Source organism: Diorhabda carinulata, chromosome 5 (genome assembly GCF_026250575.1).
Source record: "Diorhabda carinulata isolate Delta chromosome 5, icDioCari1.1, whole genome shotgun sequence".
Taxonomy (NCBI): domain Eukaryota; kingdom Metazoa; phylum Arthropoda; class Insecta; order Coleoptera; family Chrysomelidae; genus Diorhabda; species Diorhabda carinulata.
Genome location: NC_079464.1, coordinates 14923165 through 15357296, shown reverse-complemented (window position 1 = coordinate 15357296; position 434132 = coordinate 14923165). Strand labels below are relative to the sequence as shown.

Here is a 434132-nt window from a genome sequence, read left to right as displayed (position 1 = left end):
TAACTTACGGAAAAAGCATTTGTTTACTACGGCGGGTATTTTCAAATGGGCATCAGCTGACTTATGACAATTTGTTAGATTGTTCAATTGATTTCGGTTGTACCTTTCAAAATAGACATTGATAGAAGGTATGGAGGGTAAAGAGAGGCAGAACAATCTGCGTATATGAAAAATGTCCGTCGAAATGCGTTGAATCAGGGTAGCGCCACATTAGAATCAGGGCTAGGTTATATTTACGACATTATTTTGTGGAGATATTTAATAATTAATTTCTTTAGTTGAATAGTATATCAAATGTTTTAACTCGGTATACTTCAAATCATTCACAATTGTGTTACATTGATACAATACCCTATGTCTATACCAGCACCATTCGTGAAGGTTTTGTGAATTGTTAATTATCGTGTACAGCTGGAGATTTTTCTCCCAAAAGAATATTCCTCCTTTTCTTTATCATTTATACTACAAGAATAGCGAATCTCTAGACTGATAATGACAAAATGTCTAACCTAAAAAATAATAGTTTCACATCTCGTCAAGAGATGGCGCTAGATACCTCAATCGCACGTATAACTCGTAACAATGCGGTTGTTTAGAACTATCTTTCTAAACAAGGATGAATAATAGAAATCGTCGTTATTCACTGGGCTATTAGGTTTGTTAACGAAATTTTATATTTATCTCTCTGAAGTAGTCAAGAAAGGGTCACAATTTCAGAACGTTTTCCATCTGCTTTTTATTCAGTTTGAATATTGACTTAAACGTTCAAATCGAATCTTTACTGCTGCTGGTCGCCGATAAGAGAGACCGAATCGTCGGTATTCGCTCAGAAGAACTAATCGATTACTCTCATGAATACGAATCTTTTCTATCGCCTCATAATAATATACATACTGTATACTTAGCATCCTTTTAGTGTGGTAGCTTGTGCTTCGAAAAAATAGTAGCCAGGGAAGTTATCGCAATTTGTTACATTATTAGAGTTATAGCTTTTCATAGTTTTTTTTTAATCAAAATATCGTAGATTGTATTTAAAACGTTTACAAGAGAACACAGGAGCTTTTAGTTGAGTTAAACTATTCATCAAAGTATTTAATTCAATTGACGAGGAATTACAAACTATGATAATCGTTATATTATAAAAATACTAATAATTATTTGAAAAACTGATATTTTCATTATTATTTTTACATTTTGTATTCAAAAACAATAAAATCGGCAATTTATCTCTGAAAATGTACTTAAAATATTATTTAGGAGAATGTCGGGATTTTTTCGAAGAAAATGAATATCATAATTAAAGCAAATTTTTTTAAAATTAAAGGTTAGGTTAAGTTGTATTATGTTAGGTTATGTTAAGCCGGTTAAGCTCCCAAATTGATAACTGACGAGGAATGAGTAGGCATATGGAAACCCTCACAATCCAATGCAATGTGAGAAAAAGAAAAACATCCTAAATCCGGATTTCTAAAACGCGGAATATCTAAAATCCAGACTGATTCGTTCGTATCCTAATTTTTAGCTCTGTATTTTACACTAAATGGCGACAACATAAATAACGTAGCATGAAGAATATGTTTATAAAGTATTTATTATTATTATTATTGTTTTTTAATGTGTTTTTGTGCAGTATTAAACGCGATTTGATTATATTTTATGCATACCTCTCTCACTGTTTACATTATTATGTAATGCGATATAATTTCTTTATAGCGCGATAGATGGCGCCAATATATATGCATTTAAATATTCGTATTATCTAAAATAGGGAAAAATCTAGAATTCGGAACCAAAATATGCGTTTAAGTTTGCGATAACGTCCACGTCTGATAAGAATCTTCCACGTAACTTCGATAAACCTCATACATCTTCATCATATGTACCTGGACATTGATTTCGAAATACATTGATTATTCATAATTCTATTACACACACAAGACTTTCCACTGGAATCGCCCTTACTCCCCGATGGTTTCTGGTAATTGTCCTTAGTCTAATCACTGATTTTCTAAGTTCAACTTCAACGTTAGGAAACAATAAATGGTCGTTGGGGGCGAGATCTGATAAATATGGCGGGTAATCCCCGTAAATTAGTAAAATTCTTTACTTTTGTCGTGTTATTGTGAATGCGAACCCTTTGATACCTTTTTTAGTCCTTGAAGTAAGTATAAAAATAGTTTACACGAAATCAATTTTGTCGGATTGGGGTAATACCGAGAAAAGTGGTTTTGTTTTTGAAAAGTGGAATGTTATCTAAGACTTCATAAATTTATCTAAAACTATTTTAGTGTGGTTTAATCAAGATGCCAAAATGTGGAAAAAAAATTTGAGTATAATCGCTTATACTATTTTACTTTTTCCTTTTTCGTTTGTATAAGGGATTTGCTAAATTATCTTAAAATACAATAGGGATCATACGTGCGGCGCACCCCTTTGAAAATATTATAGTTTTTCTTTATAATATTGATAGTTAAATGTATATGTATGAATATACAGAGGGTGCCTCAAAATCTCAAAAATAATGTCGTTTTTCAATATTATTTATTAAATAATTACACAAAAATGGAAACCTTAATATTAGAAGTATAGCCGGTGAATTTAGACATAAAAATAATGGGGTTTACCGAGTTCACTATTACAAATAAAGTTTTAAAAATTTCTATTCATCCTATGTGTACTTCAAAAGTTATTCGGGGTCAAAGGTCAACATTTGAAGTTTTTTTTGATTTTTCTCAAAAACGGTGAGTTTTATCAAAAAAAACCTCCAATCAAAGCTGTAGATCTTAAAATCTTCTACAAAAATGGTTTTTATGATTTTTTTTAAGAGTAACCATTCCTGAGATATCGCAGTTCTAAGAGTCACATTATACATATTAGGAGTCCGCTTTGTTCTTGCGCTGTATGGAGCTCCAAAAACATTACTCGCAAAGATGGGTTCTGGGCCCATCGGTGAGTTCGTCGATCCTAATCTGGCCAGTGAGTCCGCCTCATCGTTGTCCGAGTGACCGGGCACCCAAACGAGCTGAAACTTAAAGGATTTTGTAGGACTTCCTTGCACTCCAGCAATAGTCTAGTGCACACATTTTCATCCGTTATGGCTTGTATAGCAGATCAGTGTCTGTGTACCAGGTAGCTCCATTATTCAACCTCCTTTTATCCGAGTCCAAATCAGTTCAATCGGGTTTAATTCGCAAATACTTTGCTTTAAGCCTGTCCAAACTATTATTATGTACAGTTTATGGTTATTAACGACCTACGGGAAACTTAAGTTTGTGAATTATGGAACCAAAATATTATAATCAATCAATCTACGAATTGAGAACCATCCGACCGCGTATCTCTCGTATAAAACGATGACAAATATAATTGAATATTTTCATCAGTTTTCTAAGTGAAACGGAATGACTGCATAAATAACCGAGACATCTTCCAGCTAGAAGTTATGCGTTATCAGAACGAGACACGCAACAGACGCTGACAGAAGCGGGGTGTGTAAAAGAGAATATATCTCACGATCGGAATGATTAATGGCCCTGCACGGATGTGTATTAGTTCAAAGATCGTGTATTTCTCTCCTCTATTTTACACTTTGTATTCCGGAATCGTTTCCATCTGATTATATTCACATTTTACCTCATCGTCAATGTTCGTAGTCCCCCTGTACTATACGAGGACTGCGTTCAAAGATTTATCAGACTAACTATTGCTAGTCAAACAAATATATTTCTAGGATACAAAAAACTCTTTATTGGAGTATCAACGGAAGTTCTTGTGGTACAAAACAGTGTGATTAAAATGATTAATGGTAGATTAATTAGTATCCCGTATAGGTTTTTAAGATGGGCCCAGTATAGGCCCAAACTTGGACCAAGTATGTACAACTCTGGCCCTAGCTTGGAAGCCGTTATTAGCCCAGACTTGATGGGACTCTGGGATGATGTCCCTCGCTTAGTTTGCAAGCTTGGACCAGGCCTAGATGCCTAGATAAACCCAAGACTGGTCTGCATCCCTGGGCCAGGCTGGTTGCTTGTAAAAATAGATTTTTAATACCTATATTGTTCAAATCATTCAATTTCTCTAATCACAAATGACGAGCCGTCATTTGTGATTAGAAATTGTATTTTACAAAAACAAACTGCCATTGTTTTGGGAACAATTTTTGAAAAAAACGAATTTCCATTGTTTTGAGAACTATTTTTCTAAAAAACCAACCGTCATTTGTGATTAGAGACTGTATTTTACAAAAACAAACTTTCATTGCTTTTAAAAACTATTAGTTCCAATAAGCAAACCGTCATATGTAAAGTATCTTCTTCAAAAATCAAAAAGACATTTATCTTTGAAAATTGTCTTTCTCCAACCCTCCATTTGTCGTTAGAGACTGCCTTTCATAAAAGCAAACTGCAATTGTTTTTGAGCACTGTCATTTTCAAGAAGGAAACCGTCATAAAATCTTGGAAACTACCTTTTTTTTTTAAAAAAAGCAAATCGTTATTGGTATTTTAGAAAATACAAAACTATCTACGAGCCCCGTCCCATTTCAGTTGGTCCACTCCAAAATTCGAAATTATTAAACTAAAAAAGTCGTTTATAGTAAAATGTTTTAAACTTTTAGTTTTACGTCTAAAATAGGTTTTGGATGAGTATTGTCAAATATTTTGAATGATATTTAAAATGATGGAAATAGATAGGTCTTGTTGATAATAATTTTTTATGCATATACGAGGGTTCATTGTTTCCAAAATTGTGTTCAAAGTTTCATTAGGTCTAAAATACGCAAATAATAAAGTAGGCTGTGTAAGTCATATTTACACAAAATGTTTTTTTAAGTGACAGATAGATTTTTTAAGCTGATTATAATTTTTAAAATGGGTAGAGGAAAAGTTATTGATGAAAAAATTTTGATTAATCATAATAAACTTATTCAAAAATTGGAAAAAGAACTCAGAAATTGATAAACGAGCGTTAAAAAGAATAATTCAACAAAACAGACGTATGATCAACTAAGAGTACTTTGGAGTAATGCAGTGGGTGGGTGGGTTTCAATATCCACATATCACAAAGAGGCTCAAAAATTGGGATTTCGGACATACGAGGTGAATTTTGTTAAAACCTTAGTTTAACGCATATTTTTCTAAATTTAAATTTTCTTTATATAGGCCAAGGAAAAGCCACTATTGACTCAAATCTAAAAGAAAATTAGACTTAAATTGGCCAAAGAGCATAAAAATTGGAATTTTGAACAGTGGAGCTGTATACAATGGAGTGATGAGTCTCGTTTTGAAGTTTGCGTGGGTGACGATCGAAGTAGAGTTTTTCGACGAAAAATGAAGCTTTTCAACCAGATTGTTTGAAGCGGAAAGTAAAATTTCCGGCATCTGTGATGGTGTGGGGCTCGATATCTGCAAGAGGAGTGGGAAAACTGCATTTCATAAACGGATATGTCAATACTGAAAAGTACTTGGATATTTTAAAAGAATCATTGTTGGCAACAAGCCTTTATTTTTCAGCAAGATGGAGCAGCATGCCATAAGTCAAAAAAGGCCTTATAACGGTTCTCATACAACAATATTCCACTTTTAGAGTGGGTTTCAAGTATTCCAGATTTATCACCAATAGAAACAATTTGGCATAAAATGAAAAAGCAGTTGTGTGCAAATCCAGCTAAAACTGTCATAGAATTAAAAGAAAGAAATTTGGGATGATTCTTCTCCCGAATACTGCCAGAAGTTAATAAACACCATCCTCAAAGAATTACGGCTGTTATTAAAAATAAAGGGGATGTTACGCAATGGTAACTTTTAAAATTATGTTTGATATTTAAGCTTTTCTGATTACATTTGATTTTTGTTTTTTTTTTGATTTGTAATTATAACATATGTTAAGACTTGTAACACCTGTAAAAGTAGCTAAAATGTTTATAGAAAATATAAATTGCTCAAAACGAAACAATTTGCCGGTTTTTAATAGCTGAAAAAACAAATGACAAATGAGACGGGGCTCATATTGTCGTCAAAGACTGTCCTTTTACTAATAAAAGCATCGCCGAGGTCAGGTTACCCAGAGTTTAGCCAGGCTTGGGTGAATATGGGATGGCCGGGGCTAAGTTACCCAGACTTCAACCAGGCTTGGGTAATTATTGGTTTGCCAAGGCCGGATTTCATAGCATTGGCATAAGTTGGCATTTGCCTAAAGAGGTTGAACATAATCAAAATCCTCAGCTACCTTCAAGGAAACTCCCACTGCTTTACATAGCTCTCATATGCTCAAACTTTGACAGATGGTAGTTTTATCTATATTTCTAAGACTGACTTATTGAACTCTGTACGAAGCATTGCTCTTCACCTCTGCTTTGGCGGCTTTAGCTCAAGCCCCGCTGTTAGAGTCAATGTTGAAGCTAACGAGCTACCACTATCGTTAACACGACAATTTCTTTTCCTGTCATATGCTGCTAAAGTATCTTCCAAACTTCCTAACGAAGTCTTATAAAAGTCTTTTGAAACATAACAATTTCATTTTTTCTGAATTTCTTTGCACCAATCGGTACGAGCTTGTTTTTGAGCGATTGTCAAATTTTGAGCTATCCAATGCGAACAAATCTTTTTGGCAACCAAATGTTTATGTGGTATTGAATATATTCGAGTGGAATAAATGCCCAAATATGCCTCAATCTCATGGTATGTCGCTTGACATTGGACGACCTTCACGAAATACATCCTGTAGATAACGATTACATTTGGAATACCAGCGAAACACTGAATCTCGGATTGCTACTTCATCAGTAAAAGTCGAATCGAGTTGATCGGAACATTGTTGTTGTTTTAAACCACGTCGAAAGTCATAGAAAATTTCATATTTTGACCAAGTATCTGGAAACAATTCAAATAGCACTCGTATGAGTGCGTTCACCGTTGAAAACGTCAAATTTGACATATTCACACCAGTGTTGCCATATCTAAAAAGTTAAGTATCAACTCCAGTAATTTTATTTAGTTAAATCGCTCTAAAGAGCGAGTAAGTAGCAAAAAACAATTGTTCACTCGGCATCTAACCTCTATATTACGCGTTGTGCCGGACTGAATCATCGAAGATTATAGAAATAGCGTGCATAACACGTTTGCGAATCCCAGATGAATAATAATACCATTGTATAAGCATTCTTCAATGATAATACTGAAACAATACAAGTAGGTAGATTACTCAATTGGTTGACTTGAGTTGAGTTATTTATCAAGTCATTACAAGTATTATTGTATTTATTGTATTGGTTGTTTTTATTTCTTTTTCAAAAAGTACACGAATGGACTCCATCGATTGATATGGTTTCCATAGATTTGAAAAATAATTCAAATAGATAATTTTACTCCATTTTTCAAAGTAACTGTGTGATTTTCGATCAATCGAAATATTATGTAAATAATATTGTACTTAGTCGGCGAACCCAGCAAATGTTTATAATAAAATATTAGAATTTTATGCAAACTCCTTGGTAGCCGATGAAAGAGCTCTGGTGTATGAAAGTAGATTTATCACAGTTAGAATGCGTAAATACACATTGCAGGCACTTATTGCCTATTTTCCACATCGCAAAACCGATTTTAGTACGTAATATGTCATATAAAATTGTATCATGACCGTGTAGGTTATGTGATAAAAATATGCTTTTTATGTGTCGTATATATATCACGTATTTCACTTCTACTCATGGGTATAACACCATAGAAATATATGCTTTTCAAACTCAAGCCGATATGGAAAGAATTATCAATTTTAGTAAGCGGGTTTATTTTTTATGACGACATTTTACGACTTTTAAAAAGGGAGATTTTTTCGAGAATATTTCCATTGAGAAAAGCCAAAGTAGGTTTTTAATTGTATGAAGTTTGGTATTTATTTCGTTTCAAGACGTTTCAAGAATTTTCCGAAAACTCTACAATCTATTTATAGAGAAGAAACAAAATCTAAAGCCCATTTCGCATCAAGCCAGTCCAGTGCATTCGTTCAGTCAAGTCACGTCAACATTTGCTTCGTCGACAGTTAAATTTTCCCAGCAGAATATTTAATTATCGTTGTCCAGAGCAAGGCGAACCATAAAGTGTCCCTTTGGCATACCAACACAAAAACACAAACACAAACTCAATTTAAAGTGCTTGCGTATTACACAATTTTGTCCGACAAATTCAAAAGGAAAAGACTCTGGAAACCGAGTTTTTGGAACAAAATTCAATCGATCTTCAACTTCAATCCTTAAGACCTACAAGTATCCACAGAGCAAATACAAAGGCAGTGCAGATCCGAGAACAATTAACAGACTATTCATGTCACCAGAAGGTTCTGTACCATGGCAAAACGAGAAATGTCTGGATGTTTTGTAGACAAATCTGTACCTTTTTTTTACGAAAATATACTGTAATAAAAACCTAGTTACTTACCAGTTGTGTTCAATTCTACAGCTATGCTTCTCCAAGCAGCAGCAATAAAATCGTGATCTCTTTGCTTTGGGTGTTTATATAGTTTATATCGTATATTGCTTCTTTCGCTTGCACTAATCCAATTAGTGTTTCTATATCCATTTTCTCCGTGCAACAGTCACGACTGATGGATTCTTAAAATTTTCGACCGGCACGCGCTTAGTATGAAACTAGATTTACACATTCTCTTTGTTTTAATGGTAAGTTATTATTTCCAATTCAAAAGCGTCCGACTTGACTGGACGCGAATGGACTAGACTGGCTTGGTGCGAAATGGGCCTAAATATCTATATACACATAAAATTCTTACGGTCCAATTCGGTATGACATTATTTTGGAAAAGTCCTAAATATTTATCTCCATTCTAGTTGTTGACTTACTTTATTTGTCTTAAATGACGTATGTATGTATGTATGGATTTGGGGTCTCGCATACACTGCGACCTAAAGGATCTATTATGTCCCCATTTATTGCTGCCATACTGGAAAACCCAGTGTTTACAGCTGATCCATCAATCCCATTCCTTTTAAAAAGTCTAGGAATTGGAATGGCTTCAATTGCCAGAGATCTTCGTCTTCTATTTAATACGCTTCCTTGTGTAGTGCTCTGGAGTTCCTCGAAAGAATGTGGCTATAGGTTTCACCCTCTGTGCAACAAAATCTGCATTTCGCATTATCTGCTAAGTCTAACATCTTCAGGTAATTGTTGAGGTGACAGTACCACGACTTACATGACAAAGTTCGAGAGGCTGCTTTTCTGTTTTACTAATTTTACCCGGGAACTATAATTTTGTAATTCTAAAGCGTGTCATTAACTCGAAATTGCTCCTAAAAGTACTTTAAATTATTATATTTTAAGTGAGTTGATGTGAATGTTTACAAGAATCAAGTTTGTTCAAAAATGGAAACTACTCGTAAAGGATTCCGTTGGATGATTTTTTATGACATTATGTGGTTTTCAATATACGTGTCATACGAACATGTAGCTTTCGATATCGAAAGCTGTACACATATACCATTCCTTAGCAGGTTTCTGTACAGTTTCTACTCAATAGGTCAAATATCATGTTGGTGTCGATGTTTGGTGTTCGTTCGAGACACTTTATCTATACTGCGCATGCTCGAGAATGCGCAGAACCTAGCTGAAACCTCGGAGGATAGAGAAAGAGTTATCATTCTGTCTTCCTTAGTCGGAACAGCTTCCATTTATAGAAACTTTCCATATAGGAGTATTACATATATGGTTTAGCTTAATCTAATACAATTTTATTCAATTTTCTGTTATTATGGACCTGGATTCAAAAGAAAACAAGCAAACAAAAACAAATTCTTTGATTATTTTAAATTGGAAACGAAACCAAATAAACACGTTAACTTAAGAAATATTCATTGGTCAGTTATGTTGGATTTAATTCTTCTTCTGAGATAATTTCTTTTTTTATGCGTCATATTTTCAGAAACCTCAAATATTCGTGACATTTCCTTTTCTAAATGTTATTGCATTCACAAGGGCTTTATTTTCAGCTTTTTTCACTTTTTCTACCCATAATGAAAATGTTCCAATTATTTTTATGAAGATACTGCTTATAAAAGAAACAATCACAGTCCACAAAAACACGTCCGCTCCTTACAAGTTTGTACTTACTTACGTTCATATATTACTTTGTCAAGATTCAGTTGGCTTTCACGTAGCTCTGACTTGACGCCTCTTGATTTTTTTTGTGGGTACACCTCAAACATAAAGTCTAAATCAACAATCCGAGCTAAAGGAAAATATCCGCCGGGAAATGGCAGCGATCACCCCAAATTTATTGAATTTTCACAAATCTGCGTTCGCGTTTAGAGAAGTGTCGTCTTCGAGAGGGTTAATATTTATTAAAAAATAATTTCACGTTTTTTAAATCGTATACATTGACAATATTTATAGTTTACATCTAATAAAAATGCCTCGCATCTATTTAAAACAAAAACTAAAAAAATCACTTTAAATATCAAATCAAATTTCGGAAAAACGCCGCTTTGTGACTAAATATTTTTTGCATGATGGGGCTCTGTTATTTTTTTAGAGACATTTTGCCTTTTGCCGCCCTCTGTGTTAGTGCCGCCCGGGTGCCACGCACCCCCGACACGGCTCGGCCCTGTCGTCCAGTGTAAAATTTTCTTCCATACGGATTATTATTCGCATATCGAAATAACGATAAAGGAATCACAAACATGTCGGATCAATTGTTTATTCATCTATTATGAATCGAACAGAATCAACCCTTCTATTATCTAACGTACATTACCCGCCACACCATAAACAATAGGAGAATGTCGGATAGACAACACAATTACCTATATTCGTAAAAATACTAATCGCACTCGTGATTGAGCTATGGACAGTGTTACGTTAATGAGAAACCCATGGAACAATGGTTGAGCGTGAAAACACCAATTATAAAATTTGTAAAATGTAGGACATCATTAATTTTCGATTCGAAGCAAAATTGCTGTATGAACGAGAGCTGATGGCTTTTATCACAACGAAACGCCAATATGTCATCCGAATAACAACTCTTTTGATATATGTAGATATATAGTAACTATAAAATTAAAGGGAAATTTGTAATAATCAAAAATTGTGTAATAAATAAAGATGCGAAAAATTTAATGATGATTAAAATGTTGGAAAAATATAAAAGAATGACCACTGAATTATAATTTTCGGTTCAAATAGTTCTCAATTTAGGGTTTTTGGATTTGAAGTTGCCATTTTTTTAGAATATGAATTATTTTTTAAGTTTAATTTACAGAATGTATTCAATCAATTATCAAAAGATCGTTTATAAAAATTAAGTATTCAAAATTAATAAATTATCCTTACTCAAAAGTTCGATAAGGAGATATATATAAAAGGATTAACAATATGGAGACTTGGTACTTATCGTTATCTGAAGTCCTGTCCCTCGTTGAAACTTAGATTTAGTGCTTCCGTATGGAAATGCGTAGTCGAATTTTTTATCGCAGTATGCGTGAAAAATCGCGACCGCACTAATCCGAATGACTGCGCCAATTATAATTTTTTTTAAAGTTTAAAGTTTACGAGAATTATTTTTAAAAATTTTTATTTACTGCATCGTTTTCATTTCACGTAAAGTAAATTTTTTACAATAATTACGAATTTTCATTTTTTTTATTTTAGTCATTAGTACACAGAAACAATCATACGAGGTCTGGCTATTAAATAACGAGACTGCGCGCCTAGAGAGCGCTCTAGACGGGTGGGGTATAAAACGAATAGTGTGTTGGGTATCTAAATAACTTGTCTATGCACGTCCCATAACAAGTTTCCGTCACTATTATAGTATTTGTGCAGCAGCGGTTTGAAACGAACGTGTTTTTTTCTCGTGCCGAAAAACATCAAACGTCAAATTGAAAAAAACTACGACTGAGTGCTATAAACTGTTGCAAGAGGCCTATGGGGACAATTTTCTATCTCGTGTGCATGTTTTTAAGTAGTGTAAGCGCTTTAGTATGCGCCAAGAGAACACTGAAGATCAGCAGCGTCCAGGTTGTCCTATGACTGTTTCAAATCCGCAAACAGTGACCAAAATCAACCAAATTGTGCGTGCAGATAGTCGAATGATCATCCGGATGATTACCGAGGCTGTAAATGCAGATAAAAGCTCTTGCGTCAACGTCAGATTTCTTTGAAAGGTTAGAAAAAGAGCTGCCTTGAAAGGGACCCGAAATAATTGTTATTGTTTTGTTATTCATTAATTTAGACAAAACTTCGGATAAAACAAATGATTTCAGAAAATTAAAGATTTAAGGTTATGTAAAATCATCGAAGTGAAATTGTCAACACTCAACTGTCAACATTGAAGTAGCTAGAGTCACATTTAAAGAAGTTAAAGACTACTCCAGAGCGTCCCGAAAGTTTACAGAACTGTTACTGTAAATGAATACAAAACGAACAACTTTTAGATGACGTCGACTAAAAAATCTATTACAATACGTAAATTATTTATATTTTCTCATACAGCTTGGTGGTTTTAAGAAACTCTATGATTTTCTTCATTTCCATCGGGAGTTAAGTGTCTCTTTGAGGTTGGTTTTCATACCAAACTGCTGGTATGTGGTAGAATAACCTCTGCAGTTGGTAAGAATGTGTTTGACAGGCACAGAAACGTGATGACTTTGGTAGACAGGACGACAAATGTGTGGTTGATGCGGAGTCTTCTTATTGTCACAGCTTTTCCTCTATTCAAAAAGTTTGTGAAGTAGATGTTATGTGATTCTATAGTACTCTTGCTCCATATATCGCGCCAAGATTTTTTAATAAGGTTTTTAAAGTTAGTCTTCAGATCACCGACAAGCTGAACTGGGATTTCAAGAGGATTTCTTGGGGCATGACGATCTGCATATTCGTTTCCAGTAATTCCAGTGTGTGATGGATGCCAGATGAAAGATACTGTTATATCAAGAGCAATGAGAGTTTGATAAAATGATTTGAACTATTGGATGGTCGGTGGAAATGGTTGTAATTGACTGTATGGATGAGAGAGAATCAGTACATATGGCGATATGTTTATGAGGAGGAGAGATAAATTTGAAAGCTTAAAGGATATACCACACATTGAGGGTAACTGGAAAGATCTTATGAGTTTGTGGTTTGTAGTGACTGCTCAACCGACACCGGATTCGGCTTTGGAGGTACTCGTTTAGAAAGTTAGTTCGAAGGAGTTTTTATGCAGAATTTCTAAGAATGCTTTTTCTACAAGGACGCTAGAGGATTCATGTTTATTTCAAATGGTAAGAAAGAGTTTTAGGGTCACATAAACTGAGGTTAATAGCAGAGAAGATAACTGAGGATATATTAAAATGAGTTTTCTGTCTCCAACAAGGATGTATGGCTGGGAAGCTGAAAAATTAGGTCTGTTAACTTTTTTTCATCAAGTTTATTGGGGCACCAAGTAGTGACAGCTACTACTTCGAGGTTTGTTGTTTATGGGAGTTAATGCCGCTGGATACAAATATTGAAGTACCGCCACTGGCTCTTAAGCAGTTGGTACGGATGTAATGATATCCTTTAAAGTTTCTCAAACTGCGATTATGATCAATTTTGAAGTTGGTTTCTTGGAGGATTCTAGTCGAAAATAAAATCCATCGCAGTTTCACTGTATCAAGGATAATGTTCTTGTTTAGAAATAAGGGAAAGAGTAAATACTGAGATAATGTCGAGGACTCAGTTTTTATCAGTAATACTGAAGTATTGGAAGTGGTAGGGTCAGTACAAGACAATTGTTTGATTTGGAAGAAGGATCTTGTGCTGGGGCATGAATCAGCAGTGTGTCCAACCTGTTTGCAGAGAAAGAATTCAAGTTTGTCGGAATAAATGAATATTCTGTGGAAATAAAATATTCTTTTGGTTGGAGATACAACCTGACTTATAGGGATTACATTGGAATTAACTAGGATGCTTTAGTTGGGTTTTAGAAGTTCGTCGACTATGATCTGCGACCGTGTGATGCAAAAATGACATTTTTTGGAGAGACGATGCTACTTATTGCTTTAATGTATTCAAATAGTACAATACTGGCGATAGAAGGCATTTTCACCTGCAGGAAACGCCTTGGAGTCGGTTTTTTGGGATAGGCATAGGATAATTTTCATTGATTATCTTCTATTCTATCAACGGCGAGTTATTGCAAAGTTTGAGCGAAGAAATCAATCAAAAACAGTCGCATTAGGCCAAGAAGAAAGTGTTGTTTTATCAAGACAATGCACCAGCTCACACATCCGTTATTGCAATGGCCAAAATTAATGAATTAAACTTTGAATTGCATTCTATTCACCAGATTTAGCCCCCGCAGATTATTTTCTGTTCCCAAACTTGAAAAAATGACTTGGAGGGCAAAAATTTTCCAACAATGAAGAAGTAATGTCGGCAGTTAATTATTTTGAGAAGCTTGACGATTCTTATTATAAAAATCGGACTTATTGAACATCGTTGGGTAAAGTATATAAAGCTGTAAGGAGATTACGTTGAAAAAGAAATTTTTGTGTTTTCTTTGTTGCTTTACGTACATCTGGGACCGCCTCGTTGATATGATTGACAGTAAGTCATTGATATCCGCTACAATTTTCACGAAGAACTGTCCATACTTAAAAGATGAAATTAATCTTGAAAGAAATTATTTTTGGTTACATTAAAAAATATGTTGTTGAATGAAAAAGGACAAACAAATATAGATTAGAACTATTTAAATCGAATTTTCAATAGAACTAATCTTAAATGAGACTTTAATGATTGCTCGGCATCACCTTAAATGACGCTGCTTCCAAATAAAATATTCATTCGGAACATAAAGCCAATTTGATCCTGGTGATTTTAAACTTAGGCAATTATGCATGATCACACTGTAATTCTACGACACATAACAATCGCGGCCTACTATATAGATTTCAGTAACAATAACAACTGACAGTCTCATGATGGATCGCTAGACAATATGGCGCGAAAGCTCTTCAGAACAATTCCAATAAGAACAGTGGTGTGGTTTAGTAGAAACTAGAATCTAATTATTGTACGAGGTCCGTTTTTTATCAACCTCCGATAGGTTATAAATAAAAGACAAGTTCATATAAAACAATAATTTTATTACCAAAAGATTGGTACAATTTTCGAAATAATCACCGAAGAGATTGAGACATCTGTGGACTAGTTTTTCAATATCCTCTTCAGATTACAGAACAGACCTTGAACCATCTGGAAATTCCGTAGACAAAGCAGTAATGGTGAATCTGCTGTTTCATCTTTACCACATTTAATTGCTCTATTTATACGAGGTGGTACCCAAAAATATCCGGAATTATTTTTTAAATAACAAAACAACCTTATCACCTTCAAGATACTCTCCATTACAAATATTTATTCATTTGTCCCAGCGGTGCTTCCATTATTCGAAACATTGTTTGAACTCATCTTTAGAGATGGCTGCAAGCTCCTGTCTCGTTCTTTTTTGATGTCTTCAATGTTTTCAAATCGCCGTCTCTTCAAACCCCTTTCAATACGTGGAAACAGGAAAAAGTCGCACGGAGCCAGGTTAGGCGAGTAACGTGCGTGGGACAGCGGAACTATGTTATTTTTAATCAAAACTGCTGAACCGAGCTCCAAGATATTCCACGAAGTATTCCAACATTTTCATCGATTCGGGAAGTTGATGGACGTCCAGAGCGAGGTTTGTCGCCATTTTTAAATCGAGTAAACCACTCATACAGTTGATTTTCCCCATAGCATTTCAACAGCGTTTTTACCGAGTAGAAAACAAAATTTCACAGCGCCACGTTGTTCACTTAAATTTTCATAAAAAAACGAAGCAGCAATGAAACAGCAGGTCAACGGCCCGCGCGGCACTGAACTGGCGACGAGTTGCGTTAGGCACGCTCTAACGGTATAAATCAGTACTACAAAAGCTCTATCCATGGCAATGCTATTCCGGTTACTTTTGGGTACCTCCTCGTATTTTTCATCATACTCAATTCGCTGTTAGTATCTTCTCTTGGTGCTCGAATTTCTTCACGCTCATACTTCTCACTTTATCTCTTCTTTCTATTCTCTTTTTGTCACATTTCTTATACTTCGTCTTATCTGTATTAATTTTTTGATCTTTTCTTTCATCAATTCTTCCAATATATATATCTCATTATATTTTTATTATTTGTTATTAAAACGCATTTGTCATTATTTCTGTTCATTTTAAGAAAAAAATTTTTCAATTGAGATTTAAAAAAAATATCCCCGACACTGGTTTATAAGCGCAATTTGACCGCCAAAGATGCCGGACTGGATGTAGCGGGGATATGTGTAGGGTTGAAATTTGTGATGTCAAATAATGATTTATGTTTCGCTTATAATTTCGTTTGGTACGTGGATACTTTTTGTTTGGCAATTTTAATATCTTATGGGATTAATTCACACTTTGATGTTGCACGGGGTATACTTTCCCACGATTAGAATAAGGAATTGAAAAAATTACTCTTATTACTAATTAGAACCAATTTTATGTTTTATTGTTATTGCAAGCATGAAAGTAAGTTGACTATGTGAATGATAAGGTTTGGTACATATGCTTAGGTTTACCTGTAACACACGAAACACAACAAAAGTATAGTCCTTCCAATATCAATTGCAGATTATAAAAACTGGTTCAAAACCCTTACCGACAATTTTATTTGATCTACCATATGCGTATAAAATTATTATTTTCATAAATACTTTGAAATATATTTATATCTTATGCAAAAAAGGCAATCGAATCATTCTAAATTGTGTTAAATGTTAATTTATAAAACGTACACAGACGTTTACTGGAAAACGAAATTTGAAAACAACTCAACAGAAATTTACTACATTGTGATTGCCACACCATGTTTCATCTAAACTTGTCGCCATCGAATTATCCTTGACTATTCGGTTATTGCCATCCGTTTATTTATTCAGTTTTCTGTAATTAAAACCACATGCTGAAAAAACTTGTCGAATTGTTTATAAACTGGTATAATTGTATTCTGAATGATCTGCTACCTTTTTTAGTTCTGTGAATGATCCACAGCAAACCCTTTCGTGGCTACTCGATAAATGGAAAATTTATTTACTCTAGTTGATTCATCAAGTCTTATTATGATTTCATTATCAGATTGCTGAATATTTTCCTTTTTCAAACATTCGAATATACACTGGCGATCAAAAAATTGAAGTCACTTCATAAATTGCGAATAATTTTATCGTCAATATTGATAAGGATTAGTAGACTTGACAGCTGTCATCAGCTGTCATTCGATATATTAGAGTTTGATGGAAAATGTGCCTTTGCGCCAATTGAACATTCACATTTCCCTTGCCTGTTTTTCCGTTTACTGTTGATTCTTTGTGTAAAACCTAACGATTGCAAAGTGTAGTGATTTAACAGGCCCATAATGCCTTTAGATCCGATTGTTGTGGCAAGAACTGTTGCGCTGTTACAAGATTGTGGTGTGCAAAGGGCGTACCAGCGTTTTCTGGAGACTGACCTGATCACTAGAAAACCAGAATCTGGGCGAAAATATGTTACCACTCAACGAGATGGACCGTTAGAAGAAGACGTCATGCTGCTGCATTGTCATGCAGAAGAATGGCTACAGGTCCTCCGTTGCAACGCCAGCATCGGACCAAAAGATTTTCATTTGCCAGAGATCACGTTCGTTAGAATGATGATGATTGGAGCTAGGTATTGTTCTCAGATGAGTCGCATTTTTACCTCACTAGATCAGATTGACATCGACGAGTGTGGAGAAGACCTGAGGAAAGATATGCTGAAGTTTGCATTGACGAGCGTCTTCCATTTGGCGGGGGGTCAATTATGGTTTGGGCGGGTATTACTGCCCAAGCTCGAACAGAGTTGGTCTTCATAGAAAATGGCTTTCTAACCTCTCACAGGTACGTTACGGAGGTGCTAGAAGACCATATTATGCCTTTCATGATGACTATAAAGGAAAGTGGCATTTTTATGCAAGATAATGCGAGACCACATACAGCTGCAATTGTCAGGGAGTATTTGGATGAGGTAGAAATTAAGCGATTTGACTGGCCAGCCCGCAGCCCAGAAATGAATCCCATAGAACATGTCTGGAATGAGTTCAGACGATTGATCCGCAGACACACACCAGCACCAAGAACTGTCCAGGAGCTGAAAAGATGGCTGTTGCAGGAATGGGATAACATCGACCAGAATGTGATCCGCAACTTAATTCAAAGTATGCCGCGCCGACTTCAAGCAGTCATCAATGCAAAAGGAGGGAATACACGTTATTAGTGTCAAGATTTTTTATTTTGTTCGTTCCATATCTTCCTTAACCACAAAATGTTAAATTTTGCCCAAAACGTTAATTTGTTGCTTTTTCAGAATAAATCATTAAATCTAAGAAAAAAATGTAATTTTCTTTAGTATAGAGCATCACATTCAACTTACAAAAGCACATGCAATGATATATAGTTTGCGAATACTATCTGAAAACGTAAAATTTCAAAGAACATGAAAATTTCAAGGTGATTTCAATTTTTTGCTCGCCAGTGTATTTGAACTGACTGAGTTTGTATGTCAAAATCTTCATTTTTAAATTCATACTGTCTTTATTCTCACTACACTACGCAATTCGCCCATGGTCCAAAAAACGCCATATTTCTATTTAATTAAAGAAATTTATGAATTAAATAAATCTCACCCGCCCACGCCACTGCTTATCGCAGACTGTTTGGTAGGAATATTTCGAAGAAATTGCTTACATACGCATTCCGCAGCTTTGGTCGATAGAAATGCATTTATGTTTACGATTCGATGTTTTTATTGGTAAACAGTGAAGATGATGAGTCCACGTGGACTGATGGTTTGTTAGATGATTATTTTTTATTCCTTAATTTGGTATGAGTGCCGTTCGTATTTATGTAATATTGATCGTTCATCGTATTTATTGTCTTCTGCAATTGATATTGCACCATGAGTGGCAAATTTGTGTCGATTTAAGAAAGGGTGAATATTCTTCTCGGTCAACGAAGTGTTTACACCTATTTTATACGTCTTTGGGGTAGTTGAGCCAAACAAAAGCATTAGTTTAAACAAACCTGCCATTGAAAAAAAATGGAGCCTGGAAAGAAAAATATGGTCCAGGATTCATAAGTAGTTCGTTATAAAATGATACTTCCACCCTTAAATGTGGAACTGGGCATTATGAGTTTGTTAAAACACTAGATAAAGACGGAAACTGCTTTTCTTACATTTGCCAAAATTTTTTCTATCTCACTTTACAAAAGATTAGAGCTGGCTCGCAAATTAGAAAAAGAAGAAGTTTCAATTTAGACCTTCTATTACTTAATTAGAGCAATACAAAATCTGAAACTTGTATTGAGTTTGTAGAAGAAGGAGTTAGTTCTTTAAAGGTATGAATATCTTCTTATAGCTTAGGAGAGCTACGTAAGGTAAATATAAATAAGTCTCTTCCGAATCTTATCTCATGTCCTACAAATCTTGGAGGAATTACTTATTAAGGACTCTTCAATACAAATAATCCCGAATCTTATTTCATGTAATGATAATCATGGATATATCTACGGATGGATGCAAGCAGGACATTCCATCACTCCATAGCATTCCGATAGGTTCTAATCGTATTATTATCCCCTAAGTTCTAAAGGGGATTCGGGAGCTCTTCTCTTTTCTAGCACGGTGGTTATATGTTTATATATTTGGTTTGTTCGTCGTAATGTTTATAAGTTTTCGCTGCATCCGGTAAACCCTTTCCAACACCTCCAAGAAAATATTTAAACCGAGTGGTCTTCCATCTTCCTGACGTAAAACTTGATATCTGCTTAGGAAGTGCGAAGTTAACGTGTCGGGGGGCTTTCTCTTTGGGTTGACTCGGAAATCTAGGATCTTTTTTTTGTATTTTTTGTGCTTTTCTATATTTATTTTGGTGTGTTATCTTTTTCCTAAAAATATTAGATTTATGTACTTGAACCCTCTCTGTAAAAACTAAAACAAATCCATTATTAATAAGTTTTTGGTATTAAAAACGTCCGGCTATTGACCTGTCATAAAATACAATTCAATAATCCTGTTTATTATACTTTTAAATTATTTTCTTTTATTATTACAGCGATAATATTAGAAATTTCTTCATATAGTTGTTTAAAAGCTTGATTAGTGGTTATTTCTTCTTTCATATATTCGTAATCTCCAATCATCCAGGCTAATGTCAAATTCTTAATATTAAGATTTTGTAGAAATGTAACCTCCTAGAAAAATATCAAAAATAAGTTTATTAATAAACTGTTTTCGACATATATTAAGATTTGATATTGAGCATAAAATAATAATTATTTTTATGTGACGGATGAAAATTTTGGAAAAAATGTATTTATTTTTTTACGTCAAATTAACTGTCGACATCACATTTTCATAGTTGGAAAATCTTTTATCACCGAGCTATTTTTTTAAGCCTGGAAACAGAAAATAATTCGAGGGGGCCAAATTTGGTGAAAAGGATACATGAGTTAGCAATTTAAACTTTAATTCGTTAATTTTGGCCGTTGCAATAACAGATTTGTGAGTTTGATGAAACAAAATTTTCTTCGTAACTGAATGCGGCCATTTTTGCTTGATTTTTTCGCTCAAACGTTGCAATAAGTTCAGATAATATTCACCGTTGATAGTTTTTCCTTTTTCAAGAGGGTCAATGAAAATTATAACACGCGCATCTCAAAAACCGACGCCATGATCTTGTCTGCAGATGGAACGGTCTTTGTCTTCTTTGAAATTGGTTCTCTCTTTTCAGTCCATTATTTTGAATGTTCTTTTGTTTTGAATGTGAAATGATGGACCTACGCTTCGTCCATGGTTATGAACCGGTGCAAAAATTAAGCTTTAACTTTGTGAAAAATTGATGGAAACATCTTGACGACGCTGGTTTTGTTCTATTTTGATCACCCATTTTGCGCACAGCTTTCTCGTGTCCAAATTTTCAGTTTATATGTAATGTACCACACTTTTTGAAATGCCCACTATTTTCTGCTAGCCCGCGCACTTACAGTCGACGATGTTCCAGTACAGTTTTGTAGATTTTCTTCAACATTTCTGGAGTCGTCACCTCATTTAGTTAACCACCGCGATGCTGGTCTCCGCAGGTCCTACGGCCTCGTTTAAACTCTGGATCAATCTCATCCAGAGTTGAATGAATGAAATGAAACATAATATGTACTGGGTGTTGGTGTTATTTTACCTCAAAACAATCACAAGCTATACCAGACTCCGCATCCGCATTTAGAAATAAATTTAATATGATTTCCAAGATGTTACTGAAAATACAATCTATGCAAGCTTTATAGTAGTTGTACCACATGCAAAATGTTATTTCTAGTAGTTTGAATAACTCAGTCAAAAATGAACTAACTTCTTCGTTTTTCCAAAATCCAGTTATAGATACCTGAAATAGAATTTAAGATACTTTGAATTGCACTGAAATCGATTCATTCCTGTTCAGATTTTGATGTTTTTTTTTATACTATTAACTTACTTTATTGGAATCTCGGAATGCAAATCCAACATCTAAATTGACCAAACTTGCATTGTGTAACGTCAGGTAATCATATAGTATTGTATTAACATTAAAATCGAATTTCTTGAAGCCCAAACTGTAAAAATAAAAAATCTTTACATAAGAATTTAAATAATTTGTTAATTTTTGAAATTTTTCGATTTTAAATATTTTTATAAGGACCGAAATTAGGGAAAAACGTTAAAAAGGTTATCGGTATATACGGGGTGTATTTATGAAGTAACAGGACACGAGACTAGCGCTGCTATAAAAACAGTATGCATGCACCTATTCTTTCGAATGCTATTGAGTTTGTAAATAAATCAGTGTAGCAGTTGCCAAAAAATGTTTGTCGTGTCTACTATTTTTCAGTGATTTAAGCGTTATGGCCGAAAAGATGTATAGTCCTCAGTTATCTATTATTTGTTATAAACCGAAAAATACTCTTTTATTTAGTGCTTCAGCTATAACAGAGAATAAAAAAATATTCTGAATAATATTTTTTAATTCATTCAAATTTTGTATATGAATGAAAGTAACAGGTGTCTGTCTGGGAAGGTATACTACTTTGTTTGTTTATAATTTTTGATTAAATTAATGAAAATGGATCTTATACTGATAAATGTTTTATTTAATGTCGGTAGTTATATATGGAATACTATATCAGATAAATATCCGACTGTGTTAGCCTCACAAATGCGAACCCTTTTGAGTACATTTTTCATTACATTCTCATACATTTCACGCGGTGTTTCATTAATTTCATCACGAATATTTCGTTTGAGCTGCTCCAGCGTTTCTGGTTTGTTTGCATAAACCTTGCTTTTCAGATATCCCCACAAAAATAAATCCGGAATAGGCAAATCAGGCGACCGTGGAGGCCAATCAACATTTCTTGAAATAAGTTGATGTTAAAGTAGTAATTTCATTGGAATCCTGGTTGTATGCGATATTGTACCGTCTTGTTGATACCATATGTTAATCAGGTCCAAAGCATGAAGTCGTGGGGATAAAAAGTTTTCAGTCGTATCAAGATATCGCTCCCCATTGGCAGAAGTTGGATCCAATGATTCATCCTGACCAAATTGCATACCAGGCTGTCACTTTTAATGGATGCAAAGATGACTGATGAATAATTTGAGGGTTTTCCATAGCTCAGAACCGACTATTCTTTTTCTTCACATATCAATTCAATTGAAAATGTGCCTCGACACTCATTAAAATTTTTTCATGTAAATCGGGGTTGTCGTGTAAGGACAAGCTGTAACAACCTATTGGCATGTGTACGGCGACGTAAATGGTCTTCTGAAAGAAGCTCTTGTGTCAACTGAATCTTAAATGCAAATCCTTGTGCAAAATTGTGGTTGTTCTTTGAAAACCTGAGCACGGTATCGAATTGAAGTTGATGGATTTTTTTGAACACTTTCTTGAGCAGCAGTAATGTTTTCAGCGGATCTTGCAGTACGTTCTCAACTGTCAACACTAATTTTTATCAAAATGGCGTCAAAACAAAGTAGTATACCTGTTATAATGTATACCTTAAATACGTCATCGATAGTTTTTGATTCATTTTCTTCAATAGATGATTTCCTTTGAAAACCTGAGCTTTCAAACTTTATCAAGACAAGGTTAGTAGAATTATAACATATTAATAACCTACTTCAGCGTACCAGCTCCGTATAACGGTATTAGATCTAATATTCCCATATCAAGATTATAATCAGTATTGATACCGATATTATCAAATATTCCTATGACTGTTATATTATTTTTATTGAAACCTTCTCTATCAGTCGTTAGTCCATCAACATTCGCTTTAGCGTCTAGAGTATCTAAACCATAGATATGAAGATTCGTTAAATTAATGTATCCAACTCTAGAAGGAAATAAATGAGCAAAAATTTATTTGAGAAAGATTATTTAACTTACATTACATCCTGAAAAGGATCTGGAATCGTGATAAGTACATTTGGAATAGTTATATTCGCTCCTTTTATTTTAGATATGATGTAGTTAAGAGCATAATTCAGTATCGCTGAAAAGAATATTTTTACAACATTTTACATATTTTGGTAAATCTTTCTATGGGATAAAATATTGTAGTGCAATTTTGAAACAGCGAATTAACGTTAACAATTGGAACTTGGAACTGCGACTAAAACGGATGCAGATACACAAATATTATTATATATATATAAAGAATAATTGGAATATATGGATGTGGATAAACATATCATCTGACTGATTTACTCACAGGACATGGGTGTTTCATTCATTTTTACTAATTTTAAATTACAGACTTACCAAATTGATATTACTGTGTTAAAGTAGAAGATACTTGATAGCACAATTTTCCCGTGATACTAATCATATTAGAACTCAGAAGTTTAATACCACCATAAAATAATGTTCATAGAGAGATTGCTAGCGAAAAAGTTTGAGAAACTTTATCTGGTATGGTGACAAAGATAACTCGAAAACAAAAAGATCTAGTAATGGGATAAAGAAGACTCCAAGCAGTATGATGAAATTATACCTTCTGGTGACTTCGTTATAATGTTTGTTGAAGTGAAAGAAGGAGAGTTAGTGGGTAAGAATTCCACATAAGCTGGCAATACCAACAACCAAGATATCTTTTGAAGATTTTTCACTCTACATAGAGAACAATATTATAATAAGTCTTTGTAAACTATTAATTATGTTGGTTCATACAGAAGGAAATAATATAAGAAAAAGTAAAAATAACATAAACGAAAATAATATAAACAAAAAACAATATAAACTAAGGACGTTCCTACAAAGAAATAACATAATAAAATTTATTTTTTACACATTATAATTATCGTATGATATTTGGTATTTTTTTTAGAAACTGCTCAGAATAAAAGGTAATATGTATAGTATTTTTGGAATCAGGAGGAAAAACCTCAAGTTTACCAAAAAAACAAACATACTTTGACCAATCTTGCAGTCACGATCATATTTAAAATACGTTTTTAGATGACACAAAGTTTCTTATTTTTTTATGTTATGTTATGTTGTGTTACGAGGGCTGTTACTTAAGTATTGAGTTATAGTAACACTCATGTGAATAAAAAAAGTTAATATTATCTGGATTAATTTACTTTTAAATGTATAGTAGCTTCACTGAAATAACTTTTCGTTTTCGAAACTATGGAAAACAGAGAATTGAAATTTGATTAGAAAACTGGTATCCAAAAATATTATTAAGTGATATAGAAAAGTTTTGCCACAAAATAATAATATAGATATCAAATAGAAACAAAATTTTTTACTTACTTGGAGATATACTTGAACAGTTTTCTATTAATAAAAAGGCAAAAACTGAAAAAAATATGATTTTAATACCCATATTTTTTATATGATCACGAATTGATTTTTTTTTAATATTTCACTCAGAATATTATCCAAGAATCTGTTATCATGTTATCTCAAGAGTGAAAGGTTGATATGATTTTTATATTATTGTCTAAAAATATTGAATCTTACGAAATTACTAAAATCTACTTTATCATATATTTCAAGTTGGATACAGTTGTTTGGATAAAATACGAGGGTGGTTCAAATATAAACAGGAATTTTTGAATAATTGCGTCCAAGTGGCTGCACTGGATGTTAGACTGATCTGTTACGGATCTTAAAGAACAGCCGGAACCGCGTAATCTCGCTTTTAGTCTATTTATAACTACCAGCGAGTGAGATGTAGCAATATATGAATCGTGTTAAGCTTTCCGAAATGACCGAGATGAAATAGCATACTAGCCACACGCTCAGCGTCCTAGAGCAATTGCTACTGGTACTGGCTGTAGAAAAACTCATATTGGAAAACCGACTATGTACAGTGGCTGAAGAATTGTGCATCAGAGTAGCGAATAATTCATGAACGAGCTAGAAAGTTCGACACGTCTCCTACAGCTGTATGAAGGGAAAGGAGAAAATTTATTACACCAAATATTCACCGCAGATGACTATTGAATACATCACTATATCCTGGAGTGGAGAAAAAAAAAGGTGTTGTATACCGTGTTGTGTGACACTGAACAACGAACCTCATAAAAAACACTGTAAAACCTGTCTACATATCAAAGCGAAGCGGTATTTTAATCCGTACTGGGCTCTAGCTGTAAGAAAATGCCAGATCGCATACAACTTGGATTACGATGAAAATGTTGAATGAATTGGGTTGGAAAACACTGGATCATCCTCCTTATAGTGCAGATTTGTCCCCATGCTACTAGTATTTATTTGGTCTTTTGAATATGGCATCCCAAACCTTCCGAAAAGTGGTAAAAATGTGTAGAGTGTGACGGAGGCTATCTAGAAAAACTGAACTGTCTTCAACACACTAATAACTCAGTTCCTTGTCTTGAACTGAACCAATTTATCTTTTGGATAAATGTTAACGTCTCTTGAACTTCTACTGCACTTTTTCTAGGTTTTATATAAAATTTTATGTTACTGTTTTCATCAAGATCAATAATTTCGATAAATACTACAAACGGTGTTTGAAGTAGCAAATTGACAAGCCGAAAGGTGTCCAAATTTTTAAATGCTTGTCTCAATACATGAACTCTTACTATTATTGAGAATATTTACGAAAAAATACAGTTTTTCTAGGCAATTCCCCTCACTAGTTACACATCTGCGCACAAACACCCCCAACTTGTCGACTGTGTTGAATTTTTGACTTCTTTTGATGGTCTAAACATGTAGAAGTCGCAGGAGGATAAGTCAAAACTGTAAGAGGGATGTTCTACTATTTCTCACCACAGTTCTGATGTTATATCGAAGACGATGACCTTTTTACACTGCCGTGTGATTTGTGGTTATTAATCTTGAGCTTCTGTGTCATGGGCCACGTCTGTCTCTCGAGTAGGTCTTGCAAATACTGCTCGAGGTGGGATTATGTTAGACACCTCTGAAGAGCATTTACCGTAGTGGTGTCGGTAAAACAGAGTCAAGTCAGCGATCTTTGTTCTAAACTCTAAGCTCTCTAAATTTCTGCTTAACTCTGAATCGCCTAAAAGTCGAACTGCTCTCTTTTGTATTGAGTCGAACATCTTCAGGGTATGCAGGGTGCGAGCAATATTCTGAAGATAGACGAATCTGGGTTTTGTAGAGAATAGAAACTCTTGTAGGATATATAACTTTTTAGTCTTGAAGAGTCCTCCAAGTTTTTGCGAAGCTGCTTTGGCTAAATCGTCCATGTGATTATACCATGACGTATTGCTTTTAACGCGCCAACAGGCGAATTTTCGCTGATGGTGATATCTTGTATCCAAATGATGACGACCTGAAGTCACAGTTTTCTTTGTAAGAATAGCATCCTGGGTATTTGGAGCATTAAATTTAATCAAATTGCTCCCATCCCATTCCAGAATGTTTTCAAGATCGGTATTGATAATGGTGATCTCTTGTTACCTACGGATTTGGGTGTTAGCTGAGTTTATTGGGGCGGTTGATTTGAACGACGAAACCTCGGCGAAGCTATAGATCGGGTTTGTAGTTATGTCGAGAAACTTCGCGCTCTTAAGCTCATCGGAAAGTTAACGTCAACACTCCCTGCTCGTCCCAGAATAGAATACACATCATCTTATCCGCGGACCTGGTTGTTTTCGCTTCCACCACTCTTTAGATGACACCATGCTTCCGGAAGTATCCTTCTATACCTCTAACCTTAATCTGGTGGTCGTCCACTACCATTTGGTGCATTGTTTCGATGATATCGCTGGTTCGCAGTTTTTGGCTAACGTGAGAATCCCTTCTACATATTTCCCAACTTATATTTATGTCTGAAGATGATAACTTGTATATTTGTATCTAAATGTCTAACTGCGAGTGATGGTTTTTATTAATCAGACCTCCTATAAAGTCTAGAAACTTTGTTCGAATTCCTACTATAATAGGTGACTCCATTTTTGGAAATCTTCACCACCTGGTACGTTTTCTTCTGTAACTGCGAGTATGTCTGGTAGTATAAAACTATGAACCAAATAAATTAAATTTCTTTCTTACTTTTTAAAACTGTTTAGAACATTTAAATTAATTATTGATTGGAACAAAAATGATATGCTTAAATTAATCTCAATGATTTCATCTATTCATATTTCCAAGATAATTTTATAAGAGTTTTATTAACATTTATTGTATATAAATTGTATAATTTAGGGGTTAGTGAAAAAATGGTTGCCTACACGTAGGCATTACTAACCAATATAATAACTTTGATAGAATATCGTCGGAGTTAGTTAAAAACATACGTATGACTACGTTAGTACTTTATAGAACATGTAGGGTTGCCAACTTTTTTTACAAGAAATAAAGTATATTCAGATATGAGACAATTTTAAATTTTAAATTCTTCCGAAGCGTCTACTAATAAATGGTTCATTTTTGGAAAGTATTTATTTCAAGAAAGTCTTTGTCTTCTGATTTTTTTCACAAATTACTTTGCAGTTTGTTAATTTTGAATATAAATCATTCATACCAATATTGAGTTTATACAAATTTCTTCTTCTTCTTCTTCCTGCTGTGTATAGGCATCATTGCCTGTTTTTCTTCACGTCATTGCCTCTGCTCATTCACCTGGGAGGTTGTCACTCCATCTTTTCCTAGGTCTTCCAAGGCTTCTTTGTCCTGCTGGTGATTTGTCCCTTGATATTTTCACAATTCGTTCTTCCGTCATGCGGTCAATGTGCTCATTCCATTTTATCTTTCTATCCAGTACCCAGTCATTGATATTATCTATCCCGCATGTTCGTCTTATGTTTTCACTCCTTTCTCTGTCCATTAGTGTTCTTCCCGCTATTCTTCGAACTATTTTCATTTCTGTAGTCTCCAATATCCGTTTCGTTTTAGAGGTCTCAGGTCGGGTCTCTGCTGCATAGGATAATATAGGTCTGATTGCGGTCTTGTATATGCGGGCTTTTGCTTCAGTTCGAATGTATTTATTTCGCCAGATTGTGTTATTCCACGTCCCCGTGTCGAGATATTTCGATTCCCAGATATTTAAATTTCATTTCCTGTTGTATTATTTTGTTATCCACTACAAGCTTACATCTGATCGGTGTCTTGGAAGTAACCATTGATTTTGTCTTTGCCGCTGATATTATCATATTGAACTTTTTTGCTGTTTTGTTAAATTGGTACAGTAGCCTTTGCAGATCGTCCTCATTCTCCGCCAACAGTACCGCATCGTCTGCATCTACAAATTTAGATTATGTATAATTTTCGCAATATAATCAAATGTGACCGAAGACTCATTGACAGTTCTATTAAGAACTGTAAATATATTCATTAATTTTTTGGTTTTTTTGAATGAACTCAGTCTTTAATCCAATCATAATGTTATAAATAGTTACATTATTTCCTTCTAATTTTTTATTGTTTTATTCAAAACATTCAATATATGAAGATAAACTAGAAATTACATTATTTTCCACATTATTATACAACATTAATAAATTTTGTATAACCATTGGACTGTCAACATACAAACTAACAAAGTAGGCACAAATTGGTGTCCAATTAAGAAAAATTGTATCCATTGCTGGTACAAAAGAGTTTCTATATGTCATTCTATGTTATACTTTATAACTTCAATTTTATTAATGTTGTATAACAAAAATAAGGTCCACGCGGAAAAAGGTTACGTTTTGAGAACGCATACACTCGCATGTCTGTCTGTCTGTATGTCTGCATTATTGTAAAATAATGGAAATTAACAGAGATTGAAAAGATAAAAGCGATTCAAATTAAAAGAAAGTTGTGAAATTTAATCGTCCGAGTCATAACTTTCAAATTCTTCTTCTTCATATTCATTCTGAGTGCATGTAAATTGCGATGTATCGCAACTCGCTTCAAACAGATCCTCCATTCTTGGTGATTCAATATTAGAGCAAGACCGGCCTTGACAAGCAACATAATAAAACAGTTGCAACCACATTTTTGTTCAGCAGTTTTTCCGGCACAGTTGGGATCAAAATTTGAACGGGTTCTAATGTGTTGTTGACCAACTTCAACCCCAGTCTGTAGGGCCTAGCTGATAACCAAGCTTCACGTGAACTTGTTAATAACTGAGGTTGAAGGAAGACAAACCAATTGAACTTGTTTTTTACTTTTAGTATCTTTAACGAAACATGCATATCGATACGTATCTAAGCAGGTAGTTTTTTTAGGAGCTTCCTACATAAAAAGAAGAAAAAGAATGCGGTTGGTAATAACTTCTTGTCGAGCTGAATTATTGTTTTTAAAAACTTCACCACATTGAACTAAATCTAGTTTTTTCAAACTTTCTGAAAACTGTTATTTTACTCCTCTTGTAAAATGCTGATGTCCTATTTGCGTGTAAAATAGTACATGATTTTGACACTTTGCAAAAGTAAATAAACTTTTTGTTGAATAGATTTCCCATTGATGTTGAGCTTTTCCTGGTTTTAAGAATAATTTTTTTTAGTTAGAGTTCGAGCAGTTACAGTTATACGAGTTAGTCTATATCTTCACCAACAAGAATAGTTGCATTTTTGTCAAATTGAGTTGCTTTATTGTTGTTTCAATATCAGTTTCCCCAATATATTTTCAGCACTAAACTTTTCTTTTAATATTGAAATGAACCGAGACTTGTTCTGAGTATTTGTAGGAAATTTCTGTTGACTGGTTGGAGCTGCCATAAGTTCATCAAATGAAATATTAATTGACGAAGATGTTGCTGAAGTTCAACGACGTTATTCTGCAGCTTTGGTATTGAACAGGAGGACAGATGTTGCAATGACGTAGAAACTAACGGACTGGGTTTCATTATAGTTAGAACTTATGTATATTTTATCTTTTAAGTGTAAGTTATAACAGAAAAATATTATTACTACTCTAGATATACAGGGTTTCCCACAGAGAGTTAAAATTATCTGTATATGGTACAATACTTATAGTAGAATCATAAAAATTTCTACGTTTGAGTTTTCGGATACGATCTTTTTAACTAAAATATTTTTAAAGATAGCCGACTTCCGGTTTTATCGGAAGTCGACTGTAACTTTGTTATTTTGAATAGAAAACACTGTATATTGAAACATTTTTGAAATCTACGTAAAATTTTAGTATACTTTTGACTGAAAACTTTTTTCAAAAAATGCTTTTTGAGTTATTGATTTTTTTGTAAAAAATTTGACCATTGTAGACCCTTATAAATTATGTTTTTACGAAGATACCCTTAAAGATATGAAAATGGTTTCTGTTCGGTTGCTTTTAACAATGTCTGAAGTATCTAAATCTATGTTGAAAAATTTTTCATTTTATGCAGGGTGTGTATAAAAAGAGTTCAAAGTTTAACTTCATAAATATCAAATTTCTTTATTTCTTCAAATACAACCACCCGGTGGTTTTTTCTATTCGTTAATTAGAGGTATTTATACTTTTTCTTGATAGTTAAAAATTGTTCGCAATGTCAAGGTATATTCCACATTGACTCTTATGGACAATTCAAGAGGATTACGAAGAATTTGTTAAATTGAGGAAGTCGTTATATTGAGGTACGTTATATTAAAATTGAACGAGAAATGCAATAGATTGTAAGAAAAAAAAGTAAATACCTTAATAATACACTTATTTTCTAGATGAAATTATCGAGTGTCTACGGAAAAGGAGATCTATTAACTGCTAGTTTCATTATGAATCAAAAGTTGCTTGCTTTGCTTAATTTTTTAATAGTCACACACTAATATTTATCGAACGACCACTCTACAATCTATTTTTATTAAAGAGATAGTATTGTAATAATGAAGCCTTAATAATTCATAGACGCATCACTTTTTTCAGTGAAGAGTTTTCCTAAATCTGGTGTGGATAACTTGTATTATCCATTACGATTACACAGTTTTGAGGAAACTTGTTCGATACATCCTTTAAAACATCAGCATTTACGTCCTCATAGTAGTCATCGGTACAAGTAGATTCAAAAGTCAATAAACTACTTTAAAAAAAAAACCGTTCGAACTACCTTTGTGTACTAGATATTATCAGTGTGCGCCCTTTTCGTATTTCTGGATTAGAATCAGTAGATTAATTATTTGGAAAAGCCTGTCTTCTACTTGTAACAGTTTCATATTACCAAAATTTATTTGGTGAAATTTAAGCGTCATCTAAACGACATATATTTATTCTTTGGTTTCTTATACAACAAACCAAATCACCTCTTCAGATTAGTCTCAGCTAATTTGAAAGAAATCAGCTGATTAACTGATTAACTGCTCACAGGTCTCTGGTATACAGTAAATTACCTCAAGACTATGGAGATCACACAAGATTCTCGATGTCAAATATGTAAAGGTGAAACTTTACTTCACGTATTATTGACTTTCACCATCTCCGGAGCGGTCGAGATGTTATTAGGGGAAGGAAAGCCAAGGAACACATGGAGCACTATGAGTAGATCTCCATATACACCAGCTCATGAATTTTCGTAGGTTTCGTAGAATTTTTGTCTGATTAATATTGTGGTTACTCTTAAATCAGTTTTGATTCCAAATATTGCACTATCACTGAGAATTTCTTTATTGGTTCTTGTCATGTCATTATTTTTGCTGTCAATTGATCCAACGTCAAGTTTATAAGTCATCTCATTTTACTTGGTATCCCAAAGTGATGATCTGTTTACACCATCGAAAATCTGTTTAAAATTTATAAATAACATATTCTGATCCATATTGTATTCCCAGCTTCTCTCAATTATATGGTCTTGATACAGTTCTTCATTTATATAATCAAATCCTGCTGCTTTATTGTCTTCTATATTCTATTTCTATATTTGCCTATAGTAAATATTTCATTTTTGATTCTTGTATCTTGCATCCAGGTGAACTATCTATGCTGAGACTTTTTTTATTAAAGTCAGAAACGTATCTATCATATTATTTTTTCAAGTATCATTATGTTTTCTATGGTTATCATGATAGATAAAAGATGATTAGTTTGTTGTGGTTCGATTTACCTATAACTGCAGATAACCCCAATTTTCTATTAGGTAAAGCACAATACAGAGAATATCAGTATCAAATTTACATAAACCTGTCTACTTACGGAAATACATCGAAGTCCGTTGTCCACAGTGTGAATAATCTCTACCTCTCAATGTAATGCAATAAACAGAAGCCATTCATTATTCAGTTTATCTAAAATGAACATCTCTGGTATTGTTTTGGCATCATCATTGTTACATTACCTGAATGAACGCACTTGCACTAGATATATATATATACACTATATTACCAACCCTATGTCGTTGGTAATCAGTTTAACTTATTCCCCCCGTTTAATCCGTAGATGAATCTGATAGACGAATAACGCAAATAGAACAATGAAGGATAATTTCACAATGATTTTAGTCTAACTTATGTCATTCAACGAAATTTCTTTCAATTCTTAAGGTAAGTGTACACCTGAAACTAGTTTCAGGTTATTGTCCATCTGTCAATCACTTGCCAATTGGAATCAAATCGAAATAATCTTTTCCCGCTTTATGCGATAAATTGAGGGCATAGTTAATGGAAAGTGCCTTCTATTCTGTAAACGACTGTTCTAATAATAATATTTAATTCCGAACCTGCTGCATACTGAACTTATTATATACTAATTATTATCTATTATTATTATATCAACGAATTTCCGTTCAATTCTTGAGGTAAGTGTACACCCTAGACTAAATCTAAGTCTCGAGATTATTCTCAGGTTATTGTCATTTGTCAATCACTTGTTAATTGGAATCAAATCGAAATATTCTTTTCCCGCATTCCGTAATAATTTAACGAAACTTCTTTCAATTCTTAAGGTAAGTTCACGTCTGAGATTAAATCTAGGTCTCGAGACTATTCTCAGGTTATAGTCATCTGTCAATCATTTGCCAATTGGAATCAAATTGAAATAATCTTTTCCCGCATTTCGCAATAATTTGAGGACATAGTTAATGAAAAGAGCCTTCTATTCTGTAAACGACTATTCTAATAATAATATTTGATTCCGGAAATATTGCATACTGGACTTATACACTAATTATTATCTATTACTATTATATTAATCAACGAAATTTCTTTCAATTCTTAAGGTAAGTTTACACCTGAGACTAAATCTAAGTCTCGAGACTAGTTTCAAGTTATTGTCATCTGTCAATCACTTGCACAATTGGAATCAAATCGAAATTGAGTTTTTCTTTATTTGTATCTTTATTTAGATATTTTTGCTTGTTTTTTAGTTTTTACAAGCTTTTGTCTAACAATTTTTTGAAATTAAAGCATTTCTCTCACTATTAGCATTCAACTAATTCATTAGTGATGATTTTATTTGTCTCGATTGCACGACTACAAGCTTAGGAAACAAGAAAATTTCACAATTGATTCATTTTAAATACACGGCCGTATAGAAAGTATATTTTTTTAATAATAATTTTCTCAAAGTATCTTGATTTTATCAACTGTAAAGTAAAACGTTCCTTTTCTCAAACCCCAACGTAATTTTTTCCGTGGAACTATTATTAAAGCAAGCCGCAGATGGTTAAATCAAAATAAATAATTATTATGAAATGGTTCTCGAAGATTACCCACAATAAAAGTTGAAACAAAACACGAGGAAGAACTAAACGGCTTCTATTACAACTGCTATTAATTAATAATTTTCAGTGGTCATTAATTTTTAGACTTATTATAACAGCTTTCAACGTTGATGTGTAATTAAAAAGAATTATACAATCAATTCAATGATTACTAAGATTGTTACTGAAGCAAGAAATCAATTGCAGAATTAATTTTAAAGATAGATAAGAAGTTAGATACAAGTTCATCTGGCGGAAACATATTAAGTCCAGTCATTTTGGGTTTTATATGTTATCTACTATTATTTTATTATCTAAGCGTTCAAATGTTTGTTGATATCTTGTAGAAAGTCTGAACTGCGAGTCAGAGGAACCATCCAAAAAAAATTCAATCCTACCCTCTAAAATTGCTTCTCCAAAAAATTCCCAAATCTTTTTTCGAATAAACCCAGAACCCCCAAATGTTTTTTTGATTAGATCGAATCTAAGCGAATGAAATGTATTCTTGAATTCCTTTCCTATCGAATCTTCTCAGACTCTATCATGGACAATAGAAAGCAACAAATTCATTATCCAGCTCACCTCAATCGACAAACTTCACACCAATCAAACGTTAATTGATCGAAACTTTAATAACATACACAATGAGTACAAAAACTTTGTAAACATTCACACACACGCATCGAAATCTCAAGACGGTATCTGAATCATTATACTAACCTCCAAATATATGCTAAGAGCTCCTCCAACCCCATTCACTTCCACTGCTAAATTATATTAAACGAACCTAAGCACCTCATACTCACAGATCTAAACTCTTCAAAAAATTCATACCACAAATTCCTTGGTAATCAAAATCAACTATAATATATACCAGTCTGGACTCCCTCACAAAATGGAATCAAAGGAAACGAAGAGGCAGACCTGGTCGCTAACGAAGCTGTAAATAGTGATAGTGCAGAGTGCGGGACTTTTCTAGGTAGACCCGATCTCATTTCACCTCATACTCACAGATTCCCTTAGACCAATCCAAATTTTTCAAAAAATTGACACCACAAATTCCTTGGCAATCAAAATCAAGCAGCAACTGAAATATGTACAAGATTGGATCCCCTCGAAAACTGGAATCAAAGGAAACGAAGATGCAGATTTGGTCGCTAAGGAAGCTGTAAATAGTGATAGTGCAGAGTGCGTGAACTTTTAACTACTGCCGATATTGAATCAATCGTAAAGCGTGAAGTGCTCAATGAATGGGAGATCAACTGGTCAACGTCCACACTTAAACTTCGTGAAGCTAAAGACTAAAATCAAACCCAGGTCAATGCTACCGAAAAATTGCGGAGATGAAGTTCTTCTTACGCTACTGACCCATAGCTTCTTTGATGCGAAATCTGAAACAAAATGAAGCAACATGAGTATAAAACACATAATCGAAGAATGACCATCTTTTAACTGAGAAAGATCATCATCAAATTTACCACTTGTAACAATACGTGAAATTTTCGGACTTAAATACAATATTACTTACTTTATACAGATCTCGATCATAAACTTTATTTAACAAATATCTATAAATAAATTTGTACTGTTTATTGTTTATTATTCGTTCACCTCAAAACTTAAGTAGCAACCCTCGTATATAACATAAGAAGGCGAATAAAAATTTATGTTAGATCGATTGACCAGTTCCTTCATACAAACTATATCAAGTACAAAATGCAGTACTTACTCAAGGTACTATTAATTTTCTTTCCCCTGCTAGGGGATACTAGAAAAGGAATTTCTTATATACGACCTGTATAACGATCTGTATAACCGCAAGAAATATTTATAATTATAAATGGAAACTTGTTCTTAAATCATATTATTCGAAACGAAATTTTCATGTTGTTGGTATCAAAATCTATTTCCCATATCTTAATGGTACATAGATATAACATTCAAGACGTTTACTTGAAAAGAAAATTATTATGTACGGTTATAAATTATATCGTTAATTGTTTAAAATAAGTCTGATACCATCGTTAATTCTTTTTAGATCTGACAATCTACAAAACAGTATTTTATACTTTCTCGAATCGGTTAAATGCTAGAAAGTTTTCATTTGAAAACACTTAAATGATTTATTGGGATTGATGGGTTTGAACGTTTCACGAAAACAAACATTTCGAAATATCAAGTCAATCAAAATTAACAATATCTTACGAACAGTTATGCAAAAGGTTAAAAACTGGTGTATTAGAACAATTTTCTGGATTATCTAAATGTTATGAAATTTTATTCATAAATTCATTTGAATTATTTATTCTGATTTTCCTGAACTGTTTTGGGTTTAGTTTGACTATAAATATATTGACTATACAAAGATAGATAGTTTAAATTATATATTTTGCTAAAAAAGTTACATCTAAAAAAATCCGGACGATTTTAACATTGAAACGTAATTAGACTATAAATTGTTAACACTTATTCAGCATTAATTTTAATATACCTAAATAGAAGTTGTTGCGAGGCAATCACTAAGCGTTTATGAAAATTGTAATTTATTTGTAAATATTTGTTAAAAATAGTTTTTCGGAAGTGAAATCTATAATTGGCGCAGTCAGTAGGATTCGTGCGGTCGCGAATTTTTACGCAAACTCGCGATTGATTTGGGAGTGAATAGATGATGTGACATGAAAAATTTTGTTTACTTGTTACTGAGTTATACGCGTTTAAAGTCCCGAAACAGAACTTACCTATATTTAAGTATATTTTCTGAATTATAAAATAAAACATCATGAATTTTTAATGAATGAATTATATTAATAGGTACCAGAATCATCAATATTTCGAAAGATAAAATCAACAGCCAAATTACCTAAACAACAAAAACTCTAATATCAATAATAACATCATTGTAGGAGTCGATTAAATAATAGGAAGTCTCTGCACTACAATACACTTATTTATTGTGGAGCTGTTTCAGTATTCCATCTACATAATCAGCAAATATCCATACTAACAACACCAACAAAAAACCCTCGTGGCAACGCCACCTAGAACGTTGCATGGATACCATTAAGAGCGAGCTAGGACGAAGAATTATGCAGAGCCCCCTAACCCGTTTGAAAAACCATATTCAAGAAAATAGGTACTCACACAAAGCATTCAGAATATCAATAACATTTGTGTGAGTATATTGATCTGCTTCAGCAAAAGTTGAAAGCGAAATCCAAATGTCTATCGAGATACAGTAGGTGCACATAGAAGAAGCTACAGAATAAAACTTTTTATAGCAAATAAAAACCTGTAGCTACGCCCAATAACAACACCAATCAAACTGTGCCATCGAAACAGACGTTTGAAAAGTATTGGTCCTCATTGGGGTCAACTCCCAAACATGCCGATTAGATAGCAACCGAAAAGATGCAATTAAATTTGTATTGTAATTAAATTGATGTAGTTTGTTCATTTCACAATAGAGGCAATCACTGACGTAATCCAAAATACTGGAAAGCACCGGGAGTTGATGATATACAAAACTTCTTGTATAAGAAATTCCCGAGAGTACATAGGGAATTAGCGAAACAATTTTTTCACCTCCTACAGAACCCAGAAGATATCTCAACGTTTTTAGCACTGGACTCCACTTATTTGCTCCCAAAGACCTCCCTGATGGATGATACCACTCAGTACATACCTATCTCGTGAGAAGACACTTTTAATAAGCTTGTATCACTAACTTGGCCATCAACTTTACGAACAATAAGTAGTCGAACGTGGCCAGATCAGGCTGTATATTGGTTACGTTCAATTTCTGAGAAGCTACATTCGTGTACTGTAGCCTTGGAAAGCGAAGCAGTGTAAACTGGACCGTTGTCATGAAACAAACGCATACCTCTGCTGACTTTTTATATAATTTTTCGATTTTCTTTAGTAAATTAGTGTAATATGTCGCATTCACTGTTGTTTTTGTTTTCTTATAATATAGCAAAAGGATAGCCATCATATTTTTGGTATTTTTTTTCTTCGCTTTTTTTTGGCACGAGCTCTCTTTTTCGTTGTCACTCAATAGAACCTCCATTTAATGTCAGATCACAGTGAAACTCCATAGTTTCTTCACACGTTATAATTGGTTGAATTACACTTTCTTGGTCCTAGCGGCAAAGCTTTAAAAATATCTCACATAATTCTATTTGATGCTGCTTTGTTACTGCGCTGAAAATTCTAGACACCCACATGTAGGTCTTTTTGTTTTCAGGCGATTGTCTCGTAGAATAATTTTTTCCACTAATTTAAGGTTTTCTGGAGAAATCACCATCACAAGACCCTCCCGTACATGAGATATCTCCTAATGATTCTCGTTCCCAGTAAACAGTAAACAGCCTCCAATTTGTTTTTGATTTGTGTTGGTGTTAATCCTTCTTTGGTCAGTATAACAACGCGAAACTCAATTTAAGACATTTTTCAAAACAGCTTGATTGAGCGGTGGTTCGAGTTCTACCACAATGGATCGGATCGACTTAGCAAGTTGATAAGCTTGGTGGGACTTGTCACAGACACATGCATTAAGATGTTTTCGAAGGTACTCTATATGAGGCCATGAACTCACTGACCGCACTGCTTAGAGATTTTGAAAATTATTAGACAGAGTCAATAGAAATGACATACGGAAAATTCTAAAAAACAGAAAGATATAGAAGAAAAAATAGTAAAGATTTATATGGAAGAGCAGAAAAATATCAAATATTGAGCAAGGACGTATAATAAGTTTATTATTTTCTAGCGATAGATGAAGGAATAGAAAGGACAAAAAGACAAAATAAGACAGTACAAAGTCGGACACTGGAAAATGCAAGACATTAATTAATTCAGAACAAAATCGAAAAGGAATAATTATTATGGTTTGGTCATGTTATTCAATTAACATTGAAGATATGATGGCAAGAAATAAGATGAAAGACACCAAATAGGAAAGAATGGAAACAGCTGTGGAACATACGTAAAAACTCAACTCCAACAAATCTCACGTTTGAAAAGCTAGAAATTCGTTAGAATAAGGTAATTAAGTAATATATTAAAGTAACTTTACCTACGTAATCACCTTTGTATAATGTACACTGATATACAATTTGAAAGCAATAGTGACCACCCCTATATTCTACAATCACAAATTAGTGATGTCTAATTTCGATCCAACTATTGTGTTGTATCATTTTATTACAGATAATATTGTTTTATTCGAATTTCTGTAATAAAATAGGAAGAGGCGTTATTTTAAACAAGCATTTTATTAAAATGTAAAAGCAATTTAAGAAAATTAAAGAATACATTGAATAGAAATAAAAAAAACGGCCCGCACACCTCGTATTGATTGCGCAACGACAGCCCGGTGACATTCTTTATCAATACGTCATAGCTCATATTTCAAGTTCTCTTGCATCCGCCCTCGAAGTTACAAAGAAACTAACTTCTTTCAGTAGCGGTGGGTGGGCGGACGAAGACGAAATCGAGAGGGGCGCCAATGAACGGCTTCCAGTTACAACGACCTACCAATCGACGGGATTGTGTGCGTGACGAAATTGGCTCCTCCTACAGGCACTTGCAGGAGTTTTTCCAAATGTTTTTATTTATTACATTTGTACCCGCCGAGTGTACCGGTTGTATGTGCACTTCCTCAGGTCGCGCTACAGAGTGTACCTTCGGTGCGCGCTCACTGCCCCGCCCGCGTCAGACAGACAAACAATACTGAAACCCTCACTATTACGACATCTCTTCGACTGTCTGGCCGTTTGCAATTGTTCCAATACATTTGGTGAAGACAAATAAATATATACACTGGGAAAAAAAACAAACAAATGGACTTTGGTGTTTAGTGGTGTTTTAGGTGTTTAGTGTGCGTAGTCGCGATGATGGACAATTCCGGTATGGACTCTCCAAGCGATCACAGTAGTCACGCGTCTTCCGGTTCACCGGCCGTAGCAATCAAACAATCTCCTTCGCCTCCGAATAATCTATCCGGCAATCACATCCATAATCATAATCATCACGTGCACAGTCCGAGACAAGCTAGTCCTCTAGGACCACCGATATCGATGGCACATCCACTTTCACCACCGCCGGTGTCTTCTGCAAATTTGGCCCGCAGCATGGCGCTTGGACACCTGCCGCCACCAGGTCTCGGCCTTCTCAATTCCTTAGGCGTTCTTCATAATCCATTGGATCTAATGGCTCATCACGCACCACCGCGCTCTTACAACAGTCCTCCGCCGATTTCTACTTCCGATCCAACGGCCAACGAGTGTAAGTTAGTTGATTATCGCGGTCAGAAAGTGGCGGCTTTTATAATTGTCGGGGACACTATGTTATGTCTTCCTCAAGCCTTCGAACTTTTCTTGAAGCATTTAGTCGGCGGTTTACACACGGTTTATACGAAATTGAAACGATTGGACATTGTACCGCTTGTCTGTAACGTAGAACAAGTTCGAATCTTAAGAGGACTCGGAGCTATCCAACCAGGAGTCAACAGATGCAAACTACTTTCGTGTAAAGATTTTGATACTCTTTACAGAGACTGCACAACGGCCAGGTATGTGTTTTGTACTTTTTTTTTTCTGTTTATGAAAATTATTCTATTTTCAACTATAATCGTATTATTGATATACTTTATTGGAAACCTTCCCTAGATAACTGGGACAATTCTAACCCTCGCAATATCGTTGATGTAATTATAAAGGCAATGAAAATGAGGGGAAACTCAAGTGGTGCCGTTTCCCTTCTATAAATCTATATGAGAATTCTGTTAGTAATCCAATTTGAAATGTACTAAATTCCTATTACTTCAGTTTGTGCGGTGCTATTTCAAAAATTGCATATTTTATGGATTTTTCAACATATTTAACACAGTTTTAAATGTAGTCGATTTAAAAAAATTTTGAAATCTTAGTTTTTAGAAATTTTTATTGATGAATCGTCTCGATTTTGGGTCTGTTTTAATCAAAAATTGGTTTTTAAACATATAAGTTAATTTGAAACTGATCAATACATCAAGAATATAAATAACAAACTATATTAAATCATATTTTTTCTTTAGTTTTCATATTTTGAAAATAAGTGTTGGTTCCCCTCAATTTCATCATTCTTAATTAGATCAAAAATTATATAAATAGAATTATAAATTTCACTTATATCTTTTGGATAACCAAGTTATCGTCTTCAGAGAGTTTACGAATATTGCTAACAGTTCCAGAAATTCTACCTTAGGTCTTTTCTATCATACTGAGGACTTTTTGATCTATTTTTTTACATCGAGAGAATTAATTTTATTATTTTATTCGAGACAGTTTTCTCTAGATTTATCATTACTAATTGGGCTACAACACTAGATTGTTATGGATTCCCTATGTGATCTATTGATAAATTTAATCGTATTTTTGATAAAAGTCGAAAAGTCAAATTTTTATCTGTTATTTTGAACTGATTTCATATTAAAGGAGACCAAAATCAAGAAAAATCATCACAAAAAACTCATAAAAACGACTAAAAAGTATATAGTTCAAAATAATGATACATATCGTTCATGTCAAACTAGATTTTTAGTTTTCTTTAATTTCTTATTTCTCAGACCTTTTGACATGTTTATGCTTCTAAATGTTCTAGATTTTAGGTCCATTCTGTTTTAAAACTAAACTAAAGTTTGATTAAAATTAGGGTTTTTTATCATTTTGAGGACTTTTTGATCTATTTTTTCACATCTTTTTCACTTTTTTCGTTTCTTTGCGTTTTATATTAGTGAAATATGTAAATAATACATATATTATATTCATCTAATATAATTTGTTAGTTGTTGGGAAAATTCTTGTACATACGATGAGGAAATATGTTTTCATATTGATGCTTAGGTTTCGTCCCTTTGATCCTTGAACATGTATCCTTCATTATTTTCTCTTAAGTTTGCTTTTCAAATAGGTAAGAATCTAAATTAAACATGCAATTAATCAAACTCATAATTACTTATCTTTTTTGTCATTTGGGATGTAGTATAAATAATTAGAGGACAAAGACATCGAGCAAATTAATTTTATTATTTTATTCAAGACAGTTTTCTCCAGATTTATCATTACTAATTAGGCTACAATACTTGATATGGATCCTCTAAGTGATCTATTTATAAATTTAATCGTATTTTTGAAAAAAGTCGCAAAGTAAAATTTTTATCTGTTATTTTGAACTGATTTCATATCAAAGGAGACCTAAAATCAAGAAAAATCATCACTAAAAACTTATAAAAACGACTAAAAAGTATAAAGTTCAAAATAATGATACATATCGTTCATGTCAAACTAGATTTTTAATTTTCTTTAATTTCTTAGATCTTTTGATATTTTAATGTATCTAAATGCTGTTGATTTTAGGTCTCTTCTGTTTTAAAATCATTTTTTTTCAATAATTTTTGAAAGATTGATGAAAGTTTAAATCTTTTTTTATCATTTATAGGTTTTTCGTTCTTATGAATGTAACCCATTTCTAAAAATTCTCTTTTTCGTCTATTAGAATCCGTTCCAAGAATTTTTGAATCTTTATAATTGAATTTGAGTATTTCATGGTTCGTTAACGCAATTTGATATTTTTATCGTATTGATGACTTTTTAGTCTATTTTCTAAATACTGAGATGTCTGCCCTATGTAGACAGCGTCACAATTAGTACAAGGCACTTGATATGAATTACTTTTTCTGGTTTTTGGTGTTTTAGATTTTAATTTAGTGAAATATTTGGATAACGTATTATGTCCTTTTTGAAATAATTTGATCGTTGTTGGGAAAGTCCTTGTACCTACAAATGGTAAGGAAAAATCTTTTATGTTTTGATGTTTCGTTTCTGTTTTGTTTTTTAATTGATTGTAGTATCTATTTATCCTTTTCTTGAATATGTTATTTATCATTTTTATCAAATAATTATCTTCTTTCAATGCAGTTTTTGCTCTTTGAATAGCTAAGCATCTAAATTTAGGATCTGATAATTGGATAGATCTATCAGCCAAACTTATAGTAATTTTCATGATACCCTCGTTTTTTGGTTCTAGAAAATCGAAAAATCATCAGATTTTGATTAATTTTTTTAAAAATCTTCTTTTTTACGGCGGATTTATGAGGAAAAATATGGGAAAATCACCTGGAAATTTCATATAGTTTTATGACTTTAAACCATAAACGTACTTCTTCGCATATAATCGTTCATAATTTTTTACTAAGTATGAAACGCAGTTCATAATTTTTTTGTTAATCTACACAAAATAAAACGAACATTTTAGAAAAAAACATTAAAAAATGTTCGTTTATTCATTTTTTACCTCTAACAGTCAACCTTAGTAGGATATCATTTTTGTTATGGTGAAAATTTTAAATTTTTTCAAAGTTAACTTGTAATATTGTACACTTGATTACAATAAGTGATTTTAAGAATGTTTTTGTTTATATAACTTTAACGATTACTTAATAAAAAAGGCATAAACGATTATATGAGAGAAAAAGTCAATTTTGAGATAAATTATTATTATTTTTAATTGTAAAAACATGAAAAATCAACATATTTGTACAATTTTTTTTTAATTCGTTCGTTTTTTTTGTGTAGATGATAAAAACTTCATTCGATTGTTTGGAAAAAAGTTATCAACAATTATACGTGAATGAGACATTTAAAGCCCTGAAACCAATATAAGTTTTCATTTTTTTATTCCCATAATTTTTCCGTAAATTTGCCATAAAAACGAAGATTTTAGAAGAAAATTCATCGAAATCGGAAGATTTTTCGATTTACTAGAGCCAAAAAAAAACGAGGGGACCGCGAAAGTATAAAATTACCAAACTTTATATCAATTATGTTTTTTGTGACATGAATTGACTTGATTTATTAACAAATATATATGCAGTTCTCTATACACGTCTTCTTCAATTTGCTTCATTATTCTTCTTCTTTGCTACTTCTCTTCACTTTATTATTACTTTCTCCTCTATATCCTACTAGACTTCTTGTACACATTTTTTGGGGATTTTTCTTCTTCTTTTTCCACTTTCTCCTTCTTCCAGAATCTTTCTCATAATTCTCTACAGTTCTATTTTGACATTGTGTCATTATCTCGCTTTTTATGTTAACGATTTGTGTTATTTTCAGCTTCTTGTATATCATTAGTCCTGTGCAATTTTGATAATGTAGTATATTTTTCTACCTCGTATTTCCAGTTTATTGTCATTGTATAAATTTCTGATTCGTATAGAACTTCTGGTTCCGATTTTGACTGCCCTTCGAAACTTTTTAGCTCAGTGTTTTTGGTTGTGAACTATTTTGGTTACTGTTAAATATTTCTTTGGTAAACTTTCCAAAAATGTATAGTAATATTGAACGAATAACAATTTAGTTAATTTACTGAACAAAATAATTCCATTCTGATTTAAAAATTAGTTAGTTATTAGAAAATTTGGTTAGAAATTTCATTATATAATTTTGTATTTTCAATCAAAGATATATCGTGTGGATATTCAGTAAATTTATTTTGCAATGTTGTAACTTGAGCTCAGTTTGAAAAACAAAATAAATTTTTTTCATTCACTATACAACAAACTTTCTGTTTCTGTATCCCCGTCTTGTTCTAAATCAGAAAATCACTGAATTTATTTGAAAATAAGGCTTTAGAACCAAGCAAAATTGTACAATGAAACATAGTAGATACTAAATAAATCTAGCAACTCTTAATAAAAGTAAGGGCTCGGATTTTAGAAATTTTGGGACTTGAAACTGAAAAAAATTTAGAAACGCGAATAACTCGAAAACTATGAAGAATTCCAAAAAAACTGTCATAACAAAAAATGTAGACTACAAAATTCTCTACAAAAAAGTATCTCAAGTATTTGTTCCTAACCTCAAAATTTTCACCTTAAAATGGGCTTATACACTCAAAACTATTTTGAATCGCGAATAACTCGAAAACTACGAGGAACTCAAAAAAGTCTGTCGTAACAACAAATGTAGAGTACAAAATTCTCTATAAAAAAGTATGCTAGGTATTTGTTCCTAACCTCAAATTTTCACCTTAAAATGGGTTTGAATGCACAAAACTATTTTGAATCGCGAGTAACTTGAAAATTACGAGGATTTCGAAAAAAAGTGCTAGAACAAAAAATGTACAGCAGAAAATTCTATACAGATTGGAGTTCAAGCATTTTTTCTTAACTTGAAAATTTTCATCGTAAAATAAGTTTATGTACTCAAAAACATTTTCAATTGCGGATAATTCGAAAACTATGAGGATTTCGACACATATTGCCGGGACAAAAAATGTGGAGCACAAAATTCTCCACAGACTGGTTTTCAAGCATTTTTTCCTAACATCAAATTGTCCATTAGAAATGTGTTTAAACGCTAAAAAATATTTTGAGCCGCGAATAACTCGAAAACTATGAGGAATTCGAAAAAAACATCCGTAACCAATAAAAAACGTAGAGTACAAAATTCTCTACAAAAAAGTATCCTAGGTATTTTTTCCTAACCTCAAAATATTCACCGTAAAATAAGATTATACACTCAAAACTATTTTGAATCGCGAATAACTTGAAAACTAGGAGAAAAAAAGTGGTAGAACAAAAAATGTGCAGCACAAAATTGTCTACAGATTATTCTCCAAGCAATTTTCCTTAACCTCAAAATTTCCATTATAAAATGGGTTTGAACGTTCAAAAATATTTTGGGTATCCAATGAACTGATAATATTCTAACAAGATTCCTGTTGATATTCGTAGATTGTTTTTATTTAGGTTAATATATTCAATACATCTTTTTTGGTTAAAGGTTCCCAGGAATAAATTTGAATGTCTTAACACCTGTAGATTGTTCCAGTAAGTGATTTTTCTTCTAACTTCCCCATTTTATAATATATCTTCAATTGTGATGAGAGTGTAGACCAAATGGCATTGAAGAAAGTTTTTTACATAAAATAACACGCAGTTTCGATTTCGAAGAGTGTTGTTCTTGGTTTGTGTACCATAGTAAATGGTTTCAATGATTCAGTAGCGATCAATCAAACTTATACTAGTTACATCTAGAAACAATTCATTTTTAACAAGTTCGTTTCACATTAAAGAGGCAATTGATGACGTTGTTTATTTTTTAATCACCTTCAGCCATCGAACAAGAACTGGCGCCTTATTATATACATTTATAAATCCATCCCTATCATAGCGAATAATAAACGCTAACAAATGCCATTACGGATGCATGAAGAATACAATAGTGATGATATTTATATTATTAATGGTAGGTAGCGGATAGAGTCTGTATACCGTGGTGAATCTCACCAGGATATCATGTGAGATAACAGAAAGACGTAGTGGTTCACAATAAATATGGTGTTAACGAGAATCCGTCAATTTTATGTCAGATTCAAAAGCTCTACAGGGAATAACATATTTTTTAATTCTTTAGTTCCATATTATCAAAACTGAAAATAAAATAGTTTCACATCTATAGATATGGAATATCTTAAATTATTTTGAAGGAAAATAAGTTTTTTTATCTATATACAGTTGTAACAATAGCACAAACATATATGGATTAGTTTATGTCTAAAATTGTATACAGGGTGCTCCGTTTAAATAATAATTTCGATGCTAACTTACACAGGATGTTTTGGGCTTTCACCCCAAGATTCGGTCACATATTTTCATGGAAAATGTTGAGGTCGATGTTGATGATAATAATCGTTGAATATAGAGGGTTTCAGGAAAAAAATTCGTGAAAACATTCTCATTGGACCCCTCGTTACTGATTCAAATGCCGTTACGAAATCAGAACTCATATTTAAGTATATTCTCTGAATTTTACATTATGAATTTTCAATGGATGATTACGTATGCCGTTGTAGTGTGTTTGACGAAATTATTTAATTTCTACACTATCAGAAGGCAAGGAGCGGTCATGTCTACTGCTTGTTGACAATCCGTAACTTTTACAGGGACAATCTGTACAACCTAAATATAGAAAAATTAATTTTACAATAGATTTTTTTAACAAAAAGGTACAACTCGATCAAATTTAGGATTTAGGAGATATGTTGATTTTTATATCGTTGTATATGCCAACCATTCGCTATAAAGAGACATTCTGAAGAAAATTATCATAAATTGAAATTATTTATATGTATATAAGATCACATCTCTTTTTCTCCAATATTTCCAATTCAGTTTCAACTCGGTGTTTGTAGCATTAAAATGATTTTTTACTTTGATGTTTTTAAATTCCTGATTCCATAACTTTACAAATTTCTTTCGGAAATATTTGCACACAGAGCGCTTCTTGGTGAATGATATAATGTTTAAAAATTGTCTCGTGATTTTTTCTGTCGAAATAGCAACAACCCCTTTTATTAAATCGGTCATATAGTTTTCGCCCCTTCTGTTGAAATCGACCATGACTTCCTTCTCCGGATTATTGAAAGCAGACTACTTGTTAACTAAGATCACATTCTTTTCCAAACAATGAAATGTACGAATTTCACAATAAGTTTGACTATAAGCTGATGATCAGCTCAAAGTTTCTGCGATATTATGAGGGTGTCCAAAAATTAAATGGAAAATACAGTTCTTAGTCTTTTGATTTTAATTTTTTTATTGAATCATAAAGTACAAACAATGTACGCGTGGTTGTGGGCCTGTTGACGTAGGCCTTCGATTTTGAATAACCCCATAAAAATAAATCTAGTGGTGTTAAATCACACAATCTAGATCAAGGCTGCTCAACCTTTTGAAGAGTCGGGCTAAACGGTGGATTCAGAAGTTAACGACGGGCCACTTACACATCCTGTTTCAGTTACTCTTAGGACAAGCACAGTAAAAACTTAATTATTAAGAAAATAAAATTAAATTTTGAAAAATTTAGAAAAGAATTTTAATAATTCACTTATGTTTGGTGACAAATCCGACGCGACGTTGACAGTAACAACAAGTCACAAATATGTTGCTCAGTTAAGGATGTGCGGTATTTATTTTTTATATAATTAAGACCTGAAAAAACCTTTTTGCATACATATGTTGATCCAAAACTACTTAAAAACTGTAACGCCAGGTCAGTTATTGCTGGAAATTCTCCTTTTGGTACCAATTTCCAGAAATCTGCAGAATCTTCTGAAGAATTTTGTGCTTACGAAGACAATTTGTTAGCAAAAAGGTTTTTCAACGTATCATGATTTTGCAATTCAACAAGTTCTAATTGAATATTGGCAGATTAAATAACTATTTCATCTAAACTTATTACGAAAGGATTTATAAAAATTTGTACATTTTGTTTTTTACTTTCGAAATATTGAAATCTTTTCTCAAATAACTGTGATAAGCATTTAATTTTAGATTGGTATTTAGAGTAATTAACAGAAACTCTTTCAAATGTTTAAGTATGGGGAAGAGAGCTAATTGAAAAGAGATTCAATTTTGCTTTGAATCCGCTTATCAAATTAAACATTTACCCTGTAATTTGGGATTCAAAATATTGAGGTAATTCGTAATGTCAACAAGAAATGCAAGATCACTCAACCAGGATGTATTCTTCAGTAAATCAACTTCGAATGGTAAAGCCTGTTCTCGCAAGTTGAAGAAATGTTTCAACATGCTGCCCCTTGAAAGCCATTGCACAGCACAATACAGTTGTAACTCTCCATATTCTCTGATTTCTTCTTCAAATAATAGTCTGAAATTAAGTCTATTTAGAGCTTTTGCACGTATGTAATTTATGCAGCGTACTACTGGATCTATAATGTGCACCGCGGGATTTTTTAATTTGGTGGGTATTTTTAAACCACATTTGCGCAAGCCACTTAAAATTTCTTCGTGGGCCACACTGTGGCCCGCGGGCCTGGAGTTGAGCAGCCTGGATCTAGAGGGTCAATTCTGATTACTGAAACACGATCTGGAAATATCTCGTGCAGTAGTTTTGTACCGTTTTCTTGTCGAGTACCAGTAATAGTCACTTCTTGACCTCATTCTTACAAAAGTATGGTCCAATTATACCAAACAGTCACACGATGTAGATGCATTTGGTTTTCAATAATCACTCGTGACTTTTCAGAACCCCAAAAGCGGAAATTTTGACGATTAACAAAGCAATCTAAGTGCATAGGTGCTTCGTCGCTTAAGATTATTACACTAAAAAAATCAACATTCATTTTTTGATACCCAATAGTCCATTTAACAAACTCGTTATTAATTTAAAAATATCGTGTAACGTTCCATTTTTATTAACCTTAAACTGTCAGCTGCCGATTTGTTTTTTAGAGTTGTCAACACTTTACTGTATAAATGGCGGCAAATTTAAATCTTGACGTTATTTTGAGACACCTTTCAAATACAAATGTTTTTTTTTTTCACTGATCTGTTGAGGACACTTTAAAGTAATTTATTTTGAGAATTCAGGAATGCATAATTCGCATTCTAGGACTAATTTTGTAGAGGAAACTAGGATCTTAATGAAATGAACCGTGATTTCTAGACATTTTTCTATACAATTAAATTATCTCTTCAAACTTTCATAGATCAGTATAATTTCGTTATTTCATTAACCCATAGTAGGTATATAAATAAAGAATAATAAAGAAAAGATCTGTTGATACAGGATGTACTTTTGTACTGTTTTCAAAATTTAACTTATATATCCATATATATTAAGTTATATCCATTTGCATCTATTGTGCTTAGGGTTACTTGACATGATGCAAGACAACGTGCAAGAAATTTACAATTTCTGAAAAGATCAAAATATCACATAGACTTCTATAGCACGTTTCTTGACATTATACAAGTTTGTTGCCACTAATCCAAATTATATAAGCAAAAGTAAACAATTTCCTAACCTCATATTTCATTTAATATTTTGTGATCGGCTTAAAAATGAAAATAACAAAACTAGATGAATTAAACGAGAAAAAAGTGCTAGCAATAATTATATAAGTTGCTGCTTGCTTTTGGAAATGATGGAAAGGAAATAGCACCCAGGGGATGGTAGGCCATGTCCTGGCTAGATAGAAATGAATTTAACTATAAAATTAGATGAGAAAACATACAAAAATTATTTGAAAATGGACGAAAAATTCCCGAGAAAAATAAAACATAAGATAATTAAAAAATTGCATTGCATTATACGTTTTATTGCATCAATGTCAAGCGGCCTTTATTGTTTTCGGAGCAAAACTTAAATCTTCTCGAGTTAGATGTAGTTACGTTATTTAATCAAATATTAATGTTTTTTACACAATTTTTCTTCACCTGTAGCATATTCTTAAAGACATGATGCAAGGCAACGTTATTGCGTTTTATTTAATATTTGTGTGCGGTTTAAAAATGAAAATAACAAAACTAAGTAAAATAAACTAGCCTAGCATGGCTAGCAATAATGTTAACTTGTAACTGATGAGTATTAATCAAAATCCTAACCTCAAATTTTACTTAATATTTTGTGGCCAGCTTAACAACGAAACTGAAACAAAGTTTTAGGAAAGTTAGCTGATCTGTTGAGCAGAAAGTAACTAGATTTCTCCCTAGAATTGCAACTTGCACACAATGAAATGACATTAAACCTATAATATTGCCTTTAGAAATAAGAAAACATGAAACATCATTCTCAACTACACATCTAATCATACAGCATTAGCTACTTTAGATCTTCAAGAAGGTAAATTATTTACCTTTAGTCTCTTTTAGTCTCTGAAGACGATAACTTGGTTATCGAAACGCGCGTTAAACTGTGTAAGCGTGAGTGTTGTTGTAGTGCTAGTGTGTACAGTGTGTTCAGTATGAATATCACCAACGGTTCCAGAAATTCCAGTTTAATAAATAAACCACAGTGAATAATATCCAAATAAGTAATTGGATGAGTTATTCCGAAAAATTTTGAATATTTTCAATTAATATTTTAATCTATACAGTGTTTCTTTTTATTAGTAAAGTTGGTAGTTCGTTGTCGGTGCTTGTCGCTTGTACGCGAATGCCCATGTCAATGGTTTTAATAACTGGATGTTAAGTGTCTACCGTATTTATTTAAAAGTGATTTACATTCCGAAGCTGAACGTATAGTTGCTTTCATGGTCTTCATACCGATCTTAACAACACTTTGTTGTAAAAATATTAGTTGTTACTTGTACCAGACATCGTATCTTTTATAATATATGTTCTCTTGTTATTTAAATGGAATTTTATTTTATTATCTTCTTTAATATGTTTTCAGAATTACCATTTATTCATTATACATGATCTGATCATGCAATCAAATTGAATCGGTAACATTTTTCATGAATTTTTTGTTTGCAATGCGAGTTTGTTTGACGATATTGAATATTGAAAAAGAAAGTTAAGGAACGAGTTTGCTCGAAATTTTATGTTTCAAATATTGAAAAACTTCTTTATCATGAACGCAAGTATTTGACTGACTTAAAACATTCAGTCGCGAATCGTCTATCCATCTTTGTTAAAAATGATAATTGAGGAAATGGTGCTTGAAAATTTTCTGAGTGGTAGCAGAAGCTCTTATGGATCGACTTTTAACATTTTTGTTATAAAGTATGTCAATACTATACTCGTACTAAATGTGAATTTTTTTCAAAAACTACTACGATTATGGGTCGCAAAAGAAAAGACTCTATATTAGTTATCACTAGTGATAACTAATAGTGATAGTAGGAAAATACGCCCCAAAATTGAGCTTAGACCGGAAAAACCACGTTAGTTAGACGAAAAACAAGTTGATGCTTATCGTTTTTTTCAACTAACGTGGTGTGGTTCATCATGAGTTCATTCCAAAGAATCAAAAAGTCAATAAGGTGTACTACTTGATTGTTTTGAGGCATCTTCTTGGAGCAGTTTGTTGTTTTATCCAAATACGAAACTAGAGTCATCGATCTACCAACGTATTTCCCAGATTTGGCTACCTGAGGCTTTTTCTGTTTTTGAAATCCCAAAATCCGCTTCAGATAATGCACAAAGAGTCTATAAAAGTCATAGAAAGAATTCGGTTTAATACCGGAGGCTATCTCAGCCGAGGCTCACATCGAGAATTGTATTGATCATCGACATGACACGAAAATGGCCTATTTCGGAGGCAATAATAAAAATTGTACAAAAATACGTGGAAATGTTGTTTTATTGGTCTGTCCGGATCAAATTTGTTTATGGAACAAATGCAAATATGTCTTTAATAATTGACATTTTACTCAATTCGCTTCCATACTAACCTCGACGACGTATGTATTAAATACCTGCACGTATTTACTCAAAAATTACTGTACACAATAATATTATTGCAAACTATTATGCTGAATTACTAGGGTGAGTCAAAAGTTTATTAAACTTTGTTTGGATGTGCGCAAAAAAGGTTTTTTACATTTTTCAGGGAAACGGTGAGTTTTACAGCAAAAATAGTTAGGACCAAAATTGTAGATCATCTGATTTTCTACAAAAAATGTATTTTCAAGTTTTTTCATAAGTACTGCCATTTCCGTGATATAGCGGTTGAAAGAATTGAAAAAAATATTTTAATCGTAATATGCTTGGCGCTTTTTTTTAACGTGGTTTCCTCGGTAGGCCTATTCCGCGATTTATTATGATCCTATTGAATTCAAATTGAGTATTGAAAATGATGAAAACTGTGGAAATTATGTAATAAATAAATGAAAATATAATTTGGAAAAATTATTCGACGGATTCATAATAATCCAATGGAACTTTTAGTGTACTGTCTTCGTTTTCTTCTTCCTCTTTTTCTTCATCATAAGTCAGTGTCATGTCTGAATCAATATCTTCAAACATACGACCTGGTGGAGGATAATTAGAATCCTCTAACACCGCACGTTGAATATTCTCTCGAATAATTGCTGCTGCAGTTTCCAAGATGCCAAATAGCTCTTCTTTTCTAGCCTAGCTACAATATCAGAAACACGTTAACTTCGCTACTAAATTGTATTGATGCCGTGAATACTGTCAGGTATACCTAGTGATTTGTTGTGCAATAGTCCGTGGCAATCTTTTTTGTTGCCCAATAACAACCAGTAATCCTGAAACCTGTAACTCAGATCTCGCTTCTCTAAACTATCTTTGGACTGATCGAGGAAGCTTTGAGAGGTTGTCATTCACTTCAGAAATTGATACTAGGAATACAGTGGACAAGTTGCAGTGGACAAACAGAAAACCTTCTACCAGGAAAGCTTGTAGCTTACATTACATGATTTTCATTAATGAAATATCAACGTTTTCTGCTTAAATCTCTGCAACATTTAAAAGATATACTTTCAACAATAATTTCGGGAAATACTGGACAACAAGAAGAATACAAATAAAACTTATCTTTTTGGGAATACCCTTAGCACTTAGTATCTTAATATTAACCAAAATCTATAAAAGCAGTTTGTTTTCTCTGGTAAATACTAAAAAGTTTTCTCTATATGTTAGATTTTCTTGGTTTTTCCAGTAGTGAGAGTTGCTTTATATTATTTTTTTGTTTCATGGTGTTCAAAATTCCATAGATACGTTTTAGATATGTTTCAGTGAACTAATACAGCTGAATCTAAGTGTTTTTGCAGTTTTTTTATTTAGTCGATCTACAAGTAAGCTCTTAAGCAATTTCCAGAATTTAGAATACTTGTGTCTGTTTTGTACTCAAATTACGGGACTTTTTTGGGCATAAATTTCAACTGTTGATTTCAAATTTATCGAACATTAGTGAATAGTTTTGAAGATTGTAAAGTGATAACTCAGTCGCAGCTTAAAGGCACATGGAAAGACAAACTTGAAGCTTAAAGTGGAGTTAACTCTTTTTCATTAAATCTAAAGAGCTTTTGTCATAGCTCTGCTCATTTTCCACAAGTTTCTAATATAATTTATCTATCACTTGCGTACACTAAGTAAAATACTGCATAGTGGAGAAAAGACGAGAAAGCCACGTTTCCTGGAGGAAATTTCGCACTTCTTTTAGTAGCAACTCATTGAGAAGCAATTTTGCAATAAGTCTGAAATAATAAGGTCTAAAATCTAACAAACATACCAGGATTTCTGTTATGCCTCAAAATAGGCTTCAGTTTCATTAATGTTTCTTCATTTGAGCTGAATCTTTCACCGGCGAGCATTTTGAGATCAGCGATTAGCCAGTAGTCATTGTGGATCGCTGCTTTGTCTTGTAGTTTTTTCTTCGACATATAAAGCCTGTTTTCCTTCAAACGATCCAACAACTCTATGTAATATTCGCTATTGATTGTCGTTTGTCGATGAACAATATTCCATGCGCATGGCAAAATACTAAAACATAACCATAACCTTCTCAGCTGACTGTTGTGCCCTTGGATGCTTCTGACGTGGTTCACCGGGTGCAGTCCAGTCAGATGATGATCGTTTTTATTCTGGAGTGAACTGATGGATCCATATTTCATCCATTGTCAGATATTGACGCAAAAAATCTGATTTAAACATGACCAAACTGTTTCGAATCATCAACTTGTTGTTGTTTTTGATCGACTGTGAGGAAACGCGGCACCCACTGTGAAAAAAGGTCAAATGTTCAATACATTGCCTTCTAATACATTTACAGCCCCAGTTATATCACGGTATTTCAATTTACGATTAGATATAACCAATTTTTTTACTTTTACGATGATTTCTGGAGTAACCACCTTGCATTTTTTAGGTTTTTCATTTACATATTTGGGATTTCACAATAATCAGTGTCACAATCTCTAAAAAATCACGTTCCCTTTACACCACCCTCGTATTAAACACTTGATGAAAAAAAATCGAATCATTCGAAATGATGATTTGTATATAAATTTCAGTTTTCTTTTGTTCATTATCTTAATGTTAGTTTTCTCTAGTAAGCATTGTGAGAAACAACATGATTTACATGCAAACTCGTTAAAAATAAAAGTTTTAGATGAACTGGGAAAATTATCTTCGTATTTGAAGATGCAAAGTCGCTTAATAATTCTATAGTCGTTCATTCAATCTCCATACATTTGTAACTTTCCACTGTAGTTTAAATCTGCTTAATAACTAACCGTGTTATTACCCATTCCTCTTTCGTGCATTATTCGTTTTGCTTTAGCATTAAATCAAGTTTCGAAATATACCTCCTAGATACGAAGCAATCAATATAACAAACAAAGGTATTTGTAATATATATTGGCAACCGAAATGATGAAAGTGATGCGAGTCCGCATCTAATAAATAAAGAAATTATTCAAGAAGCAAAGAAAATGTATCTCAAGCAGAGGTTTTGTAAGTACGGAAAGTAATTTCATCCAACAAAAACCCATTTAAGGTCTAACAAAAATATAATAAATACCGTAGGAACTCTGATTGCCCTGTTACAAAAAATAAGTGAAATATTAAAATACACTTGTAGTGAATACATAGTAGATGGTTACTGTAGGCCAAACAAACACTCGACAACGACCCCATACGTCTTCGTAAATGAAAAATCGTTTGGTCTAACATCGTGGAATATCCTGGCGCCTTTTTTAATTACCAGACTTTGAATATTTCCCTAGACATGCATTTTTAGCGAACTCATTTCAAATCAGAATTAACGCTATATGCTTTGAATTCTTTATTACACCCTTATATACTATGCTGACGATAAACTGTTATTGTTATAGAAACCGTAAACTTTTAAATTAAGTTTTTAATGCCGCCACATCTGGAAAAAAATTATTTTAATTAGATATACAACGTCCGCATAATTTGATAACGCACCACCCCCTATAGGTGATTCAAAAATATGTAAAACCAAAGAATCAAATATTCCCTGACCAAACACTGCGTCCATATTTGAATAATCATCATTAGGATGAAGAATCACTTTTCTTTTCAACTTTCATTGATTATTTTTGTAAATTCTTGAGTCTCTTTTTTATTTTTTTTAAACATTCTGTTACACACTGCATTTTTGAAGTTATTTTCTGTTGCATTATGCTCCATTCTCATAGTACATAATTGCTTGAAATAAAAATTATATTTAAAAACTACTTGAAAATACGGTTTTACAATAATAATAAATAAATACACTCATTGATTCGATCAAGTTCAAACTCGTAGTAAAAGTCTACCTGTCACAGTTGATTTCCATGAAATAGATTTTCCAGAAATTCAAATTTTCCATAATTGTAATAATAAATATTTTCAAAATGCTATCAAAAACTAATAGGATCGTTATTTTAATTTTTTTATCATAAAGTTATTTCAAGTTGAATCTAAAGTGTATAAATTCTACAAACATCAAATTAGGACACCAAAGAGAACAACTAAAAACAAGCTACTCTATCTCGAATGGCATAAATTCCAAAAGTGAGGTATTTGTCGGCATATAAATGGGAAATCGAGGAAACAGTCATTGTGTAAAGATTTATCTGCGGAATCCACAGGTTGGCAGAGAGAAATACTATTCCCAGTCAGGACGTCTGGCGTTATCCCGAGGGACACCCTCGATTCTCGTTTTGAATGGGACTCCGAGGCAGGCAGTCACACTACAGACAGCATGCGTACAAACTCATTCTAAAATTCATTCCGATTTCCTGATGCCAACTGTTTTCCGACTGTTTGCATTGCATTCAGATTCGTATTCGCATTCGAGCCAGAACTTTCAAACCGAATGGTTGTCTCGCTTCACAGACATTTTTAGACGATACGTAAACCGTTCTTTCGATCATTTACTCGCAATAACTTCTATAAATATCAAAAAATAAACACTTAATTGATAATAGTAATAAATATTAATAGGTATTTTTTGATTCCATGTCGTTAATTTCTCACAAATCATGGTTTAGTCGCACTGGACATTGGAACCAAAGAAATGGAAAGAATAGTTGAAAAAACGTGAAGAATATTCTCATATTGCTGAAGGAAATCTGATTGGTACATGCAGAAGATTTTTAAAATTATTCCAGAATAAAAGAAAGGGCGTTTATAAAATTATTACAAATGATTGAACCATTCTTGACAACGCAGAACACGCCTTCGACGAAATTTATCTTAGAGAGAGATTAGACTCAATTCTAAGTTACAGGTAGAAATTTTGAAGATCTCTGTCTCATGCTTTATGCAACTTTCAGCAAAGCTATAATTGAAATTCAAATTTATCTATATAGATGAAGCAAATAATGTCCAGGTTCTAGATTTGTACACCTGATCAGAGCTATTTTCGACATCTATCGGCTATCTTCTACAACCATTTCCTGAAATTCGTTCGTAGATTGTTAATATTTATCTTCATGTCGTTTTATTTGGCCTCCTACTTTATCCTTTAGCCTACAGTCTTCGTAGTTCCAAAGCTCTGTAGACAATTCAACTGTTTAGTAAATTGCCAAAGACGTTTCCCTGAGCGTTCAATTCATTATTGCCCTCTCCTGAATCAGTTAAGTACCTGAACTTATATGGAAGCCTAGCGCCAACAGAGTATTGACGTTCAATCATACTGATAATTGATTTACAGAGGATCAAAAAGGAGAAATACGTGAAGCAATTCGCCAAATAAAAACCAGTTTTATAGATACATAATATTCGGCAGATTTGGCCCACCAAAATTCATACATTTAATTTGGCAAACGCACCAACAGTCAATTACAACCATAAAAAGTAACTAATCTAAAGTAGTGGAGGCGATTGTTTCAACTAGTTTATTAAAAATTGTATCAGTTCGAGAGGACTCTATTTAGATTAATAATTGATGAAGAAAGAAATACGTAGAAATGTTGCTTTTTTGGATCAGTCCAATCCAAAAATGACTTTAACTAACCGTTATTTTCATGGCTTTAATCTTCGTATGTATTATTAGTAATATTTGGCAACCATTAAATCGGTTTTGGATATTCCCATGTCACATGGTTCAAAATTTTTTTGTCTGCTATCCCAAACTACAAATCTAGTTTTAACACTTTGACCAATGCGGAATTTATCAAAATAATTTCTACAGTCACATATCTATCAAAATATTCCATGGTTTGCTCTCGAACACTCCGGATCTATTGAACAATATGTGGATTGAGATTTCTTAATTTACATCTTAGACATTGAGTTTCTTGTATGATTCTCATCGTATTGAGGTTAGGTGGTTAGTTGTTAATGATTAGATGGTTTCTTTCAAGATGGATAGCCGGGATAGCCCTCTGAAAAGGGTTTTGGTGTGTTGCGTGCTGGTGTTTGTCTACAGACATGATAGACATCGCTTTAAAGCTAACAGTTGTTAACATTTGATACCACACTTCGTGTTATCATTAGATTTTGATGTGGAACAGCTAGAAATATCTTGAGAACAGAAAAAATCTACACAATAAACGTCACTACCATATAATTTCATCAATAAATTATAGGTTTCGATTGAACTGGGGCTACGGCTGTACTGATTTGTTTATAGTATGGAGAGGTTAGGTTAGGTTAATTGACGGTCCGAAATCATCATTTGAAGAAATTTTTACAAAGGAGTGGTTGGAGATTTTATGTAAATTAGATTAATTAAATAAACATATGTATTTGTAGATATAAATAATTCACGATTCAAAATATAATTTTCAAAGGTTGTTCGTTACCACAGACAAATTTATAGTCCTTCGGCTATATCATTGCGTGTTATGATATCTTATTTCAAACCATTAGTAACTTGTTCTCAGATAAATTATTAGATACATTTCGACTAATGAACTAACTTTTGATCGGTACAAAGACGGCGCAAACAAAACACCTTCTCCTTTTATGGCTACACCACAACACCATTATTACAGAAATTATTTCTCGGGTCCTATAAACCAATATGACGTATATCATCTTTCTTTCTTACGTGTCTTTTGTTCTCGTATTCTATCAAAACAAAGAGACAAACGATAATAGATGTTATTAATTTTTATTCTATTGGTTACATGAAATGTCGTGATGTTTTTCCCTTAAATTCTCTTGGATAATTACTAACCTAACCTCCAAAATTTAGAATTTATACCATAAATTCAACTTGAGGTGTCTCTGTTTTGTCTCCAACATATTTTTTACAATTATATTTGTAATTTTATCTATGTTCCAATAGTTTTGCCACAATAACTATTTATGTACCAAGGACAATCCCGTGAATTTAAAAAATGCCTTTACTCACGAGTTGCGTATAATATTCTTTCTACAAGCAAAAATTTTATTGACAGAAGTTCAATGGTAATTTTTCGTTAGAAAAAACTATAATGCTTTTTTTGATTCCTCATAAAAGACATTATGTATTTATTAATATTTTGAACATTTTAATGAAGATTAGAAAAAGTTAACAAAACAACAGATTGAATCAATTATTTATTAACAATATTAAAATAAAGGCGAGCTGTATGTAATTTTTGGCCATCTTCTCTTCGGCATGCATGAATGCGACCAAAAAAATAGAAAAATAAAAAGTGGGATGAGCGCGACTTGAGCCTGGGACCTTCCGCATGTGTGCCTCGTTACATTACAGATAATTACTACTACTAATAATAAATTTTCGGGATAATACATCTTCGTGACTATTACAAAACCAAAATAGGAATACAGGATGTCTCAAACTTGAAGAAAGAATAATTATTGACGTTAATAATAACTTATTCAACTAGTACATTACAAATTCTTCTTTATTGACATCTTCGATTCACGTTCCAACGTTTTTTTCATGTAACTGTTTCACAATGGGAACACTGAACACACTGTTTATACCAACACTCACGATTACACTGTTTGACGCGCGTTTCGATAAGCAAGTTATCGTCTTCAGAGATTGAACGTAAATTCTGTCAGTCGACTGTCACGAAATGTTGCAGAAACTCCGCTTATACCGCGTCAAAAATTGCTCGGAAGTGCTGTCACAATGTAATTAATAGCTGGAGTTTTACGCACTAGAACGTACTTTACGCACGGTGGTAAAAAATATTTAACCTTATAATTTTGTAATAAGTATCTTTAATAATGAAATTTTCCTTATTTACCATAATTCACACCTCAGCAACTACAAAGTTAATATTGTTATTAAAATTTTCTTAATTTTTGGCTTGCTACCCTGCAACAAAGTTTGAGAGATTAAAGTGCCCAAAAATCTTCAGTTGGACGGGTCTGAGGTAAATTAGAGGGTAATCTTGTTTTGATAAGTCTCAAACGTGATATTGACGTACAGAATATAGTAATTTAATGAGGCAATTGTTAATATACCCTATCTGCAACTACCCCCTTAGTTGACGACAGCATCTTGGTATCCATGCTAATTAGTTTTGGGTTATATTTAGGACACTTTCATGTTTTTGGTATGGAAATGACTCTTTCCTTTGATGTTATTACCAGGAGGTTTGGATATGGTATTATTTCTTCACATTCTGCGTGACATATTTCGGTTTTAAAAATAAACTCATGAATCTGTCGAATTAAATTATTAGAAAATGCTTTCTCTAATTTCCATGCGACTGACATAAAAAGGACTTGCCTAACTAATTTAAAAAATAAAAACAATTTTTTGTATACAAAACCATTTTTAAACTCCTAAATTGGGACACACGTTAGTTAAAGGTTGATTAATACATTTTTTTAGGAAACAAATGTGAACATGAAATGATGTATATATACACAAAGTGTTAACCTATGAAGGAGAAACAATAAATATAACAAAAACTGATGAAGAAAAGCTTAACACCTTCGAAAGACAAATGAATACATCGGTCAAAAAAGTTAAGTAACGGACAATACAAGGTCTGGTTAGGTTAAAGTCTGCGCGCCTAGAGTCTAGTACCTAGAATTCTTGTCCCAAAACGTCCCAAAACACGTTTCCGTCACTATTATAGTATTTGTGCATCAGCAGTTTGAAAAGAAGTGTTTTATCCTCGTGGAACAACGTATCAATCTAAAATTTCTCGTTAAATTGAGAAAAACTGAGCGCCATAAAGTGTTTCAAGAGGCTTATGGGGACAGCTCTCTATCTCGTGCGTGTGTTTTTGATTGGTTTAAGAGCTTTGGTGAGGGCCGAGAGAGCACTGAAGATGACCAGCGCCCAGGTCGTCCTGTGATTGTTTCAACTCCGGAAACAGTGACCAAAATCAACCAAATTGTGCGTGCAGATCGTTGAATGAGTATCCGGATGATTGCCGAGGCTGTAAACGCCGATAAAGAAATTTTACACGAAGAATTAAACATGACAAAAGTCTGTGCGAAGTTGGTGCCAAAAAATCTGACTTCATACCAAAAGCTCTTGCGTCAACGGGTCTGCTCAGATTTCCTTGAAAGGTTAGAAAAAGATCTGCTTTGAAAGGGACCCCTAAAGCCACTCACCAAAGTAGACTTCCAGCATTGCTTCGATCAATGGTAAAAACGTATTGAGGTGTGTGGCGAGGGGAAGAAAGTATAGGGGAACATTCGAGTGTATAATAATTTTTATAATAAAACCTTTTTTTCTTAACCAGTCTCGTTATTTTATAGTCAGACCTAGTATAAAAACTGTTAATTCTTTCAAATACAAAGGATTGTTGATTATTGTCTCTTTTTCATTAACGCAATATCCATACAGTAAATATATTCCCGACTCAATTTCATCCACCCTCCGAATACATCCCATTATTTCAATGGTATATACACCATTTATACCGAGACTATCACAATGCATATGACTAATGTAGCGGCCTGTAATTATTATTTCATTCAGTCAGTCGTCAGACATCACATCGACATATTTGAGATAGAGTCTGGATATCCTACAGTCGAAAGGCGTTTCTTCTGCAAATGAATTCTAGTTAGTTATATTTGTTTCATATTTCGATTTAAAACTAAATAGCGTGAACAGATATTAAAGTTAATTATTTCACCTGATGAATCGTATAAAATAAATGTCAAAGTCAAACGTCAATCAACATAACCTAAAACATGAATTGGACTTTTTCGATCTTTGCCAGCTATAAGAAATTTGACATTTGACAGATTTTTTTATAGAATAAGACATTAATTTGTAATTTCGAAGAAAATACCTAATTAGAGTTTGTTCAGAATAAGTTAAGTTTAATATAAAAAAATAAAAATAAGAAGAGTTATATACAATGTTGTCAGGTTTAAAGACACAGACCCGTATTTCCCTAACTTGTTCCGCGTCCCGGAACAAAGTGAAACTTATTTTACTTTCACAAGTGACAGAATTAAAAAATTTTTTATTATAAAAAGAAAAAATATTAAATATTTGGTTAAAATATTGTTTTGATCGAAGTAAAACAAATTATTATTTTAAATAATCAAGTTGATTTAAACCTTTCGTTTATTTATAATTATATTTCAATAATTTGATTAAAATTGGGTTATAACTTAATATTTATTATATTAATAATAAGGTCCAGATTATACATTTTAGAAAAAATACGTTTCAAAGTTTATTTTTTAAACCTTATGTTTCTTTATTTCTATGAGGATTTTTCCACTATTATGAATAATCAATAAATAACAATACGAGGGCTAAATGAAAATTCTTCTCATTCTTCTTCATCGTACGTTACGACTTAGTGTTTGCAAGTATGGTTGCCAAGCTGCAGCTGGAATGATGAAGACCAGCTTTCATACTATCTTGTAAGTGGTCGAGATGTAATCGGTTTTTTTTCTTTGCAATCATTGCCAACCCATCATCTGACATTCTGTCCATGTGGTCTCTCCATTCCCTTTCTCGCCTATCTCACTACATCCTGGATGTCACATATCTTCCTCATTTTATCATTTCTCTTGTGGTCAAATAAAATGTCTCGCTATTGATCTCAGCGTTTGCATTTCAGTAGTTCTTAAAAGCCGCTTAGTTGTGGAGTCTTGTCTGACACAGATCTTGTATATTCAGACTTTGCTCCAGGTAGTCAAATTACATCTCTCAGGTACCCTGATATTAATGACGCCTCTGTTGTTTGAGCTTTCACTTCATTCTTTACATTTCTATTACTTGTTATGTTTTCTCCAGGGATATTTGCATGTTAAAAGCTTTCGCTATTTGTTCAAATCTATACAGTAGCCTTTGTAAGTTATCTTCGTCTTCTCAGATGATCAATGTGTCATCAGCAGTATTTTTATCTCAGTTTACCATCCGGTATCCTCTTCCAGCTTGATTTACCTCGAATAAATCTGATCCATTATGATGCTGAACAAGATCGGGCCGAGTCTATATCTGCAGTCTATTCTACTGCTCAGTTTAATTTCCATTGTGATGTTTATGTCTTCGATTACTTTTATTATGTTGAGGCGAATCTTCCTTCTCTTCAGTAGAGTTGTTACATCCCTCGATCGTACCTTATCGAAGGCTTGGGTGAGATCGATGATATATTCCTATTGAATTCTATAGCCTTTTCCGTAATTTGGGGGATCACATATAGCAGACCTCTTCTTTCTGAATCCCTGCTGTTCTTCAGAGATACCAGATGACATCACTTGCTTCGCTAAAAGTTTGTACTCCACTCATTAAGCTCGATCATTTTGTGGATTGTTCTTTACAATTTTTTTGAAAATTGGAAAATTCTTTCATTAAAATTATAACAATAGAATATATCGAAAAAGAAAGAAGTTTTTTAGTATAACAATAGTTAATTATTATAATACATTCTTGTACTGTAGGATTCTGGGGATATTTCTTCCCTCTGGTTATAGATTTGCATAAATATATTAATGGCGAATTAATAAGGGCAGCTGTGGATTTACAAACAAAAACTTCGAAAAAACCACAGGACACGAACGCGGTAGAATATGGCACTCTCTTAAAAAACTGAAATATATTTTTCGAGTGCAATGAGCCAAATCATATTCTACGGATACGTGAACCTTATGAAAGGCCATTGTGAAGTTTGGGATAATCGGATACTCCCCGACAACAATAGATGCCTACTGTATCTATTTATCTGTCTGTGTGTAGATAGATGCATATTGCGTATACAGTACACCCCATGCAATAAGCCCTCTCTAGCTTTCAAATAATAATAGTAATAATTTCACTCACATTGAGAGTGTATGCGAGATGGAAATATCGATCTTAAAAACGCATTGTGAGATTGAGGTTAGTGAACCAATTAAATTAAAAATACAGATTTAGAAAAAGGGTTGTTATACTTTCTTATTGTTGGATACATGAAATACGATACGTCATTTAGAAAATGTGGAAAGCTTTTTAAAAAGAATGTCTTTTGTTATTGTGACATTGATGGTATCATCGATGATATAGTCTGTCTTCATAACCAATCACGATAGTAGTAAACGAATAAAATGTCAATGACTTCTGTTGATTGTTGTTATTTTCCAGCGAATACATTGACCGCTTTTTGTTGTATTTACATTTCTTTTTAAATACTGTTTCTGATTTGTCACACGTTTTATTTTCCATATTCAGTATACAGTTGATTTACAAACTAAACAACTGAGAATGAAATCTAAAAGGTTATAATCCTGTGGAATCAAGCTACAAAATCTATGAACTAAATTATTACGAAATAAATTACTGTTCGTTAGTCTCGCTGAAACTCGATAACGGCTTGACCGATTTGGATTATTTTGGTCTTGAATTATGTCTAGAGAAAGTTTAAAAGGTAAATAAATATAAAAATGCTCGGAATTGAATAAAAACAAGAACTTTGTTTTGCCTTGATGTTTTGTCACAAATTAAATTTATGAACGTGACCATAATATTTGACATTTGACAAACAACTATATGTAGATTGATATATCTTTAGTTTTGTCATAAATTCAATTTCTGAACGTAACCATAATATTTGACATTCGACAAGCAACTATATGTAGACTATTGAATCTTAAGTTTCGTGACAAATTAAATTTCTGAACGCAGCTATAATAATTGACATTTGACAATCAACTATATGTAGACTATTGAATCTTAAGTTTCGTGACAAATTAAATTTCTGAACGCAGCTATAATAATTGACATTTGACAACCAACTCTATGTAGATTGATAAATCATTAGTTTTGTTACAAATTAAATTTCTGAACGCATCCGTAATATTTGACATTTGACAACCAAATATATGTAAATTGATAAATCGTAAGTTTTGTCACAAATTAAATCTATGAACGTAGCCATAATATTTGACATTTGACAACCAACTATATGTAGACTGTTGAATCTTAAGTTTCGTGACAAATTAAATTACCGTTATGAATCAGGATGACTAAGTCAACTATCCACTATCACCGATGATTCTATAGAGTTTAACATTCGATTTTAAACGTTCACAATTTCTGGTACGTCTGGCCTTTGCAATGACCATAAATAAATCGCAAGGCCAGTCGTTGGATGTATGTGGAATCAACTTGGAGTTTCCCTGATTCGCACATGGACAATTATACGTCTCGTCATTTTTATTTATTTATGCACCACAAAACAAAACAAAAAATATAGTTTATCAGAAAGCTGTAAATTGATTAACAGACTGTATAATAACTGTGGGTGTCTGTGATTATTAAATTGAAACTTTATAAATGGACAGAATTTGAGAAAAATTCTGCTTTTTAAGAAAATAATAATAAAACTTCATTCATACCGAGCATTTTCTTTATTTGTTAGAATATTTGCTAGAACCGCATCTATTTCCGAACATATGTTATAATAACCATAATACACAAAAGCAAAAATTCCAGATGCCACAACAAGAGAGTCCGTAGGTAAACTGTACTGTTTATTTACTATGCCGGTCTCAATCGCATGCAATTAATTGCATAGTTTAACGTGTAGTGCAGAGTAAATATACAAACCGATGTTGACCGTACCTCTGTGCTATCAGCCATTTCGAGAGGTCGGATATGCCAATTTCGGCTAAAGGGCAATACTAATATGCCGAGAGCTGATGACGCTCTCAACGGCTACTGCGATGACCGCAAAACCACTGCCGTAGTTGACAATGGAGAATGGACGCGGCCGTTCTAACCGCAAGCATCATACAGTCACCCGGTATTATTGCTTTATTTCATTTAAATAACCCAAACACATTTTCATTGGTATCATTAAATGCATTCGGTCGTCATTTATGCGCTTAGATATTACATTTCAATACAATTTGTATGAACTTGTTATTTCTTGTTTATAATTCTAAACAAAATTAAGAGGAAGTTCAGTCGAGATTTTTTCTTTGAATCCATCATTGATTATTTCTAAAATAGCGTCCAGGTTTTAGCGAAACAAACTTTTTTTCAAATAATCGATTAATAAGTTAAGTTGGGGGCACTTTGGGAAAAAATACATTTAAAGACAAAATTGAAGAAGAAGAAGAAGAAATTTTTCATAAGTGAGAATTTAAAAAAAAAGATTTTCGTGTTAAAATAACTCTGTATACTTTGAGGCGCCACGAAAATAGAGGTCTATAAGGCATAGGACTTAGTTTTATTATGTCATAAGGTATCAAAGACATTTAAAGACAAAATTGAAATTTTTGATAACTCATGATTATAGAAAGTGATTTTGTTGATAAAACCACTCTGTACACTTTGATGTGTCACGAAACTAGAGGAATATATAGTATAAATGGAGCTCCAGGCCTTTAACGCCTATGATTTAGATTCCTTATGTCATCAGTAATAAATTGCTTTAACACTTCTTCTCTGCAGGTAGCGAATCTCAATTCCTTTTTGCTTCTACCTCTCCAATATCTTTCAACGCTGCACGCAAACAATGTTTCTTTGGCTTTCGACTTCTTCTTTTACCCTTACCTTTCCAGTCATCTCGCTTTCGTAATTGCTTGCTTCTTCTTCTAATTTGTTGATCGTCTTTATTAATTCCCTTCATCCATTTGCTATGATAGTTATTACATCATCTGCGTATTCTACTATCTGTATTTTGTCTATTATAATGTTCTTATTTTGTGATCCTGCGTTTTTCACAATGTTTTTCAATATTATATTGAATAGCTTCGGTGACATTGGGTCTCCCTGTTCGAAACTTTTATTTGTGTGTGTCTTTTCTGATGTGTTGTCTATCGATAACTAATCAGGACAAAAAACCACGTCAAGATATATTGGAAGTATTTATTTTCATTATATTTCAGACGATGTATATTTATGGTCGTACAAAAAATGTTGTTTGTATTTCGTGTAAAAAATTCCCACTTATATCTTATTTTCCTGTTCTAAATATAAAATCAGAAATGTTGAAAGTAATTTTAATTTATTCAACTGACGTTTTTGACGAGAAGAATGTTTATAACTTCATTTTTATACAATACAATTTAATTTTGTTTACAATATTGCGAAAACTGCGTACGCTGTTATTTCTCGACCTTCTAGTGGTCCACTATTGGTTCGTTCAGGCGTGCAATTTTTATGAAGACATGTAATTTTCAGCAGTTTCGCTTCCAGTCCTATGCACGAACCTCGAGATTTGAATATCGATTATTTTGGTTTCTTTTAGCCACGGGTGGTTTTTTTTTATTGTTGCTGCAGGTTTTCAACATCTGCTTCGACAACAGTTCAATTTTTTTAAAAAATTATGAAAAAAAAGGTTTATTCTGTTTTAAGTTATAAATCGGATTTTAATATGAGCATGCCTACGTTTTCTAATGGGAAAGGAAATATAGTTATTACACCAAATCATCTATAATTTTTTTTTAAATTCATGGGAATTCCTATTGGCAGAGAGCAGGGGCGGATCCAGGATTTAGGTTTGGGGGAGGGCACCGCCGGGGGGTCGGTGGTATGGAATACCCCACAGGCTAATGGCGTCCGAGGATTCTCCCCCAGAAATTTTAATGGAAAAACACTCTTTAGCCCCAATTCAGTGATTAACATTTTATTTTTAATAGTTAATGTTATGAAATCTTGTTCTTTAAGTTCAGTCTGAACTGAATACAATTTTTGTATATACATACCGAAAATGTAGTCTGTAGGCCTACTCCAATAACTGTCATGACAATTTTAGAATAATTTAAGGGAATAATACACCATGAAGCTCTAGAAATTGATTATTGATTAATAGGTTAACGATTGTTTCGTTTTCTTTTGATATTTTAATCAGATTTATACTCTTGAAAGTTTACTCCAACAGTCATGTCTTCTTCGATTTCTTCTTCTTCCTCTTGGCTGGATGTTCATAAATTGTTCAAACGTGGCTGAGTCGTTAGTCACTTCATTAAAATCACAGTAATCTTTTTACAGCCACATTTGGAACTAAACTGTAATTGGAAAAAATAGTGTTGAGGAGTTTTTTTGGAACAGCTGGGAGTATAGTTTTAATCGGTTCCGGAGTTTTATCTATCAATTTCCAACTCCAATCTTCTGGGTTCATTTGATTGCCTAGCCATGTTTGAATAGCAGATGCTGGAGTAAAACATGATAGATGTATTTGTCAGTCAGTCAGTCAAATCTTTTTGTTTTTTAAAAATTAAAGTACTGACTTTACATTGCTGACGAAGTGTCGAAGTCATGGATAAACTTGAAGATTATATTTTTGTTCGGTGTTGAACCTTTCCAAGTTTCAGAAAATAAATTATTTTGTCAATTGGAGTCCTTACAGAAAGTAGTACTAGCAAATCAACATCTTCACTAACTTCAATTGTTGTGTTTGTTGCATTAAATTTTTCTATTGCTGTTTCAATTATGAGGATATCTGCGTCATTTTGAGCTTGTTTCACTGCAATAGTCGCAGCTGTTAATTTGTCACTTAACATGGAAATAAAACGAGATTTATTGTTGTTGATTTGATGGAACTGTCGTAAATTCATCAAAGATAATCTCGGAACCCGATGATGTTTTTGTAGTTTGTCAACGTTCTTACTGTAGCCTGAACTCAGGAATGGTAACTTTTTAGAAAAAAATAATAGATACTATTTTTGTAGACAATTTCAAGATCTACAACTTGGTTTGAAGTTTTTTTTTTATAAACTTACCGTTTATGAGAAAAATCTAAAAAAAAACACAAATAATTCCTAAGGAAGAACCTGCTACAAAAAGGGCGGACTCATCGTCCGGAGAAGTGATGATGAGAGTTTTTTTTTTGGATTGAATTCAACGACTATCTTCAAAAAGTATTTGTGGAGAAGTTGCTTGATAAAGAATACTGTTTAAAGTCATGCAGGATTCATACACGTAGGATTTGACTTATTGCGATTGGAATTATTTAAAAAATATCACGTGTGCACTGATCTGAATCTATTTGAGAAAAAGTTTGTACTAGATATCATTTGTACGACATTATCCAGAATTGATATATTAGTTAATAATCATATAAATTGGTGAACCTTACCCGTATTAAATATTCTATCATATCAAAAATTTTTTGGTCAATGTGTGTATAACTTTATGTTCGCAACGAACTAAAATGCATAATATCAAATTATTTCAAATGTCGACGTATTTAACCACTGTCAATCACACCTAATGTTCAGATAAGTTGATACAAATAGCGTGTTGGACGATAATCTTTACGTTAAGTATATACAACGGTCAAAATCGCATACGAAACATAAAACACGCAAACGCACCGCACGCAACTTGTGTAAGTTAACAATCGTGAAGTGATTTCGACCACTCGAAAGACTTTAAACCACTTCAACGGCTCGTTTCATACGATTAATCTTCATATTTCAATGGATATTAAATTTTATTAATCGTGCTAAATTGTCTCGAAAGATTCACCAGATCCAAAATTATTGTTTTTATGCATTAACGGAAGTGTGACATTTCACTTATGTGTTTCCGAAACCATAAACTTTTATAGTATTCTTACCTGAGAAATACTATCGTTAACATTAATAATATGCATTCAATTTCTTACCTGAATCGATTTAGGAGGATCGTTTTTTATTTCAACCTCCGATCGCTCCGTGCAGACACTACGCGGGCTGAAGAAAACGGGCAGGCGCTGTAGGTGACTCGCGCTACATACTCCACCATTGTTGACATTCAGGCGTCAGTCGGCGTTGTGCTACAACTATATAAACATTATTGATGCTCCCGCCAAGTGTGATTCGTTTTCTAAAGGCTGAAGGCCGAAGTGCTGCAGAAATTCACCGCAGAATGATTCGTGTGTATGGAGAAAACTTCATGAGTGATGGTGTTGTGCGTGATTGATGTCGATAGTTTAAAGATGGCTGTGATAATGTGCATGATGAAGGGAGCCAAGGACGCAAATCTGTCGTTTCAGATCACCTGGTTCAACGAGTTTTGACAAAATGGTTAGAGAAAACCGTAAATTCACCATTACTGCTTTTCTTATGGAAGTTACAAATTAAGAGTTGTCAGTGGGCCAAAAAACATGAGAATTGGACGCATGGAGAGTGCGTGTTATAAGAAGAGCGGATGTTTGATCCATGTAAAATCCTGGTGAGGAAAACACGGCGGAGGCTTGGTGTTGATTTGAGGATGTTTTGGAGGAAGGGCGACTGGACACCCGGTAAAAATTGGGAAAGGGACTTTAAAAAAAGAAAGCTATAAAAATATTGAACAAGAATGTAAGACGTTAGCATGATAGCATGTAGCATGATAACGATCCCAAGCATTCAATTGTACAAAAAAAATTGGATACGAAGATAATATTAAAAGTAAAGATTTGGCCTGCAAAATCGCCATATCTCAACCTGATTGAGGTGTTTCGAGACAGTCAGAAAGCAGTGTCTTACTTTCACTTCACATCTTTGGAATATTCTGGAATGGAACCGAATGGACGACGATTAGTTCACCAAATTTTTACAGAGAATGCTAAAATTGTGGACAAAAACTTTTAACCGGCAGTGTATAGTTTATTTAGTGGTAATCATTTCTCATTTCGAAATTTCCAATAAAAAAATTCCAGCGTTCCTTATCCTAAGCGGATCTTTGAAGTAGGCACGTGATACAAAATGGAGGAAAACAAAATGCGAGTAAAGTTGAATATCAAGTAGACGAGGGCGTTATTGACTGATTGCGAGATAAACTACATCAAAGAGTTGAGAAATATCTCTTGCAACGCATGCATCCTTTCCTGTAGGTTTCGGTTTTTGTTATTTTTTGTCACAGAAATGACTTCTGCATATTTGAATGAAATGCGTGATAACTGGACTTATCACAGTTAGATCTCTACTGAGGATACTACAAAAAAAAGTTGTGGATTTTAGAAAAATAATTGCTTTTCGTAATAGTCTCATTATTTTTTTGTTTGTGTTTCACTCGTTAAAGTTTTTATAAAATAATTAGTACAGTCAGGGAAGCTGAAAATGTAACCTCCGAATTTTTTGAAACTGAATGGATTTGCATAAAATTTATTTGGAATAAGTTTCGTCTTGAACTAAGTATCAAAAGTGACATAAGTCCGATTGATGCTTTTTATTTTTTAGAGGTAAAAACTACCCACAAGTGAAAAAAATTAAGCTTTAATCATTTTACTGGTAACAATCTTGTTCAACCACTAAGACTAAATGGTATTTTATGTACTCGAACGTATTTTATTAAATATTTGATGTTTACAACCCCTTATGAAACCTATAAAAACAACCCCTATGCAAAAAATAATGACAAAAAATTACTTTTTGAACATTTGATATAATTTAATCTAATAAAAGAATTTTTTACTTTCAACGCTTAAAAACCACCCCTTTATTGAGAAAAATGAAAAAAATGTTATGGAAAATATTGAAATGCTTCAACGGTGCTTGATATTTGATATTTCTTTATTCTTTACAAAATGACTTCACTTTTAACCCTTGAAAATCACTTATTTAATGATTAAATTGCATGCAAAAATTCAGAATTTCCTCATATTATTTTTGAAAAAATACATTTTACTTTCAGCATCAATATTAATAAAAAAATTTTATTGTATATAAAATTTGATATAATTATTTTAAATTTCAAAAGAGCTATGAGCTCATGTGAATGAAAAATCTTTTAAACCCTTTATTTTTTAAAGGAAAAGGGTTGAAGGGCTCGAGGCATGCCATTTGTCAACTAAACTGGATACTTTAAATAGCAATATTTCCTTTATTTCTCAAATTTTAGGAATAAATGAAAAACCAAAATATTTTTTGGAAAAAACAAACATTTTTCTTCTTCATAATTTTTGACGTATCCTCCATAGTTTCAGAGTTATTAAGTAATTATGGCAATTTTTTTTTGGAAAATGAAAAAGACGTTTTCAACTCTTACCGTACATTTTTCAAAAAATACGTATTATAAACCGATTTAACTTCAGGATAGTATGAATAACACTAAATTAAAACTAATTATAAAAGGTCTACGTTTAATTTTAATTCTGTTGGAAATGGTACAGCTCCAACTACTCATTTTTCATATGAGCGACCTATTTATTTTTGACTACAACTTCTTCAATTTCGATCAAATATACTTCCATAAGTAATCATTTTGAAGGTCTTTTTGAGTACTACAAAAAACTTTAGAAGCATTATGCATGTAAAATTAACCTCCTTTCCGTAATTTGAAGTTGAATCCATCGATTCAAGTATTTTCTCCATAATAAGTTTTCTTTCACTATTCATATATTGCATTGTATTGAACGTAGAACATTTTATAAAAAATTATTTTTTGTGTTTTTTTATAAGCTATAATTTTGTATATTACACGTTTTTAAATAAAATGCGTAGCTTTTGAGTTATTCGCGAAAAATACTTTCAAAACGTGTTTTTTACACTCAAAATTTCAAGTTTTCAATCGTGAATAATTAAAAAACTATTGATTTCTCGATAAAATTCTGCATATATTTTTTATTCAGAATTTGATTCTCTATCGATTTATGGCTTTAGTTTTTGAAAATAATTTTTCCCTTCCGAGAAGGAGTGTCAACCAACAAACGGTCAATCGGCGCTATGTCACTAATGACTATTGACCTTTTTAAATTAGTTAAAATTTATTTTTTGATTAAATTCTAATACTTTTGCTTTTTTTCTGTGTAAAAAAGCATGATTAATAAAATATAATAATGAAAGAAGTTGAAAAAGGTATATATCTACCTATACAAATGACTAACGGTTCGTTAAGTTATTAACTTCAGGTATAATTGCCGTGAAGGGGATAAGTCAAACCTACAAAACATCTAAAACAATATATCACGACTGATACTTTTTCATTCGAAACAATTTCTCACTCTCGAATGGTAATATATCTATTGGCAATTTATAAAAGTCTTTTGTTGTGCTCCGAATTGCGTATCATTTAGTTCATTTCGAATTTCTAGCACTAATTTCTATTTTTAATTATTTTTGTTTCTTTCATCTTCAGTTCTGAAAGTCATTTATATCATTAAGACCAACAGCCAGGTAGGTAATGACCATGTCATTCAAATAGGAAGAAAGGTAAATAGAGTGAACAATAAAACTAGGTAAATAAATTCTTAAGGTCTCAAACTACAAAAAATGCTTGTATCGGATAACTTTTGACAACAATCATTATTTGTTTCAAACTAATTTGGACTGAAAAGTTCGCAGATTGACACGTAGATGATGCTACTAGTATTAAATCCACGTTATTTTCAAATAGCCCTAACTTTCAAAAGACACGTGTTGACTGATGTATTATTAGTTTGTGGACAAAAATGGATAATTTTTGACGAAAAAATATTTCTTTAACGATTTTTTTTTTATAAAAAGATCGTTTTCAAAGGCAATTGACGACTCTGAATAGTTGGTTTTCAAACGAAAATGAGTTTTTATTTTCAGAAAAAGACAGTTTCCTTAGAAAAATGTGTTTTTTCTTTCTTCTCTCCTTTAGAAAAGACAGTTACAAATGATAATTTTTTCAACAAAAACACAGTTTTTAAAGGCAATTTACAGTTAGATAGTTTCTAAATGCAAGTGATGGTTTGCTTTTCAAACAACACAATATTCAAAGGCAAATGTTAATTTTCTTTTTTTTTTCTAAACCAAACCAAAACCCAAAACCTTTTTTTAGAAGTAAACAACAGTTTTTAAAGGCAACTGATGACTTTGTTCCAATAGATAGTTTTCAAAACCAAGTGACAGTTTATTTTTTAAAATAGACAGCTTTCAAAGTGAACTAATAGTTCATCATTTAAGGAAACTGATATTTTTTCTGTTGTGCAGAAAGTGCAGTTTTCAGACGTATTTGACGATCTTATTTTTTGACACGACAATTTCAACTGATAAATTTTATTTGACAAAAAGACAACTCACAGTTTTTTAGATAGATAGTTTCCAAATGGTGGTTTGCTTTATGGTCAAAACATTATTCTAAGATGAATGATAGCTTTCTTTTCAAAAAAGACATTTTCCCCAGTCAAAAGATGTTTTATTCAAAGAAAACGACAGTTTTTAAAGAGAGACAGTTTTCAAAGTCATGTGAATAAGACAGTTTTTGAAAGCCAAAGAGGTTTTTCTATGAAAAAGACAGTTTTCATCGGTAGGTTACGGCTTTTCTCAAATAGATAATTTTGAAAACAAGTCACCGTTTGATTATTGTAAAATTATTAAGAGATAATGTTGACAAAAAAAAGTTTCAGAAACTTTTCCCAAAGAAGCGAACAAATTGGAGAAAAAAATATTGAAAAATGTTGATTTTTCATGCTTATACAATAATAATAATTTCTCTTAAAATTGACCTTTTCTCATATATAATCGTTTGTACCTTTTTTATTAAGTAATCATCAAAGTTATATGAACAAAAACATTCCAAAAACATTCCTAAAATCACTTATTGTAATCAAGTAAGTACAATATTAGAAGTTAACTTTCAAAAATTGAAAATTTTCACCATTAAAAAGATGGTATCTTACTAAGTTTGACTGACTGTTAGAGATAAAAAATGAATAAACAAACATTTTCCATTTTTTTCCAAAATGTTATTTTTGTGTAGATTAACAAAAAAATATATAAACTGCGTTTGATGCTTTGTGAAAAAGTTATGAGCGAAGAAGTGTATTTATGATCACATTTGAAGTCATCAAACTATAAGAAATCTCTAGGTGAGATATTTCCCATATTTTTTCTCATAACTTCGCCGTAAAAACGGAGATTTAAAAAAGATTCATCGAAATTGGATGATTTTTCGAATTTCTAGAGCCAAAAGTATAAAATTACCTAAATTATATAATTTAATCAAGTGATAGTGATAAGTGAATTATTATAAATTAGTGTAGTGTATAGTGTGTAAATGAATTAAGAACGTAAGAAAGAGTGTTTATCAATTCACTTCAGAAGTCATAAAACTATATGAAATCCCCAGGAGAAATATTTCCTATCGGATGATATTTCGATTTGTTAGAGCCAAAAACGAGGGGACCGCGATAGTTGAATAGATATTTATTCTAATTTCAACATTATATCTGACAAAAATAAGCAGAACGTCAATTGATTCAGCTTAAATCAAATTTTTTGTCTTAATAAAAATTTCACACTACATATTTCCCTTTCAACAGAACAGGTCACTATTATATCGTTGTTAATAAATCAAAGTATTTATTTATTTACATCATTATATAAAATAATAAAAGTAGATATAAATTGTCTGTACATACATCTTTTACAATGTGCTACCGGTTGTGTTTACCAGGAAAATACGGGCATATCTTATTTACTTTTGCCACTACCGTATACAGTTATGGAAGTTAATCAAGAATTGTATTAGAATTATTTAGTCATAAGCAGATAAAAGATGCGGACCAAACGTAAGCGTTAAAATTAACAGGGAACGAGAACGAACAATGATTAGTTGGGCGAGATTGCCAGGTGTAAGTTCCCACAGTTTCAAGTAAAATAATAAACTTGAACCATACAGGATACAGGATTAGAGTGATGGAGGGCAATAATTTTGATTGTTTGGGGAGCACTGGCGCTTGAATTAAACTTTGTTCAACAAAATCTCAACGACGATTTTCCTCTATTTACAAGGTGGTCACAAAAAATTTTATATTCTGATTAAATCACGTCTGATAAGAAAGAGAATGTTTATGTTAAATGTAATGTTAAAATCTGGTGGTTACCAGAAATTGAATTAAAAAATGATTAATTACCATCGCATAGGTCTATCAAATGAGGTGACAACTCTAGAAATGTTGAAGAGGTACTGGATGATTCTCGTTAAATTGAAAAAACTTTTTGAGTGGTGTTAGCGCTTTAGTAAGGGATGAGAGAGCACTGAAGATGACCAGATCCCAAGGGACTCTTTGAACTCCGAAAACAATCACCAAAATCAACCAAATTATGCGTGCAGATCGTCGAATGAGCATCCGGATGATTGCCAAGACTGTAAACGCCGATAAAGAAACAGTTAGAAAAATTTTACACAAGACAAAAGTCTGTGCGAAGTTGGTGCCAAAAAATCTTACTCCTGACCAAAAGTTCTTGCGTCAACGGGTCTGCTCAGATTTCCTTGAAAGGTTAGAGAAAGATCTGCTTTGAAAGGGACCCGATTTGAATCGATGGAAGCGGTGAAGCAAAAAACGGCAGAGCTCCTAAAGATCTGCACCAAAGAAGACTTCCAGCACTGCTTCGATCAATGGAAAAAAAGTTTGGAATGGTGTGTTGCGAAGGGAGTGATATATATTGAAGGGAAGCATTCGAATGTAGAATAATATTTATAATAAAACCCTTTTTTGTAACAAGTCTCGTTACTTAATAGCCAGACCTCGTATTAACAGAAAAATTGGACTTGAGAAAACTATGCACAAGATGGGTACCGCGTACATCGTTAGTGTTTGTCAGTGTTTCACAGAAATAAAGCCGAATTTTTGTCTTGTTTCATAACAATGGGTGAAACGTGGCTTCATTACTTCACATCCGAATTGGAAAAAAAATCAAAATAATGGATTGAAAAGAAAGAACCGGCTCCAAAGAAGACCGTTCTATCTGCAGGCAAGATCATGGCGTCGGTTTTTTTGGATGCGCGTGGGGTAATTCTCATTAACTATCTTTAAAAAGGAAAAACTATCAACGTCGAGTATTATGCGAACTAATTGCAACGTTTGAACGAACAAATAAAGTAAAAACGACCGCATTTCGTTAAGAAGAAAGTTTTGTTTCATCAAGCTCACAAATCCGTTATTGTAATGGTAAAAATTGATGATTTAAAGTTTGAATTGCTACCTCATGCCCCCTTTTCTCCAGATTTAGCCCTCTCGGATTATTTACTGTTCCCAGAATTGAAAAAATAGTTCGATGCCAGGAGCTTGACGATTCTTATAATAAAAATGGACTTTTCATTTATTCCAAATAGTAGTGGTCCCCTTATTTCAACTTAGAAAATTGTAGTATATTAGTAAAACATTATCTTGCAACTTGAAATAATTTACTTGCCAAATGGTAACAGCCCAGGGTGGACATTAGCCTCTTCAACAATATCTGTTCGCTCCACTTTGTTGTCGATTTCACCTCTGTGTTCATTCAATACCACACTTTCAAGTCTGTCTCCACATCTTCTATCCATCTAAATATTGGTCCTCTTCAAAGTAAGTGGTATAAATTCTGGAATTTAACATTTTATAAAATGTTACAGTCCTCAATTTTCCACACACGATCAAGTCATCTCAACCCTTGCATTTCACTTTTTCATACAAATCCAAAGGCGTATCAGTCGCTTATGGTGAGATTTTCTAATCCTTTATCCATCTTATTAACATATTCTAACTATCCAATTCGTTTTTTCTTCCCCATCATCTGACAATAATAAATGAAGTAGAATATTCTAAATGAGCGAAATTGAATTATCCACTAATTTGATCAATATTGTTATAATGACACTGCAAAAATCTTGCACTAAAGTTGAAATAAGTCTCAAATTAAAGTGATTCTTTTGATATCACATCTGGTTTTAAACAATCTTTCATCTAACGGACTTATTGAACATCGCTGGGAAAAGTGTATGGAGCTAAAAGGAGATTACGTTGAAAAATAAATTTTGGTACTTCTGGTACCATCCTCGTATTAGAATTTATAGAATAAAATAGCTAAAGTTGTAGAGTGTTTATACTTAAACACAAGGGAATATTCAGATTTGAAAATATGAAATTGAAAAAGCAAAATTTTTTTTTAAATTCATTGAATTAAGTGGCACTCTAAATATGATCATCGAATTCTCCAGCTTCATTTCACAATTTTAAGTCTATTTCTTCAACTAAGAAGTGGGGAGAGTGGAAACATTTATCCTCTGATTTAGAACCATATGGTATGGGTGCAATCTCGCTGTTTACACATTTCTGGAAACAGTTTACTTTAAAAACATTAACTTAACTTTTCATACTCTAAAATTCACGTTGATATTTAAATTGTCTAAATTTACATGTTATCCTAAATGAAAAAAATCATTTCTAATAGCTCATAAGCAATTATAATGTACGAACTAAACTAAAAATTGACGCAATGAACCCTTCTTGCTGGGCGAGCTGCTAAATTATTTATTATTGATTGCTTACATGCATGTTTGGACGCTTTAGTAGTTGCGTATATACTGCCACATCACTTTTAGATTTGTTCATTGAATTTCGTTGTTCTATTTATTCTAGAAATATAACGCTTCACTAACGAAGCCTCACACTCGTATTTACACGATTTTTTATACCTGCTTGATCAAGGTTCATAAATATAAGGACCTGTTAGTTCAAATTAACGGTTTACACTTCATATATCTTTGGAATTAACGACGAAACGCTTCCCCCTATTTGTTTCACTGAATTTATCACTCGGACTTAGTCATCAAAATTTTCTAGAAATTATATGCTAATACAGTTTAATTGAAAAATATTTTGAAAAGATCGTAGGATATAGAAATAGATAAATAATATAGTTCAAAAGGCGAATTGATGATGAGAAAAACATAAAAAACAAAAGAAAATTAATACATCAAAAGTTCTGAACTCGACCCTTGATTTTCTGGATCTGCATTCTTTCGAATTCTAGTTAGTAGTTTTGTCTAGTGATAGCGCTAAACCACACGTGAACGTCAGCGATATCAGGTTTACGTAAAATTACATGAATCTAATTACAATGAAATTTATTATTGCTAAACAAAACAAAAAACCATCAGCAACATCTAAGGTTTTCCAAAACGAGCAAATGTTCAATATTATATAAAATGTTGAGCAAATATTGATAGAAAAAGTTATTTTTTCTAAAAATGGTGGTTCAAAACAATTAAAAAATTGCGTATCTTGAATTTTCCACAAAAAGCCTATAAATTTAAGAATGGTTACGTTAGGTTAGGTTAGGTTAGGTTAGATTAGGTTAGGTTAGATTAGGTTAGGTTAGATTAGGTTAGATTAGGTTAGGAAACTATGACTATAATCGCATTGATGAGAAAGTTTAACTCTTTGTAACTCTGTTGTTAACTAATTCGTGATATTTCTTCTTTTATTTACGTTAACAAACATTAATAAACTAATAATAAATATAGGGATTGAAGATACTTGCAAATGTGCGCTCGATAGACGCATTCGAATTTATGATGAGACTGCTTAGAATAGCTACGATTTCAGTTTCAATTGACTGCTTTGTCTCATTGAGCTTCTCAAGTAGGTCTAAGTCAATTTTAATTTTGATAAGCTTCTCTAATTGGATGCTGTATTGACTGGAACTATGAGCACTATTCTAATTGATACGAATTCTATTATCGTCGTACTTCGCTTCAGGATGATCGTCCGAAATCAAGTGTTTTACCAGGAGGTTTCATACCAAAAGATTGAGGTATATTTGGGCATTAGTTCCACTCCCATACAGTCAAAATTGCATGAAAATTTGACTATTTCATTAAAGCAACGTAGAACGGTCAGTTTTGAATGTTTCACCAGCATTTGTTTGCTAAAAGTGTTTAAAAAAATCAGCGAAACCAATCGCTGAAAACGAATCATTCTACACCACGACAATGCTACCACTACAACCTCACACATCAGTTCAAACAAAAACGTTTATGTTCAGTCAAAACTTGGAATCATTTGCCGTACAGTTCTTGTTTGGCACCCAATGATATCTTCGTACTCTTGTAGATCCGAAGAAGCGGTTGATGCATTTGAATCACATGTTGTCTTGATCTTAATGGAGAATATTTTGAAAAACAATAACCAATTATAAATATTTGGTTTAATTTATTTCAAAACTTAAGTAACAATCCTTGTATGTAACCGTTTCGATCGACTTCTTTAAAATTATTGATGATGATGATGATGATATCGAATGAGTTTCACGTCAATGATAGAGTCTAGTGAATTGTTTTCTAAAAAGTTGAGTTCTTCATACAGATCTAGAGGATGTTTGAAAAAGTTTTCTTTCAACAAAGATTCCATATATTTTGAATCATAAAATAAAAGCGAATTGCTCAAAATATTTATTAAGCGCTTTAAATTGACAATCGGTGTCGACTATGATAGCTTTTATCATTGTTTCAACATAGTTATCACATTTCAAAAGATTGATAATTTTCTTCAATATGTTTATAACTGAATATTCGTTTTTCTTGTCTATTCTTTTTTCTTAAATTAAATGGCCGACGATAGGGAGTAATACAGCTGCAGCTGCACCAGCCCATACCCGCCCACAGCAAATTAAATTTAAAAAAAAGCACAAAATTTCAAAAAAACAACAGAAAACAAAAAATAATATAAAACTCCTCAAAAAAACCGTTTTTACTTTTACTCACACTCCGAATTACATCCCAACGAAACCACCACAACCCGAGCCTTGCAGATGAGCTATTCCTATATCAGGGACTACTCAAATAAACTAAATCTCTTCTTATTCTTCTAAACTTTAACAAACGAATCTCTCTCTCTCTCTTAAATCAAGTCTGAAGTACTTTTCTCCACAAGAAATTGAGACTCAGCAAATTCCGTACTACGGAATTCTTGAATCTAACTAGTTTATTTATATTGTTGTAAAACATCGTACTACACAATTATTGCACAATGATCTCAAAATTTAACGCTTCACAGTCACTTAAACTTAGAAACAACAGTTTTTTTTTCGGGTCATTCACGCATTTGATAATATCATCAAATTATACAAATTTAGTTTCTATTCCACTTTCCACTCATGTTTTGAGAGGTTTAGACAATACCTCAATGCTTACTTTTTATGCAAATATTTAGTGCTGAAGCCAAAAACTGTTTTGACTGTTGTAGAAGAGTTAGATACATCTATCAAAAGCAAATTCCAGCTGTAGCTAACGTCGCCGTCATCAAATACCGCCACTGGTTCTGTCCTGGAGAATAATTTATTTCAAGAGGTTTTTACACAATTCAAAAAAATGATATGATAAAACGTTTATATCAAAACCTTCGCCCCTTCTGTTATTTATATCTGAGAAATTTTAGCAAAATATTTATAATTTTGAAATGAACATTGTCCTACTGTAAAATCCAAACTACCCATAATGTTATTATATTAAGTTCCATGCATCCACTTCAAAGAGAAAAGGGTGTCAAAGCAAAATGCGATTTCCAATCAAGTGTTAATTGCACACAGTCTTTACCAAACCGCCGCTTTTTGTGGATCGACTATGTCAATGCCTTTTTCACGAGTTCAACGAAGCAATAGATTGGAGTTTGAATAAGGGATAACTCAGTTGGTGAATAGGTACAAGGCTTGTAGTTATGTCTTTCGATTTTGATTGTTTTAGTTAGTTAATAGAAAGCAAATCATTTTTTTAGTAGTTCCATTTTAGAGACAAAGTTTTAGAGTGGGAATTTCCTCTCTCCACACAATTTTTTCACTGCTATTTTCTTTGATCTGATAGTGAAACTTGTAGCATATTTTCCACACCTCAAACATATTATTTATTCAAACTCTTAATTTAGAAATCATGAGCCAACTCAAGATGCAAAACATTTAACTATTAAAAACCTTCAATGAAAAAGCTAACTTACTTATAGTAATGACAAATCATCGAACAAGGAATCGGGTTTAAATATCTGGAGGTTATGAGAACGTCGAAGTCGAGTATCAAGGACACAAGAATCCAATCAAGCACGGACGTGAATCTCTTTTGCACATGTATATGAATCAGAGCAATAGCATTCCGGATCGTCTATGATTCGTATATCATCAAGATGGCGTTTTAGATGTCTGTGTCTGTCATTGAACGTTTGAATTGAATAGTTGATTGGTAAGGTAGGTAAAAGGCCTATCTGTGTTTGTCCTACGAGAGGTTTTTCTATTAATCTCTATTGCGAAGACTACACTTTTGGTTATATCAAGTACAGAATTTGGGCCCACAGCTGGTTTTGAAGATTCCAGTACCTAAAACTACTTGGACCTTTCTGAGAGATTTTTTTGTATTTCAGTTCAAGTCTAGAGTACAATAGTCCGGTTATTATGGATTTTATATCATCTCTACTTTCTGAACATATTGAAATTGAAGACTTTTACTTATATGTACATATGTATGTATGTAAGGATTTATTGCTGCAATACTGGAGAACCACGTGTTTACAACTGATCCATTAATCCCACTCCTTTTAAAAAGTCTAAAATGTGGGATGGCTTCAATTGCCAGAGATCTTCGTCTTTTATTTCATACGCTCCCAGGTGCAGTGCTCTGGACTTCTTTAGTGTTTTAGACTTCGAGAGAATGTGGATAGAAGTTTGGTTCTTTCTGCAACAAAATCTGCACGCCGCATTATCTTATAGGCTTATCGTCTTCAGGTGTTGATGCAACAGTTGGTTATTTTGCAGTATCCTGGAGCCGTCCGTGTAGTGTTTTCATTATTTTGTATAGCGCGCTTGAAGTCTTCTATCCATTATTCTCTGTCAGTAATGTGTGCCTTTAAGCCCATCATTTAATATTTGAAAATAAGACATTTTTCTACAATCTATAAACAGATTTTTTCTCTAGTCTCTATATATCGTCCTCATAGCCTCGAATTGTGTGCTGAAGTCCAAGATACAAATCTGTATATGGATTCCAAGGGCTCATATCGTGGCCGTATGCATAGACTCTGTGATATTAACATGATATTGACATCATCTTGTAATGCTTGACTCGAAGAGAAATATTTGTTGATGTAGCTTTGTTTATCATTATTCAGTCGTAAATTTATTTAAAAAGTTAGGTTACACTTCACAAATTTCGTTAAAACTTTAGTATGTTATAGAGAAAATTATGCTGAACAATTTGATATAGTAATAAAATTTGAAGAGAATTTAGTCTAGTTTGTTCACATACGACTATCGTTAGTAAATCTATTAATATTTGTTTTTTTTTTTAATTCTTGTTTGATCATGAAAAAGATAAAATTCTATGAATTTTTGTGTATTGCTGTTTACTGATTGATATTCTATCAATATTTTTAGTAAAAATTAGTGGTTAGGTGAAGTTAGGTTAGGTTAGGTTAGGTTAGATTAAGTTAGGTTGGGTTAGGTTAGACAAGCTAAACTATGATGTATGAATTATCTTCTTTTTCTGAATCTTCAAAGTTGAAAAACTATGTGAAGGGATGATTTCCGCGCCCTACTTATATATATCAAATTTTTCAGCATAATTTTCTCTATAACATACTAAAATTTTAACAGAATCGGAGTGGTGTAACCTAATCTAGATAATTACCAAAAAAAAACTAGAATTAGTATAAAAAAGTTGTCTAGTATTTGCTCCTTATATTCATACCTGTTTTTATGTATACACCTTGTAAATTCGATTGAAAATTGTCAGTTATAAGGATTGAAAATTTATGCTTTCTGAACGAACTGGATTTTGTACTATGACCTCTCTAGACTTAACCAATAATTGTATCGAATTAAAAAAATGTAAATTTAAATGTTTGGTTGTCAAAGATTTTGATGGATGGCGTTTCCCGTTTCTATAATTAAAAATGTATCTATCGACTTAATCTGTTTCTCTCTTTCCAGCTCATTATTAAACTATTAAAAATATATCTAACAAATGAGCGTCCAATGACATTATATAATTAAACGGAAGAAAAATGCTTTTTAAACATAATAAACATCTCATTCTTCGAAAGGTTATATATGCGAACCTAGCAGTGGCGTGGATTTCGTTAAAATAGCACGCTATAAAATTAACTATGAGATAGATAATATCTAATTTAGTTCATCTAAACAATCAAATTCGACATTACAAAATATGTATTATTTACAAATTCATCCAAATATAATAACCTAACCTAACGATTTTTTTGGGTGCGAGGCAATCTTCGTGAAGATATAGTGAATGTGTTCCTAGATCCTACTTATCCATATACATCCTTACAGGACAACATAGTTTGAATTACGTTGCCCTCCTCAATAGTGTATCCAACCAACAGTACACTTAGTCTTGCCCTTTCCTTCTGGAATCTCATAGAGCAGAACACGCTATGCTCTACGTCATCTTTTTAGAACCCACAATACAATCTAACCTAACATAACCTTTTTTTTGATGTGTGAAAATCTTTATGAATATTTAAGGAAGTTGTTCCCAGTTTCGGATTCATCCAGGGTTGTTGTGTCACCTTCTGGAGAAACCTGAAGGGTCACTCCGCCTCCTTGAGAGCCTACCCGCTAAAACCCTTCCATCTCTGACCAATTTCAATTAATGGTTTATAGCTGGCCCAACCTAACATAACCTAATCTGAACTAAAATAACCTAAATTAATAAAACCCACTGAACCTTATATATTTTTATACTGTGGAAGCTGGAACTGTCCCCGCAAACTTCTCCTTCAGCTGCTACCGGTCCTTGTTAATTTTTTTACTTAATTATTTGTCTTATCCATTCCTCAGTTTCTTTGCTCTTCAGTACAGCAGTAGACTCAGGTGCTGCCTTTGTATTCTTTTTCTGTATCTACAGAAAGATTCGGGCCCTGCCAGTGCACGAGTCAAAATATAATCCAGACTACAGTATGAACAGTTGACCTAAATCTAACCTAACCTTAACTAACTCCACTTAACCTATCCTAAGCTAACCTAATCTCAAGTTAATCTAAGCTAACCTAACCTCAAGTTAATCTAAGCTAATCTAAGCTAACCTAAGCTGACCTAAGCTAACCTAAGCTGACCTAAGCTAATCTAAGCTGACCTAAGCTAACCTAAGCTAACTTATGGTAACATTAGCTAACCTAAGTTAACTTAAGGTAACCTAAGCTAACATAAGTTAACCTAACCTAACCTAAACTAACTTAACCTCACCTAATTCGATATATAGAAATCTGATTTAGGAATGCCTTTAAAAATATTTCTGTACTCAGGTATCTGTGAGAGTTTTTGACGGAATTTATCAGTGCAACTGTAGATCAGGTTCCAGTTTACCTCCCCCGATATAATGTCACATATTTTGAGTCAAACTCGTCATCAGCGACCTCCAAAACCATAATATGCTTCCATTTGCGTTAATGAAATAATTTTTGATGCTTTGGTCAGCTCTTTGGGATTTTGGATCACTGTAGAAAGGACTAGAATGGTTTTACTTGTAGTCTCTCTGACTGGTAAAGATCAATTTGTACTGTTGTATGGTGTGTCGAACCTTCTTTTTACGTAAATCGATACTCACGTATTTGTGACACAAAATCTTGGTTGGACATTTTGGTACTTTGAATCTAAACCTAAATGGAAACTGGAAAATAGAATGATAATAGGAAACGAAAAATAGTCTTAAAAAGGCTAATCATTGGAGTTTTTTCCATCACGAGAAATATTGAGTGAAATACATTGAAATAACAAAGATTTTTTGTTAAATTTGACATTTACTACGTCTCTGAATCTCTTCAGCTGCAATTTACTCTCAATCTCCGTTGTTAATTCTCTCGGTTTGGCTAAAAGATACCGTGTTTCATTTTTTTAATTAATTAACTCGGCAAAACAAATGAGTTTTTAGATTTCTTCTTGCCGAATCTCTTGTTTTCCAGTACAAGCGTTTCCGTTGCCATGTAATTAATAATATTTTTATCCAAACAGCATTCGGGAATTTTTAAGTTTATCATTCGCATTATTCAATCCCTCACAGTTAGTTAAGTCAAGTTATTCTTAAATGCGATTAATCAAGTTTATAATGGATTTTATTTATAAATTATGGTTATTATAAAACGATATTCACATTTCTACTCTTTTTCTATTAATACGATGCTCCACGTGATTCTTTTATTGTTTTAAAAACTGTTGGAAGTTCCTTCAGGACTTTCATAGTGTTGTAATAGGAAAAATTATTTATAATTGTCACTCAGAATTATCGTTTATTTGTTGATTGTTTCTCAATACAACAACTTATTCATTTCTTTATTCTTTATTTGTTAATTCATCTTTCGATAAAATTACATTCTACAAATATTTCTTTTACATCTGTTTTTGGGTAATTTTGTACACTGTTGTTCAACACAAAGCCTCCCTAAAAAACAGAATGATTCCCTTTCACAGATCCCTACTCATTAAAATCAGATTTGAGATGTTGCACTAATGGTATTGCTAGAAAAAAATTACGTAAGCGTGAAATGACAAAAGTCCTATAAGTGCCTATCTGTTGTCACCATCGAGGTTTAAAAGGTGATACTACTTGCACCTTTTTAGGAAAAGAACGATTATCCTTACATGCCGAAAACTTGGTAATCTCTGTATGAATAGGTATCGGTTCACTGGATAATGTAGCCTAATGTCGGCTGAATATTCTAAATAGAAGCCGGCTACCTCCTGTGGATAGCTACTGAATACATATTTATATCATTCTGTTTGGATATACAGTGTCAAATGAAATATTTTCTTGTGGGTAGTTGCGTGCAAATAATAACCGGTATTTTGATTTACACGAGTACGAACATAAGAAGGATTCTCAGGCAGGGGCGATATAACTATTTTTATTTTTCAGATGAACTTTTCGTCGCTATACAGGGTATTAACTAAATTTTTCTACATTAAATTTTTTTCTTAATGTCAGTAACACGATGTTCGACAGTATGCCTTTCGGTTATAATTGTTTGATTGTGTTCTAATACCTCCTGTAAATATTTTTTTATACGTCCATGTCTGTAAACGTCAAAAATCGTAACTGTCAATATTCCTTGCAAATGACATTTAACAATAATATGCACGTAATGAGATCTCATAACTCCTTGGTTTTAATTAAATTACAATGAAATTTTTATCGACGTAAGTCGTTATTTGGTCTATTTACACAAATTTAGTCAATTAAAACAAGAAAACTTTTAGCATTAGCGAAATATATTTAGAATTGAAAGAGTGATGTCCCTAAATGTATTACACATTATGCAATTTCTTTAAAAATAGGACGCGTTCTTTTAAGTAGCATGCTATGAATAGGCGTAGAAAAAGTATAGTACGTTACACGAGTTGTAAGCTCATAACGCTCATTACACTATGAAATTTATGCACTCGCCGCTGTGCAGCTTCGTGCATAAAATTTTTCACTTCGTGCGTTATGGGTTACTTACAACTCTTGTTAAAATATATTCATGATAATTTTCTACAGAATGTCTCTTTATGACGAACGTTTTCCTTGATATGTACAGCGATCTAAAAATCTACATATGCCACAAATGTTATCGAGTTAAACAAAGAAAATTAATTTCTGATATCTTTAGTATGTACAGGTTGTCCCTGTGAAAGTTTCAGTTGTGAACCATTGGATCGTCCCTGGAATTTGGGTAGTAATATAGAATTGCTAAACACAATTAGAATTATTTTCACGTATATTCCATTTGCACAATTGAGGTAGTGGTGCCAGATTAGGCGATTTATCGCAAATTTAACTACTTTTTAGAAGATTATGCGACAATACTTATATTATTCAAAAAAAGTTTAATACGAAGAATCTTATTTGACGTCGAGCACCTCAATAATAACTTGGATGCCCTACTTCAATCAATGTCACATCCACACAGCTTTTTAAATAAAATATCTTTATCGGAAGTGCCTAGGTACCTTTATAAAGTTTATATGTCATGTAAACAATCCAGATTTGCTTCCAGTTTGAATTTTATTAGTTTAGTCAAGTTAAACTGCTGTTATTGCAACAAACATTGAATCCTTCGATGCATCGTGCTTTATATTGACACTGTATATTTTTGTTTGTAAGCTAATTTATAAAACGCAGAATGATTTGAGGGACTTTTATTAGTTTTTTTAACAAATCATTGGAGTTGTAGCTGAAGCAGCTCATTCCACTTTTAAACAGTTTCTTTACAAAAATATGGCGTGTGCTCTATTCGTGAAAATGGTTATTTGGAAAAAGTTTTACAAGATGTCACTTTAATAATTTTTGTGAATGTACCATTATCCATAGAGCTCATGTAGAGGCTTTAGATAGTAGTCTTAGAGATATTAGAAGCTGGATGAAATTATAATAATAAGAGTAAATAGAGCAAACATTGTTTATACCTTAAAACTATCTAAGAATATGAGATTAAATTTGGAGGGGGTAGTATCAATGTTTTTTCAAAGTTAGTTTGAATAGAAGTCTAGTAAGTACCTCATTTTGAAAATAAAATTGAAATTGATCGTGATTTATGGAAAATATTGATTTAATATCGAATGATTATTGATAATGTAATGGATCAAGAAGATGCGGTCCATTACCCACAGAAGTACCACATTCCCTTAAGTTGAAAATAGGTGCCTTAATAATTTTACTTACAAACCTTAAACCACCAAATTGCAATACTTTTGACTGGTCCAACAGTTGGTCAAACGGTGATTATACCTCGCGTCCCAATAATTCCAAATGATTTACCTTTTAATTTTGAGACATTTGAGTCATTTTTTTGTTTCTACAATTAATAAAACTGGATCAGTATGTTCCTTAGCCATAAGAAAATGAAAAGAAAATATCATTAACGCAGAAGTACTTTGAAATATATTTTTGTAAAAATTTCTTAATCAAGATTATACTAACAGAAATTGACGAGGACGAAGTCGCACGCAACAACTAGTATAAAATTAAAACCAAATAATTTTTTTTAACAGTAAAGTTAAGTTGGAATTTCTGGAACTTGATGATATTCATGCTGAACACACTGTTTAAACCACCACTATACCAACACTCACAATTAGACTGTCTGGCGCGCGTTTCGATAACCAAGTTGTCGTCTTCAGAAACTGAAGGTAAATTTAGTTTGGTTTAGTGAAGGTAAATTCAGTTTACCTTCAGTCTCTGAAGGCGATAACTTGGTTATCGAAACGCGCGTCAGACAGTGTAATTGTGAGTGTTGGTGTAGGGTGATTTAAAACAAATTGTGGGAGTAAAAACAAACAACTCAATATAGTTGAATACTCCATAATACACCTTAATTTTAGTGATCATATTTTTTTTTAAATCTGCTCGATATCTTTTAAATTTTTTTGATTTGGCGATATTGTGAGATATGTGACAGCCAATTTGGCGACAAACATCCTCAGAAATTTGGCCACACATTACTACTTCGAACTAGTTCTGTCTAAACCACCACTACACCAACACTCAAAATTACACATAGAGACTGAAGGTAAACGGTTTACCTTCAGTCTCTGAAGACGATAACTTGGTTATCGAAACGCGCGTCAGACAGTGTAATTGTAAGTGTTGGTGTGTGGTGGTGGTGTGTTCAGCATGAATATCGGTTCCACAAATTCCAACTTAGTGAATAATTTATTATGATTAATGCGATCTAAATTTGAGCCAAAATATGTAATTGATGGAAAATAAAACTTTCCACACATACAAATTCTTTTTTTTTTGCTTCTTCACAATCATACATTTCATTTCTTCACATAATTTGATGTTTGATGATTTAAACCTTCTGATTGTACAAGTAGCAATGTAAATTATGTTATTACTTTTATTTTTCAATGAACATGTTCTTTTAGCATGGGAAATTGAAATATGTACACTGCAAATGAAACAGTGAAACATAAATATCCAAATGTATATCAATTAGGGGTCAAATTCAATCGTCTAAACACAGCTGGTCTTTTAAAACTAAAATATTACATTAGCGCTGTGACTGGCGGATTTTACCCTAGTTTTTTAGCGTTGTAATTATAGGTTAGACTTTGTGCAGAGTTTGATCCACAGATGTACATGAAGAGGGTGATATTATTTTCTCAATGACGCATGTATGTTGTGAAGATTTTCTCAGAATAAAGACAAACTTTTTAATGAATCATTTTAACGCGAATAAAGAGTTGAAAGTTGCTACTAAATGATTCGTACAACTTTTCGATAAAGAAGATATTCTAAAAATAAAATAATTCTCTGAAATTAGCCAAATCTTCAGATCTATATGAACCCCATACCGTTTCAATTGGAACAACTCTAAAGTCTTTCATTTGTAATTAAACATTTGCCAATAACTTTTAACATGCCATTCGGCTTGCAAGGTTTTTTTTTTTCAAACATTTTGAATATTTGCCAATCGCAATAAAAGAAATACAGTTTCATTGCTAAATCGTTTTCAGTAACACCGTTTAAGTCAAAACAGTCAATACAGGCATAATCCCAAACCGTTCAAATTATCTCTAAGCCCCTATGTGATCGGTACAATCGAATCAAACAACTCCGCGGTCAAAGAAATTCTTCTTATCTTTTGGCTCACCAATATACGTTTCCACGCCTGAACGCTCATGAATAAACTTCCCTACCTTAACTTCTTGGACAATTCATCACACTATCACTATCACTATCACTATCAAACACACTTCTTCCATCGTCGGAGCTGCAGGTTTACTGTAACCTAGTGAACCGGCTCACCAGCTAAATGTTTGACAGTCATAATGTAACATGATTATGACGTGACAGATCGAAAGGTGCGAGTTATTGAACATTACACATAAAACAATGCGTCTTGATTGTCAAAAATTATCATCAAAATGGTTTAATTGTCTGACAGAAACACCAAAGACGTCAATTCACCATTGGAACTAGATTTTGGCATTTCAACAGGCACTTTTCAGAGAATTCTCACTAAAAATTTACAGCTGTATGTCTTCAAAATTCAACTGACTGAAAAATTTGTGCCAATACACCATGAACAGCGAAGATAATTCACCAATTGGCTCCTTGAGCAATTCGTTGATTTGCCATCAAAATAATTTTTAGTAATGAGTCCCCATTTTCATCTGGATGGCTTCGTTATCAGACAAAACTGTCGCCTTTGAGGCCAGGAACATCCACCAATGATTCATGTCAAAAATGCAAAAATTTACGATCTTGTACGAGTTTGTTCCTGGTCGTGTCATTTTCCGATTTGGTGACCAGAATTGGCATCCGCACTTCCGCGATTTAACACCTTTAGACTTCTGGTTGTGGGGAGAAAGTGAGAAATAGAAAGAGAAAGAGAGAGGAGAGAGATCTGCTAGTAAAAAATTAAAAACCAAAGATACAAATAATTAAATAAAGACACAATTAATGTATACACAAGAAAACTACAATGAATAACAAAATTACAAAATCAACTATACCCGAAATTGGTAACAATTTGTACTTAACATCAATAACAACATTAAACCATTGCGCAGCATGCTCCGAATTAAATATTATTATTAGATTAAAGATGTTATATATTTCAATTTCAATATATGATTTCAGTTGGCAAATGATGGTGCATTTTTTTGCATTGATAGATATTGAGCCTTTAACTAATTCTGAACCTGGAGTTGATATGTAAATGTCGTGCTCTACGTTTCTAAGTGGATAATCGTGCAACGATCTTTCTAAAATTGGAGAAGCATGCTTACGAATTAGGAAAACGGATTAAAAGATGAATAAGGAAGAAAGAATTTTTAATTTTTTAAAAAAGTTCCTGCAGCGAGCCCTGCAGTTTAGTCCGAGTGAATATCTAACAGCTCTCTTCTTTAGTTTGAAGATTGGCTAAAATTGAATCGCACTATACGTACCCCAGAAGGAAAGGGGATATCGGATATGCTACTCAATAAGACTGTTAAGGAAGTAGACAAATTCGGTTCATTGGATCTTAGCGCAAAACAGGAAGATTTTAATTTTTTAGATAAAGCGGGGTTATCTCTAGTCACAGGTTCATGCAAATAAGTATTGAAAGCCGAAATCAGAAGTTCTAACAATGGAATATCCCCACATGTATTCAATAACGTTAGGTATTGAAAATTTCGTCAAAAAGGTATGTTTATGTCAGCAACGCCATGGAGGTCATTTGCAAGTTATTTTGTTTCAATTTCCAAATTTACATTAACTAAATCAATATTTCCATACTTTTCAACAGAAAACTATGTATGATTGAAGCGCTTCAATCTTATTCAAACACCACTTATATTGTATCGGTTCATAAGTTCCAAAAACTGAATAGTCAAAAAATTTTATAGAAAAATCTATTTCTAGCTTCATGAGCAAATCAAATTCTGTATTGATTTCATCATCTTTTAATTATTTGTTTTAATAATGCGGAAGTCTCACAAGAAAAAGAGAATTATCATCTTCGTCGTCTATTGTAGCACAGATCATTTCTTATTCATAATTTATTAGCCAGATACAAATTTAAGAATCAAAGGAAATGAATAATCCTATCGGGGAGTGTCGTGGTTTCATATTTGAGATAAGGGTGCCAGTATAAAAGGGTGGGTGGCGACTGGTGACACTGCATTGAAGAGGCCGATTCCACTTACCATTGTTTTAGCATGTTCTTGTCTCATTCCATCTTTTATCGACGGGAAAAATTCGAGCCGATGAAATACGATATAAACAATGGGGGTGAATTTATTTTAAAATGCTTGCTAGGCTGAATTTAAACGAGATTCTTTCTAGAGGAGTCAGAACTTTCGTACTAAAAGATAGAATTCGTATTTCATGGAATATTAGAGATACGTACGTATCTAATATTATGTCAAAAAGGTAACAGCAATATACTTGAGTTTTTTTTTCTTTTTTTGTGATTATTTCTTACTCGCTTTTCTGCCACTAAGAACTACAACTAAGCAATTGCTGTGATTCACACATTGATAAAAAACCTAACCAGAGAAAAATCTTTTTAACTTTTTAAGCAAAATTTTGTTTTTATTTATTCAAATAGTTTCCCTTGAAAATGATACAATCAGTCCAATACTTACTATACATTTTTTATTGAAAGATAGAGGCTTTTATGGAACATTATTTTAATATGAAAACAGTTAATAGTCAGGCAAGTGTAGATCTGAAGAATATGGTGGATTTTTGACTGAAAATGCACGGATTAGCATCTTGCCAGTCCATTTTTATGCTTTTCGCTCAATTAATTCAGTTTTTTTTTGTATATAGAACCACAAACAACACACCGAATCTTCAATTTTATGTAGACATTTGGAAAGAATCTTGTAACTTGATTTAATAACAGCAAATAATATTATAGTTAACAATTCAGTCGGCTAGTTCACTTAGTATTTCACTTAGTACCTGAGTAGCTTAAACAGGTTCTTCATAATTTTATGATAGCTGAAGCTTGAAAAATATAAATTTTTTTAAAGTTTTTTATATAATATAGAATATTGAATAATCTCCTTTTTATTCAAATCTGTTCTACCTACTCGTTCCTTCTTCAGTAATTTCCATCTGTGTTTCCGATTCCTCCCTCATTTTATTTTTTTTATGGTAGCAGCCCTCAACTGAATTCCCAGTTGTTGGAGTTGAATTGATTTATTCGTTTGTAGTGTACCGGTTGAGTCCTTTGGGTGCGATTGAACTCCTGACAGCTGCCGAATGGTGTAAAAAACTTCACCAATGCATTACATCTCATTACATCCTTTTTTGAAAATTTCGTGAATATCTTCGTGAAAGTATATCATGCAACAAGAGAGAGAAGTGGATATTTTTCGTACAAGTTGCATCATGACTCTTTCACTCCAGTATCATTTCAAAAACTTCATATTATAGCAGTGTTTCTCAGTCTATGGGGCACGTTTTTTTCAAAGCTCTCTCAAACTGAGTTTTTAGCGACTTCTATGAGCTTGTATCGTGGCGTAATCTGTCTAATTTTGACCTTTTGCTCCCTTCAAATGGCTCCCATTCAGTTTTTTCTGTTTCCTAAAAATCCATAAATAACATACCGAATTTTTAATATTTTGTGGTAACTGCAGCCATGTAGTGACATACCAATAGATTTAACTGTATGAAGATGATCCAGTAGCTACAATTGGATCAACGACTAGTGAATAATCTTCTTTTTTTGGAAAATATTACAAGTTTCACATTGTCCCAATCGTCTAGTATATTTTCTTTTAATTAGCAGTATGAAAATGTTGTTCAGTGTATGAAACATATATGTAATACTTCTTTATGGACAGTTTCTATAAGTGGAAGCTGTTCCGACTAAGGAAGACAGAATGACAACGATTTCTCTATCCTCCAAGGCTCCAGCTAGGTTTTGCGCATTCTCGAGCATGCGCAGTATAGATAAAGTGTCTCCAACGAGAGAGAAAATAAATAATATCGACGTAGGGACGTGGATACGATGCCCATACCAACTGTCCATATTACCTATATGATACCAAATTAGACAGTGCCGTACTACTACAAGTATTTATATCAACTTTTCATGATATCCCCAATTTTTTGAGTATTTATAAAAAGAAAACATCTTTACATATCTTTTCTATGATGATTGTGAGTTTTTTTTAAATTTTGTGATTCTTCCACTTACATAATCATTATTTTATGACATTTTTACGTAAGTATTTCAATAAATGACATTCTTTAACGACCAATTGGGTATTAAAATGATAATTGTGGAAATTCAACTAATACCTAATTATAAAAAAGTTTGTTGAAATTTAATTGACCTTTCCTTTTAGCGGAGGGTGAAAAATATAGTCACCCTTCACAATAATTGCATTCGGGGTAGTATTTAATAAGCTGAAGAAGAAATCTAAGAAATTCATTGGCGGTATGAAATTTATTTAAAAAATTCTCAAATCAGATCTGTCCCTGGTGACGAATTAATTAAGTCCCTCTCCGAAACATAAAACTTCAAACTTCAAAAAAATGAAGTCGTAACATTCCCCTTTTCCTTTTTAAATTAGTAGAAAAACGTAACATTTCTTCCTTCATTAACTCTCCCTGGGCTAATTTCGAAAGAATTTGCACCCCAAAGAACATTCCGATCCGAAGCATTAAACGAGCGTCAATTTTTTTCTCTAGATTTTTCTTTTCTGCTTTTGAGTATTGGTTTCTTGCTCAGAAAATTCGCTATAATTTATTTTCTGTCGGATTAATTTCGATTTCAACAAGTTTTCCTCGTCAACACATTGATTAAAAATTCTTGAATCTTTCTCTCATCTTCCTAACCATTCACATTTACCAGAAGTTAGTGACTATTATGAAAAAATTTTATCAATATTACATCGCATAAATCAAAAAATAGTATACAATTTGATTTTATATAAATCTTATATAAATTTAGACGCAGAGTCTTATCATAACAGTAAAGCTGTTTACATGGGACAAATGCATCAATATTTAGAAAATAGGTTAAGGAATCATTGATATGATACTATGAACGAAATAAAGGATAATTCACCCCCCAGTTAACAGTTCTGACTACCTGATATGATAAATTATAGGATAGAAAAAAATTTTTAGGTACAGAGTCACGTAAAATGTAAAATTATATAACAAAACACAAGTGAATATTGGATAAGATAACGCGAATCGAATGAGATGAAATTGAAGATGACCGAAATCAAGTTACTAGGACTGGTGTCCTTTGGTATGATGGCGCTTCATACAGAAGAAAAAATGGGTTTTAAATTCCAACATAAATGGATCACTATCAGAGAAACGACTGCGGATGGGGGCAATCCAATCAATTATCTTGTACGTGGAGGTTTAGGCTTTTCAACTTTAAGGAAATCATGGAAAAAATTCGAAATATGAAATTAGGTACCTGGGTATCATATCTTCTTCGTTTTAAAGAAATTTGTTGATTTGGTGGGGTACAAAATTAGTTCGATTTTGAATATGCACCAGTACATCGGTACAGTACAGACTTTAGGAAGCTAGTGGAGTGAATCTTTCACAAATGACAATGACCTTTAATCCTACCTGGTTTAATTTTGTTCTGATAAGAACCAGAAATTCTATAATCGCGGAATTATGAAGCTGGAAAGAAGATGGTAAAAGGTCATTGAGCAAAATGGGAGATACATAATTGATTAAAAAATATTTTTAGTTTCATTTTTTATTACAAAACAAAAGTTATTTTGTCGCCAAACGTTCGGTTTCAAATTTTTCCGTAAACGTTCAATTTGCACACTAGGAACATTCGTAGACATTTTTTAATAAACGAAATAATAAGCTCCGCAAAAGTTACCACAATAATTTTTGTATAATGAGCAGTTTCCATATCAATTTCTTACAGGATGCTTTTACTTCATGAATTGCATTGATATGGTGGATCCATATGCCTTTTTCATATATTTTTTTTTCGGTTACAGAATTTCCAGAAAGATAAATGAATGCTGAGGAAGAACCACGAAAAAATATTATCCATACTTTCGATATGAACTTTTTGTGTCTTTTGGAATACACTCCTAAAGATACTTCCTTACCTATCTGACAATAATCAATCTTATTATTCACCGTTTCATATTTGTCAAATCTAAAATATGACTTGTTGTCACAGAGACAGTTCTAATTTTGTTCCATTTGCTGCTTATTAGAATATTTGGCGCCTTAGATGCATTGAGTATCTAGATATCTTCACTATGCACGTCCCAAAACACGTTTCCGTCACTATTTGTGCGTTTTAAACGAACGTGTTTTTTCCTCGTGCCGAAAACTACGTGTGACGAAAATCAGGAGCAACGTATTAATCTTAAATTTCTCGTAAATTGAAAAAAACTCCGATTGACCGTTATACACTGTTTTAAGAGGCATATGGGGACAATTCTCTATCTCGTGTGGAAACAGTAACCAAAATCAACCAAATTGTGCGTGCAGATCGTCGATTGAGCATGCGGATGATTGCAGAAGCTGTAAACGCCGATAAAGAAACGGTTAAAAAAATTTTACACGAGGAATAACACATTTGACTACTGACCAAAAGCTCTTGCGTCAACGGGTCTGCTCAGATTTCCTTGAAAGGTTAGAAAAAGATCTGCTTTGAAAGGGATCCGATTTGAGTCGATGGAACTGGTAATGTAAAGTAATGGAAAAAACGTACGGAAAATGTGTGGCGAAGGGAGGGAAATATATTGTAGGGGGGCGTTCGAATGTAGAATAATTTTTATAATAAAACTGTTTTTCGTTACCAGTCTCCTTATTTAATAGCCAGACCTCGTAGATTTTGAATTTTCTACCTAATTTTCGCAAACGGACTCACAGTTTTCCGTGAGCTGCTTCAACCAAAACTTGTCTCTGCCTTTTTAGAATTTTTCTACTTTTCTTCCTGATTCTGACTTTCTTTAAATAGTTTCAACACGCCGATAAATATTGTAGTTATTAATCGTTAATGATTTCTTCAGATCTTGATTTTGTTTATACTTATAATTATTTTACGGTATTCGTTCTCTTCCAAATTTTCTATACTTTTAACTAAACTTCTAACAGAGAGTTTACACTTGAAACATTTGACAGCTGTCAAATTACGAGAAACAATTAATTTTCATTCTCAGTCAACGCCTACTTGCTAAGCTGTCTAAAAATGTACGGATTTTGTTTTTCCACACCCTTACTTTTATACAAATCCTGGTGCGAATATATCTAACTGTAGAATTCATGCACTGAAGACTATTTTGGTACTTTTGTGGAAATGAAATAATGGTTTTGATGTTATAATTATGTTGGCTCTAACTGAATACACAATTAATAATACTAAGTGTTAATGAGAATAGTATATAGAATGACAAACATACAAAACGAGCCATAATTTCTTAATTCACGCAAATAAAGTTGTCTTCTTGTAATACCACACCTAATTAGCAAGGAAATCGTAATTGTAACTCTACACACCCCTTCCTAGTATGTGAAAGGGTTTGGATTAAAGCTTAGCGGCCATTAAAATTACCGGGTATTATTTTGCGGTTTTCCTCCGCATACAATTTATGTTTATAAATTCATTAATCCGGGTATTCAAAGAACAGATAGATTTCGCGTTATTAGCAGTCTATTTCTTTTACGTCGTCTCTAGTGAAAAGAGAAGGATTACCATTATTTAGCAGCCTCCATAACTCTTAATTACTTTTCAGTTTGTTAAGGGATAGAGAACAATAAACAACGAATATTATAAAAGAGTATCAGTTAATAAATCTTAGATTATAGTCTAGCCGACTCGCCAATGGAGCGTAAATTTTGATACATGGACCATTGGCGTCGCCAAGGGGCTGGGAAGTGGGGAAATGGTCCTCCTCACAGAGATCAAAGCAACCAAAGTCTTAACGCCGTGCGAGCAATTGACTTTCTTACCTGTTAATAAATTCCGCAACGAATGACAAATTAAGGTTTAAAGTAAATTGTAGAAGATATTGAAATATTCAGAATACATTAAGATTTTGTTTTTAAAATCGCCGTCATTTTCATCACGATTATATCAAATTTCCAGAAACGCAAGGTATAATTTATATGCGGCATACCTAAAGTAGAAGTTATTGTTAGGAACATACAATATTAAAGGTTTTGTGTATAATGCCATCTGTAAATGTTCGTAAGAAACACATACAGACAGTTGAATAAATCGACTACTCGGCTTTCATTGAACCCGTTGTCTACGTACTCCAATGTGTAGCTTTGGACGTGGTCAACACGTTAAAAGGCTTTAACTTTTGATTAATTAGAGACCACAGTGAAAATCCGGAAAAAGTGACTGACGAAATTATAAAGGAAGATGCTGTTGTTGCAGAGAAAATCGGACTCGAGGAGGACATTACATCAATGCCGCGTATTACGGGGAGACAACGTCATAGAAGCAATCATCAAGTAGAAAGCTTTTCAGAATAGTGGAAGAGGTCTTTAGTAATACCATACTTGGATTCAATTAGCACCTCCCTTGAAGGACGTTTTGCTGAAGAAATCATCATTCGTATTATCTAAGTTACACCTGGCGCAGATTCAAAAGATGACAACTGAAAATCTGAAACAAACTTATAAATCTATTGCGCAGTTTTATGATTTACCGAACAAAAAGAAAGAAATCGAACTTTGGCAGCAAATTTAACAGTTGTTGATGTCCTGAAAGAAACGAACTCCTGCTTTCCCGAAACGGAAGAAGAATTAAAAATTTTAATCGTTTTACCATGAACGACCTGTACAATAGAGCGATTCTTCAGCAGCCTCAGAAGACTAAAAACATGGCTAAAAATCACCATGACAGAAGATCGTTTGGCCATGATGAGTGTACACAGAACTATAATAAATAATTTTAATTATAAAGTGGTTGAAAGTTTTCAAAAATATCCCCGCGGGTTATGTTTTAATTAAATATTATTTTTGTTAAAATAAATCATTATTATTGCGTTTGATTTAGTTATTGTGCTGTCGAGGGCTTGTGAAATTTTATAAATTGATATTGCCCCATTGCCCCCCCCTTAGCCATAGCTGGCGACGCTCTTGACATGAACGTAGATAGAAAAATTATAGAGAAATAAAAGATAATAAAAGCATTTTGACGCTTTAGATATCGTCCCACTATAAACTTTTAACTTTTACCATATTTTTTCGTCTTTTTTGGAAACCAAAGTATTTAACATTCGTTTCTTTGGTATTTCGATTAGTTTTTATTATAATTTATTGAAATTTTTTGGTTAATTTTGACAAATACAGAAATTTAAATTGAAATCCGGATTCTTGCACATATTTAAGGCTTATGTGAAGTTGGAGCGAGTTTCCCAAATCTTGCTAAAGCTTTAGATTTTCTTCAGAAATCCATTGACTTTTTGAGTACTCTGAGAATTTTGGATAAATTTCAAATAAAGCTTTGGAACCAGTAAAATGTCAGATTTTTCGCAAAAATTTAGATTCATCACTGATATCTTGTTAATGCAATTTATCTGTGAAATTATGGATTATAATTAGTATTTCAAGCAAATTTTTAGCAAATTCTTAGTGAATAGTCACGTATAATTAGATGTACTATTTTGTACATCCCGAGCTAGTTATCGAGATATTGTTGGAGCTCTAGATCTTCCAGGAATATTTGAATTATCACAAATTTGTAAGAGCTCAATACATTTCTCAAAAATTCTCAATTTTGAGCATATTGTCGAAATTATATTGGAGCTACGAATCTTTCTTGAAACTTTAGTTTTCTTATGTTGAATTTGAGCGTTTGATTTTTTCAATTATTTGGATCGCTTCCTGGAATATTTTCTTAAATCTCGTTCATTTCTTATAATTCTCTAGAAAACTCAAGGTTTTTGTGGAGTTGATGCATAAACTAGAAAAAAAAACATAGTAAAAAGCAATATTATGATTTTTTAATAAAAATCCAACCAAAAAAGGCCATTTTCCACGTGTTACCATGTAAAGCATATTCAAACAGGTTTACGTCGAAACTAACAACCAAGACGCAAAATATCCCTTCCAACAAAACTGTACGTATCCGAAATATATCTCCACATCCATTATGGGTCTTCATTAAAGTTTATAAATTAATTATAATGTCTGACTAAGTCCCCCACAATAACTGTAATACGATGAACCATATTCTATGTCTCTACTTCTCTTTCACTCTCCTTCTCTCAAAGCGGAAACTTTAATATGATTTCTGCACAAAGTAATGGAAACACCAAAAGCTATTAGACATAAGATTCGGCATGTTTAAAATAATTATTTGGTTCGATTTTATAGCCGGAGATTACACAGGACGTAAGTGCATTCAAAATTCAATTATTGATATAATAAACAACTAATTATATAACGTTGAATAAATAATTTCAAGTTTTGATGACAGTTTTAACTTACCACAGGTTTCTGAGGACGATACATTGATTATCGAAACGTGTAATTCAAATGTAGTGTGGATCTAGTGAAAAGGATGTAGATTAACAATTGATGAATAGAAAGCTCATTAAAAGCGCACTATAATAGGATAATTTGTATGGTAGATGATATATAACCATTAACAATAATTGTACTTGAAACGAGATTAATGCTTATAAAAGCTGTAGAGATGCCTACCAAATAAGTCCAATCATTTGCGATGCCCAACCACTCGCATACAATATTGTTATATTTTTCTTCAGATCGCTTACCTTTATCAGTTGAAAGGCGGCTATAAATTGATGTAGAGACGCTATGGAGTACAAGCCCTCTGATTATTTTCCATCATTTGCCATGTCCATCTACTTGCTTCATATTTTTCTTCAGAATGCTTGCCCTTATCAGTTGAAAGTTGACTTCCAACGAAATATCAGTTTCTTCGTTCGAGTCTTATGTCTTGAGAATTTTCACTTTTCACCTGCTGCCTGTTCAACGACGTCTGCTGTTTTGGTTATATCTTAAATGTAATATTTGTCTTTTAGATCATATTTCTCTCTATCGAATTTTATCCAAATTTACCCATTTCCTTTATCTTTTTCTGTTCTGTGCCAGTATCATCATTCGATTTATTGTCTGTTGTGTCTGTTCGATCCAAGTTTTTTTGAACTGCCCCTTCTCCGTCTTCCTATAAATCTTGCTTTCCATATTAGTTTTGAAAATGTATCTTGTTCCATCCTTGTTAAAGTCTAAACCATTTTAAGATTGTTTTATCTATTTTTATTTCACAAACAAGTGTTTTACATAAGTATTTAGTGCATAAGCAGCGAATACTTTTGATTTAAATCAAAGACAATCGTTAACAAGACATATTGCTGTGACTTGAAACAAAAAAATTATAGAAAAAAAAACCGCGGGAAATTGTTTTGCTTTCCAAGGCTACTATACACGAATACAGCTTCACAGAGATTGAATACCCACCATATAGTCCTGATCTGGCCCTGTTCGATAGTTTTTGTTTTCAAGAAAATTGAAAAATGCATCGTATTTTTATAGTGGCAGACGTTGTGAAAATTGTGGAAATGAATGTAGAATATATTGAAAAATATGTTTTTCTTTGTTACATTGAGATAAGCAACGTTGTGAAACATTTTTTGAAAATGAGAATGTATAGAGAATAGTTGCTTTTCCATTGTTTGGAATTTATGGAGAATTTTTTTACTTCATTGTATCATTAATAATTGAATTAATGGTGAGATCTTTTTTAATTGACCTAATTTTTTATTAATAAATATATTGTTTCCATAAAACGAGTTTAATTCTATCTCGAGTCGTAATTGACTCATCTCGTTCCGCTTTTTCTCATTCCCAATGAAATAAAAAAGTTTTCTTGTTCCAGGAAACATAAAATCTGAATTTTTAATTTATCCATTCGGGCAAACAAAAATCCCATTTTTACTTTTAATTAGTCGAACCGAAGAGGGCATAAAACGTAAGCTTCTCCCTCAGAAGAAATTATGAAATTTCTCTAATTACTTCTCTGGTTATACCTGTGGTGGACGCAGGTGGCTCAGTATACATCTTTAATTAATACCATTACATATTCATCAGTCTAAAAAAGGGTGGAAAACGTTTTAAAAATTTATTTGTGTTACTTCTCCACTGACGCTACCAGTTTGCGTCGTAGTTGTCTTTTTCTTCACTTTATTTTGTTTATCAGCTGTTATTCCACTGCTCACACCGAGACTCGTAGTAGGTTCTGAATATTTTAAACCTATTTCTAAGACCTAAAATATTTTTATTTCTCACTTCTTGTTGAGCAAATTTATTTACAAAATTGGCTTGTGCTTTTTTTAAGCAATTATTCTGATTTGCTCCAGAAAATTCGTAAAACAAACCCTCATTTTTATTTGGAAACTGACTTACTCAAAATCAAGTGGTAATTTGCCTTTGGAAACTGTCTTTTATTTCAAAATTGATGTGAAACCTTTTTTGAGGCGAAAATTTTGATTTTTTTTCGAACATTCAAAAAATAAACACTCATTTTTCTCTGGAAATTGACTTACTGAAAATCGAATGGTAATTTCCTTTTGGAAACTGTTTTTGATTTCAAAACTGATGTGATTACTTTTTTGAGGTAAAATCTCTGATTTTTCTTTGAAAATTCGTGAAACAAACCCTCATTTTTTGGGAACTGACTTATTCAGAATCAAGTAGTAATTGGTAATTAAAAATCGTCATTTGCCTTTGAAACTGGTTCTTTGAATTATTATTAATATTTAAAAACTGGCTTTTCTTTTTTTCAATCAATTATTTTGATTTGCTTCTGAAAATGCAAAAAATAAGGCCTCGTTTTTTTGGAAACTAACTTACTCAAAATCGAGTGGTAATTTGCTTTGGAAACTGTCTCTATATAAAAACACCTCATTTGCCTTTAAAAATAATTTTTTAACGATTGTTTGCATTTGGAAATAGTTTTTTTAGACAACTGTCTTTATTTTATTTAAACGGTCACTTGGCTTTAGAAACTGATTTGTGAAACCTTTTTTTAAGGTAAGTACTTTGATTTTCTTGAGAAAATTCATAAAAAAACCTTTATTTGTCTTTACAAACTGACTTATTTAAAATCGAGTGGTAATTTGCTTTTGGAAACTGTTTTTGATTTCAAAACTGATGTGAATCCTTTTTTGAGATAAAAACTTTGAAAATTCATGAAACAAATCATTTTTCTTTGGAAACTGAATTTTATTAGCATTTAACAAATGCCTTATCAGAAAACAAACCTTCATTTGTCTTGAAAAACTGTCTTTTCCAAAATCAAACGGTCACTTGCTATGAAAAATGCCGGAAATAAATTAGAGTTAGTACACTTTGGTGTATCATTGACCATAAGATCTCTGTAATATGTATGTAGAATTTCGATAGACGATATTAGAAACATATGGTCGAATTCTAAGGATTTTTTTTTGGTTTCGATTAATCTTGTCAACATTTTTAGTATAATTCACTTCACTAACCTACGGTGATATGCTGATTTTGTTGATTTTTCATTTTGTTCATACAAATTTTTCCAATTAGTTTTTGTTTTGAACATTTTGTTGTCAATTATTTTTACTTGCCATTTCCTTTCAACAGTTATATCATTTTTCTATCTGGTGACATGTCCAAACAACATCTATTATTGTATCTTCTTTATTATCGCTTCGATTTTCATCTTTTTTTTTACATAAATGTCCTTTTTTTCTTTCATAACTTCTAGTTAACATAGTATCGAGCTTGTTGTTGGTATTGAAAATAAAAATTAGAAATCTAATAATAAATAATGCAAAACGTATCCCGTAGCGAGATGGAATACCGTTAAAGTTGTACGAAGAAGGGAAAAAGTGTCCGTGTAGATTTAATTAAAACAATTAAGTCATCGGAGAGGTTTTTACCCCAGCAGTTGCGGGTTACAAATAATGTCGCAATGACACATTTCGCACCTCATAATGAAATTGCTGTTGGTACACAAAAAACACCCGCGCACAACCTGAAGGTGTATTACTGTTGGTAATCCCCTAGTTGCCGGAGAATGTTTAACAGACACTCGGGCGCTATAAATATAGAAATAAGAAAATTTCATTAACGTCATCTTAAGGTGAATTTATACATCGCAATTTCCGAGTTCCCGGGCTTACCAACGACACTGAAGGTGTAATAATATAGGAGAAACTTCGCATGCCGCTTGCTAGATTATATTATTTAAATGAGTTTTAATTCGACGTGAAATATGCCAACAAAAGCCCAATTACTGTTGTGAGATTTCCATGGGATTAATGCTTATAACATTATTTTGAACAGAGTCGGTCTAAAATTTAAAGTATAAATATAAATTATTGATAATGGAGCAGAAATTTCAATAAATTAGAGAATTTAAATACACGATTTTGTAATTATTTTATAATTAATGAATTTGAGAGGAAATTGCATATATCTTTTGGACAATGTCCAACACAAAACAATAATTTTAAAGCGATAAATATCACATTTGATTAAAAGTTTACTTTTAGAAACCTGCTTGGAACGTTCACCAGTCAAATGGCCGATGATAAGGAAAAATTTTTTAAAAACATCAATAAAGAACCAAAACGAGATGGACCGTTTTTTCTTGCAAGTTCTCTTTTGGATTTCTTCTAGCCAAAAATCCCAAATTTTCACTTTTCCTCTTCTAGACAAGTTAGCGAATACAATCCCACGCAACCACCCCAGCCCCGGCCTTGAAGAGGAGAAAGTCCTATATCAGGACCCGCTCCAATAAAACCTCGTCCTATTACAATTTTTTTTTAACCTTTTTTTCTAACAATTGAGGAATGATAACTTCAGGACAAAAGTATTAAATTGAGGTATTATTATCAGTCCTTGTATAAAAATTTTGAATTTAACTCATTTTCAAAGTAGGATAACGGGCTTATATACAATAGTTGGTTAATTTCTATGAAATATTACTTATTTATTTATATTTCGAAGATTCGCTGAATAATTATTGTATTATCAGAATCATATTAACATTTTGCCCAAGAAAAGCGGTTTATTTGTGTATAAAAGTATAATATATAATAAAACTATTTTTAGTGCTGCTTTCTCTTGGTAAAATTACAGCTTCTAGGCGTCAGAGTTCTGTATGCGGACTCTTGCATGTTAACAACGCTGATCGTTCAATTTTTTAAAGCTTGCAACAAATGGCGAGCGTTCTCCTTTCTATCTAGCATCCCGCAGCTGAATCAGTTATTTTGATCAGATCATGCCTGTTCCAAACAGTCTTCCATGTCTTTTTTGCAATTCATAAAGATTTTTTGGAACAATGTTTGCGATATTCCACTTCCATTCTCCTTTTATCCATTTTTTCCATAATTCCCATCTTTTTCTATGCTATTAGTTGTAGCCAAATTTTCCTGTGTCCACTCTTCTTCTCTTATTATGTCTTTTCTGTCACTTTCTTTCTAGGCTTTGTGGTGCTCTTCTCTTTATGTGTCTGGACCAGTTTAAACATCTTCTAACTTTACTGTTAGTTCCTGTTCTATAATTATCTCATTTGTTTTCGTATTCATTCTCGTTCTCACTGGTATTTTCTTTAGCTGTTTCATTTTTGCTGTTTCTATTGTACTGTGTCTTTTTGTTTATTAGTGAAAGTTTCCAGTGAATTTGTGGAAACAATTGGTTTTCGTTATATCGGGATATGATACTTTTATTTGAAAGTTCTTAGCCCAACCAATATAAAATCTGAAGTGGATTCTTCTCTAAGTGAGACTGCTCCTTCGTTGTCAATAGTTAAATATTGGGTTTGAACCTGCGAGGACTAGCATTGCAGTGGTCGACCAAACGAGGTGACTACTCCAGAAATGTTGAGGAAAATCCATACAGCGGTACTGGATGATTGTTGACTGAAAGTGCGCGAGCTACCAGATATAGGAGGTATGTCAAAAAAGTGCGGTACATTACGTATGAACAGAGAATTTGGATATGAAATGAATAAGATGGGTGCCGTGTTTGCTCATAATGGAACAAAGACAGCGTCGTGAAGGTGTTTCACTGATATAAAGCTGACTTTTTGTATCGTTCCACAACCATGGTTGGAACGTGGGTCCATCACTTTACACCCGAATCAAATGAGCATTCAGAATAATGAACTAAAAAAGGGAGAGTCTACTCCAAAGAGGTCAAATACCATTCCATCTGCAGGAAAGGTCATGGTGTCGGTTTTTTGCGATGTGCGTTCTTGGAAAGGGAAAATTGATGAAGAGGTGATATCGGCAGTTAAAAGCTGTTCTGAGGAGCTTATGTATAGCTGCAAGGAGATATAAATTTTTGTATTTCCTTTGTTGGGCCATGTACTTTCGGGAACATCCTCGTATAGTTTTATTTTTATGTCCTGGCCTATTTATTTTTTATTTTAGTTAGTTTGCGATCATTCCAATCGTTAATAGTAGATCTCGATTGATTAGGAAATATATTACTAGTGCATTTGTGTCAATTCTTATCTACAACGATGAAAAACTAACTAAAATTAACTAAAATGGTTAGGTTAGATTGGGTTAACTAAAATAGTTAGGTTAGGTTAGATATTCCAGTATTCGACAAAGACCTGCTCTGCTAGTTAATATAGTCTGATTCTGCATATAATCAAGCGATTTCGTTTTTATCTCTGCATCATTACAAGGCAATAAACACTGAAACCTATGAAGTTTTCGATAACCGTTTGAAATCTAGTCATATTGATCCCGAAATATTCCCTATCATATCCTGTAACCAATTAATAAAGTTATTACTGCTGCCCTAATTTTTTTGTTCAAATAAATAACAAAGATAACTCTAATAATTTTGATTATTACATTTCCATTATTTGTTGTAAATATTTATTTGATATGTTTTGTGTACCACGTATCGGTATAGTTAATCACCTTGTTTTTTATTAGGTTTTCATCATAGATTGGGAATAAAATATGAAACACCCACTGCATAATTGATTACTGTCACTGAGTTTAGTTTATTTAGCACTAATTTTGATGAAAAACTCATAATTAACCTCTCCGAGGAAATTTATTTTTACATAATTCAAATAAGGAATAGAACTTGAAAAAAGACTTCATTTTCTATACATTTCAGTGATAACTCTGAATTCAAATTAGTATTTTCAATGATATAATGTGATTAAAAAAATTGTGAAAATTCACTTTGCATTCAACGTGTTAAAAAATAAGTTTTTTAATTGTTATTACTAATGTCTTCGTTGCGTATTTGTTAGAGTTTGAGACTCACTTGCGGGAGGTCCCAGGTTCAAGTCGCGCTCATTCCATTTTCATTCCTTCTCCTTTTGCCTGCGTGGTTTCGTCAGCGATAAAGTTTTTGAGTGCTCAAAGCATTGCGCTAATTGAAAGTCAGTATGAGTCAGTAGCTAGTTCTTCACTGGTGTAAGCAGTTTACCGAAAATTTTATGATTAAGAGGGCAGATAGTGATTGTGCCACATCAATGATGATCTTGTTGAGCTTGTGGGAGACTGCATGTTTTCGAAATTAAGCAGTTATTTTTCACAGTTATCGCATCTTTGCTGTATGAGATTTTAATTAGGCACTTGCTATGCAAAAATTTGAGCGGCTGGTGGGTGAGGAAAAATCAAAGCTTGAGACAAACGATGACCTATAGTATCACGATCAAGGTGACAGGATCGCCACTGTCCGAGTCATTTTACCTTAGAAACAAAGCAGCAGTCAATGCATTGACTGTATAGTGGATCTCCAGTTAACAGACGCTGTTGGTACGGCGCTCTGGGACAGGAAGAGGTTTCTTCTTATTGACCTTCCACTACGTGGTGAAACTGTGTTTTATTATTCAAAACCAGAGGCGTGGATGCTTACTGTAGGTGTTTATCTATGATAATGCTTGTCCACATAGATCTAGACACACAGCAGTTGGTGTTAGGGAATTTGTCTAATGTAATCATCCACCCTACATTCCTGATCTTGCTTCCACAAACTTTCACGTTTTCTTTGCACCTCAAGTGTTTTTTTTTCAATTAGCGTCGTTTATTGATACAAGTATCTCGAATAAATCGATGAATTTATTGGAAAATAGATGAAACATTGCTGTAATTTTGCTAATGGATAGTTTGTTACTGAAAGTGTGATATTTATTGGATGTACCTCGTAAGAACAAATGATTTTATAGAATTGCTTTTTATATACCTGCTAAACGTCAACATATCAATTGATCTATCATCTGTAGATATTTTGTGAAGATAAAATTCCAAATTTTAGTGCAGACTTGCTCTGGGTATCTCCTTGTTTCAGTCCTGGTCAAAGTTTTCTAGTTTTATCTTAGCTCTGACATCCTTCCCTTGTAGCTCAATCTTATGTTTATTTTTTTGTATTCCTTTTAATATTACATACATGTCGATTTCACAAAAAATTTCATCTCTAAAAAGGTTTTTGGCTTTTTTTTAACAGGAAGCTTGAGAAATTTTAATTTGCAGATTAAATATGTTATTTTCTCGATTTGGAAAATTATTCCAGGACTATAACACATTTATTTTAGGCAGATGTTGCCAAAATAACGTTCGGAGGGTTGTAAAAAATATTATTTCAGATTGTGGGCGCTATTACCTAAAAACTAAATTAAAACTTGATGCCTCACAACTTTTTTTGAATTATGTAAATTAAAAGTTATGGATGTTGAGCCCCCTTCATCTCTCTCGTTTTCAACCTCAGATATGAAATGAACGAAGTATGCATTCCAAATATTAAATCTCCGTTTTTTTTCCTTTCGAAATATTGCAGATATTAAAAGTCAAATAAGACTACAGCTTAGAGTATTTTAATAAATCCCTTGAGCACAACCGAATTGATTTTAATATACAAGAAAGAAACCGTTACATTCAAAGAACACGATTTGGGGTTGAAATTAGATCAGTTCTGAATTTTTTCTTTATATTACTTTAAAGTGATATATAAATTTGATTGATTGATCTATATATATTTATATATATATATATTTATATATATATATATATATATTATATATATATATATATATATATATATATATATATATATATATATATATGCAATGCACATAAATATGTAAATCTTCGAATTTCCTAGGGTTCGTAGTGATTTAAAATATCGAGAGCTTTATGACGAAGACGTAGTGTCTGAACCAGAGAAAAAAACGCCAATCAATCACTGCTGAAGCTCAATCTAAAGCTGCCGCTTAAATTTAAAAAGATTAGGGGTGGCGAAAGTAACAATTAGAATGTTTAAACAACGTATCTGCATTAGCATTAGAAACCGTGGTATAAAAGTCCCCAGCGAATCCATCATAATTTGTCATTTGCACAAAACATCTCAGTTCACACCTGGAATGCGTTTAATATCTAAAAAAAGGATTTTTAACCGTTAGAATAGTTCATAGCTACCGGAGTATCTGATAGTAAAAATATAATGGATGTTAGTTTCAATACATATGGTATTTATGATTAAGTTTAATCTGCTTTTAAAGATTCAAACAAAAGTCAAAAAAATCGATTTTTTGCACTTTTCTCGCAAATACCTCCTTTACTATGTGTTCTACGCTATATGTGTTTATTATAAATATTGTAGAGCTTCAAATTCTCTACAACTTTTGTTTTAAAAATTTTTTCACATGGTGAATCGTTTCTGAGATAGAGGGCGGTTAGAATTCCGTTTGAAATCAACTGGTAATCTCGATCAAAATAATCTCTTATAAAGTTTATAAATCATTGCTAAATTAATAATTATAAATAATATCCATTTTTACATTATATTATATAAATATTTTTTGCTAAATTATTTATTTCCAATCAAGTATAAATTCAAGACTACCAGTTGATTTCAAACGGAATTCTAACCGCCCTCTATCTCAGAAACGATTCACCGTATGAAAAAATTTTTGAAACAAAAATTGTAGAGAATTTTATGTTTTACAATATTAATAATAAATATAAATAGCGTAAAACCCATAACAAAGGAGTTATTTGCAGGAAATATGCAAAAAATCGATTTTTTTGACATTTGGCTCCCGATTTTTAGAGTTGTTCACATCGAGTTATATGTGAGTTTTGAGAGGAGTTTAAGATGTCAAATAAATAAGTTTATAGCTGGGTATCTCGATTTTCCTAGGTGAACTACCTAGGAATGACTGGACTGGATATAATTATTATCAGTTATTCACTGACCACTTTTTTCTTGTTCCTTTCACTTAATTTTGTTATTTTCATTTTTTAACCGGTCACAAAATATTAAATAAAACTTGACAATAAGAATTTGTTCAATTTATTTATGAAGTTTTTGTTAGGGGCACTCATGATGGCAATCCTACGAATTTGAAAAATTTTTACAAGAATTAATACAATTCAAAACCACCGAATCATTTCCCAGAAGATGATAAGTATTTGAAAGTTCAGAAAATATATTAAAGTTAGTCCACATGGTGTTTTATTGCCACGATTCTTCTAAATGTTATTGATTTTAGGTCTCTTCTGTTTTAAAATAAGTTTTTTTTAATAATTTTTAGAAGATAAAATTTGACGTTTCGACTTTTCTTTATTCTATTTAAAACAGAACATTTAGATGCATTAATACATCAAAAGGTCTAAGAAATGAGAAATTAAAGGATTGTATCATTTTATGTTCATATTTGTTTCTAAAAACATGTATTTGTAACAAAAAGTAAAAGGATTAGGATTAATCGAAATATTCTAAATACAGAGTTCAAGAATTTTGTTTAGCTTCAATTGTGTTTGCATAGTTGATAAAAGAAACAAAATACAAGAAACATGTTTCCTTTTATTTATGTCCATAAAATTAAACTATACAGAATAAAGTCTCTCATTATTAGTAGATATAAATTCTAAAAATATATTTTTATTAGAGTGGTAGAGGCAATAAAAGCAAAAAAAACAGTAGCCTACTAGACGGGTTGCTGGAAATCAATTTTGAATAATCATATCTAACACGTGTAGGGTAGACGCCATATATTACTAAAAATTCAAGTGATGTTTTTAAAAACTTTTATCGTTGCACCGACATTATTGAATATGCCATATGACGAGTACAGTTAACAGACATGAAATGAATTGATGTAGGTAGAATAAATCCTTGACTACCACACTTTTTACAGTATCGACGTTGGTCAGGAATTTGTAAAACTACATACAGATGCCTAAGATCAATTGCATGTTGGTTAAAGAAATTTAGAAGAAGTTCAATGTCTCGATACTTCACTATTTATAAAATGAATTTCTGTTAGCATAGTTTAGAGCTTTAGAGGTTCTAAACCGAGAACAAACTAGTAACTTGACCTCGAATCATTAGCGTAAACCAGGGGTTGGTAACTTTTTAAGTCAGGAGAGCTAAAACTCATGATTTAAAAAATTTCAAAGTCTTTAAACAGCTAGAAAATTTTTGGTAATTTTATACTTTCGCGGTCCCCTAGTTTTTTGGCTCTAGAAAATCGAATAATCATCCGATTCGGTTGAATTTTTTTTTAAATCTTTGTTTTTACAGGAGATATAGAAAAAAATTATGGGAATGAGAAAAAAATGAGAACTTATATTGGTTTTAGGGCTTTAAATATTCATAAAAATCCACTCATTCACGTATGATTGTGTATTTTTTCCGAGTAATCAAATAATTTATAATGTTTATATTTTCTTTCATAATCTACACAAAAATCGAACAAGTTGGAGAAAAATATATTCAAAAATGTTGATTTATCATGTTTTTACATTTAAAAATAATAATAATTTCTCTTAATATTGACCTTTTCTCACCTATAATCGTTTTTTATATGAACAAAAACATTCCTAAAATCACTTATTGTAATCAAGTGCACAATATTACAAGTTAACTTTGAAAAAATTGAAAATTTTCACCATTAAAAAAATGATATCTTATTAAGATTGACTGTTAAAGAAAATTTAAAGTCATAAAACCATAAAAAATCTCCAAGTGAGATTTTTCCTATATTTTTTCACATGAATTTGTCGTGAAAAAAAAAAGATTTTCAAAATAAATTAATCAAAATCTATTGATTTTCTCTGTAGCGTTTATGGTAACATTTAAAGTCCGAAGGCCATAAGAAATCTTTAAGTGAAATAAAAAGTGAATAAACAAACATTTTTCAATTTTTTTTTCCAAACTGTTCGTTTTTTGTGTAGATTAACAAAAAAATATATGAACTGCGTTTGGTGCTTTGTAAAAAAGTTATGAACGATTATATGCGAAGAAATGCGTTTTATGATCACACTTAAAGTCATACAACGATGTGAAATCTCCAGGTAAGATATTTCCCATATTTTTCCGCCGTAAAAACGAAGATTTTAAAAGAAAATTCATCGAAATCTGACGATTTTTCGATTTTATATAGCCAAAATCGAGGGGACCGCGAAAGTATAAAATTATCAAATTTTTTGATGCCTGTAATGAATAGTACTCGCATAAATAAAGATTTTTTTGTAAAAAGAAACTAATATTTTGTTTATAAAAGAAAATCTATTAATTCATATATATTTGTAGTATTTATCATAACAAATTATATAATATCCATACATATTTATATGGAATTATTAGATAATAACATTTTAAGTAAAAAAAAAAAAATAAAGCAATTGAGCATTCAATCACAACCTCAGTTTGTACTTCAATAACAAACAATTGAGCAAACAAATTCCATTACAGCGTTGGCTTTGCATGGTTTTAGAAAGTTTGGATAAATTTGGTTCATAAATTTCAAACATGACTCTAAATTTTCATTTGTTAATTGGCTTATTACTTTACTTACAATTATATTAAGAACGTTTGCTTGTACGAATATGTCGATCCGAAGATAGTCCTGTAAATATTTTTAATATGATAATTTTTTTCGAATGTCTCTTTATAGCGAATGGTTTTCCTGGCATTTATAACGATCTAAAAATCTACATATCTCTTAAATCATAAACTTTATTGAGTTAAACAAAGATTATTTTTTCGTTGAAAAAAAAAGAAATTAATGGATTGTACAGATTGTCCTTGGCCTTCAGATATTACTGTAGAATGAAAAAACTACATGGACATACATAACCATCAAATAAAAACTCATAATGTTCGAAGATATAATTTAAAAACTACTAGTTCTGATTTCGCAACTTTAAATGCCTATGACTCAGAAACAAGGTATCGTATCAGAAATTTTTTTCTTGTCACAGTATTCATATCAAGTCCTGAAATAGCGTATATAGTTTCACAATTCATCCACCAGTTGTCGCCATCATATGACCTCTATAGTTTTATCTTTCATTCTATTGATCGTCATCTCAGTTTAACTTATCAAGTGAATACATTCCGAACGGATTCTCTTTCCTCAATCCTTCGTTCTGTCTTCTTCAAATCACATTTTTATGCTTTTAATTCATCAATTATGTGATTGTTGTACACGCTTCTAGTTGTTGGTTTTTCCGCTTGAATAATAGTTCGTTTTCTTGGTGATGGTTCAGGTTTCTGAGACCCACATGCGCTTTTGAATGAGTGAAAACAAAAAGTTTTTTTTTTTTAATTTCCGGTTTCAAAACTGGATTGTAGAATGATATTTTAATGATAAGAAATTAACCTAGAAACTAATTTCACAATTATAAAACAGGTAATCAAAAGTACGTATTTTATGAACCGAGCATTGAGTTATATCAGATTGTGTAAGATTAGAACACAACAAAACAATGTTAGAACTAATTTATCATAATTTATTCAACATTTTTTTATTGTTCGATCGAGATCTTAATGTGCCGATTAGATGGTGATATTATATCACTGGAATTTATTTAGAGATATATCATTGAAGGAAAATATTACGATCTAAAATGCCAGATAAATCATGATTATAAATTATAATTTCAAATTAGATAATGGGAAACGCAATTAAGAGATATAGCACGATGCTTTATGAAAAAGACAATAGTAGTAAGGAAATAATTAGTTTTATGTTAAATAATATAAATACACATAACTGTAAATATTTAATTTCGAATATTTTACCATAAAATTCATTTAAGTATAATTCTAATCCACCCAAAACATGCCTAGCTTTTTTCAAATGTGTCCCTTTCTTCCGTTTTCAAATCATCAGTTTTTCAAAATGCAATGCAAAATCCATTTTTCTATTTTCACTATGAGGATTTTTTCATTTATGACATTTTCTTTAACTATTTCATTTTCTACTGTATTTTTTCTTAATTTCTTTATACGATTTCTATTTGTGGGGTGAATTAATAGACACTGTACCTCACGAACTTAATTTATTTACACTACACCTAATTTATTTTTATAATTAATAATTAACTTGAATAATTTATTTAAATTCTTCGATTTTGATCTGTTTACTACGACTATTTATTATAAATTGAATTAAACTGCGCTACACAAACTACTGACATAAATCCCAAAAGGAAATCTCAGGAGTTATAGAAAAATAAAGAATCAAAACATATAAATAAATAGACCTTCCTAAACATGATTCAAAAGAAACAATTGAAATAAACCGCATGCTATAATTCAAATTTACATAAAACAAAGATCAAACGGATTTCACGGCTTATAAAACGTATGTCAAGGGCCCCGAGTGCGTATGCCGAATTTTAGAATTCCACGACATCTAGGCAGGACCGGCTCCAAGGCAGAGACGCGTTCTTAAACCTAAAATTAGCGCGTTTTTTTATCACATCGACCATAACATCGAGAATCCTCTGCTTTATTTTATTGATCTTTTTTTTTATTTCTGTTATTTCCAGATACTTTATATTTGATCTCCTTATTTCTTCTATTAGATTCTCTTCTTTACCCACAATAGTTTTTACATTCTATTTATCTTTTCCACTTCTCTAGACCTTTATTTTACCTTCTACTTTAGTCCTTGGTACATCTTTTTGTAACATTTCTTGTTCATTCCTTTCTCAGGTGGAGACTGATACTGCAAAATCGTTATGTGAAATAATTGGATATATCGCCATCGTTCCATTAAAACAATGTAGAACGATCAATTCTGAATGGAAAACAATCATTTGAATACCGCCAGAAATGTTTCAATAAATCAGTAAAATCTAATCGGAGAAGACGAATAATTAGTTCGAACAAAAACAATTTTGAACGGTCAAAACATTGAGTAGTATTTCCTCGAGCTCAATCTTCCATTATTTGGAACTGCAGATCAAATTTTGTGTCAATTTTATTATTTTTAATTGTAAAAGGAAAGTTTCGAATTAATAATATGAAAAGATAGAAATCGAAAGATATTCAAACACAACTCCATTTACCTAATTGATATAAATTAGTGGAAGCACTTTCCTTTGAACTTTAACTCGAAAGATTCATGGAAGTGGGGTTTGTACGAGAGCGCAAAATCAGCTCTTGTTCCGCCACGAAATAGATCCTTAATTTTGGAAAAACTTGTTAACCGCAATTTAAATTTGTGTGAAATTTCATTCGAATCGCTTTGCCTGATGTTCTCTCTACTTTTAGGAGACTTAATGTACCTTTGAAGATTGTATGAAAGAGATAATCGAAAGATAACTTTCTAATTCATATCAATTATGGCTATTCAAAGCTTCGTTAAAAATGAAATAACAGTTTTAAGATGTATCTTCATTTTTATGTAGAAAAATATAATTTATATAGATATTTCCAGCACAAATATCAAAAGTTGACTGTTTAATTCAATAGAATATTTAAATATAAGGATCAGTTTTTAGAATATGAACCAAATGCGAATCCTGTGGTCAGTTCAAGTCTGCCACTAAGTTTAACAATCCGATGCTAGGTCTACTCATTTATTGAGTTTTTAAATACTGGTAAAGAAAAAGTTCACGACGGAATCATCAAAGGAAACCCGTTCCTAACTAATGACGAACAATGGGACAAGCCTCAGGACGTTGTATCGAAAAAGTTTAGCTTCGAGAAAAATTTACCTCAATAATAAACTGTAAAAGCTAATGGGATCAAAACACCATACAAAAAATGAACAGAAATGCCATTAAAGGGTATACTGATGGATTAAAAACAGCAGACGGAATTGGAATAGGAATTTATAGGCTCAAAACATTTTGAAAATCTGAGTAACGCGCCAAGCGATTTTCAAACTATTAAAAAATTTGTTCAGATCAATCTCCGATAATCAAGCAGCCATTGGAGCTCTAAGCTCCAATATCATAGAATCCAAACATCCTAGAAAAATTGAACGAGCTAGGCAAAAAAAATAAAATTACCCTACAATTATTGGGACAACCTACAGCTGCTGATACAAAGACTCTTTAGGAAAACTATAACCAGAGTCGATCAATCTAAATAAAAATAATCTACGAATACTAACACCTGAAGATGTTAGACCTTGCAGTTAATGGGTCGTGCAGATTTTGTTGCATAGAGGATTAAACCTCTGATCACATTCGAGGTGCTCCAGAGCACAACACCTGGAAGTGCATGAAATAGAAGACGAAGATCTCTGGTAATATAAGCCATCTCACATTCTAGACTTTTTAAAAGGAATGGGATTGATGGATCAGCTGTAAAAACTTGGTCCTGCCATAATAGATTCTTTGGGTCGCAGTGTATACGAGACCCCAAATTTATACATATAATCTCAAAGAAAAATTGGTGTAAAAACTGTTTGTTTGCATGTAGCTTTATTAATTATATATGCAAAAATCTCTGTCTATTTCTTGCAATTAAAGTTTGGAATAGTTTTAAACAAATCTCCAGTGGAACGAATCAATCAATCCCACGCTCCCTCTTCCGTATGAATAATGAAATTAATTTGAAATAAGTGTGAAATGAGCAAAGATCATACATTAGACGGTATAATTTGTTTTCCCCGATACGAGTAAAATTTCAATTATACTGTTTAATTACGCAAATGATCGAGAGTAATGAGTTCCCAAGCTATTAATAGGGGTAATAATTAGAACAGTAAAATTTGAATTCATATTATCTCAATAATTATAGTTCATTTATAAAATATAACTTCTTCAAGTATGAATAATTCTGAAATTATATGGAATACTACAAGAAATTGATGTTTAAGTCGACCAAGGAAGAGAAAGAGGTTCTTTTTAGATGAATTTTAAAAATTGTTTCATGTCGATTACTCCTCTACAAGGCTGGAGTTGTGGTGGATGCTAATAGTCCCAGAGCAGGCTACAAAAAACAGCATCGATAAGGTACACGACGTTTGAGCTTGCAAACGGGGGACCGGTAATTAGTACATCACCAAACGACATTTCTCGCACTCTGTACAGGTCGGATATGAAAATGCCAGCCAAATAAGAACGCTGTAATAAAGCCAGAAATTTTGGAGGCCGGAAAAGCGTCACCAAAAATGCACCGAAAGTGCCAGAAAATTCGTCCGAAAACCCCGATATGGTACAAGAGTGAAACCTTGTGGAACGTGAGGCCGAAATCTCAACTAGTAGCGGTGTAATAGTGTCTGTTTTGCAGGTCGGGAAACCTTCGCCAGAAGCGATCAAAATTGCCGGAAAATTCATCAGAAAAACCTTACGTGGTATACGCGTTAAACTTTTTTAGTTGACTTTTGAGGTCTTAACTAAGAGTGGTGTAATAACTCCAGAAGTTTCACAGATCGAAAAACCTCCTAAAAAAATAAGGAAAATCAGCGTTCCTATTTGAGGTTCGGAGCCCACGATCCCAGATTTTTCACTCGTGCACCATATAAGGTTTTCTAGTCAATTTTTTTGCCCGGGAAAACCGGCTGACATTTTCATATCCGACCTGTACAGAGTGCCAGAAATGCCGTTTGGTGATGTACTAATTACGGGTCCCCCGTTTTTAAGCTCAAACGTCGTGTATATTATCGATGCCGTTTTATGTAGCCAACCCCCCGACTATAATATTATTTGTTTTGTACCAAGGAATGATTAATTAAAAGTGAGTGAACAAAAAAAAAAAAAAGAAAGTAACGCCCGATACGAAAAAAACGGTTCTTCTCTGATATTGGGGACGTATATTCTTCTCGTATTTTTTGTATTCTTCTTGTTCTTGTTGGATTTTTTATCGTTTTTGCTTTTTTTAGTATTTTGTTTGTTTATCTAGGTTAGTTTGTTAGGCGGATATTATTGCCTATCTTCAATCACATGGCTGGTGAACCGGTTCACCAAGTTACAGGAAAACCTTAGAAAACCAGCATCAACAACGATCGACGAGTTAGGATTTAGTATGAGGTTTTATCTAATGGCGATGGAGGAGTTATCTAGGTAATTGAAGTATTTCTCTATGAGTTATTGTAATTAGCACCTGAATGAGGAATAAGAGAATTTTCTTTTGGGCTTTGAGGTAAGAGGCTATCTAGTGGTGATCCAGGAGATGATAATAGTTCCCTTTGGCAATGTAATTGTTGATTCAATAGTGCGAATCATTTAGCGGGCTTCGAGGTTAATATTGGCATAAACAGTGTCACTGGGGATGAATCGACACTTGTATATGCAGGTACAGTAGACGTTTGCTCTATTATGACACAAATATTCGTTTAAAGGTAAGATAAGGAGCCGAGAATATCGGATAGATCGGCCGGCTAACTCAGAAATAAACGGCTCCTTCGTGCTGGAATTTGGAACGCTTTAAGACGATATCTTGGTTTTTTTGGGAATTGAGAGTCACTCTCCATTTTCTGTACCAATACGAAAATTTTGGGTTCCAAAGGTGTGACTAAGTACTGGGGTATCGTAAATATAGATGATGTATAGAAGGGGGTCTAGTATGGAATCTTGTGTAACCCTAGGAAGGAAGATAGAACATTAAAGCAAACTCGCATGCAAATTTTTCAGAAACATTTGAAGCTGCAGATGAGACCAAATAAGAGTAGTGTCACGACTTGAAAGCGAGTTAAGATCCAGAAATTGAGCAAGAAGATGTACTTCATTAGTAAAATAATCCACTAGAAATATTAATGTACTATTTTGATTTGGATAGTTTTGAAAATTTGTGAAAAAAGACTTTTAACAAGATGAAGCACACACCTACAATTTCGTATTGTACAACAAGAGTCTCCAGACTTGACTCCTCTTGACATCTAGCTACTCGCACATTTTAAAATATTCAAGTCATACTAACAGAGGAAACGTTTTTGCCATCAAGATTCTTAATTCAGGGAAGGAATTAGTAAATTAGAAGACTCCGATGAGAATATAATGAAAAATAAAATTACGTTATTTCACTGAATGAAGAAATTTATTAAACTACTAGTTAGTAGTAGTTTTTTTAATTTTGTAGATAAAAAATATTTCTATGGGGATATTAGATTTTTTGTATTTTTACTGCTACTGGTTAAGTTCCTATCGTCAACCAGTGGGAATTTCAAATTGGCTTTCTTAAAAACGTGAATGCATTCATTCAAAAATCGATTCCAATGCATGCACCATTTCTATTCTTTTGTATAAAACATTATTTTTTCATAAGTTTCCGTGGTACAAGATCGTTCTGATGTGAATCCTCTTAGATATTTTGCCACAGAAAATATGTATAAGATGTAGAATGAGAAAAAAAATTTATCTTCAATATAAATTAACATTTTCTAGTTTGGTTTCCTCAATATGTCAATACTATTGTACATATAATGAATCACTATATTTTTGTTGTTTTAGTTTCTCTTTTATCAAATGACTTCTTCTTTTTCTTCAATTATAGGAAAAGGAACACGGACTTTCTAATCTTAGCACGATATATCAACAAAAATGTCTCTTTATGTAGAAAAATATTGAAATTTATACGTCAAAGTTAATTTTTACAGCAAAATGTTAATATTTCCTTTTATTTTGTTCATACAGCTTAACGAGAAACGAAAATATTAATCGAATGCTTTTTATTTGCCGTAATTTGTGCATGCTAACAGCGTTTTATGCTAGGGGTTGAAATGTACTTTATTTGGTTAACGTATTAAACGAACGCCTTGTCTAAGCAAAAGGCACGTGTTTATGAGAAAATATTTCTACAAAAAATATTAGTCTTTCATTTTGTTTGAAACATATTTTGTGTAAAACAACACAACTTGTAGCGAAACGTTTATTGCTTGAAATGTTTTCTTTTTTCTTGTAACCAAGGAAATGTTTATATGAAATGCTACAAGATCCAATAGAAAAAACTTCCAGTTAGTGTAGTAAAATCACACTTATTCACTTATATTCTTACAACTTTTGTAATAAACATATATTTGATCTTTAATAAATTTCTGTCCAAATTTACTATTTTGCTTCTCATTTTCTTTATTGTTGAAAACTTGGTCATGAAACGTAATAGAAAATTAATTGCAGAAGCAAAAAATGTGGAAATTAAGACTGGCAACATAGCATTCGATACGGCAAAACCGGAAGCGCGCAGTTCTTTAGTACAAATTTGAACATGATTTAGTAATTAGATTGTTATTTGCTTATCATTGATCGATCTAAGTTTGCTTCATATTTGAGCCCAGAGTAAGAGAAACGTACACAAAACTAAGGCGTGTTCACAATGAGAGTGTTTTGAGACATTATCAGAAGAAAGAGAGCCGATAGAAGGTAAACCACGAACATCAGATTAATTGAATGTGGAAATGGTTCCAAAAAACCTTTCGAAGGAACCGAAAACAAGTAATTAGTGATGAGGAGAGTTGGATGTTAGGATACAATCTGCAAGAGCATGAAATGGGAGAGACCAGACTTGTCAAGTCCCCAAAAAAAATAATAATATTCAAGTTGAATATCAAATTTTTACTGATTTATCTATTTGATAGTCAGGGAATGGTCCATAAAGAGTTAATGTCTTAAAACCAAACAGTAATACTTTGTTTCGCCTCATTCAATTTCCATAATATTATCCCAATGTGATCATGTGATCAAAATGGTTATGAAATCTTTTTTGGTGTTTTTCGAATAAATTTCTTCATTTTTACTCATTTGTACAAGTTCGCGTTGAGAACATCTACAGAAACGGAAAAAAACTTGATTTTGGTAATTCCTTTAGTATAATCCCAGAATTGTAATCTGTATATAAATATTAGCTTATATATCTTCATTGAAAAAGTATTTTCTGATCAATACTATGATTTTTGACTTTTCTAAAAGTACATTTCATAACGGTTAATTACCTACTAGATCCACATGTCATCTTGGGGCCAATTACAGCTTCGCAGTCTTTTGAATGAATGCTTCAAGCTTGGACCACGATCGAGCGCATATTCATTGCATTCTCACAAAGTCAGAATATTGGAATTTTGAGATTCCATTATCCTTTTATCCATTTTTTTTCACTCTTTCCGATCCTTTGCTATTTCACTCTTCTACTGTATTATTTTCTCTAGTCTTCATTCTTCCTGTGCTACTTATTGTTACCAAGTTCTTCCTTCTTTTCTCGTCCATGTTTGCTTCTGTCACTCTTCCTATTAGGTTTTGTGGTGATTTTCTCTCTATCGGTTATTGTTTGAGCTTTTCTATAATTACCTCATCTTTTGTTTTATCCCTATCCTTAGTAGTTTCATTTCTTCTGCTACTATTCTACTGTTTGTTTTATTGTTATATATTGTTTGTTGTTATTTACCCAAATTTTTTTGGATAAATTCATGCATCAAATTGTCTATCTTACCAACCAACAAACAGCAATCCAATTTCCTTGTTTTTTCTTCTTCTCATCATATTTTTTATTGTATAAAACACTTAATGTTCACATGATAAATATATGCGAGTGTGTGGTTTCGGCGGATTAAAATATTTTCTGTTTCTACCAGGCGCCACCCTTATCTTAAGGGTAGATATAGAGATGACGTGCCTGGTTGAGTGTTCAAGTCTTGAAAAACACTTGAACTTATACGTGTTCCAAACATCATAGTTATCCTTTGTTTATTTCCATTTCGAATGAATATTTAACAGATGAAATTAAAACAGTCGTGGAATTCACACGATACGTGATGTAACAGAGAATATAATTTAATATTTTACAATATCTGTGATCTTTCACTCAACACTGGAATCATTCCCGTAGAACAAACAGTTCGGATAACATAGACGTATTGACAATTTTTTCAAAAGGAACTAAATTTTGAATGTTTTCCGAAAATATTTACATAGAAATAACATTATTTTATGACAACTTTTTAAGCTGAAAATTACTTTTTTCAATTATTTTTCTTATATAGATTGAACTATTATATCCAGAGTTTATTCATCCTGTTTTTGTTTGTAGATTTATTAAATTTCATTCAATTCATTCAATGTTTAGTTTTATTCTCATTTAATTCAACTTGAGAATCTGCCAACTCGATTCCTACGAACAAGATTTATACCATAATCTTCTTTTCCATTTCTTTTTGACTCACTTCAAATGGCGATTATTATTTTGCAATCAATAATTACCGATTCTGCGAACTCTGAGTCTCTAGATACATATGCATGAGTTTCATATCTAATCTTTTTCAATTCCTGTTGTTTTCATTTGCATTAAGTTATAAAATATAGTTTCCAGATCCAGTCTAGATTCTTATGAATTAGATAGATTCTCAATCATATCTTCTTGTAACACGTCTGTTCTATTTACGTCAAATGCTAAGTCATTATCTTACAATCACCTTTTCAATCTCACTGTTTCAGGTTTTTATTATAAAGACAAAGCGAGCTTTGAATATATCTTAATCTTCATGATTATGCTTTGTTCTTACTTATATCTTAACTCGATTCGTTGGATTCGGAAGTTTATTTTTAATTTGTATCGTATATTCTAATGCGATTTTGGTGGTTTTCATCAATTTCATGACTTCTCAAGTTAGATATTTGTTTAAAATATGTCCCCGCTGCGAAAAGAATAAGCCAATCGATGGGAATCAATGGATTTGGACCTGAAGAAGTTATAGCTAAATTTGCAGTTTTATTTTAGGGCTCAGAGCTTGTTTCGTGTTGGTATCTGATTTTAAAATATGTATTGATACACGTTCCAGGAGATAATCAAACTGTTCTTCAGACATTCGTAATAGGCTCTTAAAATCTTCATGGTGATTAATCCTTAGCTCATGGTCAACGAAATGTTGAGCTTGCGAATTTCTTTTCAGTATTCATTTCCCCATCCAATAATAATAAAATAGCTCTAAAGGTTGAACACAAAACTGCACAACTTTCAACTACGAGCTCGTTTATCGCGGTCTGCTACCCAAGGAAAAATAAATGTGTCAATAATATTTACACTGAGTTAAATATTATCCTTGAAAAATTTTATTTTGTTTCGCCAATGGTCCCGATTGAATCGGTTGTTTTAATGTCATATGGCCGGTAAAACAAAGTTTATTTTGAAATTTTTCTATAATCACGATATTTTCATACTCACAAACTGAATCGTAAAAACTTCTTAAGAAATATTAACTGTTTTCTTTCAATCAATGTAAATAAACTTGGCGGAAATGTGTTAATAATAAGACATATAAATATGACTCCAAAGAACAACTTAGAGCATATTCTCTGATTATTACATAAACCATATTTCCGATGTTGATATTACTCATAAAATTATTAACTGTTACTTAAATTAAACGGTATATTATTGTCATCTGGTTGGGAAATTTAGGTAATTGAGCGTGAAATAAAATCAACAAATTGTTTTAAATTTATATACACCTTATATATTAAAGACAAACATTTATTTCTTTATTAATCGAACCATTGAATAATTAACTAACAAGTTTTATTATTACCAAAATTAAAAAAATCATCTTTATATGACTAAAACACAATCAATCCTCGAGATTTGTAAAGTAAGATACCTGATTTCAACCCCTACACACTTACCACGTCTCTCTCTACTGCCAAAGAAGTTTTTAATTAACACCACACATTTCGTTTTTCTTGATGTCTAATTACAGCTAGTGCTTAGTACTGTTCAAAAACAAGCCATTAGTCTACATACTTTTTTGTATGAAATATATGATGAAGAGGTCCATCAATTTTTATAAACAATTGGTACTAATGTTGAGTAAAAATCTTGGTTTTATTATTAAATTTATCTTTCACATTTTCTCGTTGATATGCTACAAAGTTGATGGAATTCTAATTAGGACAGATGCTTTCTAGTTGTAAAATCCGGCGTTTAGCATCTCCAAGTAAGATCTCTCCAAGAGATCTTGTGAAGAGTGTTAAGCTTCAGGACTATGCAGGAAAAAAATCAAATTTTATAGTTTTATATAGAAATCCAGCACTGGTAACTTTCTCAAATAAGCAAAATCTCGAAATTAACTGTTTTTCGTTAAGCTCATCCTCCCTCATTGGATTTTCCTCAAACGTTATTTAAATTCATTCTGACTAGTTTTTGTTATCTATAACTTCATAGGTCTTACATAACTAAACGTTTCCTTTTTTTTTCTTCACAAGCCTTGTGAAGATTTTGAGTTTTATCACCTTCTCGTTTTCCAAAAAAGCTTTTTTAGCTGTCGTTAATCTCAAATGAAGCAAATGTAATTGGTAATTTTCTATTTTAATATCGTAAATCTCATTTCGATAGTGTAAAGCTCCACTGAAAGCTCTTTTTGAGAATTCTAGTTAGTTTTGATACTTTTGGGCTACATTTCAGGAAAAAATCTAGTTATTTTAGACCTAAAAAGAAATCCATGCGTTTTTTGTGCTTCCCAGCTCCAATTCTAGTTACTTTTGGAGGTGGCAGATGGCTAATCTACCAAAAATATCTAGATACTTTTAATGTTTAACATTGGACTTACTGTATTTACTTTTAATGTCTTTACGCTGTAACTATAGTGACCTTGGGGTGCAATTCTAGTTACAAATCTAGCTACTTCTGGGTTTTAGGAATTCTAGTTAGCTTTGATGCTTTTGGGTTACATTTCTGGAGAAAATCTAGTTAATTTCTATCCTTGAGACAAATCTATTTACTTCTGGAGCTTGCCTATTGCAATTCTAGTTACTTTTGTTTCTAACAGGTGGCTATTCTACGAAAAAATCTAGATACTTTTGATATTTGAGATTGCACTTACTGAATTTACTTTTAATGTCTTGACACTGTAACTACAGTTACTTTGGGTGCTTGCAAGTTGCAATTATAGTTACAAATCTAGCTACTTTTGGGTTTTCAGTATTCTAGTTTATTTTGATGCTTTTGGGCAACATTTCTGGGAAAAATCTTGTTAATTTCTATCCTTGAGTCAAATCTATTTACTTCTGGAGCTTGTCTATTGCAATTCTAGTTTTGAGAATTCTCGTTAGTTTTGATGCTTTTGGATTATATTTCTGTGTAAAATCTAGTTAATTTCCTTCCTTGAGACAAATCTATTTACTTCTGGTGCACCCTTGTTACAATTCTAGTTAATGTTGGAGCTTTCAAGTTGCATTTCTAGGTACTTCTCGTTTATGATGATTCTAGTTACTTTAGAAGCTTTTGGGTTACATTTCTGGAAAAAATATAGTTATTTTAGACCTAGAAAGAAATTTATGCATTTTTTGTGCATGCAAAATTAAAATTAAAAATGAAGGAAAAAATATTTTTTATAAGATTAGGGGGTTTTTCCATTTTTGATATATTAAAAAAATGATTATGAACAAATGAAAAAACTTTGATGAGCTTTTACGACGGAATCTTGTTCAGTATTTATATAAGAAGAGATTACAAAAGAAAAAAAATTATTAACCCATTTTTTAAATTTTATGAAAACTCAAGTTTACGAAAAATTAATTAATTAACAATTAAATAGCTTAAGCAAAAATAGGTTAATGACACTATAATTTACTCAGATCTTTAAATTAATATTAAATGTTATAAAAAAATTATTTTCTATTGCATGCTTTGACTGGCGGAGACGCGTAAGCACCGAAACGGCCGCGCGGAGTACAATTTTTAACGTTAAATTTAATTTATAAATAATGGAGTTACGACTCCGGGAGTTGGGACTTTTTGTACTAAAATTTCGTCCTCTTTTAGTATCTTTTCTCAAATTGCATCTATCTTTTATATTTTTGAAAATATAGTTAAAAAACGGAGATTCCCTTTTTGTCTCTTCGTTTTTTGTTTATAACAAATGAAAGTGTTAATGGCGGAAAAAGTCCACTCAGAATTAAATTCTGAATCTAATGCACTTATCACCATATTTTTAAGAAACTCGTCTAACTATTTTTGGCAGAAAACTTACTTCTTGACTAGACTATTTATTAGACGTGGAATTAAAACCTTGCAGAACGTAAAAGACTGTGGGCAATCAGTTTAAAGTCATATGCATTTTTCTAAAACCCAACTTTGGACAACTTTGAAGAATATATAGTTTTAACGTTTTAAGAAATTGATGGAAGCTTTGGTAATAGTGAAACCTGTCAATTGCTTTTGTCATAAATCTTGTACGTCACTAGAAGTTATTATATTGAGACTTATTAATCTTGATTAAATTCTCTTTCTTATGTTCTATCTTATGTTGATATATTGGTTTTGTCTCCAATGAAAATGTGTTTTTTTTTATATATACGTACCAGATATATCCAGCCGTTCATCCATAAATATATCATTTTTACGTTTATCTAAAGTGCACTTTCCGAAAAGTACATCTGGTTTAAAGCCATTCGCGTCCTTATCAAATACAAAATCGGGTGACATTCAGAGTTACTCGGTCCTCGCAGAGCTATAAAAAGTGTGTTAAATGGCTTATACAAAAACCGCATAATACGAAATTGATATATCTTAAAAAAGACGGTATTCGATTCCACCCCAAAAACACAAAATTGAAAGGGTCACGTGTTATTCAGTCACTTCATTGTGTTTCATGACTTGGTAGTTTTACCCCTTAATAAAAATAATAGATCGACTGTCGGACAAATAAATATTGTTCGTACATTGTTATACGATACTTTTTATTCATAAAATTTTAACTTGGATACGTTTTTGTCTATAAAATTTTGAGCTTTCAAGAAGTGATACTTAAAAATCCCTAAGCCGTCTCTACATAATGACCAAACCTAGGACGTACCTCAGAATAATGTATCGAAAAAGTTTAGCCTTAAAAAAAATTACCTCAGTTCTAAGCTGTAGAATTTGGTAATGATAAAAACATCATACAAGAAATGAATAGAAATGCTATAAATGGTTTACGAACGGATCGAACCAAACACTCTGAAGTCCTGCCCACACATCAAACATTTTTCAAGTAGAAATTCATGCAATTCAAAAAATATATAATCAAGCATCTATTAAAGCTTTAAGCTTGAATATCAAAACATCCATAATCGTTTGGGATTACCTAGAAAAATTAAAGGAGCTAGGCAAGAAAAATAATTTACTCTACACTGGATTCCGGGACACCTCTTCACGGGATCTGGTATTAGCTAAAGAAAAATATTAGAAAAAGCATTGGAAAAGAAGGTAGATAGGAGCAAAACCAATTATCGGGAGAACCTACAGAGGCTGATACAGGCAAACAATCTTCTGGGAAACTATAACTAGAGTAGATCTGCTGAATGTATCAATCTAGTAATACTAACAGGAGCCCTATCGGGACACTGTCGCTTCAGTAGACACCTAAAGACACCAGACTTAGCAGATAATGCTGCGTTAGATTTTATTGCACATAGAAAAAACCTCTAACCACATTCTATAGAAGTACGGAACAATCCAGAGCACTACACCTGGAAGTGCATGAAATAGAAGACGAAGATCTTTGGAAGCTTCATCCATACATCCATCTGGACTTTTTGAAAGAAGTGGGATTAGCAGATCAGCTGTGAACACCTAAGTAAACATAAATTGTCAAGCAAGTTTAGTAGCCCCAAGTACTTGCGCCAGTAAATTTGCCAAATGTAAATGTAGCTTGTAGATGTAAGTAATAATTTGGTTTTGGGCGACAGTCTATAAGTACTTGATCATGCTCGAAATAAAAATTACGTTTCAATTGTATGAAATTCAAGTAAAGAATAAAAGCTTTAACGTTCAAGTAATAAATTGAGCTTGTTCAGTAGTATTTCGAGACGAAATTGTTTTAATTAATTTTGGAACATATAAATCCATCGATGTCAACATATATAAAAAGAACGTAAAAAGTCGACATGGTACTTAAATTTTGAGATATGACAACATTGATGTTCCTTCACATTTTTTCTAAACTTGTTAATCTCCTACCAATTTTTCTGCGTATATTTTCAATTTTGTTTTCAAAATTGATACGAATATTTTGTATGTGACGTCTAGAAACGCTATTCCTCTATAATCTATAATTATCTAGCTAAAATAGATAGAACTGTTTATTTTTACATAAAATTAACGAAATAATGTTACTAATAATTACATATTTGTCTACTGTTTTATATCAATCGATTTAAATATACCTAAAGCTCGATCTATCATTCCAAAAAGCATATTTTCTTTTATAATTAGATATGTACACTGTAACATCAAAAGTATATATATCTATTATATAAATATTATTAAAATATGTATCTATCCGGATCGAATAAAACAATTTTTAGTTTACATAAAGCAGAAACTTAAAATAAACAATAATAAGTTTTCAGAAACCGGCAGTACAACTGAAATAATCTGTTTACATAAAACCAAGGTAGGTACTAACTGTTCTCACGATATTTGTGACTGTGTTTGTACGAAGAAAAGAAAACTAAAAACTATTAATATTATTATTATTATATTCTTCCGCTGCTTCTCCTGCAGCAATAACGCGAAGTAAATATTTGTATAATTATATTATATCAAGCAAACACCACATAAATGATACTCAAAACGGCTTCTTTGATATTATATTTCTTCTATTACTTAATGGAAATTAATATACTTATATAAATTACTATATTCTTCGTTAAAAAAGAAAATGTTGATGGAAACTCCACATCTATATAGCAAAAATAGGCCTAAAGCTTTTCGGAATAAACCTCTTTCCTCTAAAAAAACCGAGGAGACACAAGGTCTAACAATCAATATAGGAAAGACCAAATTCATGATATTCAGCAGGCAACAACCTCACAATGGAACTACGGCAAATCGAAAAGGTTTTTACGTTCAAATAAATACTCTTGAATGATCTGAATCCGGACCACGAGATAGAAATATCTCGAGCAATTTTCTATCTTTGCAATGAAAACCTGATCAGTTGAGAAGTCAAGACATCGTATGTTTGAATGCTAAGTATGGTTGGTAATGCTATAAAACTTTGAAAGGCGTAGACGATAAACTAACTCTTGACTACTGAAAGACAAATTTTGGTCATATTTGAGAGGTGATATCGTCAGTTACAGCTCCTACTTAAAGGCAAGATCGTGCAGCAATAACGCGAAGTAAATATTTGTATAATTATATTATATCAAGTAAACACCACATAAATGGAACTCAAAACGGCTTCTTTGATATCATATTTCTTCTACTACTAAATGGATATTAATATACTTGTATAAATTGATATATTCTTTGTTAAAAAAAAACTTTGATGAAAACTCCACTTCCGGTGAAGTATTAGAATCACCCAATTCTACAGTACCAACCATTCCCAAATGCATTCTATATAGCAAAAATAGGCCCTGACGAGATTTCCATCGAGGGTCTAAAGCTCACTACATAGGAAAATATTGATTTGGTAATTCAACGGCTTAAGAGCGCATATGAATTATTTGAAATTCAATCCGACTAATTATCATTAAACATCAGCCAAAATAATTTGGTTCTTATCATTTGGTCAGCCTCATATTCTACATGCTTAAAGCATTTCTACTAATCTTATGAGACACGATGTAAGGAAGATCTTTATGATTCTCAATCCGTTGTTGGAACACATGAAACGCATTTCGCAATAAATGTATTTCCTCTAAAAAAGCCGATTCAACGAAAATATGTTTTTTGATATACTACAAAAGATTCTATACCGAAATCAAACGGCAAAGGCAATATTGGAACAGAACAAGCTGGAAATTCTTTAACCTATACTCCAATCAAGAAGTCAATAACAACAATCATAGATACTGATGATACAGTGATTTTAGCGAACAGAATCGCTAATAAGTAAAATCGATAACGTGGAACAGACACAAGGTCTAACAATCAATATATGAGAGACTAAATTCATGATATTCAGCAGGCAGCAACCCCACAATAGAACTACGCTAAATCGATCGAGTCCTACGTTCAAATAAATACTTTTTAATGATCTAAATCCGCACCACGAGATAGAGATATCTCGATTAATTTTCTATCTTTGCAATGAAAACCTGAACAGTTGAGAAGTTAAGACAGCGTATGGTTGAATACTAAGTATTTATGACTACTGAAAAACATGTCTTGGTCATATTGTAAGAGGTGATATCTTCAGCTACAGCTCCTACTCAAGGGCAAGATCGAGGAGTGTCGTGGAGTTCGAAGAAAGAACAATCGTGGCCGACAGGATCGATATAAATCTACGGTAATGTGAACACGTCGCGGCGTTGTAGATTCCTTACAAAACGTTTTTCTACCTCAGATTTGATCAGATAATGTTGGCAATTATTTTCTCGAGGTATTTACGAAAAAGCACCGAGTGAAAAGAGATTATAGTATTCATCTAGTTAACGCAAAGAGGCATGCATGTGGACAGTTTAGCATATTATTTGGTCTTTTTTCATTCCGAAGCGGCGGACGTGTTGGAATTTCATTTATAAATACTTTAATATCAAATATTTACTTCCAACGTCTTTTCGCAAAAGAGCATCGCGTTTAGAACGCTTACATGATTATCGACATAAGAAATTGTGGTGAACGTTCCCCCCAAAGAATGTTTTCCAAAACAGTCGTGACCGCTGGTGGCAAAAAATGGCCACGTATAAAACAGTCAAAGACACCACTACGACCTGGTGGTACCGTTTCTGTAGCCGGGACCAGAACGTCAACATGATCGTGGACTAGCAAGGGCTGGTGAACGTTTTCGCTTGGTAATGGACCGTGCCATGGTGATAGCCAACGTCATGAAGACCGAACAAGGCAAATGAAAGTGGAAGAGATAAAGTTCAATTGCTTATTTTACAAAGTTTCTCTTAAAGAGAAGTTACGAAGAAAAACTGTTTTATCCAGATCATTATTTTGGAAATACATTAAAAATTTCTTTTTGGTGAAAAATGATCAAAAATAATATCTTTCAATATTTTCCCTAATACTTTTTTGACCAAGTTACTAAAAAAATGTCTACCTTTTACAAATAGCTTCCATGTCAGCATTTTACATCGCTACCCATTAGAAACTTGTTGATTAATAATCATTTTCAATTTTGAATGATGAAATTTTGCGTCATTATATTGATAAAAAAAGATATTTGAAAATATTCCCAGTTTCTCTAATCTAATAACAAAAAGCGAAACGTTTTTTAATGATATTACTTGTTCGTGTTCAAAAGAGCATATATGTTTTTATTAGATTGAAATGAATAATTTCGAAGATATTAATATTCTTTTTCGAGCACGAAACATCGCGTAGTATAAGAGTCCCCTTTAGAAACGTAAAGAAGCCATAATTATCCAGGTATTCCTTAGGGAGACCTTAAAAGATTCATAATCCACGATTACGAATGAAAAAACCATTTCTTCTCATCAAATGATCCTTTTGTTTTAGTATTACAATTGTACTATTAAGAAAAGGGAGATTACAAATTTCTCCCGTTGATATTACATTAACAGATTTAGAAAAAAATATATTAAAATGGGTAGTAAATATATATAGGGTATCTAAAATTCCACGTCCATTCTTGTTTAAGTGAAGTTCATGACCCTTAAACAAAACAATAAAATTTGCTTTTCACAGCATCGATATTTTCTGACACAATATCAAATTTTGAACGAGATCTTCAAGAATTCATATCAGTGTTGCCATATCTCAAAAGTTAGATAGCAGCTCTCGTAATTTTAGGCACACGTCATACATTTTTAACTATGTATGGTATTCATATGGTGTTCATCACATCAATGCACTTTTGTAGCCACAGCTTGAGAGCTTGGAGCTGAATGCTCTCAAAAAATTGTTAATTGTTAATTACTTCATCTATTTTATCTTCTGTCGTGATTTTTTTGGGTTAAAGACTAACTAAAACTTAGAAATGGTTAAATTAGATGAGTAAATTGGATGTTCACTAACGATTACATTATTTTTTACTTAAAAATTCAGCTGCCTACTGTGTATAGATCAATTTTAGCCATGGCGATAACGAAATTTAAGAAGATGCGTTATCCTGATCCGTTTCTTCAAATGCGGTTGCTGTTTTGAAATTTCTCTCTATATATTTTCAAGCAATGATACTCTTAGTCCCATGACTATTCCAAAAAACCGTCGCCATCACTTCTCCAGTTGACGGAACTGCCTTTGCGTTTTTTGAAGCGGATTCGTAATTTGAAATCCATTGCCTTCACTATTCCAATTTAGGATTAATCGAGAGTTATGAATAGATGTACAAAATTTTATTCGATTTGATTAAATCCCGTGAACTATACCTAGGAATACATTTGAATACGTTTATGATCTAAAGTGAGCAAATGTAGTGATGTGATTCAAATAGGATGTTTCTGCAGCAGAATTTTTTGGTCTATTTCCATTTTTTAAGCATCTCTATGTTTCCCAATCATGAAGCAATACTCACCATACTTAACATTGAATGTATCGCATCCTTAGTTTCAAGCTGATGTCTTTCTTGGTGAGAATATTCTCTCTCATCTTTCCAATCCTCGCCCAACCAACGCAGCACCATCTACCAAGAGTTGTGCATGAGTATACAGCACATTCCGTCTCCTGATTAACATGACCTTTATCTTGATGCTGTTTATCTTCAATTAGAACCTTTTACCAATATTGTTTACTTTTATTCATCAATTATCATTTTCAAGAAAGTGTGAAAAGAGTGAAAAAAAATTAATCTTCTTTAATCTTCTTAAACATCGCTTTTAGTGTTTTCTAACACATTATAATTGGTTGTCGGTTAACATTGATGTTTCCACCACTGTAAAATATAAATTATTAAACATTTTATCTGATGAATGAGATTTATTTAACAATAAAAAAGTTTTTTAAATATCCCCGGAAAACAATCATCGATGTTAACTCTAAAAAGTTCAATCTAACAAAAGTAATTAATCTAAGAAGAAGCATACAGCGTCTCAAACGAAAACAAATTGTTTAATCTCTTTGAATAATTTTCTGTTCGGATGAAACTTAAAGATTAGTTAAACACCAGTCGAAATACACCAAATTGAAAATATCTAAAAGCCCTTAAAGCCGATGATTGAAATGGGTGCATTTACAAATTATTTAATTTTCCACCCAAAAGAACAGATCCGTTTCCTAAGGCATATCCACTCAACTGTGTCTAATTTCTAAATAACAACTGAGAATAAGAGCTACACAACAAGGAATATCGTTTTGTCTTTTCTTTGTCGATTTTAGAGAAGTTACGTTAGAATGTATCTTCAGATGTAATCGTTAAACATGTTAGAAGCTACCCATTTATTACAAAGACGTACGCAAATTTTCAATAAAAGGAAAGTTATGAAATTTCTGTACCCATCGAGAATCGTAGTAAGTTATAAACATTTAATTGTCTCACAGAAAATAAATCACATAATAAGTATTTGATTTTCTTCTGCAGAAATTACAAGAAACTCAGACATAAACGTGTGAAAATTTAAATCAAATTTGAAGTAAGATGGAATCGACATAGAAACCAAAATGAGCGATAATATTAACGTTATCTAACGTTTCGATAGTCAGATTATCATCATCAGAGTCTAAAAGTGAGTTGTTGCAACGCAAGGATTACCGTGGATAAAACAAACAAAGATTCAGTTTCTAGGCTTCATAAGAAGAATGTATTGTACTCTACTAGACAAGAATAGATCATAGTGGATTGAGCTTAGAGGTGGCAACTATACTCTAAAATAGAGGAGAGTACTATATTCCACGTAGAATGCTAGTCATTTGTGAAATTTTTTATGGCAACTAACCTTTTTATGTACCAAATACCTTATCAATTATTTTGACGTCGAAATATAAAAGTCGGTGGACTTTTTGTTAATTGAAATATGTACTTTTCATTGAATTCTGTCCTTCAATTTTTAAGATGAATTTACCTCTGTAGCATAAGCTTTTTCTTCAAGATACGACCAAACTGTGTAATCCGAGGAGGCGAATGAATCAGAGCTTCTGCAAATTTACCAATCCATCTTTTCGGAAAATGGTTACTCAACCAGTGAAACGTTACAAGCCCTCAGTTCCATTTATAGTCTTATTTATATATAAATAGGCGCCACTCACTGGGATTATGTTCAATATCCAATTCGTTCTTCAATCATCAATATCCGTACACGCACACAACGAATTTTCCATACTGTAGAATGCAGAAAACGTTGTATTTCTTTTTCTAAAGGTCGTAATTTTTTCTCTTTAGCTAACAAGTTCCATTCCTTAAGACGGAAAGCAAGAAATTCAGACTGTTGCTTTGATAACCCCAAATCACGTGCTAAATCATTCAACTCACTTTGAATAATTAAATGTGGATCGCTCGAACTGGTACTTGGAGTAAAAATAGGTTCGGTGCATTGTTCTTCGGAGCTTCCTAATGATACGTTGACTCCAGTATCTTCTAAAACAAAGATTTAAAGGCGCAATAGGTACTGGTGAATCTTCGTTATGGGGAACAGGTCGTATAACAAATTTGGATACTTGATCTCTCTTAAAATAACCTTCAGTCTTTGTTAGATAAAAAAAGCAGTCGCCAAATGGTTAGTAGGTTTTCGCCATATCATTGGAATTGAAAAATTCTTCCCATTCATCATCTGCACCAATGACACGTTACAGTTAATACAACACGCGTGGGAGGCCCATTGCTTGTCTTGGTACCAAAATATTTAAAGTAGGCTTTTTTCACATTTTCGGAAAATGCCTGGCTTGCGATTTCACCATAAATTCTCCACAAATATAGCAAATTTGTCACGAGAAGTTTTGCAACTGCGGGGCGTTCGACTCGACATTTTCGTCTTTATAATCACTTTTTGCACTATGAACAGAGAACCACTTACCATGAAACTCAACAAAATACTAATTTTTAATGTTATTTTTATGTATATTATTCTGAATAATACAGTTCAAGTATTTTTTCGGCCATAAAATTTACCGACAACGACCCTTTATAAAATTATCCACTTGTTAATGTAAACAGGGATAATTAAGCTCTCGAAAAGTGGTACGTGTTAGGGCTCAATAAATATTGTTTCCTATTATTGGAGGGGTATTTCCATTTAAAAATAAAGGTCTCGACCGTGTTACAAAAATCTTGTCGGCCAGTGTATTTTCTAGAAGAATTGTGGATTTCCTCGTATTATATATAGAAATATAATTAAACTCATACGGATATATGCTCGAAAACAATAAAATCGAGCATAAAGTCGTCCAAACTAGTATTTTGGCGGCTGTAAGAACCATTTAGGCGCCACGGTGTTAATGTAATAAATCAAAAAGACATTGTTTACAGAACCAAGTTTCGAAGTAGAATTGTTATACCCTGTTAACAACGTTTCTGTTGGCATACAGATAAACGTATATAAACTGTTTTTAACAGCTATCCTATACTGATATATTGGTCACAAAATATTACACGTCGAAATAATTTTACTGTTGTTTTATTGTTTCTTGTCGGGGTAACGAGACCTATCTGTTCATCGCTGTTTTGCTTTTATTGGTTTTCTCATTCATAAAATTAGTATTACTTAAAAAAAAAAACAGAAATTCTTATGGGTCTAATCGACTTAGTACTATGAAATTAGTTAATTATAATTATTAACGACAGTAATTATGAAGAAAACAAACTTAACAACAAAAACTTAAATTAATCTACTGTTTTTTTCCAAGTATTTCGCATCAACCATGTTGGTTAAAAGGGATGGATTTGGTAATTAAACACTTATTCAACATATATTATCCACGTCCAATCTTTCCTTGTAGAATTTTCATGTCAGTTTGAAAATTACATTGTTGTCTTTGCGACGCGTTTAATATATATTCTAAAAGTATATGTTTTACAGTAAGTTCTGTGTTACAATTTCTGTACATAGGTTTGTTAAGGCAGCGAATGAAGAGGAGGAAGAAGATGAAGAGAGAGATTGTGACGAGGAGAACGACGAAAATGAAGAATCTGACTAATCCATTATTTTCCCACGAACATTTTGTACACAAATATATTTTTTAAGGTTTTTGAGAACATTATCGAATATTTCTCTCTCATAAAAAGAATTTTTATTACCAACCAATACTCCAACATCTTCTTTACCTTTTCATCTTCTTTCGATATGCAATTAGAACATGCTATATCAAAGTGATAATTAATCTAATTCAATAAAAATATTTTCGATAGCCCATTTTACAGTGAAAATTTATAGGTTAGGAAAAAATAGAAACCTCTTTTGTACAGAATTGTGTGCTCTAAATTTTTTGTCAGGGCAGTATTTTCGAAATCCTCATGGATTTTGAGTTATTCGCGATTAAAAATATTTTTGAGTAGGTACTTGAACGCATATTACGGTGAAAATTTTGAGGTTAGGAAAAAACGTCTGCGAACCAATTTATGAAGAATTTTGTGCTCCAAAGTTCTGGTTCCGGTTCTTTTTCGAATTCCACGTATTTTTCGAGTTATTCGTGATTCAAAAACATTTTTGAGCTTTCAAACCCTTTTTATAATAGAAATTTTGAGGTTAGAAAAAAATTTAAACGTTTTTTAGTACTTAGAGAATAAATGTAAAGGTTTTTTTACTGGAATCACTTTTCGCAGAAAAATTTAGTATTAAATAGGTAAGTCAAGTAAATACGTTTCAGATCAACTTCAGTTTCTGAAGACGATAATGGTACTGTATACAATGTGATCAATATGGCCTTCTAAACATCTCCCCAATAAATCATTCCGGGATAACTCGTAGATTGTAGGAACTTATTTTTGAACGTTAGGATGAACGTTCTCAGACTCTGTACGGAAAACCACGTATTTTCCATCTTCAGGCTGTGCTGATCCATGTCGATGAATGATCCGATCGATCCAATCCGTTTTTACCTTGCTGCGGCAACGAGAACATGCAAAAATGGAAAATGAAATGACATAGTATTTTCTTTGGATAATTTTCAGTTTCAGTGCATCATTTTGAATAGATTTAAATATTTATCTGTTGAAGTAATTACATCAAACGAGTTCTATAATTAATTTAATTATCGAGTTCATTGAACACAAACTTGTCTAAAATGTGTATGCAGAATTTTTTTGTAATTTTGTCTGGTCCGCTTATAAAGTCATATCAACGATAATTAAATGCGTATTCTTAATAACATTTTGCAGAAAATTATCCAACACCACGATACCTTAGACAGTAATTATAGGTCTCTCATGATTGACTGCATTCATCCAATAGCAACCATTCAACTTTAACTTACCGGTTTACATTTAGAATAAGGAGTGGTTATTAAATTTTTTTTCTATAAAAAGTTAAAAGCTCCAAATTTCAGGTCGTATTTTAGTGGCGTAGGCATGTGATTCTTATCGAAAAATTTGTTTCAACGAAACGCCAAATAAGCGAAACGATACTTTAATATTTTGATTGGAAGGTAGGATTCCAATTCAAAGTAACAGGGTTCGATTTTAAGTTTATATCCATTATAGATAAAGGGTTAAGATCATTCAACAATACCGGATCTTCCACTACAAATTATTCTCCCCTGGTAATAGGTCTCAAAGTAAAACTTTGTAATTTGTGAATTTGACAACACTGATGTGAATATGTTAAATCTGACATGAGTTTTGAAATTTTTAATGGTAAGGCCCTGTCTTCCTTCTCTATTAGTCATTGAAATTAACTTTCATAGTTTGATTCCTATCCCCTGTTCTTTCAAACCCAAATAAACTTCATTGGGTAGAACAGTAAATTCTACGAGACTTGCAAGGCTTTCAAGGCTTGAAAAAGGGATAATCACCAAAGCCACAACATGAAGTTACGGGGTTTGGAGTCTAGAACTGGTCTGAATACCACGAGGAACAACCTCTCATAGGTACAAAGATTGGCTTGCTTATGTGCAACCGAGGTTATTAAATAAGTTTAGCTTTGGAAAGTGGAACCAAAACACCATACAAGAAATGAACAGAAATTCCATTAAATGGTCTGAAAGTTTTGGCAGCGCACCAAGCATTTTTCAATCAGAAATTTATGCAATTGAGCAATAGTCAAGCAGCCTTTAGAGCTCTAAGCTCCAATATCATAAAATCCAAAGTGATAAGTTCACTGAAGACAAGCCCTTCATGGGACCTGAACCCTTCTGTGGTATCAGCTACAGAGCAATGGAAAAAGCACTGGAAAAGAAGGTAAATTGGACGGGGGTACTGTCGCTTCAACAAACACCTGAAGACGCTAGGCCATGCAGGTTTTGTTGTACACAGGACGAAACCTCTTTCCACATTCTTTCGAAGTATAAAATACTAAGGAACTCCAGAGTACTGCTCTTGGAATCGCATGAAATAGAAGACGAAGATCTCTGGCAATTGAAGCCATTCCACATTCTTTTTAAAAGAATTCCTAGTATTTTTGCACGTACAAATTAATACACATAATTTTTGACATAGAAATAATGTTTTTCATATTATTTGTATTCAGTTAAAAGTTGCTATGTTAATTTTTCGATTGTTAACATATTTGTGGTAATTTAGCAAGCATAAAATTCAATAAACACCAATAAGAATTTAATAAAGCATAGGATAGGGCTCCAAACGGAGAATTGATTCGCCATCTGCACAGTTCATATATTTTTAATCGAATAATGTGTTAATTGTTGAATTTCTCATTTTACGAATCAGCGTACGAGTTAATCACTGGCCGGAGGGAGCCATTCCAACGCAATCGGTATATCAGTTTACCAATAATTTAGTTGATTCAATCAATCATATGACCAATGATGCATTTTGAAGGTCTGTATATATAGACACATATGTGAGCTGGAATTGGACCACTCCCGTGAACAATAATTTCACACTCAGGTTGAAAGTGTCTATCCGATTTTAACGTCAAATAACAAACAAAAATTATAATCGTGTCAGTAAAAGGAGAAACTCATTTTTAAATTGCGTTAATATCTGCCTGCTTTTGGAAAATTAAGGCTATTGGATAATTTAAGTCTTTATTAGAGGTGAATGTCATTTTTCAATAATTTGATATACTTTTGAATCTTTAATTTGTGCAATTTTTCGAAAAATTTGTGACACTTTTTGCAAACTCAAAAAAAAGTGTTCGTAAATTGTGAGTGTTTTTTTTTGTTTTTAATGGAGAGGGCACTGGATAAATTCAAGCACTTTCTTCAAATTCCAGAAAGCTTCTATGACTTTTTGTTCGGAGGTTTCATTGGGAAATAATCGATACATTTCTGGGAAATTTCAACAATACTTTGAGACTTTTCTGACACTTTCTGTATATTTCAAGTACTTTCTTCGGATTCAGGAAGCATGCTATGTCTTTCATTGAAACATTCGATAGCTTCCTGGAAATTTTCATAAATTTTTGTTAAATTTTCCAGTACATTTCTGGAATTTCAAGCTCTTTCTTCAAATTGCAGAAGCCTTTTTGTGCGGAAATTTCATTTGGGAAAGCTATCGACACATTTCTGGGAAATTTCAACAATACTTTGAGACTTTTTTGACACTTTCTGTATATTTCAAGTACTTTCTTCGGATTCAGGAAGCATGCTATGTCTTTCATTGAAACATTCGATAGCTTTCTGGAAATTTTCATAAATTTTTGTTAAATTTTCCAGTACATTTCTGGAATTTCAAGCACTTTCTTCAAATTGCAGAAGCCTTTTTGTGCGGAAATTTCATTTGGGAAAGCTATCGACACATTTCTGGGAAATTTCAACAATTCTTTGAGACTTTTCTGACACTTTCTGTATATTTCAAGTACTTTCTTCGGATTCAGGAAGCATGCTATGTCTTTCATTGAATTTGCATCTTCGGAAAGCAGTCGATAGGTTTCTGGAAAATTTAATAAACTTCTAATAGATTTACTAGTACACTCTTGGAATTTCATGCAGTTTCTTCAAATTCCAGAAAGCTTTTATGACTTTTTGTTCGGAGGTTTCATTTTGGAAAATAATCGACACATTTCTGGGAAATTTCAACAATTCTTTAAGACTTTTCTGATTTCAAGCACGGTATTCGATTTCTGGAACCTTCTGTGATTGTCATTCGGATTTCATACTTGATAAAGCAATCGACAACTGTCTCAGAAGTTTTAACAATTTTTCGAAATATTTCTGGCAGTATCTAGATATATCAAGTACTTTCTTTGGATTCTTTTGAAATATTGAAGGTGTTCTTGAATGATAGACTCTAAATTACCAATATTACTACCAAATTCAGTTGAAATTCTTCGAACATTCATCCCATGGTTTCCAAAATGTTATACACGGCGTGATACTGGTTGGCAGTCAACAATCATGCGGCTTATTTTCGACAATTTTGATACGCTTTAAATACAGCATGCAATCACTACCGAATTGATTTCTCCAACGCCGAAGAGGAATACCTTCCACCAGAAACAGTATGACAATATTTGATCGGTACATGTACGTAGCATGCGTGACTGTTAGTAAGGAACCCAGGAAGCCACGACTTTCAAAACATATGGGCGCACGTTCCACAGCGTTTGTCTCGATCATATTGGTGATATTCATACTGAACACACTGTTTACATTACCACTACACCAACGCTCACAATTACACTGTCTGATGTGCGTTTCGATAACCAAGTTATCGTCTTCAGAGACAGTTTACCGTTAGTCTTTGAAGACGGTAACTTGGTTATCGAAACGCGCGTCAAACAATGTAATCGTGTGTTCAGTATGAATATGTAAGTTATTGTTGTTAATAATAATTAACTTTTTTGCAATAGAATGTTGTATATTTCTATATATGTGTATCGTGTGGACCCACCATAAATTTGCTTATATTGCGTTGAAGTGTTTTTAATTCTATCATTAATTATATAATAATTATGGGTAATAATAATTTTGTATGTGTTTATCTCGATGAGAATAAGATATCTTTCAATCAAAAAAAATCAGCGAGGCTTAAATAGAAATGAATAAATATATGACTGAAATAAAAATCCAACGAAGCGAAAGCTTGTAACTAGTCTGTATAATAATTATCCAGATTTCTATCAGTCTCTAGAAAAACGTTCGTTTTTTTTCTATTTATTTCGTATGAAACCACAAAAATGGTAAATATATCATCGGTGGACGCAGAATGAAATGGTGGCATGATCCCAAAGCTACTTATCATCCAAAACTGACATAGAAAAATTTCTAACAAAACATCAAGTGAGAAATAAAAAACGAACCGTTTGAAATATTGCGTGTAGATATAACATGTTTGCTCGTATTAGAAGAATGAGATGAAGCAAAAAACTCCAAAATAACTGTTTGCTATTAGAGCCTCATCCTACTCAATATCGTTTTTATATTAAATATTTTCTTGTTAATATAAAAATGAAATAAAATTTTTAAACGCCATAATTTTTTATTCTAATTGAACTGTGAAATTGGCAAAAGTATATACAAGGTGTTTTACAATAAACAGATGTTTCAAGTAATATTTTAATTGTATAAAATTGAACTTTTAAATTGGTTATAGCGACATCTCTCGGACAATCGCAAAACCATCTATATCGTTGAATCTCATGAAATTACTCAAAAGCTTCTAAATCTGCATTTTGAATCAAATATTGGGTGGAATACAGAAAAATATTTAAGAAAATGATTGTTTTCTATTAAAACATATGGTAAGAAAACCAAAATTAACTTTTAAATATAGACCAACCGATTTTAAGTTGCTAGATTTGATTCGTTTGTTGGAAAATGACGTTTTGATTCACTAATAGTTTCAATAGATCCGAATTGAAATTTCAGCATTATTGGAAATGAATAAATCAATTACTGATAATGATGCACTAGAAAAAATCAATAGAAATGAAAGAAGTACTTGGTATGGACCTACACAGATGGAATGCGATTGCATGCATTCTAAAATTGAGCGAAAAATTCACAATAGAGAACTTTATTCTCCTGCTGAATATTTCGGCTCTAAAATACCAGACTTCAATTCGTCCTGGATATAAAACAGGAGGTTGATGATTGAGCACAGACCTGATGGAAAACTATACTACAAACTGAATTTTAATGGCGATTGGGCGGCATTGGAAAAAATACTGAGACAAAGAAGTCAAGAGGCTACTGCTATAGTTCTTCTTTATCAAAATACTTTCCCGATTAGAAAAAGTAAATGTGACCCGTTACAAAAACTGAAGGAAGAAATGCCTGCAGACTATCATCATTTTTATGACGCCCTACCTTTTAAAGAATATCAATTTTTCAAAATGTTATTATTTTATAAATTTATTCTTTCAATTATGATTATTTTTATTTCATTCTTCTAATTTTCTTCGTTATTTAATTATGATTAGAATATAGTCATCATTGAGAACAAATAAGAAATATTGGCACAACTCAAATATTGCTGCTTTTGAATGGAAACGTTTAAAATTCTTTAGTACATTAGTTTATATGGTTTATTCTTTTTTCCGATAGAAACTCTAGTTTATATAACCTCTAACCAAATAAAGTTTCAAAGTCTATTTTTTTCACGTAATTTTTATTAACTGACCTCTTATTCTGGTTCTGTTATTCCTTGTCGTTTATTTTTTATTAATAATATAATATTATTAATAATATTCTATCTAATGTTCAATCAACAATCAATGTTATATTTTTCATTTTGTATTAAAACTGATTCTCATAACAATGAATATTATCCTTGATATAGGTGTTATTTCTAGAAATAACTTGCACATCTCTTGTGAAGAATACCTATATATGTTGGCAGTTTAGACTTGGGATATCATGAATCAACCAAGTAACGTTGAATTGCCAGAGGGCCAAGTAATGTTTATCAGCTGTCCGGTAGCCGGTTCTCCCCGAGCTTCGCCGGTTATTGGGCCGTTTGTATCATTCTGACAACATAATAGAAAACCACACTGTGCTTAGATTAAGGCCGCGCACTCTTCTTTTACTCATTTATATCACGACCAGTACTATATTGTCTACAATCGATAAAGTTTCTTTCCCACAAAACTAACAAAATGCTCCATTATATACGTTTCAACAATATACATTAGATGCCATTTTATATGTATTCAAGATAAAGGTCAAATTTCATATTGATATAAGGTCTATACGACTTTTCATAGAATGAAAAGGTTTTCATTATTAGTTTCTGCCATATATTCTTATATCACCTGTCAAAACCTACAAATAACATAAGAAATTGATAATTAGTCAATCAGGAAATCCAAGAAAATGTATCCGTTTTAACCTTTTTTCCGCTAGTTCTGTTGTTTTGTTTTATGGAGGACTTCATAGATACTTTTAAATTTGTTTCAGTGGAATCAATACAGTGGCAACTCAGTATTTTGTCAAATAATTCACAAAATTAAGAATACTTTTTTTGTTAATCAATTTTCACCGCCGTGTTCAATGGCAGTTGAAAGGTTAAGCTTTAGGTAGGGTTTCATTAGACCAAAAGAGCTTTACCCAGAATGTTCCTGATTTTCAACCAGTTTAAAATTATAGTTGCTTTTCAAACTATATATACGGATTACATACACTATGTACAAAATAGAGTCAAGTATCCGCATCTCTTTTAGAAGCTACGGCGGTCATTTTAAAATAGATTCTTACAATTTATTAGATTTATCAATACTGATACTTTTTACTGATTAACTGATGTTTTTATGCAGTTATGTCCAATCATGTGAAAGATATAAAAATTGCATTACGCTATCACGCCGATATTTGACAGATTACACTCAATGTGATCGATTTACGTAACTTAATTACACAGAGTGAACACACTATAGACGTTCATAAATGTCAAAGATGGTTCAACTTCTAAAGAAACTGTGATAACGCACAAAATGATCGAACTTGTACGCATTCTTGACGTCGATGTCAACCAACTTTCTACACTGATTGTTACTGAACGTCAAAACCATAACCTCACTTTTCTAGTGTAGTTTGTAGTTGCAGATACCCCGAAAAATGACTTCTCTAAATGAAAGCCTGATAGAAGTGGTACGAATATAAATTTGAATATATATAAGGAAACATTTCCCAATTTGAAAATTCATGGATATTAACTTAACTCAATAAGTTCAAAAGGTGATCATATAAACCCCGAATCTGGTTCTGCGACGTAGATGATTCACTCATGAGCAGCAAAACGTCAATTGACCTAGAATAAGTTCAAAATGTGATCATATGGATCTCATAGCTCATGATCTTTTAAATGGAAATGGACTTGAAGAAGAAACTGCAGACCACGTCATCGTGGGTGCCCAACAACCAATCTCGGGCAAATCTTCAAATTTGCCTAGTAGCAATAATAAGTTCGAGACAATTTGTCTGTTAACTTTTCGAAGATCATCAACGTTTGGTATCTCTTAGTCTTTTCATCAACTTGTTTTCTTTTTAAAGCTCTCCGGTGCCTTTTAGCGAATTAGAACTCAATCAGATTATTGGAAAGATATTGCTTTCTTCCTTGAGTTATTTACCAAGAGGTTTCTATTTAAATCTCTTCAATTTGGGAATGGTTTGTACGAAAATGGCATTAATGTATAGTAGTCAAGAAATTAGCTGCATTAAGTTGGATTAAAATGAGCAAATTGACTTGATAAAGAAAGAAAATGGGACTAGACGTGAATGAAGTTGAAGGTTATATGGAATAAGTTTCATTCTCTGAACGGAGCTACCGAGTTTTTCGGGTGGACTCGTTTTCTAATGAAAAGAAGATTCTAATAGAAGGCAGGAGTAGTAAAAATAAGGAAAATATTCTGAGACAGCTTTTAGACTTTATTATTAATACCAAGCAATACCAGGAATCGGTGTCTGTCACAAAATATCTCTTCTATATTGTATTTCAGAACGGTATAGAGCAATAAAAGCTCATGCAGGTATGCAAAGAGACCACAAAGTGATCCAACGAATATTTAAGCCACTTTCATTGTTAGGCATTGATTTCACTGTAATTTTTTTCTTTTTATCAAGTGCAGGTAGTACCAACCGGGTTGGGGTCAATATATGGGTTTAGCCTATTGTTATCCATTCACAAACATTGAAAATAGTGTGCCAAAGGCGTACCGGTAGGATACTCGTAAAAAGGAAAGAATTTTATTTTAACAGAATAAAAATTAGACATTATGTACATAGTATTGGGTACACTTAACGTCTTTCATTTTGAACGTCGTGTTGTGTCTTGCTACAAATCCTTTCACTTGCGCCCATAGAAGTTCTACAGGATTCAGTTCGCAATGATGTGGCGGTGTGCGCAGTACGGTTGCCCTCTGTTTTTCTGTTATGTCTTCCACGGCGTATCTCATAAAACGATGTTTGTGTAAATTTGCTATAGCTAATAGTTCTTTTTTTATCGAATTATCTTCAAATTCAATACTTTTGGTGGTTAATCAGTCAATAGTTTCTTGTTTTCTCCAAGATGAAGTTGGAGTCTTCTCTATGGTTCGAGAATGACAACTTGCGGTATCCATAACTACTACTGAATCAACCGGAAGATATTTTATCATTTCACCAAAATAGTTTTCAAAAATATCCATGTCCTCGTGGTAATCTCCCGTATGGCACGACTGAAAGATTAGCAAACCTTCTTTTAAAAATCCCTCTTCGCTTCCAATATAGATGATTATTGGTCTTTTCCTTTTACCTGAAGACACCTTAATACCCGTTGACAGGCCTTCCATGAAAGCTTGGCGAGCACTGGTTATACTTTTATCTTGCCACATTTTTGGTATTGTATAACCTTCATTAATCCACGTCTTATCAAGATAAAAGATTTTCTTCTGCTCTGTTCTGTACTGCTTTATACTTCTTAAGTATTTTCGTCGCCAGCAAACAATTTCATCGTTTTCAAGTAAAAGTGCTTTACGGCTATGCTTTTCCCAGGCAAAATCCATATTTCTCAAAGTTGTCCAGTAAAAGTTTTTTAGTTATCAACGGAATACTGTGATCATGTCCAAGCTCCATTGAAATCTTATCTAGGGTGGGTATTTCTTTTTTAAAATAAAAAAAGAGTGAACTTTTCTTCAAATTACACTTTTAGTGTCTTCGTCAAGGAGTTTTACTGGTCTGTCTGGACTTTTCTTGGGAGGCTCTACTTGGCCTGCTATCTGTCTCTCCCGCAATAATTTAAAAACGGTGAACTTTCCAACTCCAGTCATTCGGGAACATCGGTCGACAGTTTCTTTTACAGTAAATTTCGGGTAATTGTATTTTATGCACATTTAAAATTAGACGTTTTTCATTTACTGATAGTAGAGAATTATTGGAACATCTTTTCGTTGGTGTAAATGTCGCCATTTTATTACTAATCTTATGATATGATGTGAACACTATTTACGGCTTAACAGCAAATACTGATGCGTTAAACTAAACAAATATACTTATGAAGGTCTAAAAATTTTGGGTAAGGCACCATTGCCCTTACGGCGCATGGTTAAGCCGAATGTGAAATAGGTTTGGAATTAGGCAGAGGCACTAATAGAAGGTTAAACGGTACCTGTTAAACGCAAAACGTAAATGTGTAATCTAGTACCTAAGTAATCCCTACACGATATTTCAAGACCTACACCTATGGCCGACACGAAATTGAGCCGAACTGGATGGAATTCCCCATTTTATCGATTCTTATAATTTCAAATTTAACCATATTGAAAACCTGTAAACTGTTTTGCCTCCTAAATCTATTACCACCAAGGAAAACTCTCAAATTTACTGTCCGTTCCGAAAATCAATGAAACATTTTCTGTATTCCAATCACACTTTGAAATTCGATTACCTAACAACGAACTAATAAAAGTAATAGAGCAAGATAGGGAGACAATAACTGTGAAATCAAATAAAATACGAACTTTCCTGGTAATTGAGTTGTATATGGGACATATAAGAAAGTATGACAGGAGATAGAGTCAGGAAATGAAGGTAATAAATCAAAGAGGGTTCGATTTGTCGAATGAACTGACCACAAGATATCTGATAGTCACAGCCGGACGTTATCTAATGGATGGAGCTGTCAACAAACAGACAAACCTCATAGGTATCATCTACCCTCGATATGATTTAAGTAGTAATATCAAATATACTACGTTTTATGTACGAGGTCATGTCACTAATAGGCTAAAACAATATAAAAATTTAGTATTTTCTCTGATAATAACTCGTAGAAATCAATAAGAAGATATAAATAAATGTTATGAGACTTAGAAGGGGTTGTTCATGAATTTCGTCACATGTTTACGGGAGAGAAGATATCACTAGAATATGACATAGTGTGACAAGTTGAGAAAGGATCAAAAACTTTGTGACAACATCACATGTTGAAATTCAAAATCGTCGGTGAGTGCGCGATGTTCCTGATGTTCAAATTTATAACGAAATATTTTTTTTTGAATATGTTCAAGGGTATCTCCTGAATGTGAATCCAAATGGGCGTCATGGGGGGGGCTTCCCTTAAGCCACTATTTTTAAAAACACGTTTTATTAAATATTTCGCGAATCGCGTATCGTACGACAATAAATGTAGAAATTATTATTGTAGATAATAATATTTGCCATCTTTTTTATTTGAAACTTTTTTTTGTATAACGCATAAGCTTTTAATTATAGCGCTCCAAACTTTTTTCAATATGGTTTTTGCTAGATATTTAGTTACTGGTCAATGATAAATTAAAATTACAATATATTATAATATAAAATATAAAATACTACTGTACGATAAAATATTTAATTATTAATTAATAAAAATAATATTAAGAATAACAATAACAATTCTTACGACGTAACTAAATCCATATTGAAAAAAGTTTGGAGTGCTATAATTAAAAATCTATGCGTTATACAAAAAAAATTTTCGAATAAAAAAGATGGAAAATATTATTATCTACAATAATGATCTCAACAATTTTTATCGTGCGACGCGCGGTTCGCCAAATATTTAATAAAACGTGTTTTTCAAAATGGCCCCCCTCCCATGATGCCCACTTGGATTTACATTCGGGTGGACATCCCTGAACATATTAAAAAAAAAGTACCTGTTACCGTACGTTTTTTCAGAACTTACTTTTTTGGTTGGGGCTCTTTAACTAGAAAGTGAAGTGCCTGATTTACCAGTCACAGCTAATATAACGGAGTGGGACCAAAGTCCATGGACACAAGATGATTAATTTTGTATCTATAATTAGTCATTTATAGCTTCCCCATTAGTCGTTTGTTTTTCCCGATATCTAAAATATTTGAATTTATGTTGATTTTATTAAAGATTATAAAATACAAGTAATAAAAAAATAAAAATAAATGTCTTCTTTTCCTTATTTTCAAATATATACATAATCTCGGAAAATGTGTGCGGAGGGGGTTCTAAAAATATGACAATCTGTAACAACGACGGAGAAGGGGTTAAAAAGGCCTAAAATTGGTGTGACGTAATTTATAGAAAGTCCCTGATAACGATTTAATTATACCGTATATTCGTCATTAAATGTACGATGATTGCTAATCACGTTTCGAGATATGGCAACACTGATATGAATATATCAAACCTGACATTGCCATCATAAAGTTTGACATATTTAATGAGGTTCACCATTCAGAACGTGCTGGTTTTTCGAATTCAATCGTGGTCACACTCTACTATAAATGTATGACTCCATTGTTTCATTCTTCAAATTTCGTCATATTTTCAAGATTTCTTTAGAGATAAATGATAAATATGAAGTATTTACTGGACTTTATAAGCCACATACTGAACGCAGTTTTGGAAGTAATTAACCACAGATATTAACCTGAACTAGATACAAAGTTAAAATCAATTTGCTGAGTTTAGAAAAGTGAATTATAATCTCTTCATTTGCGGTGTGTGTAAAATATGAAAATTTGTTAAACTTCAAGTTCAACGTCTGTTATCCACATTTATAATAATCGTATAAGAGGTGTGGGTATTAAGTAACGAGACTAGTTCTGCTACAGGACAAGTACGCATGCGCAAAATGTTAGAAATTGTCAGTTGATTAGTCTATTTGGACGTGATATCTGGAGGGATATGATGGACAAGGCCAAGACTCTTTGAAGGCCGTAGTGTCAGTGGTAGTAGTAGTATTGATCTTGAAATTGTTAATAATAATAATAATAATAATAATAATAATTATGAGTGGTATGAAAATGATCGATAATTCGCTAATAACAAGTGTTATATATTTACCAAGTAATGGAGATTTTGAGTTAACCTTTAAATTTTTATTCAAATGAAAATATGTTCGAATTTATTTAGAACTTACACCGTGTTTTTTACAACAGTAATTCTCTACTATTTTGCAGTTCCAGGCCCGGTCGTCCACCAAAGAGGGCACCAGTGGGACTGAGTTTAGCAGCAACGCATCTCCAACACCAACAGCAACTCAAAAAACCTCGCTTGGATAACGGAGACTATCCATATGAGAATGGACATATGGCTGGTAAGTACTTTTTAACCAATTATTATATTCAACACGTAATTTGTATTGAGTTTCTTTATCCAGCTCTTTATTATTCTATACTGATTGTCTCTTTCCGTTTCTATGATTTGTTTGTTATTCTTTTTGAAAAATGTCGCTGATTTTATCAATTCAAAATCTTTTTTGAGAACGAAAAGGTATATTAACCTAGAAAAAACGGTTATAATTAATAATAAAATTTATTTAAAATTAACTTATTAGTATTAAGTTTTTCATTCCCTAGATTTCTAGTACGAAAAGTTCATCCCATATGCTTGATAGCGGTAATTTCGACATACTGTAAATACTGCCGTACAGAACATGAATTTGTCCTATTTCTTACCCTGAATGCATTGAAATAGTAAAAACCGGGTAGCTATATTTAAAAAAATAAAGAAATTTGATATTTATGAAGTTACATTCTGAACACTTTTAATACACACCCTGTATAAAATGAAAAATTTTTTAGCATAGATTCAAATACGTTTGACCTTGCCAAAAGCAACTGAGCAGAAACTATTTTCTTATCTTTGAGGGTATTCTCGTAAAAAAATAGTTTTTAAGGGTCTGCAACGGTTAAATTTTTTACAAAAAAATTAATAACTCAAAAAGTATGCATTTTTTGGAAAAAGTTTTCAGATAAAACTATACAAAATTTGACGTAGACTTCAAGAATGTATTAATATACAGTGTGCTCTATTTAAAATAATAAAGTTACAGTCATCTTTGAATATATTTTAGTTAAAAGATTGTATTCGAGAACCCATACGTATAAATTTTCATGATTTTACTATTTGTATTTATTGCATTTTGCCATATACAGATAGTTTTAACTCGTCGTGGGATACACCCTGTATAATTACATGGACCTCTACTTCTATTATCGTAAGCAAAAGTTGAATTGTCAAAATTATTAGTTAACTTAAAGCAGTGCAGATTTTCTTATATATCTTGTATATCGCTATAGTTATTAGTTTGTTCATAATCTTCTTCACTGGAAGCTTTCAACAAAGTTTAGACTTCAAAGAGCGAATTCAATATTTTCATCATTTTCTCCAATGGATATTTCATTGTTCTAATACTAAAGATATAATTTTGATATAACAATTTGTTTTAAAAAAATTGCTTTTGTTCATCATTATAATTTTCGTTTTATAACAGACGATACAACGATTTTATATACGTTTAATCCACGCATATATCGATAGAATTTTCGAAGTATTCGCGAAATCCGTTAGTGATTGTGCCCACAAAGACAATAACTGTTGATAATGAAACGCGCACAAAGATCCGCATATCGTCCCCGACGCAAAATTAATATATTCCAAAAATGCTGGTTGACCGACTGAAATTCCACAATATCGCCACCTTAATTACCAATTGTACAACAACAAAAGGCTTTAATAACTCACATACCTGGTTAAAACATTCTCGCTTACTTCGAAAGAATGATTCAGTGCAATTTCAATTGGACGAAAAATTATAATTAAAATACACGCCGTTACATGGTGGAAGTGAATTAAATTTTATATCGTTTTTTTCTGCTTCAGCGAAATTTTATCTACTAATCTTATTTACTAGTTATAATACGAGGGTGGCTCAAATATAAACCATAATTTTTTAATAAACTCACGAAAAAGTTAGTGTCGTGAAAGTGGATGCACTAAATGTTGCATCATTATTCTTTGTTTTGTCAAATATAAAGTAAAATCCGCGTAAATATGTGGGAACTTATTTGTGCAATTTGGGGATGAGTGCGTCTCATATGGGATGTGATAAGTTTGGACACGATGGGACCTGTATATGCCCAGATTTGTGCCAAGTATGTACAACTCTGGCCCTAGCTTGGAGGTCATTATTAGCCCAGACTTGGTGGGACTCTTGGATGATAACAATGTCCCTCGCTCGGTTTGCAAGCCTGGACCAGGCCAGGCTTGCCAAGATTAGTTTTAATGTTGAGATATCTATTATGGATGGAAGATATTTGAACAAAGCTTTATGAAGTTATTCAGAGTTTTGCCAAGCCTCGCTGATTATAGGATGGCCGAGGTCCCGTTACCCAGACTTCAGCCAGGCTTGGTTGAATATGGGATGGTCGAGGTAAGGTTAAATAGAGCTCAGCCAAGCTTAGCTGACTATAGGATGGCCGGGGCTAAGATACATAGACTTCAAACAGGCTTGGGCCATTATTGGTTTACCAAAGCCGGGTTTCTCAGTGTTGGTACAAGCTATGCCCCGTCGTTCAAGTCTGGAGGCTTCTACATGGGATGCGCGGCGTCATTTTGGACGACCAACGCAATAATGAAGAATTTGTATGAGGAGAAAGCAGAAAATTTATCCGTATATCACTACACAGTTATCGTCTTAGAATTTTCCATATAAATGGTTGAATATTCCAAGTTTTTTACTAACTCTATCGGTCGATCCAGTTGTAATGTGTCATTTTAGAAAACTTTCAGTAAAGGCGATTACAGCAGTTGTTCAAAATGTTGTCCATTCTCTCCAATACAACAATCCATGCGCCTTTTAAATCTTTGCAATACATTTTGCAACATCCCTGATTGCTCAATTCTATAATCTCTGTGGTAATTCTATCTTTTAATTCCTGGATGGTTCCGTTTTACAAACGATGTTTTTTTTTAATTGCCTCACAAGAAATAGTCCAAAGGCCATTCGATAAAACCACGCCTTCCAATCCATTTAAAGATTTGTTTCCAGTTTGCGCCTGATTTGGATAAATCTTTAACTGAACCAGTTTCGTTAAACTTTTCTACTAATTAATTGACAGTAGATTTGGTTGTGGGATTTCGGTTAGGATATAAATTATCAATTGTTTGAGACTTTCAATAACTTGTAGCTATAACTCCGAAATTATGTCATTTAGGTATAGGGAACATAAGATGAAAAATAATAAGTATTTCTTAAGAATTTCGAACAGTGAAAAATATACAGGGTGATCCATTTGAAATAACAAACTTCCTTACTTTTCTAAATAAAGGAGAGATCTGATATAGCTTCATATTTAAAAAGGTTAATAATTTCGGATTTGTGCTTCAATAAACACGAAGTTTTAATAACTATTATCGCTTCTCTGAAATTTCCTATTTATTTTATGAAATTTTAATATAAATTTGTATCTTTTTTGCTTGATTTGTAACGTAATTATAAATATCTATTAGACATAGACCAATTGCTTCAGAAGATGCTGAGTAATCTCATTTATTTCTTTAATATGTTTGAATAAATACTCAATTTAAATTTAACTGTTCGCTGATACCTTTATATATATATATATATGCTTTTTTTATACTTTTCTTTCTTTGTACTGACGTACAATAAATATTCGAAAGGCACAGGCTACAATGATGTATATTATTTGGACAGCGAATTTAATTTACTGTAAAGGTGTGGCTAGTTCATTAAAAAAGTAACCAAAGTGTTATTTATGAGAGGTGGCGCATATGAAACCCAATAGGCTATTATTCATTTGTTTATTATCTCGTTTATGAACTGATAAATGAAGAAAAATTCACGTTCCACTTCGCTGGCTGCAAAGTCTAGTGAAATTTTTTTAATTGGCAAAACAAAAAAAATCTATACCCTTAATTATCTAGAGGACTGTTTATCATCAAGTTTTTCAATAGAAATTATGTCATTTTCACGGAAAATTGATATTTTTGTGAAAAGACTCGACATATAGGGTTGGTATATAAAGGCAATTTTGAGAAATTTGCTGTTGTGCAAGAAAACATCGATACTGGGTATGTTGCAAGACGTCATGTGAGACAATCGCTCATAAAAAAGCTGGCGTCGAGCGGTGCAAAAAATGCTGTAAAGATCGGACGTCGCGATTAAGATGCTTTGAAAGACGTCCTTAATATCGTCGTAGACAACGAGTTATGGATCTATGCATATGAACCCGAAAGTCAACAACAATCGACTGTATGGGTCTTTCAAGACGAACTAAATCTAACTAAAGTTGTTCGCGCACGAGGCACTTTGAAGGTCGCCTGTTTTTTCGGAATAACTGGACACATCACCACCTTCCTTCAGAGCAACGTAGAACAGTCAATTCTCTATGGTACACCAGGATTTGTTTGCCAGTAGGATTCGAAAAAATCAAGGAAACTAATCGCAGAAGATGCTAGCTCCTACACATTAGTTCAAACAGAAACGTTTTTTTAACAATCAGAACATGTCATCCGCCTAACAATCTTTGTTAAGTAACCCAATTGTTCGCGCATTTCAAAAATAAATTTCGAAATCAAATTTTTTTGACTAAAGAAGCGGTTTTTCTGTAATCATCCGTTGTCCAACCAGAGCCTTGCGCTGAAAAATTTACGTTGGCTGTACTGAGAGTTCAATTTTAACCAATCACAACCGAGTGATTTGACATCAAATGTCGGAGTATAGTTTCCAGGTGTATTTTCAATATTTTATAAATTCAAAAAAATTAATTACAAAGAAAAAATAGTAATTATTGAAAAAGGATAATTAATTCAATATATTCCGGTTGTTCGCTTTTTAAAATTACTTCTGTGGATTCCGAAGGTTTTCAAGACCACGAAAATCACCTGTATTACTACTATAATATATAGGGTGTCAAATATAAGGTGACCCAAATACTTTTCTCAAAACCTGTAAGAGTTATAAGAAATACTTACTGACAAAAGTTGTTTCTATTTAAAGGAATTATTAGATTATCAACTATTAGATTATACAGGGTGTCCTAATTCTTAAGTAGACATTAACTTTTTAATTTTTAATGGAACACCCTACATTTTGTTGCGTTTTTTGATTTAGAGGTAATATTGATACGACCGAATTATTTCATTTTCGCACGGTTTAGGAAATATTTGAGGTTATTTGACGTCGTCAGAGAGTGTAGTGTAGTGTAGTAGTTGTTGTAGTGGTAGTTTAAACAGTGTGCTCATTATGAATATCACTAAAAGTTCCAGAAATTCCAACTCAATGAAAGGTATTGATTGTTGGAGCAGTTTTAAAAAAGCTGCACATCAAACTACATATTTTCCCCGAATCAGCAACTTGTATTTGATTGATAAATAGTTTAATAATTTTTGGTGTTAACGACCTTACATCTAAATAGATAATTTTCCCTATATCAGGACCGTTCCTGTAACTTCCATGTCCCGATCCCTCACCAAAATCAACCGACGAGTCCTTCATTTTCTAAAAGTAGTGAAGATTTTGTTTCAAATATCCTCAAATCAATGGAATTTGGATTTAATTATCGATTTTTATACACCAAGAATTTACTATTAATCCATTTAACTCCAACATTAATATAAAGTAATATTAGATATAATATATAAATGTCTCATTAAATCCGAGTCCATCTTCAACTATACGAGGCGATAAGAGCATCGGATAAATAAAATAAACACTTCCTGAGCTTATTTTTACGACATTACGGTCTCATTTGAAGAAGTAATTACATTTGATGATTCTTTGATTCGCTGTTTTATTAGAACGTTTTTGTAATTAAGTTACTTTATTAAATTCACTTTCAGTCTCCGTTAGTTGTTTATGTATGTCGTAAATTTAATTAATTCCTCAACTAATGATATTATTGGAAGCGGTACTTCTTGAAAATTTTCTCTGGTACTATTGAGAATATGATAATTAATTGTAGAAAAAGTATCATATTCTCCATTCATTAATTTATTGTTGTTGATTCTTTCTATTTCAATCAATCAATACGCTTTAATGGGTGCGATGGTATGAAATTCTGTAATTGTCGTGCACTCACAAGTCATGACACGTTCATGTATTTTGGCTAGAGGTTGTTATTTCCAATCTTATAATATTTATTTTTTTTTGCAACATTTGGTTTGGGAAAAATTTAACAATAAGAAATATTTTCAAATAAAACAAGTCTTGTTTCACCCCCGTATAATGTAACAGGAATATTGAAAAGATACTCGTAGTTCGTCCTCTGCAAGTGCACGAAAATCAAGCTTATCGCTTAAATGAATTTTTAGAAATTTTAGTTAAAAGGAAGGAAAGGGATGAGTTGAGAAAATTTCGTTATAAAAACCCATCTTTATTTCATTTAAGTAATCACCTCCAAAATTCCCCGACGTTTCCTATTAGTTCTGTCTCCTACATTTCTTCATCTACGTCCTTTCCTCAGCTCCTTCGCGGTCATCTGCTTCTCCTTGTTTTGTTTACTTCAGGAACTGTTTATATATTCATTGTATGTACTCTACCATACCAGATTAGTTGTTTGGTTTTTTATGTCATCTTTATTAACTCCCTTATTCTGTTATTTCTTATCCTGTCCCTACTGAATTCGCCCGCTGCTCTTCTCCAGAAATTAGTTTCGATCGTCATTAGCAATTTTCACGTAGGCCACAATTCGCTGCTATATGTTACAATGTTTTTAAATATCGTCAATCCTGTTCGTTTGGCTCTATTCTTGGATCTTTTTGAGAAGATAAGCTCCAGCAGACGTACCACCTCTTTGGTGGTCTGCCTACAGGTATGCGTGTGTTCGGCTTCTGAGTTTTATCCTACTTTACCCATCTGTCTTCTGGCATTCTTTCTACGTGTGTTATTTCCATTTCTAAATATTTGAATTAGCTGCAGTGTTTTATTTCTGTCTCCATGTTATCTTGTGCTGTTGCTCCAATGCATTAATATTCAGTTTTTTTACTCAGAGACCCTATTTCATGTACTGTTTCAAGTCATGTTTTTCGCATTCATTTACACTTTTTCTATTCGTATATTACACACTATACAATACACTTCACAATAATTTACTTATAAATATCACTTAAATAATATCTACGATTTCTTTTTACTAATTCGTTCTTTTCACTACGACTATTTATTTAGAACAAAAACTAACTGCGCTACATAAACTTATTTATATACCACAAATAGAATTCTACAAAGTTCTAGAACAAACACAAGAAATACATAAATAGACTTCCCTAGAAATTATTTAAAAGAAATACTGTTATAAACCGTCTGTTATAATGAAAAGTTTATCAAAGGGGGGTCCGCCATTTATAAAAAAAAAACAAATCAAAGGCGTTGCGCGAATTCGCCGAATTTTGTAATTTCATTAAAGCTGGACAGGACCGGCCTAAGGATCCAACAATAATTTTCCGAATTTCATGCACAATAAACGTTTTTCCGACATCTAAAGTTCTTTCTTTCTAAAAGTACATACCAAGTTTTCTAATCACAGCTGTTTCTTTCGAATTCTAAATATCATTATCTAATATTCTAGATAACTACAATTCATCATGTATATAGACTAATTTGATCATCAATATTGAATATAATTATTCATATTATATGAAAATGTAAAATATAGTACTTGAAATACTTAGAATGAAATGATTGGCGCAGTTCAAACAGGTATATCGTGAATAAAAGCTATTAAGTCGAATGAAATTGCAGCCAAATTCACCTTCACTTTATTTAGAGTAAGAAGTTGCACTTTTCGATGTGATATCGAATCGACATGTGAGTATGGAGAACGGCTGAAATGAATTTGAATAATAAGGGTCGTAATTAGGAGAGTATTTCATTCTGTTAATGCATTTTATAGAATATAAATAAAGTTTTAATTCCTGTTTTTAAGAAACGAAATAGATCTCCTATTCCTAAGGGAATATATCTTTACTTGCACAAGAAATAATAGATGCAACCAACACGAAACTTTAGTTCACAGAACTGGGCAACGAGGTTACAAGTTTTTATTTAGCTTCCACTTCCCGATATCAGAGTCTTATGATGCGTGAGATGGTCATAGGAACTCCGTAATTAAATAAACAACGCATCGAGTTTGGTCTCAATTGATTCCTCTTGATGAGTACTTTAGTTCCAGATGGTAACCAGGATCTGAAGATGGTCATAGGAACTTGGTAATTAAATAAACAACGCAACCTCATCGAGTTTGGTCTTATTTGATTCCTCTGGACGAGTACTTTGCTGCCAAATGGTAACCAGGATTTGAAGATGGTCATAGAAATTTGATAATTAAATAAACAATGCAGCCCCACCGATTTTGGTCTCAATTGATTCCTCTTGACGAGTACTTTGCTACCAAATGGTAACCAGGACCTGAAGATGGGGAAGATGGTCATAGAAACTTGGTAATTAAATAAACAACGCAACCTCATCGAGTTTGGTCTTATTTGATTCCTCTTGACGAATACTTTGCTACCAGATGGTAACCAGAGTCTGAACATGGTCATGGTTCGTTCCGTTTGTTATGAATGTTGATTATGTCTGATTGATTAGATTGATGACCCAATGGCATGGTGAGCATGTGCTGAGTGCTTAATGGTAGGCGCCTCGAGGTACCAGGGTGAACCTTGTTGTATTGAAGCCGTTATCCGTGCACCTTGGACCTCTAGGTTATGGACTGTGGTAACAAATGTGAACATAGAAGAAACTAATCTACTACACGATGAAAACGACGTTTGGAGAAGGCGAAATTGAAACGACAGAAGAAAATACTAAAAAAGCTTAAAGCTCTTCAATTCTCTTCAACTTATTTATTGAGAACTGTATTTTATTCAACATTCGACGGCAACATGATATCTGTATCTGTTCTTTCAGTAAACAAACAACAGAAATATGTAATAAAGATCATTTACAATGCGCCCAAATACACAAATTTTGGAGAAACCTTTTGAAACTTAAATAAATTTCAGATATTTTACAAGAAACCCACATAAACCGATTTGTTCTTACGAAATATTAAGATATTAATGATTATTTCTCAAGAAATAAGAAGTTTGGATAATACATTAAATATTTCGAGCATATCAAAATATGTTAAGTTGTTAATCAGTCTATTTACTAAAATGACTTATTGTATATGAATGGGGTCAATAAATTATCTTTCTTCTCAATTTCTTATTTCTGATACCTTTTGATACATTTTGATTTTGGGTCTGTTCTCATTGAAAATTAGTTTTCTTGAAGACAGGTAAAAATTTGACGTTTTGACCCACTTCGATTTTGATCAGTTATAAGTTCATGTTAAAACAGATGTCTAGTCTGATTTTATTTTGATATTCATGATGTAGTTGATCTATTGATTAATATAAAGTACAAATTGTTAGTATCAAGTCATATTTTGATAAAGACCTACTTCGGTCGAAACGTCGAAGTTTTACCTGTCTCAAAAAACTAATTTTCAATCGCAAGAGACTTAAAAGCAAGACGATTTAGCAACAGAATCTACGAGGGCCGTTTTTTTTTCAACCTCCGATCGCTCTACTACACACTCAGCCATTGTTGACATTCAGGAGTCAGTCGGCGTTGTGCTACAGTCACGTAAACATTATTGATGCTCCCGTCAAATGTGAATTGCGAAGTGTGATTCGTTTTCTACAGGCTGAAGGCAATGGTACTGTAAATATGCATCGGAGAATGAGTCGTTTGTATGGGATACACTCGAGTGATGGTGTTGTACGTGATGAAGGAGGCCAAGGACGCAAATATGTAGTTTCACATGATCTGCTTCAACAAGTTGACAATATGGTTAAAGATGAAATCGCAGATCCACCATCACTTCTTTGTCAACGTAATTTCCAGAAGTTTCAAGGTCTGTTCATCGGCGATAACTTTCTTTGAGGGGGGTATTGAAAAGCTTGTCCATATATAAGACAAATGTCTTAATCTCTTCGGTGGATAATAAAATTATAGTTATATATGAACTAGTGTTCTATTTACAGCCAATCGGCCCTCGTAGCTATTTACAAATCAAAATGAATATTATTTGAATGTATTGAAAATGTAGAAAATAGCAATCGAATACTGTTTCATTTATATTCAATCGCAAATAAGAATGAGAAACTATTTTCTCACTTGTGAAACAGCCCCAGTCCTTCCCTGATTCAAAGTCGAGTAGAAACGGAAGTACTTACGTGTAATTTTTGATAGCGTTAGCCTCAGGTAATACTGAAATATTGTTTCTCATATATATTTTGTTTTTATTTAAAATATGCATATAAAAAATATTTATCTGCACGAATTGCATGTTCGGTCATAACAAAACGGCGAAAATCATTTTTTTTCAAAGCAATTATATTTATTTATATATATTTTACACCTTTAATGATAATACTAATTTGCATTTTACAACGGTTAACTGCACATGTACAATTTTGTAGAACATCACATTCTCTACATCGTGTGATAATGAAAATATGATTATTGTTTTATAAAAATTATTATTATAAGACTAACAAGTTTATTATTGAAAAGTGAGGTATCTTCGTACAATTTTTGAGGTTATGTTTCGATAACTACTTTAATTATATTTGAAAAAAATGAAAAAAATAATGCAGATGCATGTACTATCAATACTAGATGTGTTTTTTCTTTAATTATACCTCCCTCCAACAGTTTCTTCTTTACGAAATCACCTTTATCTTTGAGTATTAAAAACGCTGCAACTTCGGAATTTAAAAAAGTTCTAATCGCTAAATACATATATTCAGAGATACATAAATGTATTCTTGGCTATGAATAGGTGAAAACAAATCATTTATTATGAGATAAGACTTTTATTTAAGCAAAAAATACCTCACAAATCAAATACAATATGTCGTCGTTGATTCAAACCAATCGCCTCTGATTATGCTATAGTGATTAGCAGGAGGTCCATTCGTCATATCAGAGCTTAGCTTGATAGATTACAAAGGGAGGTAAAAGCTCACCACAAGTAGATTCAGCCATCATCATACTAATGGTTGTTTTTGAGGAATCAATCACTCTATCACTGTGTTTAGATCCACGTTTGCAGTCGACTTTAAGCTTTCTGGGAACGTAACTGAAATTGGTTTCATCGTAATTTAAGATATTTTCAACTACCACATCTGCAACTGATTTCTACGTGTCTGAAAAATAATTAATGATGATCGTGTTATCAGTAAGAATTGGAATGGTTCTGGGCAGATTATTTTTCAATTGTGTTACTTTATAAATTTTTTATCAAGAAAATACATCTTGTCTTCTTAAAATTTAGGCTTTCAATGCCCTGTACATTATTGAACAATATGGTTTATTCAATAATGGTTATAAATTCACCATAAATACTGACTTTGTTCTTAACATGAACTCTACTGTAGATATTTGATAAAACTGTTTTTGTAAGCGATTCGGTGAGTTATCATCAGAGTTTTCCACAATATGGTTAATCAATTCAGTATGAAAACGCCAATAGCTGTCTTTTTTTAGCTTTACATGCATTTCAGACGTCCTATATTATCAACTATATCTACTTCTTGATTCAAGAAGCCTTAATGAAATACTGCAAATAGATTTGACATCTCCATTCTCATAATCAATGCCATTGAGTCGCTTGAAATTGAAAACCCAATCTTTAAGATGAACCCATCCAGCGTTCGTTAGAAGAAACTCATATCTCACCTCAGCTCATCGGCAAACACGCCAGCGTTTTGCACAAAATCATCTGAATTAAACGTTAGAGCAATAGGGATCTGTTCTGTTTTCAGATAAGACCAGAATATACTTAGATATTATTCAACAAGCCGCCCAAGTTATTGCTTTGATCGAAAAAGGACTTGATCAGCGATCTGTTATTAGACAACTGGATATGACCCACACAGCGGTTCGAAGCGTTATATGAATAGACTGAATCCTTTCATAAGCAACATACAGAAGGCGATTTATTGTATTAGCAACTATTAGTCAGTGGACAGTAAGACGAAGACAAGAACAAAAATAACCTGATCCCTAAAACACCTGAAATTGTTCCAAAACTTATTCCAGCACATCGGCAAGCACGCCCGTTTTGCACAGGATCATCTGAACTTGACTTTAAAACAATGGAGATCTGATCTGTTCTCAGATGAGACCAGAATATGCCTCCATGGTAGCTACCGAAGACCAAAAGAGCGATTTACAGATTGCTGTAGAGCGGAGTTTTTATAGAAGTAATTTCTGCTCAATCTGGCACAAACGCTGGGCACAAACGCTGTGCTCATTCGTAGGGGAGATTGTGTTCACGAAAGAAGAGGCTTAACGACGAATGCGTGACAATGCAAGGCCGCATACCTAATACTGATTCCAACGATATGCGTTACCACTGTTACCAGCGTGTTCAGAGGTGTTGAAGGATTAATTGCTTGTCTTATTTCTAAACTTGAATTGATTTCTGACTTTAAACGATGATTTTTGCGAATAATTTCAATATATAAATTTATTTACAATGTTAATTACTTAGACCTCGTATGTCTAAGATATTCAGTATACATCGAATTACTATAGGAGTGATAAATAATATTTTTTGCGTGTCTATTCACCTGTATAGATATTTTAACTTAAGAGCCCACCCGTATAGTGTAACTGTACCACAATCTAAAGCTTGGCATCCCTCCGAAATGAAATACGATATGATATTTCGCCTGCATTTTGCTGTTTACTTTTCATATTCGAATGAACAATGGGAATAGTTGCCCAGACAAACAGTCAAATTTCTTCTCGTTATCATCGTAAAGATTCCCTTATAACGTTTATAGGATTTGAGGCATTGTATTCTATAGTATACTTAGATATTATATATAGATATTATAAATAAGTATTATTAAAAATACGTTTCTGTGAAGATTCCGTAAAATTTAGAAACAGATTTTTGTTTCAAAATAACACATGTTCTTATTCACATTTGGCTTAACTTTTCGTCGTGTCGCAATCAAGCAAAAATCGAAAAATTCGCGATCAAACCTACTTCTGTTATTTTTTTATAATGCAAAAGGGTATAGCTTAGAACCTTAGCTCCAACAATATCGTACTAATTTATATTTCAGCGGTTCAGTTATTCAAACAAGGTTGATGTAAAAACCTCTCCAAAGAACATAATTTATGTTTTATTTAAGCTACGTTAGTATTAATTTGATTTGTGATCTTGAAAGACTTGTAAAGAGACCATAACCACATTGTTGTTCGCTTTCGAAAAATTTTGTGTCACTGAAGCTAAAAATGCTAGTGTATTTTGTTTCTTTTATTCAAATAAAATTGATTCCTGGGCCAATTATTGATTTCTCTTACTGTAAAACAAATTTTTGTTGTTTCCTTTCCATTCAGTTTAATATTGACACAGAAAATGGCTTCACCTTTCAAGATCCATCTTTCTATAACAAAAACCCGCAAACTACCGATGCTATAGCAGTTTATAAATGCAATTTATTTTGTACTAATTTCACTGTATCTTAGGTCACTTGTTCTTTTGCCAAATTTCCTCCAACAATTGAAGACCTTTTGGTGTCTTCCTCCCGCTTTATTGATTAAATGATCGTGTGCTTTTTGAGCATAATCTGTGACTTCTACAAGATTCTTCTGAACATTAAGAAAGCTTTAACTTTAAGCCAAATTGTTATTTGCAGCAGTAGTCAACGAGGCAATTCATTTGACTTTTATAAATTCTAGTTCAAGTAAAATGTCGAATTATAACAGCAACCTACCAAAGATCATCATTAAGTCCAATAACTTCTTCTTTTTTGTTAGCTTTAAGCATCGATTTCAGTAGCACGAACTCATTTCTTTGCCTTTATACTTACAGAAGATGCAGCAATAGTGAACAAAGCGATTAGCTTTGAGCATAGATATTAGTAGTATGAGCTCATTTCTTGGCCTGAAGATGTAGCAAAAATTTATCAAAGCGATTTAAGTGACGTTTATGAATTCTAGTTCAATAAATATGTCAAATGTTAACAGCAATCTATCAAAGATATTCATCAAGTACCAAAATTCTTCTTTTATATCTTTGTGTTAGCTTTAAGCATCGATTTTACTTGCACGAGCTCTTTCTTTATCTTTAAACTAGTAGAAGATGCAGCAGTAGTGAACGAGGCGATTCAATTGACTTTTATAAATTCTAGTTAATAAAAATTGTCAAGAACCGTGTATATAGTTTGAAAATTTTTCAACTAGCAGGATAATACAATTTCAATTGTTAAAAGTTAAGTATTATAATTGGAAAGGTCTGTTTTAAAAAGTCGTTGAGAAAATAAGAATATCGGCAGCTTAAGTTCTTAAACTAAAAATTTAATTAACGTTTAGAATAATCACTTATCAAGCATGAAACAAGACTTTTAATTTACCATATATGAACAAAAGCATCGAGCGTATATAAAAACTACGTGCGCATATTCACTGAACGTACTTGAAACATAATAATTATTATTTCAATTCCGTATTTTATGAAGCGCGTAATAACCAAAAGGTTTTTATAAGCTTTCGGCAACTACATCCGTTCTTTTCACATTAGGACTTGATACCATTTCAAATTATCAATATAACTGCTCCCAAAGAACAAAGTAAGTTCTTTTTTAAGTACAGGGCCGTACTTACAATTAGACTTTCATTTAATCACATTTACTTTAGCGAATAGGGTCGCTTAATCTCCCTGGATTTTTAAAAACCATTAATTTAAAGTAGACATACATAAAATATACGAGGTTTGGCTATTTAGTAACGAAACTAGAGCTGCTACAAAAAAAAATACGCCAAAGGTTAGAGACTCTCAGCTGTTTAACCTGAAGGCTACTCGAATGTGTGTCTATAGACCAATCAGTGTAGCCGTTGCCTTTGTTTATATAGAAGATATTTTTTATGTTTTGCTGTAAAAATTTCTGACAAGGTAAATCAATTCGTGTCGCCCTTTCACGTCAAAAACTGATGAGAATATCAGTAATTTTGATCGATCTGACCGTCAGTTGAGTATTCGTGCGATTGCCGAATCTATACCAATAATGAAAAATAAAACTAGAAAATCCCAGTGTCAGACCACCCACCTTATGCACTGCATCTTGCACCATGCGGTTTTTACCTCTTTCCTAAGATCAAATCTGCATTAAAAGGAACAGGATTTGAGTCTATTGAGGCTGTGAAAGGAAAATAAGCGCGCGCTTCGAAGGAACTTACAGAAAAGGACTTCCTGTGCTGTTTCAAAAAATGGAAGATTCGTGTACATCGAAGTTAGGATATGCTGAAAGTAATAATGAATAAATATTCATAATACCTGAATATTTTACATCACTAGTCTGTTATTCAATAGCCACACCTCGTATTTTAAAAAAAATTCACTAGAAACCGAACTTCTACACTTTGAATTCCAGTATCTTAGATGAAGATTGATTCTTAAAGAAGGTGAACACTCGTTTGGAAAATATATTGAAGCAATTCGATTTCTAAGATATTTAATTTACCTTTCGTCCAGTCAATTGGAAAAGTATCTTTTTGGCGGGGAAGGTAAAAATGATCGTATCGGTAGATCACAGTTTAGATCACGGTTTCGATCTCAACTAATTTTCTTATTGTTTCACATGCTCTGTTGTTAGTAATCAAGTTTCTCTTGGAATATGTTGCACAGCTTTCAATAAAAACACCTTGATATTCATAATTTTGAATACAGTATCAATTCTTGCCAACTCACCTTCAATTTTGATCCAAATTATTTCTGTTGGGCTTAATTTGGGAACGTAATTCTATGTGTAGTGAAAATGAATCCATTTCATTTCTATTGCATTTCTTTAATGTCTTTTTAGATTTCACTGAAACTCGTAGCTTCTCTTCCATTCTTGAAATACATGGGTTGTAATAAACCTGTAAATAACTACAATTATCAATATAACACGTAAAATATATTTACGTAGCTACTCTGAACATTTAATTTCTGTTCGACAATCATGTTAGTAAGAAGATTTTAGCTTTGAGTGAGCTGTCATTAAATATGTTTTTGAACTGCAAATGGAAGAGGAGTTGAACACTATTTATAAAGACTTTGCACCATCGTTCATGACTGAAAAATTTGGAGCAGCTGACTTCGAACGTGTCAACTTGACTGACGAAGAGCGTTCAGAATGGCTGAAAACGGTGAAAAACTTTAATCCAATGGTAATGGACAGATGAATTGCTGCTGTACAATTTTTCAAATCAATCTTCAACAATCTCCAGCCTGTGTTAGTTCGAATTGCAGCAAGCGATGTTGAACAAAACCTCCAACACGCGTACTAATAAAACGTCCATATTTATAAGATGTTTTAGTCCAAAGTAAAGTTTTTATAAGTGGGTTATACTGTAAGTTGTAATGTATATGTTTACTCAAACTCAATCCAGGTCTTACTCTAATATTTAATCATCTGGTTGTCATATCTTTTGTCCCTAATATAACGCAGGTAATTGGAACGTCAAGCTACTTTCTTTCAAGGTTTCTTGTGCTGCCTTCAACTCTTAACAAAGTACCATACAAGCATATAACTGATTTTTAAGGATAATCATAATTTTTTAAGGAACATAATTCAGTTGATAAATGAGTACATAATATTTACCAAATCTCTATCGTTGTTGATGTTTTGGACATTCTGTTCAAGTGTTTAATCCTTTTGTTATTGAAATTTTGCATCAAGAAATCTTCTTCACTGCACTAAGTTGTCCAATATCTCTAATTTCTTTAATATTATCATTTTAAATTTAAAGAAATTTTAATTATTCTGATAGTTCAAAACGAGTCCATAGAGTTTGATATATGTTTTCTTGTTTACTTTATTGATGATAATGATACCAATTTACAAAATTATTGTACAATTATGCAATATTATATCTGTCAAGTATTTATTCATATAAACTATTAACATAAATGAAATATATATAATAATTTTTCCAGTATAATCTCCGATACTCTATAAAATTTTTCATGTTTAAGTACAGTCCTGTTTGGTCCTTACGTGTGGTAACTCTTTATGAACTGCTTTCAAAAACAGGCGGACAATGGGAAGCCATAATAGATTTCGCCCTGCTCATCAATAAAATAATACAAAAAAATTATATATAGCGAATTGATCACATGAGTTCCAAGTGTTTCATGCTTCGATTGTTATTTTATATTAAATTTCAGAAGGGTTACTTGAATTTCGTATCGAACCGATTTCTTTTTTTTGGTAGGAAATTTATTGCAATTATGGATTATGTTCAATGAACCAAAGATTTTTAAACTACAGGATATTTACTTGTATAGACAGGATCATATTATACGATTAGGTGTAGCACGTTTATAAAAAATAGATAATGTTACATTAATATTAAATCATTCTATGCTGCCAGATTCCTAATAGGTTCTTATTAACTTGATATTTATATACACTGAGTGAATGGGACGATTTCAACCTCAATGTGCGAGAAACAGAAAATAAGAGAAAGTCGTTTTTTATATGTGGACTTCTACGAGGGTTGCTACTTATTTTTTGAGATGTGAATATGTCAAATTTGATATTGCAAAGTTTGACATTTTCAATGGTGAACGTATTCAGAACGTGTTTGCATTTTGAGTTATTTCCGGATACTTGAAACATTAATATTGTTGGAAAAATGGTATGAAACATTTTCGTTCGATGTTTTCCTACAACTTTGGACGTGGATTAAACCAACAGCAATGTACTGATAAACTCGTTTCAACTTTTGGTGATGTAACACCATCTCAAGCCACCTGGTTTTTCGGAACAACGCCAGTCCATTGGAGCAACGTAGAACGAACAATTCTGAATGGTATACCAGCATTTGTTTGCAGAAGTTTTCGGAAAACCAGCTCTCACACATCAGCTCAAACATAAACGGTTTTGAACTGTCAAAACATCGAATCGATAGGTGATACCCAGTACAATGATTTCTTCTAATTTCCGGAGATCAAAAATAAATTGCAAGGTCATCGTTTTTCTTCACCTGAAGAAGCGTTCAAATCACATGTCTTACCTCAATCGGTATGGAAAAAATGCTTCGGCAATTGATTCAAAAGTGTATTAATCCTAATGAAGGAAGAAAATCTTAAAATTTAAGTAGCAGCTCGTGGTATATCTCAGAATTTTCTTTGCTTAAGGAACATCTTGTTAAAGTTAGACCTAGCAACGAGGACTCACGAAACTATTGGTAATATGTTGACGCCAACCTTCATACAGATTGACGAAGTCGTGGTAAACGGCGGTGATTACACTGATGACTGTATCTTTCAGATATTGTGTTATCTGATGGAAATGACAGTGTAGATGAAGAAATCACAGATTTTGAATATTAAAATGAAAGAACATTCCAAAGAAACAAGGTGCCAGGCACGCAACTCACTCATTACTTAGATGAGTCTCCCACTAGATTATATATACTGAAGCATTCAGGCATTGTAGGCCCATAACCAAATTTTCCCGATTCATAATATACATATTTCAAAATAAAGTATATTTGTTCACTTTAAGTTCTGTTTTGTTCTTATTTTTCTACTTCTCTTATCTAGTTTTCCGTCTGCCTCTTTTCCTTCTGATTCACTCGCTTTCCTTTTGAGCTCTCTTGGCAATACTGTTTGCTCTAACCACCCAATTCTTTTGAATCTTATTTCTTGTGTAATTAGATTCGTTATATATTTCTTTCAATTCGACATTCGTTCTTCTCTTCCATGTATCACTGACCATTCTCACGTCTCATTTCCATTATTCTCTTTCACGCACTTCTACTTTTGTACTATTGTTCTAAAACCCTTTGCAATCTGACTCTAAAACCGTTTCTAGAAAACTATATTTCTGAAAGATCTGATTCCGCCTAATTCTTTCTTTGCCGTGGCATTTCCATATATTGATTCCGTTCGTCATTTACCTTAAGCTCCATTTTTTTATTGCTTATTCTGCATACTTTTCGTAAATCACGTCTGGACCTGGCTAACAGCTTCTGCATATGCTAAAATTTGATGATTCCGGTCGGTAGTAAATTAAACCATCTGTTTCCTTTTGAATTTTCCTTCCAATGTGAGGTTAAAAAGTGAATTTACTGAAATATCTCCTTGCAACAGTACTCTTTTCCTCAAAAACCTATCGATAATCTTCCTTCGACTCAATGACGATTGGTATGCAGTACAAAATTTAGTAGCATTCATGTTCTCATTTTCTTAGATGTTCATGGCTCTTCATCTGAGAAGCGCGATTGTATATTAATGTCCTCTTCATTGGGATCATCTCCAATGGACCTTTCTTCACTAAATTCTGCGTCCACTGCGATATAACCAAAGTAATATCGTCATATCTACTATTATCACTAATAACTAATAATATTGGACCGCAGGGTCTTAGGAAGATCATTTTCGTGAATTTCTTTTGTCTAAATCTCAAGTTTATTGTTTTGATATACTGTTTTACGTCGTAATGAATTCGTAGTAAAAAAAAATATTTTCAAACACCTTATTTTCATTTGAATTAACGTCATTCATAACAATTATATTGATATCTTAATGTTTGTTGATATATTTAGCTACTACATAGAAAATAGTTTTAATAATTAGTTATTCATCAGTTAATTACTTTTCGAATTCAATTCCAATTGATTGTACAAAATAAAATAATTTTAAAATCACTCTTTTCAATTGCGACATTACGAATCACTTGTAATACAACGTATATATTCAAATCATTCAAAAAACCTTCACAACTAGTGGAAATTGAATGTCTAATGATGGATGTTAATCATTTTCTAAGCGTATAATCTTGTATATTACAAGAAGACCCATAGAGATATGGATATGGAAGTAGGATATCCAGCATACAAAATTGTACATTGAGAAAGACGGATGAATACAAGATAACAAAATTGTGATGAAATACACATACAAGAATAGTGGGAAAACGTGAAGTGATAAATTTAATACTGAAAAGAGAAGACAACAATATTTGTAGACAATAGAAGAAGAGGTGCGTCAAAAAAGAAGTGAATAGAGGAATAGACTAAATAAGGAAGATAGGGGATGAAGAAGGAAAATCTATATGGAATAGCAAAATTAATAAAATTCTTAGAAACATTTAACCGCTACCACTACATGAACACTGACAATTCCACCAAGCGTTTCGGTAACTAAGTTATTGTTTTCAAGGGCTTAAGGTGAACTGAAACTTGATCAATTTATACAGGGTGTTACAAAATTATCTTGACAACTTTACAACATAAACAAGATATTTATATTCTGTCTCTTGCATGTATTACTCCAACTAATAAAGTTTTATTTAGTACACTTCAACATGCGCACCATTGGTAGCCCTTAGTCTATAATCAATTTCAAACCAGTTAAGCTGTAACATGTCGCCTGTGATTCTACTAAAAGCTTGTGTAATGCTGGGTTTAAAGTCATCAATGTCATTAACCGGTGTCCGGTAAACAATGTCCTTCAAATAACCCCACAAAAAGAAGTCGAGGGGTGTTATGTCCGGAGATCTTGTTGGCGATGAAATTGGACCATCCCGTTCAATCCATCGGTTGGGAAAAGTGCACCATCCTGTTGGAAGTAAGCAATCGGCTGTAATTCTTCCAACTGAGGAAGAGCAAAGTTTTGAAGCATATTCAGGTACACGCAGCCAGTAACTGTGGTTTCTATGAAGAAGAAAGAACCAATGATTTGGTTGCGTATAAGCCAACACCACACATTAACCTTTGGGCTATCTCGTTGAAGCTTGACTACTGCATGTTGGCTTTCAGAATCCCAAATTCGTACGTTGTGGCGGTTTATTGTACAAGAGACATGCTGGCCTCATGACTGAAACATACATTTGTCAAGAAATCTTCCTCATGTTCAATACATTGTAACATGTCTACGGCAGATTGACGAATTGAAGTTTTCAGATTGAGCTAGAATATTTGCCGTATTTTTTTTTGGAAGTTCCTTTGAACCTCTCTATCTGATTTCGTCTCTATGAACCATGACACGCATAGACCTTCCTGTTGTGGTGTCCACATCTTCACTTATAACTGTTCAGCCTATTGAAGAAAAAAAATTTATTAGATGCAGGAATACATGCAAAATACAGAATATAAATATTTTGTTTATGATCGAAATTATGAATTTTTGAAGTTGCAAAGATAATTTTGGAACACCCTGTATATTCCAAATTGTTTTACCAAAGATCGGATCAAAACAGCATCATATATACCAAGATTTAAAATTCAATAAATATAATTATCACAAGTGCAGAAGAAACAGTTAAAAATTGTAAGAATCTTGTCGCCGATACAAGTGTAAGTTATCAGTAGGTAAGTCAGCTTTATTGCAATGAATCCATTGTATTTAGTTCAGAGGAATGTAGTGGCCATGCAAATGGACCTCCCCGATCAATCCACCTATTAGAAAAAATTATATTAAGATGATTATTCACATCATTTAGAAAGAGGAGGTCTTGCTAAAGATAAATTTTACCATATTGAAACTTCAAATATGATGTGATATTTACTGATGACAGATTTTGAAAATATTGACAGCTAACTGACATTAAGTCGTTTGAAATTTTTCTATTAGATGAAAAATATTTATCAATCTCTTTCTTTTTCCTTATACCAGTAATATGATCTTCGATAGTGTGTGCTAGAAATAGTTATTATTTATTCATCAGTTTTGTAAGTATTTTCAATTAATAATTACAATTTACGATAATTTTTTTCAGAATGTTTCTTTATGGCGAAAGGTTTTCTTGGCATGTACAACGATCTAAAAATCTATATAACTGCTAAATATTATCGAGTACCTTTTTGTTAAAAAATTGATGGAAAAATTTGTTTTTGCCAACTTCAGTTTGTACAGGTTGTCCCTGTAAAATTTACGGATTGCCCAATGCCCATCAGTCACTTCTGGCCTTAAGATAGTAGTGTAAAATTATTTGATCCACGTGGACTTCCATTGCAAATTAATTTTCGAATTTCTATAACTTAGAAACGAGGGGTCGTATGAGAAGATTTTTTTAAGTTTTTCATTTTAATGTCATCTACTTACTCCCGAATTTTTGCGTTCCGGAACACTGTATAGGTAAATCAAGTAAATGAATTTCAATCTACCTTCAGTTTATAATATCCTGTAGTTAATTGCTCATTTTGAAAATTCACATTTTATATTCACGAGTTTTATTTGGTATGTAAAGTAATATAATTTAAAATTGAAAAATATCTCTGAAGGGGTCTCCGGTCTATAAAATTTAAACATTCGAAACTTTGGAGTTTTTTAAATATCCTCGATAAACTTTCGATTATCTATCATTCGAATTTATGACTTATTTTCAAATTATTTTTAATGAGTCTTTCAAGCAATCATGTATATTATTCCGAAACTGGTAATACAAATCTACGAAACCAAATGCAAAATTTATGTCTTTACCGAGAACCAATCATATTTGTTGGGATTTTTACTACCGTTTACGATATAATAAATTAAAAGAACAACAGCATAACGATGATAAAGAGTACGTGTGCTAATAAAATCCATGAAAATGTTATAAAACTCAGTCCTAAAAAATAATTAAAGTTTTGTCGTTAAAATGAATGTCGTTTATTAATAACTAGGGTACGAACGAAATAAATAGTTTTAACATGAATTAAAAGTATTGAAAAATTCTCTTTTTCGTGTATTAGATTCCGTTCCAAAAATTTTTGAATCCTTATGATTTAAACTAAAATCCAAAATATCAAAAAACACAAGAAATAATATAATATATCAAGTACTTTGTACTAATCGTGGCGCTGTCTTAATAGGGCAGACATCTCAATATTTAGAAAATAGACTAAAAGGTCATCAATACGATAAGTAAAAATAAAAGTATATTAACGAACCACGAAATATTAAAAAAGACATAAATTCAATTATAAAGATTCAAAAATTCTTAGAACAGAATCTAATACACGAAAAACACAATTTTTAGAAATGATAAAAAAATTGTAAATCTTAATAACGAGTGATTTTTTTGCTGGTATCTTTTTGGCAATACTGTTTTTGACAGATCACGCGTTAATCGCGTCTTATGACATGATCAAACTTGTTCATTTACGTTTTACAAACGACCAACGCCTGCAAATAATTTAGTTTTACTATCAAAATTCATGCTCGGTTAAGAAAGTACATTTCGCATTTCTTCTAATTTATGAGCAGTTTGATCGGCCTACTGAAGGAACTGTTCGAAAGCTAAATTTTGACCCCAGTTTTCACTATTGGTGAATGGGCGCTGGAAAATCTGAAGAGAGATCGATTTTTTATCGACAAATTGTGTTCAGCGATGAAGCTCATTTCTGTTTTCTTCTCTTTTTTTGTTTTTCAATTTTAAAATACATAACTTCTAAATGCCAGAGATCCTTTTTTAGCGATTAACGTTTAAACTCACTAGCGTCTGCTTTTTTAATATATTATTTTAAAGTAATGTGTTGTGTTTGCGGTTTTGTGATGAAGAAATTATAATTATTTCAGTTTATTTCATAATTTTAAACGTCAGCGCCCCATCAGTGAGTGGTGGAGTAGTGTCTCGCAAGGGAAGGGGTAAAAAAATTCGATTCAGTTTGATATTTTCACTTTTATCTCTCTTATTTGACTAACTGGCCTTTTTATAAAACACTGTTTAGCTTCTAATGTTAACACAAGGTTATTAAGACTATAGCGTGTCATTTCCAGTCATTATTAGTTCGCCTTACAGTTGAAAAAGTTAGGTTAGGTTAGTTTAGATTATTATCATTATTTTTTTTTCATTTAAAACCTCAACCAACTATGAAGTTAACAATCTATAAGTACTACAGTCGAACTCCAATAATTCGAACTGCAAGGGACCGTAGCAAAAGTTCGAATTATCGAGGTGTTCGAATTATCGGAGTTGTGCACATTTACATACATATATGTATGCATTTCGATGCATCTTTCCATTTTATAAATAAATAAATATGTTATGGGTATATAACATGTTTATTTATTTATTTATTTATTTAAAATAATAATTTGTATACGTTTGAAGAATTTTTGGTCCTAAAAAGGACCGATTATTTATCTTAAAATAAAAAAAAATACATATATTTATTTTTTTGTAAAGAAATCAGCTATGCTAGATTGCTTCATGCTGACGATTTTTTCCTTTGAAGCAAATCGAGTGATTCGACAAAATATCGTCGTCTTACCTAGAATCTGAAGATTCGAATTTTTCAATTTTTTTCAACACTAACAGTTCGAATTTTTCAATTTTTTTCAACACTAACAGTTCGAATTTTTTAATACCTTTGTATATACATAATTTATACAAGAAAAATTCGAATTTTTCAATTATTCGAACATCAAAAATTCGAACTTTTCAATTATTTAAACGCCAAAAATTCGATTTTTTTTTTGTAATTAACACAGAAAATACGAATTTTTTGATAATTCGAACTTCAAAAGTTCGAATTATCGAGGTTTTTTTACATGTGTTAGTAATAGGAATGTCAAGGGACCGACGCAAAAGTTCGAATTAACGAGGAATTCGAATTATCGGTGTTCGAATTATCGGAGTTCGACTGTATTTAGTCAGTACTAATATACAACCAATATAATCTGAGTTTTAAATATTTAAAGAAAGGCTCCCTGCAGGGGTGAGGGTTTTTATTGCAGCTCTTTCCGGGAGGGACCAAGCACCCCTTGCAGCTTCTTCCGGGGGCGCGGACAACTACTTAATACGTTTGCAATTTAAATTAGCTAGTACTGATTAACACTCGACATAACCTCAAAAAAAGCAAATGATGTAAAAATTTTTCTGCTGTCACTTCACTTGCTAGTCGCCAAAAATACTTTCAGATAACCTTATTTTACATATATTTGAGTGGATGTACAAAATTGAAGGTGATTTTAAGGGTTCCCGTGCTCCGAAATCCAGCTGATTTCAATTTGTCACTATTTATGAATCAAGATTCAAAAAACTTGTAAAGCTAAACGAGAGTCTTGGAAAATATCATGAGACCTTATAAAGGCATTCAGTAAAATACAATCTGGTCAACAGTCTAACTCAATCTAATACCTAAAGCTGAAACTTAAAACTAAGTTATACTCATCAAACTTTCTTACGTTCTATAGAATAGATTGTACCAAAGATTACCGTGCACTTACAAGCTCTCTATTTACACTAAAAACACTGAACTGACTCAAAGGGCTTGATCCTCTCAAGTCTTCTTTCCAGCTCACTATTATTTAGAAGCTATTGTCTAATTTCTTGATGGTCAAGGGGGCATCTACTGCTTTGTTTTGGAACCTTTGCATGACTGCTAAGTTGCATCACCATAGTTGGATGTCATAAGTCCATACAGGATTAAATATCTGCTTATATAGCATAAGTTTATTATGTAGATACAGAGTGAAATTTTTTCCAAGTAGCCAGAGCATTTTTCTTATATTTCAGTCCAAGTTCTTCTTTATTTAACGTGAATTTTCCAACTAAATTTGGTACCTGAGGTAATTATTTTATTGTGGTTGTCGGTGGTGTTCATCAACTATATTTCGAAGAGATTATTAGCTATTGATATTTATAAGGCAATGAAATAAATTGCAAAAAAACAATCACGTTTAAAAAAATCTACTATTGGAGAACCCATTGTATTTTGAATTGTTTGACTAATCATAGTATTCTCAAGAATTGGTCTCTTGCGACTGTTATCGCCTAGTTTAAATAGAAAAGCTAGACAATAGGTGTTTAAACTTGAAAAATAAAATTTATGGAGATAAAATGTCTTCTTTGTAAGGTCGATTGCTTTTAAGACAACCCTCGTAGTTATTTAAGTTCGATTGACATAATATAGTCCCGAATGTGAAATTTGTATTTTTTACGCAAATATAATAATTGGGTTGTACGCGTATAAAGGTTGAAAAGATTCGTGTTTGAATTATAAAGGCAGTCAAACATATGGAGATTGACCTTTTGAGAACCGGCAAACCACAACCAACAATTCACAAAACATAAAATGGTTCTGGTTTTCTACCCGCCACTTAAATCAGTCAAACTATTACGAAAACGAAATCATAGCAATTCAACTAATTTCTAATAAATAGTGTCTACAAATCGTCGGAGAATGACATGCACCTTTCGAACCAATTCAGACCAATCCCACCTCGAGGCCATTTTATTATAGGGGCCTTAGTAATTTTCTTACGATCCCATTTACAATTTGTTTTGCGTTTAACGCACTTATCTCGATGACTTTAAACGTTTGATTATAGCAATTTCAAATAATTCGAGCTATTATTATTTGGAATCGGTTAAATTATTGTTTATAAATCTATCGTTTAACGCCGAAGCGGTTTTTGAATGGCCTTTTTTGTTATCCAATCGGTCAAACAAATGGTCAAGCAATTATATCTCGCATTAATCCTAAGCGATTTATGGACATTGGATAATGAAAAGAGAAAATCAAAAATTGCAAAAGAATTTTTAACAAGTACATTGAATCCGCATTAATTCTATATATACAGGGTGTTTTTCATAACGACCGACATAAGCAGAGCTCAAAATATGATGATTGTGGTTAATTTACCTCTATACCAAATTGAATTCCCAAGAATTTAAACGGCCTCAAAGCTGGAACAGAAATTTCGAAAAAAAACTATTTCTTTGCAATCTAAAAACACCAAATTTGGTACACTGTATCAGAATGTTAAGGACATTAAGTAATGGTGAGTAAAACGGGGATTGAACAATTCTGAGCGGTTGATTATTTGTGACCTAACCTCAAATTCTATTTTCATACCATGAAAAATTTAGTTCTAGAACTTAGCGAAGAAACCATTTTTCAATGTTCGAGATCTAACAGGGCAGCATTTTACATTCATTCTCGCAAAGCATCTCTCACCAAACTGTTCATTGAGCCAATGTAGAATGAGCGGGGCAATTACGAAGTTGAAAGAACTGAGCCTTAAGAAGATTTAAAGAAAGTTTGTTAAAAAATATTTGCGGAATTTGGTGTGTTGGCTCCTACCTCAAATGACAGCACACAGAAGGCTCAAGTTTTTGGAATACTGTATTCTTTGATTTAATTTAATGATTGTAATTGCCTTTGCGACAGTTTTGGAAAGACGGAATATAATTTGTGGTAAAAGTACTTTCGTCAGAAATATTTAATTATTAAAAGTAATAATTTATGATTTCTATAATTAGTTTCTTTAAAGACAAACTAGAATGCAATCGCTTTATTAATCCTCTGTAAATTTGATAAAGATGGAACAACAAAAGACCATACAAGAAATAGAGTGCAACAAAGGGAAAATAGCTACAGAAAATCTGAACTCATTGCTATGGTCAGGAAACACAAAAATGATAATATATAATGTCTGGCATCTAACAGTTAGGATAAGAGAAAGATATAGAGGCTGTGGGAATAGATTAATTAAGAACATCGTGCAGGAAATCCAGAGCAGAGCATTTACGGAACAGACGAAGAACAGATGAAGAACAGACTTCAGAGAGAATACACTAAGCAACTGCTCTGGTACATGGTATGAGGCCCCTGCTGTATGTATGTAAATATTAACCTTCAGTTAATATATGAGATGCAATAGGTTAGACCTTACCCTAAAATGTATGGTTCCAACACCTTCGTTTGTGTTAATTCATTTCGAGCCATGAAGCAGTGTGTATTATGAAGTTGTCATTCACAATCACTACCAAACAGCATCGATGTTTGCCCGTTGAGGCAAAAATGATAGTTAAAAGGGTTAACTTGAAGTTATTAAAGTGACGTCACGTTAAAAATCATTTTCTTCGACCATAATATAGTTTAAATTAAAGTCTAATTTACGCGCTCACAATAATCCACCTACTTTAAACAATGAAATCGAATTAATAAAGATGTGAGTCGAAAATGTAATAGAATTAAGTTTCAAATTCAATAGTCCAATTTCCAACCCAACAATGATACAAAATCAAATGAATTTTGTGAAATTCTAATTTCTCTTTAAATTCATAAAATTGAGTTTTTCTACAACAAAGTTTCTAACTTATAGATAGTTATTAATTCAAGTTTTTGATTTTTCTATGTTTAAGAAGGCTTAAAATTTTTTTGATAGATGGCGGTAGCTACGTCGTTTGCATTAATGTTTGAGTCAACACCGCTAAGCCTCTTATTTTCAAACTAACATCAGTAACATAAGAAGAAGATTTTAATTCTTTTTTTTAAGTAATATTAATCATAACACATCTTTCTTATAACCTCAAGCTCGAGTTTGTTAGTGAAGGATGGTAGGATAGGATGAAATGTATATATTAGTGGGCCCTGCACAATAAGTAGCTACAAATTTACGACTTTTGGGTCTTATCGAATTTTATATAGATATCGGTAGCAAAGGCACTAAATTGTAAAACATTCTTAACTGCACATCGATTCCTAAGTGATATTTTGAGTAAGAAATATATTGATGTAACGCCAAGTAGTACTTCAATGTAGTAATTGAATACCTTCCACTGAACAAAGCAATTTATGAATATTTTGCCTGTTTCTGAACATTGAATCACATAAACTTTTTTTTCTTCAAATGATAACATTGTATTTACAAACAGCTTAGGTTTGATAGTTCAATGCATGCAGAAAGTTTCCGATTTTAAAAACATTACATTGTATTTCGATATAATTTTTCAGGTTTTTATCCACATCTTCAATTAATTAAAATATTGTTTAAATGCATCCCTTCTCATTATATATACAGCTACATTTCAAAATCACTCGAATATAACTTATTTTTAGCAGTTTGTGGTAAATTTACACTGTGCTCTAGACTAGCAACCTGTTCTAAAGGTACAAAATATTAAAATACTTATTACATATTATTGATGATGAAATTCAGACTCAAAAGAAGTCTTAAACAAAATTACACATCAATCCCTTACTCCATCCACTCCTACTGCTTTAAAAGATTGTTGTATTAGCTCAACAGTTCACAAGCTAACCAGTTAGAACAGGCGTGAGCCAGCTCGTGATTTTAATACCCGCCAAAAAATTTTAACTTCGGTTACAATATGCATCATGATCGTGGTTGTCATGAAGATTAGACGGCAGATTATATAGCTCGGGATGTTAATTATAGAATGAAAAAAAAATAAAATAAAATATACATACACAGTTTACTTCAAATCTAAATGTAATTATGTTAGTTGTTAAATCATTGTCCAATGAAAAACATTCACCTCCGACAGTATTTGAAAGATCTGTATTATTTATAAATTTGTAGATTTAACCTAACAGTATCTAACTAAACTGAAGGATTTAGGAGTTTTAATTTTAATATTTTCCAATTTTACAAAGTGAATTAAGTACTAAATTCCTGATAATATTCTGACACGATTTGTATTATGTATTTTCTCTACTTTTTCGTTTACCTGAAATATCATCGTCTTGAGTCGGCGCATCTTTACCTCAACATATTAAAAATCATCATCAAGATTTGTGGCGCTCCCTTTAGAGCTATCGTGACGTTTTCATTACTAATAACACAAAATGTTTCGAATCTACAGTTTTGTTAAAAAATAAGAAAGTAACCAAGTAAGACTGGACTCTAAAAATTTAAATTTTAATTTATCTTTTACTAGAGTCGTTTAATCTATCCGGAGACACAATATATATGAAAATAAATTTTTCGTTTTATGAAAATTATAACGAGCAAATAGATTATTTTTCCGTACTAGTACAATGGAATAATTAATAGTATAAAACAAGCAATCACGTAAAGTTATTGGAAATGGCGTAAAAACACGCAACAAAAGAAACACGACGTTACAGAAAATTGAGTTTTTCCGAAAGCTTTTAGCAAACGTTCAAAAGGACCGTCATATGTGAAAATTATTCAATTTAATGCTTTTTGATTCTACCCTTACACAGTCGCATATTAAAACAAAAGGAACGGTCAACACCAGTTCCCATTTATTGATCAATAACAGCAAACTAAGTCCTCCCTTAAAACGACTTCTATTCAAATATACATTTTACTTAATAGCTTCACATTATTGCTGTCAAAGCTTTCACGTCTGCCAAATAAAATTACAAACATCGCTGTGTTTATCATAAAACACAGAGTCGAACTAAGAAGTAAATAATAAAAATTTTTTCTAGGCAATATTAGATGTTCTAAAAAATTATTTTATTTCAACAAAATAGTTGAAGAATCAAATTTCTTTGACGATGGTAACCAAAAGCTAGTGACAAATGTCGAAATTTTCTACTACTTTAATACAAAACGATACCTGAACAAAGACCCTGTTAGTTTATTTCGTATTTGAATTCCGCTAACCACATAACACTTTCCAGAAGGAACGGAATTTGAGTCAGCATTAGGACCCCACTTTTACGTGCCAATTAATGGCCTCCAAGTTTTTTAAATCGGTCGTGTGACCGTCAAATGCTAATGAAACTTCAGAATATTCCCTTTATTTTACTCAACAAAAAGCTTGGTGTTGATGTATCCCTAATCCGATACTTCGAACGAACTTCCAGGTGGAGTACCGTTTGGTAACTGCTGGATGGATTTTCTTTAAAAGTTGGCAAAATGAATTTACCACTGATGCAAGTAATCAGTATTGACTCGTTTTCCATTGAACAGTACGTCTATTTGATATTTCAAGTATTCGAGAAAAGCCTAAATCGTACTGGTGCAATTTGCGCAACTCACAGGTGATGCAATTTAATAAACGCAGCATCTAATCTCTAAGAATCAATTATAAAGTTGTTCTAGTCTTTTGAATCGATAGAAAACAGATTGTGTTTACATCCTAGTTGTGAGTATACTTATTCACTTAAAATTTTGCATACCGTTCGCAGCAACCTAATGACACTTGCTAAAGAGCTTGAAACAAAACAGCCGCTAGATGCCCAATATCCCGAACAGTTTTCTTATTTCTTATTGGCAACCTTGTTGTACCAGTATTTGAAAACATCTTCTTCTTTTCTCAACAGCAATTGTTATAAAACGAACTAAAACAAACAAGATGGTTGTTGTATGGGATCTAATACAATTCCTGGCTTCGAATACAATATGTTTGGGACTACTGGCACTAGGGGATGTTTGCAATAACAAATGGATCAATATTACCAACCGAAAAAAATTACTGGAGTTCTGATAATTATATTGATTAAACAAGATTAATTTATGGGACAAACATAGAACTAATATGCTGTTTGGAGGAGAATAACTAGTTTTAATATTTATAACGATTAAATAAGAATGAAAACTGGTAAACTGATATTCTTTCTCACTCTTCCAATAGTATAATTCTACTTAAATGTCTTTGTATATATCTTTAATAGGAACTCAATGAACATCACTATTATTGACATTTTTAAAAGGAATATAGTATAAATATTGTTGCATAATCACGAGAAACAATTTTATTTTGATGTTTAATAATTTTTTTTTCAAGTAAATAAGTACAGAGCAATTTCTGATCGTAAATCTCTGTCTATTATCGTTTTTCCACTAAAAGCCATCGGCATTTATGTGATTTTAAGCGAAAATTCCAATAAAAAATCGACTCTAAATTAAATGAAACTGAAAGGCAGAAGATACCAAATTTTTATAATGGTGAAGCAGCTTAAGTCGTTTTATCTAAAACGGTCTGACAGATACTACCTCTTAAACTTTATATCTAGAAAGGTTGTAGCCCGCCTGCTCGGAAATAACCAGTCTAGGATATTATATCAGGATTTTAAGAAGCTTTTAATTGTTTAACCTTGAAATTAATATTTCTAAACTTAAGTTTAAATCACGACAAATTAAGAACTAGGTAAAAAAAATGAATGTTATATAAAAAATTAGAAATTTATCAGTGAGGTAATTGGATATAAAATAATCAGTGATAGAAACACCCAGTATATATCATATTATTCCAAATAAATGTTTCGTATTTATCATGAAAGTCTTAAATTAGCTATAAATTGAACAGAATATACAGTGATTTTCAAAATTACGTCAAAAATACAAATTATATTGATAGGTAACCTAAACTCAAAAATTTAAATTTTTCTCTTCTTCTGAAGAATGAAGGCACGGTTTTGAGACAACCAAAAGCGACGACAAGTGACCAGAATGTTTTTTAGCTACAAAGTTAACAGAATTTTCTGGTTTAAAGAATACAAAAAGGTTTTTTAAATGCAAAGTGTTTTTAAAAAGATAAGAAAGTTTGGACTATACACCCAATACTGGCTATTAAAAGCTATTAAAAATTAGAATAAAACCACTCCAAAGCATCTCGCAGATACGTACTGCTCCGAGTTATTCTTCGATGTTAGTAAGTTACAAAATCTAAGAAATTCTTCTCCAAATTATTCTCTATTATTCCCAAATACCTTGAAGTTCGGTATTCTCTGGTTAAGAACGAAAATTAATACATATAATCAACGCAAATGTTCCCCAAGGTAGAGTTACGAGATCCTCAAACTGTATAACATTCCATCAAACAAATCTCGACAGGCTACAACAATGGTTGAAAATATGGGGAGGTGAAGTTGACGAGTCTAAATCCATCTACGTTACCTTCATAAACAGAAATGAAAACTGCTTTCTCCGTTACAATAAACGAGGATGAAATTTGACAAAGGGAGTAAGTCATATATATCGCAATCCATTTGGAAAAGAGACTATCTTGGAGAAGACAACTCTTTACGAAAAGAAAACAGCTTGGGATTGACCTTAGACATTGAATAATTGAAGGAAAATCAATAAATTATTGGTATATAAGATAATACTTAAATCTATTTGGAATCCTGCTGTCGGGACAGTATTAACATCAAATATAAAATTTCAGTCAAAAAATCTGATTCTGGAACCGTTAGCGATATTCATACTGTTAACACCAACAATCAATCAATTAATTTTCGCGGGAGAAGGTTTATTGGTGGTAAATATCAGTATAAAACAGAAGTCAAGTCAATTAGATTTTAGTTTACCTTCAGTCTCTGAAGACGACAACTTGATTATCGAAACGCGTGTCAAACAGTGTAATTGTGAATGTTGTTTTAAACAGTGTATTCAGTAAAAAGATCTGAGGATAATATCATTGAAAGGAACTACGCGTCTTCTAGGTTAGAGAACTAATTGAAGTGACCAATGAATAACACAATGAAAGACTTCAGTTTCACCCCAAAAACCTAGTGTTAGAACCTATTATCCGATGTAGACTGTAAAGATTTAACCCAAACAATATTGCTAGCAGAAGTTTAAATTAAGTATCAAGTTTAATATTTCATTTCAGCATATTTTGATTTACCAATTTTTAATATGTTTATAAACTACAATTACAAAATACAATTAGGAAGGAAATTACAGGGTCTTACCCCATAAGAACAAAATTATTAACAAATTTGGTAAGGAAATAAAAAAAATAATGTGGAAATGAATGATGGTGGATTTTATTTACAATTTTGTGAAGAAGTTGAAGAAAAATCGATCCCGGATGTTCAGTATCCGTCCAGTGTTTTAGTACAAAATATTCAACTATATATTTTTGTAATTTAATAAAATTGTTCATATTTGAAAACCTGAACTAAATGGAGTAGCTCGTTATCCTTAACTAATCAAATCTTTTGAGAAGATCTCTCAATAGGTTTGAGCTAAAAGAATAGTCCCAGTACTTGGCCTAATGAAGAGAACGTAAAAATTTTGGAAAAAAAATTATTTAGTTTTGAACGTAATCTTTTTTTAGCTCCATGGAAATTACCCAGCGTTGTTAAATAAGTTCGCTACCCTTTTTATAATAAGAATCGCCAAGCTCCTTAAAATAGTCTAAAACAGCCGATATCATCTCATCATTGTTAGAAAATCGTTGACCATAGAACCATTTTTTCAAGTCTGGGAATAAAAAATGATTCAAGGGGGTTAAATCTGACGAATAGGGTGCATGAAGTAGCAAACTTTAATTGATTAATTTTGGTAATTTTTAAGCTGGTGCGTTGTCTTGATGAAACAATAGTTTCTTCTCAACCAAATCAGTCGTTGATAATTTTTCCTTATTCAAGAAAACTATTCCCCTCGCATTCCAAAAAACCAACTCCATGACCTTGTCTGCAGATGGAACGATCTTTGTCTTCTTTGTAGCCGTTTCTCCCTTTTCAGTCCATTATTTTGATTGTTTTTGTTTTGTTTTGGGTGTGAAGTGATGGATCCACGTTTCATCCATGGTTATGAAACATCTTCACGACGCTGTTTTTATTCCATTGTGAGCAAACGCAACATACCTCTCGCGCACAGCTTTCCCATGTCCAGTTTTCAGTTAATATGCGATGTACCGCATGAAATACCTCCTACATCTGCTAGTCTCTGTAGTCGTTACCTCATTTGGTCGACCATTGCGATGCTGGTCATCGCAGGTCGTATGGCCGAAGGATCAATCTCACCCACAATTGAATCTAGTTTAACTTTTATATTAGTTCGGCTGAGGCTTTTCAAATAAAAGTACTAAAGTAAAAATTCACTGAAAACGTTTGTTGATGGCTAAACAACGTGACATATTCATGCTTGAAACATATGCTTTTTAATAAAGTGGAATTTTTTAAGCTCTCTCTAGATTAAGCCAGTTACTTCTGGGACCATTAAATGTAAAAAACGCGAGCTCGCTACAACCAAAACAAGCATTTTTTTGTTATAATGCGCTAAATATCTAAAATTCCCTAAATTAGAAATAATGATGATTCGTGATAATAATAATCTAGTAAAATTTAATTAGAAATAAATGCTTTGGTTACTAATGTGTTATATATAAAAACCTCTCGACGTCAGAAGATAATTGTATAGCAACAAGACAGTTCTCATCTGTTACATTCATTGAAAGCAAAATGTTCTTGTTTGTACTTGTAAATATATCTATGACTGTGAGAAGCGATTTGGAGCGCTGCAGGTGGGCGCTACGCCCTCCCGGGGTCTCCCGTGACCTACGTTTGTACCACCCTCATTAAGAGAAAAATCATTACGTCGAACGGATACAAGAAGATGCGGAATTATTGCGGTTCTAAAATAAAATTATCGTCGTTGAAAATTGGTTTACGATTCACACGTATATATTTACGTTAGTCATTAGGTTAAGAACTAGTATTAACAACAACTGGAGGTGGTCTGTTAATAAGCCTCTTTGATTTCTTCCGATTAAACTATGAGATGAGCTTTGAACTATTTAAGTGATTTGATAGATAATTGAGTTTTATTTTTATTTTAGAACTATCAAGATTAGAAAAATCGCCTTTACTAGCCAATGGTTATAATCATCCACCACATTTAAGTCATATGCAGTTCATGCAATTACCGCATCCTGCTGCGGCACATTCAGCGTTGTTGTCGCCGGCTATGCCACACAATTTAGGAAGGCCAGATGGTTCAGTCATTAAAAATCAAGGAATACCTGCAATGGAAGCTATAGCGAGGTGAGTGAACCATATTAATATTTTTTTTCAATTCGTGTTGTTATATCTGATAGGAAATCAACCTTCAATTTATTTCCGGGCTGTTATATTGGGAATTATGAAATAACTAACTCAAATTGACATTTTCAAAAATGTGAGTTTTTTTGATAACTTACGTCTCGGTAATTTCTTCTGTTATCGTATTTATGACTTTTCAATCTATTTTCTAAATATAAAGATGTCTGGCCTATGTAAAATAACTATACACATAACTTCAATATATATACATAACTTAATAAATTACAACAACTATATTTCAAGTGAATGACTCAATGATAGTACAGTTTTTCATTATACAGAGTCACGAGAATAGTATACAAAGTGTTGTATCTTATAACAACGTATGATTTTGTAATTAGTTATAAAGAAATTTCATTATCGAATTCTATAACAAAACAAATAAATAACAAGTTTAATCAACTTTGCTCTAAAATGAGACGCTGTCATTTTCCAACTAGATTTCTCTTTCTTGCATCAAATGAAATAGTAGCAACGGTTTATATTACAGTAAGAGATACAGTTATATCTTTCGTAATCCATTGTAAGTGAAAATTGGATAATTTAAGTGTAAGTTAGAGGCCAAAAGAAGTCAAGTAATCTTCTTAGAGCGGCAAGAAGACGTACGACGTCGGTCTATCACCCTCTTCGTTATTAAACTCGGGCATTTCACCTTTCCTTTTATTTTTCATTGCTATTTACCTTCCGAGACATACGACACTTTTACTTCTTGTTTCGTAGTTATCCTTGCAGAAATAATTGAACCTCCAATGTACAGATATATATGTATATATACACTACACGTCACAAGTTTTTGCCCACCCCATAATCCGTTCATAGAATTTGAAAATAACACACTTGGTTTGGTTGGTGAGTTCATTTTCATATTTTTAGAAAGTTAGTATAAAAATAGTTTTCGTTCTCGCAAATTCAAACTAGCAAATTTTACAATGGGACCAAATCCAGCAGCTATCGGTTGAAGCTCGTGAAAAGAGGCTGGAAAGCTTTACGAAATATTAAAGGATAATGGAGTATGTTATCATCGGCGTCTGATTGTCAGAAAATTTATCTTTCAACATAACAACGATCCCACGCATTCCTCGATGGCGAAAGTTGGCCGTCGCAGTCGCCCGACCTCAACCCGATTAAGTTGTTGTTCGACAAATTGGACAGGGAATATCCTGAAAAACGAATGGAACCAAATCGTATCGTCTAGTCCCGTTTATTCTCGTCTATTCTTGTCTATTCTCGTCTATTCTTGTCTATTCTTTTCTACTCATGTCTATTCTTGTCTATTCTCGTCTATTCTCGTCTATTCTCGTCTATTCTCGTCTATTCTCGTCTATTCTCGTCTATTCTCGTCTATTCTTGTCTATTCTTGTCTATTCTTGTCTATTCTTGTCTATTCTTGTCTATTCTTGTCTATTCTTGTCTATTCTTGTCTATTCTTGTCTATTCTTGTCTATTCTTGTCTATTCTTGTCTATTCTTGTCTATTCTTGTCTATTCTTGTCTATTCTTGTCTATTCTTGTCTATTCTTGTCTATTCTTGTCTATTCTTGTCTATTCTTGTCTATTCTTGTCTATTCTTGTCTATTCTTGTCTATTCTTGTCTATTCTTGTCTATTCTTGTCTATTCTTGTCTATTCTTGTCTATTCTTGTCTATTCTTGTCTATTCTTGTCTATTCTTGTCTATTCTTGTCTATTCTTGTCTATTCTTGTCTATTCTTGTCTATTCTTGTCTATTCTTGTCTATTCTTGTCTATTCTTGTCTATTCTTGTCTATTCTTGTCTATTCTTGTCTATTCTTGTCTATTCTTGTCTATTCTTGTCTATTCTTGTCTATTCTTGTCTATTCTTGTCTATTCTTGTCTATTCTTGTCTATTCTTGTCTATTCTTGTCTATTCTTGTCTATTCTTGTCTATTCTTGTCTATTCTTGTCTATTCTTGTCTATTCTTGTCTATTCTTGTCTATTCTTGTCTATTCTTGTCTATTCTTGTCTATTCTTGTCTATTCTTGTCTATTCTTGTCTATTCTTGTCTATTCTTGTCTATTCTTGTCTATTCTTGTCTATTCTTGTCTATTCTTGTCTATTCTTGTCTATTCTTGTCTATTCTTGTCTATTCTTGTCTATTCTTGTCTATTCTTGTCTATTCTTGTCTGTTCTTGTCTATTCTTGTCTATTCTTGTCTATTCTTGTCTATTCTTGTCTGTTCTTGTCTATTCTTGTCTATTCTTGTTTACTCTTGTCTAGTCTCGTCTCGTCTATTCTGTTTACAAAGGAATATCGTAGTCAAAGTTTCAAAAAGCTTTTTCCTTAACAATTTGTACCCTGAAATTCCAGTTAAACATTGTTTCAATCTTTAATCTTCCAGTTAAACGTCATAATGTTGTATGTTCAGCAAAGCGATAAGATAAATCACGCTATTCCTTCTTCGGACCTAATCCCTTTACCCTTTCGTGTCTTAACACTGGAGTACAAGGATTTGAGTTCAAAGATAGTAGCAACTTGAAAGTAGTTTGTAAATGTAATGCAATATTGAATATTTTATCACACGATGAGATTATATCAGAAATTTTCAGTGAGATTAGTTTCTATGGAGGAGTTTAAAACATAGTTGTTTCCATATTTCACTTTCTTATTGTAAGAAAATGATCTATATGAAGAAAAAATCAACTCAGTCCTATATTTTATCTTCATCAGTACTTCCAGTTCGTCTTTTTCTGTTTATATACCTGGGAAATTAATCATGGCGCTTCTCAGTGACGTGTACATGCATTGAACGACTCAGATTTGCATTTTAATTAGAAGCAACCAGCGCTGAAATGATAATGATGACTCGAACAACCGTGTAAACAACTAGACTTCTTCTTGTAGATTGTATATACAGGAATGTTGCCGACATTCAAACATTTGCAATTATTCAAATGTAATAAGAATGTGTTTAATTTTGAAATATAGTTGAGCTTTGAAACGAAAAAAATTATCTATTAAAAAATATTTGGGAATTATTTGAGTTTATGGTTTTTCTATTATTTGATTAAGGAGATACATACAGGGTGAGTTTTTAGTGACACAACTTGAATATCGAGATTATCCAAAAAATTTATCGATAGTAGGTACGAAAGTTATATTTTTTAAATGTGACATCGTGTATATTTTCTCAAATTTGGAATTATTTTTAGCCTTATTCTTGTAATATGATATTCAATTTCTTATTTCTCAGATCTTTTGACATGTTTATGTTTCTAAATGTTCTTGATTTTAGGTCTCTTCAGTTTTAAAATTTAATTATTTTGATAAAGAGAGAGAGAGGAAAGAGAAAATTCAAAACGTCAATTTTTATCTATCTTTCGATAATTATTAAAAAAACTAATTTTGTAACAGTAGAGACCTAAAATCAAGAACTGAGTTGACTAAAAAATAAGTCATTTTCTAAATTTTTTGAATGGTTCTCTTTATATTTCATTATCATTTTTCTAATTGCATTTAGTATGTATTTTCCTTTACGTGACTCATTTCTCATATAAAAGGAATATAAAAGGAGGTACTGAAATGACATTTATAGAAAAATAAGCCTGACGAAAAGGGCTTTTAAGACACTGTATGGTTTTTAACAAGTATCTCAAGCACAACTAAACCAAGACTGTTTCAGACCATTATATTAAACTATTAGGGCAGAAAGTTTGTTCCATTGGGAGTTATGATAATGTACTTTCATTTATTTTTCATTTCTTATGCCTAAATCGATTATTTACAAACATAATTTTGAGTTGCTTCAAATTTCATAGCAAATATTCACCCCTTATACAATATGTATAATTCTAAAATCGTTATTGTGTAAGGCATTGTACGACTCACTCTATTTATATATCTTCAACTATTTTTCACAGATCTGGAATATGGGAAAACTGTAGGGCTGCTTACGAAGACATCGTGAAACATTTGGAGAGGTATGTATATTATTTTTTCACTATTCAATTTTTCAATTTTTAAAAATATGGAGATATAATTCACATCGCCAATGATGTGTTTAGTGGCAGTTTCACTTGTAAATATAACGATGTTCTACTCAATGAGCTAGCTGGAGAAAGGATAATGAAATTACCGACGATCTGGAATTACTCAACTGTTGATAGAGCATTACAGTCTTATCATACTAGCGAGGTTTACGGGCGGTTGTGGGGCTGAGTGGGCGCGCCACGAATGCGTCGCGAACACGCCACGAATGCGTCCCGAACACGCCACGGCTGCGCCGCGAACCGCTTTGAAGACGCTTGCAATTCGCTAGTATGATAAGGCCCTTATAAAGTTACTTTTGTACCAAGAAGAACTAGACTAATGATTTCAGTTGTTACATATTATATATTTTTTTTCGAAATCGCCCAAATTATGAGCTATAACCTAACCTAAGTGTTTAATTAAATAGCTGAATAATATGATTATTTTTTGAAAATCGATCTGCAAATCTTATTTCTTTTCATTTGTTAAAATTAATGGTAATAAAACAGTTTGAATTATTCGTAATGCTGAAAGATTGTAAACTGGTTGACGAGTGTCGAACATGAAGCGGATGGCAGTTGCATTGTAATATTTAAAAATCCAAAACAACCCGAAAGCTCAATTTTCGGCCCTGCTGGTCATAAGGTCTCGAGGCCGAAAATTCAACGTTCTGCTTCTCACAAGAAGTAAATTTCGTCCCTGTTTTTAGGAACGAAAGTACGTACTTTCGATCGAGGTTTGAAGAAGACATTCAACAAAATAAAACACATCAGAATATATTCTGTATAATACTGTTTTAATATCTTTATACTTCTAAGTATATTGAATTTTCATAATAACGAACCAAAAGGTTTTCTCCTATATGTTTATCCTGATTCCTATTTTGTTATCCATGAATTTATTTTAATTCTCAGCTAGTTCCCAACTGTTTTTCATTCCAGACATGTCATTGCCAGTAATTATGAATTTGATATGTAAGCAGAGAATGTGGAATATAAACTTGATCGTTACCATGAACAAAATATTTTTGAAATAGAATCTACAATTTGAATTAATAGTGTGTTATGAAATTTATGTCTGACTTTTGTTCATAGATCAAGTTTTTAATGTTGATTGGTTATCAATTAACTGCTTGATGTTTCGAGGAAATTTTTTTCTAGTGTTTCTAGAACATTGTAAGTTTATACAGATTAACCGATACTTTGTATATTATTGTTAAAAACTTTCATGATTATTATTTTTTAACAAATTGTTTTCTATTCACGGGGATTACTTGGATGTGCTTTATTTGAGTTGGCATTATTGTCATAAAGAATGATGCTCACGCTCATGCTAAATCGATGTTGAGATATCCTAAAGGCCACTTTTTATTATGCAAGACAACTTGCAACACAATGCGTTCAGCTGATTGTTTCATGCAAGATCTTGCACGGTTTGGTGCGATTTTCATGGTGGGCACGCTGCAATTTAATAAAGAAATCTAGTTATCTTTGGCTTAACAACCAATCTTTCCATCAGGCTCCAAAAACAAGACAGCAGCAGATATAATTGTCAATGATTCACTGTCCACTTTTTCAACTAATGTAGTTTTCTCATTTTTAAACCGGATACAAAATATTGAACAAAAATTGAAAAAGGGGGTTTGTTTATTTTTATTGCATGCAGTTTCTTTCACATTGTCTTGCCCAATGTGAAGCGGCTTTTCCCGGATTAACAATCAATTTTGGACTTCTTGACATTCATCACTGGCGTATGCACTAACGAAATTTTGCAAATAAATTGTGAATAGTCTTCTCTGATGGTGCTTCATTACCAAAAGTTGCACGAAGCGATTCTTATATGCATTATTAATGGCGTTTTTACTCTTTTTAATATCACGGGTGATTTGGATTGTAAAACCTCAAAGCCAACCCTCGTAGCTTCAATTTTTAATACGATAGAAAAATAACTAAAGTTTTTTTGACTCTATAATGGTTTGCTGAGAGCAAAAACACATATTTCTGAGGCTTGATATGAAAACTTTTGTTAGTTTGAAAAAATAAAAGGAATTTCGTGTATGGATGAAGCATTGATTTTTAGTAATAAAAATACTATTGGAGATGAGGATTGGCTTTATAAACATTTTCCGGACTTAGCCTCAGAAAAATCCTCCACTAAGAAGTGGTTTTCTAAGTTTAAATGAGGACGATAATCGCAGAGAACTCCCCACAAAATAATTAGAAAAGTCTATAGAATAGTTTCTTAAGAGAGGTTGTATGAGATACCTGAGACCCTGAAGATCTGAGCTATTAAATCGTGAAAAACCCGAATTTTTGAGTCAATATGTGATAATGGTTCTATCATTTCACCCTGGAGTCTAATCAACAATTATCCGAGTTGATTACACATGATGGAACGACTCCAAAGCGTGGAAAGTCGCAAAAATCGGCTGGCAAGGTTATGGCATCAGTACATAGAGATGCACATGGTATAAGGTATAATATGCAACGGCAATCTTAAGGAGAAAAAAACATGAACTGTTACGTCTGTTACATAGCGATATTGAGCCGTTTCAAATTAGAAACAAAATTAGGAGAGATTTTCACTTACATCCGTATCCACCGTTTTGTCCAGATGCTCGCTGGACAGAATTGAAGAGGATCGAACCGTAATTGAAGCTTATTTTGAGGCAAAATATAAATCTTATTATATATATGGTATCAAAAAATTGTATGACCGCTCAAAGCTAACTAAATTGGATGATACAATCAAAATCTATATAAAAAAATTGTTTACAATACTAACATACTAAATTTTCAGAGTACCTGTTATGTAGACCTCAGACAGTGCCTTAAGAGGCTTGTAATCTGATTAAAATTGAGGAAAAATAATCAAAAATAAACCATTGGCGCGAATCTTGTTGCGATATGTATATAAGAATCATTTAAAGAATAGATACTGATGATGACAAGTTGAAAAAAGAATAATGTGAATATATACCTACAGAAACGAAAAGGACATACCGTAGGGCGGGATCCTGGATGCATATGCAGCCCTAGTAGCAGATTCAAAGTGATTTTCTCTTAAAAAATCAATCCATGAAACATCTGAAGTAGAAATTGAAATTTTCCTTCCTCCAGACCCATACCTAGATGAGCTACTAGACCAGCTTCCAATTTGGCAATAATGGAAGCTTTATGAATCTCAGTTAACTGAGGGGGCATTAGGTACGCCTTTACTTCATTAACGCCAATTACACTATCAGTATCTGAAGACGATAACTTAGTTATTGAAACGCGCGTTAGATATTTTAGTAATTGTGTAGTGAATTAGTATGATTATCACTCCAGAAGAAGAGGAAGAAGAAAAACGATTACCAATTTTTTTATGAACCCTTGTAGATAATATTAAACAGAAATAAATCTCTAGCTCGCATGTTAATAACCGTGCTGAAATATATTTAAAATTTATGGATTAAAGTAATTATAACAATCAATAATTAATCGAGAAATCTGAATATTAATGTCCAACCTACGTACTATTAATATTAATTCATAAAGCGAAGTCAACGTAGCAGATATCTGTTTGCTGACTGAAATAGAAGAAGAGTTCTAATTTCGCAGTCTCTCCGTCAGACTAATTGCTGGTGTTCGTATAGTGACGAGGATTAATTACTTTTCGGAGCCTTGATTCAAATTAAAATCGAACAATGTTTTGCCATATCGCTTTGTTAATTTCTACAATGGTCTTCTATAGAAATTCATTTTTTTGTATAAAAACTATGATTTCGGTGTTGAAAGATAGAACTCCTGTTAGTAGATTGATCTTACTTAGGATGATATATTCAGCAGATTTACTCTTGTTATAGTTTCCCAGAAGAGTTTTGCCTGTATCAGCCCCTGGTTGTCCCAATAATTAGTTTTGCTCATATTAACCTACTTTTCCAGTGATTTTTCCATTGTTGTAGCTGATAGCACAGAAAGGTTCGGGTTTCATGTATTCTCCCACTTCCTTGCCTAGCTCGTTTATTTTTTCCAGGCAATTCCAATCCAGTTTGGATTTTATGATATTGGAGCTTAGTCATCTACTACAATAGCACTATTTTGGCAGGTTTTTGGTTTGTTATTTCTCTTTCGTCTCCCATAAGAGATATTCCTTTTTTTTTAATCATCATCAAAGAATATTTCCGCGGAAGTTGGTCCTAGTAACTCCACTGGAGAGGTAAATGAACTGTGGTGCATACTATGAGACGAGGTGATAGCAGGAAATGGAATGGCAGTCAGGAGTTAATAGAAAATACAACCAAGGAGCTAACTTCATGGTCAGATATCAGGCCAAAATTTAAACGTGATTATGCTGTAGATGTGTATTCCCAGCCTCATCGGAATCAGTTACAAGTATGGTTATACATGGTTATACACATAAGGAAGTCAACTCAGATATGCAACGATTGAGATTTCTTAGCTCCAAAAAATGAAGAATCTTCTGACATACTGGAATTAGTTAGCAGTACGTTTTCTGTTGGAAATTGTACGATTAATTGAACAAAAGAGATGTGACTAGTTACAAACAACCCTTTAAGCTTCAGAAGAACCACCAGTTCAATAGAGAATTATTTGTAAGAAAGACTTTGAAGGAAAGTACTAAGGTTCGAAGTGATAAGGATTTTAATATCCTTTCATTCATGTAAATAGACTTATACCTCCTATTTGTATGTTTCAGTCATTTCTCTCTTCCTAATTTCGATATGCATATTCCAACGAATGAAACGGGTAATCGAAAATCGGTATGAACATAAATATATATCGGTATACGTCAGAACATCAGCATTTGTCAACTGTCAGACGATTAACCGGCTTTGCAGGGTCCCAGTTCAGTAGATCCCGCCGTCGGCTTAACGTTGACGCTTCAGCAATGATTTGTTGGAGTTGCGAAACGATCTGCCACCGCACGCAACACACAACTCCATCTGACGGGAGCTTGAATAATCACGGTGTCGCACCAAATAACGATTCTGCCGGTTCGTGCACATGCATTTTTACCAATGTAAATCTACTTCCCTTCCATTCCTTCAAAGCCTACTGCGGAGTTACAAATAACTCACGTTTTGCATTTAATTCGATGGATTATATGTCTTTCGGAAGGGGTTGTTGAGTTCATGACTTCTTATATACTTTACGTGAAAATGACAGTCCCGATGGAATCGATTGTTCAAGTTTAAATGAAAATAAAATGAGACGAGGGTTGCTATTTTATTCTACTCAAATTTCAAAGCAGAAATTGACAAGTCTATTATTACTTATAAGATAACATATTTCACAAATATACTTTAGAACATGTTTTATTTGTACCTCATTCAATCTGTTTCTTTTCTTTTCCAAAAACTATTCAAGGTCTGACATATGTCGAGGAGCTTCTGCCTGAATTGATGAAAGTGATGGCTGGTTCTATTTACTGCATCTTCAATCAATCGTATCACAAATAGGATCTCACTTTCCTCGAGGATTTTCTCTTTAAAAATTCAAATACCTGGAGCTTGTTAACATAACTTCAAAAAACCTAACAAAAAAAGGTTTTCAACTACAAATTCTATCAGTTACTGTTGTTAAGCAGGGTTTTAGATGATACTCCATGAAAAGTTCACTATGATTGTTTGGAGGCTTGGGTTATTTGTCCTACTACCCTACTACTCCTTCGAGGTATCTAATTATTTCGCTTAACAGATACTCTGCTGTTTCTATGGAATAATCGCGAAATCTTATTGGTCTATCACCTTTTGGTGGTATCGGATCTGCCAGATCAAAGTCCTCAGACTTCTGAACTGATATAGTTAATTAAACATTTCCTGAAGCTACAATATGGCTCTGGTGTGAAATATGGAGTCGTTTCTCCTTTTTTGGCTTCAAGTATTGTACGATAATTCTTAGTACAAATAACCAATTGAGAATCTTTTGCATAGCACGTCATCTGGTAGATAATTCAGAGATCCTCTTTGGCACTTTTAGCTACAATCGCGAATTTACTACCAGAATGGCTACTTAGTGGACGCATAATCTCCACAACATACCTTTTTGTTCCATACTCTTCTAGACCACCAGCTAGACGATCGAGGAAGCTACGTCCTAAATTATTCTACGTTCCTGAAGAGCATAGGGATTTATGTATCACTAGTATTTTGTCCAAGTCATAACATCCACTTTTAGAAAAGTCTAGTCTTCATCTATTTGATTAACAAATCATATGCTGCATTAGAATCTATGGATTTTTCTTATTTATTGGGTGAAATGGCTTTTCACTCACGGTAAATTTGATATATGAATTCCTCGTTTTTGTTGTATAGCTTTACGTTTTATTATACAAGGTGTGTTTAAATATTTGATAATTATTTCAAAAACGTTCAAGTTCATATTTCAAATTACAGAATTCAAAATGTCATCGCACTAGTCATTATAACTGAGGCGAGATAAGCAATGATTTATGTATTGGAGAAAATAATGAATTGCCCCTTTTCGTCTACTATACTCCGGGCTGACAATCAAACTGACTTCCGGTTTGCTTGGTAAAAATCCTTAATTTCCCATGACGTTTGCAGATTTCTATTATAATTAATGATAACGGCATCCAACATAAGACTACATTCGAGGCGTTAACACTAATTTTACTTGAAGTTTCGCCCTTATTTTGCCATTCATAAGAAATGAGGATGGCAAACATCAAAGGTTTATATTCATGAACGTATCCAGAGCAGAGAGATGTTGATTTTTGTCAGCACAATCTTTTCTATTTATATATTACTATCAATTCAATTACTGTAATCATTTGTTGACTATTTATTCAATATTTCAAAGCACCAATCAATGAGGGACTTCCTTTAAGCAGGGTCAGTTTATACAGGATCCAATGGAAACAATCTATTCGTATCATTGATTAAAAAACATAATTATCTTATCAATAAAAGAAGGACGTTTATATTTTCTGACACAACGTTTTTGGATGGAATTTTCATAAATTATTATTTTTTCATAGTTTGGGATCCAATTATAATCGGAATAACATAGCAATGAGTGGAGGATTTGTAGTTTTCTTTCTCGAGTCTTTAGATTGAAAATATCTTCAACACCCTGTTTTTGTTCAATTGTGAGCAAACGTGGTACCGCTTGGTGGATTTTCTTTAACATTTCTAGAGTCTTCGCAGGTCGTATGACCTCGTTTAAACTCTGCTACCCAATATTTTTTAGAATCTAGTTCAGCTCTTATATTGGTTTGTCTAATGCCTATCAAATAAAAGTATCGTGTCACATAACAATGACCAGTTTTTTCCATGTTTACAAATTCACTGAAAACGTTCACTATTGATGGCTACCAAACAAATACTAAACAATATGAAGTCTCCAAACTTTAAACATATGCTGTATATATTGTATACTTCGTACTACAGCGATGTTTTCAAGCAACTACCGCCATCTCTAGGTCAGGCCAGGTATTTCTGAGACTATCCTCGTACTGATAAATTGTATAGGCGATTGTGGCAGAGGTAAGAATGGTTTTTCACCATGGCAATGCATCTGCACCTATAGCTATCTCTGTTAAACAATTTTTGCAAGGTTACTCTGCCCTACATCCCTTATTCACCTGATCTGACCGCCTTGTCATTTTCTCTCATTTTCACGTACACTTAAAGTCATCCAAAGATTCTAGCTGAAGAAAAGAGCTGTCAGCCATTTTTGAAGGTAAATACAAAGATGTACCATTGGGACAAATGTATTAGTTAGAACGAGCATTATTTTGAAAGGTTTGAAATTGAATACATTTTCAAAAGTAATTCCGGTAGTTTTTATATATTTATAATTATATTAGACATCGTTGTAGTTGAGGTTATAATTTCGTCATAATAATGAACAAAATAAAACATATTATAATCAAATTATTCATAAATATTATATCAAAATGATTAGTTTTCGCTTAATCCGATGGTCGAATTTAATAACAACGAACCTACTGGTATAAATTAATAATTTATGTTCTTTCGGTGTACGCCTATGTAGATGATAAGAAGTCTACGAACGAGCAGCAACTTTCAAACCATGACTTGTGATTGTTTGTATAGGTCGGTGGCGAACGTAACATCGCAAGTTGATAAGCTTCCGATAATTAATCTTAATATTATATTCTTCAATTGTTCTCGTTCTTTAATGTGTTTCAGTGTTTGCTTTTTATCTAAACCCTTCCAAAGCACAGCTCCTAATCAACAATTCAACGATCGGTTAATCAAACAAATTTATTTATATTCAGTGCTGGCGTGAATGGAAAATTAAAATAGTTCTGTGATGGAAAGTGTTCAAATATTCTTTTCAATATTGGGCCGTCTTCAAAATATATTGTAGGCCAACAGCACAATCTCCAAGAAAAACTTCTTGTTATGTATGTATTGTCCCTATTATTTTGGTAACAATTTTTTTCTGTAAAACTCAGTGTTTTTAACTAAATAAGAAAATTTAACGATTATATAATAATCGTACGCTTTTAGACAAGTTACGCGATCACAAAAAACAAAAGCTTCCATCATTATGCTACTTATCAAGCAGAGTACTCCACTATAGGGGCTCATTTCGAGGCCTTAGAATGGGTGGAAAATCATGTTCTATGATGAGAGTGCCAGAATGGTTGTTCTGTTGAATGTACTGGGTAGGATTCGATCACTTGATGAATTATAAAGGAAGGTTTTTTTTTACTGGGAAATAGGATTTAGAAGGGAAAAAGGACGAGGCATTAACCCGCAAAAGATCAATTCTGGCGTGATTTAAAGTACCGCCAACGTGCACTCCGATTGCCAACAGTATCATTCCACTAATCTAACCTCACTTAATCTGACCCGAGTTAGGTTTTATGTTTCTATATTTTACTTTGTTATGGCATTATTTCTATATTTTCCTTATAAAAACCATGGTTTTCTTTGATTTCTGAACTGAAAAATGTTAATTATTTTTTATTTTCAATAACAATCTGAGTGGGGGTATATTTAGTCTTTTTCCCATTTTTTTAGAAGGTTAACACATGGTATTACTTTTTCACATTGGGCTGTAGCACATAGTGAACACACTGTCTACACTACCACTACACCAACACTCATAATTACACTGTTTGACTCGCGTTTTGCTGAAAGTAAGCTTCAGTTTCTGAAGACGATACCTTGGTTCGAAATGAGCGTCATACAGTGCAATTGTGAGTATTGATGTAGTGGTAATGTAAACAGTGTGTTCAGTATGAATATCACCAACGATTCCAGAAATTCCAGCTTGGGTATTTTGGTTTTGAAAAGGCGAACGATGTCAGGTTTAAGAATCTGTACAACCAAATTATATTTGCCTTTTTTGTTTCCAACTAATTAGACATTCTAATGTAATTGTCAAATATGACTTTTTTGTTGATTTTATATTGTATTAGTACAACTTATCCTAAAACCTCTAGTTTTTGTGCCAAAACTATTGCGACATACGTTTTTATGATATTTTTTCAACTGTATCAATCTTTTTAAATAATCGCATGGATCATATCAAAGACATTTGGCAAAATCGACGACAGGAAAATGACAAGTCATCGCGAAAAACAAATTCGGGACTAGGGACAAATCAATAGCGAAAATGAACTGTGAGTGATCAGGATTTCTGAAGAGATACTTTTGTAAGTCATAATCTAACCTATAAGAGAAGAAGTAATTGAAAAGACCAAAGCAGATATTTATTATTCCAAGATGTGACTTAGAAATCAAAAAAATTTGACTAATAAATGGAAAGATATTGAAAACAGTTTGTTACTAAGAGTTTTTTCCATGAAATGGACACTGTTTGTTCGATTTGTGGATCAAATTAACTGAAAAATACTAATTTTCTCGTGTCAACTACCCAATTTGTAAGGAAATAAGTAGAAGAAGAGAGGGAGCGCGGCGAAAATATAAAGGAATGCAAATCGCGAAAGCGGACAAATTTTATTTCTGAAAATGTATTCAAAAAGTACTAAAACCCAATTTAAAATCTCCGTTGTCAAAAACTAATCACACACCTTTAAAATAAAAAGCTCGAGCGTGAAATCAGATTTCCTTTCACGTTCCCATTATTAACTTTCGCGAATGTTACTTTTTATTCAAATCAACCCCGAAACCTTCCTCCCCCCAACCCCATCTTCACTCCCATTCAACTAACGGGGGCGACGACGTTCTCGATGTCGAGAAAACTTAGGCAGTCATTTGTCATTCACGCTTATGACTTTTCGATTTTTCTACTACTGACTCCATAAAAGTATGACTCTAAACAAAATCATCCCTCTAATGAGGTACAACTGGAAAATGGAAAATTTTTATAATGGGGATAAGAACTTGGTGAAACTTTGTTAGGACTACTACTATAGTTTATTTGGATATAAATTCTTAATATAAAGAATTCAACCTCTAAATAAAACATAATAAATTCAATTCAATTCGGAAAATAATTTTTTATATGCTCAAATGGAAGGTCATGTTACGAGAAATACAGGGTGTCTCGTATAAGATTGGAATCAAAGCGGAGACGTTTAGGGGAGTCAAAATATAAATTACTTCTACACCCCTTGCATCCCTGAGAGGTTATAAGGCCTTAGAGTATAGCAAAAAATTATGAAAAAAAAATTAATTTTTACCCAAACTAAAAATATCAAAGGTATGGGACTGTCAACAAATTTTTAAAAGAAAAGTTGAATAACCAAAAACATGTTTCTAATAATGTTAATCAAAAAGTTCATACATTAAATTTGATAAGAATCGTTTTAGTTCTTTCAGTAATTCATTTGATATGATATGCTATGAGAGGAAAATTCTGATTTAGTGATTGGAGTTGTTTCTTCATCGCGTGGTTCCTCATAGAAAAACATTTTTTAATGCTGAATAACAGGCTAGAAAATGAGGAGAGTTTTATAGTATTAATCGAGAATTTCCTTTTCAAATAAGTGTGCAAGATGAAGAACTTCATCTACACAAAGACATATCAAGATCATATGTACACCAAAATATCTTGGTTTAGTGAGGAATTCATTTTATGTCCGGATATTCACTTTCGGAAGAAAATTTTGCTTGAAAAAGACAAAAAGTTGTTTGAATAATTACAACAGTAAAAGAAGTTTTAGAATTAAATTAGAAAATTTGTGCATTCGCAAGAAAAGAGAAAATAAGAAAAGAGATAACATTGTATGACTAAGAGAAAATTTTCTCTTCCATTCTATTATTTCTTCAGATTTACTTCGTTACTCATTTGAACAATAATCCACAATATCCCGGTACATTTTTAATTTTCACTTTATACCCCAAATTCTTTCAGAAATCGAAATAAAAATTATTATTCCAATTAATAAGATCAGGCAACATTGCACTAATGTAACCCATACAGAGATACAACTTCTTTTGTTGGGAATCATTAAGATCCGTTAATTATCTAGTTAAGTAATACAAAGTGTCCCTTATTTTACCCCCAATCAACGCATCTTCTCGGATTATTTAATTTTTGTTCCAAGTTATGTTAATGTGACTGTGAAGAATCATAAATTTACCTAACTAACTTCAATTTATTATCGTATTCGTTAGAATCTATTGTGCACTGACCGCTCCTAATGGGACCCAACGTCACAGTTAAGCGATTCCAAGTGCCCCTTAGACACTGTTAGTTCCATTGGCGTATCAAAATAATTTATTGATGTTACTCTAGGGAATGAATTTTTTTTTGTCAAATAATTTTTACCATAGATGTATAAAGAAAGTCATACGATTGGCTAGAATAACCGTACTCGTCTATACAACAAAATTTTTGTGATAAATATATCTAGAAAATAATCGAGACAGTACTAATTTTTTTCTACGTAACTAATTAACTAACCTCAATTTATTAACGTATTCGTTGAGATATATTGTGCACTGACAGCTCCTAATGGGACCCAAAGTCACAGTTAAGTGATTCCAAGTGTTTCTTAGACACTGTTAGTTCCATTGGCGTATCAAAATAATTTATTGATGTGACTCTAGAGAGAGAATCCTTTATTGTCAAATAATTTTTACAATTTGTAGACAAAAGCTTATAAAAACTAAAAAACAAACATAAAAATAACTAAGTGGTATATTTTTTTTAGACTTATTGTAAAAAATATATCTAGAAAAGAGACAGTACTAATTTGTTTTCTATACATTCATAGATAAGTGAACCCTAATTCTGCTCCTGTTTCTCTTTAAAGTATCACGAGATTTTTTTCCAAAAATATACAATACATGCATTCCCTAGCTCTATCGAACCTACCAACTTTCTCACATTTTGTGGGTAAAATATTACTGCAATTTGGTTGGAAATTCTTCCCTTTATTATACCTTAGTTTTCGTCAGACGGGCGCTGATATTTGCATTTAATTAAACCGAAACCTGGCAAATTAATTTTATGCCTGCAGTTCTGTTCAACCTTTACGTTTAAATCATTTTATAGATTCGAACAACAGAGTTTGTCTTTTAACTGCCACCACACCGAGTTGGTTCGTATACATACCAAATTTTATGATTAATCAATACCGTGAATAATAATAATTTAATCCTCAATCGGAATGGAAAAACTGCTTCAACAATTGGTTCAAACGCATGCAAAATTGTCAAAACTTAAGTAGCAACCCTCGTAGATGATGAATATTATCTTTAAATGCTTCTTAGTACTGTTTAATGATACACAGTTGCCATATTTATTAATAATTTATTTATTTTATACCACAATATCGCATCGATTCGATCAAACTTCAGTTATTTGATATGAAAATGGAATTAAAAGAGAAAATATAACATGTATTGTTATTTTAATTAGCTTACAAATAGTTTCCAATAATAGATCCTCCCGAGAAAATTAACGTGCTCGAAACACTAATAATGAGATGGAAAATAGACAGCTCATAATATGTTGACTTAACGTGTGGATACACAAAAAATTGACAGAGACGAGACAGAGAGATTAATTAGAAGACAAATGAGATGAAAGCAGAGAAGAGCAAGCCATGAAATGAGGCTCTTTTATCATTGCGATGTGACAGTTACAAGATAGTGGTCTTGTTAAAACTAATAAGGTTTTTTTTTCGAAACTATGATTATATCTGACTGTCGAAAAATATTTTTGTGATTGAGTCGGTTACACCTAAAGTATCGTTGAATAAAATCTCCAATAATCATTTTGATTAATGAAAAATCGTGCTATCGAGTCCGTTTTTTTAATTAGAATAAAGCAAAAAAACGATTTATAATTTTCAAAAAGTTGAGTTTGATTTATATTCACTAATCACTAGATTGACCAACGACGAGGTGCTAATGAACAGAGAACGAGAACTATTAACCATTGTAAAGAGAAGGAAAAAGCTTCCTATTTTGGCCATACTTTTAAAAATAGAAAATATGCCTTGATAAAGCTGATCATGGAAGGGAAGATAGAAGGTTGAAAAACCCTCGAGATTGGTTCCATGTACGTGATGCCGTAAATCTAATACGCATGACTGAAGATCGTGAGGAATTCCAAAGGATGACTGCCAACCTTCATTAGAATGAAGCAAGCACTGGAAGAAGAAGAATCACTAGATTACTAGAAAATAAATAGCAAATATTCGTTTTTTGACATTGAAAAACGAAATTTGTGTATCACCATGGAACTAACACATATAAGCTCAAATGGTCCAGATCTTTTGAGGTTAATTTCTTAAGCTGATCATCTAGAAGCTAAAAATACCTCAGGCTGATCATTGAGCTTGTTTGGTATGTCATTGGAGCAGTAAAGCATTGTAGAAAGACACTAGCTCTTGAGAGAAAATATGGAGAAGGGAAATATACTGCGTTTTCCTTCCACTTGTTCCTATTTTTTGCTTTCGTTTTCTAGTCCTGAATTTCTCTCTTTCTTACGTCTTTTTCATGGTATCACTTATTTGTTGTTCCATTTTGATATTCTTTGGTTTGCCTTAATCTTCTTATTCTTATGTTTGAGTACTAACTTTTTTTGAATGTTAAAATTGTTTCTAAAGACAGTACCGTAATCTTTTTGAAAATAAATGAGACCTGAGTAAATTGGTAGATCATAGTAACACCTCAAACTTTGCCTTCGCCTCAGAGTGAAAATATGTTCTGTGGCCAATCTTCCAGAACTGAAATCACGTTGGTAGTATCCGAAGAAGTTTTCTTCATATTCTTTCAATTTTGTTTCTATGGTATTAACTGTTATTTTGTGTACCTACTGTATACATTAGCGGGATACCTCTGTAGTTTCTACTTCAACCTTTTTTACCATTCTTGTGTATTTGTACCATTGTTACCATTTTCCACGCTTCTGATATTGTTTTTTGTTCTCATATTTTATTAATTGAATGATAGGTTTCACCATAATTGATTAGTTCTGATTCTATTTCTTCTTCTTCTCCCGAGGATGTACCGTTGCTCCACACCTGTATTTTTTCTAATATTTCTTTATTCGATGTTGGAAATACGAGGATGGTTTCGGTATTTCCATAATAAGTATTTGGTCTAACAAAGAAAGCACAAAAATTTTGGAAAAAATATATTTAGTTCCCAATGTGATCCCCTTTTTAGCTTCCTAAACTTGTCCCAGCGATGTTCAACAAGTTCGAAAATTTCCTTTTTCATTTTTGGGCATCTTTATTTTGATTCTGTTGGGTAAGGTTTCCCTTGTTTCCCATCTTTACAATATTCTTCTATTTATTCATTTTCACCAATCATTTTTCTATCAATTAAACGTTCTGTTGTGTTCTATATCATATTTAATTCTTCATCGTTCATTTTATTGATTTTTCTATTATTTAAATAATAGAAATAGAAATTTTTTGGTTTCAACGAATTAGAAATTTCGGCTCCTTCGGTTTTCAAAAACGATCTGACGCTCGGTTGTTTATTGCTATCAAAATAAGCTTGTGGAATAAACGGATATAGTTGTTTTTCGGATTTCGATGATAAGCTAAAAGAATGTTCCAAAGTTGTTTAATTTTAATATTATTTGTAGCTAAAAACGTGTAAATTTCGTAAAAATCGTCGTTTACGAAAATGTAGTATATCAAATTTCTACCGGATCCGCTTGAAAATCTTTGACCACAGAACCATTTCTTCAAGTTTGGGAACAGAAAGAAATCCGAGGGGATTAAATCTAATAAATGGAGTGTATGCTGTAGCAATTCAATCCATGTAATCCATTAATTTTGACCAATGCAATTATGGATGTAAGCGCTAGTGCATTGACTTGAAGGAACAATATTTTTTTGTTAGCCAATCGCGGCCGTTTTTGCTTGATTTCTTCGCTTAAACGTTGCAACGAGTTCGTGTAATACTCACCGTTGATATTTTTTCCTTTTTAAATATAGACAATGAAAATTATCCCGCGTGCATCCCAAAAAATCGACGACATGATCTTGCCTGCAGATGGAACGATCTTTGTCTCGGTTCTACCTTTCCAATCTATTGTTTTGATGGTTATTTTGTTTCGGATGGACCCATGTTCCATCCAAGATTATAAATAGGGCGAAAATCCGGTATTATATCTTTGAAACATTGTCAAACACTCGATGGAAACATCTTCACGACGCTGTTTTTGTTCCATAGTGAGTAAACGCTGCAATCATTTTGCTCAAAGCTTTTTCACGTCCAAATTTCGATTTAATATGCGTGTAACGCACTTTAGCTCGCGCACTTTCAGTCGACGATCATCCAATACCACTTGGTGAATTTCTAGAGTCTTTGTAGGTCGTATGACCTTTAATGTTGGTAACGAATAAAGAGTCTCACCCAGAGTAGGATCTAGTTCAGCTTTTATATTAGTTGGGAAAATACCTTTCAAATAAAATTATTGTATCACATAAAGATGACTAATTATTTCTATGTTTACAAATTGTTCACAAAATACTTACAAATACAGGTACTTTTAAAACCATCCTCGTATATTACCGTTCCTCCCATTGTCTACCAACATTTCTTTGAAATGCTCTTTCCATTTTCGGATCAAAATACATATTAACCTATTTATTATTATTTACTGTTGAAAAATTTAAAAAAAGTATATTTTTATATAAATTAAATTACAATTTTATTTGAAATAATTACAAGAATGTCATATTTTAAGGGGTTATGGTATCTTCAGGAATCGTGCTTTTGTATATCTACAATTTAACTGTCACTATTGTGTTAATTATAAGTTTTATGTTCTCTCAATTCTTCATGGATTGAGGTGTTTTTAAAGAAACCCATCAGATTGTACACGTTCTATATGCAACTAACAATACATTATTATTGTTATAAACGGAACACGCTGTTATGTTTTCACGATATTTCTGTAGAATAATAGTTTACTTTCTATACAAGAAATATGCAAATAATAGTTATTATTTCGATTAAAGAAATAAGCAATTACTAAAATCGTTGTTGCTGTTTCTTTATTTGATAGGCTTTTTTTGGGATCTCATACATTATTTCTCATTGGTATATCCTCCATACAAAACAGTTCAAAAGGCGGTTTATCTTTTTTATCAAAACCGTAATAAAGTGGTGGGTATTTAAACGCAGATTTTCAACGTGCGTGGCCACTAAATATGGTTTGGTAGGCATGCAACTTTTCTCGGACGCCCTGGTAGTTTTACAAGTTAAATATTCGTGGTATTGAATGGTTCAGGCACGCGATTAGTCAATAACAATAATTAACTAATTGTCAGATTTGCATAACTTTATAAATTACTATCTTAGGCAGTTCTTTTAATTGATACAAATACGGTATCGTCACGAATTAAAAAAATCGTGATAAAGCTTCTGTTCTTAGAGGATCTCAAGCAGAATAATAACAGGAAAATTTGAAAAAAATTACTTGTAATTATGTAGGTACGTGAGAAATTATAATTATTTGAACATGGAAACTAAATTCATAAAGTTTCGGATAAATGCGCGTAATGGAAACATTCAATCAATAGATTCAATAGATCTTCTCCTTTTTTTTGCCTTAACAGGTCCATCGTCTGTTTATATTTTCAATAAATTTCCTCCTCCTGGCTCTAGGTTGTGAATCCACCTTCTTATTCGACCCTTACTCTGTGGTCCAATTGAAGATTTAGCTAAGGATCTCTGAGGAATATAGCTTCTATGAAGACTGTATAATTTACCCCAAAATATGCGAGTTTTAATTGATAAACGTCAATTTAAGGGTGTGATGGCCAGAAATCGGTATAATTACACATTATATATAATTGAATCAGCACCCAGTCCAGCTCCTGACCCACAGTGAAAGTTGACCAAAACTTTAACTGCTAAGCGATATATATATATATATATATATATATATATATATATATATATATATATATATATATATATATATATATATATATATATATATCGCATATACCTCAAAATCTATGCAAAATTTCGGAAAAAGTGAAGAGATCAAAAATATAATTTAAGAAATTTTCTATAAAAAAGATTCCTTGTGATTTTTCTGTAAGAGCTTTCATTTCTTTGTAAGATGAAGAAGAAAATGCTGTAGCTCCTCGAAAACTCAACATTTCGGGACGAAAGAAAGTGCATTTTCTCGATAGAGTCTCTACTTTTTAACTGCAGCTGCAAAAAAATTCAGACTTGCCAAATTTTCTTGGAAAACAACACGAACGGAATTGTTTTTTGCTGGTTGCCTGGGTGAACTTAGAACACATGTGTCTGTCACTCTGCTACACCTAGCAGCGAATGAAACAACCACCAGCACCCTCAGAGATCCTAAAAATGATTTTTTGTAACTGCCAAAAAGGTTGTAGTAAGTTGGGTACTTGCAAGAAGGCTGAACTGCTATGTAGAAACCTGTTTTATTACAAAATTTATGCACGAATCTGATTCCTGCTGACTTGGGGGAAGAAGAATTTTTTGTCGGACAGATCAGTCCTGCAGGAGAATACAGTGAAGACACTCTGACGAGTACGGAATTCCTCTTGGAAGAAATGCTCGATAGTGATGATGAAATCGACTAGATTGCAATTGATTTTTTATATTCGATTTTCAATATTTTCTGTATTTTTGATTAAAGAACTGACAAGAATAGTGTTTTTAAGGATTATCCCTGTCCCACACTTAAGTTTAAGGTATTTACAATAATCAATGTTTTAAAAGAGGATTTCTGGCATTTTAGAGTTTTTTTCATATATTTTGCTGCACGAGAGTTTCCTCAAATCATCACTGCAACCAATGAATAACAGAAGAATGTAAAGAGGCAGTAATAGAAAAAAAATGAACCAGGGAGAAACTCTGAATAGAAAAATTGATCAGGATATCAGCGCAAACCTTTCCGAGTAAACAAAACGTTTCGTATAATTATTAAAGTCGATTATTTGAAATACAATATATTAATCTCAATAGTATTAAACAGAGACTAAATTTGAGGGGTTTTCGTCATCAAAAAATAATTCATTACATACATTCATTTGCCCTATACTAATACTAATTGAAGTATATTTGATAATAAGTATCCACTGATAGATCTACGGTTGTGGAACTAATCAATTTCTCGCATTTTTTTCGTATCGAAACGTATCCCCGATCGACTAATCAGAATAACCGCAACAAAAGTTTTGTGGGAAAGTAAAAAAATATATTCCAACCAGTATTTGATTATATTTGATCGATTCTATAAATTCTTTACAAAGAATACCCAGCAAATACACGGTCTCGTTTCTCGAAAGAAACAAAAAATTATAGAAATTAGGTGGTCTAAGACGCCGCAATATATTTTCCAATACAGCAATCGAGGAATTTTTCATTCATTAAAGGTCAATGTTGACACGAATTGAGTCGAGTAGGGAGCATTTTATATCATTTACAAAAATTTCTGATGATTAATTTGATTGTTGGCTATATATTGAAAGAAAGGTTTCCATATCTTCATCCGTGCGAAGAAAATACCTTCAGAAAGCTATAATTCTAATGTCCGGCTTATCAATTTAGTTTTTCGAGCAAAGCACTCAACCATCGATCAAGTCCATAAAATTACAGATGTAGAAGTAAGAAATAAGTAAGTTACTACCATGGGAATATTCAGAACTACTAGGAGCATAATCTTATCTAACATAACGAAAAGCAGGACTACCTAAGGGTAGTGTACTAGGCCCTATACTCTATTTACTGAATACAAAACAATTGCAACGTTTGCTGATGACACGGCTATTTTGGAAAAGAAGCTACTACGAAATTACAAACATCCATAAACTTGAAATAAACAAATAAACAAATCTGCTCAACAAAATATTCTGGTAAACAATGCTCAGCCTCCTTTTGCTAACAATGTAAAGTATTTGGGAATGAGACTTGACGCTAGACTTCGCTGGAGAGTCCACGTTAAAAAAAACGCGAAGAGCTGGATATGAAGTATAGAAAGATATACTGGCTTCTGGGAGAGAACTCCAAATTGTCCACACACAACTAACTGTTTCTTTACAAATAGATAATGAAATCCATCTGGCATACAACTAAGGGGCTGTGCCAGTAAAAGTACCATTCAACGTTTCCAAAATATAGTATTTGGGAATACCCTGGCACTGCTGTAACAGTCCGTAGATACTGTAGAAACAGTTAACCAGAGTATAGCGAAACTCCAGGTGAGAAGGCTTTATAGGATCAAGGCGTTTGCTAAAATCACTAAACACTAAAATTATATCCGATTGAAGATCTATCAACTCCATTTGCAAATGAGCTGGTGCCTGTGAAGCTTCAAAATTGAATGGATTGTTGAAAATTCCATTTCTTTCATTTTGTGAAAGTCTTCAAAATGATTGTTGAATTCCATAATCAAATTTTGCCTAAGTTGAGAATATTTATCCAGCTTTTTTTTTGGTTCACTGTGCCAAATGATTTTAAATAAAGGCAATAGTCCAAAATTTGATTTTTTACCTGATTTTCCACAGCCTCAACTTTGTTTCAAAGGCTTGAATATATGAATACATTTGAGTGACAATCAGATTTTTACCCTGTAACTTTATATTCAGATCAGCCAAGTATTTATTAATTTCTACCAAAAAGGCACAAGCAATCCACTAGTCATTGTCACAATCAATTGATTTGCCTTTATCTAACATGAAAGCTTGAATAGGGTTCTGTAACTTCGGTGAAATAAGGAACAGCAGAAAACTTTTTATCCAAATCTTGTAAAAATTGCCTGAACTCTCTGTGATTCAGTCTTATGCTGTATATTTTTAAATGTTTGGATACCAATGATTCCTTATGAATTATACAGTGAAATCCCACAAAATTCCCTGATGTTTTCTGTTTTAATTTAGTTACAACGCCGTAGACTTGGGAGTACGAGTATTTAAAACATCCGTAGAGAAATCGAATGAAGTTTAAAGGCTCTAAAAAACATAATTCTTCTTTCTGTGGTACATTGCGATCGCGGGCCTTATTGATACGGCCCAGGGACTGGAAGCGGCCCGTGGGCCGTGTCTTTTACATGACTACATTATGGTATACTAATGAGTAAGACCGTAAGATTTAAGAATTTCTACGTTAGTTGACTTAGAATATGAAAAAACACATAAAAATAAGTTACAATTTTACAAATGTTGAATGAACTCAATTAATTTTAACTATTGAATTATTAAAATTGCTATTTCTATTGAAATAAGTACCGATTAAGAATTTATGAGATATAATCTTTGTCGTTTTAATTTTTAAAGTAGATTTCTCTAGATATAACTTCCTTGGGTTTTCTTGTGCCATAAGTTTTAGGAAAAATTTTTTTTGCCAAATGCTCCGCATGGTCTAGAACTTAAAATATAACCATCAGATATTTTAAAGTGGAAACTATTCATCATATAAAACCGTAAGTGCTTACGACCTAAACGTTGTTATTCATGATAGTTTAGTTTCATTATGATTTCTGTTTAATTAATAAACAAACTTTGCTAATCCACGTGTCGTTCAGTAAACAAGCTGACATGAAAGAGCGCCGCATCTTTCGTAATAAAGGTGGATATTGTAGCTACTGCATTACAGTTGAGTTATTATTAAAATGAAGGCGATTAATCATTGCGTCGGTGACATCTCTGACAGTCCCCTATCGAGTTGGCTATGGCCTGATGTCGCCAAGTCGGTGTCATCACCTTCTCATTTGTAACAACGAAAATATGGAGAATTTTTAAAAAATTACCAATGAAGCGTTTGTTGAGAGAAAGCACTTTCGTAAAATGCTCAGATATTGATAAAATAGCTATAATTCATTTATTTAACAATTTTTTATTGATTTCCATTTCCAAAATTTTCTTGGGATATTTGAAGAAATGTAGACCGTTATTTGCTTACCAAAGAGTATGGAACAAAGTTAACACATCGAACGCTGTGACTGATTCAGTTGTTCCCACTATACATTCCAACCCCTACAAATATCAAAAAATAAATTTGCTCACTTTTGGTGAAAAAAGCAATCGAATGAACAATTCTCAGGCTTTATAGACGCGACTAAAGCAGAAAGAAGCGAATTTTTTGCATTGATGAAACCTGGATCCGCATTTCTGACAGGAAAAATCAAACTAGACAATAGGAACGGTTTAATCGACTCATTTTTTGAAGTCGTTAAGGAATTGTGCTCAACGACTATCTTCAAAAAGCTGGAGTAAAATAATAAGGGAGTAGTACATACAATTTCTTTATGAGGAGAGCAATTGCCATAAAGTGACCGCGTCGAATTCACAAATTGCACTCTGAATTCACCAGATTTGATCTTGTTCACAACATTTTCCAGATAACCATAAAGAAAAGTGTTGATACGATTCCTGTTCTGGATATTGCGAAAAAATTTATAACAACTCTCTGTTTAACAGATATAAAAAATTGACTCCTTGTAATATTTCCCTGTGGATGAAAATCGTATCCAATGATTCAATTACATAGAAAGAAGGATTTCATTGAAAGTTGGGGCTTCCTAGTTCCATAGGAAAAAATAAATCTACTATCGAATCATTAAGGAATCAAAAAAATTTACCTCATCGCTCTATCTTGCTATGTCTAGCTCAAAGAACTAACAAAAAATTCGAATAATATATATTCATTCATAATAAATCTCTTTAACAAAAATAAGACTAACTTAGAGCCATTTAGAATTGACATCGGGTATCTTCAAATGTAATAATTGCTGTATTTGGAAACCAAAACCTTCTAAGGTAGCAAGTTTACAATGAAGGGATGAAACAGTCGAATGCTGCAGTGGAGTGAAGGAATAGTATATTAAATTATGTTCAAATTATTATAAAAAGTAAACGCTGGATTGATCTAAATATGGATATTTTCATTTCCCTTCCAGATGCTCTTTAGAAATTAGTTATTATTGTAAATTATAAATTTTAATCTACCTTTTGAAAAGCTGATATATCCGATGGTTAATATTATGGAAAAAGATATCTTCCAATAAAAAATGTTTTATCAATATTTCTAGCTGAGTAAATCATTACTTATTTTTTTATATATCAAAGCTCCCTTATTAAAAATCCTATGTACACCTTGAAAATGTCTCGTACAGATCGCAACGTCTACGCGAAGTTCGAACCTCATAAAAAGCACCCTAATACTGACAGAGCTTTTTAACGTGTAGCGGAGCTAAACTTAGTTAGTCATTTGTCATAGCTTGGTCCCAGCTGGAAGCTTCAGGAAGAGGCATTTTAATTCAGTTATTGAACATATTTTTTGGGCTACAGAAAGACATTTTAAAAATCATCAGGGTGTCTTCATCCCTCCGAATTGCCACTAAACGATTCGTAGCAGTAATAAAAGAATAAATTGCTGTTTAGGGATGTACCAGAGAAAAGTTTCATCAGGATTGTTTTATTTTCATACAAACAATCGTTTAATATAAACACGAATGTATTTAGGACGTATTTATTTATTTTATGATATTGTTGAATTAATTACAATCCATAACTTTGACAAAATATTTTTTTCATAATTCACATAGTGTAAGAAAACTTACTTTTAAACGATGATTAGAAGCATGTTGTTGAATGACTTACTTATAGAGTTCAAACTAGACCCGGATTGTCAGGTCTGCATGTCCGCGATCGCCCACATAACTAAAAATATTTTTATCTTATTATTTCGTGTAATTTTGATAAGCTACGAATTCATCTCCGACCTGGAACCGTTTCTGCCTAGATATGGTAGAATTCTTAAATATGGCGACAGCGCTACTTTCGATGAAATACCTGGAATTGGTTTCTATATCGGTTTTTACAGTAAGCGGTTTATTTACATTGTTTTTCATGAATAATTTCTACGAAAGTTTATTTATTTATTTGTTTTGTTTCTTTATTTTAATTATTTATTATTTTTAGAATTCTTTTGGGATATATTAAGAATTTGTGTAGCGCACTAGTTCAGTTTATAATAAATAGTCGTAGTGAACATATCGAAATAGAAAGTAATCGAAGAATTTGAATAAATTACTCAAGTTAGTTAAGTGAAAATTTATAAGATAGTGTAGTGTATAGTGTTTAAATAAATTAAGAACGTAAGAGACAGTGTGTATTAATTCACCTTAGGAATAGAAAGAGTGTAAATAAATACGACAAAACATTACAGGAGGAATGTTTCAGACAAGTTATATCTTGAAATAAGAACAACGAGTTGGTGGAGCAAACATAAAGTTCTTCTTCGGTATCTCGGTATACAGCTAGAATCCCCATAAATGGTGGGTCCATATTTGAAAACTTGTGTTTATCTTTCTTTTTCTAGATTTGTTTTTGGTCGCTTCCCTTAGTTGCATTTACTATGCTTCAACTTAAAACCAAGTATAAAAGCTGCTGCAAATAAACTCATTTTGTAAATATTTTACTCAAAAACAAAAATTTTACAAGTGCAGTTAATCATAAGCAAGACAAAAATGACATTGATATCGAGTTAAAGAAAAGGCACGTCAAAGAAAAAATTGATGTCCGTAGAGAAATCAAAAGATGAAACTGACACTTTTTCAACAGTTCAACTTTACGAAATTGCATATTTTGATATCTTAGACTGTGTGAGGATTAGTTTTTGCGCTGGACTGCTCTTGGCTAAACCCTCAAAAGTTTAACTTGAAACATTTTCTACAAAAGCTTTTTGAAACTTTGTAATTCTGAAAGAAGTCGACTGTTAATGAAGCTGCGACAGTTTAACAAGACAGCAGATGATAGGGAACCAATAGATGAAGTATTCAGCGTTGGCGATTTTTTTTCTGTTGTGAATAAAGTAACTCAATCTGGATTACGTACTTTCACCTTAACTTCTACCCAAGTCACAAGCGAACAAGTTTTTTTATAAGTTTTAAATAGTCAGAAATCAATTTTTGTTGTCTTTATGCAAATACCTTAAGTCCAGTCTATTTTTTATTAATTTTGAGAGGAATTTATTTCATGATTTAGACAAAAATCGAATAAATTAGCTTTAAAAATTAGTTGCTTGTAAAGAAACTGTCGAATCTTCTTAGCTAAGTTAAGTTGATAACATTGTATGCTGTTTAAAACACAGAATTTTTTAAAAAATATTAAAAATTCCTTATTTATATAATAATGTCAACAAAAGTCGAAAAATCATATTATGTATTCGTATAAAAACACTTGAATTTTTTCTTATTTATAAACGCCAAAATAGCTTGAAACCGCGTTTCTAATTACTTGAAATTTTGTTTCCGGAAGAGAGACTTTTTCCAATTTTCGCAAAAATACTAAAAAGTTTTCACAAGAAGCGGAAAATGAATTAAGAAAACGGAAATGAAATAAATATCATAGGAGAGGTCTTTTTACAAATGTCGGCAATAAATTTATCTTACCACGTTGAAGGACACTACATGCAACATGTTTCAAAGTAAATACAATTCCATAGTGGATAGCATGCTACAAGAATTATAGCATTTTTTCGCCAAAAAAAAGGAAAAATACGTTTTCTATACTTTTTGTAAAGAACTAGAAAAAAAAATTGATAAAATGTCTTTTCTAGAGTTAACTGCGTTTCTAAAATATATAAGCCCCGCAACTGTGCATTACCAGTCCCCTGGGACCGATGGTTTGACGCGGACATAATTAGCTTTTCAATTTTTATAATTCTATAATATAAATTAAAAAAGGTTCAAGATCAATTACTAAAATTAAAAACATGTAAGAACTTACTGTTATCATCTGTTTTGTGATCAGTTATCGTGTTAAAAGTTCTAATTAAAAACATTTCTGGTTGTCCAAGACATTGCAGTTACTTGTTACTTTCATAAGAAGGTTACTTGCATCCTGACTGGAATGTGTTTCTCTTAATTTATGACAGAATTTTTAGCATTGTCTTCTTATTTTCGTTCTTGGCCCGGACAGTTTAACAAAGGTATGTAGAACTCTTTTGGGAGTAGTGGTTTTTTTATGTACCGTGCGAATCTTCGTTTAAACTCTTTTATAGACAATAGAAGAAGTAACCTTCAAAGCAAAATTTTCGGTACCATTTCAAAGATTTTCTTAATACGGAATGATAAGAACTCATCTGATCGCTAAAATCTACTCCCATCTATATCATTCGACTCAGTTGGACTTGGCGCGCATTTACCACACTTGGCTTAACTTCGTTATATTGTTTATATTCGGCTGTACACGGTTCGTTACAATCTACACTTTTTGTGGTATTTGTTTTGTTTTTTTGAGTTAGAAACATTATTTTTTAACACGAGATAGCATTTTCAGCGTAACAAATCACAAACACGTGCCCAGGACCGATCCCACACCAGATTAACAAATTCTAATGTCCGTGAGTTACCCCCAAATCCCTGCACATTTTCTCCTTTTAAAAATGATCTCAATCCTCTGTTACGTATAATGCTATAAACTTTCTGGTATAAATAAACCTTCAATATTATAAATTAACCAGTAATGACAGTTCTTCATGTCTCGAGTTTTTACAAACTAACTATTATGCCATTTTGGGCTAAGCTTTATATTATGGACGTTCTTATTTTTATTGACAAATAGTTTAGACGCCATTTTGTATTGTGTCATGCATGGCATGTCCAATGTTGCCATTAATTATTAGGGTTCGGATTATATAATAATTAATGAAATTTGCCCTGGAATACTTCAATTCAGATTCATATTTTCATTTCCTTTTTCAAATTTAACTGACTGTTTTTTTTTAACACTGTTTAGCCCGCAATGTTAACACAAAGTTATTAAGACTAAAGCGTGTCATTTTCAGTCATCGTTAGTTCTCCTTACAGTTGAGAAAGCTGGGTTAGGTTGGTAAAGGTTGGGTTATTATTATTATTTTGTATTTTATTCAAAACCTCAACCAATTATCTAGTTAACAATCTATAAATACTATGTAGTACAAATATACACCCAATATAACCTCAGTTTCAATCATTTAAAAGAAGGCTTCCTCTAAGGGTGTAGGTCACCTCTCGCAGCTCCTTCTGGGAGCGCTGAAAACCCGTTTGCAATTTATACTAGTCAATAGGAAAATAGCTCCAAAATACCATGGGATACATAAGAATAAAATTGAGGAGACTTATCGCAATGATTATAAATAAGTCTCAGAAAGTATTGAAACTGAAGAGTTCCCAATTAATAACAACACTCTGTCTGCCGCGCGTTTCGATAACCAATTTTGGTGTATGGTCCTGTTGTGATTAAGCTGTCAACTCTCTCTCCTTTTTGTTCATTTCCTTTTCAAACTTTTCAATATATCCAATCAATTCAACATGTCCATCTCTTTCCGGTCAAAAGTCTGAGAATAAAGTTTTTCAACAGTCTTGATAGGCTTCAAAGAAATAGTCTTCTCTGTGGTTCCAATTTCCTCAATCTCTTTTTGAAATAGAAATTTTCCTCTGAAGTTTTGAGCCAACGAACCTGAACATGTTTCTTTGAAATTTAAACCAGATTTCATATACTAAATTTTTCGTAATGTCTATAAGATACTTCGTTTACTGTACAGACACTTGATTTCTATATCTAATCAATTCTTTATTGCAAACTTACAAACTATATTTGAAAGCATATTTTCGCTCACGTCAACTTTGATCAATCCTGGAAAAACATTTAAGAAACCAAATATCAGCACTTACTAATCCGATTTTAACAGTTTTAGTTTTAGGTAAATGCACTTTTTCGTAGACTGTGGAGTCATCATAACTAGGTTGGAATTTCTGGAACCGTTGGTGAGATTCATACTCAGTGTTTACAGTACCACTACACCAACACTTGCAATTACACTGTATGACGATCATTTCTATAACCAAGTTATCTTCTTTAGACATTGAAGGTAAACAGTTTGGTGTAGTGGTAATATAAACAGTGTGTTCAGTAAGGTATTCTAAAAAAAGTCTATTTTGGAACAAAACAATTGATGTAATAATTGAGGTTTTTCTATATTATTTTTCAAATAATAAATTGTGCATAAATACGACGATCCGATTGATAATAAAACCCAACAATACTTCAAAAGGAAATATAATGAAAATTCATAGAATATTAATATCTGCAAAATGCTACCTGTTAATATCAATCTTAATTCCCCCTTTCGCAGCACCAACGACGTTACATGTCTCAAGCAGAAATGAAAATAATTAAATAATAATGAAACAAGTATAAGAAGGGGCTAATGATTGTATATTAGAAAGGAAAGGGTTTAAACTACTGAAAAGAACGAGGACGCCCAGAAATGTATTGAAGCGATTCAAGTTACCGAATACACAGGACCGAATTTAGAAGAAGGTATAAAAAATATTAAATTCTCGAACTTCCTACATATCATATAATTATTATGAAGTAAAATTATTCTACAATTTTCATCCATCACTACATCTCTCATTTTTTCATTTCTCTTTTTAATTCCGTTCCTTTATTACAAATTCTCTATCATCTCTTATGATTATAATTTTCAATTAATAAATTTCCACTAACTCTGGTTTGCCTTCTGTTTCTATTGTCAAATTCTAACATTTCGATCTTTTATCACTAATTCTCTTTTGTTCTTATATTATAGAATTTCCATCTTTTATCAATAATCTCCTTATTTTTTTGATCCTGTTCTTAAATTCCTCAATTTCGATTTTCTATCACCAATTATCTTTTGTCTTTTATTTGTATCTTCAATTTCTCAAATTTTTTATGATCTCAAATTCTTACATTTCGATCTATTATCACTAATTCTCTTTTGTCTTTTGTTCACGTTTTTATATTATAGAATTTCCATCTTTTATCTATATTTTTCTTATTTCTTTTGGTCCCTTTCTTGAATTCCTCAATTTCGATCTTCTATCACAATTCATTTCTGTATTTTGTTTGTATTTTCAATTTCTCAACTTTTTTGTGATCTCAAATTCTTACATTTTGATCTTATATCACTAATTTTTTTTCTATTTTCTCTTCAATTCTCTTCAATTCTCTTCAATTCTCTTCAATTCTCTTCAATTCTCTTCAATTCTCTTCAATTCTCCTCAATTCTCCTCAATTATCCTCAATTCTCTTCAATTCTCTTCAATTCTCTTTAATTCTCTTCAATTCTCTTCAATTCTCTTCAATTCTCTTCAATTCTCTTCAATTCTCTTCAATTCTCTTCAATTATTTGCAATTCTCTTCAATTCTCTTCAATTCTCTTCAATTCTCTTCAATTCTCTTCAATTCTCTTCAATTCTCTTCAATTCTCTTCAATGCTCTTCAATTCTCTTCAATTCTCTTCAATTCTCTTCAATTCTCTTCAATTCTCTTCAATTCTCTTCAATTCTCTTCAATTCTCTTCAATTCTCTTCAATTTTCCTCAATTATCTTCAATTCTCTTCAATTCTCCTCAATTATCTTCAATTCTCTTCAATTCTCTTCAATTCTCTTCAATTCTCTTCAATTCTCTTCAATTCTCTTCAATTCTCTTCAATTCTCTTCAATTCTCTTCAATTCTCTTCAATTCTCTTCAATTCTCTTCAATTCTCTTCAATTCTCTTCAATTCTCTTCAATTCTCTTCAATTATTTGCAATTCTCTTCAATTCTCTTCAATTCTCTTCAATTCTCTTCAATTCTCTTCAATTCTCTTCAATGCTCTTCAATTATTTGCAATTCTCTTCAATTCTCTTCAATTCTCTTCAATTCTCTTCAATTATTTGCAATTCTCTTCAATTCTCTTCAATTCTCTTCAATTCTCTTCAATTCTCTTCAATTCTCTTCAATTCTCTTCAATTCTCTTCAATTTTCCTCAATTATCTTCAATTCTCTTCAATTCTCCTCAATTATCTTCAATTCTCTTCAATTCTCTTCAATTCTCTTCAATTCTCTTCAATTCTCTTCAATTCTCTTCAATTCTCTTCAATTCTCTTCAATTCTCTTCAATTCTCTTCAATTCTCTTCAATTCTCTTCAATTCTCTTCAATTCTCTTCAATTCTCTTCAATTCTCTTCAATTATTTGCAATTCTCTTCAATTCTCTTCAATTCTCTTCAATTCTCTTCAATTCTCTTCAATGCTCTTCAATTCTCTTCAATTCTCTTCAATTCTCTTCAATTCTCTTCAATTCTCTTCAATTCTCTTCAATTCTCTTCAATTCTCTTCAATTCTCTTCAATTTTCCTCAATTATCTTCAATTCTCTTCAATTCTCCTCAATTATCTTCAATTCTCTTCAATTCTCTTCAATTCTCTTCAATTCTCTTCAATTCTCCTCAATTCTCCTCAATTATCCTCAATTCTCTTCAATTCTCTTCAATTCTCTTTAATTCTCTTCAATTCTCTTCAATTCTCTTCAATTCTCTTCAATTCTCTTCAATTCTCTTCAATTCTCTTCAATTATTTGCAATTCTCTTCAATTCTCTTCAATTCTCTTCAATTCTCTTCAATTCTCTTCAATTCTCTTCAATTCTCTTCAATGCTCTTCAATTCTCTTCAATTCTCTTCAATTCTCTTCAATTCTCTTCAATTCTCTTCAATTCTCTTCAATTCTCTTCAATTCTCTTCAATTCTCTTCAATTCTCTTCAATTTTCCTCAATTATCTTCAATTCTCTTCAATTCTCCTCAATTATCTTCAATTCTCTTCAATTCTCTTCAATTCTCTTCAATTCTCTTCAATTCTCTTCAATTCTCTTCAATTCTCTTCAATTCTCTTCAATTCTCTTCAATTCTCTTCAATTCTCTTCAATTCTCTTCAATTCTCTTCAATTCTCTTCAATTCTCTTCAATTCTCTTCAATTATTTGCAATTCTCTTCAATTCTCTTCAATTCTCTTCAATTCTCTTCAATTCTCTTCAATTCTCTTCAATGCTCTTCAATTATTTGCAATTCTCTTCAATTCTCTTCAATTCTCTTCAATTCTCTTCAATTCTCTTCAATTATTTGCAATTCTCTTCAATTCTCTTCAATTCTCTTCAATTCTCTTCAATTCTCTTCAATTCTCTTCAATTCTCTTCAATTTTCCTCAATTATCTTCAATTCTCTTCAATTCTCCTCAATTATCTTCAATTCTCTTCAATTCTCTTCAATTCTCTTCAATTCTCTTCAATTCTCTTCAATTCTCTTCAATTCTCTTCAATTCTCTTCAATTCTCTTCAATTCTCTTCAATTCTCTTCAATTCTCTTCAATTCTCTTCAATTCTCTTCAATTCTCTTCAATTCTCTTCAATTCTCTTCAATTATTTGCAATTCTCTTCAATTCTCTTCAATTCTCTTCAATTCTCTTCAATTCTCTTCAATTCTCTTCAATGCTCTTCAATTCTCTTCAATTCTCTTCAATTCTCTTCAATTCTCTTCAATTCTCTTCAATTCTCTTCAATTCTCTTCAATTCTCTTCAATTCTCTTCAATTCTCTTCAATTTTCCTCAATTATCTTCAATTCTCTTCAATTCTCCTCAATTATCTTCAATTCTCTTCAATTCTCTTCAATTCTCTTCAATTCTCTTCAATTCTCTTCAATTCTCTTCAATTCTCTTCAATTCTCTTCAATTCTCTTCAATTCTCTTCAATTCTCTTCAATTCTCTTCAATTCTCTTCAATTCTCTTCAATTCTCTTCAATTCTCTTCAGTTCTCTCCAATTTCCTCCAATTCTCTTCATTTCTCAAATGTCGATCTTTATCCACAAATTTTAATTGGTCTTTTGTTCCTATTCATAATTCTCTAATTTTTGAGCTCTTATAACTTATTATCGTATACAGTCTAGAATAGTTAGGAGGAAAAGAAGAAGAACCTAACTAACATAATAATCTTTTTTTTAACAATATATTCAAGAGAATGGAGACTGAATGGAGAAAGATTGTGTACGTATTTCTAATAAATTTAATATGAAAATTTATACTTTCTAAGTTATTCTCAATCCGTCTCTGTTCGATTCCAAATGTTGTTCGGGTCGATTCACGAGGCTTTCAGCGGATTTTGATTAGTCATAGACATAATTTAAATGGAGTAATAGAGATAGAAATCTAAAATATATACGGTAGCGGTCTCCACGATTGAATTTTTGATTGTGTACTAAAAAGAAACAAGTTCGGCATTCATTATGACTGGGCGTTAAATTATATTATCAAGATGATTATTAGAAACTTCTTCTCAATATTCCTTCCATTCTTTCTTTAGAAATAAATAGAAAAGTGTATCAAAATTGCATGTGTTTTTCAACCCTACATTAAACGAAATTTGTAAAAAAATTAATTAAAAGTATTATAGTTTGGAGAATGGTAATACAGGGCTCAACGCACAGATATTATATGTGAGCTATGTCACTGAGACTCCAATTTTTTATTTTTGTTCCATTTTTTGCTTCTCAGAATATTTGGTTGCTGTTTTCTTGATTTTTAAACAACATTCTGACTCTTTACATAGATTTAGATTTTCTCTAAATGATTCTAAGTTTTTCCTGAGTTGCTTTAACCAAAGCTTCTCTTTCCGATCCGAACTTTATTTCAATCGAAATATCTGTTTCAATACGTCGACAAATATCGAGAATTATTTATCTGGCTATACCCATTCTTATAAAGGGATTAACCGTAAACGGTTTATTCAGATCTTGGCAATTATGTTAAGTGATTCATTTTATTTTAGATTTTCCATATTTGAAACTAAACTTCAAATGCTTCAAGATTCCAGGTGTAGGAGCTTAGCGTGAACAATCTTCAAGCATGAAATCTTCACTATTAAACTGATCAAACCAACGCAGTGTTGTTTGATCATTAACTGTGTCTTCTCCTTGAATTTCACATATTGTCTTTACTGCTACGACTGCTTGAACTTTTTGTTTCTAATAATGATTGAACAATACACGATCTTTATATTAATCGTACTATTTATTTATATTTATAAACACTTTTCAGTTTAAACGATTTTATATTACCAAGTTACCATCTTTAAAGACTTGACGTGAACACACAAAGGGGTTTATAATTTTTTGTACTTACCATATAATGATCGTTTACGCTTTATGCAAGGGTTATTCACTTTTCACATATCCACTTGACATTACTTTTGAGACATTGTTTGTAAAATCAATATTAATAAATTTTTCCATCACTTGTAATAAATAGATAACTCTAGCTTGATTTTAGCATAAACACCCTTCAGTTTAATCGATTTTCGATTACCAAGTTATCATATTCACCTTGACGTGAACTTTTCCACCTCGTAGTCAACTTTTCTGCCATGAATTGGTTATAATGATTCCTTTATTTTCATATCAATTGATAAATTGAAGATTCCATACATTAAATTTTCTATTTCAGCTTTGCTTCTATCACAAAGGGGTTTATAATTTTTTGTGCTCCCGATATAATGATCGTTTATGCTTTATACAAGGGATATTCACTTTTCACATATCAAAACCGAAATTAATTGTGAGACATCGTTTTTAAAATCAATGTCCACCAATATTTTCCACTACATATACTAAATAAATAACTCTAGCTTCATTTTAGCATAAACACCGTTCAGTTTAAACGATTTTCGATTACCAGGTTATCATCTTCAACTTGACGTGAACTTTTTTACCTTGTAGTCTACTTTTCTGGAATTAATTGGTTTTTATGATACCTGCATATCCATGTCAATTGATAAATTGAGATTTCATACATTAAATTTGCTATTTCTGCTTTGATTCTACCACAAAGGGGTTTATAATTTTTTTGTGCTTACCATATAATGATCGTTGTTGTTTTATACAAGAAAGATATACTTTTCACATATTAAAACCGAAATTACTTGTGAAGCATCGTTTGTAAAATCAATATTTTCCATCAATTGTAATGAATAGATAACTCAGTTTAAAGAATTTTTGTGGTATTTTCTTCACGTTTTAATTGACACGTCTAAATCGGTTACATAGTAAAAATTTTCTTTCCCTATTACCAAATCTACTTATATACACATAATTTTGAATCTATGGAAGAACGTCTCTATTTCAATCAAAATTGCAATTTGACTTAAATTTATCTAAGATGTAGAATTACAATTTGGCAATTAAATTCCAATTAGCTCTGTAACCAATCAGTAGTCAATCAAGAAGAGCTTAAATGCAAGTTATTAAATAATGATTAGTTCATACTTATTGTAGATATTAATGACCTGGGGTTAAGATCTAAAATTAATTTTCTTGTAATCAAAATTCCTGAAACTCAGACACGAACTTGTTAAATTAACTTCTCGGGAAGCACTTGAGCGATTCTGAGGTATGTTTCAAGGTAAGATTTCGTATAATTCATAATTTACAATTATGTTCAAAGAAGTGTATTTCTATATATAGTATTGGAAAATATTTTGTTCCACACTAAACCGTCATATGTTACCTTTAGTTGTCTGTTTTAGTCCGGGAAATATAAGCAGACTTTAGACGAGTCCCACACAATTGAAGTTAAAAAATAATAAATTCGCGGCAAAATCTGTTGAAAAAAAAAAGTTAAAACAACCCCTCTGTACTATTAAGAGAAGAGTTGATTGATATAAAAAAAGCGAGATAGAAAAAGTTTAAGCGATAGACTTATACTTGGAGCTTCTGATTTGTTGCTGAAACAACCAACATTAGAAGATATTTCTGAGTACAGGAGGGCTATTGCTGAGTTACTTTCACTTATATAGAGCCCCATTCAGCGCCAAGACATTTTGATGAGAGATGCATTACCAGTAAAAAATTATCATTCTTAACAACTGAAATGAGTTATCCCACAAGAATTGACTGTCGTGATTTGTCTACAAGGGTTGGCTTCAGCGCTGTTTTGCCTTGAAAAACTGTTCATTCAAGAAAAATAACAAACGCTGTCTGCATTTCATTTAAACCTTTGCGTTTAGTATTGGTTTTCCAGAAGCTAGAGTACAACAAAAATGAAATGTTTTTGGTGTGGCTTTTTAAATTTCGTTTGAAATATTCTGAACTTGTGTCTCAACAAGATGCTTCTTTATTTGGTTTTGGAGCTTTAGTATAGCCATTTTGTCATTGATTAACACTCATTTTGGATCAGAGCTTTGTTGTATATGGAAAGTTGCGTCTTCCTACTAACTAATCGATAGATGTTCTCAGACTTCAGCTATGATTAATCTGTTCTTTTTGAGACCTTCTTTTCTACTTGTCACATACCTTTTTTATCGCGTTTCTTCTCCAAACTTTCTTTTATTGAAATGAGTACTTTTGAACTTCTACGATAAAAAATATCGTATATAAAAAGATTTAAGATTGACAATAGTATTTTGTTCAGCATATATTCAATTTTTCTCATCAATACCCTATATATTAACTAACTAACTATTATCTATATATATTTTAAAGAAAAAAAAAACCAAATGGTGTACCAAACTTGAATTAATAACTCCATGTAACACCTGCTGATGGCTCAAAAATAATTCAATTTACTTTTCGTACCATTTTTTTTCGATCATCAGACAAAAACAGTTTGTTATATGTCGAATCAAAGTCGAAAAAACATTTATCAAATACATGTTATGTCATCACGTATAAGAAAAACGTTACCTATAATATCTACCGAAAACAGGGGTGATGTGAGTCAAGAAAAGGTTTATATTCAATCAATCACATTTTGTATGAAATTGGAAATTTTATACGTGATAAAGCACTCTTCTTTGAATATTTCTCGTTATTGTGTTTGCCGTTTTACCTCACAGTAGACAAAATATGATTTCTATATAATATTGTATCGAATTTTGAACTACAGATACATTGTTAGCGGATCTATTCATGTCGAAGTATATCTACTGTAATGAAAAAAGTAAATTCTAATCGAAAAACGAAAGAAAATAAATATTTGTATCTTGTTTTCAGTCAATTGATAATAACAAAAATAATGAATTCATTTCTTGATAAACCGTCTTTCAGGTCTCTTTAAATCTAAGAATTAAATAGTTAAAAAATGATTTTATTATACTCTATTTGGAAAAAGTGTAAAGTAAAAAATGCTCATCATAAATGCAAAACCCTAAAATTTTTAGTACGGTACTTTACGTTCAAAATTTGGAATATTTAAATTTGCCAATGAAAAATAAGTAACTGGACAAAGATATATTTTCCCCATAATTGAACGTACTAAAATATAAGCGGTTACCTAGATAATCCGAGTGGCCATCCTTTTCTTTCCAAAATTGAAGGATATATTTATTTCTCTCTCTATTTTAATACTTTTACACCAACCTCTGAATCTCCCCAAAAGCAAGAAGACCCTTACCATCATAGCCGTTGCAATGGGTTTTTTACAAATCGTTGTCAAATTAACCTGTCTGTTACATGTATATCCTATGAAGGGCGTGAAATATTTACATGTCAATATCATTCCTCTCTCAAAATACCGCAAAAGAATTGTTTTGGCCGATAAGTAAACATAGTTGGAAATTTGAACTTGATGCGATAAAAAATAAATGTTGGATTCATTTGCTAAGGTTTAATAAAATAAAATAATAAATTGTTCTTAAATGTGACTAAGTGGCCAGGAGAGGGATTGATTTATTACCCTACACTCTTTCCGAATGGAGTATAACAATATTCAACGGTAGAATTACCCAGTATCTTTATATGAGGTCTGGCTATTAAATAACGAGTCTGTGCGTCTAGAGGGCGCCCTAGACCCGTGGGGTAAAAAGCGAGTATGGAGTTGGGTATCTAGATATCTTGTCTATGCATGTCCCAAAACATGTTTCTGTCACTATTATAGTATTTGTGCAGTAGCGGTTAGAAACGAACGTGTTTTTTCTAGTGCCGAAAAACAAATTTCACGTTAAATTGAAAAAAACTCCGACTGTGCAATCTAAATTGTTACATGATGCCTATGGGGACAATTTTATATGTCGTGCGCGAGTTTTTAAGTGGTGTAAGCGCTTTAGTGAGGGCCGAGAGAGCACTGAAGATGACCAGCGCCCAGGTCGCCCTCTGACTGTTTCAACTCTATAAACATTGAACAAAATCAACCAAATTGTACGTGCAGATCGTCGAATGAGCATACGGATTATTAACGATGCTGAAAACGTCGATAAAGAAACGGCTAGAAAATCTTAACACGAATAATAACACATGACAAAAGTTTGTGCGAAGTTGGTGCCAAAATATCTGACTAATTTTTCCAATAAAACCCTTTTTCGTAACTAGTCTCGTTATTTAATAGCCAGACCTCGTACATGGTAAATCACCTCGATTTATACGTCTCTATAGTAAATTTTAAGAGTTGACAGGTAATGAAAAGCGTATCACTTCTTTTAGTGGAAGTTTGGAACATTTTTCCAAATTATTCGTACGAAATATTATATTATATAAAAGTATAATGAATATATCGAGTGTACAATTATATTTTCACCAAATTCTTCTGCTTTTAACTTCTAAACAGCTGATGATAAAAACTCATCAGTATAAGTAGATTACTTCTTTCAAAACCCAATCCGGATCGTGATTAGAAGATCAGTTGTTGCAACCAATATTCATTATGAGTGGCTCCATCAATTCCCAGCTTTTACATATTCTTTTCATCGTTAATCGTATGATTAACTGTCTTCCAATTTTCAAGGTTAATTATTATTTAGATCCCATAAATAACAACACTCATTCTTTTTCCTTAAAACTTCTCAATTTATTTGTACCCATACCAGTTTAATCCGATTAGTTCGCAATGATATGGTGGAGATCTAACCACAGTCATTTTCTGTAATTTCATCACTTTCACATTTTTAGAAATTTTCTACATGGAGGGAACATGAAGAATACAGTTGTCTTCTTAACGAGATGGAACTTCATATTCTTTGAATTAAGGCAATTTTCCCAAAGTCGCAATATACTTTATGGAATGTTTTTTTCTAAGAAAATCGATTGTTTAAAAGTTCCAATATTGTGTTTAGACTTAGTTCATGGTAATCCTTATCTTCTCGAATCGTGACATTTCTCATTTCTTCTCGAGAGGATTAACCACAATTACGGACGTTCTTATCAAGCTCTTTCCACAAAAGTTCGATGGGATTAAGATCCGGGCTCTGAAGAGTCCTTACCATGTTTATTAACACCCCTTGCGTCTCTTTCTCTTCCATATATCCTCTGCATAATTTGGAACTATGTTTGCGATCATTGTTCCGTTGAGAATGAATTCATCTCCAATTAATCGCTCGATGAAACGGAATTTTGTAGTAATACTTTCTTGTATTGTTCCTTTTCCATAATTCCATCATTTTCGATCGAATCGCCATTTGGATGGCTAAAAAAGCAATCCCAGACCATAATTGCGCCACTACCACGCTTGATTGTTGGACCTACACAGTCTAGTATCATATTTTATAGGGCACTGCGTCGAAAGTAAATTCTTCGATCTGAACCAAACAGCTCAAATTTGGATTCATTGGTCCAAATAATTTTTCGAAAAATCTTCTTGTATGTGGCTTTAGCAATACGACTATACAACTTGACATCTCTCAGTCGCCGTTTCACGGTGGTCAATGATAAAGATTCGACTCGGACTTTGTTTACGCACCTATTTGTCTCGCTGGTAGTAACAATGGAATTATCTTCACTTGATTTTTCGAGCGTGGACGGTATTGAAAACTTCACTGCTAATTTTGCCCACTTTTCCCATTTTAAGACGTCTTTACTGCAGAAACCATAAGTTTAGACTAATTAAGACTGTTTGTGAACAACACCACGTAACCTCGGATGATAATACTATTAGTAACTAGCATATAATAAAAATATTATTAGGACTCTATCATCTGGCTTTAACGCAGTGTCTGTTGATGTTTGATTCTAATAACTTGGAAGTAAATAAAAGAATGACTTCTTCAGATATTAACTATAGGTGTACATTTCACAACAATGCTTTCCATTTTATTTTAACACACAAGCAGAAGAAATAAAATTTAGAGGACGTTACTTCTTTCCAACTTTTCATAATAATATTCCTAAAAAAAAAACAGACGAAAACATTGAAACTAATTAAGAGTTTTATATACTAACAGAGTCAACTTAATGTTTTGTATTTTGATCATACAAATGAACCCTCCTTATTTCAAACAAACCATTCGAGAAGTAGTGTATACGCCATAACAAAACTCGAAGAGCTTCTTTTACTAATTACCTTAGTAACTCTGAGTCTAGGTATCTCCGGAAATGAGATTTCAATGTATCCCTCAGGAGCTTTCCAGTAGATTCATTCTCCTGCACTTGCTTCCCTATACTCGCTCTAATTAAGGGCGAAAATTGCAGATTGTAATGTCAACAGTTAACATGAAATCCGTTAACTGGATGTAGCATTTCACAAAATACAATTATAATATTAGATTAGCGAAGACAGGATAAGATCTGAACTGCTCTTAGTCTGTATCCGAGTAAGATCTCAACTTTAATTCAATAAATTACAATAACTTTTGTGAGAGTATGATATAATATATCGATAATATATTCAAAATGTTTTTTTTTCAATTATCACCTGTTAAAGCAGTAGGATACTTGGTTTGAGAGAAGAATATTTTTGGATAGTTCAAATACAGTTTTAATATAATTTTTTTTTTGATTATTTGATTAATATTTATAGAAAAGAAAATTACTGAAAATCAAAAATTTTGTAGGTAGTTTAAACATTTCAGTAAGACGGCCATATTGCGTGACGTGAAGGATAAAATAAACACTGAACATATGATACATAGTAAACAGCTTTCGACTATTTTTAAATAAGCGTTATTATGTAATAATGCAAAAACTTAAATTACAAAAGGTTTCTTCAGTTTATTTCTCATATATATAAAAAGTTGTTCCAACGACAACCTCGTGATCATCAAGCAGACAACTGCTCAGTGCTTTTATTAAACCTATGATGTCACAACTGAAAATAAATGAGAATGTTTTCTCATGTAGTTGAAAATTTCAATATTTTGCGATTTTCAATTAAATATTCAAATATTTTCACTTTTAATCGAAAATTTTACTTGCTGACATTACCATATCAAGAAATTATAAAATAAACAAACAAATCAATACTTTTCAAAAAATGCAAGTACTCTATGGGTAATTAATATGGACGGCATCTCTCAAATATACAGCGCAGTGCCAATGGCTCATTTTCTGGATCATATCAAAAGGAAATTTGAACAAATTTTGTGAAATGCCACTTCTCCCAAGCAAATACGTTATATTTTTAAGATTTAAAGCGCTTACTTGTTGATTTCACGAGATGGAAAAAAAATTACGAAGCCTCTGGAGGACGTTACAAAAAACGTAAACGTTTTTTTCCAATAGATCAAGAGGATAGCCTCTGACAATCCAAATTGTAGCCTTATTTAGATACCATTGATTATTAACTCGCACGATGTATAATGTGTGATTAAAAAAAGAACGCTTCAGTATCAACGAAGAGCTTCAAGCTCATGTGCAGACTTAGCTGAGCTCATTGGCGATTTTGCAGATACTACATAGTCTTTCGTTATAGCAAATGTTAATTTTTCATAATAAAAGTATGATAATGCAAAAAATATATTCGATAACAACGTAATTAGGATATGTACGAGAGCTGCTACTTAAATTTTATTGATGTGAATATCTCAAATCTGATTTTACCATCATAAAGTTTAACATTTTTGATGGTGAAAGCACTCAGAACGAGTTATCGTACGAGTGCTGTTTGAGTTATTTAGAGATACTTGGAAAATTAAACCGCAAATATTTCGTGCAATGATTGTCTTTACGACGCTAATTAACCCGCTATGACTTTTGGGGACGAAGAACCATCTCGCGCCACCATTTTCTCTGATTTTTTAAATTCAATCTTCGCTACAGGATGAAGTCATATTGCAAGATCGTTATGTGACATACTGTGAGATTAAGGCATTAATTCCACTCGTATACATTCAATATTGCATTATAATTTGGGTGTCAAACAGATTTGTTAGCATAATTTAACAATCGTTCGAAAAAACTCGTGTCGATTGGTGCAAAGAAGTGTTGAAAAAATTCAAAACATGATTACAGGCGACGAATCATGGATCAATGTATAGGAGCCCAAAACTATCATCAATCGACTGTATGAGTCTCTCAAGACGAACCAAATCCAACAAAAGTTGTTGGCGCACGAATTACTGAAATAAAAAAATCAGGGAAACCCATCGCCGAAGACGTATCATTATCCACCACCACAGAGATCGCACAAATAAATTCAAACAAGAATGATTTTCAACAGTCAAAACATCGAATTGATGGGTCATCCACCGTATAATCTTTATTAGGCACCCAATGACTTCTTTTTAGTGCCGCAGATCAAAACAGTTGTAAAACTGTATTGATCGTAATTAGTAATATTTTCAAAAACAATAAGGCCATATCCAATTATGAATATTTGTATTTTTTATATTTACTCAAGTAGCAACGCTCGTATATACTTTCTATAAGAAGGACCTAAATCTTTTAATTTTTTCCATCGGAAACCAAAGTATTAACAAAGACAGCAACCGTTTTATGTTCTCAATTTCTCTCTCTGTCTTTGGCAATTAAAGCTCCGGCTTTTGTTAAGCTTTGCGGTAAACAACGCGTGCTGTTTCTGATAGTCCTTTATGATCCTTCTAGAATGGACACTGTTGAAGTAGTACATTTGATTTATAAGTACCTGGATCTTTCGTTAATTAAAATTTCAGTTTGTTTTTACGCTTTGGAAACCGAGTGTCCGTCCCTTTGATATTCTACACTCAAGAAATTGTGTAATGGAGGCAAATGAAACGACGTCGGATTATTCTCTTTGGTTTTTTTTGACAATATGTTTACCCATGATATGAAATTTTAAGGCCATCAAAAAGATTAAATTTGAAAATATTCAATACATTTATATAATATATGAAAAAAGGAATTAGTACATTATTATTTACCATAGTGTTATATTATATTAATAAAAAGATGAAAAGACAAATTGAACAGTATAAAGTCGGACATCGAAAAAATGAAAACATTAAAATAAATTAGTAATAGCAGAATAAGACAAAACCTCGAACCCAAATCTTGAAATATACAGTGACTGTCTACAGATTTTGAATATGAAAATAGAACTGATAGACTGAAAGTAGAAGATACATGAAATTAGAAGAATCAAATGTAGAGAGAGTCGAAAGCTCCAAATAGAAATAGTTTGGCACGACACTAAAACACAATGGGAATTTGAAACAAGAGATTAAAGAGAGAATTGAAGCAATCGGAAGATTATTCAATATGATCAAGAGACAGATCAAAAATAAAATAAAAAAGTAGTTACACCCATATTAACATTTGGATCTGAGACATGGACACTCACACAGAAACAAAGCACAGCAATGAGATTTCTGAGAAAAATAGAAAACGTTATAAGAGAAAATTTGAATTCAAAACAAAAAAGAAAAAGAAGAATTGAGATGGTCTGGCCATGCTATGAGAATGGGAGAAGAACTAATAATGAGAAAGATATATGAAGCAAGAACTTACCAAAAAAGAAAGGAAGACCGAGGAGGAGCTGGACAGAAGAAATTAAAATACCTGAAAAGTTATAAAAGCGTCAGGATCAGTATTGTAATTGTATGATGTACGTCGTAAAAAAGTATAATGTATAACTCATGTGAATTTTCCACAAACTATTTTTTCGATATTTACAAATGAAAAAAACAGATAAATAATAAAACAATAAAGGAGAATTTAATCAGAAAGCAATCGAAACACGGTCCTGAATTTGATGAGGAATATAAGAAATGCATCATTGCATCACAAGTTGATAATGAATGTCCTAAACATCTGAAATTGTTAATATTTTGTTCACCCCTACACACGTATTGTGTGTGAAGAAATCAATTTCAATTCCAAACTCATCTTCAATAAATTTTATCTAAAATATCACCACCACTACTCTTATTTCTACATCATGTGGATCTAAAGATGAACTGTAATAATTTCTTATTATATTTTTCCCTTGCCTTTATAACTTATATCTTTTCTCTTTCATTTATTGCGAGGCAGTGCCTACCGTGTTTTAAAGAAAATCAAATTTCTAACAACTCACATCTGCGGCCGCTCGTTTCAAGTTTAACACGTGCGTATCTGGAAACGTTTCTACTGGGATACATCAACATTCATAATAATATTTTATTAATTTATTACAATAAATAACAAATAACAGACTTGTCTTTCGAATGATATTCGAATCTGCAGTTTATTATACTTTACCAACACCCATTCTTTCGTAAATTTAATGGTAATACGTTAATTTTAAATATAATTTACAATACTAATCCTCTGAATATTTAGTTGGAAATTACGCCTCTGGTTTTAGTATTTAGCAAGAAAATTATAACCGTACATTGTCTTTATGCGCCACAGGATCTCAATTGCTCGTTCCTAATGCTCTCAAGTCTTCGCATTACTTTTAAATATTCAAGCCAAGTTAGGACGTCTCTAAAAGCATTTGGCCATTAAAAAATTAAGGACCCGGTTCTGTATATTATTATTTTATGCATACTTTATTGCTTCGGGAAATGGAAGGGAAATCAACATTAAGAGCAACCAAAGTTATAATAAGCTCAAAATTGTTTTTCATGTGTTTCTATTTCGTCTATTTTGTGATCAATTATTGCTGCTATTTTCATCGTTAAAGTCGTTAACTGTTAATTTCGTTATTTGTATTTTAAAAAACGTATATAGATTTTGATTCATCGATGTAACTCCCTTGTATTTCAATTGATCGGTGCAAAATTTAGTCATTTTGGAATTTCGACAAATAATCGTCGTCTATTTGGTTCCTTTCGTTTTTTTAGGATATTCCAAATAAGAAAAGTGGACTTAGGATACTGCTTTCTGACCCACAACAATTTATTTGTTAAGTTAAGGTCGAGTGACATCATCTTTCAGTACATTTTTCCTTTCCAAATTTTTCAAAAACTCTTAGCACAACTTCAATGCTTGTTTGGAATCGTTGTCAAGCTGGAATATTATTTTTTTGTCGATCTGGTGCTGGCCAGAACGTAATACGTTTTCTTTTAATATTTTTATAGACTTTATTCTCCAATTTTCAGTAAGTTTCTAATCCATCTTTCTCCAAAACAACCCCAAACTATTACAGAACCTCCGCCTCTTCTCTTAGACTCAAAAACCTCAAATTTTAATTCACCACTCCATAAAACTCTCCCCTGCTCTTCAGACGTCCAATTTTTATGTCCACTGCAATCTCTTAATTTTATTTTGATGTTTAAAAGGCCAGCTTTTTTCAATCAATTGATGGTATATTCTACTTTTAAATCATACATATATTTCGAAAAAGAAATCCAGGTACTCATCGAATAGACCTGGTCACTTTTCAACTAGATTATTGATTGAAGAATCAAATACAGAGCAGTCCAAAAGCTCTAAATACGTTGGCACGAAACTAAGACAAGATTGAAGAATGGAACAAGAGATAAGCGAGATAACTGGAGCAACTTATAGCTAAAAAGAAAATCCCAAAACAAATAGAATCAGTTACACCCATGTTAACACTTGGATCTGACCAGGTACCCATCAATGGACCTGGACACTGTTCCAATGACGGATTAGTGATTTTATGCGTTATAGTGTTGCTTTAAGCTAATGCAAAAAAAGCTTTAAAGTACGATTAGCTTGAGTAGCTTTCCTACTGGAGATTGCTTCTTGAATCTTTTGCTCGGTCGTGATACTCAAAATTTCTACAACTAACTATGAATTTTGATTTCTACGTTATGGTAATGCTTTTTGAAAAACAATAGCAGAAAGCCATATCCAATTAAAATATTTGTTTTTATTTGTCTATCTGAAAACTTGAGTAGCAACCCTGGTATCAAACTACATGTTTCCCTAATCTACTCACCAACTCTTCCTGACTTAACGTTGGTATCAAATCTTTCCAAACGCATATATTTAATAACCACGCATTGCCTTGCAGATTCATTTCGATACTTTCAAGTTCGGACCACTAATATAGGAGAACGTAGAGTTTAAAACTCATATGTATATTCTTTTAACTTTGGTATTAATTACCTATTTAATTAAAAGCTAATGTTCCGGAAATTTAGACATAAACCTTGTCATAATTGATTGGGAATAATAATTTTACTGTCGATTTATTTTGTATTCACGTTGTGGATAAATAATTGTAAACAACGTGATTTTAAGTAGATTTTGAATAATTTATTATTGAAGTTTATACAATTATCAATACGTCAAAGGAGACATGTAGAAGGTAACTCATTAAAACTGTTTATGAACAATTAGTAGTGAATAAAAAAATATTATAGTCGAATAAACATACCGGCGTGAAAAGGTGTAAATGGAAATGGAAATCGGTGTGTTTATATAACATTACGAATGTATGAAAAGTGTTGGGAGGGTCAGCTCGGCAAATAACTGACATATATAACAAGTTCCTCTGTGTAAATAATAATTTCGGTTAACAAACACATTCATACAAACCGCATACGCGTGTTCTATATTTCGCTTTTGATTTGTAAAGTTTGAGTTTGTGGATTTTTCGTAAGAGAAGTTCAGTTTGGGATTTTTCATTTCTATTTCTCAGTTTGTTGTCATTCCATAAATGCATCCAGTTTCATTTCTATTTCATATAAAAATTCATCATTTACGTCATTCTGGAAATGGAAATTTGAGGTTGAGTTTTATCATTTTGAATCGTACTAATCGGGATAAATAATAAAGAATTCACAAACATTAAAAAAGAAATTCATAGATTCAAATATATAAATAACTCTCCCAATATCGATATCGAAATTAGATATAAATAGAAATAATGAGGATACAAAGTAGACTTGGAGATTTCGCAACGACGCTCTTAGTCCAATGAGTACAGTCCAATTAGAGCCAAAATCCACAAAAATTAGTTATGTCGCTAATTTTTTGGATTCAGATAGTTCTGAGGCTTCTCTATTTATAAAGTAAAAAGATTTTGGTCGCTAATCGATATATTTTTATATTTTTGTTTAAATTTTCAGAATTTCGAATTTTGTAAACTCTGAATATATACCGAATCTCGAAAAAAGTGAAAGGATAAAAAATGTAGTTCAAATATTTCCCACAAAAAAGGTCCCTTATGATTATCCAATAATCTCAAAATTAATCTTTCAAAAAGCGAATTTCGTCTTACTGAATTTTGTCGACAGTGCATTTTTTGCGGATAACTCAAAAAATACTTGAGATTTAGGGGTAAATTTCTGAAAAAAATACCTTCGAAGAAATTCAAATATTATTTTTCATAACCTACAAAAACTCTAAAATGCCAAGAATCCTCTTGTTGTAAGTACTCTAAACTTATGTGTGGAACAGGGATAATCCTTAAAAATTGTATTCTTGTGAGAACTTTATTTGAACATTTATCCATAATAGAGAAAATATTAAAAATCGAATATAAGAAATCAATTGTAATCTAGTCGATTTCATCATCACTGTCGAGCAATTCTTCCAAGAGGATTTCCCTGCTTCTTAGGGTGTCTTCACTGTCTTCTCCTGCGGGACTGATCTCTCCGTCAAAAAAGTCAGCAGGAATCGTGCATGAATTTTGTAAGCTCGACCCGCACAGGCTTCTACATTGCAGTCCAGCCTTCTTGCAAGTACACAACTTACTACAACCTTTTTGGCAGTTACAAAAAATCATTTTTAGGATCTCTGAGGGTGCTGGTGGTTGTTTCATCGCTGCTGGGTGTAGCAGAGTCATGTGTTTTTAGTTCACCCAGGTAACCAGCAAAAAACAATCCCGTTCGTGTTGTTTTCGAGAAAATTTTTGTGCAGACGTAGTTGAAAAGTAGAGATTCTAACGAGTAAAATACACTGTCTTTCGTCCCGAAATGTTGAGTTTTCGAGGAGATACAGCAGTTTCTTCTTCAGCCGGGGTTGTAATTTCCCTCAGACGTGGAGTGAAATCTTTAGTAAGATGCGACCCCGAAGTTTAAGCGTATTTTACAAAGAAATTACAGCTCTTAGGAAAAAATCAGAGGGGACCTTTTATCTGGAAAACTTTTTAAACTACATTTTTAATCCCCTCACTTTTTCCGAAATTTGGCATAGATTTCGAGTTGTTGCTACTCAAGTTTTAACAATTAACAACTAACTATAATTGTTTATGGCTTCATTGTTTTTCAAAATATTCTCCATTAGCATCAATACATTGCGTTTAATCCATTCATCGAAGTATTTTTCACATTCCGATTGAAGTACCTCCAAAACAGGTGATCCGATCTAAAAATCTCAAAACTTAAGTAGCAGCTCTCATCAAATACCCACAAAAAATTAATGTAATATTTTTTTAATCATATAGTACATAATTTTCTTTAATTTTCGAATAATAGATTTGGGATTTTCAAGATAAAAAAAGTAATTCACATAAGTGAGAATTGAGTTATCGAATTTCAGAGGTCTGTAGAGATGGCAAAAGGTGAAAGTTTACTAATTAGTAAATTCGCGACTGTGTAGATTAATTAACTAAGAAAGACAATGTAATTTGAGAAAGTGACATTAGTTGAAAGCAGACCTTCTTAACGACAACCGATATTTCTTGGAATTCATGAGTCAAGATTTCATGAATGTCTAAAAGGGACAAGTGCCCAAACGTCGTAGAAATGAATGTAAATCCCAGTCGGGATGAGAATTAGCTTAGAAATGGCGTTTAATTTAGGAACGTTGGCGATTCGTAGAAGATAATTGGATTAGAGAGTACATTAGAACGTTTTAACACGGTAATAAATAGATTCTTATCTGCTCCGTATACCATTTTACCCTTTGTACAGGTCACAACGTATGTTTTACTTTGATTATTTAGAATCATCTGGTAATTAAATAGTGTTATCTCCATAATCAAACATGTGAGGGTCTAAAATACGAGTTGGGGTCACATTCGAATCGTCTGTTATTCGCACTTTACGTTCAAAATGTTATGATACTCTTATTTTGATAGAACTGTTTCATTTACAATGAGGATGGATGTGGATTATTGTATATGAGAATTGGAATATATTCAATATAATAAAACAGTTGGACTGAATTAATCTTGAAGAAGAAATTGAAAAAAAAACAAACAGTGAAGACGAATAACATCAGCTTCGAAGTATTCCACATCAAGTAAGAACACGATAAGCAACGAAAATCACACAAAGAATAGGACAAGACAAAGGATTTATGTAGGATATGGGTTCTCTTGATAGTATAAAGCGATGTATTCATATAAATATTGAAATAACGATGTAATTATAAAAGCATAATAGAAAGCTCTTGATTTGACGAGAATTTCAAAAGCAAATCAAATGTGGAGTACCACTAGGATCTCTCTCGTGTCATGGAACCTCTGTTATGACAAAATACTCTATTATTCTTATTGGTGATGTTAGTGATGCAGTGGTTGGCACAGCAGAATCCGAAGAATTACTTTTAACCTTGATAGATAAAAATTCGCGGAAGAAAAGATTGAAGCTATAGGTATAGACGTAGACCAAGGTACTTCTATGAAAAGACATATTTTGAACTGAATGCAAAAAAGCTGAGTCATCTACAATGGCCTTGAGTCGTTTGATACCAAATCTTGATTACTTCAATGGTATTTCTATAAACTTAATCACCCAACCATATTTTATGCAGCTCTATTTTGGTCGTATCTTCTCAGATTCCAAAAATACACGAACATGCTTAAGAAAATTAAAAGAAAAACTTGACTTACGATGTCAACAATTTAACCAAAGCAAAGATACAGAATTATTCATGAATAGCTGCAAAAGACGATAGATAAGTTTGACAGACGAGGGTAGATAGACAAAAGATAATTCCTGTAATCAAAATTTGTCCCAATATAAAACACGGATGTATGAATTATCTCCTGACGCAACTACTCACACGACATGAATGTATCATGAATTATTTGCATCGTTTTAAAATTACGGACTCACCAAGTTCAATAATTAACTACTTGAGCTACAGCTTCAGAAAAGACAATTTATGACAAAAGTAACCTCGAGAAAAATATGGAAATTAATTAAATACCAAAAATTATAAAATGAATAATCTTTTTGAAGAGAGCTCCGTTCTACCAATGTAAGAGTTATAATTGTCTTTCCTTGTTCTATTAATAATAGGTCCAATTATTATGTCAATATTACTTATGCTGTCACCGGGAAACTGCGTTGTGGAAGTTAAAATGGAAATATAACTTGAGGTACCTCGCTAGTAACGACCTAAATGTTCAAATTGTCGCCCATCATTTTCGATACAAGCGTTTATTCTTTGAAAAGTATATTGAACAGCAGTCTCAATTTCTGCTCTCGAAATACTCTGGTGTTTCGTATTATCTCGATCATGTTATCTCTAGTAGTGGGTCTAATTGCACAAACAAGGGATAGAAATCTAAGACGGCTACGTCTGGTCACCTAGCTGGCCAAAAATCAGGGTAAGCATTATCTAACTTGTCTGGAGAAATGCGCCGGATACCCATCGTGCTGAAACAACATAGACCTACGTGTTGCTAGTGATATATCTTCTAGAAGAAGTGGTAAATCATCTCTTATAAAATTTAGGTAGCGTTCCCCGTTAATTGCGTTGTCAAAAATAAAAGGTCCAATTATCTGACCATTTACAATACCACACCATACATTTACCGACAATCGTCCCTGACACTGAACTTCTTCTATCCAGCGTGGATTATTCTGTGACCAATAGTGCATATTATGCCGGTTAACCGTACCATTACTACTAAATGTAGCTTCGTCTGACCACAAAATACGTGACAGTAATTGAAGGTCGTCATATACCATATGTAGTAACCAGTTGCAATAATCCAACCTTCTGTAGTAATCCCGATCAACCAATTGTTGATGCAGTACCATATGATATGGATGAAATATAATGTCCTATTAAATATCTTTCCGGAATGATAAATAAATTATTATGTTAACATATAACCATGCCCACAAATAATATTATGCGGGTATATTTTGTTTAAGAAACATTTATTGTGTTTTCCTCTGAACGACCTCTGCCGCGTCTTCTAAATACAGGAAGATTTACATTTCCAGTCGAGTATGAGTCGACGAAAAACTGCTACCGGGATGACGTCTTTGGGGATATTGTATAGCATATACCCTAGCCACAACAGTTGCATTTCTCATACATTCAAAGTAAATGCCTACCAATTTAAAGCTTATTGTTGCCAGAAAATTATCCTCATCAAATAATAACTGGAAAGAAATCGAATTTGGTAAGAAAGATAATAAATCAAACATAAAGATCTAGTAGATAGACGAAGAAACCAAGATACCGTTCTACGTGGTTAAAGATTCAAACAAAGATTTATTGTTCCAAGAATACAATTTATTTTGACAATACATTGATTGTGGTTGTAGTTTTTATGACTATTGCATTTACTTCACATTCAATTAGAAACGAATTGGACGCATTGCATTTCAAAATTATCGACCCCATTTGCTTCGAAACCGAATTCGTAATACGAGATCCAGAGATGCTGATTCGCTCTATAGGGAAACTAATTTGAAAAATTGGATAAGGAAATCAGATTTCCGATTGATTAGGTAGACATGTTATCAAATTTATGTTGAACTGATTCCTCGGCTATTTTACTTGTTTGGATCGCTAATTGCGTTTTTGAAAAACAAAAAATTGATGTTATAACAAGTATTACATGATTTGATTCAATACTAGGTGACGATGTGGGAAAAGATGATTGAGTGGAATTGGAATTGCTGGTATTTGACATGTTCATGATGTTATCTGTCAAAACTTTACATAAATCTCTCAGGTATATTAGTTTCCTCACTTAGAACAGAGTAATTCCAATTTTAATTGATGAGTATTCACAAGGAAAGGCATTAAAGAAAGCGAAATTCTCTCTTTTATATAATGGTTTATAAGTCGATTTCTGCTTTTAAAAGTGCCCACATAAACATGGATAGTGTACAATGTTAGAGACTACTATAAATACTATGACAATATTAGAAACTTCCAATAGATTCTTCATTGGGTATATTAAAAATTTTTAACACCCGATGGATTAATTGTATAGAGTTAGAAAGAGATTACAATAATTTCATTTCAGTCATGCTCACGTATGTGCTAAATCTCGTTTTTTGTTGTAATGACCGAAAGGAACAATTTCTAGAAAGCAACCAACATCCTCGAGTTTTAATGAATCACCTCAGAAAAAAGTAATATGGCAGAGACAATGATTTTCATTTTCAGATGTAGTGGTAAATCTTCGTCGGGAAGATAATTTTGTTCATTAGGTCCAAACTTTCTATTCTATATTCTATAGAAATATGATTAAGAGATGTTTTTTTCACATTCACCTATAACGGTTCATTTCACCATATAACAAGGCTTTTGTTTGGTCTTCAAATTAATCCAAGGAGATAAATTGAAGTCAGGAAATCAGGCAGAATTCTGGACTGGATGAAGCAGAAAAGCAGTGGCAAACCAAAGGAAACATACATCCAAGTCATAATCATGGGTTAATAAATATCTTCCGCAAGCTTCAAATAGCCCTTGCTAGTATTCAGGTGACTTGCTAGCAATAAACATGTCATCAGGAGGGTTTGACGCAAAACCTGGCACATTGACAGCTCCACTTGATGACGAAAGCTCTCAGATGTCATATATGTATGTCCTGTATGACATTTTTCAGCGTTCAGGTCATTTGAATTGACAACGTGGATAAGAAAACACATATTGTTTCTCTGGTCAAAACAATCCAAACTCTTACTGTATTAATGTCTCTTTGTTTTAAAGAAACTAAAACATAGAAACCATAGAAGACGTTTTCTTGATATCTTGTTGAACAAGAATTCTTGTTATGGTATTTTAGGTTTTTTACATGTTTTCAAAAGCATTGGAAGCACTTGCGATGTCTTTTTGATCTCTTTCAGTAATTTAAACTTAAACCAACAACTAGCTTGCTTAGTAGATTTTTACTAAGGGTAGAACTTTGTGGAAATTTGTTAGATATAGCAAAATATTCATATTTCTCTGTAATTTTGATAGTAGATTCCAGCAAATTAACAGTTCAAAATGGATAAGAAACACTTGATTAGGTTAATTATTATAATGAGAATACTCAAATAACTGGAAAGAACGAATAAATTTTCACTTTTCTTTACAAAAATCGATTTTATGCGAATAATTACCAGGTTATGAATACAAAATTAGTTAAATCGTATTAATATTGATAATCGATATCCGCGGAGTGCAAAGAAACTATATTTAATCTGAATATAAAATCACTAAACTCATTCGACCCTTCGACCGAAAGTTTTCTTAATGAAAATAACAATATACAGGGAAACAAATATCTCAGTCGTTAAATATGGCGAAAGTTTAAACGAGGAGGCAGAAGGATCTCCCGTAGCGTACACCAATAAGATTGTTAGGGATCATCAACGACGTTGCCATATATCTCATACTTTCTGAAGAATTGCCGTGAATAAGACCGTATAATGGCAGATCATATCAAATTTTATATTAAAATATGATATGATCAATAGAACAATTTTTAAAAAAGCGAGTATCTAGCTCAAAACTTTAAAATCACTAAAAAATCACTAGAACAAAGGTGATTGAAATTTTTGATATTTTTACATGAGAATTTTCAAAATATATTGGGCACGAATACGTACACGATTTGAGAAAGGCATAGGGCAATACCTAAACATGAAAATCTCAGAAAGGTGAAAAATTGGAAATTGAATAAAAAAAATTGGTAGTGAGAATCATGAATCATATTATGCCGGCTTTTAATAACGTTTCTATACGTTTCTAAGTGTCGTTGAAAGTGACATTTTTTTTTCAAGTTTTTCAGGAAAAAAAAACGACGATATTTTGTATTAGAAAGATGCAGTGAAATGTACCTATGAAAATATGAAAAAATACTTTCCAATAGTATTAGAAAAAACAACTAACTTTCGTTTTTAGTTGTATAACCAATTATTTGTTATTTCGATATATTATACTAATAAATTACAGAATTATTCACACCGAGAGTCGTGTGCTATTAATTCGAAATTAGCAATTTTAACTATCAATTATTTAAAATCTTGAACTTTTCTAATTGTTCATCTTTCAGAATTTTTGATATTTTGGAACGAGATCCTCCACTTTTTTTATTCGAATATACCAGTACCATTTATAACATCGATTATTGAAAATTTCTTAGGCATTTCTAACAACAGAAGGAGTAAAAAATTGAGTCAATTACTTTGAGTTCATATTTCTAGATAAAATAACAAATATCTACACAGCCGATTAAAAAAAATGTGCGTTGGATGCAAAAACCTGCAAATAGTGAAAATATCTGAAAGAGCATATGCTGATGACATAGTCCTTATTGCAGAAAACAACCAATATACAGCCCTAACCTAAACAAGACAAAATTTTACATGATAAACCTTAAAACAGTGAGAACATTTAAATTCATGAAAATAGGAATAGAAAATACAGTCAATGAAGACGCAGAAATTTCCAAAGTGACAACTGTCTAATAAATAAAATAGAAGGCCCAAGAAGTATAAAACTAAAAGACTAACATTAACCTATGGTTACGAAACATGTACTCTCACTAGTAGACAAAAACGTGGATTGCAAGCAGAATAAAAGAAATACGAGAAGATCTGGAATTATAACATTCTTTGAAGAAAGATGGTTTAGTTGGTAGGGTCATTTACATGGGACAAAGCAATAATATACTTAAGAAAAAAAGCAAAAATAATTGCTCTTAGGGATTTTTAGGATTTTTTTACGATCAGTGAATAGATAGAGCTCTAAGTTTATTATCATTTATAAACAAAAATAAAAATTTTAAGCTAAAAATAATGTGTAGAACAGCGTTCTGAACACCTCCGTCTCGAAAAAATGAGCTCGCACTTCGTCCACGATTCCGGCTGATTGGCTTATCTGAACCAAAAATAAAAATGGCGTTCTACTCTGTAAGCCTAAATGCACGATATGGACTATTAACAAATGAATATACAAAAAATTGGACATTTGGTAGACATTTGAAATAAAAGTTGCGAATTTTGCGTTTTTTTTTTGCTATAAAAAAATCGAAATTTCTGAAATTTTCGATTAATAATAGTTCATTAAATTCGTTTGCATGTGTTGAATGTGCTCTATAAATTTCAAGTCATTCGGTCAAGCCGTTTTAGAGATACGATGGAGGAAAGTTTAAAAACCACAGTTTTGAGAAAAACGCGTTTAAAGTTTCAAGTCCATTTAAAACAATGAAAATCTCAACTTACTCTCTATCGGCGATGCCTGGTCTATAGAGTATTCATTCCTCTTCCTCTTGAAACTCTTTTAAAGCAGTTTGTTCAGCTCTTGGGTCAATCCTGGCCTTAGCATCTAGGATCCCCCTTGTAAGATACTTTACGCCATATTTTTCCATAGAACATAGCAACCTCCGAAGAATGTGTCATCGACAATCCGCCGAAATTGGCACCACTACTGGCTTGCGATTTCAAAGAGAGCCATTAGTGATGCCAATTTCGGCGCATTTTCCGCCTCGAAGGGAATGTAATTCAATATTCTTCGTGGTATTAGCCAGGAAAGTAGTTGTTTGCTCCTTTATGTAAATGAACTCCATATTTAGTATTTTTCTTTTGAGTATGGTAAAAAACAGATTCACTGAAGTTTCACTTCTGCATTTTCCAATTTACACCAGACAAGGAAATTGGTATAAAGAATATAGAACTGCCGAACTAATTTTTTAGTTTAAAAGTTTTTCTTCTTGTAGACCCTTCAATACAGGGACAACCCAATAATTCCTCTATCGACAAATATATTAGTCGTAAACCAAAGAACAAAATTAGGACAAGAACGCAATTTAAATGACAGTTTTTTCACTTGTGAACAAGCATTTTTTAGTGATAATATCAAAATATAGTATGTTGTAGAGGTGATCTTGCTGATTAATTTCTTTCTATTCTTTCTATGCAATATGTCTCAGAAACGGTTTATCCAATCAAGATCACATCATTATATGAGGAATTTGTGTAAAACTTAGTAGTCTTCGTTCAACATCGTCGAATATATGCTATTTGTATGATATATTTTCATATAGATTTGGACCAATTCATTAGTCACAAAAGTTAAGTCAGAATGATTCCACACTAGAAAATTTTCGAGCTTATTAGCAATCGCGATGCAATTATCGACCTTACCTAACTTAACCTAATCTAACCTAATTCAAGGTCATCGAAGCTGTGAAGGTTGAACGATAAAATTATTAAAATGAATATTACTTTTAATACGTACATCATAAATAACTATTTTTTATATGTAAAATGCATAGAAAGTTAAATTATTCGATATTGAAACTGATTCTTAAAACAATATGGCATCATTGCATCTTACCCTAGCTCTAAATTCGACTTATATTCTGTGCTCTAATTAAAACAGATGTATTTTTTTGATTGGGGGTTTAATACGAGGGCAGCTGCTAATAAAACACTGCTAGAATTTACATTTTTGGTAAATACCGAATCGACAGATTGCATGTTTCATGTTTTAGTTTCCAATGTAATGCATTTATAATGAAATTATAATGAAAATGGATGTGTGTATATATCGGTTCTGTTTAAAAGCTTTATTATATATATAGATACGTAATTAGGGGTGTTGTTGATCTCGTTATATTTGCAAAGTTTATCGTTTTAACATATAAATCGACCCGATACGTTAAAATATAAAAGAATTTGGAATAAACTACTAAATATCCAAATCAAATGTGACGTAAAGACCAATTTTGAACTATGATAACGTTTGAATTAAGTAATGAACATTGATTTATATCCAGAAATTGATATATAATTATATATATTATTTGTTGACTTCATATATCATTTTTATGTTATTCAAAAATAGTATTACTTAAGTAACATGTTATTTTGGTTCTAGGTTACGAGAAGAACGCATAGATCCTGATAAATCTCATCTATTGGACCACAAACCTAGAGATCTGAGTCCTAGAAATTGTAAGTATGATATTAAATGAATCAAAATACGATAATGTATATGAAACGTGTTATCAGAGATTTTGATAAAGTATAACTATAAATTGAGATATACCATTGGAGCTTAATTTACTAAAACAACAACATATCCCCTACATTTATCTAAAATCATGAAGAAATTGAGTGAGTTGTTGGTAGTGAACATTTGAAAGAATAAAAATTCACCGTGAAGGCTCACATTGAATAATTTTAAAAAATATCTTATACAATAAAAATGCATAGAATTGTTTAGTGCGACTTATGGTAACAAAGCACCATCAGGGAAGACTGTACACAATTGGTTTGCATAAGGTCATCCAAAATCCAAGAAACATCGATTTTGACCGGAACATGATCAAAAAAATCGACATGTGACTCACAGACACATAGAAGCATCTCTTATGATGTCGCAGACTGCAATTACAATCGATTTTATATGAACATGAGCATCATTCTTTATAAAGACAATGCCAGTTCCCATAAAGCATGATAAACAACTGCGTCTCTCAGATATACAGATAGTTAGAAGCTGGCCCATGGAGCTGGATTGGGCATTTTTCAACCAAAATGCAAGCTGTACAAGCCTCTACGAGAAGCACTCACTATTTTTCAGACGACCTGCTAGCAATAAACATATATCATGAGGAGTGTTTGAAGTGAATCCTGGCAGGTTCGCCCTTTCTCGGAAAGATCGGATGACGTCTTACTGAAGGTTTAAATCAATGTAAAACATACATATTCATATCAGGGGACAGCTTAGGGGAGCCCCTGAGATGTCCACAAAAGCCATTGAACTGTTGTTAGTCGTTTGGAAAATCACCGCTCTGTCAAATATCATCTTAAGACGTTAAGCATGGTAGAGTACAATAAATGCAGATTTTGCGAACGAAGCATATAGTATAGATAGTAGAGCGAATGTTCTGTCCAGTTCAGTAGAAGACTTGGATATCTCGGAGTAGTGCTATTACTTTTGCTAGAAGGATAAAAATCTCCCGAAAAATAATTTCTACGTATTTGATATGAAGAGTCTCGCAATATGATATTTACTTTAAAAATGAGATTATATTCTCTCTGTACAATTTATCACGGATAAATTCTATCAACCACAAAGATAATAACAAATAAAATAAATGAATGTATCTCACTAGCAGATGAACAACAGGGTTTCAGATCGGGAAGATCCTGCACGGACGCAATATTTGTCATAAGACAAATAACGGAAAAATCGATCGAATATAATCGACCAGCTTTCATGTGTTTCATTGACTTGCAGAAGGCCTTCGATCGAATACAATTAAAAGACATAATACACCTTCTTTATGATAGACAGATACCATATAATGTCATTAAAATAATCGAAAATATATACTCAAAAAATACAATCCAAGCAAAAATAAATGATGACCTAACTGAACAGATACCTGCAAATAGGGGCATTAGGCAAGGGGACTCTCTCAGTCCGCTCCTATTTAACATAGTGATGGATGAAATCATAAAACAAGTACGCAAACTAAGAGGATACAAAATGGGAAATAAAGAAGTCAAAATCCTGTGCTATGCAGACGATGCGGTACTGTTGGCGGAGAACGAGGACGATCTGCAAAGGCTACTGTACCAATTTAACAAAACAGCAAAAAAATTCAATATGATAATATCAGCGGCAAAGACAAAATCAATGGTTACTTCCAAGACACCGATCAGATGTAAGCTTGTGGTGGATAACAAAATAATACACCAGGAAATGAAATTTAAATATCTGGGAATCGAAATATCTGGACACGGAGACGTGGAGACGGAAGTAAGAAACCAAGCTACAAGAGCCTCAAGAGCAGCAGCATACCTAAATGACACGGCGAAATAAATACATTCGAACTGAAGCAAAAGCCCGCATTTACAAGACCGCAATCAGACCTATATTATCCTATGCAGCAGAGACCCGACCTGAGACCTCTAAAACGAAACGGATATTGGAGACTACAGAAATGAAAATAGTTCGAAGAATAGAGGGAAGAACACTACTGGATAGAGAAAGGAGTGAAAACATAAGACGAACATGCGGGATAGATAATATCAATGACTGGGTACTGGATAGAAAGATAAAATGGAATGAGCACATTGACCGCATGACGGAAGAACGAATTGTGAAAATATCAAGGGACAAATCACCAGCAGGACAAAGAAGCATTGGAAGACCTAGGAAAAGATGGAGTGACAACCTCCCAGGTGACTGAGCAGAGGCAATGACGTGAAGAAAAACAGGCAATGATGCCTATACACAGCAGGAAGAAGAAGAAGAAGAAATTCTATCAATGTGTTGCTTCAATTTCATATGATTTCCAAGTATAATCCAAATTCTTTGTATCGACTACACCTTCGTTATTTGTACCATCTTCAAATTGGATTGCAGAAGAAACATCGATTTCGAGCGAAACATATTGAAGAAAATCGGCATGTGACTTACAGACACATAGAAGCATATTTTAAGATGTCGCAGACTGCAATTACAATCAATTTGCATGAAGCAAGTTAAACAACTGAATTTTTTACGACTAACATGCCCGATTTATCGCCTAATGACTTGGCATGTAGCCGCTTTCGTTATCTTAAGAGGCTGTTTTAAAACCATGTTTCAACAATATCATCTTCAGAGTAAAAAAGATATTTCCAGAAATGATTTGAGCATATGCGTATAGGTCATGTAGGCGAATGTTGCGCAAAGTTATAGTTGTTGTTATAGTAGTTGTTTCGAATTGTTTTCTTTTTTGCTTCCCTATTTGTAAAAACTCAAAACTCAACTATTCGTATAAAATGTGAAAAATCGGAGAGAAAATATGTAAATATGTGAAAATAGTATCAATCAATGAATCAAAATTTCCAGTATATATTTCCGGTTCTCCCTTTTTAATTGAACGAATATAAAAACAAACAATGCCCTCCTCTTCTTTATTACCTTTTTATTGAGCCTCTAAAAATGAGTTTATACAACTTTAACCGTGCGCAATTTGCAAGACTGGTGTTATTTTTTGGACCGGATAACAGGCAATAAATCCAAAAGGGTTCATCCGCACCATATCCAGATTGATGTTTTCAAGCGTTGAACTGAAAGTCCGTACATACCGATTCATTTAGAAACTAAGTCTGGGTTATTCGTTTCAATTTCTGCATATGCGTATTTAATTGTGACCCTCTCCGTAATTTATTACCGACTAGATTGGTTCGTGTAGCCGGGTCCGTCGAGTCGAATTCTACTTTTATAACCATTAATTAAATTCACGAATGTGATACTTAACTTTTTATGTCGTTGGCACATGTTACTCGCCACATCTTATGGACTTCGACTGAACTAAACTGTTAATTTTAGCTTCGTAATATCGTTTCTAACAAATTAAATTACTCACTATTAACTAGTCATTTTTATGTACTTATGCACTTATATTTTCATTTCCGGAAATATATTAATATTATTTTCGTTACAAGTTTAAATAGTGACAGTGAAACAGAAATAAAACGTTTTAATGCTAACCGGAATATTCGTCTTAATGTCTATAAGTTTTTGCATTCGCTTTAACCAATTGTGGAAACATTTTTTCCATTGTGATAGCTGATGGATACATGATTTTGAATGTCTTCAACAGCTTCTTTAAGTCAAAAAATCGCTAAAAGTTTTTTCCCCTTCAAATATTCATGAATGGGTTCAGAATTATGATACACTACATCATAGACCTGACTTATACATGTTTTATTTCTGAGCTATAGGCATTTAAAGTTGCGATATCTGATCTTATCTTATCATAATTTTCGATAACTCAAAAACGAGAGGTCATATCAGAAATTTTTTTTTTCGTGTCACATAATTATTATTATTAATTCGTTGTTACAACATCATAAGATTTAGATTTTTTATACGGCAATACGAGAGACGATCAAAAATAAGTCGAATATGTAGGCTCCTGACAATAATGAGGTATTGACTATAAATAAAGGCAATTCATGAGGTATTGAAAATAAAATGAGGTAATTTATAGAGAAGAATATTGATTATAAAATGAGGTAGTTTGTTGGGTATTCGCTGTCAAATGGGGTACTTCAAGAAGTATTGACTATAGAATGAAGTAGCTCATGGGGTTTTGAATATAAAACGAAGTATTTTATGGGGTATTGACTATAAATTAAGACAGTTCATGAGGTTTTGACTCTAAAATGAGGTAATTTATAGAGTATTGATTATGAAGCGAGGTATTTTTGCAGTATTGACTATAAAATGAGGCAATTTATAGAGTATTTATTATAAAGTGAAGTATTATACAGTATTGACTATAGAATGAATTAATTCATGGGGTTTTGAATATAAAATGAAGTATTTTATGGGGTATCGACTATAAGTTGACACAGTTCATGAGGTTTTGACTATAAATGATATTTAAGGATGATGTTTCGTCTAGATCATATATCACTACCATCTTCTCAAGGTTTTTCCAAAGATTAAATATGAAAAAAAATATATTGCCCAAACTTCATTCTTCTGATGACACAAGTCAAATTTCAAATCCATTGAAGCTCTATTCAATAATATTAGCTGATTCATAAAAAAGGGCCACGTATTATATTGAAGACGCCACGAAAAGAGAACTCTTGATAATGAATCTGCAATTTATATGATCATCTTCAGGTAAAAAGCAATTGAGATTGGAGGTCAACTTGAAGTTACGCAAAATAATTGTAGGAAACTATGAATTGTCGTCAAAAAAATCTTTAAGTATCTGTCCTATTCATCCGGTTTGGTAATATGTGATTTAAAGCTATTCTTCAACGTCAAAAAACATTTACATTGTCGTCTTTTGAAGAAGAATTAGGTAAATACTAATTTTTTGAGCATGTCTTTCCATTCCAACTTTAAGCTTCTAGATTATGGAAGCTTCGTTTACAAAAGTACATTGATGTAGTTGGTGTTGATGTATATAAAAGTATATAATGTCGCCCTAATATATAAAGTAGAGAAACATAATACAGTTCAATATTTGTTTCAGTATCACCAACGGAGCACAGTCCAGTTCTGAACTTATCGAAAAGCGGTGGTGGCAGTGCTGGTTCGTTAGGTGACGCTGATCATTCGGGAAGCGAGGCAGATGGACCAGATGTACCACCTTCACCGAGATCACCCAGATCTGCCATCGAAGACGAGGAAGAAGATAACATTTCCGATCCTGATGATGATGATGAGAAAGATCAAGGTATGATAATATATATTTTATTGTTACAATTCTAAATTTGTGGTACAAAATGTTGATGGCATTAATTATTTTAAATTCGCATTTCAAATCACTTATATTAGGTTTTTTGTACAGGTAGCGAATAATTAGTCCCATTTTCGTTAATATTCAGCACCATTTCTATAATTTCTGTTTTTGAAAACCTACAAGTTTAACGTGTGAATAGAGAATGCGATTTTTATACTTCAATTTCAACTGAAAATGTCATATCGTCTTGTGTGGCGTCCATATAAATGGACAAACCTATCTATCAAAGTCGAATGTGAAAGTCATGAATTTTTGAATTTTGAAGACCTAATACGAGTTCGACTTATAATAAACTCCTCAAGTTATTTACTAGGAGTTAGCGAAATAAAACATCTCCAAATTATGAAGCAATGTTTGGAAATATTCAAGACCCGTCATATGTGAATGATTGAGTTTAGCTGCACCTAAATTTAATTCAGTGACTATTGGAAAGAAATATTTTAGTTCTATTCAAGTGAAATCAACGTTTTTGAATTCAATTTCACAGTACCAAATTCATTTTTCATATAATATGCAAAATTAACGTGTCTGTAAATAAAATCATCGAATAAATTAACTTGAAAGAATGCGGGCGATAATAAAACAAGATTTATGCTATGTTAATATGTTTTTATACTAGTAAGTTATGGGAAAAACGAGAAAACGTTGAACTAATGTTAAACAAAGGCCACACAAAAGAGATAGATGGCTAACTGGCATGCTTCAATGATGACTTACTTTGATTTCAAGACTGTTAAGCACAGCTATACATTTATGGATATTAGCACCCCTGGGTAGTACTAATGGTCTTTGCGTTTGGTGAAGATCTTGATTAATTACATATGTTTTTTTTTTAAATGGACAAATACACGTTCTGGTTTGGTTAGTTTATTTAAAACATGTTTTGAAGTCGATGAAATTACCATTGAAATTCTATCACAAGTTTTTGTTCTATTGACTGTATATAGTAATTCCCAAGGAGAACATGATGAGATTACATTTGATTTAATTTTTTTTGGTAAGTATGTTCAAGGATTGTTCTCTTTGGAGTCACTATTTTTAAAAATATTTAAACTTTCTGAATTTCAAATTAAGAACCCCCGTCATAATAAATTCGCGTGAAATATTTCCGATCAAATTTTTGAAAATGAAAATAATTTTTTGTCCAAATCAGAATTGAAAATATCATTTTTTTCGAAAATCGATCAGAAACAACTTTTGTTTTTTGAAATATTTGGAAAAGCGTTTTTATCTTATCTATTCATTTTGAAAAGTGAGTCCATTATCAAATAAAATTGCATGAAACATTTTTTCATAAAATTTGCATATTTAAGAACTCAAAAAATCCCATTTTTTAATTTAAAAAATACAAATTAATTTACATTGAGAACTTATTGTCAAATTTAAATTTAGAAATATATTTAAGTCAGACTGAAAAACAAAAACTTTTTTGTTCAGATTTGAATAGAAAAGATGCAATTTAAAACTGAAAAAGATATTTTTAACAAAATATAAATTTGAAAATCTTTATTTTTCTTGAAATAGAATCTCAAAAAACCATTTGATCTCCTGATTTGCTTTAGAAAAGTAATTTTTTGTCCAAATCAATTGGCATAAAACACTTTTTGATGTAATTAGAATAGAAAATAATATTTTTAACTAAAAAATTGTCAAATTTTGGTGCAAATTTGAAAGAAAAAAACAATTTTTGTCCAAAATATTTGGGAAAGTCGTTTTTGATAAAATTTTTAATTTCCGAACCAATTTTTTTTAAACCGAACTAAAAAAACCTATTTTTGTGTCGAAATTAATTTATATAGAACACTTTTTGGCAAAATTTGAATTGAAGGCAATATATGCTTGTAAAAATTATCACAATTTTGTGGTAATTTCAAATAAAAGAATTTGCATGAAAGATTTTTGGACAAACTTTGGATTTCAACATCCAAATTACAGAATTTTAGTCCAAACTTCTGCCAGAAAACCAATTATTGTCCATATCAGAATTTGAAAACCCATTTTCATTTTTCCTCAAAACTAAACTAGTAAAATCTATTTTTCTTTTTCTTTATAATGGAAATTACTTAGATTCGAAATTAAATTGCATGAGATACATTTTGTCACAATTTGAATTAAAAAAATTCAGTTAATTTTATTGAAAAAGTCAAAATTTCAATTTTCCGTACAATTTTTGTCTAAATTAGAATTTTAAAAAGTCATTTCTTGTGCAAAATTCCTATTTTAAAAACTAACTATTCCTCAAATTGAATTTGAAAAATTTATTTGTTCTCCTATTTTAATTTGGATGAGAGGGGGATCATTTTCATTGAAAAAGGAAAAACTATCAACGGCTAGGATTATGTGAACTTATTGCAACTTTGAGCGAAGAAATCAAGCAAAAACTGCCGCATTTGGCTAAGAAGAAAGTGTTGGTTCATCAAGACAATACACCAGCTCATACATCCGTTATAGAAATTGCAGAAATTCATGAATTGAAGTTTGAAATACTACCTCATGCACCCTATTCGCCAGATCTAGCCTCCTCGGGTCATTTTCTGTACCCAGACTTGAAAAAAATTGCTGGATGGTCAAAGATTTTCCAACCATGAAGACGTGATATCGGCAGTTGATGGCTATTTTGAGAAACTTGACGATTGTTATCATAAAAATGTTATCGAACTTCATAAACATCGTTGGGAAAAGTGTATGGAGCTAAAATTACGTTGAAAAATAAATATATTTCTTTCCAATATTTTTGTGTCTTTTTTATTGAGCTAGGTACTTCTTTATATTAAGTATTAACTTTCCTTTGGATCTTCTCGTTTCATTTGTAAAAGTAATTCTTAATTCAAAAAGTTAGAATGAAACATCACCCCTTTAATTTGATTTTATGAAGTGTATTTTATCCAAATCAGCTATTGAAATCAATTTTTGATCAAATTAAGTTTAGAAAAACCCTTTTTGGTACAAAATCAAAGAAGAGAAGCCTTTTTTGTATAAATCGAAATTTGAGAATACGATTTTTTGCAGAATTTGAATTAGAAGTTGTTATACTTCTATTTCTCCAAATTGTAATAGCGATTTTCATTCGAGTGAATTTAGAAGATTTTTTATTTGATTTTGATTGCTACCAAGAAAAAATTTGAATGAACTAGTTAATTTTCCCCTGTGTTTCTAAACTTATTTTATAACCGAAGTGACCTCAAATTAAGACGATTTGTCAAGAAAAACATATTAAAAAGTATAGGAACTGGAAAATTATAGAAATTTAAACCAAAATTTGTATTGAATAAAATATTTTCTTTCGAGCGAAAGGGAAATAACTTTTTTCTCGAAATTGAATGATGTAAGACATTTTTGATCAAATTAAAACTACATAAGCCATTTTTGGCGGAATTTGGATATAAAAGTTATTTTTTAACCATATTTTGATTGAAAAAGCAATTTTGCTCTCCAAATTAGAATCCAGAGTTTGTTTTTCCTGTTTCATTTCGAAATTTGGATTAACTCTTTTATTTCTCGAAATTTCACTTGAATAAAACATTTTTTAACTAAATTGAAAGCATGTAAAACAATCGAAATCTTCCCTTTTGTTTCATTTTGTATTATTAAAAATAAGTTTTGTATCAAACATCCTAGGTTCATAATAAATAGATAATTATACAACAAAGTGTATTATTTTTATTTTTTATTGCATTTCTAATTATAATTATCTAATTACAGATATGGATGAGGGTGATTTGCCACTTCCAACTGCACCTGGAAGTGACTCTCAACAAACAGCTCTCAACTATTCGACTTTGGCCAATGCTGTAGCTTCTGCAAATGGTTCGACTCCCGATGCTAGTATTTCATCGACAGAAACCCTTCTTAGAAATATTCAAGGTCTTCTTAAAGTAGCAGCAGACAACGCGCGTCAACAAGAACGACAAATCCACTACGAAAAAGGTACAAATAGTAACATGGTGTATCTTTTATCTTTAGCCCAATATTATATGTACTTAGCTGCCACGCACAAATGTTGAAATCTAAGTTTTACGTAAATTTAGTTTGTAAATATTTATTAAAACTTTCGATGATAAGGTAAAAACAAAAAGATACTTGAAAATCAAATTTTTTACCCGTTTTTCATGGTTTACGATGAGGCGGAGGAAAATTTTTGTTTGTTACTGCTCCTCGGTGACAATTATCACTGATATAGGATAAAATAAAAATGTAAATGTCATTAGCAGAAAAAAAATGTACATTCTCGTGCTTATATCAAATACTAGTAGTTAGTAAAAGTGATCATTTTTAATCATAGTGATAATTTTAACACTAAAGTTGTGAAATATGTCCAAGTATAAATGAAAATTTATTACCACGTAAAAAAAAAGAATTATAATTATTTCTTAGCTATATTTATATCGTTAAAGTTGTGTAAAAAATTGACAAAGCATTTGTTTTGGTAGAAATAGTTTAGATTTCTTGATCAAGCTTCTATTAAAAAGAATGAAATCGAAATAAATTGATATTAACGACCGCTTCGAAATTGATGAAAAGAAATCAATATCTTGATTCAAAATATTAAATCGAAAAAACTACAAAATTTTCTTTTATAATATATTGTAGTATAGCTATAGAACTAACTATATGAACAAGAAGATTATGTAAATACATATTGAAGACCATAATCCTGTTTGCTACTTACATATTGTTTAAAATTTTTCTGCAATATCTATGTTTCTCAAAAACAATAATTTATACTACATTTATTGAAAGAAAAAAAGTTTAAAAGCCATTACAACACGTGTATATACTTAGTAGCTAATATATAATGACATATTAAGGACATTTATTTCATTCAATAATTTGAATAACAGTCAAACCAACAATATTCCAATATATAGTGAGGGAGGTGGCGTTTTATAATTTTTCCTGAACAAATATAATTTTTAGCAGTTACTTGATGTATAAATAGACTCATTCATCATGCCAGGTTTGGTTCTAGAAGCAAAAGCATGCTATAAAAATGTTTATATATCTATACTTCGATAAAATTGTGGAAAATTTCCGATTAATTTTTTTTCCACTTTAAAACCGTCAGCTGTACTTATAACAATGTTAATACTATCAGCAGCATAAACTCAGTGCTTCAGAACTACATATTCGTTCATCTATGTCTGTTATATTTTGCTCTTCCATCTATTGGATAAAATCAACAAGTCAAAATTAAATTTTATCAACATATTGCGAATTAAATTCCTCATTAACCATTTTTCAATTATTTATATTTATTATTTCAAGTGTAGGTACAAAAAAATAGCGACTGAGCTATTACACCGTCGAGATAAAAAAATTTCACGTTTTATTACGGCCTCTTTACATGATGCAATACAACGTGCAATGCAATGCAAGACGCAATATTTTTTGACCAAAAATTGCATAGATGAAGTTCAGTTGATTGTTTCTTGCAAGATCTCGCACTTTGCCACTTTTATTGCGTTGCAATTTTAGAGAGAAATAAGTTTATAATCTGCTGATACTACGTTTTATTTTGCTTAGGAATTGTTCATATGTCTCTTCATGCATTCTCTAACTAATTTTTCTCATCCAATTCTCCAGCTAAATTGTCCAACGGGCTCCAAAAATAAAAGTATCAGCAGTTAACATTATTGCAAGTGATGCATTGACCACTTTTTTTCTTGTTTATTTCACCTTGTAATTTTCATTTTCAAACTGCCCACAAAATATTGAATAAAGTTTGGGCTAGGAAATTTTTTACTTCTACTTATGGAATTTTGATTAGTGGCGTGGCTACCATGATACTATGGCAAGCGACATGCAATATTCGTTCATGTAACATTTTGATCTTGCAAGGAATTGCATGCAATTTCTTGCACGTTGCATCAAGCTTGCTCAAGCGGCATTAAAGACCTTAATTTCCACTTATACTGCAATATCATATTTTAATACTTTAGATAGATAATTTAGATAGCTCAATGAGGCTTTCATACTTCGTCAAATAAATTATCACAATTTAAATGAAATCGTATTTTCAATTATTAGAATCAAAGTAATGTCATTGATTCAATTTTCGTAAATATAATATAGACAAATATGTTTTGAGGATTTGAAAAACGAAGTTCAATGTAAATACCAATTATAGGCCATATTCCACATTCAAAGTTCTCCAAAACCCTAACATTCTAGAGATAACTAACAACTTAAAAATAATATCGTCAGCTGCGTTTCTAGGACTTGAAACGTATTGCAGCGGCATATTAGTCCAGAGAAAAAAGGTAAAAATCAGTTCAGAATTCCATCAAGACACATGGATTTGCGTGAAAACTATTTTTGGTTATCAAAATTTAATAAAATAAAAGTAGAAGCTTTTAGAAACTCGTAGAAACATTTGTAGGTTTAGAATAAAGATGTTTTTCAACTCTTAATCAATGTATTTCAGCCTTTAAAAACTAAAATTGTAAAAAACGGTGTTTTTCTATTCTATTCAACTCAAATGTTTCTTTATCACAAATTTTTCACCCGTAAAAATCATCCCCCTAATGCAAGAAAGTTGAAAAAAGCCTTTATGATCTTATTCATATAATTAAACATATAATTATATTGAATCGATAATTTTTGTAGTGCTTGATTTGTTAATGATTATTTTGCATATTCTTATATTTCAAAAACCACCCTCATGTGGAAAAAATTATTTCTTATATAATTTTTTATGTATTCAACGTGATCTACTGTATTTTGTGTTACATGTCAATTTAAAAAAATTCACAAATTTATGTACAGTATCATTAAAAGTTAACAATCATTATCATCATCACTATCTGTATTTTGGTTCTCTTCTTCATCGTTATTGGAACACTGTTTAGAAAATTTTCACCAGAACATCCAGTGCAAGTTGAATTACATAAAAGTCTTTTCCTTCAGCCACATGATATGCTGTTTCCTTTCTTGCAATTGCATATTAAAAAACCCTTCTGCTGGAAAATCTGTCTATTAGGCTGAAAAGATTTGGTATACATTGGAACCTTTTAATTTTAAAGAGCTCCAAAGCGGTACCAATAACACGCTTCTATGAACTTTGAAAGGTTTAATTTCGCTTAATTCTGAGGTTACGAAAAAAAAAACAAAATTTTCAATGGATAAAACCTAACTTCTTTGTTTTTAGCAGTTTTGATAGATTTGATACATTTTTTCGTAAAATTGACTGTTTTCTAGTTACTCAAATTCCAATTTTTCAAAATCTTTGGTTAACTACATAAATTCCACTTTTAATAAATCATAACTCGGTTTGTAATAGGTCTATAACAAAAATTAACTCTTTCTATATTTTTAAAACATATATTTAACGTCCATGAAGTTATTTGTGGAAAATCGATTGAAAATATCGTTTCTTGTGACAAAAATTCAAAATTAAGTCACAAATTATTGAATTTTCAAAAAAACACTACCCCCAGAGTAAAAGCACAAATCCACAAAGTAAATATGGGTACGCAGCGTATCAAAACGAGCTACACATTTGAAAACTTTGAAAATAATAAGAAAAAAATTATCAGCTGTGTTTATTAGAGGCTATAACCAATATTCAGCCTTCAACCTGTCAATTGCGGTCTTCGTTGCCATGAAAACTTTTAGCAAATGAGTATAATATCGTTTTCCTTTTCTTTTCTTCTATATAATCAGTAAAGATTACATGTATAATTCGAAAATAATTTCCGGGATTTCCATAACGTGTATACCAAATTTTCAATCCATCTTTTCTTTGGTCGTTCTTAATAATTTTTTTTTGTTATTTTGAATTGAAACCTTTTTTTTTTCGGTATTATGTTTTCGGTCGTCTTGCATATGCGTCCAAACCATCTTAAATGCGCTTTGAACGATCAAATATTCTTCAATGAACAATTAATTGACAAAGTATGAAATTATAATTTTTTTGGTATGCTTTTGCTTAATAACTTTCAGGTCTCTTGTGTTTTAGTGAAATGACTATTAAGAGATCAAAAACATATGAATTGGACCGAAACAAATAAACATTTTTAATTTAACTATCACTTATTTTAGATACTATGTAGTTTGATCAGTTAAATAACAATATCTGATACTTTTATCAACTAATTATTAGACAAACACATATGAGAGACAATGTGTAGCTGAAATTAATTGGAGTAAATATTTAAATAGGTTCACCACTGTAGGTAATATTATTTTTAGTACCTACTAATGTAATTTGGTTGATACACATGAAAACTGAACGTCTAGAACACTAGACTATAATAGACGCCAGAAGTAAAATATTTATATATATTTAATTCAAGTAAATTTTGGAATTGATGTGCAAAATGCATTGGTCCATTTGATAGCCAATACCAATTTTTGCCATTTCGTATAGTTAGATATACACTTTCGCAAATTACTTTGGCAAAATAATTGATTAAAATAACATCAAAAATTGTTTTTGAATCCCTGATTATTGAGAGATTGGTAAATAAATAAATAAACCCTTGAATTTATAGTCGGACTGGCGATGGCCTCAAAATCTCCACAAACTTTCCAAAAATATTCAATTTAATTTTTTCATGAAGGAATTTCATGTTCTCTTTGGTCTCATATCAAAATCTTGGGCAACCGGTACTGATTTGAAGCTAGTTTTTGAGGAGTCGATGAACAATTGCCATCAACTTGGCGACATATTCAAAATTCAATTAAGTAAGATTTCATTTTGTACCAGGAGAAAGTAAATCCCAGTCGTTTAATCTATACTCCAAACGCTCAGCCTTTAAAAGCAGTTCTTTTAAAGTTGATGATTCATAACGTAGGTCACTTTCTTGAGATACCTTATCGGACTAAAAATAAAACTAGTACCAGAATACTGACTTTCTACTTGACTTGTAGTCTTTACACAATCATTGGTCTCTTGGTCGATGACAAGTTTGTGTATTAGACAGTGTGTTTGGACTTGGTTGTGACGCTTTCTGTTTGAATCAAACAAAAATAACAATCACTTACATGACCTTTTGGTCCTGTCCAAATCATTGGTATACCAAAAGACAAATGTCTAGATTTTTATATACTTCAATCTAATAGGAGTCTCAGACACTTACATAATATGTAAGTATAACCCAGATGTTATTTTGGGAGCCCACAGCAAAACGAAAATAAACCAAAGAGCACTTTTCAATAAATAGCTTAAATTTGCGACGCTTAGATATCAAAGTTAATTCTTCACATACATAACAAAAACTGTCCGGGTTATTATTATAAAAACACGTAAATGAAGTCAGAAAATAATATATAGCTGTCGCAAGAAAACTGGATGTGATGCGCAAATTGTAACGCATCATCTTGATTAATGTTTACCTAAACTAACCAGCACTGTACGCGTAAGACATTCTGATATATTTGGAAAGATAGAACAATCAGAAAAGGTTTTGACAGATCTGAGTCATATCACATCCCTTTCTTCTTACCAATTCCGCTTCTTACAGTCTTCACCTAACAGTTAACGTAGATATTTTGAGATTCACATCAGTTATTAGCTAATTACTCCACTACTAATATCTTGTTTGTATTTGAAGGTGTCATATACAAGATTTATTATGCAGCACTGATGATGCTCAGTGTTTACAGCTGCACTTTCAGAATGTTGAGGATGTGGGATGTCTCTAGCAGCCAAAGATCTTCATTATTTCATATTATCTAACCGTAGTGGTCTAGAATTTCCTGATCTAACACGAAAGTATGTGGGTTTGAGATTAATTTGATTATATTTTTATTTATCTCAATGGTATTTTGTGTATTATGTTTGAGATTTGATCACTCTTTAGCGAAATTTCGGTTTATACTTGGTAACATCTTCTCTAAACATACTGAGTGAGATTTATTCCTCCACGTTTTCCAATAATAAATGGAGAGATTGAAGATTCAAACTCACTTCTATTTTTTATGGAGTGTTCTGGTTTCTATATATTTGTGTCATTGTCATTGTTGAATTATTAACATTCAGTGATTTGATTACATCTCTTTTTATGTAAATTATGGGTTCATTATTGTTTAAATGATATAATAATATAATAATATAAATGAAATAATTCATCTTTTTTGCATCTTATCCGCACTAAGGAATGAAACTAACTTTGAATAATGTAGTTATTACCCTGAAAAAAGATGACGTGATCTCAGTACTTAACTTTTTGGGTTAATTAAATGACATTAGGTTGTAAAAACCGTAAGAAATAACTACTTGATACTCATCACGGAAGATTTTTTACAATAAACATCAGTTCTTATACAGAACAGAAGTATAATTTGCAATTTTTAAGCTGTTTTTTGTGTAAATAGGTTAAGTTACTGAAACTTCACAGTTATTCGGTGAAAAGAAATAAAAATTCGTTGGTTGTATAACAGAAAGACCCTTATTGGTAATAGTGTTGTTTACTACATCATCTTCATCGTCAGAAGAATCACTAGTATCAAAAAACTGTTTCTTAACTTCGAGTACAATTTATCGACATCGTTGTCACCATCGTATTCTGTGTTTTAAGCTTGTTCGTCAGAGATTATTACGAGTCTAGAAGGTCATTAGCTTTCTCTGAAGATATTTGCTCGAAAAGGATAAACTGCAGGTCACTGGGAGTTTACCGAATAAATAAAAAACTGAATGAGAAATTTGAAAAAATGATGAATAAAATAGAAAACAACCATAGTATTAATACTAGGTGCCGATAATGGTATTTGAAATGAATGAACCCCCTACAAGATGAAAAATTATCATGCCAATAGAAATTTTACTAGTTAAAATATTGGTTGTCAATGGCTAACTAGAGACCAATATTCTATAAAGAGTTAAATAATGAAAATAATGCAGAAAATATAATTCAAACAGGAATTTACACATTATTTAGACTAGGCGATTCATCAATTGATTTTCGTCTTTCATTATAATTGATTTAAAAATTTTATCAAGACAATAATCTATTGTAGGTTCTTGCATGTTTTGGCTTTTCCGCTTTTTTCCCCATTCTATCCTCCCATTTTGTTCAGATTATTTGCTACTACTTGACTACTATTATTATATATATATATATATATTTTTCTATCGCTATATTCCTTTTAGCTCCTTTTTGTATACTTTTCTTCATATACTCAGTCTTCTACTCCTTCATTTAGTTCTAGGCTCCTTCCACTAGCTTCCTGTTCGATTTTAAGAATGCTTTTCATTCTTTACACTCATTATTTTTTGTCTCTCGTTATTATAAGTGATTTACACTCATCACCATTCTGGTGAGCTCTAGTCCTGCAATTTTGACATGCCATTCAGTATTATCTCCCTTTTCAGGCTATCGAAAGCTTGTTTGAAGTCTGTGGATAGAATGTGGAGATTCATTTTGACATTCTCCAAGACGAGTTTTCGTATACTTCTTTAAATTTGTCTTATAGTGAATATTCAAATGTCAATTCCAAGCCTATTTTGAAAATGCCATTGGTAGTAACTTATTCTAAATAGTTGTAAAGTATTTTTCTCTATCCGAAAGTTAGTATTTCTTTGGAATAGGGTTTCTTAGGCAATCAACTACTCCATAAGTAATCTTTAATTACATGATTCAGGTTCTTTCTACAAAACAATCATCTATTTCTGTTTTCCTAGTGATCTTCCTCCAATTATCTATTCCTCATTGCTTCTTGGACATCATTTTCTAAGTATTCTATCAATCATCCAGTTTCCAACTTCGTTTATCATTATACTTTGAATCATTTTGATGTAGATTGTGGAAATCTTGTAAACTGTGTTTACTAGTGTGGCAGGTTTGTAGTTAGAGCACATTTTTGAGACCAGCTCTATTAACTAGTGTAGTCTGTTCAGTGGGACGTTTGGCTAGTATTTTACCATCTGATCTTAATGGTGTAAGGTGTAAAAATTTATATTCATATAAAATCAAATGAGTTTCACACATTTTTATTGTAATATATACGAAATAAGTTTTGAGATTATGAAAGTTAAATAGATTTCCATTTTTGTTTTGGTACAATTCGTAAAGATCTGTTGTTGGTGTGAAATTACACGCTACCTCCTGGTTAAATATAATTTATTTTATTTTTCAACTTGAATGATATACAAGAGCTTTTGGAAGCACCCTTTGCCGTTGGGCACATATCTTTTCAGTATAATATCTATAAGTTTAGTTTTCATAGATGTCAATAAAGTTTTCTTAGCTCAATGTAGCTGGAGTGGAAAAGTTAAAGTAATTATTAGTGAAACGACAGCTTAAAGTACTTTTAATATGTGGGCACGTATATAAAAATGTGAAACTAACCCGGTATTTCAGTGATGGAATTTTTAGTATTCTGTCAAATATGTGCCATTCTTACAAGTGTTGTTAGAAGTAGACTTTTATTTGGATAACACTAGTTAATTTAACTTAAAATATTTAAATATTTATAAATACAGCACCAGGTAATCAGAAATATGCGTCATTGAAGATACTTGAGTTGTTATAATTTTATTATATATCGAATCGTTGAATTTACACAAAAAAATTAAAAATATCTGTACAAAAATCTGAGGAACCTTGCACTCTGAAGTTTTTTACGCTTCATCAATCCATCAGATCCAATAACCAGACGAAAAAAAAGTAATTCGATGATATTGACAGCCTAACCTCACATTTTTAGTACATTGTCCTTGGTGAATAAGGAGCAATTAGGAAATAATCGATTAATCAGGTACCTTTCTCTATGAATCTAGGTCCTTCACCAATCTTAACAAGCTTTTCGTGGATAGACTTTGAAAATCTAGTCGAGACTTTAGGAATTTTGAATCTATCTTGGAAACTATACCCAAACTGAACATTCGCTTTTTAGAACGTATCCTAAGTCTCTATATTATATTAGGTTCGTTCCAACCTATCAAAAACTGGTCCATGGTACGATGACGATTCTGCGCAAAAAAGATCACGTGTTCTAACCGAACGTTTACCGTTATGCATGATTCTGTTTTGCATTTCAACCGATTTTGGTATCGTTTGTAAACCGTTTTCGAGATGGTTTGGTTGATAGCAAGTACTATTAGAGCTTATTATAATCCAGTGAATTGAGTTTCCATATTTCTACAAACTTTTTCTTTGTTTTACTTCGAATTTGTCCCATGAGTTTGATTCTATATAGTGTAGAGACCACAGAAACAACACTGTTATCTCATTAAAGTGATATGTCAAAATGACTTGAAGCAAATAGAATGAAGAGGAGGCTACACCATTCCCAAAACTCATGAAGAGCTTCCATCTACCTTTCCCATCTTATCTGATGAATTCATTAGTATTTTTTGCCCTTCTTCCATGGGTTTGATGGAAGTGTCCGGTTATCCTCTTCGTTTCTTCATGGTAATATTGTGCACTTTATTCTTCATTCATTGTTTATGGTATCAACGTTGAGCAAGTGTTTTTCGCACCTTCAGGAAGAAGCAAATTCTGAGATGACTCATTCAAAAACGACGTTAATGAGTGGTTTCATTTGTTAAGGCTACCTCTACTAGAGATCCTTCCGATGCTCAGGTTAACGATCCCTGTTCGTTATTTGTTTTTTTTTCCACTGCTGGTCTTTTTCAGTTGTTTTTTCGGCCGAGGATACACGGTGTAATCTGTAGACTCCCACAGTTGGTTGTTGGAGTAGATCCTCAGATTTCCAAACCTTCTACTGGTGATTTCCTACATGATGTCCTCTATTTGCTTTTAATTCAATTCTCAGTGAATCTGAAGCTAATGTTTTGCTGGACTTGAAGCTTCTTGATAGTTCAGCCCCTTGCTATATATACATAAAGCTTACTAGGAATAAAAGAATGTCTTTGAGATGGTGTAGCTTTGATCTCCTTTCTAATTTACCCTTTTGCCTACCTAATCGTGTCCACTAGATTGTCTATGTGGTCTTTATTTGACTTCTATACCGTTTGGATATTGAATGAGTTTATAGGACATAAAGAATATGAAAGAGTCACTAAAAGAAATTAAAAAAGATGTCAATACGAAATATGGCCCAAAAATTCAAAGTGAACGTTTGAAATTCGCGTATTTTCTTCACATTTAATCAGTTGTAGACTTCTATCAAACTTCTACGTACTGCTTCGATCGAAATTCACCAAGTATGGTTTTTGCTGTTGTGATCCTAATTCTAATATATTAACTGCTTTAAGCACGATTTTTATGCCACAATTATTTTCGACTTCGACTTGAAGAATTCACTCGCCAAAGTGTTCAAATTTGAAATATTCCAATAGTCAGGCAATCAGATCTAGTTAAAATTAGAAATTGGACATTTTAATTGGAAGAACTGGTTAATAACTCACTGATATAAAATCATCTCGAATAATCAGATTTCATATTCATTCCTTCTAAATAAATATACTTCACCAGAAAATTTCTGATAATAAATCTAAATGAAACGTTCTTTATATAACAAGGATTTTATATTGTGTGGTCTATAGGTTCGAAACTGATGGTGTAGTCACGTATTTTCTATAAGTACTGGAATAAAAAAGGCAGATATTTGCCTTTAGTCATATGTTAATCGTTAGTCTCAATATACGTCAATGAATTGATTTTGTTCACAAAAAGTGAGAATCTACCAATAACTTCCATTCCAGAGGCCAATACACATGATCTTTTGGATTCACACTGTTTGAATTGGAAAAGCGTCTTTTTCTTCGTCGTATCTCAAACTAAAAGTAGAAGTTCTACCAAATATATGACTTTTTGCTCTTCTGACAAAATTTTTGATATCTGAACGTTTTTTCTGATATCAGAATCTCAATTAATGCTCAAATTGCCCTATACTTTAGAGCTGTCTCAGATTTTAATGCAAGTGTGAAGAGTTTATAGACTAAAGTATTTTCTCTACTACCTGGTACTGTAAAATATCCTAATGAAAATTTTGATATATGAATATTGTATTATAATAAAAAAGTCTTGAAACCCTTATTATTAAACTGCCTTCAACAAAAATCACGTTTTATATTTTTTGAAGACTGATTCACTAACTTGATGTATACTTGCATCTATTTCACGTGTTAATGTTGGAGATAAACAAAATAAAAGAGGGTTGAAACTGTACAAAAAAACCAATTTAAAATGATATATCAAAATTTTCTACGCACCAAATAAATCATACCAGTGATTCCACTGAAATATGGTTCGATTTTAGCTTTAGGTAAAAATTTGTGTGATGTACATGTTAACAATTCAAAATTGAAATAAACAAAATTATTAAGATACACAACTTGTTTCATTTCAACAAATTTTTAGCCCCTCCTTTCAGTTCATTCACAATTGGCAAGCATTTTACTTTTTCGGAACAAGTAGGTGAGTGGCACGTTTTATTTTTTTCTAAGTTTGATAGTTTTGAGTGAAATTTTGAGCAAGCTAAACAGATACTAAATTCCAGCACTGAATTTATGCCGCAATTTGCTCACTATCACTCAGAAATTTTACTACTTAACATTCGAAATTTAATCAAAAATATAACAGTATTTTATACATAGTGATCAATTAAGTATATTCAATTTTTTAATTGTATGGGGCTACTACAAGAACGAATGATCATTTGAACTACAGGTTACTTCTAAATCGAAGGGTAGCGAATGAAGTTTTTTTACATATTTTTTACAGGTTCCCAATATGCCCCCCTTTAGGGCCATGTTGTACAGTTGGGTGTGGTTGCTAGGTCCCTCACATTCTCACTTTATGGTGGTTAACATCCCCTCTCAAATGTAAAGTTACCGTATCACTTAACACTATACGTGATACAAAATCTCCACACCTTTGGATAAATAGATAATACTAACATGTTCTTTATTCACTTAATGCATTGTTCGTCTCTTTAAAACACACCAGGAAGATGTTGAAAAATATTAACACGGGCGTTTCCATTGATCACATCGGATTTTTATAATTGGATCATTCTATTTCAAACACCCCGTATATTGTACGACTCAAGATTTCATAATTTATTCCAACATTCCAGGGTGTGTAAAGTTTTGATATGAAAATTTTTTAAATTTTTCATTTGAAAATTCTAATTTAGCATAAACCAAAAACAAGTAAATTTTCTGTAGAATTTAACGCACATAAAGTTCACTTTTATTTGTATTTTGTCAGCCATGCTAATGAAAATCAAAATACATATTTTAACTTCAACCTGGTGTATCTGAAAAGAGAAATATTTGTATAGAACGTACTTACTTTCCAACTAATCTTGTTGGAGTAACGTCAACAAGGTTCCTTTTTTCACAGCTGTTTCTGATTTTTCCTATTCTTTGCCTTTTGCTTTTTCACTACGGAATCAAAACGATTATAATCTAAGTGGAATGCACCCAGTCAATCACGTCCGAAGCGTCAAAATGCACAATAGTTAGTTAGGAAGGTTATGGCTTCAATATTTTCGGATTCGCATGGAATATTGTTCATCGACTATCTCCAAAAGGAAGAAATAATCGATAGCGATAGATATATAGAGTTGTTGGATTGTGTGAATGCAAAAATCAAGGAAAAACCGCTTCATATGTCGAAGAAAAAACCACTGATTCTCAAGTCGATGGCAACGATAATTAAATTGATAGAATTAATTCTTCACACGCCATATGGTCCAGATCTGGTTCCCATTGACTACTGGCTATTAAACTCAAAAAAATGTTAGCCGGTAAGAAATTCAATTTAAATGAAGAAGCAATTATTGAAAAAGAAGCCTATTTTGAGGCAAAAGACAAATTTTCCGGCATCAAGAAGCTAGAGAAGCGTTGAAATGATTGTATTGCTCTTGAAGGGACGCACGCGTACCGTGTGGCATGTGGCACCGTCTTCTCGAAACTACATGTCAGGTATGTCCAATTCATCAATTTTGGGCTAAACAAATTGCCAATCATCTCACGGTAGAGCTCGCTATTCACAGTAACGATCCGGCCATCGTCGCTTTTGAAGATGATGCCATCGGCCTATAATCCACACCAAACAATGATTTTTTCGGGATGCATTGGTAGCTCTTGCAACACTTCTGGTTGTTCTTCACTCCAGATGCGGCAATTTTGCTTGTTAACGTATCCATTCAACCAGAAATAAGCTTAGTCGCTGAACACAATTTTTCGATAAAAAAGTCGATCTACCTCCAGCTCTGCTAAAGCCCATTTACCAAATGTTAGACGTTGTGGGAGAACGTGTGGCTTCAATTTTTGCACCAGCCATATCTTATATAGTTTTACACCGAAATCCCCTCGCAAAATTTTCCATGTAGTTGAGTAAAAGAGGCCTAATTGCTGCGAACGGCGGCGAATCCACATTTCACGGTCAGCAGTAATATTTTCTTCAGTCCAATACTCTTCAGTTTGATACTACACTAATGTGAGTTCTATTTCATTACTTACTGGATTCCATTATATTTGTAATTTATTTACGAAAATGAAGTCATTTTGTTGGAAGAATTCCATGCGATTTACAATTGCGATGAGTGTATCGAAGTAAATAACAATAATTTGCGTTAACACAGTCCAACACATCCGATGGTAGCGATAAAGAGATTAAAGTCTACTACTATCTCTTCTATCGGTAACTACTTCGGTCGAGATGGCGATATTAAAATCGAAATGTGGCGAGACCACCGCACAAGATACCACAATTAACCGGCTTTCGAAGACACGATCACGCGGCTAAAATTCAAACCATTTTTCCACGGCTGGTCCCACCACAATGACAATAAACTGCAAGAAACGCCACTTAAAATTATCTCGTATCGAATCTGCACTCTCTGTATCTCGAATAGGGATTTATATATCGTACTTTGAAGATTTTATAACTAAATGGAATACGTTAAATTTCGGTTTTATCAACGTTCGTATATGAAGATCTTTTTGCAAAATTTTCTGTAAAAACTAGTTTTAAAAACAGTTTTTATCAAAATGTGATAACACATGTGTAAAGTAGCCTTTTTATGACAATCACGTGAGTCTAAACAATTCCTTTACACACGTATTGCATACAATATTTTCTGTATTAGCCCAAACTTTATAAAAATAAAAAAGTTTGATGACAATTCTCCTTAATAAAAATATATTATATATTCATTAATATTTTAATAGAACAATTTAACAATACAGACGAATTTTTGCAGTTATTTAACTCTTTTGTTTATCATGGATAATTGCCACTTTAAAATATTTATTACTGCATAAGTAGAAAAATAAAAAATGGCATCAACGCGACTTGAACCTGGGACCTTTCGCATGTGAGTCACGTACTCTAGCCACTACACTACGGAGACCTTAATAATACGTTTTTCTACGCGTCTACTGCTTAAAGTATGTTTCTTTACGCACACTAAAGTGAGTTTAAAGTACGTACTTTACGGTAATAGAAAAATAAATGTTTGTTCCACTGATATTAAAAGTGACTTTTAATGACAACCAACAGTGTTAATAGTATATTATTTACGAGTGGTAGCGGCAAGCCCAAAAAAAATACTCATTAAATGCTAATACTTGTAATTTTCAACTCATATCAGCATAGGTGAGATATTGAAAATAAGGGTAAGTCAAGCTTAATTCCAAATTTTCACTCAAATCGACGCAGGTTCATGAAAATCGAAGGTAGTACCTCATTTTTACTTGGACTATAAGGAGGAATTACGGCTTAAAATTTTTAGAGAAATACGGTTCAAGAAGTCCCAGATCTAATGAGAGATATTCGCAAAAGAATGGGGTTTGTTGAAGAGCACGAACCCCTCCATTTAGTTTAACTTATTGAGACGTTAATTGTGACAAATTTCATTTAAGATAAATATTACAAAAAAATTTGGTTGAATATTTTGTGCCAGATCATTGTATATCGTCTATTGAATGATGTATCAAAAGCTGAATTAATAAAATTAGATGCTAACAAGCCACAAAATTGATTTTAGAATTTACCGCTTGTATACCAATTAACTACTTTTTAAATGTCGGTATCGTAAATTTAAGCACACGATAATAATTTCCTTGTTATCGTATTTTTAATGCATGTTGGGATGACATTAAATAAGAAATGTTTTGAAAACTGCCGCAATTGAATGCCGATATAAAAACGTTTATCTCAAAATCGAGTTATAAACTTTTATTGTTGATTTTAAAGTACAAAAGCAATATCTTCGATTTTAAGCTCACGTCAATACATCGTTTAGAACGAGAATAAGAGCAGCAAATTAATTACTTTGTATTAATAACGGGGTCGCAGGTTAAATTTGATTATACAGTGTGGAACAGCAAAAAACCATTTGTTGATTAATAAATGAGGGCGTGCTAGGTAAAACGATTGGACACCACGATTTGTATCTTTAAATACGCATTTTTAGGAAAAAAATAATTATCAAGGTATGTCATGTAACAGTGCCAGTGGCCGCTACCAGATTTCTCATTTTGAATGCAATCTCCCTGAAATCTCACTTTTTTGGATCCTTTGAATTTTGTTCGCCTGATGTTCGTGCTCTTATATGCACGAGATTTGATTTTTAGACGACTCAAATTGGTCCTTTTAAGTCTTGCTGACATTGCTGAATGTACATATAACCTACAAATAAATCAAGTTAAAATACTTATTTGTGAGAACCAGTGACTCAACATTGTATTCTTTTCCTCATAATTTGGCTTACCTTACACAATAAGGGAACACGTATATTTATTGAACACGTACACGTTTCTGTTTTGATTTAAAACTATTTGCAAAAAATGTTAAGTACAATATGTACAGGTACGATCATTGCCGTTGTTAGCGGGAGCTCACAACACGTGTTTATTCACATGAGAGTGAAAACTGACTTTTCAGTTATTAATAAATAATTATTGCACTGGAGTAAAATTAACATGAGAAAAATCTCAATCAAAAAATCAAAATTATACGTATAACAGTCACTGCTACGATTGATATAAAAAGGAAATTGAAATTATAAATAAAAATTTATCGTACTATAATTATTATATTCGATCACCATCTTGCAATCGTATTGCGGATCTGTGGATAAAATTAAAAAATCACGATAGAAAAATAGAGGTTGATCGTAGAGGGGTGAAAAATTCAGAGTAATATAATATTTTTTATGACAAAAAAATGAAATCTTGCCAAAAAAATTAAAGTTTATAATTAATAAATAAGAAATCGCATAGGGTTTTATTTAAAAAATAAAAATAAATTTTATTGGTGGATTACCCTTGCCATTTAGGGGGATAAAAAATAATTTTTCGATTCTCAGATCTACCCGATATGCACACAAAATTTCATAAGAATCGGTCAAGCCGTTTCGGAGGATTTCAATTACAAACACCGCGACACGATAATTTTATATATGAAATTACAGCTTCATATAAGGAAAATTTGCTCAGAGAAACACGTGGAAATTATTTTGAAAATTTTAAATGAACTACTAGAGAGAGAATTTGAAAATAAAAAATTTAAAAGCAGAATTTTTTTATAATTTACCCAATTGAGTATCACTGTATATACAAGAATCGAATTCTTCAACAAATTATGGGCATTTTCTATCCATATTTTTTTAAACGAATTTTGAGTAACACATCTGACACTGACTTAAACATTGAATCATCATTTTCAAACGGCATTTCTAATATTTCTATTCCATAAATTTATACACCTTTATCATAGATACAAACAGTTATCTCTAAAGTTTCTGTAATCTTTAAACAACACAATATTAAAATAGCCTACAATCGAATCCTTAATATTCAATCTATTTTCACTAAAATAAAAGATTGTGACAAAAAGTACATTGGTCAGTCGAAAAGGTCACTCATAAATCGGATCAAGTTTTAGTCTTTAGTTTATTTAAGTAAGAGGTGGGGTAGAGTGGGAATCTTGTCTGTAAGCCCGGTTCTGCTTAGCCTCTTTTTTATAAACTTGAAACACTTTTCATCCAGCAATTCAAAATATAGAAATTTTAAGTATTCTAATAAGCAATTTAACATTAAAAAAACGAAAACCTCGGATCGATATCTTTTTTCTGTCTAGAGATATTTCAAGAAATGTGTAAACGGCGAGAATTTTTCTTCAAACGTCCATTAAGCTGGTTCGCCCAAATGTAAATCAAAAATTTATTCTAGATGGAAAGTGAATACATTCACCTATCTGCAGTAATTTCAACTGTCTTCCTAATAATCTTATTACAGCCGCCAGGTGGCGATACCTAATGTGAAGTAGATGTTATTAACAATGAGAACGAATTATTGAATAAACCATGTAACGAATTTAACAAATTACAACGTAGATAAGCAGCTATTAGTGGCTGGGTGGGAAAGATTTGGATTTCGGTCATCAATATCATCTCTTATCATGGCTCTATTGGTGTAAACGATATCTGTTATTCGACGAAATATAAGCGAGTTAGGTTTAGCGATTTAGGTGGCCAAATAAATAAACTTCCACGTTCTATTCACTTATCAGGTTATGTTTGCTTGAGAAAATGGCAAAAATATATGGAATAATGTGCCAAACAACGGACAATAACAATGCAGACCAACGACTTTGATGTTGGATCTCCTACATTCAACGGGGATTCGTTTTGGGACCAATAGTGCATTTTATGGCAATTAACCATTACTATGAAACGTCAAGACAATTCGTGGAAATATTTCTAGATCGTTTTGTTTCATGTTTAATAGCCAGTTGCATTAATCCAGCCTGATATCAAATATAGAACGTTCAAACTCTGGTGTAGGACTATATGATGTAGTTGCAATCTAGATAATTACTATAAAAGTAGTAAGCAGTAAGACAGATTGAAATTCTTTGTTTTTACCAACGAATACTGACTTCAAAGTCACTGATGCACTGCTCAGTGAATGAAAAGCACGAGTTAATATTATCAATAAGATTATTTACATCAATGACTATTTTGTTTGTTTTGATGACAATCTGATGTCTTCAACTTGACTTTCAATCACAAAAATCACTGAAGTAAACGGTCTGAGATTTGTGCAGGTGAAAACTCAGTTAGGTCTCACCAGTAAAACTGGAAAGGAATGGGAGGATAGACTGAATTTTACTTAAGCTCCAGGTTAGAAAATGGTTAAACAGAATTATATTTTTAGATAACGATAGTCCTGGAAAGTATGATTAGTTTACAGAATTGATTAGTACCACGTTTCTAGGAATGGGATCCATATACGACCCTTACAATAACCCGGATTCAAATTTGTGATCCAAGGGATGAAAAGAATGTTTTTGGTAAAGAAATTGTTATTGGCATTAACTGAGAATCTTGAATATTATTGAATTTACATATCACTAAAATGTGTTTTAAAAAAGGAAATAAGCAAAAAAAAAACGATGAAATCGTAGACTCGCAAAACCAGCTATAATAACCAAAGGTCATATCTAAAATGTCCATCATTTAAATTTGGCAGTTTAATTCCTTGGCCGTTTTGACAGACATTTTAATGGTCCTTCTCGTGGGTCCGAAGGGTACGAATTAGTGTGAATGGTAACAGACCGTCGATCGGGTTTATAGTCGATCATCTGCTGTATCGATTTAAAATTATGTTGTTCCTGCAGGCAGATTGATATCTATTCATTCTTGATACTTTTATTTCGAACGAATAGTTTCTATTAAATGTGAATAAATTAGAATTTCTTCTAAATCACTATGACTAATTCAGAAGAATTTTTAATTGAATGGATATCTAGCGAGTCGAATATTTAATAATAATGACGTTTAAAAAAATTCTGAAACAAAATAGATAATTTAGAAATGATGATAATCATCTTTCACACTCACATATTGGGAAACAAAATTTCAATTTGGAATGTGGAATATTTTTAAATATTGGATTGAATTCTAATTGAGCCGAGAGCTTAGCAATTCAGTCATTGTTTTCAGGTTCTATGATGAAACTAAGTTGGAGTTTCTGGAGCCGTTGATATTAATAATGTTCACACTACCTCTTCACCAACACTCATAATTCACAAAGACGTCTTAAGAGAGTAGAAGTTAATTGGTTACCTCCAGAAGACGATAACTTGGCTATCGAAACGCTCATATCAGACAGTGTAATTGTTAGTCTCGGTGTGAACAGTATGTTCCTAATGAGTATTGATTTAGAAGACTTACTCAGTGCTTGAATCTAATGATCTCACGGAGATGTGTATATTTCTTCCCAGAAGAAACTCTCGAACACGAACAACCCGGAAACGAGAACTTAATCCTCTCCAGTATACTTGACTTTGGGAAAAACCAAAACCTTCTTCTTCTTCCTCTTTGTTCCTCACTTGGACGAACCCAGGCGAGGCGTTTGGAATCTTAGAGAAATTCATCCTGTCTGGAGACAACGAAGCGATCAGATCTCGAACGTCGAGATCTCAGCGGAGCTGTGCCGTTTCCAGAAATTCGCAGTTTAATCTAATCTAATCTAATTATCGAATTTTATTTATTGTGCTGATTACCTTTTATTAGGCATTTGGTTGATGAACGGGTTGCAACAAGTTACAAGAAAAATACAGTAAACTTGTAACACCGATGACCATCGAGGTAGGGTTTGGGAAACGGTTTCATCTAATAGATACGAGGGAATTATCATGGAAGGCAAGGTCATCTTCTGGGAGGTCTTCGTATGCCATAGATAGTCGAATGGAGGATAGGGAAGTAGGAAGTAGGGAAAAATTGAGAGAATGAGATATATAATCCAAGAAAATCTGGGAAGTAAGCATTGAATCCGCAAAAGTAAATTCAATTTTAAATTTTCTTTTGAATTGAATTGGTATTAGTTGGGTGACACATACGTTTAACGATTTCCAAGAGACAGATCAAGTTAAAGTTACGAGGAAATGTTAAAAATATTATAATATATTCTAATTCGTTGAATGTAGTTGCCGCTGCAAGTAGAGAGAAATAATAAGATGCAAATTCTATTTTTAATATATCTTTTTTCTATTAATTCAAATGTTAAAAGAAGTTAGAGTTTAATACAATATATATATACATACATTAGAGCAGTAAATCGTCTTAAACAAATTGCTACGTAGGTGGACTTCATTAAACAGGCTTTTTCTACTGTTCAAGTCGCTAAAGGCTATTTAAAATTATTGCTGCTACCGATAATGTAAAATTACATCTAAAAATATGACGCGACTGATTTATATATTAAATTTGCTGAATCAAGTCCCTAAGCCTACGGTTGATACATCATCACCGTTCAATGATTAACTTGTTTGTATTTTTGATTTTTTTTCTGATCTCTCATAAAATTGAAACGATATTTCATTCACTTGCAATTAGTTTTCGAAAAGTGTCACTGGTTGTTTAGTAATTGTGAAACAGTTAAATTGATTAATCAGTTCAGTTTAGTTTCTTTTTATAGTAAAGATTTATCGACTTTTTGACCTATTATCGATCTTAAATTGTAATGAAACATTAAGACAAATAGATATAGATATAGGTTTCTCAAAATTCAAGTACTTGGACGTTCTCATTTTTTATTTCTATACATGTAATGATAAAATATTTATTCCTCGCCAAATGCGAGTTGCAACTAATGGATATTGATCCAAAGAACACTAGCCTTACAAACTAGCAACAGAAAACCTTCTTCGAGGTATATAAGCCACCAAACAAATCTGGTTATTCCTGAAAAAGCTTGATTACGATCTAACCACAGGAGGATTATTGAAATAAGTACCAAGAAAAAGCATCGTGGAACTAACAAATTTGATTCATGCAATCACCAGACTGAAGCATTTTTTTAGTAATGCGAAAAATAGGTGAAGCGATCAATCAAATGGAGATATCAAATTTCAACACAGATAAATTGATTCTAGATACCAAGCTGAGATGTAAAGAGAAAAGGATAGAATGAAAAATATATTGGAGTATGGTATGGGGAATAATGAGAGTCTCTCTCTCACAATCAAAAATATCCTTTGGAATGCATCAAATCAAAGTTTGACGGACGCGCCAAATATTTTTTACACCAAGGACACCTTTGTACATCGCAAGTTGATGAAATTCTCAATAATAATCACCGATATTATTTTTTTTTATATCGGCATAGTTCAATTTTTCTCTTTTACATTCATACCACGCTCTTCTTAGGACCAGCGCCATACTGGAAGGTTTCTGCACTTCTTCTATTCTGCATAATTATAGGTAAAGAATCCCATCGGGGACGTACGGTCTACATATTTGAATCTTCACTTATTCAAACATTTTAAAACAAAGTACTTCGCATTATTGTAGATCGTACATACTGTATTTGAACTGTATATTTGTCCAGGGACGTCAATGTAGTAACAATTAACAAATAATTCAAAAGAAACGTTCTAAAGTACAAGATGATCTAGTTACTCAAGCAACACGACCTAAAAAGAAGACGTTGAAGCTGGACTTTCTAGAACCGTTGGTGATAATCATATTGAACACACTGTTCACACCCACGCTACACCAACACTCACAATTACACTATCTGACGCGCGTTTCGATAACCAAGTTACCGTCTTCAGAGATAAATTAAAACTTTACCTTCAGATTCTGAAGACGATAACTTGGTTACCGAAACTTGTTTGTGTAAACAGTGTGTTCAGAATAAAAAATTTGATCATCGATTTCTGAAAAACTTCGTTTTTTTGTTCTTCTATGATATTTGGACATACTCAGATATCAACAATAGTCATATTCGTATCCCAGAAACCCTGGCAAGGTTTTTTGACTGTATCAGAAGGTCTTCTAAGAGTTCAATACAATGAAAGTTGTTAAAGCCTTTAGCTCTAGCTCAATTGGAGAATGTATAAATTGAGAATCTTAAGTTGTCTATTTTGAGGGCCATCAAAAATGGTTCAATCTTTTTCATAGCGACTTGAGTAAATTTTGGGCAAATTTTGAAAAAGCAGTTTCTGTTTTTATCTAGTGCATCAAAAAACTGTTTGTTGATGTCCAGTTTTATATATAATGGTGGTAGGATAATTGTATCATTAGCTACTAATCAATGCTGGACTATATTCCTCTTTACATTGTACAGGTTGTCTTTATAAAAGTCACGGATTGGTTTATGATTTCACGTCTTTAAACACCTATAACTCAGAAACGAGGGGTCATATGAGAAAATTCTTCTTTGTCATAGCATATTCTCACGTTATCTATAGCCAATCTTTTTGTATCAAGTTCTGGAACACCCTATACAAGGTGACCCACGACGAGGTAAAGCTATCTGTATATGGCAAAATACTTATAGTACAATCATGAAAAGATCTACGTTTGGGTTTTCGGATACGATCTTTTTAACTAAAATATTTTCAAAGATGGTCGACTTCCGTTCCTACCGGAAGTCGACTGTAACTTTGTTATTTTAAATAGAACAGTATATATCAACACATTTTTGAAATCTACGTGAAATTTTAGTATACTTTTGTCTAAAAACTATTTTCGAAAATGCATATTTTTTGAGTTATTCATTTTGTTTTAAGAAATTTGACCGTTGCAGACCCTTATAAATTATTTTTTTACAAGATAACCTTAAAGATATGGAAATGATTTCTGCTTGATTTTTAATACATGGTAAATGTGACAAAGCTGCTACAATAATTGACTAATGACAGATAAATAAGTGTCATTTATTACAAAGCCTACCAAACGTATACATAAAAAATTAAAGCTTGTTAAAAAATACAATGATAAATTAAAACCTCAAATATCTCGGAAACGAATAAAAGTTGGTAAAGGATTAGTAAATACAATTTGATTTGATTTTTTTTATCTTTTTTTTTTTACAAGATAAAGAAAAATACTTTTTTATATCTCAGTGCTTGTATCAACGGGTCAAAATAAAATTTAGACCACACCTGCATCTCTAAAAATTTACAGAAAACATTTAATATTTGGATTACGGTAACACTTTGTATACATACCCTGTATAAAATGAAGAATTTTTCATCAAATATTCTGATACATCTGACCTTGCTTAAAGCAACCGAACAGAAACCATTTCCATATCTTTAAGGTTATCCTCATAAAAAAATAATTTATAAGGGTCTGCAAGGGTCAAATTTTTTACAAAAATATCAATAACTCAAAAAGTATGCATTTTTTGGAAAAAGTTTAGAAACAAAAGTATACTAAAATTTTATGTAGATTTCAAAAATGTATTAATGTACAGGGTGTTCCATTTAAAATAACAAGTTATAGTCGATTTCCGGTAGAACCGGCATTAACTCGTCGTGGGACGTATAGTAAAAATTATTTGGATTTCTCAAACATCTCTTTGGACTACTATGACGCAAAAATATTAAACACTAATCTCAAAATAGTGAAATAGGCCTGTTATGGATTGAAATTATACGTTTAAATGACAAAAATTAAAAACAAATTAATACGAGCTGTCAAAAAAAAAATTGAGACTAGATTTAAGATAAACAAGTCAACATTATCAACTACAAAATGAGCGTCAACAGAAAAAAAGTTAACTTTTGTAAGCCAGTGTAATTTGAGTGGCTAACTCTAAATATACAGAGTGGAATTCGCATATTTAATATTAATGCTGCTTGAGGTTATTTCCGTTTCGTATTTATCATTGAATTTTTTTGTTGTCACCTCGTGATACTAAACGATAATAAAATAATAACAATCTAGATTTTAACAAAGGGTTAATTGTATATTCGTGTACTTCATCAAATGAATTCACAATATCGTTGAACCGTTGAAATAAAATAAAAGAATATACAAGTACCTATTAAATACGTTGTTTTTTTTCTTTTCTTCTTCTTATTGTGAAGATAATTCTCTTGAAACAATATATTGTAGACACCCTCGAAAGTTTAGTGTATGGTTTACAGTGTTATTGTTAAAATTAATTCAATGTCCCAAGCAGGTTCTTTTTTATGGTTGTATTAACGATCTCATCGATATAATACTCTATAATAATACGTTACGATTGATTGGTCGGGTCTCAAAAATAATAATCGTTCGAAATTGATCGAGGAATTTTTCTTTTGGCCATTGTATTTGAAATTAGGTTCAAATTAGTAGATTTTTTTGTTCGCTTATGCTACAACACCTGTTCTTTTTGGGTTTTTCGATATGAAACTGTTTCAGAAAAATACGATTATTTAGAATTTTCAACTATATGGAAAACATTGTATTTTTTGGTAATATTTATGTTTAAGGAAACTTTTCTTATTTTGCAAAAGAAAATCAATAACCTAGACTAAATGGAGAGCGGGTGTATTACCACTGGGCGTAATTTTCTGTGAAAACCTGTCATCAGGCCTTGGAACATCTACAGGGTGTTTCAATAAAAGGTGATCCCGTGTTTAGGATACATATATCATACAAAAACCATTATTTTTATAATTGGTTTTTTAAGAGGGGAGTTTGGAATTGTTTCGTATCATAATTGTTATTTACAACTATATAAATAAATATATTTCTTCAATGTATAAGTTGCAAAATGTGTAAAACGAAATATTTCAACTTTAAAATAAATTCTCTAGAATTCTCTAGTACAAAGAAGTGAATATAAGCAAAAATGCCTTTTTCCAGGTATAGCCAAACATACTGCTGTTGAAAAAAAAATCATTCAGTGCCATGTCTTTTGTAAAAATCTTTCTCTGTAACTAGATCAAGGGGCCCATAAACAAAAGCCGATTCTGTGGTAAAAGTCAAAGCCATATAAATACTGAATATGATATAAGGGATGCTACTTAAGTTTTGAGATATGGCAACACTGAAGTCAATATGTCAAATCTGATATTGTCAACGTACTCAGGACTTGTTGTCATACGAGTGTTGAGTTGTTTACAGATACTTGAAACATTCATCTTGCTCAAAAAATGAAGTTAAATCGTTTGTGATGAATTTCTATGACTTTCGATGTGGATGAAGGTCGTACTTGGTTACAATGTGAATTTGATATTGCAAGATCGTCATGTGACGTGAGATTGAGGCATTAATTTCACTCGCGTTCATTCAATATTGCATGAACAATTAGTTGTCAAAAAGATTTATCGCGTTGGATACCGCATAATTTGACAACTTTTCAGAAAAAGATCGTGTCGATTGGTAAAAAATATGTTAAGAGCCCAACAAACTAAACAAAAATCAGTATGGCTTTCACTCATCAGTTGAACAGGGTCATCCACCGTAGAGTCCTTGTTTGGCGTCCAATGATTTCTTCGTAATCCCACAGATCAAAAATAAAATGCGAAATCAACGTGTTTAAACAATTGAATGAGCGTTTTGTTTGGCATCCAAGGATTCCTTAATATTCCCGCAGATCAAGAATAAATCAACGTGTTTAAACAACTTAAGAATCGTTTTGTTTGGCATCCAAGGATTCCTTCGTACTCCCGCAGATCAAGAATAAATTGCGAAATCAACGTGTTTAAACAATTGAAAGAGCGTTTTGTTTGGTATCCAAGGATTCCTTCGTATTCCCGCAGATCAAAAATTAATTACGAAATCGACGTAGATCAAAAATAAATTGCGAAATCAACGTGTCCAAGCAACTGAAGAAGCGTTTTGTTTGGCCTCCAATGATTCCTTCGTAATCCCACAGATCAAAAATAAATTGCGAAATCTACGTTTTTATACATTTGAAGAAGCTCTTGATGCATTCAAATCACATGCTTTGGAGGTACCTCAATCGGAATAGAAAAAATCCTTCGACAATTCATTCACACGCACGCAAAAATGTATTGATCTTAATGAAGAATATTTTGAGCAACAATGAAGCCATATTCAATTTTCGTTTTTATTTGTCTATCCTAAAATTTGAGTAGCAGCCCTCGTATAAGATGTAAGATGATATTCTTCATCACAAAAACACAACTTCTAGTGTTAATATATAAAGATCAGTTAAATCAAATAATGTTCTGAAACTTTCTCTCAAACATGAATTTGATTTTATGGAAGCATCCCAAACATACACAATTTCTTTTGAAGCGAGTTTGTCTGCGGTTATGAAAATGATAAAACAATAATTCTTTGCATAAATTAAAATCTTCAGACCCTCACCAAACGAAACGTTAAAGCTATGAAGCGGTAAGTTTTAAACCGCTTAACATAGAAATACGATAAACTAGAGAAACGTGTTTGGTATGTTTGTGTTAAAAGAGCAAGCGAGCAATATGCAGCTTAGAATTAGAGTTAGAGTATAAGTCTAGGGCCTAAGTAAGCGCCGAGGGGCTTCCGTAGATACCCAACGGCGACTAACTTCACAATTACGGATCCGTGAATTGATTTGTATTTTTGCTAGGATATAGGAGATTTCCTGACTAACTAACCGCTGGCGTTACATTTGAATGACATTAAATAATAATATAGAGCGGTTTCAGATAACTGGTTACGCAAATTTAACTTAAGAATTCAAAATAAAAAGTTTCCATGGAATATGAGCATAAAAGTAGTTTCACAAAATCAACGCACAATTTGAATCAAATATTAAACACAGTTTTTTGATCTTTTGATTGTATTTTTTATTTCATAGGTTATGGCTATTTATGAAATAACACAAGAGACAAGTGGCCTCTACAGCTTTGTGTCTTTGTACATAAATGCGAGCTTGTTGACTTGTTCACGTGGATCTGCGATTTTGAATAACCCTATAAAAAGATATTAAAGAGAGATTACACGACATGGAAATATCTCATGCAGTAATTGAATTGTTTTATGGATTCTATGGCATGTGACACCATCTTGTTGAAACTACATATTGGCTACATCAATATCATACAATATCGGCAAGGAAAACTGTGTTAGCAGGTCGCGATGTCGAGTCCCAGTAAGTTACGTTGTGGATGGATTTGTTTTTCGGCAATCACGTGTCATCTATGCTCTATATCAAAAATCTAGCAAATTCTGTTTTTTCACGGTCATATTCAATCAGTTCATAATCTAAATTAGTTTTTGATTAAATTGTGTAAAAACTATAAAGATAATCCTTAAAAAAATATGTACATCGGGTGAGGTTATTTCGCAACTGAATGAAACGGTATTTCAAAAGAAAATGAATAAGAACTTAAAGCCAATCGAAGAAAAAATAAATGAACACGAGAATACCATTGATAACCAAAGCAAATTAATCAATGCTTTAGAAAAACGTAATTACGTTTCAGTTGTTGGATTTATTGAGTTTTGTAAGCAAGGATACGCGGATTTTTAGTGAGTTTACTCTGTAGAGAGTTTCTTGAAAATTAAAATTCTTGTTCTCGACGCCGAATTGAGGTTCCTGATTCGATATTGACAGTTGGATGACTCGTTTTTTGACCACCAGTCTTCCAGAATATTTTAAATAATCTCTTCACAGTAGATGAAATTAAAACCGTATTCCGATAATATCTTGTACAAAATTTTCTAAATACGGCCGCAAAGTTTGCATTATTTCCGAAATATTGTATATGTATTTAAACTGTCAGCTGTCGGTTGTCAACACTATATAGATGGCGGCAAATTTAAAACTTGCGTTGATTTTGGTACACCAAATATATGCACTAAAATATAATCAAAATAAGTACAAAAATAAAATAATGCAGAAAAGAGTCAGTTACCCCTAATTAGTACTTTTGTACACAAGTATAAAAAGGATCATAACATATTTTTAGACTATGAGAGCCAGAAACATTACAAGATTTCATATCATTTTGAAGCTAATATTACAAGATTCTACTAAGAAAAATATAGTTTTTTTGCCAGTAACTGCGGTTGCTGGATTATTATTTTTGCTCACAATGCATTTGGTCCTTCTTCTTTCGATAACTAATAATTATTAATTATTAATAATTTTCTTAGCAATCCTCAAAAGTAAAAGTTATCCTGCTTTTTATAATCCTAAAAACACGTCGTTGTTTCCAATCGTTCTTCTAAGAAGATTAGTTTTAATTGTCATAAACTTAAGTATTATTATTATTTTTGATTATTGATAATTATATCTTCTCATTTAATCAACTACCTGCCGGTTTGTTTGAGTCGATATGAAATTCTAAGTGAACATACTTTGTACAACCATGACAAATTGGGGACTTAATAATCCCTAGTCGGTAGATATGACCATGAATGGCTTAATATTCTTAATCAAGCCTACACTTCATGTTTTTATTAGTATTTAAATGAAGATATCAATCGGTATAGAGATTGAAATTATAGTACAGTCGCTTACAACGCGCAAATTTAAGCTAAAACTTCTCGATTCGCTGGAACGGTTCAAATCGAGATACGCATTGTCTTCAGAAAATTAGAAACAATTTGAGACGATAGTGATTGATGGCAAAGATGAAAAAAGTAACTGAGATGCATAAAATGAATCATTTTTCCAAAACGATCAAAAATATATAAGGGACGGTGGAGTTGGCAACTCGGGGGGTTTTTTGAGGGCAATCGTTCTGAATTGAACATCAGAAAATTTTGCCAAAGGCGCCTATCTTACCATATCCCACAGTATTCTTCCAAAGATGACGTTATCTCTGAAGGAATCTTCTGAATTCTGAGGGTATACTACTCACTACTCAGATGAAGAAAATCGGGTCGAGAAAAAAGAAATAATTTTTATAAAGTAGAACTCATTCAGCTTCCCCTTCGAAGATAATACCAAACAATTCAGACCTTAAATATACACTACATATACTTTTAAATACATGGTATTTATTCAAATGGAATAATTCATATTCTTCAATAAATAATCCCGATTTCAGATGTGGAAAAAGCATCCTGGAAAACTCCCGAATGCCAATTTTGCTCAATCATTCTGTTAGTTTGTAATTTTGCTCCTTGAAGTAAACTGCATTTCATAAATTGTCAATACTGAAAAGTACCTGGATATTTTAGAAGAATCATTGTTGACAACAACAGAAGTACTTTAACCACTGGGAAAGCCTTTATTTTTCAGCAAGATGGAGCAGCATGCCATAAGTCAAAAAAGGCCTTAAAATGGTTCTCATACAACAATATTCCAATTTTAGAGTGGGTTTCAAGTATTCCAGATTTATCACCAATAAAAACACTTTGGTATGAAATGAAAAAGCAGTTGCGTGCAAATCCAGCTAGAACTGTCATGGAATTAAAAGAAATACTACTCCTGTAAAAATATCTAAAATGTTTATAGAAAATATAAAGTGCTCGAAACGAAACAAATTGTCGGTTTTTAATAGCTGAAAAAGCAATAATTTTTTTCAATTCGGCTAACTGAAATGGGACGAGGCTTGTAGTTTGAGCCAATTTTTAAAATTTTTCTTACGGATTTATTCAAAGCTTTCCCTTGTTGACCTTTTCTTTGTAATTAATTGTGACCTCTCCTGTTTTTTTTGCCCCTAAGTAAAAATTTCTGCTTCTAAACTGTTCTTTCATATTTTGTAGTTTATTACGTATGTACATTCTCTTTCTCTGCCTCATTATCTTTTTAGTTTCTTTCGGATTTCTGAGTACTTTCTCTTGGTTTAACTCGAGTCAGTCTCTAGAGTGCTTGGTGCTACTATATTTTTCTCCTCCAATTCCATTTGATTCATAATCAAAAATATTTTCCTTTTTGTATTCTTCACCAAGCCTAGTATTTTCTATGCCACCTTTGTCATTAACCTTTCTACTTGCAAAAGTGTAAAATTTTGGAGTTAATTTTACAAAATTTTTGAGTAGATCTGATCGTATAAAGTGAGTATAAAGGATCGAGTTGTAAGATTCTGTTTCTTAATATATTTGTAAAATCCTGGAAAGGATAATTTCACGATTTTATTGTATTGTCATCTGTTTTTAATAAACAATTTGATTTCTTCAACTACATTTTGAAAGTACTCACAATCTATGATTCAGTAAAAGACAAAAAACTACATAAATATGTTCCCTTTTTTATTAGAAGTGAAAGAAGGACGTTGAGGGTATAATTCAATTCGGAAGTTAATCTTTTTCCCTTCAGTCGGAATAGGGAAATGTGTCGAATAGAATTCAAACAAGTGTCGTGACATCCCTCAGATTAAAAAGCATTCTTCTTCAACATTCAGACAATAATATTTTTCTTTCATCGACTTTGAGGAGTTGTTTCACGGAAATAGAACTGAAATTCGTAAGAAGACAGAGCTCAATGAAATATTGAATATTATCCTTTAAGAAAATCCATTTTAAGAAAATCGTATATTCAGAACCGTAAGCAGTTGAGCTGCGAAATTTGATTTTTACACACTCCACTCTCAGTTTATTCCCAATTTTCATTTCTACATAAAAATTAGAAATTTTAATATGCTGTAAATAGTTTTTCTAAAATCATTTATGACAAATGGTTTGGTGCAGCAAGAAATATCCAAGAAGAGTAAATTTTTGAAACGACTATTATAAATGGGTTATTTTTGAGATTCATAATCATATATATCGATTAATTTTGAGGTTCATAATCAAATAAATGGATTATTTTTGAGGTTCATGATAATATAAATGGTTTTTTTTCGAGGTTCATAATCATGTTAATGGATTATTTTTGAGGTTCATAATCAAATATATCGATTAATTTTGAGGTTCATAATCAAATAAATGGATTATTTTTGAGGTTCATGATAATATAAATGGTATTTTTTTCGAGGTTCATAATCATGTTAATGGGTTATTTTTGAGGTTCATAATCATATATATCGATTAATTTTGAGGTTCATAATCAAATAAATGGATTATTTTTGAGGTTCATGATAATATAAATGGTTTTTTTTTCGAGGTTCATAATCATGTTAATGGATTATTTTTGAGGTTCATAATCATGTAAATGGATTATTTTTGAGGTTCATAATCATGTAAATGGATTATTTTTGAGGTTCATAATCATATAAATGGATTATTTTTGAGGTTCATAATCATAAAAATGGGTTTTTTTTGAGGTTCATATGATACTTATTTAGACATTTTGATGAATAGAATAGATAAAATTACAGATGGAGGTATTCAACTCATGATTAGTAATAAGCCTCAAGAACAATAATTACAAAAACAATTCTCTTTAATATATTTTTATGAGTTCGTAACTGACATGTTTTCTTCGATCAGATTCAATTTAAAATTTTCACACTTATTAAAAGCTGACGATGATGCAGTAACTTGAACAAATTATCTGATTCTCCTGATTGATACCACAATGAAGCCGTGATTACAAAAATGTTTAACAGCATATATGATTCTCAAATAATACCATCAGAATGATTGAAATCCGAGTTCATTGATAAGAAATGCGAAAACTACCTTACGATAAGTCTCATGAGCTTTCTTCTAAAGTTTTTTCTCAAAGTAATCAACAAGAGACTTAACAAATTATTTGAGAGCCAAATATCTCAGGTTTGCATTAATCTCAGATACAAAGACGATACGTATGCACGTTTAATAGATTTTAAAAAGACATTTGATCGAATGAATCGAGGAAAAATTATCTGATGAACTTAAATAAACAGAAATTGATTGGGAGGATTCGAGAATGATTCGAAACTTCTACTGGAATCAATCAGCAAACCTTAGAATCGAATCGAAGACTTCGTATTATCTATAATCATCTTCAACTAGCGAATTTTCAGAGGAAGCCCTACATGGAACAGAAAAAGTTATACTTCTAAATGAAGCATAAAAATGCTGAGTTTGTTCTGTTTAATAGAGTTGAATCTTGGACCTTGAACAAAGATATAAGCAAAAAATTAGAAGCACTTGAAATGTGGCTTTAAACACCAATACTCAAGGTCCAATGAACAGGCCGGGAAATAAATGAAGTCCTCATAAGAATGCAAAAAGAACGAGAAGTAATAAAAGACCATAAAAACTCGAAAAATATAGTACTTCGGCTATTCTCCAAGCCATGCAACAAGGGAAAATTATTAGAAAAATAAGTTCAAGAAGAAGACGTTCAATCAAAGCTCCCCTTTAAACTTTTGCTGATAGAATAAAGATTAATATAATAATTATCAACAATCTTCGAGAATAGGCACCACAAGAAGAATATCCTGATTAGATTAGACAGGATTCATGAATTTCTTTCTGTATTTTTTGTACGACAGTAATAAAGATCAAACTAGTACGCGCAGTCCCAGACAGACAGTCAAATTTTTTCAGGTTCTAGTCTGGTTGATGAATTTTGACTTATTGTCATTTTGTAACAGTATTTTCAATAATTTCCACTTGTTTTTACAAGTTTAGTAACTTTTTTTTTAATAAATCATTCATATGAGCCCTCAGTGAAATAAAATACGAAATATAAAATACTAGGTAGTCGAATGATTCCTTAACGTAGCTCACACTTATATCAGTATATATTAACTTATATTTTTAGAAATTAAAAGAATAACATAGGGTATTGAAAAAAAAAGGATTTTTTAATCCAGTCTCCAAAGTTTGTGTGTTTCTCCATTATTCCATGCTTTTACTAAGAAAGAACTTGGATCGAAACGCCAATTACATGCCTAAAAAGTCTTCTGTCTTCTCACAAGAAGTTATAATATATATAAGTTATTAACACTCCCGATGAATGTCATTGTAATTTATTTATTAAATTCACCCTTATATTCAATAATTTCAAGCTCTTTCAGCAACTGGAGTAGCCGGTGCTTGTCGTGGTGTTGGACTATGTAACTTGCTGCTTTCTTATGTAATAACAAGAGATGGTATCACTGTTATTGATATTAAAAATGATTGATCCTAAAAACTAAGATGTATTCAACAATAATATTGTTTTGAGGGACATCAATTTCGTTGGCTAAATCATCAGTTGAAATACTACCTTCAATTTCTACTAATTTCTACTTCAACTCTCGTTGTACCTCCTGCTGGTTTTGCAGCTGTGAATAACATTGTTATCAATATGAACAAATTATCAGCTACTACAACTTCACGGTTGCCTATGACATGCTAAGAACATGACTTCTATAACTATTAGTGGAAAAAATATATTATGAACATAATAGATCCAAACATGTGGAGAGAAGTTGTAGATAAATTAACATCACTTTTTTCTTAATAGATGAAATATCCGCTATTGAGTAAAGTTAAAAATTAAATTAAATAGATACTAAAGTACAATGTGAACTTGAAATTATTGAAATATGATTCTAAAGGAAGAAAAAAATAGTCAAATAGTAACCCAACTTAGTAATAACATGAAAAGTTTGGTATATAAAGTCTTTTGAGAGCAGTAGTAGAAAAGTTTAAGCAATGAATTCCACCCTACACAATCAGCTGATTCATTGTTCGCAAAATGGTCTCTGGAGAATAAAACACATGCAGGGTACTGGAGTCTACTGTCGTTGACGTCAAAATAAAATGTGACTAAGATATTTTTTTCTTACCCAATCTTATGTACATCTTATGTATCATTCAATTCGTCTTCATGAACCTTTTAGATGTTTGCGGTTCGCAGAATATAGACGATCGCTTTTAATAAAAAAAAACAAAACATATACTTAAACTAGCAGGACTTTCCTTCAAGTAGTGCGTTACTGTCAGTGCCATTTGGAGAGTATTCGCCTCTTCATAACTTGCCCCTATTACAACCAATCCCGGTGACTTCTAGTGATCGATCTAGTGATATAATCTGGAAATGTTTTGTTATCTCAGTAAACAGAATTCCATAGCTAATTCATGTATATAAAGTTGATTTACGTTATAATCATTTGGTGATTCATTATTGAATGAATGAACAATTAAAAAATGTTTATTTATATAAATTTACTATTGGGGCAAGTGTGGTCCTGGTTAGAGCTAAAGGCCGGTACGTCGTATACCTGGCAAATTTCATTTTAATGGAATAATCATTTGTGCAAATATTTGAATGTTTTTTGATATTGAAATATAAAGCTCATTTCTTATTTCCGGCGTTGTGTGCACAGCATTCATGGAAATTTAATCAAAAAATTATAAAACACCACCGGCGGCGGGTGTTGGCGGCATCGAAACGTCGACGTAGCTTGTCTTATGATCGATGAGGCGAATTCTTCAAAAATAACAAAACTCTTTAAAATTTACGGCACAATTGAATTAGCTTTTCGATGAGAAAGAGTCGGTATTCGAATTTGCTCTGTGACGTCTATCAAACAGAAAATTACGTGAAAAAATTTGAATACATTTTAGTTGATAATAGAAAATTAATTCAATATATTCAAACAATATTTTTGGTAAATACTAAGACATCATTTTTTTCGGATAAATCTTTTCCATTAATTGTTGTTAACACAAAATCTTTTTTGAATTAGTATCAAAGGATATTTCATATTCAATTTATTTTTTTTTATAAGAACAATTTTTTTCCTATATTCAACGTGCCCGTATCAACTGTAGCTAAAGTCAATGATGGCACGTAGTGTGGACCTCAGACGGAATATGTTTAACTGTCAGCTGTCAGTTGGAAATTTTGTTAGGAAATATGTCATTGGACATTTTCTCTCTTGTTCGAGACTATATCTATACGGCGCATGCTCGAGAATGCACAGAACTGAGCTGGAACCTCGGAGGATAGAGAAATCGTTGCCCTTCATTTCTTTCTTAGTCGGAACAGTTAATGCTGTCCACATAGAAGTTTTACATATAAACAGATAAACGTGTGAGTTGAATTTGCCAATAAGTAATCTGCGAATGACAGTCATATTTTGTCTGGATAGACCAAGCTTGGTAAACTTATCAACTAGTGGTTTGAAGTCAAGCATATCCGAAGTAATTTGATTCCAATGATGTTGCCAGTTGATTCGATTCAAGGGACAATTAAGATGTAGAATTTCATGTAAGATATCAGGTCTCCAGATATTTGGAAGTGGATCATGAACAGAAGAGAAAGTATTCATAATTTGGTTGAACCTCTCAAAAAGTGATAAACCAAGAGTTTTTACACGAGGAAGAGCAAAAAGGAATTAACAAGAAGTGGTCAAATTAGCCGATGTAATTTGATTCCAAAGATATGGCATGTGATACTATTAAAGGGACAATTTTATGTAAGATATCACGTCCCCAGATATTTGAAACTTGATTATGAAAAGAAGAGAGAGTATTTATAATTTGGTTGGACAAATTCTTAAGTATAGTGGTCAAAAATTAGCACGCATACCAAGATGTTGTCTGCAGACCCATTTTGCGATTGACAGACATTGTTGAAACTCATATTACGATAAGGAGACGATATAATATTTTTGCCTAATTTCACGTACTTTCATTATGTAGGGGTATTTCAAAGTTTGCTACTCAACATACCTTTTGTACCATAACAAGATAATCCCCCAAATTTACCTCATGTCTGTCAAATTGAAGATTTCTGGGCTTTTCTATGCATGTTTGATAGACTATCAAAAAGTAATTAATCGGACAAATTATGGAAAAGTGATGGATATATTCGAAGAAATAGAAATTACATCTCAGAATCTGGAAATAATGGGAAACTTCTACTAGAACCAAACGTTAGAATAGAAGGATAATCCTCAGAAAAAATGTAAATAAAAAGATGAGTTTCTCTAGGCTGTATATTGTTTCCAATTAACTTCCACTTGTACTCAAAAGACACTGTTCACAGAGGACACTCAAAGAAGACCTATATGAGACAGAAAAATGGATTCAGGCTAAATAAAATTGCCTGCATATCTGCAAATAGAACAATCTTGTTTTGATTGTGTGTTGATGAACCTACGTTTCAACCATGATTCTGAAACGTCGCAAAAACTCGGCTTTATGTCTATGCAACATTGCCAAATACTCCATGGAGTATTTGGTAATGTTTCTGCTCCATTGTGAGCAAACACGGCGCCCATCTTGCGCACAGCTCTCTCTTGTCTAAATTTTAAGTTAATATGCAATCTACCACACTTTTTGCAATGCATATTATGTCTCCTAGCTCGCGCACTCCTAGTCCAGTATCACTTTCTGGATTTTCATTTTTGGAACCATCAACTCATTTGGATGACCACTGCGATGCTGGTTCTTGCAGGTCGTACGGTCTCGTGTAAACTCTACTACCCAATATTTAACTGATTATAACGAAGAAGTAGTCTCACCCAGAGTATAATCTAATTCAAATTCTATATTGGTTGAGCTAACGCCTTCCAACTAAAAGTATTGTATCATATAACAATGTCCAATTTCTTCCATGTTCACTATCGATAGTTGCCTAACAAATACTAAACAACGTGGTCTCTCCAAACTTGAAACATGCTACCTCCATCTCTATGGTGTCCTAAATATATGTTGAATCGGAGACATCCTGAAAGTTTGAAATTAGGCGCATCTAACAGACATAGATATAGTTCCATGAACCTGCATACGAATGCAGTTTCCACTAAAGTGTCATTAAGATACCAATCGTTAACTAAACATAAACATGTATTCATTGCAGTGAACAGATGATAATCAGAATCAAACTCTAGAGAGGAAATTGGAACACAACCGATTTGAATGAGCGCCAAACTGTTGTGAATAACTCTTTTTATTTTTTTACACGCTCGACAGCAATTTTTGGATTCGATTGTGGGTCAAACGGTCATTGCTGCTCAGATATTTGCTTTTTGACAGTTTAGGATAAACGATTAATTTCATCGACCTCATTAAACTGAAGAGCGCTCTGTACAGACGGTCTTCCACTTATTGATTCGATTGTTTTAACGACTTTAAAGAAATCTACCATCTATCACATTTGGTTAGGGTAGATTACACAGTACAGAATTCACGATTTACTACTAAGAAAGTGATTGATTTGAGGTGGAGTGGTTTGTTCACAGTTCACATAAATTCTTATGTTGTAGCATGCGGCAAAATTTTTGACGACGCACATGATTTATATCAAGCTTAGCGACGCTTATTTCAACGCAAAAATTTTTGTCACACACGCTATTTGGTAGTCGTCACTTTTTCAAAGAACGTCGAAGGATTTGCGGTACATTGTGATGTGGAGGTACTGCGTAATCGAGAAGAAAATTCACTATTTCTGTCGGATAAGAATTCTAAGTGTTCTTTTTTGTTCTGTGTTGTACTTCTTTTTGTGTGTGCACTTTTTACCAAAAAGAAGGTTAAACAAAGGAGACGTTGTTGGATGAAGAATTTATATGTAAATAGAATGCCGTATCCCTCGAAAGAATCACAATAATGTGTTCAATTAGAAAAGCGATCTGAACACCTGAGCATAATGCGAAAGTTTTTCCATTAATCGTTTTTCGGTACAATTTCTTTTTATCGTTAATATAACGCAGATTTACAAAGTTGAAGGACATTATGTAGAAGAAACTATGATTCTGTATATTGTAGTTGTAAGTGTTTTGCTTTTTCGGATTAAATTTTTTTAATACTAAGAAAGGAAAGTAATCTTATCGAGAAATTCGTACATAGCGTTTTATCTTAAAACCTAAGTTGCCGACACATAATATGTCAAGACGAGAGAAGTGAGAAAACGAGGAATCTTCGGAATTTCAGACAGACGCTTACAATTTACGTATTAAACAAAATAAGTCAGAGTTTCTGATATCGTCGATATATGTTGAAATACTCGTCTACAAGCAGGTAAAGAGCTTTACGTGGTACTTAATGTTTATGGTTTTCGATAGTGTTCAGTGCGATGCTATGTCTGTGCGAAAATCACAACAACGGCCAATCTAATGGTTTCTTATTTTCAGTATTCGAACAACATTAAATGTATGAAATTACTCACGGTTTTTTTTCTAGTTAATACACTTTCAATATAAAGTTCGAAAATATGACAATAAAGAAATGGACAGTAGTACCTCGCCCAACAAAGAAAACACAAAGATTTTGGAAAAAAATACTTATTTTTCAACGTAATCTCCTTTTAATTCCATACACTTTTCTACACCCTTCTTTTCTTGAACTAAGATGATTCCATTAATTCCAGTCTAACCGAGAACTATTTAGGCATAGTTTATTTCTTGTTATCCTTTTCACATAGATGATGGACTGTATATTAATGTTTCGAAAAAAATTACAGACAAATTATGACATGTTTTCTGTCATTATCTGATCATTTTGAAAACTACCAGCTACAGTTTATTAGAATCACGATTCCAATAAATTAATGCTAATTGTTAAACAAAGATAAAACTATCCAATATTACGATAAAGAGAGATATGATCTGGTAATTTCTCGTCTCACGAATAACAGTTTCCAGTTTCGTAAAAAAAGATTGTTTGAGGACGACAACCCACAAGAACTATCAGAGTGTTTTATACAATGAACAATAATTTGTAAGTAACGTCTCCATGATTCTGATGTTAACATATTGCAGAATTATTTCGAAAAACCACCTCCGCTTTATTTTATGTAATTATCGGGGTGTTTCAACTACATTCTCACAATGTATACCTCATGATTACCTTCCATTTGTGGATTCTCTTCATATTTGATTTTCAATTGTTGTAAAATTAACTTAAAAACTTGATTCCATTGAATTTTATGATCAATAAATGTGTGGGAATTGTTCATATCGAACTAATATATTAACAAGTATGTACAGGGTGTGTTTTATTGTCTATAAAATTATTTAAAATACAACAAAGCAAATATATGTTTTTTATACACGACAACCTGTATTTTTTCATATATTTGGGCTCTTCCAATAATCATTTTTCTCAAAAGATGCATTTTCAATATATTATATATATTTTTAAGACTGAGAGACTACTAAAATCATTCGTAATTCGTCTCCAAAAATAATTATTAATACTCGTTTTGGAAGAAATATTTTTTATTAAAACATATTCTTTTATTTGTACCAATACCAGTTCACTCAGGTTTGCAGATCTAATAACCGTTATTCCATGATTTTCTGCAATTTTAATTATTAGAAAACATGCTGTGACTACGCTTCGGTGGTTCTGCTTTGATATATCGTAACTCTTTGACCGGTTACTATCCTATTGAATCTCCTCAGAACAGGATCACATTATAGTCCTTATTTTAATTAATTTCGTGTGTTTATGAGGGATGATAGTAGTATGAAGAATTATTTGATAGATGAATTTTTGACTTGCATTTAGCATATACCGATTTTGATATTATTCTATTGTTTTAAGGAATATATATTATAGAAACTTTGTTACATGTCCTAAATGTGCTCCTCCTTGATCGAGACAGCTTTTATACCAAATTCATAGTCATGTTATGGAATAAAGGTTGTCTCAAGTTTATGGCTTTAACGGGATTTTTTTATTCATCCATTGTTTGTGGTGCCCGTTTAATAACAGTAGTTTTAGACACGCCCCTAATAAGGGTGTTCCGGGACTTGATGCAAAATATTCGGGACGTTAAAATAATGCTCAATTTGTGAGCGTAATACGTAATTCGTTTCTCAAGTGTGTTCAATGTAAAAAATTTGTTTGGAGCATCAATTATTATTAATATAGTAAAAAATGTCACTGCATCGATGGTTAAATTGAATTAAATATTATACAAAAAAAGAGCAAAATTTTGTTCCTGTATAGTCCATCGTTTTGATGTACCTTGTCTGTTACAATATTTAAACTTTCTTTTATATACTCAAATGTTAAAATATCACAAACCTTCTTCAATGACTTCAACTACTTCCTGTTATTTTTCAAAATAAGTTTTAATTTTGATATTTTGACTGTTATAATACGATGAACTTGATACATTTCCCTAGGTGTTCAATCGCTCTTACTAGTTTTAGTTACAGTCAAAAAACCTGATTTTTGTTTGTCAGTATATTTTGTGTTTACAGCATATGAAGAATGTTCTTGGGACAGATGAGACAGCTTTATACACACATCAGGAAATCGTTTGGGAAATTTAAAATAAATATTATTCATCTGACAATTGACATTGACAGTAATGACATATCTTTATTACACTAGCGCCACGATTGATAAGTGGTAGAACTAAATTCGTGTTACTTATATTTAGATGCAAGTCGACTTTCTTATGGGGTATATTTTGTGCTTGCACCATAACATGGGTTGATTGCGTGTGAACGGAAATAATGCTCTACCAGAAACACTTTATTTTCTGTACTTACGATACTAATCATCACAAATCACATCACTATGAAAAGAACACTCACATCCAAGAATATGAGATCACTCTTGTTTATTACGACGAACTTAACAATTATTCCGTGACGATAAATAAGAATATTAGTTCTAAAATATCTCCAAATCGTGATTTTTTTCTCGTCTTTCTAAAAGAATCAGTGACAGTCTCTACCTCAGACCTGTAGATAGATTTGAGCTAGAGCAGGGTTCAGTTTTGGATCCAGTTCTTGTTTTGATATTCATTACTGATGTCACAGATTTACGAATTAATAGTAAACTCATTTTATTCGCAGATGACACCAGCGTAACCTGGAGGAGTCCAGATATACAAGATTTACATTCTACCATAGGCAAAGATCATTACTATTAAGTTCAGGTCAGATGCGAAAGGTTTTAACATTGGAAAAACTTCAGTTTTATCCTATAAAGGAGCTTTACCAGATCTAAAACTCAACAGTGACTTAATGCCAACCTCAAATTCGATCAAGTTTATTAGACTACATATTGAAGGTGCCCTTCGATGGTCTGCACATGTAGAAAACTTGTCAAGAAATTTTCCTTTGCTTGTTTTGAGATTAAGTCTGTGTCTGAACAAACAGCTCAATTTTTGTACTGCTTCAATAACTTATTTCTCGTTATATGAATCGCAACTTCGCTATGGTTTGCCTACCTGGGGGTCTTGTAGTTTGCACCTCTTCGAATCTATCTTCAAATTACAAAAAGGAACTATTCGTTATATTTTTGGTTTGAGTAGTAGAACGCATTGCGAATTCTATTTCAAAAAACACAAAATTCTAACTCTCACCGCTGTTTTCATTCTAGAATCTGTTTGTTTTGTTCGCAAACACAACTCAACCATTCATACCCACCCTACCAGAAGAAAGAATTTGAAACATTTACTCATCTATACCCACTTCCGAAGCTTATCTCCCAATACTTTAATTTTATTTATTGTTTGTGATTAGCATCCAAGTTACGTGTTTGTCGAAAAATGTTCTAAATTTAATAAAAAAAATCCTACAGCTCGTATAGATAATAAATTAAATATATATTGATAGGTTTGCTGTATGGTGGGAAGCAAAATCATATCAAGTTTACCTATGTAATAATAATGTATATAATAATAAAAAAATTGATAAGATCTCGCACTATATTTTTTTACGGAATAATGGCTTGTCATTTATCTCTGAAATATATCAATCAACTTGTTTTTATTACTAATTGTCTGAATCTACGAAACATACGTTTAATTCTTCTACAAACAATGAATAAACGATAATATTTATTTGTTGATATAGAATCATCTGCCGTTTGGTTAATCTATCAACAAGTTTGAATTGAAATTTCAATTCTCATGACAAAAAAAAAATAGGAAACAATAAGACCAATGGAAAGAAGATTGTTTAAATAATAAATATACAGAAGGAATTGAAAAAGTATGTGGAAATCTGGAACGTATTTATCTTTATTTGGAACCAAACAAAACGTGGTTACTAGAATTAAAAATCACAAAGTTTTGAAGTAAAATAATTTTTAGAAAATCTCCAATATAATCGTTGATGAATCTCAGATAAAACCATAAGGAAATATAAGATAAGTAATAGAAAAATAAGATGAAACAGTACACTATGACTGTGATGTGTTGCAACGATCAGAAAATGAGTGGCAATGGAGATCTGAGCATACCAGATCGCAATAGCCATTGAGTTGGATATCAAATATCTCGGACTGAACTTCGATCAGAAGACAACACCTAAAAAAAGTGAGCAATAAAGAACCAATCGCTACTGAATGATTGAAGAGCAATCATAAACTATGCAGATTTCATATGGTGGCAAAAAATTGGGGAAACAACTTTAGATAATTTGCAAAGGGCTTGCGATAACAGGCGCATCACGTTCATGTTCCACGGCAGCACAAATCATTCTAGACTTGCCTTCTTTGAAGACATTTATACATAGTGGAGCAGTGAAGTGGGAAATAAATGCATACAAGGTACAAACATGAAGCCCGGCGAGCTGAATAGGCATCAAAACATTAAAAAAGAATGTGAGGTGTCCGTACAACATGTCTTTCAAATTATGCTCTATCAGAAACTATAAAGTCAAAAGTTTGCGTTCTTATGAGGCTCATTGTTATTCTACATTGATTGCTAGGAAATTAGTCCAGGAAATAAGGCTCAAAAAAGGTAATTTTTTTGTATTGCACCAAATTGTACAAAAATTTGGAATAAGGCTCATTTTACCCTCTAGTTTATTTTCTATATTGTGCCGTTGTATGATTTTTGATTTTCAAGAGTGAAAACTACCGTTTATTGTGAAAAATAACATTTTAAACCTTGAAATGGGTTAAATTTAGCTCATAATAAACTATAACAGCACGTGTTGGTGAGGAATCAATGAAATATATTCACTCAAACACGTAGTCACATGAGCAGATGTTTCTTCTTCTCTGTTTTACGATTTTAGTAGAAAAAGTGAAACATACAACGTGTTATTGCCAAATATACCGGTTATGTAGATTACTACGCTCCGAAGCGGGCTATTCGAATTTTTCGAAATAAAAAATTGACTGGGTTTTATAAGCATAGTTCCTTCATTTTCAGTGATAGGGAATTTTTTCATACATAATTTTGTAGGGATTTTCAAGAGCTATAAGACTATGTAAATTCCCTGATATCTCTTAACTTTTGGTGAGTTTAAAGTGCTCGGATAAGGTGGTGTTTGCTTGTAAATAGAGGTTATATCTCGCCAAATATTCACTGTGTACAAAATCTTCACACAGAAAAAATTTAGTAATTAAAAAAGCTACGATTTAGTACGATTTTATTTTTTTCGAATCTCCAGTATTTTCGGAGATATTTTGAAGTGAAGGGTGAAAAATCCGAAATTGCCAAAAATCGTTTGCCCTTTAAACTCCAAATTTTGTAAAATTACCCATTTTAAATTGGTCGAACTTCTCGAATGTATTGATAATATATTTATGAAGATCAAAGACGAATGAAGATCTATTCTTATTAGGGGGGTAGGTAAGGGGTTGTTTTTACTGATTTTTTCGTAAAAAAAAGTTGGAATCGACCTTATTTCGATCATAAGTTACTCGATTTTCATGCTAGAAACTTTTTTTTTAATTTAATTATATAGTTTGAACTATATTCTATGATTTTTTCCCTAGAAATGCAAAACTTTACACTCTTTATTTTGCTTTGAATCTTTCATATGACGAAAAAAACTTACCATTAACATGCCATATCTCAGTTCCTATTGGTGGCTATAAAAAAAGGATTTTGTGTATTTTTTCAAAATCCACAAATTTTTTGTTCACAGTTTTTTTGACAAATGCAAATTATTGGTTGAAGTTATTCGCAAAAAACTATTACTTTAAACCGCAAATAACTCGACCGATATAAGTTTTACAAAGAAAACGTAAAGTAAATATTTTTTTTAGAATAACTTCTTCAATCGATTCCTGTAGTGTCCTCTTCCGAGAAGGGGTGGCAACCACCTCCAAGGTTTTAGCGTAGCATGATATAAAAAATGTTCCTGGGGCTATTACCTACCTTATGAGAAACTTTCAAGTGAGTTCAGACAGGACGAAAAAATTGCGAGCCAAAATGCTTCATTACCTGGACTAACTAAAACATTTTTTATAATAGAAATGAACCAAACGACACTACAACTAATCGTATTTGATTCATGTAACTTATATCAGTTCCATATGTTCAGTCCATTTCCACAATCAAATAAAAGAGATACTGAAATTATATTTACACGTCGGTGACTCCCACAATTCTAATTTGAGCGTCAGCAACAAGTGAAAATAGAATCTGTTGGATTCGTGTGGATTTGTAAACAGATATATCTAATTGGCTACCTGTAGCTTGCGGTAGAAACGGTTATATTGGTTAAGTGAATACCTCACTATATAGATCGTTATTTAATTACTATTAACACTAATACTCGAATTATTTTGAATGGAAGTTTATAATTTCAAACACTCATGTCAGCTTGGTGTGTATGTATGTGATGGAGTCGATTCAAAACACAGAATTTACCTGAAACTTCGAAAACTTATCAAGGATCAATAATCTAGCGTTTATGTTGTAACAACTACCAAGGGACTTTCCCAGATATGCACATTGCTTGATTTATTAATTAGTTTCTCGAAAAAAGATTTAAGAATCAATTATCTATGGCCCTAGTCTTCGGGTCGAGGATTGTGAAGAGATAACACAATAAAAAAATTACATCAACTAAATTTACTATATATACTTCGATACCAATAAAACAATATACCTTAAAAATCTATACAAAATGAAAAACCAAACTAAGTTGCGCGTGCCGAATCTCTAGAGATCTAGGCGTTCGATAACGCTCGCTTCGCTATCCCAAGAGAGGTTTTCTTCTATTCCAAACGTCTGGCCAGGGCTCGTATAAGTATATTGGTTACTCCTAAAACGTGTACCAGGTATATCAGAAAAGAAGACTTTGATACCTATTTTCAATAATAGATCCTGATCCGCACAATACAGAATAATAGATCGACCAATTGTAGGTATTTGAAGGATTTTCTATCTATGTTTTCTTGAAATGATGTTTGTCTGAATTCAGTGTGTGCATACGATATTTCCGAAGTAATCTTGAGCTAGGAGTATATCAAACATTCTTTCAAAGAATTTGGAGTTAACAATCAGTTTTTTTATAATGACTATACTAGAGCAGTCGACAACAAAGAAATCTTGTACCGGATATTGTTTTGTTTTTTCAAGAAATACCTGCGAGCATATCATGGATGCTATTATGAAAAGAAGTTGTTGAAGAGTGGAAAACAAGCTTCTCAATTATTCAAATCCGTCAAGGTCAATAAGTGGTCAACAAAGGTCAATAAAGTATAAATTCCACCAATGACTTAAGATGATTGATGTCAACGATGGCAAAAGAAAAAAGGGACTTGTTGGATTATATTGCTTATTTCAATATTGGACAAGTAGCAAAAGCAAATGCGACATGTCTTCAGGACGTGATTTGGCGGAAAACCTGAGACAAAAACCAAAAGCATAAATTAACAAAGCAACAATCAGACCTATAATGATCTATATATGAGAAACATAAAAACGAAGCAACTCTTGGAGACCGCAAAAATAAAAATTTTCTGGCGGATCAGCACGGAAAAAACCACTACTAGACCGAGAAAGAAGAAAAAACATCGTATAACGTAGATAACATTAACGAATGGGTATCACATATTCAATTGGAACACGGAGTAGAAGTTGACCAGAAAATCTAGAGCAAGCGCTAGATCTATTATGGAAGAAAGAAGAAGAAAACATTACAAATTTGGTGTAAGCAGATATGCCTTAAACGACATAAAAGAGTCATAGATCTATAGCACTTGAGTTTGAAAATGAAAATAAAAGCATTGGATATGCGTTATTAGGATCAATCAACATAATGACTTGATTAGATTCTGCTTATAGATTGAACATATAGAGGCATAATGTGTCGAAGAATAAGTATTAACTCGTGGCCATAAATAACGCACCACCCTTTATTCCAATATCAAAACCTAAAATGTTAATCTTTTGGGTTTCTTTTTTTTCCCTATCACAAAAAGTTAGTAAGAATATTTTATTTGTTAGCGTCAAAATGTAAAAAAATTTTTTATCAGTATATAACTGTTTTTGCTGTTTTTTAAAAATTTTATGCATATTTTAATGTTTCTTTCAATCTATTGTTGTACCAACTTGTGGACAGCAGTAATTTGAGTCAATCAAGGTCTGTTAAAGTCGACACTAGTTAAACAAAAAATTATGCAGTTGATTGAACGTGAAGCTGGAAGAATAGCCGAGTTAGTTGGACAGGGACAAAGTTGTCGTGAAATGGCAAATCTGTTTGGCGTACACCACACAACCATTGGCAGATTGATGCAAAGATTTCGAGAGACCTGGACAAGGACGTCAGTTTTAACTCGTAGGGATGATCGTTTTTGCAATTAAATTCATTAAGAAATCAGTCAATGACAAGTGCTCAACAGCCTTTTAAGAGAAGTCCGAAATGTGAATATCTCTAATAGATCAGTAAGACGACACCTTCCGATTGCTGGTCTACACAGCAGAAGAGCTCTCCAGGCACCTTTGCTAACCAGGCAGCAGATTAAGATTTACTGATGAGACAAGAATCAGTCTAAGAGGTCTGGATGAACATAATTAAATTCGAAGACGGAGATTTGCGCAGTCTTGTATCATGTTTGGGGAGAATTTGTTTTGATGCCCGCACAGAATTAGTGTCTTCCTAGCCCGCCCTTAACGCAGCAAGATACATAACTGACATTCTTGGAAATAACATCACAATTTATTGGTGATAATTTTCGTTTAATACATGAAAATGTTAGACCACAAGTTGCGGCAGATGTTCTGAATTACGTAAACGAAGTAGAAATTCATTCCTGGACGGGCCACCAAGAAGTCCAGATATGAATCCTATCGAGCATGTCTGGGATATTTTAAAACGACTTATTCGTCTTCGAAATCCACCTCCTCAAAATTTATATGAGCTTGAGCAATTGGCATTAGAGGAATAGGAGAACATACCTCAAGAAGTGATACAGCATGCCCAGGAAAATGTTAGCAACAATTACTTCCAGAGGTGGAAATACACGCTACTAGCGTTTTAAAAAAAAGAACATTATTGTTTAGAATGAAAATTTTTATTTTTAAGAAAATTTGGTTTTATTGCGATGTTTTTATTTTTTTACTCATTAAAAATCACTCAAAATTATTACATATTTCTTATTATTGCGTCAAAATGATTGAAAAGAAGTTAAACAATAGCAATATTAAAAAAAATATTCTCAGAAATCGAGGTGGTGCGTTATTTATGATCACGAGTGTATATTGTGAGTATTGGTGAAGTGAAAGTGTTAACAGTATGTTCAGTATAAATATCAGAGATTCTAATTTAGGTAAAGACGTAAAGTATTGCTTGATGATTTACATATTTCTTGTATGGCGCCGTTCCAACAATCTATCATTTCTACACTGAAGCCAATAAATGTTTTTTGGAATCAGTACAGATCTTTAGTAACCCCTGAATGGGGGGAAGAATCATTCAGGCAGAGGACAAATCAGAGAGATAACAAGTACGTTAGTTAATCAATGTTTGTGGAAACATCTGTTTCTATTGAGATTCTTTGCGCAAAGAAAAGAGTTTCTATGTTTAAAAAAATGCAGATTTTAGTTAACACGTCTGTTGATGCAGTGACACCAATTTTGTAAATTTCTGTGATAATAATCAGGTTATATAAGAACCTTAAACATTTTCGAACTTATCAGACAAGTGGTCCAAGGAATATACCCTATTCTTGTGGAAATAATCTGTCATGTTAGTTAACGAAGTTCATTGAAGTGAAAAATCACTCACTATTTGTTTTATTCGAATTTAAATTAAATAAGATGAATGAACCATTAGTTTGCATTGATATTGACATTCTTGTAACACAAACTTTATACTTAAAAGGTTGGTTTGTGCGCTATTATATGTAAATGCGACACCCGCTAATGAGGTTAACAAAAGACATATAGACTATCCCAGATATTCACCGCTATGCGGCTGCATCGGCAAAACCGCAAAGGATATGAACCATCTTAACAGTAGCTCTTTTTTTATCTGACTTGCGATCGGGCGCTATATGCTGCTCTTTAACCACCATACACAAATAACATTCGCAAACAACTTCATTAAGAAAAGTATTTTCATTTATTTTGACAATGTACAGATATAAAAAGAAATATAGGCCACTACAGCCGTCTTTTAAGGAGCCAGTGAACATTGGATACCTCGACCAATATGGTTAAACGTTTTTTTGATCTTATCCATTCGAATTAATTAGTTGAGGACATGACAAAGTTTGAAGTACGGTTGACGTGCTTCCTATTGGGTTTTATTCTATATTCACTTTCGAAAACAAAACAAAAAATGCAGAATAAAAGTTAAAAGTGCCAAAAATTGATAGATTATATCACAGATATCGAAACTATACAAAACGGACGGAGTAGGGTACAAGCTTCAGGACTCTTGAGTTTATTCAGGTCTCTTTCAGAGCTCGGTCAAAATCATGATGGATAGAACAGCGGTAAACAATCCTGAGACCCAAGGAAATCGATATTCCAGAAGTCCTTTGGCGATGATTGTCTCTCGAAACCACAGTAGAGCAGGTAGAATGTCCTGGATGGATGAGAAAAAAATGAAGCCGCTCTGAATTTCAACAATCCACTCCTGCTAAATTTTATGCCGAAAGACTCCAAAGATTAAAGCGGGAATCTTGGAAGCTTCACAACGCGTCCGCTCACTGGGCATACCCTAACTCACAACCAGTCTACAACCCCGAACTCACTCCGTCAGAGACAAAAGATCAACATTTTTTTTGGGGTCTGAATCTTAAAAATTTTTGACCCATTTGGTTCTAAATTATCATTAGAAAACAAAATTTACACCGATTTTGTGGATGTATGTGGGGCTTGACAACTCGTAATTTTTTTAGAATCTTTTTCTTGTATATATATCGTACCAAACACTAACTTGTAATGATAATTCATTGGTACCATTCTTCATTGGTATCTTATAGGCTATAAGTACGATAAGCTGCAATTATTTTGTCATCTATTATTGATTATTATAATTATATAGAATTAATATTTTTCCATTTGAAAATTTGTTTCCAGCTTTCTTCTTTAGGTTTTTTACTCTTCATCATTCCGTTCTGAATTCAAATTGTTATTACTTCAGAAACATCCAATTATGTAATTTTCTTTCTTTCATTCCCAGAGCTGCCTCTGCCTTTATTAACATTTTACTGGTAAAATCTTCTTCAGAGTATGACGTATGTTAATCTGCGGGGGCCATTTTGAAGCGCGATTAGCTGGCAACACGAACCAGGCTTCAAATTTTGTTGCTTTGTAAAATGACGAGTGTGAATTTCTAGCAACAACAAAATATGCCGAAGAGCAACTAATTCTGGTCTAGAGATGAAGGTGTCACAGCTTAATATCACGGTAGTGAGGGTACTTTTTATTGGCAGCGAAAGTTTCATATCATTTAAGTTTAATACCGTAGTAGTAAGCATTGGGGCTGGTGATATAGAGAATTTTTTGGAGGTTAATTATATCATCGTAAAGCAACAAAATATGCCGACTGGTTCATGTCGCCAGCTCATCCGAGATGTTGTAATTGGTTACCGTAATTTAAAACTGCAAGAAGTCGCGATGGTGGGTCTGACTTGGCTACCCTTTATGGCAGTTGAAGCATCTGAAGCAACGAAATCAATTTTATGAGCCAGGTCCGAAACTTGCACTCCAAAATTGCCCCTGTAGTTTGATATACATAGTAACATGTGGTTGTTGGTGTTCTTTCAAGATTTTCCTCACTTACTAACTTGATTTTGCTTACATTTTATGTTCAAAATGGCCGTTATCTCTTCATTTATTTTTCAATCTCATACTTTTACGATTAAAGTTAGTTGTAGTTTACAACATTTTGATTCTTGACTTTCCGGAGGCGTCGAATTTTTTATGTAACGTGGTGTATATTTATTTCATTTTAGCTAAAAATGATTTTAAAAAAATCTATATGTATTTTTTTAATGATAAAAAATGGCGTTTCTGTTTTTTACTTCACGGTAACTTGAGCACGTTGATAATTATATTAAGGATAAAGACGTAAAAGAATTGATTCATAGCATTCAACAAGAAAGAAAGAAATCCAGTGACTGCTTTCTTCCGCCTAGTGCTCAGATAAATGCACTCCATTTATCATCTGAAATTTTGCGGTTGATAAAGATTTAGTTACATTTTCTTTCCTTTCATGCTACTAATTCGAACGCGGGGAAATTTTACATTATCATTCTTTCATTATTTATATTCCTTTTATGCGAATTTGCTGTCAGCCAGAGAAAAAACTTTTGGTTTCTTACTATCGCTAAACAGACGGCTGCTATCTCTTTATTCGATCAAACAAAACATGTTATTCAGAAACATATGTTTACAAACAAATTTTCCAGTCATTCAACATATTTTGACGATACATTTTTCAGTTCTCATTCCAGCAAAAAATACCTATTAAGTTCTTTTTTGTTGTTGCTTCTAAGAGAATATTCTAATTTCTGCCCAAAAAATTCTATTAAATTGATTGTTTCAATAAAACTGTTGGTCAGTATCAGTTTTACAATTAATGTCCTAAGGATTTTTACTGAAAAGGAAAGGACACAGCAATAGACTTCGAAATCATGAGGAAGGAAGATGAATATACAGTTAGCGTAAGGCATATGGCAGGACATATATATCTCCAAAAACAACTTTGAGGATACTAAAAGAGTTGAGATATATCGTTATCATTATAGACAAGTTCAAAGGATCTACCGAGAGGATTTTAAACCAACACTGATAGATGAAATACCGAGAGAATGGCTTCATTTGAATCAGAAGGTCTTATTTTATCAAGACAACGTACCACAAATCAATTAAAAAATGACAAAATTGCATTTTGTGGTCCAACATAGGAGGGGGCTTTTTTTCAACCTCCATTAGGCTATAAATAGAAGACATGTTCATAGAAAACAATAATTTTATTACCATAAGATTGGTACACTTTCGAAATAATCACCGAAGAGATTGAGACATATGTCATATCTATCGACAAGCTTTTCAATACCTTCTTCATAGTACAAAACATACCTTGAAACAACCGGATATTCCGTCGACAAAGCAGGTGAATCTGCAGTTTTCTTCAACCATTCTGTTAACTCATGGAAACGACAGATTAAACTTTTGATATCATTCACACATACCATCACTTATGAAGTTTTCCCCATATACACGACTCATTCTCCGAGAGATTTCTGCAGCACTATAGCCTGTAGGAAACGAATCACACTTCGCAATTCTCTTTTGGCGGGACGATCAGTAATGTTTACGTGACTGTAGCATAACGCCGACTGACAGCTGAATGCGTCAGCAACTTTAGCATAATATTTTTCACAAAGTTGTTTACTATTCATACAGTGGACAATGGTCTTCACTTACCTCTATAATTTTCATTATTCTGCCTAATGAGAAAATGACTACTCACTGTACTTAAATTGATTATTTTAGGACAAAGTTTTTTCAATTTAAAATTGTGAGTGTTCAACAAATTTTTTGTGGTTGATATTTAATGTATGGTAATAATATAATTATTATACAATTTATCTAAAAAAGTTTCTGCTGTTTTGCGCTGAGATCAGTTTCCAAAAAAAATTGAGCTTACTATCTCCTTAATAGTCTTTTTTGCTATCAATAGATTCACATCTAGAATACTACTATATCGATAACTTTGAAGTTGTTCATTAGAAAAGCAACTTCTCGTTATGATTTGTGCTTCTTTTCTTATAATTTTTTCTTTTTCTCCTCATTCTTTCGTACTTTTTAGTCTCTTCAATATGTGTGTACTTTCTTGTTGCCACAACCTTGTTTTTCTTGTTCTTATTCTTTTGGTTTCTTGACCAATGCTCTTCTAAATTCTACGGTCTGTTGAAGAATGATCTCTACTGTTTTCAAACATACCCCAAATCCACTTTACTTTTGTCCAACATGGTAACCAATCGTTAGAAGAAAAAAATATACAGAAATATCGCAACTATTTTGAACAATACAATTGTTGATAAATTTCTTAATATCAAAATATAAATTATTATGTTATTTTGTATGTTATTATGACTCATATCCAATTTAGTTATTTTATATTTTTTCATTAAATTTGATCCGTATTTTTTCTAAATGAATATAATCTCGTATATCACTACGCACCAGCCAATTCCAATAATCTAAATTGTAAGCAAACTGCTCACATTTTCTCGTTTTACCTGCCCCATAACCATCCCCATACAACCGTATAAACGAGATGAGGTTATGTCATGAGTTAGTCACGCGTATTCATAAAATTCGGTCTATAATGTTGAAACTTCGTATCCAACAATATGAAACGTACATACTTCGTTACATATGCAAATTGCTTCTATAACTTATTGGTATACATCTCGTAAAGAAAGATACGTAGTTTTATATTCACGCCATACAAGATACCCCCTTATCACGCATGGAAATATTTCGGTGGTTGTTATTCGTGATACTTAAACGGATTTTTATAAATAGAACTAAGATCCCTAGAACTATATAGAAAATAAACACAATCCAGATGTGTTATGAAACTCTAACATACACTGATGCAGATTGTGAATTAACAGTTAATACGTTGACTGCCGGGTTGGTCCCATGGGACCAGTAAAAAATATTTTTAACGGGCCGCGTGGGTTCCATCGGACCCGCAAAAATTTTGTTGTCTGTGGAGCTGCTGGTTGAGTTTATAATGCAATTATTGCGTTTAAGGGACCAGCAAGACTCAACCACAGAGCCCTGCCGTTCAGAAATTTTATTTTATATTTTTTTTGTGCGTGTGGTCCCTTAGTGAAAAACTGCAAAAATGGAATAGAAGAAAGCTTTATTAAAGGTGAAAATAACGTCTACAAATTATCAACCTTATTAAAATAAAGACATTTTTAAGACAAAACGCAAAAAAATCTTAGCAACTGGGCAATAGTATCTGAAGGAACTTACAAAGGTGATGCATAAAACACACAAATTCTGTGGTTTTCATTGTGTCTACTTTTAACGCACGATTTGTAGCGTATTTTTTATCAAGTTCGTTATTTTTTTTGAAGCAACTTTTGCAATACCTTCGTACCTTATGCTTACTTCTTCCCTCTTTTCTCTTTAGAAAATGGAAACTTGGTAATATTTTGTACTTTATTGCAATAGAACCCCATCTCAAAACCCATCTCAGTCAACTCGAAACAGTTACTTCTGTTTGTATAGTTTTGAAAAACTTTATTGTGGTTTGGAGATTCTTGAACATAAGCTATGAAAAGGAAAAACATGGTGAGGTAGTAAACTAGTCTTCATATATTTCGTAAAATGTAGGGTAAAACAATTTAGATCGACGTCAATACTAAGTAGCTTCTGTCTTTTGTTGAGTCGTTTTAATCTGTAGACAGGTTTGATCGTGTTTTTAGGAGTTGATTAGTGAAAAAATCGAATGCAATGAGTTCTCTCATGTTCCAAATTATGGTACACCAAAACTTCATAACCTTCGATTTAACTGGAGCGCCTTCGTCGTTCTTCCTCCAAACGCCTCGTCTGCGCTGAATCTTCCGTTTCGTGAATTTTCTTCTTCCTCTTTATACCGCCACAAAATTCCCAGAGTATGAATTTCTGTAAAAAATTCAGAAGTCTTGGTGTTCATCTGGATGGAATTTTGCGAACCTTTCTTGGATTATTTCTTCAATACTACTTAAGCTAAACTATGGGGAGGTGCGTTAAAATACGAGGTTTGCTACTTAAATTTTTTTGAGATATGGCAACACTGAAGTGAATAGGTCAAATCTTGTAATCATAAAATTTGATGGTGTTTGATTGCTATCTGAGTTGTTTACAGAAACTTGAAACTCTTGGTGACTTTCGAAGTGATTCAACCAACAGCAATGTTCCGATCAATTTTGATGATGATGCTCCATTTGGAGCCATCTTATTTAGCTGGTTTTCTATATTCATTTATGGTCGCACGATGCAGGTTGAATTTCGTGAAGGTCGTCCAAAATTGACTGTTGTGAACTCTCGGATTATCTTGTGTTTCCAGACTTAATAAACTGTCTCGATAGTCAAATATTTTCCAACAATGAAGAGGAAGTTGATGGATATTTTGAGGAACTTGACGATTCTTATTATAAGAAGGGTATCGAAGGAGATTATTTTTTTGTGTTTTTTTTTGTTGGACCAGGTACTTCTGGTACCTGGCTGATACCATCCACGTATTTATTGTCAGTTGTGAAACATGCATTGTTCACTCTAATAACATATTTGACTGGAGAAGTTTTGATAGAACTCTCATTTAAGGACACATATTCTTGGTATAATATGTATAAGTCACTATTCATTATTGCGAGTTCTTAAAATAAAAAAAAAGGTTTTAATTTCAAGCTATGTTCGTTTTCAAAACAATTTTCATACTATTCCAATGGTTTCATCAAATAAATGGAAGTAGAAACATAAAACGGTTATTAGCTTGAGCATTAACTTTTTCATAAACAGTAATTCCTAGTGAACGTAATAAAACCAGCTATCTCTTAAACAGGAACGATGAAATCTATTCCGAACAAGTTTTATTGAAGTATTACCATTTTTTGTAATAAAAAAGGTCCCGCAGTGAGAAATTACAAATTGGTTAGGGTACAATTAGCAATAAAATAAAAAATAATATCATCGTAGATTTTAAAAATCCGCATTCGAGCCATTTACTATAATTGCGGGTTCTGATATTAGCAATAAGCTGATTTTTTATTCACCCTGGTCTCTTATCACCCCAAAACCTGAGAACAATAGCTAATCCGAGGGCTACACTTATAGGATAATCAGTGGCGTGCATTGATAATTTCCCTTCATCACCATATAATCCAGATTCTAATCATCTTCTGCTATGACCACTTGGTCATCCGCAAAGTTTAGAATATAGATTTTTAATTAAAACCCCTATTTCTTCATACCTCTTTCTTAATTACCTTAGAATGTATTCCTTCTTTTCTACGAGCTGTTGAATTGTGTAGATGTGATCTATTCTTCACTTTCTTGCTGTGAATTTTGCCTTTTCCTCCCATTAAAATCATGATACATATCCTACGTTAATTCTTATATAGTTCGCGATCTCTTTTTTCGAAAATCTCATGTATCCTTTTTACCATTCTTTTTTTACTTCTAGAGTTATTTGCATTTAATTTATGTTTTCTATTTCTATAAATTCTTACATATTTTTTTCAACCAGGCTTTGGTAGAATATTTTTTTAATGATTCATCAGTATAAAGTATATAAGTTCGTTTTTCTTATTTGCTTTTAACGTTTTTATTACTTTCCAAGATTTTGTAAACTTTGCTTCTCCTATTTAATGTTAAATATCTTGGCATCTATATCGTCTTCGGTATTTTTCTATTTTGTACTCAATCTGTTCACTTCTTTATTTTTCATTTTATAATCTTCTTGATCTTTCTGTGATTTCGCGTTCAGCCTTTGCTCATAAAACTTCTTTTTCTCTCTTATCGTTACGATAGTTGTATCACTAAATTTATTATTATCTTCATCATTTTTTTTCTCCTACTCCAATTATATATGCAATGTACACTTTTGTTCATTGAAAAAGCAAAAACTCACATTTTCCTGCAAAAATCAAAGTTCCTGTCTAATGTCACTGTCATTGTCAGTGACACCAACTTAATGTCACTGTCATTGTCAGTGACACCAACTCACTTTCCTTATTGTTAGTGACACCAACTTAATGTCACTGTCATTGTCAGTGACACCAACTCACTTTCCTTATTGTTAGTGACACCAACTTAATGTCACTGTCATTGTCAGTGACACCTACCTAATGTCACCGTCATTGTCAGTGACAGATAATTCAATAATTAGTTCGAGTTCAGTTGAAGTAAAAGTATACTTAATGCCTCCTCATTTAACTTAAATTGAAAGAGGGCTAGTCTATTAGAAGACTGGCAATGCAACTAGGTCTAAATGCGAGTGTCGTAACGAGACTGAAGAAGCTCTGAGAACAAGATTGGACCTTGTGCCGAAACGTTGAGTCTGAAGGAAAGAAAATTTTGAATAATGTACAAGCATTGATTAATTTCTAAAGATAACATCCTACGAATCGGCTGCTAGTACTGCATATGCAACAAATCACAATCCCGTCCTCCGGCATCTAGACAAATTGAAGCTTCGAATTTGAAAATATGTGCAAGTGCTAGGAAAGCATTGCTTTCAAATGAGTGCAAGCAATCCAGAGTTGTGTGCACTTGATTATCCTCTCGTGAGATGGACTTTTTTGAACGAATTATTTCCATAGATGAAAAAACATTTAAGACCATCAAATTTAAGATTTGGGGAACATATAAGTCCAGCAAAAATACAGTAAATGTTTGGGCTTGGATGAATACCAATGGGCCTGGCGTTTGCTGGTGAATTGGTGCAAGTTTCAATTCTGAAATTTTATTGCCATCGGTAGATCAAACTTAAGATGAGAACGCTTTGATTTACTAGCATAATAATTGTTCTGTTCACACCGTCCGCATAATTCAACAGAGGTATGGTCAAGAAAAGCCATCGAAACAGCATAATAAGATGATTACTGAAATCAGATCGGAAAGCAAACGAATATGAACCAATACGAAGTACATCAATTAGTTAAAAAAAATGTCTGAGTCCTTCCCTTTTCCTACTTACAAACACACACACACACCTTCTAAAGATTAAATGGGTTTAAATGGTGAGGCTTTATCCGAGTCGACTGTACTAAAAGAGTTGATAAATGTGGTCAATGAAAATATGAAAATAAACATTTTGATGTATTTCCAATCGAATTCTACGGCACTGGAATCTTTACAACTTTTTTGAAGTCGAGCATAAGATGGCATTGGCGATGAGAGCAAGGAGAAAAATACAATATGCCAGCCATAACACTAAAAAGAAATGAGAGCTTCGCCGCAAGAATATCTTGAATATTTTATAATTTGTAACAGAAGTCGCCAGTAACTTTTTGATGAGTGGATCCAATTAAATGTGAATAATTTAGATAATGGTGACATTAGATGTAATTGATATCCTCTACTCGGAATCATAATTAGATTTTTCTTACACCAAAACTGAATTAATATCCCAGCCAACTAAAAGTTTTGATATTTAAATTGAATTTCGTCGGGGAGATATCCTACCAAGAGGATAATTTAAAATTAATTTCAAATAGGTGTTTGCTCACCTTACTATAGGGAATACAAGTTATAGAATTTCATTCTAATTTCTATACTCATACATTAATTAGTAAAAATAATAAAAATTCGGATAAAACCGTGAGTTTGGCCCCCAACTTTATTAATAAAAAATCGTTGATATTTGATGATTGGTATTAATAGAAAACTCGAAATAACAATTCGTATATGTATCTATTCACAGATACATACGGTATATTTGATCGTTGCATCGTAGGGGGATGGATATTTTCTTGTAATAAAAAAATCTTCAACAGGCCAAAGTATAATACTTAAATGCAGGGTGGCGCAATAGAACGTGCATATTGCATCATTTTTTTCGCGAGAAAAACGGTGCGTGGACGGGGGCAGCTTAGCGTTGTTAGATAGTTGCACTCCTGGAGTTTTAGTAGCGTCACTTCGACGGAAAGCCTTGACAAGGCGACTGTATCGTTCAGAATATGGATTGAGACACATTAATGAAGCTCCGAGTGCAAATTTAATTAAGAGACCAATTCCACGTTTAAACCACCAGAAAAAGTCGTCCAAAACAGTGAGAACCATAGATAATATTGATAGGGTGAAGGAATCGGTACAGGAAAATCCGAATGTGTCTACTCGGAATCGATCGGCGGCTTCAAACTTGTCACAACGAAGTTTAAAACGAATTTTGAAGTTGAATCTTAAACTGCATCTTTATAAGCTCTAGTTAACAAAGAAATTAAAAGATACCGACTTTGAAGCAAGGTTGGCATTTGCTGAGGAAATTCTTAGTCGATTTTCCACTTTTGACAAAATCCTTTATTCAGATGAGGCTCATTTTCATTCAAATGGGTTCGTAAATCTACAAAACTGTCATTATTGGATCAAAAATGATACATCAAAAATCATTGGATAGTCCGAAAGTAACGGTAAATTATTTGTCCTTTCTTGTTTGAAGAATCATGAGGACGAAACATTACCGTTAACACTGACCGCTATGTTGTGATGTTAGAGTGATATTTGACTCCAGAACTTGCTAGATCAAGAATAGCGAATACGAGAACATGGTTCCAAAAAGACAAAGCGATCTGTCACACATCAAATGGCGGCTGTGATACAGTTTCCTGCAAGACGAATTTCCATAAGAGGTAATATCCCTTGGCCCCAACGTAGCCCTGACTTGTCGCCTCTTGATTTTTTTGTGGGGATACCTCAAACATAAAATCTATATGATAAATCCGAGAGACGTCAGTCAGCTAAAGAAAAATATTCGACAGGAAATGGCAGCAATTGCCCAGATTTATCGACAAGAGTTTTTACAAATTTGCGAATCGAATTTGCTGCTAGGAAGTAGAAGATTTATCTATATATGTCTTAGATCGTCTCATGTCACTATCTCCGCAGAATCTGTCTAGCGACTGTTGAGAAACTTAATAGTACCACTTTAGGCTAGTCAAAGAAAGGGTTCTGGGCTCATTGTTGGTTTTTCTATTCCAAATCTAGCGAGCGATTCGGTTTCGTTGTTGTCCGAGTGACCGGATGCCCAAACAAAGTCTATCAGGCAGCCATTACTCGCCAATTCTTGTAGAACTTTCTTATATCCCAGTACAAGCCTAAAGCATACCGTTATAGCTGTCTCAGCAGATTGAGTTACAGTGTTTCTATGGTGACTGAGTTTCGCACGTCCATGAGTTTTCTGTAGGATCACTACTTGATAAAGGTACAAGGAGCTTTTAGAGGTTCTTTGGTATCTAAATTTGCGTCATACAAACATTTTCTAATAGTTCAAGCACTCATTCAACTGCTATGAGCCCGCTGGGGATCTAAAACCAACATAAGAGCTGTCAGATTTTATTGCATATGTAATCATTAACAATATGTTTGAGGTTTTAATTGTTGTAAACCGAAATATAGTTTACGTCCACTAAATCAATTGATTTTGGGTACATTGTTAGATCGGAACTATTTTTAAGCAACTGTAAATTGTGAACTTGATAAGATATACTATAGTCATGGTAAGGTAAAGTGCTCCTATGATTACGCAAGTTTTTGTATGCTATAATATTTTTTTGTTTGCCTACATTGGTCTTACTTGCAGGATTTAACACTATACATTCAAATATTTTGGAAAATAAACGTTTCAACACCAGTTTTGATAGTTAAAAGCCACTACAAAACAAATAAAAGGCATTCTGAAAGAAATTATGAATTCTACGTTGAGAAAAGTACATTCACCCTATTATTTGATTACATAGATACTCATTTTTAATAAAGAGTTTGAGGAAATACCTTTCAATACGACAAAGTTATAGAGTTTCATATTTCCTTCTGTTGTTTCAGCCGAGCTCAAAATGGATGTACTCCGAGAGAGAGAAGAGAAAGAAAATTTAGAGAGACAGCTAATTGAAGAACAAAAAATAAGGGGTGAGTCCTTTATTTTCATACATTTATATCGTTTGTGTAATTATCCAGATAATTTTCCATCTATGTAATTGCGTACTTACAACCTGATAATTGTGTTTGGACAGGAGATTGTATCTGTTCTAAGGACTCAATTCATATGGTGTTTTTAGCTAAGTTTCTGAGATACTTTGGTGGTTGAAAACGATCTTTCCAATCCGCGCGATTATGATGTATTCCTCGTTCTTTCGGAAATCATTCTAGTACTAATAAATGTTCTTTAGTCTAATTCTCATTATTTAAATTGAATAATTAGGTTAGAGCTTGCAAGTTAGAGCTTGCTCTATACAATTTAGAAATCATTTGGTTTTATAAAGTTAGAAAACAATAGATGGATTTATGACAAAATAAATTGAGCAAAGCAATCGTTCTTTGTTGTGCAATTTGTCTTGACATTTAGCAAAGGTCATTTGGAGAATACAAAAGCAATAACGAACTAACCCCTGCTTTGCCATATCTTTCTTAAGGGTGACTTCCAACTTCAACTTTTCACATTGAAATTATTACATCTCAATAAGAGTTTCTTTTGAACAATCACCCTAAATAAAATTAAATGTCATCATATAATAGATTCTTCGATTTTTTATTGAATTTATTGAAGTGAACATTTGTTTTTTTTGAATTAATTTTTTTCTCCACTTCAGAATGACTGGAATTATTATTTTATGACGGCTTAATACATAGGGAGATGTTTTTTCAACTGAAAAATTCCCCATGAAACCTTAATTTTCACATACGAAAAAATAATACATTTATTCCATCATTTACGTTCTTTTTCCATTTTCCATATTTAGATTGAGAATGTGATTATCTACGGTCCATTGAGACGGAATTGCTTCTGGCCATTCAATATAAATAATGTACGTTTTTTAATTGTTCTTGCCTGGGTGGAAGAATCGTGAAGGGATGCTTTATTTAATCAACATTTTCGAAATTTTGTCAATACTTTTATCAATTTCCAGTTTCAAAAGATTGTTTATTTTTCTTAAGAACAATTCATGAGTACAGAATGTCTTCTCGACACCCCCAAGGGAAGTGCAGTTGAACAACACGTGGAGTAAAGCTTCTTCTTCATCTTAGAAATTGGACATCTTGCATTATGTACATAATCTTGAAGGGTATTTTCGTTTATCAGTAATCAATCTCTTGTTCAACTGATTTGGATAAAACTATTTCCCACTGCCTTGACCTTCTGAAGAAGGTTTTGGTGTGTCAAATGTCGATGGTTTCCAGTCTCCTGCTAAAAAAGCTACCAACATTAGACTTTAGATAAAATCGTGGGGTACGGGCATTACTTGTTATTGCTAGATCTTGTTTACTTCCATTCCTCTGGTCACTAGAATAATCAGAACTCTACAGAAGTGTCGACAGCTTTTGAAACCGCTCCGTACAACTTTATACAGCTTTGGAGCTTAGAGATTGATTCGGGCGCTTTCCAGGTATCGCAGTAGATATAAACATGTTTCTTACTTTGTATTTGCTAAATTAAGTGTCCAGCAGAGGTCAAAATTTAGGTTTAGAATCTCCTCCATTCACAGTTGCTGCAAAAATCTGGAATGCCTCCAAATTGTGTCTTGAACATATCTGTATACCGAACGAACTTTTGGGAATTAGAAAATTAGTCATATTCCTAGTTATGTGATGAATTTGGAAGTGAATATTTTTTGATGAAATGTGTTCAAAACTGTACGCGTATTTTGCAGACGTTTATTTAGAGCATTTTGGTATTACTAAAAGATTGTTTTCTAATGTTTAAATTGACTTTATATACACTATAATATGATGTCAATGTGATATATGATTCAACCTTCATCCACTTATCAACATGGTATAATTTCGTTCTGTTTTATCCTATTATAATTATCTATTGATGAGATATGTAATTCTAGAAAATGAGAACTGAATTTCATCTTTCCACTATTGATATAAATCTGGCGAATATACAATTTATTTCCATTTTAATTTAACGAATATGGTATTCATTTATTGTACATATATTTCTTAAATACACATATTTAATTTTATGTTGCGTTTCTAAATAAATATCTATCTATATAATGGCAATAAAGGATATGACGTGTCATGTTTAATTTTTGATAATGCATACTCATTTCACAATTTTCCTTTTATAATTTAATTAATAATCGCATAGCTATACAATGTTAGGTAACCTGGAATTTTTTCAAAAATGCGTAATAATTCGAATGGAATATTTCTACATCTAATTTTTCTGTCATATATAAATAGTTCCAGATTTTTACAAAACCTACACCGCACAGAAGCTGTACCAATACCAAATGTCAACAAGTTTAACCACCCGCCTTTGGTGACGCCTTTATTATGAAATGGAACCAAAGGAATTACAGGAATTTATTGTGGTCTTCCTTCTAGGTTGATAGATCAGGTACACGCTGAAAATATGAAAATTTACTTTTAAAATAAATTTGGAAATTTAATTTTTGATTGAAATATACTTATTATTGTATCAAAATAAATTTTATTTAAAGAATACATCGGGAAAAAAAACACGCTATTTAATGGATTTTTTGAGAAAGCTAAAAAATTGAACGGAATTTCAAAAAGGTGTTGTCCTTTGTCCTTTGAGATATCAATTTGAGAATTTGGAAGATTATATCCATCATCAATATTACAGGGTGTTCCAGAATGCTGTATCATATCAAAGAGACACTTTTTTTAACCAAACACTCTATATTTTACTGCATATTTGGAATCAGCTTGATTTTCCAATTGAATTGATATGGAGTTCTATGGGGTATTTAAAAATTTATAACCAATTTTTCATGAAAATCTTAACAAGTTCAATTACCTGTAGAATGTAAAAGAAATTCAATATTGGAGTATTCGAATAGAAATAAAAATTCTGGAGAATTATTTATTTCGTTAATATTCATAGAATCTGATACAGGGTGAATGAAAAAACGTTTTTTATCCTGTATTTCATGTGAGTATCGAAAAGTACTATCAACTATTAATTTTTTAGATAACAAATAACGTAGAATTACTACTAAAAGTAAAGTAACCAATAGAAAGCCTCCAAAGACATGATGTACTTGAAATATATTATGTAGAAGTGTATCGGGTTTTTTTCACATGAAAATAGAGCAAGTATATCAATTTTCTTTGTCTTCCATCTTTATCCAACATTTCTTGTAGACAGATATTCCAAACAAACAAGACAAGACAAAAATTAATGACAATATTATTTTTTAAATAAACAATGAGAAAGATGATGTTTAAAACAATATATCTGAATATATTGGCATTATCTGAAATTCATATCACAACTTCTTCAAAAAAACTTAGTAATGGTAATGGTTTGAGAAAATTATGATAATAGCACAAATAGGATCAATCCTAATGTGAATAATAACGTTTAAAACTCCATTATAAATTTCTTTTCTCCGTTTTGCATGCGTTTGAACCAATTTTTTCTATTCCGATTGAGATACCTCCGAAACATGTGATTTGAATGCATCAGCTGCTTTTTCAGCTGTAGAAAAACGTTTGATTAGCAATTTATTTCTGATATGTGAGAATAATTAATGTTATGACTATTCAAAAATGTTTTTGCTTGAACTGATATATGAGAGCTCGCATTATCGTCGTGGAAAATGATTTTTCTTCTAAGGTGAGTTTCTAACATTTCTGATAAACAAATGCTGGTGTACTATTCAGAATTAAGCATTTATCACAGTCAATTGTTGTTCAGTTTCGGTTACTACACATCTTATGAAGCAACACGATTGAATTTTTTCAGCATTTCTTCGCACCAATTGACAAGAGCTTTATTTGAGAAATTATCCGGTATCAAACGTGAATAAATCTTTTAGGCAGCCAAATATTACACAATATTGAATTTATGCGAGTGGAACTAATTATTTAGTATGCTTCAATCTCACAGTATGTCAGATGAAGGTCTAGCAATATCAGTTTACGCACAGCATCGATGTTTTCTGGCACAACAACGCGGTGCTTCATCACCAAAAGTGATCAAACTAACAACAGTGTGCTGTGGGTTTGATCCACGTCGAAAGTCATAGTTCAGAGCATTAAAAATATCAAATTTCAAGATAGTTATATCATAATGTGACTTATTCTCATTGTTTCCATATCTCAAAACTTATGCAACAGCACTCGTATTTAAAAAGAGCGAATGATTAAAGAAACAACTGCTGATAGTATCGAGACAGTTATACAGATTAAATATTAAATATTAGTTTCTAATAATCGAGGATAAGATAATTTTCCGAATCAAAATTCCTTCTAACTTCAATGTTAGAATTAACTTAATTCTATTACAACAGTTTTTGCTTCATATATTAGGAATAATTATCTGAAGGAAGACAACGCGAAGTTTCTAGCTGTAAGAAGAAATGAGTTGCAGCTTTTTTGTGATCTTCGCGTTTATCTTCACATTTTTTTGTGCTACAAGAAAAAATCAACTTTAAAGATCTAGCTAGATCAACTTCTTTCGTTCAACTCTCAAGGAAGAAGTCTTTAGGTATCTTAACGACTATGATCTGAGGAAAAGAACGGGTAAAACTTATTTCTCCATTACGATGGAATTTGAACTGTTGTTTGATGTCCAAAAGTGAATTCGACTTTAATATACTGAATTAATACATTCAAGTCAATACAAAAGAAAATATCGTGAAATTTCAACGCAATCTTCAGATATAGTCTCTATAATTATTTACAAAATGATCTATTTCAGTTACCTATCGAGGAGTATATATCGGGAATGTTAAACGTTTCATTCTCTTATTAATCGCCGAAATGCAGACAACGGGAGAGAAAATATGTCATCAACACATTCTCGAATAACATATACAAGACATTCCACTGCCAGAAGGGAAGGAAGTTAGTAAGACGTTTACGAATGAAACGAGATGAACAGCATTCTCCAAGTTCCATACATCAAACTCATTCCTCACCCTTTCATGTACTCTCTTAGTTTCAAATGTCTTTATTTATAACAAATACCTGCAAATTGATAATTGTTAGAAGTAAGACAACATTAAATTTAATTTAAAACTGAAATTCATAATTATAATGCTTATTGGTGTGTAGCAGATTCTCTGGAGAAGCGTTTTACACTGTCTACCTCTTAAATCTTCTCAAATTTTTCGCTAAGGCAAGTCCGCATTTCCAAATACGCAATCTCTTTCAACAATACAATTATCTTGAAGATAGTCATAAGATAAAGTCTCATTTCTACAGTATAATTTGAGTGGCATCTCCACATACTCCAGGACTTGATACAAAAAATTCGGGAGTGAGTAGATGTGGTGGAATTAAAGCTGTGATACCACCCCTCGTGTCTTAGTTATAGTTACGAAATCAAAAATTATATTTAAGTTGATATTTAGATCGTTGTACATGCTAAGAAAATCGTTCGCCATAAAGAGACATTCTGATGAAAATTATCATAAATTGTAATTATTATCGGAGTAACGTGTTACTTGAAAAGAAATTTAAATCATATATTGAAAATTCATAATATTTGAATGTATAATTCGGAAAATATACTTAAGTATTCTGTTTTTGCAACTTCAAAGTTCTATAACTCAGAAACGAGAAGTCGTATAAGAAAATTTTTTTTGTCACCCAATATTTTCACTCACCTCCGAATTTTTGCATTAAATTCCAGAATACCCTGTATATAGGATAACCTAGATAAGAATTATGTACGAGGGTTGTCTTAAAAGTCTCCGATTTAACGAAGGAACAAAAAATTATAATTTTTTAACATACAAGATGTCGTTATAAAATAACGAGACTGGCGGTAATATATTTTGATATTAAGTATATTTATTAATTATCATCTTTATTATATACATATCCTCTACCCCTAGATTGCTCCGTGCGAATCTTTCTTAGTTTGAAAAAGTTCAGGAAGTCTTTTAGTGTTATTTCTTTCCCGGACGCACGCCGCTTGTTGTTTCAGACTCAAATTTTGATCTTTCTAATGCAGATTTGACCCCAAGAAAGAAGTAAAAGGTAAAAGGTAAAATTCCTATGAGTCAAAAAACGAGTTTCATACCAATTTTTTATTAATTTGAAGTGAAGAAGAAGTTACATTACTATTGGTACTTGAATTGGCAACATTTAACGAGTTAAAAGAAATAACATCGTCTATAGTTGTATTAGTACTTATAGGATTGTTGGTATGATCGTGAATATTTACAATGTTGCTTGAAATCGTTGTTTCCATTAAAATTTTTACTGCGGAATCCATTTTATTTTTTATTGAGTTGTCTACGAACCCTCCACAACTGTGCTAGATTTCCACCCACTGTGCTTTTTTAGTTGAATTATATCACCATCGGAATTTACTAATAGAGACGCCGAAGATGTATGCCCAGTGTAGTTTTTTGGATTAGGTAAATTCAAATATGTTGCAATAAACGAGGGAATTTTTTTAAAAGGTATTGTACTTACAACTTGGATTTTACATTTTCCATTTCTATACTGCAAAAAGAAATGATCTGATTTGACATTTGTGGGTCGTTGGTTTTTATATTTTTTATAAATGTTTACAAAGTTTAATTCACCAATTACGGTAAATCGACGTTGACTATGAGTTTTTGTATCAGGTACTGTGATAATTAATACATTTCCGGTATTATTGATATCATTATACTTCATTTTATAAATTAAAATTTTTTTGCTATCATAGCTTATGTATTAGATAATGTTGGTCTGAAGCTTCCAACAGAAACTCATTAATTTCTTCACGTGATTTTTTGGATCTATAATCAACTGATATATTTTTCAAATATGCAATGAATTTCAAGTATTTATTGATGTCCACGTCGTTATTTACCATTAGGGTGCCTTTCACTTTTGAATAAGTCGACAAAAGTGTTGAAAATTTCCTCATTTAGGATTTAGTTTCAAAGTAGGTTAGTAACATTCTTTCTGTGAAGGTGTTTATACCTTTTTTGGTGCGCCAATCCATGAAAGAATTATATTCCTTTGAATACTGTTCCCTGGATATCTCAGGATGAAGATTCATAGTCGCTGCATTTGCCGATTCAACAACATCTTCTAGTGTGCAGTTTAAACTTCCTTCACTATTACTCTTCATCACTAATACTAATAAGTTGACATCAGAAAAAGCGTTCACAGCCAACTATTTTGATAAAACATATTTAAAATTGCTTTCTGATCGATTCAGAAATTACATTCTTTATGAATGCGAATGAATGAAGAAAAAACGTGAATATTATAATGGGCGTAGAAAAAAAACTTTTTTACTTCATTTTTCCGTTCTCATTTCGATGGCTGTGCACGGATTTATCATTAATTCGATACAAATGTACATCAATTTCTTCTACACTAGAAACTTTTTCGATTTGGCTTAACTTTTATATCTAATGTAATATTAAAACCGATATGTTGACGATAAAGAATAGCCGTATAGATGGAAATGTCGGCACGTGAGTGAAACTTTCCCTTTCACCACTGATTTTATTTTATAAAACTGTCAACAGATGTTGAAAACAAAACCATATAAGTAACATGAACAGTTGGTATGTGAAAAAACGTCCCTACGCTACGGTGCCGACAATATTCATTTTCTTTCTTGTTCGAGACACTTTATTTATACTGCGCATGCTTGATAATGCGCATAACAGAGCTGGAATCTCGGAGGATAGAGAAATATTGACTCTTCTTTTCTTATTTATATTTGAATCCCTTTACCTAGTCCGTAAATACAATTCTTCTATTTTAGAGGAGTGGAAAGGTCATTGCACAGCCATCTACTTAGGAACGTGGATTACCATCTTTATCCACCTACTTTACGTTCAGAGTTAGTTACAGACTCAATACTGCACAATGGGAAAACAAGTTATCGTCTTCAGTGACCAATGGTAAGCAGTAATATGTTGAAAAATGTATAATTAAAGGCCTCTTCGGAAACTATAATCCGGGTTCGGGTAGATCGTCGGGTTCAATTTTCATTGGAAATTTTGATTTGCAAAAAGCATCAGTAACCTGTTAATTACGCTGCTCATGGGAATTAATAGTAGACATATATTATGTATACAGTCTATTATACCCTTATTGAGTCGCATCTCCGATATGCTTTTATCTTCTGGGGTACGTGTGGTACGACTCAATTTGACGAATCTTCAAACTACAAAAGAAAGCTGCAGCGACTTCTTTAAAAGATTAAAAATTTAGACTCTTCCTTTCTCATTCACATTTGAATCCGTTTGCCTAATTCGTAAGCATGCTTCTTTAATTTTAGATCGTTGCACGGCTATCCACTTAGGAAGTCGACCTTTACCTATCTACTCCACGTTCAGAATTAGCTAAGTGCACAATATTTTACAATGCAAAAAATGCACGATCACTTGCCAATTGAAATCAGCGAGCCATTTTTTCAAGTCTAGCAGCAGAAAATAATCCGAGGGGCCAAATCTGGCGGGTGTATGAGGTAGCAATTCAAACTTCAATTCAATAATTTTGGCCATTGCAATAACTTTTTTTTTAGTCAAATGCAGCCGTGTTTGCTGAATTTCTTCATAATATTTAACTTTTCACACTATATTTGGAATTTATCCACTTGTTTCCATAAATACGATAGTAAATTTCTAAAGATTATATCTGCCTTATCAAAAAGAATCTCTATCTCAATTTGACCTCAATACAATGTTACTAGAGCGATTCCTTTTAACTATAAAACAAATATTCGAGTACACCCTTGGAAATTTGTAAAGCACTGGCAGATATATCTCTTATATATTTTCATTTCCGTAGCGTAGATTTCCCAACTGAATAACTCCACTCATCTTTATTGATTTTTCAGACGTAACTTACTTTTCTAGGTCAGATTACACGTACGAATATAATGGATGCATTTTACATGGCCGTTCACCCTCATCAAGATATTAAAGTTATAGATGAGTTCACAAAACATCAAGTTTTATCGATTACTAAACGTTTATTGCACGTTATGAATTATTAAAAATAACTCAATAGATAGATTTTATGTTAGTGGTATATTGGTATATGGTATATTATAGGGATATTAACCCCACTTCTTTTAAAATATCCAGAATGTGGAATGGATGTAGCTTCCAGAGATCTTCTTCTTCTATTTCATACGCTACTAAGTGTAGTGCTCTGGAGTTACACTCCGAGAGAATGTGGATAGAGGTTTCACCCTCTGTGTAACAAAATTTGCATTTCACATTATCTGATAAGTCTAGCGTCTTCAGGTGTCTTCTGAGTGCGATACTACAAAAGGATTCAGATCCCGAAAAGGGCTTATCTACTCCCGCTTTAGTGAACTTATCAGCTATTAGCTATCCCTTCATTCTGGTGTGTCCACAGTTGGGTAATTATAATTTTCTTGCCTAACTCATTTAATTTTTCTAGCCAATCCCAAACGAGTTTGGATTTTATAGTGTTGTAGCTCAAACCTCTAATGGCTGCTTGGCTATCAGACAGGAAGATGATCTGTTTGCCGCAGTTCCTCTTTAGATTCAACTGAACACATTGCTTTAAAATTATTCTTCTTATTCCAGCTCCGTCTGCTGCTCTAGATCCGTCCGTATACCATTTCTATCATTTCTTTAAGATAAATGGATATGATCTCAGCTTAACTTTTTAGATATATTATCCTGAGGAATGTCCCAAGATTGGTCATTATTTAGGAACGATTTTTCTTTGGTAATTCTGTCTCTGTACGTTCTAAGTGATATTCAGTACTATGCCAGTTTTTCAAGTCTGGGAGCAGAAAATAATCAGAAAGCGCTGAATCTGGCAAATAGGGTGCATCAGGTAGCAATTCAAACTTTTATTCATTAATTTTGCTGGATTTCTTCGTTCAAATGTTGTAATAAGTTTCTATGATATTCGCTAATTCAGCTTTTATATTGGTTGCGCTAATGCCTTTCATATGAAAGGCTGCCAAATAAATAATAAACAACGTGGAGTTTTCAAATTATAAATATATATGGTACAGATTAGGAATATTACTAATATAGTAGTACTTTTCAAGCAATTACCGCCATCTCTAAGTTAAGCGAGGTACTTCTGTGATAATCCTCGTATCTATTATTTGCTGGTTATGTTCCTTATATATAAGAAATATCATTAAAACAGCTGTTAATTTGAAACAATGCATTTCTCAATAAACTATGACAAATATCGTCTATTTTCTAGAGCGAAAAAGCTGCATTTTGAGGCGGATTCCTTTTTAGCGAATTTGGACTGTTAGAGTTGGAATTTTATTAAAAATTTGTTCATTTTTGTTTGTTTGTTTCGTATCACGATGTCTCAAACAAACCAATTAATCTAATATATTCATAAATAATATCATATTAGCATCTTTTCTGAAAAATTTTGGTACTTTTTTCTCATTCAATTTCAACTATCGTATTTTTCAATATCGAATTTTCACGCCATTACATAGTAGTTTCAAAAATGTCGAGAATAATAACGAAAATCAAATGGCAGTGTATTTAAAACTATCACAAGAATGAATCTTAACTGAAAATCACGAACACTATCACAGCTATACGGTTTATAAAGTCTTCACGAGCTTGTTTCACATTAAATTAGCATGGGCATTGTGCACCGAGAAGGGTCATTTCGCGAACTAATAACAAGAGAGAGGAGAAAATGTATAGAAAGAGACAAAAACAAACTAACGAGTTGTCTTAACGTAGAGACAAAAGAGACGATTAGATAGTTTGTATGTACATTAGTGGTTTTCGCTCTTACGTAAAAGGTATTTTCGGACCGTTTTCGAAGTAATAGTCGAACAGCTGTGGAAGGATATATAGAAAGATGGTTTATGCAGATAGGCACCCAAAATGGCTTTCTTTGAAAGAAGTCTTAATGCTGTCATATTACGTGTTCGAAATAGATTATGGCTACTGTTGTAATTACGTAGCTGCCATATGGGCCTCAGCTCTATTTTATTGCTTGAGTACAGAAAACGTGTTTGGAAATGATTATATTCGAGGTTGAATATCGTATTTCATATTAAAAATAGTTTCTACCATATTAATATTCACTTCACAGATATGTGTGCTGAAAGAATATCTTCACCGTTCCATTGGAACAACGTAGACCAGTCAATTGTGAATAGTACAACAGCATTTGTTTGCCAAAAGTGTTTGTGAAAATCACGGAAACCAATCCATGAAGACGAATCATCCTCTACCACAGATAAATTCAAATTAAACCGTTTCTGAATATACGAAACATCGAATTGAGTCATCCGTCGTTGTTTGCCATCAAAATAAATTGCTTTGTCAACGTTTTTCTACAGCTGAAAAACGATTAATTCAAATCACATGTTTTTTTGTTTTATAGCAGTTCTCTGCTTACCATATAACCTTTAATTCAGTGCATTCTTCTCTATTTATCTTGCTCGACTCCTTGAGAAATCTCTAAATCTTAAAAAGATTCTTAGAATTTTAATTGTTTTTTTTTTGCTTCTAGTAATTCTCTATGGAATTATTCTATTTCGTCACCGTTCCTTGTTACTGTCATCCCCAGATATTCAACTCTTGTACTCTATCGAATCGGAATTCTTTGTTTTGCTCAGCATTTTTTGTAGTCTCTGTTTTCTCCTGGTTATCTATATATACCAGGACTTGCTTTTCAATATCGTAAATCACTTCTTGGGATTGTAATCAACTATGTCTGAGAATCATTTCTAGTATAAAATTAAATAAAAATTTTAATAATGTGTGAACCGTTTTACGTTTCGAATTTTTCGGTTTCCTTTTATGGCTACTATATTTTCAATTGTCTCATTTTCACCAATTATATCAATTTCTTCGGTATTCCAATTTTTACTACAGCTTGGTACAAGTATTTTCCTAATATTGAAACATATGCTTGTTTGAAATCGACGAATTATAGCTTCAAATTCAGTCCCTCTTCAAAGCAGCTATTATTCTGTATTGTTTTTAACATAATAATTGGATTACTTAGTTTTAGAATTTCTTTAGTAAATCTCGTGTGTGAAAAATTATTAATCAGCACACGCAGAAATCAAGAAAACGTATTAAATTTCATGTAATTAATTAAGGAAATATACAACAGGATATAACCTTAAACAGAATTTTCGTGCGGTTTTGAATTTCTTTTTAATTGACACACCGCATGTCAACAGATACAATATCATCAATACCTCTAACAACGTTGGTTTATAATTGACAGAAAATTAATTTTATTAAATAGTTCCCGTATATCTAACCCCAGAGATATTCGTAGTCACGATCACGCTCCCATTTCATTTCCTTCGAGGATATACAGGAAATTATAGAAAATTCGAAATCAATATGGAATAGATATTTTTCACAAAATTACTAAATTAATTTACTTTTATTGCGTGCGCGAAATAAGGAAATTATTGAAATACTATAATTTCAAATGAAAATAGCGAATTATTATGGAAGGGATAGAGCAGGAATCTAGCTCAAATTATTATTTTCTTACACAACCTTTGTAATTGATTAGATGATGCTGAATAAATCTATCTACATAAATCAATAAGTCGTGTGACTGACACACAGATGACGCCGCCTTCGTCAAATCCATATAACAGCCATTTAAGTGAAGATACTTGTGTTTTTCAAAACAATTGATTCAAAATAATTTCTATTTGCTTTCGAATGGAAAAAAATATTGTACAACTTAGCAATGGTTTCAAAAGCGTTATCCGGATTTGTGCCAATGAAAAGAACCATTTGTTATTGGTTTGTTGAATTCAAACGTACAGACACCGATGATGGTGACGGTTTGCTCGTCCAATTCAGGTGGTTACCCGGCTTTTTATTTCTGCAGAAAACTTAAGAGAATTGAAATTATCGAGTTGATGAAGAGAGATATTGTTAAACATCAGAGTAACTAACGTACTTGTTGAAGTGTACGTTAATAAGTGTACGAAAAGTATTGAAAATCTGAGGTTACTGTTAAGGAAGACCTTGATTACTTACAGAGTAGTAAATTAAGTTGAATGTAAGCTGCTGATAATGCCGTGCTGTTGCTATTAAAAAATATAACGAAGTTATAGAAAAACTAATTTTCGATTTTTAAAACGTTGGAAATTATTATAATATTGTTACTCGAAAGATGGAGATGTGCAAAAAATGGTTTAGCTTATGGACTAATGCCATGCGAGTTGGATATTCGATTGCATTAGTGAACCGGAAATCACGTGCCGTCTGAAACCCGAAACAAAACCAAACAATACGCCATTAACACTGAAATGTCGGATATGTTTCTCCCATTGTATTATTTTTTGTCACCAGATAATAAACGATTTTCATTTATCCGCATTGACATGTTTTTGTCAAAATGTACACTAATATATTATCAAAAATGTGCTGGAAATTACGATTTCACGCTGGTTAAAAAATTTCGTAATTACATCAACAAATCAACAGTGAATAAAAACATTAAGGATGCGATTCTAATTTTCTTTTCATGAATAAAAAGGTGTGTCCGCGACGTAGGTCATAGAAATTGAGTTTTTTTGATTTTTTTGTTTGTGTCAAACTAATAGTTATTTGTATGGAATATGTATATCTCCACTAGATGTTCATGGAATCTCTATAGATGTCTTCGATAGAATTTGTTGATTGATTCGTATTTGTTTGTTATTGAGTCACCTATATAAGCTTTAGGGTTATGCAAAATCATCGAAGTGAAACTGTCAACTGTCAACATTTAAATGGTTAGAGGAAGTTAAAGTTGTCTACTCCAAACCGCCCCGAAAGTGTTTTGCAGTACGGAACTGTCACTTTCACTATATGGAACACTCAAAACGTACCTTTCGGTATGTAAATTAATACAGAACGAATACATTTTAGATGGCGTAGTCTAATAAGAAATTATTGATTATGATCATCCCGTTAATCCCTCCACGAAATTTCCAGTATTTTCTTAAGAAATACATAAATTAAGAGAATTTGAAGAATATTAGGACGAGATCACAATCGAATGAAAGTGATTTACAGGCCTCTTTGAGGTGATATTTTTTGTGATCACTTGTGAAAGTTATATTATCACCATGGACAGATTTTAACGTTTTGTAAGCTTCATTGGTACATTTATCAGCATAAAAAGCCCGATAAACACAACTATAACGGTTTTAGTAGCAGTCTAACAAACCAGTATGGATTCAAACTCATAGGGGTGTAAAAACAACCACCTTGGCGGAGCTTTAATTGATGTTTGATATGATTCGAGGATTATACACCATTTTTATAAAAGCACTCAAAGAGAAAATACGAGGAATATTCGCCCCGGCTCCCTACGCCACGATTTTGCATTTTATGCAGTTTTTATGGATCCTTTCACTGTGAATATAAACCAAGAAGTAAACGGAAAGGAATAGCGTTCTACTAAAAGTAGAGAAATAGCTTTTTCCACTTAGAGAGAGGCAACTGTCATCGCTAGTCGATCTGTGGTCATCTAAATCGAATTTACGGCTGGATATATTGAAGAGGGGTTTTCCACTTTACCATCCGAACCGACAAAATATGCCATATATTATTTTGGAATTTGTCGGGAACGTATGTTTGAAAAATTCCTTTTCCGGTCGGGATATATCACAAATTTTTCTTTAAAAAAAGATACCAGAGTGAACTAAATAGTTGTAGAGATTAATGACAAAGTAGAGACTTGAAACGTGATGAAAGTATAGTAAGTTGTCAGGGGGTTGAGGATTTTGAATCGTCACTTCACAGGACTATATTTTCTTCATTGTATTGGTTACTCAATGACTTTTTACCATTTTATCGTTGGAAAACGATTTCTCACAACTAATGGGATAAGAAATAGGATTCTTCCGTAAAATGAATGCCAATCTTGTTTCAAATCATAAAATAAGTTATTAATATCCACACCTTTAGGTCTTTTCTTCATTATTTCTTCATTTATCTAATCCTTTAGCTTCTCTGAGGTCTCACCATCAATCTCTTCCACGTAGTTTCCACTCGATGACTCATTGTAGTTGTCTTATCATATGTGATCGTTATCCTAGTGATCCTATTCCCAAAAATCGGTTTTCGACGCTGGCATCATCTTCTCTGTTCTCACTTCTAGTCACCACAACTTTGGGCTATGTAATAAGATATTCTTCACAAAATATTTCCTTTATTGTCCTTATTCATGTCCTTATTACTTGTTCTGTGAAGAACTACTGAAAGACAGAAATAAACGCTGTAAACGAGGAATCTGTCTTACGTAAGCCTCTTTGGATCATCAATGAATATTGTGAATGAATTGTGTCCTCCTTCCTTGCTGCTATACTGGAGAGCTCAGTCTTTACAGCTGATCCATCCATCCCACTTCTTTTAAAAAGTCTAGAATGTCTTCTATTTCATACGCATCTAGGTGTAGTGCTCTGGAGTTCCTTAGTATTTAACACTTCGAGAGAATGTGAATATTTACCATCTTTTCCAGTGCGCTTTTTCCATTATTCAGTAGCTGATATCACAGAAGGGTTTGGGTCCCATAAAGGGCTTGCCTATCCCCGCTTTAACGAGCTTGTGGTGTGTCCGGGAAACTATTAGGGTAATTTTATTTTGGCCTAGTTCCTTTCTTTTTTCTAGGCGCTCTTTAACGAGTTGGGTTTATTTGGGATATTGGAACTAAAAGCTAGAAGATGATGATCTCCTGTTTGCGATAGATTCTCTCTAGATTGATCTGAACACATCAATTGTATAAATTTCTACTTGAAAAATTCTTTTTTAGAGTGTTTGGTTCTCGTCTCCAATAACTGTTTTGTTTTTGAAGTTTCTGGCCTTGATTCTGAACATTTGTCTTGAATCATGGCATCATCGGCATAGCAAATGATTTCTCTGTCACCTATTTTGTACGTTTTTTATGATTTCGTATAGGACTAAGTGAGTCTCCTTGTCTGATATATGTGATTAAATATATTAATATCATAAATATCATATTTATTATAAAGAATAGGTGCATCAGAGCCCACGCGGACCAGAATGTGTATTAATGCTGGCACGTGTAATAATTGTTGAACAACAAATAAGAAATTTTCTTGTAACTATCTTCTATTCCTTAGAAAATGATTACAATAAATGCGTTCATGGTTATTTTAACGTTCAGTAAAGATTTCATTGTATTATAAACTTGGAAAGATCTCGTTTAAATAATCTTTAAACTAAATGTAGGGTTGCTATCTTCGAAATATAACCCCAGATTTCAATATCGTCGATTTTGATTAAAACATATTAATTCTATCCTAACCCTTCTATCGAATTTCTGAACGTATGAGTTGACGAGAGGCAAGAGGTGGGAATATGGGAAACATTCATGAATTTCTCGTGTTGATGGCGGTTGAATGTGTAATGTACCGTATCGAAATCTTAGCAGAACTTCCGCCAAGATCTCTAAACTGCTGCTGTACGCTTTATTATTTCTTCCCCCATGTCAATAGCCAATCATTTATTTAAAATCTGCTAGAGGCATTCAAATAATTTGGGGAACAAAATAGGGATGTAAACAGTACGATGTAAAAGGAAACGTTTATTACTAATGAAAATTGAAGAAAAGTTGAATGTTTTTTTATATTTTAATAATAGGGAAAATATCATCAGAATTTCCCTTTTTTCCAGATTAAACTGGACGGTTTTTTTATATACTCTTCATTATCGAAAATTTTCACCTTAGGTCTCTAAAGATCTTTGATTATGAAAACCCCAGATAGTGTAATTGTGAATGTTAGTGTAGTGGTAGTGTAAATAGTGTGTTCATTACAATCTACTACAACTTATACATGTGTCCAATTGCTTGTTATGATTTAGAAACAAGATACTAGGATATTAGATTCAAATGTCATTCATAAAATGACGCATACAAAAACTTTTATCATTTCTCATATCCACTCTAGGCTCTCGTCAAGCACCCAACCACCTCCTAGAGGCTCTTGACACGAATCTTGTGAATGGATGCGGCAGTGCCGAACTATTCAGTCTTCTATAAAATGGACCTGATTCAAGTGACATTTATACGAATATAAACGAATTCAATGGACTATTTTTCATTTCTTAGATACTTTCTAACTTAACTTCTGTATATTCACGTACATTACGAAACAAACATTATTTATTGCACACCACAAGAAGTAAAAAAATTTGGAAGTGTACCTACTTATATTTCAGTCTACCCCCATCCAATATCAAGCATCACTAACTTCATTTTTATCTTAATGTTATTTGGATCTCGCCTGAAAAACCAACAGCAAGCAAAGCAACAGAGGTAAGATGAGAGGACTTGTTGACACAAGTGTTGCATCCACATCCTCGTGTACGTTCGTGGAAAGTCTGGATCTGGGCTAACAATTCCTCAATTTCCTATTTCTTAGACTTTTTGATATGTTTATGCTTCTACATCTTGGTTTTAGATCTCTTCTGTTTCAAAATTTGACGTATCATATTTTGAGAAAGACTGAAAGAAAAGTCGGAACGTCTATTTTCATCTATCTTTTGAAAATTAATGAATAAAACTAATTTTGAAACAGAAGAGATCTAAAATCAAGAACATATAGAAACAGAAATATAGACGTTTATTTAATCTAAGACAACTACCAGGTAGTTGTCTTAGATTGGCGTAGACTGGCCAGCATCTAACCCAAATTTAAACCCTATGGAGCATGAGTGAGACGATATTTAGATGAGAGCCACTGATTTGGTACCAGCTAACCTTCAACAACTGCCAAAGTTACTTGGAGAGCTTAGTCAGAAGTATATCACGGCGTTGTCGTGATGTGATTAGAGCTGGAGAAGTAACACGGGTTTCCAAATTTAAAAGAATGTCAATTATTTCATCGGTGCTCATTATTGTAGTTTAGTCCCAGTTACGTAAAAACGACCTGTGATTTATACTTTGTGGCCCAAAACATCTTTTTGTGAAGTACGTGTACGAATTGTTTCCTTTCTCCCAAATTAAGACCATCCACCAGGAGCTTAGGGATAGAAAATGTTTAGAACGGCTTTGGAAAACCACAACCGCTGAAGATACACGTTTTCTATTGATGAGTGAATGTAATCGTTGACTAACGGGCCCAAGGATAGCAGCTTAGATTGATGAATCTAGTAATCTAACTTCGAGTACTCCTACAGTAAAAAGGAGATTGAGAGAAGCTGACCTTTCTGGACTCATAAAGAATTTTATGATGTAGTGAGTTGAAGCTTGAGGTTTTTTGGTCTAAGAGAAGAGTTTGTGCGTAGGTCAAAGGAAAATTTTAGATGTGATACTCACTGTAAAGCACAGCGGAAGCTCGGTAATGGTTTGGGGATGTTTTGAAAGAAGACCGCCTGGAGACCTGGTAAAAATTGAAGAAATTTTGGAAAAGCACACCATAAAATGTATTAAAGGAAAATTAAGTACGTTGTGAACAGCGAATAATCGATAGAAATTTATTTTCCAGTATGTCAACGATCCCAAGTATTCCCTGAAGTTGTGCAAAGAAAATTTGAAAGAATTGGTGAAGAAGTTTTTTAAAATATATTAATCAAAATCGCTCGAATTGTTTTTATTTGTAGACAAATTATAGAGTGAGCAGAAACTTTTGGCATAATTTCTGTATCACTTTCTATGTATTATCAATTTAAATACTGAAAAAAGGTTAAACCTATTTGAAATATCATTGCAATGATCAGAAATCACAGTGAAACGTTTTTTGGCGAAATGTATTGAATATTATCTGCCTTCATTTTAGTTTAGCCCTTTTGAACTTTTACTCCTAATTTATTATAAATCTCTCATTTCAATGTAGAAAATTTTTTGTATCATTTTTAAAATTATTTTTTCAATAATTACGGCAACCAAATTAGTGAGAAGAAGATCGTCAAGATTTACAACACACTGAAGCGTAGACTCGTTGTAACATATCGTGGTAATAAGAAAGAATTCAAAACACCTCATTAAAATGTTGCACAAGATCTGACTGGACACAATCTTACAACAAAAATCTGACAGGAACATCTACCAACCATCCCTACTCCAAGTCACATACACACACATACATACAAGATAGGGGTACTTCTAAAATATGTCAATTTAAAGCATCATCCAACGTTGACCTCTTAGTAAACAAATGCTGGTGTACATTCAGAATTGACTGTTCTACGTTGCTCTAATGGAAGGGTAGCGAGATGTCCAGTGTTTCAAATGACGATCTTGTAATATCTATACAACATCGATGTTTCCTAGCACAACAGACAATCTTTCAGTAGCGGGTAGATGCTAACTCATGATCTCGATAATTGACAGATCCACTTCAGGGACGCGCATTTTCCTACGGGACCCTTGATTTATTTCTAAATACCATGTGAGAAAAACTATTGTCCCTTTTGGCCAAACCTTTACGATCCATGTGAAGATAAACAACAGATGAAGCTCTTAGCTGTGGAGAAAGCAATTCATCTAGGAGGATACTACGATAAAAATCCCTTCAGGTTGAGAGCTAACTCCTTTATATTAGAAAACCTAACTACTAAAGCCTTGGAAAAAAAGGATAAAATATTATAAGACTCGATTTATTTCAAGTTCCATTATAAAAAGATATTGTTAAAAAAAAAGACGCCTCGATTTCGAGACATGCCGTATATATATTATCAAACATTACATTGATGTATCTACGTCTTAAAAAAATATTTTCGATATTCACATTTTCTAAATTACATAATTCGATCGAAGGTATTAAAATAGTGTTTCATCAATAATAATTATTTTATATACCTTAATTTGTATGAATAAAAGCTTTCAAACAAATTAAATTGGTATTATCGAACCTGATGGGGTTTGAATTGATAAAGAGCAATTATTTATAACAACTGAGTTTGCTGCAGAAACTAAATCCATTGAATGAAATACAACGAGCAAACAAGAATAGATTGATAATCATAAAGGTTTTAATTAAATATTGCGTTGAATTCGACATTAATATCATTAAATAACTGATTATAGATATAATTTGAATTCAACCGAATTACATACATTTTATGAATGTAACCTTATTGTTTGACTAAACTAGCTCGATAAACAATGAATTTAAACATTCAAAACGTTTGAATTGAAATTAATTCTCTATAATCGGTTAATATTAAAATTAAATAAAATCAGTAAACACACCATGGATCATTTACTAAATCATGATCAGAATGTACCACGGAAAAAAATTATGAATAAAACAAACTAGCTTATTTGTAAAGCTTACCCCAATAATTCTTTTGGTTAATTTCTTAAAAACCATACTCCATTTCGCTTCCATGGTGAATAATTGGCGGAGGGTATGTCTAACATTTAATGTGTGTACAAATAATGGAAAACGTACTTCACTATGACATATAAACTGGAGTTCAGGCTTTTACCAGTAATACTCCATAATTTTCTTCAATAGATGAGTTTGAGTATCATTTTTAAGGGGTTGTTAGATTAGCTAAGACTCTGGTAGGTAACATTAGGTTAGGTTAGGTTAGGCTTTGGTAGGTAACATTAAGTTAGGTTAGGTTAGGCTTTGGTAGGTAACGTTAAGTTAAGTTAGGTTAGGTGTACCGTTTTCACTGCCCACAGCTTGCGTTACTTTTGTTACAAGATATTTTGTCATATTATATTTGAGTACAAATATATACATATTATATTTCATACCTCTTTTGTAGTTTTGTATGTGCTTGTTGGTGACATACTGGGTTCCTGGAATTTAAGTTATTTCGTTTAATTTGTTTTATTTGTATTTTTCTATAAATAAATTAAATGTTTGGTTTATTTTCTTTTGAGGTTAAGTCTTGGTCTAAAGGAGACAAGCATTATTCGAATTTTGCCAGACGTGGTATAACTGGTTGCAGAATTATTTTGCTTGTAAAAGCCAAGTTGCTTCCCCTTAGAAGGTTAGAGCCACATCTAGTTAACTGTTCACGAATTAAGTTATTCGCCTAGTATTTTGTAAATTTTGCGGATATTGATTTTTGATTGTTCAGTCCGTTGAAAGGTGGTTTTGATGAGTGATTTGTTAGATGGTGTTTTTGAAATTGAGCTATTGTTGCAACTGGCTGGATTGTCGTCATAACGTGTGACCCGATTTTGCTCAAGAAGTCTGTTGCTAACTTCATTCATATTTTCTTTTTGACTGTCAACCGATGTGGAATTTTTCATTAGGTATTTGATTATAAATTTTCAAATTTGGCTCCAAATTCTATATTTGTGGAAGTCGTGATATTTCCGACTGAGAATTTGACGATTGGAGAGGTATTTGTTCTTTTGATCAGCGACCGTGGTAGCAGTAAGATCAATTTCTCCAGAGATTTTTGAAAAACGGGATTTAGCCGGCCTAAAGGAGCCTTCCGCCGATTTCAAAAATTCTGAAATATTAAATTGTTAATCGACATCCAAGAAGAAGGGACCTAGTTTTGGATATAGGACCTTTATTGGGGCTTAAAACTTAGACGACCTTTTTTGTTGTAAAATTTACTTTATTATGTTATGTAAACCAAAAACTCATGAGTTTTGCGGGTAGTTTTTTAACCTGGTTTTTTATATAATTTGAATTTCAAATATAAATCATTGTATTTTATTTTCAACAAACAGCTTTATTCCTAAAGATTCCTCAACCTATTTCTATACCTTTCTCAGTTTAGGTTAAAAATGTGACTTTTTAGGTTACATAGACTCTGGTAGGTGACATTAGGTTAGGTTAGGTTAGAGTAGATTATAATTGCTCGTGTAGGATTGAATCAATCTCACAGTCCCAATATGTTAGTGTTGGTACTTCATCCCATTGCTTCGCCTCAGGACAATGTGATTAGTTTTCATCGAGTAGCCGTCGATCAGTAATACCAGTTGAAGCAAGGTCTCTTTCATTATTTGGTCTTTCCAATTCTTCTTATTGGATATGCTCCGAAACATCCATAAGCTGATAGTGCTTTAGTTAAGTAGAAGTTTGTCTTTCTATACTAATATTTGAACTACACTTATTGAAGGCTTGTTCTCTATATATCCATAATTTATCACTTTCTTTCATCCAGTATATCAATAGAAATGAATCCATTTGATAATGTCCATTTCACTGGGCCTTGGCAAACATTTTTCATATCTTTTGAGGCCTCTAATCATATTGAGGCGCTACTATGGATTAAAACCCATTTAGTAGAATTCACTTGCTACTTTCTTGTTCATATGTTTCGAATATAATCTTTTTTAAGGTTTCCAATGATTCTATCTTTCTCAGCAATAATCTTCATATAAAACATAGCTGTTCGTCAATTCATATACCTGAGGTAACCAAAATCATGTTTTCCTTGGATTTAATGTCATCTCTTCTCCTTTTCTCATTTACGATAATGATTACGCCAGCCCGTTTCTTCATTCTCCCACAAATTCCACATTAGTACTCCAGACAAAAATTTCCTTATTACTAGCTTCAGAAATCAGCCTTCTGGCATCGCCAGTGGAAGGAATCTGTCATATATATTCCATAGAATTCCCCTGTGGAGCTTCTTGTAGTTCTGTGTTTGTATGCCAATTTCTACATTAGTTCTCCACATTCTTTATCAGGTACACGCTAAAGACACTGAAGGATGAGACTCTAGGTGAAGCTGAGGTTTTCTAGAAAAGTATTGAAACTAATGATGAGCAAATATATTAGATTATACGTATAATTAGGTTTTCAGCAGACTCTAGTGATTTAAATGTTTAAAATTATAAAAATGCTAATGTTTTAATTTATTTTAATGGAGGCTGGAAAGCAAAAAAATACTTTTTTTAAGAATCACTTATAATAGTAAAGTAAATTATCCAAAGAACCCCACGAATATACTCCAAAGACTTAACTCTTTTATTGGCTGGAAGGGATGGTGACTGTTTTCTGGGATTCACAAGGTTTGGTCTAGATTAACTAACTGTAGAAGGTTAAAAATGTCTTAGGGTTGAATGGATGCCTTATTCATGACCAAATTGTTCATATTGCACCATGAATTGCTGCTTCATCCATCGTTTTTTTCCAGATTTAGCCCTATATTACTTCTTTTTGTTCCGAATCTAGGAAAAGTCACATGCATGGTTGAAATTTGAATTTTCCAGGCTGTTTACACAAGCTAGTGTATTAATCGAAAAATAAGTCGCAATTTTTTTAAAATTTCTGTTTTGTTTATTATTTATGCGTCTTATTTACATAATTTTGGTTATTGTTTCAAAATTATTGCTCGTTACTCTTTTTAGTTACTGTTTTTTATATTTTGGTGTGTGGCATTACTGTAACTCGATATAGTTTCTCATTTTAATCAAATTACTTGAAAATTATAAACTTTTTTCAAATTTCATTATGTGATACGCCATTATGATTGTTCTATGTTTGAATTGGATGAAAATGCAACAACCTTCTCATTGGTTATTTATGTGGTTTGAAAGTCACTTATTGTATTGAAAAAATATACAGGGTGTAAAACTCAATCTGAATCCCTAATTTAATTTTTCCAAATCCGGTTCTGGAATTTAGCTAATACCAGTCGTAGGCTTTATAGTAATATACCACTACTACTACATGATGTAGTTATCCTGAAAACATTTAAGAAATGAAACGAGCTGTGTAAAAACCATAGTCAATTAAAATTAATGATTCCGCAAATCATCCTGTAAGTTAATGAAGTAGGGGAGTTTCTAGTTGCCTCATGATAAGGAGCTCTATATATGGTAAGAGTAGGTGAAGTTCCTCAAGAGTCACCCTGTATATAAGTGTATAATTACTTTAATTGCGTCTCTAATAAGGTCTCCCAACTTAAGATGGAAAATAAATCGTCTCACTATGTAAAAAAATCTTTGCAATTTTTATATTTTAGTTTGTAGAATATACTAATCGAGTAAATTGATATCTCCATATCTCGAATGGATGAACTAGTAAGATACAAAAATCGAAATGACATTCCTTTGTAAGATAAATATGAAACATTATCGCATTTTACTTGTGCGGTCTCAATCAATTAGATAACGTTTCAAGCAGTCAAAGACACGCTATTTAAAATATGTAGACAGGACTGACATAAATAAACACAAATTAGCCAACCATAAAAATCAATTCAAATCTAAATGACTGCAACTTAAATGAAATAAAAGAATGGAAATTAGATGCAGGTAAATATGTATAGAAGTAGTATATAGAGTCTAGCTTTCTAAATATTAAAAACAGATTTAATCCAAATCGAAACGATAATTTTGCTTATTCATTACTCAATAAGTCTTGTGACTAGCTAAAAAAAATTTTTACAAAAATCGATTTTATTCATCAATGTATTATATTTCAAGATCAATAAAATCACTCCAACGCTTCTCTAACTTATCGATGACATACTTGTAGAAGAATTTGTCTTTTGCTTTAAAATTGACTTTCAGTTTCAGCAATTGCTCCTTCAATTGAGCTGAATTTCTTATTGACGAACATTTTTTTGAAATCAACGAATAGCCAGTAGTCACTGGGGGTCACATCTGAACTATACGGTGGATGAGGAAACAATTTGAAGTGTAATTCTTTAAATTTAACCATCGTTGTCATCGACTTGTAAATCGATGTATTGAGTTGGTTTTTTCTTTGTCGTTTTACCTTGATTTTTGCATTCAAACGATTCAACAATTCTATGTGGTATTCGCAATTGATTGTCTTTTCCTTTTGGAGATAGTCGATGGAGAATATTCCATGCGTATCTCAAAATATTGAAGCTATAACCTTTCCAACTAAATGTTATGCCAGCTGAAGTCCACTCAGATGATGATCATTTAGATTCCGAAGTAAAATGATTGTGAACTTTTTGATGTTGTCTGAAGTAACCACCTCAATTGGACGACCATAACGTTTCGACAGAGCAGTCGAAGTCAGAAGGCCAGTCAGAATATATCTCATCATATGATTCTAATTGAACTAGTAATTTCATAAACATAAAAAATCAGAAAATCAAAAATTCAGTTAATTCTTAATGAGATCCATAGCCAAAATAAAATTGCGCTCTTAGATTTTTTCCCTTTCCGAATACAACGCTATAGTCTGAAGAATTCTGTTGAACTTTATAGTTCATCATAGTTATAAAACTATTCACTAGGTCAGAACAAACGCATTCCCATACTTTACCACAAAAGGAAACACATGTATTTAAACGCACCCTAAAATTTATATCAACAAAACAATCCAAAAGGTGAAAATCAACCCCTTTGATAACTTTCCTGACAACGAAGTCCTCTAGCGAAGATTTGACATATAAAGTTTCCCAATAAGTCGGTCCACAGACACACAGCAGGGGGAGCGAAGAACACTTTATATTTCTCTCTCTTACCCCTCAACAATGTCACAACAAGGCACGTCGATTGGCAACACCGAATCGTCCGTCAGTAGATGTCATCAACTAATATTGAGTTTCTCTTTCCAATTCGTGGTTTGGAATCGGTCCTTCTTTATCGTTAAGTGTGTACAACGGAGAAAAGCCGTCAAAAGATTGATGAAGCGCTCTGTCGAAGACACGCTATAGAAATAAATCATTATTATACGGACGAGAAAGTTGAATGAGGCGGAGGTTCAATTCGCTTGATAAGAAAGCACGTATGTCGATTTTTCAAGCATTTTGAAGTTACTCTAACATTAGTATCATTATTGATTTGATGTAAGCTCTGAAACCGTGAGATTGATACTAATCACCCTACATACTACCATCACTAAAGCGACGGTCGTAATTACACAGATTGGCGTTTGTTTTATAACTGTAGATGGACATGATTGGAAATACCGAAAAAGTGATTCATTTATTGAATTTATTGAGTTGTAATTTACTTGGATATTTCATTATATTCTACTAGCTGAGCCGGCAGACTTCGTACTACCTCAATCAATAAATAAAAGACGTAAACTTTTAACAAAACAAATATAAAAGATGTTCGGTATTAACGAAGTTTTATTATTATTTTCAATTAATCGCACATGATGTTACTTACTTACTAAATGGAGTTTTCCTAAGATACTGGCTATTTATAAGGTTTCAATTTGCTATTGACAGACACACTCAGTTATCATACAGTCTGTTAATCCATTTATAGCTTTCTGATAAACTTTTGTTTTGTTTAGTGATGTATGTGACGGTTTTCCGACGCGGGTACACGCGACGTATAATTGTCCATGTGCGAAACAGGGAAACTCCAAGTTGATTCCGTAAACTTCCAACGATTGGCCTTGCGATTTTTTTATGGTTATCGCAATGGTCAGACGTACCGAAAATTGTAAACGCCTAAAATTTTAAATCCGTTGGAATCATCGGTATTCGCAGGATCCAGACATCCTTTGTATTTTTTCTTTATGATTGTTGCCTTAATGACGTTAATAAACACATTTTTCACAGTCCTGTTTCATTGCACTAATCCTACTTTTAACTGCAAATTGTGAGGTGGCAATCCAGGCAATTCCAGTTAATGTGAAAACTCTCTGGGGTAGTTGAGTACATCGACTGATTTGAAGAAAACCAATAATATATAGATTAGGACATTGCAAATAGTGTGCTGATGGTATTATATAGGAATTTTGGAAAATCGGGATTACAATGTTTCCAACCATCCTGCAAGTGATTGATTATTATCGTGCCGTTTGAATCTTTTCTATCAACATTAACTTATCATCTCAATCCACTGATTATAATATTGCTCTATCTTTTATTATCTTCGTCCTCTTAGGGTAATCAAAATTCATAATCGACAAGTACCACGTAGTCTTTTCATTTTAAAACGAATTCCTCCGAATACCATTCATTCATTTGTTTATTGTTTGTTATGATAAATTAGTGTTTAGTGTTTAGTGAAAAGTTGATGATGAAAACATGGATATGTGACGACCATACACATTCACTACACATTCATCCCGAACAAATTTCTTAATAGAACAATATTCGTCTTATGACTGATCGACGCCTGATCCAGGGAAATCCAAGTTTCCTTCTATTGGGAATTCCAAGTTACCTTTCTTCCATAACCTTCTCAATGTACTAACAGCATGCAATTAACCTGGTCATCTCAAATTTATCGAGTATTAGAAAAATCAACATATTTTCGTCCCTTTCACACGGTTTCATGATATTTCTTTCTATTTTTTACTTACACGATACCAAGCAAGACGTTGTGGATCCAAAAATCAATTTCTAATGAGGTTAAGTCGATTCTACTGGAGGTACGCAGTTTCTAGAGAATAGGCACACGCAGAGTATGTCTTCAATTTCACGATTTCTATATAAGTTTCGTTTGTATATGTATATATATATGAAAGCTTTAACTAGTTAAACCAACCTTGATTATTATGTTATCCATCCGTTATCTTTGACCTTAAGAATCGCCTCTATAACTTCGCTGATTTTCATAGAAAATTAAAAATTACAATTATACATATGGACATACATTTGGACGTACATACAAAGGTCATAAGTCAGACAACAAAATTGAAAATATGGTAACGGTAAGTTTTCAAATCGATGGTAACGGCAACGTTCCTCAACGGAAAGGCAGCTCCGTTGAAGCATTTCAAACCTGTCCGCGAAGAGATTCAAATACTTTTTCAATTGCAGTTGGGAGGTTGGAAGGGATCTTGGTCCTTGTGAAGACCCCACAGGGAGAAATCACAGGGTATCATGTCACATAAGCGTGCAGACCACTTAACGAATCCTCGTTTGTGTGGCGAAGCTCCATCCTACATGAAATAAAGGGTGTTGGGTAGTGTTGGATTGTTGTCTATTTGCCCACGTGAATCTAACAGTATTTCCAAATAACTTTGGCGGTCTGTCATGTGACCCTAAAAAGTACGGACCCACGAGACCTCCCGTATGGATACCTGTCCATAACAGGTAGGTTTAATTCCTAGAATGAAGACGTGGGGATTCTAGTCGTTCCAGTACACGCAGTTATATCCATTGGCTGTTTCGTTCAATTTGAAGGATGCTTTATCCGGCCACAAAATGGTTTGCTGGAAGTTCAGATCACCCTCACTGCACTCGAGGTACCAATTACAAAATTCTAATCCGCGATCGAAATAATCCGTCTGAAGTGCATGGAAGAGAGGCAGATGGTAAACTCGGTAGTGCATGTATTTCAGCATTCGTCGTAAAGAACGATCGTATATTTCAAGTTTGGTTCGGCTGCTCAACTAACGCCAGCGCTATTGTTTCAATATTTTCGTTAGTTGTCTTCCAGAATGCGACGCGTCGACAACAGAGGCCGTTTTTAAAAAATTTTGATATGTCTTTCACTCTGTGAACGTGTATCGATTATTTATATTGAAAACGCGTCTACTAGACGATCACGATCACAAGAAAATACATAAATGTTCATTCACAAGAAATAATGTGTCACATGACGATTCGACTATATTATTATTTCAAATCACAATGTTTTTGGTGTCTTTGACGACTGTCACCTGCTTCCCATCTCGTTCACACTTGAAATTAATGTACTGGAAAGCGTTAACATTCAAATTAAAGTTTGCAGTGCTTTGTGAAAGCAATTGACAAGTAATTTACCGAGACCAATGGTCATTTGTGTTGTATAAATGAGTTAGAGTACACAGAATAAAATTAGAAGCAGTAGACTTCAACATCAAAGCTCGCAATGCGGAGGTCCTGCCGACCCCTTTCATGCCATACATACATCTATTTCAGTGGCGGTTATAAGGGTTGAAATGTATTCGTAACAAAAATTGTATTTCCATTCAACAACACATGAAAATGAAAGTATAAAGATAAAGTAAGATATTAATCATTTGTTATTAAATACTGAAATCATTTTTAACACTGAAAAAGAATAAAAATTATATTTTCCATCAATCGCTCATTTCTATTGAAGCGCCTCTGAACTGTCTTTTGTTCAACGAATTTCAATTTACGTTCTCAATGCATGAACTTTTTTTATTACTGTGTTTGACAATTTTGAAATGGACTTCATAGCATAGAATCTTAATAAAGCAAAATTTTTAATAGAACGGAATTGAAATTAAAAACTTCAACTAGAAATGTAGTTTTCGTCCAAATGAATCCATAAGTGGAAACGGAAATCACTTTTTCAAGCTGACTTCTTTTGAGGTATTTCCCACAGAGAAATCGTTAAATCTGGACTATGAAAGGGCCATGGAATATAACTTATTTTCTAAATCAGTCCAACTAAGAGCATAGGTTTCAACACCAACATGGAGTAACTTGATATATGCCTGGTAGCTCCTTTTTGTTAGAACCATGTCCTAAACATCACAACAAATCGTTCGGTATTAACAGTGAAAGTTTACCCCGCGCATTTTCAAATAAAAAAATTTTTCTTTTACATAGATTGCTACTCATATTATCACATTAGGAATATGCAGTAGTTTCTAGTATTCGAATTTGGGATTTTCAGTATTCCAGTAACGACAATTTTGACTGTTTCCAAATTTTCAAACCCATTGATACGGAAATGGATTCATTATTTGTACATGCACCCATCTCTCACCTACGTTATAAAAGCAACATTAAATTGAAGGATTCACTCAATATCTTATCTTTGTTGCTGGATATTTATCATCAAATGTATCAGTTAAACAGTTATTGATATCTTCGCTAGAAAAAATATTCGCTTTTTTAGGCTGAAAACCTTCCAATATTTATATTTACCGATAAATACGAGGTCTGGCTATTAAATACGAGACTGCGCGCCTAGAGGGAGCCCTAGACGCGTGAGATATTCTAGATATCTTGTCTATGCACGTCCCAAAACATGTTTACTTCACTATTATAGTATTTAAGCATCAGCGGTTTGAAGCTGTTTCAAAAGGCCTATGGGGGCAACTCTCTAACTCGTGCGCGTGTTTTTGAGTGGTTTATCGTGATGACTGAATAGGTTCCTGTCAACCAGACTTACTATTTGTCAGTTTTGACAACACTGCGAGAACGAGTTCGTAAAAAACTGCAAGATGCAATGGGCAGGAAAACGCATCTGCCCATTACGCGCTGTCTGTGAAGCAGTATTTGGCTTCAATGCTCGAATACACGCTGTACCCACCAGATTTGGATCCGTGCACCCGATTTGAGTCGATGAAAGCGGTAAAGCAAAAATCGGCTCACCAAAGAAGACTTCCAGCACTGTTTCGATCGATGGTAAAAACGTATTGCAAAAGTCGGTGGCAAGGGAAGAGAACCAGTCTCGTTATTTAATAGCCAGACCTCGTATACAATGTCGATTCAGAGAATAAGGAGGTTTTCTTTTCCTTTTGCTAGTTCAAGATTCATAGGCCATATTATTAAACTTATATTGACTTTTCTGGCAATAAATTTGATGATGCAGCCTCTATAATATCTGGTGGTGTTGAAAAAAAGAGATTTCCATTTTCTACATTCATTTTAAGTTGATACAAAATCTCAAAACACTGGGTAATCTCTATATATACACAATAATGTTGACAAGTTGAAGTCAAATTTATTTTGTTTCAAAGGCTAACCATTAGTTATTCATAAATCGTATGAATAACTAAGAAAAATACGTTTTTTGTCAAAAATCGATTTTATTCATCAATGTTATATACTTCAAGATTAATGAAATCATTCCAACGCTTCTCTAAATTATCGATGACGTGCTTGTAGAAGGATGTTTTTTACTTCAAAATAGACGTCAATTTCAACAATTGCTCTTTCGTTTGAGCTGAATTTCTTACCGGTGAGCATTTTTTTGAGGTCAGCGATTAACCAGTAGTCACTGCTCTTAAGCATTATCACGTTTTTGATTTTGAGCGACTGTGAGTAGACGCGGCACTTATTTTGAAAAAAGCTTTCTCATGGTCAAATGATCATGCATAATTGTAAACACTCTAGCTTCTCATATCTTTAAGGCCTCAACTATCTCACGCAATTTCAATTTACGTTTTTATATATCAAATTTGTGAACTTCTTTGATATTTTCTGGAGTAACAGCCTCGATTTGACAACCAGAAGTTCACCATCATCGGTGTCTGTGCGACAACGTTTAAATTCAATAAACCAATAATTAATGGTTCTTTTCGATGGAGCAGACTTCGGATAACACTTTTGAAACTATTGCTGAGCTTGTACAGTATTGTTTTCATCAAAAGCAATGATAAATTAACACACGAAATCGTTTTGAATCCACTGTTTATAACAAATAGTAGTATAACAAATGGCTGTCACATTTTTCTGACATTACGAAATGTCATGAAATTTGACACGTAGTATTTGAAAGTTGGTACTTCATAAACGTCATGTTGATTTGAAAATGGCAGCGCCATCTATGTGTCACTCACACGACTTATTTAGCGATTCCTTAATTGTTAAGAAACTAGGTATGTTAAGAACTATACAACATGCATATGAATATACACTGTGAATTCCCACGTCCGAGGTTCCAATCTGGTATGAGAAATTTGATTATTTAATTTTTACGTAGGTATACATTATACAACAGTCGTGGATAAACGATGTTTATGGGACTTTTCATGACAGATATTGAATTATATTTATTTAGTTATGAATCAGTACTCTTATCAAGTAGATTATCAATAATACCCTGTATAGTTTAAATTTCATTAATTATTTATATTTAGTAATTGGAAAATAAAATAGCTTCTGGTACGAAAACCTTATACAAAACATTATTAAAATGATTTGAATTAAATATAAATCCCACTGTCAATTCGCAGTTGAATCGGAAAACCGAAAGGGATCTTATCATTGAAAAATATTTTAAAACTGTCACTGGATATCGCCGAAGTGATCCCTAATATGAAAATATTAAAAATCTCAGCGAAATCCTTTTGAATGTATTCAATACCGACGACGACATAGCATTAGGTTATATTAACATGAAAATGGTATGACAGCTGAATACTGTTTAGTTCTTTTAAAAGAGAAAATCGCCTACGGGATACACATACTCTAGAATCATCGTTCCGAAATATATTCTCTGGATATCTACCCATTCATATTCATTTTGTACACTCGCCAATTATTAGCGGTCGGTATGTTTGTTTGAGTGAATTTGTATGCATGGAATAAATGATACACTGCCTATGTTATCATATATGTATCGCTTTTACACTAATTGACTACATTCGTCAACATTGCTATGGATCAAGGCGGTTGTTATTACAACATTCTAGCGTTTTGTTTATAATTGGAAAAGTTTTTGGTATCAAAATTTCAATAGAGTTACGAACATAAAAGATCTTTCCTTTCTACAAATATATCTTTTATTTTACACGTAGAAAACTACAATTTTTGCAAGCTATATCATCAAAATTTCTCATTTAGAGTTAACTGTTCGGTTATAAGTTCGTATAAGGTTCGCCTGTTAAGGGTCTAAGACCTCCTAGAATCTGAAAAAGTATAGATCCAATGATAGGATTTTATATGTTATATATAGATACGTATGTAAGTACAAATCATACTTTATTATGTATGTCAAATTTAATGATTAAACCGAAAAGTAGAGATTACGTTTTATTACATTACCAACGGCATTAATGTACTGAAAAACACAATCAGAAAAATCAAAAATTATGAATCAACCAATTGAAGAAGCATGAAAATATTCAAAATTTTTTTTGCTTAACATTGTTGAAACTCCTTTGCAAACCAAGCTCTTCTTTTTCTTCTTCAACGTATTGTAGGCTTAGTCCTGTAGTTTCCAGCTTGTCATCCTTGAGATGTTGATGTCCTTGATTCCATCCATCTTTTCGAAGGTCACTATTTCCGCAGGATCCTAAGCGTAGATATTCTTCTTTTTCCAGTAGATCCTTTTCCTACAATCTTTCTCTGAATTATGGGTTGTAGGATCTCATATTATGGATAAAGTTTTATTCCACTCCATTAACGATTTCTGAGTCTACTCTTCTCAGAACATCTACATTGTTCCATAATATTTTCAACGTCATACGATAGGCTGACATCTAGAATTTTTCTATGCAATATGAGGATGCAAGCTTCTAAATCATACAAGAGGACCAGAAATAAAATTCACTTGATACTTATGTTTAAAACTGTGTCAAAATGGATCGAATAAGTTTTTTACTTTACCGTACGGAACCTGCAGTATGTGGGCAGGTATTATTCTGCATTAGGATGAAGTTTTCGCCGATGAAATGGGGTTTGCCGTTAGTCCCACCGCTTCACCGCCAGTTTCAGTACGAACCAACTCGGTTTTTGCTTCCATTGAACCACCCGTTCAATCCATCCAGTATTTTCATCGTAAAGCTACGTTTTCTTTTATGAAACACTCCTAGAATCTTTCTTCGGGTCTTCTGTATACCAAACAGGCACATTCCGTTTTGGTACGTCTAATTAACGTGCCTAAGACTGTTTGTCCAGCAACTCACAGGCACTGCTCACGATTCCTTGGACTATTGTTGGATTGTTGGAGTATCTTTCGGATATTTTCAAATCTTATTTAAACAATTAATAATTAATTAATGATTATAATGAATACAATAGTTTGAATTCCTGAAATTTGTTTATTGTCTAAATATACAATTGTTAAAATGGGGTCAGACCAACCATCCTATGTCAAATTAATTATCTTTTTTCATTCCATCCATTCATTCTGGTAACTTTTGAGTTCCATTTATTATGAAACTCCCCAAAGAAATGGCCATTGTTCGGTATACAATGAAAAAGAAATATGTCTGCTCTCCTTTTTCCTTGAAGAAATACGCTACAAATTTGATTTACATATACTAATACATACAGTCAAAGAGAAAATATGGTATAAGCTTTTCATTTTATGAAGCGAGCTATTTCCCATTTTCTATTCATAAAAAGTTTTGCTTGCTATGTTAACGTAGTAAATACGAAGGACTTGTTTGTTTTCGTTTAAATGCATGGGTTCTATATGGAAATAAGAGCAGTTGTGAATTAAGGGTTCGCCAATATTTTAGTTGAATTCTATTGAATTCTATTATAAAATCTGTTATTTGAAATAAATCGACAACTTTCATAGCTTCAGTAATTTTTAACACTATTGTGACTTAAAGTAATCCTTACTACAGGTTTTTGTCGATTTTAACTGCCAACTACGCCAAATAACTCGTAATTAACTTACTCGAAGAGATTCTTCTTGCATAAGTTTTTTTGACTAGTCCACTTTTTTCATATCTAAAATACTATTCAATCAAATTCTGAAAATAACCTTGGAAGTAAACGTGATTCGTGAAAATTTATTCACGAATTTACCGCAAATTTTAACCTTTTACCCCAATAACTTTTGTAGGATCGTTGGGGATTTTTGAAAATTTATTAGTAATTGTAAAGCCCAGCTCTCCACAAATATCTTGTTTGCCGGTAATTTTTGTTATTTTAAATGTCTATATTGACCGAGCTATTTGTGACACAACATTTTTAAATTTAATTAACTTTATTTTTTAGTGAGATGGATAGAAAAGTTTGTGTATTTACGTAAAAATAAATGAATTCTCATCTGCGAAATCTTCGCTACTAACATCGTTGTCTTCTTCATCTATTTCATTGTCATAATGAATCAATAAATAACAATACTTTTAATAGGGTACCTTTAAGGTGGGAAGATAATTTTTTCAAAAGATGAACTTTAGGTCCAAGCAATTATATTCATATGTACCATTAATTATTGTCCATCCAAAATTTTCTGGCAATTTTTCCGTGAAGCATCCCATGTGTGCACTACACCATAAAATGCAGACGAATGCAGCTCTTTTGATTTGTTGGAAGAAAGTTTTGTTGTTGGCGAACTCTAAGGATCATAACCTACGATTTTTTCTTCCAAAATTTTTTCATTCTCTTTTTTTATATCAATACCCTCATTCAAATAACTCTTACCGTCCATCCATTGATATCAGTTTTTGTTGTTAATGAATATTGTAGTATCCGATGTTGTTAATGCTGTATTTTCAATTCGTAGGACTTGGTCCAAGTCCATGAACTGAGTTTACTAATCCTGAAAGGATATCTTCAATTTATTAACCAGGTCTTTTCTGTGATTAATAAACATGGTTTTTGTTTAATATGGTCCAGAATAATGTCTTTTTTAAATGTTGACATAACCCTAGCTGATACCTTGGCCAGTGAAGGCTGGAGCTTACGGCACATTGCCTAAACGCTTGTCTACCATTCACGATGCACTCCGGGGCAAGTGCAAGTGCGGACCAAGTACAGCGAAGACTGAGGGAGCATGAATTGATACGATATCAAGGCGACCTGCGCCAAGGCCCCAATTCCTGGAAAGACATCGATGAGACGATCAAACAGAGTGTGGAGATGCCCAAGGGAGCGATTTGTTCAATGTACCCTTCGTAAATCACAACCTGGGGCTCTGAATATTTGGAGCAAGTGGGAATCACAGTTCTGGACTAGCCCGCAGGATCTCCCGATATGAATCCCATAGAGTATTTGTGGGAGGATTTAGGGAGGCGTGCTAGACATTTCTTTTATTGACTTAAATTAGCTCCAAATTGCTCTTCGAAAAGAATGGGATGCTATGTCGGTGGAGTACGTCAAGAATTTAATTTCTTCGATGTCTGAGAGGGTTAGAGCCCTTCGCCGCAGCCCTGCTATTAGAGTTACATGAATTGTTAAAAAACATAATAAAAATGAAAAATAACTTTTTTTAAGAGGTGTTAATTTATCATCTTTTCTATATTTTGTATTTTTGTGTGAATAATCAATAAAAATTATTCGCTTTTGACATATTTTGTTCAAATAACCTACAAATCAACCAATTCTCACCATAAATTAAAACGATTAATATATTTAATGAAATTCCAAGTGTTTAGTTTTTTTGCTGTTGAATTTATAAATATTAATGAAGTAAAAAAAATCAACTGGTTAATAATCATTTTTGAGGTTCTCGTTATCAGTATATATATTGGAAGGAGTGAAACTTTTTGACGTGTTGTAGGACAAACACTTCTTAGAATATTCTAGATAATTATCATCAGATTTAGCAAAGAAGGTCCAGTTAGTGATAAATTTTTACGAACTATCAAATCAACATATCTTATCACTGCTATCCCTACCATAATCGATGTCCTCAATACCTATTTGCGCCAAAATAATAGATAATGTTGATTGATTTTCGAATAACAGCATTTTTTAATATTCTCTGCTTAATCTATATTATGATGATGGCAGTAGATAAAAGAAAAAAATTGAATCATTATAATAATTTTCATTATACTTTTATCGTCTTATTTAACAAATTAATAATAAATAAAGTGATCAGGTGAACCAGAAACAATGGTAATCGAATTCCTCAATTCAGATGGGAACCATCCAAGTGCCATTATAAACATCATAATTTAATTTTACGATTGTAATGGGATACGGAATCGTTAACGCGTAACACAATAGTAATATCTCAAATAATTTTGGTACGGAGACGGTCTGGTCTCCCTTAACAGATAAATTAGAATTAGGTAAGGCGTATCAAGGTAATATTGTAAATCTTGTTGTAATTCGAAGAGCATAAACCCGACTAAGACGTAGAATCAGCATAAATTTAATAATTAGATTTAACTACGGAGATGCGAAATTGCCGATTATATCAGATAGATGGAAACACGAACGCTTTCATATATAACATGTTTCTATTTCTTAGACCTTTTGATATATAAATGCTTCTAAATGTTCTTGATTTCAGGTCTCTTCTTCTTAGTTTTTTTATACTCATTTTTGAAACATTAATAAAAAATTGTCGTTTGGACTCAACTTTAACTTAACAGTCTTTATTAAAATACTATATCATGGTTCGTTAATGCAGTTTTATTTTTTTATCGTATTGATGACCTCTTAGTCTATTTTCTAAATACTGAGATATCTGCCCTAAGTAGATAGCCTCACAATTGGTACAAAGCACTTGATTTATAATATTCATTATTTTTTAGTGTTTTAGATCTTAATTTAGGGAAATATTTGGATAATGTATTATGTCGTTTATACTAATATCATATTTATTGAAATAATTCGATAGTTGTTGGAAAAGTCCTTGTACACGGTCCTTCATGACGAGCTGAATCGATATGTATATGGAAAAGTACTGAGATTAGTTTTCTGAAAATTTGCCTGCATGGGTATGTCGAATTGCTCGTTTCAGCTAAAATAATTTCAGTTTTTTGAAACTTCCGGTTATACCGGAAGTGAATCCAAACTTCGTTATTTTGAACGGAATGCTATGGTTTTAATTGAATTTTTGGAATCTACGCGAAATTTCAATACAACTATATATAAGGCAAAGTATATCTAATGTCCACCATTTTTTAATTATTTCACATTTTCGAAATTTTTGGACACATGGAGCCCTCCACTTAAATAACAGCTTTCATAATCTGCGAGAACCTTGACAAACATTTATATAGGGTGTTCAGAAAATGGTGTCGAATTTTCCTATCTAAAAACTTATCCTATCATTTTTTTCAAATGACAACCCCCATTTTTCTCTTTACTATTGGATTCTACGCTTCAAATTAAGGAAACTGAAAATTTCATGGTTTTTAATTCCGCTTATAATAACGACGTTTGGGTCGGTAAAACCGAAAGTTTCAATTATTTTACCGGCAAACCAATACAAGAAATTGATTGTAGTATCTGTTTATACTTATCCTTAATATGTTGTTTATAATTTTTTCTTTAAATGATATAATATTACTTTTGCGAATGCGAATATCCGGCTTGTGCAGTTTTGGTAAACCATATATTTTAGGAGGTAAGGCATTGTGAATATTCAATGTTTTTGCATCTGATGGTGTTTTTTTTAATAATTTTTGAAAGATAAAATTTGACGTTTCTACTTTTCTTTAATTTTCTACATCTACATTTTCTCCAATTTCTTATTTTTAAAACCTTTTATATTGTTGATGTAACCCGACTCTACAGTTTCCGCTACAGCCATTACAAAAATAACTGTAAATAATAATAAATTCTAATACAACTACAAATAATTTAATTGATGACTGCTATATCCTTTTGAAATGAAAAACTAAATTTCTATTTTGATTTTATTTTCTGTCCTCTTATGTATCTTTCCCAAGTCAACCATCACTATTTTGTGAAACTACACTTGTAGCACCAGAAAATCATTGTCAGTCTGATACGCATAAAATTTTTCATCAACCGAGGTACATCAAATGATGCAGAAACTTAAATCGAGAAAATAAACACTTAATGTGTATTTACGTGGATTTCGGAAAAACGTCGCTTGCTTCAGCAGCCGATCTATGTTTTCATCCTTCAGTTTTCAACCTTGATCTTCATCTATCAAATGTCTCGTTTCAACTTCTGTAATTCCTAAAGAATTTCGTGCATCCAGTGAAAAGCTGAGAAAAAGTCAAAACTTCATGTTATATATCCTTAAAACGCCTTTTATAATGTTTTTACACATAATTTTTTGAGAAAAAATCTCTTCTTTAAATAAAATCTATAATCCGTCACCTTGTGACTAACCCTAATATATCTTATTTGTCACTTCTAGACCCTAGTTTTCTTAAACGTCCGGAAATATATAGAGATGATTAAGAAGATAGAGAAATTCACTATTTTTTTAGAGCTGTTATTATTGGAATAAAGGTTTACAAGGACAATTATTACCCTCGGAAAGTCATATAACTTTTATATCAAGGAAACGTATTAAATAAAGAATATAATTTCAGCATGAACAGTTTCATAAAATCTAGAAATATCGGTGTCAAAGTCTTTCACGAAAACAGTAAAAATCATCAGTTCGAACACTCATTCCCTATCAATGATAACACACTCACATAAAAATAAATAGCTTTTAGGCTTTTCCTATCTCCAGATATTTCTGTTAGACATGTAATCGAGTTTGGGGGTTTGAGGGTGAACATTTAGAGTTTCTCATAAAAAAGAGTATTGCATAAGCATTGTGAAAAGAGATGTATTATGATATATCATAAAAAATATAAAGACCCTAACTATCGGGGTGGATTTCAGAACAAATCTGAGGGAATAATATCGGATAAATAGTTTCTTTTAGGGTGATTTCGTTCAGATAACAAAAGACAGATGGAATTGAAACGAGAATGATATTTTTTTTATTGAAAATGTCACAAATTTATATTTTCCATTCGATGACGTGAGTTTAGATTGAAAATGAATTAATAGGGCATTATTTATGATCGAATAAGGGAAATTATCCTAAAATAATACAAATTTTTTTTAAAACTATTAACGTACAAACTCTCTCGATGAAATTTCATTGAATAAAAAGAATTTAAGATAACGAACCTAAGAAGAAATTGGTTGGACTACAAAATTTCATTGTTTAGTGAAATATAAGTTTGTGCAGGATAATACTGGAATAAAAAACGATTTAAAACTTAAAATTTAATTCAAAAACAATAAATGGAATTATTATACTGTGAATACCCACCGCGAAATATTATTCTAACATTTAATCCTAATCAAACTACCGTTCTTCTTCTGTAAATAAACAACAATTAAGTGGGATACTAAATTAATTCCAGACAATGCTTCAAATTGAAATCGTATTCCATGGCACATCCACTCACCTGTTTTCAAAGATTCTCTCCATTCTCTTTATGTTGTCAAAACCAGTGGCGTTCTTCATTTCATTTCTTATGATCAAAATATGATAATTCTGAAGACTGGTTATGGTGAAAATTAGTGGAAATCCAATGAAATCAATTAATTTGAAGTCTTTTGATTGGAGACAACCAATCAGTAGAACATTATATTGAACACAGATACCACGTGCTGTTTTCACGTTGTCATGGATATGTCGTAGGTCAATAGACAAGTTGGGATTTTAGCTAATATCCCAAGATAATAGGCAGTTGGCTGTTGGTACGCCACGCATGCTTATTCTCCCGGAGTCGATAAAGGAAAATTAATATCATTACGAGAAACATCTTCTATGCAGTCAGTCTCGAAAGGACAAGGGTTTAAAAATGTACAACAAACAGGTGTTTTTGTTTTAAAAATGAAATAAAATGTAAGTCACAATGTCATCAATCCTCCACGTGTTGCAATAAACCTAACCTAACCTAACCTAACATAACCTAACCAAGCCTCCACGTGTTGCAATAAATGATTGATTGATATAAGACTTCTTTTATCCTATTTTTTTTTTATCTAATTCTGTAAACCCAATAGTCTGTTATCCGAATTTTAGCTAGTACCAGAAGAATAGACCAAGGCTTGGTCATTTTTCGAAGAATAATCTATTGTCCAGCATTTAGCTAATACTCCGGGAGAAAAGGCATGCGTGGCACGCCAACGGCTAACTGCTTATTATCCTGGTATGGACGGTAGAGGTAAAGAGGACCATCTCATATGGGGGCTTAACTTGAAAACTGTCCGCTTGTAGAAAGTAAACTATAATTGAAAATTTGACTCGATTGGCGCTCATGTCAGACGAGATATCATATGAACTTAGTTATTTTATGTAGATTGAAGTATGCAATGCTAGAACATTTAGTATTTTAAATGACTAGAGTCCTTAAATAAATATTGGTATACAAAATCTAAGCTATTCACGTAGTCCAAAATAATTTTGTAAACTTAACCTAGAAAAGTTACCGTGAGATAACGCTGAATGTTAATTAATTATTGTAAATTTTGGAGAATTTTTGCAAGTAATTCACATCCATCTCTGTGCTCCTTACCTCTACCCTCCATATATCCTGGGATATTATCTTGACCAACTTGTCTATTGACCTACGACATATGCATATCGTTTTTTTTTTTCGATTTTTTTGAATATTCATATAAACCAAAAAAATACTGTTTACAGTTAAAAATTGTGGGTTATTGATATTGATAATACATTTGATTCATTTCCAATGTTTTAAGGAATCCACCAAGTTAAAGGATCATGTCTTTTATATAGATATATCTCCAATGTGTAAAGAGCCTGCTACTCTTTCCATTATCCTCCAAAGGGATGAAGTGATACCATTTATATTTGATTGAGCAGTTGTTTCTGCTCTTGCCTATCCTCTACAATCTTTTCAGCATGATGCAGTCTCATATTTCATGATTTGGTTTGGTCTACCAGTTGGAGATCTGCCTCTAGGGCTTTTGCCTCCTACTTTCCCTTCTATGATTTAAAAGTCACGACATTACATATATTTTTCATTTTTTTTTATTATTATCCTTTGTACTTTGATCTCAAATTTCACTGTGTTGTTCCGCCAGTCCTGCTTTTTTCAAAGCTCATTCTACAGCTACTCGCCTTTCAGTTTTCAGTTAGATGAGTTGCTTCTCAGCAATATCCTACGATATACATTTACAATATTCAAACTTCTTTGCCACTTTCGACGTGAGCTTTTTCTTTTTCAAAATTTTCCTTATCATGTCTGTTCATGTTTCTTTTGGCCTTTTTCTGCTTCTTTTCTGTTGTCATTTGGTTTGCCAAACTTTTTTTTCTTGTTTTGAATTGCTTATTCTCTGTAAATGTCTCCACCAGCTCAGTTGTCTTCTTCACAATAATTCGGTGACTGGTATTACTTGTAACTTTCTCTAATATTCATCTCTGTGGCAGTCCCAGTCATAACATGTGCCTACATATACGTCCATTTTGATTCTTCTTGACATTGCTTGTTATTTTCTCTAATCTTTCTTCCTTCTCAACTCCGACTTTGGCGATGATTCATTTGGTTCATTCTTTCTCGTTGAGTATTCTTTCGTATAATCTTCTGCGTTCGAGTGCTAGCAGGTGTACTGGAATGTATCCCGCAATGTCTTGTTCTGATGGTTCTGATCCTGAGCGGCATGCACTGTGCATACCGGCACTACGCCAGGCCCTGGTTTCTTTTTTGCGTTGGATCTCTATCTGATAGTTTCTCCCTATATCTCTGAGTCGTACAGTATTGTATTTGAGTACAGTATTGAGTTTGTGTACAGTATTGAGTTTGTGTACAGTATTGAGTTTATGACTGACATCAAAAATCTTCTTTGCTGCTTTGTCTGCTTCTTTTCTTATATGTTTGGCAAAATTCATTTGCGTGTCTGGCGTGATAAAATCGTCTTTTCCGCTAGTGATAGTCCATGATCGCCGAGTCATCTCAGAATTCACATGGCGCTGACTAACTTATCTCGGATTTCATCTCTACTCCTTCTAGTGATGATGATAGCAATGCCATCTGCTTGGGAATGAGATAGCGTCCATCGGGCAGCTCTAGTTTAAGAATAACGTTATAGAATATGTTCCAAAGCTCTGGTCCTAGAGCTAACCTTTTTGCGACTCCGGAAATACTCTTTTACTTTCATAAAGCAGCTATCTGTTGCTAAGGTAATTCTCAACCATGGGTGAGTGAGGGGGAACATTGTATTTATCTCTTCGTCGGGTTTACTATAATCTCCCAGCTCACCGAATTACAGGCATTCCAAACATCAATGGTTGCTAGTAGGATAAAATCTTCTTCGAGTGTTGATTCTTGTTTTGTTCTGTTCGAAATGTTTCTGTTACTAACTGCACCTTTCCGGTAGTGTAGCATACACAGAGGCTGATTTCCTGATGCACTGGGTTTCCTCTTCCTTTGGATATAAGTGCTAGTTTCTGCCTTTTCCATCTTTCTAGGAAAGCTTGAGGATTTCTGAGGGAATACCATGTGGCTCTAGCGTTTTCTGGTTTTTTATAGATCGTAATGCTATTGTCAGAGGCGATTAAAATGCGAGAGGATGCATCCGCACTCTCGCACTCATGTAGATAGTATAAATCTGGCAAGTCAAGGCGAAATATCTTCGAAAAATTTCTTTTTTTTGTGTTATGAACTCTACCTACCCTTTCTTAAATTATTATTATTGAAAAATAAAATATTCTGAGTCTGAATCAAAGTATATTCTATGTAATAACTATTAAATATTTTCCCTAGAAAAATTTGATACGTTTATGATGATATTGAGTTACTTAAAAAGAGCAGAATTCTCTTTATTACAAAGTCCATTCTGATGAGTTTCTACCCTTCTTAATTACAAAGCCCGTAGTCGAAAATCCCTTAACAATTTAAACCTTACCGACATCCTACCGCAATTCGAACTAATATACAAACTCGGTCGAATGTTCTTTACGAGACTCTAATCTCTGGTCATTTTGGTTGTAATTTTACCATGGTCTTACTGAAATTTCCCTTTCCTCCTTTTTCTATTCTAATTACATGAATTACAAATTGGGAAAACATTTTTTATTCATTCAATTAAATTTATACTCTGCTTTTTTAATATTTCCAGGAATTAGGTATTGAATAGATCATAGACGTTTCGTTCCTCAACATAGCTTGAAAAGGAAATTATCAATTATAATCCGTATCTTGTTTTTTTTTTGATTTTTATCAGTAATCTTAACATGAAGAAGTATGAAGAAATTAGATTTAATTTTTTGTTTTCCTACTGCAAGATTCATTGGAAGACAATGAAAACTATTAGAAATAATATAAATTTGATAAGGGGAGGCAATAAAATGATTAAGCATATTGCATTCCTGCACAATTTGGAAGCTGCATATGTACAAGTTTTTTTATACTGTTAACTGGGGTGATTGAGTGGTAGAATTAGACTTTTACTATGCTCAGGAACGAAAACATTCAACTTGAATGTTAATAAAAATTGAATACATATCCTGGGAATTTTAGATGTCGCTGAGCACGAATATCAATTCGGCGATGATCTACAGGTACCGGGAGACCGCGATGAATAGTTTATACGTTGAAATCTATTATGAAATTTACCGAAAATATATTCTGGATGCTTTAGAAATCATTGAAAACGAATATCTCGACGACTATGACCTGCGAGGTACCTCTTGTCTGGTGTGGGTGGTTTATATGTCTTCTCCTGGAGCCCCTTGGAAATCTGTTATGAAATTTGCCGAATGTATACTTTAGGGATTTTAGAAGTCGCCGAACATTGTATCACAACAGTATCTAATACCTGTGGGATACGCAAGTTGTTTTAACAAACTTTATCGAATATTTAAAAAATATGAAATATCATAATGAAAAGTTTAATAATCAATTTCTACACGGCTCCAGGAGACGCCTTATAAACTAGTCACCTTGGATACCAGGTACCTCGCAGATCATAGGAGTCATGATATTGGTGCTCAGGGACTTCTAAAACCTCCAGGATACATATTCGGCTAAATTCGTAATGAGACTCCACTATAAGACGTAGATGTCGGCCACTCTAGATACCAGGATTTTTATACCCTTTTTTTATCGCGTTTTTCGTATTCAGCGACCTAAAAACTATTTTACGGCAATATTTTTCGAATCATGAATTTTCCATTGTTTTACCATCAAGATGCATTTTCCTTTGCCAAAATGCGATTTCCATTTCTTATCGATAATTTACAGATTTTTCTTAAACTCTCCCGAATCGAATGCATCTCGATTCGTCATACTGCTCAGAAATTTCTAGGCTTTCTGTCTTATTTCCTCGATTATATCAGAAATAATGTTTTTCTTATCTTAATAATTGTCAACAGCTTTCTTTTGCGACCAATGCGTCTTAGTACTTCGTCGTTGGTGATTCTGTCAGTCCAAGGTATCTCCAGGATCCATCTATAGAGTCACATCTCGAATGCCTCAAATTTTTTGATCATTTGAGCTTTCATGATTCCATGAATCCTATTCTGAGGTGATATATGATGTACAATACCGAAATAGATTTGATTATTGAATGAAGATAGATTCAAGCTGATTCATTAAAAAGGGAACGAACTAGTTTAGAGTTAAGTTTCTAAAAATTTCATTTCGTTCTTTGTGTTGACTGGTATTGCGTATACCAAGCTTTTGAGATATGTCCCCTAAAAACAGAATCCATTTTATTCAAATGAGGGGAACGTGGTGGCTATCCAAGTGAACCTCTTCAACAAATCCACCTATTAAAAAATGTTATTAAGATGATTTTTTACATCACTTGCGAAGTTGTGGAAAGGCTCCATTATGCATGAACGCATCATGCGAATTTTCAGAGAGGAATATCACATAATAAATTAAGCTGTTCGCAATTTTCAATCGAATATTTGACAGTAGCCTACAGGATGAACAATTATTATCACTCTCTATCAAAATTTTCCCTGAGCCAGTAATATGATCTTCGATACTGTGTAGAACAAATATTTATTTATTTATTCATTAGTTCTCCAAGTAATTTTCGATTGTATAATACCTTTCTACGGTCTAAGAATGTACATATCTCCCAAACCTTAAATTTTATCGAGTTAAGCAAAGAGTACTTTTTTGTTAAAAAATCGATTAAAAAATTAATTTCTGCTTGATTAGTTATCCCTGTAAAAGATAAAACCATGAGCTGCCCCTGGACTTTAATAAATTCGTTATACTCGTTATACAGCTTTCTTTGAAAATAGATCACATAATAATTACAAACTTTTTTTATTATATTTTTGGATACGAATCCTTTCTAACCAAAACATGAACGAAAATAAATTGCAAATAAACACAATTTTTTCTAATACTCATATTAAATGAAAATATTGCTTATAACTAATATGTGGTAATTTTTGGAGCTTTTATCTCCATGAAAATCTATTAAACCCTTACCACACGGTTAACAATTTAATATAAATTCATTGAATTAATGTTATGTAAACATTATTTTGACATAATTTTATGTTGTTATAAGTTAAATTGAATGGCTTGTGGTTATTATGGATAGAAGAAAATTATTCAGTTAGTAACAATCACGTCCCATTTTTTTTGAAATCTATTTATATTCCCAGTACGTGGATAATATTAAAAATTACTTTAAATTAATAAGTAAAAAACTAATATGATTACACTGTTCACGCGCGTTTCGATAACAAAATCATCGTCCTCAGAAACCATCAGAATAAAAAGAGGCGTGCCACAAGGATGTGTATTGTCCCCCATATTGTTTAACGTCTACTCTGGGGCAGTATTCAGAGAAGCCCTCGACAATACAACTGCATGCAGCATAAAGATCAGTGGAAAACAATAAACAATTTTCGTGGTAGATGCCAGTAGCCTATCAGAACTTCAATCTCTTCTGGACGCCTTTATATGAATACGTCCAAGACCTAACCATTGGTATTCTCAAAAATACAAAGAAACGTCATCCTAAGATTCCATGGAGAGATCATTGAACAAGCGTCATCTCTCAGATACCTGGACACGCTCATCAACCAGCAATGTGACCCAAAACTCGAAATCAGACAAAAAATTTAACAAGCGCGGAAAACTCTGAACAATATGAGGACACTTCTGGTAAAACGCAACCTATGCCTGGAACTCCGGACAAGAATGCTTCGCTGTTACATTTTCTTCTTCTATACGGTTGCGAAAGTTGGAGGATGCGGCCACAGAGAAGAAAATTCACCTACAGGCGGATGCTGCGGATATCTGGGACGGAACATAAGACAAACATAGAGGTCCTACAGCAAATGGGTAAACATAAAGAACTTCTCGTGGTCTTTGAAATTTAAATGAAAAATTACTATAAATGTATGAGTTTAATTCGTGATTATTAATTTTATTTTCACCGTTATAGATTGGATCCACTGAAAGTTTTACTCTGAAGTGACCAGACGTTCCGATTTCAAATTCTGATATGAAAATAACCATTGTTTCATTAAATATAGTTGGTATAATTCAAAAATGAGAATAATTTGTTAACTAAAAGAGAATGTGATGTCTGAAACGCATTACATGGAAGAATAGATATGATTCAACAGATATGAGAATGAATCAAGAATTACCAGACCTGACATAGAGATGGCGGTAGTTGCTTGAAAAATACTACTGTAGCTGGAAGACGCCACGTTGTTTAGTATTTGTATGGCAGCCATCAATAGTGAACGTTTTCAGTGAATTTGCAAACATGCCCAACCAATACAAAAGCTGAACTAGATTCTACTCCGGGTGAGATTGCTGCTTCGTTGTCAACCATAAAATATTGGGTAGCATCACAGTGATCGACCATATGACAACTCCGGAAATGTTGAAGATAATCCAAAAAGCGATACTGGATGATCGTCGACTGAAAAGCCGCTAGATAGCAGATATAGTGGTCAATTCAACAAGTGCGGTACATCGTTTAGTATAGTAAAATAGGTGCAGCATTTGCTCACAAAAACATAAACAGCGTCTTGAAGATGAAGAAGAATTTTTGGTTGGAGCGTGGATCCATCACTTCGCACCCGAAACAAAAGAAGAATCAAAACAATGGACTGAAAAGGGAGAAACAGTTCCAAAGAAGGCAAAGAAAGTTTCATCTGTAAGCAAGGTCACAGCGTTAGTTTTTTTGCATGCGCTTGGTATATTTTTCATTGATTATATTGAAGAAGGAAAAAGTATCAACAGCGAATATAATGCGAACTTATTGAGTGAATAAATCAAACGAAAACAGCCTCATCCGGCTAAGAATGCACCAGATCACACATCTGTTAATAAAATAGCCAAAATTAGTGAATTAACTTTTAAATTACTACCTCATTTACCTTTTACCATTTACCATTTACCCTTATTTGCCAGATTTAGCACCCTCGAATTATTTCTGTTCCCAGTCAAAAAAAAATTTCATCAAAAGAGACCTAAAATTAAGACGATTCATTAAAAAAAAACATTTTCGAATTTCACTACAAAAAAAGTTATTGACCACTTTTCGATTGACCTGGGTACCTTCTAAAATCAAAATTATTAGATATAAGCCTAATATTCCACCTTCGCGCCAAACTGTATCAAGTCCATTGGGATTAAGACCATCAAGGAGCACACCTAGTGTAACAGCCTAAAAACAGGAATTTGGGAATTAAAAAAAAAACTAGTGAATCAATCGTTTTAATACTCTGAGGGTATATTTATACATGTTTTGAGAATACTCACTAAAATTTTTTAAATAAAATATTGAATATTTTTGAAATGACACGTGATCTCCGGCAGCGACAAAAAAAGGTCCTCCGCTGCTGGAACGATTGCTTGATAAAACCTAACAAAAAAATTCTGAAATTTTGAAAAAAAAAAGTTGAATTTTACCCAAAATATTCGTCGTTTTTCGCCTGCCAAAATTGGATTTTTGATCAGATTAAAAACTGGAGGGTCATCGTATGGAGAACTATATAGAGAAGATGCAAAAAAAATTTGATAGCGATCGAATTATTTGTCTCCGAGTAATCACTCTAGCAAATTCGTAAAATGCTGTTTAAAAACGCGTTTAGAGATAAAATGATGGTATTTTCCGTAGCCAATGCAACTATCTAACTGCCGAGCGGCTACTCATTTAAATGGCTGTAACTCAAAATCTATATAAGATATCGATTTAAAATTTTAGAATGTTATTTTTAAAGGTATAACCTATCGAAATAGGAAAAAAAATCGATTTTTTGAAAATTTCACACTAGGTGTGTGCCTTAAGTTGTAAGTGATCCATATCTATTACAACGTCCTGTATATTATAGTATCAACATCATTTTTTTAATGGATCGATGACGTATTGATACTTCGTCCTGAAGTGTCTAAAAGGCTATTTATCCATACCACATTGTATTTGTAGGTATTATATATTTGGTCGGCTGATTGAATGTTTATGTTGGCATGCTGTGGCACCCTACTGCAACACGTCACCCCTGTTGCCTATACGATTATTTTTATTCACTTCACTATTTTTTTCATGTGTGTTCATTCAATTTCTTTGACTATATACGAGAGTATCTACTCTATACTATTTATATAATAAAAGCTACCTTCGTCGATGCAAGAAATCATTAATGATTTTATAAGGTAATTTTAATCATTTATTGTGATAATTTGAAATAATTTCAACACATAATTAATAAGAAGTAGATAAAAATTGAAGTAACATGGGATATATAACTTAGTATAGGCAAATTAGGCGATTTTGAGCTAAAGCTTTAAATTAACTTGGGCGGTTTTGATTTTCTAGATTCTCGAAACCCAAAAAAAAGTAACTCGAAAACTATGAGGAATTTGAAAAACAAAAAATGTAGAGTATAAGATTCTCTACAAAAAAGTATCTAAGGTATTTGTTCCTAACCTTAAAATTTTCATCTTGAAATGGGTTTATACACTAAAAAATATTTTCAATCGCGAATAACTCGAAAAAAAATGTACAGTACAAAATTCTCAACAGATTGGTGTTTAAGTATATTTTCTTAACCTCAAAATTTTCATCGTAAAATGGGTTCATGTACTCAAAAACATTTTGAATTGCGGACAACTGGAAAACTATGAGGATTTCAACAAAAACTACCGGGATAAAAAATATGGAGTACAACATTATGTACAAAAAAGGACTCAATTTTTTCATAACCTAAAAATTTCCATCATAAAATGGGTTTGAACGCTCACATAAATCCCAAAAACTTCAACTCCATATGTATAATTATCATTTATGAGTCATCTAGGATTTATGACTTTTGATTTTCATTTTGACATGGTCACATGATTCAAATGAACTGTATGAAGGGGAGATTAAAGCTGAACCCAATATTATGTAAAAGAGCCTATTACCAAAGGTAAAACTGCATACTATTGCATGCATGCAATTTCTTGCACAGGTCAAAATATTGCGTGTCTCTTGTCATTGCATCATGAATACCACCAATAAAAATTCAATAAGCGATTTAATCAAATACCTTACCTAAAATTTGATCCATTATTTTGTGACCGGTTTAATAATGTTGATAACAAAACTAAGTAAGTAACGAAGTCAAAAAATGGTCAGTAGATCACTGTCAATAATTATATCTACTACTGCCTTGGCTTTGGAACCTGATGGATAGGTTGATTGTTAAGCTAAAAGTAATTAGATTTCTCCCTAGAATTGCAGCTTCTACGCAATAAAAATGGCACCGAAGCGATAATGTTGAAAGTGCGAAATCTTGCATAAAACAATCAGCTGAACTTCATATGCGCATGTTTTTTATGCATTTTTTTTTTCATTTAATTCTGTAGCTTATGTTTCCCTATGTTCTATCTAGCCAGGGCTTCGCTGATTTCTGTCCATCAGATTCCAAAAGCAAGGCAGATATTACTATTTTCAGTGTTGAACTGACCACTTTTTTCTTGTTTACTTTGTTGTTTACTTATTTTCATTTTTAAAGCGCCAAATATTAAAATAAAATTTTAAATTGTTAGGAAATTTTTATTAGTAGCAACCATGATTCAATGACAAGAGACTTCTTGTGTGATGTCAAACGTCGTACAATATTCGTCTTTGCAATATTTTGTCCTTGCAAGAAATTGCATGCAATTTCTTGCACGTCTTCTGTGTTACGTGCTTCCACAATTACAGCTCAAAATTTTCAAATAAACTCACATTTTCAAAATTATAAAAATAAGGATACAACATCCTGATAATGTCTTTGTATAAACTTGAAGCTGAGATTCTAAGCTTCAAAATGAGTACCCACATTTTTGTGAAAGAGAAGTCTGCGAATATTGAAATAATAATCAATCGAAAACGAAGATAGTGTACGTGATGATGTTTATTAAAAGTTAGTTCATTTGAAACCAAGAAGTAGTTCATGTGTATTACATATATGAAAATATTGATAATAACACGAACGATAAATTTCTATATAATGAAATATATCTATTGAACCTTCAATTGCTTATGTGGCCAATATACCTCTTCATGTCGCAAGATTTTCAGTCAAAATAGTCAAGTCAAAATATGTGTTTTTTTTTTTAATTTTTTGAAAACGAAATAGTTTTCTAAGAGTTAGAGCAATGGTAATGGTAATTCCCGGCTTTCGGCGTAGAGGGGGATTTACTCAGAAATAGTGGCTCCAGCGAAAAAATTTTTTTGAGTTACAAGTTCCAAAATTTCGACAACCGGTTCCCTTAATTTTGCTAGGCGTATTCAATAACCGAAACCTCTGGAAATCTAGAAAATCAGAAGCGCCCGTTTTAATTCCAGGTTCATTCCTAATTTACCTGTACTATCTCGCAAACAAGTACATGGTTTAAAATTCTTTCAGAAGTGTTATTTCAAAGCTACAAAAAGAAAAAACGACAATGTATTTCATTCGTTTTCCACAACAGAGCTTGATAACTAGGAAAAAAACAATTTAAAGGCGAGAACAACCTGCTGTGTGTGCATATTTTGTGAAAATAGCTTTGATATGACGGCATATATCAAAGTAATAGAATGGCAGAGAAAACGGTAACTGTAAACAAAACCGTAAGTTCATACATTGCTAAATACCGCAACACCTCCAAATAGTCATGTAACACTAAGACAGTGGACATCAAAGGGACACTGTGTAAGTCTGGAACAGAGCGGTCAGTCTCCTCTGACAAAGACCGAACCCTTTGACACTCTACTCAACTCTTCGAGTTTAATTAACGCCCTCTGTCGGTATGCCTTTAAGATAACTTTGATTTTCTATGTTATGGGAAGGATTTTTCACAGTTGTTCACCTTTGAATGCATACACCTTTAGTTGCTCCCAAAGGGACATTACTGGAATTCTGATACGAGGGGCTTTAGATAAAAATAGTTTCACGAAGGTATCGTGATAAAGGTATTTATTATTCACATATGCCATGTCATTTTTTTAACCTAACATTATACGTTGGAATCAAACTATAGTATGATCTAGATTATAGCATTATAAATCAGTAGCGGAGAATTTTTTGTATCAAAACTTAGCATTAGTGGTTACGAAAAAAGGAAGGAAAATATTCACAATTCTAAATCGATTTGTGTAGCCCTACAAGTTTCATGTTCTAATTAGCAGATTATATATATTAATACGTAATTATACTTACGAATAATGCAATTCAACCCTGTATATGAAAATTTTTGTGATAAATGTACACGACCCTCATTTATTTAAGTACGTAACTCCATATTCAAGGGTTGTTTCTAGTAATATGATTTGAACATATTTGAACCATTTTTCAGGTGTATACTCATACTACCTCCACTTTTTTCTTATCCTTAATTGTCATTTGTCTTCATAAATTATCTTTTACTATAACAAACCGTCGTTTATCTTAAGAGACTGTCTTTTGTATAGATAAATCGTAAATTTTCTTCATTCTTCTTTCATTTATTATCCATTTATCCATTTCAATTATCTTTTCCAATCCTGTGCCAGTATCATCTCTGTTGTCTTTGTTTTCTTATATCTTCTAGTTGTTTGTTCCATGTTTTGTTCGTTGTTAATTTATCTTGTTTCAAACCAGTTTAAGATTCCCTTATCAAGTTTTTCATTGATTGTGTCTTGTAACTTATAATTCCATTTCTCATTCTATGCATCCTAGTTTTTTCTTTTTCTTCCATCATCACAAGCTAATTCACCAGTTAAATTTATGTTTTGCACCATACAGATATTTTTTTTCAGTTCTTTTTCTTCTTCATCAACAATAATACAATCTGCAGTTGCTAATAATAACTGACGTCTTCTTTGCAATAAAATTTTATCCATATTTAGACACTTCTGATACCGGAAATTTTTAGAAGACTGAATCTTTGGAAAAATGTTAAGTGTGAAGTAATGAAAAGTCTGTACATTCTATCAAAATGTTTGGGAACAATTTTTACTCAGATTTCATAGTCTGTACAGATATCTGTACGAACAAAAGTGTAGGCCCACCATAAGGCATAGGCATAGGCTTCGCGAGAGTTAGAATCGTGCGTCGAAACTTGAAACTTTATTTAATTCACCGCACTATGTATATATGTATTAATATGGTCTAAATCTTCCAATATCAATTGCAGATTATAAAAACCCTTGCCTTCAAATTTGGTTATTCTATCATGGGCATAGATACTTCATTTCACAAATTTATTATTTTTATAAATTGCTGGTAGAGTTCTATAATCTCTTTACTCAGTTCTGGAGAGTCAAACTATGTTTTATATAGATAAATTATGTGTCTATTAGAACTTCGGTAGTTTTTTATCTGACGCCATCGAACGATCCATGACGAATCGGTTATTGCCATTCGTTTATTCAGTTTTTTTTTTGTTTGAAACTTGACGCAAAATATATAAACTGGTATAACTGTAATCTGGATAATCTGCTACCTTTTGCTGTATTACTTCTAATGTCTCAAGCCTGTTTTCCTTATATAAATTATAAATTGTCCTACGTCTATAATCTGTCAACTGATTACGGTTTTTCTTTACATGTTTTTCGGTTTTGAGAATATTCCACAGCAAATCTTTTCATGACCATATACGGCTTCGGCCAATAAAAATGAATTTATGTTTACGATTCGATGTTTCCATTAGTAAACAGTGGAGATGTTGATTCCTCGAGGACTGACGGTTTGTTAGATGTTTACCGAATATTATTTTTCATTCCTAAATATGGTATGAATGCCCCGCGTTTTTATGAAATAATGATTGCTCTGCAAGAACTATAGCAAGTAAACTGTTACTCAAATGATCTACTGTGTCCCATTTTCATGCTGCGGAACTGAGGATTCTCAATGTTAACAGTTGATGTGTTAATCTTGGAAACTTCGTCTTTAGATACCAGAGATCTTTGTCTTCTATTTCATACGCTTCTAGGTGTAGTGCTCTGGAGTTTTTTAATGTTTCACACTTCAAGAGAATATTGATAAAAGTTTCTGTCTGCTAAACATAGCACCTTGAGGTGTTCATTGAACTGACAATGTCCCGATCAGAATATTGTGAGTTTTAAATATTTTCTGGTTACAGTTTCCCAGAACTATCTTTGCACTAACCGCCCCCGATGAAATTATTTGATAAAAACCGAATTCTAATCTAATATTAATTTGCTTGTGGGTTCAAACAGTTTATTAATATTTTTTTATTTATACTGTTAAAATATAAATGTAAACAAGAATTGTTCTCTCTGAGTAAATATTTGTCACAAAATGAGTACTTGTTTAGCATGTACATAATTAAGATAATTGGGTGTATAATTACGCTAGTTACGCCTATTCATATTTTAATGCAACGCCTACTTAGTAATATCATATGCAGGTCCCTGCATTGTCATAACATTTTCAATGGAAGGGAATATTTCGTCTTATAATTCTAAAATATTCAATAATTATAAATCTTGGTATAACCTGATGATGATAATGAGGTTAATGATGAGGAAATGAATAGGCAAAGAAAAAATATCTATCTTATACTATTAGTATACTTATGAGGATGAAAAAAATCTCAAGTAGCATGCTTCCAGCATCTCAAAATTCTATTCGTAGCTTTGTATCAATTCAGTCGTTTTTTTTTAAGAAAAAATATCACACTATACGAAATCTTAAACAATGTAAAGGGTTCTAATTAATCAAAATAATAATATATTTGAAATCAACCGATTAATATTTTGTGTTTCCTCCCTTGGTCCTTCCAATCGTTTTTGAAGAAACGACGTGGACCACAAAAATTTCTTCTGTGGATCCCACGCTCCACCGCCACCAACTTGGTTTTTGCTTCTATTGAATTACCTGGGCAAACCATCCAGAAACCTTCTTCAGAAATCACGTTTTCTTTTATGCAACACTGAGCAAATCTCTAGGTATACACTCTGCTTTCGTCAGTCAAATTAACGTGTTCTCTGGTAAATTGCCGGTTGCTTGGTGGGCTAGAATTAATTTGGTGCTTGTAGCTGGCCTTTTTGGTCAAGTTTAGCTACTTTCAGTTTTCTTCTAGCTGTTCACTATTCGTGTTTCTTTGAGCTCTTGTTGGACTTGAATACCAGTGAAGACCCAATTTCTCACATCTCTCTCGGATGAGCATCTTCTTCTTCCGTAATTGTACCTTCGATTAAAGTTACCAGTCTCTTGGTAAGATCGGTAAATTCTTGAAACAGCATAATGACTCATATTCATCGAACCGGCTAATTCTCGCAGATTCTGGCCTTGTAATAGGGTGAAAGTTTGAGCAGCTTTATCACTTGTTGTGCTTATCTTCAAGTAGAATTCTTTGTTGTTTACGGACGTTTCAAGAATCAGGGTGATTACCGATCATAACACATTGTTAAATTGTGAGAGCATAAAATTTTATATTCTAGTAGTTTTGATATTTCATTAAGAAAAATACAATTTCGTGCTCAGTTTTTTTTGCCTATGACTTGGTATTGTAGATGTGTCGTCTGAATTGATTTTTTTGCTGACAACTGTAGATTGGATCATTTCAACAACTTAAATATCCAGTTCCATTTCCTTCTGTATCTGCGTTTTTTCTGGTTTTTGTTTATTCACACTTATTCACTGTTCTGTCATCCGTCATTCTCACTATGTGTTTAAACTAATCATTGAAACCAAGTATTTCAAAATTATTTGGAAAGATACTGTATAAGCTACAGGATCTAGGAACAGCAATTTTTTTCCCTGTTTTAAGTATTTCCAATAATTTGGGCTCATTGTCAAAATAATGGAAATTAAGACGATACGTGTTCAGAAAGTCTCTGAAGACGATAGCTTGGTGATTTCTTGTATGTTGTTCAGATCCCATTTGCTTTTAGTTTTTCTCAAAGCTGAACTTTAGTACTTTGCGCGAATTTTAAACGGCCATATCTCGCTTGATTTTCTTGCTACAATGAAAAATGAAACGCGAAAACTAAAAAAAAGCCGACAATTTTGTGCTCTTAAAAATTATTTTGACAACTTTTTTCAAAAATAAGTACTTTATACTGGTCATCAGAACTTATTTTTAAAAAGTGTATATCGTGAAGTAGGGGCGATTTTTTAAATGGGGTTGAAGAAAAAGAGATTTTCATTATTTTTTTCGTAGGAAAAAATATTCTCTTCCTAACTCGCGTAGATTTGATACTAGGAACTCAACAAAAAACAAAATAAAAGGTTTTCAAAGGACTTTAAAAAAGTTTTCATGAGTTTTAACTGGAAAATGTATTTTTTCTTGGTTATTGTAAGTGAAAACTTTTCATTTTGGTGTTTAAAATTACCAATCAGCTTTCAGCAAGCAATAATTTATTATATTGGGTCTGCATATTTCGTACATAAACGATTTTTCTAATTTTCTCATGAGCTATAATTTAGCTCTCTACAAATTTTTTATTGAGTGCATATTTTAGCAGTTATTCGCGAAAAGAAGAACTGAAAATATAGTTTTCCTCCCGAGTATGTTGAAAAGTATTGATTTCCAGAAAACAGATTATAGAACAGAATTTGCTTAAAATCAGTTAATTTATCGGTTTCCCCAATTAGAAGGATTGGCATCCAACCTCAAATAAAAGCAACTAGCACAAAATGAACTGAAAACCAAAAACTTCTTTCATCGTCTTTTCTGCAGGCTGAAGGCCATAGTCCTGCAGAAATCCATCGGAGAATTAGTCGTGTGTATGGGGAAAACTTCATGAGTGATGGTATTGTGCGTGAATGGTGTGAATCTATCGTTTCAGATGACCTGGTTCAACGAGTTGACAAAATGGTTAAAGAGAACTTCATCATTCGCCATTATTGCTTTGTTTTCGGAATTTCCAGTAATTTCAAGGTCTGTTCATTAGTGGCAACTTTCTTTAAACAGAGTTTTGAAAAGCATGTCCATGTCCACACATGTCAATATCATCGGAGATTATGATGAAAAGTGTACGAATCTGTTGGTATTGAAATTATTGTTCTATATGAACTTGTCTTCTATGCATATCCTATTGGAGGTGGAAAAAAAAGCGACCCTCGTATGTTTAATGGATATTTTCATTAGTAGGTAGTTTTAATCATCAATAAAATAAAATTTTCATTGTCGTCCAAGCTTTTTGATCATATTTTTGTAACCTAGTATTATATTTTCATGTTGAAAACGGTGAATAATTGCTTTCGATTGTATTTGAGAATAGGAACATTGATTAATAAACTTTTTTAATGAAGTTACCGTGACGAAACGTCCTTTTCGATTTGTCTATCTCCATACCGCATCCTTGTTCGCTCTGTGGGGCGTCTTACACATGATGATCTTAAAAGACAGATCTTTAAACTTTTAATTGAAAATTCGGGATCATCTGAAGAATTTTTACCAAAACCATTAATTTAAAAGTTTCCTTATACATTCACTATCTTCTTATTTATTTTCTCACAATACCGATTAAATTGACAGGTATAGGATGAATGAACTATAAAAGCTATAGTGAGAAACCAGCCCGAATTCAATTGAGATATTGAAACCCTTCATTTTCAGCTTCTTGATTCATTGGAGAATGTTAAGTTACACACACACGTGTACGTGAAAAAGTCGATCCCTCTAAACATTCACCCCCAAATTAATCCATGGATGAATACGAAAAAGGACATGCAACTACCCCCTGTTATTTCGACAGGTCTTAGCTCGCGTTGCAGTTTCGCGCGTAGACTCCTTCCTCTCCCTCAAGTTCTATGGGAGCTTCTGGAGGTCTTACTGTGTGTGTTTTCGCTGCCTCGGGTAAGCACTTTCCAACATTTTTCGGGAAGACAGGATCTAATTCTAGTGGTTCTTCGCCTTCTTTACAGTGTCCTTTTGTGGGTTGACTCATAAATTTTTTTATTTTTTTATGTGTTTTTTCTTGGTGTGCTTTTCGAGACTAGTTTATTTGCACCTGTCTTCTTTCCCTTGTACTTAGCCGGGTGTTCCCTGCGCAGTTCTTGTATTTTGGCTTCTGTGTCCTACTGAGGGTGCAGCCCGCTGCCCCATCCATTTCCGCGCATCTCACGCAATGCACGTCCATGCTGCACGTTCTAACTAGTGAAAACCTTGGCACCTACTTTGCAGGACTGCTCTTATGCGGGCTCTATGACTACCATGTATATTGGTAATAATTTTCTGATGTTGTCAGCGCTTTTTTGTGAACAACTTGTTAGTACTTTTTGGGTTCCAGTACATTTACCCTCAGCTCGATTTCGACGTCTGACACAGAGGTCTTCTTCCGATGACTCAATCTCCTTATACTCGCTCAGGAGCATATTCATTTTGTTGAAATCACCTCTTGTTGCTGTTGTTATTTTTCCTGCGTGGATTCCCATTTTACACTGGGCGTTGATTTTCATCCACACCAGCTACTTTGATACTGCTGTCCACATGAGATACTTATTGGAGTTGGTCTTCTCCCCGGTTTTGTCTGTCTCTCCTCCTCCATTTTTTTAGTTCTTGTATTTGTTTATTTGCTGTATCTCCTTCTTCAGAAGGTTTTTCTCTCTACTTTCTTTCTCGTTATCTTGTTATTCACTGCGGTATCTTCTCTTTCCATGAGACAGTCATCCATTTGCTTTACTCCGGAATCTTCGGAATCAGAATTCATTGTTTAACATTTGGAGTTCTCTTCTCTTTTATCTTCTATGATATTAGATCGAGCGTCATATCCGCTTTTTTAATTTGCAAAGTTTCAAATATTTCCATAATTTTTAACATATTTGTATCTATTTTTTGGATAGTTTCTAAAAGGGAAACTATTCTCTCAATAGGAGTTTTCATTTCTTCTTGCTGTCTCCTATTCTCCCTTTTCTGAATCCTACAGTCTTCTTCAAGAACCATGTAACATAACCAAACTAAATATTGTTGATAGTGTTAGAGTTTTTCTTGGTTCTATTAGATCTGCTTCTATCCTGAATGATCACGAACTCTAGTTAATAAAAATTGTTTGTTTATAAATACAGAGCATTCTATAACTTGTTGATAAGGAGCTGCTTCTTCTTCAATTCACGTGAAAAAAAGGAAATACAAGGTTTAAGTAGACAAAGAACAAATGGTCAGGCTTAAATTAATAAACAATATCCTAAAAGAACTACATGCGCTTGAACTCAACATTGAAGGCATGATCTACAAGATATCTCAAAATAGGCACTTAGGGATTTTTGATGTGTGGGTTTACAAAATTAATCCTGTGACTAGCATCCTGAGGCTTCAATTCTTGGACGAACTGAGTTTTGTAATAGTGCAGTTCCAAACTTTTTTGTAAAATTCGAAATAATGATGAAATCATATCATATAAGATCTCTAACGATTTTATTAACGTTATTGCGAACATCCTTTTGTAAAGTAAATAAGACTATAAAAAAATTCTATAAAACGGGTCACATTATATGAAAGTAAATAAGAATGTTTGCCAAAACATTTTCCTTTATTTGTTAGTGAAAATGTTAAGTAACAAGTGTATATTAGTTAAGAACAATGGTTTACCCCACAAATAATAATAAAAATAAACAAAAAATCATAAATTAATTTCAGAAGCTATAAAAATACACGAGACGTTTCGTAGTTAAATAATGTCGAACAAACATTTCACAATACAAGTATACACATGTTATCATAAAAGAAAAATCTACTTGTTCACCTCAATTTATCGAAAGTTAGCAAACATTAGAGAAATTATTTAGATTTCACATAAAGTTATTTTTTAAGATATCAGAGAGGGAGCCATAAATTTAAAACCAGTGAAAATTTTGTCATAAAAAGTAGATTTTTATATAACTTGAAACATATAGTTACACAAATGTTTTAAAATGTCAATGTAAAGTGTTGAATACTGTTTCTCCATTTTTAAGCGGTTACATTTTTACTTTCAGTCTTCATCAACTGATCACACTACTTGTAAGATTGAGGCGAATGATCTAATATGCATCTATCAAGTGATTGATGTTCGGCAAAAAGTGCTTCCAGTATGACAACGATCCCAAGCATTCTTCGAAGCTAGTGCAAAAAGTATTTGAAAGAATTCAAAAGGAAGAGTGTACAGAAATGAAGATTCCACCGTAGCAATTGTCCAACTTCAACCCAATTGAGTTGTTTTGGTTCAAACAAGGGAATTCAAAATGCAATTTATTACTTCCATTTAACATCTTTGGAATATCCTGAAAACAAATGAATTCAAATTATTATTTGTTGAAGTTTTTACGGAAAATGTCAAAATTTGGCACCAAAATAATGAATTCCAAAGATGGATACATTGATAGATCAAACATTTAAGTATTTAAAAACTACAGACTATCTAAGTATATACGTTTTCTAAAAAATAAATATCAAAATTGATCGTATTATTTTTATTATGATGATCAAGTGCAAAAAATTGTCACTGGATGGGTTCCACATACTCTTAACAATTTCCAAAAGGTAGAGGATGAGGTTCGAGCTTTTGTGTTGTGAAATCTATGGTTACAGAATTGCATTAATGTAATGCTTAACGAGGATCTAGATTTTTGAATAAAGTGATTTTTTTAGGTAAAAATCCCATAAGCTTCGAGAGTTATATCGATGATCGAACGACGCGCTTCATAAGTTTCTATAGGCCTAACGATTAACAAAAAACCGATCCAATGACTGTCGAATTATTTCAATTAATGTCAAATATGAGTCATAATGAAATGAAAAAATGAAATTGCATCAACAAATCATGGAGTATAAAAGAAACGTACATTCAATTATGAAAAGTTTCGAAACAGAATCAAATAAAAAAAAAATATTTAGAAATAGTTCACATAAATTACCGGTTTTAGCAGACTTTATAATTTGCGTGATACAAAAAGAATAAAAATAATCAATTTCGATATTTATATTTTGAAAAACATAAAGATAGTCTGTAGTTTTTACATATTTCAATTGTTGATGTATACCTCTTTTGATTTTATAATTTTGGTGCCCAATTCTAGCATTTTCTGTAAAAGCAAATAATCGCTTGGATCGATTTGTTTTTCAGGATATTCAAAAGATGTTAAGTGGAATTAATAAGCTGCATTCTGAATTCCCTGTCCAGTTTGAACCAAAACAACTCAATTGGGTTGTAGTTGGGCAATTGCTACGGCCAAATCGTTATTTCTGTACATTTTTCCTTACCAATTCATTTAAATACTTTTTGCGCAGCTTCGAAAATGCTTGGAATCGTTGGAAACATTTTTTGCCGATTGGGCGCTTGCCTTCAATTTCTACCAGGTGTCTCCAAACCATCACCAATCCTGGTTGAAACAGATTTTTATCTTGATATTCATGTTTTAGGTGATCTATTGATTGATGCAATCATGTAAATTGTCAATGTCAAGTCATATTTTGATGAATACCGGAATAGGTGAAAACGTCAATTTTTTTTAAATTATTTTTCTATCAAAAGATACCTAAAATCAACAAAAAAAATGGATTCATAGTGTTCTAGTGACAGAAAACCTTCAGCGTTTCTCTGATGTATCATTTCTTTAAGTTTTAATTTGAACTATCCATCACATCATCTTGATTCTACACCAATTGATACCTATGTATAGGGCCTGAAACTGTTAATCATTTAAGTGATATTATCTAGTTTAAACAAGGAAATTGTGTTCTTGAATGTACTAGAAAATCTGTACAAGATTTTGAGCGTCCATTTTCTAGAAATGAAGTTAATGAATAAATAAACTTAATTATTTTCATTATTGAATATTTTGGTACATTCAGTATCATCCTCTTATCTCAAGCGCCATATTAAATGGTAAATATTTAGACCACCCCACAAAAAAAATTCAAATCGACACGCATTCCACCCGTACATTTTGAGTCAATATATATATTAATTACATATAGACGGCTTCCATCTTGAGAATAATAAAGTAAAGAGAGAAAGATATATCGTGGTTCCCGCATATCTGATAAGGCCAACATTATATGCACATTATGCATAGTAACCTGGCATTACCGGCATTAACTTCACAACGTGATTGGACAATTATTGTACGAAGTCTTAGGCCCCACCCAATGTTCATTTCTACAGAAGTCCATATAAAAAACAGGTTTATTTAGGTGATACTTTTAAACGTTGAAAATGTTTGTGTGGCTGTAACTAATATAGGTATGTAAATTTAAAGAATGAGTACGTCAATTATGGAACATTTTATAATTATTCTATACCTTAATTCCGACTGGTTTTATTTATCGCCTTCGGGCAGGTTACTTCGAGTGCGTTCAACCATTGCGATTGTTTATTGATGGGAAGTTTGATTATTAACAGATTCTTTGTAGGCTTCTACAGATTCTAGTAAATATTAATATAATAGAATTTGATATTTATCACCGATTATCCATATTTTGTTATTATACTCAATAAACGACTACATCACTTTACCTAATATATTTATTCAAAACACCTGCCGTATTTTCAAATTTCGGAACTAAATTAAAACAATCTAAAAATAACGTATTATTCAACATACATAATTATAGTTATAACCTAGAAAAATTAATGTGATGTCTAAGTGTGTAATTACTATTATGCACGTCTTAAATACTATATTTCACATACTACAATTAATAGTACGAGGGTGGTTCATATATAAACTAGAACTTTTGTCTTACACCTTTATAAATTGGGTATTTTACAGTCACCATTTTACAGCTGCAAAAACGAATCGATAAGCGATACTAATAAAATTTATCTGGAGTGCAAAAAAATGAAATAGCTCCATCTTAACTATACATTTCTCTTATTGATTATAACTTTACTCTTCCAATAAATATTAGCTCAAAAAAATCTATTTCTTCAATTTCTTATTTCTTAGATCTTTTGATATATTAATGTATCTAAATGTTCTTGATTTTAGTTCTTTTCTGTTTTAAAATTAGTTTTTTTAGGTAACTTTTAAAAGAAAGATAAATTTTAGCGTATCGAGTTTTCTTTTGTTTTTATCAAAATATAAAAATAATAGTAGTTTACGTAACAAGTCCCGAAGGCTTGCAATTTGCCGATTCGTCCAGTAAAAAACCACTTTCGAGACGTATTACGTACAATATTTTTCTTAAAACGGGAATTGTACCAAAAACACAATCAAATGCATCATTTTTAATATCAATTTTATAATATAAATGTCACGTTTCCAGCTAAAAGTCAAAATATGTCAAGTTATTTTATAGTTTTAAATAATATAAAACTCGGTTACTATAGAAACCAATTGACCACTATCTTAGACTAACTATTTTATTATTTTTTTCCTTAAAGATAGACCGGAAAGTAAATAAAAGTGAGACATTAAAAGTTTTTACCGGACTATCACAATAATTTTCTGGCTCGGTCCGAAAAAATGAGATTTTTTGACCTAAAAATACACAGGAAAGTACTAATTTCTCGCCAGTTTAAGAAAAGATATTTTGATAAAGACTTAAAGAAAAGACGAAACATCAAAATTTATCTTTCTTTTAAAAATTATCAAAAAAAAATCTAGTTTTCAAACAGAAGAGACCTAAAATCAAGAGCATGTAGATACATTAATAAAGCTATTTTATATACTATAATAAACTTCATTAAGGAAACAAGAATAATTATTTAAATCATACACCAATAGCCTAGTCTGAGGCCATCCCTTCTCCTACTCTCCTACTCACAAACACACATACAACTTTGTTATAGGAAATGTTATTATCAAGTTACACTGTTTCTAGATAGTTTTCATCTCACTATAGCGCAGTTCTTATTCCATTCCAGTGTCCAGGACGTTGACCACGTCGTCCCTTTGACCACAAATCGAGCATAAGTCATCCGGTGTCTCCTGGTTTCTTTTGTAAAAGCGCCGAACGATCCGTATCCTGTGAAAATCTGAGTGATAAAATAGGAAGTAGACCTTTGCAGTTTACCCAGCTTCTAAAATATTTTGTTAACATATTAGTCCATTTTAACTTGGAATTCATCTTGTCTCACCTCTCCTGCCACTTTCTGTATGTCCTTTTCTTAGCCTGCCATTCTTCTGTTAACTTCTATTTTATATAGGAAGCATGTATCAGCTACCATCAGATCTATAGAAGGGAATCCCACAATCACTTGGGTTATTTCAGCCGATACGGTGCTATAGCCAGAACTATAGCAGAACCACCTTCTGCCCATTTATCACCATCCTGAAGGGATCGTTTGTTTTTCTGGGTCCTTTTATTACTAATATATCAGCTTTTTGTAGAGCGATCCTGAGGCCATTTTTTCTTAACCATCGGTTCGCCATGGCCACTGTCCATTTACTTTAAGCAGGCGATTCGCAATCAAACGTTTCAATAATTCATCAGCTATTAATTAAGCACATTGGTTTGAAGTTCGTGTTTTCATTAATGTCTTTGCCTTTTTTTCGTATTTTTTGGCTTGTAACGTAACCATTCGCATATTAAGAATTATACATTTGCTTTTTTTACGATTCGTAGTCCGTCAAATGCCTCTTTTTATGGTCAAAATTAATAATAGTCACATGGTGACAAATCGAGACTATAAGGGAGGTATTCCAGTTTGTTCCATTTCAATTCATTCAGTCGTAAACGGAGCTATGTGCGGTTTGGTGTTATTCTGTACCAATATGGCACTAAATATTGTAATATCGGATAGTTTTGATCTGTAGAGAGGTTTCACCGTGTTTGTAAGAGCTTATTTTTATACTGCGCGTTCACAATGCGTTGTTCTGTGAGTAAATCACAATGACCCAAAACACGGTACACAACCCCCGCGGACAGTGTAATCTTCGTTTTAGCTGTCACACCTTATATAGAGTACACAATTTTAGTAGGAGAATTTAGAAGTCTTGGTACCCATATGACTGGAATTTTTGAGTAACCCAGCCGTTTTTAAATTATCCAGAGTAGCTCACACTAATTCAAAAGAATGTGAACCAAAGCAGTCCACTTTAGCCAAATGATTAAGTTATCCTGGTCTATAAGGATCATAAATATTTAGATCATATTTAGTTGTGAGCTAATTTTCTTGGGAAAATTTGATTCACAATCACAAATCATCGTTTTAATATCCAGTTATTAAAAATTATTCCACGAGGATGATCCCATAAGAACCTGGCCTGATCTAGACGCCACGTTGTTTGGTATTTGTTTGGCAGCCATCAATAGTGAATGTTTTCAGTGAATTGGTAAACATGGAAAAAGGCCTTAACCCAACCTGAAGCTGAACTAGATTCAACTCTGTGTGAAATTGATCCCGAGTTTAAACGATGCAGTTGGACCTGCGATGACCAGCATCGCGGTGGTTGACCAAATGAGGTGAAGATTCCAGAAATGTGGAAGAAAATCCACAAAGTGGTGCAGGATGATCGTTAACTGAAAGTAGAGGACATAGTAGGCATTTCAAAAAGTGCAGTACATCACATATTTAGTGAAAATTTGCACTTGAGAAAGCTTTTCGTGAAAATGTTTCCATCGAGTGTTTGACAGAAGTGAAGCTGGATTTTTGTGCCGTATCATAACTGAAAAGAAAAAAAAATGCCCTCCAATAAAGGCAAAGACCGTTCTATCTGTAGGCAAAGTCATGGCTAAGAAGGAATAGTTGTTTCATCAAGACAATGCATCAGTTCACACATTCGTTATTGCAATGGACAAAATTGATAAATTACAGTTTGAATTGCTACCTTATCACCCTATTTAACTCCCCTAGGATCATTTTTTGTTGCCAGACTTGAAAACATAGCTCGGTGGTAAAAGATTTTCCAACAATGAAGAGGTGATCTCAGCTACTTTGAAGAGCTTGACGATTCTGATTATAAAAAGTGTATCCAATCTATTGAACATTGCTAAAAAGATAAATATGTTTTTTTTTTTCGAAGTGTTCTGTATTTTTTTGTCCGGCCAAATACTTCTGGAACTATCCTTTTGTTGGTGTTAATATCATATTTTAATAAAAACTCAATGAAAAGTCGAAACGTCAAATCTTATCTTCCAAAAATTATTAAATAAACTGATTTTAAAACAGAAGAGACCTAAAACCAAGAGCATTTAGATGCATAATAAAATTATGATGTTTATTACTTTCCAATATAGTTTTTATGGAATTAAAACTAATTTTATACAACTACGAGGGAAACTCATGGGAAACCGTACATAAACTTGCAATTAATGATGCCAAATTACAAAATTAAATTAAATAAATTTAACGACTTAATTTATTAGTTTTCTTAGTTTTATTAGTTTATTAGAAGTTTAGTTCTCTTCAGCTCTGTTAATTCTCCCGACTCGTATAAAAACGTTGGAGAGACGCATGTTTCTAAAGAAAATAATCCAGAAAATAAAATTATTATCGTGAAAGGTCATAGCCGAAAGTAGTGTCATAAATACGGCGATTTATCGTGAATCTTCAAATCAAGTTTTATTGGCCGAAAAGCCAAAGATATCTGTTTCTGTTTTCCGCCGCGACGCCTTTCGTGACTGATAGTTTCTATATTCCCCTACAGTCGTCCTCAGTGAATCCTCTCTATTATTTCTACACGTTCATTTCATCCCTACGATTGAATCTGACATAACGGCTTCCAAAATATAACACAGTGGACTAGACTACGTGTTATTATACAAAATTTGAAAATAATGTATTGACTCACTGTTTTCTGCGTTCAAGGATTTCCGTAAAAATGTTTTATATGAAAGAATTTTCTGGTCCAAGCCAATATAAGAATAAAATCTTTCATAGCGTAGATCCAATCAACATTTTCTGATATGAGATTGTTTTTCCTTTGGGGAATAGAAGTAATATGATAAATAATAAATTCCAAGCAAAAGTAGCGGACGAATTTATATTTCACTTGTAGTAAGGTGGTAATTGAGACAAAAATTTTAACAGCTTCAAACTAACAGATATAATTTGATGACAGAATTAAGATGGCTGTTGATCATCAAGATGATAAAATAAAGGTCGATTTTGATTATGATCAACAAATATATCATCAAATCCAATATCTAATGTTTTAATCAAATTATTGATGAGATGTGCAAATGATGTATTATGATAAAAATTTAGGGGTTAAATAGTGATAAATATGAAATAAGCTGTGGTGATTGTGACGGAAAATATATTGGGCAGACTAAGAGATCCGTTATTATCCGGTCTAAAGAGAACATAGCTCATTTAAAATATGGAGTATCGAAAAATCTAGTATCCGCTGCCAATCATAATCACGACATAAATATTAATAATGTAAAATTGTTTAATATTGTATCCAGGTTTTCCCGCTGAAATTAATTTTCGCGGGAGAAGGTTTATTAGTGGAAAATTTAATATAAAACAGGTAAATCGATTCATTAGGTTTGAGTTTACCTTCAGACTCTGAAGACGATAACTTAGTTATCGCCAACGGTTCAAGAAATTTCAACTCAAGTACTGGTATATTAAATGGTGGCGCTGCAAAAGCTACTCGCGACTAAAAGTGTGTGTTTGTAGTCGATTTTGCCACAAATAATTTACATATACAATTTTTCGTAGAGGTCGTAGAGGAATTGGGAGAAAACAAGCCTCTTGGTTGAAGAATATTAGAGAATGGACTGGGATAAGAGAAGCAGGACAGTTATTTAGACTAGCTCAAGATAGAGAGTTTTGCCTTTTGCCATGTTGACCTCCAAGGGGACTTGATACGGCACGCTAGAAAAATACAATTTTTGGGCCGCCAATGATTGAAAATCTCAAACTTAAACCGCTTTAAAGTTGGTTTGTAAGAGAATGTTTACATTGATCCAAATTCCACGCCTCGAATAGTCTATAATAGCACAGAAAAGTTGGATTGAGCTCGAGATCATAAAGGCTACAGAATACAGATGCATGATGGTATGAACATTAGTTTTTATAGCTGCAAGACAACTTATCGATGAGCTAATTGGATGTTCTTGTCAATATCTGTAGATCCAATTGAATATCTCCGATAAAAGAGAGTTATGCATAAAAATGATTCTTCTAAGTCTCAACAGGAAATTATAGTATGTCTTCGTATAAAAAAGGACGCTCTTCATGTATGTAACGTATTTTTTAGTTTGGGGAGAAGATGTAGGGCTAGAATTAACTAGAGATTAAGTCATACAACATTTTATACGCCCTTATGCGTCTTTTTTAAGTTTACTGATACTGGATTTTCTTAAGAATGGTAGTTTCACCTTGTTTTGCCATTTAATCATAATCATTCAAAGGAAAACCAATGTAAAAACTATCATTTTACAATTTTTTTCAACATATCTATAAACTATAATGAAAGATGTTTATTATTAACTTAAAAATTATGATTTTCTTTTTAGATTTGGACAATAACCTTTTATGATCCTTGTAAGTTTACCTAAATAACAAATAGTGGAAGTTTTCCTCCCCAAAAATAAATATGAGACAATCGTTATCTATTTAATGTTATTTTAACAAAAAATACATTTTCCATTGTTTCAAAATTAGTAAATAAAGTAAATACTACTGTTTATAATTTTATGGCGAACTTCCGTTTCGTCCTTGATATTTTATTTCCCATTTCCTTTTTAAACAGATTACATATAATATTCCCACTAGATTACGAGGTGTATCGGCGTGAAAAAAGATAAAATTTTGACAAATATTTCATTTATATAAAAGCCGTTTTTATTCAGTATGGAAACCTTTTCAATTTCAATAAAAGATTTCCATTCATTTTTATATGAGATATCATATCAAATATTACAACTCGACTTTAACCGCAAATTTATTACTATACGTTATCTAGGACTATAACAATAAAGTTGAAGACACTTTTTGTGTTTGAGAAACTAGAAGTGAACTGAATAAGGGTTTAGAGCAGTGGTTTTCAGCTTGTAGGACGCAAGCTACTAGAGGGGCGCGAGATTGTTGCAAGGGGCATGCAGCTGTTTCCAAAATATCATTTTCAAATATAAACCAAAACAGTCGAATCAGCAAAATAGTTATACTCTTCCCTGGTCCTCTTCCTGGATCTTCTGAACTCCACCTCTCGTACCACCTCTTTGGTGGTCTGCCTACAGGTCTGCTTGTGTTCGGTCTCTGAGTTTTAGCCCACTTTCCCCATATATCTTCTGGTATTCTTTCTTCGTGATTCTTCCAGAATCTTTTTCGTGCCCTGACCCATCTCACCACATCCTGTACGCCCAATTCTTCTCTTATGTCATCACTCCTTTTTCCGTCCCTAAGGGTAACTCCCTTGATTGTTCGTAGTATTCTCATTTTCATGGTTCCCATTATTCTTTTTGTTGTTGATGTTTTGGCTCTGGTTTCTGAGGTCTCACACACGTTTTATACATTCTTGTCTTGCTCTGAGAGCTCATCGCTTCGTTTCTCCACACTATATCCCTCAGACAGCCGCTGACTTTTGCTGCTTTCATCGCTTGTGTTCATGCCTCCTCTGTCAGGTTTCTTTCAGTAGATATATTAACTCCCAGGTAATTGAATCTTGATACCTGCTGTATTATTCCGATATCGACTGCCAATTTGCATGTAATAGGATTTTTTGATATTTTTTTCGGGTACAAATGCCAAAAAATTCCATCCATACTCTTGCTGGAAGCACTTGGAACATCCCGAGTATTCTCGTGCATGTTTCCCACTTTAAAAATTACTTTTCTTGCCGATGAAATAGAAGAAAGTGAAGTTATCATTTGACCAGTCTATGGACACAATTCTCGTTTTACTCTAAAAATCTTGCCATGTCCAAATATGAATGGATTAGAAACCCGTTTGTGGTCGAAAAATAAAATGATTTTGGCCTTAGCAGCAAAGCAAAAAATGATAATTGACTTATCTAGTGATAGCGCATGTTTCAAGACGAAAATAATATTGTTACGTTTTGCCTACGAATTAAGGACGATTTTCCTATTTTGACAAGCAAAGCTTCAAAAATTTTATTGCCATTTATAACGTCTTATCTACGTGAAACGGGTTTTTCTACAGTAGATGTCTTAAAAACAAAGTATCGATCTCGCTTAGTGATTGAAAAGGAATTGAGAATCGCGATTTCTTCAACGATACCACGGTTTCAGAAAATCTGTGCTGAAAAACCAACCATCAACCATCGCATTAAATTTTTATAATGTTGTATCAATTATATATATATTTTTTTGTATATGTGTAAAATTTGTTTTTATTACATTCAATATTGTTATTTCTTATAATAAATAATTATTTTTCAATGTTTATTTTTACATATATTAATGCATCTAAATGTTCTTATCAAAAGGTATAGGAAATGAGAAATTGAAAAAATGTTTACATATATTATATATTATTTTGTAGCCCATTAAATAAATTTTAATATCATTTGAGTATTCATGAAATTAGATTGTTAGAATTATTAAGGGGTCACAACAATTTTTTCAAAGGGGGCGCAGGTACAAATAGGCTAGAAATCATTAATTTGGGGTCTGAATCAATACCCATTTCGCTCAATTAACAAATTTTTGTTTTTGTTTTCAAATGTTGTATTACATTATGAGATACTATTCGAAATGTTATTCCTCATATGCAGATGCTTCCAACTCTGAAATTATACGTTCTGTTTCAAATTTCGCCAAAAAAATTGATGTAAATTGATGAAGATATATTTCGAGTTCAAAATTCTGTGTATTTTGTAATAGACTTCTGAATTCTCATAAGACTTGCTATCGATAATGATTTCCGAATGAAATTTCGATGTCACTGAGACTTAATTGGATGCGATATTCTTGATTTTTTTCTTATCGATTCTGAACTGACTCTCAATTTCCCGTGAACCACTCGAACCAAAGCTTCTCTCTTCTTTTTAGGTTTTTTCTTTGCTTTACTGTCTGATAACTTTTCTTTCGTTAGAAGTACCTGTTTTAACACGTTGTCGTCTGTTAATATAAGTCATCTGATGGGCACTTATATGATTCTATCATATACACTGCGACTCAAAGAATCTATATCCCTTTGTCTTGCTGCTATCTGTTAGTTCCACTCCTTCTGAGGAGCTCAGAATGTGGGCTAGCTGTAGTTGCTCAGATCTTCGTCTTATAGTTCATACGCTCCTAGGAATAGTGCTCTGGAATTCCTTAGTGTCTCAAACTTCGAGAGAATGTGGATAGAGGTTTCGTCCTGCATCCTCAACTAAGTCTAGCATCTTCAAGTGTCTGTTGAGGCGACAATGCCTCGATAGGACTTCTATCTTCTCTGATTATAGTTTCCCAGGAATGGTACTACTTCCATGTACAGACAGAACAAATCGTGTACTTAAAAGTAGTTCATTTAAACGCTAATAAGAATTTTTCTAAAGACAATGGAATAAAATTTAGTTAATATGAAGTTGAAATTAACTATATATAGATTATAGTCACAAAATCATCATTATTATGCTGCGATTTAATTGTACAATCCATTTATATTTCTGACAAAAATTGTTAGAAGGATCCTTCAACTGAATCACCTGAAAAAGTATTTGATGTTTGGGGTTTTGATCCTTTATCCTGAGAAGGAGGTCTAAGATCTGCTCTATAATAAAGTAACTCATTTTACAGAAACCCTCTTCGCTGTTAATGACATAAGCTTCTATTCGCGTTTGATTAAATAGAATGTCCTTTCAAAAACTATTCTAGGTGTGTTCCAAGTATACATCTATGAAGGTATATAGTGAAATGCTGTTATACAGGGTCTTTATTGAGTTTAAGAGATAATATAGACGCCGTGTTTATATTTCTAAGAATGACTCTTAGATAGAGTCTCGGTTTTTGTTATCACAGTTTGCTTAAGAATATTCCATGGAATGTGAAGATGGTTTCTAAAAATTTATAGGTATTTGAGAAATTTTAAAAAGAAATTTTGGCTGTATATCATCCATATTAACATTCATTCGGAAAATCGTTATTTTATATTATATTAATTATTAATTGCTATTCATGAGGCCTCTTTAAAAAGTTTAGTATTCAGAAAAGGAGTATTTTTCTCAAAAATCAAGTATAATTCATCGCCCTATGAAAATTTTTAACCGTCAACGAATGACAAGGAATAGTTTTGATCAAAGAATATCCGTTAAAAGGACAAGTTTATAAAATATTGCTATCAATTTTTGAATCTTAAAAACGACGCGATTTTATTATTATTGCGTAAAAGTGTACGAGTCCATATATAGATACATAAAACATTTTTACGATGCTAGTGATCGTTTTTTTTTCTCATATCGATCCGTACTTCAATCTCTCATATTTTTGGATGAAAATTTCCTATAATCGAACGTTGAAAAAATACAGTCTTCACTCGAATAGATTACAGGTTTGGAATCAACCTGCGGCTACGAATCAATAAAGTCCGGTCCATTTACATATTTATGAGGAACCAAAGTTCTACTTAGATGAAACATGCTGATTTTTGATTTGCTGCACTTCGCACGACTCTATTGTGAATTATGGAAACACACTCTAAACTTAAATTTCAATAATTATCGACAGCACGCAAACGGTTTGAAATTGGCAAAATACAGTACGTCCCAAATATGGGTGAATGAAAAATAGTGGGGATTTTGATTCTATAGAATCTATTTCATCACATATTTACGAGGGTTGTCCATATAGTAAGATTTACAAGGAGCTGCGGAACGCTGTTAAGCGAGATGTATAGAGACTGACGTGTAGCTTGGCTCACTTTCTACAAGTTCAGCAAAATTCGAAAAATGAAGGCTCTAGTCTAGGACGTTTTTATCCTGCAATGTCCTTTAGGATACCCTAGTCATAATAAAAAATGGCAGTCCATCTTAGGTAGCGTTTCGGCTGTTATATTTGGTACATTACCTACTGCTTCAGAAACATCTCTCCACAAAGGGCATCATGCAATTTGGGTAATTTTTGTACTATAATTCTTGAATAATATATAATATATAATTCTTAATATTGATATACATTCGATTGAAAGGTTCCATATCGTTTTGCAAGTCGCGAGCTGTCTACAACGTTCATTCTTATCTGGTTAACCGGAATGCTTCCATTTCATTCCCACACCAGGTGCGAATTACGTAATGTGATTCCTACAGCGGACATCCATTCACAGCTATACGAGATAAATGGAGAATAGTGTATGAGTGTGCAACATGTTCGCAAATTGAGTCGAGAATTCAAAAACCGACGTACAGATGAAGTGATTTCAAAAGCAATGCTGAAAGATCGCAGGGTGACGGTGCGGTTTGTGCAAGGTGCATCTCATCAACAGATTTGAATAGAATACTGTTTCCAACCCTCCTTACAGCACAGACTTGGCTCCCACTGATTCAGAATTCATTGATCTAAAAACGGCGAAAAATAAAACTTTTCAAACATATTTTTCTTTGTGAAAATTCATTGGGAACCTTATTTTATGAACAAACCTCGTATATTGTTTCCTATTGAGTCACATAGAAAATTTTACATTGATTTACAACTGGTGAAAGAAGTTATTGAGGCTAGATTGTAACACGGTGAGTTAACAAAAAATTTAACCACTGGTTAACAACGAAATAGCGGTTATGTACCAGAGCTAAAACCTGAAATGAAAGAATTCAAAGGCGATCTGAGGTCGGAAAGTTGAAGAGAGAGAGTATTTAAGAGTAAAAAAAGGTTTATCTCGATTTGCGATAAAACTAAATCCGCTCCCTCATCAGAAAGTACAGTTTCTTTACTGGCCGTCTGTACCGCATTCATACCGAAGCTATATTATCAAATAGAGGCATTCAGATTCGTCGGTTGGATTCGTTTACAACGCCATTTGCTCTGGGTATGCAAGATTAGTCGAGGATCTGTATCACCCAACTGAATAGCAACGGAATATTCAACATTTTTTCGCATTATAATAAAATAATGTTACTAGATTCGGAAACGTAAAAATTCTAGAGATTGAACAGTACCCGTGTCTGTATAATTATACATTAGCTAAATATTCACGTAAGAGTCTTAAAAAACAAATCAAAAAGTGTCCTAAACTCCAGTGCGCCAAATATCGATAATGAGAAAACAAACGCAATGCATAACTTTCTGTTAAGTTTATTTTCAGCCTTTCTGTCATGGTTGAAAATGAAATAAAGCAGTTTTAAATCAATGTTATGGTTCTTATTTATAATACAAAACTATTCTCCGGTGGAAGACACAACTTCCCAACCCATGAGTTCTCCCCCATCAGCAATGGTTTTCTAAGCGCAAACCAACCAACACCAGAACTTACAAGAAAGGATGGATAATACTCAGAATCAAACCAGTTTCGGAAAAATTATATTTATACTTAATGTAATCAAAAGTTTTTCTTCGGCTCCTACGCATTCTCTTATTCTTGAGTTTTGCCTCTTAATAGCCGGACCGACAAGTTCAATGAGATGTTTATTTGGTCATTCTGTACTTACTTTGGAAATATTCATCATCTTGAGTTAATTCCACAAATACGCCACGGTTGAATTTTTTTTAATGGAAGGATATCTCCAATAGCGTTTTCGGTTTTTTTTTTAATCGCAAATGAACAACCATCGTCATAACTTCATCTTAGCTGCTGGAGGATATGGTCAAAGCAGTACTAAACATTTTATTCATATTTAAAATCAAAGAAACAAAAGGAAAAAAATTTCTCCTAATGGTTACTCTAAATTTTCAGGTATTTATTAAAATCTTACAATTAAATGGATCAAAAATCTTGAGATTCTATTACATTGATAAGAAATTAAAGTTTAAAAATTTTATAAGCAACTAAATATTATACCAAATGGCCATATCTCAGAAGCAAATTATATTACAGCTTCAGGAGAAAAAAACAAAAATTGTCCCGGAACACACGTGGAAACTATTCTCAGAATTTTAAGTTCACTATTAAAATATAAAATGAAATTTTTCTAAATTTACCCAACTAGGTGGCACTTTACATATGAGAATCGAATTTTCCTAAAAATTTTGGACATTTTTCATATCACAAGTTTCAATTCATTTGTTCAAGTAAGAGGTGGTGGAGAGTCGAAATCTTGTTATGAAAAAATGAATTTTATACAAATTGATGTTACTGAACACACATTTCAATGAATTACATTCAAAACATAAATTACATTCCAATAAAATATAATTTGGGCTATACTTTATTTTATTTCATTCAGCTTGTTTCGAGTTTTTACAATGTAATAATGTCAACTTACCAATACTTTATTGACTCATTTGAAAAAATTTTAGAAAAAAACAAATTTCAACCTAAAAGAATTGAATGTCAAAAAGACAGAATGAGAAGTTGTGCCTATAAAAATTTTTTTGCGCGCTTATTCACGTGAAATTTGAATTTTCGCAAACTAAGTATATTTTATGTGATGATTTATGGTCTCGTTTCTATGAAAATCAGTTTAAAATAGCAAAAACAATTTGAACTACGACGATAAATACCGCCCTATTTTTAAAAAACTATTTTAAGCTGAAATCATTACAAAAAAAATCTGAAAAGTTTCAAGAAGTAAAAAGGAAGACCTGAGAATATTGAGTTCATGCCCTTAGAATATCGTTTCGTTTCTTCTTTACGTTGGATTTGGACTACCGAAATATATTATAAGGGCTAAGAGTTGAAAAAGTATGTAGCGCTCAAAATATAGAATGAAAAAATATTGACTACATCAACACCAACAATTAAACTATCTTATGCGCGTTTCCTACAGTTCACCTTCAGCCCTTCAGTCCTTTCAACAAGGTGCCACACGACCCCCATTTAAAATTTTGGAGGAGGTGCTCATAATTCAGAGGGAGTGCTGGAGAGTGATAATATTTTCATGCTGTAAATTGTCAATTCCAGATTTATTCACATAGTACCTAATTACGCAAGAATTGAATTAATTGGAGCGCATTCTATAAATATAATTCATTGCTTAAAATTGTTTTGTTTCAGAATTGGTACAGAAACGCCTCAGAAGAGAAAAAAGATATAGAAGGGAGTTACAAGCTAAGCTCGACTTGGAAAACAAGCGAAGGGCGCAATTAGAAGAAGCGCTAAGAGCAGCTGGGTCAGCGGAACAACTTAATTTAATAAACGGTAAGCTACATACTTATAAAATGTCCCATTTAAATGATGCTATGATAGAATTATTCTTAGAATGTGAGGTAACCATTTGGAATTTGAAGATATCGAGAAATCGGGAACTTTAAACTAGCGATAACATATTTATAATCAGTGTTTTGATGTCGCGATCAATAGACAAGTTATGATTCTTCAGTTCAACTACCACTATCTTACGGTTTTTATCATCGGCAGAAAACTTCGGTTAAGTGCTTAAAGAAGGTGTATCTCGCAATGCAACCATATGTATATAATACCTGACAACATACTAGTCCTTCAAGCGCTCAACTCCTCCTCCCTCTAATTCGTTTACGATTTCTTATAAATTTTGTCTGTATTTTTGGTCATTTTAGAGATGAAAGTAATGAACTAGTTTATTTCAGCTGTTACTAAGGTCATAGAATAAGTCAATAACAAGAAAATATTGAGATATCTTGAGTCTACTAACATCATCGTCGGCCATCAATACAGCTTTCGTAAACATAGATCAACCTGCAGATATCACCAACTTGTGGACTGAAGCTATAGAGAAATTGAGATCGTACGGTTTGTTGTCTGAGCTTATAAACTGGCCTAGTAGCTTTCTCAAAGACCTATACATCCAGGTTATTATCGATAGACACACCTCAGAAAGGTTTGAGGTCAACGCTGGTTTTCCCCAGGGATACTTCTTGTCACTTACTCTTTGCCTATTGTACATCAATGATCTTCTCGACAAAACTATAGACCAGATCTATAGATATCAACAATCAACCGTCCCAATAAACTCATCTAACACCCAAATTCGCAATAGATCACCACTGAATGAGTTTAATGCAGCAAAAACTTGGGCTGCTATTTTTACAAAGAATGCTGATACCAACAACGCAAATTCGTTTGTTGGGGGTTGAGGTTGGAAGCAATATGTCCTGGCATAGTCACGTGGCCGATTTAGCAAAGGTAGCATGACAAAAACTTGAAGCTCTGTCTAAGACCAAGAAACTATATACCCCGCAACCGTTTCTTATCCTTTATAAGACCTATATTCATTCATCTTGGAAATATTGCTCGCACATTTGGAGCTCGGCTTCCAAAAATACCCTGAGGATGCTCGACTCAATACAGAAGAGATCAGTTCGACTTATAGACTATCCAGAGTTGACCAGAGAAATTTGGAAAACTTAAAGCGTAAAAAGAATGGTCGCCGGTCTGACTCTGTTTTACTGATACTACCACTTCAAATGCTTTTTGCCTTACCTACTCCACTGTAAGACGTGGCTCATAAACACCGAGTTTGTCTGCAGGTGCCTAGAACTTTGGTGAAGTACAAAATAATCCTTAATATATTTGAACTGCAATTCTTGTCATCCTATATCACAATAAAAGTTCAGTTATTATAAGTTTTGACTAAGAGATCTATTAAGATGTCCAAAACGTCAGAGTCATAAAAGTCATAACTACATTATCGAAAGAAATAATATCATACATCAAATATCTTGTAATGCTTGTTAAGCTGACATAGGACAGACATCTCAGTTTTAAAAGAATGGATTTAAAGGTCATCAGTACGATAAAAAACCGCCTAAACCTACTCCACTGTCAGACGTGGCTCATAAACACCGAGTTTCTCTGCAGGTGCCTAGAACTTTGAAGAAGTACAAAATAGTTCTTAGCTCGTTGAGTCCCGGTGCGGTTCATAGGTCCGCAAATGAACTCTCCCCACAGGCTAGAGCGGTCCTATAAACCTAAAGACGTATTTTATTCCAAACATTCTCCACGACCCAAGGGACCATATCCAAATGATCTTCAACTCCATTGTAAAGCAGAAAACCTCACTTTTTACATTTGTTTTGTTTTCTTCAACATAATTCACAAAATATTTGACTAAAATTTTTGATTTGTGCTAGCTTTACATTACCTACCTTGATCTTACATAATATTTTTCACAACATATCGTACATTTTGTACACTTTACATCATGCAAGTAGGGTGTATCTCCAAGATGATATATTGAAAAAATTTATTTCGAACAAAAAGTGCAAAAATGACCTCTTTGGGGCCTAGACAAAGTTAAACTTTAACTCGGGCCTAGAGGGAGCCTATGGACCGCACACAAAGAACATCATTTTCTCGTAATTTTTCTTTGAAATAAATTTTTCCTTAGAACCACGGAGTGTAAAAACACAAAACAATTTTTGGGTTCAAGGAAATGATTATCAATTTTGGTTGTGTTAAGATATTTGAACTGCAATTATTGTCATCCTATGTGACAATAAAAATTCAGTGATTATAAGTTTTGACTGAGAGATGTATTTAGATGCCCATATCAAATACCTTGTACTAATTGTGAAGCTGACAAAGAACAGACATCTCAGTTTTAAAATAATGGATTTAAAGGTAATCAGTACTATAAAAATCGCATAACAAAGCAGGGAATATGAAAAAAACATAATTAAAATTGGGAAATTCTTAAAATGGAATTCAATACATGAAAATTTATGAATGATTTAAGCAATTTGAGTGAAATTCATGGTTCTATTTCATAAATTTTAATGTAAATACGAATTATTCCATTGTTGGCTGCTACATATTTCGTCATAATTTGATAAAGATCCAAATAGATCAAGAGGACAATTTTTTTTAAATACTAATTCCTATCAAAAGAGACCTAAATATGAGACAAGGAAAAATTTATGATAATCTTTCGCTATGTCTCCAAAATGAAAATCGATTAATAACAACATGGTACAATGGTTAGAATGTGATTCTAGCAATGGTAAGACTAAAAAATACATGGTTAAAAACTGTAAGACAAGGGGTGGTTCAGAACTTTTACAAGAAAGTCCCTTGAACTACCATATGACAATTATGCTAATTAGAGTAAGTGTAGACTGTAATTGATTATTTTATCAATATCATATATCTGTTACGTCCCAAGCCCGATCTTGTACGGAGCCGAGCTTCGTACAATGAATTTGTACGAAGTCCGATCTGTACAAGCCATTTTGTACGAAGCCGAGATTGGCGGACTTCGGACAGAGATGATTGTACGAAGTCGACTCTGTACAACGCTGGTTGTACGGAGTCGGATCATCGATACTCACTCGGTAATGAGCGCGCTATTAAGATGTTAGTAAACACAAACGTAGTTATTGTGATTGAAAGTATGTTCTCCGGCTAGTTGGCTACCATCTATTGTTAGGTTAGGTTAGGTTAGGTTAGGTTGCGTGTACTACTTCGGAATAACGCGCTCATTACCGAGTGAGTATCGATGCTCCGACTCCGTACAACCAGCGTTGTACAGAGTCGACTTCGTACAATCATCTCTGTTCGAAGTCCGCCAATCTCGGCTTCGTACAAAATGGCTTGTACAGATCGGACTTCGTACAAATTCATTGTACGAAGCTCGACTCCGTACAAGATCGGGCTTGGGACGTAACATAACTATTATCTTTGATATCTCTTCATATTCTTATTATACTGATTCGTTACTTATGTTTGTGGCACGAAAATATCCATCTTCATCTTGTTCACAAAGCTATAATATTTATATTGCAAGCTATCAATTATTTGCGATACTTCGTTTAGCATTCCCTTCAAGTCTTAACTCGCGTTTCTTCATATAATAAAATGTGCTTTACTAATCGGCAATTAATTTAATTTGTATAGTTTCTTCTCTAGGTGCCTATTTATTACATTCTTCAATTCGTTGCCGCGCTAAGATTCCGTATAATGCGTTTCCCCCGCGGTTTGCTTTTCAAAAACACGTAATAATAATTGTTTTTGCACGAACTCTAAGTAATAATTCCAACCAATCAAAACCGCATTCGAGAAGTTTCCATTTTCGCATTTTATACCGAAATTACGCGTAATTGCAGAGCGTTTAAGAAATTTCATTGGCTGCCTTTGTTCATATAGGTGCAATAAATACGGTAAATACACAATTTATTTGAGCTCCACCCTATTTTATACCATAATCGAGTGGTGCATACATTTTATTTTAGATTGCTACACCGACGAAAAATATTTCACTACATAACTTACATATACACGAGAAACTTAATGACACCAAAACGTTGTTTGGTATAATATTTCTCATTACGTATTCAAGATCAATTTCTTGTTGTTAAAAAACGAAAGAGCATTTTATGTAAAAGAGGAGACTGTACCAAATATTACAATAGCATTAAATTATTCATATCAAATGTTTATATTTTATCATTCTTAGGTTTGTTATTGAAAAATAATTCAAATCAAACCTTTCCTCCAGGCTTTCAACTAATATCTGAAGAAATTCTAAAACAACTATGAAAAACAGCAATAATTAAAATAACTAACTTCAAATATGCCACCTTCAAATTGAAGTATGTATCTAGGGAATAAAAAATTTGGTGGTCGTTAAGTTCTTGATTACAAGACAAGAAGTTATTTAAGATTTCTGAACAAGAGAAATGTTATACTGAACACACTGTTTACACTAAGACTACACCAACACTGTCAAAGGCGCGTTTAGATAATCTGAAGGTGAACTCCACCTTCTAGTTTATCTTCAGTTGTCGAAACAGACGCTTAAGACAATGTAATCGTAATTATTGGTGAAAACAGTGTGTTCAGTATGAATCTCACCAACAGTTCCAGAAATTCCAGCGTAGTTAAGGAATTTTATGGCAAGAATAATAAATTTTTTCATGTTAAAACAGATTTCTATTTTGATTTCATTTTTATTTTGGTATTATGATATTTTGATAAAGACCTTAACGGGTGAAAACACAGAACAGATCAAAAGGTCTAAGAAATGAGAAATAAAAGAAATTACCAAGATTTTTTGTCATATAAACAATAAATCTTGATATATTTTGAGTAACAATGAAAACACTAAAATGTATTTATTTGTGGAAAGGGTAACATATTTTTAAGCAGCATAACATATATCTATGAACACATTCTTTGCTCAAATAATTCAAATAAACGTAAATTAGAAACAATAAATGATAATCTTGTAGAAACTAGATTTAAAATAAAAAATAAAAAAACACAGTATTGGGGCTGATTCTGGTATTGGATTCTGTCCATAATCCATTGGATTTATTATAGTAACTAGCTTAGAATATTTTTTCAAATTTTCAAACTGCCTTTGATTGCAGAAGCTTTCCTAATGAAAAAGAAGAAAATACTTCAACTTTATGTCGAGGATCCAGAATAAGAACTATACAATATATCAAATTAGTGTTGTTATAGTGTTTTAATATATTATCTCTGGCAGCTTGAATGTAGTGAATAATTTTCTCATCGTAATTTCTCTTATCATTTTTATTATCAAGTTTATGACTGCATAATTCTAGTTTGTCTAAAAGTGAGTTTATTCCAATTACCGCCAATGAGAGTTTGTAATATTTTTCCACTTCGAGTATTGAATAAAGTGTTTTGAAGCTTCTAGAATACTGAAAAAATTCACTGATTAAAACCCATTTTTTATCTGATATTTTAGAATGATCCAGATTTTCGATACTACGACAAAATATAGTTAAAACATGTTAAGAAGAAAGTTGAATGCTTTGATTGATTGATTTTTTTCAGAATGTTTCTAATTTCACTTACAGGAGATTTGAAATCCAACACCTCACACAAAATGACTTTTGATACCAATAAAAACAGAATTCTTCGTTACCATTTTTCACAAACTGGCCTCAAAAATATATTAAAACAGGTGGAGAGTACCATTTGGTAACAAGAATTTAACTCAACTAACTAGAGGAATCACCGGTTAAACAAGAAATTTGAACATCTTGAAATTCCTAGAGTAAAGAGATGATTCAAGGGGTGAAGAAAATGCCGAGACAAGAAGTTGTTTTCAAGACAAGGATTCTTGTCACAAAACATCATCAAAAAGACGAATATTTTTCTACCGCCCATAATATCGGAACAGAACGGATTAGAAACTTCTTCTTCTATATATATATATATATATATATATATATATATATATATATATATATATATATATATATATATATATATATATATACTGAATTGATAATCAGTACAAAAAATAATGAACCAAATGTCGTATTATGTGTAATTTTTAGTCGACAATAACATCGCCTTATCGGTCTTTAAAAACTTGCAAGTTTGCCATGGCGGGCATATCGGATGAAGCCCTAAAGCAGAAATTAGCCCATACTATATACCTAATATTATTGTTTCAAAGTTATTATTTGGTAAATATAACATTGGGAAGGAACATTTGAAGGTTCTTAATGGATAGAAGGCAAATATCTTGTAATCTACGGGGATCAATCCGCGAAAGTTGGAACCCTGTAGGGCATCAAAGACTTGAGACCTTCGCGCTATGTGATTGACAGGCCCTGTTTACTACTACTTTAACCATCCCTTGCAGACTTTAGATCGCTTACAAATTCATTTCGTGAAGCTCGAAATATCATCTGGTGTTGATTGATTTGAAGTTGATGTAATGTGTATCTAGTATTTATATTTATCATTCATCCACATAATCGCGAAAATCATTAATTATATTTGTATTATTTTATTCGATTTCACTTTATATAGCAAATATAACCAAAAATATGTTTTATTATATGTATACAACACTAAAATATACAATACCGATCCAAAGCTGTTTTTTTATGGGGGCGGCAATGAATAATCAACTTTCAAGAAGTCAAAATGAAAAGAGGATGCAATGAGATGAAGAACATAAAAATTAGAAACATGAATAAAGGAAAAGAGTTTTATGAACTGACGAGTGAAAGTTTAAGGCTTTTTGGCTCTAATGCAATAGTGTTTGTGCTTAGGTTGAAAAAAGAACGGATTTTAGATCAATATGTAATCCCGACAGTTGGTGCTGGAGGCTCGTTGATGGTTTGGGGATTTAGTACAAATTAAAAGTATTTTGAAGAGAGAATGCTAGGGAAAAAATATTAAAACAGAATGTAGCAGCTTTGTAAGTGGTATTTGAAACAATTGAGCTCCTCGTTTATATCAAACCTTAAAATTTAAAACTATCATTTGATATTATTCTATTCGACATCATTTGATATCACTTGATATCATTGGTCATCATTTGACGTCATTTGTCATCTTTTGACATAATATTGACATAATTTGAAACTATTCACATTTTATTAACATCATTTAATATCATTTGAGATCCTTTGACATTATTTGATATCATTTGATATCATTTCATATTACCAGACGTTATTTGATAACAATCGACATCATTTTATACCGTTTGACATCACTCGACATCATTTGACATCACTTGACGTCATTTGTCATCATGTGACAAAATTTTAAGATAATTTGGCATACTTTGAATTTATTTGACATCATTTGGTCCTCATTTAACATCATTTACCATTATTTTATATTATTTGATATCATTCAGTATCATTTGAGATCCCAAGACATAATTTTGACATAATTTGATATCATTTGATTTCAGAAAAACTTGATCAGTCCGAACAGAAGCCTTCTTGTAGCTCGTTACCAGTAAGCAGTTCGACTAGCAATATACCTAATCAAGCACCTTTAACAGCTCCTCAACATTCTGATCGTCCAGACCGTCTCTCGGACCGTCCAGTGGAAAGAATAAAACAAGAAGGTGACGATCCGTCTAATGTAGCTTATGGTCATCAAAATTCTAAAGACATCCGAGATCAACCGACAACACCATTGTCGCAAGAAAACAAACCGTGGGCATATTCGGGTATTGAACTCATGAATAACGGAGCGGCATTCTGGCAAAATTATTCTGGTAAGAAATTTGATTTTATTTAGAGTGTAAGCGTTGCATGGCTCCAGAAAACCTAAAAAATATAATTTGTACGGCAATTTATTATGAGTTATTAATTTATTAACAAAATTATAATTCATGGTGTTTCTCTTCTTCTTTTGGATTTGGGAAAAATTCGAGTATGAAAAATAGTTTTGATTAAAACAAGGATTTAGTTTTAGATTAAAAAGTTTTGATTTGGAATAAAGAGAGAGATGCTAATTTCACCCGAGTATAATGTAACAAGGTTGAAAAATCACCTGTAGTTAGTCCTTTACGAGTGCTCGAAAAATAGAGAATTTCAAGTTTCTGACATTACTGAAATCTTTGAAAAAAATAATAAATTCAATTTTAGCCACCATTTTTGAGGGCGATATTTTGAAAATGGGTGGGGTGAGGAAGTTTCGTTATAGGAAAAACCCATCTTAATTTCAAACAAGCAAGAATATAGAAGCATCCTGTATATATAGAGTGAGTTTTATGTATGGAACGCTTCAATTATCTCGGAAATGCCTTGTACGATTTTTAGAAATTCTAATATACAACGATTTTGTGATACGGCCGGTATTATGGTGGTATTTGCATTGTTGTCAGATCTTTCCTTTTACAGGAAAAATAATGAATCACCCTAAATATTTTGTATTTTTATAAATCTTTAAGATATACTGATTATCATTTTTCATTCAATGTTTTTTATATCTAAATGCCGTAATTTCGGAGTTATAGCTAAAGTTTTTTGAAATTGGTTCAGTAAAATATTTATCCAAATTAAGGCGCACAAAAACTGCATCAACTGAAAACAAATCTTTAGATTTTTGTGACGACAATCCAACTTTTAGTAGACAATTATCCAGGGAACTTGATATTTCGCAAACATCCGTAATGAAAATTGTACGTGATAATAAATTTTATCCATATAAAGTAACGTTGGTTCAAGAGTTGTCAGATGACGATTTTGATAGATTGTAGATACTGATCCCGTAACAATCCTCGTTGTAAGCGTGAATCCCACACATAATATCCCGAAAAACTGAATGTATCTTCTGGAATAATAAGGGATCAAATAATTAGTCCTTTTTTTTATCAAGGGCAACTCAAATGGTCCGGGATATTTTTAAATAAAATTAGAAGAAACTTCATTATTAGAAATTTTCAGACAATAACAATATTCCAAATGACTATATTTGGTTACAACAAGATGGTACTCCACCTCACTGTGCGTGTATGTGGTGTCCCATAGACTATTTCCTGTGGAGTCACTTAAAAAACATTGTTTATAATACAAAACGTACCAATATTCATGAATTAAAAGATTTAGCAGTCAGGGATGCTGCAAAATGTATTGCAAAGTTCTAAAAATCGCATGGCTTGTTATATTAAAGTAAATGGATAACATTTTAAGCATATGGTGTTATCCCCTTTACTGTATGTTTTCCAAAATTCGTAATTTTTCTACTTGACAAATGTGGATCTACTTCTAGCATGGCACAAATGTCTTTAATTGTTGTAGATATATAGATCCATAAAACTCACTGTATAATATTCTGTCTTCTTCACTTCACTTCTTCAACAGTGTTGTTAATTAATTTCCCAGCAACTTCAGCTACCTGACATCTAATATGTGAACTATCACCAAAAACATTGTTGAACAAAAGAGTGAGACTTAATTCCAGTAGCCCCAGAACATTTGCCATCACCGTGAAAACGAATCATTTGTAATTTTTAATAGAAAGCCGACGATTATAAAGAACGTTATTTCAATGTGGATATGTTTTCTTTTGGAATACATTCACAATCAAAACAGCTATTCATTCTGGCATTTAATTTCGAAATTAAACGGTTATTATGAATAATAACGGAATGGCTATATAGGTGGTATTATATCCAATGAAATAACTGAGATATTTCAAAGGATTCAATTTGAGATTGGAGGCGGTAACTTCAAACGACGCTAGGAAAAAGGACAAAACGTGCTCTTAAACTCGACAAAAAATTTATTAGCCATTATTAGTTAATAAAAGTTCTATAAATAATATTGTTGATTTCGTTAAAGGTTTTCGCAAATATGTGTTTTATGTCTTTGATTCCCAGCCAAACTGTTTTTTTATATTACTATTATTTATATTATATTATATATTATTAGCCTACAGCTTATTAAATAAAAACAAAAAATATATATATATATATATATTGAATGAAGGAAGTGGGCACCTTGCACTTCTACAAACTCTATGATATTTCTTTGAACCTGGATGAACATATCAAGATTATACCTTATAGCGTCACATTGGAAGTTTATTCTATGGATCATAAAGTATCTTATGTTAACCAAGTTTTTGGTATAACCAAAAAAGTTGATCCATTGTATTTGAATCAGTGGAACGTGGTGACCGTGTAACTCTGCGACCAATCCACCTTTTGAGAAAAATGTTATGGAGAAGATTTTTTACATTACTTAGGGAGTGGAAATGCGTACCTGAACCACATGTCTCCGCGTGAGTATCAGGTTGTTATCAAAAAAATATGTACCCACTAAATTATCACGCACTGTTCCTGCCCAAATTTGAATTGTATCGTGAGGATTTCCATCTTCCAGCTTCATCAGTAAACAACTCGTTATTTATCTAGAAACCAATGAGCTTAGGTCAAACCTAACCTAAACCTTCACCTTCATGGCATACATTTTCTGGATGTGAATGCGATGTAGAAGCTGTTTCTGGAAAATCTTATGATTATTTGTCGTTTGATTGTGTTTTGATACCGTGTAAGTATTTTCAATAAATAATTAATATTAATGATAATTTTCCTTGGCATTCACAACGATCTAAAAATCTACATATCTTCATAAAATTTATCGAGTTAAGCAAAAAGTATCTTTTGGTTGAAAAATTGTTCAAAAAACTCAGGTAAAGGTAAAGGTAAAATAAATAATTATCGATCTCTTCCACGTTTATTCATCAGTTCTCCTAGAAATATTTGATCGTGTTTTAGCACCTCCTGTAAGTATTTTCAATAAATAATTACAATTTATGGTAATTTTCTTCAGAATGTTTCTTTATAGCGAACGGTTTTTTAGCATGTAAAACGATCTAAAAATCTACAAATCTCGTGAAACATGAATTTTATCGAGTTAAACAAAGAATATATTTTGAAAGTGGTACTTGGAGAAGTTACGGATTATCAACCATTGGACATGAGCCGCCCCTGGCCTTAAAATAGTAGTTTAGAATTATTTATTCCGTCAAACATTACATGAACTTACGTAATTGATATCAATGTACAACAAAACATAAGAAAATGAATATTAGTGTTATTTTTAGATTAAGGAAACGAAAATCCACAAAAAAAATCATTCAACTCTTGTTTAATATTTGAGCTTTCCATTTATTGGGAGAAAATAGATCGCAAATAAGCATTTTATCCCATACAATCAATTGAACACGTAACTATGAAGATGAGGAGTTCTTAAGTTGCTACTCGTTACATTTTTATCCAACAACTGTAAGTGAATAAATTATTAAAAAATAAACAGAAAAAAATAAAAATAATAGTTGTAAATTATAGTGGATTATGTAAGTCCTCCACTGATTGTATTCAAGCATTCAAAAACAGTGATACTAATTTTCAAACTTGGAAATAGAAATGATAACAAAACAAGATATTGATAGTTAGAATGAACAAATTTTTGGAAAAAAGTCTATTCAATATGCGATACATTTATTAATAACACTATTAATAACACTATTTACGAAGATGAACCGGTAATAGTAATATTTCTTGATTAGGTTGAAGCTTTCGACACTATCCACAATTTCATTATACTAAATAAGAGGTCCAGTCCATAGTTTTTTCGAATTTTTTGCATCCTGGGATATTTTAAGGAAAATATTGACGCTATACAAAATAATAATAGAAAGTTTTATGGAATAAAGTACTTAACAAATATTTCTAATGTATAATCACCAAGCGATATAAATTCATTTATCATCCAGCTCATCTCCCTTTTTTGAATCGAGCAAACAAGCCAAAGGCGAAATAATTTAAATCCTGAAATTATTGTCACTTCGTCGTGTGAGTGACTGAAATGAGAAAGACACACACCCCGATGATTCCATGACTACAAAGTGAAGTCATTTTACTGTAACTAAATAAATCGTATATATTCATCACCCTCTTTCGGTTGTATTCTAATATTTTAAAACGATGTAACGTTTCGGAACAAATTTCATTACGGGCTTTTTTGAGAATTAGACTTTGAGGCGAATATATTTGTAAGGTTACAAAAGATATTTGATGATCGTTAGTAATAGAATTAGAATGAGAAGTCTATAGTGACGATGTTGTATATTCAATGCGAAGTTAACTAAACCATGTCAAAAGTACATTGTTAAATGCAGTTGATGTTGATCCCATAACTAGCGTACGCAAAACGCAAAACTTCTTCACCTCTTTCACATCCAGAAAGTGCATGCCTTAGAAGTAGAGGATATTATTGCTAGAAAAGTCTGTTTAATTTTCTTCTAAACATGCGGTTCATGCAGGATGGAGCCCCTCCTTACTTCATTATTGACGTAAAAAATAATTTTTAATTTTAATAACATTTTTCCTAATAAGTGAATTGGTCGGGAAAGTCCATTTTCATGGCCATCACGTTCCACTGAATTAATTACAGTGGATTCACTTTTTTCATAATTTCTATAAATCTTTGTATATACAACACTAGTAAACGCAAAAAACGAAATAATCGATAGAATAAACTTTCAATGTGACGTTATAAGGTGTAATCTTGGAAAGCTCTTCCAAGTTCAAGGAAATATCATCCGTAGACTCTGAAAGTGTATAGAAGTCCAAGGTGATCATTTCGAACAACTATCATAGTTTTTTTCTTCGTATTCGATAAGTTTTACGCTGACCAACTAAATTTTACTTCATTTCATTTTTTTTTTATTCAATTAACTCGATGCTCGATAATATGCAATTCAATTAGAAAGGTTTGATTGTGTTTTAATACCTGTAAGTATTTTCATTCAATAATTACAATTAATGATAATTTTCTTCTTTATGGCGAACGGTTTTCTTGGCATGTATAACGATCTAAAATCTACATATCCCTAAAATTTTATTGAAAAATCGATTGAAAAATTAATTTTTGCTTTTCGTTAGATTGAACTTTAGACTGTAAAAGTTGTTAACCATAGGACATAAGCCACCACTGGCCTTCAGATAGTAGTTAGAATTATTTATTTCGTCAAACACACTAAATGGACATACGTAATCACCCATTTAAAATTCATAATGTTCGAATGTATAATTTAGAAACTATACTTAAATATAAGTTCTGATTTTAAGTTTCTAAATTTAAATATATAACTTGTGACAACAAAAATTGTGACAAATTAAAACCAATAAGAGATGCTGCAAATTTAAGTCATCCTCGCCGATCTGTGATGGAATTTGGCAGCTTTCTTTTAACATTTGTGGTTGACATAAACAAGCTGATCAGATACTTTCTCTTTTTCATATCTTAGTAATTTTACATATTTCTAATATATGTCCAACATAATATTCCACGATCTTTTATTGTAGCAAACTTGGCCAGTAACAAACTCCATTCAATGACGATTATAATTAAAAGTTCATTCACCTGCTTTTCATTTTGAGTACGGTCTGAATAAAAGATTCATCGACAATTGATTCCTCTTTCAAAAGAAATCTAATGAATAACTTTTTGCTTGCTACTGTTTTTTATAGTTTTCTGTATACTCGATCTTTGTTCTATTTTAAAATCCTTCACAATTATGCTTTTTCCTTCAATTACGATTATGTTTGAAAGTTCATTCACTTGTAACTCGTTTTGAGTACGTTCCTGAATAAAAGATTCATCATCATCGCATTCCTCTTCCAATTGAAATCTCTCATAATAATTTTTCTGCTTGTTACTGTTTTTTATAGTTTTCTTTATCCTCGATATCTGTCCAATCGTCTACATTCATTCTTTTTTCGGATTCTATTTCCATTTTGACATTCTTTTCGATATTGAGAAAATCAAAGCGTTCCATATTGGTAAAACACCTTTACAAAACGAAAGCAGTTCTGAAAGATATTGATTCAAATCTAAAATTACATTATTGTTTTGATTGCGATAAAATAGTTTACTGTATTACCGTATCATCGTACATACCTCGTACGATGAATAAAATGTGTAAATGTATACTTTATCCAAGATAACTACTCTGCGACAAATCCTGATATCAAGCTACTGTAAGTTTGTTGTAACTTCCTTACGCCATAACCAAAACTTACTGTATATATGCCCTACCGCAGCATTATAATTTCCCAGGAGTTTCCCTGTTTACATAATATGTTTATGATATAAGCTTTGTTGTTTATTCCCAGTCGATATACATATATATACGTATAGTGTATGCATGAATAAATGTAAAGAAGCCTAGGACCTTAGTTATTGAAACTCAAACACCTTTTGTCTATTCTGCAGTTTGCTATAATTAAGATTCGGCGCTTGTTCAATTCTGGAACTATTGAAATTGGGAATAGATAAACCAAATCAAAACTTAGAAAGTTGAAAATGTGGAGAAAGAAATAATCGAAATTAGTAATAATACGATAAAACATCGTGACATCAGGAAACGAGATGAATTATATCATCAAAATGCTTCAGGCTGCATCCTGTTATTTCTTGTATTTTGTGATTTGGCGCAAATGTAGCGAAATATATATTTTCTTATGGATGATGTCCTACCGTGATTTTGGCAAAGGAACCACCAGTGGTACTTACAAGCTAAAATCCTGTACAAAATTAACGCACCACTAAATTTTTTATCGATATTCTTTATTGATTCATAACTTACTGTACAACATGTAGGCCATGGACCTTGTTTGACAGTGACATAATCTTGTTTTGACAGTAAGTGATTCTTTTTAGACACATTTCCTTCCATTAGAAGCAAGCTGTTGTTTGTAATTGTTTTTATTACATGCATGTTTGGAAGCTCATTAGTCTTACAGTTTTCTTTGCCTTGTCCCGCATTTCGTACACCATATTTTTTTATCTATCCACTCGTTTTCTTCTCATATTTTGTTCAATTTCTTCCTTCCCGGTCCTTGAGGGTCTTCCTCTTCACATATCTGAACCAAAACAGTTGCTTAACGTGTATTCTCTCGAGACCTGCTCTTCAACTTATACCTTCATTTCGTAAATAAGATACCAGGATATCCTGGTATCTTATTTGGGAGTATATCAAGTTAAAAAAGGAACCACGAAAGAAATTTGTTAATAGAGAAGGCAGTACGAACATCGACTCTCCTAAATTAAGGATATTCAATGCGATTTGTTGCTGGTTTGCTAGGAAGACATCATTTCAGCATCAGTCGCATAGTAAGGAGATATAGAACAGACAGTCATCAGCAATCTACTCGAAAATGGATTAGCAGGTATCGATATATCGTCTCGAACGGTTAGAAGAAGTTTACATGAAGGAGATGCTCGCAACGATTTTTTTCAATCACTTCTATTTTCACTTTCAAACGACAAAAATTGAAAAACCGTTCAATGTAACTAAATAAAAGCTTCAGCATAATCTTAGTTGTCATTTGGAGTTGAGATATCATCTCAAATACCATTAAAACAAGTTTTAATTCGAAAAGCACTAAGCTACTTATTGAATTTCCTTCTGTAGACTGATGATTTTGGTGATTATTTTGTTGTTATATTCATTTTAATGTCATTTTTTATCTCGAATGTACTTTATACAAGTGACAGCCACTTAAGTGAATGAATGAAATAAACATTTGACTGAGAGAAAGATTTTTTCAATGCTGATGCCGCGTTCATTCATAATCGATCAAAACCTACAACGTGTTGATGATTCATAGCAGTGATTGGGCATGTTTACACTTTATAAATCAGATTTTTTGCATGTGACAATGTATGAAACATGGACGCATCATTTCATTTTGGAATAAAAACGACCATCATCTGAGTGGACTGCAGCCGGTGAACTACGTCCAAAGGCACAACAGTCAAATAAGAAGGTTATGGCTTCAGTATTGGAATGCACATGGAATATTAGTCATGACCATCTCCAAAAGGGAGAGTTATGGATGGCGAATACTACATACAATCGTTGGATTGTTTGAATGCAAAAAATCAAGGAAAAACGGCCTCATATGTCGAAGAAAAAACGACTGTTTTGCCAAGACAAAGTCGATGTCAACGATGATTAAATTGTAGGAATTACACTTTGAATTGCTTCGCTGAAATTGCTGAACTGAAAAAAATGTTCGCTGGTGAGAAACTCAGCTCAAATGAAGAAGCAATTACTGAAACTGAAGCCTATTACGAGGCAAAAGACAAATCCTTGTATTGCTCCTGAATAAGATTACATTGATAAGTCCGATTTAACCCGAAAATGATTATCAAAATCCGAATTAGCAACGGCATATGGAATGAGTAAACTCGAAATTGAAAATCCACAGTTTCAAATTTGGAATTTCACAATGATTACCCTGTATGGACTCACATAACACTGTAATGTTTAGTGAGGGACGACCCTATATTCATTAAATGTATCAATAAATTCAGGATGTTTGCAGCAAATATTATTATTCAAGATATAACCTTAGTTTCCTTGGATATTACGAGAGGACCAAGCTTCAATTTAATAGCGATGTCTATCTAATATGGAAATACTGGCTATTGATGGTACAAACTCAAATGCAAATTTAATGTTGGGTTATATTATAATGCCGATAGGTAGTTCGTTTAGGTGAAAATTCGTTTAGGTGAAAAGACGAAAGAATATGTTACTAATCTAGTCTAGTTAACATATTGAAGATATTTAAACATTTGGAGATGCTGGATTTAATTCAAAGTTTTCAATACTTACAAATAATTTGGGTTGTTAGTAAATAACAATATCCGCCTTTTTAAAAGGACGATACAGTGTTGGAAAAATAGTACCACAGTATAATACCATTTGACTAGAAGAAAATTGCTTCAAAACTGTAGGTAATACAAGCAAATTCAGACACAAGATTTTATGTTTCTGTTGATCTGTATAATTAATTTCATTTTGGCACAAGGTAGATCTATTTAAAATGAAAAATGGATCGAAATCACATATCAAGAATTTGCTATAAGAAAAAAACCTGTAACAGGTCGATTTTTATTCTTAAATTGACAATTTTTAGCACCCCCTCTGAATTATAAGCTTCCCAATCAAAATTTTGAAGAAGAGGGAGTCGTATTGCACCATCTTGGAAAGGGATTTTAGTTCTCTGCTCAGCAATATAAAGATTCCTAAATTTGGTTCAATCATTACTGAGAAAATTAATTTTAAAGATTGATAACAAAACTATATGAATGAAGATAAAAATGTCGCATAAGATTTCGAAGATTTTATTTTTCTGTTGGTAAGCATATTTAATTTAATTTTGGCACAAAGTAGATTTATTAAATTTGAATTATGGATCGAAATCACATATAACGAATATGCTATATAAACAAAACCTCAAACAGATCGATTTTTATTCTTAAATTGACAATTTACAGTATGGAAATATTATCCACATCCAGCACCCCCTCTGAATTATAAGCTTTCCATCGAAGATTTTAAATAATAGGGAGTCCATGTTGGAAAGGGATTTTAGTCCTCTTCTTAGCAATATAAAGATTCTTGAATTTGGTGCAATCGTAACTGATAAAATTAATTTTAAAGATGTAAAATTAATGATAACAAAACTTTATGAATGAAGATAAAAATGTCGCATAATATTTACAAGGTATTTTTTAAGGATTAACATTTTAGTTGACATTGGTGATTCTCATTTAGCAATTTTAAATGCTCATAACTCATAAACAAGGGGTCTACTCACTACCGAATGTTTTGAACCAAGTATCGGAACACCATGTATTTTCAATCTAACTATTACTACTGCGCACTGTTATTGAGAATGTCAATAAGGACAAATGTATAAACTGCTTGGTACGTTTGAAGGGAGTTAATTTAGGTGAACGCCAACGCTATTATCCAGGCGGTAGGGATTTAGTCCTGCGGCTATTTAACACGATGTTATCTTTAATGTTGCAATTTCTCGGTTCGTTGTTTTGTTGTCACTCATCCTGTGAAGCTACATAATTCGGAAATTTACGAACAAAACGTTATGTCGTCTTTGCAGTGTTGGATTCATATAATCTTTAAATCTATTTTAATATAATTTAAAATTGTAATAACAACACGCATAGTCGATACTTTCTAGTAAATATGCCCTAAAATTATTGCGGAATGCGCGAAAAGATGATATCGATTTGATTTAAAATGGCAAGTGATTGTGCATCTTTTTGCTTTGTAACATATTGAGCCCTTAACTAATTCTGAACGTAGAGTAGGTAGGTAAAGGTCATGTTCCTAAGTGGAAATTGGAGAAGCGTGCTTACGAATTAGGCAAACGGATTCAAATATAACTAAAGAAGGAAGAGTCTGAATTTTTAACCTTTTGTAGTTTGAGGATTCGCTCAAATTGAATCGCACCACATGTATCCCAGAGGGGAAGAGCATATCGGAGATTCGCCTCAATAAGGGCATAATAAATTGTTAAGGAGATGGATAAGTTCAGTTCTTTGGAAACAGGAGGAACCTAATTTTATAGATAAAACGGCAATATGTAACTCAAGAAATTTCCACAACAACCTAAGAATTTTACAAATTAGGTGACATCAATGGTGATGTTGTATTAGTTTATGTTAGATTAGAAAAATCACAAAAAGTTATTGCAGTAAAGTGATGGATATTTAGACTAGAGTACACATTATTTAGGAGGGAGAATATAGAATAATTTGTCACTAAAAATCCAAATTAATGGATAGTAAGTATTTTATATTCAAACAGAAATCATGAAAGCCCTTTTTGACCAAAATTTCTATTATCTTAGATAACGTGGGAAGGAGTGCAATTGGGCGATGCTTGTTTTTATCTCTTCCACTATATGCAAAGTTATAAATATCTTAAGGCAATTGGGAAAGTGCCATTTTGATATGAAACGTTAATCAAAGTGGTAAGGTGGTAAGTTAGCATTAACATCAAGAATATATGAAACCGGATCATGAAAAGGAATTATAGAATTTGATAAATTTTAGGCTAAATTCACATTATTGAGGTTATCAGGTGAAGTAGAGATTATACTCGAAGAAGAAACCTTATTTATCATTTACAATGGATCAAGGTCGTAAGCTGACCCATAGATGGCACAACTGGAAATAAATCGAAATGATTAGTCCTAACCTATGAAAATTTTATTTCAGTCGTTTTAGTTTGCGAGTTATATTAATTTGATTCAGCACCCTAAAAATAGCCCTAATCAGCTTTAAAATCCCAGAAACCTAAAAAAATTCTTTCTGTAGACCCGTGTGTCGAATCAAGGTAATTGGGATTCAATTTTTTTTATATATATACGTTAAGTAAAAGCCTCGTATTTTTTGAATGTGTTAAAAACATCCCGGAGAATGATTTAGTTGTCTCAAAAGTTTTGATTATAGCTAAAAATTTCATGGATTTTATGAAATACCTAGAAATCCACGGAAAAATCAATTAAAACTAATGAAAATTGAGTTCTGAGGTTGCGTTTCCAAAAAATTTGATTTGAAAATAAACTAGTGGTCTTCAGGACCGTAATGTACTTTGTTGTTTGACTCTATGACGATTTTCAATATCTAAAGTTATTGAAGATTCTTTTCTCGTACTGCAGCAATTAATCATATTTGTAGGAAATTTTCTTGATATTTGAACTATGAAGGCTGCTACTTAAGTTTTGAGATATGGCAACTCTGATGATATGTCAAATCTGACGTTGCCATCATGAAGTTTTACGTTCTAATGGTGAATGTACTAGGAACTTGTTGTTATACGAGTGATGTTTGAGTTGTTTACAGATACTTTCGATGTGGATTAAACCAACAGCAGTTTGTCGATCAACTCGATTCGTCTTATGATAACGAAACATTTTCTCGAGCTTTCGCTGGTTTTCCGAAATCAATTATAGTTTTGATTTATCTATCTTAAAACTTAAGTATTAAAAATCTTCTGCTTTCCGCCACCTATTTTCTGTCAAGACTTTTTTCTCTTCAAATACTTAGTGTCATGAAAATTTCTGTAAATCCTGAGCTTGTTAAAGCATTTTTCCACCCCAAAATCTACATATTGCTAAAAAATAAGAGAAGATATGACAACAATGTAAATTCCACTATATTATCGATCAAATTAAATCTTATTATACTGGAAAAAGTATGGAGAAACTAAAATTAATTTCGAGTTGGACCAAATCGACATTGAAACAGGCAAAACCGATTCAAGAAGAACTTTCTCCGTATATTCAACCACAATAGTTTGCAAGTTAGTACACGATGTTATCAGAAACTAATCAATCCTAATAAATACACGCTAGCTGGAAGCGTACGGAATCGGGGTATATGAGATATTATAAGTTGGGCATCCATTAGAAGGGCTTCCGGCGAGCTTCTGCGTCTTACCTCACTTCCGGAACTTGGCCTCCGGAGCCTCGAATAATTCAGGACCAACTTGCCACTTTAAGCCTTAATGAATAGGTAATTAGTTAATATTGTGCGGGCTTCCCGTTGTCCACGCGCGTATATACATTGTAACATGGTCTGTCTTGGGACCCATTAGCTACCGACTGTAGGGCATGTCCCCCGAAGTTACACTATTGTTTGCCAAGGAAAGGATTTCAATTGAATTAACTCTAATCAGTGAAGATTATTATGGATCGATCTGCGACCGTGTCTTCGACTTATTTCGGACCAAAACAAAAGCTTCCTAACTACCATTCATCCTAAACAATGTTCAAAGTTATCACGTAATGAATATTAACTTATCAAAAGACGGGTTTTAGGTGGGATGTTCAAAAAACTTTATACTCTCCCCGTTGTTGAAATCCATAATTTAGAAACAGTAATATCAAACAATTTATATAAAAAAATAACTTTCTCTGTATAAATTCATAAGAACTGTTGAAAAAATACATTTTTGTAACGTCCAAAAAGACAAAAATAATTTTTCTTTTGAATCTATAGAAACTTTTTTGGGTATAAAACGCTTCAATGCTAGACTCATTTCAGAAAAATCTGTTGCAAAACAACATCGAGTGATAGAGGTCATAAAAGAGAATAGTTGAGGGCCCTACATTGATTAAACGTATCTAGTGACGCGAAGAGAGTTTATAAAAATTATTTTTAGTTCCAAATACCAGAAAAAGGATTTACAAAAATCTCAAATCTAATTAGAATATCACAAAACAAAAGAACTGATACAAAAAAGCTCTAAAATTGGACTTCATTGCAAGAGAAATCCTTTCGGCAACTTCCACGAAAAGTTTAAAATTCCTGTTTAATTCTAGGCAACTTCGCATCAAAGAAGTTGATACTTAACAAACTAATACCTATACCAAAGAACAAAAAACTAATACCATCACACTAATTCGAATAAAAACGGCAACTCTAAACAAGTGCATAGAGTTGTGGACCCATATACTACCTAATGGTTACAGCCGACCCACCAACAGATACAAACGTTACCTCGGTTACATCTGGACAGGATCTTAAACTGGCATAAAAAAACACACTCTCCAAAAGAAAATAATCAGACCACGAGTATTGGCTACCAGGTAAAATCAAAGTTATTAATTGAAAATACAATATTCATCTATAGAACCATCTTGAAATTAGTCTGGACTTATGGACTATGGGGAACAGATTAAAATTCAAGTATTGAAATTATAGAAAGATTTCAGTTGAAAACTGTAAGAATGAGTTCCATTGTTTATAACCATCGAAGAATTCACCATAATGCAAGTGTATCGTATATAAACATGAAATATGAAAATCAACCATCTAAATTCTAAAATATTGGGAGATGATAAAATTTTTCAATATAAATAAGTACAAAATGCTATAAATCAATTGGGTCAATGTCATAGACATCTATCTCAAATGCTTATTTTATTTTTGAACTACCTATGTACCATTTAATGTCACATGTTTTGTATAATAATGTCATTTCCATCCCACTTTTGTTGTTTTTGTTATTTGTACGCTTTTTCCTGGTTTAATCCTGTGTACTTGATGTTTTTCTTTCATACTTTCTTCACTACTATATTTAGTAACTTCAGATTTTGAATTACTACAGTAACCGACGATGACGTGTTATTTTACACCTTTTGTACAAGGTGTGGTTATTAAACGCTGCTACAGAAAAAGTACTCATGTTCTAAAGGTTAACGACTGTCAGCTCTTTAGTCCGAAGCCTACAATTTCGAATGCGATGTCTACCGTGTCTGTACACAAACCAGTCTAGCCGTGTATCCATAAAAACTAAGCAACGGATTGTTACGAAATTTCACATAAGTCTGCAACTGAAACTTATAATTTGGTAAAACAAGTACTTGGCAATGAATTTTTATCCCGTCCACATGTTTTTGAGGGGTTTAAACGTTTTCAAAATGACCGAGAGGATGTCAGTTGTTCGATCTGACTTCGGCTAAGTATTCGTGCGATTGGTTAATCTATAGAAATTAACAAATTCTACACGAAAACTGCGTGAAAAACTATTTTCTTATTCCACATTGTCCGTAAAAAGATTTCTACCCAAATGCAAAATCCCAGTGTTAGACCAACCACCTTATTCGCCGAAACTTGCACAGTGCGACTTCTACTTCTTTCCTAATTTCAAATCTGTATTGGAAGGAAAAAGATTTGATTCTGTTGAAGTTGTGAAGGAAGCGCGTATCCTGAAAGAACTGACAAAATAAAACTGGAAGATGAAATATCCTGATCCCTGGCCTTGTTTTTTCAATGTCTAATTTCATTATTATCAAGTATCAAGCTTTACCTCATCTTTTTTTAGTATATCCATCCTCTTTTTACTACTATTCTTCCTCTAGATATCTTTATTGTTGTTATGTTTTCTTTCATTCGTCCCAGATGTCCGAACCATTGTTTTCATCTAGTTTTTATAGTGTTTATCATGTTTTTTTTGCATCTTTAACACACATCTCCTCTTCACCCGTTCCCCTGCCTTGTTTGTATAATTTTTTATATTCGTTCTTTTAAAATCTTGCTTTATCTTACCTAACCACATTTTTCTGATATATTCAATCCTTTTTCTCCTTCTATTTTTCCTCTAGATATCTTTGTTGTTGATCTTTCTTCTTTCATTCGTTCCGGATGCCCGAACCAATGTTTTCATATAGTTTTTATAATATTTATCATATTTTTTGGCCTCTTAATCACACATCTTCCCTCTTTCGATCTCCTATTTTGAAATTCCATTCTTTTTAAATCTCGCTCTACCTCATCTGATGACTTTTTTATAGTATGTTCAGTTCCTTTTTTTCCTCTACTCTTTCTCTATATGTCGTTTTTGCTGCTTATTCTTCTTTCATTCTTTCCAGAAAATGTATACTATGCATTCTTCGTTGTGAAGCTTATTAATACTCAAATTACTTCCAGCTCTACATATATTTTCATTCTTTGTTAGTACAGATATTTTTTTAAAAGTAATTACTTTCATTTGAGTGGTAGTCTAAGTTTGGGCGGCATAATTGACAATAGATCTAAAATTATATTAAATTTCAAATTTCTTCTTAGTGAAGAGGATTTAAGCAACTAAATAATCGAAGCAATATAGTATACATCAATTTCAGGGGAAAGAAAGTATGAGGTTGATTACATTTTGGAATATGTAGTTTTTGGTTATCAAAACATCTGTTTGATACTGTAAAAGATTAATGAATGTAACGAACAACTTAATCTTATAAAATCCAATTATGATATTTTATATTCACGAAAAGCCTTTGTTTCAGATTCCTTGGCTCAAGAATTGGAAATGGAACGAAAATCACGGCAACAGCACATGGAAAGAGAAGTGAAATCACCTTTACAAGATAGATCTGGATATTATAAGAGTTCAGTGATGTTCACCAGCAGTGCAACATAAAATAGTTCATGCTAAACATCTTGTAAATATTTAATCATTCATACATATTCCTTAAAACAAGTTGTCAAAGTTATAATAATAATTTGACATATTATTAACGTGATTTTTAGGTAAATATTTTTTTATACTGATCAAAATTTATTTCAGATGGCTTGGCTTAAGAATATGAACTTCGTATACCAGCTCTAGCTATTAAATAATACGAATTCTTATGTACAAAATTAGGCTACATTCTAATGCTTCTATTCTATCGACATGTAATATTCCATTTGTGATGTCTTATTTTCAAGAAAAGCTTCACTTCTTTTATCTACTTCAACCAAGTTCCTTTTAAAACAGAAGAAGACGGTGCATGTTCAAGCAAAGCACAAATCTGTTAATGGAGGACACTTTCGTCAGGTGTCGACTGCTCCTAAAGTTTTCTCAATTCGAAACTAGAGACTTCTCTCATAATTCTTAGAGACTCAGAAATCATTCTAATGCATAATTTGATGGATTTTGACACTCGATAAATGAAATTGGAATAAACTCATGTCGCTTTCAATAATTTATAGAATTATTTCTAGCCGGAAAGAAATTTTGATTCTAGTTTGATTTAATAAAAGTAATCGGCGATGAAAAAATGTAGAAGGGATTAATCAATTCATTCCTTCTTTCTTTTATGATAGATCTATCGCCTGATTCGCATCCTGGTTCTAGACTGTCAATCCTTCTTTCGTCATCGACCTCAGCGCCATGTTCCAATTGGAAATTAAACCCTCGCTGTTTTTACCAGTTATTCATCTGTAATTTGACTTTTATGTTGTTTCTATTATTTCTAACGTAAATGAATATTTCAAATTTTCATTTCTGTAGTTTTAAAGAGTGGTTTCGTTTCTGATATTTATGACCTTGTTTCTGTGTTTCTTGTCTTAGTTGTTTGTTTCTGAAGATATCCTGTTACCTTATTTGCTCTGGCTCCTTGACCTCTTACCTCGTCTTCTGATTATGTCAATTCCAAGTTATTTCATCTAATGATCATTTTTGATATCATACATTTGGTCTTTTCATTCGAGATAGTTTTATTATGCTTTTTCTGTAAGATTGAAGGTATTAAAGATCAAGATCATCTTTATCTTCGATTTCTTTGTCAACCATTTCGTAACCGTTACCTACTTACCCTGTTTTATGAATTCCTATATTATTATGTTGTATAATATAACTTCAAAGCGAGTTTCCTTGTCTATCTGACTGGTATGGGTTTTGTTTGTTTACTATCGAGCCTAAATTTATTGTCTGAGTATATGAAATCGGTGGTGTGGATTATTTAGAAACTAGGTGAATAACATCTTCCAATTTAACACAGTCAAATGCTTTTATGAGGAAAATGAAGCATAGGAACGCTGTTTCCAAGGATTTTTCAACCAGTTTTCGAAGGACAAATCTACACAGGATCTTCCTGATCTTAATCCTTGCTGCTCGGCTTCTAGTGTTGTGGTCCAATTAATTTTGCTGGTGGTCATTTTCAATATTGTATCCAGTAGAATCATCTGTTTGTTCAAAAAAAGGGTATACATGTATAGGTTTGCCATCTGTTTGATATTTCACAGTTTTTTCAAATAAGTAAGTAGTGCATGATGGATTCCATCTTGTCCGACAGATTCTCCATTTTCAATGTCTTTGAGGCTTCTCGAGTTTACTTATTTCTTTTTGCTGTTGTCTTTCCACCCTCCATAACGTTTTTGGTTTATATTTTTCTCTGTGTTCATTGGTTCTTCTTCTATTTTCTCACTAATCTATTTTGATATGAATTTCTTGTTGATGTGTACCACAAGGGAGAATATATGTTTATTTTTTCCATTATTATATTCTCTGGTGTCTTCCTTCTATTATATTCCTCTGGTGACATTTTTATTCGTGTTTTCGGCAATACAAAATTGTGATTTGCTGCAGTAGCAAATTTAGGTTCGATTTCTTATTAATTTAGTTGTTATCTTTTTGTATAAGGTTTTGGAAACTCTTGTCTCTTAGAGAATTAACATATTGCGCAGGATCTCTGTGCTTTTTAGCCTAATTGTCACTTTCTATCGAATTGTGACTCTTGATAGTCTCCACCTTTCACTTCATAACAAGATTTTATAGTAACCCATGAAAGTGACAACTAAATCAACACCATACATCTATTACATTCAATAATTACCTTGGGCAGATCAATGTTGAAGTATCTTTTTTTTTGTGATAACATCAAATCTGGTCCTTGGGCATTTCACCTATGAGATTCGACACCATCATAACAACTTTATTGTCTTTCCAAGCAATATTTTAAATTTCAGTACCACAAACAATGATTCAAATTTGGGAACTATCATTTTATCGTCATCAAAATCCATTCCATCATCACTGTCTTCACCAGTAAGAAGAAAGTCAGTAATCTCATTCTGACGAAGGTGATAACGACATTCTAGAAACAGTAATTTTATATTATTAGCTTTTCAATGTTACATAAATGGTACAAATAAATCTCACACACAATCTATCTAGAATAGAAATATACAACATACCATCGAATACCTGATTTTAGGCACTCACCTTTTAATTAACTGAAAACTTCTTTAGTTTAGTTCAACAAACTATTTTTCTATGAATTTTTGTTACAGAAATGTCACAAGGGTGTACAAGGGGTGAAAGCTGTTTATTATAATCAAGTGTAAATATCTTACTGAATAACTTACCTTTTGGATACAAACGTAACTTATAGCTTGGTAAATCTACTAATAGAGTGTAACCGACTGCTTTATTTAATGACTAATTAGTAATAAAACTAATAGAAAATTGGATAAAATAACTGGAAATTAGACTGTACTATAAATTGAATTTGTATATAAGCCGATTTTCACCATATGCTCCAGTAAATCGAATCCGGATGTTTGTAGAGTTTAGTAGACGGTCAAGACGTAAATTTGTACTCATCGCATATAAAAGTCTTAGTTAGTAAGAAAATCAAATAATTCTAGTTTTCTGACGTTCTTTATATATTTTTCCAAATAATCCCATTGTAGACATATCGTGTATCATATTTAATCTGAGACATTCACATTCAGTACGTAGAATCCAAATAACAATCAAGGACGAATAACTTCATCGAGAAGTATAAATCGAAATACATAATACGCAAAATTAGCACAAACACTGTGTATTTAAGGATAAAAAAAGAAAATGTAAATAGCCGTAATGAACTATGCATGTTTATTTGTAAGTACATCAATTATTTTCAATATCTATTCCAACCAATCGGAATTAATTGAATCAGGAGCGATCCTAGGGTATTGGCCGCTTATTTTTATTACTAATTATATGAAATAAACTCATTTACACATTTAAGAGGGTAGCACGTTAATAAATATGCCAAAAGAATTTGGAACCCAAAATTTATTTAAGCGAAATCACTTCCTTTAGATAATTCTGATTATTTCAAGTTAATTCAGAACTGAATGAACGTATTAAAATGAAATGACATCATTTGGAATACAATAAAACTAAGAATTAACTTCTTATACAACAATAGAGATCAATTCAATGCTGCTCTGTATATAAAGTTGTCTGAGTTGGTAGAAACGACGCTGAAATGGCGTTACCTCTCTCAGTGCCGCGTTACATTAAAACGTTCGTTACTTTCTGGACGTTCGGTTACTAAAACTTACAGGGGGACAACTAAAAATTTGTTCTTTAATTTGAATGAATACGCCGACGCTTAATGTCTTTGATAAGCAATAAAGTCTATCTATTGCCTGAGGAATGTGCGTAGAAAATCTAAGAATGCCAGTTAACGTCAATGTTATTAACTATGCTGATGATCTTGTAGTAGTGGTCACAGTAGAATTTAAAGACTTACTAGTTACCCTGCCAGATATTGCAGTACATAGTATATGAAAGAAATGATTACTTGCGAAAAAAAGACTAAAAAAGTGTTTATGGTCGACTATAGGACAGTTGGGCAGATGACCATAGGAGTGAATAACACACGTGTCACAACTAAACCAGAAAGGTACCATGGAGTCTACTTCTATGGAAAGACATTGTAAATAACTGAAAAAAGCTAAGGCAGCTGCGATGGTCTTCAGCCGCTCGATGTTACATCTCAATAATTAATAGTAAATCGGAAACTCTTGACAACGGTCACGCACTCAATTATATAAAACAATAATTTTCTCACCAAAAGATAGGTACATAACTCAGCTCCATGGATACCATATCCAGAATGTTTAATAAAAATAGAGAGTGTTATAATATAGAGCTCTCGATTGAGGGGGGAGCATCACATACAAATCACGTGAGGAGGACCACAAGGAACCAGCCTTAATTCTTAAAAACGGTCACGCACTCAATCATACGAGAGCCGTTTTTCTTTCAACCTCCGATAGACTATAAATAAAAGATAAGTTATTCTACGATGGATTTCTGCAACACTATCGCACTGTACTAGCACTATCTAGATAACGAATCACACTTGGCAGACGCATCAATAATGGCGGATATGTTTGCGAGGTTGTAGCACAGCGCCGACTGACCCCCGCTTTCTTCTGCCCGCGTAGCGTCTGCACGGAGCGATCGGAGGTTGAAAAAAACGGCCCTCGTATTATATGTAGCTCTGTGTTGGACGCATGTATTCAGATTCCAAAAATACAGCAACTAGCTACTGAAATTTACAGCGCATTTCGAGCATTATCAACGATCGCAGTAGTACTTGATACCTTCAGGATTAGTGGTAAGGGAAAGAAGCTTGACATTTGGTGAATATATAGTAACGGGGAAAGTGAAGAAGTTACCAAAAACGATGGAGCAATATGACAGACAAAGGTAGCTGGACGAAAAGATGAATTGTTAATATTGAAAGTTTGAAATTACAGACAATTTTGAAGATACTGCAGAGACAGAAAGTCCGGAAAACTCTATCTGATATGGTGAGAAAAAAAATCAAAAAAAAACGGAAGATTTAGTAGATAGACCAAAATAAGACTAAGCAGTGTGATGAAGTAACACCTTCTAGTAGTTTCGTGATAGTGTTTGTTGAGAAACAAGGAGGGGGGTTATTAATAAGTAAAAATCCCATATCTCGCAAAGACATATTTATGTCTTTTGAAGATATTCCCTTCCACAGTAAAAATATTTTGCACATTCACTATATTTTTTACACTAAGCATTCAAAAAAATTGGATTTGCTTGTTTTGATTTATCATTCCATTTATTAGAAATTTAATATTTTTATTCTGTATATGTGATTTTATTTCAAAAAATACACGAAAAAATTTGCTTTGCAAATAAAATTATTATTACTGCACACCTACTAGGTTCGGCCCTGAATTCAAATCCATAGTGAAAACTTCAAAATACACGTATAGTATAATATTTGAATCGTTTATTTCAGGAACCCGTCAACTGTCATTTCTATGAAAATTGAGATTATTACATATTATGTGGTTTTTTCTAGCATGAAATACTGAGTTTAGTGCAGAAACTCGCCAACCGGCGTCACTTGACGTATTTCTGCAGTCAATTTCAGTTTCTTCTCGTGATAACACTGGTTATTATCGCTTGACCTGTTGCTATTTAGAGGTCATAGACATAATATAATGTTGTGTTCATGGTTGAAAGTCTCGTAGTTTTACATTGTGTTTTATTATCGTTTTCTTTACAAAATGGTTAGTGTAAGCTCTGAGGATGAACCTCAGCCAAAAAGGAAACAAGGTATTGTCAATGAAGAGAAATATAAAAGAAACATTACGCGAACATCCAGAGTAAAAGATGAAGAAAAAACTATAAAGGTAACATTGTTTTACAAAAATGTATTCCTGTTTGTAAATGCTCACGGAAATGCAGTTTATCCGTTGATAATTACACAAAAATACAGATCTGGAATACTCTTACTCAATCGTTTGTGAAAACGGACAGGATTTATATTTGTAAACTTTGATTGAGGTTAAAGAAATTGAGCGAAAAAAGTAATAGATTGCTCTGTTGGTACAAGTGAAAATCAAGCCTCAAAAACCACAAACACTTTTCAGTACAATGTTTAGAGCAATTGGGAATTTCTTTCAGTTTGCAAAAAAGTATTTCTTGTGACAGAGTTGCAAGATTAATTAGTCTATTAGTCATAAGAGGCAAAAACCGCAAATTAGAGGTTAGAGAAACCCACTATGAGACCAAGAAGAAACAAAACTTGGATGCAGCACTCAGTATTGCAACAATGTATGAAATGTACCAAATCGAACATCCTGAATTGGAAGATAAAGTCAAATATAGTTTTTACTCTAGGTATTTTAAAGAAACCTACAGCTTATCATTTGGACGGCGACACGGTTGATGTACACAACCAGAGTGAGTATTTCAAATCCTAACTGAGAGACAAATTCTTAAACGAAAACGTTAAACGTACTGTAGCAGTTGAGCAAATAGTTCACCAGCGCAGAGCTAAGAAGTATTAGCACAAACAACAAAACATGACTTAAAACAAGGATGAAGAAACTTTGTTTTGACTACATGTAAAACCTTCCGCTACCAAACTAGTATTCTACATGCGTCAGCTCTAGCTGAATGTCTTTTGTGCTCATGATATGAAGAGAAATAAAGCAAGCATGTATATTTTTCATGAAGGTGAGTTCAAAATATCACCAGAAGAGGTGTGCTCTATGTTATTGCGCTATTTACAATATAATGTTCCTGGTGGACAATTCTTTTCAATGATGGCCCGTCAGGGCAAACCAAAAACCAAAGTGTCGTGCGTTTTCTCATAAATCTGTGAGATATGGGAATGTTTGAATCGGTGACCCATTACTTTCCATTAAAGAGACATCCATTTTAAGCCTGTGACCGTTATTTCGGCCGTATAAAACGTCTTGTGTGAAAATCGGACAGTGTACCTTACAGAACAGTATGAGGAAACCAGTGACATGATATACAGTTTAAATTCGTGGTTTATTATAAAAAAAATATAAGCTCAAATGAAACACATGGAAAGGGTGTTCCCAAGGAAAACAAAATCCCTTTAAAAGTCTCCACCTACAAGGAATTTCAGTACAACAAAGCTCGTCAAGGTAAAGTTGTGGTTAAAGCCTTTATTGAGGGTATTGTAACTTCAAAGTTTACCTTGAGGAAATAAAGTGCTGAAAAGTACCAACAAATGAAAAGAAGATTGATGACTTGAAGAAGCTCACCAAATATCCCACAGAGTATGGATCTTTTTACTATAAAAGCGCAGGGTAATGTTGACAAGGTGTACGAAGATGGGTAGTGCCATAGATAGAAAAAGATTAGTAGAAGCTAGAAATTTAATAAAAGTTGTTTATTAGTATGTTTTGTAGTGTTTATAATAATAAATTCGAATTTATATTATTGGGTTTTTATTATTAAACATCCTAATTAGACTGTAAAAAATTCAATATTGCTAAAAAATGGGCATGAAGGCATATTTTACTGCAGAAACTCGTTAAGTGAAACATTTTTTTACCTTTTTTTAAGACATATAATCATCAAATTCCATTAGTTCTGAAAGGGTATTTAGTATTACTCTGATTTTTTAAAAGTAAAAATCTACATCAAGACAACAGATACTTAATAAGTTTTTCTTCGTTTTCCGAAAATTTGAAAAAGTGCAGTTAACGGGTTTCTAAAATAAACGATTCATTTACTAATTAGCTTGTATACAGTTAATGGCAAATATATATAATGGAAAACTTTGGAAAAAGTTCTCGCTAGATCTTCGGAGCACCGTGAAATTATTGAACAGATTCATTATTTAATAAACAATTTATTTTATACAAAAATCCACAAAATGAGATCGAATCTTAATTATAAATACCGAATTTTCAAATAAAATAAGATCCTTATAAAAAGTGGATCTTGTATTTAGATAATTAGTAAATTTCATATCTTTACAACCAGCTTACAGTAAATCAACGACAAAATAAAGAAGTGAGCAATTACAAATATTTAGAAAATATAAATGATAAAAAGACGGCTAGAGGGTCGTTTATTGAAATGTTTTTGAAATCCGCTGATATTTCAACATGTGTAACAATTACCAAAAAGATATTGATTACCCTTAACAAAATATTGTAGGTCAGGTTTATGACGAGTTGTATGGCCCTTCACCCAGCTACAAACAAGGAATATACGTTGATTTTTTCTGCTATACAAATCAATAATCTCAATTTTTAATAATAAATTCATAGCTCGACGTGGTAAAATAACTAGTGCAGACATTCAAGCACAAAATGGTGTCCGAATTTTTTAATGCAGCTCCGATTTTCTTGAAAATTTAGAATTAAGCTCATCTTACCCTTTATAACAAGATCTACATGGTCGCAGCGTGTGAAAATTGTTTTTAAGGGGTGAAAACCATTCCTTATCGAAAAATACCTATATTAAAGTTTTTCCTACTTTTTTTAAATTCAAATGTTTCTCGTTTATGTAACATAAATATCTTAAGATATTCTATAATAAAAAAATATATATATTTTGAAGTATCAACCCTTAAAAACGTTTAAAAACTACCTTTCTGATAAAAATAATATTAGAAAAAATCTTTTAACGATTTAAAACATTGCAATTTCATTTTTACTGTGAAAAATTCATAGCATTTTTAATAAAAATTAATTAAAATTAAAAAATACCCTTTTGCAGAGAATGAAATAATCTAATGATTGCCAACTTTTTGATTTTTCATTCTTCTGGGATTAAAGTTTCTTGTCTCTACTTGAAGTTATTTTTATTGTCTATACCCTATCAACCCTCAAGAACCATCCCTTTGATAAAAAATTGAGAAAAAAATTTTTGATTTTGAATTCTTTCGGTATTTAAGTGTATTTTCCAAATACGAAGTGATTTTTCATTCTCTACACCCTGACACCCGTTAAGAACCACCCTTTTACCAAAAATGCAATAAAAAAGTAGTGTTCAATGACATTCAATATTTTGATTATACATTTTTCATGAATAACAATTCATTTTCTGCCTTAAAAAAATAATATATTTATTAATAAAAATATTTACAGTTAATGATAAAAAAATTGAAAACAAAGATAAATTAATGCTCCGTCATCGTTGTCGTGATCCAATTCCTCTTCCTCCACGATTGGTGGACAATTTTGACAGTTGTCTCCAGTGCAAAAAAATTTCAAATCTTTATTTTTTATATAACTCCATTAATTTTGAAAAATAAACCATTTTAAAGATAATTTTCAGAGCTATAAGCCTAAGCAATCCTCGCACTATAGTGACAGATTAATTTGGTTATATCTCTGTCAATTTTTATGCTACAAAAAAAATAGAAAAAGCAAAATAATTGTCATAAAAAATGCTTTAATTTGATTGTTCATTTGTTTTTGTATCTCTTATAGTTATGGAGAAAAAATGGACAAAAAAATTTTTTCTAAATAAAAAAAGTAATATTTAATGCTATTTGGCATTAGTTTTAGTGCAATTTATATTTTTTTTGCTTCAACTATTTTGCATCATATCTTAATGAAATTTCAGTCCGAACGACTTTTATCGATCATTTGAAAATTCTTTTTAAGAAGCTCTTTGAAAATTATTCCATGACTTTTTGTTGAAAAATGTACCCTTTTCCCGCTATTTGAGATTAAATACTTAATTATGTAAAACAAAAGCTATTCAAGTAGTATCTATAACTTGCTTTAGGTAGAACATAAAGATTTTAAATTATAGCTTATGTTCTTTGTTTTTTTATAAGCTTCATTTTTGTTCAACACACTTTTTTCGATAAAATGCATCATTACACGTTAGTTATACATAAAGAACTATTGAAAAAAGCGGTTTTTTTATGAAAAATCGTACTTTTCAATTACTAATAACTCAAAAACTATTGATCTGGCGAAAAAGCTTTATGTCATTTTTTACTTTAAATTTGCCGATATTCCGATTTCTGGGGCTATTTTGGGTGAAAAATTTTTCACCCCCGAAAGAAAAATTTTCCACCCCCTAAAATTTATTGTTACCGATCTAACACTAATAATTAAAAGATGCATTCTGTTTTTTTTTATAATACGCCTCAATCTTTTAATGTTCCAAACAGCCTGCAGCCTGATGAAACACTTCCAAACTATTTGTGTTGTATACTCGAATTTCTTGGTTTCATAGTAAAAGCTTTATCAGATGTTTTAGTCGTGGTATTTTCATATCCTGGCACAAAGTTTAATAATAACACTTATTTTAGAATAACCGAGTGAATAACTGTCGTATTTACTTTGTATCATATGTTCAGTGTTTATTTTATACCTATGATGTCAAGCAATATGGCGGCCTTACTGAAATGTTTAAACTACCTACAAAATTTTTGAATTTTCAATAACTTTTTTCCCTATAACTATTGATCAAAGAATAAAAAAAAGTTGTATATAAACTCTCCAAAGCTATTTTTTTCTCAAACCATGCAAATACCCTAATGCAGTTAAGAATTATGGTATTTAAAATGCAGTGTTGCTACTTGTTACCCTAGTGTTGGAAAACAAATTTTTCAATTAAAAAAAATGAATTTTATTAGAAAAATGGAAATTTAGATTTAAAAATCGATCTATTTCAAGATTTTCGTACAAAGTAAATAGTTTACCGAAAAAATGAGTTTGTTCCATTAGTTAAAAGTGCTCTGTATATTAATTCATATTAAGAAGCAGTATGTGTGTATTTATTGTAAATATATATGTATGTGTGTGCCTTGTAGAAATTAAAATGTGAAAATAATATTTTGACGTTTCATTTCTCTCCAATAAACCTCCCATCACCTTTTGAAGATAAATTTTTACAATGATTTGATGACATTTTAAATCCTATACTGCTATTCAATATTACCAAACAATTTAGGGCACAGAGCGAACGAAACAAAAAGTATTTAGACTCATTCAACTCCATGAGAAAATAAATCACATTCTTTAGGTCAAAAATGTCAGTGGAAGTACAATTTAATCTCGTCTATAGAAATATTGAAAATCACTCGAATCATATTTTCGTTTTGTACGAGTACGTGTATTCGTCCCCTCTGGAATTCCTAATTTCAACTCACAAAATTTCATTATATTCCTCGAATTTCCCAACTGGACATCGTTTATCTGATGATGATGTTCCATTTCATTAAATTCCAATCAAAAAATTTGTAATGCAGTTTAAAAATCAGAATTGGAGCTTAGCAAGAAGAAAATTTTAGTAGCCTACAGATGTACTTTGTAAAACTTATATTTATTCATTTCGTTTAGGTCATAAATGTAAGAAAACTATATAAAATGTCAGCAAAGTATTTAAAGATGTCGAAAATTTCGTTTTTCGATGCATTAAAAAAAAATACGTGAATGAAATTACTTGTCCTCTTTTTAACTGTGAATGTTAATTATTCCTTGCATGCATTTATAAAGCTATATTTTCACATAACCTCACAACTCCATACTCAAGTCGAAAAATTAAAAATACAATTTCAAATTAATCATAATTGATATGAAAAACTCACTCTTGGAACACAGGTAATCCTTTATAACACAATTTCCGATCCTTCATTGCATGCTTTATGTCAAAATTTTCACCCCTATTCTACCTACGTCCATTCCAAGATAGACGCTGCGCCATGGCTATTTTAAATACAAAAAACTCGAACAACATGAGATACACGCTGCTCTGTAGAAATTGGTCAGAATCGCAGCTGCGCATGCTCTGAAATGCGATCGCAGCACTGTCGCTGATACGATGCTTGCTACTCAAGTTTTGAGATATGGCAACTCTGATGGAACTATATCCAATCTGACACTGCCATACAGATACATAGACAATTCATCTTGATCAAAAAATGGAGTTGAATTTTGCTATGATTTTCTATGATTTTCGATGTGGATTGAACCAACAATAATATGCTGATCGACTCGATAAGTCTTTTGATAATGAAGCACCTCCTCGAGCTGCCGATCAACTCGATTCGTCTTTTGATAATGAAGCACCTCCTCGAGCTGCCGATCAACTCGATTCGTCTTTTGATAATGAAGCACCTCTTTGAGCTGCTGATCAACTCGATTCGTCTTTTGATAAGGAAGCACCTCCTCGAGCTGCCTATCAATTCGATTCGTCTTTTGATAATGAAGCACCTCCTTGAGCTGCCGATCAACTCGATTCGTCTTTTGATAATTAAACACCACCTCGAGCTGCCTATCAACTCGATTCGTCTTTTGATAATGAAGCACCTCCTCGAGCTTCCGAACAATTGGATTCATCTTTTGATAATGAAGCACCACCTCGAGCTGCCGATCAATTCGATTCGTCTTTTGATAATGAAGCACCTCCTCGAGCTGCCGATCAACTCGATTCGTCTTTTGATAATGAAGCACCTCCTCGAGCTGCCTATCAACTCGATTCGTCTTTTGATAATGAAGCACCACCTCGAGCTGCCGTGTGTAACTGATTTTCTAAATACAAACATATTTGGGCATTAGTTCCACTCGCATACAATAAATCAATATTGTTATTTATCTCAGTCATAATTTCTTAAATAAGCAAAGAAAAAACCTAATTAATCTCCGATTTTGGCCCAAATCTTTGTAGGAAGTTTCTTTGTTCTTCTGTTATTCTTATCTATCCCAGCTCTCCCAAAATTGAGTGGAAGTTTTAATAAGTCTATGAAGTTGAAAGTCCTCGAAGCACTTGCTAGAATACTTTCATTTTCAGCCAAACTTATAGTACAACAATTGTTTCAACAACTTAGAAGCAGTTTCAAATAATTCAAAGATATTTCATTCATTAATTCTTTTTCCAGGAACACTCTAAGGTGCATCCAAAAGTATATTGCCAAAAGATTCTAGTAGAAATGGTGGACTATCTTCTTAAGTTCTAGATGAAGACTGTGATAGCTTGATAAACTTTAGCTTTGGCCCCGAAATTTGTGTTGTGAAACTTTTCTTGGAGTGTCAATAGCAATAATAATAATAATAATTTTTTTTTCCATAAATTCGGCTATATATGTAGTTTTATTTCCTGGTGAAGCACATAAATCACAACTGAAACTAGTTTGGAATTGAGAGTTCCGACACATAAAATGAATGGTAGATTTTTAGTAAAATATCACCTGTTGGTTGTATATTTTTATTTATAGCAGGACATCCATATATTGTCTATGATTTCCTACTGTAACACAATTAGATTGTATATTTTTTGTTGAAAATAGATGATGACGTTTCATTTTTATTTTACCATTTCCAATATGTATTTTAGATGTACTTTCATAAACCGTTTGTAGTCCTTTTTTTCATATTTACTAATATCTTTGTTAAGCTGACATCCTGCAACAATTCCCAACACTCCGGGTGCATATATGTGAGCTCCTCTCAGTACCGCCGAAGCACATTTTGTGCTACTATAACTTGTTTCTCATGTTTTATGTTTTTCAATTTCTTCATACAAGTTTTTTTTTCGATAATATTGGTAAGATAATGATGAACATATATTTTGGTTTCTTTTAGAAACTGTCTAAGAATATGAAACACATTTTGTTGGTTATTTTGTACGAAGCCATATTAGAATAAACATTGAATCTTCATTCGAAATTTTATTGTCTTTATTCAATTCAACTAACAAACTATTCATTAGTTTATGATTGAAGTTTTCATTGAATGGAGAAGTGTCAAAAATATTTGTTTGCGTTGGATAGTGCATAATTTAACAAACGTTTAAAAAAAAGCTCTTGTCTATTGGTGCAAAGACTAACCAAATACCTCAATTCTGAATGGTACATCAGTATTTCTTCGCCAGAAGTGTTCGAAAAAATTGCGGAAACCCATCGCAGAAGACGAATCATTCTCCACCACGATAATGTGAACTCTCACACATAATTTCAAACAAAAACGTTTTTGAAGAATTAAAACATCGAATTGATGGATCATCTGTCGTTCAGTTCTTATTTGGCACCCAATGATATCTTCTTAGTCTTGTAGATCAAAAATAAATTTCGTGTTCAACGTTTTTCTTCACTTGAAAAAGAAGTTGATGCTTTCGAATCATATGTTTTGAAAGTTAAGGTTCAAACACATGCAAAAGTGTGGATAATGGTTATGGAAACGCGCCTCAGACAGTGTATTTGTGAGTGGTGTAAGCAGTCTTTTCAACCATGTTAAATATTGCATTGTACTTTAAATGTCATCAGTAATAACGCTAATTTTTCTGCTTGTTGTATGTATTAATTTTTTTTTGAAAAAATGTTTAACAATTAACACGTTACTTAGTTTAATTTTCTTTAATCATAAATTTACTGCAAAATCGGATTAAAATCGAGACTAAAGTGTTAGAAACATGATTACGAGACAGAATCTCCTCCCGCTTTCCTACAACGCTTCGTTTATTTTTTAAGCAAAACTTGAATTCATTAAGATCGCTGAAAGCTTCTCAAAAAAGAATCATTTTGAAAGGAACGAAATAATTGTAGGTTGAGCGCATTTTTAATTCTAACAGTATACAAAATTGAAAAATGAGTTTTGAATGCTATTAATTCACTATTTGATTTATGTTTCCAAATTTCTTATGTATTATCACTATTTAATAAGTTCATAAGTTAATTGTTTAGTGCTATTCAAATTGCTCATTATACTCACAAAACAATGCATTGAATAAGTACTCAAAATGGATCTACGATCTAATAAAAAATGAAAAATGTTGCATAATAATCGTGTATTATTTTGTTCGTTTTGAGATGAAACAAACGGTAAATTTTTAAATAATAAGTATTAGACTAAAAAGTTCGTATGCTGGCAATGAAAAAACTCAAATTTGATTCTATTATTCAATTTAGATGCCTTCAAGGGCGCTACAACAATTATAGGCCTAACCTAACCAAACTGCTGCCAATTGAGTATCCTCTTGAGGTTTGTGAACAGGAGGAAATCGCTGGAGCTTAAACCTGGTGAATACTGTGGATGCAGAAGTCTTTCCAAGCTCACCTCATCCAATTTTCACACCGTCTGTGTACCGGGTGACTCCATTATCCAAACCCTCATTATCAACGGTCGAAGGCGTTATTTGGTCGCTGCTCATCGAAATGATTGGGCATTCACTTGAGACCTGCGCCCAGATTTTTACATGGTCAATTGATCCAGCGCGTAGTTCTTTGTGGATGTTCAGCCTCAAGAGCCCTAGTTGGGGCCGTACGCATGGATCATGTGATACTGAGGCACACAAGAAGGTTGGACTCTCCTTAGAAGACGCTTTGCATTTCTGACTATATGGTGAATATTTCTGAAGGTGTTTTGAATGTATGGAAAGAAGAGAAAATTGAAATATCTTATACCGTCCGTGGAAAAATTTATTTTTTGTCTTACTATCGTAAGCAAAATAAAAATATGTCTGGAATAGGTCTATTGTGAAAAACAGGTTTGCCAATAATATACCAACAAAATATAAGAAAAAACTTATTCATAATTATTGTTTGAGACGTCTTATTTTTTACAGTGTATATCGATAATCTTTTGGGTCAATTTCATATATCTGGGAACGTTTTAGGATATTGAAAAATGAAAGCCACTAGAGACCAATACATCGTCCGGCGTCGGCAAACAGAAAAGATAGCACCAATACAGTATCGGACTAAACGTAAAATAAATCTTTCTTCATATCAAGTAAAAATTAATTCATATGAAAATCTCACATTTTTTTCGTATTTCCTTCCAAGAAGATATTCCTCCACTTTTTTGTTTCTATTATTATCTAAAGTTAGATTAAATTAGTTAGAGCGTTAAGGCCAAGATCTATTGTGTACCACAGACCGTTCACCAGCCAGGTAACAACATCTTATAAAATTAATTGAGCTACCTGTCTGCTATCTTTTGAATACCTTGAACATAAATACCGCAGGATTTGTCTATTAATAACCTGGCACTCACAGAGGATGCGGTTTCCTTTGGTTCATCGAAAACTGTCGGAAGTTTCTCCGAAATCATCAGATGATAATTTACCTAGTCTAGTCTACCAACTCTTCATAGCTCATTTTTTCTCCATGAATTGAATTTTGGTAACAATTGATAGAATAAGAAAAAAATATCTTTGAATGTTTCAGACCTGGGGTCTTATTCCATGTTTCTACAAAAGGATGTGGTCCTATGAAAGGAAAATGTGAGGTACCCACATTAGAGTAAGCTTATTGTTTGCTTCCTCAAATATTGGAGCAGTCTTATATTATCTTTGACTCAATTTTATAAGAGTCAAATGCTTGAAAGAGTGTTCTGCTATATGAATGCGCAACGAGCTGTGAATGCTTTTGTTTGGAAAAGGTTCTGAGCCTTTTGGGATAGCGAACTTGGTTCCTGATCCATATATTTCTGTATGTACTTGTCCGTTTTCGAGCTATCAGTATAAAGTACCCATGTGTCTCGTGGGAACGCAATATCTTCATTTGACAATTGCTTTTAGTGTGAACATTCCATACTGAAGGGCCTCGCCATAAAAGGCTTCCAGCACTGCTTCGATCAATGAAAAAAACGTATGGAAAGATGTGTTCGAATGTAGAATAATTTTTATAATAAAACACTTTTTCGTAACCAATATCGTATTTAGAAGAGTGTCTGAAAAAAAGTGAGCCCAAATATCTAATTATTTTGTTAATTTTTTACTGGCGGTTTTTCAACGGGAAAATTCTTGATAAGATTTTCTTTCCGTGTTCTTCCACGTTTGAGATTTTTATTATTGTCCACTGATTCCGAAATGTCCTGCTCGTTGCCACCAACAATTTCTGGGATTTCTTCAATACCTTTTGAATTATTAGAATTAACATCATCAAAATCATAGCCTTTATTTATTCTATCCTCAGCTCAACACTCAGACACCAATTTTTCCAATATGCTCTGCATCTTCTCCCATAAAGCCATCTTGAAAATAATAAACCAAATTATTACTTACCTTTCAATAAACCGGTACGAAATACCAAAGTGATACCCAAAGTTGATAAATAAAAACAATAATATGAAAAGTCGCGTGCGGACTATCAGCCCGTAATCGCTACACACGAAAAACAACCGCACCAATTAGGATGAATGTCTGTAATCAGTAATAAGAGAACAAGTTCTGGAAATGGGTCCTTAGGCCGTCTCTGTTGAGCTACAATAGAATTTCAAAGTTTGACGGATCCACGCAGTAAATCCCATCTGCTTTTTATGAATGGCGGACGCGCCTTTTATATTTCCTTTTAGAACTTTTTCTTATAGCAGGCGATTTATTTACACCGTTTCTTTTGAATAATTTCCAGAAATGTCTAGTCGTTCATTTGTTTTGTGTCTTTATATTTCTATAACTTTTGAGAATTATTTTTGAGATATATATCAGTAGTTTGTGTAGCGCAAGTTAGTTTAGTTTTAAATAAATAGTCGTAATTATTAAAAGTAGTCGCAATAATATTTATAAGTTAAGTGTAGTGTATAGTGTGTAAATAAATTAAGAGACGATATTTATTGATTCACCACACGAATACAAAGAGTAAATACGTAAATACGTAAAACGTTCCAATATTATTTCAAGAAACTGGGAGTCCGCGCGCAACCTCCGAAAGGTTAATACAGGTCGAACAATATTTTTTTTTCGAGATCTATTAGAAATTCCAATCAATAGAAAAATGTGTTAAGATGAAATGAAAGTTTGATAAAGCTCTAAAGTTTTTTTTGGGGAATACATAAATAGATTTATCACCGAATATATTTGGAAAAATTATTTCTAGAGTTGAAGGTATTTGTTAGACAAAATGGAGTTTTTATTTTCGTATCCCAATCCAGTCCTGTACTGTTTACTGGTCAATCTCCCTATTCAAACCTCGTGAGAATAGAACATAATACGTCAGTCTTTGACATGATTATGTTTCTATTTTGATATGGTTTTTTTAGTAATAACTATGCACTCGGGAAGATAGAACGTATTTATTTTAAATTAAACTAGATACAAGTGCCCAAAATCATCAATTGGACTGTCCTGAAATAAATTTGGGGACGCACACAAAAAAATATAACGACTCCATCGTGATTTTGGCGCTCAAACTCAATTAATTTACCGAGGCAGTTGTTAATATAGTTATTAGAATCTACAGCTTCCCCCTTAGTCCACCAACATAAGGTCTTGTCGAAATCGCGAATTTTTTTTTTATATTTTTTACATTTTTAGAGCCTCTTTTGTTCATGAAGGACATAACAATTACAAATAATTGCATTGATAACTGTTACGTATTTGAGATGTAAAAACTAAGAAAAAATTAATCTTTCATGTTAAAACAAATTTCGATTTTGATTTAATTCATATCTGTCTTTGAAAAATTATAAAAGGAAACTAATTTTGAATCAGAAGAGACCTAAATTCAAGAACATTTAGAATTATTAAGTCTGCCAGCTATATTATGAGTGTATAAGTGTTTGGGAACGTGGCAATTAAACACCAAAGTGGATTTTTTCAAAATCTAAAAGATATGCATATATTACATTAATGTTATTCAAATCAGTTTTCTTATCAATGCATTGTAAAGTTTGTAAAGTATTTTAATGTTTTTTTTTATGAAAAATTGGATCAGAAATTAATATATAAACGTTATTTCTTATTGGGAACGTGGTTATGAAACACCAAAGTGGACTAACTTTGATATATTTTCCGAGCTTTCGAATACTTATGTATTCATCATCTGGGACTGAAATTATGGTCAAATACAATATAAGAAATATGTATAAGTATATAAAAATAATAAAAATTTTCACTTACAATAATTAATTAAGATTTTCGATGATCTTGAATTGTATTAATTCATGTGATTCTAAATTTATAGGTTTCAAAATTCAATATTCAAATTTACGTTGATATAAATATTGATTTATCGAAATATTGATTCTAGTTACTATATTGGTTAGGTTATGAATGACGTTGAATTTTTATAGGTTGGATAATGATAAGTTATAGTGAATGATGTTCAATATTGATTGGTAAATCTATGGATAATAAATTCAATAGGTTAGGTCGTTATGAATGTAGTTGAATATTTATACATAATTGTACTAAGGTTATTTAAATCAGTTTTATCATTAATGCATTGATAATTTTGGGCAATATATGTTGTTTCTAAAAATATATATAAGCTTTTGATCCAGCTTTCGGGAAGGTATCACCTATTTCTAGATTAAATCGCTGGAAATATTTCTGTCTTTATTTTTCGTCTTCCATAAAAACCAAAGTTTTTCTTAGGACGTCTATCTGCTCACTTCTTTATTACCAGAAAAAGTTATTAGGAAGAATTATCACATATAAAAACCGTTATTAGAAATGGAGGAGGTTACCGAAGTTCAGCTCGTTCTTGAGCGGTCATCATCATTATCGAGAGATACGAGACATTTTAAGCGTAAACTCACGATTATCTCACTTGATATGTTTTCATTCCCTAATCTTGAATCAGCTCTCCCCCTCAATATATCTTTTTCTCTTTCCATTGAGGAAAATAGTTCACGTGCACGGAAGGAAATGTAACTGTAAGAGGTTTATAAAGAAATAATTAGATATATTTGTATTATAAAATAAAATAAATCCCATAATATAATTGAAATGTAAATCCACTTCACCAATAATAAAAAATTACACTGTCTGACTCGCGTTTCGATAATCATGTTTACCATCCTCAGAGACCGAACGTAAACAGTTTACCTTCAAGTATAGCTACTTAAGTTTTTAAATATGGCAACATTGATCTCAATATGTCAAATCTGACATATCCATTCTAAGTGCCTTGGTAGTTGATTCTACAAGTTTGGACTACAATCTGGACCTTGTAGAGGGTTAGAAAGTATTGTGAGGTATATAGCTTTTTAGGGTTAAAGTTTTTGTGAAGCTGTTACGGCCTCATAACTATGGCTCTCCTAACCTCAATCTCCAACAGGACTAAAGTCGAAGTAGCAACACTAGATTTCTCTATAAAACAGCGCAGTTTGGGTCTTTACTGCTTCAAAATCAATCAAATTTCTTGAAGATGGCCACTGATGATGGTGAAAATATATAAATATATCAAGCTGGAAGTTTTGTCAAACAGTTAATTGATAAACAGAGAGTAGGTGACAAGATGCACCATCTTTGACCTCAAACTTTTCTGAGGTTTGTCTATCGATAGTGACCTGGATGGATTCGTCTTTGAGGAAGCTACTAAGCCAGTTAATAAGTGAGGATGACAAACCGAATGATCTTTGTTTATTTACATGGTTGACATGCCAGATCCTGTCAACAGCCTGTCCAGAATGATTGCTATGGAATCCCCCATATTTCTCTATGACTTCAGTCCATACTTTGGTGGTTGATGGTCGTTGATTCGAGATAATTCAAGATTTTTTGGTTAACGATTTTATCCATGATCTTAGCAATCGATGGAACTAATTCAATTGGACAGTAATCGTTGGGTACTGTCTTTTTCCCTATTTTTGATATAAATTTAATTAGAAGAAGTTTCCAATGTTTATTAGTGGACTTGATTGATTCAATTGATCAGTCACAGTTTGGTTTACGTAGACGATCGTTCTTGGTATAGTTCTAGGTTTGATATTATTAGTTTAGTGAACGTTAACAAGCATTATATTAAAACACAACATCTCCGGCTCATATTTATTAATTTAATGCTTAATTAGTCTGTAGAGTTTTTGATTGGTTCTTTCTGAATAGCATTGTTTCAGTTATACTGAAGTTGGTCGGATTTGAATGCCACGCTTTCTGATAATCTTATGTCCTTGTGTAGGTGGAATGGAATTTCGTTTTTAAATGTGGAATTAACTGTAGAAACATGTTGCGCCAATGGATTAAAATGAACGATTGTGATCCGTCTTGTTTTATAGCCGTTTCGTGTGCGTTGAAAGTATTAATCATATGCAAATCCGTTTTGATTTCGTAGATAGAACAAAGCTCAATGCGTCGGACATTGAAACCTTCGACCGAGGACAGTTAATTAACGAAAACGTATATATTTCTGCTTGATTACTCGTAATATATACGGGGCTACTAGGGACGATTGACTTTTAGCACACAACTTGATAATTACTGAATCCAGCTTATACAAGTAAGATGAAAATACGCTTCGAAAATGTGGATGTGGTTTCGAAAAGATAAACTGCACAATTTTGTTAAAATTTTTGGTAATTTTATGCTTTAGCGGTCCCTTCGTTTTTTGGCTCTAGAAAATCGAAAAATAATCCGATTTTGATTAATGTTTTTCAAATCTTAGCTTTTACGGGGATTTATGGGGTTAAAAAAACTTATATTGGTTTCAGGGATTTAGATGTTCATGAAAATTTACGTATCATTGTTGATAATTTTTTTCCAAATAATCAAATGAAATTGTTGTATTTTTTTCGTAATCTACACAAAAACGACGACGAGTGGCGGTGG

At 32.4% G+C, this 434132-nt stretch overlaps 3 protein-coding genes across 4 annotated transcripts; 1 reads left to right on the top strand and 2 right to left on the bottom strand.

Annotated features, from left to right (window-relative positions):
• Positions 1–20089: 20089 nt before the first annotated feature.
• On the bottom strand, positions 20090–25059 carry LOC130893760 (uncharacterized). The gene is made up of 6 exons (XM_057800103.1): positions 24884–25059; positions 23513–23618; positions 23244–23459; positions 21563–21680; positions 21269–21472; positions 20090–20285 (listed from the first exon to the last, which is right to left on the bottom strand). The coding sequence occupies exons 1-6, from the start codon at positions 24954–24956 to the stop codon at positions 20112–20114; spliced, it is 891 nt and encodes a 296-aa protein (XP_057656086.1). The 5' UTR covers positions 24957–25059; the 3' UTR covers positions 20090–20111.
• A 1374-nt stretch (positions 25060–26433) lies between these two features.
• LOC130894522 (uncharacterized) lies at positions 26434–26811 on the bottom strand. The gene has a single exon (XM_057801403.1). It carries the CDS (start codon positions 26809–26811, stop codon positions 26434–26436), a length of 378 nt encoding a protein of 125 aa, XP_057657386.1.
• A 12984-nt stretch (positions 26812–39795) lies between these two features.
• LOC130893753 (dachshund homolog 2) lies at positions 39796–412891 on the top strand. Of its 2 annotated transcripts, none has more exons than XM_057800091.1 (11): positions 39796–40752; positions 149918–150048; positions 185046–185250; positions 189183–189242; positions 244646–244722; positions 249768–249971; positions 253740–253964; positions 313180–313263; positions 388776–388919; positions 396388–396699; positions 412609–412776. In XM_057800091.1, the coding sequence occupies exons 1-11, from the start codon at positions 40073–40075 to the stop codon at positions 412740–412742; spliced, it is 2256 nt and encodes a 751-aa protein (XP_057656074.1). In that variant the 5' UTR covers positions 39796–40072; the 3' UTR covers positions 412743–412776. The 2 variants fall into 2 exon arrangements, with proteins under 2 accessions (XP_057656074.1, XP_057656073.1); XM_057800090.1 differs by having other exon boundaries at positions 39817–40752; positions 149912–150048; positions 412609–412891.
• The last annotated feature ends 21241 nt before the right edge of the window (positions 412892–434132 follow it).

What these genes read in the sequence shown, in the direction of transcription:
- LOC130893753 (XM_057800090.1), top strand. Translation starts at nt 40,073, where the DNA reads ATGATGGACAATTCCGGTATGGACTCTCCAAGCGATCACAGTAGTCAC. An exon ending in AGAGACTGCACAACGGCCAG is followed by an intron (nt 40,753 to 149,911) that starts GTATGTGTTTTG and finishes ACTATTTTGCAG; the next exon opens with TTCCAGGCCCGGTCGTCCAC. An exon ending in ACAACTTAATTTAATAAACG is followed by an intron (nt 388,920 to 396,387) that starts GTAAGCTACATA and finishes ATTTGATTTCAG; the next exon opens with AAAAACTTGATCAGTCCGAA.
- LOC130894522 (XM_057801403.1), bottom strand. Translation starts at nt 26,811, where the DNA reads ATGGACGATTTAGCCAAAGCAGCTTCGCAAAAACTTGGAGGACTCTTC.
- LOC130893760 (XM_057800103.1), bottom strand. Translation starts at nt 24,956, where the DNA reads ATGGGTATTAAAATCATATTTTTTTCAGTTTTTGCCTTTTTATTAATA. An exon ending in CTGTTCAAGTATATCTCCAA is followed by an intron (nt 23,619 to 24,883) that starts GTAAGTAAAAAA and finishes TATTCTTTTCAG; the next exon opens with CGATACTGAATTATGCTCTT. An exon ending in CATTCCGAGATTCCAATAAA is followed by an intron (nt 21,473 to 21,562) that starts GTAAGTTAATAG and finishes ATTCTATTTCAG; the next exon opens with GTATCTATAACTGGATTTTG.